The sequence below is a fragment of the Mauremys reevesii genome, linkage group 8, assembly GCF_016161935.1.
Source record: "Mauremys reevesii isolate NIE-2019 linkage group 8, ASM1616193v1, whole genome shotgun sequence".
In the NCBI taxonomy this organism is placed as follows: Eukaryota; Metazoa; Chordata; order Testudines; family Geoemydidae; genus Mauremys; species Mauremys reevesii.
The window spans coordinates 32,726,800-33,303,515 of record NC_052630.1 but is presented as its reverse complement, the minus strand read 5'-3'; the positions used below and the strand labels follow the sequence as shown (position 1 = coordinate 33,303,515).

The 576,716-nt window shown below is 45.4% G+C and overlaps 3 protein-coding genes, 5 long non-coding RNA genes and 1 other non-coding gene across 17 annotated transcripts; 4 read left to right on the top strand and 5 right to left on the bottom strand.

Annotated features, from left to right (window-relative positions):
- Positions 1-35,885: 35,885 nt before the first annotated feature.
- On the bottom strand, positions 35,886-37,728 carry LOC120370762. Its single transcript, XR_005583915.1, has 2 exons — positions 37,545-37,728; positions 35,886-35,996 (listed from the first exon to the last, which is right to left on the bottom strand). It is a non-coding gene; the product is annotated as an uncharacterized LOC120370762 (long non-coding RNA).
- Positions 37,729-154,187: 116,459 nt separating this feature from the next.
- On the top strand, positions 154,188-236,045 carry HSPA9 (heat shock protein family A (Hsp70) member 9). 2 transcript variants are annotated; one of them, XM_039484080.1, is made up of 17 exons: positions 154,188-154,241; positions 204,944-205,002; positions 208,674-208,761; positions 208,876-209,057; positions 211,341-211,465; positions 213,327-213,400; positions 213,486-213,592; positions 214,887-215,049; positions 215,844-215,936; positions 218,235-218,444; positions 221,448-221,675; positions 222,939-223,043; positions 224,154-224,271; positions 229,971-230,065; positions 232,459-232,551; positions 234,339-234,479; positions 235,297-236,045. In XM_039484080.1, the coding sequence occupies exons 1-17, from the start codon at positions 154,203-154,205 to the stop codon at positions 235,357-235,359; spliced, it is 1,983 nt and encodes a 660-aa protein (XP_039340014.1). In that variant the 5' UTR covers positions 154,188-154,202; the 3' UTR covers positions 235,360-236,045. The 2 variants fall into 2 exon arrangements, with proteins under 2 accessions (XP_039340014.1, XP_039340013.1); XM_039484079.1 differs by lacking the exon at positions 154,188-154,241 and adding an exon at positions 202,380-202,827.
- On the top strand, positions 222,492-222,562 carry LOC120371212. The gene has a single exon (XR_005584207.1). It is a non-coding gene; the product is annotated as a small nucleolar RNA SNORD63 (small nucleolar RNA).
- A 19,867-nt stretch (positions 236,046-255,912) lies between the features above and the next one.
- LOC120369639 lies at positions 255,913-257,795 on the bottom strand. Its single transcript, XR_005583287.1, has 3 exons — positions 257,658-257,795; positions 257,060-257,579; positions 255,913-256,385 (listed from the first exon to the last, which is right to left on the bottom strand). It is a non-coding gene; the product is annotated as an uncharacterized LOC120369639 (long non-coding RNA).
- Positions 257,796-262,971: 5,176 nt separating this feature from the next.
- ETF1 (eukaryotic translation termination factor 1) lies at positions 262,972-298,992 on the top strand. 3 transcript variants are annotated; one of them, XM_039484248.1, is made up of 11 exons: positions 262,972-263,209; positions 263,297-263,404; positions 285,381-285,556; positions 286,681-286,820; positions 291,083-291,221; positions 292,261-292,451; positions 293,027-293,156; positions 294,425-294,580; positions 295,202-295,266; positions 296,645-296,792; positions 298,547-298,992. In XM_039484248.1, exons 1-11 carry the CDS (start codon positions 263,055-263,057, stop codon positions 298,627-298,629), a joined length of 1,491 nt encoding a protein of 496 aa, XP_039340182.1. In that variant the 5' UTR covers positions 262,972-263,054; the 3' UTR covers positions 298,630-298,992. The 3 variants fall into 3 exon arrangements, with proteins under 3 accessions (XP_039340182.1, XP_039340183.1, XP_039340184.1); XM_039484249.1 differs by adding an exon at positions 265,534-265,613 and having other exon boundaries at positions 263,070-263,404; XM_039484250.1 differs by lacking the exons at positions 262,972-263,209; positions 263,297-263,404 and adding an exon at positions 265,770-265,794.
- A 21,021-nt stretch (positions 298,993-320,013) lies between these two features.
- On the bottom strand, positions 320,014-349,826 carry LOC120370455. Its single transcript, XR_005583743.1, has 4 exons — positions 349,735-349,826; positions 349,398-349,553; positions 321,645-321,731; positions 320,014-320,133 (listed from the first exon to the last, which is right to left on the bottom strand). It is a non-coding gene; the product is annotated as an uncharacterized LOC120370455 (long non-coding RNA).
- Positions 349,827-350,018: 192 nt separating this feature from the next.
- FBXW11 (F-box and WD repeat domain containing 11) lies at positions 350,019-482,101 on the top strand. Of its 4 annotated transcripts, XM_039485211.1 has the most exons (15): positions 350,121-350,194; positions 367,593-367,891; positions 372,065-372,166; positions 415,804-415,866; positions 418,556-418,781; positions 446,253-446,439; positions 447,371-447,461; positions 463,618-463,755; positions 464,373-464,491; positions 465,527-465,776; positions 467,030-467,148; positions 468,240-468,350; positions 469,653-469,731; positions 471,311-471,499; positions 479,574-482,101. In XM_039485211.1, the coding sequence occupies exons 3-14, from the start codon at positions 372,116-372,118 to the stop codon at positions 471,470-471,472; spliced, it is 1,596 nt and encodes a 531-aa protein (XP_039341145.1). In that variant the 5' UTR covers positions 350,121-350,194; positions 367,593-367,891; positions 372,065-372,115; the 3' UTR covers positions 471,473-471,499; positions 479,574-482,101. The 4 variants fall into 4 exon arrangements, with proteins under 4 accessions (XP_039341144.1, XP_039341146.1, XP_039341145.1 ...); XM_039485210.1 differs by lacking the exon at positions 367,593-367,891 and having other exon boundaries at positions 350,019-350,194; XM_039485213.1 differs by lacking the exons at positions 367,593-367,891; positions 372,065-372,166 and adding an exon at positions 362,058-362,137 and having other exon boundaries at positions 350,154-350,194.
- Positions 423,451-425,615, bottom strand: LOC120370454. The gene is made up of 3 exons (XR_005583742.1): positions 425,556-425,615; positions 424,031-424,326; positions 423,451-423,914 (listed from the first exon to the last, which is right to left on the bottom strand). It is a non-coding gene; the product is annotated as an uncharacterized LOC120370454 (long non-coding RNA).
- A 1,775-nt stretch (positions 482,102-483,876) lies between the features above and the next one.
- Positions 483,877-551,626, bottom strand: LOC120370887. Of its 3 annotated transcripts, none has more exons than XR_005584037.1 (6): positions 551,535-551,626; positions 549,503-549,549; positions 548,148-548,213; positions 547,402-547,468; positions 547,101-547,275; positions 483,877-484,005 (listed from the first exon to the last, which is right to left on the bottom strand). It is a non-coding gene; the product is annotated as an uncharacterized LOC120370887 (long non-coding RNA). The 3 variants fall into 3 exon arrangements; XR_005584039.1 differs by lacking the exon at positions 483,877-484,005 and adding an exon at positions 535,324-535,441; XR_005584038.1 differs by lacking the exon at positions 483,877-484,005 and adding an exon at positions 540,608-540,731.
- Between the last annotated feature and the right edge of the window lie 25,090 nt (positions 551,627-576,716).

Below are 576,716 nucleotides of genomic sequence, written 5' to 3'. Positions count from 1 at the left end.
ATCTATGGCCAGCCCTCCCTCTCCAGCGGGGAATCACCCTCAGCACCCCCGCACAGAGTCCCTCTGTAGCATCCCTCTTCCCTGCAGGCAATGAGCTGTGGTTTCAGGCTCAGGACACAAGGACTGGTGGTGTGGAAGACCTGTGTTTGTGGGCTGACACTGGGTCCTTACTGCCCCATCCCCGGGGCTCTCAGCTTATGGGCTTTCCCAGTTGTGGCTGCCCTGCCCTTCCCTTAAAATGGTGGGGGACGGGGACCAACCATTGCTGGGAACAGGAGCCATAGAATGATAATACAATCTCTGGCTGTATTACTTTTACCTGGCGAGTGCTGTGCAGGGGACAATGTGCATCCTCTAACCCAGCCTGCCAGTCCCATCCCCCTTTCCTCCCAGGTTGATTCTAACCTGTGAAACCTGCCTTGATAGAAAAGAATTGCAGAGAAAAAGTGTGAGTGATGCAATAAATATAGATTTTCTTTCCCTGCAGAATAAATACCAAAGCAGGAAAGGCATGAGGGAATCTCTCCCTGCAAAACACTAGCCTCCATGCTGGGAAATAGCTTTGCAGTCAAACAAAACACCATGGCACTAAATCCTCCCATCAGCTCAAAGGGGGAAAACAACAAGCCGAACATGAGCTGCTTCCAAGAATCCAGGGACAGGGTATTAGCCAGGAAAGCTCAGAGAGTGGCAGGATCCACATGCTGCCCCATGCAGCGCAGACTGCATAATAGAAGAGTCGAGTAGGCTTGTGCAGGATTGCTCCCTCCAGTGTATGGGCCACAATCCTGCTTAGCCTTTTATTGCCGGGATTCCCCACTCCAGTGGCACAAAGGGGCTGGATCAGGGGCCAGGGTCTGGCCCCAAGTGATCGGAGGCTCAGATTAAACTAAAAGCCCCTCGTGCTCCTCCATAAAGGGAAGGGATGGCCTGGTCCAAGATCCAAGAGGGTTCATTTCCTGGCAGAAATCAGTGCTGGCGCAGGAGAGAGGCCCAAATCCTCACAGTGGAAGTTGAAATCCGTGGGAGTTGGGTGCCTAATGCCTTTGAGGAGCTGGACCTAACTTGCCACTGGATAACTGGAGAGGCTCAGCTACCCAGGGCTCGATCCTGCCTCATTCAGCTGCTGAGATCAGTGGGAGCAGGATTGGACCCAGTCCGCATCCATTAACACTGTGTCTAAGCAAGCGCAGGAAGGAACGTGCCAGTCAACGCCGGAGACAAACCATTTGTGTCAAACCTGTCCCAGTCTTTCCACAGAAATCCTCAACTGACCTGATCAAATAGCTGCCTTTTCAGCTCCCATAGAAAGAATCACAGCTGGAGGCTTCTCGCTGCTTCTATTATTAAACAGTTGGCACATCTTAGCTGTCGAGAGCTTTCCAGTGTGGGCTCTGGGGTTTTCACTGCCCTAGGCAGTCTGGAAAATGGCCACTCCTGTCTAGCCCACACCATCTTTTATGTAGTTTGGGTCACAGACAGAAAACTGGCTCGTTGCACAACTTCACCGCTGCCAAACGGACTCCTGGGCCTCTTCCTCTGTGAGTGAGCAGTAGGGCACAGCTTCAGTAACGAGCCAGTCCTCTAGTTAGTACATTGTGTGGCCTGCCCCGCATTGTGCTCTCAGGGTATGTTCTGTAAGGCAAGGGGCAGCCCGGCCCAGAACTGGGGCGGGGTCTGGTCAGCAGGATCCAGGGTGAGCAGAGGAAGATGCCTGCTGGGCTGGTCAGTGCTGCTGCTGCTCACTGTAACCCAGGCCCCGTTGGGAATGCCGTTTTGGCTTGATGGGGCCCACCTGGAATGAGTCTAGACGGGAGACGGACGGGGCGATGAGACTGCAGTTGGTTTGCTGGAGGGATTGCTGGAGGAAAATGTCCTGTTAGGCTTGGAAGAGCTCTCAGCATGTACCCGGTTCACACAATCAAGAGCGGTCTGACATTTCTGCTGTCCTTAAAACGTTGCTGCCTAAGGCAGACACCTGTTCTGCCACGAACGGTCAGGCCAGCTCAGGTGGCTTCCCAGAATAAAACCTCCCTGGCAGGGGAGGGGCCGGAGACTGTGCCCTGCGAGGGAGGGGCGTGTAGTAGGAGGACTTGCATGGAGCACTAGATGTCAGAGTTCACTGAGCAGCCAGAGCCCACTAGCACACACAAAGAGCCGAGGAATCAGTGCTACGGTGGGAGATGGCAAGGACAGAGGGCTCGCGCCCGAATGAGCAATTTCATCAAGTGCTGACAGCAAAATAGGAAAAGAGGATGCCTGAGAATTTGTGATCAGAGTCTAAACAAAGACCCTGCAGGCCCAGAGTGTTCCCAGGCACCAGCATCCCGAAGGTCCCTTTAGTAATGTCTGGCTAAGCCTAATGCTCCGTCATCTGTGCTGACTTACCCGCTGAGTTTGACACAATTGACATGGATTTCAGAGACATCAGCTCCTGGCTAAATGGGGTCTGCAGGACCCTACCCGTTCCTTGGCATGTCTCACTGATGGCCCTGTCCAAGCCCCATCCTGCAAGATGCTGGGTTCCTACAAGTTCCAGTAAAGTCACAGAGCATTGAGGATGCCCCCGCCCCACACAGGCATCCTCTGGCTGGTTTGTGCCGTCTTCCTTTGGGTGTTCCTCTGTGGCTGCCTCTCCTAGGTCCAACCGCATTAGGGCCCAATCCTGCCCCTTTTGAAGTCGATGGCAAAGCTCCCTTTACTGGAAACAGGATCAAGCCCGTGACACCTAAATTTGGCAGAAGTAGCAGATGTGGGGTAATCTTGCCCCCACATAGGTCTCATCCTGAACCTAGATACAGATTGGCTCAAGCTATGAAGCATGAAGGTCGACACAGTGGATGAATGCGGGTGGGGGGGGATTTTCAGGCTGTCTGCTTTGGGCTCTCTGCTTCATGTCAGTCACCCCAGCCTGCTGAGTCTGGTTATTTACCTGGCACCTCCAAGCTGTTGTCCGATTGTGACTGGGCACTGTTGCATTTGTTACATAGTTTCCTGAGTTGTGCCAGCCACGCAGGGCAGGCTGGGTAGCAGACAGGGAGTCCCCTGTCTATTGCGGCAGGGCCGTCCCTATGCTTGCGTTATTTCAGTCTAAACAGAAAGCATTTTCCTTTTCGCATTGCAGCATTTCTCCATTTGATCCCCTGAATGTTCCAGCTGCTGTGGTTGTATAGTTCATTTGTATAGTTCACTCCCCTGAGTTTGCCCTTTCTTCGTGGCCTTGATACTCCTGGAAGATGCTGAATAAATAGTTATGTCATCATCAGAATAAGAGGGTGGCACTTACATGAGGCCAAAGGCTGGAAGCTTTGCAAAGCAGCCTCAATTTCAACCTGAGAACAGTGAGAGAAGAGCCCCTTTAGGATTTGAAAGCCCTACCTTTCCATACAATAGGGTAGAGCTGAACAACAAACGCCCTCGCAGTCTCCTCAAGCATCTCCCCTTTTCATTCCTAATGCATGGTGTGAGGCTGTGTTGAGATGGCAGCAGTGTAACCCGAACACCACCTCCCCCAGTATGTAGCTCAATAGCTCATTGATTATGTCTACATTGCAGCTGCGAACGTGACTCCCAGCCCATGTGGACTGACTTGCTCTAGCTATGATCGAGCTAGCACGCTAAACACAGGAGGAGTGTGGACATTGCAGCATGGGTGGCTCGTTGGATCTGAACCCCTTTGAATCTGGGGACTTAGGATCTGAACCCACCTCTGTGGTTTTGGTTCCAGGTTGGATCCAAACCCGGAATGGAGCTATTTTCTGGTTCTAATATACTGAAATCTCAGGAGAACAGCTTGTAAGACTCTAGCACTGTTGGACTCAAACCCTGGCCCTGGCTTGGCCTCAAACCTGAACCTAATCTAGATCCACATACCATCTTCTCACTGTATCTCTGCTCCTGCATTATATACGTTCTGCCAGGGATGGGTCTATAGGGCTTGGGACCTGGGCTGGGCCACGTGAAACCTGCAATGCAGTGAAGCTCACCTGGTTCTGGTTAGAAATGTGAAGATCAGCCGCTGTTAGTGAACCTGGCCTCCTTTATGGTAACATGCAAAACCCATGGCTCCACCCTAATATTTCACCCAACTGAAGAAATTCCTCTTTGAAGCACATGTACTAGCACCCCTGGGTATGTCATCAGCAGGGATCGACCCTGGGATCTCTGGATTTAAAAGCATGAACTGCTACTGTTTGAGGTAAATGATTAGGTCCATCAGCTGCTAGATCTAGCCACAGGAGCAGTTAATGGGGTTACCCACAAACTACGACAAACATCTGATCTGTTCAGACAACCTGGAAACAAAGCAAAAGGGTAAATGTGAGGAAGCATCTGTTTGCTGATAATATTCCACCTCGCGCTAGTAGAGGAAAACAACAACAAAAGCAACTCTATGAAGGAACCTTCCTGTGATTCTGGGTAAAATCTTCAGCTGCTGTAAATGGCTGTAGCCCCATTGGTTCCAGCATCATGTGGCTCGGATGTCGAATGACACACCCTGAAAAAGAAGCAGTGAACAGTCCATGAAGACCTGATAGTCTAGAATTCGTTCAGTTATGCTATCCAGCAACTATCTGTTGCAAATATATTAGTGGGAGTCAGGAGAACATCTGGACTGATACACAAACAAGGCTTAAGTAATCACATAACTTATTCACAATGAAACACACTAAGCAGCCCTGCTATGAAGCAGACTAGGACATTTTGACTTTTGTTGGTCACAACAACCGCTATAAAACTTGCAAGAGTCCCAATGTAGCAGGCAGTGTCATTGCTTGAAGACGGACCTAGGTTTTGCTTCTATTACAAAAACAGATCTGCTGATCACATGGGCGTGCTCCACAGATCACAGCTTGGGACCTACTGGTGTAAAGTATGACTGATGTTCAAATAAATGGGAGAAGTGTGTTGGAAAATCCATACAGGAAACAAGGATATTCATTACTAACAACACAAGCCAATTTGCCAACAGCTCTCCAGCCACCATATGAAATATTTTTGACCTGTGAGTATTCTGACACCTCTAGTGGGAGAGAATTACTAACAAGGAAGATGGTTCTCTCCCCACACTCGGAAATGAAGAGCCAAATGCTTGACTCGCACAGAGGGACTGATTCTGGCAGCATGCAGGTGTAAATCAGGCATAAGGCCATTGAAACCTGTGATGTTACCCCCTTGTAGCACTGGTGTGTCAGCAAGAGGAGAATCAAGCCCACAGCATCTGCGTAAGTGGGATAACACTTGACTACAAACAAACAACTCTCTTGTAAGAAGCTATTGACTGGCCAGAGAAAAAGTCCCTAAGCACCGATGCTTGATAGTGCCGCATGTATCCTTTTCAGATTTATAGACACAGCATTAGTCATTGTCATGGAAACAACAAGTCAGTGGTAAACAACAGGAAATGATCCCAGAAAATATCCCGCCACTGTTTGCACAGTCTTTATAATGGGACTTAACCATCAAGACGGGAATGATTCAATGTAGCATAAAACCCAACAACAACATCCCAGAGGCTCCCCCAAAGGATAATTACAGTTGCTCCTAGCAGATCAAAGTAAAAACGTACAATGAAAGAGTGAGCCCCTATCACTGTGATCCCCTGCGTAGTCCTGGCTTGCCAAACAATGCCCTGAGAAGGGAGCTGAGGCTAAGGGAGTCCAAGAAATACAGTCAAGAAGACTGTGTTTTATTCCTCCCTCATATGGGACAACTGCCACATCACCAGCCTGGCTGGTTAGAAATACACTGCTCTCCAAAGGGGAAATGGGATGCTATGTTCCTTACACCGCTCAGTGGTGTTAAATAACAAGCCGACTGTGCAGGGATAACAGGAAACAAGGGATGCCGGTGTCAGGGAGAGCTGCGAGTGGGTGTATCTTAACTCAGCCCCACTGTGCAACATATGATCCACCTTAAGAAGACAGAAACAGAGGGGATGCGCCCCAGTACCAGAAACTATGTCCCTCTCTGGCTCTCGCTCTTATGGATGAAAGGAGAGGAAGACCTAGGGGAAAGACTAAGGGCAGGTCCATACTCACCGCGCGGGTCGACGCGGTGTTGAGTTACGGAGTTCGAGTTCTGCGTCTGATCCTGACGCCGCGAGTTTCGAACTCGAAGCGCCGCTCGCGATCGACTCACCACTCACCACGGCGGTGGGTGGTGGGTGGTGGAGAGGCGGACGAGCTGCGTGCGCCTGCGTGTGCGGGTCCGAGGTAGGTGGGGTAGGTTTCGAATTCATTTTCGTTCCTTCGCTGGCTGTATTCATTATTCCCCCTTTACCCTTTTTTTTGGACCCCCCAGGCCTGAGATGCAGAACTGGCAAAGCAGCAACAGGAGTTAATTAAGTTTTAGGCCTAAACTTCCACCAGGTTCTGCCATGCACTATAATGAAATAGCAAATGATCTCCCCCTAGTGTCTGTACAGAGCAAGGTGCTCTTCATTGCCAGAGCCGCCTCATAGAAAAGCGTTCAGACATGTGGCCCCCTAGCAGCCAGATTGAACCCCAGGAGGCAGCGGATGTCAGAATCTGTGGCTCAGTTCAGAGACCTGGTAGCATACAGTCATGCCAGGGGATGCTGGGGATACATGCAAAAGGCAGAGATTTAAAACAGGCAGGGCCGGCTCCAGGGGTTTGGCCGCCCCAAGCAGCCAAAAGAAAAAAAAAAGCTGCGATCGCAATCGTGATCTGCGGCAATTCAGCGGGGGGTCCTTTGCTCCAAGCGGGAGTGAGGGACCCTCCGCCGAATTGCCGCTGAATCCCTGAAAGTGCCGCCCCACTCCCGAGTTGCCACCCCAAGCACCTGCTTGATAAGCTGGTGCCTGGAGCCGGCCCTGAAAACAGGAACATCCCTGCCATCTATATCTAGAAACTACTCATCGAGGGAAAGGAGCCCTGAGTTAATCAAATCTCTTCCTCCGAGCACCATACAATCAAATGGAGCAGAGCAAGGAGAGGACACTCACAGCCATGTTATTTGGATATAAACCACGACGCATTTCAGAACGCCCACGCCCCAAGTCTCTGGCCGCCTCTGAGGGAAGCAGCAGTGAGAGAGCAAAGAAGCAATATTGTGCTAGACAGACAAAATGAGAATCTGACGGATCAAAGCAATAAACCCTCTAGTAAAGAGGGAGGAAAGGTGAAGGCTCCCAAATGCAGGGCAGAGTGCTTCTAATCAGAGAGGTCTGAAATGCAATGCTCTCGGCTGAGGGGGGCAGTGTGCGATGCAATAACCAGCCCCTCTCCCCTGAGCACTTCCCCTTCGCTTACAGTGCCCTCAAATGATATTTCCAACCAGTGATTACCAGATCAAATCAAATGCTTTACTACTGCTCTCATGGACAACACCCGTCCACTCTGCCCCATGTATCAGCTAGGCCTCATGGACCTTCAAGAGTCTGTCAGCAGGGCAGATCAGCAGGGGAGGAGTGACTGTTTTCCCAGGAGGCACTATGGGTAGCCCTTTCCAGAGCTGAGATGTGTCCCTGCTGCAATGGAGTCTATTGCTGGGCTCTCCGACTGCCTCTCCAAAGGGAATGTTCTCAAAGACTGCAGCTCCCTGCCGCTGGGGGATCAGAAGGTGCTGGAAAGGCCCACCCTCTCATAAGATGCCCTGTTTAAAGAGAACTATCAGAGTTCCCCACTCCGGGGGTCAATCACTATCTACTTGTGGGGTGGCCAAAGGGCAGATGGAGTTCACCAGTGTAGCCCATGGACTCCCTCTTCCAATGCAGAAGTGCAGCCCACTGAGATCATAGGTCCCATCATGCAGTGTGCCTTCTTTATAAAAGTGGCCCTCTGCTGGGAAAAGTGTCTGCTATTTCGCCTGGTCAGAGCAGACCAGACGTTATCTGCATGCCTTTAAAGTTATAGCCCCAGGTTCATTCCTCCATTGAGAAGAGCTGAAATCAAGGAATGAGAACCAGTTATGTCCCCCAACCCAATATAAATGTTACCTGCTGTGTGTGATGGGGTGTCCACCCCACACAGGACTGGAAGGGTTAAGGAGGCCCAGTAGGACCATTAACTCCACAGGTTGCACCTGGAGAGAGAGACAGGGAGCAGGGAATTGATTGCAATCAGGTTCAGCTGGGCAGGAACAGGCAGGGCCTATAAAGCCAGGTAGCTGGCAAGGCAGGCTGCTGCTGGGAATGGGCAGTCACTCCCTGCGAAGATGGAGGAAGGTTTGGAGCTGGTACAGCCAGAGCAAGACCGGGAAGCAGTCCAGGGAAGGAGCAGTGAGGGCTGGGAGAGGAAAGCCCAGAACTGCTGGGTTGAGGGTCCCTGGACTGGAACCCAGAGTAGAGGCTGGGCCCGGGTTCCCTTACCAGCCACTGGGGAAGTGGCACTGTCTTGGCAGAGAATGAGAAGACTGCTGTGTCTGTGGAAAGACATTGATACCCTGGAAAGGGGAAAATGCAGAGGGCCAAGCCACGAAGGGAGAGCAACAAGAGTTGCAGAGAGTGGGTGAAAGTGGAAGCAGGGCATGCAACAAGCAGCAGAGAAAGAGGCATCATACTTGGAAAGAGCTAATCCTCAGAGCAGCCAGGAGGAGGCGCCCTAGTGGTGAGTGAACACCGTGACACTTTGCTTAATACACGGTGCTGAGATGGAGTAAGTTTATTAACAAAGAACATAGATTTAAGCGATTTCAAGCAAGAGTGAGAGAGCTATGAAAGGGTTACAAACAAAACAAAACTAACACGCTTTCCAGTGTCTAAACCTTAATTCTAGCAAGAAAAGGCTCTGCCTAACATGGTTTCTAACACCAAGTTGTCAGCATTCTCCAGCCTGTTCAACAGTAGGACCCCTCTATCAGAGATACAGCGGGATGGCTTCTTGGTTTTCCTGGGTGATGGATGATTTCAATGTCCCCATTATATTACTCGAAAGTTCATTGTCTCTGTTTCAAGAGCCAGGAAGGCTTCCTGGGGGTGCAGACTCCATCCCTGGTCATTGTTGTTAAGCGGTGATCTCGCCAACTTGCTAGCTTGATGACTTTGTTTACCTTACATTTAAATGTACTTTTCATTGCCCTCTGTGATCATGCTGGTCAGGCAAGTAAATACACGTTTGTTTGTCTAGAGCAGGCTGGGCTTTATGCGCTGCTGGCCAAACACATTTTCAGAACATATTTCCCACACAGTTATAACTCTTTGTATACATCCTGTACATACATCACGCAGTGATTGCCAGGACCAGTGTGTTACCAGTTTGTAAATTATACGTGACATGACACCTTTTAGATACAGACTATTACACATGTAAATCTGTTTTGCCTCCTTTGTTTACAGATTCCAAAACATATCAGAGCGTATTCATAATTTCACATACACCATCGTTACCTACCTTGCACAGTGATATTAAGAACTAGCACAGTGTTAGCTTTGAAGTGATATATTACAAGATGCCTTTTAAATGAATACCATGACATCAGTGTGTGAGGTGTATTGAGCTGGGGGACACATGGGGAAGGCCTGGGAGTTAACTCCACACTGCAGAGAGAGGCAGTGTGGAATTGTGGCTAGTGTGCTAGACTGGCAGTCAGGAAATTCGGGTTCCTATCCCAGTTTGGCTACTGGCCTCCAGTGGGATCTTGGTCTAGTCACTTCCCTGCTCTGTGCCTCTGTCTTGTCTATTTAGATTGAAAGTTCTTCAGGGCAGGGACTGTCTCTCACTGCATGTCTGTGCCTAGCACAGTGGGCCTGATCTTGGTTAGGTTCTGCAGGTGCCTCCATAATACACGTAACAATAAGCCTGTATCTCAAACCAGGCAACGTACAGAATACCAAGGAGAAGTAAATGAGGCACTGACACAGATGGGGGCAAACCGAGTGTAGCTGTAGCCGTGTCAGTCCCAGGATATTAGAGAGACAAGGTGGGTGAGATAATACAGAATATGTGCCAACTACCTATGCTAAACAATCTGTTCCACCTTGCCTTTAGCTGTGACCCTGGCAGTACCTTTCCCAGGCCTGAACAAGAGCTCTGTGTGGCTCGAAAGCTTATCTCTCTCACCAACAGAAGTCGGTCCAATAAAAGATATCACCTCCCCCACCTTGTCTCTGTAGTGTGCAGAGAATGTCACCGAATGTCCATGAAGCATGCGTTTGTAACGGGAGGAATCAGTGGTTAGCAGGAGCTAATCTCCGGCTCTGTATATGTTTTAGTCTTGATGTTGACGAGCGGACCTGACACCAGGCAAACAACCATCATGTCTAACGGCTGACAGCTCAGCCTGAACAGAGTGGGCTGTAAATGAAAGGCAAGGACTGCACGTAGACATGAGCTCTCTGGGACATTTCCTGTCAGATGCCCATCACTTGGCTGGCCAGGGTTAGTGAACAGACACTCAGAGTCTGTCTAGCCGGCAATCAGAGGGGTGACTGCAACACTTGTAGATTAGGATTGCCATCTCTGAGACACAGAAAAAAATGGCCACTGGCCACACACCCCACACACCCTCCCAAAAAGGGTCCTAGTGCTGACTGTGACGGGCTGGATCACAGAAACCCCCTGGAAGCTACCACCTGATGTGCCAAGACTACTTCTGCCCCTGCTTTCCTGCCCTGTCAGCTTAAGACTTCAGTGCCCTGCCTGGTTTGAGCCAGACTTGCTAGCCAGGGTCTGAACCACATCCTCTAACAGCTGTAGGCTTAACTGAAAGCAATTTACAGAAGTGTTCCTGTCTTTAACACTCAGATGCCCAACTCCCAATGGGGTCTAAACCCCAAATAGATCTGTTTTACCCTGTATAAAGCGTATACAGGGTAAACTCATAAATTGTTCGCCCTCTATAACACTGATAGAGAGATATGCACAGCTGTTTCCCTCCCCCCAATGTATTAAGGCATACTCTGGGTTAATTAATAAGTAAAAAGTGATTTTATTAAATACAGAAAGTAGGATTTAAGTGGTTCCAAGTAGTAACAGACAGAACAAAGTGAATTACCAAGCAAAATAAAATAAAACAAAACATGCAAATCTAAGCCTAATACAGTAATACAACTGAGTACAGATAAAATCTCACCCTGAAAGATGTTTCAATAAGTCTCTTTCACAGACTGGATGCCTTTCTAGTCTGGGCACAATCCTTTCCCCTGGTACAGCCCTTGTTCCATCTTAGGTGGTAGCTAGGGGATTCCTCATGATGGGTCTCTCTTTTCTCTGTTCCACCCACTTATATATCTTTTGCATAAGGCAGGAATCCTTTGTCTCTCTGGGTTCCCACCCTTCCTTCTCAATGGAAAAGCACCAGGTTAAAGATGGATTCCAGTTCAGGTGACATGATCACATGTCACTGTAACACTTCATTACCCACTTGCCAGCACACATGAATACAGGAAGATGTACAGGAAAAACAGAGCCATCTGCAGTCAATTGTCCTGGTTAATGAGAGTCATCAAGATTCCAAACCACCATTAATGGCCCACACTTTGCATAATTACAATAGGCCCTCAGAGTTGTATGTCATATTTCTAGTTTCAGATACACGAGTGGTACATTTATACAAATAGGATGATCACACTCAGTAGATTATAAGCTTTGTAATGATATCTTACAGGAGACCTTTTGCATGAAGCATATTCCAGTTACATTAGCATATTTTCATAAAATCATAAAGAGTGCAACGTCACACTGACTATGTCCAATTGTTACTAAACTGTTACAGAGAACCACTTTACGCGTGCACATGCGCACACACACACACACACACTCTCTATGTGTATTATTACTTTACCATTTTTCTTACTTTATCCTAACATGGCGTCACAGTTCAGACTAGGGGGGGTGGGAATTGTAGAGTGCTATCATGTATCCCAAGCAAAATAGAAAACAGCACATTATATCATAGAATCATAGAATCTCAAGGTTGGAAGGGACCTCAGGAGGTCATCTAGTCCAACCCCCTGCTCAAAGCAGGACCAAACCCAACTAAATCATTCCAGCCAGGGCTTTGTCAAGCCTGACCTTAAAAACCTCTAAGGAAGGAGATTCCACCACCTCCCTAGGTAACCCATTCCAGTTCTTCACCACCCTACTAGTGAAAAAGTTTTTCCTAATATCCAACCTAAACCTCCCCCTCTGCAACTTGAGACCATTACTCCTTGTTCTGTCATCTTCTACCACTGAGAACAGTCTAGATCCATCCTCTTTGGAACCCCCTTTCAGGTAGTTGAAAGCAGCTATCAAATCCCCCCTTCATTCTTCTCTTCTGCAGGCTAAACAATCCCAGTTCCCTCAGCCTCTCTTCATAAGTCATGTGTTCCAGCCCCCTAATCATTTTTGTTGCCCTCCGCTGGACTCTCTCCAATTTATCCACATCCTTCTTGTAGTGTGGGGCCCAAAACTGGACACAGTACTCCAGATGAGGCCTCACCAGTGCTGAATAGAGGGGAATGATCACTTCCCTCGATCTGCTGGAAATGCCCCTACTTATACAACCCAAAATGCCATTAGCCTTCTTGGCAACAAGGGCACACTGTTGACTCATATTCAGCTTTTCATCCACCGTAACCCCTAGGTCCTTTTCTGCAGAACTGCTGCCCAGCCACAGTCCCTAGTCTGTAACAGTGCATGGGATTCTTCCATCCTAAGTGCAGGACTCTGCACTTGTCCTTGTTGAACCTCATCATATTTCTTTTGGCCCAATCCTCTAATTTGTCTAGTTCCCTCTGTATCCTGTCCCTACCCTCCAGCGTATCAACCACTCCTCCCAGTTTAGTGTCATCTGCAAACTTGCTAAGGGTGCAGTCCACACCATCCTCCAGATCGTTAATGAAGATATTGAATAAAACCGGCCCCAGCACCGACCCTTGGGGCACCCCACTTGATACCGGCTGCCAACTAGACATGGAACCATTGATCACTACCCATTGAGCCTGACCATCTAGCCATTTTTCTACCCACCTTACCGTCCATTCATCCAGCCCATACTTCTTTAACTTGCTGGCAAGAATACTGTGGGAGACTGTATCAAAAGCTTTGCTAAAGTCCAGAAATAGCACATCCACTGCTTTCCCCTCATCCACAGAGCCGGTTATCTCATCATAGAAGGCAATTAGGTTAGTCAGGCATGACTTGCCCTTGGTGAATCCATGCTGACTGTTCCTGATCACTTTCCTCTCCTTTAAGTGGTTCAGGATTGATTCCTTGAGGACCTGTTCCATGATTTTTCCAGGGACTTAGGTGAGACTGACTGGCCTGTAGTTCCCTGGATCTTCCTTCTTCCCTTTTTTAAAGATGGGCACTACATTAGCCTTTTTCCAGTCATCCGGGACCTTCCCCGATCGCCATGATTTTTCAAAGATAATGGCCAATGGCTCTGCAATCTCATCGGCCAACTCCTTTAGCACCCTCGGATGCAGCGCATCCGGCCCCATGGACTTGTGCTTGTCCAGCTTTTCTAAATAGTCCCGAACTACTTCTTTCCTCACAGAGAGCTGGTCACCTCCTCCCCATACCGTGCTGCAGAGTGCAGCTGTCTGGGAGCCAACCTTGTCTGTGAAGACAGAGGCAAAAAAAGCATTGAGTACACTAGCTTTCTCCACATTCTCTGTCACTAGGTTCCCTCCCTCATTCAGCAAGGGGCCCACACTTTCCTTGACTTTCTTCTTGTTGCTAACATATCTGAAGAAACCCTTCTTGTTACTCCTAACATCTCCGGCTAGCTGCAACTCCAAGCATGATTTGGCCTTCCTAATTTCACTCCTGCATGCCTGAGCAATACTTTTATACTCGTCCCTGGTTATTTGTCCAATCTTCCACTTCTTGTAAGCTGTTTTTTTGTGTTTAAGACGAGCAAGGATTTCACTGTTGAGCCAAGCTGGTCGCCTGCCATATTTACTTTTCTTCCTACACATCGGGATGGTTTGTTCCTGCAACCTCAATAAGGTTTCTTTAAAATACAGCCAGCTTCCCTCGACTCCTTTCCCCATCATGTTATTCTCCCAGGGGACCTTGCCCATCAGTTCCCTGAGGGAGTCGAAGTCTGCTTTTCTGAAGTCCAGGGTCTCTGTTCTATCTCTTAGTTTTAACCAGCCTTGCCAGCTATGTACAGGTGTCACTTCTCGTGTAGTCATGCCAAAGCTAGCTTCGATCTAGCTATCTGGAATAACTATAGCAGTGAAGCCACAGCAGCACGGGCTGTACAAGTCTGCCTGAGTCCCTGGGTATATGCTCTATTGGCTACCCTATGCTGCCTTAACTTCCCTGCTGTTATTGGAGCTAGCTAGATGAAAGCTAGCCGGGGTATGTCTACATGGACTGCAGTCACACCTCCGATTGCAGAGTAGGCATACCCGGAGAGGGCCAAACCTTCAGCTGGTGTAAATTGGCATAGCGCCATTGACACCAGTGGGGAGCTGACTCTCTGTGGTGGATCTGCTAAGCAGGGGACTACAATGCCCATCAGCCTCCTTCCCACTGCACTTCCCTTTCCCCTGAACAAGGACGTGGCTGCACCCTTTGGGAGGCAGGAGCCACGGGGTAAGGAGGGAGCTGCAGAGAAGCTGGATGCAGAGAGGAACCCCCAGGGACTGTATGCAAAGCCGTGTGTGGAGCAAACTGTGACTGAGCCTGGACTGGAGAGGGCACCCCAGGCACTAGCTCTGAAGAGCACTGACTCTTGCCTGGACTGTCCCAGGGGCCCAAACAGGAACCGCTATCGCTCACTGGGACTGTTTAAATCTTTCTTCATAGGGCATCTGCAGCCTTCCCCTCCTGCCAGCCTAGGAAAACCCCCTTCCCAGAGCCCTGTGTCTGAATGGTTAGTGGGACCCACCAGGACTAGTGTCTACAACGCCAGCTGCTGAAGCACCCCCAGTGCTTGTCAGTGAGTCGTGGTGCAGCTAACACGTTGCTGGCACCCTAGGGGTTGGTGTGCTCTGGCACTGAGCAGCCCCAGTAATTACACCTCCATGTCCTGTCATTTCGGGCCAGCCTAGAGATGCTTGCCAGAGCCTCTCTCTTGGGGTTTCCTCTCTGCCAGTTGATGGTTCACTCCTGTCGGTGAAGCTGCTGAGCTGCACTGATTTATTCTGCTGAGAATGACCTGCGTTTGCTCTTGTCCTGTAGCAGGGGCATTCAGTGGTTTGTGCACTCAGAGGAGATGGAAGAAGAAAGGGAAGGGCGCTCACTACCTGTGTACTGGTTCATAGACACAGCAGCAGTTGTGCTCTTCCTCCGGAGTGGGGAAGGCTCTGTGGATTCATCCCTGCACCAGCATCAGGACGGAGAGGCAGCTTGTACTTCTCCTATTCAGGGGCTGCCGGGGGTCACAGGCCAGAACATCCCCTGCTATGGCTTTAATGGCCATATGGGCCACTACAGGAGTGCAGAGTCACCGGTCCTTTTGCATCACTCTCCCTCCTGCCCCAGTGCACCCTGTCTTTTCTCTGGCTTGTCCTCTTCCACTTCTGCTCTGCCCTGCTCCGGAATGCCCCCTTCAAGAGAAGGGCTCATGTGGCAGAACTGGTTCTATGCTGGGCATACAGGCCCTCTGTGCCAGTGTGGTCACCTGGGGCAGGCCCTATGCCTACCCTGTGGCCCCTTTGTGTCAGCCTAAGTGGTGCAAAGCGGCTGCAGGGCAATGGTAACTCAGGCAAAGAGTAGGTTGAATGAGCTAGCGGTACAAAGTGCCACTGCTAGGAGATGGGTGGCTCAGCCCTGGAACCTGGGTGCTGTCTCCTCTTGGCACCACTTCCCTCTTGCTCCTCCTTCCTCCTGGCTCCCATGCAGAAACCTACGCCATTAACCCCCTTACTTCCAGAATGCCTTTTGTGATGTCTCATGCCCGGTGGGAGGAGCACCTGGTGCTTATCACCCCTTCTCTGCGCTTTCCCCCAAACATCTGCCTGACTTTAAATGACTGATGGTATCTCTGTCTTGTTCGCTCTCACCATGGACTCCCAGATGGCCAGAGATGCCAGCAGCAAAGATCATACAGTTAACTTGGGCTTGAATAGAGACCGGGAGTGGCTGGGTCATTACACAAATTGAATCTATTTCTAGATGACCTCCTGAGTACCCTTCCAACCCCGATATTCTATGATTCTGTGATTCTGTGTTAAGTATCCTCACATCTTCTTGTTAACTGTCTGGAATGAGCCATCTTGATTATCACTACAAAAGTTTTTTTTCTCCTGCTGATAATAGCTCATCTTAATTAATTAGCCTCTTAGAGTTGGTATGGCAACTTCCACCTTTTCATTTCCTCTGTATGTATATATATCTTCTTACTATATGTTCCATTCTGTGCATCTGATGAAGTAGGCTGTAGCCCACGAAAGCTTATGCTCAAATAAATTTGTTAGTCTCTAAAGTGCCACAAGTACTCCTGTTCTTTTTGCGGATACAGACTAACACGGCTGCTACTCTAAAACTATTAATTTTAGTAGGCCAGTGCATTGGACAGGACACTGTCCTACGGCACTGGCTCAGCAGCAGCTCATGGCGACATTCCCCAGTAGCCAGGTCCTCACTGCGCAGACAGACTCAGCTCTACATGGGACCTGGGGAGTTTTCAAGTTGTTTTTATGACTTAATGTTTTCAGTACACATCCTGCAAAGTGGCTCTGCTCGAACTCGGCTGGGTTCATTTAAACCATTTGTCTCTTTCTTTTTTAAAGTGCGGCATGGTGCCAGATTGGCAGTTCTTGAGAGCGGTATCCTCTCCTTTCTCCGACATCGGGTAGGCTGCAGGCAGGGCCAGGGCTATCTCCTGCCACCACGCCTCATCCCTAGCCTGAAAGCAGCTGCCCTTCCTAGGGACAGAGTTATTCAGTCTGACATCTGAGTCCCAGCTTGGCATGTCTGCAGAGAATGTCCCTTAGCACCAAGGATCCCAGGATGCCTTTTGATTTTAAGCAGCGTTTGCTGTTGGCCTCTGCGCTTGAAAATCAAGGGCACAATGCGGATCCAGATGTGGCAATAGTTTCTATTATTTTATTTCTTTTGCTGTTATTCATGAATTCATTATTCATATGCAACATGAATAACTCCTTACCAACAAATACATTGAAGCTGCCAGCTCAGTTCTTACTGTGGGTCTCTGAACAGCCCCCAAGTAATAGTGGCTCTTAGTCACTACCAGCTGGAACCCAGTAAAACCAGTAGCCTAGGAGAGAAGGTCTCCAGATCCCTCGGTCAATCTCAGTGCGGTTGTCTGCTTATCTGTATTAGACACTTATGTGGTTTCTATCACTATAGCATCTCACAGTGTTTAACGCCCCTGCAGGGTAGTATCCCCATTGCACAGATGGGTAAGCCAAGGCACAGAGGGGCCAAGTGACATGGCTAAGGGCACACAGGGAGTTTATGGCAGAGCCAGGAATTGAACACAGCTCTCCAGGTCCTGCCCCAATCACTAGACCATCCTCCTTCTGGGAAAGTGGTTAGGTTGGCGTTAAGCACTGCAGGGGCACGGATTGAGTTAGACGTTATTTATCATTTGCATTGCGGTAATTCTTAAAAGTCAGCAGTCAGTCGAGGTCAGTTCCCATTGTGCTGGGCCCTAGACAAACACGTACAATGATGCTGCCCTGAAGAGCTTACGGTGTAAGGCCCGGCTCCTGCAAACACTACAAAAGTGCCTTTGTGCATGTTAGTAGCCCCATTGAAACCAATAGAATTCCTCATGTGCGTAAAGCTACCTGCACACTTCAGGCTTTGGAGGTTTGGGCCCGAATGTATTAGTAATCTCAGAACTAGTCATAAGTGACTAAGAGAGGGAAGGATTCCTGAGGACTTGTGGGAGAGCTGGCTTTGGGGCTCACCAAGCCGCCAGAGTGGTAAAGGCCCTCTGCTCAGGGGCCCTCAGTATGGGGGAGAGTGCTATAGTCAACATGGGACTGGGGGGTCTGCCTCCGTCTGCATGGAAGGAATAGGAGATTTAGGGCAGCGGGAGGGCAGTGGGTGTGTGGAGAGGTGGAAGGGGGCTGGTGGGCAGTGGGGTGTGTGGAGGGGGGCTGGAGGGCAGTGGGGTGAGGGGAAAAGTGGAGCAGGCAGGGGGTGAGCAGAGGGGTGGAGGGGGCTAAAAGCACCATTGATGTATTGACTGGATTGTAAAGGTGCTTGGGGCTTGTATAGCTAACCACAGAGAGATAAACAGAGCTAGCTCCGCCTGCTGCTTTCTCCTGGGGCCTGGCAGGCTAGTTGGAAGTAGGCCACGATTCTTCCCGGGACCCGCTACCCCATAACTTTGCAACTCGTGTGGTCACTGATCCCTGTGCAAAGCAGGGGAGAATCAGCTCCAGATGCCTGTAGAGGGGAGGGGAAACATCATGGAAACTCCTCCAACTCACCCCCTGTGGAAAGAGGAGGCTGGGGCTTCCATACTGTTCACTCTGAAGCACAGGCAGGGAGGTGGTGTCAGAGCCCACACTCCATCCCAAGCTGCAACTTCAAAGCTCTGTCTAGACAAGGGGTCGGCAACCTTTCAGCAGTGGTGTGCCGAGTCTTCATTTATTCACTCTGATTTAAGGTTTCGCGTGCCAGTAATACATTGTAACGTTTGTTAGAAGGTCTCTAAGTCTATAATATATAACTAAACTATTGTTTTATGTAAAGTAAATAAGGTTTTTAAAATGTTTAAGAAGCTTCATTTAAAATTAAATTAAAATGCAGATCTTATCAGTTTAGTGTGATCCTTGCCCTTGCTTTTCCTTGCTGAGTTTTCCAATGTCTGGCATGTATTGGGATACTTTCAGCACACCCAGGCTTCTGGGTGATCAGTTGTTAACCGTCTCCAAGAGGGACAGAGGACAGATTTCATGTAAGAAAATGCCTGTTCACACAGGTGTGTGGATCCAAATGCTGAAAGCGTCGCAAACGCAATTTTCTCCAGACAGTTAAATTTCACTGGCAGGGACGTCCAGCAGGTCAGAATAGAGGCCCCGTGATCTCTCTCAGTAGCTTCAAGTGCACTCCACAGATCTCCAAGCTTTGATGCCCACAATTCTGAGCTTTTTAACTGAATGAGCTGCATTTTGAAATCTTCAACACCCACCCACTGAAATACAGACAAATCCAAGTTGCTTTTGTTGAACTTTTCAGGTTTAATTAGAAAAGAAAGCATTGTGCCAAATCTCCGGAAATCTTGAAATCTGTCAGAAAATTCTGATTCCTGTTCATGTATGTATATTCTAATCTCAGCGTCAAACGTGGTGTGCTGTTCCACGTGGCGTGATAGTGATATAAGCAGCAAATCAGGGCTTAAAAATATTCCAGCACAGTGGCGCTGGAACAGTTTTTAAGGTGGGGGTGCTGAGGTGTGCCCCGTCTTGCTCCTGTCTGCACCCCTCACTGCCCCAGCCTGGGGCCAGTGGGACACAGCTGGGGGTGGCTGCAGAGCCCTGGGCTGGTGGCTGGGACCCCAGGCTAGCAGCAGAGCCCCCCGGACCGGTGGCTGGGGGCTGGCAGCGGGCTGAGCGGGGCCGGCAGATGGAACCCTGGCTGGCAGGGGGCTGGCGGCCAGTACCCCAGGCCAGCAGCGGAGCCCCCAGGACTGGTGGCCAGGACCCAGGCAGTGTGAGTGCCACTGAAAATCAGCTTGTGTGCTGCATTTGGCACACGTGCCATAGGTTGCCTATCCCTGGTCTAGATGGTTATTAGAGTGCTAGCATGAGCCGTGCTAGCCCAAGTCTGTCGACCTAGTTATCATTCATCAGCCACTTGTCGATAGGCACCTCTGATTCCATAGTAGGTGATTTCTCTCCCCACTTTGCCATGTCCACCTAATCTAGGCCCTGATCCAGCAAAGCACTTCAGTAAGTGCTTAACTTTAAGTAGCTGATTAGTCCCACTGAAGTTAATTAAGGGCTTGTCTGCACTGGCAATTTACAGCGCTGCGACTTTCTTGCTCAGGGGGGTGACTGGTAGCTACGCCCCTCATGGAGGTGGTTTTTTTAGAGTGCCGGGAGAGCGCTCTCCCAGCGCTGCACCGCGACCACACAAGACACGTTAAAGCGTTGCCGCAGCAGCGCTTTAGCGTTGGCAGTGTAGACTAGCCCTAAGGTACTTAAAGTTCAGCATGTGCTTAAGTGCTGTTGGATGAGTATCAGTTGTCTAAACGGTAGTGAGAATGTCTTTCTGTACTGAATTCCTCCACCACCTCCTCCTCCTCCTTCCTGACCCCCCCTACCCTCACGCTTGGTTATTGGGAGATTTCAGCACATTGACTTGATTTCCATTTTAGCTTTTCAGTTCGTCTTAAGCTTCTAGTTCTCTCAACAGCACACCTCTGCACATAATTAATCACAGCTCACTTCCCTTTATTTGTACAGGATTCTGAATCTGCAGTAAATCCTGCAGGGAATAGATGCAATTATAGAAAGAAATGTTTATTCAAAAGGCATTTTTGTGCCACAAAAACCAATATTAGGACAATTGTCCTTTAGTTGTTTGCAATGTTGCCAACTGCCATTTGTTACTGCTGTTATGTCCCAGATGTCAACATCCCCTGCTAGAATGCACCTTGGTGATGTCTCATGCTGGGTTTCATGTACAGCTATTCTGAGCCTACAGAATTCAGCTGTCCTTCCTTCTCTCCTCCATCACGTGAGCACAGATTCTTAACTTGTCAAGCAAAAACCTGCCACAGCCGTAAAGCTCCTGTAGCGAGGACTATTTTTGATCTCTCTTGGCTGATGAGCGTTTTGGTATTAATATCTCCTGCACGTGTCAGTGGGGTCAACAACTGAAAGGTGCATTTTTTTTGTCAGTGATTTGTGGGTATGGGTTTGAGTAATGTGGCACAGGAAGGAGACTGAGCTATTGAGCTGCAAACCTGCATTGCATTTTCCTATCTAATGGTCCCTTCTGGCTTTAAAATCTATAAAGTGAGGGATGTGCATAGGCAGTGTCATCTGAAAATCCACATCCCAGGACTGTTTGTGTTAGTTTTTGCTATACAGCATCAACAGCAGAGGGTAGAGTACAGGATGGGAAGCCAAGACTTCTGGTTTTGGTTCTGACATGGACTTACCACGGCTCAGTTTCCTCACCTGTAATCTAGATGCAGTGATGCTTACCCGCCTTTATAGAACATGTCGAGATCTCTGGGTGAGATGCACTATATAGATACACTCACAGTCAGAATGACTTTGTGCTTTGAAAGAGCAACAAAACAAGCATGAACCAATTGAGGTCCCTGGGAGAGCAGGTATTGTGACATCTCCTTGCAGTGTAGATTCCCGGAAGAACATGGCCGTATTTTCAGTACTGGTGTTTGCTTATGCAGGATATAGTGAGAGAGGAATTGTAGGAGCATTTTTAAAACAATGTTAAATGGAGTGGTATGTTTAAAGTTAAAATGGGAGGGATAACAGCAGTGCTTGTGGAAAGGCAGCATGGTCCAGTGACTCAGGTGTTGGCCTAGAACTCAGGACAGTAGGGTTCTAACCCCAGCTCTGACTTGCTGTGTGATCTAGGGTAGAACACTTCACCTGTTTTCACCCCCATCCTGGCTCTTATCTATTTAGGTTGTAAGTGCTGTGGAGTAGGACCTGTCTGTCACTCTGTTGTGTACAGCGCCTAGAGCAGCAGGGCCCTGCTCTGAGCTGGAGAGCTGGGCCCGAATGTGATGCAAATAATAATTCCATCCTGCACCTCTGAGGGAATTGTTCACCGCCACAGTCAACCTGTGGAACTCTTGGCCAGAGGATGTTGTGTAGGCCAAGACTATAACAAGGTTTAAAAAAGAACTAGATAACTTCATGGAGGATAGCTCCATCAATGGCTATTAGCCAGGACAGGCAGGGATAGTGTACCTAGCCTATGTTTTCCAGAAGGTGGGAGTGGACAACAGGGGATGGATCACTGATAATTGCCCTGTTCTGTTCATTCCCTTTGAAGCACCTGGCGTTGGCCACTGTTGGAAGACAGGATATTGGGCTAGATGGACCCAGTATGGCCGTTCTTATGTTAATTGAAACGCTTGTCTGGGAGGCCTGTGGTGCCGCGCTGGGAAGTGTAAGAGGGAGTGAGGTGCAGTAGCTTGTGAGATGAATGGAACCTTCAGCATGACACTGGGACTTTTCCCCTTTACTGGGTGAACAGTTGCACAGTCAAAGAAAGTCACTCAAAGGAGGTTTAGGGCAAATCCAGGCTGGAAAGGGCTCTGTGCAGAGAGGAGAGGCCTGGCCAGAGGAGATAAGGTTGCCCCTGGAGAAATTGCTGTTTTTGTCCTACTACTGCAATACAGGTCTGTTAATTTCCTAACCCTCTCTCTTCCACTCTGAGGGCAATGCTAGCAATGAGTGAATCGAGCAGGTTGAATGATCCCTTCAGAATAATATTCACTACACATGTAGCCCCTTTATTGGATAGTGAGTGAATCAAAAAACAAGTCCTGATTTTTGTGAATGTAATTATTATGCCTAAGTCTTTGCCTGGTAGTTTGGACAAATGATTTTCCGCCCACTGGTCATTTGCAAACTGTTTATGTCAGGTATTCAGTATTTCTCATTTGCACTGAGCAATTGGTCCATTAAGTCAAATGGTACTGCTGGGCGGAGTCTGGCTAGAGACCAAACCATGTTAAGCAGAAGAAAAATTGTTGGTGAAAAACAAACGTTCTGTGCTGAGTTCAGAGGGGTAGCCGTGTTAGTCCGTATCAGCAAAAACAATGAGGAGTCCTTGTGGCACCTTAGTCCTTGGGCATAAACTTTCGTGGGCTAAAACCCACTTCATCAGATGCGTGGAGTGAAAAATTCCCAACTTAATGGGCCACATCCACCCTAATTGAATTAGCCTCATTAGCACTGACCCCTCCACTTGGTAAGGCAACTCCCATCTTTTCATGTGCTGTATATTTATACCTGCATACTGTATTTTTAATTCCATGCATCTGATGAAGTGGGTTTTAGCCCATGAAAGCTTATGCCCAAATAAATTTGTTAGTCTCTAAGGTGCCACAAGGACTCCTCGTTGTTTTTTCTGTACTGAATTTTCAGACAGATATGCATTCTAAAGTCCATGAAATGGTTGCAAATTGCAACCTTTTCATAAGTAAGTAAGCTGTTCTCCAAATACTCACCAATAACCAATAAGATGGCCGCACAGTAATCAAACTTGGTGCTTCCGGTCACAAATATTTGAAAATCAGTGTTTCTATTAACTCTTTTTACAAGCCCTTTAAATGACTTACAAAAATCCAATGGGCTGGTTTCTAAACCCCATTGTTCCCAACTCTAGCTGAGTTTCACTGGCCTCATAAATTCTATGTTCAAAAATCCAGGGCAATAAACTTCAGTCATTTTGTCACTGTGGAAAATTTATAGGTTTCTGAAAATGTAAATAGTGAAAAAGAAGCAAGAATGAGGCTATTTGTATGATTTGTGTCAGCAAAATTGTCCACTGAATCTAGTGGCAAATACAGATGTGCATTTGGAGTGCTTGTTTTTGAAAGAAATAGTGTGGGATAATGATATGCAACTCACCTGAAAATTGACTCTTACAATTCATGTTTGGAGCACCCTCCCTCTGCTCGTTTGCTGTGCATAGCCATAAACTGTGCTCTTGGAAAGTGCTCAGACAGGTTCTACAGTCATAAAAGGGAAAAGGATGCTAATCTCAGGCATTTTGATCCCCATTGGAGCCTTCATAGCTCAAAGCAAGACAACTTGCAAACATCTAACTCAGATGGTGAAGAGGAATCGCTTGAGAGGTCAGGTGCAATACTAGGAAACAGACTGAGGCAAGAGCAGCTAATTGCTTTAGTTTCCTTGCAACTGAAAAAAGTGATGCACTGATGTCTCGACTTCATTCTCATCACAGGAATGGACACTGGTGTCCTAACAAGCAACTGGAACACAGAGAAAGCAGAAGATCATTTTTTTTGAATGGCAAAATTAGCTTCAGCCTTACCTCCGGGCTCCCTACTTATTAGGCATTGATCATTTCCCCGCAACCCAAGGAATACTCTGTTACTGACCCTCACTGGAAGAGTATAAATAAATTAGTGAAAGAAACTCCGTCGTGGCAGCAGGGTCTGCTTTGAGGCTGAAAGGGCTCTCTGCACTGTATCCCCGTGCACCAGTCTGGATCTGAAGAGAAGAAGGATCCATCACTTCCCTTGGTAGATTTTTTTGCCATGGTTAATCACCCTTGCCATTAAAAATGTGTCTTATTTTTTATTAGAAGTTAATGCCAGACAAATACTTCATTGCGGCCTCGATCCTGTGAGATGCTCAGCACTTTTGACCCCTGTTGTGTTCAATGGGAATGGAAGATGCTCAGCACTTCACAGGGAGTGGACCTTGTTCCCTTGTGTCAGGCAAAGGCTGCCAAGCGTGGGGAGATGGCGGCCTGTGTAAGGATTACAGGCATGCTTAAGAAGGAGACTCACCAGTATTGTTTGCTTCCTAAGACTGGGAGCGATCTGTAGACAAATGGGCAGAGGCTGAGGCAACTGCACTGTATGGAAGGCCTAACTGATAGGAATCCTCCTAGATTGGAGGGAGGGAGTTGGGTGTGCACTTGCCGACAGAAAAGACCACAGCCAGGTGGATAGATTGGGCTGCTGCATTGGGAAGGGAACAGCAGGACATCTGAGAGTATATTCATCAGGCGGCTCTGTGTTCGGAGCATAATGCTCTCTGTCCGTCCTCCCCACTGTGCGCTCAGCCGGTGAATGCTAAGTGATTGTTTTCAGTGCCTTCCCCATACTGTTCTCTCTGTGCAGTGTAACCAAGCCTCTCTCTGAGGTCCTGTTTCTGAGATGAACAAATGGAGCGTGCAAAATCTCACTGCCTGCTCTTTGTGGGTTGAATTCTCTGCTCCACCTCTGTCTCTTGACGGGGCTATCAAGTGGGCCCTAAGGTGGAGCAGCTGGGATGAAGCCCTCTGCACCCCCTATGCATTGTAGAGAGGTCTCCAGGACATCTCCTAATAGGCTGGCATAGAAGGGGTAGGGGACTATGGGGTCTGGGACTAGGCAGATGCATGCACAGTCTCCTTCATAGATTCTGGACTAATAGCAGCTGCTATTCAGTGGAGAGGGTGGATTGGTGGCTATTGGAAGTGGAGGGTTATGCTGCAGCCCCACAACCTCCCCTGGGGCTGGGAATGAATTCCATCCAGCCCTTATTCCACAGAGACTGAGGCAGCAATAGCTGTTCTGCAACCCCTTCTCCACTGGGGAATCCCCCCAGAGGGAGCAGCAGCTAAGGAAAGGCCTGTCAGGGCTACACTGATGATGCCAGTGCCAGGGAGTGGGGAGGGGAGAGAAGAGGGTCCCAGAATCAGTGCTGAGACACAGGATCACCCTGTGGATCCCAGGGACGATGGGGACTTTAGGGGCAAGCCCCTCCCCTGATATCTGATGGAATGATTAGAGGGAACCCTGTTAATGGATCCTTGCAAAGCTTTCATCCCTGGGTAAATCCACACTAGGGTGTGATCTGCAGTGCTCCTTGGGCTCTGGGGTACTGTGCTTACTACGTGTATTGTCTCTTCGTTATCTACTAAGTCAAAGCCCCTTTGTTTTTATTTATGATCACTGGAGATTATGCATTTAGGTCTGGGACAATGGTTCTGAATAGAAAGAAGCTGACTTCTTACCTTATGGGAACTGGAAGCAGGAGTCAGGCAGTCAATTGGGCACTCAGCCAAGGGTGAAAGGGGGATGCAAAGCCCTCCTCAGAGGTGTCTCAGGTCAGGGTGGTTACTGGGATATTAAGGAACCAACCTTGGCTGTGCCTACATTCTGCCTTGCTCCGAAGGTGCTGCTCTTCTTGCATACTGGCCTTTTTGTACTGTGCTTAGTTACAGATATGCTCCAGGAATTTGTGGTCTTTGGGCAGTTCCCGCTTCCTGAGTGCAGGTACCGGAAAGCTGGCCTTTTCCAGAGTGCCCTTCAAAAGCCTTTGATAATCCAAGTGCAAGTCATCAGGCCTGGAGCAAAGGTAAAGAACATGGAACTGCTCTGAGTCCCTGCCTTCCTCAGGGTTCCCGAGACTAAAGACCCCAACATGTTTGATAATTTCCCAAGCCAAATCCAGTCCTTCCACATGTCCGTCCATGTATACGGTGTCCTGCTTGGGAACTATTGCAAATGTCAGGCTGATGTCTGTAAGTGGCCCAAGATGTTAAAAGTTAAGGGTGGGGAGGAGATGCCCTTTTGCATTATGCCCAGAGCAGACTAGGAAACTGTAATTATGGTTTCATGTAGTTTGTCTCCTGACACAGTGTAATAACTAAGCCGAAGGAGAAGACTCACAGTTGTGAGCACTGATCCCCCAACCTGGGTTAGAAACCTCTGAACCGCAATCTCTGCTGTCATGTCCCACCCCCACCAGGTTAATCGGGGGTAGGTCTGGGCTAGAGTGCAGCTGAATTTCCCCTGGGCAGGTTGCCAGGATCATTAGCTTGAAGCTGCTGCATACAGTTGTTCAGCATTTCCAGGCCAGCAGTGGAAGTGCTTTCCAAACTACAGGAGCAGCATCGGACCATTGGCACCAGGGGCGGCTCCAGGCCCCAGCACGCCAAACGCGTGCTTGGGGCAGCATGCCACGGGGGGCGCTCTGCTGGTCGCCGGGAGGGCGGCAGGCAGGGTGCCTTTGGCGGCATGCCTGCAAAGGGTCCGCTGGTCCTGTGGCTCCGGTGGACCTCCCGCAGGGGTGCCTGCGGAGGGTCCGCTGGTCCCGCGGCTTCAGTGTAGCCTCCGCAGGCACCCCTGCGGGAGGTCCACCGGAGCCGCGGGACCAGTGGACCCTCTGCAGGAATGCCTGCGGGAGGTCCACCGGAGCCGCGGGACCGGCGAGCGGCAGAGCGCCCCCCGCGGCATGACGCCGTGCTTGGGGCAGCGAAATGTCTAGAGCCGCCCCTGATTGGCTCAGTGTCCTGGGGCTGTTTGTTGTCAGGGCAGCTTGCTCAGAGATCCCGCCAATCTCTAATTGTTTTCAGCTTTAATTCCTCCATTTGCAATACTGTGCTGTTATTTGTCTGTTTGTTTTTTAAAGCATATACAACGCAAAGCCAGTCTTGGGCAAGAGGGCTGGGAGCAAGGTGCAATCCCCATCCCAAACTCGAGCCCCAGATCTGAGGAGCTGAGTACACAAGGAAATCAGTGAAGCAGCCTACATTGGCCCCTCCATGCAAGCGGCATGCCGAACCCAAATTTTGCAGCAGGTCAGTCTCAGTGTGGGGGGGTTAACCAGGTGCGTGAGAGGGCCTGGACTGGTTGCTTGTGTTGTTTAGTCTGATGTTGGATTTGGTTTATTTCACTTGGCCCCCTACGTGATCAGGGGTGGATTCTGCACTGCATCTCCAGGTAGGCACAGCCCAAGGGGAAGGAGGGCAGAGGGAGCTTAATGTCGCATTTGCTGTGCCCAGATTCCACTCTCAAGCCACCCAGTGCCTGGTTTTAGAGATGCTGAGCCATCATGGCTCTAATTGATTGCACTGGGAGCTGCAGGCCCTGCGCTGCTCCAGATGTTCAGTCCAGGATGTTTCAAGCTGGGGGCCCAAAAACTGAACCACCCTAAATCTACTGAGACTGGGCTGTGTTATTGTGTGTTTGTACAATGCCTAGTACAACAGGGTCCTGGTTCAGGGCTAGGGTTGGCAATGTTCTAGTCACACAAAATCTAACACCCTAGCCCTGCCCCTTCCCTGAGGCCCCACCCCTGCCCTGACACTTTCCTGAGGCTCCGCTCCCACTCACTACATTCCCCCTCCCTCGGTGGCTCACTCTCCCCCATCTTCACTCACTTTCACTGGGCTGGAGCAGGGAGTTGGGGTGCGGGAGGGGGTGAGGGCTGTAACTGGGGGTACAGGCTCTGGGGTGGGGCCAGAAATGAGGTGTTCAGGGTGTGGTAGGGGGCTCCAGGCTGGGGCAGAGAGCTGGGCTGTGGGAGGGGGTGAGGGCTCTGGGCTTGGGGTGCTGGCTCTGGGGTGGGGTTGGGGATGAGGGGTTTGGGGTGCAGGAGGGGCCTCCAGGCTGCGGGGTGGGGCTGAGGGATTCGGAGTGCAGGAGGGGGCTGTGGGTTGGGGTGTGGGACAGGGTGAGGGCTCTGGGCTCCCAGCTCCCAGTCTGCAGTGCAGCAGGGGGACTAAGACAGGCTGCTTCCCTGTCCTGGCACCACGCTGCGTGCACCCTGGAAACAACCAGCAGGTCTGGGTCCTAGGTGCAGGAGCCAGGAGGCTCCATGTGCCACTCACCCACAGGCACCCCACCCAGCTCCCAGCCAATGGGATTTCAGAACCAGTACTTGGGGCCGGGGCAGCACGCAGAGCCCCGTGGGCCTCCTGTCTAGGAGCTGGACCTGCTGGCCGCTTCCAGGGCACAGCGCAGTGCCAGCCAGGACAAGTAGGGACTAGCCTGCCTTAGCACCGCAGCACCGCCGGCCAGACTTTTAATGGCCTGGTTGGCGGTGCTGACCGGGAGCCGCCAGGGTCCCTTTTCAACTGGGTGTCTCGGTCGAAAACTGGTCACCCTATTCACAGCACTGCCAAACTGGGCCCCTAGGTGCTAGCAGAGGACAAATAATAATAAAAAGTGAGTGGTGGCTTTTGAAAACATGGCTGTGTCTGTACTTCAGTCGGCAGGAAAGGCCAAGCCCAGGCAGCTGCGTAGGGATAACAGCAATTGCACCTGGCTTTCTTACTTAGCCCAGCTTCCATCCGCTGTGTTCATTGCCATGACTGGTTCACACTGGTGTAAATGGCAGGGGATTGGGCCCATTGTGTTGTGGAGTATTTTGAGGAAGGCCATGTTCCCAAGATGTTTTATGGGAGGTGGTGGACATTGTGTTTGTTGGAACAATATTGGACATGTTTTAAAAGCTGCCGCTTCCTGGAGTTTGTGTTTCATCACAAGCTGATTAAATTCTGCCATTTAGAGATTTTTATTCTAAAGAAATTCTCCCAGGAACCTTTAATAGCAGAGCCAATCTTTATAAAACCTGGAACAATAAAATGAGAGACCTTGGGTTTTATGTGGCTGCATGGTGCTGCTCGGTGCCTATTAGCTCCATTAGCTCCTAAAGCCCAACAGGAATGATTAAATACGTATTTAAAGGGTTTTTGTTTCTAAAGAATGAAATGGAAACTTACCAAGAGTAAATGAGGTTAATATTGAGGAGCATCAGGAAGGGAAGGGGGAAATGGATGGCCTGGGGGATGGGTGGTTGGGATATAAAGGCTGCTTTCTGAGCAGTGCAAGAGGAAGAATTATATTGGTAAGGGAGCTTGTTCTCTGCGGCCTTGCTCCGAGTGAGTGCACAATGCTCCATGCTCAGCACTCAGCAGCAGCATGCTGCTCTGGCAGCATTTTGCACTGGCATAAATGGCAACCCTAGGCTAAGGCAGTAGGGAATCGGGGTCTAGCAGGCTTTCTGTGGAGGTGTGGCATCTGGCTTGGCCACCAGCTGGACCATTTCCAGCACCAGTTAAGGGGGAGTCAGTAGGGGCTTCTTGTTGACACTAAATGGGTCATGTATATAGGGCAGATGGACCCAAAGACACAGGAGCAAAACTGTTGGATAAGGAGGTGCATTTTTATACAGAGTCTTTTTCCTGCCCTCGTCAAAATGACAGCACTGCCTACAGGGTCATATGTGCTCTGTAACAATGTTCTTGGATTCTGCATCACTCTGGTGGAAATTCTGTGGAGATTCAGGTAAATTAAAGATTTTTAATTGAACAAAATAAGTAAAAGCATAATGCTATCAGCATAGTAGCCTGCATGTTAATTTATATCTTGGATTCCATTTATTTTATGCTTTTCCCACAGTTTCACTTTTCAGCCCGAGACAGCAATTCTTATAACTGATGTTGTCAGGGTTAGCAGATATGTAGGGTAGGGGGCAGATGGGATTGTTGGCAGCTGGGAAGAAATGGGAGTCAGTTGGGCTTGTGGGGAAGCTTGTTAGCTCAATGTTGCTTGTAAAATGATCAGTAGTGAAGTAGTTAATGTTGGCTTTTAATTTGTTGGTTTTTGTTTTCAGAGTTAACATCTCATTGAGGTGAATGGAACAGTTTATACTTTTGAGAACTATGGTGTTAGGCTGACTGCAGACTCAGGCAGACATCACTCAAGGTGGGTTTTCAATAGTATCTTTACAAATGTGAGGGCTAGAAATGTAAACTTTTACAAATGATAGCTGAGATTCTGGAGCTCAGTTGTGGTGGAAGGGCTGGGTTCTGCAGCAAATTCCCTAGCCCCGGTGTTGTGGAATACCCAGAGCCCTGAATGCCTATAACAACACTGTTAAATGCCTGCTGTGTGCCTAGACACAGGCGTATAATTTACACCATTAATAACCATCCTAGTGTGAAGATAAACCTGTTACAGGGGTCAGGTGGCCTTATACAGAGAACAAGTCCCCTCTGTGTGGCTATGGAGGCCCTGCTGCAACTGAATGCATGGCTGCTCCTGCGGGGCATGTACAAGGTATGAATGCTGCTGATGCCCCTCCTTGGAGAAAGAAGGACTGGTGGCAGAGAGCCTGTTCATGGGGTGGGGATAGCTTCCAGCCCAGACCTTCCCCTCCGCTGCTCTCTTGTCCCCTGCTCCATCCTTTGCCTTGTGCCATCACTAGTCCTGTTCTTCCCCACACCTTGGCTTTTTGGCTTGTTCCCAACACTGTGTCCAGCTCCCAGCACCAACACGTGCCCCCTGTCATAGAGCTCCTAGATAGTGAGGTGGTTCGCTGTGACGGTAGTCAACACACACTCCACCACCCTGGTCCCCACGGCTGCTGAGTTACAGAGACATCCTGTGTGTGTTAGTTAAAGCAGAGCAGCCTGGGGCGTGGCATAGGCAGAAGGAGTGCGCACCAGGTCAGGCACTTATGGTCAGAAGCACAAGTCTTAGTGCCAGTATCCACAAGGCTTCCTGAGCCAGAAGTGGTTACCAAAGTCGAAGCAGGAGCCACTCACGTCGGCTGATACTGTCCCCTGCCATGTTACCTTGACTCATGTCATGTGACTGGCACCAGGAAACAAAGATGGGTCTGTATCCAGCGCTCTCACCAGTCACACCCTTATTACACTCTTCATCTCTGAAAACCTTGCCCAAGCTGACTCAGGTTAGACTTCTCACCCCTGAGGCTCACCAATCAGAGGCCGTTATTGAAAATATTGGCCCAAAACTCTTGCCAGGCTGAACTTCTAACTTCAGGGGTCCATTTCCCCAAAACTAAACCAGGCTGGAAGGCTTCTAGCAGAAGATTCCCAGCAAAACAGGTGGTGGATTTTATTTTTAAAAATAGGCTAGAAATTCAGATAACTTTTTTCTTTCCAAGCAGCTTCTCAGAAGGAACGTTGTATCTTTCAGCTGGAACTCCTGAACCTAGTGCTTTCTACACAGTACTCTCACTAAGTCCTGAAAGTATATCTAGGGCCCTACCAAATTGATGGCCGTGAAAAACGCTTCCCAGACTGTAAAATCTGGTCTCCCCCGTGAAATCTGGCTATTGTATTGCCACCCTTACTTCTGTGCTGCCTTCAGAGCTGGGCGGCCGGAAAGCAGCGGCTTCTGGCGAGGCACCCAGCTCTGAAGGCAGCATCAGCACAAAAGTGAGGGTGGCATGGTGTGTGTGGCATGGTTGTCGTGGTGGGGAGGGGAAGGGGAGCGGAGCAGGGCTGGCTTCACAGGTAGGAGACTGCCCAGGGTACTGTGATCAGGGGGATGCTGTGGTTCCCCCCACCACAACCAGCCCAAGGTCCCTTTCGCCCCTGAGTGCTGGGCCCAGAGCCAGGGATGGGCTGGGACACCTCAGGTGGGGGCTCCTACTGTGCACCAGGCTCTAGCTGCTATTCCTGGACAGGCTGGGGAGGGATGGGACTTCCTCTTCCTCTGCACAGGCTGCTTCCGGGGCAGGTCACACGCACCCCTAGGCTGCAGGAGGTTCCACAGCTGCTGGTTGGGAGCTTAGCTCTGAAGGGAGCACCGCCACAAGCGGCCACACACAAGTAAGAATGGCAATACTGTGACCCCCTCTAATAGCCTTGTGACACCCCCTCATGACCTCTGTTTGGGTTAGGACCCTCACAATTACAACACCAGGAAATTTCAGATTTAAATAACGGAAACCATGAAATTTAAGATTTTTTAAATCCTCTGACTGTGAAGTTTACTAAAATGGACCATGAATTTGGTAGGGCCCTAAGTATATCCAGCCCACCCAGATCCTGTGGAAAGTGTGAGTCTTTAAGTGCTGCAAATGCCAATTTCTCCACCAGTGTTAGGATACCTAATCTTTTCCTACCACTCACCTCAATAACATTTGCATTAAAATACTGCTCTTTCCTCTGAATATATGATCCACATTTTTCTTCTCACCAATTAAGCTGGAAATCGTTCACATTTGCATAAGTGGCCATTTTGCCTTTCTTTTTCAAGTCCGAAGACTTGCTCCTGCTTGTTCACTTTCTCTCAGCTGTGTGGGCCAGATCCTCAGCTGGTGTAGATCAGCATAGCTCCACTGACTTGAAGGGAGCTCTGTTGCTGTATATCAGCTGCAGATCCTGGCTCTCTGCCCCTTTACAAAGTTGTAGACCAACAGGTATGCTGCCAGGATGTTTTAAAATTGTCAGTGAAGATGGTTTGTCACCTGGGTTGAAATGTTCCCGTTGTTTTAAAGACCCAAACAATGCAGCATTCTGCTTATTCAGGAAAGCCAGGAAGCAAAACTGATTTGAAACAAACACGAAGCTAAGTAGTTTGTCTGAGTTTAGAGCAGGGGCGGCTCTACCTTTTTGGCCGCCCCAAGCAGTCATGTGCGGGAGGCGCCGCGGGCAGCAGCGACCTCCCCTCGGCAGCATGACATCCACTGGTCCGGCTCGGCGGGGGCGGCTGCTCCTGCGCGGAGCGTTCAGAGGTCGGGGCGGTCGGCGGGCTCTCCTTGAGTGCGGCGGGGCGGGCCGGGGAGGGTCAGCGGAGCGCGCGCGGCGGCCCCCCCCGCAGTAATGCCTGCGGTCCGCGGCGATCCTCCCGGCTCCGGTGGACCTGGACGCAGGCATGCCGCCCAATCCGCCGCCCGCCCGGCCCCCCCCCGCCCCGGGCCGCCCGCGTGCGCGTGCTCGCTCTGGGGTGGGCTGGGGTTCAGAGAACTGCAAAACATAAATAACCGGCCTTGATGGTGGAAAGTCATCTTGATTTGTTTTACAATGTTTTCAGTTTTAAACATCTAAGGTGCCTTGAGATGGACTTAAAACAGTGTGAGGGAAGAGTCAGAACTGATGTGAATCAGCATAGCTCTGTTAACACCAATGGAGCTGCAATGCTTTATAGCAGCTGAGGAACTGGCCTGGAATTCAGATAATCTGGAGTGGGATTCAGATTAGGCACATCACAAAATTAAGTAAAAAGCGACAAAGAGTCCTGTGGTACCTTACACACTAACAGAAGTATTGGAGCATAGGCTTTCATGGGTGAATACCCACTTCGTCAGACGCACACAAAATTCAGGTGTGCTTTAACTCAGGGTTTTGGTTCAATCCATTATAAAGATGAGACCCCTGATGCTTTTCCTACTTACATGAGTCTAAATCAGGAGAGCTCTATTGTCAGTGCAGTTTATATCAGTGCCAGAATTGGGCCCAGAAGCCAAATGATATGTGAATCTGGATTTTGAACCTCTCCATGATTCTGGGTTTTTTGGAATCCTTTGGGTTGGTTCAGGCCTGTCTCTAGCTGCTGGGGAAACTTGTTTTAAAAATATGTGGAGTCAAATCTTCTCTTTACTTGTTTTTAGTAGGTTTGAAAGTGTGTAACTGAAAGCAGAGCCTAGGCCTGGCTTTTAACCTGAGAGATCCCAGAACTGTGCTTTCCATCAATTCCTTCTTAGGGGCATCCCACAGCCATTGTGCTAGTGCCTGTGTGCGCTCGTAAAGCCCTATATTTACATCTACATTTCCATGTGCACAAGTGGTACAAATTGGAGTCACAGCTGGGAGTGAGTGCACTCAGCCAGGCCCTAACATTATCTCAGGAGACTGTGCACCAGAAGAGAGCTGGGTAAGCAGTGGAGAATGCAGCGTATAGGAGAAGCAATGAGGAGAAAGGCATTTATTATCCTAACTCCCACCTGGCTGGCTGCTTCTCAAGAGACCAGGCAGCTGGCAATAGGAGTGAAGTGATAGTGGAGGCCCAGACAGAGCAGAAAGCTAGTGTTTCAGACAGTTACAAGTGAACCCCAATACATTCCAAGCTCCAGTGGTTTCACCCTTGGGAGCACCTGATGTGAGGTGGTGAGTCATCCCTGAACAAGAGTCTGATTGACTCACATGAGGGGATGAGTCATTCCTGTGCTAGGCTCCAGCCAACCCACAGGTCAGGAACTGGGCTGGTGCCTCTCAGGGTGAGTATACAAGCTACAGTAGCTCAGTCTGCCCAACATCACTTCATGGCTTGGAGTGTGCTCCTCTTCGAGGGTGGTGACAGACTCCATGGCCCTGCCTTGACTCCAGCTTGGCTCCCAGCCCTACTCTTGCTTATTCCAACCCCACTATTGAGTCCTGACTTGGGCTCCAGGTCCTGGCCTGATCCTCCACATCTCGATTTCTGACACCTCCGCTGATGTTTATGGGAACCCTCTCGGAACTATTCAAGCCACTGGAGTCTGCAAAATTGGTCCAGTAGCCCCTCTGGAACAGGCTTGCTCGTGAGACTTCTGAAATGGGACATCTTTCCATGTTTCACTGTTTCAGCCACTAGCCACAGTAGCTCCTTATCCTCTCATGAGTGGTAGCAGGGAATTCCCCAGGAAAACAGTCACTGCTTTGCTGTTCTCAGGTGCATTGTTCAGAGCAGGCTCAGGGGTAGGTGTGGATGGACGTATGCCATGTATGTTACCCACTGCAGCTTTGTGTAGTGTTACCATATGCACACACACCACTCTGGCCCCAGATAGCAGGAGACCAGCCCCTTGACACACATGGCTCAGATCCTCAGGTTTAGCTGACTTGCATTCCGTGCAGGATCCTGGGTGGCAGGGTCTGCTTGGTACACCAGTCCTGGGGCAGACACAGGGGAATGTACCATACTGAGGGGCAAGGATCTACCAGTGGTGCAGGGAGAGGGAGAGGATGCAAAACCCACAGAGCATGCCTAGTTAGGGTCCCCTGGTACAATGTTCAGGTTATATCCCCTTAAGGGAGTGGAAATCCCAGGAGTTTCAACACAGAGTGTTTCCTTTTAGTTCTCCTGTTGGGGAAGAGGGGCTTGGTCTCAGTGGCATGACTGGGCTTGACGTGGCTATTCTCCACAGAAAGAAGATCCAGAGAGCGTGTTTGGCACCTTGCCTAGTCATAGTTGGGGCTAACAAGTTCCAGAGCACAGATCCAAGGCCAGGTATACTGCACCAGTGTCTGATCCAGTGTACAGGCTCAGAGACCTGCTACAGGCTCCTCAGGGCAGGATTTCAGAGCCGAGAGCCCCAGTTCTCTTAGAAAAATCTGTCAATGAAAACACTCTCTCGTAAATATCAGCCTCTAATTCGTTTCCTTCACCTTGCCCTGACGGCCTGACATGGATTCTCTACAGCAGTCAATTTCAGCCTCCTGGCCCAGTAGATTAATCTTTTTCTCATGAAAAATTACCCAGCACTTGGTGGGGAGGAAGAGACTCGCTGCCCCTCTCTCTGGAGTGAGATGGTGTTCACCTTTCCGCTTATCTCTAGCAAGGCAAATGTCTGAAAGTTCCCCTCGCAAAGGTTATTAATTGTGGTTGCCTTCAGAGGTCATTCATGGTTCCCTCTAAATTGTTTGGCACAATCATTCTGCAAGGCAGCATGTCGACATGCATGAGACTTGTGTTAAAGACAGGGTTCTGTTCCCAGCTCTGCTGCCTCTCAGTTACCTCGTCAGTAAAATGGCAATATTTACCTACCTCCCAAGTTAGGAATATGAAGCTTTGTTCAATAATAAGAGCGGTGAAATGCACACAATTGTTAATGCCAGTCACTCAAACCCAACACTGGTTCAATTCAAGCAATGTCATTAGTCCTCAGTAAGTCTCAACTTTCAAACTTCATCTGCTTAGCCCTGTAGAAAAAGAGAGAGAGTGGCTAGAATTTTTGAAAGCTGACTGTGTGTGTTTTCATTTTCCTATAACTAATAGGAACATAAAAGTTATGAGATCCATGGTCCATTCTTCTGACATTGGCCAGTGCCATATGCTCAGAAACTACAATTACTTTCAGGCAGAGACCCCAGAATGGAGAATTTCAGCCCTTTGGAAATTTACGAGCATATGAAAACAAAGAGCTATAATGGAAAGTGCTTTTGCAACCTGAAATTTAGTGCTGGCTTCTCATGCAGTTGTTGTACTTTTCACTCATCATTCTCTTTCCCATGCTATTGCAGAGGACAAAATTGGTTTGCCTTTTCAAATCCACATCAGCGGCTAAGAAAATGTATTCTAGCAGGCTTGGGGGAAAGCAAAGATGTTAAAACAAGACACATCCCATCCGTGGATTGAATATAATATTTACCATATTATTTTATGGCATTATGTGCCTCTCAGAGCCTCACTTTATTTTAGAAAGATAGATTTTTCTGCATGATGAATGGGAGGGAGTTTGTCGGTCGATGTGATTTAATTATCCAACAAAATGTTAAAGAGCTGAGCTTTCATTCCCTGCTTCCCACTAGAATCAGCTACCAGCCCCTTCTTGCTTTAGGCCTCTCTCATCCACACACACACATGCTGTCTGTGATATTCCTGGGCTGACTTTGACCGTTTTGCTCCATTCATTCATGGGGGGAGAAGGCAGAATGGAATTTGGCCTTTCACAGGCACCTGTCATGCTGGTGCTATCCCAAAGCACTTTATGAAAGCACAGGCTCAGATCCTAGTTCTGTGGGGACTTCTCTGCAGGCAAACAGAGCAATGACTCGTGCAGACATAGCCAAACAAGTGAAAGAAGCCCATTGGCAAGGATGCGACCTGTTCCCAGATTAGAAGTCATGGGATCTTTAACTTCGCCGTTAAAGCAAATTTCAAACCATACACAGTGATGGCTCTTTCTAGAGCATTACCAAACTTGGCTGTAGCTGGTTTTCCTGTCTTGGGAGAATTTTCAAGTTTAGAAAAGTCAAAATCTCAAAACTTTTCTGTAAACCACCAAACCGAAAAAGATGTCACTTCAGGTCAATTGAATTGTATCATTTCAAAATGTTTTGATTTTTGAACTTTGCCCCCTTTCCCCCCTTTTTAAAAGGTTTTTATAGCATACATTTACTACATTTTTCAAAATAAACTGGTTTGGACTTGAAAAAATGAAACTTTTCATTTAAAAAATGTCTAAATCTTTTTTCCCCTCAATTTTCCAATTGGGAGATTTGTCAAAAGTGACCATGTTTTGTGAACAACTTCAAGTTTTGCTAACTAGGCATTTTTTAACATAAGAATCGTTCTGTTTGAAAAATAACCAGCTGTAGTTTTAGTCCCTCTGTGGTGCAATAACCTGGTTTTCTACTGACTTCAGGTCCTTGTCTAGACGAGGAAATATCTTCCCAGCAATAGTGCAGCTGGTTCAGCATCACACGTCATGTGAGCTCTAATGTAGCATGGACACAGGGTGTTTTTACCTGTCTCAAGACTCTGAGCAGCCAATGTCCAAACGGATCTTTCACCAATGGTAGCTCTGGAGCAGCTTCACCATTGCTGATAAACAGGTGAGACATTTCCTTGTGTAGATGCATCCTTTGAAAAATTCTGTAACGGCCACCTTGGGGAACAATGTTTTGGCCTGCACATCTACAGCCTTGTCTATAGCAGGGGCCCAAAGTTCTAAAGTGTTTGTCACCCGGCCACCGCTCTTTGTGATGCTTATGGTCAGATTTTCCAAAGAGTCTAGGCCATCTAAAAATCCAATCACTTTCCTTGGTGCCTAAATGGAAGCTGGTCTCCCCTGAACATCTGAATGTAGGACTTTCTTTCTAAAATTTCTCACCCCTGCTGGGTGAACTTTGCAAAGTGATTTGGGCTCTTATGCACATAGGCTCCTAAGTCACTTAAGCAATTCTGAAAATTTTACCTGCTACCACCAGGTCAGCTCTACTAGTGACCGCAATGCTGACGGACCCTGGGGAGCTACTGGAGAGCCACTGATGTGCTAACCACCATATCATGTAGGCATGATATAAGTGGAGTAATATATATTTTTTGTAACACCCCCTTTACCTGTACACAGGGCCATGACTGGGAGCAGGGGCTGAGGTCGGGGTCTGAGGCCAGACCTGGGAGCAGGGGCATGGCTGGGTGGTGCTTCTTTCCCAAACCCCATGGGGGCTGGCCCAGGCCCCCCTGAACTCCCCCCAAACATTCCTCTGTACCCCCCCAGGGGGGTCACGAACCCCACAGTTTGGGGACTACTAACGTAGTTAAAATGCTGGCAGGTGCCTGGAGCCCTTTATCCATGAATGTTCCCAAGGGCAGAGCTGTGCAGGTGCAAGTGGTCATGGGGAATTTTAGAAGGGGAAAAAAAGACTACAACCCACTGCGATAAAACCACTTGCTCCCTAGCACAGGGGAGAAGACTCTCAGATGCAACTAGAATAGGGCAGAAAATGGCAAACATTTTAAGGGAAAAAATTGGTTGAAAATTCATAACATTGGGGTGAGTTCTAGTGATGAGATGGAGCAACATTCATTTTTCACTATTGCTCTATGACATGTTAACAAGGCCCACAGTGCCTCTCCTGTTGCCCAGAGGGTCAGCTCTGGGCATTAAGGACACGGGGAAGGGCAAAACTAACCAGCGGGTGGGTTTGGTTTTGCAAAGCTTTGCTGGGGAGGATTTTCTCTTTGCAAAACCAAAACAGGGGGTAGGTCAGACCTGGCTCCCTCTTTTATCAGAGCCTCAAGAAGCAGGGCTCAGGGTTGCTGTATAATGGTAGAGAAAGGCCTGAATAAAGCCCTAGTTCAACCACAGAGCTCTGTGCCGCAGTGTGCAAAGTGCACAATCTTGTTGATTTCGCTGGCAGTGGAAGGTTCTCAGAGCCCGTCAGGATCAGGCCCATAGCATGGTCTTTCTGACCCCAGCATCATCCTCGTAACACACTCTTCTCTGGCCCGCTCACTGGAGTGACACAGGCTGCTCATCTGCTAGCTGTCTGTGCATCACTAACAAAAGCATTTGCTGCTGGAGAACACCCCAGTGCTTCGTGACTCCCTCTCCTTGATTGTAATTAGTGGCACACAAGATGAAAAAGATTCATCTACTGGGCCAGGGGGCTGAAATCGACTGCTGTAGAGAATCCACGTAAGGTGGTCAGGGCAAGGTGAAGGAGACGAATTGGGGCTGATATTTACGAGATAGTGTTTTCATCGACAGATTTTTCTAAGAGAACTGGGGCTCTCGGCATTGAAATCCTGCCCCTAAGGAGCCCTTGTTTATTCACAGCGGAATACCAGCCTGGGAAGTTTTGATACGTCCAATTTTCTTCCTCACTGCAGTTTAAAAGGCAATTTGCAAGCAGCCTCTGATGTCTCGTCCTCCCTGAATCGAGGTTGTCCTCTGTCACTTCTGCTGAGCCATTCATTCTCTAGCATGAGCATCCTTTCCTGGCGGTTACTGCGGCACAGGGCTGAGCATTCCAAAGCTGGCCCGGGGGACTGGATGGCCAGTCCCCCTTAAAATGTGTGGGGGACTCAGCCTCGGGGCTGACCCTGTGCTACCTTCCAGCTTGTGAAACCACCTGCCCCTGCGCAGAGTTAGTGCACAGTGGGTGTAAAACACAGCCAGAGCAGCACGCTCAGATGGTGTCATTTTACACCCACTCTGCCCAGCTGGATGTGATGGGGCAAGAGTCGGGCAATGCAGAAGGAGGTTCAGGCCAGGTCTACACTGCAGCCCTAGATTGGTATAACTACGGCTCTCAGGGGTGTGACAAATCCACACCCCAAACGACGTAGTGTCGGTATAACTGAGGATTTTTCAGCCCCTGAGGGCCGTGGTTATATTGATCTGACCCCTGTGTAGACAGAGCTATGTCGATGCTTGCCCCGCCAGCATAGCTACCGCCTCTGGGGCAGGTGGGTCAACTACACTGAAAGCGCTGCAGTGGTGCAGCTGCATCAGGGTAGCTGATTCTCATCCAGCTTTCACTCATCTTACTGCCCTGTAACTCCCTTTGCTTTGGTGGCATTTACACTGGGGTAAATGAGAGCAGTGTCAGGCACCTCCAGGAAGAGCATGTACACGAGGAGAGGGCGGAGGGGGCGGTTGTAGAGCCAGAACCCTTTGTGACAGGGTGGATGGATCCTGTAGGGACCCTAGCAAGCCAGGCAATAAAGCCCGAGTCTCCACTGAAAGCAGCAATTAGGCTTGGCAGCATTCCCCTGAGGAACCTCCAGCTGGTAGGCAGCTAAGTTCTCTTGAGGGGAAAGCTGGCAACCCAGCAGGAAGAGGAGTAGGTTGTTGCAGCTGGGAGCTTGCATATTTAAAGCTCATGGGCATCCTACCCTATGTACCAGATGCAAGGGCTGTGGCTACAGGTTTCCAGCCCTGGCTGAGTCCCCCTTGAATGCCACAGCAGCACACGGGGTTCTTCAAGCTGTCCTGAAAGGGCAGTGGCATAGAGGTTTATTCCACATGCTCCCCCTCCATGTAAGGGGCAGCCTGAGGCTGGTCAGGGTGGGGAGTGAGCATGATGAGGGTATGTGTGGGGGGGAATTATAGGTTGGCAGAGAGGTCCGCCAAGGACTGTGCTGATCAAAACCCAGTATGACACTTCCCTAAATATGGGGGGGGGATGTCCAATTTTTTTAACCAAATGCAAAATGTTGACCCCCAAAATGGACTGAAATTGCAAATGACAAAAATCTTTAAGCAGCCCAAGCACAGAAACTCCTGCTGAGGCCAAGGGGAGTAGAGGGTGCTGAGTGCCTGGCCTGCCCAGGGCTGACGTTAGCAATAACAGCGTGTGCAGTGGAAGGCGGATTGAAAATCAAAGGACACTTTGAACACGACAGAGCTGTATTTATATGCACCGCTCTTCAGAGGGCTTGAGATTTATCTCCATTCTGTAAGAGAACCTTATTAGAAGCTTGCAGATGCCCCACTCCTGAATAATGAGAACAGCCTTGTCTCAGCAAGATAAATTCAAATATAATGATGACATTGTCCTTTCTTATTATAACACTCAGTGAGCTCCTCATCTCACTGCTGTTTTACAGAAAGATTTTGACACGATGCTTCAGTGGTGGAACGATAATACAATGTGTTTTTTTTAATTGCCACCAAGACTAAAATTAGCCCCTCTTCATGTTTCTAGCGTACTGAAGTAAAATGCTTTAGGGAAAATATTCAGAAATGCAATCAGTGATTTGGGGTGTCTCAGTTTTGGGGGCCCAATGTGAGGTCCCCTAGGCCTGATTTTCAGCAGCGTTGTGTGCTGTCATCTCAGATCAAAGTCAATGGGCACTGCAGGTGCTCAGCACTTCTGGCAGTCATGTCCCAGGTGCTGCGTGTTAAAAGGAATGCAGAATAATGGTCTAGAGATGCTGTTCTCCCGCCTCTGATAATACAACAACAAGGGGCCATTCACTGAAAGTGGAAGGCAGCAAATGTAAATCTGATAAAAGAGAGTTATACATGTAACCCAGGATTGGAGCCCCAGCGTGCTAGGTGCTGTACAAAGCCAGAAAGCACTGTCCCAAAGACAAGCCACATAAAAAGGATGGGAGAGCGCGAGACTGTCAGCTTGATAGAATTTGTGAGTACACACACACAGCCTGATACATTTGATACATTTAACATTTGCACTGTCCCAGGAGCAGACCAGCAGCCAGACTGTGATTCAGGGGCACAGTCTGCTCTCTCGTTCCCTCCTTGTTCTGGGGGAAAAGTCACCTGATACCCAGCACAGTTTACATCCCATTGTGCGAGCTCAGCTGCACTAGCTGGGGTGTTAGGGGTGGGCAGAGTCACGGCTCTGCCCACTCATTTCACATGCCCACCTGCATGTGTGGGGCAGTGGCCGCCCTATGGAGGCTGTTCTCCCCTGCAGTGTTGCTGCCCGGGGAGGGGAGGGGAGTTGTGCAGGGGAGTTGTGCTCTCTTTCTCCCCCACACAACTGTGTAGAAAGACCCTAAATAAACATTTAGCCTTGCCCCAGCTGCCCTGTAGCCTGGCCATTAAATGCTGGCTGGAGTCCTGCAGGATCATGGCAGAGCTGGGCCCGGAGGAGATGGAGGGAAGAGAGAGGAGTGGCCTTACAGACCAGGCTGGGAATGGTGTTCCATGCTCAAGGAGCGGCGCAGAGGAAAGCATGGAGACATTGGCAGGAGGAAACAAGCAGGTGGCCGGGGTTGGCATTGCAGAGGGAATGGAAGGGCTGATGAGTGAGACAATAAGAACCAGAGGCAATAAGCCATGAATGGCCTTGGAAGTGAGGCCAAAAGGAAGGGCAAAACTAACCAGTGGGTGGCCTTGTTGCTATGGAAGAAGAGGAGCTTGACAGTGGCCTTGTTGCTATGGAAGAAGAGGCGCTATTGGGATGGGGTGGGTGTGGTCAAAGCAGGGGAAAAGGAAGAGGATCTTTATTTCTGCTGAGGTCTGTGCCAAGGATGTGGCTTCACCGCCTGCTCTGTCAATAGGAGACATGAGAAGTTGGGGTCCTCCTAGAGCAGCTACAGTGTAGGGCCTGAGTCCCTGCTCAGGTGGGCCTCGATTAGGAGTAGCTCTATTACAGTCAGGGTGAGGGTGGGAGCTGAGTCAGGCCCCAGAGTCTATCCCGTCATGGGCCATGATTAAAGCTGGTGCAGGAAACGCTCTCTCATGCTCTGCCGTTGTGCTCGCTGACTGGGCTCCTGAAGGGAGGAGCCTGTTGTGTTCCATGTTTAATTTTCTCTTTCTCACTTTGAGCAGTGACATTTCCCTTTGTGCTGCGCCAATCCTTTTTTTTTTTTTCTCTTCTTCTTGCAAGTGGGCTTGATTGTTTGCAGGGGATCGTGTTTGTATGGCTGGCTGGGGCTGTTTCCTTGTATAAAAGACGGAACCCAGAGCAGATTATGCACTGTTAGATTAGTTTGTTTGTTCATGCACATCCCATGTATGGCGTGAAATAAATACAAAATCTCAACTAAATCAATGAGAACTTGTCAGGCGGCTGCCAGCTGCCCAGACGTGTCTGGTGAGGCGTCTGATTCAGTCACATGTCCCAGTATCTGGGCCCTGCCAGCATCAGTATCACATCAGGCTAGGATGTATTTCTGTGTTTTGCCATCTTCTGGGCTGTGCAATGCCATGATGGGTACTAGGGGATATTTCTGTTTTGTGCCGGATGCAGTACGGTGCTGGTTTCTGGGCCATGTGAACCTAAGTATAGTATAATGTCTCACTGAGTCATGCTCTGCCAAATGCAGTGGCATGCAATGCCATGCCACCAGGGGTGGCAGGTTTGTAGAAATTTTGATGGTGCCCAGAACCCACTGCCCCAAACTCTGCTCCCAACCTGCCTAAGGCTCTGGGAGGGAGTTTGGGGGGTGGGATAAGGTCTGGAGTGCAGGCTCTGGGCTTGGGCAGGGGATTGGGGTGCAGGACGGATGAGAGGTTGGACTCTGGGAGGGAGTTTGGGTGGGGGAGGGGGTCTGGGGTGCAGGCTCTGGGATGGAGTTTGGGTGCTGGGTGCAGGCTCTGGGGGTGCAGGAAGGGGTGAGGGGTGCAGGCTCTGGGATGAAGTTTGGCTGTAGGCTCTGGGCTTGGGCAAGGGGTGGGGATGCAGGAGGGGTGAGGAGTGCAAGCTCTGGGACAGAGTTTGGGTGCTGGCTCTGGGGTGAGGGGAGGCTCTGGGAGGGAGTTTGGGTGCAGGCTCTGAGAGGGAGTTTGGGGGCAGGAGAGGGTGTGTGGGAAGGAGGCTGGGGTGCAGGATCTGGAATGGAATTTGGATGCTGGGTGCAGGGTGCAGGCTCCAGGCTAGGGCAGGGGGTGGGTGTGCAGGAGGGGGTGAGGGGTGCAGGTGCTGGGACTGAGTTTGCGTGCTGGCTCTGGGGTGGGGGTGCAGGCTCTGGAAGGGAGTTTGGGGACAGGAGGGAGTGTGGAGGGAGGGGATGCAGGCTCTGGAATGGAGTTTGGGTGTAGGCTCTGGGCTTGGGCAAGGGGTGGGGTATGTGAGGGGTGCAGGCTCTGGGAAGGAGTTTGGGGCAGGAGGGGATGTGTGGGAAGGGGGTAGGGTGCAGGCTCTGGGACTGAGTTTGGGTGCAGGTTGGGGGTGGGGATGCAGGCTCTGTGAGGGGGTGTGGGGGTGCAGCGCTTACCTGGAGCTCCTAGGCACAGCAGGCCAGGAGTCTCCATGTGCTGCTACCCCCAGGCACTGCCACTGCAGCTTCCTATTGGCTGCAGGGGAGCTTGGGGCAGAACACAGACCCATCCCACCCAGGGGCTGCAGGGAGGGGCCGGTAGCCACTTGGAGCGAGCAGGGAGGAAGCTGCTCAGCTCTGCTGCACTGCCAGTGGTGCATGGGGGTCCTCGACTGTTTTAAATGGCCCGGGGGATGCATGGAGGCCTGGGGGCGGAAGGCAGGGCTGAGGGAGAGACACAGTCCCAAACATTGCTGAAGCTGGGCCTTGGGCCAGGAATATTCCTGGTGCCCTGGCACCACGGACCCATAGGACTTGCCGCGCATGCATGCCACACTGTGTGATGCTGTGGTGAACCTCCAGTGCCATGCCACGCAATGTGATGCCGTGGTGAACCTCCAGTGCCATGCCATGCAATGTGATGCTATGATGAACCTTCACTGTCATGATAGTGCCACACAATGTGATGTCATGGACCTTCAGTGTCATGCCAATGCCACATTGTGCAATGCCAAACTGTACCCTGAGCTCCAGATCAGTGTCAGTGCAGTTCCAATTTCTGTGCCATACAAGTCCAGGGGTGGAGATTTGCACAAAGATGGGTAGCAATAAATGAACATCAAAAATTTAGGAGCATCAGCTTGATTGAGTATCCCTGAAGCTTGAAAGTTGTCACTTTCTCCATGTATCTGCTTCCTGCTGGAAGAGTAACAAATGATGAATGATACTGGTGTGCAGCTTCATTTACAACTATAACACTGAAGGATATGCCTGAGCTGACACTGGCTGGCATGGCTAGAGGAGGCGCCTGGCTGCCCAGACATGGTCTGGAAGCGTCTTTACCATCATGCCCCTGAATATTTAGAATCCATTTTCTGACAGTATCTATCAATTTATGCCAGCTGCAGGGACTGACTTGAGTTGAACCAAGAAGGAAGGGACCTTAAGGGCCCAGAACCGAGCCACTGCTAGTTAAATCAGTTACTAAAAGAATCCACCAACTGGCTATATTGTAAGAATGCTTTCAGGACTGGATCAAAACTAGTCCAGCTGCTATGGTTGCGGTTGGTTGAAATGTTTCTGTTGAAACGCTTTTATTGATGGAAAACTGGATTTTTGACTAGTGATTATTTTTGTGTTAAGTGTCCACTTCTGAGTTAAATTTAACCAGCTAGTTAATCTTTGCATCTCCCGAATGGCACAAAGCAGCCTGAGTGTACAGTATTAGTAAATCTGGCCCTTGGTATCTTGCAGAGACCAAATTACTCCATGCATAGACTCATAGACTCAGACTTTAAGGTCAAAAGGGACCATTATGATCATCTAGACTGACCTCCAGTACACTGCAGGCTGCAGAATCTCACCCACCCACTCCTGTAACAAACCCCTAAGCTATGTCTGAGTTATTGAAATCCTCAAATCGTGGTTTAAAGACCTCAAGATACAGAGATAATAGACGGAACTTCATTTGAAATGCATGTGGGTTACATCTGTTTCCCTGAAGGCTGAATTTGATCCTTTGGGCCTGATTCTCACCTCACTTACACCAGAATTGGGCCAGATTCTGCTCTGCTTTACACTAGTGTAAATGCAGAGTAACTCCTTTGCAGTCAACGGAGTTACTCTGGTTTTGTACAGCTGTGGGTGAGATCAGAATCTGGCCTTGTATCTCTCATGGAAGCTATCATTGTCTTACAAGTGCACATTGAATGAGGGTGAGAAGAGACCCTTTTAGAAGGGGTTCCACTGACTTGGTGTTTTACAGAAATAAAATGGGACCCCCTTCACTCAATAGTTTGAAATTCCCCAGGTACCTACGTCTGCAGGTTCGATTTCCCTCATAATCAGCAGTTGTGAGGAGAGCCAGCGCTGTGTTGGAAAATGTTGTACGGGGGGAGGGGCAAAGGAATGTTGATGAGAGCCAGAGGGTTCCAGGAGAGATCAGAGAGATCCAGGTGAACAGATGAGAGGGGCCACTGACTGTCAGGGAGGGCTTAGAAGCAGCTGAGAGGATCCAGGACGTTGGGGAGAGCTAGTGGAATAGATGGAGGATGTGAGGGAGCAGCAGGGAGGGTTTCTGTGACAGTAGCTGGAGCCATATGAGAGAGTTCTCTAAATATCTGCACAGCCCATTGGCCATTCTGGCTTTGCTGAGGGTTCAGCCCAACATTTCGATGATATAAAAAGTTTTTCAAACTCAAATATTAACGGGAGCAAGTTGTGCAAGTCATTTTAAACTTTTTTTTCAGTGGAAAAAAGCTTTGGTAACCCCCAGACAGGCAGCACTGTGCTAGCAAATGGGAGCCAGAAAGTGAAACTGATGAGAAATTGACTGTACTGAGGTGAAACTGATTAGTTCTCTTTGTAATGCCCAGCCCCAATGCAAAACAAAAATAAAAAGCATAAACTGTGAAAATTAAATGTCCTGGGGGCACCTCAGCTTTGGTAAGTGGATGCCATGTCGCAAGCCACATACCTAAGAGGATGCTACATGCCTCCCACGAGGCCCAAATGCCTGCTTCCTTTCTACAGCCCGCTTGAGGAGGCAGGGATTAGCCTTGGAAACAAATGCTGCACTCAGCTATAAACCAGCAGAGTCAGACCTGAGATTAGTGCAAGGTACTGATCGGGGGCCTCCCCCGCCAACAACAGCACAGCGTGTGGAGTCCCCAGCACCCAGATGGACAGAGGGACGCTCTGTAACCCAGTCCATGCAGCCCACAGGCCCAGACTGTTAGCCCCAACCAGGGGCTGTCCCGCCCCTTGCTGGTCATGGGTGCTTGGATGCAGTGTGGGTGCAGCGTGGGCTCCGAGGGTGAATCCCAGTCTCTGTGATGTCCATCAGCGTGCTGGTCAGGACTTCAGTTCTGAGTGGAGGCTGCTCCTGCAGCCTTGCTGCGTCCATGCCCTTGGCCTGCTCCTTGGGCCAATTCCCTCACCCTGGGTTCCAGCTGTGTTTGGGCCTGCTCCCTCCAGCAGCTCCAGTGAACATGTGCTCCAGCCTCAGCATGTGTGTCTCCAGTCCAGCTCCTATGCCAGCTGATTGACCCAGCACCAGTCACTTGGCCAGTAACCAATCTCCTACCCCTCTTAGACAAGGCTGACATCTTGCTCCAGACTGCTCTCTTTCCTCCAGCGAAAGGCAGGCTGGCAGCAGGACCTCAGGGCTGAGTTGTCCTCCCAGTGCTTTATCCAGCATCGCTCTGGGGCCACCTCCCCTCTCTGCTTGCCCCCTGTCAGCCAGGGCTCCTGGGAGTGGGTTTGGCCCTTTCATGCTGCTACTGGTCTGTGCAGTGGGGGGCTCCACTGTGTGATATTGTCAGTGTGAATATCAGGTAACACTCAGGGGAGGATGTTTGATCTGAAGTGTGATTTTTTTTATGCTGACAGTGCCCTTGTAAAATTGAGGCTCCCTAATCTTAAACCTCCATGAACTCTGAGGTGTTTAGACAGGTTAATGAGCTTCAGGAGGAAACTAAGGAGCTGCTCAGCACACTTGGAGGCTGGGCACTCCTTTGATCATCCTCATGTATCCTAAATTCACACCTGTCTTTTCCACCAGCTCTAGACGCCTCCAGATTAATCTCAATCCCAAACATCCATTGCAATGAATGGGGAAAATGTAATTCTTCACAATGAGCAAGGAGAACTTTCCACTACAGAAACTGGCCAACTGCACGTGATTTTCAAAGGAACCTAATGGAGTTGGTGCCCAGATGCCACTGCATTTCAATGAGAGATGGGCATCCAAGTCAAGTAGGCACCATTGAAAATCTCAGCCAGGATTAATAAGGGCCAGCAATGTACTGGAGAATGCCAGGAGCAATCCTGCACTGGCAGGGAGATGGCCAAACTGATCTAGTAGGTCTTCCCATTCCCTTAACATGTGAAAGCACCCAGCTTCTAGTCAGTGCTTCTCTTTGATCTGCCTCTCTGCAGAAAGTCTTGCTATCTGAAACTCTCTTACAGTGAACTCAGTGCTTTGGCTCAGTTTGCCTATGCAGCTTTGTTCCTGCTGTACTTTTCCAACCCGTATGCTGCTAGGACGTTGGCATGCGCTTGAGACCAAAGGGACAAGGCAAGGGCATTGTGTCTAACTAAAGGAGTTGAAAGCGGCTACACAGATCATAAATAGGAGTAGTTTTGCTTTGTTTTGCATCATGAAGCCAGGAGTTCCGATGGAAAGATATTCCTTAGGTTGTGTGAATGGTTTAGAAGCTTATCCTGAATTCTTTCCCGTGTAATTATCTACAGTATTATCATTGTGAAAATGAATACATTAAAAAAGAAGAAGAAGAAGAAGAAGAAAACTCATTAATTCTGAATATTTGGTTTCCTTTTAAATGATTTGTCTATTGATTTCCTCCAGTCTAAAAGCCCTCCAATGCTATCGGCTAGAAAGTGATAATCTGATTATTTAAATGAATAAAATGGCTGCATTTTATTTTATTTTAGTTTCATTTAAAATGTTACCATAAAATATATTTCAATGGGCCATTTTTCTTATGGACTTTTCCCTTCATGTTCCTAATTATGGCCATAATTAATTTTAATGAGTCACCCACCATCAATTCTACATTAATTTGTAATATGTTCTGCAGCTGACTTAAAACAAAACAAACCAAAAGAATCACGAGAAATGCCCTCCTTAGGCTGCCTTTTTAATAAAACCCGTCGATTACTTCAGGAATTGGCACTCAGCCTGAATGGTGCGAAATTGCGTGGTCCTCAGTCAAAGTAGATTCTGTCTGGCCATTGATGGATTGCATCATTCATAGCTTTTATAATCCTAGTAAAAGAGTTCAATCTGTCGGTATTGAAAAATCTAAGTTTCTTGTTATATTTCATACTTCTACTATCCATATGCATGGAGCCAAAGTGATACTTCAGCTTCCTTGGCAAATCGCCCTTCCAAGGCCAACAGCCCACACCCGAGTCCTTGGACAAACTTTGGCCTCTGGGGAGAGCAGCCGAGAAAGCATTGCACAAAAGAGCAGAAGGGAGAGAAAGAAATAACAATGGGGCTCAGGTGGCTGATCGGTTCTTTCTCTGTATTCAGAATAATGTGAAGGTGAAGTGCAGAGGAAACAAAACGGTGTGTGCCCTTTATTGCTCCTCTAGCATGTGATGAGATGAGCCAAGAGCTTTGGCTATTTTTTCTTTTATTCTTTCTCCCTGTTTCCTTTGACAGTAAGACTAGCAGGTCTTGACCCGCTCTTTCCTCTTTGGAGCCCCTGGAGTAGGACAGTGACATCACAATAACCTGAGTTCAAAAGTGCAGCTTGCACCGCTCTCAGCTGAGGTAGGACTGGATTCAGGCCTGCATCAGAGCTGTGCTCAGCAGAGCTGGTGTGTGCAAAGGTGGCATTAAACTATTGTCATGCCATGATCTTGAGGCCAGCCAGCCTCACCACTTGGGTTCCTGACATAGAATAAAACAGGCTCTATGGGGCATACTTTCTTCTTTGGGCTCCTGAGAATGGCTGGAGAGCAGTTCATGGGAGCCCTCAAACCTTCTCCAGACAGGTGACTGGAACCTGATGGGGCTTGTGTGAGGATAGACCTTCTCCTGAGATCCCCAGTGCAGGCTGTTTCTGCTGGGGAAGGAAATTCTAGGGGCTAGATGTTCAGCTGGTATAAATCGGCATATCTCTACAGACTTCAATGAGGCTATGCTGATTTCCCCCAGTTGAGGATCAGAGCCAGTCCTGGGAGGGCAGGCTACCCCTATTGGCTCAGCTGTCTCCAGTCTTGACTGGACCCTAGAAGTGCAGGTGTGAGTGAAAATGAAAAATAAGTCACATGACTCGCCTTGGATGCCCTGCTCCAAAGTCTGAGGTGTTGCCTGAGAGGACTAGACGAGAGATGCTCTTCACTAACAGTAGGGGCTGCAGAAGCTACATGTCAAGTCCATCGTTAGTTTCTCCTCCCTACAGCTGAAGGAGACCCATCCCATCTCGCTAATCCCACCTCCTACTAACCCCCACTAAGCACTGGAATAGACTGCTCCTCCCCTCCTTTCCCTGCTAATCAGCCAACAGTCCCAGCCCCTCCTACTTTCATTCCACTCCCCTACAAGCTCCTTAGCAATGCCAGGCCTGCCCTGCCTGGATATTTCGACATGGCCCATCTCCACACTATTGCTTCCCAAGGTCCTGTATTGCCCAGCTTCTGGAAAGCTGCTCTCCCTCCCTATTTGAAAAAGCCTCCCTTTCCTGCAGTGGCCGTAGGACACCATAGGAAGTTGGCCTGTCTATGGGGATTCCGGCACAAGGATTTGTCAGTTTCTCAGTGATTAAATAGCTATGTGAGGGTTCTGATCCGGGCCAGCCAGCAAACAGTATGGCTGTGTTAGACAGTCACCAGAGCACCTGTGTGGTGTCAGGAATGAGGACTTGCAGCTCCGCGTGCCCAGTCTCAAGGCAGCCTATGCACACAGCTGAGCCAGGCGTAGCTGCCTGATTGGCCACTCCACTTGATTGACCCAGGAAGTCAGCAAGCCTGCTCTTAAACCCAACGTCAACAACTGACCTCTGGCTGCTCAAGGTGCATGCCTCTGGCCGTGATTGCTCCTGTGTCTGTCCTGCTCTAGCCTTGTTCCTGGCTCTGATCCTACCTTGCTCCTGTCCTACCCAGTCTGCTCCAGCCCTGCTTTTCTCCTGGCTTCCTGCCTCCTGCTCTGATGGGTGGCTCCAGCTCCTGACACCTGCTTCAACCAATAGGCCTGACCGCCCACATCCTGGTTCAGGACACATGGGAAGTAAGGTCACTTGCAAAGCAAAATAAAGCTCTCGAAAGAGCCAGGCATGGGAGATAAAGTGAACCTGATCATTAAAGTCAGCAGCAAATTTAAGAGCAGGGTTGGCAGGGGGAACAAGAGGGGAGGGGAGCAGCAATGAATCCTAAAAGCAATCCTAGATGTTTGTGAGGCCAGCTGAGGACAAAGGGAGATGCTCAAGAGCCGTGATATCAGTTATAATGGATTTGAGGGATGGGATATGTCAAGGAGAAGGGATGTTATGCTGGAGTTGAGAAGAGGCAGTGAAATGAGTCGGGCCTTTCTTCCTCACCCACTGACAGCAGTGCTGAGATGTATGGTGTGCTTTGTCATTTGCTGCTTGAAATTACTAGCAGGATGGCTGGAAATATTGCTCCTGAACATGCCTCATGGTCCCAGTGCTGAACTGCCTCCCATCCGTAGTCTGCACTCATTAAAATCACTCCCTTGACAGAACAAAATCAAATCTCATCAGGAGAGCCCCAGGGGTCAAAATGAACTAGCTCTCCACATTTCTCATCCCCATCCCCAAAGCAGAACCACCGTAGCTGGCTGGATATACCTGCTTATCTCATCCTCTGCAATGGCTCCAGCATGTTCTAGAACTAGATGAGATAGACACATTGCATTTATCCCTGGTGTAATTCCTCAGCAGCCAGTGGAGTTTCTCCAAAAATGAATCTGAATCTCTGCTTCTTCATTGTGCTGGTTTCCTGTAGAGAATCTGCCTCTTCCAATCTGCTTTAACTGACTGAAAACACCCTATTCTTCAGATGGGGTCTCCAGTGATACATAAAGGGCACAGTCTCAGGTGGAATTGGACCCAGCTAAGCTCCAAGTAGTCTCCAGTGACTTGGGTTCAGCCATTGTTGGTTCTAGAATCACTGTGCCTTAGAATAGCTATTTGCCTGTGGGAAGGCACAGTGTGAGCCGGATCTGAATATGCTTTACTGAATCATCTGTTTTAATAATAAAAAAATCTCTGTCCAAAGTTTACGATGCCTTGTCTTTTAGAGTCTCATCAGCCTTGATCTTCTCTTTCCTGTGATCAAAAATGGATCCATATTCAATCCCATTCATTTACTGGTGAAAATTGCTGCTACAGAGAGGAAAAGCAAAACAAATAGATGACAGCAAATCCCTTTATACCAGGATTTCTGGATGTGGATCCTTAATGACCACAGCCAAAGTTCTCCTTTAATTCAGGAATGAAAATGTTTGCATAGTTTCCCCCTAATAGTTTTCCTGTTCATGTGACTCTAGTTTCCAGCCTTTATGAGAGTTCTTCAGTAATGACCTTCACCATCACACTGTGCGGTAGCAGGCTGCAGTGGTTTGGACTATGAATGCAGAATGCAGTCTCTTTCTTGCTGGCCTAACATGGAAGTGCTAACCTGCCACAGGAAAGGTGGTTGTGCCAACATTTCAGCCTTGGCTGTAAGTGCTGTATCTTGCAATAGTTCCAGCCAGATTGGAGACCTCTGGGATGCTGATTGTTTGGATAATGAGGGGATAAGCATAATTTTATCTGGCCTGAGTCACCCAAACTTTACAAAGTCAGCTTATTAGTCAAAGCTTGTACACCCAAGCTCTGAGAGGAGTTGAAGGTAGGAATAATTCCCAGGGCCCATGCATATCTTTTTCTACCTCTGGCTAATTAAAATAACTCTTATACATGTATGGGAGCAGTGCCTCAGCTAGTGTAAATTAGCATACCTCCACAATGTAGTTATGCTACTTTCACCAGCTGGAGGTCTGGCCCATTATCTCAGTTACAATGATGTACATCTGGAGTAATTCCATTGGTTTCAGTTTAGCTCCTCTGGATGAAATTTTGTGTTGAGCATTTAAGTGGTGCAACTCCGGGGCTGGGGGTGTGGGGGTGGCTTTAAGCCATCTTTGTCCCCTTCCAATCTTGGTCTGCTCCTGGCATAATTTCCGCAGCTCTGGCTCTGTTTAAATTATGGCAGCCTCCTTGGGCTGCCCAATGAGCCACAGCTCCAGCCAGATCTTTCGCAGCGCTGGTGTGGGTCAGCTCCATTAAACCTTGAGCTTCTGGCAACTTCCAGGCCTCCGGAGGCCTCACTCTCTCTGTCCAGGTTAGTAATAGGCACACACCGACACCTTGAGTCCTTGGAATGTTCCCTGTAGTATCCAACCCTTGTTCCATTGGACACTCAAAGAATTACCAGGCTGCTGTTCCCACAGGAACTGTACACCACAGCCTACTAGTTCTACCTTCAAACACAGCTCTGCTGAATACACAGCATGTAGGGATCGTTATAGTGACAACAAAAATAAGCAAAAAAACTGAGGAGTCCTTGTGGCACCTTAGAGACTAACAAATTTATCTGAGCATAAGCTTTCGTGGGCTAGAACCCACTTCAGCAGATGTATGAAGTAAAAGATACAGGATTTATTCTTTTGTGTAACGACTGTCTGGGTTGGCCGATGTACATGGCAGAGGGGCATTGGTGGCACATGCTGGCATATATCACATTGGTAAATGTGGAGGTGAACAAGCCCCAAATGTTGTGACCGATGTGGTTAGGTCCTATCATGGTGTCCCTTGAATAGATATGCGGACAGAGTTGGCACCAGGGTTTGGTTCCTGAGTTGGTGTTTTTGTTGTGTGGTGTGTAGTTGCTGGTAAGTATTTGCTTCAGGTTGGGGGGCTGTCTGTAAGCAAGGACTGGACTGTCTCCCAAGGTCTGTGAGAGTAAGGGATCGTCCTTCAGGATAGGTTGCAGATCCTTGATGATGTGTTGGAATGCGCTTTCTCTATACAAAAGAATAAATGAACACAAATCTGACATCAGGAATCATAATATTAAAAAACCAGTAGGAGAACACATCAATCTCTCTGGTCACTCAATAACAGACTTCAAAGTGGCAATTCTTCAACAAAAAAACTTGAAAAAACAGACTCCAACGTGAAGCTGCAGAACTGGAATTAATTTGCAAACTAGATACCATCAGATTAGGTCTGAATAAAGACTGGGAGTGGTTGTGTCATTACAAAACCTAAACTTAATTTCCCCAATACTAATTTCTCCCTACTGTTACTCACACTTTCTTGTCAACCGTCTGTAATGGGCCACTCTCTTACCACTTCAAAAGTTATTTCTTCTCCCTTGGTATCCTGCTGTTAATTGATTTATTTCATTAGACTGACTTAACACTTGGTAAAGCATCCCACATCCTTTCCACAACATCCATACATGCATTTTACAAGGACATACTTGCTCCTGTATCTTTTACTTCATATATCTGCTGAAGTGGGTTCTAGCCCACGAAAGCTTATGCCCAAATAAATGTGTTAGTCTCTACAGTGCCACAAGAACTCCTCATTTTTTTTGCTGACACAGACTAACACGGCTACCACTGAAACAAAAATAAGGTTACTATGACTCAGAGAACAGAGATTTAAGGAATAGTGAGTAGGAGTTTTGGAAATAATAAAACAAACCAGAACACACTTTTTAGAGGTTAAACTTAACTAAGAAGGCCCACCCCCTATCTCATACAACTGAGCTGACGAAAGTTCTTTCCCCAGCATTTTCAACCACTTTGGTTGAGACCCCTTCTCATAAGATCAAACCCACTGGCAGCCTGTCCTCCCAGATTGAACGAATACCTAGGGGGTTCATCTGTACCCCAGATATAGTTTCAAAAGTTCATTGTATTACCCCTAAAGAGGATGATTCCCTCTTCCTGTTCATTTCCTCTCTCTGAAGTTTCACAAGCCTTCCTTAGCATTCAGCTCAGACTTGTGAGTGGAGACCCATTGGGAACTATACAATACTTCATATACATTTACACAGACAGATAGAGAAATGTTCCTTGTGTGAAAGAAAACCTGCTTTGCACCATTCCTGGTGACCAGTCCCTAGACCCTGAGCTAAGAACATAATTTTCAGTGTCTATACATAACTCCTTCCACAACATCCATACATGCATTTTACAAGGACATTGATGACCAGTGTGACACAGGCTTTCAACAGAAACCTGGCAGGACACAATTTGGTCAACTAGAATGTAAATACTGGACCCATGGGATTCCTGTAACCCTTATGCACCCTGCCCTCTGCCAATTGGCATCAAGAGCCACAGACCCTATGCCAGTGCTTGTGAAGGGGTCCTCCGGAGACTAGCTTAAAATTACATTTTAAAAAATAATACATGTCGAGTTTGTAATAAGGCAGCCCCGTCCTCGAGCGCCCCCTGTGGCAGGCTGCAGCATGACATGAGTCCAGCTATAGGAAGAGCACAGTTTCTCTCACAATCCAATTGAAAGTCCCTCCTCTGGGCATAATTTAGGCAGGGACATATACAAGAGCTTGTAGAGCCCTCATGGTAAAATTGTTCTGCCAGTTTGCAGAGTAAGATATATAAAGATATAGCAATTTTCCATTCCCTCCTCCAGGGACATCTCTTCCAAGACACTCACCAGTGAGTCTATCAGAACTTGAATCCCCGGTCCTTTCTGCCATTGTTCCAGGGCCCCACTCTCCGGGCCTTCCACCTGAGTGACCGGCCTATTCTCATGGGCGGCCTGCAGATCTTTCTGCTCTCACCACAGCTTCCCTGTCTCTCTCAGGCAGTCTGTCCCCTACCTCTTTCCTTGCTCTCCCTTTATATAGCCCAGAGGCTGAACCCCAGCTAGGAGGCAGCTAATGAGTCATGGGTGCATGACACTGGCCTCTTTCTTCTTAAAAGAACAGTTCTTTTTATTTTTCATCTAGTTTTGAGCCTTCAGGCTACACATGGGTCATGTTTTCTCCACAACCAAAAGGGTTACAAATTTTCTTTTTAATGGAAGCTGAGATTCTGATCACAAGACTCCAGGGGCTGGGGCTTTAAGGAAACCCACCGTCACAGAGTCTCCGGGCGATGCTCTGGAACTGCTCCCCCACAAAGCCAGACAGGACTTTGGGGAGCCTCCTCTCCCTTGGAGCAGACTGTCTTCAGGGCAAGAAGCTTACACAGCTTCACCTCCTGGGTCTCTCCTTGGAGCATTCAGCATCCTCTGCCCTTCTGTGTGCTTCCCACAGTGAGCCTGCCCCGGCGGTGTCCTGGGGAAGCCAGAGGGTCCTGCACCCCCACTTTGCAGTCAGATGTGACTCTTAGCCAGCCAGTAAAACAGAGGTTTATTAGGTGACAGGAACACGGTCTAAAACAGAGCTTGTAGGTACAGAGAACTGGACCCCTCAGCTGCGTCCATTCTGGGGCCCAGTGAGGCAGACCCCCATGTCTGCCCTCACTCCTCATCCCCAGCCAGCCCCAAACTGAAACCCCCTCCAGCCCCTTCTTCTTTGCTGAGTTCCTTTTCCGGGCCAGGTGGTCACCTGACCTCTTTGTTCTTCCACACCTTTAGCATCCCCTTGCAGGAAGGACGCTGTTGCTAGGCGACAGAGGGTCGGCCAGAAACTGAGGCACCCACACAGTATTCAGAGGAAACATTAAGAACAGTCCCACTTCGTCACACCCACCAACTATCATGAGACTCATGGTTGAATTGCAAGAGCTGGCAACACTGAATAAGCACTCTGTACACTTAAAATGCTGGTCATCATTTTCAAAAGTGATGTGATTTTGGGAGTTTCCATTTTGGGGTGCTTTGAGACCCCTGCATGGGGCCTGGTTGTCAGAGGGCAACTTTGTGAAAATCAGGCCCCCTTAAGGTATACCGACTCATGCTGGCCACCCAACACTGAGTCAACCAAAATCATGAGTCGCTGTTGAAAATGTAGGCTGCTAAATATTGTGGGAGGAGAACTATCCATGCTAGCATCCTGAGGTACAGTTTAAAGGGACTGACTGCCACAAGGATAAAAGCATACAGGTTAGTATCAGGAAGGAGCGATGTTAAGGTAATGTTCTTGTAGCCACAAGACACCTTAAGGTTTTTAAAGCTTTGTCTGTGTTTCTGCAGGAGGGTTAGTGTAAGCAGCTCAGAAATGAAACTTTTAAAGTTCTCCAACTTCACCAGCTGGCAGAGGTGGCAGCCATTTTGTTCTCCACATTGCCACAGTCTGGCACACTGTGCTCGCCCCTGGCATGTGGCTTTTCAGGGCTTTATCTGAAAGAAAATCCATTTTAGATTAGAAGTAGCTGTTTTGCTTTATTAATAATTATAATTAAATATGATTTTTTTTATTAATAACGTATGTATTTCTATAGTGCCAGTCATGGGCCAGGACCCCATTGCACTAGGCTCTGTACAAACCCAGAACAAAAAAATGGTCCCTTCTCCAAAGATCTTACATTCTAAGTAACCTTGTGTGTGTGGAGCTTTACAGGCCTTGTGTGTGAAAGCAGAAAAGGGGAGATGGGGAAGGGAAGAGAGTAAAGGAGATAACAACTGGAAAGGGAAAATGAGAGGGTTGGGCAGTTCTTTGGGCAGCCCTGTTCACACCCCTTGGTGTGTGGGCCCCTGGCTGTGCTGGTGTAAACAAAAATTTACCACAAGAGTTCCAAGGCCAAATATCCTGCTCTGACTGTCCTATGCCGGCAGCCCTCCCCACATAGCCTCTGCCCGTGAAATGGCTTGTTTCTTTCATCACTTGTGACACTTGGGCATCACAGCGGCTTCTGTGAGCTAGCTGCTTGCATTGTCTCTGTCCCATGTTGCCTCTGGGAAGAGAAAGAGGTAAAGCACCTCTCACCGATGCTGTACATTGAGGAGCATGGTGGCTTCTCATCTTCATCTCTCCTGCCACACGCGGTGAGAAAGGCTGCCGGCCTTGAAATGAGAGATGCTTAGCGCCATCTCCTTCCCATCCTAGCTGCTGCTGCTGTGGTGATGGAGGAGGTGCTGATGAAGAAGGTTCAGTGTGTGGAGCCCATTGCTGTACATGGGCAAGAACACGCAGATGAAGTGTAACACGTCACTGCAGCCTGCCTGTCATCTCACAGGTCAGGTTTGTACTGGGACATTGTGATGGAATACACACTGTATTCACACCCTACACATTACTGTAACAATCTTTGTATAAGATATGTCCTGTAGGGTATCATTTGAAAACTCATAATTTGATGATCAGTATTGTCCTGATAAAATATGTATGGCAACATTGTATGTGAAGTTATAAGATTCCCCTGCATGATAAGACTCACGCAACACCAAATTGGTCAAGCAGGCCTGTCTTAAACAAAGAAGTGTATGTTTGTCTTAATTTGCATTTAAGCAGTAAACAGAGTCATCAAGCAGGCAGGGAAAACAAAGGAAGCTCAAAGAGGTGGGGAAAAAACAGCAGGGAACATCCTTCCACACAGACTATTTGAGCCTAGTGCCTGGCAGTTAATGTTTTTCAAGAGGGACTGAAACTATAAGAAGAAGGGGAAAACATCCCAAGGCACCCGTCTTTCCCCTTGCCCATTGTATTCACTGCACTTGGGAAGACAAAAAGAAACAGTTTTTGGACTTTGGGGGCAGGGTCCTGACCTGAAGAGTTTGGTTACTAACCTTGTTGGAAGCATGCGGTGAGGAATTTTGCTTGAATCTACTATAGTTTGTTAAATTAGGCACTAGTGAGCATTTTATCTTTATTTTTCTTGTAACCATTTCTGACTTTTATACCTCATTACTTGTTCTCACTTAACTACAAAAAATAGATTGTAACTTGTTTTATTGTTTTATCTAATCCAGCATATTTAAACTGAAGAATCTGTGTAGCTCCATTTAGGATAATAAACTGGCATATTATTCCCTTAAAGGAACAATGAACTTAAAATATTTGTACTGTCCAGGAGACGGCTGGGCGGTACAGGATATATATTTTGGGGGCAAAATCGAGGAATGAGAGTGTGTTGGGGTCACCCTGCAGTATAACCCATGCTAGTGAGAGCCAGGGTGTAGCTGGCAGGCTGAAGTTACACACAGATACTCAGGGTGTGGTGTGCATGCTGGAAGGCTATTTGTAAGCGACCCAGGTGGGAGGTATATTTGAAAATGTAGAAAAACATCCAAAAATATTTAATAAATTTCAATTGGTATTCTATTATTTAACAGTGCGATTAAAAGTGTGATTAATATTTTTTAGTTAATCGCGTGAGTTAACTGCGATTAATCAACAGCCCTAATGATTACCTATTCTGTTCATTCCCTCTAGGGCACCTGGCATTGGCCATTTTCAGAAGAGGGGATACTGGGCTAGATGGACATTTGGTCTGACCCAGTATGGCTGTTCTTATGTTACAATAAATCCCCAGGAAATTGTCTGAAATCAGCCCTGTTTGTGAAAGGCAGGTGCGCTGAAGTTCTGCATCTTGCACAAAAACATTGCTTCCTTTGTAAGGACACCTGGGTGTGAGAGAGAGAAGTGAAGTCAAAATACATTTGCTGCCCTTTAATATTTCTACTATTATCCACACCCTCAATTAAATACTCCCCTACCTGAATTCCCATCATTACCGGATCAGGCCCCAGATGGGCCATTGCTGAAAGCTTCTCGTTTGCACTAGCATGGGAAATCAATCCGTAGGTTTTGTGAGTGAACTAGCTGTTTATTTCTGGAATCCCAGCTGTTCAGATTTTTCCCTTTGACACTTGTCCTGCCAAGTGCTTTCACTTTTTCTATTTTGTGCTTCATACTTGGGTTTGCAACTTTCTGTTGACTATCACTTTATCTTTCATTGCGGTTGTTTTTGTTGTGATTTCTCTCTATCGATCTGTTTGCCTTCTCACTGGCACTGCTCCCTCGCTCTATTTCTTGCTGTGTCTCGCTATCTAAACCCAACTCGGATGCACTGTTTTTTCAACTCATGCATTCCCAGAGACAGCTCTAAGTCCTGCCTGCTCCCAGCATGCTCTGCTTTGGCTACATCTAAGATGTTGGTTAAAATTTTCTAAAGCATCTAAGTGACTTAGAAGCCTAAAATTCATTTTCAGAAGTGGTTTAGGCACTTCGGTCCAGCTTTTCAAAGGTATTTAGGCACCTTGTTGTCTGATCTATTGATTGTGTATTAATTATATTAATTACTTAAGAATTCCCCGTTAACACTCTGGGGTTTGGTAGGTTCTTGTCCCAAGATCATGCTCAGTATTACCAGAATTACTGTTCAGTTGGGAAGTCTGATGTGCATAGTTGCAACTCTCACACTTAGGAAAAATCTTCTGTATTTGTAATAGTTTTATTAAAGAGACAAGGCGGGGGAGGTAATATCTTTCATTGGACCAACTTCTGTTGGTGAGAGAGACATGCTTTCAAGCTGCACAGAGCTCTTCTCCAGCACCTGTAGAGAGTGCTGGTCTTTATATACCAGCATGGAACTTCCCATACGATGGCAGATTTGCTCATGGAATGCCCAATCCAGGAGGCAGAGAGTGCTGATGGACTCTGGTACAGAAAACTCCTGCAAAATGGGAACCACTGCATTGTGGGATAGAGGTAGGAGGACTAGCTGATCCAGTGCAGTCCCCATGCATGTGCCTTACTTTTGACATTGGGAGGAAAATATGCTTCAGCCAGAACTAAATTAAACCCCTGCTGCTGCCTGTTATTGCAATCAACCACTGCCTACACCACAGCTGTTGCATGCAGACATAAGCTGTTGTTCATGCAGGACCAGCCCCACTTGTGTCAGCCAATGCCTATTGCCCAAGCAAAGACAAACCTGTGGATGAAACAAAGTTTGTGGTTTGTTTTTGTTGTAAATACTGCAAAGAGGTAAAGGATGACCTTTTGGTGAAGGTAAGGGACTGGAACTCAGGAGATCTGTGTCCAGCTCTTGACTCTGCTAGAGCTTTCCTGTGTTAACTTCAGGCAAATCATTTAATCTCTCTGGGCCTCAGTTCCCTCGCTGTAAAATGGGATTCATAATATTTCCTTTGTCTGCCTTGTCTATTTAGATTGTAGAGTCTTGAGGGCAGGGCCTGTCTCTTACTATGTGTACGTACAGCACCTAGCACAATGCAGTCTCCTATGGGGCCTCCATGCATTACTGGAATATTAAGGATAATCAGAAAAACAATTGGGAAAGCAATTTTGGAAATCTTGAGAAACTAGGATACCGCTGACAGTCAGTACCAGATTTACCATGGCGCCATGTGGCACCAGGCCCACGGTTGAAAGGGGCCCCGGCCCACTCTTCTCCACCCCCTGCTCTCTCCTGTGGGGTCAGAAGCTTGATGCTGCTGGGGCTCTGTGGCAAGCTCTGCCAGCAGCCAAGCTCCTCCCCTGCCTCTTTCCCCAGCATGCTATGTTCCCCCCGCCCCCCTGCCGCCAATCAGCTGGATCAGCTGCTTGCTGGCAGGTGTGGGGAGGAGGAGCAGAACTGCAGCACGCTCTCTCCTCTGGGGAGGAGGAGGAGAAGTGGTGGGGGTGAGGCCTTGGGGAAGGGGCTGGAATTGGGGCATGCCCCTGCCAGCCCCCTGTGTGAGCACCCCCATGACCCCAGCACACACCCACAGCTCTCTGTCCACCCTGACCTCTGCATCCCCCCACACACATCCAGCCCCCTGTCCTGACCCCTGCACCCCCCACACCTCCCCAGCCTCCTGCCCTGACTCCTGCATCCCCCCTCACACCTCCCCAGCCCCCTGCACCCCGTCTCACTCCCCTCACACGCCCCTAGCCCTGACCCCTGCACCACACCTCCCCAGCCCTGACTCCTGCATCCCCCCCTCACGCCCCCCAGCCCCTGCCCAGACTCCTGCACCCCCCTCACATCCCCACCCCCATCCTGAGAACCAAACAGGAGCTGCCCCAGGTAAGCAATCCACACTCCAACCTCCTGCCCCAACCCTGAGCCCCATCCCTCGCCCTAGCTCCTGGCCAGACCCCGCACCCCAACATTTTTTTACAATATTTGGAAAGATCATTAAGTGGTCCGTCGAGACCCTCCGTGATTTTCAAGTGGTCTGTGGAAAAATAAGTTAGACTACAAGAACAATCAAGGTACCTCACTTCATTTTCATTTACTTGCTATTACTTATAGGAGGAGGATGAAGAAAAAAAGAATGAAAAATGAGTGGGGGGAGATAAGAGAGAATGTTCTTTTTCTTAGCTGGGAGCCAAGGAGAAGCCCCAAAAATGAAGCTGAGCACAGGGCTGGGGGGCCCCACTAACTCTAAATCCACCACTGGCTGTCACATCACCTGGGCTGGGGATACTGTCAGGGCCTGTGTAACCACTAGGAGAACTAGGTGGCGGCCTAGGGCGCCAAGATTTGGGGGCACTCAAAAGCGGTGCCCCAACATTTTTTTTTACACTACAATGGAGTCACATCTTATGTGGGGGTTAGGTTCTGAAGTCACTGCGTAAGAGGAAAATCGCGTATAGTGAAAATTACCATAAAGTACAGTGTACACAGTATACACTAGAACAGGGGTCCTCAGCCTACGGCACATGTGCCAAAGGTGGCATGTGAGCCGGGTTTTTTTTAATGGCAGACTGTGCATCCCAGCTGCCGCTGAGCCTGCTGCCAACCTGGGGTTCTGTTCACTCAGCCGGCAGCAGGCTGAGCAGGGCTGGCAGTGGGCCGGCTCCTGCCAGCCGGGGTCCCAGCCGCCAGCCCCGCTCAGCCTGCTGGGGTCCCAGCTGGCTCCGCTCAGCCTCCTGCTGGCCTGGGTGAATGGCCTGGGGTTCTGTTCACCCAGGGTTCCGTTCGCCGGCCTGGGGTTCCGTTCACCCAGGGTTCCGTCCGCCGGCCTGGGGTTCCGTTCACCCAGGGTTCTGTCTGCCGGCCTGGGGTTCCGTTCACCCAGGGTTCCGTCCGCCGGCCTGGGGTTCCGTTCACCCAGGGTTCCGTCCACCGGCCTGGGGTTCTGTTCACCCAGGCCGGCAGGAGGCTGAGCGGAGCCGGCGGCTGGGACCCCAGCTGGCAGCGGGCTGAGGTCCCAGCTCAGCCTGCTGCTGGTCTGGGGTACTGGCTGCTGGCCCCTTGCCAGCCAGGGTCTCAGCCACCGGCCCTGCTCAGCTTCCCGATGGTCTGGGTAAACGGCAGGAGGCTGAGCGGAGCCGTCAGCTGGGACACCGGCCGGCAGCTGAGTGAACGGAACCCCAGGCCGGCAGCAGGCTCAGTGGTGGCTGGGACCCGCAGCCTGCTATTAAAAAAAATCAACTCACGTGCCACCTTTGGCACACGTGCCATAGGTTGAGGACCCCTGTTCTAGTGTATACAGTGTATACTGTGTGTACTGTAGTTTATGGTAATTTTCACTATACGTGATTTTCCTCTTACACGCTGACCTTAGAACTTAACCCCCACGTAAGATGTGACTCCACTGTATTCATTTCTGAAAATTTATAATAAGCGATGCTCGGGGCGGGGGCTTTTACAATCATTCCCCAGCGGGGCCCACAAATATGTTTGGTGCCAGGCCCACAAAAAGTTAATCCAGCTCTGCTGACAGTGTGGACAGAAGAGCCTCCTAAACAGGGCACTTTTTGCACTGCTGCCAGAGCTAGATGTGGTATAGAGTAGCAGCACGGTACTGTATAATTAGAGAGACTTTAAATACACACAAGATAAACCTTGGCGAAGGAAGCCCTCTCTCTTTTCCGTTGCTATTAGCTCTTCTGTGGGTCAAGGTTGATAACTTCATTTTCCTAAGGCTCATTTATTAGCATTTCACACCAGTCTTGGTTTCATAAGCTGTTCTTATTTCATAAGATTAAAAAAAGTAATAACACTGCTCTCTATTATTTATTAGCAGCCTTTATGCCTTTCAGCAAAAACATTTCCTCCTCCCCTGAGTTCCTTCTCTGGTCGTTCACAAATGAGGGTGCAGTGCTGTGGTTCAAGAACACTCTGCCTCCCCTCCATCCATGAAACTCTGGTTTCCCAAAGGCAATGAGAACAAAAGAGAGGAGAGAGGTGGGAATAGGTCTCATGACCTGCAAGCTGGGCCCCAAACATGATATTTACTCATTCGACTTCATTTCCCATCTTCCCAGACAGCCCTCTTAAATAGAGAACAGGAGGCCCTGGGGCTTCAGCCCTGGATGCCATCAAACGTTCACTGTCAAAAGAGACACTCACGTCACGCCTTTTAACCCCCTCTCTTTTTGTACCAATGGCATGCAATTTACTGAGTGACACCCATGGAAGGAGTAAGCTATTGGAAAAAGCGTCACCCCCTCAGGCTATCATCAGCCAGTGAGAGAGATTGTTCCAAAGCCGTAGAGTGAAAATTTGACTCCCTTGAAGTCAATGGCAAAAAAACCTCCTGTTAATTCCAAGAAGTTCAGAATTTCACCTCTCCTGTCGTAAGTAGGACATCCTGTCTGGGCCCTTTGCTGCCCGTGGTGGAATTTCCATGGAAGCAGGGAGGTCTGGAAATAGCTTCCACCTGCTTTCTCAGAGCAGTCTTAGTTTCATTCAACTTTCTCAATAAATTCTGTTATTTCTCTTTATTTTCCCTCCAGTCTCTTTTAAAAAACTGTTACTACAACTGCAGCACACATTCCTCTTTGTTCCTGCCAGGAAGCATGGATGTTTCTGTCAAGACTGAACTCTGGATCATTTATAATCATCAATGGTCCAGAATTCAGTCTTGTCAGACAGCTCCTGTTGTCCAACAAATTGTACCTGCGCTGCTGGTATTTTGGAATGAGATCTTTTCTGTCTATGAACTTTCATTTTTCAAACTGAATTCAGCCAGGAAACCATGAGGGTAACAGGTCTGTTAACATTCTGAGAGATACAGTGACGGCATAGCTGTGCCCATAAATGACAATTAGATGGCTGTCTTCCCATTTGCTCCTGCAGTCACTGTGAATACAAGCACGGTTAATGGGTATAAATTTGGTGCACAAATGCACATGGAGTCCTGAAAATATGAGTCTTCATATTCACTATCGTCATACCAGCAGTGATATAGCACTAAGCACCGTGGACATGCTTCTGCCATCATTCCACATGCGGACGTCTCAGGGAATTTAATGAGGATTTTGCCTGCTAAAGGACTCTAGGGTTGGGTTAAATGGTGTCATCATGCGATTATAACAGAGGGAACACGGTTCTGTTGCTATGGTAGTCGTCACCTGGGGAACAGAGTGGTATGTAAACTGTGCAAAGGTATTCTGTAGCTTTTCTTCAGGATGTGGATGCTACAATGGGGCACTCAGTCCCAGGGCCGCCCAGAGGATTCAGGGGGCCTGGGGTCTTCGGTGGCAGGGGGCCCCTGCCGCCGACTTGCCGCCGAAGACCTGGCACTTCAGCAGTGGGTCCCGGGGCAGAAGGACCCCCCTGCCGCGGGTCTTTGGGGCACTTCGGCGGCGAGTCCCGGAGCGGAAGGACCCCCCACCGCTGAATTGCCACTGAAGACCCAGAGCGGAAGAAGTTCCGGGGCCCCGGGCCCCGCGAGAGCCGGTGCCACCGGAGCAAGTGAAGGACCCCACTCCAGGGGCCCTGAAAAACTCTCGTGGGCAGGGCCTGGGGCAAATTGCCCCACTTGCCCCCACTCTGGGCAGCCCTGCTCAGTCCAGGCACAAGAATCAGTGGCAAAGCCCATCTGCCACTGGCAGTAGCTCCACTAGTGCTGGGTGTCTCAGGGTGGAGGGTGCAACCCACTGAGGGTTGCAAACAGGTGTTGATGGGTTGATGTCACAGCCACCCTGCCCTTCCAATCTAGTCAAATGGGAGGGGATTCTCAGCTAGGTCCTGGCTAGATGGGAGAAGCTGGGGATGGTGTGATATGGAAAAGACAGACAGTTACTGCAGTAGAGTCTTTAGAGTCTGCTTTCCAGCTCTGCAGCCTCCTGTGTGGACCTAAATCTGCATGGGGCTGTGAGGGCCCTTCCTCTCTCCCTGCAACTTTTACCCACTCATCTTCACTGTGGAAGTGAAAGGTGCTCAGCCCTTCTCAGGATCATCCCCTTAGTGGCCAAGCCACATCCCATTTACACAAAATCTTCTCTCGGATGCTTTGTGAATCCTTGCTATTGTTTTTTTTCCCTCTTGGTTTAAATTAATCAAAATGGAGAAAGAGCAGAGCCCGGAGAAAGGATTCTAAGTATTCTAAATCATTGGAAGTGTTATGATTAATGTGGTGTTCCAATGCCACCCGAGCAGAAGCAGCCTTCTGAAAAATGGATTTATGTTAAATGAGAAAATACAATAATGTCATTCAGAACAGGAGAAAACACAAGCTATAAAAATCTGCCGTAAATGACACTCGGGCTTGTGATGAACAAAAACTTTCACTTACTTCCCTAAGCCCTGTTTATCCTGATTCTAAATTCATTCATTATATTTGATCACACTCAGTCCTCCCCAAGTGTAATGTATTATTTCATACTGAATTCATCATACTTCATATCAGGCATGGTTTAATATTTTATACAGTTCATTAAATAACACATTCAGTTCAGATCACAGTGCCTTATTCATAATTTCAGATACATCCCCATGAAACCACAGAGAAGCAAAAGCATTGGTCTGCTGAGAAACTCAAGGGTGAATTGAAATATTTCTTTAATGAGACATTCTTGGAGATCCCTGGCAGTTGGGGAGACCTGCAAAAGGGGGATGGGAGCAGAAACGGATCTGGGTCCTAGTATGTTTCATTCATACAAAGGCATGAAAAGGTCTTTTAAGATTTTTTTTTCTCCTTAGAAATACCAGGATTGTGAAGTTTTGCTTGGAGGCAGTGTGGGCTACTGAGTAGGGCACGGGAGTAGGACACCTGGATGTTCTGCTACTGACTTTGTGGGTATGTTTGAACAAGTTGCTTATCACCGGTCTATGCCTCAGTTTCTCCATCTGCAAAATGAGAGATAGTAACTTTTACCCACTCATCTTTTTTTTGTGATTATTTTTCATTAATTATCATAGAGAAAACAAACAATGAAAAATCCAAAACCTTACAGCTTGTATATGTTACCAAACACTGCACATTTCACAGTATAGCCGATAAAAAGACGCGCTTCAGGATTTGATGTAAAGTGCTAATATTTATTATTGTCTTCCCTTTTCTTGCTGGAAGACTCCCCGAGGACGATGAGAGAACTAAAATGGGAGCTTTCTCAGAATTCACTTGAGAGGGTGTAGGTGGTGAGGTTGTTTTTTGTTTGTTTGTTTGTTTTTTACAGAAGACAGAGTTTTCTCCCTCCAGTTTTTTCGGCATTTGTGTTAAACAGATGTTAATACCATCAAACAAAAAGAATTTAAGTTGCCCCAGAATCCTTACCTGGTCTTTTCTATCTCTGATTAACTGTTTCTATTATATTATTATTGTAACTACTCTAAGAAAATCTACAAAATTCTATTACAAACACAGAGAAGAAACAATATTGCAATACTGCAACTCCCTGCCCCAGGTGTATAAAATCATGAGTGATGTGGAGAAAGTAGATAAGGAAAAGTTATTTACTTATTCCCATAATACAAGAACGAGGGGCCACCAAATGAAATTAATGGGCAGCAGGTTTAAACAAATAAAAGGAAGTTCTTCTTCACACAGCGCAAAGTCAACTTGTGGAACTCCTTGCCTGAGGAGGTTGTGAAGGCTAGGACTATAACAGTGTTTAAAAGAGAACTGGATAAATTCATGGAGGTTAAGCCCATTAATGGCTATTAGCCAGGATGGGTAAGGAATGGTGTCCCTAGCCTCTGTTTGTCAGAGGGTGGGGATGGATGGTAGGAGAGCTATCACTTGATCATTACCTGTTAGGTTCACTCCCTCTGGGGCACCTGGCATTGGCCACTGTCGGTAGACGGTACTGGGCTAGATGGACCATTGGTCTGACCCAGTACGGCCATTCTTATGTCTCAGTATTTTGTCAAAATACACACCTGTAGATATATGAATGTCAGCTCCACATAAACTTCAGACTGGGTTTTCCTCATGATTTCCAAAACAACTCACCTCAGGCCCGAGGGAAAAAATAAACGAATTTCAGTCCAGCCGTGTCAGAACATTAAAAATCACCGACAACATGGGGCTTTTGAATGAAAGTGAGCCCACAACTATAATAAGAACAGCTAATGAACAGAGCTAGTCTAACAGGACAAGAAATGGGGCTGAAATATGTCATTAAGTTCTCTAGAGATCTGATTAATCAAAGCACTTCAGCATGTGTGTAACTTTAAGTATATGAGTAGTCCTATTGCCGTCAAGGGAGGCAGGCCAGTGTGCTTTGCTGTATACGGACACACTTATAAGTCTTATGTACTTATATGGCCCCCATTGCACTGCATAATTCATAATGTATTTACCCTCACAATGTGCCCATGAGGTAGGGCAGTGCTGTTATCCCTGATTTACCAATGGGGAATTGAGGTCCTGGCCTCAATGGATGTTATGAGCTTCTTTGAGGATCCAGGCCAGAGCGACGTGGAGCTTGTCTACACTGTGCCTGAAAAACACCCTAGAGGTGTGATTTGCAGAGTGCTCTAACTGCTCTGCCTAGTCCCTGCTGGTGTGCTTTAAACAGCACCTAGCTTGCATTAACACAGAGGGTCAACATGGGGCAGTTAGTGCCCTTTACAAATCACACCCCTTTGCAGAACAATATAGACAAGCCTTTACTGAAGGTCCCACAGGATGCCTGCTGCAGAACAAGGAATAGGGCCTATGTCGCCTAAGTCTAAGGCTAGTGCTCTAACCACTGGACCATCCTTCCTACTTGCTTAAAATTAAGCATGTGCTTAAGTGCTTTGCTGAATTGAAGTCTCATTATTGAAGGTGTCATGTTATCAAAATTGCTTGTTCTGAGTTAGATCAGGGGTGGGCAAACTATGGCCTATGGGCTGGATCTGGCCCGTGAGCCATTTTAAGCTGGCCCACGAGCTTCTGCTGTGGAGCGGGGTCTGGGGCTTGGCCCTCTCTGGCGCTCAGGGTCAGGGGCCACATGACACAGCTCAGCCCCGCTCCAGCGCTCCAGCCAGGGCGCAGGGACAGGGGCCGCACCACACGGCTCCCGGAAGCCGTGGCATGGCCCTGCTCTGGCTCCTACATGGTCCAATGGCCCCCTCCAGTGCTCCAATGGGAGCTGCACGGGCAGTGCCTGCAGATGGGGCAGCATGCAGAGCCGCCTAGCCATGCCTCTGCATAGGAGTCGGAGAAGGGACATGCTACTGCTTCAGGAGCCGCTTGAGGTAAGCGCTGCTCAGAGCCTGCAGCCCTGAGCCTTTCCCCATGCCTCAACTCCCTGCCCCATCCCTGATCCCCCTTCTGCTCTCCAAACCCCGCCGTCCCAGTCCGGAGCACCCTCCTGCACCCCAAACTTCTCATCCCCAGCCCCACCCCAGAGCCTGCACCCCCAGCCAGAACCTGCACCCCTTCCCGCACCCCTGCCCCAGCCCTGATCCTCCTCCTGTCCTCTGAACCCCTCAGTCCCAGCCTAAAGCACCCTTCTACACCCCAAACTCCTCATCCCCAACCCCACCCAGAGCCCATGCCCCCAACCAGAGCCCTCACGCCCTCCCACACCCCAACCCCAATTTTGTGAGCATTCATGGCCCACCATACAATTTCTAGTCCCAGATGTGGCCCTCAGGCCAAAAAGTTTGCCCACCCCTGAGTTAGATAATCACTTATAAAATACTCTTCAATGCCAACATTTCAAGAAGTTTAGCCTGATAGATGATTTGTCCAAAAATTCACACTGGAAGCCTGTTATTGAATCATAGGACTGGACGTGACCTTGAGAGGTCATCTAGTCCAGTCCCCTGCACTCATGGCAGGACAAGTATTATCTAGACCATTCCTGACAGGTATTTGTCTAACCTGCTCTTAAAAATCTCCAATGATGGAGATTCCACAACCTCCCTAGGCAATTTAGTCCAGTGCTTAAACACCCTGACAGTTAGGAAGATTTTTCTCATGTCCAACCTAAACCTCCCTTGCTGCAATTTAAGACTATTGCTTCTTATCCTATCCTCAGAGGTTAAGAAGAACGATTCTTCTCCCTCCTCCTTGTAACAACCTTTAATGTTCTTGAAAACTGTTATCATGTCCCCTCTTAGTCTTCTCTTCTCCAGACTAAACAAACCCAATTTTTTCAATCTTCCCTCAGAGGTCATGTTTTCTAGACCTTTAATTATTTTTGTCGCTCTTCTCTGGAATCTCTCCAATTTGTCCACATCCTTCCTGAAATGTGGCGCCTAGAACTGGACACAATACTGCAGTTGAGGCCTAATCAGCGCAGAGTAGAGTGGAAGAATTACTTCTCGTGTCTTGCTTACAACACTCCTGCTAATACATCCCAGAAGGATGTTCGCTTTTTTTGCAACAGCATTACACTGTTAACTCATATTTAGCTTGTGGTCCACTATCACCCCCAGATCCCTTTCCACAGTACTCCTTCCTCGGCAGTCATTTCCCATTTTGTATGTGTGCAACTGATTGTTCCTTCCTAAATGGAGTACTTTGCATTTGTCCTTATTGAATTTCATCCTATTTACTTCAGACCATTTCTCCAATTTATCCAGATCATTTTGAATTTTAATCCTGTCCTCCAAAGACCTTGCAACCCCTCCCAGCTTGGTGTCATCTGCAAACTTGATAAGTGTACTCTATGCCATTATCTAAATCATTAATGACGATATTAAACAGAACTGGACCCAGAACTGATCCCTGTGGGACCCCACTCGTTATGTCCTTCCATCATGACTGTGAAACACTGATAACTACTCTCTGGGAACGGTTTTCCAACCAGTTTTGCACCCGCCTTATAGTAGCTCCATCTAGATTGCATTTCCCTAGTTTGTTTATGAGAAGGTCATGCAAGACAGTATCAAAAGCTTTATTAAAATCAAGACATACCACATCTACCACTTCCCCCCATACACAAGGCTTGTTACCCTGTCAAAGAAAGCAATCAGGTTAGTTTGGCATGATTTGTTCTTGACAAATCCATGCTGACTGTTACTTATCACATTATCTTCTAGATGTTGGCAAATTGATTGCTTAATTATTTGCTCCATTATCTTTCTAGGTACAGACGTTAAGGTGACTGGTCTGTAATTCCCTGGATTGTCCTTATTTCCCTCTTTATAGATTGGCACTATATTTGCCCTTTTCCAGTCTTCTGGAATCTCTCCCATCTTCCATGACTTTTCAAAGATAATCACTAATGGCTCAGATATCTCTTCAATCAGCTCCTTGAGTATTCTAGGTTGCATTTCATCAGGCCCTGGTGACTTGAAGACATCTAATTTGTCTAAGTAATTTTTAACTTGTTCTTTCCCTATTTTAGACTTTTCTGATCCTACCTCATTTTCACTGGTATTCACTACATTAGATGTCCAATTGCCACCAACCTTCTTGGTGAAAACTGAAACAAAGAAGTCATTAACCACCTTTGCCATTTCCACATTTTATTATTGTTCTTCCCCCCCCCCCCTCACTAAGGGGCCTACCCTGTCCTTGGTCTTCCTCTAGCTTCTAATGTATTTGTAGGATGTTTTCTTGTTACCCTTTATATCTCTAGCTAGTTTGATCTAGTTTTGTGCCTTGACCTTCTAATTTTGTCCCTATGTACTTGTGATATGTTTATATTCATCCTTTGTAATTTGACCCAGTTTCCACTTTTTGTAGGACTCTTTTTTGATTTTTTAGATAATTGAAGATCTCCTGGTTAAGCCAGGGTGGGTCTCTTGCCATACTTCCTATCTTTTCTATGCAGTGGGATAGTCTGCCAACTGTCTTCAATTGTTTTTCCCCTTAGACTTGCTTCCCATGGGATCTTACCTACCAACTCCCTGAGTTTGCTAAAGTCTGCCTTCTTGAAATCCATTATCTTTATTTTGCTGTTCTCCCTCCTACCATTCCGTAGAATCATGAACTCTATCATTTCATGATCACTTTCACACAAGCTGCCTTCCACTTTCAAATTGTCAAACAGGTCCTCCCTATTTGTTAAAATGAAATCTAGAACAGCCTCTCCCTTAGTAGCTTTCTCCACCTTCTGAAATAAAAAATGGTCTCCAATACATTCCAAGAACTTGTTGGATAATCTGTGCCCTGCTGTGTTATTTTCCCAACAGATATCTGAGTAGTTGAAGTTCCCCATCACCACCAAGTCCTGGCTTCGGATGATTTTGTTATCTGATATTCTTTATTCACTATTTGTTACTACCTGGTTATTCTACTTTTTAAAAAACTTTAGTCAAGCATTCCAGGAGCAGAAACAACACCATGTGATTTAGGTTAAATTTGTGTGTGCAAATTAGGGTCCTGATTCAGGAAAGCACTTGAGCTCATGGTTAACTTTAAGCACAAGCCCATGTGGCTTCCTAAAGAGGGTTGCTTTTCTGAATCCGGGTGTGATGGGTTGTGTAACCATAGTCTGAGAGCTCCGTTGTTGCAGCTGGAGGGGTGTCAGATTCAATGTCTTATTAGACGTGGCTGGGGAGCAGCTGGGGCTACTTCATAAAGGAAGGAGTGGAGAAGAAGGAGAAAGACCTGGGAGAAAAAGCCTCTAGCATTCCCTCTTTCTGGGGAAGGAACTGCATGTGAAGCTGGCGCAGGGGCAAGGTCCAGAGAGGTAGCCTCATGAGTTGGTCTTCTGGAGAGCTGGTGAGACCCCTGACGGACTACAAGCTCAAGCCTAGGATGGGCAGAAGTGGCTCAAGTTGGTTTGGTTTTGTCGAAGGCTTTTTGTGTGATGCTTGAGAGAAGCCTGGGTGGGGGGGCAACTTGTTCCTCTGAAAGTAGAGTGAGCTTGGAGAGGAATCCAGAAGGGGTAGAATCGATGAGCAATATTGTGATAGACACTGTTATCTGATATCCTGACAACTCCATCAGTGTGAGCAGAATCCTGTCCCGCTCCAACCAAACTTTTTTTTTGGCGACCCAGTTGAAGAAAATTGTTGATGCCCACAACCCAGTGGAGCTGGTGATGAGGGGTTTGGAGTGTGGGAGGGACTCAGGGCTGGGGCACAAGATTGGAGTGCAGGAGGGGGTGATGCCTGCAGGGTGGGACTGGGAATGAGGAGTTCAGGGTGTGGGAGGGGGCTCTGGGCTGGGGCAGGGGGTTGGGTTGTGGGTGAGGATCAGGGCTCTGGGCTGGGGGTGCAGGCTCTGGGGTGGGGCCGGCAATGAGGGGTTTGGGGTGCAAGAAGTGGCTCTGGGTTGGGGGGATTCAGGGCTGGGGCAGGGGATTGGGCCGTGGGGTTGGGTCGCGGGCTTACCTCGGGCGGCTCCCAGTCAGTGGCGCAGCGGGGGAACAGAGGTAGGCTGCCTGCCTGTCCTGGCACTGTGGACCGTGCTGCACCCCAGAAGCGGCCAGCAGCAGGTCCATATCCTAGGCAGAGGCGTGCAAGAGGATCCACGCAGCTCTTGCCCACAGGCACCACCCCCCTCCCCCAACTCCCATTGGCCATGAACCAGTGCTTGGGGCGGGGGCAGCGCGCGGAGCCCCGTGGCCCCCCACCTAGGAGCCGGACCTGCTGCTGGCCACTTCCAGGGTGCAGCGTGTTGTCAGAACAGGTAGGGACTAGCCTGCCTTATCCAGGCAGCACCGCCAACGGGACTTTTAACGGCCTGGTCAACGGTGCTGACCAAAGCCGCTGCAACCCAGTGCCTTCCATTCCGCGATCCAGTACTGGGTTGCACTTGCAGTTTGAAAGCCACTGCCTTAGAGTGGGTGATATTTTATGGCCCCTGGCCAGAGGGCTGCATCACTGGAAGAACCAGACCAGCACAGGGGCTGAAGGAGGCGACTGAGAGGAAAGGTCCTGCAATGCCACGCCCAGCCAGAAGGGGGCATGCTGACTGGTGTGTCAATGGGAGTTTTGCCATTGGGTTCAATGGATGTCACTCAGCGTCTTTATAGGTGAGAGAAGCTTTGTTGCTAAAACTCACAGTTGGATAATTCTGAAATGGCTGAACAGACTCGTAAGGGGCAGATTCTGCCAGTGTTATTCCTGGCAAGTAGCTCCACTGACTTTCAAGAGCCATTCCACGTATCTACTGGTGGCAGACTATGCCCCAAAGAAAATCTCCCCCCAAAAATCACTTCTGGGGAGAGAGCAGGCATGAAACATTTCATCCCAATATTTATTTTTCTTTTTGTAGATCATTATAATAACCACTAGTGGGGCAGAGATCTTTTCTCCTCTGTAACTATTGTGTGGCTGCTGGGAGCTGTAATATGCCGTACATCCGTACAGTGTGAGTTACTTTAGCCATTAACCTCTTCAAGGTCACTCGCTATCTGACGAGCTCAGGCTAGCGTACGGCACAGTCTATTATTTCTCCATGTGATTAAAATTAATAATTTATATAGATCCAAATTGACTTTCCTGTAACTTCTCGTGAGTAGAAATTCCTTATTGGCTGCACTAGAGCCTCCAGCGGAGAAGGAACCACATGGCTATGAAATGTGAATCGACAAAAGGACTTCTCTTTTTAAGAGTAAGGCCACTGAATGATCTAACATTGAACAGCCCCTTTGTCCTGCTGGTTCTCTACAAATCCACTAGATAGATAGTTCAGGTTAGATAATCACCCCAGTAATGTCCTTAGCTAACTCAGCCATATCAAATTAAGTTATTGTGTTACACCCCATCCCCTCAGTGATACCAAGTTTAATATATTCTGCTGTCCATTACCATGATTGTATGGTCCACATCAAGAATCTTAGAAGACTTGGTAGGTTGCCCTACACTGGAAGGTAACTTCTGGGCATCCCTTACACAGTGATTAGAAGACTGCATTCCAGTGGGTAGCACACTAGATTAGGGATTGATCTAAGATACGCAACTTCAGCTACGTGAATAGCGTAGCTGAAGTCAAAGTACCTTAGATTGAATTACTTACCGTCCTCACGGCGTGGGATCGACGTCCGTGGCGCCCCATGTCGACTCCGCTACCGCCGTTCGCGTTGGTGGAATTCCGGAGTCGACAGGAGCGCGTTCGGGGATTGATATATCGCGTCTAGATGAGACGCGATATATCGATCCCTGAGAAATCGATTGCTACCCGCTGATCCGGCCGGTAGTGAAGACGTAAAGAATCAAGAGACTTGATAACTCTATCACTGACATGGTACGTGACCTTGGGCAAGGCATGTCAGCTCCCGGTGCCACTGTGTTTTCCTCTTCCACCCTTTGAGTGTCTTCTTTGTTTGGACTATAAGCTCTACAAGACAGGGACCACCTTTCCCTGGGTGCAGCATCCAGTACAGTGGGGCTCAGAGCTCAGCAGGGCTTAGTGAAAACTGATTTTTCCATTTTGGGGGCTGAACCAGAAAAAAAAATTGGGGTTGTTTCAAAGCAAAACTAGTTTGTTTTTTCTCATCAAAATAAACAAACAAAATCCTTTTCAGTGGAAAAACACCCCCAAAACTAAAAACACCAAGCCAATCTTTTGTGGTTTTCACTTTGGGGTGTTTTTTTTTACCCCTTTTTGTTTTACTATAGTTCAATTTCAAAACAAAATGTCATTTCAAAACATGTCACTTCAAAATGAACTATGTTGACCTTCTGAGGAAAAAGTCCACTTTTTCCAGGCGAAACTATTTGCCAACTTGGATCTGGATTTACAGATAGTGGTAGTGGCCCAGGAAATACGTTTTTAGAAGAATTTACTATTTGGTGAAAACATTTCACCTAACTCTCAATCTCAGTTGGAACCTCGAATCTATGCCCTACACTAAGGGCTTGTCTACACTACCTGCCGGATCAGCGGGCAGTGATCGATCCAGTGGGGGTCGATTTATCACATCTACTATAGATACGATAAATCAACCGCTGAGCGCTCTCCCGTTGACTCCGGTACTCCACCAGAACGAGGAACACAAGCAGAGTCAACAGGAGAGCGTCAGCTGTCGACTTACCACAGTGAAGACACCACGGTAAGTAGATCTAAGTATGTCGACTTCAGCTACGCTATTCACATAGCTGAAGTTGAGTATCTTAGATCAACCCCACACAATAGTGTAGACAAGCCCTTATACAAATAATTATTAATAACAATCCGCTAAGCAGCAGACAGGTAGAATCCTGCAAAAACAGGGTTTTTAAAAGTTCATTTGCAACCAGGTTCACGCCCAGTTTTATCCACTATTTGCAAAGATCTGGGAGTGGCTGTGCCCAGACCAGGCTTGTGGTATGCAGTTAGGAGTAATTAGTCACTTGTATTCATCAGAACTTGTATAAAAGCTTCTGTCCACCAGTCAGAGAGCAGAAACAATATCATGTGACTTGGCTTGCCACTCACATACTACCTGTGACAAATAGGGGAAGCAAACATTTCACAAACATCCGCTTGACTGAATTCTTTTCATGTATGTGACTCTTGGAAGTCACAAGTCCATAAGCAGGAATCGGGGTCAACTTGGTGAAACAAGTACAAATAAAAGCCAGTTAATTTAGATTACAGTAGTGACTAGCCACTCCCATTGAGGTTGTGCTAGGCATGGTATAAACACAATGAGAAACAGTCCTTACCCCAGAAATCTCATCATGGACAAGACAGATGATAAGGAGGGCAGAAGAAAGAGAGGCACAGAAGGGCGAGGTGCCTGGCCTAAGGTCAGTTACAGAGCCTGGTCATCTGACTCATGCCCTATCCACTAGACCATGCTGCTTCATGCTAAGTTGTTCACAATGAGTGATTCAACATACTCTGGTGAAAGTACAAATCAAACTGGCTCCATTATTGTGTAGCCATTGTGACAAAGTTCCTCCTCTACCTTGGTGGGTCCTGCGCTTATTGGCAGATTTGCTCACCTCACAGATTCACCCTGTGGATTCACCTCACAGATTCACCCTGGGTCGGGAAACAGCCCAGACACCTTTCCCTCTGGTGGAAGCCACAGTCCAGGTCAACTCCTCCTGTGTTTGGTCAGGAGTTGGGAGGTTTGGGGGGAACCCGGGCCCACCCTCTACTCTGGGTTCCAGCCCAGGGCCCTGTGGTCTGCAGCTGTCTAGAGTGCCTCTTGTACAGTTGCGCAACAGCTACAACAGCCTGGGCTATTTCCCCATGGCCTCCTCCCAACACCTTCTTTATCCTCACCACCGGACCTTCCTCCTGATGTCTGATAACGCTTGTACTTCTCAGTCCTCCAGCAGTATGGCTACTCACTCTCAGCTTCTTGCACGCCTCTTGCTCCCAGTTCCTCTCACGCACTTCCTCTCCCCTGGCTCCTTCTGGCCTGACTGGAGTGAGCCCTTTTATAGCATCAGAGGGCCTTAATTAGAGTCAGGTGCTTAACAGCCTCACCTGACTCTTAGCAGGTTAATTGGAGTCAGGTGTTCTCATTAGCCTGGAGCAGCCCCTGCTCTGGTCACTCAGGGAACAGAAAACTGCTTATCCAGTGGCCAGTATATCTCCTTTCTACTACTCTGCTGTTCCCAACTGGCCTGGGTCTATCACACCATGTAATGTCTTCTGAACTCTCACTCACCTGCTTATAACAGTTCAGCTCCCATCGCATTAGTCTCATTCATTTTAGGCTGCACAGCATTCTCCTGCTCGGCCATCTCACTAACACCCCCTGGTAGAGATGTTTTCTTTGGGGTATTTTTAGTTCCTGATTCCTTCTGTGCCTTTCAGTTGCTTTTCTCAGAGTGGGTCTCAACCTGCAACATGTTGATCTGACTCCAAATTTTCAGCACTCCAGTGTCTCGAGTGGTCAGATGCTGGGCTGTGTTTTCACTCCTTATAAGGATAAGAGCCATACCCCAAACAGGGATCTGGTCTGGGGTTGATTTCCCAACTCTTCCACAATGTGGGAGCTGGGGGATGGCATTTGGAGTTAGGGATTTAAATCAGAGATGGGCTTGAGCCACCACTTTCCAACGCTTCCCTTTTCTAGAGTACTAACCTGACACTCATGGCTGGGTTGGATTTGTCTGCCTGCCTCTCCTTTTTCCTCCTCCCACAAGCCATGCCATAAAAAGCATTGTCTCCAAATACAGCGTTGCAAGAACAGAAGGTGAAGAGCGATTTTCTTTTGGGGGGATAGGTTGTCACCAGTCCCTTGCTATTTCAACCACCCTTCAGACTCCTTTTCCCTCTAGTGCCCACGCTGCCTCCCCAACATGACACCGAGTGGGCACCATGTGATGGGCATCAGATCCATTCAAAGCCTCATGCGAAACATTGAGTGCTGACTGCCAGCTCCACCTCCAGGAGGAGGAGGAAGACGCAGAAATACCACTCCTCCCTGCAATGGGGGAAGAGCATGTGCTGGTAGAACTTGCCTCAGGGAAGAGGTGAGCTTCCTGCCTGTGAATGAGGCTGAGTTAGAAACTGATGCTCACAGCTTTGCTTTAGGTGCGCCATGCATGAGCCGGGAGGATTGCAGGTGACTGCGGGAGGTTCCACTCATTGGGCCATGTGCAGTGCTCAGCTGCACACGTGCAAACCCACTGATGCCAATGGGCCTCACGTGCACTGAGAACAGTGTCTGAGCTACTCTGTGCCTTGGCAGCCAGGGGAGGCAAGAAGGGGGTTGCCATCTGAACTCTGAATTACCCGGCTATGTTCCAATCCATCCCTGGAATGTGTGGGGAGAGGTGGGCAGGGGGTTAGTGTAGCATTTCCTTAATCCATGCATCTGATGAAGTGGATATTCACCCACAAAAACTCATGCCTCAATACGTCTGTTAGTCTATAAGGTGCCACAGGACTCTTTGTCGCTTTTTACTTAATCCATGGTTTGTTTTATACTGCGGGTATGGGGGAGGAATCACTTCTCAGTGCAGATGTTTCCATGTCTCACTCTCTGCCCAGCAGAGACCTGGGGTTTGATTGCCCATTCTGATTCGGTGGCATTTTGCAGTCCCGGCTCCCTTTGCACTGGTGCAAATGACCGCACTAGTGTAATGACTACAGCTGGGCCTCTCTTTTGCTCATACAGCCTACAGCAAAAGAAGAATGTCCCTATTGCAAGCCTGCCTCAAATCCAGTGCCGGGGAATCAGTTTTTTACAAGGAAGATGGAGGGGACAACACTTCTTTGGTGTGTGTGACGTTGCACCCTATATAATTTTATGAAAATATGCTAATGAATGTGAATATAATTTAACTGTAATATGCTTCATGCAAAAGGTTTCTTGTAAGGTATCATTACAAAGTTTATAATCTACTGAGTGTGTTCATCCTATTTGTATGAATGTATCATTCTTGTATCTGAAACTAGAAATATGAAATATAACTCTGAGGGCCTATTGTAATTATGCCAAGTGTGGGCCATTAATGGTGGTTTGGAATCTTGATGGCTCCCATTAACCAGGACAATTGTCTGTAGAAGGCTCTATTTACTTGTAAGTCTTCCTGTATACCTGTGTGCTGGCAAGTGGGTAATGAAGTCTTACAGTGACATGTGATCACGTCACCTGAACTGGAATCCATCTTTAACCTGGTGCTTTTCCATTTAGAAGGAGGGGTGGGAACCCAGAGAGAGACAAAGGATTCCTGCCTTATGCAAAAGATAGATAAGTGGGTGGAACAGAACAAAAGGGGCTGCAGTCATGAGAAATCTCCTAGCTACCACCTGAGATGGAACAAGGGCTGTACTAGGGGAAAAGATTGTGCCCAGACTAGGAAGGCATCCAGTCTGTGATAGAAGCTTATTGAAACATCTCTGAGAGAGGTTTTCATCTGTAATCACTTTCTTACAGTATTAGGTTTAGACTTGCGTGTTTTATTTAATTTTGCTTGGTAATTCACTTTGTTCTGTTTGTTATTACTTGGAACCACTTAAATCCTACTTTTTGTATTTAATAAAATCACTTTTTACTTATTAATTAACCCAAAGAATATTAATACCTCAGGGGGTAGAGGGGGCAAACAGCTGTGCATATCTTTCTATCAGTGTTATAGTGTTTATGAGTTTATCCTGTATAAACTTTATACATGGTAAAATGGATTTATTTGGGGTTTGGACCCCATTGGGAGCTGGACATCTGAGTGTTAGAGACAGGAACACTTCTTAAGCTGTTTTCAGTTAAGCCTGCAGCTGTTGGGGGACATGGTTCAGACCTGGGTCTGGGTTTGTAGCAGACAAGCGTGTCTGGCTCAAACCAGGCAGGGCACTGAAGTCCTAAGCTGGCAGGGAAAACAGACTCAGAGGTAGTCAAAGCACATCAGGTGGCAGCTCCCAAGGGGGTTTCTGTGATCCAGCCCATCACCATGTGTACTTCACGCTGGGGGGAAAGTGCTAGCTTGACAGCCCAGACACTGCAAAAAAAAAATCCTGCATATTCCTTGACCAGATACAGCCTGCCAGTGGCAGTGGGGGTGAATATGCTGTGAGGAGCGGGGACAGGAAAGTGCTGGGGGGGAGAGGAGATCAGTATGTGTGTGTGTCTGTGGCTCAAGCACCACCTCTTCCCTTTCCTTGGGATGTAGGCTGATGGAAGCCCTGCTCTGTGTGTTGGCTCCTTCATGGGATAGACATTCAGTGTATTTACTGTTCTGTTTATCAGTAAGGCTCATTGCACAGGGTGTTTAATTCCACCAGTGTGAGCAGAATCCTGTCCTGCTCCAACCAACCTCTCATTCTTCCAAGGAGGGGCCCAGAGAAAGAGACAGATCCTTAAGTCAATGGCTAAACTCCCAGTGGAGCCAGGATTTCACCCAAAATGTACTGGGCCAGCTGCTCTCCACCCAAATCAGGCCCAGCTAACCCTGCCCCAGTCAACACTGATTTGCATTGCTCCTCCCTCTCAGACTGAAGCCCCTCCTGATGAGACGTTGGGGAACACCTGCTGGCAGGGGAGATGTGAGATAGTATAAAAGCCCAGGGCTGCTGCATGGATGACTCTGTGGCTGGCAGCGCCTCCCAAGGTCTGTGCAGAGGTTGGAGGACTTGTGGGCAGAACCCACCGTGACTTCCAGAGGCGGGGCTGACCCTCCCTTCCCTGATAAACCGACCAGGAAGAATGTCTGACCAGATTGCATTATCAGAGTCTGCAGTCCTCTGCCTGGCTCATTCCTGCAGAGGAAAGCACGGATGCCTGTCTATTCAAGGCTGTGTCTGCAGCCCAAGCAAACCACAGCATGTTAAGCCTTGGTTATGCAAGAGTGACAAAAATCAAAGCAACAGACAATTGCAAGGATGACTTGTTTAAATACATTTCAGAGCTGCTAGTCACAGTCTGTTTGCTCTTCCAGGGAAACAAATGGAGTTTGCTCTAAAAAGGAGAGGATTTTGGTGGAGGAGCAGCCTCAGCAGACAGGGCAGATACTGTAACGTGTTCAAAATACGACTTTTTGCTTTTTATAGAGCCAGATTACTGATGCCTCTGCTGAGATCATGGCTGTTGTGCCATCTGGAATACAGATGGCTTTTATTTGTCATGTGTGTTCCCGGACTGATAAAGTGACTGCAAATCAGAGAGGAAATAAAGACCAGAATTCTCCTGCAGGTAGGGGACGCAGGGAAGACGGATCGTGGGATATCTTAGGCACAGGGTGCAGTTCTGTGATGCGTCTAATTTATGAGCTGCAAATGCCTATGAGTATGACTGAAGTCAATGAGAGATTTGCGATTGACTTTAATGGAGCAGACTTGGAGAGATGCTAATAGCTGGGACCTTATAACCCATGTGGATGGTTTGGGTTACATTTTTCTCAAATCAATACGGGACATGTAGATACCATTAACCATAGGGCAGCTTTTGCCTAGCACAGGCAGAGCGATGGGTGAGGTTAAAGGACAGGTGACTTGTCCTTTCCAACCCTCTGCCTCTGTAGAAAATCCCCACTGACATCCTTGTAAATTCCATGTGTAGAATGGGAGTAGAGAATGGTCCTTCATTGTAACTCAGGGATAAATGTACACAGATCAGGATCCAAATGGGAAGCCAATGAGAGTGAGAATTTGCATGTGATTGACTCTTTAGGTGTTTACGGGGCACCTACCATGCACAGATGTATGATCTGTGTATGTTTGTGACCTTGGTCTGAAATCTCACAGTAGGTTAATAAATCTAATCACAAGGGCCATATGCTACCCTTGATCCGTGTGTGGAACATCATGGAGAATTCAGCCCTGGATCAAGGTCATATTTCCCTCAGAGCTGATAGTCTTGAAGACAGAGGAAGGCTAACGGAGCACTGAGGAATTCCACTTACCAAGAAGGTGTATCATGGACTGAAATTGAAAGGCATTTAACATGACCCTAGCCATAAAGACTGAAAACTTGCACTGAAGAAACTGCCATCAACAGTGAGCAGATGCTACACAGAATCAATACTCTCCAGGGACTTGTTCCAGAAAGTGGATGGAATGAAGTGATGCACAGTATTTTTTTTTTAAATGGAAAGAGACATCAGAGCTCCTGGAAGCTGTTCAGTTGGCATCTCAAGGTTTGCAGAATAACAAGCGCCTGGGGGAACTAACGTTTTAAGCCAAAACAATTTGGGTAACAGGACAGAATAAGGAAAACAAAAACCAAAAAATATATATATATATACCAAAAACCTCCCCACCATTGCCCAGATTTTGTATTATGCTGCACATCAATGCTTAAAAATAGGCACGTGTTTTCAATTTAAAAACCAAAAATAAATAAAGCAGATTTTAGAATCGTATTTTATACAGAGTGCAATAATTATTAAGAATAACTAACAGCTTGTTCTCCATGGGACTCCTGTATTTAACAGACAGGTAGCTGCACAGAAAACAGTCACGCTGTTGTATGCTTTAGCTGAGATTTATAAAGCTGCCTAAGGTGATTCACGTGTCAAGTTCCCAACAGGAATTGGCTATCTGAATTCATTTAGCAGCTCTGAAAAACCCACTAAATAAAGCTGGAGAAACTTAAGACCTGATGCTGTGAGATGCTAAGGGAGGGCTTGAATTCTCAAGATTTAAATCCAAGGGCAGGTTAATGATATGATGAGGGAAGGTAATTTGTTTCCTGTACTTGCATGTGGGAGAGCGAGATGGTGGGAGTCACTGCATTGTGGTATCCAACTCTACTTCTATTAATAGCTATGTAACCCTTCTGCCTCGTGCCACAGACAGCAGCTAGGGCTGGGTTCAATCTGTTTCTGGGTCTGTGATGGGGTGCTCACCCCACACTTCCTATGAAAGGGTTAATGAAGATGAAGAAGGGGGCTAATTAGCATAACAGGCCACAGCCGAGAGGAATCAGGTGACTAAGGAATCCTTGGACTGAGCCCAGCTGGGGAGGAACCAGCCAGACTGGACTTATAAAGGCAGGAAATTGGCAGCAGAAAGAGGCTATGGGGAGGTAGGCTACACTCATGCCCTGGGAGGTGTGTTTGAAACTATAGAAGGTAGTCCACAGCTGCTCCCTGGGAGGAGGAAGGTGGGAGGCTGGCAAATTCAGAAAGGGAGGAAGCCACTGGTAGGAGAAGGCTCAGAGGAAAAGCAGCAAGGAAGAGGAGTGTGGACCTTGGCTGCTGACTAGAGGGTCACTGAGCTGAAACCCGGAATAGAGGGTGGGCCCAGGTTCCCCTGCCTGCCACTGGGGACATGGCATAGACCAGGCAAAGGACAGAGGATTTCTTGGGACAATTTGTTCTGGAAAGACCTTGCTACCCCCCAGAAGGGGAAACACTCTCAGTGACCGGCAGAGGACCAAGTCACGAAGAGGGAACACCCTGAGTTGCAGAGGGTGTGAGAGGACGATGGGAGAGACAGAACCAGAGGAGGGCTCAATGCCTGGCCAGAGCTAATCCCCAGAGCGACCAGGAGGAGGTGCCACTAGTGGTGAATGGACCTCGTGACAGGGTCCTTCTCAAACATCAATCAAACCATCCCCCCCACCCCAGAGCTGTACTGCTACTTCTGGCCATGTGAAATTAAAATAGAATCTCCCTGCTCACAGCTCCAGGCACTTCCCTCCACTCTCCAGCACTCAGGAGACCTTGGGAATATGGAACCACAAATACCTTTCACTGGGCGGAGGGAGGGGGGAACAAACTGGAACACGATAACTAGAGAGAGAGTGAGAGCAAAACCCTCTCTGGGTGGTGACCAAGCCTCTGGGCATTCATTGTCCAGTTCGGTGAGATCCAGAACTTCACTGCAAAGTCAGCATTGTGGCCATCTCCCCCACCCCTCTGGGCATGGTGAAACCAGCCTCTGCTGCCATTACTGGTCCAGCTGTGAACTCAGCTCTGCACTACTGGTCCAGACAGACCAAGCTGCAAAGTCAGTTCTGCACAGTTGCTGCCAGTCCCATTGCACAGAATCCCCAGCTGGAGAACCCACAGCAAAACAGAAGTTCTCTGCACCAAATTCCTGGTCTCTAGGACAAAGCCCTCTATTCTCTTCTGGTTCGGCTTGAAGCCCATTCCCAAATAGTCCACTAGGTGTCTACTCAGAGTGATCCACTTGTTAGGCCTGAATAACGATGTAGCACAAAACCAGTTATGCCAACCTGACTGAAGTCAGGCTAACAGAGGTTTCTGGGTAATCCCAGAGTGGAAAAGTACTGAGAAGCAGCATTGTTTTACAGAGCCCTGGAAAACGTGAGATAAGCCTAAAATAAGCCAGGGATTGCATTCCTGGCATACCATTAGCTGTGCTAAGGACAGTGTTTGAAGAACTGATAAGAAACTCTAGCATCCCACGGTTCAGATTCTAACTCTTTGGTTGAGTTATAGGTTTGTTTAAAACTCCCCTGTATTTCTAACTTTTGGGTGTTGTTAAGATATAATTAATAATCTAAAGTTGTAGACATAAAGTCTAGGCATGTGTGTATATTAAAAGTGTCTAGTTTTAAGTTGTTAAACAAAGGGGGGTGGGTTTTGCTCAAGTGAGTGATGTATGACGTAATAAAACTGTCTATATAGGCTAATACTAAGCTGTAAAGTGCTGGCTGGTTCTCACTGGAGACGAGCTGCCCTTTATTGATGCGTGCACTTGTCAATAAAGGGCTTTTGATCGGACCTTGCTGGTGTTGCCTGTCTCTCTGGGATCAGACAACGAATTTCGCTGTCGGGGTTAAAGTCCCCAACACACTCATGCCAGGGCACAGCCTGTACAAATCCTATGCTTCCTGAATCATTTATGTAATTAGACCATAGACCCATTCCAACGACCGCAACAAAGCACAATGTGTGGAACTATGGGTAAGCAACATTCTCATTCATGTAAATGAGGCTGGCTGGAGCTCGCTTTCCCCCTTTTCCTATAGAGGGAGCAGAGTTATATCCTTCTAGCTCTGGGGTCTTCCTCACATCCTCATTGTGACACCATTAGTGTCGCTCTGTGCTCCAGACACAACCCCCTGACACAAGGAAATGAAAAGTTCAGCCACTGAACAGCGCGTACCCTCTTCTCATACCCCCACGCCCACCATTACCACAGCCCCACTCACTGGAACGTGAATTCTGCCTGCTTTTTGGCCTTCGGCACACACCCCTTTACGAGGTTATTTCTCCCTCAATGCTAGCAGCTGTGGATGTTGTGTTAGCAGTTGGCTGTGTGGGGAGAGGGAGTTTTATGAAGGGCTGCATGTAGAAAGGCAGTTCAAGAGGTCAGTTGAAGGCAAGCATCCCCAGAGTCAGTGTGAAGACCGTGCGGCATATCTGTGACATATGGCGGCTGTGGTTATAAGGGGTGTAAAATGCTACCTAATCAGATCAGTGGTGCATTACGCCCCCTCTGCACTCATTTGGCATTAGCGTAACTGACTAGGAAACAGAGGATCAGGCCCTCTGGTTCTTAGGTTGGACTTGCATTAAAAAACCCTGAAAAATTTTTCCAGAAGGGCAAAGAGGCCAATGATGAATGATGTTGCTGATAGCCAGCCCTGAGTCAGCACCTTAATTTATAGTTTTCAAATTCCACTAGCCTTGTGTTTACTTCACATTCGTAAATATGAGTTTCAACAGGATGGCTCAGCCTGTCAGCTGATAAGATGTGGCAGTGTTTCCCTTTCAAAAGTCCCATCAGAGCTCTGTAGATTTGGGGGGGGGGGGGGCGGGGAGGAGAGAGTGGAAAAACAAGGTATCTCCAGCTGACCAGCATCTAAAGCTATGGCTGCCAGGAGGAAAGCTGTCAAGCAAGTGCGAAATGATTGACGGCTGCCAACTTGTCCCGCGGTCCTTTTATTACCATGTTGGTCTCTCATTTGAGTGTAACATTTTTTTGCGGTGGAAGTAATAGAGTGGGTGACCTTTCCATATCTGATCACATTTCTGTCTCGAACACTAAGAAGTTTACTGTATTAAAAGTTGCAGGGAAAGTTTATTGGGCTGATCTCGTCGGAGCCAAGCCCCAAAGACTGAGTCACTGTATTTAGGCAATGACCTTATGTGCTCTGTGTGTGTGTGGAGCTGTCCTTTCTGAGTTTGGGGGGCGGGGGAGTCTTAGAAAATAACTCCATATAAATGTGAAATTCATGGTTACAGTGCACTGGGGACAGCCAGGCATGTAAACAGGAGCTTGCCAATTGATCACTGAGAAAGGACCTGTGAAAACCCAGACCTCTTGGGGGTATACCTACCCTGCAGCTGAGAGTTGTGATTCCCAGTGCAAGGAGACAAACTCATACTAGCTCAGCTCAAGTTAGCACATAAAAATAGTAGTGTGGATGGTGCAGCCTGGGCAGAGCTTGGGCTAGCCTCTCGAGGCCAAGCTTGGACCCAGGAGACCAGGGCAGTGGTATTAGGAGATCCAGGGATCATTATTCCCCATGTACTGGCCTCTTAGTGGCTGGAATAGGAACATAAATACATTGTGCCTGGGATGATGGCACCTTTTAGTCCTGGCAGCCCTAGGAAAGCCATCCCCAGTTCTTCTCAGGGTACAAGTGTTTATGGGACCGCCAGGAGTGCTAGAGCCTCGTGCTTGAACCACCTACAGCAACCTCCTTGGGGCTCGTAGTACCGAGTTTACTGCCAGACATCAGAGGGGACTGGTGGATCCTCTGCAGGAGGCTGGATAGTATGTTCCAAAAGCTCTGCTTGCTGATGTAAATTGATGTGAACCCATTGACCTTAATGGACCACTCCAGTTTACATCCGCAGAGATTTGGCTCTATACACATGTATTGAGACAGTGGCCAAAAATATGTTCTGGATGATTTTTCGAAGCAAATCAAAGACATGGTCCTGGTCCTGGGCCCAAAGGGCTGAGATGTGACCACAACAAACAGCAGGGGGTGGGGTAAAGAGGGACCAGGGTTGTACTCAGAGAACCACGTGGTTACTTGGTGATGGGGTGTGTGTGTTTGGGAGGGACTGAGGACAGAGTGGAATTTCTGGGAACAGAGGCCGGGCTTTCATGTGCACAGCAGGCAGCGTGGGAAAAGCGGAGAGGACAAGAGGGCAATAAGGAAGCAAAGTGGGAGAAGGTTACGTTAAATCTGGGAGAAGAGCAATATAATTGGCTGGGCTGGAAGAGCTCACCAGTGGGATTTTCAGCAATGCTCAGCATTGGCCCAGCTCTGCTCTCCTCAATGTCAATGATAAAATGCTCACTGACTTCAAAGGGTTAAAGCCAATACCAGTGTTTTTGATAATTCCCCTCCTCTGTTTCTGTTGTTGTTTCCATTCTGCAGGGCCCTGTGACGGTATAAGCTGCAGGTGGGAACTGCCTGCCCCACTCCATGAGACCTCACAAGCCTCATGAGAAGTAACTGATATGTATCAGGGAGTCTTATCTCTGGGTCTGGGCCTGCACCAAACCAGTTCCCCAGCAGGATGATAGGGGCACTGTGTTGCCAGAGGAGCTCCTGTTGGATGAGACATGTAAGTGCTAAGCATTCATTCATTATTGGTATGTAAAACCAAAGGGTTACCTTGAGGGATTGGCAATGGGTCTGAGAGCCTGGCCAGCCTTTCTGCTCAGAGCTAGGGGGCTTGAATACAGACAGTCCCACATCCAGTAGTGACGCCTAGCAAAGAGCTGCTTCCGATTGGAGCACTGGTTTTGGTTTCAGTTGCTATGGCAATGACAGCTGATATCTTGAGAAAGATGGAGGCTGGGGAAGGTCATCTATGGACTTGTAAATTAATCAAAAGCCAGGGTCTCTTCCCCAAGCTGCATATTCCTTCTGCACCATGTACATTTCTCTCCAGTCTCTGGCTGGCACGTGGTGGGTCTGTGTTACTCGTCTTTGTAAAGCCTTTTGCCATCTAGGGATGGAAATGATTCTTTCATTTGATTGATAAATGCAGCATCCCTCGTAATAATATTAGGAATTTGTATCCCAACGTAATTTGTCCCCCTGCCATGGGTTGGCTGGCCCTATGAGGCAAGATGGACTCAGCCTTTAGCAGCTGTCCTCCCTCTGCCTAACTGATGAATAGGCAACATCAGGGCTAATTACTAGCCCTAGCTGGTAATGGGGCTTAATTAGAAAGAGGGACCCCAGTTGTGGTGGTGAAGCAGAGAGAGAACTACTTAACTAGAGCTGGGAGCTCAGGGAAGAATAAGCGGAGTTCCCCTCTGGGAAGAGCCTGAAGAAGTCAGGCTGAGTCACCCCCAGGGAGCAGATGGGGAATCCTGCTGAGGTTGAAGCAAGATAAAAGAAGCTCTGCAGGGGCCAGGAGAAGAGGCAAAGAAGCAGAGGACTTCACTTGGGCCTGAGACGGGCAGAAAAACTGTAAGTTTAGGCATTTGGTTTGGACTTTAAATTGGACATTTTGTTACCCTGGAAAGGGAGGGAATTGTTGCATGACTTGGCTGGCTTGCTGCAGAACAGAAAATCCAGAGAGGGAGTTGGGCAAAGACACACAGCCAAGGAAGTGGTCACCGAGAAGGGTTACGGACGAGAGGTGAAGTCCCCTACGATGCCATGTCCAGGCATGAGCAGGTGTCTGAGAGGTAAGGACGTGGGCTTACAACCTCCAATAGGTTTTGCAAGTTCCATCATTTATTCTCCTGTTTCTGGTGTATTTTGTTTAAAACAATTTCAGGCTCATTAAACATTAAGCAAAACCCATTGATCTGTGGTCACCTATGTGGTTGTCACAATGCTGAATCCCACTTGGCACTTCTCAGCTCTGGGGAGGATGCAACTCCAGCTGTCCTGCTCCCAAATGCAGGCCTCGTCTCTTTGAGCAAAAGAAAACATTAGGCGTGAGCAATATAGGGCCTTTGACACACTGTTGAGCAGTTCTGATTCCTTCCAATTCGAGGCCATAGGAACATATCCAACTAGCCAGCTCATCACTACTGGGTTTCACAGACCTATGGGGGTGAGGGGGCGCTAGTGGAAGTTCCACTGCATTCCAAGCAGTGTGGGGGTAGTGTTCAGAGAACGGAAGCATGCTTCACCCCCTTACCCCGCCAAATGCAGGGATCCAAGTATGATGCCAGAGAATGTGATGTCTCAGAGCACTGCGTGACAGCTTGGCATTCTATGGTCGTCCGTAGCAACCAAGCCACACTGGAATCTTGCGCTGGGTGTGTGGGTTTGAAATTATGTGGTTGTTTTTTATTCCATCTAGAAAAAGACAATCTGACTTGTGTGTAGCTCTGAATAAATTCCTCATTAACCTTTACAACCATCTGGAGCGAGAGTCGCTCCTTTTATTGTGGCAGTAGGCATGAGCACTCCTTCAGAAGCCAGGTTTGTCAGGACCAATGAAAAGTTGGTAGCAAGATATCTGGAGGCAAAGCTGGGGTTTGGGGGATTATTTAACCTACAGTCGGTGAGCTAGGATGGAGCCCCACCCTGAGGCTTTGCCCTGGCACTACTAGAGGAAGGCCTTCAATGAAAAGGCAATAGGAAATTTGACTTAGGTAGAAGAAGAACCAACTTGGGCCTTCAACCAGAACTCAGCCTGAGCAGCAACCCGCCTCTAGGGAGGTTCGAAGATGCCTAGATACATATTGCTCTAGAAATGTGTTTATTTGCACTTCTGGATTCCAGCTCACCCTGGAAATAGAGTGGGAAAGGCTCCTCTCAGGATATATTTGGCCCAAATGGAGACATAAAGTATTAAAAATCTCATGAGGGAGCCTGTTCTGATGAGATGTCCATCCTAGTCTTGCTGACCGCAGTCCAGGGAAGCACGGAGGCTTTGAGAACCTAGCCAAGTCACCATGAACCTCCAAAATTGAGAGCAGCGTGATCGTGAAGTTTGGATATGGAACTCAACTTTCCCCAAGTTGGGAATGTTCAGATCCAGGGTTTTAGTTTGGTCCATTCTATCTATCCTATTATCCATAGGATTAACATTACACCCCTTACCATAGAATCTAGTTACCTTCAACCCACTACATAGACTGAGATATGGTGTTTACATTTGAGGTGTTGCTTTGAGTCCATCTCTACTCCAAGTCTTTTGAGGTTCTCCTCTCTTCTCCAGTGAGTCAGATTGGACCCAGCATCCTGAACATGGTAAAGTTCAAAATGGTCCATCCACCGTCCCCTTTTACTATGTTCCCTTGCCAAAGAAATCTCTCCAATTTAGGTATCTGAGAAATCCCAGACGCATGTCTTGCTCTGAGCTTGCTTTCCAGCAAGATGTTAATACAGCTTCTAGAGCGTCACACTATTTAATACTCTCAGCTGCAATGGCATTGTGTCTAGCAATCACGATCTGCCATCTCGGCTATTCTCTCAACTTCCTGGACTGATGAGACTGGAAAGTTTGTCACCGTTTCAGCTGGAACCACAGCATCCAGCTGGGTGGGGCTGCCTTCTTTCTAACCAAGCCTGACACATCCTTTGATAAGTAAATTCTGTGGGTCATTGAACAAGCTAGACAGTGCTGATGCTAATCTGTCTGGGGCTGTCTCCCAGAAACACAGCAGAAGCTTAGAAATAACATACATATCTATAACTCATAATACAAAGATGATATACATATATAAACAAGATTATACTTGGCAAATCATAACATTTTCACAGATACCTTACATGGCTTATCTGGTCAGATTCCTTGCAATTTTATAATATTGGTATCAACAATATCATAAAATATCTCCCAGATTCCATACAATGTCCTAGAGGTCACCAGCAGTTCTGTGTGGGCTCGGCTGCTCACGGTCTCCCAGCAGCCTGAACAAGCCTGTTGTCCTGATGCTTACAGATGACAGCTACTGCACAAGGACCCAGTGGGATGTATTCTGCATGTGCCCAGGACTGAGCCCTCCCCTCACATGCAAGAGCCGGTTAGAATGTGCTTCCCAGTGAACATTGCAATCCCACCCTGGCTGTGACCCCTCTAAGACTGCAGGTTCCAACCCTTGTTCCTGATACCCTACGAACATGACCCGTGGGGAAAAGAGCTGGTAGGGACATTTTTGACAATAGAGTCATCAAAACAAACTTTTTGCAGGAAAAGGTCAGATTTGACTAAACTTTAATTGGGCCTTCCCAAGTAAACTTCTTGTGTAAGCAGAGTCTGAATGAGCTCTCCCCTGACATATAGTGGTGAGCTGTGGAAAAGGACTTCAGGAGCTGATCTCATTTGCATGGACACACCCACCCTGCCTAGGTGCTCAGCATGATGGGACTGCTTGCCCAAATGATCACTTGTGGCTGGTGTTGGATCCCCAGTCTCCTTGTTATTGGAGCAGGTGTAAGAAAGGGTTGTTATCCTTGTTGTGTGAACCGAGGGCAGAAGAACTGTACATGGCATACCCTGATGGAGGGACTCACCCTCAACCAAACGGCACTTGCTAGGCAGGGGACATGCCCAATGACTTGAGAGAGGGTGGGGACAGGCACTTGTATGTGGTGGTGTGAGCCCTGAAGACATCTTGGTGAGTGGCCAGCCAGGCAGTTGGTGGAGAGGCACAGGCAGCTGGGAATGGCAAGCAGGGAGGCTGGCAGAGTGAGGTGTGGCAAGTTGCCAGCAGGGCAGCTGGTAGAGAGGTGTGGCAAGCGGCCAGCAGGACAGCTGGCAGAGAGGGCCAGAGCAGAGCTCCGCAGAGAGGTGCGGCAACTGGCTGGTGGGGCAACGAGCAAGTGCCTGAGCAGTGCAGCGTGTAAGGTGCATCCTTACCCCACCTTCCACTCAGGGTGGGAGGTGAACTCTGCAGATGAACCTCTGAACTCTGGGGCTGCACTGGCCAAGGACAGCAACTGTGAGTGGGGTGCAGAGAAGGGACGGGCATGTTAAAGGGACTTTGGGGTTGTTGGACTTAAGAATCTGAGGGGGAAAGGACACTGCCCAAATGACTTGGGGATGGGTCTTTTGCTCATGGGTTATGTTTATGAACCCTAGTTGTGGTGTTTTCCCAAATTAATGCTGAGTTACTTCCCTCCTTTTATTAAATGTTTTTGCTGCACTCAGACTCTGTGCTTGCGAAAGAGGAAGTATTGCCTCTTAGAGGCGCCCAGGGGGTGGTGTGTAATTGTCCTAGGTCACTGGGTGGGGGCTCAAACCGGTTTTGTGTTATGTTGGTGAAAAGGAACCCCTAGATCCAGCCCTTGTTGCTGCTGGTTCCACCTGGTAGAAGGGTTACACTTGGGAGAGAGATTGAGAGAGTGCATGCATGCATCCAGATGCTAGGATACTGGTTCTTATTGGTGTGTTCTTTCCCTGCTTTGCAATCTTTTGAAATTCTGAAAGTGTTCACTTGGCAGGAAGGGGAAACCATTTCTTGCTGGCTCTAGTAGTGAGTGGTGATCACTAGGGATCATCTCCGACTTCCATTGCGATCTATGGGAATTGTGTCATTTGCTTCAAAGGGAAACGGAGTGGTGACCCTGCTTGTTTTCCAGCAAGCAGGGAGTTAACTCTCTGCTAGACTTGCTCTGGAATACAAGGCAGAGTCCCAGGGCTGAGGACCCAGTGATGCACTCTGATAATTTCCTGTGCTCCCTCCAATCAGGTACTTGGTTCCCAGTTTCAGGGAAGGCAGAAATCAACACCAGGCTCTTACAGAGCCTTAGATTGTAGCTGTGGTAAGAGAAAATGAAACTGGTGTTCATTAATTTTCAGCTAATGAGTCTCAGCAGGAAAAGGCCCCTGAGCTGCTTCTCTCCTGATCACACCATCAGCTAGGATTTCCAGCCATTCTCTCAGAAAGCAGGGGCGGGAACAAGCCTCAAAGTTTAGATCCACAGTAATAGTCCTTAGAATTTGTCCCAGGGTGTCTCACAAAGCAGGCTGAGGATCTTTAGCCCCATTTTAGAGGTGGGGAAAATGAGGCCTTAACTGACTTCTCGTAACTCAGCAGTGGAGTAATGGACAGAACCCAGGGCTCCAGCCTCCCAGTTCAGTGCCTAATCCACTCAATCAGGCTGTCTCATGCCCCTTGACTTCTTCTGTGTGCTGGTGGCCCCCCAGGCAAAGCAGTATGTCTTACCTGAAATTGGGCGAGTTAGTAAGCTTAGGGATGACTAATGACCCATCAGAGTTTGGCAGAAAGCAGCTGATAGCTAAGCTCAAAAGAAAGGGGCGGGGGGGGTCACACTCAGAGTCACACTCGCATACTCACGCTCCCAGGACAGGCACGGCAATGGAGATGTTAGGATCCTTCAAGGTAAGTGTCCCACAGCGCAGCAATGGATGGTGCGATGAAGGTAAGTCTTCCTGAGGCATGATGGAATGCAACGTGGTGAACCACTGGCCAGGCGGTCCGGGCGAAGGGCCTTCACGGGAGGTACAAGCTTGTGAGTGCACTCCTGAGCACATGGCTCCTTCCCCTTTTAAGGACCTGCTCCTCGTGGCCTGCGACTAGAGATGACTTGGTCTGGTTGGTCACACTCCACCTCAGGCAGTGTCCATGCATTGGGTGAGTGATCGCTGCCTAATTAGAGTTCCAGACACCTTGTCTACCTGGGAGCTCTTCTGATCTTCCAGCTGTTCAAGCAGCTCATTCATCCCACAAGCATTCCAAGAGGGAGGGGGAAATCCACTTCACAGGTATTGAAAGAGGGAGAGGAGACAAAAGGGGGGGAGTGTAACAGACCTTTTGAGCATACAGGTAATACATAGCATACAGATCACTGCTGCTCCTACAACAGTATGGTCTAGTGAGTAGGGCCCCAGATTAGGATTTGCGACACCAGGGTGCTTATTCTCAGCTCTGCCTGTGCCCTTAGGCGACTCACTTCACCTCTCTGTACTCTCCATCGCTGGTCTTGTTTCAGAAGGGTATGCCCACACTGGAGCCGGGGTTGTAATTCCCAGTGTGGGTAGACCTACCACGCTAGCTCTGATCAAGCTAGTGCACTAAAAATAGCGGTGTAGCTGCAGCGGCACAGGTGTTGACAGCACGGGTCAGCTGCCCTGAGTACAAGCTTATCTGAGACTCAAAGTGCATACTCCAGTTGCTAGCCCAGCCCATTCTATTTTTAGCGCACTAGCTCAATCAGTTCTAGGGCGGGTATGTCTATCCAAGCTGGAAGTTACATCACCAGGGTATGTCTACACCCCTCAGGGTACGTCTACACTGGCCTGGATCAGCTGACTCAGGCTAAGGGCCTGTAAAATTACAGTGCAGATGTTTGGGCAGGCTCTGAGACCCTGTGAGAGGGGAGGGCCTCAGAGCCCAGGCTCCAGCCCAGGCCTGGAAGTCTACACTGTTATTCTCTAGACCTGCAGCCTTGGCTGATCTGGGCTCTGAGGCTCGGTGCTGTGCGGGTTTTGTATCACCATTTAAACATACCCTTATACTGTAAACTCTTCAGGGCTGGGACTGACTGTTACTAGGTAATGCCTAGCCTATTGGAGCCTCTCAGAGTGACTGTACTAATAATAATCCATAGCCCCAAAGGTAGTAAAACTCAGGTGGTCCTGCTGTATATTGAAGAGTCAGGTTTTTGGGGGCACCCAGAAGGGACCCTCCCCTTCTGCATGCTAAAGAACCCAACTGTACATTGGGGTGTAGCATGCAATGTGGGGAGGGACAGGCTGGACAGTGGGAGTTGGGCTGGTGGATCTGCTGCTATGCCATGTCCTTTCTCAGTTATTTGGGGTTGGCATGGAGAAGGCAATGGCGGAAGGGCAGATTCAGAGTCAGCGCTGCAAAAGGCTGAACAGTGTCAGGCCAAACAATGGAATTAATTGCAGCTCCTGCAGATGACAAGAAGGGGCGAGTGCAGTTCAGATAACCACAATGCAGCTTTATTTTCTTTCTTCTCCTGCTTTTTTAAAATTTATAAATATTTTGAAAACTTTCCAAAAAAAACCCAAACAAAACTAAGTTATGCATCAGTGACTCAACCCAGTATCACTCTGTTCATTAAAGAAGAGAATCAGATTGTTACTGGAATTAATACAGAAATATCCCTCGGTTGACTAGGAAAGTGGAAAAAAATATATTTTAAACAAATCAGATATAATAACAGCACTGCTGGTATCCAGCCACGCTGAGATCTGTCTGAAAGTCTTAATTATAAACTGCTTTAAAAAAAAAGCCAAAGAGAAAAAGAATTTACAATATAAAAGAAATAAATTAGATCTCCAATGCCATATGTATATTTAATCATTGGGCTTCAGATGAAGAGGAATCTTTAATGTTTTCCATAATATAATTTCATTTGTGGAGAGTTTTCCATCTAGGCTGCTTCCAAATGCTGTGCAGAGCTGGGTGATGTTCTTCACTGGTAACTTGGCACTGGGGTCTCAGCAGCTGGGTTAGCCTAGCCTGGGTCTGAGCAGCCTCACTGCAGCACCCTCCCACCTTACTGTATCCTCACTCTTCCTCTACTTGCCTGTGTGTGTCTGGGGCATAGCCAATGGTTCTTTGTGCTGAGACGCTCTAGGATTCTCTCCTGATTGGTTGTGGCAGGAGTTGTCTGTCCTTCAGGGGGAGTTGTAGGAAGGCTATCAGCACTCAAATGCTGTTTGCCTGTGTCCTTACCTCAAAGTGGGCAGGTTCCAGCCTGAGTTAAAGCAGCGCTGGGTTCTGACTTACACCCCACCCCCACCCCCGGCCAGGCAAGCTAGCTTAAAGCACCTCCAAACCCAAGTCAGAGGTTTTTCTGTATGGACAGTAGTGGGGGCTGGATAAAACTCAGCTGAGAGCCTAGGTTAACTGTACTGTGAAGACATACCCGTTGAATGATAGAAAGTTAGGCCCTGCAATTGATGGGGTCTTGGCAGAGTGCTGGGTTGCAGAGCCCCCTGAAGTCCATTCACACCTTGTCAGTTAGCATCCAGACCTGAGGGAGTAAACAGCAGCATACGCAGTGAGAAAGGAAGAGGCAAAGCCAAAGGAGAAAAGGTGGGGTTGGTTCATGTAGCTCAGCTGGAATCTCTCTCCGGGCAGAAGCATCCCCTGAATGAGAGCGACCCTTTGCTTTTGCCCCAGACAGCTAGCGTAAGATGGTGGTGGTAATAATGGGCTTGGTTTTCAGAAGAGCAAAACGCTCTGCATTTCAGCTGAAGTCAGTGGGAGGGCACTCATTCATCCCTGCTGAAAATGAGCCTTTTTTGTACCTGGCAAGCACCAGGATCAGGGCTCCAATGTGCTGGGTGTTCTTCAGATACCTATTAACAGACAGTGCCTTCCCCAGAAAGGGGTTAATCAATGGCATGGGGGAGAGAAGCATCATACAAGCAAATCATACAATGACCATGTCAGGGTCATTCTGCAGACTTGCATATGTTTGTTGTATTGCTTATATCTATTTTTGTGTCTAGAGGGATGCAGGAGGAGGGGAAGAGTTGTGCTAGGAGAGGGAAAAGAGGCTGTATTTTGGACCATTACTGTAGAATACTGTAGTCCGGCTTTACAGAGTCATTCGTGTCTAATCCGTTATTCTGAAACACTTGGGGAGGCTATTCTCACCAGACATTTGAAAGAGGAAGATTACAACACTATGAACATAATTAAATGCGCTACAGCCGCCTGTATGATGATGACGGTGACTTAGAGTGTGATTGTAAGTGATAAAGGTCATGTTTATACTGAGTGCTTTCCCAGTATAGGAATATCCATATGCTATACTGGCCCAGCACTCCAAGGGCTGGTCTACACTGGAAACTTACCTCAGCATAGCTACATCTGAAAACACCTGAAAGGCTATGCTGACCTAATCCCTGCTATAGACAGAGCTAGGTCGATGGAATAATTCTTCTGCCCACTTAGCTATCATCTCTCAGAGAGCTGGATTACCTAATGCAACAGGAGAACACCCCCGTCGCTGTAGTGAGTGTCTACACGGTAATGGCACAGCTGTGCCACTAGCATTCTAAGGGTAAACATAGCTCTAGTGTGGTTGTAGCTTTTACCAGTCAAGCTGTGCTTCTAGGGGCATAGCTTAATTCCTGCTCCCCAACCCTGAGCAAAACAAGCTATACCGGTAAAAGTGCACTTTTGCTCATATAACTGCATCTACACTGTGGGTTTCTGCCGGCACAGCTACATTGGTCAGAGATCACATCTCTTTACATCCCTGACAGAACGGTGCCAACAGAAATCCACAGTGTAGACGTAACCTAGAGTGACTGTTGTGAGGCTGTTCTCTTGTGGTGACTTCCAGATCCAACTCTGGGTAAGGAGCAGTGGGGGACTACAGGCTGGGGCTTTTCGGGTGGGGAGACATAGACCCCTCTTCACACCGACCAAGGAAGGGGTTGTTTTGTGCAGCAGTGAAGCCGAGGGCTAGGCAGGCCACCAGGGGAGGAGTGGCTGTATGTCTATGGATGAGCTGCTCTGTTTACTCCCCACAGAAAAGCAGAGTTAATTTATTTTCACCTCAGGGCTTTGCTGTTTATACCTGCAGGGAAAGCAACTACCTTGGGGAGATATTCGCCTTAACCAAGGAACTGGTTGCTGCCAGCGGTCAAAGCACTGCTCTGTGTAATACCTCACGAGCCTGGTGTTCACCCGCTCTGGAGGGTGAAATAAACCCTGCCAACGCCTGGGACTGGTGCTCTTTGAGGTGCAGAGCCAGCTGGGCCGAGCTGCCACCTGAAGACTCTCCCAGATGGGGAATGGGGTCAAGGTGATGCCCTGAGTGTGCCAGTCTCCAAAGGGTACAGCAAGGGGCGGTGCAAGCTGCCATCTGCCACTCAGCACCGCCTAGGCAGGCACCTGAGAACAACACTTGGATCCAGAGCAGCTCTGTATTCCATGTCCAGCCTGGGATGAGATGAGGGAGTGGAGGTGTTTTGGTGCAGAAGTGATACAGTCTATGTTCCCGGGGCTATGTCTACACACACAGTTTATACCTCTTCAGCTAAACTGGTCTAATTAAAGGGCTATAACCCCACTGGTGTGGATGCAGTTATACTGGTATAAAAGTGCTTACACCATGTAGACGGGTTGGACTCACCCCTGCGGCGCCTCCTGCTGGTGACTCCGGGAATTAGCTCAGTCCAGCGCTGGAGCGCCCTCTGCAGGCCAGTGATCCGCCTGTCCTCTGGCCCCCGTGTCCCTCCCTGGACCCGGTGACCTTTTATATGGGGTGCTGCCCCCTGGCAGTAACCCCTTTCTCTCCTTAGGGAACCCTCACCCTCTATCCCCACCTTGCCTCAGTGTATGGCTACTGCCAGTCATTGTCTAGCCCCACGCCCTGGGGCAGACTGCAGTATCAGCCTACTCATCACTGGCAAGGTTGGGTTTGGACCTGCTGCCTTGGCCTACCCCTGGGCTGCCCTCTGCAACCCTGTTGGCCCTTTGCTAGGCCGCAACCTGGGGCTTTCTAGGCTGGAGCTCCCCAGCTCCTCAGCCTTTCCCCAGCCCTGCTTCACCCTAGGTACCTTGCCTATAGCCCCTGCAGCCAGGCCCTTCTTCCTCTTCAAGCAGAGGAAGACTGTCTGGGCTTCTGGCCTCCAGCCTTTTATAAGGGCCAGCTGTGGCCTGATTGGGATGTGGCCCAGCTGCAGCCACTTCCCCAATCAGCCTAGCTTTTAGAGCCACCGCTCTCAAGCCCTGCCCGGCCGCTTTTTAAACCCCTCAGGGCAGGAGCAGGAGCAGGAGCAGGGTTTACCCTGCTACACACCAGTACAGTTTATTTCTGTATGAGAAGGGGAATAAACTGTACCAGCATAAAGCACTGTGATTCCAGCATCTACAATCCTTGCTTCTACATTAGGGATTGTACAATAGGACTATATGTAAAACATTGCCCCCTCCCCCCGCGAGAACCAAAATAGCTATACCAGTACAAAATCTGTGTGTCCACCAGGCCTGAGACTATGAACTCCTTAGGACAGGGACTGTCTGTCTGTTCTGTTTGCACAGTACCTAGCACAAGGGGGTCCTGATCTAGGCCCTACCATAATACAGACAATATAGGATGAATCTGGAGAGTGGTGCAGTTGGTCAATGGATAGTATTTGTAAAGCTAAGGTTTTTTAAATATTGGCGTTACATTAGCTAACTTCCAGTCATTGGGTACCAAAGCCGATTTAAAGGACAGGTTACAAACCTTAGTTAATAGTTCCGCAACTTCACATTTGAGTTCTTTCAGAACTCTTGGGTGAATGCCATCTGGTCCCGGTGACTTGTTAATGTTGAGTTTATCAATTAATTCCAAAACCTCCTCTAGTGATACTTCAATCTGTGACAGTTCCTCAGATTTGTCACCTACAAAAGCCAGCTCAGGTTTGGGAATCTCCCTAACATCCTCATCCGTGAAGACTGAAGCAAAGAATCCATTTAGTTTCTCCGCAATGACTTTATCCTCTTTAAGCGCTCCTTTTGTATTTTCATCGTCAAGGGGCCCCACTGGTTGTTTAGCAGGCTTCCTGCTTCTTATGTACTTAAAAAACATTTTGTTATTACCTTTGGAGTTTTTGGCTAGCCGTTCTTCAAACTCCTCTTTGGCTTTTCTTATTACACTCTTGCACTTAAGTTGGCAGTGTTTGTGCTCCTTTCTATTTGCCTCACTAGGATTTGACTTCCACTTTTTAAAGGAAGTCTTTTTATCTCTCACTGCTTCTTTTACATGGTTGTTAAGCCACGGTGGCTCTTTTTTAGTTCTTTTACTGTTTTTCTCAATTTGGGGTATACATTGAAGCTGGGCCTCTATTATGGTGTCTTTAAAAAGGGCCCACGCAACTTGCAGGGATTTCACTTTAGTCACTGTACCTTTTAACTTTTGTCTAACTAACCCCCTCATTTTTGTATAGTTCCCCCTTTTGAAATTAAAGGCCACAGTGTTGGGCAGTTGAGATGTTCTTCCTACCACAGGGATGTTGAATGCTATTGTATTATGGTCACTATTTCCAAGCGGTCCTGCTATAGTTACCTCTTGGACCAGCTCCTGCGCTCCACTCAGGATTAAATCTAGAGTCGCCTCTCCTTGTGGGTTCCCGTACCAGCTGCTCCATGAAGCAGTCATTTAAAGTATCGAGAAATTTTATCTCTGCATTTCGTCCTGAAGTGAAATGTTCCCAGTCAATATGGGGATAATTGAAATCCCCCACTATTATTGGGTTCTTAATTTTGATAGCCTCTCTAATTTCCCTTAGCATTTCATCATCACTATTACTGTCCTGGTCAGGTGGTCGATAATAGATCCCTACTGTTATATTTTTACTAGAGCATGAAATTTCTATCCATAGAGACTCTATGGAACCTGTGGATTCGCTTAAGATTTTTACTTCATTTGAATCTACACTTTCTTTAACATATAGTGCCACTCCTCCCCCTGCACGGCCTGTTCTGTCCTTCCGATATATTTTGTACCCCGGAATGATTGTGTCCCATTGATTGCTCTCAGTCCACCAGGTTTCTGTGATGCCTATTATATCTATATCCTCCTTTATCACAAGGCACTCTAGTTCACCCATCTTATTATTTAGACTTCTGGCATTTGCGTACAAGCACTTTAAAAACTTGTCCCTGTTTATTAGCCTGCCTTTTTCTGATGTGCCAGATTCTTTTTTATGTGACTGTTTATCATCTGATCCGGCCCTTACATTATACTTCTCATTCCTCTGCTCCTGACTATAACCTGGAGATTCTCTATCATCAGACTGTCCCCTAAGAGAAGTCTGTGTCCGATCCACACGCTCCTCTGCAGCGGTCAGCTTTCCCCCATCTCCTAGTTTAAAAACTGCTCTACAACCTTTTTAATGTTTAGTGCCAGCAGTCTGGTTCCACTTTGGTTTAGGTGGAGCCCATCTCTCCTGTATAGGCTCCTCCCATCCCAGAAGTTTCCCCAGTTCCTAATGAACGTGAACCCCTCCTCTCTACACCATCGTCTCCAGGGCCGCCCAGAGGGGGGGGCAAAGGGGGCAATTTGCCCCGGGCCCCGGGCTCCGCAGGGGCCCCCAAGAGAAGAGCGGAGGCTCCCGCCTCCGCCCCTCTCCGGGAGCCTCAGCGCATCAAGCGCCGAGACTCCCGCCGAGCCCCTGAGCCCCGCCCCGACCCGAGCCGCGTGGTGAGGGGGCGGGGCTGGGAGCTCCAACGGGGCCTGAGCCCCGCCCCGCTCAGAGCGGCGTGGGGAGGGGGTGGGGCAGCTCCCTCCGCTCGGCCCGGAGCTCACAGCCCCGCCCCCTCACCACGCGGCTCTGAGCGGGACGGAGCTCAGGCCCTGCCGGTGACGCGCTCGGTAAGGGGCCGGGGCCGCGGCCGGGAGGCGGGCGGTCGGGGCCAGGGCCGGGGCCGGGGCGCGGCGCGGCCGGGAGGCGGGCGGCCGCGGCCGGGCTGGGCAGGCAGGAGAAGCCGGGGCGGGGCTGCGGCCGGGAGGCGGGAGGGCGGGGCCGCGGCCGAGCGGCGAGCGGCGGCGGGGGCCGCGGCCGGGAGGCGGGCGGAGAAGCCGGGGCCGCGGCTGGGAGGGCGAGGCCGGGGCCGGGGCCGGGGCCGCGGCCGGGAGAAGCTGGGGCCGGCGGTGGGGTGGAGGGAGAGAAGCGGGACCCGCCGCCGCCGCCGAAGCACAGCCCAGCACTTTGGCGGCGGGTCCCGGAACGGAAGGGCCCCCCGCTGCCGAAGACCCCGGGCCCCCGGAATCCTCTGGGCGGCCCTGATCGTCTCATCCACGCATTGAGACTCTGAAGCTCTGCCTGCCTACCCGGCCCTGCACGTGGAACTGGGAGCATTTCTGAAAATGCCACCATAGAGGTCCTGGATTTCAGTCTCTTCCCTAGCAGCCTAAATTTGGCTTCCAGGACATCTCTCCTACCCTTCCCTATGTCATTGGTACCTACATGTACCATGACCACCGGCTCCTCCCCAGCACTACACATAAGTCTATCTAGATGCCTCGAGAGATCCGCAACCTTCGCACCAGGCAGGCAAGTCACCATACGGTTCTCCCGGTCATCACAGACCCAGCTATCTACATTTCTAATAATCGAATCTCCCATTACTATCACCTGCCTTTTCCTAGAAACTGGAGTTCCCTCCCCCGGAGAGGCAACCTCAGTGCGAGAGGCAACCCCAGCACCATCTGGAAGGAGGGTCCCAACTACGGGAAGGTTTCCCTCTGCTCCCATTGACTGCTCTGCTTCCCTGGGCCCTTCTTCCTCCTCAACAGCACAGGAGCTGTCTAAGCGGAGGTGGGACAATTCTACAGTGTCCCGGAAAGCCTCATCAACATACCTCTCTGCCTCTCTCAGCTCCTCCAGTTCCGCCACCCTGGCCTCCAAAGGCCGTACATGGTCTCTGAGGGCCAGGAGCTCCTTGCACCGACTGCACACATACGCCACCCGCCCACAGGGCAGGTAATCATACATGCGACAGTCAGCACAATAGACTGGATAGCCCCCACTCTGCTGCTGGGCTTCTGCCTGCATTGTCTCCTAGTTAGTGAAAGGGTGGTTTACAGAAGTAGTTTTGGAATGTGGTTCGGTTTATAGGTTTTAGGGGGGGGCCACGGAGAAGGGGTTAGGGCTGGCGAGGGGCTCCCACTCCCTTCCCACTCCCCTTCTAAACTCCCTTGCGAAACTCCCTGTTAGCAGCCCCTGGTCGCTTGTGCGCGGCTTTATAAAGCCCTGGCCTGAGTGAATGCCCCGCCCACTGATTAAGGCTCAGCCAATTACCAGAGGCTTCAAGCTTTCAAACCTGCCTCCAACTGCCAGCCAGAGCACACGGTCCCTCAAACAACCAAACAAACAAACAGACTGACAAACGCAAGCTCAGCACACAGCAAGTAACCCCCAAACACAAACAAACACACACTACAGACAGTCACTTACCCCACAGATGCTGTATTAGCTCCTCCTTCACCTGGAGAACTCCCTTGCGAAACTCCCTGTTAGCAGCCCCTGTTCGCAAAGCTTATTTTATTTTGCAATTTGGCATCTTTACAACAGGAAAAGATTGTTTTCCATAATTTGATAACAAATTCTAAAACTCCTGGATCACCAAATCTACTGATTTTTCCCCAAAAGCTCCTGGACAACCCTTACTGTTGTATCCATTTTAGCTTGGCTTCTCTTGTTTCCAGTTACATTTGCATCACTTTAACTGATGTCGTATAAGACAAGCTATATCCTTCAAGGAATCCCATTAGTGGTTTGTTTATAGATGTTAGGTTGGCAATGAATTTGGAGAAAAAAAAGACCTTTCCCATAAGTCTTTGTAAATCTTTTTTATTTTTACCTGTTTCCAATTTTTGATTTATTGCTCTATTTTTTAATCAACTGCTTTCAGACTGAGAACATTACTATAGATACAGTATAGAACACACTTTGGTTGTATAATTTTAATGAATCATTCCTTGTTTCTCATGAACTCATTAGCTGCTTAGCTAAATTGCTGGCTTGGGAATTCTTATGAGTTTATATATACACATTTAAATAAAAATATTATTATTTATTTGTATTGCAGTAACATGTAGGTCCCCCAGTCATGGCCTATGACCCAATTGTGCTAGGCGCTGTACAAATACAGAATAAAAAAATGGTCCCTGCGCCAAAGAGCTTTTAATCTAGGGATATGTCTACATTACAAGCATACAGTGGTGCAGCTACGCCACTGTAGCGTAGACACTTGCTACAGCGACAGAAGCGGTTTTCTGTTGCTGTAGTAAATCCACCCCCTGGAGAGTAAGTAGCTAGGTCGAGGGAAGTCCTAGCAGTGTTTACCCCAGTTTTAGGTCAGCTTACGTACATCTCTCAAGGGTGTGAATGTAGCTAGGTCAACCTAAGTTTTAGGTGTAGACCAGGCCTAAGAAAAATAGAATCTAAAGTTAAAAATTACAGACAGTAAAACAAAGATAATTGTAAATAGTTTATATGATGTTGAAATGAATTCCACATAGGAAATAAGATCATTAAGTTATAAATCACACTACACTAATTGAAGGCTTATCACATCCTGATAAGTTTACTTTGATTCTGTGCTATTCTAGTTAGAGATGGCCAAAAGTTGAGAAGTTGTTTTCATAAAAAATTTTGAAATTTGCTTCAAAGTGTTTGAAAGGGACTCTGTTTTTGTAAAAAATGAAATGGTTTAATTATTTGTTTAAAGTTTAACAAAAACATTATAAAAATGTTGCAATATTGTTAATAACATCTATAAAAGTTTGATATATTTTTAATAATTGAGGAAAGAGGCAAAACAATTAATGAAAAACAAAACAATTATGACTTTTTTTCAAGAAAACTCTCTAAAAAAAGATTGTAAAGAAAAGCACATTTTTGTTCAGAAAATTGGGACCAGTTCTGGTTCCAGGTAAGTAATTTTGCTTCCAAGAATCGTTAATATAGCTCCTTGACAATTTGCAACTGAGCAATCAAAATGTGTGGGACTGCCAAGGACAATTCAACCCAAAGCAGTTCTGAAGTTACAGATTTAAATAATCACTTAAATTACTAAAAATGTCAGTTCAATTCAAAGTTGCCTTCCTAGATAATAATGATAATTCACCGACAACCCTCTTCTTTGCATACACACCACACATTAACCACAAGTATACACTTAATGATTCAAATCACTTCTAGTTTCTCTGGAAATCCACTGGAATGGTATAACCATCTGTAATGTAACCCTGATATTATATTGTAGGGTTTGCTATAAACTGTTAAGTGACTTTAAATGATGTTAAAACCAATGTTTGATTAATCACCTTATAAATCATACATTAATTAATACAAGCTTCTATCTCATTTTGTAAGAAGCTGTCAGTTTCATGTGACACCAGAAATTATGTGTTATCTCTATTATAATTGTTTAGGGATTTGCTTTCTCTCAGCTATTGTTTCCCAGGATATAAACACTTTTTTTGTTACAGTAGTGCTGTACTGAGCAAGAGTAATTAATTTTCCAGTCTCAGCACTCATATCACTTACTGACTCAAGATTACTTCTAGGCAGAAACTTGTTCAGGAAACAAAAGCACATATGATACATCTAAATCATTTGCAGGCTTTGTAATTCAGGCAGGAACTCTGTGGAAAAAATACTTGATTTACAATAACCATGTCATTGGGTACGAGGAAATTCATGTCTCAAAGTCTTTGTCATTTATCAGGTGACACTGGTAGGTAGATATATTGTCCAGCTGAGTTTCACAGCTTGCAATAGCTGATCCATTGAGGTAGGTAGAAAGTTCACTTCAAGGTAGTTTTGTTCTGTTACAGCTGTGGTCTTCCTTTAGCGCCTTGCTAACGCTTTCTTTTATCTGTGGTAAATGAGAGGTAGAAGAGTTGTTGGAGGTTAGCTGATGGATCTAGCTGGCTCTCTGCCTCTTATCCAAGTGTTTTTGCTTTGCAAGAAGCAATTTGTTGAGAGCATTAAATGTCTGTAATCCACCCTGGCCAGAACCCTGATGCAGAAAGGTAATTAAATAAGCCAGACAAGGATCTGGCCTCGCTCATGGCTGGTATTGCAAATGTCACACATGGTTACTTTATATGAATGCAACAAGAGAAGACCTGCTATTAAAGCTGATGCTAAGCAATTACAATGGCCATGTCTCAGGCAAGCTCTAACTCAAGTGAGCCTAAAAAGAAATGTATTCTAAAATTGCCTGTCAATCATGATGTAGCTCCTCCTTCCTCCACAAACTAATCCCGCTGACTTCCTTATGGAACCAAAGGCCCAGTGACTTGATCACACCTCACCTTCTTCGTTACAGCAAACCAATCCAATTGGAATTACGCTTCCAATCAGGTGTCAGAAACAATACCACATGACCCATCCAGCTGCGCTAATAACTGGTATTGAAAACATACCAGAAACTCAGTTTGCAAAGCAACATGTTGGCTGGAATTTGTCTGCTTTAAACAGCCATGAGTATCAAATTCATAAATGCCTGTCGGTGAACAATCAGCAAACTGAAAAACAAGTCTGAAATGGGCTGAATGAATTGTTTGCAACAAATAGTTCACCCAGCTCTAGTCAGGACATTGGCCATCTGGAGTTTGTGCTAATCTAGCCTGGGTCTCTGTGAACTTGGCAGGAGCTACTCTTTGCCATTTCCCTGGGGCAGCATTCACTCTGGTGATGGCTTTATTTAGCTATTTCAGAGGTAGACAGATGCTAATCTTGCTTCTCTGTGGCTTCTCTTCCAAGACAGTAGAGCTCCCTTCAGGCTCTTTCTTGCAGTCTTTGTGCATGCAAAACGCCCGGCCAAATCGCTGGGAGCTCTGTGTGAGCAAAGCCTACAGACTTGGGCCCCCGGCGATTGGTTTTTATCCCTTCATGTCCATTTCCATTCAGTCTTTCTGTTGTCTCTGAAGTAAGGTTGTTTCCGTGGAGGAGGCACCGCAACTCTTTTTGTAGGGCCCGTGTGACAGCAATATTTATTGTAGTCCTTTGTAGCCCTCCTGATCTGTTAATATTTCTTGACCCTTTGTGTCTGCAGAAAAATCTTTTAAGGTGAATGGCAACATTTTTCAACAAACAAAACAAGGCAGTGTGGTCTAGTGGGTAGGGTGCTGGGCTGGGATTCAGGAGGTCTGGAGGTTCCCAACTCTGCCACTGATCTGTTGTGTGACCGTGGACAAGTCACTTCACCTGCGTCTCCCCTCCCACCCCATGTCTCTCTTGTCCATTTGGACTAAGTTCCTCAAGGCAGGGATTATTTCTTGCTATATGTTTGTATGGTGCCCAGCACTATAGGGCCCTGATCTTGGCTGGGGCCTCTAGGTGCTGGTTTAATTAAAAAAATAACATTCACTGGTCCACTTTAAAGTCTTAGGTGCCGACAGAAAGTGTCTAGCAAGTTTGTGGAGGCCCTTGCTTTGTTCACCGTGTAGGAGGCCTTTCCAGAACTGCTCATCTCACTGTTTAATTTTTGTTTTATTTTTCATGGGAACTGAAATGCTCCATTTACTTGTGAATTGCCCAGGAAAATTCAAGACCCAACACTGCCCCTCTTATTTGCATAGGCTGCACCTCCCCAGCATTCCCAGTGCTGCTATCTCCACTGGTGTGCAGACCAGCCAAGTGGCCCCTGCTATTTTAATTACTGTCATCTAGCCCTGCTTAGTGCAGTTGCAGGTCTCACAGTGGTTAAAATGCTAATGGCCACCAGGAACTTGTCGGCACTAACACTCCCACCACGCTGGGCACCAATGAGGCCAAACCCTTTGCGGCTACAATGGGAGACTTAAGGCAACCAAATCTTGGTGTAGACAAAGCTCAGATGTTTCAGCACCATGTTTCAGGGCGACTCAGGGTGGGGAAAGCCCCCTGGCAGCATGGCTGAGCTGCTGTGCTGATTCAGACGGTCTTGAATGAGCCAAGACCTATAATGGGGCAAATCCATCCTGGTTATAACTTCAGAGGAGTCTACAAGGATACACCAGGGGCTCAGCTGGACCCATGGAGCTAGGAAGTGGTCTGTCAGGCAGTGTTTAGTGGGGTCATTCTAGCTTAGGGAAGACTGGTGATGAACTGGGACCCTGAGGGGTTAAGAGACAAAAGAGGACCCCCTCCCAGAGAGGGAAAGAGAGAGGGAATGGGGGGCGGGGGAACAGTGCATACCTAGCAGCTTTTGCCAACCAAGATCATAGTGAGAGGGTAATAACTCTTGGAGGCTGAACTCTGTTTCACATTTGTCTTATGAAGCAATGACATCTCTTATTAATCAAGTTCACAGGGATGGATAACCTTAGAGATCTGCTTTCCTCGGATTCTCAGTTCATGTGTTTGTATGCCGTTGTGAGTTGTGTTGTTAAACCCCATGATAACTCTCTCTGATGGCATCGCACGTAAGGGTGTTGCGCTCCCACAGCACGTTACCAACTGGAGTACTGCATTCAAGTGCTGATCCAGCTGTCTGGTACACTGAGTGGGATAGGCAGAGAAAGTGTGCAAAACACAGAGCCCCACAGTGGCACCTAGCAAAACCTGCACTGTCGTTACAGCCAAGCAGGCAGGCTGTGGCCTGAATGACCCTGTGAAATCAGCCTGTTGGGTTTGTGATCAGTGTGACTGGACACTGTGTCAGGGATAGGAGTCAATGAGAATGTCCCCATTTGAAAGTGATAAGAGAGAAGGTGGTGTGTCATTGGAAGCTCCTAGGGAATGGGATGGAGATCGTCCCCTAGCATTGATGCACATTTTATTAGGAGCTCAGATCGTAGTGACAAATGAGTCAAACATGTTCAGAGAGTAGAACAAAAATGAGTCCCCATTTGGGTCTGGAGAACTTGGTGGTGTGTTTGGGTTTCACAAAACTTCTCAGCATTTGGTGAAACATTTCACACCAAATGTAAGCAAATCCTTTCTCCCAACCTCCAGCGTAACTGTCATTTAAAAAAAAAGCAAAATCACAATTTTTCAAATGAATATCTAGCCTTTTTGCATAGCACGTTATACATTAAAATAAATGACAGTAAACACCAACATTTAGCATAGGGTGCATTGTGCCAACATTGAGGGTTCTTGGATGAAAGGAATTCTTCCTTTGCTTTTAGGAGAACCAGGGGAATAAACTAAAATAAAACCTGCATCATGACAGAACTTACTTTCTTCTGCCACAGCCACATGGGACGTGAACCTCAAGTGTTGAGTTAAGTTCTAAATCTCAAAACCAAGGGCCAAATGTATCCTGGCGTAACTCCATTAACTACTCTAGTGTTACACTAAGGGCGACCCTATGATTTTTTTATGGAGCTTCTAAATTTGGCAAAACAAGTTCTCTCTTCCCATCCTTTCCCAGAAATGTATTGCAAGTTAGTCACTATCTCAACATGAAAAGCCCTGGATCAGAACAGAGGGGTAGCTCAGAGCCAAACTTTGCAAATGATGCCAATCTCTTATTGAAAATAACAATACTCACAACAAAATGCCTTCCTTCCCTATTCATCTTGTGCAAGGCAGTCTCTTGGAATTTTGCTTGAAATGACAATTCATGTACTTGCATTTTGGACCCTTTCCTCATAAACAAGACAGGTTTGCATTCAGGCTCTAACTCCTAAATTCATACAGGTGCAGCAGCATCTGATGGCTGAAAGGCTGTAAAAGCAAAAATCTGCAGCTGTAAAACTGCAGCAAACTGTTCTGTGCACGCCGGCCCCTCAGCCAAGAACTGTTAGCAGTTCTGTGGAAAGTGCCTGGAACTGTAAGTTAGGATGGTAAAAACAAAATCTTATCCCTGCAGTTGATCGTTACCCTGGGAGATGATCAGGTTAGTGAACGATAAATTGAACATGTCCTGGAGGAAAGTGCACCAGATAATGGGACAGTGCAGGAAAAAGAGGCTTAGTGCGTGGGATAAAAGTCACGCTATCATCTGCTGACAGCTCTGCATGGGATCAATTGAGCATCAGCTCTGTACTGGAGCAGAAAGGCAGAATACCCAAGGCTCTCTTCAAGTGAAAGGCTAGTGTAGTAAAGTACTGTGTCCACCCCTATGCCCGACTGCCATCTTATTGTTAACAGAGTGGCCATCTGATGGGTCCAAGTGGCTCTATGTGCAGATGGGGTATTTTTTTAATTGGCCACTTTATCAGGGAAAGGAGGAGTTTCCAACACTGGGAAGGGGTCTGCCATGCCAGCTCATGCACCTGTTGAGTGAGAAGGTCTCAAGCCTACGTGGGAAAGCAGGGGGTGTGTCTCGGAACTGGGAGCAGGGAGTTAGAGTGACAATGCAGAGAAGACTCTGCCATGTGTCCCTGCAAGGGCTGTGATACAGGGGGAGAATTCCTGCTTCCCCAGAGGGCTCAAGTTACCGTCATGGAGGTCCCAGCCTATCCACAGCACCTGACACCTCACATCACAGGGCAGCGGAACAGAAGCACAGCACCTCCTGCAAGCATTGTAACTTGCCTCTACCGGGATACCCTGCCCCCAGTAAACCAGGCACCACCTGCAGCTGTGGGCTTAGGGGCACAGATTGAAATGGCCATGGGAAGCAGAGGCCATGCTCAGGCACCCCAGGAGAGCGTGGCTGCCCCTGTGCAAGGCTTAAAACCAGGCAACCTCAGTCGCTGTTGGAATGACGCCTCCATCTGCAAATTCTTGAGCCCGAAGGAAGAGCAGCCTCGTTCTCAGTGACTCCGAGTGACCCAGCTGCAGCTGACTAAGCTCTGTGAAGCAGAAATTTCTGGAGGGAATGTCTGTCTCCTTCCAGTCACATTGAACAATGGGCCTGGTTCTCAGTTATGCAGAGGCCTCTTTAGGCCACATCTGCAGTGTAAAGGGGGCAGATGTGGCCCCTGACAATACCCCCCTACACAGGGGCCTTCCCCTGATGGCATGGGGAGGGCGTTAGGTGCCTAAATACCTTTGTCACCAGCTCCCATCCTGTGAGCTTTGCTGGTCACACAGATTCAGTCAATTCAAGCTAACAATCTCACCCCAGTGCTGGTAAAATGCCTGGCAAGGCACTGTATGTGCAGACCAGCCAACCACCTGTGGTGCACAGATCCAATTCCTCCCCCATGCAACCTTAACTCTGACCTCAAAACTGAATCAGGTAGCGCTAGCACATGATTATAGGCAGTATTGGTTTGTCTAGGGGTAATCTGCATATTGCTATGGTCGGAGTTAAGGTGATGTGTCTGACAGCTTGGATGCGTGCATGGGGGGTGGTTTGTAGGTTAGAAATGAAAGCGTTTGTTGTGGCACACTGAGATCGGTGAGTATAATATGTGAGTCATGAGGCTTGTGAATTGAGGTGGATCTGGGTATGAATGTTGCCCTAATTGCCAAAAATCAAGAAAGCCACCAGTGGTGTTGAGTTGAACAACCTTCTCTGTAAGTGAGTGTTATTGTTCAGGGACTGGAGTGGTCTGTAAACAAAAGCAGGATAACTGGTGATGTGTCTCTTACAGATTCTTCTCTGAAGGGGATGCTGGAATTGTGGGCATGTATCTGAGGAGAGAGCTGGGATGGCATGGGTTTGTTTTCTGCTGTGTTTTTCTTCAGGTAATAAGTTTGTTTAGTGATATAGTCAGAAAAACTTCAGTCCCCACTACACATCACCTCCATATTGCTGCACATAACAAAATTCATTCTGCACATTCGTGGGAAAATTAGCAGGAACCCTGGTCCCCTGCAATTAAGTTGTGGTCAGTTGCGACTGATGAGTTAGAAATGGAGTGTGATCTGTAGGGGCGGCTTTATTTGGTGCTGCTGGATCTTCTAATTTCTTCCTTTGTTTGAAATGTTCTTTTTCCAAAATAAACAAAGTGGATGTATGATTGTAGATGGACACTTGCAATGAATTTGTTGTTATTGCTATTGGTAATTTTTGTAACTAATGTGTTGCTATTACCAAGAACTATAAAAATGTACGTGTCTATTATTGTGGAAAATCCCTTGAACATGTTGAAAGTGTTATATAAGGTGTGTTCTTATGTTAAAAGGTCTTGGAATGCTAAGGTTTCACTGTTAGTGCCTGTAAACAGTCTTGGAACTTTTCACAGGAGAAAAGACATTCCAGACTTGATGTGCTGTATGAAAACACACATGAGTGGGAGGGATAGCTCAGTGGTTTGAGTATTGGCCTGCTAAACCCAGGGTTGTGATTTCAATCCTTGAGGAGGCCATTTGAAGATTGGTCCTGCTTTGAGCAGGGGGTTGGACTAGATGATCTCTTGAGGTCCCTTCCAACCCTAATAATCTATGCTTCTATTATACTGAAGTTCTACCCACATCTCATAGTGTGTGGGGAAAACTTCTTACAGTCCTTGAGGCAGACTGTGATCTCTTACTTTGGATTTACAGTGGTGTAAAAGAGATCAGAATCTGGACCCAGGAGTTCCTTGATGAGGGACAAACGTCTGCTCTCTAATAGACGCATTTCACACAAACACTATAAAAGATGATGAAGAAACAGGGATGAAAATTAGTGTGTTGAGAACCTTAGAAGGACACAGATCCAGTTGACACCAGCTCAGAACCCGAGAGAAACCAAGGAAAGGGAACTAGGCATAGGCTCTGAATTCTTGAATTCCCGGGGGTGCTCTGCCCCAAGCCCCCGCCTCGCCTCTTCCTGCCCCTGCTCCTCCCCCTCCTTCATCCTGCACCTTCTGCATGCCCCTCAACAGCTGATCCGTGGCCGGCAAGAGGCGCTGGAGAGGAGGGGGAGGAACCGATCAGCAAGGCCTGCTGGCGGGCGGGAAGCACTGGAGGGGAAGGAGATGAGCTGCTTGGCGGGGATGCCCGTGGGTGCTGAGCACCCACTATTTTTTTCCATGGGTGCTGTAGCCCCGGAGCACCCATGGAGTCGGCACCTATGGAACCAGTCATGGTGCCTTACATGCCACACTATGCAGATGTCACAGATGTCTACCCATGTTTATTCTGGTACCTCAATCATCATAAGGTCAATGCCTGCCCCCACTCCATCTGTGTCCATAATTAACCCTAGTTGTTAGTATTAACCATTTGCATCAATCTTTTCTCATTTATTCCCTAACAATTCCTGTGCATGAATGTGGTCTACTTACCTATTGCCTAGTGATCTTACTGGCAAAACTCCTTTCTTACAGAATCTTGCAGTATACTCGCTTACATAGTCTCCTATTGACCCTCTCTGAATGAGTGCAAAATTGTGACCTAAAGTTATATTCCTATACTATTATGACTAAACCCAGCCCTTAGCATAACTGCTTCTAATGAGCTTCCTGCTAATGCAGCAAATCCATAATATAGCAAGCCCAATAACCCAATTACTTATTTTCACCTCCTTGTCCCCATGCCTGTTTCAAACTAAGAAGCAACACATCAAAATGAGTCATAGACCCCCGCTAGTATCATTACACTTATTGCAAACAGTAAATGCAGGGGAAGCTGGAGAAAGGTCATAAGTCCAGAGCTATATAAACCCAAAGTGTTGTCTGGCTCCAGGTGATCTCACACTAGCGATCAATGACATTACAAATGTAATCAAACAACATGCCCTGGGGCCTAAACCCATCACCTCTTCTCCCTCCATACAGAACACTGCATAGTTGCCAGGTGCATTATTATAGACTTTCACTTTTCTATGAAACAAGCATTGGCCATTAACCAAAACCTGGATACCCCACGTGATGAACCAATGGCCTGATCCACTGTGGCAACCCTTGAGCTGGGCTGAGGCATGGCCAAACAAAGAAGTGGAGCCTTCTGACGTAAATTTAGAAATAGCCAACCTCCAGTCGCATGCATTGGTGTGCGCAACTTTCCTCTAAGTCTACACTGTAAGCTAGGAGGGTGAGCCCGCAAGCTCTCGGCGAGCTAGCGTGAACATCAGTAGCAGCGTAGCCGTGATAGCATGGGTAGTGGCAGTGGAAGCATGGCTTAGCCGTGCCAAGTATGTACCCACCAGTTTCAAGCAAGTACATATTCGGCATGGCTAAGCTGTCTGTCTGCTGCCACTGCCCATGCTAGCAGGGCTACACTGCTATGTATACTCATGCTAGCTCAATGAGAACGAGCTCGAGAATGTGTGTGGATCACACCCCCAGCTAGTAGTGTAGATATAGCCTAAGATAGAATACTGTACTCAGTGCACTGGAGAAAAGCAACTGAAATTCACAGGGCAACTAGCTACATCTATTTTGAGATCCCCAGAGTCTCCTCTACCTTTTTTGGTTTATTAACCCTTCTGATTTATGGAAGAGTTCCGAATTCGCTGGAGGTTGGGCCCATTCATACAGTCAAGCAGAATCCACATAGCAATGGGAATTTTCAGTGCTAATACACACATTTGGAGACCAGAGATCAAGGCCATCTAATGCCACTCGCATCCAAACAGCTGCTCTGATAGTTCAGAACTAAGAACTTCGGCTTCTTTTCTTTGGGCTCTTTAAGGTCAGGCAGGAGGATGCTCCAGACAATCTCATATGTTACAGGCTTATCTAGTAATTGAACTGTTGACAGAACATCATCAGGCATTTCACATTTTTAATAATCTGTTGGAAGAAAAATGGTCAGTGAAACTTCCCAAGGTTTCCATGCGAACACACAAAGCAGAGGATGGCATGCCAGCCCTTCCAAATTGTTGCTGTGCATTCCGGGGGCTTAGAATGTGCCTCTGTCACTGGAGAGAAACCCAGTCAAAATGGCACCAGCAGCAATTTCAGTATAGTGCCAAAAAGCAAATATTGGGTCATCTCACTACGTTGTGGCTCATTTAATTTAAAAGCAGGATAATATCAAGGGTTTTGGATTTTGGAAACACTCAGCACTGACAGTACTAACATGATAGGCCCTGATTTTTCTCCCTGAACATGTGATAATCTGCCTTATGTACAACTTCTCTACCGCTGTGTCAGGCCTTCTCACCTGCATGATGTTCCTGCTGCGTTGTGTGTTCATTGAGTATGAGAGTGAGGGCCTCATTTCAACCAGGCTGGATGCTGGAGAAGGCAACGGCCTGAGAAGTTCACTGATCTTTTGCAAGTTCAATTTTAGTTCATTCCTCCCTGTAGCGAGGCGAGGACTCACCGGTGTGGCGCCTCCTGCTGGTCATCCAGGGGATTAGCTTGCCAGCCTCCGGAATGCCCTCTGCAGGCCAGTGTCTCGCCTTGCCGCTGGCCCCAGTGTCCCTCCCGAACCCCAGTGCCCCTTCTCTCAGGGGTCTGCTCCCTGCAATACCCTGCAGTCTCGCTGGGTCTCCCCTTCCCAGGGAAACTCCAACCCCCTATCCCCACCTCACCTCAGTCTTTGGCTACTGCCAGTCACCATCTAGCCCCCGCTCACTGGGGTGGACTGCAGTAAAATTGCCACTCATCATTGGCAAGGAGGGTTTGGACCTGCTGCCTCTGCCTACCCTTAGGCTGCCCCCCTGCAACCCCAGTACCTTCTCAGCCTTTAACAAGGCCTGTAGCCTGGGGATTTTCCAGGCTGGAGCTCCCGAGCTCCTCTGGCCTTTCCTCAGCCCTGCTCCACTTTAGGTGCCCTGCTTAGCACCCAGGCCCATCCCTCTCGCCGTCTAGAGAGAGACTCTCTGAGCGCCAGCCTAGCAGCCCCTAGGGCTAGCTGTGGCCTGATTGGGGCGTGGCCCAGCTGTGGCTGCTTCCCCAATCAGCCCAGGCTTCCTGGTTCCCCGCCACAGCCCTCTCACAGGGCTGTTTTAAGCCCTTCAGGGCAGGAGCAGGGTTACTGCCCCGCTACACTCCCCCATGGCCCCTGCCCCGTGGACCCAACCGGCCCCCCCCCCGCCCCTTCTCTGCAAGCCAGCTGCACGATCTGCAGCCGGTCCGCTTCCAAGCTGCGCCAAGGAAACATCTCTACATGCTCGTGCTCCACACCCTTCACTTCCTCCCCCTCATGTCTCGCCCCGACACAAAGTGGCGGGACCTCTTGCCACCTCTGGAGGGTGAGGAGCCCCGGTGGGCCAGCCTATACTCCACCCTGGTCCCGAGGCCCGCCGGGGATAGCAGCTGGCGGCTCCTTCATGGGGCCGTGAGCATGGGCGTGTATTTGGCGCGGTTTACCCCTGTCCCAGACACCTGCCCCTTCTGCACCGCGAGGGAGACCCTGGCACACGTTTACTTAGAGTGTGCCAGGTTGCAGCCCCCATACCGGCTCCTCATCAATATACTGTTGCGTTTCTGGATGCACTTTTCCCCTCACCACCTTCTCTATGCACTCCCTATTCGTGGCCCCACAAAGTCGCGGGACCTCCTGGTCAACCTCCTCCTCGCTCTGGCTAAAACGGCCATCTACAAAACTAGGGAGAGGAGGTTGGTCAATGGAGACTCCTGTGACTGTGGGGCTTGTTTCCAATCCTCTGTCCGGTCACACATCCGGGCAGAGTTCCTCTGGGCGGCGTCCACTGGCTCCCTTGATGCCTTCGAGGAGCAGTGGGCGCTGTCCGGGGTTCTCTGCTCGGTGTCCCCGTCAGGCTCCCTTCTTATGACCCTCTGGCCACACTCCTGTCCCTGTTCTTTTATTAGTTATTCCCCAAACTCAGTTGGGTTTTTGAGGTCCTGTAGATCCTCCCCTTAGGCTGGGGGCAGGTTCTTTAGCAGTGGGCGGGCTTCTGCCCGCCCACTTCCCGGAAACCCAATAGGTACACTCCCCCATGAGATGCTTCCCCCTGCCTGCTGTTCTCATTATGTTCGATGGCCTCAGAGGGTTTTTATGTCTGATGGTTCGCAGCTCTGCCAACCCCAACTGTTCAAAAATCACAAGTACAAACCCAAGAAATCATGAGATTTGCCTAAAAATCATAATCTATTTTAACGAATGGTTTTGAACTCTCTCTGCCTGCCCATTCCCTCCCCCAGTGGGCAGGTTGGGTGGGTGACAATTACAGGTTGAAAGTCTAACCTTAATTCCATATCAAATGTGTGCTTTCTTGCCCCTGGCTCTCCCTTCCCTCCCACTACCCAGGTCCCTCCCTGATTGCCTGCTGTCAGGTGGTTTACTAAGTGAAAAATGTGGCATAAAGCCACCTTTACTGCCCCGCCCTCAGGTTCTGCACTCACCAGAGTTTGGGTGACGGTGACAATTGGCCCTACACTCCTCTTCCTCCATCTAATGCTGCATCCAAGTTCTCATGGAGTGTTGCTAGGAATGGCTTGGTTTCCAAACCCAATGTTGTTTCGTTTGTGTATCTCTTAAGAGTGATTGGAGTTCTTTGGTGAGCTTCCACAGTTCATTAGGAAGGAAGGATCTGAGAGCTGTGGTGGGGTTCGTGACTCACATCTGCGTGACTGGGCAAGGCACAGTTTTTTCAATCTGCCCCCCACGAGCCAGGCACCTGCTGCAGCTGTGGAAGTCAGAGATCTAGACCAGTGGGGGGGGGGGGGGGAAGGAAACAAAACCCATGTACATGGGTAAACTATGTGCTCCCTGCCTCTCTTTCCAACATTACTTGGGATAAGAAGCAGAGCATTCTAAAATCATGGGACTTTTCGGCTGGTATTTTCAAAGAAGCCTAAGGGAGCTAAGCACCTAATGCCAAGGGATTTAAGCATATAATTTTCTTAGACCCCTTTAAAAAATCACAGGCTGAAAACTCATTTTGAATAAACGCGTGCTGCTATGACTTTATATATCACTAAAGGCTTTTTTATTTCAAATAAGAATTTGATCTTGACAGGGCATCCCTAACATTATTTTGAGGTCACTGCTAATTGCCAGCTGCCACAGTTGCAGTAGTTAAACAGGTTCATGAAGAGTATGCAATAAACAGCATTAGGTCATGTTGGAGTGTTGTTTTTTTACAGAGCTCTGTCTATGCTGAAATGAGTCCCGTGTGTTCTCCAGGCAGAGGCAGGGGAGATCCTGCACCCAATTCCTGAACTTGAGCGAGCTATTTGGCAAGAAGTGCACTGGCTTTCAGAAAGCATTTTTGCTACAGCTGATTCCCAAGGAGACCCAGGAGGCAGAGATTTCATTATAATGCTTCTTCTGCCAGGAAGTCTACTTTCCTCCCCAGATCCCCAAACCCTTCCTGCTGGGGCCTCGAAAGCTGATTTTGGGTTGCTGAAGTTAACCCCACTCTAGCCCAGAGTATCCAGTGCACAGATTGCTCCCCTTAGGTGCAGCGTAGCAGGGTGCTTACCCTGCTCCTGCCCTGAAGGGCTTAGAACAGCCCTGGGAGAGGGCTGTGGCAGGGAAAGCAGCTACTAGGCTGATTGGGGAAGCAGCTGCAGCTGGGCCACGCCCCAATCAGGACTCAGCTGGCCCTATATAAGAGGCTGGGAGCCAGGAGCTCAACAGTCTCTCTCTCTTCAGAGAGAGAAGGGCCTGGCTGCAGGGAGGTTAACCAGGTATCTGGAGTGGAGCAGGGCTGGGGAAAGGCCAAGGGAGCCAGGGCGCTCTGGCCTAGGAAAGCCCCAGGCTGCAGGCCTGGTAAGGCCTATTAGGTACTGGGTTGCAGGGGCAGCCCATGGGTAGCCAGAGGCAACAGGTCCAAACCCCTTTGCCTGTGATGAGTGGCTTATACTACAGTCTGCCCCAGTGAACAGGGGCTAGATGGAGACTGGGCAGTAGCCAAGACTGAGGCGAAGTGGGGATAGAGGGTTGGGGGTTCCCCTGGGAGGGGGAGACCCAGAACTGTGGGGGTACTGCCAGGGGGCAGCACCACAGGTAAAAGGGCACCAGGTCTGGGAGGGACATGGGAGCCAAACGGTAGCGGGACACCAGCCTGCAGAGGGTGCGCCGGAGGCTGGAGAGCTAATTCCCACGGATGACCAGCAGAAGGCACCGCAGCAGTGAGTCCTGCACGCTTACAAGCAGAAGCACTGCAGGAACTGCTGTTTGAAAGTTCCTGAGCAGAATTGTATCCATCATAAACTCACAACTGATGCACACACTGATTCCCTTGAATGTCGGCACTTATGCCCATCTGTTAGAATGGCACTGTGCCCACTAGGGTTTGAACATGGCATAGGTGCCAACCAAACAAGCATTTAGGGGAACAGCCTGCAGAACATGGAGAGTGACATCTCTGCTGCCAGGAGATCCTCCTGTTTTGCAAACAGTGCCAGCTTTGGGTGGCATGCTTCATTACATAAAGCACATCTGCAGTTGCTTGTGGGCATTATACAATTGACAAATGCCTTTATGCTGCCATTCTTCTGTCCAGCTGCCTCAGTGCTCGAAATTCCGCATGTGGACAAGAAGCTGGGAATGAAAATATACTTGTTTGCATTTGGAACCCAGGACTTGCCCAGAGCTTCTCAAACTCTTTCCTGCTGAGAGCTGGCCAGTCACATGATACAGCTGCTCCCCCTACCTCCAGATGCTCAACTGCGTTCATAGATGCTAATACTTTCCCAATTTTAATTTTTTCCCATGTGGATAGTTGCTGTAGTTGCCACCGGGATGTTGTGTGATTGTGAATGAATGGAGAAGTGAGCCATGCAGATCTGGAAGGACAGGCAGGTGTCCACCTAACAGGTGTATGAAATCTGGTCCATATTAGGAAGCAATCTTAGAAGCTGATGCCACAGTCAACAACTGGTTCAAAGCCCTACCCTGCTTCTCCCTCTGAGGCAAACTGTGACCAACCATATACAGAAAGTTCATCTCCCCTGAACTACCTCTGAGGAGCACCCGGTGCCTAGCAGTATCAGGTGGCTGAAAGCATCATCTTGCTAATACTTTGTGCAACCTCTGGCCTAGGAGGTGGCTATGAAGAGCACCTGAGCTATTTTTGTGGTCACTAGTTTCTCCCCTTTCTCAGAGGCTTCACAGTTAAGGTTGGATTCTCTTTTCTCAGCTCCTTTATGCTCAAGGTCACTGGAGCCAATCACTTCACTGGCTCCTGTTGTTCAATGCAATGCTTGTTCGCAGCATATCTTTAACACACAGCTGGAGAGGGTGGGAGTCAAAACAGATCATTGGTTAATATCATGTGTCTATCCCAAAGCATTATCTGCAATTAATAACAGCCAGCTCTTATGTAGCGCTTTTCATTGGTAGATTTCAAAGAGCTTCACCTCTTTAATGGATTTATCTTTATCACACCCCTGTGAGGCAGGGCAATGCTATTGTCCCCATTGTACAAATGATGAACTGAGGCACAAAGTGGCTAAGTCGCTTGCTCAAGGTCACACAGGAAATGTATGGCAGAGCAGGGAAATGAGCACAGCTCTCCCAAGTCCTAGGCTACAGCCCTAACCACGGGAGCGTGAAGTCAGGTGGTCACAGCCTGGACATTATAGAGACGTTTTCAGCACTACTTATATGATACATAAGAACCTGTTAGCCTGGGTCCTGTGGCTGAGAAGCAAGAACGATGGGTAGAAAGGCAACTGTGACTAATGGAAGCTTTACTCAAATTGATATCGTCTTGGGACTTAATGCAAAAAACAAAGGAGAGCTGGCTCTACGCTGTATCAGGAAAAGTGCAACATGCCACAGCACTTGGATCTGTCATTTTCAGCTGCTGTTTCCTCCGTTATTTTTTATTTTCATGTCTCGCTAAACTCCTGTGTCCTGACTGCACAAGAAGCAGAAAGGCACAAGTATCATTAGAGCCTGTTCTTTGGATATTTGCTGGAAAGAAACAATGTTTGGACAAGAAGACCTGCTCTTGCAACAACATTTCCTCCCCTATCCTGCATGTTCAGGAGGTGCAGAGAGGGATCGGATAAATACCTAACCTGACTCATGCTTCCCCAGACAGAACCCTGACTCTGTACCCAGAGGTCTCCCCGCAGCACTGCTCTTTCTGTTAGATTCAGGTTCTCATTCCCCGCTTATCACCATGGAACCTGAGCACCTTCCAATAGCGCAATAAGTGACATGACTAGCACTAACTCAGAGCACCATCACCACTTTCTGACTATAGGATTTCAAGGTGTGACCCAACAGGAATGTTGGCTGACTCAGAACAGCAGGAGGTGACGCTTTGTGAATACACACAACTAAAAGAACAAGGATCCGGTGTGACACAAACACACTTTGTCCGTTTGTTTGAAAACTGTAGCTGAGTTTACCCATTTCTGATGCTCCATAGCAGGTGAGTACATGTTCTGCAGTAGTCTTTGCAAAGAGGAATGAAGCCTCATTAACAGATCACACTGGTAAGCACTGTGCTATTAAATTTGTGTAAATCTGGGCATAGTCCAGCCCTTTGCGTGTGGATTAACCAATACAAAGGAGTGAGGGTCTACAGTGTCCTAGTCTTCTGTCTCCTGGGGCCTGATCTTAAGCCCACTGAAAGCAATGGGAGCCTTCATTTTGGGTCACACCTCTAGTGCGCTTGCCGTGCTAGTACTGTAGCTATCATCTTTTGTCCAATATTTAGGAAATTTCCCAGCTGAGGCTCAGATTTCGTTCATGCAAACTATACATCTCTGAATTCAACATTTGACTCTCCCAGCTGAAGTTTTGTAGCAACCACAGCAGAATCTCCATTGCCAGCAAACCCCTTCGGCAATCCCCTTTTTACCGTTTGGGAAAAAAGCAAACTATTTTGTGGTCTTACCTCCAATTTAGGAAAAACCATAAGGCATTTTCTCTTGCTAGTACCGGCTGTGTGCACCATTCGCATCTGCAGGCCTCAGCCAAGCTCAAGTTCCATTGTGCTAGGCTCTGAACAGACGGTCCCTGTGCCAAATAGCTTACGCTGTATAGCGACAGGACAGCCAGAGAAGGGCTCGTTGTCCCATATTTATAGATGGGAAACCAAGACCAGAGAGAACACCTGCCTTGTCCAAAGCCACACAAGGCTGAGAATCAAACCCAGATCTCCTAAGTCCCTGTCTATTGTCTTAACCACAAAGCCAGCTTTTCTGTTGTCTTCCTGATTCTCTGCCATTCCACTGCACCCTCCCTGGGTTAATATTCACTCCCATCATGACCTCTGAACTCTTATGGCTTCTTTGCCATCCTTTCTGGGACAGAAAAGGAAAAAACACAATTTGGGGGAAGCTTTCCCCCTTCTCTGCTGTGTGGTTCAGGTAAAGCCGCCTTGGGGTGGTCAGCAAGCCATAAATGTTATGTCTGTGGATATGAACACAACTCAGCTTTGCTTCCCATCCATCATGCAGCTTTGATTAAGTGAGTGGAAATAAAACCTCTGTTCAATCTGATAAAGACAGCATCCTCCCAGAGTAGGCGATATGGAGAGTGCTCATCCATCAAGCTGTGCTCTGCATCTCTTGTCTATGGTTCTGAAATAGGACAGCACGTACAATGGCTTTCTTCCTTGGCTTTTGTGGAGTGAGTTACCCCCATGAAAGGGTTAGTCTGCCTGAAGCTTCTGGTTCCAGAGGCAGCCAGTAAGAGTACCTTGCCCTGGGGTATGATCAGCCAATGAGAATGTGGCCCAATGACATAACGTTTGTACTTTGACAGCCTGTTGGAGGTGGAACCAGGGAGAATTGGAATTACTCCTCACCTGCTGATTTTAATTCAACTGTTTTTAACAGGAACTAATCTCCTTGGGTGAAATCCCAATTGAAGTTAATGACAAAACTTTAATTGGCTTCAATGGGGCCAGGATTTCACCCTTTGTCTTCATTAATTCAGTTGTTTACTGCAGAGTTTCTTGGGCTTTTACTTGGATGTTGCCCCAAACCCCTCCTGTCCACCCACCAACCCGAGCGGGGTGCTACTTTCACCTCTGGCGAGCCGGGCCATCCTGGGCTGTAGACTAAAGCCCTAGTGAGGCTTTCACTGGGACTGGTAACTCACCTGCTTTGCAGTCTGGACACAGGCCCAATCACTCGAATGCTAATAATCTCCCAATTCCTTCCCACATTTCCTGCTGTGTGCCCGGAAGGGCAGACAAGTTCTGCTTTGCAATGTGGCTGCTCACCCCTGGGCTAGGCCAACCTGTGCTCCAATCACCCAGGCTAACTATGAAGTGAAGAAATACCAAAAATGTGTGAACTCTTCACAGCCCATCACTGAAGCGATCCATTCTGTGCTGTTCCCATACTCTGTACCTATATGGCATCATGGTATCTAAGTGCCTTCATCACCAGCCCCCCTACATGGCCATAATGTGGGGCTTACATTATACCAGTTGACTTGCACAGGCCTGCACTATGATGAGTTTCATCCTAAAAAAGAATAAACATGGAACTGTTCAGCAAAGCACATGCTTAACATTAAGACCCGTGGAACTAATGTCACAGTTTAGCACATGCTTTGCTGAATCAGGGCCTAGATCGTACATATTCTCTCGGCGGACTTGATTCAGTAAAACATTTAAGCATGTGTTTAGTTGTAAACATGTGCTTCTATCCACCTCTATTCAGCAAATCATCTAATCACATGCTTAAGCCCCATTAAAGTCTATGGGATTTTTCACTGGCTTCAAGTTAAGCATGTAAGTGCTTTGTTGAATCAGGGCCAGAATGAATGAAACACCCTGTAATAAATCCCTCCTCCTACCCTATTTATTTTCTAACTGATTTTTTATTGGTTAGGAAATTATACCTTTACTTTCTTCTATCATTGTAGTGGGCGTTGGGGAAGCTTAACTCAGTAACACTGCTTGGTTATCTGTGTTGTCATCTCCACAAAGAAATGGTCTCTCCAGGGAAATTTCTCTATTCGTTCCCTGTTGTAATCCTGTTGGGTTTGTCATTCGACTCTGCTGAGCTTTGATTATGGGAACCAAACCTGTGTCACAGTGAGCAACCGAGATTAAAAAAAATGTTCCTGAAAATGTCCATCCTTGTATTTTGCCAGTTATTGCTGATTATTTTAGCATGCACGCGCTCTCTCTCATAGATAGGCTGCGGTAAGATTCATGGCAATGGGAAATGAAAGGCAAGTCCATTTCAGACAGCGTACAGCATCTAATAAAGCTGCAATTCCAGTGGGGCTGGTTGTCATATTTCACGTCTCTTTTCTTTCCTAGCCGCTTAATACCGATGCAAAGCGCCAGCTTAGAACTGCTTGAACAGTAAAAAAAAGAATAAAAACATGGAGTGCAAATTGCTGTGAGTGTTAGGGTTGTGTTTCTCACAACACCCATCAGCTACTTGCAATACCCTACATTTTAGGATAGCTGATAACAGAAAATGTGTTTATATTTTATGAATGTGTTGTTTTGTCATTCATTGTTCTCTAGTTTTAAAACATTTCAGTCATAGAGGACCCTATCTAGCACCCATTAAAGTTAATAGCAAGGTTGCCCACGCTCCTGATTTTATTGCAAGTCGAGGAATAATTTATACTTTCAGTCAAACCCCAGCACCCGGTGTCATGGGATTACATGTGAATTTCAACTTTCATTGGAAAAAAAGTTTCTGCCCTGAAAGTTGTTGAAAAAAGCTTAGAAATGTGACTTATAAAGACTCAAAAGCCAGAAAGTAAATCAAAAGAACCCGACATTTATTATTTTGAAATCTCTTGATTTTTCAGCCAATCTCATGATTTGGGGGGGTTGGGTCATGATTTTTTGAAGGGTTGGGATTGGGGACACTGCAATGGAAGACTCCCATTGATCAAAGAGGGCATTGGATGAAGTCCATAATGAGAACATGTGACGAAGTGGGACTGTTCGTACTGGGGGCTGGGAATGCTGTGTGCAGTTCTTAAGTATCTAGCAAAGCAAAAGGCCCGTGCAACCGAATGTCTGACACTCTGTCTCCTAGCAACTGATGGCCTGGGCCCCTCCCCTGCAAAGGTGCAAATAAAGGTGTTGGAGACAAAGGGGTCAGGTGACCTCCTGGCCCGGGAAAGAAGCTGAGCAGAGAGGAGGGGCTGGAGGGGGTTGGGCAGACTGGAGCTGGCTGGGGAAAGAAGGGAAGCACAGACAGGGCTCTGATCCCCCAATGGGGGCTGTGGGGCTCCCGGGGCCCCAAGATGGACCTAACAGGGGGGATCCTGTTATCTGTGCCTGCAAGACCCTGTCCTGGACTGCGTTCCTGTCGTCTAAATAAACCTTCTGCTTTACTGGCTGACTGAGAGTTACTGTGAATTGCAGGAAGCTGGGGGTGCAGGGCCCTGACTCCCCCACACTCCGTGACAGAACATTGAAGTTATACCAAGGGGCCTGATTTTGCACTGTGCTACACCACAGGTATCTCTGCAAAGTAGACGTGAAATGCCACCACTCTGATTTGGTAGCCTTTGGCAATGGTGCAAGTGACTATCCCAACATGCAGGTAAGGAAGAGCCATGCCAAATGCAACTCACGTGACCAATCACACACCAAAACCAGGAAGCAGTTGAGTGGTTTGTAAAGAACCCTGAAGGTGAAAGTGATTCATCCAGTCTGTGTGGTAACTCCTTGAATAGTCCAAGGAAATCACAGCATGTGCAAAGGATTCACCTGTAAGGAAAAAGGGCTAAACACAGCAACAAATGGTAATCACAGTGAGTAATGTGACCCGCTATTGGCTAACTATTGTGTAACTGGGATATTGGATTGGCTTGATAACTATTGGATAACTGGGATTGGTGGGCAGAGTCCAGCACAGTAGTGACAGACCCACCATTTCAGGTGAGTTTTTCAGAAGTCAAGAGATCATGGAGGCAAAATAATGAAAAATTAGGGAGGGTGTTGCAGGTCACAGGGTCAAAATGAGGGAATTCTGGGCTTGATGGGTGGAGCTCACCAAAACAACAGAAAGTCCACCCCTGCAGAGGAGGGAGGGGCCACTGGACCAGGATTTAACTAAGTACCAGGGGACTAAGAAATGAAAGAACAGGGAAAAGGGTGCCGGTCACAGAGTCAAAATGATGGACCCAGGCTGCCAGTTCTGGGGAAGGATGTCCTCTGTCTATTCAGACACAAGAATGGCAAAGGCACAGGAAAGTCACCCAACACTGACCTATCAAAGTCCAATATCCCAGACCAAAGAGGACCAGTACTATGGGTATAAGGACAGATCGGGCCCTGTGCTTCTTGGGGAAGGATGCCGATAATTGTAGAGGTGGTTTTCTGATAAGGTCCTGGTCACACCATGGGCTGAGTTCTTCTTTTCACTCAGCGGTGGGGTGGTTACCACTTTCAATCACTGACCTGGCCTTGAAGGGAAAGGCTCCCACTCCTGTGAGGAATTCTCTTGACCCATCTTGGTCCCTATTTTGCATTTTAACACCTTGCCCTGAAACGTTGGCTGAAATGCTGAACTTTCCCCCACAGTTTTCCTTCTCCCCCTGGCTGTTCAGAGGTCCCAGACAGAGGAAAGTGAAGGTGGTGGCAATCTCTGATCAGCTGGGCTGCCATGGGCAAGTCATTGCATAATGAAGGTGTCTGGACTGAGGCTCCTGTGCTGGGAACAAGAGTTCAGGATGTCCTGGACATGTTGAGAGCTCTCCTAGCTCCCCGGTATGACATTGGCTGCTTTGTATGCTCAATATGATGCAGAGATTTTAGACTGAATCAGGTTCTTCCTCTATCTGGCTGGGGACAGATCTTTCCTCATCCTCACACTGAGGGTTTTTACAGCTTGTTAGTGCACTTCAAGCCCTGGAGCGATCGGTTATTAAGGATGATGATGATCATCCACAGACTGCACGGCAACATTCACAGGCCATCAGCACAAACAAAGCAGGTTTATAATTACTGAGAATAAATTGATGGCACAAACCTTAAGGACATTTCAAGCCTTTCCCCTCAGGAGATATTAAACAGCCCATTCACTGGGACAACAGCTGACACTTTGTCAGGCTATCCAAACAAATGCCTGAAATCAATCCAAACCTGCATCAGCAGAACCATCTATCTCTGGTTTTTATCTTTTCACTTATTCAGTGCTTTGCAGCAAGGCATCTAAATTCCGAGTGCTCACATCACGCTTCCAGAATGCAGATACAGGAACTAACTTGAAAGTACCAAGCAGTGGAATTAGTTGTTGAGGAAGGTACTATGCTTTGGCCCTATCTGCTGTTGTCATGCAAAATAAAAATAAAGCAGGCCCAAATCTCAGGCTGTATTTGGTGCCCTAACTTTAAATTTCTTTGCTTCCCAGGGACTCAGGTCCAAGCCAGACTTGTAACATGCCTTCATCCTGGGTTTCTGCAGGTGACGTTCCACTGAGAGTGCAAAGGCAAGCTCCAGTCCTAACAAGATGTGATGGGTTGGATCAAAGAAACCCCCTTGGGAGCTGCCACCTGATGTGCCAAGACTACTTCTTCCCCTGCCTTCCCTGCCGGCTCAGGGCCCCAGCACCCTGTCTTGCTGAGCCAGACACTCCTGTCTGCTCCAACAAAGACCTAGGGTCTGAATTACTTGCCCCAAAGCTGCAGGTTTACCTGAAAGCAGCTAACAGAAGTGTTCCTGCCTTTAACATTCAGATGCCCAACTCCCAATGGGGTCTAAACCCAAATAAATCCATTTTACCCTGTATAAAGCTTACACAGGGTAAACTCATAGATTGTTCGCCCTCTATAACACTGATAGAGAGAGATGCACAGCTGTTTGCGCCCCCAGGTATTTATACATACTCTGAGTTACTTAATAAGTAAAAAGTGATTTTATTAAACACAGAAAGTAGGATTTAAGTGGTTCCAGGTAGTAACAGACAGAACAAAGTAAGTCACCAAGCAAAATAAAATAAAATGTGCAAATCTATGTCTAATCAAACTGAATACAGATAATCTCACCCTCAGAGATGCTTCAGTAAGTTTTTTCCTCAGACTGGACACCTTCCAGGCCTGAGCACAATTCTTTCCCCTGGTACAGCTCTTGTTCCAGCTCAGGTGGTAGCTAGGGGATTCTTCATGATTGCTCCTCTCCTCTCTGTTCTGTTCCACCCCTTTATATATCTTTTGCATAAGGCAGGAATCCTTTGTCCCTCTGGGTTTCCACCCCCGTCACTGGAAAAGCACCAGATTAAAGATGGATTCCAGTTCAGGTGACATGATCACATGTCACTGCAAGACTTCAAGCCTTCATTCCTCCCAGCCTGACTCACAGGAAGGCCTGCCTGCAAACAGAGCCATCCGGTCAATTGTCCTGGTTGATGGGAGCCATTAAGATTCCATTCCACCATTAATGGCCCACACTTTGCATAATTACAATAGGCCCTCAGAGTTATATTTCATATTTCTAGTTTCAGATACAAAAGTGATACCTTTATACAAATAGGATGACCACACTCAGTAGACATTAAGCTTTGTAATGATATCGTACAAGAGACCTTTTCCATGAAGCATATTCCAGTTACATTATATTCACTCATTATCAAATTTTTATAAAATCATATAGACTGCAACGTCACAGGCAAGCTCCAGTCCTTAGAAGAGTTAGCATTCTCAGTTCAAAGCCTGAGAGCTCACCCATCAACTCCCTTCAGTTAGGTGACCTAGAGATGTATAAAGCCCAATCCGCATGCCTGTACTCTCCTCCTCTTCCTGGCAGACAGTCCATTCTGAGGCCATGTCAGCACTCAGGGATCAATTAATTACTTTCACTGTAGATGTTTCTCTCATTTTCACATCTGCGAGTTTATGCCAAATGACTTTATTCTTTATAGTCAGTCTGGAATAGCTGGTGCCTGTAATGGGGAAATTGATCTAACTCGGGCTGAGGTAAACTGGGTTTTAGAATTGCTCTCTTACTTGTGGGGGACAGTTGAATCGCAATGGGCCAATTAGTGTTCACACATTGGGCATCTTCACAGGGAGAAGCTTTGGGTAGGGAGGCCAGCCTCCTTTAGCCACTAAGGGTATGTCTACACGGCAATGAGACACTGTGGCTGGCCTGTGCCAGCTGACTTGGGCTCGCGGGGCTTGGGCTACGGGGCCGTTTAACTGCTGTAGACATTCTGGTTTGGGATGCAGCCTGAGCTCAGGGACCTTCCCACTTCACAGGGTCCTAACAGGGCTGGATTAACTTTTTGTGGGCCCGGCGCCAAACATATTTGTGTGCCCCCATTGGAGAAATAGGGCATGTGATGGGAGGTGATCCACAGAGCGAGGGGCCAGTTGGGAGCAATGAGGCGCAGCACAGCAGGAGTGGCCTCACTCAGCCCAGCATAAGGGCACTGTTTACAAATCCACAACTGCTAGATGTGCACTGGCCCGCCCAGCCCTGCACTGCCAGTGTGCACCTTCCACACTGCCCCCTGCCCAGTGCCCTGCCCTTATGCCCAGCACCCCCTCGCCCAGAGACCTCCCCCACAGAGCTCTATGCCCAGCACCCCCTCGCCCAGAGACCTCCCCCACAGAGCTCTATGCCCAGCACCCCCTCGACCAGAGACCTCCCCTACAGATCCCTATGCCCAATGCCCCTGGACACGCTATGCCCAACACTCCCTGCCCAGAGACCCCACACACACAGACCTCCCACCACAACTGCACAGCACCCTGAACACCATACCCCCACCCAGCTCCCCCACCCACAGATCCCCTACTGTCCAGCACCCCCTTCACAGTCCCACCATCACAGCTATACAGCACCCTGTATTCCTGAGAGAATTCTGCATCAAATTCTGTGCATAATATTTTAAAATTCTGCAATTTTTTTTTACAATAAATGTGAAAACTCCACCATGGCAGTGGGGCACACAGGCCACTGGTGGCATGGAGGTGGGATAATAACCTGCAGTCTCCCCTGCTCCCCGGGACAGGGACTTGGCCGTGAGGCTGAGCCTGACCCTGACCCAGCACAAGGGCCCTGCCTGCCAAAGAAACACCCTGGGACCCCGCTCCTTTTGTGCCAGGCACACCAGATGTGGGCAGGGAGGCTCAGCCTGGCAGCAGGACCCAAGTGCAGAGGGACTTAGTGTGGGGGGATCTAAATGGGGGTAAGAGGGTTCTGTGTGGGGCAGTCTGGGTGCAGGCAGCTCAGTGGGGGGATCTGGATGTGCAGGGAGGTTCCAGGTGCAGGGGCAATGGGAATCTGCAGGGGAGACCAAGTGAAAGTGGTTGGAGCTCAGCAGGTGGGGTGTCCGGGTGCAGGGGAAGTGGGGTTCATTTGGGTGGGGGTCTAGGTGTAAGTGATTGGGCTCAGTGGGGAGGGTGTCTGGGGGAGCTCGCTGGAGTGGTACAGATGCAGGGGAGGTGAAGCGTGTCAGGATGAGGGTTCGATGAGCCTGCTTAACAGGGGATCCCCAGCTGTTGCCAAGGGGATCCGCATGCTGGGATCCTGCTTCCCCTCTTGCCCCCGCTTCCCTGTCCCATACCCCTTCTCCACCGCTCCATCTCCTCCCCATTCCACCTCCTTCCTTCCTTCCCCTGCCTCTTCCCCCCTGCCCCCACTTCCCCCATCTCCTTCTCCTCTCCATCCCATGCCTCTTCCCCACTGCCCCATCTCCTCCCCATTCCACCTCCTTCCTTCCTTCCCCTGCCTCTTCCCCCCTGCCCTGCTTCCCCCATCCCCTTCTCTTCCCCACCGCTCCATCTCCTCCCCAGGCTTGGTGGGGGGGCAGGGGGAACATCCTCCCAGCATAGGGTGACCAGATGTCCCGATTTTATAGGGACAGTCCCAATTTTGGGGTCTTTTTCTTATTACCCCCCACACACCCTGTCCCAATTTTTCACATTTGCTGTCTGGTCACCCTGCCCCAGCATGACCTGGCAGAGCAGGCTGGGGCCGGGTCACTCCGCTTCCTGCAGCCAGTGATTGCAGGGTGGGCCCAACCCTGCACTCATGGGGCTGCAGGAAGCGGAGTGACCCGGCCCCAGCCCGCTCCACTCTGCTCCCCTGGCTCCCAGCCTTGGGACTGGAGGGCAAGGGGTAACTGCCCCCCAGCACTCACTGGCGGTGCGGAGCGGGCTGGGGCCTGATCACTCCACTTCCCACTGCCCGCTGAGTGCAGGGTGCACCCGACCCTGGCGCCATGATAAACCCCAAGGGTTCGCAAAATGTTACAGGGGGTTCTCGGAAAAAATTCCGTAATGGTGGGCAGAGCCATCCTTGGGGACTGTGGGCGTGAGGGGCAGCAGCCAGGACCCAGGCGGGGCTGGGGGCAGCCCGGGACCCTGCCCTTGGCAGGTGGGGGAAGTTGGGCAGCATGAGGGACAGAGAGAGAAGGGGAGCGATGCTGTACTTGGCTTCTTAAATACCTTCATGCTGTTTCATGTCTGATACTCCCTAATGAAACATAGGAGCCTTGTCCTATAACAGGCTTAATCAAAGTGATACAGGCTATGACAGTGAAATCTTGGAAGAGTGTTGCTGTTTACACAATGTAATTAATATTGTAACGATAAATAATAATTAATAATAAATAGTGTGTAATAAACATGTCATAAAAAACAAATTTTATATTTCCGAGATCACTGCTTTTATAATTTATACTCAGGTAAGGGAGAAAATCATTTTTAGGTTAGCAAGATTTGACATTTTCGTGAAAGGGGTTCACAGGTTGTTAAAGTTTGGGAACCACTGCCCTAGACTGTGTTTGGGTGCTTTACCCCGGCCTGAGTGTAGGCCCGAGGCCCAGAGTCTGTACTGCCCCGCCCTGACCGGGGGTCTGGGCTCTGAACTGTTTGTCAGTCGCTTGGCCCAGAGTGTAGGCCTGAGGCCCAGACTCTGTACTGCCCCACCCCATCTGAGGGCTCGGCGTACTAACCCTTTGTTTACCGCTCGGCTCGGAGTACTGGTCCGAGTCAGACTCTTCACTGCCCTGATTGTAGGCTAGCAACCATCACTCTGCCCGGACAGTTGACCAGGACTACAGGCTGAGTGCGACTGGGCTCATTCCCTACCTGCAAGTGACACCCGTGGCATAGTGAGGTGGAGTGGCCTCCCTCTGACCCAGAAAGGGTGGGGCCACCGCTAACGCGCTACAGGCTGTATTGATGGTTTATCCTGCCCTCACTAGTTCATACCCCACTGAGTGCCCTTCGGCTGTTCTATTGTAAATTACAGAATAATCACTCCAAAAAAGAAACATTGGAAAAAATGGGACAGAGCCCCAGCTCCTTCCAAGTCGCCTTTGTGCCACCGCAATGCTAAGTGGGCCTAAGGCAGCAGCTGAGGAGTCCACTAGTGTAGAGGAATCATTAGTCTGTGTAAGGCCAGCGTTGGGGGGCTGTCTGAGGCCAGCAGGGGTGTGTCATGGAGTATGTACTCCACAGAGGTGGTTAATGTGGGGCAATGTGGGCCTAGGAGGGGCAATTATCCCACCTGGCTGCACCTGGCGGCTGAGCCAGGCCCGATTAAAGATGAGTCCCAGGTGGGGAGGAGCTGGGCAGGGCTATGAAGAGAGGAAGTCTGGAGCAGAGGGGGCTGCGGGGAGATAGCAAACTGTGACGGGTTGGATCACAGAAACTCCCCTTTGGGACTGTCACCTGATGTGCTGAAACTACTTCTAACCCATTTTCCCTGCCAGCTTGGGACTTCAGAGCCCTGCCTAGTTGTGCCAGACATGCTAGCCTGCTACAAACTCAGCCCCGGGTCTGAACCACGTCCCACAACAGCTGCAGACTTAATTGAAAACAGCTTAAGACGTGTTCCTGTCTCCAATACTCAGATGCCCAGCTCCCAATGGGGTCCAAACCCCAAATAAATCCATTTTACCCTGTATAAAGCTTATACAGGATAAACTCATAAATTGTTCACCCTCTATAACACTAATAGAGTGGTAAGCACAGCTGCCCCCCCCGCAAAGTATTAATACATACTGTGTTAATAAGTAAAAGTGATTTTATTAAATACAAAAAGTAGGATTTAAGTGGTTCCAAGTAATAACAGACAAAAGTGAATTACCAAGCAAAATAAAAATAAAATACGCAAGTCTAAACCTATTACAGTAAGAAAGTGATTACAGATGAAATCTCACCCTCAGAGATGTTCCAGTAAGCTTCTTTTACAGACTAGCCTCCTTCTAGTCTGGGTCCAGCAATCACTCACACCCCTGTGGTTACTGTCTTTTGTTCCAGTTTCTTTCAGGTAGCCTTTCCACCCCCAAAGGATATTTCTTGAACCAGCTGAAGACAAAATTGAGGGATCTCCCAAGGCTTTATATAGTTTCTCCTTGTGAGTCTAAACCCCTCCCTGCTTCTGTATAGAATCCCCTCTACAATATGGAGTTTTGGAGTCACATGTCCATGCATGACTTAGTCCTTACAAGCCAGGCCACATTCCCAGGAACGCTCAGATGTGGACTGGCATCTCAACATTCATTTGTTAGCTTAAGTGTTTCTTGACTGGGCAATTAACTTGCAAATTCCTTTCTAAAGAAGCTGACCAAATGCCTTACTAAGGCTACTTAAAATCAAACAAGTACACAGCCAATATTCATAACTTCGAATGTAAAAATGATACATGCATACAAATATATACATTCATAAGCATATTTCTATAAAGCATTATGGGGTGCAACGTCACAGGACTACTCTGCAGTCTCTCCCTTGGTGACAGAGGGTGGAGAGACCTGAGGGACTGGAAGGCTCCTGAAGGACGAGGAGGAAGACGCAAGCTCCTGTGGCTGGCCCTGGCTCAAGGGCAGGAACTGGACCTCTGGGGAGAAGCCCTGGGAGATGCTGATTGTTACAAATAGCCCAGGAAGGGGTAGGGGAAAGGCCTGAAGAAAGGCTAATGGCAGGAAGGGAGGCAGCGGCAAGATGTCTGAGGGAGCAGACCTTGGCTGCTCGGCCTAGGGTCCCTGGGGTGGAACCCAGGGTAGAAGCTGGACCTGGGTTCCCCTCTCAGCCAATGGGAAGGTGACATGAAGCCCCTGATGTAAGGGGCGAAGGACAATTTAAAGCCCTAGAAGAAAGGTGTAAGGACTGTGAGTCCGAGAGCTGGTGCGGACAACAGATGCAAGGATATTGGATTTTGTGTTGGACTTTTTGTTACCCCAGAAGGGGTGGAAGTAAAACGTGACTTGGCTGGAGGGCCGACTTACGAGAAGAGACAGACCACTGGAGTGACTGTCAGGAGCGGGTGCTAAAGAGACAGCTGCTATGCCACAGCTAGCCATGAAGGGGTGCACCAGCAGTAAGTTCAGGGGAGGGAAGTGGTCAAGCAGGAGCATGATAGTGTGGTGATCCTGGCCAGCAGAGGGGCTCCTTGGCGGCTCTAACTTGTGCTGAGGGCCAGTTCAGCCCCCCAGCAGCTTTCAGAATCAGCAAGAAAAGCAGAAAGGTGGCAGAAACCTCCTCTGGCCACCCCTCCCCAGATGAATTAAGTGCTGCTTTGGTGCATCTGGGGAATTGGCATGATCTCTTATACTTAAAGAACATCCAATGTACATGGGAGTTTGGACCCACTTCCCCTTCTGGAAACTGGGGTATCTGCTGAGAACTCAGGACCAGGCAGAGGAATTGTTAGACTAGTTCAGCCTCCCCGATGTGCTGAATGCCCCACGACATTGCAGTTAGCAGGAGCCTTCGGCACACACTCCATTACTGCGCTTGGCTCCGTTTCCAAGTTCCCTTTGCAGGTCACCTTAAAGATATTTCCCTCAGGCCTAGTCTCCTGATAGTCTCATTTGACACATTGTAGTTGTAAGTACAAAGTTTTTTGCTAACAGTGAAGTATTGGCAGGGGTTTGCTGTAAGGGAGGATTGCACTTTTCTTGGTCTGTGCTTACCTTTGGAGGCCGCTCCTCGGGGCGATCAGGGAGGCTGTGGTTATGAACAGCAGCAGCATTCACAGGCCCTGTGTGTAAACGAAGCAGATTGCAGCAATCGTCACTGGAAAGCAGAGTAGCCCACAGCAGCTATGTTCTTTGCATCTGATCCCAGTCTGGATGCTGCAAACTGGAAAATAAGATGGAGCCCCAATGGCTGGAAAGGAAATGTGAACTGTACAGGAGCTGTGATACAATGGCTGTTGTTAAAGACTGAATCCTGCTGAACAATTGCTGAAAGCCAGAGGATCTGTCTACACTGCAGTTGGGTGCTATGATTGCAGCCCATGTAGACATACCCGAGCTGGCTTTGATGTAGCCAGCTTGAGTAACAATAGCAGTGAAGCCACAGCAGCACGGATGACAGCATGGGTTACCCCTGCCCACGCAGGACCTGAGGTACAATTTCAAGTGGCTACTGTCTGTGCTGCAAAGGCTTCACTGCTCTTGTTATTAGCATGAGCCACATCAAAGCTAGCTCAGGTATGTTTACATATACTGCAGTCGCAACAGCAGTGTAGATATGTTCTTAGACTGAGGACTTGTGCTAAGGCCACAATGCTGGAAGAGCACACAGTGCAACTCAGGACAGGGGTGCAAGTGTGGGTTTAAACTACCTTTGTAGCCCCCTGCTCCCAGGTCAGCTGTGTGCCAGGCCACTGGCATATGTTAGAGCAGACAGCAGGGATCAGCTGGGAAGTGACAAAGTGCCGGGATATAGGGAAGCTCTGGACATGCCCCCTTTTCTTAGCCACAACCCCCTACTCTGACAGCTGCTACATTGGGCTCTATGCTTCTGGAGTATACCCTTCACCAGGGAGACCTTCCTTTGGGTGAACACATCAGCACTGCAGTGCAAAATGACCCCAATGCAGCCAAGGATTGGGGCCTGCAAATCCTTCCTTGGCTGGATCATCTAATGAGGCATCTCTGTCTCTAACATCTCTTGGTCTTGGTAGTGCTAAGTATCGCAAGGCTGTGGGATCTATGGAAGGTATCTTTGACTTGGGTCAGGGCCGGCTCCAGCATTTTTGCCGCTCCAAGCGGCGGGAAAAAAAAAGAAGCCGCGATCGGCGGCACTTCGGCGGCAGCTCTACCGCGCTGCTTCATTCTTTGGCGGCAATTCGGTGGCAGGCCCTTCTCTCCGAGAGGGACTGAGGGATCCGCCACCAAATTCCCACCGAAGAGCCTGACGTGCCGCCCCATTCTGTTGGCCGCCCCAAGCACTTGCTTGGTGCACTGGTGCCTGGAGCCGGCCCTGCCTTGGGTGCTTCTTCTCTAGCACTCTGGAGAAACTTCTTAGCTGACAGTTAAAGAGGATGTTTCAGGAGAGATCCTAGATCTAAAAATGGATGAGAAACTGGATGTTGGAGGATCCAAATCCTCCCTTCAGATAAGGATTAGAGCTAATGGGAATTGCAGGAGAATATCTGATGTGAGAAAGTTATTCCTCTGCCTTGGTGGGTCCTGCACTTTCCGGCAGATTTGCTTGCCTCAGAGGTTCACAGCAGCCCTCAGTTTGGCCACTTTTGCCACTAGCTCAAACCTGCCGTTCACTCAGCTAACCTCATCACTGGCCAGCATGGGGGAAAAGGGAGGAGAACAATCATCACAGTCTCAGTTGTCCCATCTCGTGGGTCAGAGACAGGCCAGAGACTTTCCCCTCTGATATGACTCTCAATCCAGCTCAACTCCTCCTTTGTCAAATAGTGGGTTGCAGGGATGGGGGTATTCGGGCCCACCCTCTACTCCGGGTTCCAGCCCAGGGCCCTGTGGATTGCAGCTGTCGACAGTGTCTCCTGTAACAGCTGCATGACAGCTACAACTCCCTGGGCCACTTCCCCATGATCTTCCCCCAGCACCTTCTTTATCCTCACTGCAGGATCTTCCTCCTGATGCCAGATAGTATTTGTACTCCTCAGTCCTCCAGCAGCACACCCTCTCACTTCCAGCTCCTTGTGCACCTGTCACCAACTGACGGGAGGTCTTTTTTAACCCAGTGCCCTGATTAGCCTACCTGCCTTAACTGGTTCTAGTATCTTCCTAATTGGCTCCAGGTGTCCTAAGTAGCCTGTCTGCCTTAATTGGTTCTAGCAGATTCCTGATTGTTCTGGAATAGTCCCTGTTATTTTACCCAGGGAAAAGGGACCTGCTTAATCTGGGGCTAATGTATCTACCTTCCACCACTCTCCTGTAGCCATCTGGCCTGACCCTGTCATACTGAAGACTGCATTTTTGCTCACTATGTGAAAATAAATAAATAAGATGGAAAGGGAGTAAAGTTTCCCTTTAACTTCCTCTTTCTATTGGATTTGTAGCCAGGCAGGATTTTGTGTTCTCCACAAAGCAAGGGAGCAATAACATCGGAGATGCCTTGAAAAGGTAATAGACATTACCCGCTGTTATGCTTAAGAGAAAAAAAGAACAGCCCCCAAAGATTTTTGATGCTCACTCTGACCTCATTAGAATCTGCGAGAAAGCCAAGTCATTAGTTACACAGCACAGCAAGCATTAGGTTCCCAGTTTCTCCAGTTCAGTCATCCAAAGCTAGAGGAAACTTCATGTAATATGTTCCAAGCAAGATGTTTCTATCACTGATGGCCACAGCGTACGATGGTCAGCACAGCTGGCTAACACATATTGTTTCTCTCATGCTCTACACTCTTACAATTTGTATCTGGGAATGTAAACTAAAAGTCAGGCAAACAGTGACTGGTATTTTTCAGTTCCTTCCAGTTTTGCTGGTTTTCATTATAAGGAACTGGCTGTTTCTTAAGAGGAGATGCAAACAGAATTGGACATGATACTGATGTGAGATCAGCATTAAGTGGAGAATTAGATGGAGGTTTTCAAAAACACCTAATGGGTTTAGGGGCACCAGTCCAATTAATTTCAATGTGTAACATTTTCATAAGCACTTGAGTGACCAAGGAACCAAGCCTCATTGGAAATCGCTGGGACTTGTCCTCCTAAATCACATAGGTGTTTTTGAAAATCTTTCCCATAATGCCACCCACCCTACAATCTGATGTCCAGGGTTATAATAAATATCTATACCTTTCAGGCTGATATTTTCAAAGGAGCCTAAGGAGGTTAGGCACTCAGATCCTGTTGACATTCAATGGGATTCAGCCACCTAACACCATTAGACTTGAAAATCCAGCTTAAATGAAGCCATCAAAGGTTCCCATAATTGTCGGCCACATTAGGACTTCTCACGAGTTCCCTGATTGTTTGCTGTTCACCTGTTTTTAGCAACAGCTGAGCTACAGAAGCTGAGTTAAGGATGGGATGCTGTGCTGCTAGGATCTGCTGTGTTTTGAGGGTATGCTGTGCCGAAGTTCTTCTTCTCATGGCAGTTACAAATAGCAGAACTGGTTCAGATAGTCTGAATCTGTCTCCTGAATCATCATCCATTTCCTTTCACAATCAAACCTTTTCTGAGGTTCTGAAATGGTTAGATCTGTTGAGGTGTTTTTTGCTTGCTTTTCTCTCTCTCTCTTTTTTTGGTTTTGTTTTGTTATTTTTAGTTCAGACTGGAAATATTCTGAGAAAAGTTCTAAAGGCATTTCTAGCTAATAGCAGAAGTGCCAGAAATTTTAGTTCCAATGAGATTGCCAGCTGAGTTGGGCAGAATCAAAGGATCCTCCAAACTTTTGTATGCTAAGTCAAACCTATATGGTGAACATTTGGGGAATTCTCCCATCTCTAATGCAAATGACCCCATTTTATAGGGAGGGCTTCACAAATTCATGACAAAAATTTTAAATGAGGCCAATGAACAAATAATCTGCCTGGGTTGAGTAACTAGGCTGAGAGACAGAAAAAAAGTAAGAATGGAGGATTTTAGAGGTTAATTCCCTTTGTTGAATGGACAGTCAAGAAAAAATCCATCTTGCTCAGGAGGATCATAAAGGGAGGGTATGTCTGGATCTCTGTTGTTACGCTGCTGGTTCGCCTTCTTCATGAAAACCCTGTGTGCTCATCAGATATAGATCAGGTCTTCATTGATATCAAGGACCAAAGCCTCAGTTGCTGGAAGCTACGCTGATTTAGTCCAGCTGAGGATCTAGCCCCAGGTCAAAGCTCAGCAAAATGGGTGTGCTGCAGAAGTGCGCGCACGCCACCAGTCATGTCCACAGAGCCACCCTGTTTTCACATGTACGTCATGGCCTTGCACACCAGAATGCCTCATTGCCTGGGCAATTACCCAAATGCAGGCATAATGGATGCACGTGTGGTTTTGGTGGGGTATGCACTGAACTAGGCTTAGAAGGATCACCCCACTACTGGCAGAGAGAACATCCATTCTTCCGTAAGGCATCTCACGTCCTGCTTTCCTTTAACCCCTAAACTTTGGCCAGTCATAGACCTTAGGTGATTTCCTGGGAGTTCTAGACAATGTTCCACCACTCTCTCTTTCCCAGGGTTCCATTCACCACTTCTCTGAGGAAGGAGTGGGGCAGGACAAAAGCTTCCCCCCATAGATAGGGCACTGAGTTCAATTCTTGACTCTACTACTTATCTCCTGGGTGATTGTAGGCAAGTCTCTTTACCTCTCTGTGCCGCTGGTCCCCCTCTCACCCATTGTCTGTCTTGCCTGTGAGGGGCAGAGACTGCGTCTTCACACGTGTTTGTGCAGTGCCCAACACAGTGGGGCTCGAGTCTCACACAGGGCCTCTAGGTATTACCATAATCCAAATAATAAGTAACACTATCTCCTGATACCCAGCTCAGTGTTGTGAGCACTAGTGGGCCTTCCTCAATGTAATAATAATAAGAGGTATAGTGCCTTCCCTCTGAGGATCCCGAAGCATTTTATGAACATTTAATCAAATTAGCCTCAGGGCAACCCTCTGAGGCAGGTGAATAACCAGGTGAGCCAGTCTCCAGGCTATCTAGCAACCACAACTGGCTTGTAGTAGGCTGCCTGGTTGGCTATGCCACCTGAGTGGTGGGAAGAGTCAGCAGACCAGCTCTTAAGCCCAGCAACAGCTCAAAGCATTCACCCACAGCTGCAATAGCTCTTGCACCTGCTTGTTCCTAGCCTTGCTCCAGCTTTGCCCCATCCTTGCCCCCCAATCCAGGCAACCCAGTTCTGCCCCTCAGCTCTGATTCCTGACCTCTGATTCCAGCTCTGACCATGGGCTCCAATTCCTGGCTACTGATTCCTGCTCCAACCGCTAGGCATGACGGCTCACATCCCAGTCATGTGACAGCGACATGTTATTAACACCAGCAAGGAAGAATCTGATGCACAAAGAGGTTACATGGCTTCCCACAGTCGATGTACGACCGATCAGGGGAACAGAACTTAGATCTCCTGACTTCCAGCTTTGGGTTTCAGCCACAAGCTCTTTGACTTTCTCTCCCATACTTCCCAGCTGCTTCAGTTCCTATCTGAGGCCTGGTAACAGGAGGCCTGTGGCTCATTAAACTTCCGAGGATTCCTGGAAAGTCATTGTGCTGGGCGATCTGTAGGAGTGTGTGAACTGAAACAAGACCTTATGGAGAGACAGATTGAACAGCTGCTACTGAGCACAGCACCCAGTTACTGTGTCTTTGGCTTCATTGCAGTTTGGACTCACATGGGCCCCTGTTCTACTGCAGAGTGTATTTTAATAATAACATGTCTTGTCTGCAGAACTCAAATGTGGGCATATACCATCTCTTCTGTTTTATAGATAGGGAAACTGAGGTACAGAGAGGGGCATTGACTTGCCCTAGGACCATGCCGCGAGTTGGCTGCAGATCTAGAAACAGAACCAAGGTCTCCCAGGCAGAAGCTCCTTCCAGCATGTGTACTTGAGTGGAGTTCTCACTCACTATGTTTCTCATCAGCACGCAAGGTTAGACCCTTAACGCTGGCACAGACAAGAGCTCCCATATCCCTAAATAACTGCTAGAACTTTTCTGTAAGTGGCTGTGGTGAAGTGTGTGGCGGGAGAAGCAGAGGGCATGGACTGTGATGTGGTTTAAATGTGTAAAGTCTTGCTCTTGGGGCTTTGTGACAGGTGTGTTAGATATGCAGCTGTGGCATAGCGCCATCTCATGGACACCACCCATAACTGACAGGAAGGGCAGAAGCAACAAGACAGGGAGACAGGCAACATTTAGGGCAGTAGTGCACAAACTTTTCCAGTTGCACCCCCCCTTCCCATCCACCAGTAATGGACTCTGTCCATGCCCTCCCCCCAGTTACTGCACAGCCAAGGCTTCCTCAGCAGTGGAACTTGGGCTGAAGCTGGTGCTGGGGACGGAATTAGGGATAGGGAGGAGCTGGGGCTAGAGGCGGAGCTCGGTTGGGCTGGGGCGAGAGGGAATGAAGGCAGAGCTGGGCTGGGGACGGAGCAGGGGGCAGAATGGGACTGGGCTCAGGGGCAGAGTGGGCTTGGGGGTGGAGCAGGATGGGGGAGATGAACGGGGTTGGGGGAGGAGCAAGGTTGGGGGCAGGGCTGGCCTGGGGGTGGGGTAGAGCAGGGCTGGAAGCTTGGTGCTCCCTGCCCACCCCCCATGGGGGCTGGGCTGGGCTAGGCCTCACCACACACACCCCTGAACATTCCTCTATGCCCCCCCGGGGGTTGCACCCCGCACTTTGGGGTCCACTGGTTTAGGGGATTTCGGAGACATACTCTGAATCCAGTTTCATCCATTATGTGGTTGCTATAATTGTTAAATAAAAGCTGAGCCTGGAGACTCTCTACTTCCATGCGAACATGTACAGTGGCAACTTTAACTGTCTCATAGTGATTTTTGTGTCTAAATTACATAGAATCATAGAAGTGCAAGGCTGGAAGGGACTCAAGAAGTCATTTAGTCCATGCCCCTGCACTGAGGCAGGATTAAGGAAACCTAGACTATCCCTGACAGGTATTTGTCCAACCTGTTCTTAAAAACCTCCAATAATGGGGATTCCACAATCTCCCTTGGTAACCTATTCTAGTACTTAACTATCCTTATAGCTAGGAAGTTTTTCCTACCAGGGGAGCCCAAAGAACAATCTCATAGGCCCTCTTCAAAATCCAATGCTAGGTCTATATGTCCTGGGGCGGTTATGGTGGACACCGGCTGGTTACATTAGAAGCAGATGCCGCAAAATGTTTTGCCGGCCCAACCCTGGAATGCGAAAGTGGGCTCTGCCTGTGAGTCACCTGAGGCCAAATGCACACGAGTGTAAAATCAAACAACATAAAAGGCTAAGTCTATAGTCTAAAGGCAAAGAATAACATAGCTGAGCAATGTGACAGAAAATTGAAACAATACAAATGCCAAAGAAAAATCAGGCAGGATGAAAGGAACAAACACAATGATGTCAATGCAAATTCAGGCTGAAATGATGTGAATGAAATCCCCAAAGATGTGATGCCAAGAAAAATATTACCCAACAGAAGATCAGAAAGCCGAAATGAAACAAACAACATGGGGGTGGGGGGAAGAGAATAAGAAATGGAACAATAATGCACATCAGACAGAAGGAAATGCAGGCAACTGTCAGAGGCAAATGGGCAACAACCCATGTGGTACAAATCAGAACACAGTCAATTCACAGGGAAAAAAATCAAATAAAATGATAAATGATGCAAAGTGAAACCAGAACAGAACAATGTCAGACAAAACTGCAATGAGGTGGTGTGAAGGCAAAACAGGATGGCAGTGACTTGCAAACCAAACAGTGATTCAAAGCCTTGAATAAAATCATCCAAAGAGTGGAGGGTGAAATACAAAGCAGACTGATGTAATGCCAAGTGCAAACGTGCATACAGTCTGGAAATGCAGCCACTAGAGAGATATCAGAACTCAGGGACAGAAAATGCAGGGCTGGGACAAGCCCTTCAGGACCACAACCTGCTCACAGAGATGCACCAGGGATAACTTCATGGACTAGTACTTGTCCCTTCTGAGACACCTTTCTTCTAAGGAGCTCCAGGCACTTTACAAACATCTCCCATGTGAGGCAAGACAACAGCATTAATCCCATTTTACAGATGGGGAAACTGAGTCACAGAGCTGGGAAGTGCTTGTCTCTTGATGCCCTCCAATCACTACTGGCTGGTGGCCTCCTGGGACTGCTGAGACCACAGGGCTTATGAATTTATGCACATACACTCATCTCTACTCTTACCTTGTCCTCCTCCCAGCTCTACTACTTGCCTGTTTAGCTACTTGTCCCAACATGTCTAAACCCTAGACTGGGAGCTCTCTGGGGCAGGAATTGCCCTTGTGCTATTTCTTTGTACAGTCTCTAGGATAATAGGGCCCTGATTCCTGCACCAGATCCTTAGGGGTTACGGCAATCACAGTAATACTAAGAGATGCCCAACGTAATGCAGCAACTTGAAGGTGGTCATTGAACCGAGCCTTCCTGACTCCCAGTACTCTGTTGTCACCACTCCCTCCCTTTATTGTTAGTACCAATTACCATGCAGCCATAGCCTCTGAAGCACAAAAGAATCCGATGTTAAATTCATGCTGTCTGCGCAACAATAAATGGAGACAATAGTGAGCCGGGTACAGTTGGTACATGAATAACTTTAAAATAGCAGTATTGTGCAAGGGAAATCTGTCATTTCACTGCAGTACTTTTCCATCAGCGCTCTGCAGCATTCTTTCATATCCAGTTAGAAGGGGTAGAAATGCACCTGGAGGGGGACATCTGCAAAGACATAGGTGCTGGAACTAAGGGTGCTGCAGCACCCCCTGGCTTGAAGTGGTTTCTATTATATACAAGGTTTACAGTTTGGTTCAATGGCTCTTGGCACCCCCACTATACAAATTGTTCCAGCACCTCTGTGCAAAGGAGGAAGGGACAGGCTTGCCAAATCCAGCTTGTGGGCAGGCAAGTTAGGGTATTGCACGTGAAAACTGGCACTGGGTGCAAATGGTAATTTGCACTGGAATGTGAGAGCTTTGGTGAGTACATGAGGGGTGCACGTTTCCACGGCTTTCTCCTTTTTACATTGATTTTTGTGTGATCTGCTTTTTCTGATCGGCAAATAAGAAACACAGGGAGACACCCTGGTCCCATTGAAGTCAATGGGAGTTTTGCTGTTGACTTCAGCGGGATCAGGATTTCATGCACTGACTATATTGAGCGGTTTGCCACCTTACTGATTTGAAGTGAATTTTTGCTGGTGGAAGGTGCTTGTCTACACTGCAGTCGGCAGAGTGATTGCAGCCCTGGAGACTGACATCCTCTATCCACAGAACAGGTCCAGCATGAGCACCAACCCCATGAGGTTCCCTGTGCTACGAGCTTGCACTGGAGGGGATGCCTCCTAGGTTAAATGGCAACTCTACAGTCAGGGTATGTTATTTATCCTCGTTGCTGAGACTCCGAGACAGAGAGCCACTTACTACAAAGATGTGGAAACCAGTCATCTAGGAACTGGACTGAGACTCACCTCACTCCTTTCATGTGAATATCTATCGCCTGGAACTAACTTGGATGGAATTTAAACCAGTGCCCAAGAGATGAAAGGGAACCTATCCCTTTCTGAGTGTTTTGAGCCCTCTGCATGCCCTGCTTACAGGGCCGCCTCCAGGCACCAGCTGAGCAAGCTGGTGCTTGGGGCGGCAGATTCTACGGGGCGGCAGATTCTGCCCAATCCTAGGGCGGCACTGACGCTTTTTTTTTTGTTTGTTTTGTTTCTGTGCTGCTCTGGCGGCCCTGTAGGGGGCAGAGGAGGGGAGCGCCCTGCAGCAAATTTGGCAGGGCAGCCCGCGTCCTTCCCTCCCCACTGACTGGAGCAGCTCGGAGCCCTCCCGGCAGGCGGCGCGGAGGTCGGGGCCGCAGGGTGACCACCCCCCTGAAGCGCTGGTCACCCCCTTCTCTCTCTCCCCCCTCGCTCCCTCCCCTTCCCCCCCATTAGACCGGGCGCGCACTCTGCAGCACAGGGAGTCCCCTGGCTCCGGCTGCCCTGTGGGGTTTTTTTGTTTTGTTCTCCCCTGCCGTGCCATCCCCCACCCCCGCTTTGCCGCTCCAGCTGCGCCGCAGGTTGTTTTTTTTCACCTGCTTTGCTGCTCCAGCCGTGCAGGTTTTTTTGTTTTCCCCCACCCTGCGTTACCGCTCCGGCTGTGCTGCAGGGTTGTTTTTTTTCTTCCCTGCTTCGCCATTCCAGCTACGCCGTTTTTTTGTCCCCCCCACCCTGCTTTGCCGCTGTGGCTGCGCCGTGTTTTCTTTTTATTTTTTTTTCTTCACCTGCTTTGCCGCTCCAGCGCCCTGTTCCAGCCCCCCTTTACCACTCCAGCCCCACCGTGGTTTTATGTTGTTTTTTGGTTTTTTTCCCCTGCTTTGCTGCTCCGGCTGTGCTGCAGTTTCCCCCCTCCCCCTTTGCCATTCCAGCCGTGCCGTTTTTTGTCCCCCTCCCACCCCGCTTTGCCGCTCTGGCCCCGCTGTGGTTTTGTTTTTGTTTTTTCCCCCTGCTTTGCCGCTCCGGCGGCCCCTGCCCCCACCCCCCCTTTTTTTTTTTTGCTTGGGGTGGCAAAAAAGCCAGAGCCGGCCGTGCCTGCTTAGAACTTTCCTGTTACATTTCCAGGTCATCCCTCTCCACCTGCCCTGGGCCCAGTGTGGGACAAAGACTCAAAGATAGGGACACCATCAAATTATTCATGCAGGATACTTAATATGCAGTTATAGGATTATTTATTTCCGGTACAAATCCTCTTCAGCAGGAAAAATGATGGCCTTTGGCTCAAGCAAAAGTAATGGTGGACTAGGATGAGGGTCTGTCTACAATGCAGTCAAGAGGTGTGATTGCAGCAGGTGTAGACATACCCCAGCTGGCTTTGATCTAGTTAACTTGAGTGAAACTGCAGCAGCATGGATTTCAGCATGGCCTAACCACCCCAGTATGTACCCAAGCTCCCAGGCATGGAAGTCAATGCTGCCACAGCTTCACTGCTATTGACTAGGGTGACCAGACAGCAAGTGTGAAAAATCAGGATAGGGGGTAATAGGAACCTATATAAGAAAAAGACCCAAAAATCGGGACTGTCCCTATAAAAGAAAGGAGGAGGGGGAGTTTGCCAGCTTTCTGGATTCTGAAAAACATTTATTTTGGGAGCTGGGGACAAGGTTCAGGGTGGTTCTTATCTTTGCTCAGCACCTGATTTAGGAAGTGCATAACTTTAAGCACATGAAGGTTTGTGGAATGAAGCCTCTGAGTCCTACTCTTCCGGCTCTGCACCAGCTAGGCCTATTCCACTGAAGACAGGACAAGGAGTAATGGGCTTACTGAAGCAAAGAAGGTTTAGGTTAGATACTGGGGAAAGCGTTCTAATTCTAGGGGTAGTTAAGCTCAGGACCAGGCTTCCAAGGGAGGCCATGGAGTCCCCATCATTGGAAGTTTTTAAAAACAGGTTGGACAAACACCTGTCAGGGCTGGTCTAGGTTTACTTGGGCCTGCCTCAGTGCAGGGGGTTGGACTTGATGACTTCTCAGGGTCCCTCCATTTGTAGGGTTCCCAACTGGGCACCATTCAAGGTGTTGCTGGGAGTTGTGGTTTGGGCCTTGACTAGCTGGAATTCCAGCTGTCTTTCCTTGCAGTCTGAAAGCACTGAAATCAGCTGAGGAGTAACAGTGCCCAGACTGGAATGGCCGCCAGTTGGAGCCAGGCTGCGCTCAGTGCCAGGCCTTTGATACCTGGAGCTTACTTCCTCCACTGGCCATTGGGGCACTAGGCAGGGCCTGGCTGTTTCTCCAGACATGCTGCTGAGGGGCTGGTATGATGGCATTTAAGGGGCAGGAATTTCCTGTCTTTTAAACCTGGTATACTAATTTTTTTATAACTGGGTGTGTTTTGCACATTTAAAAAGGAGAAAAGGAACAAATAATTAATCTGTAAGAAGCCCATTGAGATTTTCACAACAATCCACTTCCTAAAGCACGTTCTTTGTGAGCAATTTGTGTCTCCTTTCAATGACTATGAACATGCACTAGCAAACTACATTCTTTGCCTATACCTCCTGTCACCGTATTACTAAGCAACCTTCCGAAGCTTTTTACAGCCACCTCCTAGCAAATCAACAAGTTCCATGGCCTACTGGGGATGTCTACACCAGCCGTTCTCAAACGGAGGTCCGGGGCCACTGGTCTTGCTGATCAACTCCTCCCTCTCCCTCCCAGTGCCTCTCACATGCTGTGGAACAGCTGTTCAGCCGCGTGCAGTAGGCACTGGGAGGGAGGGGGAAGAGCAGGGATGGGGCGTGCTCGGGGGAGGGAGCAGAAAGAGGAGGGACGGGGTGCAGTGGGGCCGGAAAGATCTGGGATGGGGGGGGCGCCTTGTGGGAAGGGATTGAGTGGGGGAGGGGCATGGGGCTGAGCAGGGGTTGAACACCTCTGGGGGAAATTAGAAGCCAGCTTGAGGGTCCATGAAAAATTTTAAATCAAAATGGGGGTCCTCGGGTTTGCAAAGTTTGAGAACCGTTGGTCTACACTGCATCTAGGAGCACACTTTCTAGCCTGGGTGCACAGATTTGTGTTGGCAGGGCTCGCACTAGCATGCTAAAAATAGCTCTGGGGACATTGCTTCGAGGTTGTGGCTTGGACTGGAGCTTGGGCTTACAAGCCTGGAGGGCAAGTGTTGAACTTGAGAGCCCAAGTTCCAGCACAAGTCACAACCTCAAAGCAACATTACACAGCTACTTTTAGCATGCTAGCGTAAGCCATGCTAACAAAAGGCTGTGGAACCAGTTTGGGAGGCTTGCTCCCAGATGCAGTGTAGACATATCCTTAAAGGCTGTAATCAGCTACCTCTGTGACTCATGGTAGCAGAAACACAAACACTGTGAAAGCCTTAGATGACCCAGGACTGAGCTCTAGGAGCCAAATCTCAAGCATCACTCAGCTGACTTCAATTTCCATTGAAAGCCAGTTGAACTGAGAATGCCTGGCAATTCCTCAGCCCTTTCCATGTTGCCCCCGACAGCCCATGGATGGAGGGGACAAAGCCTCTTTGAAGGCAAGGAGGGAGGACCAGGGGCGGCTCTAGGATTTGCGCCGCCCCAAGCAGGGCAGCACGCCACGGGGGGCACTCTGGTGGTCACCGGTCCCGTGGCTCCAGTGGACCTCCTGCAGACGTGCCTGCGGAGGATCCGCTGGTCCCGTGGCTCCGGTGGACCTCCTGCAGGCATGCCTGCGGATGCTCCACCGGAGCTATGGGACCTGCGGACCCTCCGCAGGCATGTCTGCCCTCCCGCGGGACACCGCCCCAAGCGCGCGCTTGGCGCGCTGCGGTCTGGAGCTGGCCCTGGGGAGGACACACCCCAGTTGCGACACTCTGTGGACACTACTCCAGGAGGTCAGAGATCCACATGTGAGAGAGGGCAGGCTTGGGGTGGTGGGAGGAAGCACTCCATTGCACGCATGATTATCCCCTTGGGGAGAGGATGAGAGAGAACAAACCACACATGACAGATGTTAGTGAGGTCACTTAATGCACTGGTGGAAGACACTCAGATACTCCAGGCTGAGGGTGGGATAAGAACTGGAGGTAGAATAGAATAGGTACCCATTCTTCTCCCACTAACCTTGCCCTGCATCTGTACTAAGGTTATGGCTACACTTGCAGCTATACAGCGCTGGGAGTTAAAGCTGTCTTCGTACAGCTGAGTAGGGAAAGCGCTGCAGTGTGGCCACACTGTCGTGGCCACATTTGCAGCATCTGCAGCGGCATTGGAAGCGGTGCATTATGGGCAGCTATCCCAGCGTTCACGTGGCTGCAACATGCTTTTCAAAAGGGAGGGGTGGGGTGGAGTGCGACAGGGAGCATGGGGGGAGACAGAGAGAGTGGATTTTTGAAGCTGACACTGTGTCAGCTCTCTGCCTTGCAAGTTCCAACCCCTCCCCCACCCCTCTCTCACTCACTGAAGCAATTAGCCCTCTTTGTTTTTTTCCTCACAGACCAGATAAGCAGCCTCCCCAAGTGGACCCCCCCTGCCCGCCAGCCGTGCTGCTTCTCTCCTCAAGCCCCCTACCTCCCTCTCTCTTCAAGCAAACACTAGCTGTGGGCCTTCCAAAGGGAGCCCCCTGCCTGTTTGCTCATTCACAGCAAACAGGAGCTGTGTTTGTTTTTTTGATAAGCAGCTCCGGGAGTCCTGAGTTCACAACAAAACAAACAGAGGCATCACAACAAAACAAAGAGAGTTATCTTTCTTTACTTAGGATTATGGGAAGGTTCCGGAAGTCAGTTACAGCGTAGTAAGATTAATCACTGTTTACACTGGCACCCCAGTGCTGCAGCAGCAGCGCTATTGTCTTTATTCCTCTCGTCGAGGTGGAGTACATGCAGCGCTGTAGCCAGGGAGATACAGCGGTGTATGTGCTTTGCCAGTGTGGACGGGGAGTGAGTTACAGCGCTGTAAAGCCACCACCAGGGTTGTAACTCTCAAGTGTAGCCAAGGCCTAAAGCTTATGCTCACAGTTGATTAACTTGTGCAGAGCCCCTCCATGCTCAGGATCTCAAAGTGCCCTACAAAGTTGGTTAAGATGTTCTTACCTCACATTAAAGATGTAGAAGCTGAGATATAGAGAGGCTCAGTGACTCACCCAACATCACACAGGGCATGTCTAGACTGTAAGCACCTAAGGGTAAGGATTGTCTTGTGTCCATTCAGCACCTAGCATAGTGGGGCCCTGCTAGACTAGAAAAATAGGCTATGTTCTAAAATGTGTTAGCTAAGATGATCTTTAGACTCTGCACCTAGCACACCTTGTGTTAACTGGTAGTGATTACCCGGTAGGGCATAGGGCGTGTTAGTTAAGCATGATTGCTCACATGTTTTCAAACATGACCTCTTTTCCGCCCCTGAACATGGCTGCAGAGCTGGGAACAGAGCCCAGGAGTCCAGCCTGCCAACCCTTGTTCTAACTGCTAGAACGCTCTAGTGGAAATGCTGGAGGACCAGGTGAAAGCAAAACAAGCCCAGTTTTAAGAATCTCATCACATAACAAAATGCGAGAGCCCATTGAGTTTATGGGAAAATGCGCTCCAGAGATTTAACCGTAGATGGTAAAGGTGGCCCTGTGTGTAGAAAGCCAGAACGATGCTGCTGAGCCCGAGGCCAGAACTCTGGAGGGAAGGCAGCATGGTACAACAAACAGGACACCAGACCAGGGGCCATATTCTCCGTTGCCCTGCCCCTTCTGTACTCACACCGTGCTGAGTGCAGAGTACTGCCAGTTCTTCCTGGCAATGTTTTACACCCACTGTGCACTGAGACACATGGCTAGCCAAGGCACAGGGCAATGGAGAGTCAGGTCTGGGGCTCTGGAGACTAGATTAACCCAAAGGATCTAGGCTCATGTACACCACCTGAGGATCCAGGCTGGAATCCTGGCTCCACTGCCATTGAGAGGAGCATTGCCATTGACTGGTCACCGAGTTCTATTTCTAACTCTTCCCTTCACTCTTTGTGATTCCAGGCAACTCTTATCATTGCTTTGTGCCTCAGTTTCCACTTGCAAGATGGGGATAATAACGACCCTGAACTTTTTGTCAAGTACTTTTAAGATCCGTGGCTAGAAATCCTCTTAAATGCTATGCACAATTGTATTTTATTACTAAAGCAGTTATCACACTGCCCTGGCTACTAGACGGGACTCAATTCCGAATAGCCACAAGTCCCAAATGTAGCAATAAGTAAACAGGAAGTAAAATATTTAATAGCTATTTTAGTGCATATGATATTGTCATATCTGGACCAGACCCAGGGCTGGTCCACACTAAGAAGCGGGGTCGAACTAGGGTACGCAAATTCAGCTACGTGAATAGCGTAGCTGAATTCGAAGTACCCTAGTTCGAACTACTCACCCGTCCAGATGCCGCGGAATCGAAGTCCACGGCTCCAAGGTCGACTCCGCCACCGCCGTTTGCAGTGGTGGAGTACCGGAGTCGACCGCGGCGCTTCCGGAGTTCGAACTATCACGTCCACATTAGACGCGATAGTTTGAACTCCGAGAAGTCGAACTCACCGCGTCGACCCGGCTGGTAAGTGTAGACTAGCCCCCAGACAAGATGCCTAATTAGATACGATGGTGTTGGGGACCATACCATTAGAGAGAGAGACAAGAAGAAAAGATCTGTGGGCCCATCCACTGTTGAAGGATTAACAGCAGCAATGCTGCTTCCGGCCAAACTCCAAATGATGCGGCATAATCAGATATATAACAGCCTCTTGGAAAAAGAAAGAAAGTTATAGTTCCCCCAGCCACTGTAACTCAGCCATATTACACACACACACACGCATAAAGGCATAAATTTAACAGCATATATTTTAATACAAAATACTAGCAATACACAAGGGGGACAAATTACAGTGGCCAAGGGAACCATGAGAATTGGATCTCCTGGCTTTCTTATGTCTGAAGGCTCAATCCTAACATTGCAATAAAGCAGCATTTTGCATTGACTAGACATAATCTTTTCTATTAGCCTCTCATTCCCCCCACACTCCCACTCACTCATATATGGATGCAAACACATACACATTCAGACAGACACACACACACATACATGCAGACACACTCCTATCCATGGGCACATACTCCCACACTTACACACATGTATAGGTACAGAGGCATGTACACACACACACTCATCCATGTATACCCAATGCATATACACACGTATACACGTACATTCATGGTTGCACACACCCACTCATATGCAGTTACATGTCCATGCACACAGATGCTCATGCATGCGCACACACACACACATGCACTCATGATCACTCATGTTATGTATGGAACAGTCCAGAAGAAGTTAATAATAAAGACTCCTCTATGAAAATGGCTCTGGGAGCTAAACGAATTGCTCCAGGTATCCATAGAACTGAATAAAGAATGAAATCCTTTCCAAAGGATTCTGTGGGTTCAATGATTTCATAGAATTCTGTAGCAAGGACACAATTATCTATATAATTGTATGGACTGCTTCAGAAATACGTCATTTTTAGCTCATTTTTCTCAACCTGTCCTTGGGTTCTCAGAAGAGGAAGCATGTCTTGCTTTTTACACACACCGCACTGCACAGCAAGAACAAAAAACACAGCACAGGCAACCAAAAATCCTGACTCCTCTACACCTGTTTTTGGTTCTCAGTCTCTGTGGAAACCTGTGTCTCACTGGTCAGATCACCTGCAAATGTACTGGGCAAAGGAGTGCAGCAAGTAGGAAAGTCACACACTGGGGAGCACTGAATGTAGCCATTGCTCCATCTGCTGGTCTGACAGCAGCGCTAGGGATTCATCGTTATAGTATCAACAGTAACCTCTCTCCCACCTATTGAACCAAAATCTATCTTGGAGGAAATGACTTTGGACAAGGAAAGAGTGTGGAATTAATTCACACCATAAAATGTGACACAACCGATGTGTATGAAAGACAACCTGATTGTTTATTGATCTGTCTTGCATTATCCAGGGCCACCCTGGAAGAGCTGTAACGTTGAACTGGGGAATAAAGCAAGCGGGTGGCTGTATACAGTCTAGAAAGTTTGGCCTTTATGAGATACACAAGGCCCATTCCATTTGATGCTGCTGAAATTACACCTGAGCAGACAAGGTTATTCAAGAGCGACAGGGATCTGCTTAAAGGGGAAAGGCATAAAATCTCTCTCTGAAAACCTCCCAGCATAGCACTGAAAATATTCTCCATTCTTAATGGCCAAGAACTTTTCAGATTCTTCCTTTGACTGTTCAATAAAGTTCCTGCTGAAGTACCAGAGTGCTAGAGTTAACTGTTTCCTCTGTGGCTTGTGCTTAGAATAAATCTTTTCCACTCAACAATAGAAGCTTCCTGTCAAGGCTCTGGTCATTCCTTTGATATTATTACACACATATTCCCCCACTCTGCCCCATATTATTGATCCCTTCTTGCTTCCATGCCTAGAAGCGATTAACATGAAAGATGGATTAGGAGCTGGCGTGTAGAGTGGAGCAAAAGGTGACCTCCAACCGGCTATGAGCAGGCAGCCAAATGTATAAGGGATGCAAAACTACAGAATTGGAGATGAGGGCATCGATCTATCCTTCCTCTTCTTCCTCTCCCTCCTCCTCCTCCCATCGCTGCTGAGATGAGGTGCCCACCATTGGTCTTTCTGAAAAGATTTGAGCTCAGTAGATCCACACATTTCAGCCAAGGGGTTAGGGAAACAAACTGTACAGACTGCTAGTGACTAACGAGAGCTTGTCCTCTCCCCTGCAATGTGCTAAGCAGAAAGGAGGCAAGAGTGGATGGGCCTGATCCTGCAGGTCTCACGCAGGCAAAGTCCAATGGAAGCCCATGGGAATTGTGCCTGAGTGAGGGCTGGGGGAGCAGATGGCCTGTCTATAACACTCTGCTGGTTACAGTATCTGGTTAGTTAAAAACTGACTATGAAGGGGAACTGACACACTGTAAGGAGCATTCATTGGGGGGGAACATGCTGATTTTGGGATGGTATTTTGTTCTTTCGGGATAATAAGAGTTAAAATACTGGTGACAGTTATAGCTAAGTACTTCTGGTCTAAGACTCATCTACATTTGCAGTTGTTAGCTCCATAGTTAACTGCATCATCTCCTGCAGTGCATCTAAGAAGGGCTGCGTGTGCATGCAAGCATGGCTGTGTTATTTTCCTACTTAACTGGATGTAATCAAAATGCAAATTATTGTATACACACAAAGGGGCAGAGTTAAGGCTTATGCGAGTACCTGAATTTTGCATTTCCTGATTTTTATAATGCTTACTGTGTAATCTTAGCAAATTAATCTAGATATGTAGGTTTCTATAATGTTCTTTTGACATGGCTTTGTATGGGATTTGGTATGGTACCTGTCATAAAAATGTAGTACAAGATGTTTCAAATTAATAATTTAAGTCCTGGTTCCAAAAATTACTTAAGAACATGCCTAGCTTTAAGCCACTGAAGTCAACAGGACTATTTGTGTACTTAAAGTTAGGTACTGGCTTAAGTACCTGACTGAACTGAAGCCTTAACACCAAATCCAGCATTCCTAAATTCTGCTGAGGTAAATATCCAACTTGATTGACCTGAGAGATAAGTTTGCCTTGGTCAATTTTACAGCTTACATGAAAAAAATCTTGGAACAAAAAGGTAGTACATATATTATTCCATGCATTCTCAATGTCTTCATCAGAGATATATCGACATCTTTCCAGTCTATTAGTAAGCATAATATATGTTCAAATTGTTTTATAAGCATAAGGCCAAATTTCCCCCAACATAAAACACCCACTTCATGCCAGAGCTAACTCTAATCCATGAGCTTCACAACACCCCTGTGAAGTAGAGAATTCCACCATATCCATTTTATAGATAGGGAAACTGAGGCATGGAGCACACCAATGGCAGAGCAGGAAGTAGAGCCTAGGCATTTCTGGCTCCCAGCTCTTTGTTCAGTACACTTGTCTGTATCTTGTGTCTATACATCTAATGGTTGTGAATGTCGAAGGTGCCTTTCATTTCAAATTAAAAGAGGGAGATTCACTGAGTATTTTCAGAAATCCTACTACCATTGGCCTAGCATCACTGTGGCTCCTCTCATGTACAGGAGTGCTAAAGTAGCAGAACCGCAGGGTGCTGGCAAGGGCTAGACCTTTCAGGGAGTCAGATGCCCAGCCAGGGCCAGCCTTATGGAAAATGTTGCCCTGGGCAAACTTGTGTTTTGGCACCCCTGGGCCCTGCTCCCTGTCTGGGCTCCCTACCCATTCCCCTAGCTCCCACTGCCTCCCCTGGCTCCCCATCACCCCCAGGCCCCACCATTGCCCCGACAGCCATTCCATGGCCTCGCATCCCAGGCCCGCCCAGATCCTTGCCTCTTGACCATGGTGCCCCCCTGATCACAGCACCCTGGGCAGTCACCTATGTCATCCACCCGTAAGGCCAGTCCTGTGCCCACTCTGTGTGTGACAAGCTCCACTGAAGGGAAAGAGCCAACCCAAGTCCGCCTGGGCCTAAGTAACTGCTTACGTAGCTGGAAGGCAGTTAAATTAGTAAGGCACACCTGGGCCTGATAAAGGGCTTAGGAGAGCTCAGCTGAACTAGACGTTGTGAAGGAGTTTTCAGTGGAGGAGGAGAAGGGAAGCCCTGCAGGAGGGGAGGTCCTAGGGAGCCTGAACTAGGTAAAAGCTCTCCAGGGACAGACCCTGAACAAGCAGGACAACGTTGGCAGAGTTCTCCAGGCAGCAGAACAGCCTCAGGCCATACAGCAGAAGGTGCTACTGCTAAGAACCCAGAGATGCTTGTTTTGAGTCTTAAGTTTTATCTGCGCTATGAGGTAAGAACCTTTAAAGTCTTGTATAATGGCTTCTTCCAGAAGGCTTGATTAGAGGGAGCAAGTGCACTTTAATGTAGCGTTTGGCTCCTTGAGCAGGCTGTGTACCTCATTGAGGGAGAAACTGAGGCAGGCCACATTAAAGCTGTACTTGGCTGCAAGGGAGCTCATGGAAGGCTTATGTGGCCTTCTACAAGGCAGATCCCCCAGTGGTGTCATAACTGACATAACTTCAAGACACCAGCTAAGCCTCTGTCCCAAGTGTGTTAACCACCATGTCCTCCAGCCTTCCTTAGAGCAGCTCTAGATGGCATGGCAGTAAATTGAGTCGCCTGTATTCTAATGATAACAGGTACCTAACAGAACCAATGGGAGTTACCCATCTGCCCCTCTTCTCTGTAATTTGAAAGGGAACAATGATTGCTTCCCCGCTCCCTTGCAACTGCTCAATTTCTGCAAAATATAAATAAAAAGCATTTCACTCTCCATGTTGAAAGGCCCCTGCCTTTCAAATGCAGTTATATAAGTGACATGCTTTGATGGCCATTTCTTTTCCCACTTCCATATGTTCCTGAATCTGACTCAGTTTTAGTCACTTCAAAAGAAAAAATGTTTCCACTTTTCTTTGCAATGGGCAGAAAGTAGCTACAGTGAAGGTGCACTTTGAAAAGCCCCTTGTGATAAGTGATGTGGGTCTGAAGTTGTGAAAAGTCTCTTAATCCTAAATAGGACTCCAAGGCCTTGCTTGCTGTGAGGGGTGTGACAGAAATAGGGCATGTCTAAACTACAATAATAGCCCCCCAGGACAGCTGTGCTGGCCTGAGTCAGCTGATGTAGACTCATGTGGCTCAGGCTTCCTGGCTATCAGACTGCTGTGTAGATGTTTGAGCTGAAGCCCAGGCTCTGAAACCCTGCAAGGTGGGAGGGTCTCTGAGTCCAGGCTCCAGCTCGAACCCAAACATCTAGGTTGCTATTTTTAGCCCTTTCAACCTGAGTCAGCAGAGCCGGGCTCTGAGACTTGGTGCTGTGGGTGTTTTATTGCAGTGTAGACATGGCCATAAAGGCCAGGCTTGGGCTCGGTTAGCCACAGCCACTGCACCTGTGTTGGGTTTGGTCTTTAAAAGGGGAAAGTCCAGCAGCTGAGGCTGAAGAGGGGGAAGAGTGCAGACAGGCTGCTTCTGCTAGGGACAAGCAACTTGCTGGGAGGCGAGGAATCCTCTGGAGAGCATGGCTGGCCAGAGTTCATTGCTGAAAGGCAGGCTTAAGCCAGGAAGGCAGCAACTGAACCCAAACTGTCTGAATGAGAGCATGGAGCCAGGGGAAATGACTGGCATTGCGGGGAGGAAGATTTCTTTGTTTTGTATTTGTTTTGGACTTTGCTTTGAAAGACTCCTCCACCCTGGAAGGGGTGGATGCTTTTAGATCATGTGGCTGGAGGATTAAGCTGATATTATGGCTGGAGGGGGTGGAGACACTGACACAGTATGGTGCAGGACCACCTTGTACCACAAGGAGGTGTTCAAGGGTTGCACCCTGTCATACCTGAACTGAGGGTTTGGGCCCATTCCAGCCTCTGTGTCGCTGCTCTGATGCCTGCCTCTAGGGTAGGCCACTATGCATAGTGATTTATCCCAGTACACCTTTCTCTAAGCAGAGAAAAGTTCCACCGCAGCATAAAAGCATTAGGTTTTTTCAGGCCAGTTTTACAAAGGCATTTAGGTATCTCAAGATGCAGAGAGGAGCTTAGTCAGATTTTTAAAAGAATCTAAGCAAGTTAGGTGCCCAGCGTCACAGTCAGAGTAAGTGATCTGTATTTCTGCTCTGTGGTCCCTCCAGGGCACCCACTCTCCTGGCTCCTTAGCAGTCACCTCTCTTGGGCAGAGACCCATGTCTCTCTCCCTCCCTCCTGACCAGGTTTGTTCCAGCTATTTTTAAGCAAGCACATTTATTCTTAAGGTGAAAGGACTACAGAGAAAACAGATTAAACTCAAAGTTCCCATACACCTGTTAAAAGCTTACGAGAGATCACCCTAGTCCTTCCAACCCTTCCCAGGAAGCAGTGGGTACTGTCCATTTGCTGAATCAGAAAGAAGGCCCTGAGTCAGTTTAAACACAGGTTTGGGGCATAAATAGCCTCTTTTTGTCTGTTAGTCTCTGGAGTATCCAGTTTGAACAAGTCTAGGTGAACCGCTCCATGTGGTGGTACCTCTTTGGAGGTGTTACAACTGAGAGAATTTGCCTAATTCTCCCTCCCCTACCTCCACTGTTCTTAGTTCTGGAAGTAATGTAGGCACCCTCCCCTGGGGCATTCCATACAATCCCCGATTCACACTGATATCTAAACTTAATACAGTGAGATCTCCCAAAGAGGGCAATTTCCTGCAATATATCTCACTCCCAGCTCCAGTGGGAGTTGGGTGCCTAACTTCCTTAGTTCCCCAGAGTTAAACATGGTGCTGTCTGTAGGGCTTCCAACTTTCTGATTGCAGAAAACTGAACACCCCAAAGCCCTGCCTCTTCTCCGAGGCCCTGCCCCTGATCACTCCATCCCCTCTCCCTTCATCACTTGGTTTCCCCTGCCCTTGCTCATTTTCACCAGGCCAGGGCAAGGGGCTGGAGTGCGGGAGAAGGTGAGGGCTGGGACCAAGGGATTCAAAGTGTAAGATGGGTCTCCGGGCTGGGGCAGGGAGTTGGGGTGAGGGCTCAGCCTGGCGGTGTGGGCTCTGGGGTGGGGCCATGGATGAGGGTTTGAGCATTGGCCTGCTAAACCCAGGGTTGTGAGTTCAATCCTTGACCAATCCCCAAATGGGGCCCTCCTGCTTTGAGCAGGGGGTTGGACTAGATGATCTCTTGAGGTCCCTTCCAACCCTAATGATCTATGATTCTATGAGGGGTTTGGGTGCAGGATGGGGCTCTGGGTTTCAGGGTGGGGCTGAGGTTCAGAGTGCAGGAGGAGGTTCTGGGCTGGGGCAGGGAATTGGGGCACAGGAGAGGGTGCAGGGTGTGGGATCTGTCTGGCGCTGACCTCAGGTGGCTTCCAGGAAGGAGCTGGCATGTCCCACTGGCTCCTGGGTGCAGGGGCAGCCAGCAGGCTCTGTACGCTGCCCCCATCCACAGGTGCCACCCCCACAGCTCCCATTGGCTGCAGTTTCTGGCCAATGGGAGCTGTGGAGCCAGTGCTTGGGGTGGGGGCAGCATGCAGAACCCCCTGACAATCCCTGCACCTAGGAGCTGGAGGGACATGTTGGCTGCTTCCAGGAGCCACGTGGAGCTGGCCACTGCAGCCAACCGGACTTTTAGTGGCCCAGTCAGTAGTGCTGACCAGAGCCGCCAGGGTCCCTTTTCAACCATGCATTCCAGTCAAAAGACAGACACCTGGCAACCCCACTCTCTGGGGCAGAGGCTGGGCCATCCTTTCTCTGTACAGTGGCTAGCACATGCTGTGGGTTCGAAGTTATTTAAAGCACTTTGACTCCCACTTTAACACTGATTAATTCAGCTCCTCAATGCCCCTGTCAGCATTGTTACTGTGCCTGTCTTACACATGGGCAAACCAAAGCACGAAGATTAAATGACTTGCCCCAAGATCACACAGGAAGTTAGTGTCAGAGCTAAAGTTAGAACACAGGATTGGTTAAGCCATAGTCCATGCTCCCTTGTTGGAGCTGGTCTATGAAGACAGGCTGACTGCCACTCCCTCTGGAAAGGAGTTGACATGGAATCAGTCAGGGCCGGGTGCTTCCACTAGGCGAACCTAGGCGGTCTCCTAGGGCGGCAGGATTTGGGGGGCGGCATTTTGCCGCCCTTGGCGGAAATTCAGTGGTGGGGGGTCCTTCCGCTCCGGGTCTTCAGAAATTCAGCAGCAGGTCCTTCACTCGCTCCAGGATGTGCCGCCACAGTGCCATGAAGACGCAGAGCAGAAGGACCCCCACCTCCGAATGCTCAGAGGAGGAGCACTGCCGCCTAGGGAGGCAAAAACCATGGCGCTGCTCCTGGAATCAGTGGAGTATGAGTCATAAAACATTTCTAGTACAGAGGCCACTGATTTCAACTGGACTCTTTTTTTTTTTTTCTTTTCAAACGTCAGCTAGGACAAAGGTTCTCAACCTGGATGTTATGACTGTCTTGCCTTTCACATCTTGCTAAATGGGAGAGTGGTCCCAGCTTTCTCTTGGCTAGATGAGTCTGGGCTTTGCAGGGATCACAGCCTGGGAAAGACTGAGTACAGAACCACAGGCTTTGCTGCTTTTGCATGATGAGATAGCTGTAACCAGCCTCCTGAACACAGCTGACTTCTCTTTCCCCCGTAGCAGCCTGCACTGGTGCACAGATTTCAGAAGCATCTGCCCCTTTCCTGCTTATGCCAATCTGCTTCGGATTCCTCAGAATACAAATTCTTAAAACTGATTAATCATTTTAATAAGATCAGGAACATAATCTCCCCCAGGAGCCTAAATCGTCTTAATTTCCCAGGAAGCCACTCACTTTCCTGCCCTCTCGGTCTCCTTGGTGGTAGTAATTATGCTTGCTCTGCAAAACCGCTCTTTCCTCCAGATTTGTTTTAAATGAATTAATTTGCAGCTTTTTGTTGAAGAGTTCACAGGAGGCAGCTGGGGTGGCCATGGCTTATATGCACCAGCTCCAGCTGTTTAATTTCATCTTCAAGGACAACTAATTTCTTCAGCAAGGCCTTTTCCTTCCTCTCCTGAGACACACAGGATGGTGTGTGTGCGCAATAGTCTGACCTCTATTGCCTTCTGTTTGCTCCAAAGGATACCTGTAACAAAACCAATGGAAACATGACTCAAAAAATATATCCAGTGGAAAACATATGTATAGCGTCAATAACTAGCCCATTACCTAAAACGGCTTGGAAATTACATTGCCAATTATCCATAGGCTCAGAGCAGGGAGTTCTGCTCTATATGAGCAATTCTGGAGAGTGATCACAGATCTCCATGGGCACAACCCCAATTAACTTCATTGGGAGCAGGCTCATCGCGAATTCTGGTGTGGACTCCATGCAAAACTGAATACACAAGTGATTCTAGCTGGACAGGTTCTTCCAGACATTGGGCAACCTCCTGACATCCAGTTCTTTGGCTGTTATTGGGGAAATGTGTTAATGGGTGTGTCCATAATTTTGCCCACATGCCCAGCTCAAGTTGCCAGGATAAAGTTGGGCAGAAATCTTATATAGAACCTCCTGCTATATTGATCCTTCCACCATGGAGAGGCCACATGAGAGTAGCAGAGACATATATAATGGGCTGGGAGTGCAATCCAGCTTCATCAGAAGTTCTTGGTTTAAAGCAGCTGTTAGATAGATAGGGCTGCTGCCCTGCCTTAATTCTAAATAGCTGTAAATAAAAAAAAAAGTTGTTGGAGAGGAGTTAAGGTTTTAAGTTCATGGGCATCCCCCCTACCCCCAAATGACCCATTCTGTACAAAAATGTGATTCTATTTAGAAAACCCCAAACTTTAGAAAGTCTAGAGATAACAGCTTAGGGATTTAGGCTGTGTCTTTGTGGCCACAAAATGTCTGTTTTTTACAATGCAAGGGGTCTCTCGAATTAGTTGTCTTACTGTAAAATCTTAGTGGGGAGAAGGCACTGGTAGTTTTTACTTCCATATGAGGACAACACTCAAGCATTCCCCCATGCCACCAATTGGGGTTAACCTTGACTAGCGAGTAGCCACATCAAGGTAAATATAACCTCAGAGGTATTTGGGCATTTGATGGGTGTTAAGCAACTAAATACTTCTGAGAGCCTGGGCATACAGTACCTTGTCTCCACTAGGCTCTTACATCATTAGCTATCTCACTATAAAAACTGACCCTTTCAGGCATTGCCCTAGTCAGTGCCTCACTGCCATATAACTCTGACTCATCAGCCCCACCCCATTTACAATGCCCACACCCAGGGGTGAAAGTAACTTAAAGGATTTACCAGTACACTGGAGTCCTGAGCAGGGCGTGGCCTCAACCGGAAGAGGCGTGGCCTTTCAAGATTTAAAGGCCCTGGGGCTCCGGCTGTGGCTGGGAGCCCCAGGGTCTTTAAATCATTCCAGAGCTCCCAGCTACAGAGGCGGCTGGGAGCCCTGGGGCGAATTAAATGGCCTGGGGCTCCAGCCACTGCGGAGCTCCGGGCCCTTTAAATCAATGTGGGAGCCCTGCCGCTGCTACCCCAGGCGGCAAGGCTAGGGCTGGGGTAGCAGAGGCAGGGCTCTGGTGGTGATTTAAAGGACCCAGTGCTCCTGCCACTGCGGGGAGTCACGGGCCCTTTAAATCTCCACTGGAGCTCCAGCAGTGGGGCTTGGGAGGCACTTTAAAGGGCCTGGGGCTCCCCACAGGGGCCAGAGCTCCGGGACCTTTAAATTCCTGCCTGAACCTGGCTGCCAGAGCTCCAGCAGCGATTTAAAGGGCCCGGGGCTCCCTGCAGTGGCTGGAGCCCTGGGCCCTTTAAATCACTGCCGGAGAAGCCGGTCCAGTCTGGCACAGCATACTGGCTCTTGCCGGTACGCCATACTGGACTGAACCGGCTTACTTTCACCTCTGCCCACACCAATTTAGTTCTCGGAACAATATTTGCATATGCAAAAGTGCAAATAACGACTGATGGCTGGAGGCTGACCCCTTGAATAAGAACTAGGATTTTTATAATCTAGTCATCTGCTATATTGACTTTTGTAAATTTTACCTGAAGTCAGTGTTGAATCTGAGTGGACAATGGGAATGGGGTGGAAGTGAGAAGCTGGAGTTCCCCTGCTTTAGTATGTCTACATGGCAATTTAAAACCTGCCCTGGCCTGGGCCAGCTGACTTGAGCTCTTAGGGCTCAGGCTAAGGGGCTGTTTATTTGTGGTGTAGATGTTTGGATTTGGGCTGAATCCTGTGCTCTAGGACCCTGCGAGGTAGGGGGGTCCCAGAGCCTGGGCCGGAGCTGCAGCCCAAACATCTACAGGGCAATTAAACAGCCCCTTAGCCTGAGCCCTGTAAGCCCAAGTCAGCTGGTACGGGCCAGCTGCAGGTGTCTAACTGCAGTTTAGACATACCCGTAGTTTCAATTAAACTCAGATGAATCAGCCTTAATCAAAACAGGATTTGCTTTGCTAACTTGCCTCTGGACTCTTAATTTCCTTTTACTCGAAGCCCAAGAGAACTCTTGGCAGCGGCTCCAATGACCACTGTGAATCCCAGGCTGCGAGATCATTGGCGCAGTGTTGTTTCCTCCACAGTTTAAACAGCTGAACTAGTATTCTACCCAAGGTGGCACATTTCAGGTTACAGCCTGCTGGGTGGCATTTTGATAAGTCTGCTGCTGAATTATGTTCATTTTTAGTGTCACGGGGAAGCCCCTATGCTGTCTGCAAAGGCCTCACTTGATACTTCCTGCCATGAGGAGGGAGATGTGTGTGGTTTGTGGTGGGGAAGGGTAGGAGCCTTGGCTCCACATTCCCTACTCACCAGCTGGAGTAGATATCCTTTTCCACAGAGCATCTTACCCTGCCCTGTGTGTACCAGGTTGACTCAGCTGTCCTCACCCAGCGGTAGACTGAGAGTCTCCAAGCCGCAATTTTTACTCCAACCCGCTCCCTCGGCAGTCAGCTATAGGCTGCCCCTTGTTTGCGGCAGCCTGTCAAATTATATCTAAAGTATCTAGTAGTATTCAGGCAAATCTCCTCCTCTTCCTCCCATGCACTTTCTTCCTTGCGCTCATGGAAGGTTAATGCTTTCCGTGATTGTTTAGACAAATTCTTGTAAGGATGCCAATAACTCTTTTCTTGTCTCTTGTAATTACTGTCCTATCGTTATCCTTGAGAAAGACCATCTGTTCCTGTTCCATCACCAGTCATCTTCCCATCTTCTTGTCGTGTCAGTTTCCCTAGAGAACAACTCTAATCGTGCTGATGGTGTATTTCCTAAGGTCTCCTGGAAGTTTTCCCTCATTCTTGCATAGTTCGTTATGTTCAATCAGATCAAAGTGGGTGGATGGTCCGGTGGCTAAAGAACTAGCCTGGGATTCAGGAAATCTGTGTTCAGTTCTTGGATTTGCCCCATGCTTTCTGTGTGACCTTGGGCAAGAAGCTTTGGCTGGTGTTTTCACAGAAATCTAAGGGAGTTAGGTGTGTGCTGCTGAAAGTCAATGGGTGTTGGATGTCAAACACCCTTAGGCAGCTTTGAAAATCTCAGCCTTCATCTCTTTGTGCCTCAATTTCCATCTCTAGAATAGGAATGATAATATCTTTGTCTTTGGGGCAGGGACTGCTTCTTACTATGTATTTATACAGGCTTTGCACAATGATGCCTCTAGGCACCACTGCAATACAACAACAAGAATCTCACTGGCATTGCCTTCTTCCTTTTTATCATGTTGTTTCCTTCGGTTTCTCCAAACATAGGTGATTTAGCCAGAAACAAAATTAAGTATGGAAAGAGGTCAGAGGCATAGTGGGTTACAGTGTTTCTCTTTGATTTCTGAAGGCCACATTTCAAATCATGCCAGATCACTAGTAGAACTGAGCGGGAAAGTTTCATCTGCTGACTGCACAGTCACATTATTGCAAAATCACCACACAACTTGGCAGAGGTAAAGTCTGCTCAGGAGAGGCACTGGCTGAGAATAGCAGACCTGGATGCTGTAGCAAAGGACTGAGGTGCACCGGCATTAGAGAGGTGTTTCCAGGCATGAGGTGTTGTGGGTCACGATTGTGCTGTGTTCGTAGATGATTTGGAAGAGCAGAAAATGCTGCCAAGTGGCATTCTGAGGTGCATTGGCAGAGTTCTGTGAAGGGGCATAGCTAGAATAGGTGCATTGTGTACCTGGATCAAGGAGGCTGAATTGTGTGGTGAGGGTGAGAACTGAAACAGGAGGCTTTGCGGGTCAGGAGCGAGGTGCATTAACAGAGCAATGGGGAGGCCCTTGGGACTGCAATAGCTGCACTTTTGCAAGTCAATGCATTGACAAAGCTGCATGTGGGACGCTTCCACAACACTTGTCCACACAACAGTATGCCTAGTGCTATTAGTCTCTTGCTTTTAATCAACAGCAAATTAATCCCTGGGGTCCTGTTCTCTCGCCGCAGGCTACAAGTAACTTTCACTGAAGTCAATAGAAGTTACTTATACCCTGCAGCAGGAGAATTAGGCCCCAGAAACTTGAGACCGCAAGAGAAAGATTTATCCTCCATGTTGCAGATTCAGCCGCAGCTAGGGCTTGTCGCTCAATATAATTCAAAAATAAATGTACGTTTATATTTAAAAAAAAATCACATTTTATTTGAGAGAAAATTTATTGCATTTTCCCTCAAAGCTTCCAGCAGCCAAAAATGAAAAGGATCATCATGAAAATCACTGGTATGGAGATAGACTTTCATCTTGCACTAGCAGGCAGCTCATTCATATTTTTAAGGAATCACATAACATTTAAATGATCTGTAAAGGGTAAACATCAAAACTCATTTTTCAGTGTTGATAATGCCAACATCAAGGGCCAATCTTCAATGCGCTACTGAACAGAGTTGGTGCACACCACACAATGCTGAGAATAAACAATGCTGGTTCAGGCTCATTCTGCTTCTTAGAGCTCATTTCCATACCAACTTTACATCCATGCAAAGAGCTCTCATTGTTTATTCATATCAGATCATTCTGCTTAGAATGCCTGTAAAATTCTTTTTCTGTCCATTTATCAAAATTGTCTATAAAATATCCTTATCCCTTTTCCATAATTTATCATGAGCCTTTATAGGTATATTTATATCTGCCCTTTTTCAGATGAGTCAAGGACACAAATCAACTGAGAATTGACCATGTGACCTCCCTTGTCTTAGACTCCGGTCTGTTTTTAATTGGCCCATTCTAGCTTTGCTTATTGGGGATTGTGTGTTGATTCACAACAGAACTCTTTGTGGTCTAGAAAAGAGATGTGCTGAGGTGGCAGCGTTTGTGTTTGGATGTGGTCTGGATTAGTTTTTGCTCAGGGTTCAAGCTTTAAGGCTATCTTGTGGTTTGGGTTTGAATTCAAAATGGCAGACATCTCACAAGCTCAGCCAATGGGAAATCTCATAAGATTTTATGGAGATAGCACTGGGTGTGAGGATAGATGATCTCATGGCCAAGACAGCACAAAGTCAGCCCCACTAATCATACTGGGCCTATCTTCTGCCTCCAACACTGTCTGCTGCAAGGAACTGGCAGCCCATTTGTGGAACTGAGCAGGAGCTGAGAGGACTGCTCTCATTCCTCCCAGGCAGATCTCAGAAGCTATGAGGGGATGCTGCTTCTCTGCCCTGAGAACACCTGCCCGATGGGAACCCACATCCTTCCTGCTAGTTCCATTTCCCAAGGGAACTAGAGCTGAGGTTTCCAGATTTTTGGTAGATTCCAGTCAGTAAACTAACAATAATATCTGACAAATGTCAGATGAAAAATTATACTTTTCCCTTCTATAGCAACTTGTGAGGATGCCAAAGCACTTTGCAGACATTGATACAGCCTCTCAACATCCTGGGAGCAATACTATCCTTATTGTACCGATAAAGAAACTGAGGCAACAAACAGGAACGTGCCTGGCTCAAGCCCATGCAGCAAGTCAGTGCCAGAGCTTGGAATAGAATCCATGGGCCCAGAGACCAGTTCTGTTTGACATGTACAGGAATTTGGGGTGGAGGGTAAAGGTGGCTTTATGCTACTTTGCCATCTACTATAGTTTCTGTCTGGTCTCAGATAAGTTATAGTAGCAATCAGGCAACTACACCTTTCATCATGGCCTCCATCAGCCCCCTGGCCATTCCAGCAGCTTCCAACAGCTGGAATGCAGCAATGCTCAAGCCACAGCCTCTTCATGAGAGACTCCCAGGGGATAGGACAGAGCTGGCTCCGCTGGCTCCATGCCACTTGGGGAAGCCCTGGGCAGGGTGTGTGTGGGGGGGGGGTTATTTCCCAGTGGTGAGTTCTGAGTTTACTGTCTCTTTACACAGGAGAGGCATAAAAGGGGTGAGGCAGGACTGATAATCAGACCCCTTATCTCCTGGCTCTCACTCTCCTGTGCTTGAACGTCAAGACCTCCTTTCCTCCTTTTGTTAATTTCATTTCATCCAAGAACTCATTTCATTCTGCCCTTTGTACAAGTGTCTGTTTGCCCATCTGTAAGTCTTTGATAAGACCTTCCTGAGCTTTTAACAATCCTTCTGTTCCGCTTCCTACATTTTCCCGTCTCTCTCCTCCCACTCAAGAAGCTCCTAGTTTATTACTTTATAAAAAGATTGGCTTCTACAAATGAACACTTTTTAAAGACATCCAAGCATATATCAGAAACTTTCCAACTACTCCAAAGCTGGAAATAAAAATTACTTCTGTGACTTCAGATGTAGATTTAAGTAGCATTTAACGTTTAAAGCCACGTCCGAGTCAGTGAGGAATGTTTAAGTGTTCAGAAGTTAAGAGGCTCGCTGAGTCTGAAGAAGGGAAATAAAATGTTCCCAGCAGTTACGGATGAATGACTCTCTAGATGTTTGTCCTCTTTTGGAAGCATTTCAAGGTTGCGCTGGTGCTACATGGATATCAGAACATCCAGTAACTGATTTTGTGAATATTGAAGGCAAGGGATCCCTGCAGGGCAGTCTGCAGAAGCTTCTGGAACGAGCTGACACAGCAAAAGAAACTCATACATCAGGCTGTGTGGAAAACTGATAGCAGCGACTAGGACATGGGCAGTCCAGCCTGGTAGTCAGTGTGATGTTCAGGAAGCCAAGGTCAATGAGCAGATCCGGAGTCAGCATCAGACAGGAAAAAGGAGCCTAAGCTGAGGGAACGATTGAAGTCAGGAACTGGGGGCAAGGAGTCAGGTAGCTCAGTGGCTCTCAACCTTTCCAGACGACTGGACCCCTTTCAGGAGTCTTATTTGTCTCGTTGTACAAGGGTTCACTGGGGCTCGACCCTCACCGGGGCGGTGGGGAGCCACACCGGCTCACTACAGACAGTTGATGTTGGGGAATTAGTCTGGCCACGGGGTCTCCCTCGGTAGCCCTTCCTGTAACCGGAACAAATACTGTAAGCCCAGGCCCTAGGTCGGGGCAGGGCAACACTGGGTCAGGTGCTCAGGCCCTAGGGCCTGGGCTGAGCACAAGCACTATAAACAGTAGCAATAAGCCCAAGCCCTAGGTCAGGGCAGGACAACAAACGCTGAGTCTGGAGCTCAGACCCTCAGGCAGGGCTGAGCAGTAAGTACAAATAGTTTTAACCCAGGCCCTAGGTCAGGGCGGGGCAACAAACACTAAGTCAGGAACTCAGGCCCTCAGGCAGGGTCTGAGCAATAACAATAGGCCCCAGCTTCCTCACGCCAGGGAGAGGGGGAGACTGCCACCCACGAGTTGGGTGGCAGGGGGGACGCAGGCCCTCCCACTTCACTGCGTCCCAGCCCGGGGCCCTAGCAGCGGCAGAAGACCCACTGCTGTGTCAGTGGGGATGCTGGCCGCAACACACCAACATGGGCTCTGGCAGTGCTGCAGCCAGACTAGGGTTGGCTGCCCCCGGGCTACTTCCACACTCCCCCTCAGGGCATACCTGGGTCCTGGTATTGGCCTCTGGGGGATCCAGGACCATGGGTTCTTCGGGGCAGGGGTTGATCGGCAGGCCCAGCAATTCCTCTGGGTAATGAGCGCAGGGCAGATCTGGCAACTCCTCTGGATAGCGGGCGCAGGGCAGGCCCGGCCAGTCTGGGCAGCCACCTTGGGCTGCGGGATTTTCCCAGTCGCAGGCTAGGCTAGAGACATCTGGTCTCTCCGGTGGCTGGGCTCCTACTGAGCTCTGAGGGCGAGCCTTTATACTTCTGGGTCGCAGCCTGACCCTCTGAGGGGCGGGCTCAGAGCTCCCTAGCTCCGCCCAATCTGGCCTCCGGACGGGGTCTTCCCCCTCCGGGGCGGCAGGGAGCCACACCTGCTCACTACACTCGTGTACCCCCAAGTTTCACCTCACTTAAAAACTACTTGCTTACAAAATCAGACATAAAAATATAGAAGTGTCACAGCACACTATTACTGAAAAATTGCTGGCTTTCTCATTCTTACCATATAATTATAAAATAAATCAATTGGAATATAAATATTGTACTTCCATTTTAGTGTATAGCACATAGAGCAGTATAAAAAAGTCATTGTCTGTACAAGATTGTAGTTTGTACTGACTTCACTGGTGCTTTTTATGTAGTCTGTTGTAAAACTAGGCAAGTATCTAGAGGAGTTGATGTACTCCCTGGAAGACCTCTGCATACCCCCAGTGGTACATGTAACCCTGGTTGAGAACCACTGAGGTAGCTGCTGGCAGGGTCTGTAGCAGCAGCAGCAAGCCAGCATCCACCTTGTGGTATGAACTACTTCCTGCATCTCTTTCTGGCTTAAATAGTGTACCCAGCCCAATCAGGGACTTCGAAGCTCCTCTAATCAGGTCTCTAGAGCCTGTACTTTAGTGGAGCATAAAGCCTTAGGGTTTCCACCTCTCCAGTCACTAATAAAGCCTGAAATGTGACACAAGAGCAGCCTAAAGGCTCAGAAACTAGAAGGCAAGTGAAAGGAACCTCAAATGTATTTTGTTTTTGGCTTTTAAACCATGAGGGCTTTGTTTTTTTTAATCTCATATTTTTGGGGTTCCTAACTTGTGATTTTTGAATAATTTGGGTTGGCAGTAGTAGGCATATATATGAGATGTGAGATCTGGTGAGATGAGCTCAGGTCTGGGGTTTCCCACGTCCTAATCACAGCCCTGACACTGACACACTGTGTGATCTTGATCAAGTCATTTTACTTGTCCCAGCTTCCCCATTGATGAAATTGAGAGATGTGATGGGTGAACCAACCCCACACTGAACCAGGGCAAGAAGGGGTTAATGGTCTGCCCTGAACACAAGGACCGAAACCAACCCCACTTTGCAACACCTCCCAGTGCTATCAAATCTAGAGGGAAGGATGTGCAGCCAGAAGGAAGGTACGAGGCTTCAGATCCTTGGAGGTGGGATCTTGGCTGTGAGACAGAGGATTGTTGTGTTAAAAAGTGGGGGTGTCTCAGGCCCAAAAAGGGGTAGGATATTAATCATAGAAATGCAGGGCTGGAAGGGACCTGGAGAAGTCGTCTAGTCCAGTCCCCTGCACTGAGGCAGGATCAGGTGTTTGTCCAACCTGTTCTTTAAAACCTCCAGTGATGGGGATTCCACAACCTCTTCTGGAAGCCTGTTCCAGAGATTAACTACCCTTAGCATTAAAAAGGTTTTTCAAATATTGAACCTAGATCTCTCTTGCTGTAGAGTAAGCCCATTACTTCTTATCCTACCTCCAGTGGACATGGAGAACAATTGATCACCATCCTCTTTATAACAACCCTTAGTATATTTTAAGACTATTATCCGGTCCTCGCTCAGTCTTCTTTTCTCAGGACTAAACATGCCCAGGTTTTTTTTAATATTTCCTCATAGGTCAGGTTTTCTAAACCGTTGGTTATTTTTGTTGCTCTCCTGTAGACTCTCTCCAATTTGTCCACATCTTCCCTGAAGTGTGGGGCACATAACTGGACACAGTATGCCAATTGAAACATCACCAGTGCTGAGTAGAGTGGGACAATTACCTCCTGTGTCTTACATATGACACTCCTGTTAATAAATTCCAGAATATTAGCCTTTTCTACAACTGCATCACAATGTTGAATCTCATTCTATGTGTGATCCACTATAACCCCCAGGTCCTCTTCAGCAGTACTGCTGCCTAGCCACTTATTCCCCATTTTGTAGTTGTGTATTTCTGATATTTTCCTTTGTAAGTTAAGATTAAATTCTATAGAGACAAGTACAAAGTACTTGTTGATTTCAGACCAGTTCTCCAAGTTGTCAAGTTTTCTTCTCCCAAATGCTTGCAACCCTCCCAGCTTGTGTCCTGAAAGTTTTAGAAGTATATGCTCCACTCCATTATCCAAATCACAAATGAAAATATTCAATAGTAGCAGACCTAGAATTGACTGCCTGCTGGACCCCACTAGATACACCCTCCCAATTTGACAGTGAACCATGGATAACCACTCCTTGAGAGTGGTCTTTCAACCAGTTGTGCACCCATTTGTTCTAGAAATACCTCATCCACCTCCTCTTCCTGGTTCAACATTAAACAGTTAAGGGTGATCTGAGACTGTGTGTAAAGTTATTGTTGGCTCACTCCCATTGCAACAACCACTATTACAATCTTTTTAACCTTTTATTAAAGATCAGGAGATGAAAAAGCATTTGAAATGTAAAGGATTAAGTAAGGCGTTTATTTTAGCAAACTTGCGCCCGCCCACCTCCCAGGATTCCAATAAGGCCTCATTACAAAGTCCAATCCTGTTTTCTTTAAAACAAAACAAGACAAACACAGATGAGTTGATAAATGCAAAGTAATGCACATTGAAAAACATAATCCCAACTACACATACAAAATGATGGGATCTAAATTAGCTATTACCACTCAAGAACGAGATCTTGGAGTCACTGTGGATAGTTCTCTGAAAACATCAGCTCAAAGTGCAGTGGCAGTCAAAAAAGCAAACAGAATGTTAGGAACCATTAGGAAAAGGATAGATAAGACAGAAAATATCATAATGCCACTATATGAATCCATGTTATGCCCACACTTTGAATACTGCATGCACTTCTGGTAGCCCCATCTCAAGAAAGATGTATTAGCATTGGAAAAGGTACAGAGAAGGGCAACAAAAATGATTAGAGGTATGGAACAACTTCCATACGAGGACAGATTAAAAAGACTGGGACTGTTCAGCTTGGAAAAGAAATAAGTAAGGGGGTATCCGATAAAGGTCTATAAAATCATGACTGTTGTGGAGAAAGCAAATAAGGAAGTGGTGTTTACTCCTTCACATAACTGAAGAACCAGGTGTCACCTAATGAAATTAATGGGCAGCAGGCTTAAAATAAACATAAGGAAGGACTTCATCACACTGTCAAACTGTGGAACTTGTTGCCAGGGGATGTTATGAAGGCCAAAAATATAACTGTTTTTTTTTTTAATTGGATAAGTTCAGAGAGGATAGGTCCACCAATGCTTATTAGCCAGGATGGGCAGGGACTCAATCCCATGCTCTGGGTGTCCCTTGTCTCTGACAGCCAGAAGCTGGGAGTGGACAACAGGGATGGATCACTCGATAACTGCCCTGTTCTGTTCATTCCTTCTGAAGCACCTGGCATTGGCTACTGTCAGAAGACAGAATACTGGGCTAGATGGACCATTGGTCTGCTCCAATATGACCATTTGTATGTTCTTGCGAGGAGAGAAAAGAACAGCAAAGAGAGAAAATGCCATATCCCTTTGTGATGCTGACATTTGCTTGAGAAACGTGGGCCCAGCTCATGGTCTGATCAGTCACTTTGAGAGTCGGCTGTGTAGCTGCCTTTCTAGTCATGGGCTCACAGCAGGGTTGCAAAAGGTGGACTAGTCTTGCTGGCTCAGCCAGATACTTATTACAGAGAAGGCAAAAGGGGAGAGAAAGGAAAATATGGTGGGGGAGGAAAGTGACACATGAGAGAAAGTGTGACAGCAGGACCCCAAGGCTCACATCCCAGGTGATGCTCAGGATTTAGCAGAAGCTGGTGGTGGTGTCATTGGCTCCTTCTCTTTGGGCCAGTCTAGTCAAGTTTCCTTCCGAGATCAGCACGATGAAGGCCAATCATGTCATGGTGGATCCCCAGGTCCTAGGAGACCGTGAGGGTGGCAGCCATGACGGTAAAGCTCAATCCTGCCTGTCCATGTGTCCCCACTTCTCCTTTAGTGACCCCCAAATACACAATGTGCGGGAAGGGGCATCAGAATCATCCAATTAACATGGGTGATTTCAACTATAAACATTTTCTCCTATTTCTAGACTCACTCAGGGTCTTGCCACCTCAGTCCTTGACTCTACCTGCAGTCTTGCAGACCACTTATGCTACTTCTTGTAACCTGACCAGTCCAGTCTGTTCCAGTCTATTTGCCCCAAGCTGTTGTTGACTTTTACAAATTATTTTATGTAACAGGCTGTGACATTATTGACATGAACTGTAACAGTATAGATCATTGTTGCAACCAGTTATATATTTACAGCAAATATTGTACAAAGGTTGTCGAGTGAGGTGTCTATGAAAAGGTTATGATTTGCTGGTTATGACTATGCTATCTGTATGCATATATCATTTTTGTATTTGACGTTATTAATATTGGCTATGTACTTGTATCTCAATGTGTTTAATTCTAAGTAGCACCAGTAAAGCATTTGGCCAGCTTATTGAGAAGGGACTCTTCAGATTAAGTGCCCAATCAAAAAACATTTAACTGACAATGGACCTTGAGAGACTCCAAGCCACATAAGAAGTCTTCCTGGGAATGTTCAAGGTAGCATGTGAGCAATGGCTGCTCTCCCTGTAAAGAACCGAGTCATACATGGATATGTGACTTGCCCATATGGCTACAAACTCCATCTTGTTGCTATAATTTTGCACAGGAGAACAAAGGGGTTTCCACCCATAAGAGAGAGAATATAAAAGGAAACCCCTCCATTTTGTCTTCAGTCCTGCTTCTTACCTCTGAAGGAACAGTGCTACAAACTGAAGCTCTAAACAAAGGACTGAATGACCCATCCAAGCTGGGGATGTACTCCAGAGACTTGATTTGAGCCTGCAGTTTATTCCATCACTGCTACAAGCCTGAACCAAGAACTTTGCCATTACTGTATGTAATTGATTCCATTTAACCAATTCTAGCTCTCATCCGGGGCCGGCGTAACACATTAGGCAACCTAGGTGGTCGCCTAGGGCACTAACATTTGGGGGGCGGCGACCACAGCAGCCGGACCTTCTGCCGCCTCTGTCGGGGGCAGCATTTCGGGGGCAGGACCTTCCACCCCCTAGGGTGGCAAAAAAGCTGGCGGTGCTCCTGCTCTCATCTACATTTTTCTTTTTATGAATAAACCTTTAGATTTTAGATTCTAAAGGATTGGCACCAGCGTGATTTGTGGGTAAGATCTGACTGGTATATTGACCTGGCTCTGGGGCTTGGACCTTCGGGATCGGGTGAACCTTTTTTCTTTTACTGGGGTATGGGTTTTTGTAACCATTCATCCCCCTAAGGAGTGGCTGCTGGTGATGATACTGGGAAGCTGGAGTGTCAGAGGAAATTGCTTGTATGACTTCTGGTTAGCCAAAACCGAAGTCCTCTCTGTTTGGCTGGTTTGGTGTGCTTTAATAATAAAGGACACAGCTTTGGGCTGTGACTGCCCTGCTCTAAGCAATTTGTCCTGAATTGATACTCTCAGTTATATCTCACCAGAGGCAGGAGGGATAGGTCAGTGGTTTGAGCATTGGCCTGCTAAACCCAGGTTTCTGAGTTCAGTCCTTGAGGGGGTGATTGGTCCTGCTTTGAGCAGGGGGTTGGACTAGATGATCTCTTGAGGTCCCTTCCATCCCTAATATTCTATGAGAGGCCGCATCATTTCACAGGCTAATTTGGACTTTTGTTACCTGGAACAACCAAGGGTCCATCTGCATTGCAGTGGGAGGTGTAATTCCCAGACTGGGTAGATGTACACGCGCTAGCACCTAAAAATAGCAGTGTGGCTGCGGTGGCTCTGGCTGGCTGCCAGAGTATGCACCTTGGGGGTTGGACAGGGTTGTATTTGGGTGGCTAGCCTTTGCCGACGTCCATGCCACCACAGCTGCACTGCTATTTTTAGGCACTAGCCAAATCAAAGCTAGTGCTGTACATCTACCCAAGGGGAGAATTACACCTCCCTGATGCTGCACAGATGTACCCTTAGAGTACAAGCATCTGCACAACAGAACCTACTGGATGAGCTGAGCAACCCTTAACTAGGAACCCTAGGAGCAACCAAGTGTGGGGAGAAAACTTGCACTGGGTCTGTCTTATTTGCATAATAAGTTGAACCCCAGGAAGAGGCTGTGTTTTGGCTCTGTATAGCACGTGTTGAGTTACTGTTGACTAGTGAACAGATGGCTGGTCCCACCCTGCTCCAAAACACTTTTCTACATTAAAGGGTGATCTGAGGATTAAATCATGTTTGTAAATTTCTTTGAAGGAGGAAAGTGCTGAATAATAAAAAATAAGTTTTATTTCATGAAGACATCCATATAAATAAAGATCTAAACAAATGTTACTGCAAAGGCCCCAGAAATCCTGTAACTCTATGTTCAAGTTTCTAATGTGGGGATGTAATTCTGTGGAGTAAGTATTTGAGCAGGTGGGATGGTTTAAAGCTATGATTTGTTAGGTGCTGGAGTAGCTTCCTCGCTCATCAGGGGCGAAGCCATCAGTGAGTCACGCAGGTTGCCCTTAAGGCATGCCAGCATGTGCTTTATCCTGTCACACACATGCTCATATGTTCTGCTGATGCCACATATTGTAGGAAACATTTTTTTACAGTTCGGAAAGTTTCCCTAGCATGTGGCCTAGGTGACTGTGTACAGGTCCCAACATGGCAGAGGAGTTTATACTAACACATTTTCAAAAAAAATCTAAAAATTTTATGGAAAACTTACTTAAAAAATCACGTCACAGTTTTAAGGTCCAATATCCCACAAGTTGCCATGGCTAGCAATGGATGCCAGATATCGCTGGAGAGCCTAGGAAACCAGTGTGCACAGAAGAGAGATTTTTGAGCTCTAAGGGTTGCAACTTGTAAGGAGCTCAGTGGCCCAAACTAATCTGCATATATTTACATAAACATCATATTAGTTAGCATTTCCCCTGCAATGCTCATATGTTGGTATAATTGCAAGACATTTTACTAAACTAAAGCCATCTCTTTTTGTTTTCTTTCCCCTTTCTTAATTTCCACCTGTAATGTTCCTCCTCACGTATCTACTCTTTCCCTTCCTTTGTTTTCATCTTCTTTTTCTGTTCCCCTCCTCTCCACTCCTGATCCCTTATTACTGGGCTAGTATAGACAAGACATGTAAGATATGGTGGCTGTGGGGTAGCTGCTCAGGGACTTAGGCTGTTAGAAATTAGCTCTGGGAGAGATGGATGTAAAATAGTTTGACTTATATAAATAAATAAAGGTGTTTATTCCATGTTTAGCATGGCTACATCTGTGCTGTAATTATGGATCTATTAAGTAATTAAGAAGGAATCATTTATTCTGTAATTTCTTATTTGTCCATTCACAAAGTGTGATTTTTCTCAAGTTTGTTCACACTCATTAGGCATCATTTGCCAGCAGTTCATTGCAGGGAGCGTAGCTGATTTGATTGGACACAAATCAGACGAGATATTTCTGTTCCCGGGAAGAGGTTTTCGGTGCCAATACCTTTGACTACAAATTCCAAATTCACTTTTTGTGGATATTCTTCCAGTATAGACTAGAACATTTTTCTTCTTTGGACCCTGATCCAAAGCCCACTGAAGGCAATGGAAAGATTCCCACTAACTTCAGTGGCTTTGGATGAGGCTCCTGATATATAGTCCTGCCTCTGTACTTACTTGCTGTAAACTCATTCATACAAATCAAGCACAAGTGCAGCATGAACTCCAGTGACAACATGTGGGAAAATGTTTTTTTTAAAGGGGCACTGTGTCTTTAAAAATCAGTTTAATCAAATCAGGGACCATAAATAAACATTAAAATACATTCATCTATAATTATATGGTTATTGCCCAATGTAGCTATAGAACAGAGTTACGGTTGGTTGGGTGCCTTACCTGTGCATGTCCATATCTTAAAATGCTTAGGATTAATTTACGTTTAACCTTAACTTTGAGTTACTATTAAGTGCACGTTATTTTTATTAGCAAGGTGTCTCTCTGAAGGATTCCTCAGAGTAGGAGGGGAACCATGATTTCAATGGGGGTCCATGCAGAACCCCATTGAAATCGTGGCCCCAGAGATGAATTGAGAACCAAGTGAATATCAGAGAATATTTATGGAAAGTCAGATTTGAACTCAAAGGTCTTTGCAGTGGGTACCAGGTTCTAAGCATGATGCGCATCCAAACAGGGGAAGAGAATTGGTATCATCAGACCTCTGTGTCCAATCCAAATTAACCCGTACAGCTCAAATTTCCAATTCAGGACACCGACTATTCACAGTGAACATCTACAACTCAAGAATTATTAGCAGAAATTATTCAGTGAATAATTCTGGAAAAGAAAGAAATTTGAGAAACTTCAGTACGTGTGTGCAATTCACAGAGGGGAAAAAAAGAATTCACTGAATAAGTTGCTCCCTATAAGTTAGTTAGTTCAGCAAAGGATGAGCCAACTATGTGGGAAGTTACGAACATTTAAAATCAGCAGTTGGAACTTTCATCTTGTCCCTCCTCAGACACCTAATTCGGTTTTGGTTTAGATAATTTCAAAATTAGTGGGATTTGGAATATTGGATTCCCTCAGAGACTGGGTGAATCTCAAACTCAGGGTCATTCAAATTTAAAATTTAAGTACTGATAACAATGTTTCAACCAGTTTCCTTCAAACTTGCCTTGTTTTGGTGGTCTCACTGAGACTTATAAATCAAGACTAGACTGAAAAAGGTATGTACGTTGGCTTAAAGCAAAGGAAGAGTTTTCACTCTTCTGCTCAGGTGGATGGGGCTGTCAGGCCACTTCCTGGATAACTCAAAATACCTTGGGGCAGGACAGACTGTTGCCTTTCCTGAGGAGTGCCCCAGAAATAGAGCAGCCATACAGAGCTGACTGCAGATTGAGCCTGGGGGCCCTGAGTCAGTGAGAAGGGTAAAAAATGGCTATCAGGCCTTCTTGAAGACAGCAACAGTAACTAAAGAAACCCAGGTATATTGGGGTTGGGAAGAGTGAGGCTGGGGATGAGAAATGTGATGCTCCCTTGGAGGCTGAACCAAAACCTCCAAGTGCAGTGGTTCTCAAAGCCGGTCTGCACATCCCTCGGCCCGCACCACTCCCCGCAGCCCCCATTGGCCTGGAGCAACAAACCACGGCCAGTGGGAGCCACGATTGGCCGAACCTGCGGATGTGGCAGGTAAACAAACCAGCCCAGACCGCCAGGAGCTTCCCCTGAAAAAGCGACGGAGCAGCTTTGAGAACCACTGTCCTAGTGAGATGGAAGTGGGCTTTTCATTCTGGCCCCTCACACACTGAACTGTGGATTCCTAGCTGGATTCACACAGCTCTAACATCCAGCCCAACCACAAACCACATATCTACTCCATCTGGACTTTAGTGAAGTATTTGATACGGTACCACATGGGAAATGGTTCATGAAACTGGAGAAGATGGGGGTCTGGTCTACACACCTATATCAGTATAACTACGTTGCTCAGAGATGTAAAATCCACACACCAGATCGACGTAGTTATACCGACCTAACCCCCCATGTAGACAGCACTATGCCAGCAGGACAGCTTCTCCCACTGACAGAGCTACCACCTCTTAGAAAGGTGGATTAACTAAGACGATAGGAGAGCTCTCTCCTGTCGCCTTAGAGCATCTTCATTAAAGCTCTACAGCAGCACAGCTCAGCTGCATTGGTGCAGCTGGGCCAATGCAGCGTTTTCAGTGTACTGTTGCCTGGAAACTAGTACAGAAATTGTAAGTATTGAACTGGCTAAAGGGGAGGCAGCAATTGTCTGTGCCAGAAGGAGAATGATCATGTTGGAGGGAGGTTACTAGTGGCATTCCTCAAGGATCTATCTTGGGACCCATCTTGTTTAATATTTTCATTAATGCCCTTGGCACAAAATGTAGGCGTGCACTAATTTGTCCATGACACAAAGTTGGGAGGCATTATCAATGCAGAGGAAGACCAGAATGTGATACTGGAAGCCTTGAGGACTGGAGTAATAGAAATGGGATGAAATGTAATAGTATGAAGTGGAAGGTCATGCACTTAGGGACTAATAAGAATTTCTACTGTAAGTTGGGGTCTCATGGGTTGGAAAGAACAGAGAAGGAGAAAGACCTGAGTGTATTAGTTGGTCACAGGATGACTATGGGTCACAATGCGATGCAGCCATGAAAAAGGCAAACAAGATCCTAGGATATATCGGGAGAGGTATTTCCAGTACAGCTAGGGAAGTATTAATGCCATTGGACAAGGCACTGGTAAAATCCCATCTGGAATACTGTGTACAATTCTGGTTACCATATTCAGGAAAGATTAATTCAAACTGGCACAGGCTCAGAGAAGAGCTACTAGGATGATCAAGGGAATAGGAAGAACTCGGCTGTTTAGCATAGTAAAATGCAGGCAAAGGGGATCTAATTGTCTGTAAATATATCCGGGGTGAACACCAGGGAGTCAGAAGAGCTACTGAAGCTAAAGGAAAATGTTGGCACAAGAACAAATAGGGAGAAACTAGCAATGAATAAATGTAGAGTGGAAATTATAAGAAGGATTATGACAATCAGAGGAGTGTGGCTCTGGGACAGCCTCTCAAAGGAAAGGAAGAAGTGGAAACAAACAGCCTAACTGGTTCTAAGATGGAGCCTGATATGTTTATGACTGAGCTGATATGATGGGGTTGCCTGCACTAGCAAGGGGCTGGACAAGATGACCCACGAGGGCTCTTCCAGTCCTATGTCCTATAATCACCATAAAGCCAGTTCCCCATGACATTTCCCTCTCCATTTTGCAAATCCAAGAGATCCTGATGACCCCAAACAAGCATGTGGATGCTTATGCAAACCAAACATTCAGTGCTATGCCCATTGTGCCCTACAGCTGCTTTACCTGTTTCTCTGCACATAGCGGTTGCAGTTCAAGCAGAGATCAAAAGCCTGTGGGGATCAGTGCACCTTTAATTAATGTCAATTTCATGGAAAATACAGCGTATCAAAAAACACCCTGCTAAGAGTTGAGGATCTCTTCTTCTTTTAATCGCATGCATCAAGATTTATTGAGACATCCGAGTTGAATTACTGGAGCACTGAGAGACTATCACAAATCTATAGATTTTTATGTGTTGGGTAATGTATTTCTGATGGAATTTTGAGACTAAAAAGAACAATGTCATTAGCCATGGATTCTTCAGGACACAACAGCTTTCACCTAAAGAGGAAAAAATGGAAGTATATTTAAAAAATAATGAAAATAGATATTTGTATCAACAATCAACGAGGATAACGCTTGTGTGTTAAACAACCACCTTGAAATTGGCCTGCCTCAAAGGACTAAGCAATTGCCAGCTACCTTAGCATGAATGATTTATGACATTCATGAACTTGGCAACTACATCAGATTTCCTAAACCTGGCAGCAAACACTGCCTGCATATTAAGTGAAGATTTATGATTTATAAAACTCACCTCATTATGCGGAGGTACATGAATTGTCTTATGTGCACAGTCTATAACTCCCCGGACAGATGAAAAGGCAGCTATGTCACACAATTTATGCATTCTTGCTGCTGAAGTTTGGGAGGAAAAAACCAGACAAAAATCACTAGTTCTCAGAAGAATATCTTTAATCATTTTGGGTTGAAATATGTAGTTTTAATGGCTAAAATTGTACAGTATCTCAGAGGATAGGAGAAACCGCAGAGGTTAATGGCTAAGGTCACTTGAATCACTGTACTAAACTATGGCCAAATTTTGAAAGGCACAGTAATAGACAGCATCCTAAATGACTCCCTGGAAATAACAAGAGCGTTGTCAGTCTAATTCTCTTTATTTTCTGCCCACTTTTGTGGGCCTTGTGCTATTTTTCATCAGCAAACTCAGCCTGATTCCAGACTTGGTGACATGATCTTCTGAGAAGACGACTGCATGCAGGGAACCTTTAATGGCACTAATTCAACATGGCTATAAAAGAAACATTGTACTTAAAGCAGCATGTAATTAATTCATGGAACTCACTTCCACAGGTGATTGTTGAAGCAAATAACTCCAGCTTGCTTTAAAAATGGATTTTGCTCATCTTGAGCAAGACTAGAGTAGTGACATTAACGAGGTTGAAAATTCAAAGGGTTACCAAGGAGGCAGTAAGGGCCAGTGGGGAGAGCCCTGGAGTAGAAGTCAGGACAATGCATTGTATGTCACTGATTTGCTGGGAGACCCTTGATGAGTCTGAGTCTTTTGCCTTGGTTTCCTCATCTGTAAAGATTGGAGATAATGCTACTAACCCATTATCTAAGAATTGCTATTTAAGCATTCTCTGGGTGTAAGTCGATTGCTGGCTGGACTCAAGAATAAATCTATCAACTTCCTCCTAGTTGCACAAGTGTCCAAGTGTAGATGGATTTTCACCTCCCTCTGAAGCACCTGCTATAGGCCACTGCCCAAAGCAGAACAGCTGACTAGATGAACAAATGGGGTGTTCAGGTCTGGCAACTCCCATGTTTGCCTCTAGGCTAGTGTCCATTGGTCTAAAGCAGGCTTGGGGTCGGGGACGGGGGGTGTTAGATGGACTGCAGCACCGCATGAGGTGAAGGAAAACTATTGGAAGGAGAGGGGTTCTTCTGCCTTGCCCCAAATTAGACGGCCACACAACCAGAGGGAGATGCACTTGAACAGCTGCCACCTCTGTCCACACTGTGCCTACATTTTCTGTACCTCAGGCGCAGTTGGTCTTGCCTACATTGGAGGTGACAATTCTGGATGCTTGAGGCGTCTGACTCAGGAACAGCAACAAGGTGTTAATGACAGAAGGAGCTGAGGAGAAAAATGCAAAGTCTTTCCCCTCCCTTTTGTCCTTGCTGGAGCCATTCTCCTCTTGATTTAAGCGATTTGATCTGAGACGCAGTACAGTGCACAATCTTGGCGCAGGACTCCAATGCCAGTAGTGAATTTGTTAACTACACCCATGGATTTCAGTTACTCCAAGCCTACCGAAAAGAGGGGAACTGGCACGGACACACCCACACCCGTGCAAATCTCATATGCAGATAGTCTGCACTGGTACAAAATGGGCCTGATGCCCAAATAGTTACTGGGGTAAGCTGCAAGCCTCATTTCGCACTGCTGCAGCGACACAGGAGCCAGCAAACAGAGCTGTAAACAGGGGAGTTTCAGTGGGAGTTTGCAAGGGGAGTTTGCGGGGGAGACTAAGAGAGCTAGGCAGAGGAATAGACAGGCTAGTGAAGGGAGTGGGTGGTGTTCTGCCAGTGTTCTGGTGCCTGTTGGGGGTTTGTTTTGCTGTGGGTGGTGGTGGTGTGGTTTGTGTTTCTTGGACTAACAGGTTTTAGGTGGGAAGGCTATGACCGATACAGAGGCAGCAGTGGAAGACACAATGAAGATGACTGGGTGTGGAAGCTGCAGCATATACATGATCCTGGAGGGGGTACCTGATAAGAGTTTCATCTGCATGAAGTGCCGCCTGATAGAGCTGATGGAAGAAAAGATCCGAGGATTGGAAATGCAGGTGGAAACTCTGGTTGAGTTTAGAAGGGGGTCCAAGCAGATGATGGAGCAAAGACATGAGGAGGCTGAAGGGAAAAGCTCAGACTTGCAGTTGGAAGCAGGACCAAAGAATTCTGAAGGGAGACTGCTGGGTGAGGAAAGTGGACAGTGGAAGCATGTGACTAAGAGAACCAGGCAGAGGAAAAGACGGGCTAGTGAAGGAGAAATAGAGCTCAGAAACAGGTTTGAGGAGTTGGAAAATGAAGAAGGGGAACAGCAGGTGGTCGCTGAGGTGAGAGAGCAAGGAAGAAGAGAAGAGCAGCTAGTCCTATAGGAAGAGGGGAAGAGTCAATGGAGATAACAACACCAAATATGAGCCCCAGAAGGATATGGGATGGGTTGCAGAAGATTGCAAGGGGCAATAGAAATCAAGAGGACTTGCAGCTAGAGAGAACAGGGGATAGACCAGAGAATCGCAGCATCACCAGGAAAAGGCAGGTTTACGTGATTGGAGACTCCTTACTGAGAAGAATAGACAGGCCTGTAACTAGAGCTGATCCGGAGAACAGAAGGGTGTGCTGTCTGCCAGGCAGGGGCGGCTCTAGGAATTTCGTCGCCCCAAGCACGGCGGCACGCCGCGGAGGGCGCACTGGTGGTCGCCAGTCCCACGGCTCCGGTGGACCTCCCGCAGACGTGCCTGCGGAGGGTCCGCTGGTCCCGCGGCTCCGGTGGACCCTCCGCAGGCACGTCTGCGGCAGGTCCATCGGAGCTGCGGGACCAGCGGATCCTCCACAGGCACGTCTGCGGGAGGTCCACCGGAGCTGCGGGACCAGCGGACCCTCCGCAGGCACGCCTGCGGGAGGTCCACCGGAGCCGCCTGCCGCCCTCCCAGCAAAATGCCGCCCCAAGCATGCGCTTGGCACGCTGGAGTCTGGAGCCAGCCCTGCTGCCAGGTGCTAAGATACGGGATGTGCACCTGAGGCTGAAAAGGATCCTAACAGGAGCGGGAAAGAATCCGCTGATTGTCCTTCATGTGGGAACAAAATGATACGGCTAGATTCTCACTGGAATGTATCAAGGGAGACTATGCCAGACTGGGGAAGACGCTTAAGGAAATTGAGGCCCAGGTGGTCTTCAGTGGGATTCTGCCTGTTCCGAGAGAAGGGCAACAAAGTCGTGACAAGATTATGGTGATCAACAGATGGCTCAGGCAGTGGTGCTATAAAGAGGGATTTGGGATGTATGGCCACTGGGAAGCATTCATGGACAGAGGACTGTTCTTTCGGGATGGACTTCACCTGAGTAAGGAGGGAAATAGACTTCTACGATGGAGGCTGGCACAACTGATTAAGAGAGCTTTAAACTAGGAATTTGGGGGAGATAGTTGGGATATGTCCAGGTAATCTCCACGCCGGAATTTAACATTGAGAGGGAAGAAAACGAAGTAAGAAAGGATACAGCCGTGGGTAGGAGAATGGACATAAGGAGAAAGACTGGTATCTACACTACCCTAATAGGTGATACTGGTGGTAGAATGTCTGTGCCTAATGGGGTAAAGAATGTCAGTGAAGCCAAATGGCAAAAATCAAGATGTTTGTGCACTAATTTGAGGAGCCAAGGTAACAAAATGGAGGAACTAGGACTACTGGTGCAGGAAGTGAAACTAGATATTATAGGGATAACAGAAACATGGTGGAATAGTAGTCATGACTGGAGTACAGGTATTGAAGTCTATATGCTGTTTAGGAAAGACAGAAATAAAGGCAGGTGGTGGAGTAGCATTGTATATCAATGATGAGGTTAACTGTAAAGAAATAAGAAGTGATGGAATGAATAAGATAGAGTCTGTCTGGGCAAAAATCACATTGGGAAAGAAAGCTACTAGAGCCTCCCCTGAGATAGTGCTTGGGGTGTGCTACAGACCGCCGGGATCTGATTTGGATATGGATAGCGACCTCTTTAATGTTTTTAATTAAGTAAACACTAATGGGAATTGTTTGATCATGGGAGACTTTAACTTCCCAGATATAGACTGAAGGACAAGTGCTAGTAATAATAATAGGGCTCAGATTTTCCTGGATGCGATAGCTGATGGATTCCTTCACCAAATAGTTGAAGAACCAACAAGGGGATGCCATTTTAGATTTGGTTTTGGTGAGTAGTGAGGACCTCATAGAAGAAATGGTTGTAGGGGATAACCTTGGTTTGAGTGATCATGAGCTAATTCAGTTCAAACTAGATGGAAGGATAAACAAAAATAGATCTGGGACTAGGGTTTTTTATTTCAAAAGGGCTAACTTTAAAGATTTAAGGAAGTTAGTTAGGGAAGTGGATTGGACTGAAGAACTTGTGGATCTAAAGGTGGAGGAGGCCTGGAATTACTTCAAGTCAAAGTTGCAGAAACTATCAGAAGCCTGCATCCCAAGAAAGGGAAAAAAATTCATAGGCAGGAGTTGTAGACCAAGCTGGATGAGCAACCATCTCAGAGAGGTGATTAAGAAAAAGCAAAAAGCCTACAAGGAGTGGAAGATGGGAGGGATTAGCAAGGAAAGCTACCTTATTGAGGTCAGAACATGTAGGGATAAAGTGAGAAAGGCCAAAAGCCATGTAGAGTTGGACCTTGCAAAGGGAATGAAAACCAATAGTAAAAGGTTCTATAGCCATATAAATAAAAAGAAAACAAAGAAAGAAGAAGTGGGACTGCTAAACACTGAGGATGGAGTGGAGGTTAAGGATAATCTAGGCATGGCCCAATATCTAAACAAATACTTTGCCTCAGTTTTTAATGAGGAGCTTAGGGATAATGGTAGGATGACAAATGGGAATGAGGATATGGATATGGAGGTATTACCACATCCGAGGTAGAAGCCAAACTCAAACAGCTTAATAGGTCTAAATCGGGGGGCCCAGATAAATCTTCATCCAAGAATATTAAAGGAACTGGCACATGAAATTGCAAGCTCGTTAGCAAGAATTTTTAATGAATCAGTAAACTCAGGGGTTGTACTGTATGACTGGAGAATTGCAAACATAGTTCCTATTTTTAAGAAAGGAAAAAAAAGTGATCCGAGTAAATATAGGCCTGTTAGTTTGACATCTGTAGTATGCAAGGTCTTGGAAAAAATTTTGAAGGAGAAAGTAGTTAAGGACGTTGAGGTCAATGGTAATTGGGGACAAAATACAACATGGTTTTACAAAAGGTAGATCGTGCCAAACCAACCTGATCTCCTTCTTTGAGACGGTAACAGATTTTTTAGACAAAGGAAACACAGTGGATCTAATTTACCTTGATTTCAGTAAGGCATTTAATACAGTTCCACATGGGGAATTATTAGCTAAATTGGAAAAGATGGGGATCAATATGAAAATCGAAAGGTGGATAAGGAACTGGTTAAAGGAGAGAGTACAACAGGTCATACTGAAAGGTGAATTGTCAGTCTGGAGGAGGTTACTAGTGGAGTTCCTCAGGCAGGGCCGGCTCCAGGCACCAGCTGAGCAAGCTGGTGCTTGGGGCGGCAGATTCTACAGGGCGGCATTCCGCCCAATCCTAGGGCGGCACTGATGCTTTTTGTTTTGTTTTGTTTCTGTGCTGCTCTGGCGGCCCTGTAGGGGGCAGAGGAGGGGAGCGCCCTGCAGCAAATTTGGCAGGGCAGCCCGCGTCCTTCCCTCCCCACTGACCGGAGCAGCTCGGAGCCCTCCTGGCAGGCGGCGCGGAGGTCGGGGCCGCAGGGTGACCACCCCCCTGAAGCGCTGGTCACCCCCTTCTCTCTCTCCCCCCTCGCTCCCTCCCCGTCCCCCCCATTAGACCGGGCGCACACTCTGCAGCACAGGGAGTCCCCTGGCTCCGGCCGCCCTGTGGGTTTTTTTTGTTTTGTTCTCCCCTGCTTTGCCAGCCGTGCTGTCCCCCACCCCCGCTTTGCCGCTCCAGCCGCGCTGCAGGTTGTTTTTTTTCACCTGGTTGGCCGCTCCAGCCGTGCAGGTTTTTTTGTTTTCCCCCACCTTGATTTACCGCTCCGGCTGTGCTGCAGGGTTTGTTTTTTTTCTTCCCTGCTTTGCCATTCCAGCTGCGCCGTTTTTTTGTCGTCCCCCGCTTTGCCGCTGTGGCTGCGCCGTGTTTTCTTTTCCTTTTTCTTCACCTGCTTTGCCGCTCCAGCGCCCTGTCTCCCGCTTTACCGCTCCAGCCCCACCGTGGTTTTATGTTGTTGTTGTTTTTTTCCCCCCTGCTTTGCTGCTCCGGCTGTGCTGCAGTTTCCCTCCCTCCCCCTTTGCCATTCCAGCCGTGCCGTTTTTTTATCCCCCCTCCCACCCCGCTTTGCCGCTCTGGCCCCGCTGTGGTTTTGGTTTTTCCCCTGCTTTGCCGCTCCAGCAGCCCCTGCCCCCCCCTTTTTTTTTTTTTGCTTGGGGCGGCAAAAAAGCCAGAGCCATCCCTGTCCTCAGGGATTAGTTTTGGGACCAATCTTATTTAATCTTTTTATTACTGACCTTGGCACAAAAAGTGGGAATGTGCTAATAAAGTTTGCGGACAACACAAAGCTGGGAGGTATTGGTAACACAGAGAAGGACCGGGATATCATACAGGAAGATCTGGATGACCTTGTAAACTGGAGTAATAGTAATAGGATGAAATTTAATAGTGAAAAGTGTAAGGTCATGCATTTAGGGATTAATAACAAGAATTTTGGTTATAAATTGGGGACACATCAGTTGGAAGTAACAGAGGAGGAGAAGGACCTCAGAGTATTGGTTGATTACAAGATTACTATGAGTCGCCAATGTGATATGCTAATGCGGTCTTGGGATGCATCAGGCGAGGTATTTCCAGTAAAGATAAGGAGGTGTTAGTACCGTTATACAAGGCACTGGTGAGACCTCATCTGGAATATTGTGTGCAGTTCTGGTCTCCCATGTTTAAGAAGGATGAATTCAAACTGGAACAGGTACAGAGAAGGACTACTAAGATGATCCGAGAAATGGAAAATCTGTCATATGAAAGGATACTCTAGGAGCTTGGCTTGTTTAGCCTAACCAAAAGAAGGCTGAGGGGAGATATGATTGATCTTTATAAATATATCAGAGGGATAAATATCAGGGAGGTAGAGGAATTATTTAACCTTAGTACCAATGTGGACACAAGAACAAATGGATATAAACTTGGCATTAGGAAGTTTAGACTTGAAATTAGACGAAGGTTTCTAACCATTAGAGGAGTGAAGTTCTGGAACAGCCTTCCAAGGGGAGTAGTGGGGGCAAAAGACATATCTGGCTTCAAGACTAAGCTTGATAAGTTTATGGAGGGGATGGTATGATGGGATAGCCTAATTTTGGCAATTAATTGATCTTGATTAGCAGGTAAATATGCCCAATGGTCTGTGATGGGATGTTAGATGGGGTGGGATCTGAATTATTACAGAGAATTCTTTCCTGGATGCTGGCTGGTGAGTCTTGCCAACATGCTCAGGGTTTAACTGATTGCCATATTTGGGGTTGGGAAGGAATTTTCCTCCAGGGCAGATTGGCAGAGGCCCTGGAGGTTTTTCGCCTTCCTCTGCAGCGTGAGGCACGGGTCACTTGCTGGAGGATTCTCTGCACCTTGAGGTCTTTAAACCACAATTTGAGGACTTCAATAACTCAGACATAGGTTAGGGGTTTGTTACAAGAGTGGATGGGTGAGATTCTGTGGCCTGCATTGTGCAGGAGGTCAGACTAGATGATCATAATGGTCCCTTCTTACCTTAAAGTCTATGAGTCTATGAGTGTGTCTGCATTAAGGGTTTACACTGGTGTAGCTATGCTAGTACAAATTTCCCTCCCAGAGACAGGTCCTTTAACAAAAAGTAGAATGTATAGGATGCTGCAGAATGCAGGAAAAACTGGGGCGAGACCCTAAAATCATGTTGCCTTTTTTTTTTTTTTGCATAATGCCGCATTTTGTCCAATTGCACCCAGAGAAGGCGGTGAGTGTAGGGGCGGGGAGTTGGCAGTGTGAACTGGTGGAGTCCTTAGCCCATCCTCAGCAGAACACACACACTCTGAGTTAGTGTCCCAACTTACCTGCTCCCCGAGTGCTGGCTTTATTAGTAACTAAAAAGCAGTCATACAACCTACACAGCAGCTTGGCAGCTTTTTGCGTTTCCCTCCAGTGCCTCCTCTGTCACCATCCTAAGAGCCACACTGACACTTCCACCTGCTGGGTGAGCTGTCTGGACTCCCACTGCCAGCATCACTCAGCCGTAGTTACCCTGAATCTCAGTGCAGGAGTTAGCATGAGCCTGCGGTGACTCTAGCACTGGGCCATGCTACCCTATTGCAGGGAGGTTTTTCTATTTGGGTTTCAGTGAAGCAGCAGCCCCTGTGCATGCAGGGCTCCTGGCGGGGGGAGGAGGGTTGTCTGACTTTCTCCCTCCTCCCTACATGATGTCACAGATGGGGCTCATTAGACCAGGGGCGATTTCGCCACCCCAAGCACGGCGGCACGCCGCGGGGGGCGCTCTGCCGGTCGCCGGTTGCGCGGCTCCGGTGGACCTCCTGCAGACGTGCCTGTGGAGGGTCCGCTGGTCCCGCGGCTCCGGTGGACCTCCCGCAGACGTGCCTGTAGATGCACCACCGAAGCCATGGGACCAGCAGACCCTCTGCAGGCACGCCTGCGGGAGGTCTGCCGGAGCCACCTGCCGCCCTCCCGGCGACCGGCAGAGCGCCCCCCGCGGCATGCCGCCCCAAGCACGCGCTTGGCGTGCTGGGGCCTGGAGCCACCCCTGCATTAGACTCCACAAGCTGCTTGACTTTGCCTTAGGCCCTACCCTCCCGCACTGGGAGATCCAGGAGGCTCTAGTGGCACCTCAGGGAGATCCAGAGACTTGCTGTGCTCCCCTGAGTTGTTGCAGCTACTTCCATCCCATCTCAGGGGGTGCAGCACTCACTCCCCTCGGAGGGGCAGCTAGCTTTCCGGGCACACACTGGGGAGGCAGGGCCAGCACTACTCACCTCCCTCAGCCATGGCACTTGGGCGAGACTGTGCTTGTGGTCAGCTCTGCGGAGGGATGCAAGAGGTGGAAATCTCTTTGTTTGCTCCCTCCCCACCTGGGTAGCCACATAGGCACAGGGCACCATATAGCCCATAGCAGGTGCCCATGGAGCATGATCAGATGCAATTTTTCAAACCCTTTTAACTTCTTCAATAGCCTCCCTCCCCCCCCCCCACACACACACACAAAATGTAGGGCCCAATCCTGTGAGTTGCTGAGCTGAAGTGTTCCGCATGTCAGAGGATCAGGCTGTGAGTGTCCTCAGCTCCCCCTGAAATCAATGGGAGTTGAGGATTCTCACTGACTTGAAAGAAGCATTCAGCTCTGGCAGGACTGGCTCATATCTATGATCTAGAATCATGCCACAAATTCCCACCAGCCTCAGTGGGAGTTTTGTGTGAGTAAGGAGTGGAGAACACCGCTCTTAGCTGGGCACGATTGCTCCGCAGGTAGGAGGTGTCATGTAGCACGTCTGAATATTGTGGTGGTCTGGTGTTTACGAAAAAACCCTTCGCTATTGATTTTTCTGCGACACAAAATTGCAGAGACGAGGATCTGAAATTCTGATGTCTTTTTCTGCCCCACCCTCTCAGCACCAGGGTGGCTGAAAATGAGTGTTTGTTCTTTTTATGCCTAAACCAGTTTTTTTTTCGCCATTCTAAATTTAAACCTTCCCTTTCAATGTACATGCATCTGTCATAGAGCTGAGTTCACTATAAACTGCCATAATCGTTTGCATCAATTGCAAAAACAAGCAGTTCAATATCAGGACTCGGTGTGTCATTCGCAGGCTGACTCAGAATGTCACTCAGTGTATCCAGGCAGCAGCCATCCTGGCTTGACACATAGACTCAAGTGGATCATTCTAGCCAGTTTGAAGTATAAATTCAAATTGGCTGGGGTAAAAGTGTTCAGACACCATGGTGATGGGCACAGCGTCAGAACCTGAACAGAATAATAATAATAGCAATATAATATTTTTCAGCAGCCAATCTCAAAGCACTTCACAAATGAGCTCAGAATTATTACCTCCCTTTTACATATGGGGAAACTGAGGCGCAGAGGCGAGGGGACTGGCGCACTAGTGCTGTCATATGGACATAAAGCTGGCCAAGGGTGTAAACAAAGGGTATTGATCGAGTGTATGGTATTGAGAAGGTGGGGGCAGTGCCTCACAGATTACTGCAGAGATTGGCATTAGGTCAGGACTCATTTGGAAGAAGGAGTAAACAGCCCACTGTGCTCATGATGGGACATTGGCACATGTTTCAAACACTGGTGAGAACAGCAAGGCCAGGCAGGTTGGAAGTATGGGCAGAAAATAAGAGAATGAGATACAGCACAGAGAAATGCAGGCTAGTTCATCTGGAAGAGAATCATTCAAACCACATTTAATCCCAGGGCACAATGTGGAGAGCAGCAAGGCTGAGTGAGAGCCAGGGGTGATCCAAGATAGCAGTTCGAGCTGAGCTTGGAATGGCATATGGCAGTAGTTCTCAAACTTTTTTTTTTTCGCAGCCCACTTGAAAATTGCTGAGGGTCTCGGCGGATCATTTAATGATCTTTCCAAATGTTGTTTGTACCGTTAACTAACTATTGTAAAGCGCTTTGGATAAAAGCACTATATAAAAATAACGTAATAATTAATTTTTTTTGTTCTACAAATAAAAGCACACAACTCATTTTAATATCAGTAGTCTTACCTTTCTAATGTGATGGATGTGCCCTCTCTCCCCCACCAGGGCTGGGAAGGAGTGGGGTCTCTCCCCCACCACAGCAGCCACAGAGCTGAGGCTGGGAAGGAGGGACGTCTCTCCCAGGCAGCTGCAGTCCTGGAGCTGGGGAAAGTCGCCTCTTTCTCCGGCTGCCGCAGCTCTGCATGTCCCAAATTCCCCCCACCCCCTCCGTCACCCCACTGCCCCCTCCCACCTACCCCCTATTCTCCCCAAGGCCACCACCTCACCTTACATGTGAGTCTTCTCCAGCATCCAGGCAACTAATTAGTGGATCCACACCTGCACGGTTCCACTAATTAGGTGGGTGGCCCTTCATTTTCTCGTGTGCGGCCGCCCAGGGACACACCTTAGAGGGAACTATCTGTGGACCACCTGAATGGAGCTTGTGGACCACTGGTGGTGCACAGACCACAGTTTGAGAACCTCTGGCATATGGCAATTGAAAAAGCTAATGCGATTTTGGCATACACAGAGGCCTCAAGTTACAGAGCAGGGAGCGGATATTGCTGCTCCATGAGGGCTCTGTCTGACAAGGTGCTGAGCGCTGTGCAGCCTTTGGTTTCCTGGCGGTAGATGAATTTCACAGGGTTTTTATGGGGCCTTAATAGTGATTTATCAGCATCATCTTCCTTGGCTACTGTCAGCTTTTTACACAGCGGAACATGCCACGTACAGTAGCACAAATCTTCTGACAAAGGTATATTCATCCTGAGCAGCACAAACTGGAGGTGTCAGTGAGATGGCCATGTGGGCCTGTACTGCAGCAATGCCACCAGCAATACTTGCGCCAGTGGTGCAACATGGGCCCAATCCTACCCCCACTGAAGTCAGCGGCAGAACTCCTCTGGCTTACAGTGCAGTGGGGTTCAGAGCTGTTGTCTTACTCATCTGCTTCAAAACATGAGCTCGTGTTTCTGTAACTGTGACAGTGCTCTTGGGGAGCCAGCCAAGTCCCAGGCTATTTAGGGCTTTATGGATGCTAACTGAATTGCACCCAGAAGCAGACTGAACCAATGAAGAGCACCCGTGTTTTGTGCTCATGTACTCGTGCCATCCTCTCCCCTTAAAAAGGCACATGGCTGAAATTTCCATGTATGCGCCAAGCACAGGCCATGGCAGGAATCCAGCCATGGATCTGGGGAATGCAGGAGCAACTATCTGTCCACTTTGGGTATTTATCTGGCCCCCATTACTGTAAAAATTGTGAAGTGCTCAGAAACTAATGTACATCTCTTCACACCACGCCATGAAGCAGGGCAGTGCCGGTATCCCCATTGTACAGATGGGGAACTGAGGCACAGAGAGGCTAAGTGACTTGCCTGAGGTCACCCAGGAGGTTTGTGGCAGAGCAGATAACTTAACCCAGATTAATTTATACCAGGGTAGTGCTCCAACCTCTGCATCATCCCTCCGCTGATTTTTAAAGCCCCAAGATTGCAAATAATTCAGACAAAGGGTTGATGTGTCTTCTCATTGGAGGGAGACCTCATAGGCCACATGGATTTCTGCAGTTATACTAGTAACAAAAACTATCCTCCTATAGCAGGGGCGGGCAAACTTTTTGGCCTGAGTTTCCAAAATTGTATGGTGGGCTGGTTAGCCCCGCCCCCTATCTGACCTCCCCCCCCCCCGCTTCTCCCCCCTGACAGCCCCCCCCGGGACTTCTGCCCTATCCACCCCCCCTGTTCCCTGTCCCCTGACAGGCCCCAGACCTTCTGCCGCCCCATCCAACCCCCCCTTTCCTTCCTAACTGCCACCTCGGGGCCCCTGCCCTATCCAACAACCCCTTCTCCCTGTCCCCTGACCACCCCCGGAACCCCTGCCCCCCACCACTCCATCCAACCCCCCCCTTCCTGACTGCCCCCATTCAACCCCTATCCAGACCCCGCCCCTAACCACCACCCTCCCCTGCCCTCTATCCAACTCCCCCTGCTCCCTGCCCTCTGACTGCCCCACCCCCAACCACCACCCTGAACTCCCCTGCTCTCTATCCAACCCTCCCTGCCCCCGGCCCCTTACCGCGCTGCCTGGAGCACCAGTGGCTGGCAAAGCTAGAGCCACCCTGAGGAGCCAGCCACGCCACGTCACAGTACAGCCCAGAGCACCGGGTCAGGCTGCAACTCTGCAGCTGCGCTGCCCCAGGAGCTTGCAGCCCCATTGTCCAGAGCATTACTCCAGTGGTGGGGTGAGCTGAGGCTGCGGGGAAAGGGGATCAGTGGGGGAGGGGCCGGAGGCAAGCCTCCCAGGGCAGGAGCTCAGGGGCTGGGCAGAAGGGTCCCGCAGCCCGGATATGGCCCACAGGCCATAGTTTGCCCACCTCTGCCTTACAGGATCTAGATGGGCTCATAATTCTATTTTATTTCTACCTCCACTGTAGCCCACTATTTTATATGCGTTAGTTTTAGTTGTAGTAGTTTATGACTCACACAGGATATTGATTCTTTATTATGCCAGGTAAGTGTTTCCCGATGGAAGTTAAATTCCTCATTCTCAGAATCCCTGATAATATTTGTTGAGCGATTTGTAAGACCAGTAATAACTTGGACCTTGCCACTGTGTAGGTATCAACTCACCCAAGTGCTCACTACTGGGTCAAAAAGGACATGTCTCCAGAAGAAGTCATCTTGTTGCATAAAAGAGGTAAAGCAATCCCATGGATGTACCCTTGCCTTGCCAGAGTCAGTTCCTTAGTGGAGGGTGAAGAACACTTCTAGACCAGGCCTAGGTCTCCCCTTTCCTGGAGCTGTCTGGTTGGTCTCTGCCACTCCAAGATGGTCTGATTCCACCACCTTTATTCACTGAGCAGTGCCATACTTCTCAGGTGACCCTATTGATTTTAATAGAACTCCTTGCAGAATACAGTGCTACACAGCAAGAGTAAAGGTAGCAGAGTTTTGGCTCAGAGCAGACAGATTGGTTTGGGGGGGAAATACAGACCTAAGTATAGTCTGTCTTTTGCATAGGGAGTCCTAGTCAGGCTCTCCCACTTAGGAGGTTTGTTGATTGAGCCTTGTCCTCCCTCCTCAGGGAAATCACCCATCTCACAAGCACTTGTATTCCCTTGACCAGCTGCTTCTGGATAAGGATGACTCAATCACCATCTCTGATGCCTGACTTCTCCTATGTGTCCTGTTCGGTTATTAACTCCAGCTGGACTGTCCTCTTTCCACACCTCCATGGGATTGCTTTACCCTTCAGGAGGCCTTGTATGATGGATTTAGGGACTTGGGCCAGATCCTTAGTCAGTGTAAATCAGTGTAATTCCCTTGAAGTCAAGGGAGCTATCCTGCTTTAGACCAGCTGAAGATTTGGCCTTCGTCTCTAGTACAGACCACTAACCTCTTTCTGCCTTGGCTTTGTGTGGGCTTTGAACCAGACACAAATATTTACTTTGAGTTAAATGTGCTGTTGCATGGACTTCATGTTCCACTTTAAATGTACAAGAGATTGTGGCGTAATTGTAAATCTTACCCAGTCAGAGCTCCCACCTGTGAACTGATGGACTCAGGCTAGGTTGGCCCCATCCTTTACCTGTGTCTTCTTTAACCTGACCATGTAAACAGCTAGCCTTCTTTGAACATAGATCTTTGTACAGAGATGATGATCACACCTTCCCTGAGCTGAACTAGGCTTTCTGGAACCTCCCTCTGTTGGTGGTTTTCTTTTTTTATCTGTGAAAAGCTTCAGAGCAGGGAAACAATCTACAGAATGTATAAAGGGGAGGCTCTCATTTGTAACATGCTAATTTCCTTTATTATTCTGGTTCCTGGGGGTGCCTCACATACCTATCACAACAGTTGCGATTGTGCAAGGATGAAATGTGGTTTGCTGCTTCCTACTGTGGTCTGCATCTTTAGCACAAGTGACAAGTCACTGACACTTAAACAGTAGGAAGGATTTTTTGTGAGCTGCTAACAGACTCTAAAGCTGTAGATTTTTGTCTACTTATTCTGTTGTTTCCATATGATTTTCTAGTCCCCCTCTAGGCCATGATCAAGTAATAAAATTCACATCCACGTAGCTGATAAAATGTACTTTGGTAACTGTCGATGAGGACGCCAGCTGCACTAGATTCTAGTATCAGTTGGGCTGAGGTAAATTTGGAGTAACTCTTGAAGTCAGTGGGGTTAGCCAAGTGATGAGCATGGTATAACTGTCTCCCATCTATGTGCTGAACACCCATCCAGAATAAATTTATACAGCCACTCCTGTCCTCCGCCAAATAATTTCTGAAGACTCCCATCCCCTGTGATGCCCATGGTAAAGTGCCTAATGATAATAGCTAGGCAAGTGTCCTGTCAATGATTCCTTAACCTCTCTTATTCCCTTAACAAAGATGAACATACCACCTATGAACCCCATATGTCACCTTGATCTTCCCAACTCTTCTCCCTGCCACCTCTCAGTTGTTTTCTACACCCACCTGTGGTGTTGTCTTTGTTCAGGCCACAATCCAGCAAACTACTCAAGCACTTTGTGACTCACCACTGCAGCGCCACCTGCTGGTCATCCTGGGAATTAGCTCTCATTTCACCAGAGCACCCTAATCTAGTGGTGTCTCACTCATCATCACTCTTGCCTCCCCCTCTAGGACCCATGTTGCTCCCCAGACCGCAGTGTCCTCTCCTGGGCACAGCCCTCCGGATGTGCCCCACTCAGTTCTCTCTCCCATTCCAGGGGACACAACAGTCCTAGTCCAGCCATTTGCCTCAGTGGCTATGACACTCTGTATATCGGGGGAACATGCTGCACCCCATGTTCATCCTTATAATATGATTGTGTGGTATCCAATGCAAAGTTTGTCATGTTGAGTGTCTTTGGAAGGCTCATGATGCACTGAGTGTTGTTATAGTAATGCTATGGGTTATAATTTCATGTATATAGTTATGAGATTGAAAATGTGTTCTCATGGCTTAAAACAAGCCCAGGCAAAAACTCTCCAGGAACAGAGGGGCAGTTCACACCTCATCAGGGCATGTATAGGACAAACCCAGCCCAGCCTCACAGGAACAAAGGATACTGGCCTAGGCAGCAACAAAGGATCTGTTGGACTTTCAAGTGAATCACCCCGCTTCCCTATGACTATTTTAAAGAATCCTTATTGAGGTTGCAGGAAAAAACGATCCCGATGTGTAGAAAGAATGGTAAATATGGCAGGCAACCAGCTTGGCTTAACAGTGAAATCCTTGCTGATCTTAAACGCAAAAAAGAAGCTTACAAGATGTGGAAGATTGGACAAATGACCAGGGAGGAGTATAAAGATATTGCTCAGGCATGCAGGAGTGAAATCAAGAAAGCCAAATCACATTTGGAGTTGCAGCTAGCAAGAGATGTTAAGAGTAACAAGAAGAGTTTCTTCAGGTATGTTAGCAACAAGAAGAAAGTCAAGGAAAATGTGGGCCCCTTGATGAATGAGGGAGGCAACCTAGTGACAGAGGATGTGGAAAAAGCTAATGTACTCAATTATTTTTTTGCCTCTGTCTTCACAAACAAGGTCAGCTCCCAGACTGCTGCACTGGGCAGCACAGTATGGGGAGAAGGTGACCAGCCCTCTGTGGAGAAAGAAGTGGTTCGGGACTATTTAGAAAAACTGGACGAGCACAAGTCCATGGGACCAGACGCACTGCATCCGAGGGTGCTAAAGGAGTTGGTGGATGTGATTGCAGAGCCATTGGCCATTATCTTTGAAAACTCATGGCGAATGGGGGAGGTCCTGGATGACTGGAAAAAGGCTAATGTAGTGCCCATCTTTAAAAAAGGGAAGAAGGAGGATCCGGGGAACTACAGGCCAGTCAGCCTCACCTCAGTCCCTGGAAAAATCATGGAGCAGGTCCTCAAGGAATCAATTCTGAAGCACTTAGAGGAGAGAAGTGATCAGGAACAGTCAGCATGGATTCACCAAGGGCAAGTCATGCCTGACTAACCTAATTGCCTTCTATGAGGAGATAACTGGGTCTGTGGATGAGGGGAAAGAAGTGGATGTGTTATTCCTTGACTTTAGCAAAGCTTTTGATACGGTCTCCCACAGTATTCTTGCCAGCAAGTTAAAGAAGTATGGGCTGGGTGATTGGACTATAAGATAGAAAGCTGGCTAGATCGTTGGGCTCAACGGATAGTGATCAACAGCTCCATGTCTAGTTGGCAGCTGGTTTCAAGCGGAGTGCCCCTAGGGTCGCTCTGGGGCCGGTTTTGTTCAATATCTTCATTAATGATCTGGAGGATGGCGTGGATTGCACTCTCAGCAAGTTTGCAGATGACACTAAACTGGAAGAAGTGGTAGATACGCTGGACGGTAGGGATAGGATACAGAGGGACCTAGACAAATTATAGGATTGGGCCAAAAGAAACCTGATGAGGTTCAACAAGGACAAGTGCAGAGTCCTGCACTTAGGGCGGAAGAATCCCATTCACTCTTACAGACTAGGGACCGAATGGCTAGGAAGCAGTTCTACAGAAAAGGACCTAGGGGTTACAGTAGACGAGAAGCTGGCTATGAGTCGACAGTGTGCCCTTGTTGCCAAGAAGGCTAACGGCATTTTGGGTTGTATAAGTAGGGGCACTGCCAGCAGATCGAGCGATGTGATCATTCCCCTTTATTCAACATTGGTGAGGCCTCATCTGGGGTACTGTGTCCAGTTTTGGGCCCCACACTACAAGAAGGATGTGGAAAAATTGGAAAGAGTCCAGCGCAGGGCAACAAAAATGATTAGGGAGCTGGAGCACATGACTTATAAGGAGAGGCTGAGGGAACTGGGATTGTATAGTCTGCAGAAGAGAAGAATGAGGGGGGATTTGATAGCTGCTTTCAACTACCCGAAAGGGGGTTCCAAAGAGGATGGATTTAGACTGTTCTCAGTGGTACCTGATGTCAGAACAAGGAGTAATGGTCTCAAGTTGCAGTGGGGGAGGTTTAGGTTGGATATTAGGAAAAAGGTTTTCACTAGGAGGGTGGTGAAGCACTGGAATGGGTTACCTAGGGAGGTGGTGGAATCTCCTTCCTTAAAGGTTTTTAAGGAAGCCCTGGCTGTGATGATTTAGTTGGGAATTGGTCCTGCTTTGAGCAGGGGGTTGGACTAGATGACCCCCTGAGGTCCCTTCCAACCCTGATATTCCTATGAGGTAATGCTCACCTGACCCTGAAGGGGGTGGGGTGTAAAGCCAAGAGAGAAGAAAGAACATGATGAAAGGAAGAGACATTTTCCATGCTCTTCCTCTCTCTTCCACCTCTATCTAGACATCACCACTAAGTGACTGAAGCGATGATCAAAGGGGAGAGCTTGGCTGAAGGGCAACCAGCCAGCCTGTGGTGAGAAGCATCTAAGTTTGTAAGGGCACTGAAAGTGTTAAGATCAGCTTAGAATGCATTTTGCTTTTATGTCATTTGACCAAATCCAACTTATTGTGTTTTGACTTATAGTCACTTAAAACCTATCTTTTGTAGTTAATAAATCTGTTTGTTTATTCTACATGGAGCAGTATGTTTGGTTTGAAGCATGTCAGAAACTCCCCTTGGGAAAACAAGCCTGGTGCATATCAATTTCTTTGTTAAATTGACAAACTCATATAAGCTTGCAGTGTTCAACAGGCATAACTGGACACTGCAAGACAGAGGTTCCTGGGATTGTCTGGGACTGGAGATATTGGCTAGCATCATTTGGTTGCACAATCCAAGAAGTTTACATGCTAGAGGCCGTGCGTAAACAGCCCAGGAGTGGGGGTTCTCACAGCAGAGCAGGGGAAGGCTGGTTTCCCAAGTCAAGGATTGGAGTGACCTAGCAGATCACCGGTCAATATAACACCAGGGGAATGTCACAGTGGCATACTGCAGTCTCTGGTCTAGCCACTCACCTCAGTGGCAAACTGCAGTCCATGAATTGGCCACTCACCTCAGTGAAAAAATGCAGGGGAGGGAGGGAGAGATCCAGGCCTGCCACTCCAGGGACCCTATTGCCAACAGGCACATACTGCCCCTTCTCCTACTCCACCACTTGTTTCCCTGGCCACTTCCCCACAGCCCTAGCACTTTCTCCTCCCTTGTATCAGGACCTCAGGCTGACAGGCTAGAGCTCCCCGCTCCCCTTACCCCCTACACAACCCTCCTACAGGGCAGCCCCTTATTCTTAACCTCCAGGAAGAGACTGCCTCTGAGCTGCTCAGCAGCCCTTCTTATATGGGCCAGCCTGGCCCTGATTGGCTGCTCCACTAAGTCTTCTCCCTATTGGCTGGCTCAATAAGCCCTCTTCCAATTGGTTGGGTTCTGCACAGCCTCCCCAAGACTGTTATAACCCTTCTTCTGTCTGTGTGGGGCAGCTGCCCCATCACCCATGCTTAACTTTAAGCACATGAATATTCCCATTGCCTTGAATATCTGTTGCTTATTAGGGGCCTGTACACTGTAACAATAACACAGAGCAGAATTTGGCTAATATTCTTCATTTGGGCCCTTGAATCTTAGATATAGCTTGACTGCGTGTTATGTTTGATCAGCCAGTGCCTTTTCTATTGGACCTCATTTCAGTGTGTAGGAGAGCGACTGGGGTGTAGCTGACTCCAAAGGCTGCTCTACCAGACCCTTTCGTAGTAGGACACATCAGCAATGCATGTACAACATACACCTAGGAGCCGGAGAGCAGCAGCTGCCTTATAGTCACTGCAGACAGGAACTAATTACTGTGGAGAAGCTAACGCACAGCTCCCTGCAGAACTTGTCACATTTGTCTACGGATTTAAGTTGCCTTGGCAATGACAGATGTTTTATAACGTACTCATTTCACTGAAGATTTCATGTAACCTTTTTGCATGCTGCCAGTTACAGAGGAATCTGCTTAAGACAACTGCAGGTTGAACTAACAAGACGTTTCCCCAAATTGAAACTGACTTAAACTGTATCAGAAATCAGTTAGGACCCAATGCTGGCCCCACTGAAGTCAATTAAAGTTTTGCTATTAACTTCAATGGGAGCAGGACACAACCCTATGGCAGAATATTTTTGTGGAGTCTCTCCCTTATCTTTGCACTAGCCAGCTAGATCATTTCAAGGCTAGAATGCAGAGTGGCTCTGGAATAATTTGGTCCTGTAATGTTGCAAAGTGTCTTCACTAACCATAGCAACTAGCATAAAACTGGTTAATTGTATCTGCACACACTACTCCCGCTGACCATTTCAATGGCACTGCATTGTGGGTACCCATCCCACAGGTCCCCACACAGCTCCTTAAAGAGGGGTTTGTGAGAGAACCTAATGTGGGTCCAGAAAGGTATTCTGGGAGACTGAGTCAATGTCGCAGAATCCTCAGGGAGTCACACCATTGTATATGATGATGAAATGCACCCTACTGGCCCCCTTCTCTTCCTCATGGCCCCGCCCTCACACCAGTGCCCTTCCAGGAAACTGCAAATATAGGGCCCAATCCTGCAAGGCACTGAGCATCCTCCATACCCTGAGAACTCAATGGGAGTTGAGAGCACTAGGCATCTTTCAAGAGTTGCTCGGCATCTTGCAGGATGGGGTCAGAGTGACTGAGTGGTGAAGGGAATGCCACATTGTCTGTCAGGAAGTGTCTGTTTCATCTATTTTGCTACCTTGTGGGGAGGACAAAAGTTAATAGGCGTCACAGCACACAACTGTTTTAAGGAGGTACTTGGAGGAGGAGAGATGGATAGGATCCATGGCAGACAAGGTCAGGGAGAGAATCACATAGACAAGATTCGGCAAGAAAATGGACCAGGTCTGAGTAGGAACTGCATGGAAGAAGGGTTGGAGATGAGAACAGGGCAAGGAAAGAAAAGAGTCAGAGGTGCATCTGTGGTGCAAAGGGGAGTGTAAAAAGACAGGGTAAAAGAGGTGGAGAATCCAGTAAGTTAATTCAGGGCATATTGAATTAACACAAAAGATCTTGCACTTAGTGTGGTGAAAGATGGACATGTGACACTTCAGCAATGGTTCTTTAGATCATCCACTGGGCCTTGAGTCCAGCTGCATCCCAGGCCCGCGCAAGGCCACATCTGGAAATTGTAAATAGGGGCACTGACTTTTCAGGAGTATGCTCCCTGGCTAAAATCAACTAGATTCTGAAATATTAAACCACTGACATTCCAAGGGCACTGTACCCAGAGCTGCTGCAGGACACTTCAGCCTCTTACCCCTGCAGTGACATGGAGGAAATCTTTAGGCACTGAGTTCAGCTACTCAAGAGAGCTGCTTTCTTCATTTGTTATTATAACATCCTTGTGGAGTACTGAATTGAATTGGCCACTGCTTTGTTGATAGCAGCCTGTACAGTTAGTGCAACTGAGCCAAGAATTAGAGGCTCTTTTTCAGCAGGATTGGATAGACGTTCTTTCTATCCTTGACTCTGTAAATGAAAAGAAAACAGGGGGGATTGTTGCAGACAATGCTCCCGGACAGCTCCCTCTGAGAGCACTTTTGCTTTAATTGCAGGCTGGCCAATACTTGCAAGTTATTTGTCAGTAATTTGAATTAAGTTGTCTTTCTCATACTGCTCATAATTCACAATAGTCTGAAAGAGATGCAACTTTAGCATGGCACTCTGCTGCCCCCGTCTGGTAATGTGACAAAGCAGCACCCACAGACATGCTTACATGGGTATATTGTATCAGAGGGGTAGCCGTGTTAGTTTGGATCTGTAAAAGCAGCAAAGAGTCCTGTGGCACCTTATAGACTAACAGACGTGTTGGAGCATGAGCTTTCGTGGGTGAATACCCACTTCGTCGGATGCATGATTTGCTGCATGGGTATATTGTTTGTACTTCCAGCTCATTTATCTATTTATCTGAACACAGCCCCCTCTCCCTCCAATCGATTCAGATCCTACAGAATGCAGGGTTTCAATAGCTGAAAATTGTTCCCTGCCTTTCTGGCTGTGACGATCAGCATCCAAACATGACCTAAGGTAGTGTTTGTTGTCCTACAGAGACTGAAACAAAAGCTTTTAGAGTAGTGTAAATTGCACTTATTCATATATACTATGTACTAATGGGAAATCCTGTGCAAAGATATGTGGAAATTGGGGTAACAAAATGCACAAGTGGCAGAGTTGGGAAATAAATGGTTAAGAGTGGGATTGGGAGTTGGAACCTCTGGGTCCCATGCTGGGCTCCAACACTGCCTAACTACTTAATCCAGGGCAATCACATGGGCCAAAATTTTGAAAAGTAGCAGGAGATTTTGTGTGCCTCACTTTTGGGTGCCCAGCCTGGGACATCTTGGCCTGTCGGAGAAAAACCTCAGTTCTCGCTTTTTCTTTGGGTGCAGCAAAATCAAATACTTTATTATTTCTCCAGTAATTACAATAGAGGGAGGGAGTGTCCTAGGACACAGGGTTGCCCCAGTCCCGGACAGGTCCCTCAACAGGTAAACAATTACAGCAAGCATTTATACCTTTTGTTACAGACAATAACAAGCAAGAATACAGACAATAATGAGCAACAACTGCATTTTGTTTATACATAAGCCACCCTACTATCTTATTTTTCTCACTTCTAGGAAATGCCAGTCTACGTATTTGGTTATCAGTTGCAAGGTCATCATAACTTCTCACAGTTTCTTTCCCTCTCGCCTCACACCATCCTCGCTTCTACAAGTCTCACGTCATTAGGGTTACAATGTGGCCTAACTCTTGCTAACTACTAGCCTGACTCTTGCTAACTGATTGACATGCATTAAGATCCTCTTCAAATCCTTGTTAATTCTTTCCCTACTTCCACAGGCCCGATTTTCAGAATACTGAGCAACTAGAACAGGGGTGGGCAAACTTTTTGGGGCGAGGGCCACATCTGGGTGAGGAAATTGTATGCAGGGCCAGGGCAGGGGGGGTGGAGTGCGGGATGTGGAGGAAGGGGCTCAGGACAAGGGATTGGGGCAGAGAAGGGGTGCAGAGTGTAAGAGGGGGCTCAGGGAAGGGGGTTGGGGTACAGGAGGGGTGCAGAGTGCAGGATGGGGCTCAGGGCAGGGAGTTGGGGTGCACAGGAGTGCAGAAAGGGGCTCAGGGCAGGGAGTTGGGTGCAGGAGGGGTGCGAGGTACAGGCAGAGGGCTTAGGGCAGGAAGTTGGGGGGCGGGGGGCAGGAGGGGTTTGAGCTCCAGCCCGGTGCCGCTTACCTAAAGTGGCTCCGGGGTGGCAGTGGCGCACACCAGGGCCAAGGCAGGCTCCCTGCATGCCTGCCCTGTCCCCACGCCACTCCAGGAAGTGCTGCGGCCCCGGGGGGGGGGGAGAGGGCTCTGCGTGCGCACATGGAGCCCTTTGCCTCCCGGCCCGGGGGCTGCTTCTGAGAGCAGCGCCGGGCCCGCAGCACCACCAGGGGTAATCCCGCGGGCCGGATCCAAAGCCCTGAAGGGCCGGATCCGGCCCGCGGGCCATAGTTTGGCCATCCCTGAACTAGAATCTCCATTGACTGCAGCTGGGCTCAGCAACTCAGAAAAGCAGGCCCCAAGTGGGTGAGGTTGGGCAGCAGCCACTTTTGGAAATGCTGGTGTGAAACACAGCACACCGCACCCATGTGTAGCAGCATGGTGGCAGGGCAGGTTAACAGGCTCGGCATGCCTGCTGCAGCAGAAGAGACCCCTCTTCAGGGCAGTATGGCCCAAGCAGCAGCCCCCTGGCCTTAGGGGCTCCATAGCCAGTGCTGCCCATGGGCGTGCCACGCTGAGCCAGGAGCCCATAAGGCCAGTATCCTGCACAGAGCGAACAGGACAGGGGGGGGGCAGGGCAGGAAGGACCCACCCTGCTGTGCGCAGGCGTGACCGTGTGTCACAGCCCTGTACTGCCAGCGGCGAGAGGGGAGCCGAACCGCCTAGTCCTGCGCGGGGAGGCTGTGCGTGCGCAGCTACGCCCCCGCCGGGCCTGCTTTCCCACACCCCTAGCGGCTCAGTAGCCGCCAGCCACCCCTGGAGGCAGAGCACACGTGATCCCTCCGCAGCCTTCTGACTGCGCGTGATCAGTAAAGCGCCGGAAACAGCCACCTCCCTCCGGCTCATCTGCGCATGTGCTCTTGCCTGTAACCGGCGCAAGCGTAGTGTGCAGTCGCCCTGACGCAAGGCCGCGGCAATTTCCCAGCGCTTCATCCCGTCCGACCTTGAGTACGCAGTGTCTGTCAGGACCCCAGCTGCCCATCACGGTGCCTGTGTGGAATTCCCCCAGGGTGCCCGCGCTTCACAGGAGGCTTGTCGGCCGCAGCGCGGGATCGGGTAGCGCGCAGGGAGGTGCCGCGCGGAGCCGCCGCGTAGTCTCCGCTGCGGCGCGGGGCGCTGAGGCGTTGGTGCGGGGTCAGGCCTTTGCGGCAGACAGCCCCGTCGGGGTGCTCTGACCCGGCTCACGTGGGTGGAGGTTTCCAGAAGAGCCGCTGCGCAGCCCGCACTCTCCTCCCCGCGTGAGAGTCTCCGGCCCCGCCGCCCACGGACCATGCTGAGCGCCAGCCGCACCGCCGCCCGCCTCCACCTGCTGCCCCGCCGGGGCACCGCTCCCAGCCCCGGCCTCGCTCAGGTGCGGAGCCGGGCCCGTGGGGGGTGGGAAGCGATGGGGCAGGTGGGGGGGGGGCACCCGCGGGGTGCAGGGAGCACGAGGGTGGGGGAGGGGTGCAGGAGCCGGCCTCCCCTGGTGCTGGCCGGGGGCACCCGTGTAAGGCGCCCCCCCCCGGGGGCTATGGCTGGGCTCTGCCAGCGAGTTACGTGGGGGGCCCCCGAGACGGAGGGGGGCTAGGTCGGGGCCGATGGCTGGCGGAGGCCCTGCTGCTGGCAGCCCCGTGCTGAGCTCCGGGCGAGTTCGGGGCCAGCATCGTGCGGGGTTGTGTAACTCTCCAGCTTGAATCGGTGGCTGCCCCGAGGCCACTTGGAGCCAGTCTTGTAATCTCGGTCCCGTTCCCCATCCGTCCCGGCGGGCGTGTACGGCTGGGGGATGAGTTCAGGGGGCCGTTAGGCGCTAAGATGTTAACGATGAGGGAGCACCGGAGAGCTGGGGCAGCTGGAAGTGGGGGAGGGGGGGCTCTTTTGGAATCTGGGCATTGAAAATGGATTTAACTGTAAGAGCAGGAGAGTTCTGATTTTAACACCCAGACTGGTGAATGGGAATAACTCATAAAGATGGCTCAACACAGAGTCATTGGTACTTAGAGGGTGGGGGCTCTTCCTTTGACCTTCATTGTTGGCATGTGTTGACAGAGTTTAGTGCCAGAGTTCAGTTATACTACTGTGGAGTTTTCAGCTAATCTAACTAAGTACATGTTCTAGGAACCATTTTTAAAAGTAAACAGCTTTGTATCTTCTTTGTTTGCTCCCTCAAAACTGCAAAAATTATTAGAGCATCTTTATTTAAGGTGCATTTGTTAGTTGGTATTGCTGACAGACAAGAAAGAGATTTTAAAGGTAACTTGGTGGATTTGAAACCGAAAGACTCCCCTTGGTTTTAATGGGAGTTGTATCTGACCCTGTAATGAGAATCTTAAATTGGCTAAGCATTTCTGCTTTCCCGTGGCAAATAAATATTATGCCCATTTTACAGATGAGGCAACAGAAGTGCAAATGGTTAAGTAGTTCAAGGATAATGGGGATCGTGTTGCAAGACTGTTTCAATGCTGAATAGTAACCTAGTTTCTGAACTCCCTGGTCTGTGTACAGAGAGATACTCTGTCATGGTCTCAGGATGCTTTCCTTTGGCATAGCTATGGTGCTGCAGCACTATAGTGTAGATGCTTCCCCCATTTAACAGAACCACTTTCATCAGTGTAGTTAATCCCCCTCTCCAAGAGGTGATCACTAGGTCAACAGAAAAATCCTTCCATTGACCTAGCCATGTCTACACTGGGTATTAGGTCACCCTAACTGCAGTCCACAGGGTGTGACATTATGTAACTAATGTAGCTAGGTTGATCTAATTTTTAAGTGTAGACCAGGCTTTAGCCATTACTCTCTTTTTTGTCTCTTGCCTCTCCTCTTCTCACTCATCTCCAGGTCAAAGTGTATGCTAAGCAGGAGGGGTGTGTAGTCTCGATGTATTAACAAAGCAGTATTTTCTTCTCATGATGGGATTCTGTTTGTACTAAGATGTTATATGAGGTTACAGACTCAAAAACACTGACGTGTTTCATCCAGAATCTCTTTAACCTAGTCGAAAGAATGAAACTCCTGAAGCACTGTCATTTAGTCTACCCCTTGAGGAAATGTCAGGAAACTTGGTTAATGTTTATCTGCTGCTGCCTGTTGGTTCAACTTTAGGTGTTGCAGCATTTGCAACAAGTTTAACTTGTGCATGTTTCATAGCAAGAATCTTCTCTACCAGCAACTTGCTCAGTTCGAATAATATTGGGTCTTAAAGTGTTCACATTTCATATAAACAACAAATAATAAAACTTAAGGTTCTATGGCTGTATAATATATTGAAATATATTCTTGAGTCCTTGTTTTCAGTTTGAGTTTTCAGTTAAGTAAAAGGAATTTTGAAGATTAAACACAAAGCTAATGTGGTAGTAGAGGTGTATCACATTTTATTATTTTAAGGTAGCATAGCTACAGATCCTTTTAAAATATTGGATGTGAGGTAATCTTACCAGAAATAAGATGCAAGAAACCTCTCATTGCTGTAATATCCTGACTTTATTTTATAGGCAGTCTGGAATACTCTAAGTCAAGATGTTCTCAGAACAGTATCAAGTAGGAAGTATGCGTAAGTATCTCTCTTGTCTCTCCCCCCCCTTTTTTTTTTTGAGAGAGAGGGGGGGAAGATTGAACTATAAGAAAAACAAAAAACAGCAACAGTCTTGATACCTAAATTGACTCCAACTTCATAATCTGAAATCCTTGGTCAGATGTGTGTATGGTTAATTAAGGAGGAACAAAATGGCTTCTACTGGCACAGCATTTCATAAATAATCAGATACTAAGTATGGCAACAAATTTCCTGCTATAGGTAAAGTTCTTAGACCTAATAAAATTCCAAACAAACCTATTTATTTCAACACACAGAAAAAATTTAATAAAACCTTTTAAACTTCATTTAATCCATCAGTTTGTTCCATAGATGCCGATGAAACTTTTTTGAAGCAAAAACACTTTTGTGAGCATAATCAATACACCAATCTTCTGCTGTCCAGTATAAAGTAATGGAGGAAAATTGTGTGTGTATTAGAATTTGCAAAACTTGGCGCTTTCTCAAGACTGACTCCGTCTCCTAATTTGTTTCCTTCACTTTTTCAGGAAACACTTAGAACTCTGTATCCCTGAAAAAGTTTATTCTGTTTAGGAATCCCCCTTTCTTATTAAATCAGAACATTAAATGAGTGTGACAAATTACTGTCTACTAATCCTGATGCATCATCAACATTATCTTCTGTTACTGTATTGGAGAGGGTTCCACAGCTCTGCGGATTGGCTTACATTTATTTTGTAATTCGAAGTGGTTTGTGCTCCCTCACAATATATTCTGCGGTTTTTCTTAATTTGTTAATCCAAGGTAAAAATAAACCTTAGGGATTCTGGTCTGTTGTGTAACTTGATGAAAACAATATAGCTGATGTAAGTCCTTCAGCACTGGAGCCAAATAAACTAAGTCATGGAAGTAAGGTAGCTGGTGTGGGGGGGGGGGGGGATTGGGGTGAGACCCTAGAGGAAAAGCTCATACCTGGGGCTACCTCCCTATCTCTGCTCACTGCATATCTAATAAATTGGCGTAATTGCCACTGAAGGCAAGACTTCTCAAGTAAACTAAGGGAAAAGGATATTCAGCCTCCCCCAAAAGCCTCCTCCCTGTAAATCATTTCATTTAGAAATACGACCCATCATGTTACCCCACAGTCAAAGCTTAAAAATGTCAGCATGTCTTTTTTCAAAAAGAAAGCTAGCTGTAGCTCTAAATACCCCAGGCTCAGAGGACCTCAACAGGGCCTTAGTTCATCTCTTTTATGTATAGATGTGCACTTTTCCATACTGAGAATTGCCTAATAAACTAATCTGAGCACTTTTCATGGTCTTTTTTTCCCTCCAGGCAGCTGCTTTCAAGCAGGTGTGACTACTAACATCTGAATTATTAGATACAAATGACGGTCTCTGATGACAAAAAACATGGATTTCTGTATTAACTCTTCATAAATGTACTATAGTTTTATGCTTGCTATATGAATGAATAAATCTGTTATGGATTTTCCAGGTTAGATTGCAAGAAATAGCCTTTTACATGGGAATTTGTAATCAAAACTATGTATAGGGGAAATTATTGTAAATAGGAAATAAAAAGCTACAGCTAGTAATGCTGATCAGTTTAATTAGAGCTGTCAATTAATCAGTTAACTCACGTGATTAACTTTTTTGAGTTAATCGTGATTAAAAAATTAATCATGATTAATTGCCGTTTTAATTGCACTCTTAAATAATAGAATACCAATTGAAATTGATTAAACATTTTGGATGTTTTTCTACGTTTTCATATATATTGTATTCTGTGTTGTAATTGAAATCAAAGTGTATATTTTTGCTTGCAAATATTTGCAACATAAAAATGATAATAAAAGAAATAGTATTTTTCAATTCACCTCTTTAGTGCAATCTTTGTCCTGAAAGTGCAACTGACAAATGTGGAAATTTTTTTGGTTATGTGACTGTACTCTAAATAAATAAAATAAAATAAATAAAAAAATAAAACGTCAGCACCTACAAGTCCACTCAGTCCTATTCCTGTTCAGCCAATCGCTAAGACAGACAAGTTTGTTTACATTTGCAGGAGATAATGCTGCCCTCTTCTTGTTTACAGTGTCACCTGAAAGTGAGAACAGGCATTTGCATGGCACTTTTGTAGCCAGTATTGCAAGGTATTTACGTGCCAGATATGTTAAACATTCGTATGCCCCTTCATGCTTCGGCTCCCATTCCAGAGGACATGCTTCCATGCTGATGACTCTTGTTTAAAAAAATAAGCGTTAAGTAAATTTCTGACTGAACTCTTTGTGGCAGAATTGTTTGTCCCCTGCTCCGTTTTACCCACATTTTGCCATATATTTCCTGTTATAGCAGTCTCAGATGATGACCCAACACATGTTGTTCATTTCAAGAACACTTTCACTGCAGATTAGGCAAAACGCAAAGAAGGCACCAATGTGAGATTTCTAAAGATAGCTACAGCACTTGACTCAAGGTTTAAGAATCTGAAGTGCCTTCCAAAATCTGAGAGGGATGAGGTGTGGAGCATGCTTTCAGAAGTCTTAAAAGATCAACACTCTGATGCAGAAACTACAGAACCTGAACCACCAAAAAAGAAAATCAACCCTCTGCTGGTGGCACCTGACTCCGATAACGAAAATGAACTTGCGTCAATCTGCACTGCTTTGAATTGTTATCAAGCAGAACCCGTCATAAGCGTGGACGCATGTCTTCAGGAATGGTGATTGAAGCATGAAGGGATGACATAAGAATCTTTAGCACAACTGTCACGTAAATATCTTGGGACACCGGCTACAACAGTGCCATGAGAACTCCTTGTTTACAATGTCCTCTGAAAGCAAGAACAGAAGTGGACAGCATTATCTCCTACAAATGTAAACAAGTTTGTCTGAGCAATTGGCTGAACAGGAAGTAGGGATGGACTTGCAGGCTCTTAATATTTTACATGGTTTTATTTTTGAATGCAGGTTTTTTGTATGTAATTCTACATTTGTAAATTCAACTTTCATGATAGAGATTGCATTACAGTACTTGTATTAGGTGAATTGAAAAATACTATTTCTTTTGTTTACAGTGCAAATACTTGTAATAAAAAATATAAAGTGAGCACTGTACAATCAATTTATTTGAAAATGTTAAAAAAAAATCCAAAAATATTTAAATGGTATTCTTTTATTGTTTAATAGTGCGATTAATTGCAATTAATTTTTTAATCACTTGACAGCCCTACTTATTTAGCTTAATTCTGCTTGGGGAGAGGGAATAAGGCCTTTAGGGATGTTAGAACTGACTTGACATCAGTCTTTGGAGGACCACACTCACAAATAGTGTACAGACTTTTAAGTATTTGAAGTGTGATGTTAGCCAATTAAAAAGTCCAGGGGATTTCACAGTGGAACATAGAAAACAAGTAAGAATTTAGACACAACAAATGCCTGGAATGACCAAATCTAATACAGAACCACAATTTGATGATACCAAGTTGACTTCCAACATAAGCTGGGTTGTTCTCCAATTTCCTCTATTACTCTAGAGTGGAAAATGGATTTGCTTCCCCAACTGCGGGTAGAATCTGGTTGAAAAGTGATTCCTCCCCTCCCCGCATCATCTTGCAAGGAGAGAAAGCTTTCTGGTTGTTTCACTAGTTGCTGTAACCCTAACATTTGTGTTGAATATATTTTGCAGCTCAGAAGCAGTCAAAGGTGCTGTTATTGGTATTGATTTGGGCACAACTAACTCTTGTGTGGCAGTCATGGAAGGAAAACAAGCAAAAGTGAGTAACTGATAACTACTAGTGTATAACAATCTGGATCTAAGGGAGGGAATCAGTGCTGCCACTTTCGCAGGTAGTTTTCCTGGGTTATAGCCTCTTATCATTTTTATGTAGGTGCTGGAAAACGCCGAAGGTGCCAGAACTACCCCATCTGTTGTAGCATTTACAGCTGATGGTGAACGATTGGTTGGGATGCCAGCTAAACGACAGGCTGTAACTAACCCACACAATACGTTCTATGCTACCAAACGTCTCATTGGACGGCGCTATGATGATTCTGAAGTACAGAAAGATATGTAAGTAAAACTAAATAAAATTATTCCCCTGTTCTGGAAAGAGAATTTGCAGAGTGCAGTGCGCCCATGCATGGCCTAAAATAAAGTGCTGTTTGCACATGATGGGACGTGGTACTCAGTGCGTAGTGTCCCACATGTTGATTACTCCTATTCCTCAGAAGTTTAGCCTGTGTTTCACTGCATTTTATTAATGATGTTTTTAAGCTTTCAGGGACGGACTCATAAGTGTAATTGGTTCTTGACAATGCAATATAGCTGGTGCCCTCTGCATTGGCAAGAGAAATGGATCAAATGACAAAGTGCTGACTGTACTTTGTACTGTACAGAACCCTGTGAGCCCCTGTCTTGAGGATTTCCTGCATCTCACTTCTGATTGAGTCCTCGTGTTATAGAACACTGCACACATAATATTCACTTAATTACAAGGAAAGTTATACTTTCTACATAATGTCTATCATATAAAAGTTGTGAGCAGATGCCTTGTGACTGGGATACTGAATAGCCATTATTTTTCATTGGAGGGAGAGGAACAGTAATTTAATGGCCACTTCTCCCTGGGATTGCAATTCAGTTCTAGTGGCTTGTCCTACTCCAAAGCTATTTTCCTCACTTTAGGAAACTCTCATAATACAAAAATGTTTAATGAAAAGGAAAGCAGCATGCTTACAATTTACTAAAGGAAATACTTTCTATCTAGTTCATAAAGTATCCTGTGGAATTCGTCACAGGATATCAGAGGCCAGGAGTTTAGGAATTCAAAATATGGTTAGATATTTAAGTGGATGAGACATGTAAGCCAACCACTAGCTGACGGGGGGGCTTAGGAAAATCTTTTCCATATGTGAAGGCTGACTCTTAATTGTCCACAATTGGGTTTCTTGCATCTACCTCTGAATCAGCTGGTACTGGCCACTGTCGGAGGATGGCTTCTGGACTAGGTGGACCACTGATTTGATCTTGTTTAACATGAAATAAAGTTTGCATAAAAGTAATTATGGCACAGTTTACACTGGGATTCTTAAATGAAACTGTTCAGTTTTAAGTGTGCACTGGTTTTATTGTGTGTCCAGAAAGCCTTGTGTATTTACAACTTAAGGTATATCCTTAATTCCAGCACTTTCTGCAAAATATTGCAGAAAGTTGTGTATACCTGAGTCTAGAAAACTGAATCTTATGCAGATATTTTATGCAAAATTACTCTGTCCAACACAGATGAGCGTGAAAGCTTTTAAACATTCTTCTGGCTTTTTAATGATATAGGTCTTATGTTATTTTGGACTTAAGCAAGCAAGAGGCTCTGGTTATTTTACAGCACTCAGAAAACACTGTATTTATCCCAGAGAGCTTACAAATCTACTGTAAATAAAGAGTTGATATAACAAATGGATATAAGAAAAAAACAAGGGAGCTGGGGGATGTGAAAGGTCAGGTTACGATAAGACTCTGTTGCTGGATTAGAGTAATGTGTACACATTGGGTTCTAATTGTGACTTCTGTAGCAACAGCACATTTTAGCTCTTGTGTACGTGATAACTGGGTGTACTCATTGGAGAGGAGAGTAATGGGGGAAGGGTGGCTGTAAAGGAGAAGTGGGGAGGACAGCAGCAAGGAACTTAATGGGCAGTGAGATTGGTCTGGGTAGCTGAATGGTTGCAATGGTAGAAGGGTGGGGTGAAAGGGAAGCAACCACTAACTGCAGTGCAGCAAATGAGGGCTCCAGAGTCCATATTTCAGAGTTGAGTGGTGTCAGGAGGCTGACAGCCTATATAGGTCCCTTTGGGAGGGAGCAGATTGGACAACCCTGAGCTTACTCGGGGTCCTCGGCTGTAACTGATGCCAGGATACATCATAGCTGAATCAAACTGATTGGTATTGACCTTTTCCAAGAAATGCGGTGGTTTCCATCTGGGATCTTTGCAAATGGTATTTTCAGGTGCCTCTCTTGCATCTGAGGCTGTTAGGGGAAGGTTTACTATAGGATCTCTCCCTTTAAAACCAAGGTGTCACTAAGTATTTGCCAATTTCAGGTTAACCAGCAATACCAGCTATGTATTCAGAGTAGGCCTTAGACTCATAGACTAAAAGGCCAGAAGGGACCATCATGATCATCTAGTCTGACTTCCTGCACATTGCAGGCCACAGAACCTCAGCCACCCACTCCTGTAATAGATCCCATAGCCTCTGGCTGAATTACTGAAGTCCTCAGATCATGACTTAGTCTTGTGTGATGCATTCAGTGTTATCTAGACAAACTTTACTCAATATGAAATTCTTGTGTTTCAGTAAAAATGTTCCTTTTAAAATTGTCCGTGCCTCCAACGGTGATGCCTGGGTAGAGGCGCATGGGAAGCTGTATTCTCCAAGCCAAATTGGTGCCTTTGTATTAATGAAGATGAAGGAGACTGCAGGTTGGTACAGCCAGGTGTTTACCTTGTTAAACTTGTGCTCAAACAAGTCAAACCTTGGTATTGGTACTAGGTGTCTGATAAATATATTGGGCGTACTTCAGCCATAATACAAACTTCCTTCTTCTAGAACCCTTCTAAACCATGGCCTGAATTGCATCAGATTGTGTAGGGATAAGGTAGTAAGCTGTTTTACCCTCAGGAGAGTGAAAGACCCTTAATTTTGTACTGACCCAGTTAGAGTATTTGACCGAGTTAGAGCTTCCAGCAAAGCATTTTCCTGGTTGCTCTTATTCAGAATCTCAGTTTGCAGAGTCTTGAAATACATGAGTGTTTCAAGCAAAGTGTCAGTCATGTCTGTTGGCTGTGAAGGAGTGCACACTTGTCGTCATCTCTTCCAGATACACGTGCATATTGTGAAACTTGCCATTTACAGATTCCTAATACTTGCCTCCTTTGGCATAGTGATTGCTGCCACAAATACCTGCTAGCCTTTGGTCTATACAGCAGCTGTTTGACTTCCTGTTCAGACAGGGTTAGGTCCTCTGCCTAGCTAGCTGTGACATGTCAGCTTCTTAAATCTGCTGCTTTTCTCCATGTGGAGTTAAGCTCTACCCAGTTGCATTATGTGGCAACCAGACTGATGAGAATGATGATGGGGTGGGTTGGTTCTTACATGGCTAGTTGATATCCATCAGCAAGAGAAGAAATGTTAAAGGGACCTCATGTTGTGAAGTACTTCTCCCTAGCTAGCGGTGGCTGTGGAGCTCTGCCAGAGTGATGGCCCACAGAGCTGACGATTCTTTTCCCCTTCCATCCCTACTGTGATCTCAAGGAAATCCCCCAACTATAGTGGGGTGGGGTAGTTTGACATTTAGTTTTGGAACCCTCACTACTCCTCACCTGCTGTCTGGGTTGGAGAGGACTTTTGCACCCCAATATCGAGTGATCAACAAGTAAGACTGCAAGTGGGTGTTGACTATACATAGATTCAACCTTGTAGTAGCTACCAAGGCCTAGCAGGGATGGAAGGACAGGCCTAGAAGACTGAGTTGCAGTGTGTGGGCGGTTAGAGATTGCCTCCAGATTTTGGAAATGGCGGTCTTTAGTGTTGTGCAGCAGGCCAACCCATATCCCAGATGGACCAGTCACCACAAAGGCTGTAAATTAGATTGGATAGAATACTGTAAGGATATTAAAGCAAACAAAATAAAGCACTGTGAAGTCTCTGAGGTGGGTAGCATGCATCCAAATACTTGCACAGGTTTGTTTGCATTTGGTGATGACTTTCTACTTTCAATATTGATTGAAAGAGAACAGCAAGTAATGATACTGAATAGAGATGTGCGAGAAAACCTGGAGCTTTTCTGATTAATCATAAATTACATTTTTGTCACCATTAATCTGCAGTATATCAACCTGCTGTGGAAAATATTTATACTGAACAAACAAATCATACAAATGATAGTAAACGGGTAAGCAGTCTGTTGACCAAATATAAGACATTCCAAAGTAAAGGCATAGCCTCAGGATTGTTTTCTACTGCCTATAAAAGCAAAGAATTCTGCAAATGTTATAGGTGAATTCACACTAACCAGTTTTGTCTGATCACTAGTGGAAAGTATAGAAATGTCTTGAGGTGACTGCTATTCTAAGGGGTCACAAGCTCTTGCATACTGCGACCCCAATGTTAAAAATGAAAAAAGCTTTGGGACTCTCTCCATAAAGGGAGGGAAGTCACAAAGCCCAGATTGAGGACCCATGTTCTGTTTATAGCTGAGGGAGTAGAAACAAAGTACCAACATTTTAGAGTGGGTCTGAAGTTTTTATTAACTACAATAACTTGCTGTTTTTTCTTTTCCAGAAAACTACCTGGGACACTCAGCAAAGAATGCTGTCATCACTGTCCCTGCTTACTTCAATGATTCTCAGAGGCAGGTAGGGTCACAAGCTCCTGGATTTCCTGTGTCTGTAAGCAGAGATTTTAACTTCTCTCACTGGTCAACTTTCTTCTCTTTTTCAGGCTACTAAAGATGCTGGGCAGATTTCTGGACTCAATGTTCTGAGAGTGATCAATGAACCAACTGCTGCTGCCCTGGCTTACGGTCTAGACAAGTCTGAAGACAAAGTGTAAATGTCTGCTAGTAATCCCCACCCCTCTTAGCCAGAGCACCCTAGGGTTCTGTTTTGTAAATAATTTAAGACTTTGTGCTGCTTAAGATACTAGTTCATACCCTATTGCTAAACTGATCCCACAGTGATCTATTGTGTGCAGTTGCTCTCAGAGCTTTATTCCATTCTTACCAGTTTAAAAAAAAACCTGTGGATCTTAGATGTTCAACCTGCATCTTAAATTGGTTAACGGTAGCTCCACAGCAGCACAACTACACACCACTAATTTAAGAACACTCAACTGTGGTTAGTAATAACAGCTTCTTAGCGTGGTTCTTCAAGATGATTGAGTTGATGGGTTCCTTATATTTAAGATTAAATTAGCGTAAAAATCTCTATCCAGGTTCTGGTTTACTGGAAAGCATTTGTTTCCTGATGTTCCCGTTAAGACATTTATTTTTATTATCCTCTGCGTGTCAGTATTACCATAACAATTTTGCTGTGATAGATCTTACAAACTCTAAATTCATGTTATTGAAGAGAATTTTTCATAGTTTACAGTGCTGTGTAAGCGCTCTCTGCTTCTCCTGGCCTTTCCCAAAAGCTGTCTCATAACTCCTGAAATGCCTGGGCTTTAGCTCCATACCTTAATTTGCCTTATGACTTTATGGGGGGCAAACCACGAGTGCACTCTCCTTTTAATAAAAATGTTAAGGCTGGTTTAACTGCAGTATCCAGTTCCAGTCTTTCTACTTTGGTCAGTGGTAGGCACAGAGCATTGGTGAGTATGATGTTCTCCTGGAGAAGCACTCCCTAGTAAGGCAGGTAATAGCAATGACCAAGGTTACATAATAGCACAAGAGTGCAGTCCATATGCACCCAGAACTTTCATTTGAAGTCAGGAATTCCAGATGTGCATGGAATGGGCCTATTATGTCAGCTTGGTAACTCTCTTTTTAGAGAAGGCTTCTTCAGGGGAAAACTTAGTATTCACCAGTTCTCCAGGAGATGAAAGAATTGAATAGTGCAATAAACCAGGTGCTGAAATTACATAATGGGTGTGATCCTGCATTCCTTGTGCATCACAAACTCTCACTTTAAATAGGAGTCACATGTCTTCAAATGGGGACTTTTGGTGTGTAAGGAATGCAGGATCAGGCCCACTATCAGCCTTCACCGTTGTAGACAATAGCCTATGCAGGCAATGTAAAGGTTCACATGACTATCTGCACCCCTGTCTCATGAGTTTGAAAGTGTTCAAGCCAAAAGACTTTGTCTTTAAAAGGTGTATTCTCTCTGTTTTCTGTCTTAGTATTGCAGTCTATGACTTGGGTGGTGGCACTTTTGATATTTCTATTTTGGAAATTCAGAAGGGAGTCTTTGAGGTGAAATCTACCAATGGTGACACTTTCTTGGGTGGCGAAGATTTTGACCAGGCCTTGCTGCAGCATATTGTCAAGGAATTCAAGAGAGAGGTAAATGAGATCTGTTTGCACAGATAACGTGCCATGTGTAATTTTGATAGTGTTACTAAGAATGCTTTGAAAACCAGTTCTCGAAGCTAGGAAATCTCAAATTACCTTAGAAGGATGAGGATCCTCTTCTGTATTGATGTGTTTTGTTTTACTTGACCATTACCCTACACTTCTAGCATTTAGGTTATTAAAATGACTTGAGCTGCTCTTTAGTAATCTTCCTCAGATTTGGCTAAAGACAAATATAAATTAAAGAGCGGACATCTCACAGGAGTCTAGGTCAAACAGAATAGCAAGACTTCTGCTCGTCTCTTTCTTTGACAGTGTCTCTATAGGGTTGTCCTACAGATAATTCACCTCCTTTCATATTACAAGAGAATTGGCCACATAAATCCACTAGTGCTGCATGATGCTACTGCCTAGTAGATGGAGCACAAGGGTGGCAGCTGGGAAATTGTGCAGTCTAATCATAACTCAGTCATGGATCCAGTGTTACCTTCAGCAAGGCACAGTGTCTGCCCCAATTCTTCTAATTGTTAATGGATATATTACTACAAAACTACTTCACATGGTGGTTAGGGCTAATGTATGTAAAATATTAAATACTTGTATTGAGTGTTATGGTTACAAGTGTGGGGGATAAGCAGACAAAGCACTAGGACTCAAATTCTAATTTTTGCAGATGTCTTTATATTACAGTGGGGCGGGGGTGACCTACAGCAAATGACAGCTGCAGGCTAATGGGTTTTTGGAGATTGACAGGGTTTTTTTAACACACATTTCTTATTGGTTAGACGGGCATTGACCTGACTAAAGACAACATGGCTCTTCAGAGAGTGAGAGAAGCATCGGAAAAAGCCAAGTGTGAGCTCTCTTCATCTGTGCAGGTGAGATGATTGGATAATAAAGTGCATTCGTAGGCCACTTTGATGTGTCACTTTGCACATTTTATTTAACAGGTAAAGACAAGCCAAATGTGAAGACAGCAATTTCGGTTGATAAAACAAACTTGAGTATGTGCAAAGGACATCATTCTGTGGGGAAATGCTTTGACAAGCTAGTATTGGTATTACTTGTCAAATACCAAGAAAATTGAATATCTGTTAGGTGATGCAAGGTAATTGCTTGAGGCTTAGAACAACAGTGGCGGTTTCTGCCTCCTGGATAGGAATATTAATCCTGTTAGCTTTGACCCCAAAAGATGTCCTCTCTCTCCTGTAGGAATATCTGACCTTGTTCTTAGGTCTGCATGCTACAAGTACTTATTCCAGAACTCTGGAGGGCATCAAGGAATTGAATTGCTGATAATCCTGCTTCTGATATATTGTGGCTTTACTTCTAGCAATTCAAAATCTTATAGTTTTAAATGAAAAACTGACTGAACTACTTATTTGCATAATGACAAGAAAATAATGTTTAAAAAAAACACACCACTCTCTTTTAAAAGCTGCGCACAAGGAGGTAGTCACTAGACACAGAGAGCAGATTCCAAGGATCACATCTCCCACTCTCTGCTTCACATATCGGATGCCTCCAGACCCTCCTCTTTATCTGCTGCAAACAATGAACTATTTTTCATTGAAGGGAGCAGTTTCACTTAGATGTTGAAGTCAACTAGACAGTGTCTGCGTTTGTCTTTGTTCTGTTTCCAATTTCCAGGATTTGAATAGTGTTAAGAACTGTTATTTCTGGGTGGGAGTATTCTTTGGCAAAGTGGGGAGATCACAGGAAGCATGGTCCTTAGGCCAGTCACAAGGGATAAATGGTTCTGACAAGGTCATAACAGAGTCTGGTTTGCTAGCTCACCGGAGAGAGAGAGAATGCACTACATTAGAAAATACACTCCATTCTGCCAGGAAATTCTTCTGTACTGCACCAGTAAGAGTTAAATAAGCAAGAGCCTTCAGGAAAGTCTTTGATATGACCATAGTGACTTTGCTATTTAAGAGGAGAGAGCTTGGCTTTAGCCTATAACAAGGGACCAGTTCTGATTTTGCAAACTTGCTCCATTGTGTGTGTGTTGAGGCATTAATGTTTTGCAGTGATTTGTGGTGTCAGTATGGCTCAGCACTTTTGCCTTTATTTTGCTGTGCCTTACTTCAAATTAGTGCAGTGGACTTATAAGCAGGGACACTGGATTTTAAACCTCTTGCATAAATAGTCGGAGAAAATGAGCATTCTAAATTGTAATGCCTGGTGCTTAATTTTAAATGGAAATCGTTTAAAATATTCAGTTGGCTTCATGCTCAGGCATAAATGTTATAAAATAGAGATTTTGTTTGGTTTTTGAGAAAACAGTTTATTGCTGAATATGTTTAACCCCAGTGAAGTAGGCTGTCCTGTATTGAAAAAAATAAAAATGAGGGGTATTTGGTGAATTTTTCTATACTGTCTTAACAGCAAATACGCATGTGCTCTGTGTTTGGTGGGGTTTTGTCACTTTCTTCTACCTTTTTGTTTTTTTTTTAACCTCTGTGATGTGAAGATGTTGATCAAAAACATTGCATGTAACAAGGGGCTAGTGGTTTCTAGACTGCCATTCCTGTGTGTTTACACATGCAGGTTACAGCAAACAATTCACAGCTCTGAAAAGTTACTGTGAACAGGGCCTGACTCAGCTTTATAAAATTTAAAAAAGAGTAAATGTACAGAAAAGTTGCACCATTGAAGAAACTGAGAAGAATATATGGGATTTGTCTTAACCATGGAGGATCTGTGGTTGCACTTAATGTTAAGTTTCTGTTTAGATGTAGTTTATAATGAGTTAATGATTGATAGTTCAATAAATAGTTAATCAGTTAAATTTTTAAAGTCTAATGGGTCAATGGATTGCTTATAGCCATGGTTATAAACATCTAACATAAGCAGATCATGTTTGTAACCTGCTTATAATATTAATTTATCCTTTATAAGCCATTTATAACTGGAACCTTAATATAAAATATGGCCAGCCTCTTTAAACTGAGGCTATAGGAGATGGGGAGAAGATTTACAGAAATCTTAAAATATGTGTGAAAACTTGGTATTTTTTCCCCAAAGGATTCCTAAAGGGATTCTTACAGAAACCTGTTGGCTTCATCTGTAAGTGATCAATTGTCACAGTTCAGTACATAACACTGAACGCCACATGTAGTTGCTTGTCTTGATTTCCTGCTTCTGATAACCAGTGAATTCTTGTTTTGCAGACCGACATTAATTTGCCCTACCTTACTATGGATGCTTCTGGACCAAAGCATTTGAACATGAAGCTGAGTCGTTCCCAGTTTGAGGGAATTGTAGCAGATCTGATCAGGAGGACAGTAGCACCTTGCCAAAAAGCCATGCAGGATGCTGAAGTCAGCAAGAGTGACATTGGTGAAGTCATCTTGGTTGGTGGCATGAGCAGAATGCCTAAGGTATGGTATGTTCCCATGTGACACACCACTTAACGCCTTTGTCCAAGGATTGAGTCACTTTTATTTGTGTTTCACAGAAGCATTTTAAAGGGGACCGAAGTCCTAATTCCAGAAACTTTGGAGATGCTGTAGGTGAAGAGTTGTCTATATAGTCAGCAGAATGAGTCGGGTGGGGGGACAGGATCAGGCATGCCTGCTCATGTGAGTAGAACAATTGCCACTCCCTACTTGGGTTGGTGTTTGATCCAGGGGCCTGTCTGGAGGATACTGCTGACGGGGTTAACCTTGCCAAGACCAGTGAGAGTTGGCAGGAGTTACAAATTTCTGTTCCTGGCTCCTGCTGCCTGATGTGGACTGAACGTAAGCAGTGCTGTTGAGATTTAAGAACTTAAGGCTTTTTCTCTCTAGCCTGGGAGAGCAGCTTGTGTAGTCAGTGTGCTGCTGCCAGACTTGTGACCTATGTGGAATTCACCCCCTCTTCTCAGCTTAGGTTTGCCATCTAGGGATCTTGTAGGTTCACTGTTCTGGCTGTCAGCAAAGCCATTCTGTCACATGCCGCTAATGCATAATTGGGTATGTGTTTGCTCCCTGGCATGAGTGATGAGCAGGTTTCACTGGCCTTATGCTCTTAGCACTGGCTACCTAGATATACCTGTATACTATGGTGATAGTCACCAGCAGGTGACTTAGACTTGCTTTGCAGACATGCAAAGTCTTGAACATTAGGACCTGCCTGCTGTTGATTTAGTGTTCTCATATTCCAGGCTCCAAAAAGAACTGTTCAGCTCCCGTGAAGTCAGTGGGGAACATGCTGCTACTGGAGGTCTCTTAGGGTGCATCCACATGCGGGGGGAGGGAAAGACCCATGGCAGTGAGAGTCAGAGCCCAGGCCAACTTACATGGGCTTGTGCTGCAGGGCTAAGAATAGCAGTGTAGAGACTCAGTCTGGAGCCCAGGTCTTGTCACCCAGTGGATGGCGGGGAGATCTCAGAGACCAGGCTCCAACCCAAGGCCAAATGTCTACACTGCTATTTTTAGCCCTGCAGCACCAGCCCAAATCAGTTCACCTTTGCTCTGAGACTCACTGCCATGGGTTGGCTTACGGTGTAGACGTACCCTCAGTTATTCTCTCCCAGTCTGTGGAGAACAGTAAAGACCTCTTTACTCTGTAGGCGCTGTGGTACTCTTCAGATGTTCTTACTGTGACTGACAGCCATCTAGGATCCAGAGTATCCTGCTGAGGAGGGTTTGCCTGGGAGCGATTACTTCAAAGCGCTGTCTACACAGCTGCTTTCAGAGCACTAGCAGGAGCCTCACTAACCCAAGTCTGTTGACGAGGGCTGGGAGGCTGCTCCTGCAGGTGCTCAAATGCTGTGTAGACGTGTTTCAATGACTGTAAGGTTTGCACGACAGAAGTCACTAAAAGCTGCTGTCCTGGCCAAAATCCAGTGATTGCATCCCCCCTTGCTAATGTCCCTGCAGTTTAAACTGGGTACAATATTTTCCTTGCCTTCTGTCCAAGTCTCTTATGTAGTGTTACACACTGTGGCTTCATTTCCATAGTGGGGGAAGCCCTTCCTGAAGTACTGAGACTCCTTTGGGGGTGGAAAACACTACTTAAATGTCAGTATCCTATTTATACCTTTCTAGCACCATGTGGCCTTGCAAGGTTACATAACGCTTCCCTGACTACCCTCACTCAAAGCTTTAACTGCAGGCTGAGTTGAGCACAGGCGTACCAAAATCTGCGCCTGTGTATTGCACACAGTAATGTAGCTTTCTCCTTCTTGTACTGCATCTTGCCCAGCTCCCCTTCACACCACTGCTGGGGTGGAATTTGACATTACTTAGAACTGTGCTCACACAGACAATGCTCAGGGAAATGTCAGGTCTGTGATCAGAAGTAATGCCTCCCCTTGCACTGTAAAACATGCCCCCTAGGGGGAAGATTTCCAGTTAATTATATGGTCTTCCTGTATGTTTCACTGTATCAAGGGAGTGTTCACGGGCAGACGAGGTGGAGCAGCGCTCACAGCTCCCCAGGAGCACAGTGCTCATCTGTGCAGAAAATGGCTGCTCCAGTAACACAGCTTGGGGTGCAGAGGAGCTGTGAGCATCAGTTAAAATCTCAGTGGTGGAAGTGGGCCCCTTGGAGTGGAGTTGAAAGCCGTGTGGGGTGTTTCAAACACCCAGCTGAGTTCCTATCCTGATACTTGAACCATGGATCTGATGTATTCATCAGCATATTGTTCTGAAAAGGTGGCGCGCAAAGTATCTACTGAAACACCACATTAAAAAAGGGTCTGGAGACAGTGTTGCCTTTCATGTGGCTTCATTTATTCTTTAATACACTAAACGAGATGAGGGGTGCCCCTTCCTTTCTGTGGATTTTCTAACCTGTCCCACAGTTCTGTGCTTACTATTGCATTTCAGTCCCAGGAGCTGGGCCCAGCTCTGGGGATAATAAGCCTGGAATGTGCTGACTTGTGCCCAGCTGGGATAAATGATCCCCGTTCTGCTCAAGCAGAATGTTGCTGTGTTGTTGGTGTGTGTGGTGAGCTAGGGGTCAGTGTAGGTGGGAGTGTTGAACTCTGTGGGGCTAGAGTTCTTCATCCCCTTCCTTGGGTGACTCACTGCTGGCTCACTGGGTTGGAAACAGCACTCCAGAGGAGGGGACTGGCTGTCTTTTGGCCTCCTAGATGATGTAGGTGTAGGGCAAATATGGGTGCACCTGAATCCACTCAACTGGGTGCTATGAAGAGCAAATTGAGGGACAAGGGGAGTAGGAGCCAGTCATGGTCCTGAAGCTTAGTCTCCTCTGCCACTGGATGGCAGAAGTAATAGGGGTGGGGGGAGGGAACGGCAGAAGTGACAGCTGGTTGGAGAACAGATAATGAGGGGTCCTTTCTCATAAATTTTCACTATACCATGGGGTGGACTGTGGCGGCAAGGCTGTGATAGCAGGAGTTCCCTACACATGGGCTGTGTTCTGTACTCATTCAGGTGCAGCAGACTGTGCAGGATCTGTTTGGCCGTTCTCCTAGCAAAGCAGTTAATCCAGATGAAGCTGTTGCTATTGGTGCTGCTATTCAAGGTGGTGTGTTAGCTGGTGATGTCACCGATGTGCTGCTGCTGGATGTGACTCCTTTGTCCCTGGGAATCGAGACGCTGGGAGGTGTCTTCACTAAGCTCATCAACAGGAACACAACGATTCCAACCAAGAAGAGCCAGGTGAGGGTTAAACATCTTGGTAACTGTCTGCTTCTAATGGAGTTCCTGGGCTGTTGTCTTGGGGACAGCACAATTGCAGGCATTGGGTGCCCCATGTTCTGTTTCTGCCCTGTCCCTGTATTTAAGTCCCATGGGAACACTATGATAAGTGTGCTTTTCTCTCCCCCCCCCCCCCCAATCCATGTTGCCCAGGAGGGTTGAAGTCGTGCTAGACAGTTCACTCTGCTGCTTGTGGCAGCATGACTGGAGGAGCACTGTGTGCAGAGAGCAGCATGGGCATGATCCTAGGCTTGGGGAGGGAGAAGTGGGACACCCAGCATAGGGAATAGGTATAGGGCATTTGGGATTGAACACAGTGAAGATCCAGCTGACTTGGTGGTGGTCATGTGGTAGCACTTTTGGGCACTCAGAGCTAAGATGAGTTCTCACTGCAGCAAGGGCTGGGAACCCTGTTAAGGCAGCCTTCTGCCCCGAGGCGGGGGGGTATGCCTTGTATTGCTCTCTAGCAACCATCCGAGGCTGAGGGCTTCTTCAGCTGGCTAATGAGGGTCCCTGCAATGTGCAGCCATTGGGGAGGAGAGCAGGGGATCCCAGAAGAGTCTCTTCTCCTTTTCACCCCCCAAAACCTAGACAGAATTCCAAGTGGAAGGAGAGGCTGAAATCCAGCCCAAAATGAGGCAGATTAGTGAGTAACTTTTCTTTGTCGGGGCGGGGGTAGCTTTCAACCCGATAAACTCAACTTCCCTCCCCCTCTTTATAAGCATGTAGTGAAAAATCCCTTGAGCTTTTGTCTTGGGACAGAACTGGGCTGTGTCTGTGCTATGATGTTACTATCAACACATCATTCTGAAGAGAACTGGTGCGGAGACTTAATATAACTGAGCACAATGCACGGCCAAACTGCCTTTGGTGGCCTGGAGTCGTAGAGAATGCTCTTCCCCCTGTCGTGCAGGAATACTGACAAGATTAGGCTCCAGCGCTCATTTCCTTGTTCCCCTCTGACTCCCAGGCAAACACTTCGACTGCCTTTGTTGAAATCTTGCCCGGGTGCCTTCCAATGTATATCTTTTTGCCTTAAAATCTTTACTGTATTAAAAGGCTTGAGAAGCATGGAGGGATAATACACATTTAAAGTAGTTCTTTATCCCTTCAGCCTAACTTCCTAGTTTTCATGCTGTTCCCTGTCCTTTAGTCTGTGTAGTAAGTAGGTCAATTCAGGGGTTGTAAGCTGTCAAATACTCTGTTTCTCTCCCCCTTCTGCAGGTGTTTTCTACAGCAGCTGATGGGCAGACTCAAGTGGAGATTAAAGTGTGCCAGGGTGAGAGAGAGATGGCTTCTGACAACAAGCTTCTTGGCCAGTTCACTTTGGTATGTTTGCACTAAATGTTCATGACCTTAAACTACCTTCACTCAGTAAGTTCCAAGCCTCCTCCCATTTTGTTTGACCGCCCCCCCCCCCCTTCTCTTGAAAGTGGGGACTTTAACAGAACCCATTTGATTTTTACCTGCCCCACAAATATAAAGCACAAAGTGATCCAGGCTTCTAAATCAGTAGGCCTTACTGTCAGCCTGCCTTCGGTAGCCATACTATCTTAGAGGCATTGATTTTTGTACCCATGGAACTAGGATGTTAGAGCCTGTTGCCAAATATAACTCCCTACTTAGATCCCATGTTGCTCCTCAGTTGTCCCTGAGGCAGCCAATAGCTGGCAGATCACCCCCTCCCTTCAAGTCCCTTTGGAGCAGCCTAGATTGTGTTAGACTGCAGTTACCATGCTCCAAGGGATGATTGTTTATAGGACGTAGCTGCTGCAGTTCAGTGTGGCTGATTAGTTGACTGTCTTCATACGTAATCAGCCTGTACAGGTATTTGTCCTCCTGATCTGTATGGACACTTGTAATTTAATTTCAAGAGTGGTCATGTTGAATAGGGCTGTACTGTATCGGGGCCGCCTCAAGCTTATACGGGTTCTTAAGAGGCCTCTTCCTGCTTGACAACTCTAATATTAAATCCAGTTCCTGGAAGGAGCCCTCCAGTAAGGCAGGACTTTGCATCTCCTGAAGCATGGTGAATATGTCACCATTTAAACATGGTAGCCTCAAGCGGGGCCTGGCTCTCCCCAGAATAGACCCAAGTAATTAACTAAAGGAAATTGAACTTGCTGCCATGCATGGGATGGAGAAAGTGATTTACTAGCATTAAGTAGTAAAACAGCATTTGCTCTTCTTGTGACATTTATGGCAGCTTCCCTAGCTTCTGGGTAGAAGTCTGCTGCTGCATTAAATTACATCTGTCCCATTAAGTCTGTCAGATACCACTAATTTGCCATGAGTTCTGACAAGCATATCCTGGGATCTGCTTTGAGGTTGTTTTAGTTGAATTGGCAGTTTACCAAGATAATATGCACAACACTGAAGGCTTGTAGACCAAACCCACATCTGTTGGGGAACTAATGACTAAGCACTTCTGGTTTCCAGGTTGGAATTCCTCCAGCTCCACGGGGCGTGCCCCAGATTGAGGTCACATTTGACATTGATGCTAATGGAATTGTTCACGTTTCAGCAAAGGATAAAGGGACAGGACGTGAACAGCAAAGTAAGTGCAGCAATCATTGGATCCCTTATAGTGAAGGGAAGGAAATGTATGCAATTATGCTTGGCTACTCTGTATGAACCTCTAAGTGTGTGAACCCCAATAGTGTGCTACATGTCTCAAACTAGATGTGACCCTTGCCCCCCCAAAAGCTTACAGTCTGGAGTCAGACATGGCACAGCAGGTGAGGGTGATAGGCAGACAAATGAAGGGAAGGGGAGAGGTAGGACAAGTTGTATTTGTTACCACGTCTCCTGGATAACTTGTATCAGCTCCAGTGTGTTCAACCTTGAGCACCAGGACTGGGAGCAGGAGCCCACACACCAGGTTGCAGTGCCACCTAATGGCCCAATCACCTCTCCATCACGGAAGCAGGGGCGGAGCTCCACCCCTTACTACCAGTCTCTGGTTGCTGTCTTAACATTTGCTCTCACCTCCCACAGCCAATCTGATTGTGGCCAGTCCCTGAGTTGGGGCACACTCATGCCAGTGGGGAGGCATATCTAGAGCTGGGGTTGTAACGGCAGAGCCCTTTCCCTGCTGCTGTGAGGGGCATTGGGACCCTGGACTGGTTCTCCCCCCCAGACTCTGCCTCCCCCAGGGACACAGACTCCACTCATGTGCCAGGCTTCCTGTCAGCTCTGGTCTCCAGCTCTGTCCCAGGCCACCAAGCTCTGGTTGCGTTCTCCCTACTGGCAGAAGTGTGCCCTGCCCCTGCTGCTGTTGGCTCTCAGCTCTCAAACAGCCAGCCAGTGGGAGGCAGTAATGGCATGGGGCACAGTCAGAGCATGTGGTAATCGGGGAGTGGAGTGGTATGAGGCAGCGGTGGTGGCTTCAGTAAAAAAAACACTGCACCTTTCAATAAGGTGGGTCATTCATTAACTTTTATTTCTGCACAGACTGCCAAAGGCTGTTGTGACCCTCTTCTACCACCTTAAAGTTGCCCAACTTCCCTTTCAAATGAGCCCTGTACATGAGCAGCCCCTGTTGAGACTCGTCGCTGGTGGGGAAATAGGACCAGCTTTTAAGTCCTCACTTCAGCAGATGAAGTTGCATTGAAAGCAGCCTGACTGTCTTTCACTCTGTGCAATGCAGTGATATAGGCAGAAGAGAAGTCCCCTTATAGTGATAGATGAGCAGCAGTGTCATGCCCCCTTGTACCTCCAAGAAGCAGAGCTACCTACCCACAGAGGCACTTGGGGCAGAGACTGTTCTGTTCTCCCATTGGTTGGAGAGAAGGGAGGGGGCTGAGCAGGGAGGTAGGTGACTGGGAACCCTGGGCCAGGTAGGAGCTCGTTTTCACTTGTCTTCTGTGCTATGCTCCTTGGCGCAGTGTCCATCTGAGAAACTAGTGTCATATGCTAATAGTCCTGGCAGCTTATTGTCTAGTCATGGGACAGCATCAGTGTGCCAAGCTCTGTTAGGGGGAGGAGGTTAATTAGCAAGACACCTGGCATGAAGAGTGCATCTGATCAGACAAGCACAGTACTAAGAATGTACTTTATTCCTAGCTACTCTGCCACAAGAATTTTAAAACCCAGGTGCTTAAGGCAGATTCCCCTGATAACCAGCTGATTCTGGTAGCCTAGAAACAACATCTTTAAACTGCAGGGAGTTTGGGGACCTGAAGCTGTTGTCACTATGTTTACTTAATAACACAATCAAATATTAGAGGCAATATTGCCTCCACAGTTACTGTTGTAACCATGACGCACTGTTTTAGACCCCTATAACTTTGGCTTGGAAAACTTCTTTAGCCTGGATTGCTGGATTTCTACAAAGCTTGAAGAAAAATTAGCATTATTTGACACTTTATTTTCCTATCATGATGATTTGTTGACTTCCAATTTTTCTGCTTCATTCAAAAATGGCGTATTGCCTCTTCGTTCCAGAGTTATGGAATTCCTTGATGAATTTGCGGGTTATAGCTGAAGAAAACATCATTAGAAACTTGCTTTAATGATCTTGGTGAATATTTTTGGATTCAGTCCTGTTGCTGTTATTGACAACAAAAAACACCTTATCGACACCAAATTCATTTGGAGCAAGAGCATGCACTGTTTGTCGCCTTGTATTAGCTGGTTACAGGTGTTCAACAGATACCTCCCCTCGGATATGGGGGACCAAGATTCTCGGCCCAGCCTTTTGCTATCTGTAGCGTATAACAAAGGTTGCAACCATGATCCCATTGTAAACCTCTGACTCGTTAATCCCCTGTCTAACTTTTAAATAGACTTGTGCTATTAGGTTTTTAGGGTTTAGGCTCACTGTCACCTACAATACTCTGTGAAAAATTAAGTGCTTACTGAGATGAAGACCTAAAATTGGTTCCCTTCCTGAAGTGTTGTAAATGTCCAATGACATTTGTCCCTTGCTTTCCAATGAAATTGCATTACACCACCCACTTGAAATGTAGATTGCAATGTTGGCTCAAACAAGGCAGTTTTCACAGGGCAGCAGTAGGGAAAAACTAAGTTACCTTTATTTGATAGCTAGCTACAGCTCTATCACTGAAGGAAATGGAGGGAGAGCATGGCTGGAAACAGTCTGGAAGCCAGGTTCTGAATTGCTCTGGGCTGCTCTCCAAAAGTGAAAGGAAACTCCATGACCTGATAAAGACTCCTCCTGCATTCTGAGCCAGAATGCCCCCTTGGCCTGAGGGCCTTATACACAGGCTCACTTTCCACGTGGAGTAACTGAAGAACAGTGTGAAGTGACTTGCAGATGGTTACAAAGGAAGTATCTAGCAAGGCTGGGAACAGAGCCTTTATCTGAGTTGCCATTATACCAAGCCTCTCCAAGTGCAGTTCTGTCCTTGTACTTTCTAGTAGGTCTCCTTAGATAGGTGCACTAACTAGAATAATACAGACTACTAGCAGCTTCGTGAGAAACTGCATCTGTTCAGCATTATAAGAACATAAGAATGGCCGTACCAGGTCAGACCAAAGGTCCATCTAGCCCAGTATCTGTCTACCGACAGTGGCCAATGCCAGGTGCCCCGGAGGGAGTGAACCTAACAGGCAATGATCAAGTGATCTCTCTCCTGCCATCCATCTCCATCCTCTGACGAACAGAGGCTAGGGACACCATTCTTACCCATCCTAGCTAATAGCCATTTATGGACTTAGCCACCATGAATTTATCCAGTCCCCTTTTAAACATTGTTATAGTCCTAGCCTTCACAACCTCCTCAGGTAAGGAGTTGCACAAGTTGACTGTGCGCTGCGTGAAGAAGAACTTCCTTTTATTTGTTTTAAACCTGCTGCCTATTAATTTCATTTGGTGACCCCTAGTTCTTGTATTATGGAAATAAGTAAATAACTTTTCCTTATCCACTTTCTCAACATCACTCATGATTTTATATACCTCTATCATATCCCCCCTTAGTCTTCTCTTTTCCAAGCTGAAGAATCCTAGCCTCTTTAATCTTTCCTCGTATGGGACCCTCTCCAAACCCCTAATCATTTTAGTTGCCCTTTTCTGAACCTTTCCTAGTGCTAGAATATCTTTTTTGAGGTGAGGAGACCACATCTGTACACAGTATTCGAGATGTGGATGTACCATGGATTTATATAAGGGCAATAATATATTCTCAGTCTTATTTTCTATCCCCTTTTTAATGATTCCTAACATCCTGTTTGCTTTTTTGACCGCCTCTGCACACTGCGTGGACATCTTCAGAGAACTAGCCACGATAACTCCAAGATCTTTTTCCCGACTCGTTGTAGCTAAATTAGCCCTGTCATAAGTAGTTAGTTAAGGGTTAAGTTCTACCTGTAAAGGGTTAACACAGACCTGGTGAAACACCTGACCAAAGGACCAATCAGGGAAGAGAATTTGAAAATCCCAGAGAGCGGGAACTTGGGTCTCTGTGTTCTTTGTTCTGTGTTCTTAGCCGTCTGGAACTACACCAGCCCAGACGCTTAATCAAGTCTGCTCATCTTTCTGAACTAATTTCTTCTATTCAAGCTAGTGAGTATTAGAAGTACTGGGTAATTTCATATAAGAATCCTGTGTCTGCAATTCTGTGTGTTTGTATTGATTATTCGTAATTTTGCCTGTATTGTTTGTACTGAGGAAAAGGGAGAAATTTCTCCAGGGATTAATAAGATTAGACCCTATGAATGTCTATCTTGGATTCATAGAGATTGTGTATTTTTTTCTTTATTCTTTTAATAAACTCTTTTAGGTTCAGGACTTGGTTAAGTTCCTTACCTGTGGATTCAGGGGAAGGAAGCTAGGCGCCACTCTGTGGAGACAAGGGTTGTCTCCAAGCAGAGAAAGCAGGGAAGGGAGAGGGAAGTGAAAGGAATCTTTCTCCCTCTGTGATTTGATCTGTGCTTCCCCAGGAAAGTCTCTGGAAGGAGGAGGGGGGAACAGAGGGGTGTCTCAATTCACCGAATCAATCGAGTGGTGGCAGCGAGAAGGAAACCTACCCTAAGGGTTAGGGTGGGGGGAGAATACCTGCAGGTCCCCATCTTTGAACTCACAAGCTCAAAGTGGGGGTGAGACCCTAGGACAAGCCCCCATCATATTGTATGTATAGTTGGGGTTATTTTTTCAAATGTGCATTACTTTACATTTATCCACATTAAATTTCATTTGCCATTTTGTTGCCCAATCACTTAGTTTTGTGAGATCTTCTTGAAGTTCTTCACAATCTGCTTTGGTCTTAACTATCTTGAGTAGTTTAATATCATCTGCAAACTTTGCCACCTCACTGTTTACCCCATTGTTACTTTGAAGGTGTACAAGGATTGTTCTCTGAGCCCAAGAGTTGAATGCTTGCATGAGAGCAGAGAAGTGGTAAATGCGTCACTAGGAATGAATGTCATTGGGGATCAGCACTTTTCTCTTATCAGATCTCTTAGTTTATACTAAGGATTTTCTAAGGCAGTGGCTTTCAAACTATAGGTCGTGACCCAGTTCTGGAATGGAAGGTACTGGGTCACGATGGCTCTGGTCAGCCCCACTGACCAAGCTGTTAAGTCCAGTCAGCGGTGCTGCCCGGCTAAGGCAGGCTGTTTCGACACTGCACTGTGCCCCGGAAGCAGCCAGCAGCAGGTTGGGCTTCTAGGCGGGAGGGCTCCACTCTGGCCAATGGGAGCTGGTGGAGGGTGCTGTGAGCGAGAGCTGCTTGCACACGCCTCCGCCTAGGAGCAAGACCTACTGCTGGCTGCTTCCGGGGCACAGCGTGGCCCATGGTGCCAGGACAGGCAGGAAGCCTGCCTCTGCACCCCAGCTGTGCCGCTGACTGGGAGCCACCGGAGGTAAGCCTGCGCCCCAACCCCCTTCCTCAGTCCCCCAAACCCCTCATCCCCAGCGCAGTGCCCTGATCCCCTCCTGCACCCCTTACCCCTGGCCCCCACCCAGAGCCCCCTCCCACACCCCTCATCCCCAGCTCCGTTGGCTCACGGGCATCAACAACTTTCTTCATCTGGGTCACCAGAAAAAAAAATAAATTTGAAAACCCTTGCTCTAAGGTGTCACTATTGCACTGGCTCAAATACATGCCTTGTGCTAGTGGCTCATTAGTACAAGGAAACAATCCCTGGCAATATTGGCTAGCTGGTGTGGCTGAAGCATTAATGTAGGAGCGCTCTCTTCAGAAGACATGATTATTTTGATCTCTGCTGTAGGGGAAGAGATTAAAATGCAAAACAGCTTTTTTTTTTAATACTGTACTTTATTTTCTAACATAGTCGTGATCCAGTCTTCTGGTGGCCTCAGCAAAGATGACATTGAGAACATGGTGAAGAATGCAGAGAAATATGCAGAGGAAGATAGGCGAAGAAAGGTAACTTGATGGTGGTCATTGTGGTCTCATCTAATGGCTTACTAGTTTACCAGTCAAAAATCTCCATTCCGTATTATGAAACTGCCCTCTACTCAGAGGACTTCTGGCTTGACATATAAGGGCCAGATTAAAAGATCGTAGGTCATTGTACTCAAGCCTATATTTGCATGTGCAATGACTGCAATTGCGTGTGCAAATGAGTTTTTAGATGCCTAGATAACACTTGTCCCCTATTACCAGATTTCTACATGCAGTTGTCTTTAACTGCAAGAAAATATAGGCATATAAATACCCAGCTCGTTAACCTCTGTTCAGTAGTTCACCTTACGTTTACAAACCAAGTATTTTAAAATTCTTTTCTAAAGAATTAAAGGGATGTGGTTGTGTTATAAGTAGACAAATTACCCTACCTGTTACTAATATGTGAATGGAACTTTTAAAATCTGGTTAAATCTACTTTTCACAACGGATGCTGTTGAATGTTTACATTTAATTCATCTTGGATATTGAAGCTAGACCTACCACTTTCACTTCCAGTTTCTCATGGAACAGTGCAATGCTGCATCGGTAGGTGCAAACACAGCAGGCAGCTGTTTAAACTGTTTTCACTGAACTCATTGAAATAAGTTGTCTTTTTTTTGTTAATTTTATGAAACCAAAATGTTGGTCCTAACCCTCATGACACGCTCCCCTTTAATGAGCAATTGCAGTGCACATGTTAAAAGCCTGGTCTCCAGCATCTTGGGTGCCAGATCTCATCTGAGTCTTGGTATGCCTTCCGTGCACATGAGATCACCATTCCCTCAGGGAATATCTGGCCAGAGTCCACATTGACTTGGTCAAAAAGGAGTGACACTTTCTGCACTCAAGTGATCCAATCTATAATATTCATAAGGTTAATGGTTAGGACTAATTGATTTAATGAGAGTAAACTATAATGAATTGCACTACTAAATACAGAACATTGATTTAAGCAGATGATACTGTAGGATATGGCACTAGCATATGCTTACAGACTGCAGACATTGACACTGTAGATGCTTTACACTGCTCTCATCTCTACAGAACTAGTGATCTTGTTTTGGCAACACTTTTAAATCTCTGATCCTCAGAAGGATGAAGTTCTGGTATAGACCAAAGGGTAGAATAATGGAGTAGCTTTCTGTGAAAGGAGCTGAGTTTTCTTAGGTGTTGTAGCTTTTTCTTCTCTGCTTCATACCTCTGTTGAAACCCTGAGATTCTTGACCGCTTGGCGTTTGGAAGTTACATGTGCAAAATACACTATTGAGAGGTGCCAGCTACTTTCATAACTGTCTTTTTCTTCATGTATTGTCCATCGGGCAGACTTTGTGGATATATAGGGCTTGTGTAGAGTGTTCAGAACATTCCCACCCCATCTCTTTGTCTTGTCACTGTTTGTGTTCCTAACCCACTGAACTAGTGTTGGTGGTTTCAAGTGCCCGGATGACAACCGTGAAATGGCGGGGGGGGGGAGACACCCACAGATTGGATGCACCACAGACGGCAGTACAAGTTTTCCTGTGCTGCCTGCTAACATGCTTAAACCATGATCTGGAGTGACTCACTCACAGATGAGAGCAGTTCATTCCCCGGTTCCCATTTTTAACTCTTGGCTTCTGTAGGGTGTACCAGCTCAGGTGCCTGGGCAGATTAGGTGCTGTGAACTTTGAACCACTGATGAGGATCAATAGAATATAAAGGAGGGGGGAGGAGTGTTAGCTTTTTTGGCTAACAACTCCATTGCACCTCATCCTTCTGAGGATCACATTATTCTTCTGGGGTATTCTTCCAAATGAGTGTCAAAACAGGTGGAACATCCAGCCCTGCTCTGTTTGAGACTGCCATCAGTGCAATAGTTCATGCTGCCACATGGATTAACGCACTTGAGCAATGGGCCACATGGTTCATCTGGCTGTAGTAAGGCAGCACTGCAGCAGGCCCCATGCTGGTTATCTTTGCAACCAGGAAAGCTAATAGTGATTTGCATTTCTTGACCAGCAAACCTGGTATGCAAAAATAATTTAAATATTGAAGAAAGCATAGGGGATACCAAAAATCTGAAGGATTCACAGAATGCACGATGTTCCACACTGCGTCTAGTATCCTGTCAGCTGAGTAACTCCATAGTTGGGTCTGAAAGCTGAGGCTCCAGGTGTCTTGCCCAAAATACTGAAACAAAAACCATATTGCCTTCCTTGTTGGTGTTACTGATGCACGGGACAATCCATGCGCAGCAAAAGCCATGTGCTTGGCCTTGCCATCCGCTAAGCCATCCAGTTCTATGCCACTCGCATCTGTTTACACTATAACTGAGTTGTGTAGATCTGACTGTTATATTGCATAGAGCCTTACCCAGTTGTCAATTTGCCCAGGAACGTGTTGAAGCTGTGAACATGGCAGAAGGGATTATCCATGATACAGAATCCAAGATGGAGGAGTTTAAGGATCAGCTGCCAGCAGATGAGGTGGGTATTTTCTGATGCCTTTGTTAAAGGAGCCAGAGTTCCCTACAGTATCTTCCCTCTCAGGTGAAGCATTGGTTAGCACGTAACCTCTCAGGGATTCTTAATTGTTTAAAATAGCATGTGGCTGAAACTTGCTAGAGAAGCCGACTTCCAGAATACATGAAGGATTCTTAACAGTGGAAGGCAGGCACAGTCCTTGGCTGCTTTTTGTCCCTCTTGGACGGTGGAGGTGGTTGGCTGTGTGGGAGGACATTTTATTGTGGCAGAGAATTTATTTCAAACCCTGAGTCGCAAATGTTAATAAGGTGTAGGTGGCCTATGAAGATGTTAATGTGAAAGGCTTTTCAATTAACCATACCCTTGATCTGACTCCATAGAAAGGTTTGCAATGGCTGATTTCAGAGGGAATTTTTTTCTTCAAAGACACTAAATGTATGAAACAAGTTTTCTTTGTCTGTAAGACAATAAGCATTAAGTGAAGGCTTCCATGCTGTCCTGAGTGTCTCAGAACAGTGGGTGAACTTGCAAGTACAGCACCCAGGAACTTGGGAGCAGCTTAAATGGTTTTAACTTTGTTTCCTTCCTTTACCTGGAGTGAGTCAGATGCTTAGTGTCAGAGGGGTATTTAATGCTGTTCAGTGACTGCTTCATCTCTGCGTTATTCTTCATTTCAAAAACTCTGTTTAAAACTGAGTTCACAAGCTGCAAAAGTATTAAAGCATCCACTTCAAACAAGTAATTTGTGGTTTTAGGAAGGGCCGAGGCTGGAGATTCTTGGCAAGTACCCTTAGATTAGCTTAGATAAAGAATCAGTGGCTGTACCCAGATCACTGTTGGACTTCTTTTTAAAACATGGGTGTGGACACACCAGGTGCTTGTGTAGCCCAGTCAGAGGGTAGAACTTGTTCTCTGGCCTAGCAGAGGCTGGGAAGACAAGAGCCTACATACTTAGCCTCTGAAGGGAAGTTGTATGGGAAACATGTCTAACCCCCTTGCTTTGTGGGAGACCAGAGGGGCAGTGTTAATGGGCCCTGGAAGGATCATGGCCTGCTTGGAGCAGGGAAATCTGAGGCTTCAAGAACATAATATTCCGTCCAAACTGTGGGCCTAAAAGTAAAGGACTGGCAGTGCCTGCCCACATTCTGCCTCTAGACCTGGCTGAGTGAGTGTCCCACGCCCTCGCAGCTCTGTCAGTGCAGCTGTCCCACAGTAACCTCACATCACCAATCCTGCCCTCTTGAGCACATGCCCAGTCTGACGAAGAAGTGCCAGATTGTGTGGAGGGTTTGACAGATGGCAGCAGGGACTGGGATGAGACCATGTTGTTTTGTTTGCATCCCCACTCCTCCCACACACAACAAGGGGAGGAGACTCTTTGGATCTTCGTGCATTGAACACTCTGCTTTGTGGCTCTTTCTGGTGGAGTTTTAAAGACGGATAGATGAAGAGCAGCTTTTTCTGCTCCCTGTGACTCTGTGGTGGCAATAAGTCACTAGAGGTATCAATGAGGCCCGCTCTCAGCCAAAGGGGGCAATTCTGTCTCCGTGGCCCTTTTAAGTCCTTGGCTTAACAAGGTGACCAGTTGGTGCCAGCTGTGGTGTGTTCAGTGATGTGGATACATGCCCGTTCGGAACTGGACAAGCTACTAGGCACTGCAGACTTTTAATTTGAGACTTAAGTCCACTCCTTTTGGCAAGAGCTGAGAAGGGGCTGTGGAAGTGAAGGGCAGGACTCAGTTTTAATGAACTAAGTGCAATGTAACTATATTGTTTGTAACTTGTTTACAGTGCAACAAACTGAGGGAAGAGATTGCTAAAATGAGAGAGCTGCTGGCTCGTAAAGATGCTGAAACAGGAGAAAACATCAGACAGGCAGCATCCAGCCTACAGCAGGCGTCCCTCAAACTCTTCGAAATGGCATACAAAAAGGTGGGTGTGCCGGGCTTGTACAGGGAGAGGGAGCTGGTCCAAATGAAGCCTTAGAGGATTGTCCTTGCCTGGGTAGCTTGAAGCCACAGGTCAGCTCCCCTAAATAGCAGCTGTTGCACTAGTGACATCTTCTCTGGCGCAACGTCTTGAGCTGTCCAGCCAATCAGGGAAGTTCTGAAGTCTGATCCTCGATATTATGCAGCATTTTATTTGTGCTGCTGATCTGTCCCACTGATTACATATAACTTTTAATACCTTGTAGAAACGGTCATTACAAAGCTCTTGATCGGTGACAAGCAATACTTGAGACTGTTTTTATACATCAAGATAAATGGGCCTCAGGCAAACCTCCTAGCAGAAGTATCAATGTAGATCTTTCAGTGAGCGTAGAAAGGGTACCGTGTCCAGATGTGCAAATGCAGTTATTAAAAACAATTAAAATGATGGTAAATGTTGTTGTTTAAACTTCTGCGCATAGTCACTGGCTGCGAGAGACTCATCATGGACTTCCTGACTGCTCTGTCTAAAACGGTCAGCCAGGGCCAGATTGTTAATGGTATTTAGGCCCTAATGAGATTTTCAGAAGCTCTGAGGTGCCTAACTCTCATTGGTTTCAGTGGGTGTTAGGTGCCTAGGTGCTTTTGAAATTCCCACTAGGCGCCTAAATACCTTCAATAATCTGGCCTTTAGGCTTTGTCTTTCAATGTGAGAAGAATCTTGTGATCAGTCTAGAAGAAACCTGGGCAGTTGCTTCCAAGCTCTCAGGATATCTCTGTGGGAGTAGTGTACTGTAACTAATAGATGGTGTCTTTCACAGATGGCGTCGGAGAGAGAGGGTTCTGGTGGAAGTTCTGGGGACCAGAAGGAAGAGAAACAGTAGAATGTCACTCTTGTGCAGAAACTGCAGCAGGAAGAGGGTGAAAATTCTGAAGCTTGGGAGCGAAGGGACCTTCCTGAGCAGAAATGGGCAGAATTCAGTCTTACTGTGTTTTTGCAGTATTCTATATATAATTTCTTTAATGTATAAATTTAGTGTTGTGTCCACTAGATGAATCATCATTTCATGAAAGTTAATTCATGCTAGACAAAGTTCTAAATATTCAGCCCTGTGGTATTTTCAACTGAGCCCCCGGGGGATTCACTCATCATTTACTACTAACATTTGACGAAGTGGTATACTACATTTGTTTAAAGGTTCGAAACCATGTGTCAAATTCTGGGGTGGGAATGGGAGTCCTGATGTAGCCTCTTTGTGGAGCCAAGTTCCTGTGAACTGATTTGTAACAGGTCCTGGGTTCAGCAGTTGCAGGGCCAGCTACATTGCTAGAGAACATTAAATCTGCAGCTAGCTTAGTATTCTTGTACTGAAGGAGAATGGGTTACTTTAATTTGGCTGTAACTTGATTCCTTTTAAGTAAGGCCACATTGAAGTTACATGCATTGCTTATCTAAGCTTTCTGCTCCATACCATGTCTGTTCTCTGCGTATGGTAAAACAATTTCCCTGATAATAAAATTGTTCTTATTGGATCTATTCTGGATTTTTTTAAATAAAAATTGAAACGTGTCCAATTTCTCTTGAGTTTTTGGCTAGTTGCATCCTGGTGAGGTGGCATTTGTTGGTAGACCCACTGCTGGCACAAAGAATGTGAGCAAACTGGAAACCTGAACGCCATATGTTTTTGAAGTAAACTAGCTTCATTAATGCTTTAGTCCTAGTTACATTCAGAAAGGTTCTTCCTGCTTTTCTCTTACTTAGTGCTTGCATGCTTCTCTTGGAACGTCAAAATTGTCCTGCTGGCTCAGACCTGTGCTTTATCTAGTCAGTATCCTGCTTGGAGCCAGGCATCACTGGCTCCAGAAGAAACTGTGCATTATGGGGCTTTTCGCACTTATAGAAGTTTCTTCTAGGCAGTCAGTTGGCTATTGCTATGAAGAATGAGGGTTTATACCCATCATTACTACACTTATACCACAAACTTAATTGGATGTGACTGGTTGTCCATATAAATGTCTCCTCGTCTGAGCTTGGTGCAGTTCTTGGAATTGTACAACGAATGGAGGACACTTCATACCTAGTGCAAAGTGAGGTAATGGAGAAGCCTTTATCTACTGAAACTTGGTCAAAAGTCCAGTTTCTATTAACAGGCAAGACAGTGTATCAGCTGCCTCCTGACTATCACAGTCTGTGCAAATTAATACTTTAACTCCCCCTAAAGTACAGATTACCCATCCCAACCTCTCCCCTCCTAAACGTCTTCCTTCCCAAGTGCCCAGCAGTGATTTCACTTCTGTGATAAATCAAATCCCTACTCTCATCCCAATTGCAAAACCCTCCCATTCCCTGCCTCCTCCAACATCTGTCAGTACTGACCCCAACAAGTTTCCTGTCCTGATGGTCTTCCCCAAAAATTGCCCTCTGCTCTGCTTTTAAGCCTGAGCTTTCACTCCTTAAACTTTCCTCTCTCTCAGCTGTAGCTTTCAGATTAAAGTGTCCTCCATCCCTTGCTGCTGGCCCCCCTTCTGCCCCACAAACCAAGATTGTTTTTCCTCTACTAACAGCAAAGCCTGTTCACTCAGCTACTCCACTTCTGAGCTGCTGCTTGTATCTCCCAACCCCACCTGCTGCCAGTTTCCAGCAGGGAGCTTTGGCACTATTGAGTGAGTCAATGTGAGCAGTCAGGTCAGCCGCTTACTTTCATCTCCAAGTGGGTTCATGTAAAAGCCGATACAGGGTTTTGAAGATTCCTCTTGAGAGGAATTGAGAACATGCCTACTCTGTTAAATCTATTCAAAGGGGGGCTTTGTAAAACTCAGTGGGTGATCTGTGCAGAAAGGCAGTCATTCATAGCCCCACCTACTAGGTCTGATCTACATGTTCTACCTCTTGCCTGAAATAGTCTAGTGATGACACCTATGTTTGAGCTGAACACCGTGGGCTGGAACATATTAAAGGCCCTGTTCTAATTAGTGAAAAGGAAATGAATTTGAGTAAAGCGCTTGCTGTGCTCTTTCAAAAGTCTGCTTGGAAAATAGATGGCTTGAATAGGAGCCCTTGGCAGAAGGCTGGTACAGAGGCTAACATGATGTTGTATCAAGGTATACAGTGGTGCCCCTATCATCAGAGGTTGATCTGGTGTTGAACAACATCAGTGATCCAAAAGGGGGGGGGGTGCTAAACAGGGCTCTAGTGGTATCAAAAGGGATGCAAATTCCAGGGAGGACAGAGAGAGGTCTAGATGGGGGAAAAAGATGGGCATCAAAGAATGAAATGAGTTTGAACTTGGAAAGATTTAAGCTCAGAGCCCTGGGAGAAAACTAATCAAACATAGTCAATGGGGAGAAAGGCCAGAAGTGCATCACTGCAGAAAGAGAGGCACAGTAGTTGGCATCACAGCTTTGAGATGAGTTTCCAGAGTAGATGCAGTATTGTCATGGGGCAGAGGAGCGATGACATGTGGAGGAATGTAGCTGATAGTGATGCAAAAGGGGTGTCTCTCTTGCAGGCTGGCTGCTCTTTGATCTGAATGAGTTTTGTGGCAGTGAAAGTTGCTGCTGTGATACTCCTTGTGTCTGATTTTTCTGGTGTCTTCAGTTGGGTATTTGTTTCTATCCTGGGAGGAGGGTAATCAGGCTACTGGAGACAAGGGCCTTTCTGTTTGCAGCTGTCACAGGGCCTGTAACTTCTAGGCTTTACCTTGGCTTAGCAGCCCACAGGGATGGGGAGTTTGGTATCCATGGCCCATTCAGACATTGGCAACATGAAAGGTCCTAACAGCGATAGAAATTTCTGTAATGTGGACACTTTTCTGCTTAAGAGCTAGACTGAGACCCCCAACTCGCATCACAGGCGAGGTTTGGATTTTATAAACCCAGAGGCTATAAGCTTTTTGACACAGTCTGCCTTGACTGATCTTCAAGGGCTATTGTGCTGCAACTTTTCCAGGTTTCCTTCTAGAACCAGTAATCACCTGGTGTAAAAAGGACTGTTGGTAAGAAAGGGTTGGACTTCTCAGAAACTTAGCACACAGCTACATGGGCAAACATCTGGCTGTGGAAACGTGTGCACAAAATTATCCACTTTGGAGTGACACTTGCTGTAATTGCGTATGCAATTTAGACATGCAGGTGTGCATGCATTTTGCACATCCAGCTGTATGCTTAACATTTCCACAATGTGGCACTAGATCATGGTCCTGTATGCAGGATCTGTTTATGGCAGGCACTGCTTAGGACTGTATCTCCTGATGAGAACAATCTCCTTTACAAACCTAGATTGTATACCAATGTGACCATCTAGTTGGTTTTCCCCACAATTTGTTGGCCTCATCAAAAGGGATTCTCCAGCTAAAGTTACTGATTGTCTGGAAAAGAATCATAGAATATCAGGGTTGGGACCTCAGGAGGTCATCTAGTCCAATCCCCTGCTCAAAGCAGGACCAATCCCCAACTAAATCATCCCAGCCAGGGCTTTGCCAAGCCTGATCTTAAAAACCTCTAAGGAAGGCAATTCCATGACCTTCCTAGGTAACCCATTCCAGTGCTTCACCACCCCCCTAGTGAAAAAGCTTTTCCTAATGTCCAACCTAAACCTCCCCCACTGCAACTTGAGACCATTACTCCTTGTTCTGTCATCTGCTACCACTGAGAACAGTCTAGATCCATCCTCTTTGGAACCCCCTTTCAGGTAGTTGAAAGCAACTATCAAATCCCCCCTCATTCTTCTGTTCTGCAGACTAAACAATCCCAGTTCCCTCAGCCTCTCATAAGTCAAAAGAGGCGGGAGAGACTTTCCTTGGCTAAGGGGTGTTTTGGGTGGTTCCCGGAAATTGTTTAAATAGAATCTCTGATGGTTTTGGCTACTTCCTGCCTTAACCCACAGGCAAGCAGTATGCACAGTATTACACACTGTCTCAGTGGCAGAGCCAGGAACAGAATCCTGGAGTCCTAAATGCCAATCTGCTTTTGGATTTAGTCTGCAGTTGTCAGACCATCAGGACAAAAGCATTGTCTGAAGAAGACACTGCTCCTAAACTGCCTCCAGGGATTTTAATTATTGATCACAGCTGACCTTTACTTATGAATGGATCTTTTCTTTTACTGCTTAGGCTCCCAGCTGCTTACGTCTGTTGCATGGAAAGATGCTATTTTTAATGTTTATCATTAGCTCTGCTTTTTCTTTGGAAAACTAGATTATTAAAAGAGCCAAAAAGGGATGGAATCAGGGGATTTTTCTTTCATGGTGAGAACAGCTCCCTGCTGCAAAAAACTGCTGAGCTGGCAAGAGATACAGCAGTGCAGCTAGACAAATGGCTATTATCGCTCATAAAAGGAGTGGTTCCTGTCCTAGAGAGTACCTGCTTTAGCAACATGCTCCTGTGAAGACATCTGTTAGCAGAGGGGGGTATTTTAGATTCATTGTGTTCCATCATTCTTAATATAAGCTGATATTCATCTTGCAAAGCCTATGTCCTGTGCAATGCTAAGGTTTTTGAATAATATGTGCTGATCCCTGCATAATAATTCAGCACCTTTTGCACAGCTGCAGTGGGGTGGTTTACTGGCCAACATCTGTGCCATGTGCGTTTATTTGAGTGCATGAAAGAATTCCTCACCCAGAGCTTAGGGCTGGGTGATCCATATGATGTAAAGTCTAGGGACTGAAAACATGAAGCTAAAGTGAACCCATCACTAGAAGATGAAGGTTCTGTGGGGGAACTTTGGAAAATCAGGTTGTTTTAAGTAATAGATAATGCTAACAAGATTTGGGCTATTAAAACACTTGCGTCCAGGCTTAAGCCAATCTAATGATTAGATTTTAGAAAGAGACCTATTGTGAGGGGCAGATTAGCCCACATCTGCCTGCTGTGAGGTCCTTGCACCTTACTCTGGAGAATGAATGCTACTGTAGGCAGCACACTGCACCAGACTGACCAGGGGGCTTATGGAGTCTGGCAGTTCCTACATTTTCAAATCATATAAACTTGAGGAATGTGCCATTTGAACCAAAGGAGGGCACAGGGGTGAGCCAAACCTCAGTTCCAAAGGCACTTGTACTTTGGGAGCTTCAAAATCTGGAGCTAAATCTCTGTGTCTTGGACCCATTTCTAGCAATTGTTTCATTTACCTTGGGCAGTGCAAGCACGTTGACCAAGATAGTTCAAGGTTGATTCATGTGCGCACAGCTGCTGTAACTATCCTTGGCTGAAATGCAGTTTTGTAACGTTCTGCAGCAATATTTTACAGCTATAACTGAGAGGAATGGGACTCTCCATTTTTTCCAGCGATGCAAGCACATCCATGTTGCATGGCTGTGTCCTTTTGTAAAGTGCATTTCTATGCTGAAACATGACCTAGTGTGAAAGGATGCCTTTTAATTCAACAGGTCTTCTCCCTGGGGGCTATGTCCCAACATAACTCTGAGAAAATTAGATGGATTGTAATCTGGCTCTTGCATCATCAGTGAGTTGTTAATTTGTCTCTGAGTGCAGTGGCCTTATTGATCGCTGTGATGCATGAGTTAAGAAAAAGCCCAGCTTGACTCTCAGATCCCAGGGTGAGTTTTTTATGGCTGGTAGTTAGAAACAAACTATCTACTTTTATATTGTAAACTGAGCAGATCTGATCTGGAATGATGGAAAGATGAACATGGAAACCATTCCTTGAAGTACTAACCTAAGATGGAGGGATGTGACTGAACTACCAGAGAAAATTGAAGGTGTCCAGTTATCTATCTATCTATCCCCATTAGGGCTGTCAATTAATCACAGTTAACTCACGCAATTAACTCAAATAAATTAATCACGATTAATTGCAGTTTTAATTGCACTGTTAAACAATAGAATATCAATTGAAATTTATTAAACATTTTGGATGTTTTTCTACATTTTCATATATATTGTTTTCTGTCTTGTAATTGAAATCAAAGTGTATATTATTTTTTATTACAAATATTTGCACTGTAAAAATGATAAAAAGTATTTTTCAATTCAATTTTTTATATAAGCACTGTAGTGCAATCTCTTTGTTGTGAAAGTGCAACTTATAAATATAGATTTTTTTGTTACATAACTGCACTCAAGAACAAAACAATGTAAAACTTCAGAGCTTACAAGTCCACTCAGTCCTACTTCTTGTTCAGCCAATTGCTAAGACAAACAAGTTTGTGTACACTTACAGGAGATAATGCTGCCCTCTTCTTATTTACAATGTCACCTGAAAATGAAAACAGGCATTTGCATGGCACTTTTGTAGCCGGTATTGCAAGATATTTACGTGCCATTTATGCTAAACATTTGTATGCCCCTTCATGCTTTGGCCACCATTCCAGAGGACATGCTTCCATGCTGATGATGCTTGTTAAAAAAATGTGTTAATTAAATTTGTGACTGAACTCCCTGGTGGAGAATTGTATGTCCCCTGCTCTGTTTTACCCGCACTCTGCCATATATTTCCTGTTATAGCAGTCTCGGATGATGACCCAGCACATGTTGTCCATTTTAAGAACACTTTCACTGCAGATTTAGCAAAATGCAAAGAAGGTACCAATGTGAGATTTTGAATAATAGGTACAGCACTCAACCCAAGGTTTAAGAATCTGAAGCACCTTCCAAAATCTAAGAGGGATGAGGTGTGGAGCTAGCTTTCAGAAGTCTAAAAAGAGCAACACTTCGATGCGGAAACTATGGAACCCGAACCACCAAAAAAAGAAAATCAATCTTCTGCTGGTGACACCTGACTCAGATAATGAAAATGAACATGCGTCAGTCTGCACTTCTTGGGATTGTTATTGGGCAGATGTCGGGCAGATGGACGCATGTCCCCTGGAATGGCAGTTGAAGCATGAAGGGACATATGAATCTTGAGCGCATCTGTCACATAAATATCTTGGGACGCTGGCTATAACAGTGCCACGAAAATGCCTGTTCTTACTTTCAGGTGATATTGTAAACAAGAAGCGGGCAGCATTATCTCCTGAAAATGTAAACAAACTTGTTTGTCTGAGTGATTGGCTGAACAGGAAGTAGGACTGAATGGACTTGCAGGCCCTAAAATGTTAAGTTTTATTTTTGAATGCAGGTTTTTTTGGATATAATTATACATTTGTAACTTCAGCTTTCATGGCAAAGAGATTTCATTACAGTACTTGTATTAGGTGAATTGAAAAATACTATTTCTTTTGTTTTTTTGCAGTGCAAATACTTGTAATAAAAAATAAATACGAAGTACACGTTGTATTCTATGTTATAATTGAAATCAATATATTTGAAAATGTAAAACATCCAAAAATATTTAAATAAATGGTATCCCCATTCTTTCTATCTATCTACACGATTCCCCATACATCTCCTCTCTCTCTCTCTCCTCTATCTATCCATCCATCTATCCCCAGACACATCTATCTAATCCCCAAGATTCCCCATACATCTATCTATCTATCTCCTTGCACTCATCTCCATGGTATCTCATGCATAAACTGGCTTCTCATTGGATGATTACTGTAAAGCTGTGTGTAATCCATGTTCCTACTGTTTGGAGGAGGGATTATGACAGGCCGTATGACAGGCTGTTTTTTTTGGGGGGGGGGGCGGGGGGGAATCAAAATGCTTAGAAGGCTGAAAATTTTTACTCTCTCTTCCCCAAGGCCGACGCAGCACTTTAAATATAGGCAGATGCTTGAGTGAAGCCGCATTACTCAACCAGCTAACACTGACATCTCCACACTCAGAAATGATCAAGACATAGAGGGACAGAACCTCAGCTGGTGTCAACTGACATAGCTCCATTAGCTTTGGGGAAACTACGTGGATTCATACCAGCTGAGGCGCTGAGCCCGTGAGGTTTGATGGTAGGCTTGTGTGCACATCAGATAAGTAAGGAATTGCTTCATGTCTCATCTCTTGTAGTCATAGTGGGCAACTCTACTGAGCTGGACCTCACCATCATCATCTGGGGCAGGAACTGGTGGATCTAGGGCTGACACTGAATAAGGTAGCCTTCCACCCATAAGTCACGATTTCAAATCCAGCCCACCTTGCCAGTGACCAGTGGTTACTATGGTCTGAGTTCTGTTCAGGTGACCACATTGCTCAGCTGCTCAGACTCTCTGGTGATGGGGATCGTATAAGTGATCAACGGATAGATGATAGATACACCAAATGACATGCAATGGCTGTGTCACTTCAGGTCTCCTTGAATAAAGGTGTCTACACCACAAAAACTGCCATCGCTTCTTGGCACCTTGCTAGTCTCCGTAGAGCTGCCAAGAACTGAATGGATCATCGTGACTCAACTCCACTCTCAGCTCTTGCAATGGTCCTGCTAGGTCAGGATGGGGGGCGGCCTATGGGAGGAAGTTGGCAATGCGGCTGTACTTATTCACTGACCAGACAATGCATTCCAGGCTCCCCGCCTGGCACACTTCACCAGCACTGGCCTCACCAAAATACCATGCGTGGGCTCCAGCTGTCACGCAAAGCCACACTGTGCCAGCTCTCTTCAACCCAGTCTTTGATAATGCACCCTGTGACTGGCATGCTACAGGGGATGGATTCTACCTGCTTGACCTCATTGACATCACTTCATCCTGCTTCTCATCTGAACACACACTGCCCCCAACGACCTGGCAGACCCCGCTCCCTCAGCTGGCGTGAGTTGGACATTGCCAGAGCTATGATGACCTATGCCAGCCAAGGGGCTGGGCCTACATGGTATTCCAGGTTTAGCAGAGAACAGCGTGCTGCCATTAGCTTCAACTACACAAAGGATAGCTCAGTGAGAGGGAATTGTTGGACCAGAACCTCCTTCATCATTCCAGACGCCACGCCAGAGTCTGCCCTTAGTTACACTCAAGTAAATGGGGAGTAACTCCAGTGGAATCTGGCTGGATTTACACTGCTGTAACTGAGAGCAGAACCTTGCCCTCCTGTTTGTACTTGATTTACCTCATTTAATCAACAAGACGAAAACTGCCCACGGTTAGCACTTTCCCCTTGTAAATTGCACGTAAATCCTCAAATATGCTCCTCAGAGGGGGTTGTCACTCAAGGGAAAACTCTGCTGCTCTGTGGCTTAGGGTGTAGGCAAGAAACTGGGCAGAACTAGCAGCAGGGAGCCAAAGAATTCTGGCTGTCCAACCCCTAGAGCATGTGGGCATTGGGGAGACACAGGCAGCAACCTCTGGACAGCAGGCTTCAATCTAGCTGCCAGCACTTATGTGGCAGACAGCCAGTGTTTTCAGTGACCTTGGCATCGCAACTAGAAAAAGTCTTTTATAGGGCAGCACGCTGTGCACTCTTTTTCTGCAGCGCCTTGTGCATGAAGGTACTTGCCTCCAGCACACGGTGAGTCCTCCCTCTAGCCCCAGCTTGCCTCTGCTCTGTTTTGCATGTGCCACACATTTATTGTCATGCCTTTGGCCTTCCATTCTCCAGCCCCTTCCCATCCCTCAGGCAGTGTGTGAATGAGAATATCTTACATTGCTCTGCCACCTTCCATCCCAGAGAGCCTTACAAACTACGTTCCAGGGCTCAGCCTGCCCTAGGCCCCTTGCCCTGGTCCTGTAGCACAATGGGCCGAGGATTTCCAGGCATAGAAGAAGTGCTGCTAGGTGTAGAGATCACACAGCCAACTCTACGGCGCTCCTCAGTCCCACCTTGCCATGGGCTGTGCTGGGAGGAGAGGGGGGTGGTCGGCATGCTGCTGTGCTCTGGCAAACCCCAGCTGGCATAATGGCCCTATGGGGGCTGTGACCTAGCTAGCATCTGTGAGGGGAGCCCCAAATAGCATACAGCCACCTTTGCCTGCCTCCACAACCCCTCAGGTCCTGCACAGAGTATACCCCAGGGCCTAAATTTATACAGGAAACAAACTGCCACTGAATGGCTGCCACCTCTGGGATGGAACATAGCAGCTGTTTAACAGTGCACAATATGGTCACTGGATTTACCCCTGTGATGAATTCGTCCCCCTCACAGAGGCCATTCCAATACATAAACACTCCCTCCAAACAGTGTTTCATAGCTTGTTTGCCTGGTTGAGTCTCTTAAGGCCTGAGCCTGCAAAACCCTACTGACATGAGTAAGCACATGTGGGATCAGGTTCTTATTCACATTGCCATCACTGTGGGGGTCAGGATGGAATTTCCCATAATGCACAGCATTGCACCACTGACCCAGTTTTCCTCACCAAGATGCCTCTGAGGGACAGCTGAGGCGGCCGCAACCCCAGACAGGCTATCAGATGTGATCGAGCCCATGGCAGTGGATTCAGCCCAAGAGAAGAGAGCCTCAGCATGCTTTGTGTTCTGTGGCGCTCCACACACAGAGAGCTGGGTTGTGTTTGCAAAGTCTAAACGCTGATACACGAAAACAAAAGAAGCTGAAAGTGTCCCTCTTTGCCCCAGCAGGCCAGTGTGGCATTGCCAGCTCCTAAAGCTACCCTGGCAGCTTTGCTACCCCCTGAACTGAGAACGTGCCACATTTGCTAGCTCCCATGGACAGAGAGAGCCAGCCAACAGATGGAGATATTTTTCTGCCTGTCAGATTCCCTCAGTGCTAATGTTACAAGTCATGGCTAGGTGCCAATTAACAAATCCTTGAGATACAGCATCACTGAAGCACCATCCCAGAGGGAGAGGAGCTGGGCAGGACTAGCGCCTGCCAGTATCTACCCCTGCAAGAGTACGGGACCCACCACACAATCACTCCTCTCCGCCTCATATCTCTTCCTCTCCTTCCATCCTGGAGGTCCCACTGCTTGCTGACAGTCTACACAGTAGAACTGGAGCTCCACATCTTTCTCTTGTGCCCTTCCTCTCTCCCACCCCCCATCAGCAATGTCATTCACGTGTGACTGCTGTCACTTTGGCCAATCACCTGGCATTCAGTCAAGGACCTCCAGTGCTAAAAGCATGAGCTGCTACAGCTTGGGCTAAAGAGTCAGGATCTCCAGATGGGGCTGGCTCATGACCTTTTTGGATCAGGCTCAGAGAGAGACCTATAACACACACTGACCGGTGGGTTACACGCATTCATGGTCTCAGGAACAGAGCTGATGCTGCAAACTCCTTCTCTCCCATACTTAGGCTTCTTGTTGGTGCATGTCTCTGAAATCTGCCCTTCCCTCTTCCTCGCACCAGGAGAATTTCCCAAGACTTGCTCTGTGAAAAGTAAAAACATTTTTTTTAATTTCTTGCAAAGAATAATTAGTATTTTGGACACAATGTAATTGTCATTGCTCAGTAATACCAACACAGCTCCAGAGGGAGGGAAGTATCCCTAGCCCTGAAGAGAAATTCCTCCTGAACATGGTGATCATCTTAACGCTGGGCGTGTGCGAGAAAATTCCCCTGCTTACACCGTTAATCGGGTCCGTACCACAAGATATTGCAGGTGTCCACATTAGTCTCCATTTCATTCCTCGATCCTGGTGAGGTGGATTGGGCTGCTAGGTCTGGGAGCAGAGAATGCCCACCCCCCGAGCGCTCACTGTGGAAAACAAGCCCCTCTGCAAATGTATTGTGATGACAAGGATGATATATTAATATTGTGGTAAATGTACCATAATCTAAATACATATACTGTATATATAATCTGGAGAACCGCTCCTAGCCCAAAAGACAGTTCTACCCATAACTGGGAAAGACAACAACAACAACAAAAAACCTGATGCTACAGGCTAAAACCGGCTACCCAGCAGCTAGACTGAGAGGAGAACAAGAGAGGAAACCAGGACAGGAGGCAGAGAAACTGCAGTGTCTCGTTCCAGGGCTGCTTGGGGCAGCAGTATAATAATCATTTCATTAACATACAGAGAGACTGCTTCACTCCTGTTTAAAAATAGGATTAAATCACCGCAGGAGCTGGGATTAATGCTGCTGATGAACCAGCCTGGGAAATGATGGTCAAATAGCTGAATTCAGCGGTCCGCGCCCATCAGATGGGAGAGACAAACTCCTATCTGTCGCAATATGGTCAGGCCTATATCCTAACCGCAGCGCTGGATGTCAGAGTTCTACGCCTGCTTCTGCAATTGTGTTGCTTTGGGCAACAGCTCCAGGTATTAGTTTCTGAGGGACTCTTGAGAGGCAGAACGGACAGGAATAAAGCTTCCTAATGACTGAGAAGGAATTAATTAACGGCTGCACATTATGTCAAAAATGTAAAGCAGGATGGAAGCTCTATGCAGCGCTGGATGAACACTGTGGAAAAATTGTCTTTGAGCAGCTGTTCAAATGAGCCTTGGCTGGGTTCATGGCTTTTTTCATGTTCATGCTTCGTGGACGCTCGAATGTGGGTGAGTTACTAGCAGGACTGAGTGTGGAAACAAACCAGTTTTAGTGATTAATAAAGAATGTTCACAGGGAGCACATTTTACATTTTCAAAGGTGAATATTCGGAGTCTTTGGCTTAGACTCAGCCAGCCAGGGAACCAATGCCGCCTTGTGATCTGCACATCCAGGAAAAAGTCACCAGTGCTGCTGGAATTTTGAGTGTTGACTGGCAAATACTCACACAGACTTGCTCACCAGCAATCTAGAGTCCCAGAATTCTTTGGTGAATCATTTCAGAGAATGAATGAATCTGAGAAAATCAGATCTGCTCACAGGTGTCTGTTAACAACCTCCTCTCCCCCAACAATTCATCAAGGACCTGATTTGTTAGGAATTATTCATTCAGCCCTAGTGCTAAGGGTTATTGTTCTGAGCACCAAACCTTCCCCTCTCACCAGAAGAGACAAGCTAGGTAACAGGGATCTGAAATGCAAGAAATTACTTCCTTAAGCCTTAAGCTTCTGGCTGTGTTTGTTTCTGAGCACCGGAGAAGTAGTGTCAGAGCATGATGTGCCTATGTCGGATGTGCAGCAGGTTACACAGAGTGGCATTCACCTGGAAAACAGAAACAGCTCATTCCTTGTGGTGAATTTCCTTCATCTGCTCCAAATGGGCTCTTTCTAAGTGCTGCTCCAAGTACAAGGACAAGCCACTGAGGAAGGACCATGGTGAAAAGTCCTGTGTTCCTTGCACTCTTATTTTTTCTCCACTGAGGCCCAGGGCTACACAGTGACTCTGCTGACGTCCAACTCACCATAGTACCAGCCCTGCTTCCCTGACTCCTGTCCCTGCCCTGTGTCAACAAGCAGCAGCAAGGAACTCGACCCTGAATTGTCTCTCTCCTACTGTCTCCATGGCAATGTGTCCTTCAGCGCTGGCTCTTAGCTTCCAGTCCATGCTCCAGGTGGGGAGAGTGCCCCCAGAGGCAGCGGAGCTTCACAAACAGATGGTGGTGGAGGGGTTGCCACAGGCTTGCTGCTAAGCAGTGAATGGTCAGTGGGGGAGTGTGGTGGTGAGTATGGGGTACTGGACAGGGCTCTGGCATAGGGTGGCTGGGCCCCTTCAGTAGAGATGGGTCTCAACACACCTGCCACATGCTTAACTCACCTCCCCAGGTACAGAGGATGACATTCATGTGACTGATGGGTCAGGTGAGTGAAGCCGGCCTGCAGTAGATAAGGAACCACTGGGTCAGAGAAGAGGTGGCAGATGCCTGCAGACAGCAGGAAGATTTCCGCAGGGCCCTGATTCAGCTGGCAGAAGATGCCGGTGGGGCTGGAGGCTGGTAGAGAAGGCTATATACCAGGCAAGAAATGCTGAGTGAGCAGGAAGACAGACAGACAGACAGACTGCCCCACCCAGCCTCTGGGATCAGGGGTTGTGCTTAGCTTGGGACAGGGTGAAAGAAAGGAACTTCCAAAAGACAGACAGACACCCTCAGGGAAGAGACGTTTTGCCCAACATGAGTCTCCTGCAGAGGAGACTTTGGTTTTGAGTTTATTTTTTGTTACTAAACTGGCCCCCAAGAATGGGTGTTGTTATTGGCTGCAAACCTTTGTGGTGTAAGTGAGGAGCTTGAGTGAAGGGGAAACTGATGCAGGGTGCTGCAGAGCCACCCTTGGCCACGAGTGGGTGCTTGGGAGGTGGCTGACCCAGTTACAGGCTGCTCATGTGTTATCTTGCATGGAGAGCTGCCAAAGTTAGACTCAGCCCTGCGTGGAGTCAGGATGAGGGATGACGAGCTGCTCGGTACCAAACCATGAGGAGATGCAGAACGTTTTGCTCTGGAAAAGTTAATGGTCCAGGTTCCTCATATCTATGACGATGAGACTGGCATGGTTTTAAGCTAATTAATACAATGTGTTTTCCGGCACAGCCGCCACTGCCGAGCAGATTTGTGGATGTGTTTGCAAACAAAATACACCGGCCAATTTGGGTGAGCTTTGTATATTGCAGTGACCTTCATGAAGAAGCATAATGTAGCCTTAATATACTGCGCTTTCCAAAGGGGAGACTTCAGTCCTAATTTTTGTTTCTCGGTGTGTAAAAGGCCCACTGAATCACTGCAGCTAAACTCCAAAAAAAGGCAGGTGGGGAAGAGGAGAATGCTTGCAGCTCAGGTAGGATTTATGCTGCAGCAGAGGGGCAAGAGGGGCAACCCCTCCCTATTCCAGGGCTGTGTCCCACCTAGCTTGGTTGGGCCTGTGGAAGAAGCATGCCAATCGGGGAGAGCACTTGGAGTGCCAGTCACTGTAATATGCCTCACTCATTCAGGTGTGATAGGGAACACTGAGAAAACAGACTTAGTGGGGTGTGATTTTTCTGGCTCCCCTTTGCAGGCGAGGAGAATAAGCGGTGATATTGTCTTTCTATCACCAGATGGTGCTATTACATGTAGTCTATTTGTCCAGGCAATAAGACATTGGAGGAATGCTGTTGATGGGTTGTGGTGCAATTCTTTCTGGAAGCTGGGCAGACCATCAGTAAAAAGGCTGCTTACAGCCTTAGTCTCTGTGTCTGAAATTATTTCTTAGGTGCAGAGCTACTGCCTAGGGTTATATGCACAGAAGCAGACAAAACGCATTATGGGTGCCAAAAATTTCAGAAGCCACCTCTGATTCCCCTAGCTGTCCATGGAGAGGAGTGAGGTAGTGTGATGAGCTGAGATGCTTTGGGTATACGTGATGTAGGCATTATCTAGTACTTCGCTATGGAAGGTGTGCCTGGGAATAAGATGAAAGATTTCACTAAAGAATGGCTGGTGTACTGTCCTGCCTCTTTGAAGGTGATTTTTTCTTTTTCTTTTTTTTTTTAAGAACTGGGGTAGAATCTAGTGCAAATACTCTCCACTCAGTTTCCTCTTTATATTTGGGTTTTTAACAGGAAAGCAGTTAATTTAATATCACCCATCCTTCATCATGAAGACTTCCAAAGCAAGGAGCTGATCCAGACAGCCCTCTACATGCATTGACATCCACAGGAGTTCCATGCACCAGAATCAGGCTCTTAAGCTGATAGATGAATTCCATAGAGGCATCACTTTCTCCCCCTTTAAAATGCAGTCAGCCCTGGGGTGGAACATATCAATTGTTTATCAGTGCACAGCAACACAAAGCAACTTCTTAGAGCAAGAAGTAAAGAAGATTGTATCCTATTGAATCCACCTGGGGAAATAAGGGAGATATAATTATCCATACTAGAAAACACCAAGGTATTTACTATCATCTATGGAAAGTATATTTAGTTTTAACTGGTTCAAGTGAAGCTGCCAACTGCATGGGCTTGGGCAGCATCACTCCTGTTTTATACCAGGGAATTGGGACCTAGGCACTTATAGAACAGAAAGCTTCCATCTAGCGAAGCATAAGAACATAACTGTAATCATGTGAAGCCAGGGGGATTACTCAGGGCTTACATTAAGCACATACTTAGGTGCTTTGCTGGATTGGGGCCACCAGTGCCATGCCATCATTTTAAAATATTAATTTAAATACCAAAGTACCCGCATTGCTCCTCAACACCAGCTGACAATTATCAATAGTAACCCCAGATCTGTGTCCCTGGCCCATCACCCAGCTGGGGAAAATGATGGGCTTTATATAATATAAAAGTGGCAGAGGGGTTATGGCTGTTGTCTTTAGGGTCAGAAGGTCTCTCTTCTCTCAGCTCTGCCCCTACTTAGCTGCCAGGTGAAGGAACCACCCTGGAAATGTAAAAAGCTATCAAATGAAAAGGGCAGCTTTAAAAGTGGGTGGGGTGAGCTGAATGGGCTCTTCTGATAGCACTGTCTGGGGGCCCACAGACACGGTCGAAGCGCTCTGTGCTCTGGACAGAGAGCTTCCTTGCTCTAGGCACTCAGCTGCTTGGAACGCTGCCAGAAAGTCCCATGCCTTATCTTTCGCTCGCATTAACCCAACCTAGGGCCGGGTAGTTCTGGGCGCCGATTCAATATCAAATGCTTGTGTTTGTGCCAGATGCACCCACAGTGCATAACACGTGTGCTGGGGCTATTGGAATGAAGCAAAGGGGAATGGAATTACACAGAGGACACTTCCCTACATGTAACATCTGTCAGACCATGGAAGACTCTTATCCAGGCATGTGATGGAGACCCTGCCATTAGAGGAATGGCGAGATGGACCTGGTAGAACAGCCTAGATTAATCTGGAGAGAATGGGCCTTAACTGCAGGTGAGACAGTAGTTGATCTAGCTCTAGGACACTCTGGTTGGACGCCATTGTTAGGACTTGAGAGTGGGCTCCCACTATACGAGGCGCTGTTACATAGAGATGGTCTCTGCCCCAAAGATGTTACCGTCTGAATAGACAAGCTAAACAAAGGATGGGGAAGTGAGGCCCAGAGAGAGGTAAGGCCCAGCTCCACAAAGCTGCCAATGGGAGTTAAGAGCCAAAATAGCTTTGTGGAGCTGGGCCAAAGTGACTTACCCAAGGTACACAGGGAGTCTACATCAGAGCTGCAAATTGAAGCCAGATCTCCTGAGGCCCAGTATAATGCTTTAACCATCAGGCTCTCCTTCCCCTTTCGCAGTCTTCTACATCCAGCCTGTGCATCACTGGTTCAAAGCCAGCCCAGGGCAACACTGAAGTAAATGGTCACCAGCTTGTGGTTGCTCAGTGGGCTGTTGATGGAACAAGGGCAGAAATTCAAATAAATAAAACACATGAAATGTCTTCTACTTTGTTTGCCATGGGCTGGTGTCTGCCACACACAACATGCCATGAGCAGTGGCACTAACTGGCCCACTTGTTGGCAATTTCAGCCAAGAAGCCCAGAGCTAGCTGGGGTGTGAGGTGAACTACCCTCTCAGCCCCTGCAATTCCCAGCCGGGAGACGCAGGAGGGTGGTCCCCCTCTAGGCAGCACGTGCTAGGTATGCAGGGGGGTTGCTTTTATGGCCTTTCTCTGAAGCATTAAGAACTGGCATCTCTCTGCCCACCTATCCATGCACTTAATGAGCCCCACCCTCCACTCTGGTGTTTGAGGCATCACTGCTGGAAGCAGAACAATGGACTGGCCCAGTCGGTTTTTATGCCAGATCCTATGCTCCCAAAAGCCATTTCTTCTCCTTCTGATGCAGCATTGTAAACTGTGGTGGGAGCGAAGGAGTTGTGTGGCTCCTGGCAAACTGCCAGCCAAGAGACAGACGGGAACATGTTAGATTTCCTACTTCTCTGTATGCCACCAACCCTGGGACAGCCTGGGATCCATTACCACCATTCTGGGGCGAAACCTCCGCTGTTCTGCAGAGGAAGCTTCCGAATGTGAACAGAATCGGTTTTACCTCCTTCGGCCTGGCAGCGTGACTGGTATGGCCTCATGCTCCAGAGCCTGTTCTGGGGGTGACGGAATTGTTTTCCAGCCAGCAATTCAGGAGGAGACAGCAGTCATTTGATGCTGAGGGGCCCAGTGCCAGAAGGCAGCCGCACTGTTGTTAATGTGTCTGGTGGCTGAGCAGCCCGGGGGGGTTGGATTCAACTGGAGCTGAATTAAGTCGCATGAGTTGCTTACGTCTCCATTGGGAGAGTGGCTGGAGACTTGGGGGAGTTTTCCCCCCAACTTTATTCTGTGGGCAGGAACATCTATGCTGCTAGTTTTAGCCCCTAGCACAAGCCTCACAAGCCTGAGTCAGCTAACCCAGGCTCTAAGGCTCACTGCTGGGTTGTTGTTGTTTTTTGCAGTGTAGACGTACCCAGTAACACATAGTTGCAGGGCTTTGCACTGTGGCTGCTTGCACCCAGGCTTGGCTAACCTGGCACTCAGAGCCGACTGCCGGTCACCCAATTCACTCTGCAATGAAGACACAGCAGTGTGAATGGCCCCACCGCTATTAACCTCGTCAGGGTGGCAACTCTAAAGCCTGATGCTGACACTTTAATTATTTCAATAATTTGGGGAGCAAGCAAACTCCAGAGGGACTGGAAATTTCAAACTTAACTCAATTTATGCCCTCTGCTCCTGTTTGTACTGGAGAGCACCATGAACACACAGGATCCAGGCCTGACTGTATCTGCTTTTCCAAGGAGTTAGCACAACTAGATTGTGGGGTACTTAGGCTATGTCTACACTGACACAGTTTTTTTGACAGAAGTTTGGTTGATGATTAAAAAGTACTCAAATAAAATCATTGTTGCGTGTTCACACTGTCTTTCTCTGTTGGCATAGCAGTAGCCATTCTCTGGGGCAGTAGCATCAACAGTGAGAGCAATGCAGGTGGGACGCTATCCCACAGTTCAGCTCTTCATCTTCTGCTGCTAGGTCTTGTGGGACGGCAGAGGGGATTGCAGCACATCATGGGGCTGGGCTCAATGTCCCATGATGCATTGCGTTCTGTTCCAACATTCCATGTGCTTCCAACTTCGGTTCGTGGCATTTTTCAATGTCCCTTGTTGTCTGCTTGCCCTGCCATCCTAGCTGAACGAATGGATCCTGCACTACTCTCCAATGTTCTGCTAGCTGTCAGTGGCACATCGCGAATGGCAGTGCAGTTAATCTTGAAGTTCCAAACTCAACAGGATTCAGTTGCCTGATGTGCTGTCTGATGTGGATAGGAGCAACATTAGATTACTTCTGGCATTCACGGAGCAGCTGAACGTGATGGAAAGTCGCTTTTGGGCTGGGGAAACTAGCATTGAGTGGTGGGATTGCATCGTTATGCAGCTATGGAAAGATGAGCAGTGGCAGCAGAATTTTTGGTTGCGGAAAGCCACCTTCCTGGAACTGTGTGCTAAGCTCGCCCTAGTCCTGTGGCGCAGGGACACCCAAATGAGAGTTGCCCTCACAGTGAAAAAGTGTGTGGCAATCACAGTGTGGAAGCTGGCAACGCTAGACTACTACCGGTCGGTTGCAAATCAGTTTGGAGTCAGGAAGTCAACTGTTGGGGCTGTGTTAACGCAAGTGTGCAGGGCCATTAATTGCATCCTGCTGTGAAGGACCATGACTCTTGACAATGTGCATGAAATACAGGGTGGCTTTATGGCAATGGGATTCCCTAACTGTGGCGGGGCGATAAATGTCACACATATTCCAATTTTGGCACTGGACCACCTTGCGATGGAGTACATCAATAGGAAGAGGTACCTTTTGCATGGTGTTTCAGGCACTTGTGGATCACCACGGGTGTTTCACTGACATCCATGCCGGGTGATCAAGAAAGGTGCATGACGCATGTATCTTCAGGAACATCGGTCTGTACAGAAAGCTGCAAGTGGAAGCTTTCTTTCCAGACCAGAAGATTAGAGTGGGGGATGTTGAAATGCCCATAGTGATCCTGGGAGACCCGGCAGACCCCTTCCTGCCATGGCTCATGAAGACTTACACAGGAAATCTGGACAGCAGTAAGGAGTGGTTCCACAACAGGCTGAGTAGGTGCAGGATGACTGTGGAATGTGTGTTTGGCAAATTAAAGATGCGCTGGCGATGCCTTTATGGCAGGCTAGACCTCAATGAGGATAATATTTCCACGGTCATAGCCATGTGTTGCACGTTGCACAATATTTGTGGAGGGAAGGGTGAAAAGTTTGCTCAGGGGCAGACTGCTGAGGCAGAACACCTGGCAGATGATTTTGAGCAGCCAGACACCAGGGCTATTAGAGAGGCACAACGGGAGGCTATTGAATCAAGGAGGCTCTGAGGCAACACTTTGAAGATGAGAATCAGTCATGTAGGTTGCTATACTCTGGACTACAATGCTTAATGAAATCGAGTTTTGCAAGGAAGCACTTGCGATTTTTGTGGCTTAGGATTCAATGTAAGCAAATAATTTAACTGCTTGTTTATTAGTTAGTAATAAGATAATAAATGGAGATATACCAATCTCCTAGAACTGGAAGGGACCTTGAAAGGTCATCGAGTCCAGCCCCCTGCCTTCACTAGCAGGACCAATTTTTGCCCCAGATCCCTAAGTGGCCTCCTCAAGGATTGAATTCACAACCCTGGGTTTAGCAAGCCAATACTCAAACCACTGAGCTATCCCTTCCCCAAGTTGCTGCTATCTGCTATCACAATTTGCAGGAGACAAATAAAGACTTCTTATCATTCAAAAAACTTTGCTTTTATTGCACAAAAAACTACAGCACCACACGCACACACAGAAAAATGCTTGTGGGAAGAGGAGGTACCAGGGGAGGGCCGACTTTCAGAACCGTGCGTAAGTCCAGCTATCATTTGTGGAGGTGGAGTGAATGAGGTAGTGAGAAGTCCCAGACAGCGGAAAGGAATTTGTGGGTGGAGTTTGGGGAGGACATGGGAAAGAGTTTTGAATGTGCTGAAGGGGAGGGCGGGCATGCATCTGCTCAGTTTGGAGTGTTATGAGAGACTGTAGCTTCTCAGTTTGCTTCTCCATAACTTTAATCATCCTCTCTGTTGGGTCCCTAGCATAGGCCTCATTTTCTTCTCTGTCCTGCCTTTTGATTTCCCTCCAGTGTCTACGTTCCCTGTTTTTGGCATCCAAGTATTGCATCACCTACTGGAACATGTCATCCTTGCTCCATCTTGGGCACTGTCTTATCCAGTGGAGGCACTCCGCCAGTGTGTAGGGGCCCTTTCAAGGCCACATCTGCAGAAATACAAGGAACAATACACAGAAGCATGATTGTTAAGCACATGCACAGCATTGAAACAGTACAGTAAAATACACCTCTAGAAACATACCGATCACTTTCTCACTGACCCTTGACAAGCACACATGCCGGTGAACACCCCAAGCATGGTGAGTTTACCCTAGGGTGGGGAGCATTGTACATGAGGAAATAATCAATATGAAAGAGTCATGGTGCAGTTGACTAGGGACAATATTCTAAATTTTCCCACCCTTTTCCACAGGTGGGGGTCTTTATGGCAGATATCTCATTCCTGAGGGTAACAGGGAGGAAAGACTGCATCTGCTACACACTTGTGGCTTCCACCCCCATCCCTATGCTGCTCACTTATGTACTGCCTTGGTCTCTGCGCAAGTGATTGCTTAATGGTTCAGGAAAATTTCCTTCAAAGGGGAAGGAACAAAGTAGCTCTGCCAAGGAACCTCCGACAGAGGATTGGCAAGTGCACCCACGAAAGTTTCCTAGAGATCTTTCTGGAAGAGTCCAGTGAAATCTCGGTGTACATCAACATCCTGTTCTGCCATAGTGTTTAGCTGCATGGGGAAATGTCCAGCACACAGAAACACAGCCAGCCTTGTATATGTCTATGCCCTCAACCCACCTCCGCACTTCACAAAGCAAAACCACTTACCGGTCTCCTCTCCTGCTTCTTGCTCGCTGGATTGCAACTGCCGAGACTGGCTAGACACCTCCGGGGTGGAGAACAGCTCCTGATTGGATGAACCACCAGGCAATCCTGCCATGGTCTCCACATTGTCATCCTCCTCCACCTCTTTGTCAATGACTTCATCCTCAGAGCTAGGTCCACCTTCTGCCCGCTCCAGCCGCGCCAAAGTATCCACAGGGTTCTTGGCGGTGGAGGTGGGATCGCAGCCAAGGATAGCGTCCAACTCCTTATAAAAATGGTTTGCTTTCCTTGCCTTCTGATGCACCTGCCTCAGCTCCTTGATCTTTGCTGTGCACTGCAGTGTGTGCCAGTCATAGTCCTTTTCGCGCAAGTTTTGAGAAATCTGCCCCTAAGTATCAAAATTCCTATGGCTGGAGCGCAGCTGGGACTGCACAGCCTCCTCTTCCCAAATACTGAGCAGATCCATCAGCTCCCCATTAGTCCAAGCAGGAGAGCATTTGCTGCATGGAGCCACCATGGTCAGCTGGGAAGATGAGCAAACAGGAAGTAGAATTTCAAAAACTACCGGGGCTTTAAAGGAGGAGGGCGGACGGTTGCTTACCTGGCTTCAGGGCAGCAGAGTTGGAACGGTTGACCAGAGCAGTCATGACGGACATTGTGGGACACCTTCTGGGGGCCAATTACAGCAATAAAATCAAGAGTGGTGTCTACACTGGCACTTTGGCGATTAAACTTGTGCATAAAAAGCTTATAACTCTCATTGAGGTGGTTTTATTTTGTCACCGAAACGGAGGAGTTTTGTCACCAAAAGTGGCATTGCAGTGCATACACATCCACTGTTTTGTCACCAAAAGCTGCCTTTGGCAAAAAAGTTTGGCAGTCTAGACAAGGCCTTAGATATATGCAAGGTCTCAGCTCTCCCAGTCCCTGCTCTGATTTCTCTTACCTTAGAAAATAACATGGACACTCATGAATAAAAGCCTTCATCAATCTATTGTTAAGATTGGAATTTAAACTCAAAAAGCCAGGAAATTCAGCAGTAAAAGGTCAATTCCTTTTTCTTTTTCTTTTGTGGCATCTCCATCATAGGAGGTTTCCAGCCATGGTGGCTTGTTCTGTACGGTCCTCTGCTAATCTCTTTGTGAATGAATGGTCCTTTTGATCTACCCAGGTTACCACCTCATCCATCCAAGATCTTATTTTTCTGCAATCCCTGTAATTGCCAAATTCACACATCTGGTTCACACTGAGAGCCAATCAGCTTGCATGACAGTTGTGGAATACTAGATCAGGTTATCACAGTATAACTTTGGGGCTAATCCTGCACAAGGATCCCAAGAATCAAGTGTAGCCAGTTTTTTGGGGTTTGAACCCTACTCTTCACAAAAAGCCTAACCCCACAAGGCAGCACAGATTTTGGCAGCTGGCTTATTGAATGGCAGCCTGCGCTCGCCGTGTCACAGGGCCAGCCTTGAATGTTTGTGCCATTTTATAGAGACAGCAGTAGCATCTGTTGCTCCAGTGCACCCTGTTAGTGCTGGCGTCAAATTGTTCATGACTGCTCATTTGACAGGTTCCCCTGCTTATGTCACACCTAGCCGTCCGATCTGGGGGCATTCCATGGAGGTGCTCAGTGGCAAAAGACACTGCCCAAAAGGACTGCTGTGCACTGGACTTTGGCACCCATCAGGCCCAGCCATGGCCATCCTTGCCCTATGCCCACACAATGTCCATGCATCATGGTGCAAAACTAGGAGGAATGGGGGCAGTTCAATAACATGTGCAATGTGGATATCTGGGGAATAAACCCCTCCGTCCACTCGCTCTGCCACCCTGCACAGGCTCTGTAGCAAGTTTGTCTGCACAGCGCAATGGGAAGCAGTAGGCAGTGGCTAGTTCACAGCAGGCTATAGTATAGTAAATTGGCCCCGCTGCCATAAGAGATCAGATGCCTTGGATTTAGGATCCAGTGTTGCAGAGCTCAATTCCTATCCCAGGAAGTCTTTAAGGCTTCCAGAAAGAAGAGGGGTATTCTTTTGGCCTGGGCTGCTGGCAGCTATTGAGGAACTGCAAAATCTGTAAGAACTGCAGAAGCAGAAGCATGAGAAAAGAGAGGTCATTAACATGAATCATTATGGGCTGCTGGGCAGACTGAAAACGCGCTGGGCTGATCCCATGACAAAACTTTTTTTGCCAGAAATTGAAAGAATGTGCTCTCTACAAAATGGAATGGTGTGGCATCGACTTGCATTTGTGGAGGGATGGACGAGAACAAGCCAGACAAAGGTGACAAAGGTGATAGAGGTTGACCTGTATCCCATGGAACTTTACAGCCTGACAGCAGAGATACCGAAAACAGTACTGTACTCTGACAACTCAGCAGCTTTAGTTAGGCTGGACCCAGGGGCGGCTCTACAAATTTGGCCGCCCCAAGCAATCATGCCCCCCGCGCCCCCGCGCGGGCAAGCGCGGCTCCGACCATGCGGGACTGCCCGCTGGGCTCTAGAGCAGCCCCTGGCTGGACCAGAGCTCTGGTAGGTTTTCTGTGGGGCTAAGGAGGGGAGCCTGTGGGAGGGACTGATTTGTAGAGTTGGGGATTGATGCTGGAGCTCCTGGGTTGTATTACTAAACTCTGCTGCAGACTCAGTGCATGACCTCAGGCCTGATCTACACTTAAAAGTTAGGTCACTATAGATGCAGAGGTATGAAAAAACACCTCCTGAGCACCATAGCTATGCTAATCTAACCCCCAGCATACATTCAGCTATGTTGACAGAAGAATGCTTCCGTCGATGTAGCTCATGTCATTCGTGGAGGTGGTGTTCACTCACCAGTGGAAAACCCTCTTCCATCATTGTAGTCTGCATCTACACTAGGGGGTTAGGCTGGCATAGTTACGGAGAACTAGCTATGCCAATGTAGTCTCCATAGTGTGACTATACCCACAGACAAACCTCATCGTCATTCATCACTGCATCTATCTGTGAAATGGATAGGAAATCTGATAGGATTGGAGTTGTGAGCCTGGTCTACACATTTTGTACATTGCTTTAAGTCAGCTGGCTTCTAAACTGATTAAATTAACTCAGTGTAATACCCCTAGTATGGACACTATTAAACCAGTTTAAGAGTGTCCACACTATGGGCCTGCCTACACTGACGAAAAAGGTGAATTTTTCAGTCGCGTTAGCTGAATGCCATTGAGCCCCCTCCAGCAATTTAACACCTTTAAGATCCTTTGAACTGGTTGTGTTATAACCTAGCTGGCAAGTGTTTTGTGGACAGGACTGAGGGGGTTACACTGATTTAACTCAAAGTAGTTAAAGAAGTGTACAAACTGGGAATTAAGCATCCCTTAATTATGAGTGTTTTGATGTAGTTTTGAGATCCTGAGCTGAAAGGCAAAATGTGGTTCTTATACAGTATTTAAGCTAAGAATGCAGGAGTATGGCCTGTAGGAATGGCTGAGCTCAGCAGAATATTGGTAACTGATAGCGGCCTGGCTGTATGGATCTACAGAATAAAAAAAGTCCATTAAGATACACGTTTGACTCCAGTGTCCTGTATTGTCCAGCATCCCTCTTTGAGGACTGGTACTGGGTATGTTACTAAATGTACCAGGTTCTTATCAGCACACATAACACTTTCCCATGGGGGTCTCATCCAGATGCTCTGGGGGTGTAATGTCAAGACAAGCTGCCGTCATCCCAGATCTCAAGAAGAACATGGTCCCATCTGTCTATGGTCACTGTCCACACGCAAAAGCAGTGCCCCACCTGGCAGACATTAGCTACGAGTGCGGCACACCAGTGGCTCCGGCAGTGGTGCTGGGAGCCTGACCAGCCCCTACTAGTGAGCAGTGTGACGAGCAGCTGACCTCAGTCTCTGGGTCTATGACACCTTGCAAAAGCCACCTCAGGCACTTCAGTATTGCTTTTAAAGAAATAGCAGAAATCTATTTTTTTTTCTGAGCAACTAGTGAGCAACTGAACATTCACCCTGGCTCCCATTTTGAGAGAATGACTTGAAAGGACGCTGACACCAAGAGACCAATAAGAGTTCCCAGGGAATTTTGAGAGTTAGTCTGTTTCTCTCCCAGTTCTCACTGGGTCCTCAAAAGGCTAAATGAAACCCACTGCTTCTGGGAGCTGTAGCAGGAAGTGTGGAATAAATACTCACAGAGCATTGTGATTGCAACAGTGTAGTGTAGTGTTACGATGGATGTGGGTCAAAACTGCAACCATCTGTCTCCCAAAGCAGATTATGTAGTGACAGTACACTGCAGGGTTGGTATTGACAACAGTGCTCTTTTGCTGGTTCAGCTACCAATGGTGCAGTTTTCCAGGTCAGACGCACAAGGTTTGCACAAGGTTATGTAGGTTGTCTAAGGCACAGCTAGGAACTGAAACATTTCCTGACTCCCAGTCCAGTGTTTTTACTGCAAGACCAAGTTTCCTCTTGCTCTGCTCAGTAACTTAACAAACTTAAGGGCCAATCCTGGACAAGGAATCTTTGAGTAGAACAGCCTCTTGTTGGTCAGCCAGGGCATATATCAGTTGAAATGCACAGCTAGAAAATACAGGCCCCTGCTGCATATTCCTCTTACTCCTGCAATGGAGATGAATTATTGTGTGAAGTCCTCTGATCTGTATGATGTGGTGTCAAACTAGATTATCATAATTGTCCTTCCTGGCCTAATGTATCTGTGGTGCGAGGATAATGGTTTTCCAGCTGGTGTGTTAGTCATTTTGACATAGGGAACTTGGTGCAACTATGTCCCTGTCAGGCCACATTAACTGTCAGACTCGCTGTTCTCCAAGTATCAGTGACTGAGTGGGTGTGTGACACGCTTCTGTGGATAAAAAAAACAGGAGTACTTGTGGCACCTTAAAGACTAACACATTTATTTTAGCATGAGCTTTCGTGAGCTAAAGCTCACTTCTTCGGATGCATTCTGTGGATGTTTATGAACACAAGAATGGTCATAGTGGGTAAGGCCAACGATCCATCTAGCTCAGTATCCTGTCTTCCGACTGTGGCCAATTCCATGTGCTTCAGAGCGATCCATCCTGTTGTTATCCGCTACCAGCTTCTGGCTAGAGACAGCCAGCGCATGGTGTTGTATCCCTAAGCATCTTGGCTAATAGCCATTGATGGACCTATGCTCTATGGCTCCATGTGTGGGAGACAGTAGCTCCATATAGGTGGAGAAGTAGCAACAAGAGCTCCGGATTACATGCAGAGGCCGCTGGGAAGGAATGATGGTAAATAATGACTAGTGAGAATGAGGTGGCATTCCAAGTATGTGCTCTGTGCCAGAGAGAGAGAGAGAGTGTATAGAGCTACATAGGCCCAGCTCCTCAAAGGTATTTAGATGCCTTGCACTCACTGATTTCCCTTGGGCCGCATGGTTTCGCTGTGCTCAGCTAGGCACACACCCGTGAGGAGAACAGGAGGGTGCAGGGGGCTCTGATCCTGCCACCTGTTCTCAACCCTGTGGCAGGGGGCGGCCAGGCTGGCTCTGGCAGCACAGGGCAGGATCGGACCCCGCCTGCACCCAGGTGATACTGTCCCAGCGGGGCTGGGGCTGGCGCGTAAGGCTGCTGCGTCCTGACTCTGCTCCCGCCACGTGGGCAGATCCCCGCCCTGGCCCGGCAGCCAGTCCCTCCCGCGCCAGCTGATACTTCCTCACACGTGCGCCTTGCCCTTTAAGAGCCACCGCTTGGCCTGACGCGGCATTGCTGAGACATCGCGAGATCCGGGCCTCTCCCTCTGTGACCAGCTCTGCCCCCTCGCGGCCCGAGGAACTACAAACCCCGACATGCGCTGCACGGGGGGCGGAGGCTGGCCTGAGGTAGCCAGCCAATAGCGATGGGGAGAGCGCGACCTGGCGGGACCAGCCAATGGCGGAGAGGGATCTGAAAGGCGCCGATTGGCGGAGCCGCAGGGTCTCGCCCCCTTTTCTCCTCCCCGCCCTCTCCGGGGTCCCTCGGAAGTGATGTCACAGGCCCCATGTGAGCGGATTGCAACACATGCAGCGCGGAGAGGGGGAGAGAAGCCGGTTTCCGACGTCAGAGCCGCCGCGAGCCCCGAGCCGCCCCCGCCGCCGCGCAGGGAGGAGCCGCCGCCGCTGCCGGGGGGACAGGGCCTGAGGTGAGCGCCGCTCCGGGCGGGGTCGCGGGGCGCGCGGGCCGGGACTAACCGCTGTGCTCTGTGTGTCCGCCGGCCCGGCCGCCGCAGGGAGGAGGCGGAGGAGGAGAAGATGGCGGACGACCCCAGCGCTGCCGACCGGAACGTGGAGATCTGGAAGATCAAGAAGCTCATCAAGAGCCTGGAGGCGGCCCGCGGGTGAGCAGCGGCGGGGCGTGGGCGGGGCCGGGGCTGAGCGGGCCCGGGTGGGGTCTCCGCCGTCCCGCCTGGGAGGAGGCGGGCGGCCGCCGCTCCCGCGTGTCCCCGGCGGGGCGGAGGCTCGGTCTCCTCGCTCCGCTGGTCCTGGGGAGCCGGCCCCCGCCGCTGGCCTGCGCGGGGCAGCATTTGAACCGACCCCGGGCCGGGCGCGAATCGCTCGGGGCAGAGCGAGCCCCACCCGGTGGAGGGAGCCTCGCCGGCGCCAGGCGTCCCGGGCAGTGGGGTCCCGAGGCTGCTCCGCCCTGGACGATGGGGGTCAGGGGGGCAGGTTACTGGGCCGCCCTCCTCTCCCCGTGCGTGGCTCCTGCGGGCTGGGAGCGGCACTGCCGCCTCTCGGGGAGCAGGGCGGGCAGCGAGTGAGGAGCCGGTGGCAGCTCTGCCAAGGCCCAGTACCGGCGCGGTCCTGTTATGCTCATCGGTGCTGGAGCCCTGCTGACGGGCCGGCGGCTTCCTGACTGGAAGGGCCCCAGTGCTTGGTGGGATCTGAAAGCAAAGTTGGCCCTGTGTGAGGGCGGCCAGGGGGACACAAAACATGAGGTGGAATTGATCAGGGTAATTAAATTTTCGTGCCTGGGGGTTTAAATCACTGAGTCTTTTCCTGCGGACAAATGACTCCATAATACTCCTTTAAGGGTGTCCTGCAGCTTCCTCTGAAGAACTAAGTACTGAGCGCTGCTGTACAGGATACTGGATGGCTCCATGGTTTGATCCCATGTAAATTCCCTGTGTGTTGTGGCATTCTCCCTTAAACATTTGCATAGGTGTCTAGATAAAGTTGGGGGTCTAGGACAGTGGGCTCTCCAGATTGCCCAGGAGTTCAGAAATGCGCAACATGTGATGCTTTGGGAGTCCAGATACAAAGAGCATTTTGATGATAACTGAGGGGAAAGGAGGTTTAAGCTGGCTGTGATACCTTAACTAGCTGCTGGCATATACTAATAGCAACTGGATACTTTCCTGGCAGAAAGTAAGCTATCCTAGTATTAGTAGCTTGTAACTCGAGATGTGCACATATCACTGAGTAAGTCTGGCAGTTGCCATGTGGTATGCATTTTGGTCAGCCCTGGTTTGAGATGAAGTTCCTAAAAGCTGGCATTTTCTCAGCAGAGCTAAAATGCAGGGGAATGTTAGGTGTGTTTAGTGAAGTAGCCATTACATACCCACACTAAGCTAAACTGAATGTCTGTTCCAGCTCAGGGAGCTGTAAGATACTTTCCCTTCCCTTGCAGTTGTTCCAGTATCACCAGCTGGGAAGGGGGTGGGGGGGGGAGGGGAAGGGAGGCAGGAAAGCTTCAGCTTTCTTTAGCAGCCTCTAATAATCTGTCTAAACAGACTGTTGAAACAAGCAGGTGCCTTCAGTGTTTCAGTTGATTTGGGCTGAAAATAAAAATCTTTGTGTTTAAAGGTTGGAGTGTTTTAAATGCAAGCAAGTGGGGCTGGAAGGGAGAGTGAAGTGCTCCCTGTAGAGACACAATGATAAAAGTTTAATTACAAAAGTAAAGCATGGAATTGATGGGGGGGGGGCGGGGAGAAGTGCAGTATCTTCCTCAAGGCACCATTGTGAGCCTAGGAAATAGGTTTGAGTTGCAGTCAGTAGGTCTATGACTTGCTTCATTAAGCAAAAGCTCTCTACAGCTGTTTGCCCATGGAAACACCACAGGTCCTCTGTGTTTTTCAGTGCAGAAGACTAATCCTGCGCATCTAAGGGAAGCCGGGAATCATCTGAACGCTGCCTTTTCTGGTGGCTGCAGAGCATCAAGCTGAGCATTCCAGGGTGCAGCCCTCCTCTTGAGTGGGGTGGAGCTTGGAACACCTAATGGCCCAGTTGTCATGTCAGTTGGATTTTAAGAATGTCAGCTTCTAGTCTGGGGGGTTTGCGGAGGCTTGTGCAGACAGTCCTAGTGCTGGGTTGGGCTTTACTCTAGATGCAAGGGCAGTCGGGAGAAAAGGGGGCTCAGGGCTTGACTTTTGCTCAGTTCTTCTGTGGTCAGCTAGGTAGAGTTTTATATACTGCCTCTACTTTCTTTGATGTGAGTGACTAATGGGAATTTTCCTTTTTACTACCACAGCCAAAAAGTGACTGACTCCCTGTGAGAGAACAAGAACCCTTGACTCTTCCAAAAGCTGGCAGCTAACCCTTCTCAGAAATGTATGGTCACATTGTATTATAAGCCACTGAGTCCATCTGTGCCTCAGGCCCTTTCTCCATTGTTTTTCCTTAACAATTTAGGTGCAAAAAAAAAAAGAAAATTGTTTGAAGCTTCTTGGCCTGGTTGTTGAAAAGACGTTCTTCACCCCTTGTTTGACTCTGATGATCTTACAGAGACAAGGTTGGTGAAGTGATATCTTTTATTGGACCAACTACTGTTGGTAGAAGAGACAAACTTAGGTGTGTATAGTGAAGTAGCCATTACATACCCACACTCATCTGTTAGTCTATAAGGTTAGTCTATAAGGTGCCACAGGATTCTTTGCTGCTTCTACAGAACCAGACTAACACGGCTACCCCTCTGATACTTGACACTCATCTAGAACACTGAATGTCTGTTCCAGTTCAGGAATCTGTAGGATACTTTCCCTTCCAGTTGTTCCAGTATCACCAGTTGATACTGAGCTCTTATTCAGAGCTGTATTGATCTCATGTATGTTTACCTGGGGGTGGGGGGTTGTTATGGCCCTGGGTTAATGTGACTAACCAGCATATTTTTGCTGATTAGCTAGTCTGGCTCCCTAGGAGCCTGAGCTATGTCTACACTGCAGCTTGGAGCAAGCCTCCTAGCCCAGGAGGAGTCACTAGTGCTAGCTGTGTGAACACTGCAGCCCAGGCAGCTTGGATGCTCAAGCCCACCAAACCCCCCTGAGTCTGAGCTAAGGTGGCTAATCCAAGTCTCTGCTGCATTTTTAACACATTGGCTCAAGCCCTGCATGGTTGGAAGAGCTATGGGTATTGGAGCTCTTGTGTAGCTAATGAAGACAGTTTGTTTCTTTGAACTCAGATTGCAGTAGGAAACTAAACAGGTATGGGGTGGTACAGGTGTGCGCTATAGTTTCCTGTTAAACTGCTTGTGAAGTCAGCCACTGTGCTTTAGCGTCCCTCATTGTTTAGAGAGATGCTGATCATAGCTGGGCTGCATGGAACATTTACTAGCCATCATGTACTACTACCATTCTGGTGCTCAGAGTTTCAAAGTATGTTGGCATAAGCAGGTTTAGTCCAGAAAGGCAGTTCTTTGGATTTTCTTTGTTTGCAGTAGATGGCTGTTGCAAGCGTCAGGAGTGAGAGAACTCAGCTAAGCACAGAAACCATGAGCCTCAGAAAAAAAAGGCAGCGTGGAAACTAGCAGAGTGAATGCAGTTAAGAAAAAGAGTTTTGCATAAATGATAATATCCTCTAAATAAAGTGTTGGTGCAAAGCACCAGGCTGTGGACTAGAGAAATAAGGGACACAGTGGATGGAAGAAGAGGAGCGTGTTATGTGTTGGCTAATATATAGTGAAATCCTAGTGAAGACCAGGCAGTTTAACTTAAACTTGTGTTAGCAGGTCAGGGAAACACTGGATTCTAGCATTCATCTAGCTCTGCAACATGTGTTAGAACTGCAGCTACCATGTCTTCATTAGGATTTTACTTTGGCTTGGTCTGCACTTAAAAGTTGTTGTCATAGTTACGCTGGTCAGGCAGGTGGGGTGGGAAAAGCACACTCTGACCGACACAGCTATGCCAACAAACCCTCTAGTGCAGATGTAGTTGTGCTGGTAGAAGAGGGCTTCTGTCGATGTAGCTAACGTTGTTCAGGGAGGTGCTGTTCCTATGCTGACAAACTCTTCTCTGGGTGTAGGCTGCACCTATGCTAGGGGTATGTTGATGGCTATGCTGGCATAGGTTCCATAGTGTAGCCCAGGGGTTCTCAAACTTCATTGCACCGTGACCCCCTTCTGACAAAAATTACTACACAACCCCAGGAAGGGGGACCAAAGCCTGAGCCCTGCTGCCCTGGGCCATAGCCCGAACCCCACAGGCAGACTGAAGCCAAAGGGCTTCAGCCCCAGGCAGGGGGCCTGTAACCTGAGCACCGCTGCCCAGGACTGAAGTCCTTAGGCTTTGGCACTAGGAGGTGGGGCTCAGGCTTCTTCCTCAGGCTCCACCAAATCTAAGCCAGCCTGTGACCTCATTAAAATGGGGTTGTGTCCCACTTTGGGTTCCCGACCCACAGCTTGAGAACCACTGGTGTAGACATCCCTTGGTGTGTGTTACCACATGTTAACTAGAGGGTCTGAGACTCAGAGAGGTCTTTTAAAAATATGTTCACTAACATCATGTTGTAAAGAGCCTAGTGTAGACAGGACAAGTTATGCTCTAATGTGTTGGTTGCAGGAACCCATACGTCGATCCCTGTTGAATACATTGTATCTTATACAGCCCCTCAGATGGGGATAGGCTCAGCAACTCTTCTCGACCTAGGAGCGCAAAGTCCTTCAGCACAAGAGAATTGAACCAGTGGAACAGGCTTTTCCTGTCCTCAGGAGTCATTTCCTTTCCTTGTGAAGTTGGAGGACCAGCTCTGAGAATTCTAGGATGGGTGCGTGGCAGGCATAGTGCTGGAGAAACAGGGTGATGCAAAGGGCAGGGACTCAGAAGTGCATTAGTAAGAAAGGGTGGAGATGCGGTAAACAGTAACCAAAAGCAGTGTCCTAGTTCCATGTGCTGGGTGTTACTGAGGTGGGTCTAGGTCTGTACAGCACAAGGTAATAAGTAGACACATGATGCTAAAGCTATTCTGGTTATTTTTTGACCACTTGTAACAGCTCAGTGAAATCTGCAGGGTGTTCCCAAAAGCGTTAACACGTGAGTGCGATGCCAGGGAATACTTTTATCATGTCTGTGGAATAGATGAGGTAAGCAGCAGGGATGTGGCCAGAAAACTGAGGGAATGGAACACAGGACTCCATATTTACCAGATGCTGATTAGGCAGAGGCCAGTACAAAAGAGGGGTCCCACCAGATAGGTCTGGGGCAACATCCCAGAGAATACTAGCTCCTGGGAAGGTGGTAGGATTCCTGTCAAGGTGCTGTCCCTGGACTCTGCTCTTTCTCATCAGCATCTGGATAGTAAATACCCATTGAATCAAATTTCTCTTCCCTTTGCTGCTGGAAGGGAACAGCTGTGGTCAGGGAGTGTCTGACGGTCCAAACTAGCCATGTCTTATTATTAGTTACTCCCAAGTTAGATGAGCTGCAGATTAATCTTGTAAAAGTTAATGAGGCAGTCTCCTTCGGGAGTGATGAAGGAGGGAGAGTAGCTATCTGCTTCTTATTGTGAGAGCAGGCAGGGCCTGAAAACCTAGGTACTTGTGACCCTGGTGACTAAACTTCTACTAGCCAGTGGCAGACAGGGGCTGGGGGCCAGTAAGGTGAGTGCAGTACCCTGGAGAGAAACCCAGCCCCATGTCATCTCCAGCTGTGAGGGAAGGGGAGAGTGCTGAAATTCTCTTCTTTGGAAAAAAGAACAGGAGTACTTGTGGCACCTTAGAGACTAACATTTATTTGAGCCTCCTGGCTGCTGCAGCTGTGGGATGGTGTCTCCACTCCTCTAGCCATTCCTATCCTCTGTGGTTTGGCTGCTGCAGAGGGCAGAAGAGAAATGGTATTGGCCACTGTACTCCTCCCTAGCCTCTTTTTATTTGGTTGATCCTCTTCCATCCCTCCCCCTTTGAAAAATTCCCTTGTCTGCCTCTGTTGCTGCTCACAGCTTTCCCATTGTCAGCATAAAACTGACACGATATTTGAATTTTCTTGGTGACCAGGGCACTGAACTAGATAGCTGTGAAACTGCCAGACTCATTAACTTCAACTGTTGCTTCTTGGTAAACTGAATAATGGCTCAGTTTCTGCAAATCGTCTTGATCATGCTCTTATCAAACTAAGGTGATGCCGCCATCCCCTCTTGTGGGGGAGGGGGGCGAATGGATTTTCAACCCCAGAGTAAGGGGGTACAAAGGAGGGCTGATAGAGGAGTTGTCGTTGCTACAGAAAGCAGGAGCACTTCTGATGGTGCCTGTACAACAGAGCCTGATGACATGAGCATGATGGCCACCTAAAACCATCAGATAAACTGAGGGTATTGAGGGAAGGGAGATGATCGTAAGGATGAACACTGGACTAGCTAGCAAATCATCTTCAACAACCGCATTCAGGACTGCTGAGCCTGTGAGCCCTTTTGTGAATCCATCCTTATAGGGCTGGAAGAGAAGAGTGATGGAGGGACAGCTGTAGTGAAACTGCACCTGCAGGGCTTATAAGCTCTGCTCTGGCCAAACATCTGTGCAGCTCTGCACCCAAGTAGAGGGATCCCCTTTCAGGGGAAATAGTTCTTACTAAATGTTGTTGAAATGGGGGGCAAAGCAGAAATGTGGAAGGAGTGTTGTGCGGGCTGATATGGTCTGCCAACATGAGTAAGGCTGACAAATAGGTGGGTAAGAGTTGAGGCCAGTAGCTGGTGAAGTGATTGTGGAATACTTACCGGCCCATGATAAATCAGGTTTGCATGTCTTCCAAATTAAGTAAATAGCCTTAAAGAGAGAGGTTCACTTGGGAACTAAAGCAGACACTTCCTTTCGTAGCAAGAAGAGAAATTGACCTGTTCAGAAGCAATTCTGCACCTAATCCTAAAAACTAAACCAACCATGGGGCGGGAGGAGGCGGCTTCTTAGTGAGCGTATCATCACCATGAAGGCAAAGCAATGCAGGCTCTTGCAGGAAGATGCATGCTATCCAGGAGGTCTCTTCGTGTCTTACATGTAAGAAAATAAACACAGGGTAAATACAAAGTGAGATAAAAAGATTGAGGTTCAAAGGTGCATGCAGGAGCATCTGCAAAATAGCACAATTAAGAGCTGTCCTGTTTCAAAACTGGTTATACTTGAACACTAGCTGGGTGACTTATAACTTAACAAAGGTGGTACCCAGTATGTGTTGCAAAAAGCTGCCAGTGTTTCTGAATTTTCCTGTGGCCCATCAGGCAACTTACTGACCCATGTGGAATGGCCCAGTTACAGGAGTAGCCTCAGGCTGCCATCGCTTTCCAGCCCTGTGTGACACTAATTGAAATCCGTTCTGGGTAACGGCACATTGTCAAAGCTGGGAGGGCTTGAATCAGGTTTACATGCATTTTTTTTGGTGCATGCTTGTACCATGCCAGTCTTGTGAGCTGGCAAAACTTCGTGGGCCCCTTGGAAGTTCACATACCCTGCTGGCTCTGGAGAAAAGGCCGATTTAATAATTGGAGTGATATTGGCATGACGGGTCTCTTAACAAATGACCCATAACTTCTATTAAGTAGTGAACGGCTGATGTTATGCTCCCGTATGAATGAATGGGTGCTCCATTCTGAGTGAGATGGCCCTTTACACTTTGGCCTAGTTCCTGGCCTGCGTGAGGACAGGGCTCTAGCTAAAGGAAAAGGTTCAGTAGGGGCATGCTGGCATTTTGTTGGCGTGCACTGGAGAGACAGTCTTGTCTCTCTTTTGATGAATATAAGAAAATATATCAAAATTCAGCAACATGAGTATTTAAACTACTTATTGAAAAAACCGCTCTTTCTGGCTGTAAATGGTTCACTCTACCAATTGCAGGCATAGCGTAAGGTCTTGTTAACACTGGGTTATTCTGCCTCAACTACACTCGTCTAGTTAATGCAGTACAGCCCTCCTTAGTGTGGATCCCCCTGGCTATTCCTGTATTGGGTGAGTGGGTAGGAGAACTGGTATAAGGCACCTTTTTATCAGTATAATTGCACCCACATGAGGGTTTGTACTGGTATTGCTATTTCAGTAACCGCCCCCCCCTCCCCCCCCAAAGCAACTGACAGTTATACTGATCAACATTCAAGTGGAGGCCAGGCATAAGAAGGAACAAGCTGCAGTATCCTTTCTCATTTGTGCGCACACGTCTGGTCATACACCAAGTAAATGTCACGTAGCGCTCCGCCCACAACCAAAGCCCTTGCAGCCTGAATTGGTATCCTCGTTTCCATCTTGACACTGCCCCATCTCTGGATCCTGGTGAGCAGGAGCTGGAAAACTTACTATGTCAGTTTAAATAGGAAACTTTCCCAGTCCTGAGTCTGCAGCTTTCCCTGAATGTCCTCCACTTCTGCAGAATCTCAGCTTTCCTCTTAGCATTCCGTGTGGTTGTGGAAAAGCTCCCAAAGGTGAGCGGGAGTGAAAGCAGTTCTGTCTTCCTGAGCCTGCACTGCAGCCATCCAGCTCCAGTGTTTGTGCTGCTGCTGTTTAGAACTCTGTCAAAATGCAGCAAAGTGCAAACTGACCAGAGCCTTGTCCCTTGGTTCTGCTGCTGAGCATACTCCCAGGCGTAGCTGTGAGACTCATTAAAGAATCGAATAGGCTTTACCTTGCTGCAGCACAGCAAACTCTGAGCAACAGAGGCCAACAGCGACAGAGTCCTGTGGCACCTTATAGACTAACAGACGTTTTGGAGCATAAGCTTTCGTGGGTGAATAACAAGTCTGTTAGTCTATAAGGTGCCACAGGACACTCTGTCACTTTTTACAGATCCAGACTAACACAGCTACCCCACTGATACTAGAGGCCAACAGTAGACTGCTCACTGAGGAGAACCTGAAATCTGAGACTGGGGAAGGCTGGGATAGCAGACACCAGCAAGTGGAAGAGCTTTGGGACGGGAAGGGATCACATAGAACAGCAGCCAGAGGAGGGAGGGAGGTATCTGTATCACAAAGGCTACAAAATTGTCTGGGGATGGCACCCTGATAGGAATCCCAGCAGGAGGGCAGTGTGGTTTGGCTTATCACCTAGGCACTGCCCCTGGGCAATATAGCCCCTTATTCCGATGTCATCTTGTGCAGTTTAGGTGACAAACTGCACTCTCTGTGAGGGGTGAATTTGAGTGGGAGACGGAGGGGGAGAGATTAGCAAAGTTAGTAGAGCAGGGTTGAAAATTCAGGGGAGGGAGACGTAGAAGGCAACGTATGGTGGGGAACAAAAGGGGCTTAAGGTGATGGAGAGGAAGGATGGACACTGGAAATAGCAGAGGAAAAGATAGTGCCAAGATGTGAAGGCAGGAAGGAAAAGCATATCTAATGGCATGCGAGGGGTGGGTGAAACAGGCTGGATTTAAAAAATGCAGTAAAAAGTTGACAGTTGTGTCCTGTTTGCAGTCATCCCACAGCAGGACTTTGGGAGAGGAGTGCGGCAATATGCATATTCACTGAGGCTACTTTCCAAGCCCTGTCTCCCTCTCTGGGCTGGAGGGATTTGCAGCCCCCATCACAATCTGTCTTGAGGCTTGCTGGGGGAGGAAACGGGACTTTGGAATGTCTGTGTGGCCAGAGGAGTGCAGAAAGGAGATAAAGGTACTCCCCTCTGCACAGTCTCAGAGCATGTCTGCTTCCAAGCATCAAGCTTTAGGCATCGTTATCTCACTAACTGAAACCCTTCCCATGCACTGAACAGGAATCTGGAATTGTAACATGGTGGGTTCACCTTTAATAAAACCCCTTTGCCTGTACTTGCATCTGGGTTGGGCTAGTTCCAAAGTAAATGACTCCATATTCAACTTGAGAATGCTTGAGTTAGGTCCCAAATATTTGACATTTATCTGCCAGGAATACTACATGAGATTCACCTTACTGAAGGGGAGAATAAGTCTCTTGTTTTGGGCTGAGGGTCCCTCAGTCAAGTCTGCAGCATGTGAGGAGTTCTGTTTCCTATTTCTCCTGAAGGCTCACCTAAATCTGTTCTTTAATAGAGATGTTGCTTAGCTCCTAGGGAGTTCTCTGAATATTTACTGCTCTGGTAGATGAGAGAAGTGCATTAAAAGTTGTACAATTGACGGTGATGACTATTAACCTTAAGGAGACGCTTTAGACTCCATAACTTAAGTTTCATAATCATTAACCTAATTCCTGTCCAATAGTCAGCTTTTTGGCATCTCTGTAAATCTCTCTGCCTTTGCGTACAGTGTCCTGCTGCTATGAGCTCTGTAGGAGGTAGAGTAATGGCTATTGTCCTGTTAGTGAGATCTTGCAGGTTAGCAAGAGACACTTTCTCCTTGAAGAAAAGGTAGAGGACTAAAACTGACAGTCAGCATGTGCTCTCCATGTCAGTTTCCCTTGTTCCTAATAAACTTTTCCTGTTAGCTTGAAGCAGAAGGGCTCTGTTAAGAGAGGCACCAATGAAAGTAGACTTCCTTACTTTATGGTTACTCTTGTGCTCTGTCTTCTAATTGGATTGCTAAACAGCTACTTCACTTACAGTGTATAAAGAGTGTTTTATGAAACCTGATGTTGGCCATCTTTGACCAGAGAGCCCATCAAACCTAGGCTGTTTACCCCAGGCTGAAGAGAGGGCTAAATGTATGTTGTGTGAGCTGGCCCGCTCTTGATAAGAGGGAGTGTTTGCAGAAAGCCAGCGTAGGGTTTGGCCCTTTTGTGGTAGCCAGACTTCAGGTTAGAGGAGGGGTTCTCAAACTTCATTGTGCCGCAACCCTCTTCTGACAACAAAAATTACTACAAGACCCCAGGAGGGGGGACCGAAGCCTGAGCCCCGCCGCCCTGGGTGGGTGGTCCAAAGCTGAAGCCCAAGGGCTTCAGTGCTGGGGAGAGAGCTATAACCTGAGCCCTGAAGCCAAAGCCTGAGCTCTGCCACCCCAGGCTGAAGCCCTAGGGCTTCGGCCCCAGGCAGTGGGGCTCGGACTTTGGCCCCAGGCCCCAGCAAGTCTAACACCAGCCCAGACAACCCTGTTAAAATGGGGTCCCGACTCAGTTTGAGAACTGCTGGGTTTAGAGCAAGGTTTTGCATCCCTGCCCCTCCTGACTAATAGGCACTGATGGACCTATCCTCCATTAATTTTCTAATTCTTTTTTGAACTCTGTTATGGTCTTGACCTTCACAACATCCTCTGGCAAGAAGCTCCACAGGTTGACTATGCATTGTGTGAAGAAATACTTTTTTGTTTGTTTTAAACCTGCTGCCTATTAATTTCATTTGGTGACCTCTAGTTCTTGTGTTATGAGAAGGAGTAAATAGCACTTCCTTATTTACTTTCTCCACACCAGTCATGATTTTATAGACCTCTATCATATCCCCCCTTAGTCATCTCTTTTCCAAGCTGAAAAGTCCCAATCTTATTAATCTCTCCTCATATGACAGCCGTTCAGTACCCATAATCATTTTTATTGCCCTTTTCTGAACCTTTTCCAATTCCAATACATCTTTTTAGAGATGGGGTGACTACATCTGCATGCAGTATTCAAGAAGTGGGTGTACCATGGATTTATAGAGGCAATATGATATTTTCTGTCATCTTATCTTTCCTAATGATTCCCAACATTCTGGCCACTCTTTTGACTGCCGCTGCACAGTGAGTGGATGTTTTCATAGAACTATCCACAATGACTCCAGTTACTCAAGAGGAGTGACACACATTGAGTACTACACTTGCTCTTAGCTTATTTGGTCATGTGTATTGTTACCCAGCTGTGCACCTAAGTTACTTGGATGCTGGCCCTTGTGTAGTCCTTAGGCTTAGGAGTTAAATATGCAAATGGCTGAGTGTCTGCCATTCACCCCTGGGAGCTGATTCTGTCTAAGGCAGCATTACACTCTTTTATAAATGAGAGCTTGCCTTCTGCAGTGTGTCATGGAGCTGGATAAATATAAATCCGCGGGGTGGGTGTCTGACACCCCTGTTCTAACTAGTCTTCCAGGACAGCAGCTTTCCTTGTGCCATGTGTTATCCAGCAGGAACTTGTAACTGTAAAGGGGAGCTGGCCATTTGCCTATTGCCTTTCTTGCCTGTCAGTTTCAGAAGTGTTTCTTTAGGCTTTTTCCTTCCCCTGCTCTTAACTTTTCTATTGAGCTATGCTAACAGTGCAGATGTGCTCCAGGACACCTTGCTGCATGTCTTTCATAGCTGATGCATTGGCAGTCAGTGTAAAGAACTCTCTGGGTCCATCTGATTGCTAAGCTCTGATGCCTCTGGGTTTGGGAAAACTACACCACATGATGTCAAGGAAAGGACTTTAAGAGAAGCATTTGGAGTGACCTGTTTGCCCTGTAATCTTCCTTCACAACGGTGCATGAGTCACTACCAAACAGCATGGTTCTTGCACAGAGCATAATTCACGAACAGATCATCACTGAAACTGACTTTTATCTGAAAGATAGACGCAGCGAGAGGTGGGAGTGGGAAACTGAGAAGGGGACAACTTTCTGTGCTTACTGGTGAGTGCTTTGCAATCAGTTTGCTATTCTTCATGTACCCCTGAGGCCTAAACATCTGAATATGCAAATCTGGCCGCCTTGCTTCAGTCATTCAGGGTACATTTTGCACCAAACTGACTGGCCTAATAGTGTAGTGCAGCTAAAATCTTTTGAAGTTGGAAAGTACAGTAATTGGTGACAGAGTATGGTGGCAGAACTAAGTCTGCTAGTGAGTCATCAGTATCTGAAGTATAAAAGTGTTCACATGGGTTACCAATATCTGCCTCACTGCCCCAGAAGAACCCTGGTGCTCCAGGCCTACAAGGTTCCATTCAGAACATGCTCATACCTTGACGCTTTGAAATCCTTGACTGAAAGGTGAATACAGCAAAGTGGCAGTAACTAATTCAGCTTCAGCTCCCCTGTATGGGAGCTATGGGAGATAGAGAGCACTTTACCTACCACTGAAGTGCAGTGACCACGGGCAGATCAGTGGTTCCTTACCATCATACGCCAGTGCTCTGCAGCAGTATGTGGGCAGCCAAAAATACCATAGCCCGCTGGAACGGCAGGTCATTCAAGGCAGCAAAATGGAATTACCTGAGCTGGGATCTAGTGAAGAGACAAACTGTGGGAGAAGTTGTCAGAGTAACAATTGCAGCTTAGGGACCTCCAGAGGGGTGGGTGAAGGGAAGAGGCCAACCTAGAGGCTGCGGAGGGGAGTTGGTGGGTCTGACATGTCACAAGAGCCCAGCAGTGGCAACTGGCCTAGTTCCTGACGGATGGAAGTATGAGGAGGTACATGATCTGGTTCTTCTGTCGCCTCTTTCATTCCACCCCCCGCCCTCCCCAGAGATGAGCAATGCATGCTGAGTGCAGGAGTCAATGCTGGCAGCAGGCCAGAAGCTGCTATGGGGAAGCATTGCCTCTGGGTAATATCTCACTGAGACTAGGCAGTCTCACCTCTGCTCCTTCACTCAACACCCACCTGTCACATCCTTGTGGGGCTCTCTCCCACAGGCCGGAGTGAGGTCCCTGCCTAGACAAGGAGTTGTGGGGAGAAGAGCCTTGTCACTTAGTGTCTCTTGCTTGTTGGTCTCAGTGCTTGGCTCCCCAGCTTGCATCCAAGGGTTGTACAGCAGCTGGTGACTGTTCCCCCTGTTACCCTCCAGAACTCACCTCCATAGAGGGAGCATCCCTTCACTAAGGCAGTCCTTGGTGGGACAGAGGAAGCGGGGGAGCTTGGACAATCCAATTGGTACATGGTGTGGCATCTGTTTAGTGCTGCCCAATCTGGCACATGGGATTGAGCAAGAGCAGGGATCGAGTTTACATGGCTGGGGATGAGAACTAATGTTGTGGGAGACTGGGCCCAAGCTGTCACTTCAGTCCACAGTGCTGTTAAGCATTGCAGCTCCCTTCAGTGCTGCTAAGCTGCTCTAGTTTGCCACAGGGTGGAGTGGGGCACTACAGGGAAGCTGGGGTACTAGCTTTGCACAGATCAGAAATCCCTTTCAGGGCAAGGAATTCCATTTCCTTCAAGTTCCCATTCTCCCTCATTATACCCAGAGCTACAGTTAGAGAAGGAATGGATCAGACTCCTGCCAGCACAGTCCCAAGCAGATGGTCCTTCTCTTTTCCATCTGCTATTGGATACTTGATCCCAACTTCCTTCCACCTAGCAACTGGCCCTTTTCTTGGTAGTTGAGCAGAGCATTTCACATGGTCCAACAAAGATGCTGCACAGAACGCTAGCAGCTCCCGCAACCTTTGGAAGGACGCTGTCCAGAACATGGGGTGGTGCTTTGTGTCTTGGTGCACTTGAGAAACCCACACAAACAGCAATGTATTGATGCAAGAGAACATGGGGCTCTTACTGAGTCTGTATTGAGAATTGCAAAACATTTGTCACTTACGGTGAATAAATGCTCCAGATGACCTGGGTTTGAGCTCAGCCTGCATTTGGGGACCATCAGTTGTTGCTTGAAACTGGCCCTGTCCAAACTGTTAGCTAATTTCTTGGCTCTCTTTAGATATCTGTGAATCGTTTGTCTGCTGCTCAAGGGACATTTCAAGATTCTGATTACTTGGAATGGATCACATGGCATTTTGCCTGTTCCTGATTGGCTGAGACCATCTCAGGAAGGGCCAGTTCTGTAGAAAGCATTTTCACTTCCCTCCTTGGAGGTTGTTAGTTACTCTCTGGCAGCAGATTATACCAGCTACTTGAAGACTGAGCCAGAGCTTTCTATCATTGGGTGCGTTTCAAAGTGATGTTGGTCTATCAAGCCCTGAATGGGTTTGTGCAGTGGCTACTTGAGACTGCTTCTCCTTGTTTCTGGGGCGGTGCTGGTGCCTAACTGGGAAATGCTTGCCCTATCGGCATGCACCCCAAAGCATGACATTCAGGGAACTGTGTAGGTAGGATAGCATTGTCAGGTGGTACTCCTATAACGCTAGGTGCAGAAAACAGACTGAATACAATTGGGGCATTGCCTTGTTGAGGGTGACTATAGGTATTCAATAAAATGGCGTATGTGTAGAAGACAGATTTAACAAGAAAACCAAGACTAGCAATGATTTCATTGAGATTTGTTTTTGCAAAATCCATGTTGAAGAACACCCATCCAGCGCTCTGAGCATAGGAATGTAGAGGTAAAGTAAAACTCCGTCAGAGCAGCAGCAGCACCTCTTCCTCCCACCCTACCATAAATCCTTTGATTCTGAGCCACGTGGCCAGCATGCGTTATATTTTCCCACTAAACACCGGTCCAGCCCTCAACCCTTGCTCACTCAGTCTCTACTTTGTGCCAGGAAGGACGGCAAATTCAGGCTATTTCAGACCTTCGGGGGGCCAGAACATTCCAAAGGAAAGGAGGCCTTACAGGGCTGCCAGCAGCTTCTGAGCAAGGGGATCAAGCTCAGGGGCCTCGTCGCAGCTGTGGCAGTATGGCAGGGGAAAGACAAGGCAGTGTCAAGTCAGTGAGTTTCCAGATATTGTATTATGCAGAATCCTGCCTTTTCTGAGCCTTCCTCCCCCACTAATGTAGCATTCCTTGTTTTTGCCTATTGGATTCTTGAATTTCAAGGACACTTGTTGAGCCTCAAATACCTGGAGGCCAGTGGTGCCTATTGATCATTCAGAAATGTGGACATCTGGATGAACGTGCAGTACTGACTGCTGGAAGCTGTGCACCGAAAGTTTCAATCTCCCATTTGGCTATGGGACATGTGCCTCGGTGAGGCATAATCTGCAAGTCAATTATGTATGGCAGTTCTTCTGCCCAGCCCGTTGCCACCACATTAAACATGGAGGGACTTTGCTTGTATTCTCTAATCACTTTTGGGGGGAGAGAAAACACAAATACATCCAGGAAAGTGACTCTTCTGATAGCAGTATCTGGGCTCGATGGTTCCATAGAAAGTCTTACAGCTACAGTATGTAGTTAGGATCACTTATCTGCATATCTTGTTTGTGGTAGGCTCTTACAGTTAAAGAAATAAGGGCTTAAGTAGCCCTTTGAGAACATTGCTCCCTGTTCAGCTCTGCCTAGAAACCAAATCCCTTCTCAGCAAGATGGCCGCCTCTGGTAGGAAGCTCAAATGCCAATTGTAATGAAAGTAACCACCTACAAGTACAGAAGGCAGCTCGCTCCAATGAAGTGTGCCACTTGTCTTGTGAACATTCATATGCTGGCTGTGCTCTTCCTTCAGACTGACTGGAAAAGACAGAGAAACAAGCAGAGCTTGGAGTTGAAGCTCCCTGGGCTGGACCCATTCAGCAAAGCCATGCCAAACTAGTTGTCTAAAATGTCTGCTCTGGACGTTTGGAAGTTCCACTGTTGCTTCACAAAAGAGCCCAGAAGGCATTTTTTTTGGCCCTGCAGATTCCACAACAGCCCCCAGAGTTTGCAGTGAGATGGATGAGGCACTTGGGGATACGCCAACTGGGAGGTGCAAGAGGATTTTATGGGGAGCAGGAATATCTTTAAGTGCAAGCTGTTGCTGAGTGCCTCTGTGCCTGATCAGTGGGGCGCAAATCTGTGCTGCTCACTTGCTTTTTTTTTTCTTTTACAAAACTTGGCTAATATGACCAAGTAGAGCACATCCATTACTGGGAGTGGCAAGTGTTAACACTAACCCTGATGTCTTCCTACAGTTATTAGACTCTTGTATAGCACCATGTGGCCATATGGAAATTCCATGATTGTAATAAGACTCCAGGATTAGTTACTCTCCGGTCGCTTGGAGCTTACCGTTTAAAACCTTAAAACAACTTGCTTTGTATAGGGAGAATAGAAGACACGTTACACTGTCCTAATGACTTAATTCCTGGCAGTTGTGTCATAGGATCATGTTGGATCCTCAGACCTGTGGTGATTGGGGAAGGGTTTCAGACTCTGGCCCTTCTGGGTTCTGCTCTGGAACTCCTTATGCTGACATCTACTTAAGCCCTGGCCACACTTAAGTGTGAGTTGATTGCTGACATGGTTGGCACACCAGGTGATAGGATGCTGTGGTTACTAATCAAGTCTTAAGTGTTTCCTCCTTACCAGAGGCTGGCACATGGCTGCTTTCCTGCCATGCAGTGTAGACAGGAGCTCCTTAGTATGTCTGTTTGGCTGGTCCTCACCCTGCTGCCCAGAGCTGGAGGAATCCTGAGTTCATCACCTCATCTGCTGCTTCTCTACATGCATGCTCCAGAGAGCACCACCTCCTTGCTGAGCACTTCAGACTATCACTGCTGAACTGTGACTATAGATGAACAGATGCCATTAAGAGGATGACAGGAAAGCTGCTGTGCAGACAAGCTGACCTGCCTGTTAACAGGAGACACTGTGCCTCTAACAGCTTACAAATGTCTGGTACAAAGGGCCTTAGTACGATCCTTCTAGCAGATCTAGTGTAACTTTTTGTTGTGGCTCACTAAAATCAGAGGGGAATTCTTAAAATCACTGTCTTCAGTTAAATGAAAAGTCCCATGTGTAGCTAAGTAGGAGGGAATTTCTCTCTTCAGTCTTGGCCTTTCATGGGCGGCTATGAGGGGAAGGGAACAGGGAGAGTCAGCCGGAGTTTTAACACAGTGGTGCATGCTTAGCAACCAGTCTGAACTCTCCATTAATTCAAACAACTTTAATGGCTCATGCCAAGGCATTGATACTTAAATTTCACTGTATTGAAAACTTCATTGTAGCAAACACTTGGTGGAGCACAGCTGTTCCCAGCTATGGTAGGGGGTACATGCCTTGCCCCAGGCCATCTAGGTAGGGAATACAGTTACATAGTCATGTAAGTAGTTGGTGGACTTTGTGCCCCTGTTTAGATTAGATTGTGTTCCTACCTGGATTCGCAATTGGCGCGCTTTCCTGTACATAATTTCAAGAATAATTCTGTCTAGAACACAATTGGTATAGCAGTCAGAGGCCCAGTAAGATATGGGGTATGCAGAAATATTTGTCTTCTGGTGCTGGGGCAGTCTGGCTGTGACAATATAGGGGTTGCTAGCAAACGTGATTTTCTGAGCCCAGATAAAGTGCATATCACTATAGAAAGAAACACTGTCTTCAGTGCATCTCAGACTCTGGGGTCACTGTGTTTAAACTGTAGAAAGAAAAGTCTTCTTCAGATAAGCACTGATCTCACAGATATGATTTCGGATTACAGGAATAGCTTGGCCATGTAGCAGCATGACAAGTCACAGATATGTAATCGCTCTGAGGCAGGAAAGCTGCTTTCCTGTGGTAAGCTATTGCTGATGAAGGTGAGAGTTCTGAGAACTTTGTCATCGGGGTCTTATTACCACTGTAACAGCCGCAGCTCTCCAGCCACCACTCTTAATACACGTTCCTTTGAGCTGGCGTCTTACTGGATTTCTAGTTTCCTAGGTCCGCTTTGTATTAAGTTACAGACGCTAATGGTCCTGTTTCTCAAAAGCATTCCTGGATCCCAGTTCGGGTAAGTGAAACTACTTCAGAGCAAAGAAAATCACTCCGAACCCAGAATGTTAACATTTAGTGGGTTTGGATTGGCTGTTGATCTTCCATGCCTTCCTTTTTAATGAAAAATAATTTGGCTGCTTTTACTCACTTACCCAGCAGATGGCAGCAGAATGCTCGGCATAAACTACTGAGAGGACCTGAATAGAGGTGATAGTGTTGAGCAGAGATGGCTCAGTAAACTGGAAAATGACACTTTAATAACTGAGCAGTCTGTTTTTCCATGCCAACTTCAAGCTCAGACAGTGCAATGCCTTTCTAATGGCAAATTGTGAGCCTGCTATCTTACATGATTTTGCAGGAACCAGTTAACACTGAAATGGCCTTCACTATGTGAATGGTAGTGAAGCATGTCAAATCAGAGGAAAGCACTTAGCGTGCTTTCACGTGAACAGGGAAGGCAGAATTCATTAAAGTGCTTGGTATAAAGCAGAGTATTAATGCTAATCAAACTCTGGCTTTGGCAGAGCAATTCGATGTGCCTTTTCCCTCCTCTTTGGACGCCTTTGCTCTTGTATTGCTAACTGCAGTAGCAGATTACGAGGATCTCTGAAGCCGGCTATGCCATTAAGGTCAAAGATAGTGGGAAGATACCCACTGTGTCATATGTTCTAGTCTGTTTTGAATGTGGCCACGAGTGGTTCATTGCAACAGGATTCCTTGCTGCAATGTTGAGAGAAGATTTACAGGTGGCATGGTAGTTTGGCACTGTACTGTAGTTTTCTCCTATACCCTTAACCATGGGTTGTCCAAACAATCTGTCATGCTAGCGTGAACTTTGACAGGTAATCCAGCACGCAGCAATGTCTCCTGTCTCAGAGAAGCTTGCAAGATGTGGGATTGCCTGATCGGCTTGCTGCCCAAACTTGTCAGGGAATGATAGCAGGAACTGGGCAAGCTGTGCCTGTATGTATGTATGTATGTATAACAAATCTTTGTCTAAAGCTAGAGTAGGAACAATGGCATGCTCTAAGATAGTGTGTGAAATTCTAGGCGAGGGAGGGCTTGAGGAACAATGGGTTGATGGGAAAGAACAATGAAGTTGCAATATGAAGGCTGATCTCCGCCATACACGGAAGAAGATCCATTGGTGATGGATGATCTCGTACCGGGCCAGGAGCACACTTATGGAACCTCCTAAGTGCTCTCCATATTTCTGCATCAGCCTATAATCTCTTCCCATTGCTGTTCTCAGTGGAGGAGGGGGAGAGAGACTTGTGTGAAATCTCCAGGGCTCTGCTGTTAGAAAGGAGTGCACAAAGTGTCTGGACCTGCACATGGCAAAAAACCTTTCCCGCTGTTGGAGCAGGACTATTCTTATTTCATGCCACCAATAAATTGTTTTCAACTAATAGTGTGAACTAGGGAGATTTCTAGTCTCCAGGTGGCTCCAGGTGCTTTCAGAGGAGATATCTGTACCTTTTCTAAAGGTAGCATTCACTGAAGTGAGCTCCTACCCAAGTCTGAAAGAGGGATTTTTCATTCTCATCAGCCTTTCTCTTAAAGAACCAGCTGGGAGTGTTTGACCATTGTGTCTCACGCAAGGTTCATGCCATTCAGTGAGGTAGCTAACTGCTTGAAAGAGTGGTATGAAGTACTCTGTGGCTTCTGTGACCTGGAAGTCAAAGCTGCACTTGCAGATCTGCTCACGTTCCCTTCCGGGAATAACTTGCATGCAAATGACTCTTCACAGCTGTTTGATTCTGTGTGGGGTGGTTATGGATATTTAAAACCAATCAGTCCTCTTTAAGGTTGGGGACTTGTTTAAACTTATGCTGTTGGGCCAAACTTGGCCCAAAATGTAGGTCTTGGAAAACACACAGGACACTTTTCAGAGCAGGAGCCGTGTTAGTCTGTATCAGCAAAAAGAACAGGAGTACTTGTGGCACCTTAGAGACTAACAAATTTATTTGAGCATAAGCTTTTGTGGGCCCACTTCATCGGATGCATAGAATGGAACATACAGTAAGAAATTTATACATAAAGAGAACATGAAAAGGTGGAAGTACCCATACCAGCTGTAAGAGGCTAATTAAGAGAACCTATTATCAGCAGGGAAGAAACTTTTGAAGTGATAATCAAGATGGCCCATTTCGGACAGTTGACACAAAGGGGTGAGGATACTTTAACATGGGGAAATAGATTCAATTAGTGTAATGACCGAGCCATTCCCAGTCTCTGTTCAAGCCTAAGTTAATGGTATCTAGTTTGCATATTCAAGTTCAGCAGCTTCTCGTTGGAGTCTGTTTTTGAAGCTTTTCTGTTGCAAAATTGCCACCTTAACATCTGTCACTGAGTGATTAGAGAGGTTGAAGTGTTCTCCTACAGGTTTTTGAATGTTATGATTTCTGATGTCAGATTTGTGTCCATTTATTCTTTTGCGTAGAGACTGTCCGGTTTGGCCAATGTACATGGCAGAGGGGCATTGCTGGCACATGATGGCATGTATCACATTGGTAGATGTGCAGGTGAATGAGCCCCTGATGGCGTGGCTGATGTGATTAGGTCCTATGATGGTGTCACTTGAATAGATATGTGGACAGAGTTGGCATCGGGCTTTGTTGCAAGGATAGGTTCCTGGGTTAGTGTTTTTGTTGTTTGGTGTGTGGTTGCTGGTGAGTATTTGCTTAAGGTTGGGGGGCTGTCTGTAAGCAAAGGACACCTGTACATTCAAAGGCTAATGGAAATTATGCTTTTTTAAAAATCTTCCCCTGTGTGTGTGTAGCTTGGTACTTCAGAGGACTATGCTAGTGCTTGAGACACTGAAGAGGAAGCTGATGAGAAAATGACATGCCTGCTTTCCCTCCCAATCTGGCTCTTAAACTGTTCTTGCTTGGCAAAGTCAGTAGTAACACTAATTTATAGTTAAAATAAAGGAATGTCCAGATTTTCTGGCAGGCCACTCGTTTAGACGCTGCATGCATCTCCTGTTCATCCCAGGCAATTACTAATGAGTCAGTTTAAAAAAAGAACAGGGGGGTGGAGGTTCCAGAAAAGGAGTTCCCTGTACTTAGCACTAACTCTCTCAAGATTTTGAATCTCATAATACTTGGTATCTGTCTTCAAGCCCCAGCTCCTGGATTTCTGTGATTATATGAGACTCACTTTCATTTAAAAGTAAATGTTCAGCCCTTGTGACTAGAGAAGTTCAAAGTAAACCCCAGAGAGCTCAACCCAGAAGGCCAGATAAAAAGGAATCCCAACCCCATTTAAAGACAATCTGTGATTCTTTAGGGGGCCTGTTTCATGATTTTTTTTTTTTTGAATGCTTGAAGTTAGCAGTGCTGAACTAGCAGACATGCTCGCACAGTCTAGTAGCTGCTTCGCAATTGCATACCTATTTGTTTAAAACTCGTTATCTTAAAATGGCTTCTGTGGTTGTGTGCAATGGGAACGGGCTTGTAGTTACTCTGCAAACTGTTCTTTCCTGAACCTTTCACTTCAGACTTTTGTATAAAAACTGGAAATGGAAAGAGCCCTTCCCACACCTCAAACCCCTCATCCCCAGCTCTGTTGGATCATGGGCAGCAACAATTTTCTTCAATGGGGTTGCCAGGAAAAAATGTTGAAAACCACAGTCCTAGGGTTCATACCAAAGACATTCCTGTATTCTCCCCACCCTAAGCAATATGCGCTGTCTTAATTTCTGTGATTAACCCCATTTTTTTCCTTCCTCAGCAATGGCACCAGCATGATTTCGTTGATCATTCCCCCCAAAGACCAGATTTCACGAGTGGCAAAAATGTTAGCGGATGAGTTTGGTACCGCATCAAACATAAAGTCTCGAGTGAATCGCCTTTCAGTACTGGGAGCCATTACATCTGTACAGCAAAGACTCAAACTCTATAACAAAGGTAACACATGGCCTGTGTGGCACTCTTGCTTGCTAAACATTTTCCCAAGGCAAACTCTCCTTACTACGATATTTGCTTGGGCTATTGCAGCAGGCTGGCCAAGGCAGACCATAAGTTGCTGTTAAAACATGTCTGTTGCTGCCTCTCACCATCCTTCTGATGCTTTGCACTAGTAAATTTCCCCTCTGCCATCAAGATGTTTAAAGCAAGTCACCCTTTTGGTGGGGGGAGGGGTGTGGCTCCTCCAATCCAGTGCTTTGAAACCCTAGCCCCTCTTTGTAAACCTATGCAATCTCCAGTGTGTTGGTACAATGGCCAGCACAGTGGAGCCCAGTCCTCACTGCAAGGACCTCTGAGCACTGTCATGAGTGGGCTCCTGGTTGCCTTTTTCTTTGGCTGTCTTTGTGGGCCCAATTCTGAAACTTTAACAGTTTAAAATGGTGTGGATTCTTCAGTGTTAAATCCATACTTTTCCGCTTAACTTGGCCTTGGTTTATCTTTTAGCCCCTCTGTGTATGAAATGTGACACAGATGTGCAAATCTGGGGAGGAAGTAAAGCCTGCCATCAAGGTGTACCCTCGACGGGTCTAATTGTGCAGCTCTTATTCAAGCAAGTAGTCTGACTCCAGTAGGACTGTGCACATAAATAAGAGCTGCAGGATTGGGCCAGCTGTAGGAGAACGGCCATGTAGGAACTGGTAGAGTCTTTATGGGGTGATGCTGTTTAACTCTCCCACACAGTAAATATTTGCCTTCTAGTTGGTTTAAGAGCTGGGTACATGTTCTTAACTTAGTCCCAGGGAAGTCTTTGTCCTCATAATGCATTGAGTTGCCAATAAATAACTCTCCTGTTGGCAAGCTTACTCCTTTTAGCTAGCTTTTAGAAGTGCATTTATAGCTATGATGATAACACGCAAATTAGTCCTTTGGGTTTCCTGAAGGAACAAGTGAGATGGGGGTGGTTAGTGGGCTGGGGGGCGAGGGTAACTCCTGTAGTAGTGTGTGGGGAAATTTGAAATTAAATCCATGTCCTCAGATCTTGGAAATCCTGGTGTTCATTGTAAGCAATACCAAATGTAATATTTGGTGATCTAAAACTATGGTACTTCATGTGTCCTTTACAGTACCTCCAAATGGTCTGGTTGTTTACTGTGGAACAATTGTGACAGAAGAAGGAAAAGAAAAGAAAGTGAACATTGACTTTGAGCCTTTCAAACCAATCAATACATCGTTGTATTTGTGCGACAACAAATTCCATACGGAGGTAGGAGAGATCCTGTACTGCTCACAGGTCTTGCTGTAGCCAAAGCATGGTGACGCATTTCAAACTGCTGTGCTAGACTCGCTAAATAATTCATATCGTACTTGTATCCAGACTCCCTAGAGCAGTAGCTCTTAACAGAGGAAACCAGCCTCCTTGTGTAAATGCTGTGGGGTGACTTGTAACTGGCTTGTGTTCAGAAATGCGTGATATTTGCTGACCGGGGTTTTGTCATGGAGCTGCAGCTAAACTTAATAACCGAAGTGGATAACTTGGCTGAGTTTGTATAACCCACAGGCTTCTCTTTGGAGTTGGTGGCAGGCCTTGTCTAGCATCAGAGTGCTTTGACCTCCTTCTGAGCCATGCTTGAAGTGAGGTTTAGTAAAAAAGAATCAAGATACATCTGTGATAATGTCACTAGTTCTCATACACGTCTTGCTGCCAAGCTTTCCTAGCTCTTCTTGCTGGAGGAAATGGAGCAGCATGTTGGGTGAGGATTACCACGCACTCGGGGGGCCAAGCCATTCAGGTTTATCAATTCAAACCTTTGTTTGAACCAAAAGCATGGCATTGTATTTACGGTTACTATAAAAGCAATGAATGGCAGATATATAGAAAAAGGTATTGATCAGTTACCTTCTCCTGAGGCATAGGCAGGTCACAATGGATTCTCCTTCAAGGGTCCCTCTGTCCCCTAACGGTTCAGCATATTTATACCTTTCCACATTATCTGACCATCCAATCAACATTAAACATTCTTACATAACCCATACGGTACGCATGAGCAGGCTTCAGTTTACATCACTCTTGCTGTCCATGCAATTTTCATGTGTCTCTCCCAATCGGTTTGTTTACTCGCATCATACCATTCAGTGCAGGGACTTTCCTGTTTTTCCCAATACGGGGACTTTGTCTGTAACTTTTGTGTTTTTGTTGTACTGATTAACTTCCTCTTATCTATGGCTTTCAACACACTACAAAGCATCATCTTTATCCTACATAGCAGCTTTAATCATGACTTAAACAGCTTCATAAGGATTAATTTAGCAAGCAACACTCATGTCAAGCAAAGACCAGGCTGAAGCCAGTTAGCTTAGCATAAGTATATTACCCTGGCCTATCTAAAGTCATTACACTTCTAGCAAGCACCACTCTATCCTCTGACAGCAGAGGTTAATTACTACCCAGGCAGCTGCCCTGCTGAGTTGAATCAATGACTTAGGATGCAGATTGCAGCCATCCTTCTGAAAACAGTGCTGGGGTCCCTTCCACCTGGACCAGGAGGGAACTTATAGTCCTTTAAGGCCTGTGCAAAGTGAAAACACAGCCAGGAAGTTCATGGTACAGTTCTGGCTACACTTTGCACTTGTGAATTGTACATGCATCTTTCTGAAGTATACTTACCTGGCATCTAAAATGAGAGAACATGCATCTGAAGTAGGAAGTCAGTGTTTGGGGGCATGTACATATCAGTGGCTGGAGTCTCACTGCCGCTCTCCCACTCAGTTTTCACACTTGGGTTGTCACATCTGAATGGTGATAAGGTCCATTGCCAGCCTCATAGTGGATTATAAACTCTCTGGGGTGGGGACTGTCTTTTTATTCTGTTTGTACAAGATGTGAGATATATCTTTCCCACTCTTCCTTTTGGGGATATACTCCTGGGAAGACTCCCAGACACCCCTTTGGCTTGCCAGAAGTTGCTGGCACCGGCAGCAGTCTCTCCCTGCCTAGGTGGTACACCAGCCTGCAGTCCAGGAGAGGCAGTGCTGCTAGAATAGGGGTTCTCAAACTGGGGATCGGGACCCCTCAGAGGGACGCGAGCTGTCATCCTCCACCTCAAGCCCCGCTTTGCCTCCAGCATTTATAATGGTGTTTAAATATATAAACAAGTGTTTTTAATGTATAAGGGGGTCGCACTCAGAGCTTGCTGTGTGAAAAGGGTCACCAGTACAAAAGTCTGAACCCCTGTGCTAGAAGCTCCAACTCTCACTCATCTGGGGCAGAGACCATATGGAAGAAGGGGAGGGAAACCACAAAAAAGAATAAAAGGTAAACCCAGGGAAATGGGAAAGACCAAGAGTACAATGGCATGAGACATGGCAACTGCTCCAGCATACTATTTAGGGCCCCGAGGTTTGAGACAGGAACAGTGGTCTGCAATCTGTCACAGACATTAGGGGCTCCAGCAAAGTTAGAACCTCGGCTTCAAGTGGGCTAAACCCCTTCTGGAAAATGTAGCTCAGCAAATAACTTAGCTGGCATTGCATTGGTCAGCAAGAGAATGTCATTTACTTTGGAAAATTGTAATAGACAGTGACATGATAATAGCACCTTATTCCTTGGCCTGTCTGCTTCTCCCGTCTCCATTGAGTAGTGTTTAGTTCCAGTTTTCCTAGCGCTGCTTGTGGTGCAGAATCCGTATACCTATGAAAGAGCATGTTGTATTCTATTCTGTAATGCCAATTGCCACTGACGTCTGGATGCCACAATTGATATCCATTTTGATGGGTAAAATGGAAGGTGCAACATTTGACTCCTGTGATCCCAGGATGGCACCTTTGTCTTGGAACAGAAGTGGATGGAGGTCATGGAATAGCAAGAGAGACCCAGACTGAAGGAATAGCCTGAACAAAAGCAGCAGGGCCTTCCATTAGGCTCTATAACTAGAACAATAGAATCCACGGCAGAGCAGTGATGAAGGGGAAATCACTGGTAACCATTTGATACTTAATTTAAAATAAGAATTAATCAAGAACACACAAATTTTAGTCACTTACCTCTTGGCAATCGTGAGATTTAATAAGATTTCCTCAGGCTATTTTATTGCATGTGTGAAATTGAAGTAACTTCCCAAGAGGGGTTTGAACTCTGAAATCTATGTCTAAGTAGTGGATTTATGATGACTTTTTGATACCTTGGCTGGAATGCTCCTCCTGGTCACACAATTCGCTTGGCTCTGTCTGAGTTAAATAGATTGCAATGTAACAGGCCGCCACTCCTCCTCATAAATTAATAAAAAATACTTAGTTTGGCCAAGGTCCTCCATGAAACCTTTTATTTCCCTGATATTTAGCTCAAAAGCCACAGGCTTGATTGTGTGGATTTTGGATAAAGGTGGCTGATGCTTTTTGTTCCGTCCATTCAATAAAATAGTCTACTCTGAGAGACATGCAGACAGCTTAAGCCCTGTGATAGCAAGTTAACAGCATCTCTTCGCCAGCATTCAACAAGCTGCTGAGAACTTGTCAACTTAAAATTAATTTCAGGTACCAGTTACAGATTCTGAAACTCCTGAATTAGGATTGGGCAAGAAACAGTCTAACTTCAAATGCTAATTTTTGCTTACTGGCTACTTTAAATATTCCTCTCTGCTTTCCAGAAACTGGAAATGGAAGCAGCTTTTGGAAGGAAGCAACTGATAAGGTCTACCCAGTGAGCAACCATTATAAGGCTTGCTGGCTCAGAAGGGAACAGTCAACTCAGAACATGCTGGAGAATCAAACCCTACTTAACCTTCAACACTGCAGTAGGAAGGAGGCTTGAGATACCTGATCTTCCAGTAGATGTTGTCTGTGTCCCTCTTCCACCCATAGCTAATAAATCAATAGAACTGTCATTATGAATACCCCTTTAATCTGTAAGGCTGAGCTTTTGTCACAGTTGTCATGGATTTTATAACTGTCAGCACTGAATCTCTTGCTAGTAGACATGTGATAAAGTTGAAATTCCTTGATAGCGGCCGAGCTAAAGATTGGGTTGCATTGGTGATTAATATAGTAAACCTAACAGAGCCAGATCAGAGGACTACGTGAGACATAATCCCCCAGACAGGAATATTAATTAAACTAGCTGAGCTTCCTCTCCACACATCCAAACAGAATAGGATTTTAACTTGGAGAGCTAATTTGGATACACAGAGGTTACCCTCCTGCTAAACCTGTCCCTTTAAGCAATGAACAGTTGATCAATGGCGCTGCAAATGGTGGGGACAACTTGTGTCTGACTCAAAGCACTGGCGTGTTGCTTCAGCACTCAGTGGTACCGGGTACAAGACAGTAATCAAGAATTTTCTTGGGTATTTTTGTCAATTTCACCTTGACTGCTTCATAAAAATATCCATGATTACCAAACCATTGTTTCAGTGATCTGTATTGTGGCTGGTGTTTTCCCTTAATGAACTGCTGCTCTGCTTAGTAATCAGACCAAAGTGCTGATGTTGGCTGATAGTGGTTATTGCTAACCATGTTGTGTTCGCATTTCAGGCTCTGACAGCACTACTGTCTGATGACAGCAAGTTTGGTTTTATCGTAATAGATGGTAGTGGCGCACTCTTCGGAACCCTTCAAGGAAACACAAGAGAAGTCCTGCACAAATTCACTGTGGATCTCCCAAAGAAGCATGGTAATGCAGTAACAAAGATCTTCACTGCCTCCAGCAGAAAGGGAATGTGGAGGCAGGGAGAAGAGTGTAAAGTACAGTTAGTGATGCCGAGGCAGTGTGTAATTCCACACTCAGGAAGAAATATCTAGCTGACTTAAACAATGAAATATTAAGACACAGGTACATTTGAAAGAATGAAACCGGTAGTGTCCAAATCCTGCAGTCCATTTCCCTGCCATCTTATGTTAGTCTCATAAACTGTTAGCAAATCAACATGACCCATATAAAAAGACACTTTCCAGTCAAATTTGACCCCGAACTTGGGTGTTCACAAATGAATTATCCAAAACAAAGACCAGCAGCTCTTAAATTGCAGTGGAAAGTGCCTTTGAATCTTGCTCTGAAAGTGTGTGCATTTCAGACACTGACCTATTGCATGAGAACCACAATGGAACTGACTTGGCCCCCTGCGCTGTCAAAGCAACAAGAAATGCTAAAAGGTTTAATGGTACCGAGTTCAGTAAACTAGACTTCTAAATGTTCAGTCTGGTGTCTGATGTAAGCAAGGATATTAACTTAAATATCTTCCTTTTGTCTCTAAATATTTGTGAATTAAGTACTTAACCAGCAGTTGACTAGTTTTAGTTAACGATCTTTCTGTTCCATTTACTTTTGCCCCAGTTATATCCACAATGTAGCTAAACCTATGCAGACCTCTACTGCAGAGGCACCGTGCTAGTATGTAGCAAGGCTTAAGTTAGTACAGCATGGTCTGGTGATACACCAATGCAGTTTACTTTGGTATAAGCCTCACATCTCCAGATCTTTAGTCATTCTTCAATGTTTCCTTGTGACATACTTTCATGTAGAAGACCTGTAGAAAGTCACCTGATGGGTGGGTCCTTCCTGTTCACTCTTTGCTGTTTTAATCGAATGCCCTTATCTCTACTTGTGGTAGACTAATTTGCATCATATCTTGGGTTCCGTTGGGGCCACATGCCAACAGTTTCTGTGGCAGTAGACCTCAAAATGGCTACATCCCATCTGTTTTCTCTTAAAGGTAGAGGAGGTCAATCTGCCTTGCGTTTTGCTCGTTTGAGGATGGAAAAGCGACACAACTACGTGAGGAAAGTAGCGGAGACAGCTGTGCAGCTGTTCATTTCTGGCGATAAGGTGAACGTGGCTGGTCTCGTTTTAGCTGGATCAGCTGACTTCAAAACTGAACTAAGTCAATCTGACATGTTTGATCAGGTAAGCAAAAGTGGACTTCCTGTGCTAAATGAAACCTACAAGCCTGCCTGCTTAAGGACTGTGACTAATATCCTCATGGTGCTAGTGGTGGCAGTGGTTCATGGCTGATACATGCTCTTCGGGAGAAACCCAACTAAAGTATCTTAAATTAAGAATACAATTAAAGTGTAAAATTGTTGTATTCTGATAGGGGGGCCCCTTTCTAGAAAGGGAGCTATATCCTGGTGACCTGTAAGGAGCTAGGATTTCACTTAGTAATGGAGCGTACCTGATGGGATGCTTGTCTCTTCTGGCTAAAAGTGGAATTCATGTTCTTTTGTTTATATTCCAAAGTGAAAAGCAGAGGCTTTAGTAGAATTGAACTCCTCTAAACTTGATCTGGCTGGCCCTGCACTCTGAAAGTTGTAGTTACACACTGAATGTTCAGAACTGTTTTGTTTCACTTGCATGCAGAGGTTCTGAAGTCAGATTACCAGTGTAGCTTGTCAGGCGTTTTCATTCTGATGGGTTTCTGAAGTAGCTTTATGGCAGTGCTGCTCAATAGGTTGGCTAACACAGACTTTCTTTGTATGTAGCGGTTGCAGTCTAAAGTGTTGAAACTAGTTGATATCTCGTATGGTGGAGAAAATGGATTCAATCAAGCAATTGAGTTGTCCACTGAGGTCCTCTCCAACGTGAAATTCATTCAAGAGAAGAAACTAATAGGTATGAATAGACCTACATAGCTAGCCTCTCATGAGTTGGATACCCGTCCTGCTTTACTACTCACCCCTAGCTAAGTCCTCATGTGAAAGTTGGGCAAAAGGGGATGTCACTGATGACCTCCATTCTCCAAGTACCACCTCAAACACTGCTTTCCACTTAGAATAAATCCTCCACTCTTCTTTCTGCCTTGCCACAAAAGTGCCCTCTAATGCACGTGGTGTGAAGTGAGACATCACAGCAGCTGGCCTGCTATCTCAGTTACATCCACTTCTGGTCGGGTCCACTGTGACACACTGAAGTGCTATCAGTTGCTGCTTTAGTCAAGGACTCCCAAGCGTGTCAACATATGGAGTACTGAAGAGGATTGTGAGGGTAGTGGTTAGGGCACTGGACTTCAACTCTAGTGACCTGAGTTCAATTCCTGGCCCTGCTACTGACTTGCTGCCTGACTTTGGGAAAATCACATCAACTCTGCCTCAGCTCCCCATCTGTAAAACGGTCCCTTCTGGCTGTAACACATTGTTCATAGCATCCAAAAAGGAGTCCCGGCCTGTACAGACTAAACAGCTCGTTGGGTGTTACCTGCCTCGATAATAATTGTGATATTGTGAATAGGGTGCTAGGGAATGACTGGATCCTTAAATACCTGTGGAAATACAACTGGAGCTGATAATGGAGATTGTTCTCCCGTCCTACCAGTTTGCCTCCATTACAATCTTTCCATCCATTCCACCCTATTCTTTATCCTTTCATCAGAGCCAGCTTTAGTTTTTCATGCCTCCCAGTGCAGTCAGGGAAAACTCCTGCTCTGCTCTGATCTCTCCCATCTCCAAGAAAATGAGGATTAGACTTTTGCTTTTCTTTGAAATTGCAACAGAAATGATCCTCTCATCACGCGCCAGTAGGAAAGCTTAGTAAGACCCACCCTGGGGGACAGTAACAGCAGCTGCCTTACACTAAAGGGGAATAAAGTTCAGGGCCTGCTGGTGGCTGGGCGTCAGAGGTTAACCTCTCCATCTCACTTCGCAGTGCTCCTGAGAGAGCTGCCTATCTGGCACTGCGACTTCCTAGCTAAGGGCTCTGAGTGACATGTTGCCAGCTCCCTAGCTGGTGATGGATAGTTAATTCTGCCTGGCATACTAGTGTGTGGCCTGTATAGCCAGGCACAAAACAGTCTCACTTTACTGTAGCTTTTCTTCAAATGAGGCTTAGTAAAATTTCATGTGACATGTGTTCACGAGTGTTTCTCTGCTGTCTCCTGAGTGCAGGCCGATACTTCGATGAAATCAGTCAGGACACGGGGAAGTACTGCTTTGGCGTTGAAGATACACTGAAAGCTTTGGAAATGGGAGCAGTAGAGATACTGATAGTTTATGAAAATCTGGATATAATGAGATACGTTCTCCATTGCCAAGGCACAGAAGGTATGTCATAATTCAGAGCTGGACTAGGAGCCTGGAGGGGATTAGCTGTTCAGTGTTCCTTGGGAGAACTCTGCTGTTAGGCAGGAGCTGTGCTTTAAAACCTCCCTTTAAGGAGTTTTTAATAGAAATCCTGTAGGCAGTCACTAGCTTGTCACTTCCCCACTTGCATGATGTGGGAGGAGAAGCTGAAAACAAGCAGAGACTGGGTGGGGTGGCATAGCAATGCTAGGAGGGGGCTTGGCTAAGCAGGCCTTGAAGATATAGTTTTGTGAAATAGTGTTAATCCCTGCGTTGTGATTGTATTTACACTTCCGTAATACAGTGGGAGATTGACTTGACCCTGCAGCATCTAGCCACCCACCCATTTCCCACCACCACCACCCACATTCCTCCATCCTCCTTTTGGCCAGATGCAAAATTCTCTTCCTGCCCCAGCCAAGGGCATTACATGCCCAAAGACCTTTTCTGACTTTGCACCTTGTACTCAGCGCCTCCATGTGCAGCCTTGACTGTGCGACCCCAAACAGAGACCTTTAAGACCCCTGCGTTGCACTGGCTTCTACAGAGTTTCTAGCCTGGTGCTAGTTGCATCAGATCTCTAACGCTGTTTTTGTCTCTCAGAGGAGAAGATTCTATATTTGACACCAGAACAAGAGAAAGATAAATCCCACTTCACAGATAAAGAGGTATTTCAACTCCTGGTCTTGTAGTACACTCAGAAAGGATGATTATGCTGTGCAGGGCTTTGACTCTGACTATGCTTAATGCTCCACACTTAGCTAATGCTCGAATATTTCGCACCAAATTATGCTCTGGCTCCTTTACAAAGTCTTGATTTGATGGGCTGTGCTGCATTCTTTCCTATTGGCCTTCAATGTTACTCCAGAGTCTCACCTTGTTGTTTTTTTCCTAATTGATTTCCTTGCTGCTCAGTCTTCATTCTCAGGTCAAATGAGCTTGAAAGATGAAGTAAAAGGGACTAGTTGAGCACAACTGAACCTGGCTCTTCTCCTTGAGCACATGCTCTTTTTGGTCCATTCCTCACTGCTCCGCACCTGGTGCAGCAGTCTACACAAGTGTGAAACATCACCATTCTGATTGGATGGCATTTGCTCTGGTCTAAATGACTGCACAAGGTGCAGAACAATGGAGAATCTCCCTCTAGATGTACTAGGGTTGATGGACAACTGTCCACCATAGTGTGTGCATTTGGGGATGCCTCCCCATCCTTAGCTAGAGGACCCTAATTGCTCTTCCGTATAATTTTCCCCTTTCTTGTCATGAAAGTCAGGCAGGACCCTGTCCTGTTGGAAAAGACAGCACTGAAAAGAGACTGAACTGCTGCAGTTTGACCACATGGCTAGTGTAGCCACTTCTGTCTTGCTTTGTTTTGCTGTTATGGTTGCCGATTAGAGTGCTTGCTCTGGGCCCTAATGGTAATGGTGGCACAAGGCTCACAGTTGTGGTGAGAGTGGTCAGTGGTGGATAAGCACATTATGCCTTTTTCCCCCCCTCAAACCACTGATCCCTCTGCCTTAGTGTTCATCTAGGACACTCTGTTCTCTGCTCTCACTAGCATGTCCAGCACCAGAGCATCTCTTCAGGCCTGTGCCGTGAGCATGCCTAGATGCCCATCAGCTACATGCTTAAACAATGGTGTGCCTACAGAGCCAGGACTCTGACAGCACCAACAGCGCTCGTCTTTGTGAGACCACATTGACTTTATATGCACTCTTTGAATTGGGAAGAAAGTGACCCCTCAGTAGATGCTGTGAAAATTGAAGTCAAAGAAACATCACTTAAGCCATGCCTGCTCTCGAGGCACAGATATGGTGCTGTAGCTATGCTACTGTAATGCAGGTGCTTCCTAGAGTGATGGGGTTTTCTGTCGCTGTAGTAACTCCACCTTCTCGAGTGATGGTAGCTAGGCTGGGTCTGCATCACTGGTTAGATCTGAATAGCTGTGGCACTTGGGTGTGTGGATTTTTCACCCCTGAGCACCATAGCTGTTAAGCTAACTTCTGAGTGTAGACTAGGCCTTACTCTTTTTTTCTCTGTCTGTAGACCGGCCAGGAACACGAACTGATAGAAAGTATGCCCCTTCTGGAATGGTTTGCTAACAACTACAAGAAATTTGGAGCAACGTTGGAAATTGTTACAGACAAGTCACAGGAAGGATCCCAATTTGTGAAAGGATTTGGAGGAATTGGAGGTAAATTGCAAGAGGAGAAAGTAGGCTAAGCTGAAAATATTGGCCCTATGTAGCCTGCTGTTAATCTGGTTCTGAAACCAGAATAGGAGAGGCTACATTCCCATAGTGTCATGTTTGTTTCTGCTCAGTGACTGTCTTCAATTATCTGTGTAGGAAGGGCCCCATTCAGTAAAACAACTTTTGTGTACGCTACATCATATAGCAGGGAATATCAAACTGTGGCCCAGGAACAACTGGTGGTCCACAAAGCATATTTCGGCTCTCAGTGGAGAGGTGGCTGGTCACATGATGCTTGCTCCCCTTGTATCCAGCTGCAAAATGTCATTACTGCCCTATCACTCAAAGAAGCTGCTGTAGTTGCATGGGAATGTTATGCCCTCATGAATGGGAAGGGAGGTGTCTGAGACAATGGAGAGAGTTTCAAAGGCGCACCTGCATTTTTGGGGGATCTGCCACTTTTTCCTTTGAAAATCTGTCCCCTATCCATCTTCCCAGTCCTCCAGCTCCAGTGTGAAAGAGGCAGGTTTTCTCTCTGGGTCAGTTTGGAGTGCTGTAGAAGTCCAGGAGCTCTTAAAAGCTTGATGAACCTAAAGACTTAACTCCCTGGTGGGATTTTATTGCCCATTGACTGCTGTGCTCCAGTGCTCATAGTCGTAGAAGGATGGACTTCCTGATTATTGTTCACTTAAGCAAGCATTGATAAGGATCATGGCCTTCAGAGCACTGTGGGGAAGGAACTACTGTGTCAAATAGAACTCTGCTCATGATCCCCAGTGTCAGCTCTTTTACCTAGGCCCTCCTTGGGGGGAGATGAATTCAGAGCTGATGGGTGACTCTCTCAGGTGATCTAATCTAAATGATTTCATACTGCAGTAACTGTCAGGATTTGATTTATAGGTAGTTATACCTTTGCACCCCACCTTGTGGACCCATTTACGCCAGTACAAAGGTTTCTTACACCCAGTATAGCTTCTTCCCCTTTCTGTATGGGAATAAACTATCCCAGTATAACGGCATTCATGCCAAGGAGTTGTACTGCTTTAGCTACATTGGTGCAGCTTGTCTGTACCCTGTCTTTTAGCTGCAGAATGTATAGTAGGGGTTACTTCCACACTAGGCTCCCTGCCCTGTACGGTCTGCCTCAGCCATATTCTGGGCGTTGGGTGGGAGAGAAGATTAGTCTCAAACTGCCAGCAATGGTGCTAAGTGGAGTAGGGGTTGACAGTTGTCTTTCAGTTACGGGGTCTCCAGCTGTACTGACAATGAAGGTCACTCTGCTCTATCGCTTCTCTGTGCCAAGAGTTCCTGGAAGTCTAGTGACTTGGAAGCACATGGAATATTAGGAAAATACACAAATTTAAAATTTCTATAGCAGGGATAGGCAATTAGTTTTTGTCAAGGTCAAAATTTCTTGGGCAAGGTCCAGACTCCAGAGAAACGTTTTTCACACTGAAATAATAATCAGCAAATAAAAGATTTCATGGTCCATTGGCAGTCCAGCCTGTGGTCCACCTATTGACTGCCCTTGTTCTGTAGCATCTTAATTCCACACAGACCTAATACTAGACTTTGTTGTTAAAAATCATAGTCTCCATCACCATGGTGCAAGTCAGAGTTTGAGATGATGTGATCCAGAAGTTGTTGACTAGCACATGTTAAATAGGTCCACAGTGTATTGTAAGATATAGTTTGTACTAAGCCCTTTCTAGTACACTGAATTAGGAAGAAGCTAAAAGGTGTCTTGTTTTTACCAGGTATCTTGCGGTACCGAGTGGATTTCCAGGGAATGGAATACCAAGGAGGAGACGATGAATTTTTTGACCTTGATGACTACTAGGTAGTCGACCTGGGTCCGGCAAAACGTGCCTCACCCCTCCAGCATCCAACCCAAGGAGCAAATGGTGGAAAACACAACAGATCCCTGCCTTAGAATTGGAACATTTCCAGAACTTGATCCATAAGCATTGGATTTAAAAAAACAAAACCCTACACTTTGATTTGTCATAGTGTCAGTACAGCAGCAAACTACTAAGTTCCTATATGCCACTTTGGACTAATTTAAAAGAATCCCAGTTTTTACTCTTACTCGATGGTGAAATTGGTTGCTCTTGTATTTTATGAAAATGATTTTTTTAACCGTCATGATACATTAACTGCTGTAAACCTTCTTCCTTCAAAAATTAATAGAAGTAAGATCATACTGGTTTGTTTCTTTTATTTTGATTGGAGAAAATCAATTGCTGCATTTTGCAGTGACATGACCCATTTACATGGCATTCTCAGTTTAGACTGCAGAAGAAATGTAGTGAGATATTGGAGCCACTGTTTCTCTATTTAATGGAAGAATAAGAGAAAAGGCACTCTGAGTGCTAGCTGACAAGGTGTGGCTGGAAGATTCAGATAGCTTGGGGAGCTGCTTTGACAAGCCAAACTCTTACCTTAATCCATTTTGCAAAAGCACTACTTGTACAAATTAGGAAGCACACTTCCTTGATTGCAATGGAAATGCTGCCAGAGTCTTAGGAGGCTTAATTTGGGAACTGAGTGGTGTGGCCTTCACTCTTATCAGTCTTGACAGAAATAAACACATGATGTAAGGGAAGTAAAGTGGAACCCTTTTGGGTCTCTTTTTGGTAAGATTTTATTATTTCTTTGCTTTAGGACTGCATAAAATTTCCTTGATTATGTGAATTTGATTGTTGGTGAACCCATAAATGGAAGCAGGTATTTCACAGGAGCAACTAACAAGATGTGACTGTGATTAAACCCTTGGCACTGGTGGATTTGGAAAACTTGACACTACTGTTGAACATTTAGGTACCCCATTGGGAAATCCCAGCTCCCCAGCACCAAGGACTTCCTAATGGATCAGCAGGTGGTCATGTACATCTGAGACTGAACTCTAGTCTAGCCTTAGAAGTGGGTTCGAACTTCTGATTTATACCCAGACCCTCAAGCAATGTCTTTGTAATGCCTGTTAATAGAATGCATTTCAAAACTGTAGAAATGGTTACGTTTACCTAGAGCCAAAGGTTGAAATCTGCATTGGCACGAGACCTAATGCACAGAGCTGACCTTTCTGTTCTCTTGGGATAGCAGGTTTTCTGATGAGTACTCTGACATTTTAGTGCCTAACTGCTGTCCTTCACTGATTCTTCCTCAGTCACTTTTAGCATGTTGGTTGGAAGCAGCTTTTTGTTCCCAAGTGGCATACTTGCATATCGTTCCAATAATCCTGTTTCACTTGAATGGAGGGGAGTGTTTGTCTTAAAACATAGCTTCTGACTGTCACACTATACTCCTAGAGGTCCAAAATGACTGTCAATGTGAGCAATATAACCTGTACTGCTGTTTTATAACCCAGCAAACAGGCAGTGTTTGCCATTGTCTACAACAGATGTTCCCATCAAAGCTGGAGTCTCCTATGAAAGTTTTTTGCAGTTGGGTCTGCTATAGATTTGCACAAAACCCAAGCGCCAGTGAGTTTGCGGTCTTCGAAGCAGTATGTTTGGATTTTGCCATTGTAAATGGGTCTAATGTGACATGACAAGACCAGAAAAATTGGATGTAAATTTACATTTTTGAATATACTGCTTGTTGTTTCACATGATACATTTAGGGTATGCAGCTCCTTTTTGTAGTTTTTATTTTTACTATTTAAGTTTGGAAATGATGCCAAATTTTTGTATTTCTTTAATCAATGTGTTCTCTTTGGTGATATATATTGCATTATATATTGATGTGTATATCAATATATACTGATATGTATTACACTTACACATACAAACACATTAAAAGGTGGGTGAGAAATCCTAGCCTTCGCATACTATATAGCCTCTGCAGAGGGATCCCAAGCAGTGATATCTTGGTGTTGTGATGTACAGAAATGGAGAAGAGTATTAAACCATATTTAAGAATATAGCATGGACTCTTGATTTTCTTTTAGTACAGTAATTACTCTTACAGGGGGCGATGTTGCTTTACTGGCCTCATGAATTCTCAGCAGAGGCCACCTAGTCAAACAACCTTACTCAGTTCTCAAACCTAGATAGAGAGCATCTTGTTTCCATTTAGCACAAAAGCTTCCCCAACTGGCAGCCCAGAGTGCACAGGTCTTTGGCTTCCCTAATGTTGAGCTGAAATGTAGAATATTAGAAGCATGAGAGGGGAAAAAACAAATCAAATTCAAGCACTCTGGAACTCTGAAAAATGCTATTCTTAAAGGTTAGCTGCTTGTCTGTGAACTGAGTATGGTAAGTGTTGGGCAGTGCCTAGGACAATTGCAGAACAGTTGATCATCTTGTTGAAAGAGATGCAGAAATCATATTCCTACTAGTCTTCTATTAAAGCAAATTATCAATGCTTTCTAACAGCCTCTTCCTCTCTTTCCCCTGTGTTAGTCTGAGTAAGGTAAATCCAGTTCAGGATAGTGCCCAGTACTTGTGGGCCATCCTGTTCCAGTGGTCAGCAGTGTTCACTTTGTCCTAAATCTTTATATTAAACGGGACCTCCCCAGTAGGTGATCACATTTTCAGTAGAGGGGGAAGTGATTGTAAAATAGGATAAGTACTCTTGGTTGAAAGGTGCTTTCATTTAAGCTTCCTGTTTGTGATGAAATGCAGGGGCCTCAGGAGTTCGTGTTGTACTCTGAGTTAAAGAAACTCTTGGGTAACTGCAATTGAAGTTTGCTAGCATTGGCCAGCTTTGTTTTGATATTAGGCTGCACTGTAACTTTTGAGTAGTGCTATGTCATGTGTTAGTTATCTTACTGCAATGTGCTTTCCCTGTTAAAGATGAGCTGGCAGGCTGGGGTTCATTAGCCAGAACTGCTGTCCTGTGTTAATGATCTCATCACTTGCTACAGATCTCTGGGTGAGTGAGGCTTGTTTCCCTTAAACCCTTGCTATGCTAGGAACAGATACTAAGTAATTGACATGGTAGCTTGGGATAGTGGAAAATGGGATCATTTTTTTAAATAGAAGATGAAGGGGAGAATGCATCACTGCTGTGGAACTTTCCTGATGGTGGAAGGAGACTGTGTGAAGAATTATACCTTCAAGGAAGGGAAAGCAGCGTGAGTTGAAACAGCGCAAACAGCTTTCATTGTCAGGCATGGCATTACAGCAGCCAGTTGGGTCTTCCCCAGCTATTCATTGACACACCTCTGGCCAGGTGCGAGATTGGGCATTTCACAACTAAGCAGCTGGTTGTACTGGCACTGAAAGGTTTCAATAACATGCCTTGTTGAGTGAGTATCCAATGTTTCTTAAGTGCATTGTATTGGTAGCCTGAAACTTTTGGGGGGCTTACATCAGAAATAGGAGATCACACTGTAATTCTCAGTGATTCCTTGTCATAAAAATACGAGCTACATCTCTAAGAGAGCTAGAGCTGGTCTCAACTCCAGCTTGGCAGTAACTTTTCCCTCACCACTAACAGCCATCAAATCTGGTTGCTAGACCAGCCTCTTTTGTGGCAGACTAATGGTGACTTGAGACTACTGGCGCCATGGTTCTTTTATATCAGCATTCCAAACCATGCATTGCTGATCCAGCTAATCTCACTCACCCAGCCTTGCAGTGGGCTTTTCCTCTGTTCTGTAATCTGAGGCAGAGTCAGACTTGTGAGTTGCCAGTAAGGGCTTGGCTCCCACTTCTGGAGAACTCTCCAGTTGGATCCTCCTCCTGGTGGCAGCAGGTAATTTCCAATCCCCTGATCCCAACTCTACAGAAGCAGAGAGCCCATTAAACTACCAGCTTGGCTCCAAAATGGCTTCTTTCTCTTCCTGCAAAGGAATGTACACTCTGACTTGCCGGGCTGCCTTGTTCCTCACGCTGGGCAGACATGCCCACCATGAGGCACCTCTTTGTGCTTATGGCCTTCTGTACTCCGAGCAGCCTTGCCGGTCAAGGAGACTTGCAACTTTTCTTCTACCAGCTTTTTAGCCCCTGCTCATTCTTCCCACCCACTGTTTGCTGGGAGCAGTTTCCTGGCATTTGCCACCTACTCCTGGCAACTCCCTAAGATGACGAGCACTATCCCTGCTTCCCCTGCTTGTTTTTGCTCTGCTGGGTAGCAGAGGGTGAAGATGTGGCTCCGATCTCAAGCACAGGCATGTCAGTGCTGGATCAGCAGGAGGACTTGGTGGCCCAGTCAACACCAGCTGCTCCTTGGATCCTAGCTCTGGTAGGCCACCAGCCCTCTCCAGTATCAAACATATAAATGAGGTTCCCCTAATCCATAGAACTCAAACCTGTGCCTCAAGTAGTGCCCTGTCTTGCCCTTTGGTCATGCTGCTGCTGGCTGCTAATGAATCTCTGGCTGGGGATATGAGCTGTTCCTTATTGGTCCTCTCCCCATCAGCAGAGGTGACTGCAATGGCTCACAGTCACCTCTTACAGGCAACAGTATACCTACAGCTTTCCCTTAATCCCTTCCAGCTGCCTTCCCACCACACATGTGCAGGGGCCACATGTGGCCTACTCAAGCCAGGCTGCCTCGTGCTTCCTTGTGAGTGATAAAGATGGACTCCTACTTCACACATTCACCCACTCTTACGGCAGTATCAAAATCCAATTCTGCCTGCATCTCACTTTCCACTAGTGCTCTGGAGAACTTGGTGCTTGAGCCTGATGGTAGTGTCCTTAAATCAACCACTTATCTTCCAGCTCAGGGATGATTTAAAAGTCCTTGTCTTTTTAGGTACGTGAGTCTAGGAAGACTCTGGCAACAGCATAGATATTTGAATGGAAACAAATAAGACAGTCTGTTCCACAAGAACACCTGGCTATGCTAGTCTTGATCTACGAACCCTGAGTAACAATTGACTTCATAGCGCAGAGTAGAAGAATCGAGAGATCAGCACAAATCTGTCAATCCTAGAAAATGTAGTTGATGGGCTATTGCTCTCCAGAAGAAGGCTTGAGAGTTTGTACTCCACTGCAGGTGTCAACAAGATGTGGTACATTTAATCTCATCTTTGTCACATGGCTCCTGAAAGTCGCATGTTTGCAACATGACCCAATTTGTTGTCAGTGACACTTGTTACTCTGAAGTTTGTGAAGACTGATTGTATTGTGCAATGCAGAGGAAAAATAGCTGGTGTGGCTGAGCCAGGTATCCTATCTAGGTTGGCACTCGGTCACAAATGATCAATGCCAGATTTGTTCTGAATATCTTTCTTCCAGCTACAGTTGCTGTTTCCCCAGCACTAATTCAGTTGGCAGGGGGCATCATAATCTTCACCTTAGCACTTCAATGAAAAGGCAAAAATGCAGCTCTATGGAGCTGGGCAAAGGTCACTTCTATACACACATCTAGCAGCCTTCCAGCAGAATAACAGTGGGAAGGTATGTGCTCCTTGATACAAACTTTCCAGAAGCAACGAACCAGCAGAATCAGGATGTTGTAAGGGGTTGGGACGGAATCCTATTCAAGCAAGTGTACTACTGTACTCTGTGCTGACACAAGGCCATGACTCCTGTGACCCACAGTGATTGTCTCTACCAAAGGCAGGTCCAGAGGAGATTCGTTGGTCTCCCATATGCTGGGGGTGACTGTTACAGCAATCAATGTCAGTCTTGCTTAGAGCAAGACTTGCTGTAGCTCCAATGCAGCTTGGTTCTACAATCCCACTGAATCTGTTGGGTGACATGCATTGTTTAGCTTTTTCTTTTCGAGGTGCCTCCCAAAAAAAATATGCTATTAAAAACCTCCATGCCCCACCTGTGCCACAACTATTTTTCTGCATATCCAGTAGATTAAAAGACAGGGCTGGTATTGGGTGGTAACAAACAGGGGCAAGTTGCTCAGGCCTTGGCTTCAGCCCCATGCAGTTTGGCCTTTGGCTTTCTACCCCAAGCCCCAGAGTGTCAAACACTGGCCCTGCTGTCTGGTTTATTTTGGCAGACCCCCTGAAATCTGCTCATGGCCCCTCTAGGAAGCCCTGGACACCTGGTTGAGAACTGTTGATTTAGCTCACCAGCAAAGCGATATCCAAAAGTTGACTGTCCTCAGACTTGTGATCACTGGCATATTTAATCTGCAGAGCTGGCAATGCTTTGGAAAGGGACTCAGACTTGAGTCTGATGGAATGCAGGTGAGTGTGCACACTTCCAGACAAAGCTGTGTAGAATCCTAAAGCTTATGGTCACAAGGGACCATTAGACCCAGTGTAGCCTCCTGTATGTCTCAAGTCACTAAAATTCACCCAGTGACCCCTGTACTGAGCCTAACATGTTTCTGACTAAAGCATAACTTGTGTTTGGCTGAAGCATGTCTTTCAGAAGGCATCTGAGCTTGATTTGAAGCCATCAGGAGATGGAGAATCCACCACTTCCTTTGTCCAGGATGACTAGCAGAGCGATTTACCTCTTGACATGTTGGGAACTTCTTGTAGAGCATCCTGAGAGAGCATTTTAATCCACTGTGAAGGCAGTGGAATCAGACTGGGGTCCGAAATCCTGTTCCTATCATTTTTGTATGGATACCCTGTTGAGATGCAGAGATTTGAAAAAGTAACTCAGTAGTCTGGCTCAGATCTTCCATCTGACCTTAAAATAACCTGGGCACTCTTCTGAGCATGTGTTGCTTATTTGCTTCTGCTAGGGCTGCCTCTAATAGCATGTGCCTTCTGACCAACCATCAGCTACTGGTTCCTTTACAGAATTGGTTAGTAAAGGTGAGTTCCTCACACTCTCACTGTTTTAGATAGGGTAAACTGGCCATCTGTAGCACTTGTACACTGGCTCCTTTCCGTGGCTGGGTTTGCATTTGTTTAATTGGGTATCGGATGAGAAATGTTCAGGCTTTTTGCTTTAGTCTACTTTCAAACTACCTGAACTAGTCAGGAAAGAGGTCCATGAATTGGATTAGTCAGCTAGTCTGCTTATTATTTAAAAATGTCCCACATTTCAACTTCTTGTCCATCTGCACCGTCGCAATTAACCACCTTATGTCCCTTCTGCTAAGTTCATGTCCTCTTCTGATGTATTGCAACCTGGAAGTCTGAGAACACTTTTTTGCATTTGTATGTGAATTGTTTTGGGGGGCTTCTGCAGGAGGTGATGGGAGGTGCTGGAACAGTGTTAAACTGTATCCCAAATGTGAGAAGGAAGAGGGGTTGGACCTGTCTAGGAAAGAGGAGCCAGCTGCTGAGGGGATCACTGGAGAAGCTTTCATTAAGGGCTGGGGTGGAGGGAAGCACATGGTACCTTGAGGTACTGGAGTAGTTTTAGAAGCAGAAGGGCTAAAAATGGGGGTGGGGCTGTTTCTTGGGGTGTTTGGGATGGTGTGGGGGGGGGTGTTGCATCTCTGTAGGTGAGGTGTTGAAATGTTGGCAGCACAACCCTGCATGGTATTTAGGTGGTGTCAGTTACTGAGCTGAGTGTACCCCTGCCCCCCCCACCCCCAGGGCTCAGGCCTCAGGCTGGCATCTCAATAAGTTTCCAGGAGGGGGACTCGATAGGTCTAAGCTGCCTGTAGCCACCTCGCAACCCCCCCCCCCCCACACACACACACTGCTGCAGGTTCCTAAAAGTCTGGCTGTCGTTCCCTTAACAAACCATTTCTCCCTCCTCACCTCAAGGGGAGAGTCAAAAGTTGTTTTGAGTCAAGTCCTAGCCTGGCAAAGCAACGTTTGCCTCTTCCTTGGATATAAGGGCCTCAAAAGAAATAGTTTTTCCTATTGGCTGGTACTTACCCCTAGGTGTTTCTCTGAAGGTTGCTTATCTAGATCCACTGTGCTGCTTCCCCGTTGGCTTTCCCCACAGCCCCCTACTAAGCAAGATCAATGAAGTCATACAGGCATGTCTTAAATCCGATATATACTCATTTCACCTCCCTGCCCAGGTCACATACCATGTTCGTAAAACCATTACACCTTCCTATGCTTAAATTATTACATAGCCTCGCTACCGCTGGCCCAGGATGCAGTTCTGCATTAAGGCAGAGCACATCCTTAGGCATCTGACTGCCCAGGCCAATTCCTGTCCAAGAAGTGGATACATGTCGTGACTGTGGCTGCACAGACTTCTCAGCTGTTACTGGATCTGCATATGAGGGCTGCAGTGTACTTGTTCTGAGCTTTGCCTGTGGGAAGCAAAAGTTCAATGAAGATGCAACCTGTCTGATTCAGCAGCTGTGCACAGGTTTGGTTGCACACTTGTTTGAAACCCCACAGAGGAGGGTTTTCATACCCAACCCTATGCCAAAGCAGGTCTGCAAGAACAGGTGCTGGAAGAGAAATTGGGAACATTTAAGAGGGAGACCTAAGGGGCAAAGCTCTGAGTCTGACCTGCTTTGGGGCAGCCTCGTTCCAGGATGAAGTTCAGTTCAGTCCATCTCTGAAACTACCCTCTGCTGGGAGACTGTCTAGGATAGAGGTAGGCAACTCGAGCCCATGGTCTATGTCCGGCCCATCAGACCTTTTAATCCAGCCCTCAAGCTCCAGCTGGAGAGCAAGGTCAAGAGCTTGCCCACTCTGTGCGTGCCATGGCTCCATGCAGCTCCCGGAAGCAGTGGCATGTGCCCCCTCTGGCTCCTACACATAGGGACAGCTGGGGGCTTCACATGCTGCCCCTGCCCCAGCTGCCACCTCTGCAGCTCCCATTGGCCGGGAACTGCGGCCAATGGGAGCTGCAGGGTGGTGCGTGCAGATGGGGAAGTGTGCAGAGCCTCCTGGCCATACATCTGCATAGGAGCCTGAGTGGGGACATGCTGCTGCTTCTGGGAGCTGCTTGAAGTAAGCGCTGCCTGGAGCCTGCACCCCTGAAACTCCTCCAGTGCCCCAACCCCCTGCCCCAGGGCTGATCCCCCCCAAACCCCTCATCCCCAGCCAGAGCCCACACCTCACCCCCGTCCCAGCTCAGAGCACCCCCCCCCCCACACACACACACTCTGAACCCATCAGCCTCAGCCTGGAGTCCCCTCCCACACCCTGAACCCCACTTTTCTGGCCCTGCCTCAGAGCCTGCACCCCCAGTCAGAGCCCTCTTCCCCTCCCACCCTCCAACCCCCAATTTCATGAGCATTCATGGCCCACCATGCCATCTCCATACCCAGATGTGACCCTCAGGCTGAAAAGTTTGGCCACCCCTGGTCTAGGAGCTAGATGGCAGAGGTGGAATGGAGCAGCATTGCACTGAACAGAGGCAGCTGGGAGCGCAGGTAGAAAGGTAAGATTAAGCAGCTAGAGGGAGGAGGAGAAAACATTTCTTTGTGGCTGAGGCAGCGGGCAGGCCTCTGTCTATTCAAGGGCATTTTTGTTCCCTCTCCAGTCCCAGCCCTCGTTGAGTTTTCCCGTGTTCGTGAGTCTGCGTGAGTTGTGTGCAGCTGCCAATCTCCCTTCGACATTCCTGATCCCCACCCAATGGCAATTCTCCAGTGCTGAAGGGCGGGGAGGGATAGCTCAGTGGTTTGAGCATTGGCCTGCTAAACCCAGGGTTGTGAGTTCAATCCTTGAGGGGGCCACTTTGGGATCTGGGGCAAAAATTGGTCCTGTTAGTGAAGGCAGGGGGCTGGACTCAATGACCTTACAAGGTCCCTTCCAGTTCTAGGAGATGGGTATATCTCCAATTAGTATTTTTATTATTTATACCAACCAACTTCAATATGTTCTCCTCAAAATACTGAGCAGGTAAGTAGGACAACACTGCCTAGTTAAGTCCAGTATCCTCTGTTAGCTGAGCAGAAGGGAACTCCCATGAGTCATCCAGGTGGAGTCTGGACAGACAGACTCACATTTGTGGCAGCTGGGAAGTACCGTCATAAGAGTCAACGCCTCAGGAAGCTGCACAGGCAAATGCCAGCTGATGTATGCTCCTCTGCTAATCGCTTCCTGGCCCCACACACAAGACCTAGTGCTCCAGCTCCTGCCTGATACCAGTTCTCGCCTGAATGTGAACACCCTACTGCCAGTCTGACCTGGTTGTCAGGCTAAGTGGGAGATGAGGCACAATGGCTGGGAATGTGAGGCAGCACCTACTCTACATAAGCATCTCAACCCATCCCAGCAGCAGTCCTCTTTGATCCAGATTAATGCTCTATAAACACCCTTGGAACACCCAGTTCCATGCCTTTTGCATGGAAATTTCAGTGTTCTCAGGCTTTCGCTCCTGTTGATTGTATTTCCGTGGATAGAATGCCACAGGTGAGAGACTGTATTTTTAATCTCAGAACTAAGTGGGTATTAAACTCTGCTGTGTGTGCACTCATCTGCCCAGTGTGGCTGTTCTTGTCTGAGTCTTGTGGCACCTTATAGATTAACAAACGTTTTGGCGCATGAGCTTTCGTGGGTGAATACCCATGTCATGTCATGCATCTGACAAAGTGGGGATTCACCCACAAAAGCTCATGCTCCAAAATGTCTGTTAGCCTATAAGGTGCCACAAGACTCTTTGCTGCTTTTACAGATCCAGACTAACATGGCTACCCCTCTGATACATGGTTCTTGTCTGAGTTACTCTCCCTCCACAAAGTTTCCACTGAACCCAGGTACAACCACAGTGGAAACAATGTGTGGGGGAGACCCAGATGTGAGACTGCATGATCCTGCGCCACGCATCTACAGCAAAACAAAATGTTGGCAAGAAGGGCCATTCCCCCTCCCCCACCTTGTGGTTGTGTATCACAGAAGGTGCAATCTGTGGCAACCGAATGCCACAATGCTGGGCCTGATCCTGAAACAAAGGTCTCTGACCTCCATGCCCTGGGAGCAGAGGGTGTGCTGGGGCCGTGCTGCTGGCTTCCCCCAAACACAGCTTAATGTGGAATCTCCCTGCATTTCAGAGGAATCACTTCCTCTGTCTTGATTCAGGCCTCTAGAATGAAACTGAACTCATGCTAGCCCCTGGTCATCACATGCCTTCAGTGGGTGTAATGATCTGACCAGCTGAGGGGTCTTGTGAGCACCAAGGAAAGTAGAGACTCTGAAGCACAATTCAGTATGTGATCAGCAGTAATTACTTGTACTACAGGAGCAGCCAGAGGCCCCTATTTTGCAAGATACAGTACAAAGCCAGATGAAAATATGGTCAGGACCCAGAAAAGCTTAACTGTTTGTGTTGTCCTTTATCAAATCACTCTGCTCTTTATTAGTCAATTTTTGGATTGTCATGTTAGCTCAGTGTTGCCAGTGCATTTATATTGTAAGTTAATATGGGATCCATCGAATTTAAGCATTATGCAGAACTGCCAGCATGCTTTGGTCACTGGAGGGTGCTTGAAATATCTTGCAGGGCACCAGAGGGAGTACCTTTTTTAAAAAAATTTTTAAATGAACATTCAGAGCTAAAATGTTCCCTGCAATACATTGGAACGGGATATTGAAATGCCTGTTTTTTTAATTTATTTTTTGTCTACATGGTCCTTTCACTGCTGGTGTTCCTGTTAAACCAATCCCTTTAACGCTCCCACCTCCCTTTTCCATGTCCCCTGCTCAGACATGAACTGGGAATAGGTGGTGGTCAATGGGGTTTGGTCTCAGGCTTGGTTTTTAAATGATCTAGAGCAGTTTAGTGAACCAGCACTTGAACATGTACATGCTAAGCAAAGCAATGGGCAGTAGCAATAACCTGGCTGGCCTGCTCTCTAATCCCTTCTGGGAACATGGGGTAAAGGGAAAGGCAGATTCCATCCTCTGTTGCTAAAGCCTCTTCTGGTCAGGGACATGAATGATTGGATCTCCGATGCATAAATTTCTACTCAGTCTGTATCAGCCAAGCCTTACCATCCCAGCTCTCCCCTGCAAGAGGCCTTGGCATCCTCTCAATCCACTCCGCTCTTTCTCCCCCCGAGTGAACAGCACGTCCTCATGACACTCAGGAGCGTCTCACGGGGTCTCAGTTAAGTCCAGAAACTGCTGGAGGGAGCTTCTGTTGGGTTGGTTGTTACAATAGAAATACAAGTTTTATCTCTACTTTGTCGGTAAGACTCTCTGGATCACAGCTGAACTGGCAGGGTTGTGCCAGCAGAGCTGCCATGCAATTAAACCTCTACTACAGAGGGCTTAATTTGTCTGAGACTATTTAAGACTTTTCGGTCTGATTCCCATTTACACTAAGGCCCCCTTACACTAGGCCTCTCAACACTGCCACCATGGTGTAACTGAGAATCAAGCCCTTTGTCTTCGGTTTGGCTAGCCCCTACTGACTCAAATGCCTGACAAATTGTTCTCCTTTGGTCCTGCAAGGGAGGCTGTAGGCTCTGCCACACAAGCAGTGCTGGAGACGCTGCATTTGGGCAAGTCAGTCCCTAATTTAGGAGGCGCTTAATTTCCTTGACAACTTTTAAACTGACATTTGACTGACTTGAATTCAGTCTTTTGAAAAGAGTAAATAACAGAAGTGGGAGGAGTCCATGGAGTGAGGGTTTTGTCTTCAGTTGTTGTGTATCTGTTTTTAATATAGTGCTGAGGGTTTGGACGTGATTTGTTGTTTTATCATTCAATTTCTTGGTGTCTGTGGTTTGTGATTTGATAGTTGGATGTTGCTGAAGCTCCACTGGGCAACTACAGAGCAGAGGCATTATGACCAAAGACAAATCAAGAGACGGGTAAGCATCCAGTGCAGCCAGCTCTCTGCAAACCACACCAGCAAGTGCTTGGCAGAGCCCCAGTTGGACATGGGCTACAGTTTGGAATTGTATAGTAGGGTGTGGGCTAATCACTTGCCAAGCCCAGGAAGCTGTTTTCCCACCATGCAGATAATTGCCCCCACTGACTAGCTGTAATGTGGGTTAGTGCTGGTTTTGCAATCCCCTGAAACAACAGATACTGGAAGCTGCTGGAGACAGGAGCACCGCCTAGACAACCTGACCTGGTGTGGTAAGTCCAAGGATCCTATGTAAATAACAACCATGACATAAAAACAGATTGGTCTCTAGACTGAATGGTTCCAATTAGCTGCTCTCATAGAGGAAGTGCCTCTCTTTTCGCACTAGTAGGCAATTTTTGAGCACTTAATTTGTTTTGCTGCATTCCCAAGGGCTGCTAAATTGGTCCTGGTCTCTTCACTGAGATGTAACATTAGTGGATATGACTTTGATAGATTTTGATGGATTAAGCCACTTTGGAAAGGCTCCATGAAAAGCAGCATCCAGGATACAATTAAATGAAGGGGTATAGAGATGGATGGGGCCAAAGATACAGTTCTAAAAGCAAGGCGTTTCAAAGTGTGGACACCCACAAGAGAAGTGTCTCCATTCCAGGAAGCAGGTGTCTGTCCCACAAAGCTCTTGTTGTTCTATAGCATTCAAGGTTTGCTGATGTTGCAAGATACAAGCCGAACAGGGCAGGGGCAGCTCCGCTAAAATAAATCAAAAGAATTGGACCTGCTGTTTCCAAACCAATTTGGCCCACAGCCTTGTGTTACGATCATAAATGATGGGACCCCCTTGCTGGCCAGCCAGTGCTTGGGATTTTTCTAGGGTGATCAGATGTCCCGATGTTGGGGTCTTTTTCTTATATAGGCTCCTATTACCCCCCGACCCAGTCCTGATTTTTCGCATTTGCTGTCTAGTCACCCTAAATCTTCCAGACCTCTGATGCTCTTTCCTTTTGCTAACTCTTGTGTGCAGCTTTCAAACTGCCAGGATCCCTGCTTTGCTGGTGAGGAGATGAATCCCCTCACCTGGTGGAATGAATGGTCACTAAGGGGTGGTGTTCTTGCTCTCAAGATGGTCTCACTGGGGCCCCTTTGAGCTGCTCCTGTGGTGTAATGGGGCCCCATAACTAGTTTGTCAGCAGAGGGAGGGAGTGGCTAGGGAGCACGCTGTAGTATGGCTCTTCTTGGCTTGCTCAACAGCCCCAAGCTGGAGCAACTATGAGTAGGGTTGCCAACCCTCCAGGATTGTCCTGGAATCTCCAGGAATTAAACATTAATCTTGCCCATGTGATGGAATCTCCAGGAATTTGTCCAACCAAAGTTGGCAACCCTAACTCTGAGTAGCCCTGACTCTCATTCACAGCTCCTGGACTCATGCTGATATCACAATTGTATATTCTTCCAATGCATTTTAAGCCTGAATCTCTGCCTGGACTAGGTGTCAGTGACCAGCCATTCTGCAATGAGGATAAGCTAAGATTTGTGACACCCTGCTCAGTTGATGCGGCCCTGGGTGAGCAGAACCAGTCCCGCAGCTCCTGCAAAATCTCAACTTCTGCCACTTCCGGTTGCAAACTTAAAAAAAAAAAAAAAAGTTAAAAAAAAAATGGAGTACAACCAATGAAGCAGCTGCTGCGCTTATGAGGTTCGGCCTCCAGGGGAAGCTTCACTCACTCCGTCTCCCCTCCCCAGCAGCAGGGAGGGGCATCTGCCATTACCTTGGCTGCATCCTCCTGGCTTCATCGGGCTCCTCTGAACTCCCCTCCCTTGGGCCAGGCCTGTTTCCTGCCCCCAGCCAGATGAAAGTAAACCCCAGAAAGCTGCTGCTTTGCCACACTACAGCCTGATTGACCAGATACAGCACCAGATGCAGCATTCCCCACCCAGGCACAGGGAAAGGAAGAAAAGAGATCCCAGCAACTCCTGTAGCCCCCACCTTAAGCAAGGAAGGGCTAGAGCAGCAGAGTCCTGGGCTTCTCCACAGCAACTGCTGCCTGGGGTGTCCAGGGGGAGCACAGAGGCACCTGGCACTGAGGAAGAGGAGGCAGCTGCGAAGACCTGCTGCTGGTCTGAGGGGAGAGCAGATGAATTTGGTTGGGGGGTGAATGTGACTCAGTCAGGGTCTGGCTGAGCAAGGGGATTGGGGAAAGAGAGAGTGTGTGTGTGTGATAGATAGATAGATACAGGGTCAGGTTTACCTGTGCTCTCTAAGGATTGAAGGTCTGCTGAGAGGGCCAAAGCGGGCAGCTCTGGTTGCAGCAGCAGAATTGGGTGTGCTCCCAAGGGTACATCTACCCTGCAATTAGACACCCGCAACTGGTGCATGCCAGCTGACAGGCTCATGGGGCTCAGGCTAAGGGGCTGTTTAATTGTGGTGTGGACATCCAGGCTCGCCTTGGAGCCTGTGAGATGGGAGGGTCCCAGAGGTCTCCTGAGCACTGCACTGCAATTAAACAGCTCCTTAGCTGGAGCTTGAGTCAGCTGGCATATGCCAGCTGCGGGTGTCTAATTGCAGGGTAGACATACTCTGAAAGACCTGAGAAGCAGTGGGGCTTATGCAAGCTGGGTTTGTTTGTTTTCATACTAAGTTAAATAAAACTACAAATTTAAAACTGCCCCTAGTCTGGGAGTGTAACGTGCATTTCAACACCTATTGAATTGTGTGTGTGCACATGCTTGTGAGAAAGTCAATGTCTGGGTATGCATGTAGTATATGTGGGGGCCAGTTGTGTGTTGATGTTGGGGATGGGCTAGCAGATTTTTTGCCCCGGCTGGTACATCTTCTTGCCAATTTTGCAAGACTATATGTACAAATAAAATACAAACACTGGATACTGATAGGGTGACCAGACGTCCTGCTATTAGGGCCTTTGTCTTATATACGTCAACTATACTTCCTCCATCCCTCCCCCTGAAAAAAAGTGTCTAGATTTTTCACACTTGCTATCTGGTCACCCTATATGCTGAAGCTTATCTTCGGTGACCAGCAAAAGTTGGGTTTCTACTTGAGGCTGGCTTTTAAAAGACAAACACTTGTACAGGAATCCTTGGGAATACTTTATAATAGCTACTTAAGATTGTCTATTGCAGCTGATGGTTACTGCAGATTTTACTTTTATAAAAGCATCCTCTGGCGATGTGGCACACAGGATTCACTTAGCTGGAAGGGAGGTAATTTGGGGGGGTTAGGCAGGTTGGTTTGGGGTCTCTTCAAGGTCAGAGATCTGCAAGACAACTTAGCAATTGCCAGTTGTGTTCCTTGCTCACAATGTATTTTGTGCTTCCTTCAAATGTTCAGATAAAACAGGGTTTCCAGCAGATGCTCGCTTTTTAGATTTGGTTTTCCTCCCAAGCCCGCCCTTCCTTGGACAAATGGCATTTCCCAAGCAAACCTAGAGGGGATCATTCTGAGTTTGAATCTGCTCAGCAGCTGCCTCTAGATCTCCTCTTTTTTTAACATATGCAGCAGCATATTTTTTTAATTCCAGAAGTTCAATAAGCTGCTCTGTTGGTTCACTTCCAAAACCAGGATGCAGAGCATAGATTGTCTCCACGCTGCTCTTGTCCTTTGTTTTATCTCAGTTCAAGGAGGAACAAGCCACCTCTGCATCTGCTTTTTAAGTGTTGGCCACAATTTATTTTACAAGCAGTTATTTCATTATTCATGTTTAATAATTGTATATTTATGCCTTTTGTGATCTTCTGCATGGGGATTTAACCATCTCAAGAACAAACCCAAGAGGTGAACTATCCAGTGTCTCAGCAACTCACGAAAAACTAAAGGCCATATGTTCCTGTGGCTTACATGCCAGTAAGCTTACTACAAAGCCTGCCTCAGTTCTGTGCATGAGTTAAAACCTGTGACGAGGTGTGGATGCTATAACAATGGTCCCCCACAGAAGATAAGCAGTGGTACAAAAGTGGTCTCTGTGTAGAACTATGTTGCCCAAACTCCCAAAAGCTGAGCTGACGTTCAGGAAGATGAAACCAAGAGCACTCTGCTTCAGCCTGCCATGTGTTCGTATAGGCCCTGTTTTTAAATAATTAGTCACTAACAGTAGATTGTGTCCATCTTCCTAATTCATCAATCATAAAGCCAGAAGCAACCACCGTGATCACCTAGTCTGATCTATATAACCATAGAAATTCATGATTAATTCCTGTTTGAACTAAGCAGATTTTTTTAAAATCCAATCTTTTTAAAAAATGGCCAGTGATGGCGAATCTATAACAACCCTTGGTAAATTGTCCCAATGGTTAATTACCCTCACTATTAAAAATTTGCACCTTATGTCTAGTCTGAATTTGTCTAACTTCAACTTCCAGCCACTGGATCTTGATAAACCTTTGTCTGTTCGAGTGAAGAGCCCATTATCAATTCCGCCCCCACCTCCAAGTAGGTACTTATAAACTGGGATCAAGTCACCCTTAACCTTCTCTTTGTTGAGATAAATAGATTGAACTTCTTCGTCTGTCACTATACGGTATGTTTCCCGTCCTTTAATTACTCTTGTGGGGCTTCTTTGAACTCTCTCCAGCTTATCAACTTCCTTCTAGAATAACTCATTTCTTCTCCTTTGCTATGTCCTTTGAGCAGTGAAATAGTTAACAATGTTGGTGTGCAAAGTTTGATCGTTGTCATCTAAGTTAACACCCATTGTATTGAATGGAGTAGTTTATTCCTCAGAGCTATTGTTTCAGGCTCTCTGCAAACTCAGGCAGACAAGCACTGCATTGGTTACACACAGATCGTGTTTTCAAGGTCTCTTTGCAATTATAACAGTGAAAGATTTACTTAAAAAAATAAATAAAAAGAAAGGTGAGACTCTGGTGAACAACCAAGAGATTGGTGCATGTCCTCTGGACTTTGGGAAACACTGACAAAAGATTCTCCAGCTCCAAAAAGGGGGTGTATGGTCTGAACAAATGTGTGAGGAGTAGGGTCTAAGCCAAACTACTGCAAATGCTATACTCAAAAAATCAAAGGCAGTTACTATCAGAAAACTGAGAGCGAGTTAATACTGCTCTGAGCACCATGCACTCTGCCAAGGTCCTACCCTCAATGTAGCAGAACAGAGGATATCTAAGAGCAAGACTAGCGTTTTTGAGTGCCCAACTTTAGATACATTAAAGAGCCCTGATAATGAGAGAGTGCTGTGCATCTGCTCTCGGAAGATCAGGCTCCTTACAGGGGGTCTCAAGTTGGGCCCCCAAAATCACCAGTCACTTTTGACAATCTTGGCCTAAGTACAATAGTTGTCAGCAAATGGTGGGGGGCTGTGGGCAAGAGTGAATTGCTTGCTGTTCATTTCCAGATTTTCATACTGTTGAGGTAGAAGAATTGTTCTACAGAATGACATTGTCTGGGGTTGGAAGAACTCCATTGTTGCACCAACCTTAGCTGCTGCTTAACAAAGCTTTTGTTTACTAATTGTCTCGAGAATGTAGCAGTCTAACCATCTACACAACATTCTTTAGCATAATACGTTGTGTATGGCATACTGTATAATGCTCTTGAACTCTAGCAAGGAAAGAGAGAATGTGTTGGTTGACATGGTTGTCAAGGTGGTGTGGGACTTACCATACATAGTTGGGAGGAGGGCTGCTGGGACTAGAATGCTGGTCCTTCAGCATCACAAACACAGGCTAGAGGGGCTCAGGTGACAGTAGCAGACCCTTGATTCTCTCGTGGGGGCGGGGCGCTGAATGCTGTCTCAAGTGTCTGGCCATTGGACTTTTCTCACCTTGACAATTTGAAGCACAGTCAAAGATTCAAATAAGTTTAAAAAAAAAAAAACACCCCAAGAACAGAGAAACAAATATCCCCTTAGCATGGTGGCATAGCTAAAACAGGAAAACTGGGTGGGCCCAGCTTTCAGGTGGGCGGGCAATGACAAATGCAGAATAGGTTTTGTGGGGACCTGGCTGGGCTAAGACAACTGGGGGTCCCTCCCCTCTCCTTCCTGCTGGGGAAGAGGGGTCCGGGCATGGAGGCTTGCCCCGCTTCCCCCACCTGGTGCTCCTGCTGGGGAGCATGATTGAGGCACAGGGCTTGCCCCACTCCACCTGCCCAGTGTTCTTCCCATGCCCTGACCCACTCCCTGGCTGGAGTGCTGGGCAGGGGGAGTGGATCGGGGTGACCCCGTTGGCCCAGGGCCAGTGGCTAATCTGCTATGGACCCAGACCCACCCCCGTGAGCCACACCCCTAGTTGGGGTGGGAGACCAGGGCATCAGCACACAGGACCAGCAGGAGAGGGACCCAGCTGGACACTGAGCTAGGATCAGGAGTCCCCAGCCAGTGGATTGGGGGACTCTGCCCCAACATTGGGTGGGCCTGGATGCTATGTGAGTGGGCTGTGGCCATGCCCCTGCCTTAGCATGACCAAGGTTTACCATCTGGACATCCTACCTCACTCCAGTTTTCTCTCTCCCTGCTCTCTTTCCTCCCCAGACCCCCTTACAGTGAGCAAACTCCACTCCCTGCCCATCCCTCCGTCTCTGCCTGTTTCTGTAGCTGCCTTGCCCAGCTCCTAGCACAGCTGTCTGTCTCTAGTAACCACAAGTAGCAGCATGAGAAGGAGTAGTGCTCAGCAGCAACTCCTGCTCATTGCTTCCCCCTCTTGTTGGTTGCTGATGGCAAACACGAGTGGTACTTCACCTGAAAGTGCTCAGGAAATGTCAAGGCTAATTTACTGAATAGAGAGAAAGAATGATAAAATGAAATCATTTGCTTCTTTTCACACAGAAGCTTGGTGGGGGTTAAAAGCAAAAATATACATAATAAAACTCATTTCATGGATAGAAGAAATAATACAGAAGGAAATTACGATCAGGTCAAAATAGGCTATCAAATTCCATGATCATGGTCATCAATAAGTGGGTAAAACCTGGAATGGAAACAATTGTGAAATAAATGCAGGCAAGTGGCCTAGTGGGTTAAAGTATGGGTCAGCAGCATGGAGCGAAATTCAGAATTTTTGTCATCATGGAAATTCTGACATTTGGTTTTTGTCCCAAATTGGGATGAAACATTGAAATTTTACATAAAACAGAAATTCCAAAATATTTAGATTGAGAAATGTCAAAACATTTCATTTTGCTCAAAACCAAATGAAACGTTTAGACATTTCTGAAATTTAAATGTTTCATTTCAGTTTGTTGAACTGAGCCAAAATTCTTTAAGTCTGTTCAACATTAAAAGCAGCATTTTCCCATTGTGGTGCATTGTCTCATGGGACCATAACACAGGTGCCAGCTTCCTCCGTGCCGGGGGGAGGGGGGGTGCGCAACACCCTGCTCTGCCCCAGGTCCTGCCCCCACCCCCGCCTGCCTCTTCCTGCCCCTGCTCCAACGCTGCCTGCCTCCTTCCACCTAATTCCACCCCAAGCATGCCCTGGAGCACCCATGGAGTTGATGCATATGGAGTATAGTTCAAGAGTCTGATTCTCCCTATAGGTCAGGCTCCCTGGCTGGACTACATCTCCCATGATGCACCACAGAGCTTGGTTAGCGAATGAGGGCCTTAACTACAACTCCCATACTATGTGCTTATAGGAAATGTGCTTATAGGAAAATGGATTAGAAACTAAACCTTTTGGGTCAGTTTCACAGAACAAAATATTCTGATTTGGTTCAAATTGCCACAAAACAAAATATTTATTTTTAATTTGCCCAAAAGAAAAATCAAAATATTTCAGCAAAAGTTTGCAGAAACTGCATTTTCTGACAGAAAATCATTCAGACAGAAAATTCCCAACCAACTTTAGTCAAGAGTCATGAATCTTGGATTCTGATTCGAGAGATGTCCCTGTGGGTACTCCACTCCAGGTGCTGGTGCATCCCCATGCATTCGCTCAGATTTGTACAGCAGTACCCGCACGGGCTACACACACGCTGCTGGTGCTGTAACAGCATGTGCATGGCTGTGACTCCTCAGTTCCTTCTCTACTGCCCCGGTCTGAGATGGAGCTCAGCAGTCCCGCTCAACATTTTCTCGCTTTCGCATACTTCATTTGTTAGTACAGTTAGTATAGTATTTTAGTCAGAAGTTTTATTTTCTTTGACCCTTTCTTAAGATCTATTTAAAAGGGTGGCTAGTGAACTCAAGATCACTATGGAGGAGGTGTCAGAGACTCAACATGAAGTGAGTCTCTTGCATCTTGCAACCTGCAGCCTCCTCCAAGATTGCCCTCTCAATCAATGGAGCTGTCCTGGACCCGGCCAAGAATATCTGGCGAACTCCAGCTACTATACCCCTGACCTGCAAGAGGGCAGATTAGCAATATTGTGTCCCCTCCAATGGCTCAGTTTCTTTTCACACATCCACTATCAGCAAGTTTGGTGCTGGAAGTGGCGAACCAAAGAAACAAGCAGCAGCATTTCTGGTCTACTACTCCTGACAGGGATAGTAAAAGAATGGATTGATTTGGGCTGCAAGGTTTATGCAACTTCCACACTGCAATTCAGCGTGGCATAGTTTGCCACCCTCCTAGCCAAAAATGACCATAGAAATTATGGGCAATTAATGGAATTTGTTAACAATATTCCAGAAGAAAAGAGATCGCAATTTAAGGCAGTGGTCTCTGAAGGACAAATAATTTCCTGCATGTTACTCCAGGCTGCCCTTGATGCTATGGACACTGCAGCCAGGTCCACTGCTCCAGCCGTTGTTATGCATCAGGCTTCACGGTTCAACTCTTCCTCTTTCCCACGAGATACAGAACACCGTGGAGGATCTCCCCTTCAATGGTGAGAAATTATTTGCAGCAAAGACAAACGAGGTGCTGCACACCACGAAGGATTCCAGGGCTACACTGAGATTTCTAGGCATCCATACACCAGCTTCTACCTTACCAATGCCCGTGATACCTGGCGTACGCACAACAACAACAACGGCCATACGAACAGCAACAGCATCAATGCCAGAGACCTAGGCCTCAACGCTGCCTCCCCCCACAATCAGCAGCATCCCAACCTCCCTCACCCAGGGCCGGTGCAAGAATGTTTCGCGCCCTAGGCGAAACTTCCACCTTGCGCCCTCCCCCGTCCCCGAGCCCCCGCCCTGAGGGACACCCCCCCCGCGGCAGCTCCCCCCATCCGCCCTGAGGCGTCTCCCCTGCAGCAGCTCCCCATCCACCACCCTCCGCCCTGAGGCACCCCCCCCGCCCCAGCTCACCCCTGCTCCGCCTTCTCCCCGAGCACGCTGTTGCTGCTTCACTTCTCTCGCCCCCAGGCTTGTGGCGCCAATCAGCTTAGGCACCGCAAGCCTGGGAGGCGGGAGAAGTGAAGCAGCCAAGGCGTGCTTGGGGAGGAGGTGGGGCAGGGGTGAGCTGGGGCGGGGAGTTCCCCTGCGTGCCGCCCCCTCCCGCCTTACTTGCTGCCGGCGGCCCTCCCCGTGCTCCCCTGCCCCAGCTCCCTCCGCCTAAATGCCGGCGGCGACCGGGGCGGCTGAAGATCCGGCCGCTGCAGTTGCTGCCGAAGAAAATGCCGCCCCCCCAAATCCTAGTGCCCTAGGCGACCGCCTAGGTTGCCTAAATGGTTGCACCGGCCCTGCCCTCACCTAACAAACAGATTTGAAGCCATGGTCGAGGACAAAGAAGACCTCCCACCCACTCCTGCCCTCACACTAATTACTGAACCCTTTGGTCACAGTTTGTTCCCATTTTACAACAACTGGCGAGCCATCACTACAGACAGATGGGCCCTAGAGGTTATCCAGTCGGGCTATACCATCCCTTTTGTGTCCATACCCTCCACCCACCTCCCTTCCCTTCCCCTCCCCGTCCCTCTTCAGGGACCCCTCTCATGATCACTTGCTCCATCAAGAGGTACAACTTCTTCTGCAAATAGGAGCAGTGCAGTGGGTACCTGATCAGCAGAGGGGAAAATGTTTTCTGTCCAAAAAAAAAATAATGGGAGTAAAAAGAAAAGTGGGGGATGGCGACCTATTCTTGACCTCAGGCAACTCAACAAGTTCATCAAAAAGCAAAAATTAAAAACAGTTACCCTAATGACCATTATTCCAGCACTGGAGCAGGAAGATCGGTTTTCAGCTCTCGACCTGCAGGATGCTTATTTTCATGTAACTATACGCCCTGCCCACAGATGTTTTCTTAGATTTTGTTCTGGGAACAAACCACTACCAATACAGGGTTCTACCCTTTGGCCTCTCAACAGCACCCTTTGTCTTCTCCAAGATCCTCGTGGTGGTTACCGCACATCTCAGGAAAAAAGGAATAAATCTTCCCCTACCTGAACAATTGCCTCCTCAAATAGCAAACTCGTGAGGAAGCCATCCGATCCACACACATGACCAATGACTGCCTTCAGGGTGTTGACCTGCAAAAAAACACAAACAAATCCACATTAATCCCTACTCCACATCTGGAGTTCATAGGTGCACACTTCGACTCCACAACTGGCCTCGCATCTCTTCCAACCGACATATTCATCACCAAACTGCAGAACAGCCCACAAGTCACGGCTCATGACTGCCTACAACCTCTAGGCCACATGGCAACATGCACTTTTGTGGTCAAGAACGCATGCCTGTACTTGCAATGCCTGCATGGTTGGCTAGCCACAGTCTACAAACCAAATGTACACAGACTACACAAGCTTCTCACCATGCCTACCAATAGCAAGGACTCACTCATATGGTGGACTCAACCATACAACCTTTGTTCCGAGGTCCCATTTTTACAGGAATCCTCTTCAATTATAATCACTGCAGACACATCCCTCACTGGTTGGGGGGCACACTTGGGACACCATACTGCTCAAGGACTATGGTCTCCTACAGAGACCTCACTACATATAAATCTTCTAGAGTTCTGAGTGGTCTGCAATGCCTGCTTCCACTTTCTCCCACTCATCAAGAACCAAAAGATCAGGATCATGACCAACAACACTGCTTCTATGTTTTATATAAACAGGCAAGGAGGAGCCCAATCCGATTCACTTTGCACCGAGGCTATGAAACTTTGGAATTGGTGCCTCCAACACAATATTGATATCTCCGCCTTGTACCTGCCCGGTGCACAAAACACCACAGCTGACAAGCTCAGCCGATCCTTCCCACTCAACCACGAATGGGAGATGATAAACAACACTACAACATCTACACATTATCCACATTGGGACCAACAAGAAATGCCTCCAATTCTGCTCCAGAGCGGGTCTAGGGAGATGTGTTTACACTCAGATGGAATGACAACCTACTATACGCATTCCCACCGATACCACTCCTACACGAAGTAGTATTAAAGATATGGACAGAGAAGGCCAGGATCATATTGATAGCCCCTACATGGCCCAGACAGCTGTGGTACCCACTTCTAACACAGATGTCCACTTGTCTGCCAATCTCCCTTTCCCCCCGCTTCTGAACTTACTGTCCCAATGCAGGGGCCATCTACACCACCCAAACATAGGAATGCTCCACCTCAAATCATGGCTCCTCAACAGTTCTCCTACGAAGAACTAGGCTGCTCTAAGTAGGTGCAAACTGTACTATTACACAGTAGGACACAATTTACACACATCACCTATATCCATAAATGGTCTGGGTTCATGGCATGGTGTTCTGCCAGGCAATCTGCTCTTACTTCTGCACCTCTTTCAGTCATACTGGACTACCTTCGGGAGCTCAAACAATCTGGGCTCTCCTTCAGTTCCGTAAAGGTACATCTGGCAGTAATCACAGTATTTCACCAGAAGATCAGTGACACCACTATCTTTGACCACCCTATCACAAAAAGATTCCTCAAAGGCATCCAGACCCTGTACCCAGACATCAGACTACCCACTCAACCATGGGACCTCCACTTGGTCCTCACATGTTTGACACAATAGCCATTTGAACCACTAGCATCCTGCTGTCAACTACACCTATCTCTGAAAGCTGCATTCTTAGTGGCAATTACATCTGCCAGTCATGTAGGAGAACGTGGAACTCTCATGGCTGACCCAGCCTACACTATCTTTTTTTAAGTATAAAGTCACGCTCTGAACGCATCCCAAATTTCTTCCAAAGGTACATTCATCCTTCCGCCGTAATGAATCTATCCATCTACCAATCTTCTTTCCTAAACTGCATGCAAACTCTTTTGAAACAGCAATGCACACACTTGATGTGTGCAGAGCATTATCTTTTTATTTAGATAGGACTAGGCTGTTCAGGGCTTCCCCTAAACTTTTTATTTCAATTGCAGAGGGCAATTGATATCCATCCAGAGAATATCCAACTGGATATCAGACTGCATCCGTATATGCTACCAACTCAAGAAGATACATCCTCCAACTTCTATTAAGGCACACTCTACCAGATCTGTGTCAATGTCTGTTGCATTCCTATGTAACATTCCCCTCATAGATATCTGCCAGGCTGCCACCTGGGCTTCAGAGCACACCTTTGCCAAACACTACGCCCTTACTCAGGGCCCCTTGACTGACACTCGAATGGCAAGAGCTGTGCTGTCCACGGCTTTCTTACCAGATTCGATGGTGCCAGATGCCATCGTAGAGATACTGCTTTTCAGTCACCTGGAGTGGAGTACCCACAGGGACATCTCTCTCTTTCAAAGAGTTTACTTACCTGTCCACTACCCACCCTCCTCCCCTCTACTTCAGAGTTTGGAGTGGTCTCTATTGTAGAGAAGGAACTAAGGAATCATGGCCGCACACGGGCTGTTAAGGCGCCAGCAGTGCATGAGGCAGGCACTGTGTGCACGCGGCCCATGCGGGTACTTCTGTACAAATCTCCGAGCGAAGGCGCAGGGATGCACCAGCACCTGGAGTGGAGCACCTGCAGGGACACTCATCTGAAAGAACATCAGTTACTGCACAGGTGAGTAACCTCTTCTACTTCCAGCTCTACTACTGACTTGCTGTGTTGATTTGGGAAAGTTATTTAACCACTCTGTTTCTCAGTATTTCCATCTGCACAAAAAGAATAAGGCTTTCCTTCTCAGGGTGTTGTGAGGCTTAATTAATGTTTGTTCGGCACTTTCACATCCCTGGGTGAAAACTGCTATGGAAGGGCGAAGTTTTATTGTCTGAGGGCACTGCAGGCTCCTAGGTTGGGAGTTGTAGTGAGAAGCCATGGATTGTGGTGCCTTCCATATGCCCATGACATCCATGCCTATCTTATCTGAACCTGATGTGCTCTACATGGGGCTACACCTTAAGACTTCAGAGACTTGGACTAACATGGCTGCTTGTGAAATGTGGCATCTCCATGAGCACTGTCTGCCAGTAGATTTCCTGGTGGAGTTCTGTTTATGGGTCTTAAATGCTTTGTGTCCTATCTTCTTGGGAGGTCCCTCCCTATGTTTGATATTGGCCTCAGCAGAGGTGCCTCTAACAGGGCTGTGGCTGCTGCTTGGTATTTTCTACATAGGGCCCAGGACTTTGGAACTCATTCTTGGCTTAGTTCCAAATAAACCTGAAATGCTTGCCATTCAGGACGCACTGTAGAGCCCATCTGTTTCCTCTTGCTTTTGAGGAAAGGGGAGAGGACTTGGTGTTGAGATGTAGAGGGAGAAGAGAATTGATTGTTTCTATATTCTGTGGCTTAGCTGATTAGCTCAGTGGGTTGGGGCTGGGGCTTTTTACGTTTTTATGCCCTTTGGGCCAGATTTCAAGGACATCTAGATGCCTAAAGATGCAGATAGGCACCTAGTGTGATACTCAAAAGCACCTAAGCAGGTTAAGTGCTTTACTCCCATTGACATCTGTGGGACTCGGACACTTCTCTAAATCTCACTAGATGCCTTGCTTCATCTTCAGGCACCTAAATCTCTTTGTAAATCTGACCCTTTTGTGACTAGACATTTTCTAAGTTGTGCAAATGCCTAGAGCTCTGAGAAATAAATGAAAATGGGAAACACTCAGACAAGAGCTTTCAGAGTAGCAGCCATGTTCAACAAGAGCTTGTTTAACATTAAGGGCTAAATTCATTCCTGGTATGACTCCACTAAAACCCATACAGTTGTTTGGCTATCGTGATGTCTCTTTTTGTAACTCGCCCAGCTTCATCATATGTTGAAATGCCCTCTGTCTCTTCCATGCTAGTCTTTACCTCCCTACTTGGCCACTTAAGCCTCTAGTCCCTTGTTAGGTTTTTGTTTTATTTGCCTGGGTTGGATTTTGATTTCATCTGCCCTAGCTGGATCGTAAACACTTCCCTCTTCTGCACTGCATTTTTCTTTCAGGCATGAAATTCCATCCAATTTTCTGTAGCTCACTTTGCATTCCTTAAACATCTGCTTTCTTTAAGTCCAGTGTGTGTGACTGACCTTTCTGCAGACCCTCCTTTACATTTCAATCCCGATATGATCCTTGCTGATCTTCAGCTTCTGCCTTGTTTGTTATACCTGGCCCATCTCCATTTAGTGGACCAAATTCAGAGACAATGTGTAAGGTGATGTTACTGAAACTCACTAGGGCTGTGTCTACACTTATAGGGACATGTACAGTACAGGCACTACACGTGTAACTAACTACATGCTGCAGTGAAAGGCAGGCTGCATCCACATTTGTAGCTGCATACGGCAGTGACACCCACCAGGAAATGGCTCTGGCTGCCCCCTTTGCTGTCATGAGGAAAGGCTGTGGCAACAGGGAGGCAGCAAGATGCTACACTGCTAAAAAATAGCAGTGTAGCTATGGGAGGCACTGCTTGGGAGTGTAGAGAGCCATGTAGGAAATTACACTCCCAGCTAGAAGTGCAGCCATAGCCAATGTAACAAAAGCTCAGATTCTCTGTTGTGACAGTTTGGTGCAGCAGAGGGATGTGTGTGTGTGAGGGGTGTTAGCCAGTTATGGCTACTTGACATTCTGGCCATTTCTGCACCAGCCTCAGCAAAATTTGGAGCAGCATCGGGGCTGCTCTAAATTATTTTAACTGGCATTGATCCTCCATGACCATCCTCCAGCTGGGAAGCACAGCTCCACTTCATCCCCCATGTTGGGACCAAAAGGAGGAGTAGCATAGGAGCTGACTGCCAGCTCTACACCTGCTGGGAATTCCCTGTTCCTACCCCACACTGGAGAAATCCTGAGCAGGGGAGATAAAAACAGTCTCTGACTCTTTACATCTCCAGAGTATCACAAAGGGGACAGAGCAGGGCAGAGAATGTGGCCCAATATGTTAATTAGGAGATCAGTACCTCTCCAGTTCAAGTGCGGATTGTGTAATCCAAACAGGCACTGAATCCATTCCAATGATTCGGGAATCCAAACCCCTCCTCCCTACACCAGCCAGTACAGTCTTTAATCTCCTTCTTCATAATCCAGGTTATTATGGAAATTAAAGAGATGCTATAAATATGTAAAAGTACACCCAAGTCTGCTAAAAGAACTGGCATTCATTTCCAAAGTTTCCATCTGTTTGAAGGCGAGACCTGTGGTTGCACGCCAAAAGGGGCACTGGGGATCTTACGTCTCAAACTGCCTTGGATTTATTTTACTCCGTGGGCATTGGAAAAAGACTTGATGCAATCCAGCTTGCATCTGTTGTGACAGAAGAGATGTTTAATGGGTTTGGTTGAACGCTGCAGGGGTCTGAGAGAAGCATGTGAGCAAATCCAGGGCAATAATCCATTGCAAAGTTTAATAGATGAAAATAATAACCTGAAAAAAATAGCTGAGACTAAGAAAAAAATAGGCCAGTGGTTTTTCTTTCTCTTACGAAGATCCACAGGTGGTTTAATCCATCATTTTCCTGGTGCTCTACCTAAGACTTCACATGCTAAATTGCATTTGTTTTTCTTGTGTCCTTTTTCACCTGGCATCTGAGCTACTCCCATGAACTGTTACTGTTTTGCTTTGTAAGGTGGATATGTCTAGTGCGGGGGAACTTGGCATATATTCTTCCAGTCAGTCAGTGGAGCCTCTCTCAAGAGGTGGGTCTCACAGACATCTTATTACATCTGGCAGGATGTCTTGTCCACCTGCTACACAGATGTTAAGTGGTAGTGTGTGGAGTTAGAGGGATGAATTGCCAGTGCTGCAATATGAAGGATTTAGTATCATTCAACATTCTGATGTTCATTGGCTTCAATGGATCTAGGCTGATTTATGCCAGCTGAAGATTGGGCTCCCTGTTTACACAGCAAGACCATACAAACTGCACTAGAGTAGTGCCTACCAAAAAGAACAAGTGTTTTGTGGAGGGGCCTGCTCATTTCTGGCAACAGGTAAGACATACAAATCCACATACTCAGGGTCACTTAATTTCTAGCTTCCAACAAATCTTTCCCAGTCCCTTTCCAGGCATGTCAGGCCCCTATCTTGGTCAAATGAGCAAAGCAAGGATAAAAGGACTTTGTGTCCAGGACCACAGGGTCTGGGGAGATAGACTCCTTTCTCCTAACATGCAGGCAGAATCCTGAGTGACGTAGCATCATCTACATGCTGATTACACACATAATTAGGACCCTACCAAATTCATGGTCCGCTTTGGTCAATTTCAGTTATAGGATTTTAAAAATAGTCAATTTCACCATTTCAGATATTTACATTTGAAATTTAATCGGGGGGGGGAGGGGCTCCTGACCCAAAAGGGAGTCATGGGATTGCCACCCTTACTTTTGCCCTGCCTAGGGAGAGCAGCGGCTGCTGGCCTGGCACCAGCTCTGAAGCCAGCGCTGCCACCAGCAGCAGCGCAGAAGTAAGGGTCCAGGATATTGGGGGGGAGGTTGTCACTTTTGGGGGACAGGCAGGGCTGGCCTTACGGGTAGGCGACCACCCAGGGCCCCATGGTCAGGAGTGCCATGGTTCCCTCCCCCCCACAACCAACCAAAGGCCCCTTTAACACTGGGCCCAGACCTGGGGATGGGCAGGGCTGGGGGCATCCCAGCCATGGGTTTCTACCATGCGCCAGGCAACAGCTACTAGTCCCAGTGGGGCTGGGGAAGGACGAGACTTCCTCTTCCTCTGCATGGCAACTCCTGGGCTGAGTCAGACCTACCTCCGGGAACCTCCCCCAGCTGCAGGAAGCTCCATGGGTGCACTGCCTTCAGAGGTAGGTCTGACCCGGCTACAGCAGTGGCTCCTGCAGAGGAAGAGGAAGTCTCATCCCTCCCCAGCCTGGCTGGACTAGCAGCTGGAGCCTGGCGCACGGTACAAGCTCCCCTTCCCTACAAAGGCCAGATTTCACGATCTGTGACGCGTTTTTCTCAGCTGTAAATTTGGTAGGTCTCTATACATAATGTGACTAGTGGATCCCACATAGTCATAAACTCATTGGCTATACCCTTGCCTCTCCCCTACTTCCCAAATCCCCGCCCCCCCCCATGCTTTTGCCGTGGCCTGCAAGGGGGACATTATACTCATGTATGATCTCTTGATGGCTGGAGCTATCTCACAGAGTACAAGGGCACTGGTTCCACTTACCCAGGCCTTCTGTGACCCTTATTCAAGATGAAGCAGCAAGCACTTTATCACAAAAGAGCTTTTGTTTTGCTGTTTTGCACCTTTCACCAACAGTCTCTTCTCCACTCCAGAAATCCTAGCTCTGTGCTGTAAATTCTTCTGTGTGGAGATTCTTTGTCAGAGAGGGATCAGTTAACCTGCAGGAGCTCCGTTAGATATCAGATAATGTGACACAGTTGGAACTAGCAAGCACTGTTGCCTTGGCTATTGTGTGCACTATTCTGTATTTTATATAATTTCAGTTCTGCCTTGTAAAAATAAGGAAAATGTCAGACAACTGGTCATGATTCATTTTCTGCTAGGCTTGGGCTTTGCAGATTTATCCTAGTTAAGTCCAATGTTCTTTTGATTCCTCCTCACTCACAGTAATCTGTCTCCTAATCTAGTTATCTTATGTCATATGAGATCTGTATGAGGAACGGTTGTTTATCCCTTAGTGTCTGGCTGGAGTTACTGTGTCTATTATTAGGCACTAGTAAGAAGAGTTATTAAAAATCTGTTCATTTTTTCAGTGCTTTAAAAATCCATCAGCACCATCACATCAGATAAAACATATTTTCCCCCAAGGTAGAAATAAACATTTTGATCCTCAGAGTGCACTTGTCTCTGCTGTTCCAATAACATTTACGATATCATCCTTTCATCAGCTATATGTTTAAACAATTCTTTTTCTAAACAGGCTCATTTGCTATTCCAGTGTGGTAACCTGTTACTGCCCATTTGGTGACCTCTGATCCTTATCCAATCAGCAATGCATGCAATACAAATAGCATGGGCAGAATTCAATGTTTGTTTTTGTATAATTTTGATGGATAATATCTATATTTTAAAGTTTTTTTTTCTGATTTTTATCAATTTAAATTTTTGCAGTGGGGGAAATTCTGAGGGTAGAGTGAGAATTACTTAATGGCAGTTGACACTGAGATTTAAAAAGATATGGTTTATACCTGTGAAAATACAAATTCTCAACATCACGTGAAAATATACAAAGTAAATATGCTTAAATCAAACTCTCAGTTCTCAAGCAGCATTTTTCTTTCTTTGCCTATCTGTAAATTTTGATTTTTATTGATGGAAATATTTTTTCATTGGTTTGCGTGTGTACAGTCATCAATGTTTATCGCCATTTACCGATAAAGATCTAATCCTTCCAAGCCTAAATACAAATCATAGGGTCTATATTTTAGAGGGTGAAATAATTAGGCTGGGATTTTCAAAGAAGCCAAAGAAAGTTGTGTATCAGCCAGTGTCCACGGAATTTCCATGAGATGCTCCCAGATTAAGTTTACCTGCATTTCTATTGTCTGCAAACAGGGGCGGCTCTAGGCATTTTGCCGCCCCAAGCACGGCAGGCAGGCTGCCTTTAGCGGCTTGCCTGCGGGAGGTCCCTGGTCCTGCGAATTCGGTGGCAGCCTGTGGGAGGTCCACCGAAGCCGCAGGCTGCCGCCGAAGCTGCGGGACCAGCGGACCCTCCGCAGGCAAGCCGCCGAAGGCAGCCTGCCTGCTGCCCTCGCGGTGACCGGCAGAGCGCCCCCCCCGCGGCTTGCCACCCCAAGCACGCGCTTGGCGTGCTGGGGCCTGGAGCCACCCCTGTCTGAAAAAGAGTTTTAGATCCTTCTAGAATCCTAAATTTCCTGCACCATGAAAGCCACTTAAAACTGCATAGACAAACCACTTAGTATCAGTGTTCACATACACTAATGAGGATTGATATAACAAAACAGAGGTGAATTTGCAGATAAAGTAGCTGTGTCACTTAGGAATGACAAGTCCTCGTTCTCTAGCCATGAGTTCCATTCCCTCCTCCTGAGGGTCGAAACAACAGACTGGACTTCTACATAGATTGCTTCCGTCACCATGCACGGGCTGAAATTGTGGAAAAGCAACATCACTTGCCCCATAACCTAAGCCGTGCTGAACACAATGCCATCAACAGCCTCAAGAACAACTCTGACATCATAATCAAACAGGCTGACAAAGGAGGTGCTGTCGTCATCATTAATAGGTCCAAATATGAACAAGAGGCTGCCAGGCAGCTCTCTAACTCCACATTCTACAAGCCATTACCCTCTGATCCCACTGATGATTACCAAAAGAAACTACACCATCTGCTCAAAAAACTCCCTGAGAAAGCACAGGAACAGATCTGTACAGACACATGCCTAGAACCCCGACCAGGTGTATTCTATTTGCTACCCAAGATCCATAAACCTGGAAATCCTGGACGCCCCATCATCTCAAGCATTGGCACCTTAACAGCAGGATTGTCTGACTATGTGGACTCTCTCCTCAGGCCCTATGCTACCAGCACCCCCAGCTATCTTCGAGACACCACTGACTTCCTGAGGAAACTACAATCCATCGGTGATCTTCCAGAAAACACCATTCTGGCCACTATGGATGTGGAAGCCCTCTACACCAACATTCCACACAAAGATGGACTACAAGCCATCAGGAACAGTATCCCCGATAATATCATGGCTAACCTGGTGGCTGAAGTTTGTGACTTTGTCCTCACCCACAACTATTTCACATTTGGGGACAATATATATCTTCAAGTCAGTGGCACTGCTATGGGTACCCGCATGGCCCCTCAGTATGCCAACATCTTTATGGCTGACTTAGAACAACGCTTCCTTAGCTCTCGTTCCCTAACGCCCCTACTCTACTTGCGCTACATTGATGACATCTTCATCATCTGGACTCATGGAAAAGAAGCCCTCGAGGAATTCCACCGTGATTTTAACAATTTCCATCCCACCACCAACCTCAGCCTAGACCAATCCACACAAGGGGTCCATTTCCTAGACACTACTGTGCTAATAAACGATGGTCACATAAATACCACCCTATACCGGAAACCCACTGACCGCTATACTTACTTACATGCCTCCAGCTTCCATCCTGGACACACCACACGATCCATTGTCTACAGCCAAGCTCTAAGATACAACCATATTTGCTCCAATCCCTCAGACAGAGATAAACACCTACAAGATCTCTATCAAGCATTCTTAAAACTACAATACCCACCTGCTGAAGTGAAAAAACAGATTGACAGAGCCAGAAGAGCACCCAGAAGCCACCTACTACAGGACAGGCCTAAAAAAGAAAATAACAGAACGTCACTAGCCATCACCTACAGCCCCCAACTAAAACCTCTCCAGTGCATCATCAAAGATTTACAACCTATCCTTAAAGATGATCCCTCACTCTCACAGATCTTGGGAGACAGGCCAGTCCTCGCTTATAGACAGCCTCCCAACCTGAAGCAAATACTCACCAGCAACTGCACACCATACAACATAAACACTAACCCAGGAACCTATCCTTGCAACAAAGCCCGATGCCAGCTCTGTCCAAATATCCATTCAAGTGACGCCATCATAGGACCTAATCACATCAGACACGCCATCAGGGGCTCGTACACCTGCACATCTACCAACGTAATATATGCCATCATGTGCCAGCAATGCCCCTCTGCCATGTACATTGGCCAAACCGGACAGTCTCTACGCAAAAGAATAAATGGACACAAATCTGACATCAGGAATCATAACATTCAAAAATCAGTGGGAGAACACTTCAACCTCTCTAACCACTCAGTGACAGACTTGAACGTGGCAATTTTGCAACAAAAAAACTTCAAAAACAGACTCCAAAGAGAAACTGCTGAACTCGAATTAATATGCAAATTAGATACAATTAACACTGGCCTAAACAGAGACTGGGAATGGTTGGGTCATTACACTAATTGAATCTATTTCCCTATGTTAAGTTCTCCTCACACCTTCTATGGGCCATCTTAATTATCACTTCAAAAAGTTTTTTTTCCTCCTGCTGATGATAGCTCATCTCAATTGATTAGACTTTTCCTGTTGTTACGCATACATCCACCTTTTCATGTTCTCTGTATGTATAAATATCCCCTGTCTGTGTGTTCCATTCTATGCATCCGAAGAAGTGAGCTGTAGCTCACGAAAGCTCATGCTAAAATAAATTTGTTAGTCTTTAAGGTGCCACAAGTACTCCTATTCCTTCCAAAGTATCTGCATGGAGTTTCACCATCATTTTGGTCACTTTGCCATACTATATAGAGGGAAGTAAAACCATAGAAATATCTGGTGGGCTATGCGCTGGCGAAAAATGGCTAAGCAGGGTGCTCACCATTTTGCACAACTGTCTGTCACCCATTTAATACAATCTGCACAGTCCTTTGACTGGCCTGGGGGTGGAGAGTGATGGGGGCAAGGCCTGTGTTGAGGGAGGAGACTCTTAGCCAGTATGCTATGCCCAGGACAAGTCTAGTAAAAGGTATGCGAAGCTGACAGGGCTTTGAAACTGCATTTCCTTCCTTAAACGGTTTGCGATTTCAGTCAATGGCGGCATGATTACTAGGCCAGATTAGCCATTGTGGGGAGAGAGGCTGGAGGTGAACACAGTGAGGGCTTGGCTACACTTGCAGATGTGCAGCGCTGGGAGTTACAGCTGTGTTTGTACAGCTGTGTAGGGAAAGCGCTGGTGTGTGGCCACACTCACAGCTACCAGCGCTGCAGTGTGGCCACATTTGCAGCATTTGCAGCGCTGTTGGGAGCGGTGCATTATGGGGCAGCTATCCCAGCGTTCAAGTGGCAGCAACGTGCTTTTCAAAAGAGGGGGGTGGGGTGGAGTGTGACAGGGAGCGGGGGAGAGAGAGAGTGTGGATTTTTGGAGCCGACACTGTGTGTCAGCTCCCTGCCTTGCAAATTCTGTGTCAGCTCCCTGCCTTGCAAAATCTGAAAATTTCCTCGACCCCTCATTTACTCTTAACTGCAAATAGCCTGCAGACCAGATAAGCAGCTGCTCCAACGGACTCCCTTTCTCCCCCTCCCCCACCCCACTGTTTCTCTCCTCAAGCAAACACTCATCCCCCTGCCTGCCTCATTCACAGCAAGGTAGTGGGTTATCTCAATTGATTGTTCACAGTCAGTTACAGACTGATCACAGCAAAGAGCTGTGTTTGTTTTTTAGATAAGCAGCTCCCAGAGCCCCGAGTTCACAACAAAACAAAGGGAGGCATCATAACAAAACAAAGAGAGTAATTTAGTTAAAAGCACTCTGGGATATCTCCTAATACCCTGGAGGCCAATAACATCGCTGGTGTGTGGCCACACTTGACGAGCAGCGCTGCATCACCAGCACTGCACTCGTTATACCCCAAGCAGACCAGGTGTACAGCCAGCGCTGCAGCCAGGGAGTTGCAGCGCTGGATGTGCCTTGCAGGTGTGGACAGTTACTAAGTTGCAGCGCTGTAAAGCCTCCACCAGCGCTGCAACTCTCCAGTGTAGCCAAGTCCTGAGTCCTTCTGTGTAGTTAGCTGGGGATCCCTTGCTTTCATTAGTTTTGCTGGTCCCCACCACACACTGCTTGCCCTGTTTCTGTTTTTGTTTGTCCTCTCTGCATGTCTTTGTGTATGAGAGAAACACAGGGCCTTTATACTTATGCAGGGAGAAGGCACAAATAATGATAGTGGATAACTGAGCTGGTTGAAAAATTTCCCATGCAAAATATGCTGTTTTGACAAAATCAATATTTTGTGGGATCATACTGATTTTGTCCAAATTTATGACAAAGTTACCTAAACATTTTGTTTCGATAATGTCAAAGTGCTGTGTTTTGACAATAGTGTTTTAACTTTTCTGTGATATAGTCACAACACAGCATTTTGACTCTCAAAATATAATGTTTTGATAAAGCTGTTTTGATGTTTCTGAAACTCAATTTTTTCAAAATGTCAATTTTGACTTTTTTGTTCTAATTTGGGATGAAAGGAAATTTCAAAACGTCTTTCCTATGGAACAAGTTTTCTGAGTTTAGCCCAGCTCCAGTGAATAATCAAGAAGATGCTTAGAAAGAAGTGATTGAGATCAGTTGGTGATAAAAGAGTAATGGTTCTCTGCCCAATCTCCAGCCATCGTATTCAAAATCCCAAAGTGGCTGGATATTTCTGTATCAATGATCAGCATGAAAATGACCTAACAATGTTGACATTCCAATTGTCATTATTAGACTCCAGAGTTATACACCCCATTAAGATGAAAGGAGCAATTCAAATCTCATATAGTTATTTCTGTCTATTTGATTATTAAGATGATATTGCACTGGTTCATATCCAGAAGATTATCTCTGAATGTGCAGTTGTACTCTGAAAAATAACTGTAAAATGGCATCTCCTTAGTCAGCAGAACTGCCCACGGCGTGTATAAAGGATTAGATCTGCTGATTTTAGTGGCAAAAATAAGTATCTACTGACTCTACATGGCTAACAGAAGTAAGAGTGAACACAGCACAGAGAGAGATGAATTTCATTACATCTTGTGCTTCATAAGCAGAATCTCAGTCAGTTACACCTTTGCAAACTTGTTGAAGTCAATGGCATTACACACGTCATTGCGGGTATAATTTGGCCTGTAAATCCTTAGTTACTGGTTTGATGTGCAAGCAGAAAATAATCTGGTTTAGCTGTCAGATTCCAAGCTGAATTTCCAGGTCTGGCAGCTAGAATAAAACTCCCACATAGTTTGACTTGTAAACTGAGCATGTCTGGATAGCAGTCGGTGTGCTGCCTATACTGCCACAACTGACATCACCAGAGGTGTCTGAGCTAGAGCTTTGTTGGTATAAATGTGAGGGGCTGCTGGTCAGGTGGTGTTTGTGAATGCTCCACGGCTTTGGAATTTGCTTCCAACTTGTTTTGAAATAGCTCAAAATCTGATGATGTTCAGGATACATTGCTAGGCTCATCTCTTTTCCCAGGCAGTTGAAAATAGGAGTGGGTGTGTGAATGTGTGTGTGAGATTATAATCATAAGGGTGGGAATTGTTTGAAAGAAGGGGGATTGTTTGCTGCATTTAGGATGTATTTTTGTTGTGCCTAGAGTGCATGGCTAGGCACCTTTAGTAGCATTTTTATGCATCTAAATAAATAAAATAAATCCCTCTTGGCACCTCCTCTGGACTTGAAGCAGGCACTTACATCACTAAGGAAAAGAGTCTGCACATGCTATTTTCACTTGTTCATACTCTATTAACCATTTTTAAAAAACATTAATATAGTAAAGCACACATTCCTCACTGAGGATTCTGCACCGGCCAAGAGTTAGATCAAATCTGTTTGGGGTGTTAGTCAAACAAAACTAGGAGGGGATAAAAGCATCTGAAAAGAACTGTTGACCAAAAAAACCAACCCTTTCCCCCCCCCCCACCAATAACTCAAAGAACATGGAACAGTTTTTGTTTAGCCTTTTTTCATGCACACCACAGCACCAAAAACGACTTTCAGAATTAAAAATATAAAAAAATTCAGCCCCAAAGATAATGGTTAGGAAAGTACTTAGTAACTTTCATTCTAATTCAGTTGTCACCATGGTTACAGTGTCATTAATGCTACACTGTTATGGCAGATTGCTGTTTGTGACATTTTTTGCCACCGATTTCCAATGCTTACAGCTGCACTGTGTCCCTGCTGCATCATCAGATTTCAGCCTGTGTGACCTTGGTAAACCAAAGCACCTGAGATTTAATCATCACTGCTTTGTCTCCAGACTTATTAACATACTGTCGCTCCAACTGCCTTTTCTCAGCCAAAGTCTGCAGATGCTTGAGCTGAATCTGTCACTCTGCATCACCATGATGGAGCCTGGTAGAGGATGATCCTGGCTCTTTGCTAGCAGGCTGGCAGCCTGGAAATGGAATGCAGACACTAAAGAGTTTGGCAAATGTTTGAAAAGGCAGCTCACTGCTAAGAATGCAGATTGCAGTTATTTCAATGGAGCTGTCTGGGACACCATCCCGTGGTCAAGCAATTTAATGGTGCCTTTTAAGTGTGGTTTGTGCCACGGAACTGCACCTCCTCTTTTTTGAGCTGTTGTGTTTGTCCCATTCTGTCTCTCTGCATCTAACCTAGACTGAAAGTTTCTTAGGGCAAGGAGCACACTCTCAGTTCTCAGTCAATAATAATATTGTAACAAATCTGTGGCCACCTAGATCTTTATAGTTGTCCCTATGCTGCATACCAGAGATACTCAGAACTTAAGAACAGCAATGGGAATAGAATTTAGATACACCTGTTCCAAAAGTACTGGTGCTACCACTTGAGCTAAAGGTGAATCTCTATTATATGTTAGCAATATAAAGTCTAAGACACACATTTAAGTGTGCCTCATTTCATCCAGTAGAGGGCACTGGTATTCACACACAACAATCAATGCATTACATACTGCCCTAATCAGACAGTTTGTCTTCAAAACCAGTCATTGCATAGGAGTTCAGTTCATAGAATATCAAGGTTGGAAGGGACCTCAGAAGGTCATCTAGTCCAACCCCCTGCTCAAAGCAGGGCTAATCCCCTGACAGATTTTTGCTCCAGATTCTTAAATGGCCTCCTCAAGAATTGAACTCACAACCCTGGGTTTAGCAGGCCAAGGCTCAAACCACTGAGCTATCCTTCCCTGCTAAGTTCTCGATTCTGACATAAGTGTAATTAATGAATGTAATCTAGGACTTTGACAACCATAGCAACTTGGAATTTCATGGCAAGAACAGGGGTCTAATTCAGAATTTCCTTCTCCAAAAGCATAGGTTTCTACCATTTGAACTAAGGAGCAATCTATTAGCTTTTAGCAGTATAAAGTTTGACAGAAGCGAGGATTTCTAACTTCATCCAGCAGAAGGCAGTGCTACAGATACATACTAGCCTGTATGTTACTATATGTAAAACTTGGGCTTTATCACTGTATGTTGTTGTTTAGTTTATGGGAAATCACCTTTTACATATATATTTGGTTGTGGTGGCAAGAACTGTTTTATTTAAATGAGACAAGTTCTAGGGTTTTTTTTGGTTTTTGTTTTGCCTTCTGAACTACAAGGTGAATTGAAATGGAAAGCATTATTACTAAGGAAGCAATAAGGATGACAATGAAAAGGTTAAAAGAATGTTGGCAACTTAAACGTGGGCCCTCAGTTACATTTTGTAAAAATAAACTTTTATAAAACTTCATGCCAATAGATTTCTAGGTCCAGGTTCAAAACTCTGCATAGAAATGACAGCTCTCTCAATCATTTTCACTGCAGCCCTGTGGAGGAAATTCATCCTGAGGCAGAGGCCAGCAAAACATCTAAGTCTAAGTTACAGGGCCGGCTCACAACATTTTGGCACCTGAGGCGGGGAGCTCAAATGACGCCCTCGCTTGGGCCAAAACTTTGAAAGATCTCAAGTCTGCCTTCTTCCTGTTCTATTCCTTTCATGGTACTGCTCTGCTGCCTACCCCAATAAAGGAGAACTAACCACTTAAAATGCCTTGTTCAAAAAATTTAAGTAACACGTAAACTTTCAAATGCCTGAACAGCAAATGTAACTTTTCATGTCTGCATAGTAAACACTGGCATTTTTATCTGTTTGAATAATCAAAGTGGTGCTTTCCGTGCCTTCTTGGTTGCAAAGATTTGAACTGCTTCCTGCTGAAGGGCCACAGTCTGGGCCAGCTCATGCTCTATTGAGATGGTTGCAAGGCCGACCAGCCTCTCCTGTGTCATTGTGGAATGTAGATGTGTTTTTATTAACTTCAGCTTGAAGAAGCTGCGTTCTCCCCTGGGAACTGTTACAGGAAGTGTTAGAAGTATGCGCAGAGCAACAAAAGCATTTGGAAAGAGGGTGATCATCTTATGTGTGCACCTATATTCCAGAACAGCCTTTGGAGTTGATCCTGCTGAAATGTCTTGAAAGGGCTTTCAGTTCATCACCTAAATCACTTGCATCAATATTGCACATGTCATCATGTGTCAACACTGTCTCTAGTGACTGCATTGCTGGTGTAGGTCTTCTTTAGGTATAGTGAGGAGTTTTGGAATATCATACAACATCTCAAATATACTGCTGTGTTCCTTGAGCTGCATGAAATGTTCAACTGACTGTATTGCACAATCTAGCACCTGGTTAAAGAATTCAACTTTGAATTGTTGTTTGGGATCATCCCGTGCCTCATAATCAACACATCGTTATCTTCTTCGGTGACTCTTGTATTCGTGAATGGGTGGGAAAATAGCTTCAGTGTGAAGTTCCGCTGCCAACTTCTGTGCACTCTTTAGTACATTTTGAAATCCCTCATCTGACCGGTAAGACACTAGATATGACTTTGCTTTGTCCAGTTGTTCCATTGCTCCAGATATATCAAGGTCAACACCTTGGAGTCTCTTGCTTACAACATTTATTTCAAACAGTATGTCATGCCACAACACTAAGCCACACAGAAATTTGAAGTTATGTATGTTTCTGGTGATTCCATTTCCGTCTGCCACTGTTCTCCCACGAACAGTTCCTGTCATAGCATTATCCTCCATAATGGCAACTATGGCATCATCTATCTTCCCAATTTGGTGTTTGATAGGCTTTATCGCCTCCACTCGACTTTCCCATTGTGTGGCACTCAGTGGTTTCAGTGTCAGAGAGGATGTTCCCAGATGTTGCTTCAAAATTTGCCATCAATGAGTTGATACAGAGAAAAATACATAGATGCTTTGAATTACATAAAAAAATTCAGCAGCCTCACTGACCACCAAGTTCAATGAATGAGAACTGCATGGGACAAAAAAAGCTTGAGGGTTTAACTTCCGTATCCGTGTCTGCACTCCTCTGTTCTTTCCTCTCATGTTGGCACCATTATCGTAGCCCTGACCTCTCATGTCAGCTATCGCAATTCCCATATCTTCCAGCTTTTTAAGAAGCACATTTGTCATACCAGCTCCTGTAGTATCATCAATGTCAATACATTCTAGAAAATACTCTCTGACAGTCACCATTGCAGGGACAATTTCACTAGATTCTGTTGTTACAAAATGCACCATTAAAGTCATTTGTTCCGTATGGCTGATGTCAGGTGTGCAGTCCAGAATAACAGAGTAATATCTTGCTGACTTCAGATCTGCCACAGTCTTCTGTTTGACTTTTGTTGCCAGTAACTGTATGATCTCATTTTGAGTTGTTTTTCCAAGGTAGTGGTGTGTGTACCTTTCTTGAGTGGTGACTCTTCTTAGATGGTCCTAGAGTACAGCATCAAACTCAGCCATCAGCTCCACGATTTTAAGGAAGTTTCCATTGTTTGGCACATGCAGCTGATCTGAAGTGCCACGCAGTGCTAGGTTTTGGGTAGCAAGCATTCTCACAATGGCAATGAGCCTTTTCAGAACATTTTGCCAGTAAAGAGACTCTGATGCAATCTTCTCTTGATGCTGATCATCTGTGGTGGCCTTTCACCACCTATGGAATGCTCTCTGGTGATTTGCTGCCTTCTCATGGCATGCCAGATTTCTAGCCAGATTCTTCCAGTCCTTTGTTCCTGTACAACCCAATGTGGCTGGAACATTACACTGGAAGAGTTTGCAACAAAAACAGTATGCAGCATTCTGGGGTTTAGAGTATATAAGCCATGGCCTCTCTGGGTTTAGAGTATATAAGCCATGGCCTCTCCACTTTGTCACCATTGAGGATTTCACACCAGTAATGTGTTGGATGGAAACTTCTATTTTCATTGTCTTTGGGGAACATGAAGTTTTTCACTTGCTGTGGCCCATGCAATACAAGGAAGTCCCTCAAACTACTGCTCAAGTGGGTCCACAGTCCTGGATCATCTAGACTTAAGGAACTAAACTCAGCAGCAGCTGTTTCTTGTGCCTCCACCACACCCTTCTCTGATCTACACTTTTCTTCAGGAATGTGCATGTTTACATCCATTTGAGATGGAGATTTGGATGCTGCAGTAGCTGCCAGGTCACCTGCACTCTGACTAACTGGAAGATCAGGCATCTCCTCACCACTCACATCCTCACTGGGGCCAGAAGGATCACCGTGAACATTTGTGTCTATGTATCTCAGGAGAGCGCCTTCCTGCTTAGATAGAAAAGTTTCCTTTGCTTTCTTTCTTTTTCTGAATGTTGCACCAGAGGGTCATTTTCTTCTTTCACCCATGATTGCTGTTCTGTGCCAGCTATAGTGGCTCTCAACACTCAGTTGAAGGGGATAAACAAACAGGCTGGTAGCAGGGCCTGAGTGAGGGAAGATATCAGCATCTTAAAGGCCTAACTGGCTCCTACTACTGCAGCTGACTCCCTGTTCTCCTCAGGGAAGCAGCAGGAAACAGGAAGCTCCCTGAGAAGCTGGTGTTAATTAGTCCAGGCTCCTTGGGGTGCTAGAGAGGTAAACAAGACGCTGCTCCTCCTCTTTCTCTCTGCAGCTCCTGCTGCTTTCTCTTATTCCCTCTCACTGTTTTTCCTGCCTGCCTGTTATGTCTCTTGTGCCCTCCTTCCTGCAGCACACCACCATCTCTGTGCATCTAGAGCAGAGAGAATACATATGCACCAGCAGCAGACACAATTTTCTACACCAGGTCCTAGTGGCCCCACCCAGTCTGGCACCTGAGGCGGTCGCCTCAGTTCGCCTCATGTTAAGGCCTGCTAAGTTAAGGCTGATTTTGAGGGCTTCAGTGGTATTTGTGATCCATAGTGTGGTGAGAGATTTTGCCTCTGTTGCCTGAAATGCCTTATAATACTTTAAATTGAAGGTTTGCAGAAACATCTCAGGAAGGGGATTAAATTCGTGAAAATTATAACTTGCTTAATTGGACATACAAAGAGTGGTGATAGTGTCAGGACCCTTTGGGATGCTTAGAGTAGTGATTAGTTTTAAGAATAGAGCTTTAATGAGAAAGAAATTAATAATAGTTTAAATCAGAAATTCAGTAATGGCGGCTATACAGTGATGTAATATCAGGAGAGATTCCCTTTCTAGAGCACATAGGAGTCCTTTGCCTGTGATGTAACAATCTCACTTCCTCTAATGCAATGGTAAATTTCACTTCCTGGGGAGAATGAGTAAGCATAATTCCATAGAAATACATTGGAGCCCATAGGAAAACACAGGGGCTTCCAGACAGGAAGTAGTTAGGGGTCATCCACAAGTCAGTAAAGAGAAACCCCATAGGAATATATTGTAGCCCATAGAAATACATAGGGCTTCCAGACAGGAAGTAGCTAGGGTTCATCTAAAGGTCAGCTAAGAAAACCCCCACAGGAATGCATTGAAGCCCATAGGAATGAATAGGGATGATGTAATTGGGAGATAGGATTGCATCATTTCCAGGTGATGCAATCAAGGCATAGGATTGCATCACTTCCTGTGGAGGATGACTCATCACAATTCCATAGAGATACATTGTAGCCCCATAGAAGTCTATGGAGTGGGCAGAGCTACGGAAAGCTCGAAGCTGATTGGCTGAGCTTGGGAGAGCAAATCGTATATAAAGACGACAGCCAGCAGGCTAAAGTTCTGTAGGGAATGGACCAGCAAGAGAGTGGAATGCTGCCAGACACCTGTAAGAAGATGCTTATACAGAAAAAGCTAGCTAAGAAGCAACATTGGAACTCTGCAAATAAGGAGCTGCCTGCAAAGTAGCAGCAGCTCACCTAACCTTCCAGGGTTGCCCTGGCAACAGCTGCTTCTAACCCCCCCCCCCCCCCCTTGCAGCTATCGCAGCCACCCAACAGGCTCCCGCTGTTTCTGCCTGAGGAGCCACTTTTACCTCAGGTGCAGGAAGCCTAATCAGACTGCAGCCATTGCAAGAGACTGCTACCAGTGCTCCCTCAGCATCACTCCCAAAACATAGACAGAGCAGAAGGACCTCTAAGACGGTTCATAGGGATTGTTAAGAAAGCCCTTGTAAGTCCAATCTTTTTTATTTACCATCCTAGCATCTATGGGTTTTGCTTGTAAATAAAGCTGGGTACCTGTGGTCTCAATGAGATCTCTCCCTACCCATTTAGTAACTTCCAGGCCAGTGCTTACTGGATGTTTAGTTTTACATGTTTACTATTGAATGTTAATTAATATATTATATATTGTTATATTGTTATAAGGTATAGAGTATTAATTGAATGATTATATTATTGTTTATATGCTACAGAGTTAATTAAAACTGTAATTGTAGTGTTGTCATTATTTGCTGCGCTGCTTCATTCCCTTTTTAATTGTAACTCTATTATCTCTATCTCTACTCTTTTACTGTACCCACTCACTTCTAAATAAAAAATATTTTTATTTTTGAAGAATTTACTGCTTGTTTGCCTATTCTTGATCGGAGGGCTGTATCCATTCCTTTCAAGGGGAAGTTAGCCAACTGTGGCTTTTCCTGGAAATTCCTTTAGGCGGGCCACAACCTTAATTACTAGAATAGATTAATTAAAATTGAAAGATTTTTGAATTAAAAGCAGCATTTGTAAACAAACATCATTGGCTTAATATAACTGAATAGAAACGTTCCATAACAACAGACCCTGTGCTAGCCCTCTTCACACACATGAATTTCACCCACTGTTGGTGGGATGCCAGTAATGATAATACTGCAATTGGTATGAGTTTGAACTCATGGTGGAAAAAACTTACCTTAAGTTTCTGAGTGGATTTCTAATGCAAGCCCATATGTGACATCTGGAAACCTACTACTTGCAAGGATAACACATTTTATGCCGACTGTCTCCATCCTGAGGACTAAACTCAATCACCACTCTCCCAGTAGAACCAGGACCATGCAAAACTCAAATGCATTCACAGGGGATAAATATAAAAACTCTCTCACAGAATGGGACATACCTACCATAGATTTAGAGGACAGTTTCCAAATGTAAATGCAATGTCAGTACTGTTTTTACTAAACAAATTACAACCTACCACTGGTATAATATATTCTCTGGATGGTCCCCAACCACCACTGGCATCCTATCAGTAATGCTACATCCCTTGATAGTTATCTTGGTATTTAATTTTATTTGTATTATTAAAATGTTTAGCATGTGCTTTTGGATAAAAAGGATGTACAATAGATAGGACTCACAAACCCATGTTGCCTCACAGTACCGTCTTTTAAACAGGTTACATAGAAAGTGACACTAACGAGTATATGTATATCGTAGTGTCAAAAGGGGGATTATGTAGGGATATTAAAGAAGGTTTATATTAGACATGGTTTATATGAAAAATGATTTATTGTTAAATGATACTTTATAACTGAAGGTTTATATTAGAAGTAAATGTGATTCCCAACATTTAGCCTCTAACCTGCAAGCCACCAGCTGTGTCTGTGTGAAGCCTGCTCAAAGAAATATTTTGTATAAAACTTGTTAAACATTAATTAACTTTAAGTAAGCCCAAACTGTAGCTGTTATAGTGTATAAATAGAGACCCCCACCCTCTGTAAGTTTTCATCTCACTTTATCTTTGATTGTTAAAAGACAGGAAGTCTCACATAAATTGGTAACACCCCAAAAGGTAAAGAGACAGTGAAATAGATGTAATTAAGATAGAGAATGTATGTGAATGAGTGCCTAATTTAAATAATGAATGAATGGTTAGGGAGTTACCAGCCTGAAAAATTCAGTGTCGGCCAAAGAAGGTGTCAAGTGGGATCAACCAGATGACCCCCACCACCTCAAAGGAAGGAAAAACAAGCATCTGACAACATGGAGCCAGCCACCTGCTGATTGATTTAGCAACAGCAGAATGAAGCAACTCTCATGGACTGACATAGGAATAAATTCCTATAAAACTGGACTCTGAAGACTGAGGACTTTGAGTCTATGGTTCTGCTGCCAGCCTCCAGGAGCATCAGATGCATCTGACACAGACTCGGCTCCATCCTCATGACCAAGATACCTGGCCAGTAACTTGGCATGAGCAACGTCTAGGCTGGTAACTATAACATCTATACAGAACCTGAATGAATGATTGTGTGAATGAATATATATGTGTTTATGTGTGTGTATAAGGAATAAGTAGTGATAGAAATAAGTAGCAAAACAACGTTGTTTGCTTTTGTCTTTTGCTTTACTATTATATTTACAATAAATGTGGCATCTTTGCCTTATCCCTCTTAATAAGATCCTGCTAGTTTTTATTGGTATAACATACAAATTCTCACAGAATGGGACATACCTACCATAGATTTAGAGGACAGTTTCCTTCACAGTGTGGATGTATAAGGTAGACTGAGTTAACTATTCATAGCTTTTAGCCCTTCATTCCTGACTCATAAATATTTCTGTATACTTCTAATTGATTGTCACTGGTAAAAGGCTGCAAAGCCCAGCCAGTAGCAACTATCGTGTAGTAGTATTTTTTCTTCCTTATATATTCTGTCACTGCTTTCTCTCTCACCATGGGCTTTAGTTGTTTTACACAGTAAAAACTTAATAAAATATATATATATCAATGAAAACAATTGCTTTTAAACAAATTGTTACAGTTAAGAAACTGAAAGTGAAACTCACTATAAACAAAAAGTGAAATTGATTTTTAAGGGGTACAAATGACAAGTAACATCCCTTTACCATGTGTACAGATGGAGCTAGCAGTAACCTCAATTTCTTAATCTCGTATCTTAATACTGTCCAGCTGTACTGGTGTGTGCTTAAGTTTTTAAGGAATCTGGATGTAACACTCCATTGTATTGTTTCAACTGTCATTTTGGATAGAAGAGAGAACATTTAACGGTACCATTAAGATGAATATCAGTCAAAACCCTTACCTGAAAGTAAGGGTTGCTAGAAAGATAGTGCAAGAGTTACAAAAAATAAATGCCAGGTATGTTACAATTAATAAACCATATGTTGTCAAAAGGTATGGAAATGGTAAGTGAATTCAGCAACTACAGACAATGGGCCCTAATTCTCAGTTACACTAAGGTCACTTTTTGTCCCTCTGGCAGTGGAATGGGACTTTAAGTGGGCAGAAAGGCATCTAAAACTACTCCTTTGTTTAGGGGTTTCCCTGGCTGGAATAAAACTGCTCTCAGACCACAGTAAAGGGGGCTTATAGTCATCTTTGTGTTCTCCATTGCTGCCCCAAATGCAGAAACAGGGAAACTGCGACTCAGGCCAAATATACGACAATTCTGAATGAAATACTAGACTATTAAACTATGTGATATTATAAGTATGACAGGATCCTCCTGGGGTGCAGCCTGGGACTGTGGGACCGCTGTGCCCCCTGAACTCTCTCCAGCCTGGGCTGTCTCTCACAATGCCTTGCTAGTGACCAGCAGCAACCCCTCCAGGTGCTGTTATCACTCATCACAACCACATGTGGAGACCCCACACCCAGCTAGATTGCATGAATGCTTCCAGAGCCACTCATGAATCTCACAGAGCTGGATTTTAAGTGATGTTAAGTAGTAGGCAAAAAGTCAAAGTTGGTTACCAAAATAAAATAAAATATAATATAACCACACAGTCTAAACTCTCAACCCTATTAGATTGGGCAACATCTAGATCAGTGGTTCCCAAACTTGTTCCGCTGCTTGTGCAGGGGAAACCCCTGGCGGGCCAGGCCAGTTTGGTTACCTGCCGCATCTGCAGGTTCGGCCGACTGCGGCTCCCAGTGGCTGCGGTTCGCTGCTCCAGGCCAATGGGAGCTGCTGGAAGCACTGGCCAGTATGTCCCTCAGCCCGTGCTGCTTCCAGCAGCTCCCATTGGCCTAGAGCAGCGAACCACGGACACTGGGAGCCGCGATCAGCCAAACCTCTGGACGCGGAAGGTAAACAAACTGGCCCGGCCTGCCAGGGGCTTTCCCTGCACAAGCAGGGGAACAAGTTTGGGAACCACTGATCTAGATTAAGCAGTTCTTCTAACCACACTGGATATTGCAGTCCACCGTATACAGATTTCACCTCTGAAATCTGTGCCAGTCCCCTCTATTGGAGTCTCACGTCTTCAGCATACTTGTTGCTTGCAGTGTAGGTGGGTGAAGGAGAAAGGCCAAGCATGGGGTCCCTGTGGTCTCTTTTATGCCCTCCGTCCCATGCGCTTGGAGAATGCGAGTCCAGGCTTGTCTGGGGGCATTGCAAAGTTGAGCAATCCTCCTGGTGTGGCCTCATACAGGTGAGTCATTGAATTGGAGCTCACTTGCTGGACAATGGCTGTTGACACCCCCGCCCGGGCATTGGTTACTCTTCTTGCTGTTGTCTCTAGGAGGTTAATATCTGGCTGATTTCCCCAACTAAGGGTATATCTACACTTACCATTTAAAGTACAAAAAGTCCCCCCCCCCCTTTTTTTTTTTGGTGCTAAAACCACGGGAGCATCTACGCTTGTTAATGACTTTTTGCGGTGAAACTCAGAAGTTTCACCGCAAAAAGAAAACCACCTTCACAAGAGGCGTACAGTTCTTACTGCTGTTCTTTTTGCGCTGCTGTGAAAGTGAAGACATGTTTTACCAGTGTAAATACCTTTTGGCCTCCGAAGGATATCCCACAGTTCCAAAAGCAACCACTCTGGCCAGCATCACCGCAACTCTGATGGACGGATGTCTGCCCCTCCCTCTGTAAGCCCCGGGAAGTTTGAAGCTCCCTTTTCCCTTTGTTTGTAGATGTGGCGGGGAAAGCAGAAGGTTTTTAAAAAAATGTCACGGAAGAAACAAGGAAGTAATGGGGCTCCTGAGACATGAAGCAGGGCAGCACGGGGCACTGAGCAGGGATCCAGAATGCCTTCTGCTCACCGCCCCCCCCCCCGCCCCCCCTTCTCACAAGACCTATTGAGAGAGCTGTGGGATAGCTGCCCTACAGAATAGCGATGGAAGAGCTGGTAGGGTAAACACTCTCTGACGCCTGAGGAACTGAGTGAGTACACAAACCAGCGCTTTTCTTTCACCGGTTCCCTATCACTGGTGAAATTTACAGCGCAAAAACTCTGCAAGTGTAGACATACGCTTACAGTATGTTTTAGCAACAACCATACAACACATTCACATAACTTCATATGCATTGATGATATACATATATAGATAGAGAAATTACTTTCAGCAGGTCATAACCTTTTCCTTGGTACCTTACAAGGCATGCTTTATATGTAAGATCATGATTACATAAAAATGAGGAATTTGGGGGCTACAGGGGCTCCCCCAAGGTATAGAATGTCACAATAAGGGCCTTATATCTTTGGTGAACTGGGTGAGCTTTTCTCCGCTCATTTTATTCAACTGCCAAAAAAGGGGCTAAGGTTGGGAGAACCAAGGTAGCTAGTGCAGAGCAGGATCCTGGAGGGACTTGGGGCAACCTGGGGCAGGAAGGAGAGTGGAAGGCAGCCATATGGGGTGGTGTTTGGAGGTAGTGGGAGAGCTTTAAGGTGTTGAGTGGGAGGCCCATGAGAGCAGCCTTATCCACTTTATTTCCCATTATACCCCTCCAATCCATTCCCCTCTGAGACTCTGCTTCCCTCATTCTTTCCCCCCTTCAGTAGAGGTTAAAGTAAGGGGGGCAGTGGAGGGAGCATAGATCCCGCTCTCCTCAATAGCTGGTGCTGCTGAAAGTCTAAGGAGAGGTCTTACTCCTGTTTCAACCTACTTTAACCACTGCCCCTTTTTAAGCACTTTTCCCGTTCTGTTCCTGCCCCTTGAGTTCCTATTTCTCTTTAGCCTCTGCCCCTACAATGGTGTCCCCCTCTGGCAAGGGTCGGAGTGGCAGTTGGATGTTGCCATCTCCTTTCTCTATCCTTGTCTGCAGATCCATGCTAGCTGGGCACCAGTACCAGGAGCACTGAGAGCGATGCGGAGATGCTACAGTAGCCCTGACACTCAGGAGGAATCACTAAATTGCAATCCTGCTCAGTTCCTGAAGCTCTGCTGGGTGCATGAAAAACACTGCACTTGGAACTGGAATGAACACACAGGGACTATAACAGAAAACCTTATGTAATAATTTGAATTTTCTCAAATACAAGAGCATACAACTACACTAAGACAGGAATTTCAGGTCCCACCCAGAAACTGTTCAGGCCAGAGTTTGAGAAAGTCTGATGTAATTTACACTTAATCTGGATATGACCTCTTCAAGACTATATCCAACTGAGAAAAGCCAGAGCACAGTAGTGCTCTGGACCTAGCCACCTGGCATAGGGAGCAGGAACTGGGTGTGTGGAGGTAGTTTCTGAAAGGATCAAAGTGAAGGAGATCTACTGCATTTAAATTGGGGTCAAGGAGATTTAGGGCATCAGAGAATAGGCCTATGTGAGGATAAAAGACTATTATTTCTTATTACTTATATAGTAATGTAAAATTGTATATATTTTTTAAACACAGTTAAAGGTATAGAGCCTGCTATTCAGAGGTATTGAGCACTCAGAGCTCCAGTTAACTTCAACTGCTAGCCAGGTCCCAAGGTCCAAAGCGCTTGCTATATAGACTGATTTGAGTATCATGTGAGGGATTGATACACATAGGGAGGGCAAGAGTAATGGACAATACAATCACGTGGCATGCTAACATGTTTTAGGGTGCTTGATATTACAGTTGCCAACAGGCCCTTATGACAAGGGACATCCCTGATTTTTTCATCTCTGTATAACAAGATCGGGAGTTGCTGAGTGTTGCAAAAAGCAGCAAGAAATGCAAATATAGGTGAGTACTGCTTATTATTAATACTAATAATATCAGGAAGAGTGCAGTGGGGTGCTAAGAAAACAGTCCCATATTTTTTAAATATGTTTGCAACCTTACTTGGTATGGCCACAGGTTGTTAACCCTGACCTAGAAACCGTCAGGGATCCTGCAGCACCTAATAGCCTCGGTCCCGGAGGTCTCTGTTCGAGTTTCCTGCAGGTCTCTCTCACCCAGGTGCTGGGCAGGCGGGTTTCTCGGCGTGACAGTCCTGCCCTAAGGATTGAGAACGTAGAGGAGGCATTTCTGGTGGGTCCCAGGAAGGGGTGCCCAGGCACATGAGAGGGGAAGGAGCACTCAGGCCCCGGGCATATCCCCCGTCACCCTGACTCAGCCTAGGAAGTGCCCTGGCCTGGCAGCCTAGACGGGGTGAGGGCACGGGAGGCTGTGACCCCACCTCATTCCCCATGATGGTCTCTGTCCCTACTTTCAAAAGACTCCAACTCCCAGCATGCACTAAGACGGCCTCCCGGCCCAGCTTCCCCGGACAGCCTCTGGGCGCGATACCTGTTGGGTATTGTAGTCCTTTGCGCGCTGTGTGGTGAAGGGGCCGCGGAGCTTGCCGGGAGTTGTAGGCTCTGCGGGCGTTCCGGTTCGAGGGGTTGGGGGCGTTGGTGCGGCGCTTCCTGTTCCGGGTACGCCGCGGCGGCTACAGCGTGCGTCCGTCCGTCTGTCTGTCCGGCGGGCGGGGGGAGGGAGCAGCTGGCGGCGCGGCGCGGCGGCGGCCTGAGATTGGAGCCCGTGAGGTTTCGGTTCCGCGCTGCGGGAGGCAGGCGCGGGGGGGGGGAGGGGACGAGGAGCCGCCAGTCGCTATGGAGCCCGACTCCGTGATCGAGGACAAGACTATCGAGTTGATGGTGAGTGACCCCCCCCCCCCCCGGAGCGCCCGCCGACCGGAACAGCCCTTCCCCCACCCCGGGGGTTTCCCTACCGGCCCCTCCCCGTCGCTTCCCTCAGGTTCCCCTCTAGGCCGGCGCCCCCCTTCGTCCCGCCGGCAGGAGAGCGGCGGTGCGGAGAGGGCCTCCAGGTTCCGCGCTGAGCCAGGAGTAGGCCCCGTCGTGGGGGGAGCGGGCCTAGGCCTTGGGAGAGGGAGCTGCCCCCGGCCCCTACAGCCGGGGGCGCTGGACTAAAGCCCCCCACAGGGAGGGCTCCCTCCTACCCGCCTCGAGCGAAGGTGACATTTGAATTCGCCCGGGCCTTGTGGAAGGTGCGAGATCGGGATCATCCCTCTGCCCCCCGAATGGCGGCTTGGTGAGCGGGGCTGGGCTTTGGGAGCCCCCTGCCTTTCCCAAGACGAGACCCCCAGGGCCAGCAAATGGGCCTCCCCCATTCTTCCTGGCATCCCACTCTAGCCCCGCTCCTGTCCTCTGCCCCCCCATTCTCCCCACTCCCATTCATTGTTCCCCAGAATAACCTCGGCCTGTCACTCAACAAATAAGCCACTCCCCTCCCAAAAATATGGACCCCCCCAATCAGGATCTCAAAGCCTTCGTTATGAGAGCCATTGAAAAGGGCTTGTGACTGATTTTATTTTTTTAGGATTTGACAAGTAGTTTAAAAGATTTACTGAATTCTACAAATAATTGCTGATTTGTGTGGATTATGTGGCATATATTAAAAAAAATGCTAAACAAATGTTTTTTTAAACAAGATGACATTCAGAATTTAGTCATTGTCTTTTTTGTTCGTGGAGATCCTCCTGAGATGCAGCATCTTGTTTTTTAACTTTCTCTTGAGTATAGGTTATAATGAAACAGTCTTTGCAACTCAGTATTTTTGAATCACTTGGTTAAATTGATTACCAAGTATGTAAAGGGGTTTGTCTTAGAATGTAAAGAATTTATACCTTAGAATTCAGGTCTGTTTCAACCAAATATATTTTGTAATTAATACAGTATTTTTACAGTGACTAGTGTATGTAAAATATTTTTGTAATTATTTTTACTCCTTAAGCCTGAAGTTTGTAGTTGGAAAAGAGATTTTTTTTATTTCAGTGAGCAAGCATTTACTGAGTTAATTTATATTTTGAAGCAGTAGCAGTAAACCCTTTGTGAATTGTTCAGTGCAGTAAATAATTCTCCAAACTGTGTAACTTAACAAAACTTGGGGTACATAAACAAAACTTGGGGTACCATAAGACTAAATGTTTATGCCACTAAATTTAGGTTGCCAGAAAGTTGGCTGAGGAAGTGGGAGGGAGGGAGGGGTTCTTTATAGAAATAGTAAGAGCAGTCATAAAATGTTAAAGGAATTATAATATAATCTGAGGGGGGAGGGAGTGTGTTTTTAAATTAGTGGCTGGGGAAGATTAGAATGGGTGATCAAGATTAATATTTTCTGTGTATTAGTTTGCCTGCACTAAACATTACCTATTAGAAATTTAAATGTGATGGTGCATAGCTATCTTCTGTTTTTGTATAGTGCCTAGCACAATGGGGTCTTGCCCATGAGTGGGGCTCCTAGGTGCTACACTTGATAATTGCCTTATTCTGTTCATTCCATCTGAAGCATCTGCGCTGTCCACCGTTGGAAGACAGGATGCTGGACTAGGTGGACTATTGGTCTGAGCCAGTATGGCTAATCTTCTTTCAGCGATACAAATAATGTAGATGGTCAGTTAAAGCATGCAAGAGAGATCTTACTATTTGAGTTGTGCTAGGTGCTGTATAGGCATAAATGACACTAATTGGCAATTTTTTAGGCACGTCCACATGCTGTTAGTAATATAGTCTGAGCAAACTACCTGGTTTGGGAAGCCTGTGAACTCCCTTTATAAAATCTGCACATCATGGCTGAGCACTGTTATATCTTGTTCTTTTTACTAAGTAGCAGAAATTCAAGAGCTTCTCTGAAAGTCATTTTACCCTCATGCTTTCTGCATTTCATTAACTCATTGTTGCTGATCACGGAGGTCTGTAGCTAAGTAGCTGTTCTTAATGAACTTACTTCCTTTATCCTTACTGATTTAGTGGTGCCACATTTTAATGTTGATATCAGAATCTCCTTCATGTTAATGGCTTGTAATGTTACAAACAATAGCTGGTGATGCCAGTCAAGGCATCAGTTGGAGGAAAAATCTAGTTGTTCAGGAATGAGTTTTATGTAGATATAAGTAACAAAAAGCATTGCATATAAAATATGCAAGCTGAATTCTAGGGGCTATTTTGCATCATATAATGGGTAGTTACTCATGGTGGCTGTGTGCTAAAATTTAACTGGTGTTTAAGCCAGGTAGGTAGAGTAGTTTTACTTAGCTTTCTTGGTGGTCTTTTGACCGCCTCACCTGCATTTTAATATTTTCTGGTTTTACTGTGTTGCTAACTAACTGAAGCAAATAAAAATTTCGAATTATTTAATTGTGGCAAATCTAGCTATGATTACTTCTGGGAAATGGCGGGGGGAAGCAATGATGAGATTTTTGAAAAAATACTTCAAAAGATTTTGTATCTCTATAAAGAACAAAAATCAAAGCTTCTTTGTGTTATGCAATAGGAATCCAATAAAATGTACGGTTACTTTGGCTAATGTATGTATAGATTTGCAGTGCTCCTAAAGAGTGAATGTATAGGATAAAAGCCAGAGCTGCTGTTTTTCTATAAAATCAATAAAAATAAAGTTTAACAAGATGAAGGGAAAAAAGTATATCTTACAAATTATTACATAGAAAACAGTTTGTAAATATGGCTATATTTTTACACTTAATATTGCCTTTACTAGCATTAAAAGTAAAACATACTTTTGTTCCTGAGCTAAAAATTATGCAGAAGCTACACAGTCTTCATAAACAAACATTTATATTTTAATAACTTGATAATGTTTTGCCTTGTTTCTCAAAAGAGATATTAGACTTAAGAATCTGTGGAAAATTGGGAACTGGGTAAGCACAAATGAAAAGCACTATGTACAAAAAAAAGACTAGCCAAGGACATTTGAATAGAATATGCAAGCTTTTTTTTTGTCAACAGTTCTTAATGTTAGCCAGCATCTCTAAAATGGAGACCATTTTAAAACACAAGCTTTATTTCAGCGTTTTTGCATTTAGAATGTTTCTTGTAAGTGAAATAAGATACAAGCATTAAGATTATAAAGGCAAGCTTTTTTGTGCCTTCCTGTTTGGTATAGCAATTAGTGTTTTAGTTACTGCATCTACTGCATCAAAGGCTGGGAATGAATATATATTTGATTATACGTGTTTTTTGCAAATGTGTGGTGAGTGTTCTCAGTAGCAACTGGAATGTAATTCTGTGTGACTGAATTCAGGGATGAACAAAAGATAATGTATCAATATGTTAATAGTATGAGAGTTTCAGAACATGATGTTCTAGCTTTCAATTGTTCCTTAGCTTGATTGCATTTATTAAAAAAAACAACTAAAAAACCTAACACTGGTGTGATAATTGTTCTGTTTGTAAAGCTAAGTTTGAAATATTTTTAGGTTTAAGGTTAAATTGCATCTGTTACGCTCCAAATAAGCTTTAGTGAGTGTGCTACCTATACTCACTTATTTAAACATTCTATAGGACAGCTTGCATTTTAGATAATCTTATTTTACTTTTGCAGATCTTTCCACCTTGACTTATTAACTTTACTAGTACTTAACCTCTGGTGAAGGAGGTCGATCATCTAGCAATGTTACTTTCATGTGGTGGTAGTAGTAGCTAAGGTTGAATAGCCTCTTTTGCAGGCATGGAGTACGTTGCTTGGAGAACATACTCTGGAAATATGAAACCTGGGAGTCCAACTTGTTTCTAGACTGTAGTAGATGAGCTATCTGGACTATGAAAATGAATGATACAGTTGCTGTGACTTCAATATCAACTATCATAGTAAAGTAGTAGTTACCCAGTTTTGGTGAAATGCATTGTATAGACTGGACAAATCACTAAAAAATACACAGTAAGGAGGTAACCAGAACAGATAATTGACTAGAATGGTCCAAAAGGCTTTTTTTAATCCCTAACTTCGTAAAGTTAGGTAAACTTAACCTTCCTACCACTCAAGAAATCAAATTATTTTCTGCACTTTATCCTAAGAAGATATGAAAATGAGCAAAATTTTCACCTATCTGTTTCGATAAATGGTATTTTTGGCTCCAAGTTCTGAATGGCATTTAAACTCTGAATATAATGTAACATTCAGTTTCATTATCCTTTCAGTAAAATCCATTCTGTGGTATTTGACACTACTAGAAATATATATTTATCAAAGATTATTGATGACAACTTGTGTATTTTGTTTTCTGTTTAAAAGTGTCCTTTTCATTCTGCTGCACTGTTTATTTTATCACCATGTTTTTTAATTGGTAGCAAAAAAATTATTGGCAACTTGTGACTTGCATAATGAGTGGTTGTGAAAGGAAGCACTAGAGGGGAAAATATTGTATATCTAATATAAAACAAAGTACATATTTGTAAGATTAATGGTGCACCATAAGATCTGGTTAAGGGTGGAAACACAAATCCTTATTCTCAGGCCTTAGTTGTCTTGGTGGAAGCTAGGAAGCCAAGCATGTTCAAAGATTTTTCAAGTGCTGAGCTTGCTATCTTCAGTATTTCTACAGCACTCTTGGTGTGCATGTCACTTTAAAAACACAAAACCCTGCCCTGAAGAGCTTACAGTCTAAATTAAATATAACATTGCAGTGGAGTGGGAGGGTTATAGAAAGACAAGGATTTAGAAGTAAGATTAATTTAAGATTTGAAAAGCACCTGTTTATACCCTTCTTAAACATGTATTTAAAAAATGCATAGATGAAAGGCGTCCTCCTTAACAAATTACTTTTATGGCCTGGAGCTTCTGCCCATCTAATACAAACAGTCCAGCATTTAAGTGCCTCAGTGTAAATAATAAATTAACTATAATTGAAGCTCCTGCCAAAAAACTCTCCACTTCCTCCTGGAAAAGCCATGCAATGTGTGCTGGAGGTCTTCAATCCAGAAGGCAACTGAATTCCAGAATCAAGTGTTTTACATGAGCACACCTCATCAGCAACTCCTTCCCTAGTAAACCAAGTGCATGCTAGCTTAAGCTACCTGGGTGATCACAATTGGAGGAGGTAGCTGTGACCCAAACAATTTAGGACTTAAAAAATAAAAACCCTTCAAGATTCTACCTGGAAACTATTCTGCAACTCAGGCAGCTCTCAGAGCAGCACTGTAATATACTGTCTGTACAAAACACTGCTAAGCAAGTGGGCAGTTGCATTCTTCACCAGCTTAAGTTTCCAGATGGTTTTAAGTGTCTGTCCAGTCTACAGTTTATTATAATTAGTCCATCTTGAGGTCCAAGAGATATGGATAATGGTTGTCTGCAGTTGAAAGAAAAGGAGGTACTCTTCTTGCCAAATGTAGCTGATAAAAATAATCTTGGCGCACTTCTTACCTGGAAGTCCCAAAGCAAATGCGGAACTAACAAGACTTCTAGGTTGTGAACCTGAGTACCAACTGGTGGGTGTGCTCTCTCAGTAGGATTGATACCTACCAATCTTGCCTGTTGCTTCTCACAACCTACAGTCATTACTTTGGCAGAATTGGTGGGTCAGCAACATGGAGATTGAACCACTTGTGATTGTGTAGTGGACTGGGATAAAGGAAGGAGAGCAATGAAATGTCAGGAGAAAAGGCAAATAAGACTGCAGGATAGTAGACAATCCCATACAGAGGAAAAAGGAAGGAGAGGTGGTATGTGCTGGAGGGAGTGACTGGAGAAAATGGCTTAAAGTTGCAGGAGAGAGGAGTCATCTCTGAGGCAGAAGATGTGAGAAGACTGCAGCTACGCATGCTGCCAGAAAGGGAGAATCTCTTTCGAAGAGTGCTACGAGGTGGAAATGAGTGAGTACACAGATTGGTGTGACTTTCAGTGTCAGGAAGGGGAGGGATTGAGTTGGGAAGAAAATGAATAGGAATGAGTTTACTTACCGTATTTTCCGGCGTATAAGACAACTTTTGAAATTAAAAAAGAACCCCCAAAAATCGGGGGTCGTCTTATACGCCAGGTATAAACAGGCTTCGGCTGAGCCAATCCTGGGAGGCGTCTCTCTGGTGTATGCCATTAATGCATACAAAGCCTGCTCGGATTGGCAAAGGTTGTAATAGCCTGCCTCTCTGACTCAGCCAATCCGAGCAGGCTTAATAGATGACACCGCTCCCCTGAACGCTCCGCCCTCCTTCTCCTCCCCTTCCCCGGCTTCCCGCGAATCAAATGTTCACGGGAAGCCTGAAAAAAGGAGTGGGCAGGTAAGCCGGGCGTGTGGGGGAGGGGGCGGGACGGCTTACCTGCGGCGCCGGTCCCAGTGTTGGCCCGGGGAGCCGGGCCCCGCGGCTGCGGCGCCGGTGTCGGCCGGGCCCGGGGAGGCGGGCCCGCGCTGCGGCGCGCCGTGTCGGGCCGGGGCGCCGGGCCCCGGGGGTGCGGCGCGGGTGTCGGCCGGGCCCGGGGCGCCGGGCCCCGCGGCTGCGGCGCCGGTGTCGGCCGGGCCCGGGGAGGGGGGCAGGACGTGGGTGGGGGGTGTACTCACTGGACGGTTCCCTACCGGGTCTTCGGTGGTGGGTCCTTCAGCCTCAGAAGGGGGGGTAGTCTTATATGGCGAGTATAGGCCAAAACCTATGTTTTAAGTGGAAAATTAGGGTGTCGTCTTATACGCCCAGTCGTCTTATACCCCGGGAAATATGGTAGATTGGAGCCAGCAGAGTGTGGGTGATGGTGATGGAGTGAGGAAAATGGACAGAGAGGGGAGGAAGGTGAGATCTTGGGGAAAGCCAGTGCCAGAAGCTGAAGTGAGGAAAAGGATTTACAAGAGTAAGAAGGGAGGTGTGCTGGAATTTAGATGTGTGGAGCAGAGGAGGGGAGTTCAAGAGAAAAGAAAAGGATTAGGGAAAAAGGAAGAGTGAATCTTTAGGCATTGACCTGTATTTTTATAGTAGCAGCCATACAAGTCATAGAGAAGAAGTAACAAATGCTGCTTTTGTGGGAACAGCTATGAAATTATCACTTTTAAATTGCATAGTACACTCAAAGCTCTACTGTACGCAAGACACCAGTGAGGTAGTTGCCTGACAATTGATTTGAATTTTCTAAATAGGTTAGTTTGAGCCAGAATACTTTTAGATTGAAGCTCTAACACTTAAAATATTGGTTGTAGACCGGATGGGTACCACAGTGTTGCTAGAACTATGGTGTTACATGCCAGTGCATTCCTATGGTCATCGTGCACTTGTATGATCTGAAACTTTCAGTTGGGCCTCTCCTGTTTCTAAAACTGATTGGAAGTGCATGGTATATCCCCTGTACCTTGTGTATTTCACAGACAATGTTGATTGTATCAGCATCCTCTAAGCAGGATTATTCTAAGCATTACTGCAGACTTGGACTTCTGGTATTCATTGCATGATCTTTCCTGGTTACTTCAGTAAAATGGCTCAGTGCAGGTTATGCCGTGGATGGGGCTTGGGAATATGTTTTGAAGGTTGGATGCAGTACCTTTTTTTTTTCTTTCCTCCTTTCCTTCCCTGTCCTCTGAAACACCCTTGCTACCTGATGTATCAATCTGGCATTTGTTCTTTGCATATTGTTTACTGCAGTAATGTTATCGACTTCAGAAGTCACTGTTGCATTGGCATCTTGAATTTAATCTTAAACCTTTTTCCTAGAATGGTACATTTCTTACTGCTTTTAAGCATTGTGGCCTGGTGTGCAAAGTGAAACTGCTATTGCTTCTTACTTTGCAACTCAGAGGTTCTAAATGAAGTAGATGGTATAGTAAGGATGCCAACAGGAAAGGAAAAGATTGGGGAGAATAAGGAAGCATAGAGGTAAGGGAGTGCTGCTCTAACATGTTTTTTTTTTATTTTTTTTTTCAAAGAAGGGAGTGAGGAAACAATGGAAAGGGAGAGAAATAGGAATGTATACGGAGTCATTTTAAATGAATGTTTATAAATAACATGCTTCATTATGTTCCTGCTTTTTCTTATAGTGATGTTCTTTTATACTGATGTTACTATCTGTTTTATTGTTATATTCTCTAAGTTCTCAGTGTGACATTTGCACGTACAAGTATTGTTAGTTGATCATTAATTGTAGAAAATATCCACTTCACTGAACTTTTCAAATTAACAGAGAAAAGATTGTGCCAGTGGGCACGGCCATGCATTTCCACTTTGTTCTTTCTGTGTTTGGAGGACACGTTTCCCAGATGGACACAGTGAGCATTAAGGACATTTTATTAAACTATGGTAGATTGTAAACATTTTGCAAGCCTGTGGCATAACACAATCCTTCCTTCCAATTTGTGATCTCCCTGGTGTGACTACTCTGGTTAACCTGCTTTGTTATATTGTACAGCCTACCATGTTCAAGGTACTGTTTTCCACAAGTTATTTCCCAGTGTTTTAGTAGTAGATGACCAATACCTTGTGGTGCTAAAATACTTGAATGCATGTCATACTTTAAAAAAAAAAATAGTTTGGGAAAGGAGTAACTTCATGAACATCAAGTAAATTTGCTTTGAGTAAAAAAAAAAAAAAAGGCTGATCAAAGTCACCTGTTTATTCACACAGCTATAGCCCTGGCAGTAGTAATCCAAGCTTTTCCACACAGTTGCACTCATGCTTCAACCTTCATCATTAGGGGTTAGAAGGTATTTCAGCTACCAAGGCCCATTTTGTTCAAATAAGGGTGAAAATTGTAGTGATCTTTTTGATGCAGGCACCTGTTCCCTAGGAATTGAGACCAAGGCTCTTTTTACATAAGCTGCTAAATTGCTGTTAAGGATCAGTTTTAAGTAACTACATTTTTTTTTTTTTGAACCAGTGACCTACAGGTGAAAGGCTCACTATATTGTGTCAATTCTGTGATCCATGCAGCTCCATCAGTAATTCTAGTTTTGATAAATTCTGTCCTTGAATATTAAATTCTAGTCTCTATGGATCTTTACTTCTTGTATGTCATTTGTGGAGTGTACACTTTTCTGCGGTGGTGGCTGAAAATACTTCATTTTATTAACAACTTACTGAGCTTTTAAAAATATGTAGCAATGCCAATTGAACATAGAATTTTTAGTCTTTGGCAGCAATTTGCACAACATTTTAATTTTAATCTTCAATCTTTGTGTATGGCAAATAGTTTATCAGTTTGAGTCATTGAGAGTTTATAGTTGATTAGAATTGTTAAACAGGAAGATACCTCTGCCCAGGCAACTAAAATTAACAAGGAAACTTTAAAAGCAGCAAAGAGTCCTGTGGCACTTTATAGACTAACAGACGTATTGGAGCATGAGCTTTCGTGGGTGAATACCCACGAAAAGCTCATGCTCCAATACGTCTGTTAATCTATAAGGTGCCACAGGACTCTTTGCTGCTTTTACAGATCCAGACTAACACGGCTACCCCTCTAAGGAAACTTTGACATTCAAGTTGGGTCTCCATGATGCAGGTTTTCACTTCCAAAGAAATTGAGACCTACGCTGCAGCATATTTCCACAGATCTTTTAGGAGATGCCTTCATGGTGACTTGGTCATTCCTTCTCATGACTCTCTGACTCTGTCCTTGCTTGGAGAAATGGTTCATTTAGGTATTTCAGGTGGCTTTCTTACTACCTGAGAAGCTATGTTGTGCTCTTTGTGTGAGTCATATTCCTAGACCTCTTGTGGCTTGCTTAGTTGTGATGTACCTGGCAACTATTGAGGTCCTTTTGAAATCATAGATTGGACCTAATGTCAAACTCTTAAGTCTGTTTGTCTTCTTGAAATGTTATTTTGCAGCAGACTTATTGATATGTCTGCAGTAAAGTAACAAATGAACACAAAGGTGCAAATGATCCTTTCCCTAGTTGGTTCCAGGCAGTTTCAGATTTGATAAATTAGTGGTACACACAACCAATGTGAATGGCAGTTGTTTTTCTCCCATCTTTCTCCAAAGTCCCTTTGTTTTGATGTATGTGGCACTTCCTGAGGAGATACTAGAACAATCAATGCACTGGCTTGTGGGAGGGGTTGATGAGGAAAGCAGAAGTATTGGAACCTGTGGCCCTGACAGTATCTTCCCAAGTTCTAGAAAAAGTTTTCTTTTCCTAACATGAGGATAGATACTCTAAAAAAATTATGTATCTTCGTAACTTTAGACTTTTTTGAGCAATATCTGGACAAAGGGATTTCAGTCTCTTTAGGATACATATCCACAGTTAGTGGTGCAAGAGGCACAATAAGCTCTGCAGGATTCATCTTCTAGTGGTTGTGTTCTTGAAGGCTTCCTCTAATACAGTGGTTCTCAAACTTTTTTTTTTCTTCATGGACCACTTGAAAATTTCTGATGGTCTCGGCAGACCATTTAATGATCTTTCCAAATGTTGTTTGTACCATTAGCTAACTATTGTAAAGCGCTTTGGATAAAATCACTATATAAAAAAACGTAATAAACATTTTTTGTTTTACAAATAAAAGCACACAACTCATATTTTAATATCAGTAGTCTTACGTTTCTAATGTGATGGATGTGCCGTCTCTCCCCCTCTGTGGCAGCCACTGTGCTGGGGCTGGTAAAGAGGGGCGTCTCTCCTGTGCCACAGCAGCCACAGAGCTGAGGCTGGGAAGGAGGGCCGTCTCTTCTCCGCAGCCCTGGAGCTGGGGCAAGTCGCCTCTTTCTCAGCACATCCCAAATTCCCCCCACCCCCTCTTCTCACCCCACTTTCCCCTACCGCCTATTCCCCCCACCCCCTCCAAGGCCACCACTTCACCTTACATGTGTGTCTTCTCCAGGGTCCAGGCACGCATGGCTCCACTAATTAGTGGGTGGCTCTTCATTCTCACGTGTGCAGCTACCCAGGCATGCACCTTAGAAGGAACTATCCGCGGACCACCTGAATGGAGCTCGTGGACAACTGGTGGTCCACGGACCACAATTTGAAAACCTCTGCTCTAGTAGGTTTGCCACTTAAACCCACTTTATAACCTGAATATACACCTAAAGGTAGCGCACGAACTGCCTTTGATTTTAGGCTTTGTCATTTGATTTTGGCAATATATAGGACAAATTTTTCTAATAATTATCTTGGCTAAGAGAATGGTTTATCTTATCTTGCAGTCTTCTATGATTAGTTTTTCAGAAAGACAGTGATACTACAAATACAATGAACTCTGGCATGATTCAGATTAGAAAAGCTGTTAAGGTTACCTGTTACTAGGGGCACTCAGGAAAAATTGAATTTGTTTTGGGACTCAGAAAAAGGCCAAGAATCATTGTAGTAGAATGGTTCAAAGCATGTATGTGGAAGCAGTTTAGTAGAGCAGCATTTTGAGAGAGAACCAGCATCATGAGTTAAGAAGCGATGTCTGTTTTGGAAACCTGGAAATTAGCCTTCTAGTAATTAATTAAACATATTCCCTGTATGTAAATGGTGGTTGACGCTATAGCACATTCTTCATTCTCTGAGTTGTAGTTTATTCTCATCCCTCTTAATCTTGGTAAAATGATTTTTTGACCTAAAAGCACTTGTTCTGGATTGGTTGATTCAGGGCATGGGAAAGAGCAATTTCTTCTCTGTAAATTAGTTTCTTTGTCTTAGATCCACCAATCCGGTGACCCCTCTAAATTTAGTTGCTACTGGAGTCATAGTAAGCTGTATAGGTTGCCTTGTCTTTCTAACAGCATTAGGAGTACGTAATTGGGATTTCGTTCAAGAAAGAAGTAGGTACACCAAGCTGAAGATGATTGGCTGCTCTCTTTTGACAGACAAGTCTGAGAAGGAAACCTCATTCGAATCCCCATTCATTCTGGATTGGTGGATCTGGAGCTCAGAAACAAAGTTTCAGGTAAGAAATTACCCTGTACTATATCTTACTGCTTCTGCTTAGTTGCATTTGTCTGAAAGTTCAACACTTCGGTTTTTCTGCATTATCTCCCTGAAAATATTACAGGATGAAAAAATGTTAGCTATTTACCGTGTGTTTAGTTTAAAAAACAATAAATATGTTCAGTATATACATGTATAACTTTTTAGCAAGTTACTTTTGCTCATGGATACATTTTTAGAACAGACTACAATCCATAAACTTTGTATCTTCTGGTGAAATAGAAAACAATATTTAGGCATGCATGGATGTTCAAAGTAGGTAGTATACAAGACAACAGTGGGAAGAAAAAATACTGTTTTTTTTTAAGGGGCTAAAGAAGTTCAGAGTTTCAGGACCTTTTTTGTTAAGCATTAATTGTTCCATTGCTGAGCCTATCTATCCTATGATTTTTTTTAACCATGTACTATCATGTGTTCTCTACAATTTACAATTGTTAATTTATAAAAGGAACAAATGTTTTTCTTTGTCTGCAGTACAGTTTCTAGTTGTGCGTGTATTGATGAGCTAAAACATGATTAAAAATCCTAGTGTAGATAGCACTTGGTGTATGACATTTTTAAACTCTTAATAAAAGTTACATTTAGAATGTAGTTAGTTTATAAAACACAAATGAGCCAGTTTGAATGATTGTCTTTCATGAGCAATTTTTGTTGAGTTACAGCAGGTTGATTTTTACGGTAGATAGGTACAAACAAATTGCTTTTGCTCAGTTGTAGTTTTCAAGTGACCTAGAATAGATTTCTCTCTCAGAGAGATTGAAATATCTCTAAAATAGTGCAATGGTTAGATTTTTTTTTTTTTTAACCGCTCTGAAAGGTATTGTGTGTAGTAGGGAGGTGGGGAACTGTTTTAAGTACAAAGGAGATTGCTTGGACAGAAAAAGGGTACTTGTCTTAAGTTAGCAGAGGGCTATTTAGGCCTTCTACCTGTGCTGCCATTCAGCTTTACTCTCACTTAAATTACTTTAATGGACTTCTCTTGACAAGGTATTCCATATATTTCCAATGTTCTTCATCCTCTGTCCTCTCATCTGCAACAGATTTGTGTATAATTCCTAATGGTAGTATCACTAAACTCAGCTTGTTGAGGACAACACACCCCTTGTTAGCTTTTCAGGATCTCCCATTTCCTGTATTTTTAGATTTACATCTGGTTTAACCTTAACTGCTATCCAAGTTTGATACTTCTGGGGCATCTCTGTGTGTTCTCTTCTGAAGAAAATAATTACTTGTATTTAAAACAAAGATTCTTACGATAATCAATTTTTAATGTAGAAGTAACTTTTGTGGTTAGGTCTTGTGCTCTTGTGTGATTCTTGTTTTGCTGAATTATACATTTCCTTGGTCTGTAGTCTTTTATTTATATATAAAAAATTGTAGTTGGGTTTAACAGATTAAAATATAAGTTAATGATTTTCCTCACTGGCGTCTGCAGCTTTTGGGTTTAATTTTATTTTGACTGACTTGGATCTTATTTGTTTAGGATGAGGGAAGTTCTGGGTATGTTTCTTTCTGTCGTATCTTCAGTTTCTGAACTATGGAGGACAAATGGAAACTTTCAGGCTAACCTGAATTTAAGAAGTATTTGCTGCTGTTTGAAATTGGAGAAGATCACACGCTGTGGGTTTTTTGGGTCCCATGAACCTCAGTGGTTGAACCTAGTTCTGGAATTACAATGCGGAATATGCTACTGATAGCATATTTGGTAGTCACCATCTGTTCTTTTTTTTAAACCATGAGCCTGACATGGTTTTTGAAAAATGAAGAAATCAAAATAGGGAAACTACATTTCTAGCTGCCTTATGCAAACCATTTAAAATAAAAAATTAAAAATTGAATCAGAAAATGAGCTATTCTTGCAAATCAAGAGTACTTTAGTCACTTGACTTTATGGGATTTTAATAGAGATTGGTTTGTATGAAATTATATTCAATTTTTGGAAGATTAAAAAAGGACTATTCATATTGAAGCGAGTGGCTCTACTTGATTTGTAAAGTTAACCACATATACAAGTGTTTGAAGGTTTAGGACCTAAGTTTTGTCCAGTATTTAAATCGTGTAAAAATAACAGTGGAAATGCTTTCACATTTTTTTTAAATTACAATGTGTTTAAACTTTTTCCTGCAGTATTTGAAACCTGAAAGTGAAACCCTGCTTTATAATGTACTAAACTGAGGCTTTAATTTGACCAATTTTGCAAATGTTAAAATTACACTCTACCTTGTCTGCAAGACTGTTATGTTAGCACACCTTTAAATCCTAACGTAGACAAGCCTATTGATGAGAGATCCTGAGCCTGCTCTTTAACTCTACTATAACTTCTAAGACCATTTTCAAACATAATTTTCTAATTGCCTAACTGCTATGCAGTAAGCCTTTGCTAGTCATCTGATAACTCCCCCACATCCACTTTCCACCTTTCATCTTATTTCTCAGACCTGATACACTGTTAACATGATGTGCTACTGGTTCCAGACAGGTAGGTGACACCACTCTTTCTGGTGTCTGAGAGAGTAGAAAGTAAGGCACTGCTTTTTTCATTTTGTCCTTCCAAAAAGACTATTTTAATGTAACACAGCTGATTTGCCAGTCTAGAAGGGAACATAACTTTTTTGAATTTTTCAGAAAACCATTAGAGATGGGGTGCATGTGTGTTAGGGAAAGTAAGTTTAATTTAGATGCAACATATGTTGGAAAATACAGCTTTGTCTCAAGAATCAGTTAATGCCATTTAGTGACATTGATGTAATTGTATTAGTGTTTTCTCTGGTAGTCCTCTTGAGTCTTTATGAAAACAAGATATTGCATCTCATGAGTCTTTTCCTGATGAACAAATTAAAATGGAGTAAGATTTTTTTACGCTCAAGGAAAAGCACTTAAATCTCTCCCCCACTGAATTTATACTCCTTTTGTAGCAAATATGTACTTTGATCTTCAGGAACAAAGTGGGACGGCAGTATTGATCACCCTTCTGTGAATTCATATTGTCCTGTGTAGAAGAACTGTTTGGTAAAAGGGAGAACTTGTTTAATAGATCAAATTACTTTCTATTTATAGCTTACTTTAAACTAACGTAATGATTTTTGTAAGAATCTTCCCAAAGTTCAAGGAAATTATACACAGATCTTGAATGACAATTGGAAAGCTGTATCACTGGGTTGATTTTTGAAAGCCTGTTTGGTTTAACTGGACTATTATCTAATGGACAAGAGACCCAGTGATCAGTTTCTTGAATCTTTTTAGAACTTTAAAGAATAAAGAAATGACCCAAACTTTCACGAAGTCGTTAAGATGAATTTGGTTGATTGCAACAGAGTAGGTATGTGCTGACTTCTGAGAAACTCAATCTTAAAGTATTTTAGTTAATCTCAAGTACTAAAATGGAAAAGTAAATTGACTCTGTTGTACAAAGAGAGTTCTCTTGACTTGTGAGTAAAATGAGAAAGTAACTAAATGCCCTTCCTGAGTTGAACTAGAACTTTGATTTCATAACATGCATTTGGTACCTCATGTTTTGGAAATATTGTAAACATGGTATTCAGGCTACATTTGATTTAGAATGTAGACACTTAGGACTAGATACACCAGTTGCATTTTGTTTAGGAGTAGGTGGTGATGTGATACCACTATTCCAAAAAATACTTTCTGGAGACTCTGTGCTTACACTGCATGTGCACAAGAGAACTTGGTTTTGATATTAAAGGGCGGGGGGGGAAGAGGTACTGTTGGTACCAAAGTACTGTTGGTCTGACACAAATTGTCTTGCATTTTAGAACATTTTAATAGAAATAGGTTGCACAGGACATCCTGCACTTTTTATTTAAGTGCACAGCATAAAAGAATGCATTATCAAGCCAAACTGCTACTTGTGAAACACAGTTACTTATATCACATGCAAGTCTCACGCTTTATTTCCACTAAATATTCACAACTTGTAAGCATACTTTTCTAATAGAATTTGCACTCTCCCACCACATGCAAATCTTCAAATTACTTCTTCTCAATACCTACTAGTTCTGCTTATGACTATATTGGGTGAGTCATGTAAGTAAAGTAAAAATGCTAGATAAGGTCTGCATGGTACCTCAGCTAGCTGAAGGAGATTGACTGCAGCTGGTGACTACTCTCTGCTGGGTATAAAATACTGAAGGCCCTTGAATAGCATTATAACTTTACAATTTGTTCTGTGATTCATTCTGCTTTTTTGGGGGGAAGGAGGGAGGTGGGAGAGGGGTCTTAGAACCTAAATTAAAATTTCACTTGTGATCATGGAATTTCTTTCAGAAATGGTCATATCTTGTTTCCGTTCACTAGGACAAAGCTTTCTTTTTAGTGTCCCTTGTTAAGAAGATTAGGTGTAGACTACCACTGAAGATGTCTTCTCTCTATCCCAGACCTAGAACAGCATTTTAAGTAGCAGCAGTTAACCTATGAGTCTTAATTTTCCAGTGCTGAGTGCTAATGCACATATATGCATTAAAGATTAGCAGAGGCAGCTCCAGTTCCCCTATTGTTGAGGTTAAACCAAAGCAAATTAAACCTCACCAAGTTACAGAAGACTGTAATAGGGTGCATCTCTTTTGTATCCACAAATCAAGGGAAAGAGGAGGCTTAACTTTTTCCTACTGTAGCTTAATGTTGCAAATATGGATCTCTATACGAGGAAATCCAGAATACTAGCTATTGATTGACTAATTTATTGGCACCAAAGAGTTGGCTAGGGATGGCATTTCATTCTCTGGTTTTAAATGGGACTCTTAACAAAACTAAGTGGACTTTTGGTTTAATTTTCTTTCTTATATTAAACTGTAAAATAAATTGACAGCCCTATAATGTACCTCTAGCTTAAAAAACCCAAACCTCTAAAAATGAGGTGGTGTGCTTTAGTTACTATTTAAACCTCATTTGATTTATTGTATCTTTATCTTTGTCATTCTAAAATACCAAAAGATCATGTCCATATTGGACTAAGTCAGCAAATTCTCATTTTGAAAGACACAGCTGTTCTTTTTTGCATAGAAACAAATGTCCAAAACCCTAAATATTTTTCTGCACTCTAGTACCTTGAGAGCTTAATTGATTAAAGTGTGTGTACTTTAAAAAATCATCCCCAGGTTGGGATCTTCAGTGCCAAGTTTATAATACTTATACAATCTTCAACAAAAAGGAATTACAATAAAAATGTTGATACCCTTAACTATAGCAGTATAATGTTACCACTGTTGGATACAGAATGAGTATTGGTTCCACTTTGTGGGACACTTTTTTTTTTTTATATAGAGCTTTCCTTGAGCTATTCTAGGGGATGTTATAAAACAGTCTGATAGTCACAGTTGAATGATTGTAAAAGTTTCAGAAACATTCTGATCTCCCACTTTTAGATGCATTTTAATTTTTGACTTTTGAATCCAAAGGTTTCTTGACTTGGAGAGTTCTTTAACAAAAATAGCTGAAATCAAAATAGCAGTACTGTTTGCATATAACTGCTCTAGAACTGTTGGTGCCCTACAACAAAGCTTACAAGGGAAGCAGTTTTCATCCTCCCCCTTAAGGATGCCACAGACAAATTCTGGTATAAATGGAAAGAGAGAAAATTTCCACATCATGAATCCTCATCTGAGAAGTCCTAACTGCCCACCTTTCAAGACATCACGAGAGGTTCCAATCCTATTGTATGCTGTGATGGGTCGTAGGGCAGCAAACACTTCTACAGGTAGCCTGATTTTATATTAAAACAATTTAAATATTAAGATCTTAAAGTGCCCCATCTGGTGTCAGACAGCCAAATTAGTTGATGATTGTTTATAGGAGGTTAACTGAATTTAATCACAATGAAATGAATGTAGATCATTTTAGGAACATGAGACTTCTGAAAGATCAGAACAATGGTTGAGCAATGCATTTTTCTGTCTCTGATACTGATCTATACGGGATGCTTGAAGAATAGTATTGAGGAAAAAGGAACAATCCGTAAGCCCTATTCTCACCAAATAAAATAATTCACCTGGAAAATTGTGACACTGTACTTAGGAGTGTGTGACTTCCTGACCAACCACCCCACACAAAGGTAATCATTTTATGCCTTGAAGCATGAGATTTGATTAGCCTTATCTTAGGCTAGTTAACTCCAAATGTTGGTCATCACATCAGTTTCACTTTATAAATGCATTTACAATTTGATTGTGACCATCTGTCAGTGAATTATGAAGAGGGCCTGTACGCTGTCAAGTATTTACTTGAACATTACATTTTTCAGCCACTAACTTTGAGTGACTTCTAAGCATAAGTGTCTGACCAATTTGTGGTGTTGCTTTATAATAAATTATCATATGAAGACCTATCAAACTTGTCTCTTTTCAGTCTAGTATCCCTAGTTTTTTCAATCTTTTCTCTTGCAAGGCTTGCCATAATTTAACCCTTTTTGTTGCTCTCTCTGGAGCTTTGGGATTGCTGTGCTAGTAGCTAGGAGTATGAAACTATATTTTCTGCAGTAAGAAACCTGAGTTGACTCAGCTGTGGAAATTTCTCCCCACGTTCTGGCCAATGATCCTGTTTTAATGTGCTGTACCCCTGCTATTGTGTTTAGTGTCTCTCTTGTAGAGATGGCTCGTTGCTGCAGATTTTGGGGTGCATTTAACTGTTAAGTGTTTTTAATAAGTACAGTGCTATACTATCTGGGCATGAAATAGTAAAATTAATAGTTGGTATTAAGTATGTCTAAGATGGATTCTGCTTCTGACCCCAGAAAGGAATGTTTACTTCTCCTTTTTTCCTGTGGTGGATAATCTGACACGGTCTGAGATAAAGCCACCAAATTCACTTTTACTGTCCATTATGCATCTTCCTCTTCAGTCCTCCCTTTCCCCATCTCAGTTTGAGATCATCAGTTTTAGATCTTCGCTGCTGTCTAAGGTCCTGTTGGGCTAAAATGTGGAAACTACCAGCTTAGATCCAAATTCTTACTAGAAAGCAAAGGGTAAAACATCTTCATGTTCATTACATTGACTTTGATAGATCTTCTGTGCCGCCAGTTGTAGCTAGTGGGTCGCTACACCAGATCAAAAACACTTCTTTGTTCTTTACTGAAGTGCATAAATATTTCACTTGCATTTTCCTGTTTTATTGTGAAATCTTATGTGCACTATTTGAAGCTGTCTCATGTTTAGTAAAGCATAATACTGCTATAGCTAAGAGTCTTCGTTTTTCCTTTATAAACCCCTTTATTCTGGAGTTTGTAATACTGGAAGAAAAGGTTCCTATTTGGCTTAAACTTGGCATGAAAATAAACAATGTTTCTGCCTAATGGTTTAGCTAAATTGAAAGTTTATGAATTGCATGTGGCTCTCCAAAGCTTCATAGTCTTTCAGTCATTTAATTAGAGCATTTTACAAACACAAATGTAGTAAATGATCTAGAAACTGGACTGACTCTTTCTTCAAATTAGTTGAGACTAAAATGACCAAAATTTTAAAAAACTTTGTACTATACCTGAGATGTTTACAAACTTGCTTCAATCACTAACAAACAGTGACATGCTTCACGACATTGAAGTATATATGCCAAAAATCAGTATTTGAATTAAGTTTTTTCCCACATATAGGATCAGATGTATAAACCACTAAATAGGTCCACACTGTGATTAAAAAACCCATGGCACCGAGTCTCAGGGCTTGGGACAGCTAACTCAGGCTCATGGGGTTTGCCCTGAGGGGCTATAAAATTGCAGTGTAGATTCTCAGGCTCTGAAACTCCAAGAGTGGAGAGGGCCTGAGAGCCTGGGCTCCAGACCAAATCTGAATGTCTACATTGCACTTGCATAGTCCCGCAGCCTGAGCTAGCTGACATGGGCCAGCTGTGGTTGTGTGCAGTTCACCAACCTACCTGAGAATTTTTGGAGAAACCAGAGAGTGGAGTTTCAGGTGAACAGCAAACTTTGTGTGTTAAGTTTAATACCCATCATCTTTATTAGAATGAATGTTTAGATTGAAAGATAACACACTTTTATTCTAAATTACTTTTGAAAATTTTAACTCACTTGCCAATATTTTCTGAGATTAGGATTCTGAGCTTCCCCTACTATAACCAATGAATCACTTAAAACAGTTTGGGAAGTGAAGCTTTAGGTGGGGGTACATCAGCTGTCGTAGCAAAGATAGGCTTCCAGACTTGAAATTTGGTAGGTAAGTGAAAATCATCTTTTTTCAATTTTTAAGTATGAACTTTCCAAAAACTAATACAAGGTTTATACGATTATGCTTGAGTATTAGAGGCAAAATTATTTTAACTTCTTCGGAGTAGTAACATTTGTAGTTTTACGTCTGTAAATGAGATGTATACATCTACTCAGTCATATATTTTCAGGCACAGCCCAAATACATTCAGGCTCACAGAGTAGAAGAGACAATTTGAATAATTTCTGAGATTGGCCATAATCGTGGTATTTTTGCCCTTTATAGTTTTTATTTTTTAGCACAGTGTAAATAATTTTAATTTTGAATGGAAAAACATAGGGGAACTTATAAGAAAATATGATTTTAACCTCTCTTGCTCTGGATCCCCCTTCTAAATATTGGCGCAATAACTGCTTTTCAAAGGTTTTCATCTGTGGCCCCATGCTGCTTTAACTTTGATGTACAAACTAATTTGGGAAGTTTTTAAATGTATTTGACTTGGTGTTTGTAATAAAAGCTAAATAGGGCACTTGTGAGTGTGAAAAGCCATTGAAAACTAGGACTGTGCCAATCTTAGAGTTGGGTTTACCTGCTGCTCAGTAGTGAATAACTGGATCCATTTTAATTACTTTTTCTGTATCTTAAGTGTACAGTACTGCTAAATCCTGAAAATGGACTCTGAAATATGGCATAATGAGATTCCAAAGTTTTGTGTGAATTCCACATTACATGTTTCCCCAGTTTGCAAGTAAAGAGATTTTTCTAACCACCAGTGCCAACAACTTGGAATCTGGTAGCTGAGCTCATTTTTGCCGGCTTGTCATTACCAGTAATCTTCCCTCATTTATGCCTATGATGGAACACTGTTTTTTGTCAGTAACTCATTCAATAAGTAACAGCACATGTATAACTGAGAGCAGAATTTTGCCCTGTAGTTTGTACTTTTGTTTTAAAAAAATATATTTGAGGAAGAATAAAATTCAGCTCTTTTCTTGGGCTTCTTTTTATTAGAAAATGTGGTCAAATTAGAACATGACCATGAGTGGTTGTATTAACTAACATGATGTTTAAAGAAGACTTTGCAGTCCAGTATAAACAGAGGCAAGTCGTGTTTGACATAGTCACATGGGTGAACCTAAAATCTGATTTAAGTCTTGTGTAATACCATGTTAGTTTAATCCAGCTCCTCAAGTTTGTATGCTAACGACTCCTCCTTTTCTAGTGAAGACAAGCCCATAGTTCTGTGTCCTAGGACAATGCAAAATTTAAAAAAAAATCATAAAAATTTACACTAAAACAAGCAAGTGTAACTGAATACACACATGAAGCAGATTAAGAAGGTGCCATTTTTATGTAGTCACTTTTCTGACAATAACAATGCTTGAATACAAGATTCTGAACTAAGTCAAGAGCAGAATATGTTGAAAATGAATTGCGACAATTCTGATACCGTGCATCGTAGGCTAAAATATTCGAGTAGATGCTAGGAGTGAGCAGTTGGGTAAATCAACTCGTTAGGCTTCATGTGACAGAGGGAAAACATATATTTTAAAAGAATCTTCAGTAGTAGTTTTGTTGTTGGCCCCTAACTGTTGATTAACATAGAAGTAAACAAATACGTGTCCACTTTAACATACTAATGAGTTGCCTGCATTAAGTGATTTGTTGTGGCATCTAACTGCTTCTTCTCTTCCTTCCTTTTTGTCACCCTGCAGTGTTCTGTGCCAAGGTCTTTGTGGCTAGGCTGCTCCAACCTGGTAGAGAGCATGTGCGCACTGAGATGCCTGCAGAGCATGCCCAGTGTCAGATGTCTCCAGGTGCCTTTCTTCTTTCTTGTTGTAAATGTGTTATGCGTATACTGTGAACATTGTTAAACTCTCTCAGGGCTCTGTTTAATCAAATTGTTAAGTCTGCTAAACGTTTTTTGTGCATCCTTCTCTGAAATCTTCTACTTAACTATTTTGTAGGAGTCATTAAGAGAGCTCTGTGTGAACTTGATTATTTTTTCAGTGGGGGGTGGTGAGCTTTTGTTTATTGCCTGAAGTTGATACAAATAGTATAGTTGTGCATGTTGCCTGTTACATTTTGCTTTTTCATTTTTGGTTTAAAAACGTGTTTTAATGAGCTTTGCCAATTCTTTTAAAAACTACTTGCAATGTCCTAAATGGCCTATAATACAATTTTTTATTTTTCATTCAGAGGAAGAGATTTTTACTAGTGTAGTCCTGGTTACATCATTAAGTTACCATCATTGTGCATGTTTGAATACAGAACAGTTTTGTTAGCAGAAAGTCCCAGAGCTGTTTTGACTTATTTATTTATATAGTTCTTGATTTTAGAAAAGATAATATGGTAAAGATGAGAGCTCCTATAAATGCAAGACCAATAAATCTTAAATTCCTTTGCTCTTCATGTTTAGTAAATGGTGTAAATCAATCCTGCCTAATTTATAGGCAGTGACTGGGGGTGGGGGGAGAGAATTTCTGTTTCCAATTGTTTGCGCAGAGCAAGTTTACAAAATAGCAAATTAAAAGTAGTCTGTATTTTTGGTATGAGTGAAATGTTTTGAATCCATAAGAAACATAGCTTGGAAAATAAATACAGAGCATGTGTAATATTTTCTTAAGTACTATACACTAATACATAAAATGTTTAACAGTGCAAATATATACTGTCAGTATCTCTCCTCTATCTATATTTTTAAAATATTAAACAATAGGAGAGTTCAGTGGTGGAACCTGTTTCATGTGCACAGGAATTTAAGAATGGAAGGAATTGCTTTTGTGAATAGAAGTCTTAGCAGTTCAGATTCTGTTTGGATTTAAGTGAACCAACCAACTGTGAACACCCTTCAGTGAAATAAGAATCTTTCTGAAAATGGCCTCTTATTTCAAGAAACCATTTTTTTTTTTTAGTTCTGGCACATTTGAGGTTCTCATTTTAAAGTTTCAAAATGCTTCTATCTTAATACAAATGTAAACGATAACAGGAAAACTCAAATATTACTTTGTGTCAGAAGATTTGTGTTTGAAAGCATTGCTAATAAACCAAATGTAAAGGTTAGAGAATGTTCTTCCCTGTTATGTGTCTAGGGTTGGATAGCATAATCCAAGACAGATTAACACTGTAAAACCTAACCACAGATTGACTGAAATGGAAATTCCAATCCACAGTGTTACGGTGCTTGGGTTGTTGTATTCATGATTTGACTTCAATACAATCCAGTCTCCACCTTATCCCATACCCATGATACACCCTGAAGTAGGAGGAAATATTTTTTTGTATTGTAATGTAAAATGAGAATTTAACAGCAGTGGTTCTCAATTTTTCCATATGGGACTCCAAAATCAGCTGCAGGTTTTTGTCATGACCGTAGTCCTTTAGTTACACGCACAATCCGTTGTGACTGTGAAGTATTGTGGAATTTGGTTCACAGCAAGAAACCATGGTTGGTTTTGTGAAGGGGCTGGTACGCAATGGTGAGGGAGATGAAATGTGCTGGGTGGTGTAAGGTAGTGGTGGGTTCTGTGGCCTAGTACTGTTTTAAGGCTTGTTAGAAGGTGGTAGTGAATAGGGTTTAGGAAGTGGTTGACTGCTGTGAGCAGTGGGGTTGAGGCAGCTGCCTGCTTAGCACCTTTAAATAGTATTCTTCATAGTTGGTAGAGCTGCTCCTCTTCCCTTAATTCACCAGCTTCTGAGAGGCCTTTGATGTCACAACCTTCAGCCACCCTCGTGACCCACTTTGAGAAGTTTGGGTTTCAGAATGGGAAGGTTTTCTAAAGCATCACTTACCCTACTGGACCCTTTAAGATATCAGTTTGCTGGACTGCAGATCTTAAGGAGAAACTATTGCAGGATTCCCACATGGTTGCAGAAGTAAACTTTCAGAAATACAGCCAACCTAGCTGATAAGTTCAAGTTGCATGTTATTCCACACAGGGTTTACACCCATTTACTCATAGCAGACTTAAAATTCAGATATTGCAAGACATCCTTTATCACTGAATCTCAAATAGCTTCAAAGTTATCACAACCTCTTTGTAATCAGCTCTTCAGAAACTCCAGTCATCAGTGAGTATGTTCAAAAAATCAACTTAGCCTTGTGGTGTTCCCCATAATTTAATTTTTATTAAAGCAGTTCACAATATCAATACAAGAATGCAAATGAGATGTCCAGTGGATATCATTACTAATAAATATACAAACGATACACAAAATCAAAGCTATTACTAGATAACCTTTCTTAGTGTCATCTGACATCTAGATGGTATGGTGCTCTATAAATTCTATAAACAGAAATTTAGACTAGAGGAGAATGTGTATTAGTTTGTGTGCAGTATATTCATTATATTGGACACTCACTTTGGCCATGTTTCTTTTTGTGCTATAGTTCACCACTAAAGGAGCATGTTAAGATATGTACTGTATATTGCCACATTGGAATCTGGAAATCTGTGCTATATCGTTGATGTGACATGCTATAATTCTGCAAGATACTAGCTAGTGAATCTGTGATGTCTGGACATACATCATGAAGCACTTAAAAAATTTCTCAATTTGTGATACTTTGTGAGCTCTCATCTGAGTTTGTTTTAAGTTTAGCTGCCATGTCAAATAGTCATTACATGTAACTGCAGTGAAATGTTAGTGTCAGAGCGCACTATGCACAGGATGTGTTAAGTATCAGTTAGTCTTAGCAGATGGCACTCATAAGATCCAATAATATGTGAATGTTCAGATTCCATCTCCACTGAGAGGATTATTGTGAAGTTGGCCAGAGTGGGTTCAGCATTGTATGCAGGGATAGAAATGTTTTTACAATGTATGATTCCTGTTTCAACTCTGGCGATCTACTCTGTAGAAATTCCTCTCTGACATTAATCCTGTATGTTGCAACTTCTAAGCTTGAGCATTCACTCAATATCTTTCTGTTCTGGATGAGCTTTGTTGACAGTTTGTGTAGAAAGTGTGTGGTATAGTTTAGTGGGAGCTGTAAATGGCATAAGATTTGGCAAGGTCCTGTTTAAGGATCACCGACAATTCATATTTGACCCAAAACACAAATTTCTGGAAAAGCCAGCTTTTACAAAATCATGACCAGTGATATGCACCCACAATTTAAAAAACAAAACAAAACATGGACATTTGCTTTTAAACAGTAATTCCCCTCTGTCTGCAACCTAAATACTTCCACACTGGGAATCTGAAAGTGAAACTGACTTTTTGTTGATTCTTAGATAGCAGATGTATTAATTGTCCTTCACTTTTTCTAAAGGCTAGATGTCCTAAGTTGTTTTAAAAATCAGTGTTCAGGTAAAAAGAACAGAGTATGTACACTAGCAGTGCTTCATGTCCCCATAGGACAAATAAAAGTAGGGCAATGACTAGCTGCACTTTCAGAAGGAGAACTAAATGGTTCCTTTGTTCACTGATGCACATAGGATTTACACTGGTAACTCCTATTTGCATTATGTGCACAAAAACCTCGTGCATTGATGAGAGAATAGACCAGAATGCGGAAGACGTGAATACTCAGTGGCTTGGGATTTACGAATGACTTCAGTGAGCCCTTGTCGAATCTTTGACCTTTTCAAATTGTGTAACGCTTCAAGAGTAAAGTATGATCAGCTTAAAAGATGAATCCTGAGATTAGATTTACTCTGACCTTAGTTTGCATAATGAAAAATGTCATTAACATTCATAAAATTAACCAGACCCTCTTCAAATCCAGCCATAGGATTTGACCAAATGTCCTCTGAAGCCAGTGAATTGGATATTATTCTCCAAATGAGAGCTGACCATTGTTAATCTATTTGCTGTGCTTTTTTCATGCAGGCGAATTTCTTGTTTTTAATTGCTGTGGCATGCTAGTGAGGCATCTTCAGTCTGTCATTGTGGATTTTCCAAGTTGAATCAATTAGTGTATATGGGGAAAAAATATATATTTTGCCAACATGCATTATTTTGCATTTCTGCAAGCTGAATTCTGTACTATGCTACTCTGTTGCTCAAAACATTTAAAATCATTTGGAGATTCTCAGTCACATTTACTAACTGAAATATTGTCATCTGATGCTTATTATTAAGATGGGTATATTAGAAATGCCTTATGTGTAAGTACTTGCTTGTCCGTTATAAATATTGGAGCCCCATTTTCTTTGCCACTTTACAAGCTTAAAATAGACTGTCCGTGCACCTAAAATGCTTACCATCCACAGTTGTTATCCTGGAGTTGAATCCACACAGGTAGACCCTTGCACCTGTGCAAAACTTCAGTTTTGACTTCAGTTGTTCCTCTGGCATGGATGTGATTGCAGTATCCAGGAACTAAATGAGAGATCAGTAAACTTGACCTACTTGTGTTGAGCCACTAGTTCTATTTCTGGTTGTATAACGTAGTAGTTAATGTAAGAACATCCAGAATTTGGGGAATATATCTTAGTCTTGAAAATTTTACTTGATGCCTTCTACAAAGCCATGCTCCTGCATTGTAAAGGGTAAAATATTGTGTACTGTATTTAATTGTAACTCGGTTTTCTATTTCATTATTTTAAAATAATCTAACTTTTTACAAGGGCTAGTACAACAGCACCAAGACATCACAAGTATTCAGATTTCAAGAAATATATTTGTAGATTAGCAAGAGCTGGTCAAATAACAAAAAGTATTTACTGTATATACTTGTCCATAAGCTGAATATTTTTAGTAAAAAAGGGAAGCACCAGAGAAGGGGGTTGTCTTATGAACGGGTATAGAGAGGGAGAAGTGCGACACAGCCCCTCCCCCCAACAGAGGGAGCAAGGAGAGGCAGCACAGCTGGCAGAGCCAGAAGGGAAGAGGTGGGGCCAGAGTCTCTCCACTTCTGGCCAGGCTGCTCTCCCCCCAGCCTGAAAAGCAGCTGCAGCTCCAGGGCTGGCAGGCTGCAGCCGGGCCGCTCGGCCCCATCCCCCCAGAGCAGGCTATGGCCACACCGCCCGGGCACCGGAGCATGCTGCAGCCACGCCGCCCAGCCCGCTGGAACATGCTGCAGCCGTGCCACCCGGTCTGGCCTGGCAGAGCAGGCTGCGGCCGTGCTGCCCAGCCTGCAGAGCAGCTCCAGCCAGGTCAGACATCCTCCCCTGGCCCTCCCCAGATAAGGTGGGAAGGGATGGGATGGGGCGAGTGTGGGGGTCCCGGGCTAGGGGTAGGGTCATGTGGGGCGTGGTCACAGGGGTTACTCCCCTGACTCCCAGCTTCTCCCCCCCAAAAAATTTCCCCACCAGTTACTGTTCCGGCCCAGCAGGGTAAACAGCTGGCGCGCCGGGACACTTTGTTTACTTAGGTTTACCTCCGTGCCTGCGGACGCTCGAGGTAAACAAACCATCTCCAATCACCAGCAGCTTATCCTGATGGCCCGGGGAGCCAAAGTTTGCTGACCCCTAAATTATAGGGTCGGCTTATGAACGGGTCATAACATTTTTTCCGTTTTTACTTATCCATCTTGGGTGGGCTTTGGCTTATAAACGAACTGACTTATGATCAAGTATATACGGTAACTATTCGATCAGTATTCCTCCACACGCCTATGCTTACCGTACATCCACACACAAGGCTTGGAAACTTAAATAGATGCTTCCTAGGGCTAAACTTACTAACCATGAACAGATAAGGAATCCAAGGAGGGCCAATACCCATGTGAAAAGCCAGCTTGCCTCTCCAAGATTCCAGAAAGGGGAGGGTGATAGGATACTATCTGGGAACTTAGTGTGGATCCTGCTTAGGTGCTACAAGTTTTATATCCGCCTCCATCTGTTCCAACAAGGGATCTCCCCACAGCACCCCTCCCCATACCTTAATTTTTGGGTTTTCCACCCCTGACAATGGCTTAATTGTCTGCTCACAATTAATTGCCTCACAATCTGTGGGGCTGATTACCACAGGATGGTGCGATGGCCAAAAGTATAGTTGGGTTAAAAAAAGAACTATAGTTCATGGAGGATAGGTCTATCAATGGCTATTAGCCATGATCAGGGATCTAACCCCATGTTCGGGGCAACTCTAAACCTCTGACTGACAAAGCCAGGAGGGGAAGATTGTGGATCTCTCAAAAATTGCCCTGTTTTGTATCTTCCCCTTTAAAGCTCTGGGACTGGCCAATATCAGAGACAGGGCTAGATGGAGCATTGGTTTGCCATATCAGATCAGTTTTATGTTCTCTGCTATTAAAGCTTTCCCAAGCAGCAGCAGAATAAAACTGATTCAATTCCTGTCGGTTTCATTGCTTTCCAAGAGTTTTGAATATCCATGAATGCTGGCAAGGCCCACTGGAAAGTTACGAGCAACAGCAGGGGTAATGGAGAAATGTAGGTGTATTGTTAGGAAGATGACACTATATTGATTTACACGCAGTTCACATTTGGACGTTTTCTTCACAGTAGTAAGGTCTAGAAAGCTAAATGGACTCTTAAATTGTGTAGAAGTTGGTACTTTCCTGGTAAAGCTTCCTGCTTGCCCTGAGCAATTTGGATTTTTTGTATTTAATACATATAGAGTATTTTGTAAAGCAAATGAAAGCTTAATAGTGTGAAAATTCAGCACCATCACTCTTAAAAACAAAATAGAGAGAGTCTGCTTTTTTGTTAAAACAACAAAATGCAATTTAGTATTTACTTACCTAAGCTCCCTTTTGGTATTCTTTCATAACAAATATACCTTCCCAAAATAATGTGGTATTTGGGTCTGTTGTTCAAACACCAAATGTTAGTACAAATAATGGAACTTTTCATACATTAATCATAAATATTTTTTCAGTTAAAAATGAAATACTGAGCTTTTCATTTGTGGCTGACAAAGCTTTATGAACATTAACTCTCACAACATACCTTTGAGCTAGAGATAAGTTATCAAACCAATTTTAGACAGACCAGCTGAGGCACAGAGAGGTACATAATGAGTTAGTGGTAGGTGGGGAGCAGAAACCAGCCCTCTTGACTCAGTCCTTTACTGTGTCATTAGGCTGCTTCGCTACAAACCCTCCTATGCTTAATATCACAAGTGATAATTGGAAAGTGATAATTGGTGGTCTGTCACAGCTCAGTTTGTGTGCCTTTTCTGAAGTATTATTTTTGTGGTTGTGCAGTTTTAAGAAATAGGTTTCTATGAACATCCAAACAACTGAAGGAAAACTTATTAAAAACTTCCAGAGGCAGTTTCATATTTAGATATTGAATTAGGACATACAGTTCAATCCATGTCATCACTCAGCATTACATATCCTGGCATCTTCTGATCCTAGTTTTTGAAGAACCAGTCTTGGAGCAGCAACAAACCAAATCTAAAAAAAGCAGCTTAATCAGGTGGGTTGAATAGGGGGTTAAAAGCCAAGGACTAGTGAGTAGTAATTTTTGACTCTGCTAACAATTCCCTCCATGGCCTTGAGCAGATGATAAAATATTTGTTTTTAATTCTGATAGGTAAGAATTATCATTCATTTTACACATCTTGAGGGTTTTGTGAGAATTAATATTGAAATGCTGATTCTCATTGTTTAATATTGATAGCAGGAAGATGTAATCAAATCTGATTAGAATGTTCAAATATAAATCTTAATTACAAGGCCAAAAACTAAAGTAAAGCTGCATGACCCTTCTAAAGTTGCTGTACATGTTTCCTCGTTAGAGACAGTTATTCCTTCAAAGGGTAGATTATTAGATTTTGTGATTATAGTGCCTCTCCTGTATCTACCTACTTTCCATCTGAGCCTGGATGGAAAGTATTTAAACACTTATCTATCAGTAAGAATCAGACCTGAAGTCACCACTGCTTTAGATTTTTTTTCAGCTGCTGCCTCTGTATCCAACTTATTCCTAGACTCTGTTTCACTTCCAGACTAAGAGCAGTTAATGAAGCATCCAGAAGATAGCTCTGAGATTAGATCCTGATAGGCATGCGTCCAGGCAGATTTTTTTGTTTTAAATAGGCTGAGGATAGGATTACCAGGGAACTCTTTGACAAAGGAGTGTTTTGAGGTGGCAGATGAAGGTCTGTCCCATTTTTCCAGGCAACGGGAGAATTTAGATCTTACAGAAGTAAGCAGCCCTTCTAAAGCTATGTTTCAAAAGTCCACAGATCATAGGTGCTGTTCCTGAGGACAGTAGACCAGGACGGTTGGCAGACCCAGCTTCAACAGACAACCATTTTGCAACAAGAACAGTGGGTATTGCCCTCCATCTTTCAGAGGACTTGGGACCTTTCTGAAACAGATTCTTCTGATATTCAGAAACTGTGCCTTCACCTTTTTGGTAGGATGGGAGATGTACAGTCTTTGCTGGTCATTTCCCATAAAATTTCAAAGATCTGCAAAACAAACCTGTTCCGTTTCCAATCTTCCCAGATAAATACTTCCAAATGCGTTTTAATTAATCAATCCTGAATAGGTCCTTTGGTAGCATTCCCTCTTCATCTTTCTTTTGCTGCCCAGGCAGTCTGGCAGAATTGAGCAGTTGTGGTCCTGAAGTCAATGAACAAATTGCAGGAAACTAAAATTTAGAATGGGAAGACTGACATTCTGGAATGGATACTGTCTCTTAAGACATATAATCAAATACCTATCAATATAAGGGAAAGTATCAGGGAGGTAGCCGTTAGTCTGTATCCACAAAAACAATGAGGAGTCCAGTGGCACCTTAAAGACTATAGATTTATTTGGGCATAAGCTTTTGTGGGTAAAAAACCCACTTCTTCAGATGCATGGAGTGAAAATTACAGATGCAGGCATAACTATACTGACACATGAAGAGAAGGGAGTTACGTTACAAGTGGAGAACCAGTGTTGACAGGGCCAATTCAATCAGAGTGGATGTGGTCCACTCCCAATAATTGATGAGGAGGTGTATTGACAACATTAACATAGATCAAAGTCCACATATGATCTTTACTATAGTGGGCCGTAGAAATCTTTGCAGACACTTCTTTACATTCAGAAAGCAAGATTTGATTTGACCTGCAGTTATCTCCTGAGATCTTCGAAGGACCTTTTCAAGTCAGGACTTTTGGTTGCACCTGGCCAGCACGTTTGAATGGGGAGCTCATTTCTCTTAATTTATGCTGCAGGGCTGCTGGCTTTAGCAAGAGGCATCCTGGAATATAGATTCCCTGGAGCTTGGGGCCATCTGTCTGGCATTCCCTGAAAGATCACTTGAAACATCACCATCTTTTGGTGATAATGGGCAATCCTTCCTTATGGCCTTTGAATGAATGAGGTCACCAGATCCTCTTGTCTGCACAAGAAAGCAGTTTTCCTGCTCAAACGAGCTAAAAGATTTTTCTTACACATGGAAGAAAAGCTCAGTTCTGCAGATGATTAAGTAGGCAGGAGGTGGAACCACCTGAGCCTTCCCTAGTGACATTTTAAATTGCTAACCTAGGAATTCTGAGCTCTGTTATGCACCTGTTCACATCCAAGCAGTCCATCATGATTCACAGGTTCTACTCCATGAACAAGAACAAAGGAGGTGGTAGCTCCGTATATCCTTTCACAATGCTGGCCCAACAGCACTGCTTTATGCTTTATTCCATTAGCTCTCCTATCCAGAACAGTGTGGAAAAAGTTAAGGTCTCGGTGATTATAGTGATTAAACTGGGCTTGGATTTCAGACATATTGCCCTTCCAGCCAATCTTTGAAACACTGCTTTTGATGGTTTTCCTCAAGGAAGTAGAGATGACTGTTATAGGAGTCCATTAGGTGAAAAAAGGAGCAAATTAGTGAACATAGTTTGCAATTTTCTCAGAAATTGTAATTGATTTAATCACGGGTCTTCCTGTGAGAACCATTTTATGATTGTAGTTAAATTGTAGGAATAACACGTGGAATTAGATGATACATGCGTCTTTAGTACATTTTCTAGTGTTTTGCCCAATAGTGCATCCACCATTTCTAATATCTCACTATATATCTCACTATAAGGATATCTATTTATGTTCAGTTGAAATTCAGAATTTCTTTTAGTTTCTCCTTGTACTGATTTAAATCTTCCTTCTTAGAGTATGCACCCTTCAAATAAATTGGCTATATCCCTATCCCATAATAATTGTTTAGCCAAGATCTGAGTAGTTCTCTTCATCTTTCTGCCTCGGTTCCTTTTAGTCCTGTGTTTTGAACTCCATCTAATTTGTCTGCAACTTTCTGGGACAGAGAGATCCAGAACTAAATGTAATGAAGATGCAGTATCACCAGAGCTGTGTATAGAGACTATTTACTTCCATGCCCTGTGACATTCCTTTGTTTATATGGCCCCAAATTGCTTTGGCCTATTTTTGACTGGATCAGGTTGCAAGCTCATGTCTAATTAGTCCACTGTTGGTCCTTCAGCGTTATTACTTCCCAGTTTTCTTATTCCTAGCTGTAGCTATTTGTTGACCCCTTGACTCCCACCCCCAAAAATAATCTGGATTTGCTTACCGTATTCTGAGCAGAATCTTTTTTTGTTTTGTTTTGTTACCTGTATTTCTGATCTCAGTAGGCCTCTATTGTACTATGTCTGTCCTCCTCATGTGTAATACAGATTTCATTAACATGCATTCCATCTCTTAAATTGTTGTGGAAGATGTTAAATAAGTTTGGATCTCTCAATGATCTCTGATAAAATACTAGACAACTCCCCCAAATTTGGTATATTGCCATTTACTACTGCTCTCTGTTTATAGCCCTTCAGTCAGTTTACAGTTCATGAGTATGTTTGTGCCAGTGAACTCAAACTAATTTTGCATGTAAGATTTAATGAGATAGTATCAAATGCTTTATGAAAATCTAAAAATATGCTGTATCTTTGGAATTTTCAAAAGCAGTCAAGTTTGAAGTTAAAGAATGTCTGCGTATATTATGTATCCAGAAACTCTCTTTATAATGTAAACAGTGTTGACTCCATTTTCTTGTAGTTGGACAATTCACTTTTAGTGATTTTTGTGTGTGGAGTTGGAGAAAATACAAGTGACTAAACATCAGATTATTATGGGGCTAGGGTTTCTGTAATAGAACATATGTTGTAATTTTGCATCTTCTGACACCAGCTTTTTTTTACTATAAAAATGTTGAAGTAGTCTAATTGCAGCCCTTGCAATTTTCTGTTACCTTTGCAACCTCTTGGGCGGGGTGGGTTGGGGATGGGAGGGGCAGTGCTTCCTGATGTGTTGTGTAATTGTCTCTTGAGCCTAATCTGTTACTGTGTGTTGATACTTATTTAATAAACAAATGTATAATGTAGGACTAACAAGCCCATGCTCTTGGTTTCAGACAGTAGATCATACTGTTGTCAAAGCAGTTCCTTCAGTGATTCTTTAAACATTTGTGATTCTTTTCACTTAGGACTTTAAATAAATAAATCTGTTTATTTTTAAGTAGACGAGAGTGGTTATTTGCTGTACTTGTCTTAACATGTACCTAGTTTGTCCTCCTGCCCTAGCATCCTACTGTGAACTAAAGCATCCTCTTCAGTATATTTCCTGACCAAAAGAGCAGAGGTGCTGTTCTGTGATTTTTGTATTAAAGTTAGGAAGCTTTTTCATTAACACTTGTATAAATTTTATATCTCAGTGTGTTCCTCAATGCTCTTTAAGTTTATAAATATTCTTACTGGGACAATGGCCAGATTTTGACCATTTGAGGGGACTGCGTCAGTAACTCGTTAGGCAACTGAAAATCCCACCTAATTTGTATCAAATGGAATAGATTGCATTCATCACCCTCTGTAGTATGCAGGTCCAGCAGGTAGAGACAGCACACTGGGACATAAGTTGTGGCTAGGTTGTTCATATATAAATATGAGCATTTCCGGATGATGAGTAGTCTTCACTATACAACCATCTTACAGGTGGTGGTAATTGCAATTGCCTTTGTTAGGGGGTGGGGTTTTTGGTTGCCTGGCAAACTGCTAATTTGTAAATTTCTGGGCAAAGTCTACCTATCTCACCTGATAGGTTTCAGAGTAGCAGCCATGTTAGTCTGTATCCACAAAAAGAACAGGAGTACTTGTGGCACCTTAGACACTAACAGATTTATTTGAGCATAAGCTTTCGTTGGCTACAGCCCACTTCATCGGATGCATGCAGTGGAAAATACAGTATATACACACACACAGAGAACATGAAACAATGGGTGTTACTATACACACTCTAACTAGAGTGATCAGTTAAGGTGAGCTATTACCAGCAGGAGAGAGAAAAACTTTTTGTAGTGGTAATCAAAATGGTCCATTTGCAGCAGTTGACAAGAAGCTGTAAGGAAGTGTGGAGGGGGAATAAACATGGGGAAATAGTTTTACTTTGTGTAATGACCTATCCACTCCCAGTCTTTATTTAAGCCTAATTTAATGGTGTCCATTTTGCAAATTAATTCCAATTCAGCAGTCTCTCGTTGGTGTCTGTTTTTGAATTCTTTTTTGTTGTAATATTGCGACTTTTAGGTCTGTAATCGAGTGACCAGGGAGATTGAAGTGTTCTTCGACTGGTTTTTGAATGTTATAATTCTTGATGTCTGATTTGCGTCCATTTATTCTTTTACGTAGAGACTGTCCCGTTTGCCCAATGTACATGGCAGAGGGACATTGCTGGCACATGATGGCATATATCACATTGGTAGATGTGCAGGTGAACGAGCCTCTAATAGTGTGGCTGGTGTGATTAGGTCCTATGATGGTGTCCCCTGAATAGATATGTGGACAGAGTTGGCAACGGGCTTTGTTGCAAGGATAGGTTCCTGGGTTAGTGTGTTTGTTGTGTGGTCTGTGGTTGCTGGTGAATATTTGCTTTAGGTTGGGGGGCTGTCTGTAAGCAAGGACTGGCCTGTCTCTCAAGATCTGTGAGAGTGATGGATTGTCTTTCAGGATAGGTTGTAGATCCTTGATGATGTAAGTAGTTGTAAATTTACGAAGAATAACACTTGCACAGGCAGAACCAAGGATCTTTCAGTGGATCTTCAACCTGCTTGCAGCTTTGAGAGCCAAACTCGTCCTGTCAGGGACTTAGCTGTCTCCCTCTAAACAGCCTTCCAGTTTGCACTGCCTTTGCAGCTGAGAGTGTGCAGACAGAGACCTCTTTGCTCCCTTTGAATTCTTTAACAGTTTTAGTAAATTCATTTACCAATTCAATAGTTGTTTTGTCATCTCTTTGCATGTAGGGCTGCTTTGTGTAGAGTTGTGTGCCTAGAGCAAGACTGTTTCTTTGACTCCCTACTGAGAAACTTCACTGAACCCCTTTCTGCACCAGCCATTTTTCAGTGTGCCAGGCCAAACAGAAGAATAAAAATAAACCAAAGATCTGCTCCTCCAGCTTATCCCCTTTCATAGAATGGGGTTCTGTCCACTTTCTTGCTACTTAAGACCCAGGGCTTTCACCATCTCTCAGCCTGGAAAGGACATGTCCCTGAACCTGAAGAAGAGAGCCTCTACAGAAGAATGTATCACAGTTACTTTCTCAAGGACAGATCAGTGATCCATGGATAGTTCTTCAGAAGCAACACACGCTCCCGTAATGAGCCTCTGCAGCCCCACTCCCATTGATTGCAGCTCCAGCAGATCTGTCCTCGGTTCCAGCAAAAACCCGTCCCAAAAGAAGTAGCTATTACAAAGCAAAACTATCCCCAAAGACTTAACAGCCAGTGGGGAAGAGGCCTTTCAGGCCCATCAACTCTCAACCAGTAGTGTGCCAGTCACTGTGTTGCTTAGGATCCTCTCAGCCAGGCATTCAAATTCACACCCTTCCAGTCGTGAATCAAGATTTACTGGAAGAAGGAGGTTGTTACCATCTGGTCTAGCCTCATCTTCAGTGATGTTATCATGAGATTTTCTCTCCTGGGTAAAGCGCCTTGTTTTTGAGATCCTCCCCAGTAATCCAGAGGCATCTTTTTCTCTGGTGTATGAAAAGGTCAGATCAGAGATTTAAAGGACTACCCACCTAAATCTTCTGACTCCATTGAGGAAAAATTAGTGTATCTTGCATTCCTCTCCCTTTATGAATCCAGAAAAAGAATCTGCAGGCACCCCAAAATAGTAGAAATAATTACAGGGCCAGTTGCCAGAGAAAATTGCTATAATACTGTTTCAACACTGGCATTCCACAGTCTGACTGGATAACTAAAACTGAGGCATTAGCCAAAGGGGAGAGTGCAATATATAAAATCTGAAGTAGGTTATCATTGTTCTTTGGGGCCTTCTTGTGACAAACTGCTGTGCAGGTCACAGAAAGGAAAACCAAAAGTAAAAGCACTAGGAAAAATGTGTACTCATTCTGAGAAGAAGTAAACTCTGTCATGAGAGAAGGAAGAAATGCAGAATAGACTGTTTGCAGGTGTATTTTGAGACTGCTCTGCCTGAGAGGGTTATCGCTGGTCTATCACTTCCACGGGAGAAATCAAGAAGGAGCAGGAAGATAAGGCAGTGAAACAATGAAAAGAAATTACCTTATGTCATAAACAGATAGTTAAGGGTTAAGGTCTCTTTTACCTGTAAAGGGTTAACATGCAGTACCTGATGACCACCTGACCAGAGGACCAATCAGAGACAAGATAATTTCAAATCTCTGTGGAGGGAAGCCTTTGTCTGTGTTCTTTGTTAGAGAGTTCTCTTTTTGGATCTAACAGAGGCCAGACATGTCTCCAAGTTCTCCTGGAGTAGTTCCTACTATTCAATAGTGAGTATTAATTAGAAAGGCGGATTAGTCTTATAATTTGATTTCTACATTTGCAATTGTGTGTTTGCTGAAGGAAATTCTTTATTCCTGTTTGCTGTTACTTTGCTTTTACTGAGAAAGAAAGGAGGGGGGATTCTCTCCAGAGATTAATAAGTTTAGACCCTGTGTATTGTTCCATCTTGGATTACAGAGACAAGTTACTTTCTTTTTATTCTTTAATAAATCTTTTCTGTTAAGAACTTGGTTGATCTTTCCTTGGGTGGATTCTCAGGGAAAGGGGCGGAGGGAGGCATCCCTCTGTAGTTAAATCCCGGTATCTCTCCTAGGAAAAGGGAGGGGGGAGGAAGCAGGGGGGAATGGTTTATTTCTCCTGGGTGTAAGAACTCCATGGATTTGGGGCTCTTGGGATCCCCAAGGATTTTGGGGAAGGACTGTGTCCCAATACACGTACCTTATTGGGTGGTGGCAGCTTTTACCAGATCTAAACTAGGATTTTTAGTTTAGGAAAATCCATGCAGGTCCCCATTTTGGAACCCAACAGCTCTAAGTGGGGGTGAGACCTATGACACCTTAGGATTTGAATTGGACTCATACATTACCCTGCATGCACACTGGTGGATGTCCTACCAAAAGAACCCATGACAGAAGGATGGAATGCTCACTTGGGAGAAGCTAAGAAGCAGCCTTGATGGCCCTACAAGCATTAATAGCATCAGCTTGCTGTTCAGGGGCCATTCTTGGATGGCCAGATGCTTTTTTGGATGCCCTACATTGTAAAGCTAAGAAAACTCAAAGGACTTAACAGGTAGTCTGGTCCAAAGTTTTGCTCAACTTACTGGATGCACTGCGGTTCTTGGGAAGGCATGTAGCGCTATCCTGTCTGAGTGATTAAGATCCTGGGAAGGAGGCAACTGCACTCAATAACTCCTAGCTGTATCAAGTATATTAAAGTGGAGAGGTCTTTGGGGAGCTGCTCAACAAACTGGTGATGGAATCCTTCAATAAGTTCAGAGATCTCTCTCAGCCTAATAGAATATAACAGACAACTGAGCAGACTTTTGTGGAAACCCATCAGCCAAGTGTGATAAAACTGATACAGCAGAGGAAGGTTGCTCCAGATGTGAATTTTCGGGACAGAATACTTTCATAACTAGACAGTCCCAAAGTTTTCACTACAAAGTGGGAGAACAACCTGTTCCTCATGGAAAAGAAGTGGCCTCTCACCACATCAGGCAAGTGAGTTTTAGAAACAATCCAAAAAGATTTAATAGAATTGGTCAGGACCCTTAACATAAATTTGTTCCTGTCTCCATCCCAAAAAAATAAAAACCCACAGAAGTGATCAGATGTGATCAGCTTCCTTCACACCACCTTCAGATTCTTCACAGATGAATTTCCTCAGCACAATGTAGTCCGTAGTCTGCATCACATCCTGTTTTAGTGCCCTAGTGATCAGTAGAGCAGTTCGTTACCTCACATTTCTGAACAAGCATGTCCCAAAACCTTGAAATGCAAGATGGAAACACTCCAGACTATCCTGGTGGCCACTGGACAGGAGTCTATAGTCTCTGTGCATATCCATCTTAGCTTTATGCCATATGCCTTCAGGAAAAAGCATTTCAGGGCAGGGCTGTATCTTTTGGATTATTTTTTATTCCAAAACTTCTATATAAAAGACCTCGTAGCCCTAGTGGTCTTCCTAAGAAATGGTTAGATGTTAAACCTCCCCTGGCTGAGGAAAGGGGAAGTGTGTAAATGGGGACATGATCCACACGTTAGAAAATCTGTTGCTTTCTAATAAGTCAACTCAGACCCTTGCAATTTTCCATCTCAGAGCCTGGACAGACACGATCATTCAGTCTTAATGCAAGCACATATGTTTCTCAGTGCAAGAGAGGCTGTGATCTGCATCTCATCCTGTTTCTAGTGACTGTCTAGGAATTCTCCATTGGGCCAGCTTATATCTCTGTGGCCTTTACAGGCGTTCCTTCTATTATCATCCCAATGTATGCTTACTTAGCCCATAGCAAGGATTAAAATTCCTGCAGAGGTAACTAGATCCCTAAGCTAGTGGACATGACTTGGCCAGTCACTGTGATATCAGTCTGGACGGCTGGGGAGCTTGCTTTTTTTTTTTTTTTTATGGAGCCGGGCAAGGGGACATGCCTCCCTGAAAGAGGAAAAAGATATTTAGTGTACACTGTTAATAAAATCCCATTGTAGAACTTGTGTGATTGCCTGTGTTGAAGAATTTTTAATTTTCAATAGGTATTTGGGAGGAGTGGAAATAATTGTTTCACATGTATATCCTTTCTTCAGTTACTTTAAGAGCAATACATTCCATTACTGTTTGATGCTGTCATGATAGGCATCTTAGAAATACTTAGTATAAATTCATGTTTTTCCTTTTGATTTCTTATGAAGTGTTTTTCTAGCTGTAAGTTTACACGTTTTGGAAAAACATGTTAATGCAGTCACACCTACTAATAAAAATAACAGAAGAACATATCTGCTGAGAAATGCCCTTTAAAGAATTCCTTATCTAGTCAGGTGCTTGTAGAGGAGGAAACAGTGAGTAAAAATGAAGTCAATAAGGAAAAAAAATCATTCTACTCTTTAAAATCAAGGCCTTTTTATTTAGTTAATAAATAATGAGATAATCTCACATGTCTGTAGGGAATATGATCTCTGTGCTGAGGGGAAAAAATTACGTGTTGCACTTTGGTTAGGATACTGAACTCACAGATTTATTAATGATGACTAATACGTAAAGTTTAAAGAAATGGACATGATCTTCCCTACCTTTGTCATGGCTGTGGAATTTTTAATTGTAGGATTGTGTCATGGTAGCTGGATTAAAGTTGGAGGTTAATGCATTTATATAGATCTAGAATTAGTCCTAATTGACAACTTTAGAGTATCAGAACACCAGTATGTGAAGTGGGTTAGGGGTCCTGTTTTTTAACTGAAATTTTAATTGGACAGAAAAATTAAATTCTAAAGATTGCTTGTATCATAGAAAATTAAGGTTTAATTATTCTTAGGTGGTTTCCTTTGAGAATATTTCATGGAACTCATTGCAGAAAATATTCGTTAATGAATAACAGTGGATTTTGGTTCTCTGGTTTTATAAGATGTTCAGCAGCTATTACTTAAAGGCCTATTCTAGTTGAAGAACAAAACTAGTGAGACAATGGGCCAAATTCAAATAGCTTGTCATTTGTGTGTATGACTGTGGTAATTGCACGCCCAGTTGTGCACACAATTGGGAAAATCATACCCTCTGTCTCCAGCATATAACAATCTGTTGAAGAGATGAGCGACAACAGGAGTGAAAAATGCGTTAAATCATGGAAGGATTTTTCTGTAACATCACCAGAATGCAAAGAACCATGCAGGACGTTAAGCTCAAGTGAATGCATCAAAAATTCGATCTGATATTTGAACACTGTTTCCCCATACCTTTGTCATGGCTATAAGTGTCATGGAGACAACAAAGCCATGCCCCACAGAACTTTTCCAAACTGTAAATCACACTGTAAACCCAAGCCGCATATATTCAATACCAGAGCACAACACCGCTTACTGAAAGGGATAACCCTATTTCACAGAAGAATCATCCCCCAGATCAGGAATGATCTCCTGGTCCATCAAGAATAAGCTAAGAGCAGGACTATCAGTCCTGCCAAAAAACTGCTCTATTCACAAACATAGCAGTTATGGAAACAATGACACAATTGGGACAGCCACCTGTGACTTCTGGCCCTGTCATCCCTGGATGGTAAAAGTACACTATAGACAATATGTGGAACTCCTAACAGGTAGTCAGTACATCCTATGAAAGTTGCCATTCACTCTTAAATATGCAGTCCAGTCATTCAACATAAGACTTTTGCAGACCACCCTGCTGTCATTACTCTCCCTTTTCTAAGTTAATTAAGAAGCTGGCAAAAATGCTCAGTTGCAGCCTATTAACAGCTGTTATTTTGGATCTCGGTCACACTCCAGATCAGGACAAGGCAGCAAACAGCAGTTGTTGATCTAAATGACATCCTCCTGTTCATAGACAAGAGAACTGTATCCCTCTTCATCTTGTTGGACCTCTGTGGTATTTTGATACCATTGTCTCCAAAAAGCTCTGTGATAAACACAAGCTCCCTGAAATGATTCAGACTGAACCCAGAGATTGGCTAACTATTCCTCAACCTCCACAGTCTTCATCGCCAGAGTTTCTCAAGTGCTTACTTTTTCCCGTATTATTCAACATCTGTCTGAAACTGATGGGAGACTTGGTGAGCTGACTAGGGCAGAAGGGCCAGCAGTACGTGGACCCCCTTAATCTAAAGAGTCCAGTCACCCAGCTTTCATACCTAGCAACAATCTTCATATGACTGAAGAAAAACTAGCTAAAGCTGAACTCAAGCAAGATTGAAAAAAGCGCTCTGAAGAATTAGGAGCCTCTGTAACATCTCCCACTGTTGGCATCTGTCCTTAAATTGTCAGTCCACGGGTTTAAAGCCCTTTAGGAATTGTCAATGTTTTTGGATGCCCAACTAGCCATGACTACAAAAGTACACTTTTATATTGGTGATTGGCTAGAAGGTTGTGGCTAAGAGGAATATCATGGACTGGTACAACTCAATGAGCGAGCTGTCAAATCTATAATAGACTAACATAAAAAGGAATAAAATGCAGAAAGAATATTTGCTCTAAGCTTGTTACAAGAATCCAAAGAACCATGCTGGACATAAAGCTTAAGTCTAAAGGTGTCTTTAGAGAAAAATGGGATTTATAGGCGATATGGCCCTATTTTTGAAACAGCCAACTGTTTCTAGTCTTTTTTTTGTTGTGCATTATTCATATTTCACTCTATATAAAGATGCAACAGTATCAAGACTTTCCTGTCCACTTCCATTCCCACACTTGTTTACTCTAAAAATTTTTTTAAGATGAACAAATTAAAATGAGGGCTAGCAAAGAGGATTTGCATTCTGGAATTTGGTTGATTGTATTGGTTTCCCCAATTTCCACAGTATACCCCAAAGGTTGGATAAAGTAATTATAGATTCTTATCTCTTTACATTACCAATTAAAACTGCCAATCACTGGGAGGAGGGGGGAAGGAACAAGAACAAATATCAATGGATGCAATTTTGCTTCATAGAGAGATAGAGGGGTTGTGGAAGAAAGGAGTGCAAATATCTGAGCCTGAAAACTGGGAAGAACAAATTGTTTACAGACTCCCCAATTTTGAATATATAGTTAAAACTGTAGCTTCTTTGACATTTTAATCCAGGACTATTAAATACTACAGCAGAATTTTGACACTGCAGACCCGTGGTAGTTTTGATGTGACTGTGAATCACTTAAATTATCTTTTGTTCAGCTGTTTTTTTCAGAATGCAGTGTACAGTATGTACTTGTCACTCAATTAATTTGCTTAGTATATGCATGTACTCCACTTTTATTTGTATTTTTCTCCCATACAGCACCATTTTGTTCATGGGCATAATAATAAAATTGCTTCAGAGATCCTGGCTTTTAGTAAATTTTATAAAATGGAAGAATATGATCAAAAATATTTTAATAGTAGGTATACAGAGATTAAGAGCATCATAAATTGGGAAGAAGGAACTGTTTAATAATCTGGAATAATTTTTTGTTTGTGTGGTGAATTTGATGCCTGTGTAATTGAGAATTTATAGCACCACCTTAATACAGGCAACCACTGTTCAGTCTTCCTTACACAGCATTCCTAAGCACGCCTTTGTTCTATCCTGGACCATTCTTGATTGTGTATTTTCTTCCAGTTGGCAGACTGGTGGTTTTGTGGACAAGTGGGTTTTAAAATGAGATCGCTAAACTCATTTTCACATATAACCTGAACCATGGATTCAGCCTGCGTCCCCAGAAGGACCTTTTGAAACTGCTCACATCTTCAGCTAAGGCCCTTTAGATTGCAAATATATTTACCCTTGATCCTGACCAATATATTTCCTAAATTTTAGGACTTAGTTACTTGCCTGTCTGCCTCCAAGAGAGTATTAGGAGGATGTTGAATTGCACTCTGCTTCAACAGATTTACGTATTGCGTAGGAGGGACTGCCTGTTCTTTCTGCCTCCTTGGATTTAGGTATGCCTTAGTATGGAAGTTCTAATAGAATTTAGACCTAAAATAAAGAAGACTTTTGAAAAACAAAATAATCTCTGTAATAGAGTACATCTATAAATCCATGTGAACCTCCTCCAAAGATTGATGTTACTTTTGCCACGTTTATTGGTAAACAACCAATAAGTATAATCACCTTTTAAATCAATCTAGTACTTTCCCATCAGATTTCCACTCTTCTCTTTATTTGTTTATAGGGAAATTAAAAGGTTGCTGAAAACTCTTAAACACAGTTCCTATTGCTATTCAGAAAGCATTTATTATAAAATACTAGTTTTAAAAACTTCAATTTAATTTTTTAAATCTTTTTTTGACAGATAAATCATACTCTTATCCTACAGAATGCATTTTAATTTCAAGCCAATATTTTAAATAGGTGTATATAAATGGGCCTGAAACTAGGAGGAGGAAACGTGTGCTTATGGAAAAGAGGCATAATTGGCAATCCACAACTCAAGTCCCATTTACTACACTAGTTTGAATTCATCCATTATGCAGCTGGTGGATTTAAAGTCTTTTCTGAAACTAAATTGCCACATGCATCTAATGGAAAGATTGTTTTCCACCCTAGTGCTTTGCTTAATACTTAGAAGGCCTGTTTTTTCTGTTTCTAAAGTTTATTGGAAATTGTATGGAAAAATTAATTGGGTGAACCACAGGAAGCCAGGTTATCAGATCTGTTTTACACGGGAGAACTGGGAATAGTATTTTGAATTCAATAAAAATAATTCAAGGAACTAAAACTTGAAATAACTTTGATTTTTATAAATTGCGATGTCCTATCCTCTCCTCTTATGAAATGTAGTTGCGTGATGTGTAAAGGTAGAAAATCAATTTCATAACTAAATATTCCATTAATCTTAGGTACCCTTGGTATTTATTCTCAATTGTGAAGCTAATGCATTGCTTTAAAACATTTTATTTTTTTTGTGGAGTACGATACATTTTTCCATTCTAGGCAACAATGTGGAATTATTATTAATTATTATTATTATTAATTTGCACATCCTTTTACGGAAACCTTTCTAGATAATTTTGTGGTGTCTGTATATCTAAGGAACTGAATTTCAGAGATAGCTTGACTGTCGATCATTAGACAATAGTAGCAAAGCTTTCACGGGGTGAGGTTATGATTAAATGTCTTGTTTGGATAGCTGATTAGAAAATAATCTTTATCTTTCCTTGGAAGTATGCGTGTTCTGTATGTTTCAGGCTTCAGTCAGATAAGAAACAATGAGAGTCTCTATGAATTTGATAGAGAATTATTGCTTAGAGTTGTACTGGAGAGAAACTGCTTTGGTAGCTGCTGATGCGAAGCAAATGTGACCTGAGATTCTGGTACAGTATTGTTAGTGAGTTTCATAGCCATTTACGGCTGGATGCTATTAGTATTTAAGAGTTTTCTGTGTTGTCAGCTCTTTTTGACCTTCAGTTTAAGCTGGGCAGCAGGCACTATGAAAAATTAGAACCGAGCTTAAAAAAATTAACCTTAGATATCTGGTAGATTTTAAAATAATTTTCCCTTGGGGAATAAGTCGATTCTGCATGGGACTGTAGTGCTTTGTTTTGAGAGGCAGGGATGGAAAAATTCATTTTAAAAGGTAAATTTGTGGTCAAATATGGGCAGTATACCAAAGTGTATGTAGTCTACAAGTTTTGCAGGTCTTCACGGTTCAGTAATCAGAATGGTGCAGGGATGATTCATCAACTGCTACAGTTATATAGTACAGTACTGATTGTCCTTGTGCAAGATAACACCATATTAATGTGATAGAAACAAGCAGTTTGAGCCCTGATCTCTCTACTCCAGCCACCCTGAATATCGTGTGTGTTAAACCACAATTCTTGTATATCTGAAATACTGTTATATATTGAATGTGTTAGGCTTCATCCTGCAGTTCTTACTCAGATCTCCTATGGGACATAATTAGGAGACCATTTTTAATCTGATATTTAAAGGGACAGTGTCAGCTTGAATTCTGAATTTTTTTAAAAAAATTAAAAAGTAATTTCAGGAACTATACCTGCTTTTGGAACCACCTGCTATCTCCTGTGGTTTTAATACCCACATTTCCCTATCTTTTTAAATGCTCTCTCTCCCCCTCGTTACTGAGTGAAAAATGCAGGCAAGCTAGAAACTAACTGAATATATAGGGGAAAGAGTGAAACTGACTCTATAAAGTTCTGTAAAAAAGCGCAATGTTAAAAAAAATTCTCTAGTGTTAAAGTAATCCTAGAATTGTCAAAATGTGGGACTGGAAAGGACCTCGATAGGTCATCTTGTCCAGTCTCCGTTTTAACACTTGAAACAATAGTAGACAAAAGTAAGTTTCTTTCAAGTTGACCTTGCCCCTGTTGAAAGCCATTTACTCTATTACTCTAGTCGAGGGGTCGGCAACCTTGGGCACGCGGCCTGTCAGGGTAATCCACTGGCAGGTCACGAGCCATTTTGTTTACGTTGACTGTCAGCAGGCACAGCCTCCCGCAGCTCCCAGTGGCTGTGGTTTGCTGTTTGGGAACTGCGGGAAGCAGCGGCAGCATGTCCCTGCAGCCCGCACTGCTTCCCGCAGCTCCCATTGGCCGGGAAAGGCAAATGGCCGCCACTGGGAGCTGCGGGGGGCCTTGCCTGCTGACATTCAATGTAAACAAAATGTCTCGTGGCCCGCCAGCGGATTACCCTGATGGGCTGAGTGCCGAAGGTTGCCACCCTGCTCTAGTGTAAGGGTCTGTCTGCATTTTGATATGCATCCTATTTCTGAAGTTCCATAAGTAGTAAAATTCATCTTATCATTAAAAATGTTACTTTACTGGTTAGCATGCTTTTAGCTTTTAAAATTCATACTCCAAAATCTAGAGGTTACTAGATCTAGTGGCTTTAAGTGGGACACAGAGAGTGAGATGTCTAATCTTCTGTGTGAAAGTTTCCAGTCCGGAAATGGAACAAACACCTTTAGAGAATTCTTAGTTTAAGTGAACACAGCAATAGAGGTTCATGACTAGCCTATGGATGCATCTTTAAAAATAAAGTAAAACAAAACAAAAACACAGGTGTGCCTTTTTACTACCAAAAATTTCTGTAGTCATCAGCTAAGGAGAACTCTTGCTCCAGTATATCTGAAACTAACTGGGGGGCAATATTTGAAAGCTTTCCACTCAAATTTTTAAAGCACTAAATTTACCTGTTGATTAGTGCTGTAACTGAAACTTACACATGGCGAGAAATGATCAAGTATGTTTTAAAAGGTTTTTAATAAATTATATTTGGCATTTTTTAGTCTATTGCTAGCAGCAACAATTCTTCTAAAAAGGGACAGTGGGGAAAAATTATATGTTTATAGGATTTCTGAAATGGAAAGTGAGGCATCAGGCTTACTAAATATTGAATCAGATATGGAAATTTAAATATTTACAGAAATTATGCATATTAAATTGTTAGTGACATATGGCAAGTGCTGGCATCCTAGAAACAAAGTTAAAACATACAGTGCTAATTACCAGATATCAAATCACAGTGAAATTAAACAGATAACTTGTTAACATTTAAAAATGTGTAAAATACCTGCCCACATCCCTTTGACTTTGAGTGTGTTAGGATGAAGAGAGGGCTTGGAGATACCAGACTCAGCTGAGCTCAGTTCAGAAAGATAGATGACTTTTTCAAAGCAGAGAAACATAATGGTCAATATTTTGAAGTGCCTGTTGATTTTGAGTCAATGTATGGATGCCCAACTTTTGAGACTCCCTAAAAAAGTCTGATTTTTGGAGGGTGACTGCTCAAGCAGAACTTTCTGAAAATCAGGCTCTGTTAAGATGTCTCAAGTTGAGCACCCCAAATCACGAATAATTTCTGAAAATCTAAACCAGTGTTGCCAGATTTTACTGTCAACTTATTAGCATTGATAGTAAGGCCAGAGGGACTGTTATGATCATTTAGTCTAACCTGCATTACACAGACTGTAAAATGATCACCTAATACCTCGTGCACTGAGCCCACAACTTGTGGTTGAATTAAAGCAGTGGTTTTCAATCTGTGGTCTGCAGACCCTTGAGGGCTGTAGACCAGAGGTCTCAAACTTAAATGACCACGAGGGCCACATGAGGACTAGTACATTTGGCCCGAGGGCCGCATTACTGACACTGCCCCTCCCCCCCCACTGCCCTCGGCCCCACTTCACCTCTTCCATGAGGCCCCGGCCTCTTCCCACCCCTTCCCTGCCCCCATTTCAATCCCTTCCCCGAAATCCCCACCCCAATTCTGCCCCCTCCCTGCGGGTACAGGAGGGGTGTGGCTGGGGTTCAGGGCAGGGAGTTGGGGTGTGGGGTGCAGGGGGGATGAGGGATGTGGCAGGGGGTCAGGGTGCAGGAGGGGTGCTGCAGGGGGTTCAGGGCAGGGGGTCGGGGTGTGGCAGGCGGCTCAGGGAAGAGGGTTGGGTGCAGGAGGGGTGTGGGGTGCAGCAGGGGACTCAGGGCGCAGGGTGCAGCAGGGGGTCGGAGTGTGGCAGGGGGCTCAGGGCAGGGGGTTTGATTGCAGGAGATGTTCAGGGGGCAGGCCCTGGCCTGGCGCGCACTGGGGGCAGGGCAGGCTCCCTGTCTGCCCTGCCCTGCCCCCGCGCCGCTCTGGGAAGCGGCTGGAACATGAGGGAGCAGGAGCACAGGGGTGTGTGTGTTGCTGTTGCTTCAGGCATCGCCCCCAGCATCTCCCACTGGCTGGGAATGGGGAACTGCAGCCAGTGGGAGCTGCTGTGGGCGGTACCTGAAGCAACAGCCACACACACCCCTGCACCTCTCCTCCCCCAGGTTCTGTCCGCTTCCCGGAGTGGCGCAGGGGCCGTGCAGGCAGGGAGTCTGCCCTGGCCCCGGTGCACGTTGGGCCGGAGCTGCTCTAGGTAAATGCTGCGGGAGGGCAGGGGGACCGCGTGAAGCTCGCGGGTCGCGGGTTTGAGACCCTGGTGTAGACTGTGACTAAGCAGTCTGCGCTTCTGTGACGGGTTCTCCCTAGGGTTCCACTTGGAACTCGGGTACCACTGAACCTGCCCCCAACCCACCACCCTGGGCTCCCTTTCCACTGTCAAAGCCCTCTCCCAAGCTCCAGCCTGCACTTTCAACAGCACAAATACAGGTAGGGACACACCCAGCTGCAGTTACATGCAGATGCTGTGAACAGCTCTGCATGGGGAGGCTCCAGCTAAGGAACTTCCCAGCTATTCAGGCACACCCCTGTCTTTGGAGTGTAAACCCAAAATTATACTGTCTTGCACAGCACAGGGAACTGTACAGCACAAGCTCATAAAATTCGCCTCCTTCCTAAACGTGGAGAGAGAGATACAACTTTCTGCGCCGAGTTACGATTTCCACACACACTGACTTTCATCATCATTATCATCATCATGTTCCTATTACGCGTCTGGCGTTTAGGGCAGTGACGAAGCTCCTCCACTGCTGTCTGTTTCTGGCAAGTCTTTCAATGGTTCCCCAGCTGTGCGCCAGGTTTTTCAGTTTGGCTTCCACAGCTCTTAGCCATGTTGTTTTCAGGCAGCCTCGTTTTCACTTGCTTTCAGGTGTCCATCTTATTGTTACTCTGGTGATGGAATTAATTTCCATCCAAAGCACATGCCCGATCCATTTCCAACGCCTCCTGGCAATGATGGTGCTCAGATCCTCTTGGCTGCATTGTGTCAATAGATCTTGGTTTGAAATTGTTCTGGGCCAAAAGATATGGAGGATTTTTCAGTTTGGACATGTCATACTTTCTCATTTCCCAGCATTCTGCACTATAAAGTAATGTTGAAAGTATGCAGCTCTGATAAATCTTGTGTGTGTTTCTGGTGTTGTATTTTGATGATTTCCAGACTGTATTTAAGCTCCTGAAGTTGTTCCTGGCTTTACTGATTTTGTTCTGGATGTCCTGGCTTGTTCTGCCGTCCTGGCTGATGGTGCTGACCAAGTATGTGACTGTTTCTGCATTGGTGAGAACATAATCCTCTATCCGTACTGGTGATGGTGAGGCAATATTAAAGGTTATGATATCTGTCTTATTATGGTTGATTTTCAGTTCAGTTTGCTGGCTGAATCCCTTGAGTCGAGTTGTTTTTTCTTGTATATGATGTTGGGTATGTGATAGGAGAGCAACATCATCTGCGAAGTCCAGGTCTTCAAGGGATGAGAAGAGTGTCCATTTAATGCCTCTTGGCATGTCTTTTGTTGTATGCCGCATTACACAGTCAATGGCGATGTTCAAAAGGATTGCAGATATGACACACCCCTGATGTACTCCTGTTTTGACTTCAAAACTGAGCTCACTGTGATCAACACTGCATGTAAAGTTGAAATAGAAGCTTTTGATGACTTTGATTATGTGGAAAGGAATTCCATGTGCCATAGGCTGGTCCTGTGAATGCTATCAAAAGCTTTCTCAAAGTCTATGAAATGCATGTAGAGTTGCTGTGCCATTCTAAGCACTGTTCTATTATGTTTAGTTGAGTGAAGATGTGGTCTGTGCCTCCACATCCTTTCCGAAAACCAGCTTGCTCTTTTCTGAGAACGCTATCAATTGCCTCTGATATACGTTGGACTATGATCTTACACAATACTTTGCTTGGCACAGATAAAAGTGTGATACCACGCCAGTTATTACAATCATTGAGAGTTCCTTTCTTTGTTATCTTCACTATAATCTCATTGGTCCCCTCATCTGGCACTTTTTCCCTTTCCCAGACTGATGTAAATAGAGGGGCCAGGATAGATGCTGCTAATTTAGGATTTACCTTGAACAATTCTGCGTTCAGGTTACCTTTGCCAGGAGCTTTCTCATTTTTAAAGGATTTGATGGCTTCAGTGATCTCTTCCTTAGTTGGGGTGTCTGTGTTGATATCAAGATCTTCTTCTGTCTCCTGGCTTCCTTTTTTGGTGTGTCCCTGTTCAGCAATTCTTTGAAATGCTCTGTTCAGCACATTTCTTTTTCGTTTTCAGTTGTTAGTAGATGTCCTTGTTTGTTCCTCATGAGAGTGTTTACTGGTGTCTGCCATTTACCACTGATGAGCCGTGTCATTCTGTAGATGGTCCCTTGTTCACGAGCAGCTGCATCCTCTGCTTGTGTTGCCAGATTATCCGTATAATGCCGTTTGTCCGCTCTCACAAGGCATTTGACCTCCTGGTGTGCCTTGCTATACTGCTTGTGGTATTTGTCCTTTAGCTTCTGGGATTTTGTCTCTAAAACTTTTTTCTTCAGGGCTTGTCTGGTTTCTATGGCCTTCCATGTTCTTGGTGTAATTCATCCCTTCCTTCTCTTCTGCCTGTAGCCTAGACAGGCTTCATGGCTCTGTTTATAAATTGCTGTTACTTTGTCCTACTTCTTGTTGATCTCCTCATCTGCGTTCCCCTCCTCTTCACCAAGGGCTTGAAACCTGTTCTTTAATTGCAGAATGAAGGCTTTCTGTATTACAAGGGACTTCAGCATGTCAGTATCATCATGTCTATGTACAGTAACTCCTCACTTAAAGTTGTCCCGGTTAACATTGTTTCTTCGTTATGTTGCTGATCAAGTAGGGAACATGCTTGTTTAAAGTTGTGCAATGCTCCCTTCTAATGTCGTTTGGCAGCTGCCTGCTTTGTCCACTGCTTGCGGGAAGAGCAGCCCATTGCAGCTAGCTGGCGGGGGCTTGTAACCAGGGTGGACCAGCAGCTCCCCAGTCCCCTAAGTTCCCTGTGTTGCAGCTGCCCAGCAGGCTATCAATCAGCAGTTGAGCTGTCCCTCCCCCCACTGCCATGTGCTGCTCCTGCCCTCTGGGAACAGTTCCAAGGCAGAGACTCCTGCTTGCTGAGCAGGAGAGGAAGGGGGGGGGCTAATGTCAGGGTGTCCCCCTTCCCCCCCTGCACCCCACTTACCCCATCTCCATATAGAGCAGGGAGGAGACACAGACGAAGAGAGAGACAGAGAGAGCTTGGGGCAGCAGCTGCTGTCTTAACTTCCTGATCCACAATGCACTTAAGAGTGGGTCAGCTTACTTAAAGGAGCAGTGTGCATCTCTCTCTCTCCCCCGCACACAAGGTGTGTGTCTGCCTCTGCTATGCTGTCTCCCCTCCCTCGTGTTCATGCTGCCTTGTGTGAGAGGCTACATTAACAAGATTATTAACCACAGAAGAGAGATTTTAAGTGATTATAAGGGATAGCAAACAGATGAAAGCAGATTACCTAGAAAATAAACAAAACACGCAAGCTAAACAGATGGGATATGAATAGCAAATTCTAACCCTAAGTGATAATACAAACAGGCTGAAGATTCTTTAGGCGCCAGCTGCATTTGCTTACAGCTTAAAATCCCCAGGTGTTCCATTCACAGGTGAAAAATCCCTTTAGCCTGGGTCCAGCACATCCCCCAATTGAGTCTCTCTGTTTCTTAGGCATTTCTAAGAGTCTCTTTGGATGGGGAGTCAGTGAAGAACCATAATGATGTCACTCCCCTTCCTTAAATATCTTTTGCATATGGCGGGAACCCTTTGTTTCAAAGCTTGGTTTCCACACCAGTCAGTGGAAAAACATTGGTATCCCAAGATGGAGTCCTGCACCAGGTGACCTGATCACACGTCCCTATAGCCATAACTCGGGGCCTGTTTGTGGGTGACAAGCTGCTTTCTAAAGCCTATTGTTTTCTTTAGACTGAGAGCATTCTGCCTAGTGGACGTTCCCTGTGTGTAAACACATTTCTAATAGATACATAGACAATATTCTTAACTTCAGATACAAAAATGATACATGTATACAAGTAGGATAATCATTTTTAGTAAATCATAACCTTTTCAATGATATCTCACATGACCTATCTTGCATAAAATCCATCATAATTATGTCATCTTATAGTATATGAAGAATGTGGGGTGCAGTGTCACAACCTCCATTTGAAATATTTTAGGGGTGGTCCACAAATGAAAAAGGGTTGAAAACCAACCACTGAATTAGAGTATTGCTTTGAGAAAGGCATCCAGCTCGATTTAAAATGTCATGTGACAGAGAATCTATACCATACCTTCGTAAGCTGTTTCAGTGGTCAGTAACTCTGTTAAAAACATAAAATAATATTAAAATTGTGCCTTATTTTGAGTTTGTTTTTCTAGCTTTCACTTCTAGCCATTGGATCTTATGTCCTTATGTGTTAGATTAAAGAGCCCTGTAGTGTCACATACCTTCTCCTTTGTGGTATGAAAGACAAATTGCCAGTTTGAAGTATAACTTTTCCCTAGCCTGCCTTTGGGACAAATTATATGATTCCTGAAAGTTAAGGAGCTGATAACTATACTGAAATAGAATAGACTGCCAACCAATGCTACAGGATATTATACATTCACTCCTTAGGAAATTCTTTGCCAAAAACATTAAAAATTCTGCACCAAAATCTGCACACACTATTTTAAAATTCTGAAAATTTTATTTGTCAGTGAATAAATGTGGAGTCTCCAGCATGGCAGTAGGGAGTGTGACGGTTGAATCACTCCCCCTGGGAGCTGCCACCCCATGTGCCAAGACAACTTCTGCCCCCTGCTTTCCCTGCCAGCTCGGAACGCCAGCACCCTGTCTTGCTGAGCCAGACACTCCCGTCTGCTCCAGCACAGACCTGGGGTCTGAATTACTTGCCCCAAAGCTGCAGGTTTACCTGAAAGCAGCTAACAGAAGTGTTCCTGTCTTTAACACTCAGACGCCCAACTCCCAATGGGGTCTAAACCCAAATAAATCCATTTTACCCTGTATAAAGCTTATACAGGGTAAACTCAGAAATTGTTCGTCCTCTGTAACACTGATAGAGATGCACAGTTGTTTGCTCCCCCAGGTATTAACACATACTCTGAGTTACTTAATAAGTAAAAAGTGATTTTATTGAATACAGAAAGTAGGTTTTAAGTGATTCCAAGTAGTAACAGACAGAACAAAGTAAGTCACCAAGCAAAATAAAATAAAATGCGCAAATCTATGTTTAATCAAACTGAATACTGATAATCTCATCCTCAGAGATGCTTCAGTAAGTTTTTTTCCTCAGACTGGACACCTTCCAGGCCTGAGCACAATTCTTTCCCCTGATACAGCTCTTGTTCCAGCTCAGGTGGTAGGTAGGGGATTCTTCATGATAGCTCCTCTCCCTCCCTTTGTTCTGTTCCACCCCTTTATATATCTTTTGCACAAGGTGGGAATCCTTTTGTCCCTCTCTGGGTTCCCACCCCCTGCTTCTCAATGGAGACACCAGGTTAAAGATGGATTCCAGTTCAGGTGACATGATCACATGTCACTGCAAGACTTCAAGCCTTCATTCCTCCCAGCCTGAGTCACAGGAAGGCTTGCCTGCAAACAGAGCCATCCGGTCAATTGTCCTGGTTAATGGGAGTCATCAAGATTCCAAACCACCATTAATGGCCCACACTTTGCATAATTACAATAGGCCCTCAGAGTTATATTACATATTTCTAGTTTCAGATATAAGAGTTACGTTTATACAAATAGGATGATCACACCTCAGTAGATTATAAACTTTGTAATGATACCTTACAAGGGACCTTTTGCATGAAACATATTCCAGTTACATTATATTCACTCATTAGCATATTTTATAAAATCATACAGGCTGTAATGTCATAGGGAGCACAGACCACTTTCTGCCCGGAGGTGAGAGATCACCCTGCAGTCGCCCCTCTGACCCCCTCCCTTTCCCCTCCACCCCCTGGACATAGACTCAGCAGTGAGGAAGCATTTGGTCCTGACACAGTGCATGGGCCAGGCTTTCCCCAGAAACCCCCCAGGGCTCTGCCCCTCTGCACCAGGTGCAGGCAGGCCAGTCTCAGCCCAGCAGGATCCAAATGTGGAGGGGATCCAAGTGTCGGATGAGAGGGTTCTGTATGTGGACAGCTCAGTAGGGGATCCACGTGAGAGAGGGATCCGGATGCACAAGGGCTCTTTGAGGGGTTCCAGGTGCAGGGGCAATGGGACTTTGTAGGGGAATTCAGGTGAAGGTGGCTGGGGCTCAGTGGGGGTGTGTGTGGTGGGGGGCTCAGCGAGGGTATCTGGCTGCTGGAGGCATGGGCTGTGGTGGGGTGGAGGCTCAGTGCAGCTGGTGGGGCTCAGGATGGTGGGAGTCTGGGTGTGGGAGGGCTCGTTGGGGTGATCCTGGTGCGGCGGAGTGGAGCTCGTTGGGGGGGGTTGTGTGGGGGGCTTGTCAGAGGGTGGTCTGGGTGCAGGGGTGAGGGTCTGGATGTGGGGGGGTGGGGCTTGGCAGGAGTGTCTGTGTGCAAGGGGGGTCTCTGGATGCAGGGGTAAGGCTCAGTGGAGTGGAGGTTTGGGTGCAGGGGGCTTGGTGGGGAGGGTTATGGCTGCGGTGGGTGGGGAAGAAAGTTCAGGTCTGGATGTGCGGGATTAGGTGGAGGGGGGAGCATCTCCCTGCATGGTGATCCTTTTCCCAGCAGCTGAGGAGCGATGACAAGGAGAGCATGGAGCTTCCTGCAGCTGCAGGAGGTTTCTGGGGGTGGATGTGACCGGGCCCCGGATGTTCCTTTCAGGGGAAGAGCACATCCTGGCCTCCCCTAGCCCAGGCAGGACTAGCAGCTGAGCCTGGCGCAGAGTAGGAGCCTGGCGCAGAGTAGGAGCCACCGGCCAGGGCATCCCCCACTCCCCTGCAGTGAGTTACCTTTTTGCTGACTGCTCTGGGTGCCCGAAACGATGCACCCACAACGATGCACTCACATTCTTGGGGAGAGGTGCATGACTGCTCTTGCGGCTTCCCTGTCAGAAAGTAATTTTTCTGCGGGGAAATAAAGAAATCGGGGTCGGGGGGTGAGTTCTGCTCACACGCAGTGGCACAGAATTAGAATGGTATACTGTCCAGAGAAGCTAAGAATCTCCCACTTACTGGTTTGTCTTTCTGGGGGATTCTGATTCAGGTTGAGTTAGTGCAGCTCTTTCATTAGTTGTCTAGCTGCAGCTGAGTAAAAACTGATCAGTCTTGTCAGCCTTCACTGCTGCTGTTCAGAAGCTTAGAAATAATGAAACTGATGATATTCCGGTCAATTTCACTCTGCTGTTGCCTGGGGAAAATAAGTGCCAGAGGCGGTAAGCACAGGAGTTTTTATTACGGAGGAATACCCAAAAATTGAGGTTGGAGAAAAGTACAGAAGGAGTCTCCTCTCATTTTTGCAGGATGCTCTGGGCTGGGAATAGGTGAGGGATAGAATGTTTGTTCTTCCTTCCAGCAATCAAAGGGGAATAGGCTGGAGGTGGAGCTTCTAATTTCAGACACCTAAATGCAGTTATATATAAAAATTTGAGTCTTTACCAAGCATGGTCTAGGAACAACTGGTAGGAGTTCCAAGAGCTTGCTTTTGCCCAGTAGCTTAGATATGGTTTTTGCTGAATGAGACCCATCCAAAGTAGTGAGTGCTATGCAAATTTAGCTCCCTCAGGCAGTGGCAGTGGTGGCGGCTTAAGTATAGTAAAAAACCAACCAAACAAAAAAGACATTTCCTCTTCTCTCGTTTTCATACACTTGAATTAAGACCTGTGCTTTAGTCATCTAAAAAAGAAATGTCTAGGGCCTTGTGGGCTTATTTTCCTGTGCCTGAGGGAGTTCATTTCTGTGATCTTAGGTTATGGCTACACTTGCAAATTTGCAGCGCTGCAGCAGAGTGTGAAAACACACCCTCTCCAGCGCTGCAAAGCGCCAGTGTGGTCAAAGCCCCAGCGCTGGGAGCGCGGCTCCCAGCGCTGTACGTTATTCCCCACAGGGAGGTGGAGTACGGACAGCGCTGGGAGAGCTCTCTCCCAGCGCTGGCGCTTTGACTACACTTAGCGCTTCAAAGCGCTGCTGCGGCAGCGCTGCCGCGGCAACGCTTTGAAGTGCAAGTGTAGCCATAGCCTTAGATGAGTTGGGGTTACTCACCAAACACTCCTAAAGAGCTTGATTTTGTTTTTTACTGAAAGATAAAAGACCATACTAAATCGGCGAGTGAATTTATAAATGCAATACATCTTGTAGAAATAAACTTTTCATCTGGCATAGATATTTAGTGTCTTCTAAATGAATATTTGAACCAGCCTACTGTGCGAACCACCAACAACTGTCAATCTACTAGGTTATTTGAACAATTTCTCCTATACTTAAAGCAACAACAGCAGAAGCTATGAATATGGAGAACTGTAGTGATGGGTTCTGCATCTCTGGCTTGAAAAAATATATTTTGCTGTTGTGTTCTTTCCTAGAAAAAGCCAAGATTAAAGTTGAAGTCAAGTGCTCAGAAGTTAAGAAATGCCAGAAGTAAGGTGGCCTTTGAAGTAAGGTGGGATAATCTCCATTTTATGGATGGAGACCTGAGGGACAGAGACTAAGGTTAAATTAGAACCTGTGAAACATTGTATTGGTAACTTTTCCATCGTCTTACAGAAGTGTTGTGGCAGAGGCAGGGTTACAGTCCAGTTCTCGGGGTAGAACTTAACTGCCTTAACCAGAAGACTATCCTTTCTTTTCCAGCATTCCCCTGCCCTGTTCACATTACACCACCTAACTTCTGCAGCAAATGACGCAGGATTCCTACAGGCAATAGCCCAATACAGTACACAGTTCTGTGTCTGTCCTTTTGCTCTAACATTGTAATCTTACTGCTCTTTTCACACAATGGTTTAAATGTAATTTCTTCATATTTAAAAAAACAAAGTAAATTGAAAAAAAAATTCCCATTTTCTGGAACCATATTGACTCGCATATGGGTCACACCTGGTTGGGATCTTTAAATTGACACCCCAGACCTCGGGCCAGTGGAGTTACTGGTAGCAGTACTAGCTCTTATCCACTATGGGCTTGTCTACATTACCAGCTGGATTGACGGGTAGTAATCAATCCAGCGGGGGTTGATTTATCGTGTCTAGTCTAGACATGATAAACCAACCGCTGAGCGCTCTCCCATTGACTCTGGTCCTCCACCAGAGCGAGAGGCGCAGGCAGAGTCGACGGGAGCGGCAGCTGTTGACTTAACACAGTGAAGACACCGCGGTAAGTAGATCTAAGTACATCGACTTCAGCTACATTATTTGCATAGCTGAAGTTGTGTAACTTAGATTGATTCTCCCCTCCCCCGGAGTAGACCAGGCCTGTGGGGACCAACCACTAGAGGGAGATGGGACATTTTTCTAGTGGGGTTTACAGCTATTTGTGGACAACAGGGGAACAATAAGACTAGGGCTTTTTAGAATCTTTTGCTCTTGTCTCCTCAGCCTGTTCCTATTCTCCCTTCTAACCCCACACATAACACCTTCTACCCTCCCTACCTGCCCACCCCTTTGCATTTGAGTCAGGCTGCTTCCTTCTTCCATGCTGCCTGAGTCTAGTGAGTCCACTTTCAGCCTGGTCCGGCTGAAGCAGCAGCCCCTGGCAGACAAGAGGTTCAACTGAAGGGAAAATGGTGTTCAGTCCATGTAGCTCAGGGATGGAGCATGCTCAGTCACTACCTGAGGATGAATTGTATGCAGTCCAGTTGGCATGTAGGAGCTGTGTGGGGGTGGAGCATGCTCAGTGCAGATGGAATCTTTGGCGCCTCTAAGCCTCTGCTGATCATGTTAAAAACTGCAATTTTTCAGGGTCTCATAAAGGCCAAATTTCAGAGGCTTTTCATGATGCCACAGTGCATGTCTAGGACACCAGGGTGACCCCCTGCTAAATTTCAGATCCCTGCTCTAAAGCATGGCGGTGTTAAAACTACTCAGTTTAAACTGTTGTGTTTTTTTTTAACATGGGAAAATCATATTCTTTGCTAACCTCATTCTAGGAAATAGCTGAACCTTTTTTTTGAGACTTTCTATAAAACTTCAGACAAAGACACCTGACATTAAAAACTTTTTAGCCAAAACAATTATTTTGGCAAAATTACAAACAATTGAAAACAGTGATTGGAAGTATTAAGCAACCTTAAATTTAGGCATTGCTATCAGCACAATCTGTAATTACATACACAAAGCTATGTTAAAAGAATGTTAAGGTTGCAAAGTCACACACTCAGTAATTAGGAAATGCCAGAATTATGTTTTGAAACACCTTTTTTCTGTCCCCTTGTGTATATGCATTCTAGGTTTTTGTCTACAGGTCGCCTTGTCTCCATCTGTGCGTGGGATGGACGGTGCTTAGGTAATATAGTGACTATACAATATTTATCTACTTATTCCTTGTGTGATACCATGCACTCTTTGTTGTACACCATTGAAGCCTCACAACATACACAATTATTAATTTCCTCATGCACTTTTCTGTGGTGCTCCTCACTGGAGTATCTGAATGCAATATCGTTAGCCTTGTTTTAGAGATAGGGACAGTTGAGTTCCAGCACTTCTGAAAATCAGATCCCAGGTATGTCAAGTTGAATGCCCAGAAAATGAAGAAACAATGGCCACCTGAGAAAATGTTGATCTGTGTGTCTTTGCTTAGCATCACATAAAAAGTCTGACAGAGTAAGGATCATTTCTGGATGGCATCTGACTGCCATAATTACAAGACTATCTTTTCTCTTCTTGTAGTCTCCTGCCCCATTCTCTTCTCTCCTTCCAACTTCCAGACCATTTGAGGCAGGTATCCTACAGACAGTAGCCAGGTTCACCTCACAACCCTAATTCATTTGCTGAGCCTGTGCGGCTTGTGTAATGAATGAGGCAGGGGTCTGGTAGGAGAAAAAAACAGAAGATTTTCATAATGCATACACACAATGGAGCTGAATTAAGGTTTCATGGACAGCCTTAATTCTGAGATTTCTGAACTCCCAGGTATGAAACTTGCTAGGAGTCTTAAAAAGGAAAATGCATAAATTTGATTATGTTCAGCTGCCATACACATCATGTGTCAGCATGATTTGAAATAACAGTGGATTGCCTATGCATGAGCAGCCCCATTTTACAGGCAACAAAGCTGATGTTTGAGAGATAGCAGGTTGTTTGAGAGGCAGTGTGGATAGGTGAGTTGGATTTGGGTCTGTCATATTGGAGATCTGGGTTCTAGTTCTGTCTTGCATAACTTCTCAGTGGGGTATGAGGTCTTCCTCAAAAAGGATTGTGAGGGTTCAGAATTATTAGTTCTTGTCAGAAGAAGTGAGCCTAGAACTCATGGTCTTCTGGTTTCCAGTGCAGGCCAAAGAATATTTTGATGCGGTGTAGCAACATCAGGATCTGTTTGGTCTGTGTCCTGCGTGGAGTGAGTACTATCTGAAATGCTGAAGTGAGGTACTCTAGCAGTGCTATAGAATGTGTCTGTGGCATGTTGCCCAAAATGGTACTTTCTTTACCCCAGGTGTATCTTTCTGTACATTTCAGAGTTCTGGTGGTGGTGGAGCTCTTCAAAAATGTCACAAGTATGTCTGTAATATAAAGTGTCAAGAACCCTTAATACAGGGGTTTCTGCTATCCCTCTTACAATAAATTGGACTAATGCTAACCATGTGGTTTAGATGAACAGAAAAAGCAATGGTTAAACATAATCAAGATTTTGGGACACTTTCATTTCTAATTATTTTTAAAAAATTTGTCTTAGTGTTTTAATCTCGGAGAAAACAGATTGGAAATCTATATGCAACTTGACGTATGTTGTACAATATACACTAGAAAAATAGTATTTTCTTATGTAATAGGTACTTGTTATGCCTACTCATATAATTACTTTTGTCCTCAACAATGATTGATTATGGTTGGGATGATTTATATACCCCGGGGTATATAAAAGAAAATGGAAGATGTTCTGAAATCCCAATTACGTGTAATGATTGCTTTTTCTGTTAGAATTAGTTCAATTGATTGTAAGGGGGATGGCAGAAACCCCCTGTATTAGGATTTCCTATCACATTGTTACAGACATTCCTGTGAATTTTTTTTCAAATGTACCTGGGAAATGAATTGGCTTTAAAATTTTGGCACATTCCAAAAGTTCTATATTTAACTACAATTCAGTTTTATGCTATAGTAGATTTATAGTATAATTCATTACTGTGCTTTTCATCTGCATTGGTTTTTCTGTGTTTCTCCTTTTTCTGTTTTCTTCCCCTTCTCTGTATAATTTCCCTTTTTTCTCTCTCGTCTATAAACAACTCCAGTGTAATTTTATGGCATCCTCTTGTAGTTATACCAAGGGCACTCAGTTGCATGTTTCAGGGCATAAATTAATTGCTGCATGGGGCTAATGACGACTCTTGTAGCCACCTATACTCAAAACATTGTTCAACAGGATACATGCATTATAGGGATTTCACCAGTTTGTGAAGCATCTACTATTCCCACTGTCAGAATTTCTGGCTTGATGGGCAATGGTCTAACCCACCTGTACAAAATTCTTGCCATTTATCTAGGAGTTGTAGATTTTATTGATAAGTTTTTATTCTTTTTAGGTTGTCAACTTTGTGCGAAGGGAAGTATTTAAAACGTTCATGGTAAATTTCATAGAATTTGTCAAAATTTTCTAAAGCAGGTTTGTTTCAATATTTCCAGTGTCCTTTTCTCTCATTATTTATGTTCTTCCACTTCCTTTCCATATGCTATTCTGTGGAGTTCGCACACCCATGAGACACCAAAATTTTGCCTTCCAACTCAATAACTCTTCCATTTCACCTATCTCTTGTTCATTTGTACAGTTTGATCCTTACCGCGTAGCTGTGTGGAGCCCAGAACCTAAACAGTCAAGATGTGCCCTAGGATACATGCATGCTGTTGCAGTTTCTGCATTATGGACCTAGGGATCCATCTGAGGTCTCAAGGCTCCACAAAGTGTCTGTAAGGATTGAAGACCATAGGAATTAAAGGGATAGATTGGAAAACTAGGAGTCAGAGCAGGGCAAGGAAGATCAGGATTATGAGGGAGGATGTAAGTATATGCTTTAACTCCCTGTTGTGACAATTCCACATGCATTCTAGTAATTTAACTAAAAGATTCATAGACAATATTATGCATATATTAATACTGGGATATTCTCTAGATTCCAAATGAACTCAGTTGTATCATTACCACTGCCTATTAGTCCAGTTAGTTAACACATTCCAACAGCAAACTTCTATGGATATAATGTATTAGCTAGTGTATTCTAAACTTCTATCCTAATAGACCAGGCACTGTTTATTTTTAATACATACTAGCTGATTGAGTTGAATCCTAGAAATGTCCATGTAATCAGCTATCACATATTAAAAATATACTGTCCCTGAGCCCTACTAAAGTTTATTACATGTTAGCTAACATTTCCATAACATTCACCCTTTTGTCCTAGATAAACTCTCTGATGGTGAATAGGCTGAAAAGTAAACAAACTGACAGTGTGCCACTGAAGTGGGGAAAGGCTAAATGTTAGCCAAGTGAAAATACAAAGCCAGGGAGAGAAACACAAATTTATCTTTCTTTAAGACTGTATTACAAACTAATTGTTTTGAAGATGGCAGTGTATTTAATTTGCAGGTCCTTTTCAAGGACATCACTTACAGCATGCTCTACACTATACAAGAGACAGGTGTCAAGACAGTCTCTGCTCTGGGGAATGTACAGTCTAGATTTATTATAACTACAGTAATTTTATTTCTTGATTAAATGGGGTGGTGGAGCTATTGGTTCATTTTATGGAAGACAAGGAGTAAGTGAGCAGAGCAGCCTTTTAGTCACTTCCCATTTTTCTTGGTGGTAAGCGGAGTGAGGAAAAATGACCTCTGAGCCATTTGCGTTGAGATGGGGAGGGAGCAAGAAGCAGAAAAGTAGTGGGAGTCGAGTCCAGGTGGGATGGCAGCTCAGAATTGAATTATTTGGGGAAACAAGACTGATTGAAATATGCTGAACTTTTTGAGGGGAGTGGCAACATTTTATCTTTCACCTGGGCTGGTCTGCTGAATACACCAACCCCAAGTCATCAGATTAAAAGAGCATTCAACCTACTTTTCATTTCAGTTGTTTGTGGTCTATTACCAGTGAAGTTTTTTTTACTATGCTAGCATGTAAAACTAACCATTCTTTTTTTTACATTTATATTTCACCTTTAAAGGGAGATGATCTATATCAGGGGTAGGCAATCTATGGCATGCGTGCCGCAGGTGGCACACAAGCTGACATTCAGTGGCACTCACACTGCCTGGGTCCTGGCCACCAGTCCAGGGGGCTCTGCATTTTAATTTAATTTTAAATGAAGCTTCTTAAACATTTAAAAAACTTTATTTACTTTACATACAACAATAGTTTAGTCAGGAATCAGCAACCTGCGGCCCGCTAGGGTAAGCCTCCTGGCGGGCCGGGCCGGTTTGTTTACCTGCCGCATCCGCAGGTTCAGGCAATCGTGGCTCCCGGTGGCTGCGGTTAGCCACTCCAGGCCAATGGGGGCTTGGGCTGAGGGATATGCTGGCTGCCGCTTCCCGCAGCCCCCATTGGCCTGAAGCAATGAACTGTGGAAAGTGGGAGCCACAATCGGCCGGACTTGCGGACGTGGCAGGTAAATAAACTGGCCCGGGGCTGCCGGGCCGTGGTCCAAAGGTTGCCGATCCCTGGTTTAGTTATATATTATAGACTTATAGAAAGAGACCTTCAAAAAATGTTAACATTTATTACTGGCACGCGAAACCTTAAATTAGAGTGGTTAAATGAAGACTCGGCACACCACTTCTGAAAGGTTGCTGACCCCTGAGCTATACTCTTCTTTAAACAGGTACAACTAATTTATTCCATTGTTAGTAGTTCTTAGGCATTTGCACGTGTACTTCCTGCAGAATTTTCACTTCATGAATATTTTTTTGACTTTATGTCGTTATCCTTGACAACTCACTGGGCTTTTGTTAGTCTTCCAGTATCACTTACTGGTATTGTGACAAAATTTCTCCTCTGCCTTGGTGGGTCCTGCACTTATAGGCAGTTTTGCTCATCTCAGAGATTCACAGCAGCCCTCAGTTTGGCCACTTTTGCTAGTGGCTCAAACCTGCTGTCCATTCAGCTAACCTCATCACTGGCCAGCATGGGGGAAAGGGACGAGAACAATCCCCACAGTCTCTGTGTCCCACCTAGTGGGTCGGGGACAGGCCAGATCCCTTTCCAATTTAGACCTTCCCTTCTGGTGTTTCTCACAGACCAGATCAACTCCTCCTGTGTCCAATCAGGAGTTGCGGGGATAGGAGGGAACCCGGGCCCACCCTCTACACCGGGTTCCAGCCCAGGGCCCTGTGGATAGCAGCTGTCTACAACATTCCCTGTATTAGCTGCTTGACAGCTACAACTCCCTGGGTTACTTCCCCATGGCCTCCTCCCAACACCTTCTTTATCCTCACTGCAGGATCTTCCTCCTGATCATGCTTGAACTCTTCACTCCTCCAGCAGCACCACTTCTCACTCCCTGCTCCTGGCACACCCCCCTACTAACTGGTGGGAGGTCCTTTTTAAACCAGGTGTCCTGATTAGCCTGCCTACCATAATTGATTCTAGAAAGTTCTTAATTGGCTCCAGGTGTCTTGATTAGCTTGTCTGTCTTAATTGGTTCTAGCAGGTTTCTGATTGCTCTAGGGCAGCCCCTGCTCTGGTCACTCAGGGAACAGAAAACTATTCATCCAGTGGCCAGTATATTTTGCCTTCTACCAGACTCCTGTACCCCACTGGTCTGGGTCTGTCACAGTATGACTGGGCAGAGTACCAGTAATTGTTGTCAATTAATTTGTGCTCCTTCTGGATGGCTGTGCAGTAGCAAATAGAATCATGCATAAAAAGAGGTGTTTACATTGGTGACAGTGCTGCTGCGTTTAAAAACCAGATAACACAGTCCCAACCAGATGATAATTTTAAAACATGAGGCAAAGGTGTGTAGCTTTTTCAAGTGTAATTGTGCTTAACATATGTATGTCACCTCAAAAAAGTGTATGAAAATTTTAAATATAAATAGTACTGCCTTTGTCTGTATTTGGACTCCTCCTCCACTTTTTGCTGTATCTGTTGTTCTGCTTACATCAGAAGCAGATGAGTTTGCTTTTTTTCTTCCAGGCATATTCCTCTTGCTGGCAATGTGCAGAACTTTCACAATGTAATTCTTCAAAAGTGATGTGCCATTTCTCTGTAACAGGAAGCCAGTCAGGAGGGACTCAAATAAGTTTTAGAGGGAAGTTCTACAGTTAAAAGGGGGGTCAGTGAGTGTAGCTTTATGGGTAATGCTGTTTTATTTTTCTAATAAGCTTCCTCTTTTGAAATAAAGCTGCTTTCTGTGATTCACTATTATCACATGACAAAAATTGTGTGGAGGAGGAGAGAAGGGTGGTAAATGTGAGTTCAGAACACAGCTAGTACCCTAGAAGGGGGAGTGGCTCCTAAGCAGTTGTGTGTACAGTTTCTATCAGAGAGAGCTCATAATGGAGAGTGCCACCCCCCCCCCCCAAAAAAAAGAGGCAGGGAAGCAGGATAAAATATACAAGCAAAAGTGGATATAAGACTCATCTTAATTCCACTTTTCCCCCCAGAACAAGTGATATATAAAGGAGAAGGAAAGAGGGATAACATGAAAATATACACATCTGTATAAATATCTGTAATTTTCATTTTTAAAAAATACACAGCTTTCCCTGAAAGCCCCTTTACCAATTCATTATCAATTGGCCAATTTCTTATAGGTCTGAGTGATGGAGGGGGAGGGGAGGAGAGGGAATGAGTGTGTAGGGTGAGTCCAGTGAATAGTGATTGCAGAGGTATGAGGGGAAGCATTGAGTAAGTTGGGATTCATGAGTGTAATTGGTGGAGAGAATGCATGACTGTTTCAGTTTTAGTGGCAGAATCAAGTGAGTGAATGTGGGCAGGTAGTGGAGAAAAGAAGGTGTGAACTGAAGGAAAAGGAAAGCTCGAGGGGAGAATGGAGGATGGATGTTGAGGGAGGCCGATGTCTGGTTTTCCATAAAAAAAAAAATTAAAAAAAAAAATGGAAGGAAGGGAAGAAAACAGGAGAAAGTGAAAAGGGAAAGAGAAGTTTGAAGCAAGATACATACTGGTAAAGACGGAAGGGAAAAAGATATCAGAATTCTTGAAAGGAAAATAGAAGTAAAGGGAAATGGCATCTGCCAAATCTCTTGGGACATTAAGAACTGTAAATGGCAATCAGCTACAAAATAGTCTGTAGAGAACAATCCTGCACTGACTTAGTGGGCTGGATGACCTGTTAGGTCTTTTATGTCTAATATATGATCCTATTACATGTATAAGAGGGCGTACTGACTGTTTTTTTCACCCTAGATGTATGTATTTTGACTTCACATCATAAGCTGCTTGTTTAATCACTTCAGCAGTTTTCCTGTTCACCTGAGGGAGTTTAATTCTAATTCATTAATGGATTTATTTCCCATTGAGATGATCATTAGAAAGGCTGGATGAGAGCCTGTTGATGGAAATTGAAGAGGGGTCAGAAATGGAATTATCTTTACTGTAAATGGAATCAGTGAACATACTCTAGTTCATTGAAAATCTTAACATTTATGGTATCTAGATTTTATGTGACTAGAAAGCTCTTGTAATGTTCGATATGAAAATAAGGTTTTATCTTTTTTGGATGTGCTTTTCAAAATGTTTGCACAGGCATGGAATTGCCACAATTTAAACACATGCAGAGGAAAATTCAAATAATATTTGTTTTTTTCCTAGAACACATCAGTAATGGAGGATCAGAATGAAGATGAATCTCCAAAGAAAAATACCCTATGGCAGGTATGACTGAGGTGCCCAAGGGAAGGCAGTAAATGATATATAGATAGTTGGCATTATTTTCAATATTTCTGCCTTTGAGAGAGCTTGCGCCTGCAAATTGAATGTCCCTCTTATGCATAGTAGACTTGATGCCATCATTTATTTAGCTCAGAGTGGAGTCCTCAGGTAGAAAATGACAGTGATGGACAATTTATACATGACTTTGTTCTTTCCAAATATTTAAAACTTTCTTCACTCTACCTTGTTTTGATGCTGAAATTGTCTCATGTCATGTTACAGTACAAATTCATAAAATAGAGACACAATGCAATGGCCATAAATGGAAAGAACAAGGTCTAGTACTGCCCTGCCACTGCAGGAAAACTGACTGTGGTGAAATATGCATAACAGATATTGTTCTCTAGAGGAAGGTGAATGTGTGTTCCAAGCTTACTCCCTTTATGCTCTGAAACACAGTTCCTTCCTGACTCTGGATTTAATTTGATCAGTTATTGGCAGATAGTAATCAGTCATCTCTCCTGAGAAGTTCAATCTGCTATATGGAATGCAGCTCAGACTAGAGTTGACTCTAAAACAAGGAGGAAGTCTCTCGGCCTGAGAGACCAGCAATCCGTAAATCTATGGATTTATTTCAGAGCAAAATAAACAGTCAAAATTGCCTGTCCATAAAATCTTGTCCTTAAAAAAAACAAACAAACAAACAAAAAAACAGATTATAGGGCAACTTCTCCTTGTGTGCTGATGTTTTTATATTTAAATGGTCATCTCCCTAGCTATCAACTTTACTCCCTATACGAGAGGAATAATCCAAAAGATGGTGTGGTGTGTAACTGTTGTTATGTATAAAGAAGAGGTAGATGAATAAAATACGTAATGTGAGTAACAAATGCTTCTTGAGATATTGATGCTCAAACCGTAACCTTTTATACACCACAAGTGCAGAAACTTTACGCTTTTTTCTGTGAAAAAGTAAAGGGAAGAGGAAGAAAATGTGATATGTGCGGCTGCTTGGTTACATGATTCAATTCTGTTCTCTTTATTTTCCCTTTCTGGGTGGTGTTTGTATCAAATCTTGCCTGAAAGCATTTGGGGCTACAAGCAACCCCTTAGTTGTTTAGTTCTTTCCTCCCTTAAATTTACTACCTGTGCAATTTTGGTGTCTTGCAAATTTGAGGTTTGCTCAGCTTGTACACCAGAGTAATACCCAGCAAAGAAAGGCATGAAACAACCACTCTGCTGGTTTAAGTGGTATTTATTCTTTAGTTTCAAGAGGCTTTTGGAAACTTAAGGAATCCTGGAGCAAACTGAAATTAGCAGTAAGTATCACTTCTTTTCCTACAAACTCTGCAAACATACCTTGAAATGCTCTGTGGATCAATTTGCACACCTCAGTGTATGTCTACACAGTGGATGTTAAAGTTCAGCTGCGGCAGTGCTTTAATGTGGCTGTGTAGTCGCGGCTCCAGCGCCAGGAGACAGCTTTCCCAGCGCTGTAATAAAACCATCTTTGCAAGTGGGGGAATAGCTACCAGTGCTGAGAGCATGGCTCACAGCGCTGTAGCACTATCTACACTGCCACTTTACAGTACTGAAACTTGCATTGCTCAGGGGGGTGTTTTTTCACACCCCTGAGTGAAGAAAGTTTCAGTGCTGTAATTGGCAGTGTATACAAGGCCTAAGTGTCTGCATATAGCATAGTGGATTAATGCATAACTGTTTTAGATCTGGAAGCTCTAGTCTCACATTTTCAGGATACAAGTGAAGCTTAGCCTGATGTCAATATACTATTGTTCCTAGTGGAGCTGTCCTGTTTCTTGCTATCACTCTTCCTGCCTAAACTCCAGGATGTCTTGTCATCCTATAATAGTGCTTATTATGTGATTCAAACACTAGGTGGCGGTGTATGCACAGTGATGGTTAGAAATTCTTACCAAATATTGAGAATGTTTGGTATCAAGAAGTATTATGGAAGTAGGCAGTATGGCCTTGAACTCTTTCTTCTACTCTTGAGTGAAATATTTAACATCTGTATTCTGTAGTGTGTCATCCATGGCGGGATCTCTTCCAGCACCCAAGTGGAAAATTAAAAACCAAGGTCCCGTTTAATGGTCCTAGGTGTTGACATTTGCACACCCTCAGATGGCAGGAGTGGACTGTCGTTAAGGAAAGGATCTATAATTCTACAAATTCCTGTCTGTTTTCAATGATGGGGCAAGAAACGGGCAGTACAACTTTTAATTTTATATTTCTAAATATTATCGGCACTTCATGTCTTTTTCCCCAATTTGTGTTGTATAATTACATCCATCGAAACCAATGGAAGTTGTGGAAGGAATACAGCAGTAGAAAGTAATGATGTGAATAAGAGCCTTTCCCCTATGTTGAATGAGCACTTCAGTATTTCTTTAAATAATTGTAAATGCGAAGAGATTTTTAGTTTTTCAGTGTAATTGATAATTTATAATTATATAAGAAAAAAAACCAAATTTCATCAATCTCATCTATGAAAGCAGAATGTCCAAGTTAATCTTTTTGCATAGATGATCGCTTTTATTATAGACTTTAAAATTTCATTCTGCTAAGATGCACTTCCTTGCATTCTCAGCCCCCTTTCAGAGTTCAGATTACTCTTACCTGACTATGCATGCTGATAGTTAATACTTAAATATTTTATCTTTTCTAAAAATAGATAAGTAATGGAACTTCATCCGTGATAGTCTCAAGGAAGCGACCATCGGAAGGAAACTACGAAAAGGAAAAAGACTTGTGTATTAAATATTTTGACCAGTGGTCTGAATCAGATCAGGTTGAATTTGTGGAACACCTTATTTCACGAATGTGTCACTATCAGCATGGACATATTAACTCTTATTTGAAGCCCATGTTACAACGGGACTTCATCACTGCTTTACCAGGTAACAAACATATCTATAAGAATTGGGAGATAAGTGTATATTTTGCTATAGATAAATGTAGATTATAAATAGTGTACATTTTTCTGGACAGCCACCATATTTTTATTATACTAGAATAACTTGTCCGCCATTTCTGTGATTAATTGAACTGGCCACTGGATGCCAGTATTGTTCCACATAAATACAGTTTAACTAGTATGTTTTAAACAGCAGTCTGTGTTTTACTTGGATCTGAATTATTGTATAAGTTGCTTCTCAATTGCAAACTTCATCCTAGATTTCTTTTCCATACCAAACCCTCTAATGTAGAAAATACCATTAGCCTTCATGGCTTTGATTTGTGAAGCCTATACTGCATTTTTTGTTTTGTCTTAGGTTTCTCACTTATTTTTTAAAAGTGACCTGAAATCTTAAATCTGTCTGTTTTTGATAAACTAGTCTAGACATCTGGGCTTTCTTGCTACTGACTTAATTAAAAAAAAAATTAATTGTAAAATTTTTATACAGTTCAAGTTTGGTTCTTTCTTCAGTATCTTGTATATTAGCAGACTGTTCATACCTGTGCATACTTTATGCAAGTCCACAAAGAGGATGGAGCACTACTGTTCCAGGTGCATATAATCCCTCTAGTTTTAGACTTTTTTCTGCTTGGCAGGCAACTTAAATTTCAGTTGCCTGAGCAAGAGCAACAAGAAGTTGGTTTTCTGGATTTTGTTCTGATTTCTGATAGTGAGAGGCAGATACCCCTTTTTTTAAAAAAAAAAATGAATTCAGCATGTGGTGATTTATAATAATAATAATAATAATAATAATAATAATAAAGTAGATACAATAGAACCACTGCAGGATATGTTGGATATGAGAAAAACCACTTGTCTTTTAGGAATTCAAGAAACCATCTGATGGAGGGGTCCGTAATAGTTGATGGTGTTTAACAGTAGTTAATGAAATATTGAGACACTGTCCAGAACCTGGTCTACTCAGCCATTGGAAAAGCCTGCTAATTTAAATCCAGGCTGTTATGATGAAAGTGACACGAGTCAGTCAAAGAAATTTGCTTCAAATGCTCTGTTAGTATAAGATTAGGAGTTGCTCTACCTAATAGGTGTCAGTTTTCTTTCTTTGTAATCTTGCTCCCTTCCTAGCCTTTCACATTCTCCTGTCTTCCCGTATTGGTATATTCTCTCTCCCTTGTTTGCTTTGACCATCTGTTGTTCTGTCCTCTGCATTGATCAGTCGTAGAAACAATAGCTAGAATACCAGATTGTTATGCACATCATTGTACTTATTATTTGTCAGATGACACCAGCACAACACACCATGATTTCTGATGTTTGAATCAAACAGGCCTGAGCTACTGAGAAACTCTGATAGTGACAGGCAGCTGATTGAATTGATGCAGTGCTGAGGGGGCGAATCTGTCAGAGCTGGATGACTATAAGAACTCAAGCAGCACTATTCTTGTTTTCCTTCTGTCTATCCTTTTACCAACTAAAATTGTAACTGCTTCCCTCTAGGCATGCAGGATATTGTTAAGACCTCAGCACCTCTGGGAAACCTGAAAACTTAGTAAGGGACAGCATAGAAACTGAAAGGAAAGCAGACGAGAAAAGACGCTAGGAGCCAATGATGTATTATGAGATGGAATCTAGTTTTGATTTTAAACATTTATGTTGGTATTTTACTTAGTTACTTATACATAATTCTCTTATTTCAAATCTTCATATAAGGGTTCACTACCAAAGTGGTGGTGGTTTGTATTACAGTAGTGGCTAACAGTCTCATTTGAGAGTGGTGCCCCATTGTACATACACAACAGTAAGAAACAGTCCCTGTCCTAAATCATTTGCAGTCTTGAGACAAGACAAACAAAGGGATGAAAAAGCAAGTAGTATCCCTGTTTTACAAATGAGGAGCAAAGCAGTGAAATCAACCAGGTTGTCAGTTTCCCTCTGCTGTTGCCTACATTTTTTTCCACTGGGCAGAGAGAATTTTCTACTTGTCCCAGAGGTGCCAGCTCATATTTAAAGTCGACGCCATTCCAACAGGCCAGGTGAGGGTCTGGGCTTCAGTGGTTGTGGACAAAGTGAGAGTGAAGGGGAAAAAGAGGGAAATTAAAAAACTGGACAAGAAAAAAATACAGAAGGAAAATGGGTAGAATATGAAGGGAAGGGGGAAAGATGAGATCAGTATTATGAGAAGTTAGCTTTATACAAGATTTTTCAATCTGCTTTCATTGTGGGTTGCTTCTTTCTAGTGAACTTCCTAGCTTTTTCTGCAGAAATGACCCCGCTTGGCTTTTAGATACTATAGATCTTCTGCCCGTCGCCTCTTTTAAAGTGGATATCTGCTTTCTATTTTCCTGAGAGATATTTAAAAAGTGTACAACTTAAAAATCAGGCCTGCCTGGTCAAGGCATTTATACAGTGTGGTCTTCAGTTAAGAAAGTAGATTTTTTTAACACAAGTTTGAGTTTGCAGCTGCTTTATTTTGAACTTCAGTGTGGAATCTAGATACCTATTACCAAGATTTGTAATGATCTAGATCACTTATTCATATAAAAGTCATATAAGTCCTTATATTTTTTATATAAAATACGTTAAAATATGTCTTCCAGTATTTGACTTTCTTTTGCTCATTTCCCCCTACCTTTCAAAAAATGGCATACCAAGGCCAATGCTTATATTTTCTGGTCAGTTGCAGCCAAAGTTATCCTGTAAGTTAGTTTGTTGGATTGTATTAAGACGATTTAAAATGTTTGCTGCCTGCAGCTTTTATTGTCAATAAAACAATGTACTTAAAAAAAAAATCTTCCTATCAGGCAAATATTGACCATGTGAGCATGAAAATTATTGTACATTTTGGATTCAGACTTCTGTTGGAAAGTGCTTGACATTTTCAGAAAATAAGGTGGCAATTACATTAAAAAATGTTAATAAAATGCTAACTTCAAGTCCTGTTTGAAGATAACATTCCTCTAAGGAGTTCAGTGTCTCCACACACACAGTGATCAGCTTTGCATGGTTGCTCTTTTCTTCAAAAAATGATTGTTGATGTTTCTGACAGCTGTAATGCAGACGTGACATTGAATGAAGCAGCTTTATGGTACAGTATTAATTGGGCTTGTCCTAGGGTTTAGCTTTTTTTTAGCGTGATTGGAGAAAATCTTATTTTTTATGTATTTATTTTTAGATACAGCATAAACACTGAAAGCTTTATTGGGAAAAAATAGGGTTGTTTTACTTCTTGACCTTGAATTTGGCCTTCCTTTCATCCTGTCAAATCATTTTTGTATATTGCATTCACTATAAGCTGCTTATACAAAGTGTGTTTTGTCATGCACGGAAAAACACTATCTTTTTAATCTAGCAAACTTTCCTTTTTGAAAGGATATCAGAATAAATATTGGGCAATACTAGAAGAAATGTTTTTATACTAAATATATATGGAGGCAGAGCGGAAATCCTCCACTTAAAGCAATCTAATGGAGGTGGCATAGATGATGATAGAGAATACCCACCCCAGATTTATTGACACAAATGTTGGCATCCTCTAGCTTTGTAAAAGACAGGTTTGACATAATCCACAGCATGAATCATTAAAGATCTGGCTATTAACGATATTTAGGGCACCATACCTAAATACCTTTAAAAAGCTGGTCCTAAATTTTTAGGACTGTTTTAACTTTGTCATGTAGAAATGTATTCTCTATATGTAAAGCGTTTTTACTAGCTAATGAAAGGATTTTTTTTAAATTTCATGACTTAAACTCAGGTTTATTTTACTCTTATGTATTGTGAAAATGCCTAGCATTGTGATTTTTATTTTACCTAGCTCTTCTGGAGATATTTTAAAAATTGTGTACTAGGTGTATATAGTATTTGTCTGGCATCTGTGCAAACATACTTTATTGTCCCATCACTGTGTGAAGATTCTTATCCACTCATTCATTCAGAACAACTTGCCATTTTAAAATTGACCAATTTTTGCTTATTAGAGCCCCAATCCTGCAGATTTCAGTTGTGAGCAGATCCCTACATCCAAAAAGATCTCCACTGAAATTGTGGAACATGTGGAGCGCAAGGGTTTGTTTTGTGCATTGTAACTTGCAGGATCAGGGCGTATATGCTAATTAGTCTGTGTATGTTAAAATATAGGTTCTTCTTTATGCAATGTTCAGTTGTAACATTTTACATTGCTATTCCTTATGCTTTATAGTTAGAGGTAAGAATGTTGGCTTAGAGAGCTGCAATTATGAGATCTTGCCATGCCTGAACCTGTGGTATGTGAAAGCTATTGATTCTAACCATTTTAACACTTTCTGGAAGATATAAACTGTATGGCATTGTTCAATGCTAGGGCATATATTGTATGATGTTTCTTTTCCTTTAAAACAAATTTTATTTTTATCTTCATTCTTGGAGACAGATTAATTCCATAAGAATTTAAGATGTTAATTCCTTTATTTCTATAATTATTTTAAAATAGGAAGTTACTATACTGAATGCGTGTGAATTTAAGTCTTTAACTTTTTGCAATATGTAGTAGACTAAAAATCAGAAATTTACCCAAACAAGTCAAACTAAGTTCAAACCTCTTTGAAACTTTTAGTCTTTCTAATCACTTATGAATGACTTTCATAATAGAAGTTAATCAGATCAATTGCCAACAATTGCCATTTTGGTTTCAGTTGTACAGGAAATGGATTAAAAATGGCAGAATTGCATAAGGGATTTAGAGAAATTACTTGAAATTTATTACAATTTCTCTTGTACCTAGATACCAGAGTATAAGGAGTTGAATGGCTTGAAATAAGTATTAAAATTATTCTGGGTCTGTGATGTGCATGTTCAGTTCTTCAGAACACACGTTGCGGTGCACATCATCTTTTGTAAACCTTTAATCTCTGGAAGAGCTGTAGCAAAAGGCTCACTGAAAATTAAGCGTATCAAAAAGGGCAAGTGTGCACTCTTGTCTCATCCATGTTTGTAAGGGAAGGTTTTCTTGCACTAGGATTTCGATTAAAATGAATACATTTAACAAAATTAGGGCCTAAGATGGAACTGACCGTTCATGTTGAGTGGAATGGTCTGCTTATAGAAACATTCTTTGCATCCAGAAAAAACGTTGCTGCTGTGGAGAAATGAGAATAAGCTAAACAAAGATGCACAATAATTTAACCTTTGTGCCAAATGTTTTTGGGCTCTGATTTAATCATTTGAAAAACATATCTATATTAGAACGCTTACCAGACATATTACAAATAAGGATAAGGAACATTTGGTTCATCATGTTACATATGGATATATTTTCAGAGTCCCCCAAAGGGTTTTTACCTCTACTTGTCACTCAGTATTTGTTTTCTGTAAAGATATCCATCATAACCTATCCCCGCTCTTGGATGTGACCAAGTTAGAAATTCTCCAGGTTCAAAATTCTAAAGCTATTGGCTCAAGGAGACATCTTGCATCAGTCCAGCAATAGAATGTAGAAATTCATTGTGCTCCAACTGCCATTAGAAAATCACTAGGCATATACATTTAGTCTGAAAAACAAAGGGGACATCAGTTTTCAAGTACATAAAAGGTTGTTAAAAGGAGGAGGGAGAAAAATTGTTCTTCCTAACTTCTGAGGATAGGACAAAAAGCAATGGGTTTAAATTGCAGCAAGGGACGTTTAGGTTGGATGTTCGGAAGCTTTTCCTAACTGTCAGGATGGTTAAGCACTGGAACAGATTGCCTAGCAAGGTTGTGGAATCTCCATCATTGGAGATTTTTAAGAGCAGGTTAGACATACACCTGTCAGGGATGGTCTAGAAAATACTTAGTCCTGCCATGAGTGCAGGGAACTGGATTAGATGACCTCTCAAGGTCCCTTCCAGTCCTATGATTCTATGATTTCAGTTGGCTGTTTGTGCCTGTTTGAAATCTGAGCCATGCTGCAAGTCACAGTGATGTACAGTTGGCACCTTGTTGCTTATGTATCACTATATCTATTATATTTAATGGGCAAATGCAAAAATGTTAAACTGAAGTGGGGAGAGGTTTAAGAAGGCCTATTAAAAATTCTGCAGCTGCTAACTGCAGAGGCTACCTAAACCTGTGATCAGTCTCCCCTCTCAATTTTTTATCTACAACTGCTTTTCCTCCCTTTTCTGCTCAGGTGTTCTTGAACTGAAACACTGTATAAGCCCTTACAGTACAGTAACTTTTTTTGGGATTTTGGCAGGGTTTACAAAATGCTTACCGTAAAGACTAAGTTTTAGTCATCCGGAACTGAATGTTACTAAATGGGAAGTAGGTGCCAATTGTGCAAAGTAAAACTGGTGGGAAAGCTCAAACTACCCTTTGGTTTTGACTGAAAAGGTGATTCTCTTTAAAAATAAAATGTTAAAAATAGCCCTGTTTGAAATCTCCTTTTCAGTAAACCAGAGTTGCTTGTTCTCTCTCAAGGGATGTTAACTGTTTGGTTATCACGGGCTGTGAGCATGTCTCAGTAGCTCCTTAACTCAGGGGTGGGCAAACTTTTTGGCCCGAGGGCTACATCTGGGTATGGAAATTGTATGGCGGGCCATGAATGATCACAAAATTGGGGGTTGGGGTGGAGGAGGGGGTGAGGGCTCCAGCTAGGGTGCGGACTCTGGGGTGGGGCTGGGGATGAGGGTGTTCCGGGCTGGGACCAAGGGGTTCAGAGGGCAGGAGGGGGGATCAGGGCTGGGGTAGGGGGTTGGGGCGCAGGATTGGGTCAGGGGTGCAGGCTCCGGGCGGCGCTTACCTCAAGCATCTCCCAGAAGCAGCGGCATGTCTCCCCTCCGGCTCCTATGCAGTGGCGAGGCCAGGCAGCTCTGCGCGCTGCTCCATCCGCAGGTGTTGCCCCTGCAGCTCCCATTGGCTGCAGTTCCTGGCCAATGGAAGCTTCAGGGGTGGCACTGGGGGGGAGGGAGGTGGGCAGTGTGCTGAGCCCCCTGACTGCCCCTATCCGTAGGAGCTGGAGTGGAGACATGCCATTGCTTCTAGGAGCCGCGTGGAGCGGGGCAAGCCCCCGACCCCGCTCCCTGGCAGGAGCTCAAGGGCCAGATGTGGCCCCTGGGTTGTAGTTTGCCCATCCCTTTAGCTGCATCCTCTCTGATCAAGATTGGAAAAATAGAAAATAATACTGAAGAAACTAAAGCAATTTTTGAGTTTTTAAACAAATACATTGTGTCCTAATCTGGATTACTTTCCACAAATCATCCTTTAGTATTTTAATGGGTAAAAGTGTGGAAGAAATTGAAGGCCATGACCTGCACTGTTGAATTAAAATATTTGTAATTCTTAAAACTCAGTTGTGATTTATAAAAGATAATTCACCCTCAATGGATAGAGATGAAAAGATGTGTGGGGAAGTGAGTGGCTGGAGTTGGAGGAATGAGAGGTTGAAAGTGGCAGTTTTAAACTGCCCCCTCGCCCTAAGGAGCCAAGCTGCATTGTGGCCATTTTAGTCTCTTAGGCTATGGCTACACTGGCGAGTTGCAGCGCTGGAAAGCCTCCACCAGCGCTGCAATTAGTAAGTGGCCACACCTGCAGGGCACTTCCAGCGCTGCAACTCCCTGGCTGCAGCGCTGGCCGTACACCTCACTCAGCATGGGGAATAAGGATTCCAGCGCTGGTGCTGCAGCGCTGGTCATCAAGTGTGGCCACACACCAGCGCTGTGATTGGCCTCCAGGGAATAAGGTGTATCCCAGAATGCTTTTATAAATTACTCTCTTTGTTTTGTTATGCAGCCTCTCTTTGTTTTGTTGTGAACGAGCTCCGATCGGAGCTCCGTTCTGTACCTGGCTGTAAACAATCAAATGAGAGGCAGGCAGGCAGAGTGAATGAAACAGAACGGAGCCCATCGAGCTCCGTTTGAACTGCTTATCTATAAAAACAAACACTGATCACAGCAAACAGGAGCTATCTATACCTGGCTCTGAACGATCAAATGAGAGGCAGGGGAAACAGTGTTGGATGCAGGCTGTTAGGGTTCGCAAACATTTTGTGATTTTTCCAATCTCTCTCTTCCCCGCTCCCTGTCACAGTACACCACAGGGAGTGAGTGAAACAGGGGGCAGTCCGTGTTGGAGGCAGGCTGTTTGCAATTAGAGTTAAGACTAAGGGCTCATGAACATTTTGTGATTTTTCCAATCCAGGAAGCTAACACACAGTGTTGGCTCCAAAAATCCACTCTCTATCTTCCCCGCTCCCTGTCACAGTACACCACCCTCCACCCCCCTCTTTTGAAAAGCACGTTGGTGCACTTGAATGCTGGGATAGCTGCCCATAATGCAGCACTCCCAACAGCGCTGCAAATGCTGCAAATGTGGCCACACACCAGCGCTGGTAGCTGTGAGTGTGGCCACACACCAGCGCTGCTCCTACACAGCTGGATGACCAGCGCTGCAAACTACCAGCGCTGCAAACCGTAAGTGTAGCCATACCCTTAATTGGGAGCTGCTCAGTATTCCGAATTTAACTCACTTTCTTATCTACAAATTGACACTGGTTGACAAACCGCTACTGAAAGATCAGTAGGGGTCAGATGGTGGCTCAGATAGCTCACAGAACTTGCTTTGAAAGAGTGGCGGGGGAACGCTAGCAAAAATAACATTCAAATTGGTATTTAACTTTTTCCCTATTTTCTCATTTTACGAGGAAGTATCCATAGAGGAAGGAGATATTGCATAAACCCCCATGAAACTACTTTTTATGTTTCATAAATGAGCCATATTGTCACATGGGGGACACACTACAGGTGTCCTGCAGTGACAAGAAACACCTCTATCTACTGGGGAGGGAAGCTCATATGCATTTGCTTCATTACTTCTAGTTGTAAGAGTCCTGACTAAGCTGAGCAGAAGACAAGGGTTCTGCAGTCTCATTAGTCTCCTGCTGACCAAGATGCATGTGTAGCCATATTTGATCTCACAGAACTGGGGAACTTTTCTACATTCCAGCCTGGAATTGCTCTCCCTATTGGCATGGCTTCCGAGAGACTAAAAGCTGATAGGCTTGTTTCTGAGATATCTTGAGTTCTTGCTGCACAGGTGTCTATAAGTGGAATGTCCACATTCGAGTGGAAATGAATGGATAACTTTACATGCCCCCAATAAACTGCTTGAATACATTCCTCACCTCTTATCCTGTTAGATTCCTTCACTAAGTGAGGTAATATCTTTTATTGGATCAACTTTTATTGGTGAGAGAAAGAGAAGCTTTTGAGTCACACAGAGCTCTTCTTCAGGTCTCTGTCAGAAGTTGATCCAATAAAAGATATTACCTCACCCATCGTGTGTGGCTCATATCCTGAGACTGACACTGCTACAACTACACTGCATCCTTCACTGAGTGTCCTCTTATCCTTGCATGAATATATCAAAAGGTTTAGTTAATTAAAAAATCTAAACAAACCCATCTGTAATGCTATGATGGAATCTTTACAAAGTTTATAGAAGCAACATTTCGGCCATTGTGCTTGTGAACTCAGTTTTTGGACATGGAATACCATTTTTCCAGGTGATACAGTGACAAACTTTCAGTGAGCTTCAGGCTCCAACTTTATGCTAAGCTGTTGAGTGCTATGAACACCACTTCAGGTGGCATTAGTTCCTGCTGATATTTTTTCATACTTGCATGCCTGTCTTAGCTATGGCAACAATCTAATCTATTTTCATCCAGGGAATGTAAATACATTTCATCCACTCTGATGTAAAGTAAATTTACTACAATCATACTTCAACTCCCTCCCACACAAATCTTTATTTTTACTAACCATGGTATGTACACTTTGTTTACACGTCATACTGCTTGCAGTTTCTCATTGATGTTGCATGTGGTTTCATAGAGAAATCATTAGAGCTTTGTCATTTGTTGAACGTTTTTAAAGAAAAGATAATTACTTGTAATTGTTCTGCTTAAAATACACATTTAAAAAGATTATCCATCTCCCACCCACCTTTCTGTAGAACTGAAGATTTGTTGTAGTTTCATTGTTGTGAAGAGGCTGGTGTGTCACAACCCCTGCTGGATGCAGAGTGGCTTTTTAGTACTTTGAGGTTGTCTTAAATTTCATTTGTATGCAGGTGCACAGAGTGATCTGTCTGAAGTATACCTTTTGTCTCTTGAAGGATGTGCATTATGTCCGACAGGATCGTGCAGTTAAACTAGAAGTGCTAGTTTACTTTCTGGATCTTAACTAAACTGTGTTAAGGCTTGATGAATTTCGCTGTGAAGTGTGATTAGGGCAGGGAGATTGATGTGTGGTGTTGCTGCTTCAGTGATGGAAATTTAGAAATATCAGGAAAACGTAGTTAAGTATGTAGTGCATGAATAACTCACATATAAAAGTTCCAGGCAGCTTGCTCTGAGCTGTTATAAATTAATACCATATTTGGCTAAAACTATGTTAAAAGATAACTTAAAAATTACCTGGTTTTTAAAATAACTTGTCTGAAAGAATTAAGCTCCCTTTTTCAGACTTCAGAGGGAGAAGTTTAAGTAGTATTTGCTTGGTACTGTCCATTCTGAATTTTACACCTGTGCGAATGCAAGGAAAATGGAAAATGTTTGTGGTCTCTGGCTTCCTTTCTCTTCAGTGGAAAAAGTGATAATTATGGTATGCTTTTCAAAAAGCAGTGGTAGAATGTTTAGTCTACAGGGTTTGTTCTTACAGGGTTAGGTTGTGGTTAGTAAGTACTGTTATTAAAGGGAAAATGGTATATCATTCAAACTAAAGGCAAATCTTTCCTACTTCACAAAGGTGATTGCCAGAGACTGTCAAATCAGTTTTGTTGCAAATACCATGTTACTTGCCTTTTACACTTTTCAGACTGATTAAGAAAAGCTTTGGATTCTTCTAAATATGCTGACCATGTTTCTTTTAGTATGTCAAATATTATTTGTACTTAGTAAACATTAATTCCTAATAAAAGGTAATTTAGTTGTAAGAGTAATTGATTTCACTTTTGTGCCTTAATTAATAAAGGTTAAATGAAAGTTAAATGAATTTTACAATACTTTGCATGTTCTTATGCAAATCACAGATTTTTTTAGTCAGCTTGCAACTTCGACCTTTGTAATAATATCTTATGTTGCCTTTGCCTAGAAAAATAAGGTCCCTTCTGCAGCTGTTTTGTATGTAAAAAAGCTGTACACTGTATTGAGCAAGTAAAATCCTGCCAAAGTTCTTTGAAATTTGTTTCTAAAATAACAAAAATCTGTGCAGTCTCATGATCTAAGCTACTGTTTCATATCCAGCTTTAGTCAGTTGCATGGAATTGACATCCCGCATTTGGGTTTCATTTTCATACAAAGTGATATTTACACATTGAGCTTTGAAATCTCTCTGGATTTTAATTGTTTTAATTTATTATTGAAATTAAACCAGCCCTTCATCTGGTACCTATAATCACCAGCAGCTGTACCTTTTCACTGTTTTATATAAAACTACGAGAACATTCTCTGAGGGGGGTGATGTTATATTATTTTGTTTCTCTGAAAAGTATACTAAAATACTAGACATGCTTATTAAGGAAAATGTTTAGTTTATGGCTTCTTTCAGTTCCAAGTGTTTTTTTTAATATATAAACAGACATGAAGTATAAAATGTGTATTTGTAGCCTTTTGATGTTATTCTGGATCTAAACTACATATTTTTTTTAAAATGAGTTGAGTGAGAGATTCCTGCTTGGTGTTTGAGGTACACCTCTACCCCGATATAACGTGACCCGATATAACATGAATTCGGATATAATGCAGTAAAGCAGCGCCCGGGGGGGGGGGGGGGCGGGGCTGCGCACTCCAGCAGATCAAAGCAAGTTCAATATTCCGCGGTTTCACCTATAACAGTAAGATTTTTTTTTTGGCTCCTGAGGACAGTGTTATATCGGGCTAGAGGTGTACTTATAAATGAGTTGTCATTGTAGCTAGGCTTTGGACATGTTACTGTTGAATTCATTTGGATAAAGTGCACATTTCTAGTTTTATTTGATATAAGTAAATGTGGACATCACATTTATGATGAAGAAAATAGAAAATTGTAGAATCAAGAAGGTATACTGGGCAAAACCATTTCTGAGCGAGTACACTGTACAGGTGGCTTTCCAGAGCGAAAGCTTGATGTGTTTCGATAACACCAAAGAAATACTGCAGTTCTTTTCCCTTTATTAAAAAGGAGCATTTTTTCTTAATATGAGTTAATTGAGTTTAATTGTAACATCAGTGACTGTTAATCAGTAAACTCTTATTTGTATCTAGTTTAATAGTAGATCCAAAGGACACAAAACTATGTTTTATTGGTATTGGTCTGTTAATACACACCTCTGGTGTGTTGCAGCTGTGTGCTGTCAGTCACCTGACGTGGATTAATGGACCATGAAAGATGCATCAGTGTCTTAATTCTGCTATTGAAGAGATGGTAGTTGGTTGGATTTAGCTTCCGTTATAACACCTTATTTTAACTTCTTTAACTTTGGATTGAAAAATAGTTCTGATCTAATTAATACCACAACTACTCTTCAAGCAAAAGAGAATTCTTGTTAAGTCTGAATAAAATTAACCAACTGTGTTTTCAAGTACAAGTTAGTCATTTTTTTAAAAATGACTATCTAACATTTGTGTCTTAGCTCCAAAATAACTTGTTACTGCCCCTTCAAGCTCTGTGTAGTCAAATCTTCATGAAAACTCATGTTGTCTAAAGTTATGATTGGATTAAAATAATTATAAATTTATGGATAGTTTGGATCCTGCTTCTATTGAGATAAATAAGTTTTTTGCCTCTGACTTCAGTGGTGGTAGGATTGCACGCTGTATGCAAGAGCATCATCCCCTGAGTGTTCATTTTGCAGTATAGGAAACGTGGGCTTGGGGTGACATCACTGCAACGGTTTACAATCCATGTATGGAAGTTCTCTCTAAGCTATAATGGCTAGAAACTTATTTGTTTAAAATGAAACTTAGATGTTGCAGAAGATAACACCAATTTGGTGGTGCACCCATGCCCAGGTTGGAGCCAGAGGTTCCATCAAAAGGCTGGTTATTGGTTTTTCTTTGTAGTTCAAAATTTAAAATAATAGATTATTAGGATTGGAAGAGACCTCAGGAGGTCATCTAGTCCAATCCCCTGTTCAAAGCAGGACCAACACCAACTAAATCATCCGAGCCAGGGCTTTGTCAAGTCAGGCCTTAAAAACCTCTAAGGATGGAGATTCCACCACCTCCCTAGGTAACCCATTCCAGTGCTTCACCATCCTGCTAGTGAAAAAGTTTTTCCTAATATCCAACCTAGACATCTCCCACTTCAACTTGAGACCATTGCTGCTGCTTCTGTCATCTGCCACCACTGAGAAGAGCCTACCTCCATCCTCTTTGGAACCCGCCTTCAGGTAGTTAATAGGCAGCAGGTTTAAAACAAATAAAAGGAAGTTCTTCTTCACGCAGCGCACAGTCAACTTGTGGAACTCCTTACCTGAGGAGGTTGTGAAGGCTAGGACTATAACAATGTTTAAAAGGGGACTGGATAAATTCATGGTGGCTAAGTCCATAAATGGCTATTAGCCAGGATGGGTAAGAATGGTGTCCCTAGCCTCTGTTCGTCAGAGGATGGAGATGGATGGCAGGAGAGAGATCACTTGATCATTGCCTGTTAGGTTCACTCCCTCAGGGGCACCTGGCATTGGCCACTGTCGGTAGACAGATACTGGGCTAGATGGACCTTTGGTCTGACCCGGTACGGCCTTTCTTATGTTCTTATGTTCTTATGTTCTAGTTGAAGGCTATCAAATCCCCCCTCACTCTTCTCTTCTGCAGACTAAATAACCCCAATTCCCTCAGCCTCTCCTTAAGTCATGTGCCCCAGCCCCCTAATCATTTTTATTGCCCTCCGCTGGACTCTTTCCAATTTGTCCACATCCCTTCTGTAGAAGGGGGACCAAAACTCGACACAATACTCCAGGTGTGGCCTCACCAGTGCCAAATAGAGGGGAATAATCACTTCCTTGGATCTGCTGGCAATGCTCCTACTAATACAGCCCAATATGCTGTTGGCCTTCTTGGCAACAAGGGCACACTGCTGACTCATATCCAGCTTCTCGTCCACTGTAATCCCCAGGTCCTTTTCTGCAGAACTGCCACTTAGCCAGTCAGTCCCGAGCCTGTAGCAGTGCATGGGATTCTTCTGTCCTAAGGGCAGGACTCTGCACTTGTCCTTGTAGAATCTCATCAGAGTTCTTTTGGCCCAATCCTCCAATTTGTCTAGGTCACTCTGGACCCTATCCCTACCCTCCAGCATATCTACCTCTCCTCCCAGTTTAGTGTCATCTGTGAACTTGCTGATGGTGCAGTTCATCCCGTCATAAATAAAGATGTTGAACAAAACCGGCTCCGCTTGATACTGGCTGCCAACTAGACATCGAGCCATTGATCACTACCCATTGAGCCCAACAATCTAGCCAGCTTTCTGTTCACCTTATAGTCCATTCATCCAATCCATACTTCTTTAACTTGCTTGCAAGAAAGCTGTGGGAGATCGTATCAAAAGCTTTGCTAAAGTCAAGATATATCAGGCTGTCTGATTTTTAGGGTTATATTTCTTTGACAAATGGAATGTGTTGAAACTTTTGTATAATTTAAGCATTTTTGAGATTAAGACTTAAAATTTCAGGAAGGAGACTTTTTATGAAGCTTATAATGATTTTATGTTTTTTCTATCCATTGAAATATCATTACTCTACCAAATTTGAAATGTTAAGTAGCTTTGGACACTGACTTTTACAAGTGACAATTTTCAAAGGTTCATTTTTTTTAATCACCATTATTTGAAAACTAGGCATGAGTTTCCATCATTCAAGTTGACACATTAAAAATGGAGAGATGGATGTTGAGATGGAAAGATGGTTTCCTTACTACCGTTAGTTTCATCAGCTCACTTCACTCTGATTTAGTAATCTAATGATCTATTCATCACTGAATTATTTTTTAAAAAGTCTTGCTTTCACAAGAAAATGCAATTAGAAGAAATTGCAAAACCAAAAACATTGTTTTTAAAAAGTTAAAATTGCTAAATATAATGTAAATATGACATCACTTAAAAACCCCAAATGATTAAAAGAAAGAAATGTCTAAAGACCTCACAAATGTCTACCTAAATAATGAATATAAATAAACATGTATTCTAATAAAGTACAAGGAAATGCATATTTCATCACTGCATAACAAACTTACCTATGATCAAAATGCTATTCCATCTTTAACCTCAAAATTTAAACCCAATACACTTGTCTGAAAGCATGTACTTTCAGAACCTGACATGCTTTCGCAACCCCATTCTCTGAGTGTCTCTAAACTTCTGACTGTTAGAAACTGGTACTGGATGATGAGATGGATCACTCAATAAATTGCCCTGTTCTGTCCATTCCCTCTGAAGCATCTGGCAGTACCCACTGCTGGAAGACAGGATACCGGGCCAGATGGACCATTGGTCTGGCCCAGTATGGCCATTCTTATATTCTTATAAGAAAGGGATTTAGGGGTTATAGTGGACCACAAGCTAAATATGAGTCAACAGTGTGATGCTGTTGCAAAAAAGCAAACATGATTCTGGGATGCATTAACAGGTGTGTTGTGAGCAAGACATGAGAAGTCATTCTTCTGCTCTACTCTGCTGCTGGTTAGGCCTCCACTGGAGTATTGTGTCCAGTTCTGGGCACCGCATTTCAAGAAAGATGTGGAGAAATTGGAGAGGGTCCAGAGAAGAGCAACAAGAATGATTAAAGGTCTAGAGAACATGACCTATGAAGGAAGGCTGAAAGAATTGGGTTTGTTTAGTTTGGAAAAGTGAAGACTGAGAGGGAACATGATAGCAGTTTTCAGTTATCTAAAAGGATGTCATGAGGAGGAGGGAGAAAACTTGTTCATCTTAGCCTCTAAGGGTAGAACAAGAAGCAATGGGCTTAAATGCAGCAAGGGAGGTTTAGGTTGGACATTAGGAAAAAGTTCCTGTCAGGGTGCTTAAACACTGGATTAAATTGCCTAGGGAGGTTGTGGAATCTCCATCTCTGGAGCTATTTTAAGAGTAGGTTAGATAAATGTCTATCAGGGATGGTCTAGACAGTATTTGGTCCTGCCATGAGGTCAGGGGACTGGACTCGATGACCTCTCGAGGTCCCTTCCAGTCCTAGAATCTATATATAAATTACATATGCACATGCTACATATGAGATTCATTAACAGTTTAATACACTTTAAATATAGCGTTTTCTCAGATGAGTTTTTATACTGGATGATTATGTGGGCAGTGTAAAATCTATGAGGCTTTTGGTTTTTATATGCTTTTGAGTGGTAAGTCCATTGTTCGCATTTAACAGCCTTAACTGATTTTGAAAACAGTGTTTTTTCCTTTTGGAAAAGTCTCTTTGAGTTTGTTCAAGCTCAGTTTTAAAATATTTGTGCCATTGAGAAAACAACCATAGAAGGGGCTTCAAAATTAATTCATACTTGCATTTATTCAGTGTTTTTCCTGTACAAGATAGTATAAGCACATTGAACTAGTAATAAAACATTTTCACATTTGCTGAGCTCATGCTATTAAAATGTAATTTATTTCAGTAGCTAAAACAGTTAACTATAGCTCTACAGAACATAAAATAACAAAGGCAAATATTCCAGTTTATTTTAGAGGGAATAATTATTTCGTTTATCACCAGGAGATGGCAGTAAGAGATACATTTATAAGATTTAGCTTTTATGCTAACTTAATATGAACTTTCGTAATAGGCCCTGTCACTTTTTTCCATTTGGAATTATTTCTCTAAGTTTGACATTCTGAAGGAAGATGCATTTCATGCCATTTTTGAAAGACTGGCACTTGATCACATTGCTCAAAAACGTAAAGTAAATCAATGTCTGCAGTATGTCTGTGGTATATAGTTGAATAATTGCTGGATTAACTTCAATTATACGTTAGTTTAAGGTTTAATCATAAAGTTACTAACACCCCCGCATCCCAAAGAGAAAAATGCAGTGTTCAAATGGAACATATGTAAACCTTTACCTTTTTATTGTGTTAACTTGCAAAATATTGCCTTTTTTCTTAAACATTCAGTCAGGAGAGAAACTCTGATCCATATCTGTTCCTGCTTGCATGTAGATTTGGTTACAAACTCCCCCCACCGTAAGAGTTGAAGTCAAAACAAGTGGTGTTCTGCAGGGCAAAATTGTAATTTTAAAAATGTGCCTGTTTTACCACTAAACCAGTAGTGTCCCCTTTAACTTATTTCAATCTCTTGTTCTTACCTGGTAATCATTGATCACCTGGACTATGCATCCTAGCAGGGCCGGCGGCCGGCTCCAGGCACCAGCGAAGGAAGCAGGTGCTTGTGGCAGCTAATGGAAAGGGGCGGCAGTGCGTCCGCTGTGGGGGCAGCACACGTTCGGAGCGGCGGCGGCACTTTGGCAGCAGCCCAATCGGCCTGCTCCGGATCGGCGGCACTTCGGAGGCGGATCCTTCACTCGCTGTCTTGCTCCTCAGCGGCACTTCGGTGGCAGCTTGATCGGGTTCTTCTCCCCCCGCCCTCCCACCGCTTGGGGCGGCAAAAAAGCTGGAGCCGGCACTGCATCCTAGACATGTTTAGCAGCCTTGCATGATTTTCTATTTACTCACCTGTTAGTAATTGTTCTCGTAGGTGAGTGCAGTACCATTGCTGCGTGATTGAGAATGAGGGGTTGTAATGGTAAAGGGAGCATTTAGCTTTTGCAGTAAGCTTTATTAACCAGGGTTTGGAAAATCCACTTATCAGTGACAAGTAGGAAACTTTTTCAGGCATCAACTTTTGCAGAATCTAAGCTTTCATTTTAAAAAAAGTTCTAGTTCTTGTGGTTGTGACGATAGCCTTCCACTGTGAACCTAGTGTAACTGATGCATTATATTTTTCCTGAGTCTGCAGACAGCTCTAGTGCCTCTGTTCTTTTTCAAGCTGCAGTTGGTAGAAAAGTACCCTTATGGTAGAAAGGAAAGATAATATTTCTATAGTTTACTGGAAAATAACTGGAGTTTTGGAAGTACAGATTGACAAATTCAGAATTTGCAGATCTGCTGATGCTGTAAAAAGCTAATTATGTGGACTCCAGAATCATTTAGCTTATTTAAAAAATGACTTCTAGAGGCAAGATTATCTTCTGGTCCAGCAGTTTAATGTACTTTAGCATTATTATAATTTAAGTTTAGTTCCTTCAGAACACTAGGTTATGCTCTTCGTGATCTATTGCAAAGAATGTTCTGTAGACTTAAGTTTTTACAGTTAATCCCAAAGTTTTTGTATTTAGTATTGTTACAGGGTGTGATACTAAATTATCAGCTAAACAGAGCTATATCACCTTTTAATTGTATGTGGATTCATTGCTTACCTAACCATTTATCTAAATACTAACATTGTTAGGTGCGTTAACATCTTTACCCTGTATTTTTGTAGAATTACAGGGGTAGAGAAAACTAAGCAAGTAATTTGGAGAGCAGATCGGTGCGTGTGACCTGGAGCAGGGGCTGTATAGAGGCTTTTGGGATGAAAACGATACAGTGGAATGGGAGCTTGGGAACTTTTTGTTTACCCAGTAGTCCCTATGTTACAGTATTGGTGTAAAAGGATTAATTGCCAAATCCAGTGCTCCATTCACTTTGGGAGCTATTAATGCTAATGTAAAAAGGATTTTATTTTTCCTTTGTCAAATGTTGATTTGCTTGTCCTATGTGTTGGGGATGGTTAGTATCGTGTGTTGATAATATGGCATTTAATTAATTTATTTGACACTAGATGTAGTTGTTCTGTATAAGTACTGATAAGGCTATTGATTTGAGCTTGTTAAAAGTTGATTTAAGTAGCGATGTTTAACTAGCAGTTTTCTACTAAAATCTCAAGAAAAAAAATTACAACTATATTAAATGTTTCCCTTCTAAGATACGGGTGTATTTCCCCTTTCCTCCTACACCTCCCACAGCATCAAAATCTGAAAACAGTCCAGTCAATACAGCTTTATTGCCTTCCTTATTTTTAGCCTGTGAAGGTGTTCTTATTGTTTGCCACAAATTACTACATTTGATTTCACTATATCAGATCAGTTATTTTAAAATAACTTTTTAAATGACCACTTCATGATTGAATTTTCTAAAAAAAAAAAACAAAACCACTAATTAAATAAGAGCACAATCAAATGAGAGAACTGTCTTTTGGCAAAATTGTCCTAAAGAAAAGCAGGATTTAGAAAATTAGAATTGCAATATGTACTAGAATTAGTGGGACAGGTGCAGGTTAGAAGAACAAGTTTACCATAATGATCATGCTATATCAGACACCTCAAATGTCTACTTAAATATGCTGACATAGCAGGTGCTATTGGTGAAGTCCTGATAATTGATCAGTGAAGATCCATAATCAGAAAGAGAATTGCCATTTTGGAGGCAATGAAAGTTGGGAACCTCTGACTGAAAAAGGCTTGCTTGTTTGAACTTGGTAATATAGGAAAGATAGGAGGACGAATAGTAAAAGGCCAGTATGGCTGCATCAGGAATTCTTTAATGATCTGAAAATGAAAAAGGAATCCTACAAAACATGGAAACATGGATGAATTGCTGAGGAGTACAAAGAATAGCACAAGCATATAGTGACAAAATCAGGCTACGGCACAAAATGAGTTACACCTAGCAAGGGACATAAAAGGCTCTTTAAATACATGAAGAGCAAGAGAAAGATGAGGGAAAGTGTAGGTCGTCTACTTAGCAGGGAAGGAGAGCTAATAACTGATGACATGAAGATGGCTAAGATGTTTAATACCTCTCTTGCATCAGTCTTCACTAAAAAGATTAATGGTGTCCAGATACTCAACACAATTAATATTAACAACCAGGGGGAAGAATTGATAACTAAAATAGGGAGAGACCAGGTTAAAGAATATTTAGGTAAGTTACATGTATTCAAGTCAGCAGGGTACTTAAGGAACTAGCTGAAGCAATCTCGGAAGTGTTAGCATTTATTTTATGCAGGGCAAACATAGTACCTGTTTTAAAGGAGAACAAAGGCGAACCAGGGAATTACATACTGGTCAACGGAACTTCAATACCTGGATAGATACTGGAACAAATTATTAATCAATTTGTAAGCGCCAAGAGGCTAATAGGGTTATAAGGTATAGCCAGCATGGATTTGTCAAGAACAAATCCATGCCAAACCAACCCAATTGCCTTCTTTGACAGGGTTACTGACCTAGTGGATGAAAAAACCACCCCCCCGAGCAATGTAAGTTACATCGACTTAAGCGGTAGTATAGACAATCCCTTTGTAAATTAAGAAAAGGTAATTGAGTATTAGTTATCCTACTCCATTCATTTGAATGGCGTTTTTAAATACAAGACAATTATAATGGCTCATGGTTCATTGTCTTGAGCCTGTCATCTTAAAGCAAATATTGAATGATTTACACTAGTAGCAATATTTATAAGAAATCTTTACAGCTAGACCAAACGCAAAAGCCCAGAACTGGGTAACCCTCTTTATCTTGGCTTTATAAAGGCAGCGTAATATTGCAATTTAAATACCTCTAACTACACAGAGAGAACCGATACTATTCCAGCATCATCTCTTCAGAGATAGTTCAGTAAGTTTGCACCAGTGCTCCAGATGGCAAAAATGGTACTCCATTAGTAAGGTTATGATTTTGTCAGTTATTTTTAGTAAGTCACAGACAGGTTACAGGCAGTAAGTAAAAGTTCATGGAAGCCGACAACCTGCCTGTTACTTTTACTAAAAATAACCGTCGGGGGGCCCTGACTGAGAGCCCAAGTGCGGGGGGTATTGGGGGTTGTGATGGAGGGAGAATGACACACGACTGACCGTTCCTACTGCTGCTGGGGTGGGGGAGGACAGCTCCAACTCCAGCCATGGCTGCTGTGGGGGACAGCTCTGGCCATTGGGGAAGTAGGGAAGAACAGCTCCGGGTCCAGGCCCCAGCCAGAGAGGGAGGGGGAGTACACACAACACAGCTCTGGCACCAGCCCACAGCTGTGAGCAGCGGGGGAGAGGGGAGCTCCAGCCTCAGCCACTCCAGCAGGGGATGAAGCCAAAGAGGTTACTGGGCCCATTAAAGTCTCAGAATCTGTGATTAAATCGTATCCTTTACCATCAGATTCTGACAAACCTAAACTTCTGGGCCCAAAGAGAGACTTTAGCAATGTCATTTTTATGACAATGGAGTCAAGAGACTCACAAGTAAAGCAAAGTTATACCAAATGAGAGCCCATTGGCAGAGCTCCCTTCTTTGGCTGCAAGAGATGCCAGAAGCCATATCAAGAAAATGTTTCTCTGTATTTCTCAGTTTGTTCCCTAGAGTTACAAGTTTCCAGATCAGTTACTCAAATATTGGCTTGACCAGGGAAGTTAATGCATTTATTCAGCAATTGAGAGAAGACGTTCTTCCAGGTGGTCGTTGTTTTCTAATTACACTTGCTGCTGTCATGCACTCTGCAGCAGATGTAATTATATTCTGAGAACATTAATTTCTAGCTTGAAACTCTGATTACTCGAAGAGGCATATTGAAATGGCTGCATTTTTAGACCACTGCTTGGATACAAATTGTAGATCAACTACTTTCTCTAGCCCAAGTCCAAACACACAAATATCCACAATCTAGCCCACCTGCTCAGGCAGATGCAGGTCATTGTTCTGTACCATGTTCCCTCATAACAGAACCCATCAGATAAGGTAATCTTTATTCTATAGCTGGACTAGAATGTTAAACTTCTAGATGTTTTGGGTAATGTCAGTGATACATACAACTCCACTGAAGTCAGTGGAGATGCACCCAATGGTTTTCCAATAGATCAGTGTATTTGATTATTTATATGGGGTGCTGCATGCATTCCCTTATGCACCTTATCTTTAGTCTAAATATTAATTTATATCAAGAGTACTAGCTAGTAAGCAGATTGAGCTCATTTAAAGTTGAACAGAGGTAGAAACAATGTAGACAGCAGGTCAGGGATATATATTCAGATTAACCTTTAAAAGAATTAGGATCCAACTTTCAGAAGAATATGCACACTTAAGCTTCATTGGTGGGTTGGTGAAAAGGCCTACTGAGCGAGGTCCATCACTCGTACACTGGGAAATCACTGTTAGGTCCATTACTCAATTCAAAGAGCCTGGATTTTTGCCACCTTAAAAATAGCACTAGTCAGAGAATTCAAGTATAGATACCTTAGTTTTAGCAGATAGTATATGTCAAGGATTTCTTTGCCAAGTGTAAAAGCTTCTGGGTGACAACTTTTTTCACTTGCTACTGTACCTCTTGATGGCCTAGTTTAAACCTAGCAATGAAAACAGTATTAATTTAAGAAGAGATCTATTTAAGAATGTTTCTATAGAGTCCTTCACTGAACTGCATATTAGTTAGACAAGCCCTGTGGAAATTAATGAATGGTGAAGGGAAGAGAGGAAATTGCAGAAGAAATGGCTATTGAGCAGTTTTAAATGATATCCATGCAATCAAGAATCAATAACAAAGCACTTTCTAAAGATGATGATACAGATTTTGCAGCTACCAAGTCAAATTAGGTTTATCCAAATTCTTCTGTATAAATTATAGAATCATAGAAATGTACGGCTGGAAGGGACAGACAGGTCAAGTCCAGCCTCCTGAGTTGAGGCAAGATTAGTAGCCCTGGACCATCCTTGGCATGTGTTTGTCCAACCTGCTCTTAAAAACTTCCAGTGAGGGGATTCTACAGCCTCCCTTGGAAGCCTAATAAGGAAGTTTAACTATCCTTAACCTTAAAGTTTTTCCTAATACACTGGTCTACAGTTTTTGAGAAGTCGTCTGCTTCCGAGATAAAATGTGCTATTTATTATGTATTTTGATGTGCTGAATTCAAATATGACAATTAAAACAACTGATTGGCTACTGTTTCTATGTTATTTAAGTTTTTACATTTTATGTCTATGTATATTGTGTAGATAGTAAAGTTTTAATCATAAATTGTAAACCTAGGTATTTTTATGTGTTTATGGTTGCTTTACATGATAATATTTCACCTGTCCTGTTTATGTAACACTTTAAAAATCAGCAAAAAAGGGTTATATAAATAAAATTTATTATGAAACAAAAGGCAAAAAACTATTATGTACATAGTTTAGTCCTATTCAGTGTCTACTCGGCGCCTCTTGGCTTGTCTCTTGTATTCATTAAATGGAGCATCTCTTGTCACTGTCCAGCAATAGTCTGCAAGCATTGATGGGCTCCATTTGCCCTGATAGCATTTCTCCATTGTTGCAATGTCCTGGTGAAATCGCTCGCCGTGCTTGTCGCTCACTGCTCGGCAGTTCGGTGGAAAAAAATCTAGATGAGAGTGCAAAAAAATGTATCTTTAGTGACATGTTGCAACCAAGGCATTTGTATGCCTTGAGGAGGTTTTCCACCAACAACCTGTAGTTGTCTGCCTTGTTGTTTCCGAGAAAATTTATTGCCACTAACTGGAAGGCTTTCCATGCCGTCTTTTCCTTGCCACACAGTGCATGGTCAAATGCATCATCTCGAAGAAGTTCACGAATCTGAGGATCAACAAAGACACCTTCCTTCATCTTAGCTTCACTTAACCTTGGAAATTTTCCACGGAGGTACTTGAAAGCTGCTTATGTTTTGTCAATGGCCTTGACAAAGTTCTTCATCAGACCCAGCTTGATGTGTAAAGGTGGTAACAAAATCTTCCTTGATTCAACAAGTGGTGGATGCTGAACACTTTTCCTCCCAGGCTCCAATGACTGTCGGAGTGGCCAATCTTTCTTGATGTAGTGGGAATCTCTTGCACGACTATCCCATTCGCAGAGGAAACAGCAGTACTTTGTGTATCCAGTCTGCAGACCAAGCAAGAGAGCAACAACCTTCAAATTGCCACAAAGCTGCCACTGATGTTGGTCATAGTTTATGCACCTCAAAAGTTGTTTCATGTTGTCATAGGTTTCCTTCATATGGACTGCATGACCAACTGGAATTGATGGCAAAACATTGCCCTTATGCAGTAAAACAGCTTTAAGACTCGTCTTCGATGAATCAATGAACAGTCTCCACTCATCTGGATCGTGAACGTTGTTGAGGGCTGCCATCACACCATCGATGTTGTTGCAGGCTACAAGATCACCTTCCATGAAGAAGAATGGGACAAGATCCTTTTGACGGTCACGGAACATGGAAACCCTAACATCACCTGCCAGGAGATTCCACTGCTGTAGTCTGGAGCCCAACAGCTCTGCCTTACTCTTGGGTAGTTCCAAATCCCTGACAAGGTCATTCAGTTCACCTTGTGTTATGAGGTGTGGTTCAGAGGAGGAGGATGGGAGAAAATGTGGGTCCTGTGACACTGATGGTTCAGGACCAGAAGTTTCATCCTCTTCCTCGTCTGACTCAAGTGAGAATGATTCTGGTGCATCAGGAACCAGCAGTCCTTTTCTGTGGGGTACTGGGTGTATAGCTGATGGAATGTTTGGATAATGCACAGTCCACTTTTTCTTCTTTGACACACCTTTCCCAACTGGAGGCACCATGCAGAAGTAACAATTGCTGGTATGATCTGTTGGCTCTCTCCAAATCATTGGCACTGCAAAAGCATAATTTCCTTTTCCTGTTCAACCACTGGCGAAGATTTGTTGCACAAGTGTTGCAGCATGTGTGTGGGGCCCACCTCTTGTCCTGATCTCCAATTTTGCAGCCAAAATAAAGGTGATAGGCTTTCTTAACCATAGTGCTTATACTGCGCTTTTGTGATGCAAAAGTCACTTCACCACAAACATAGCAGAAGTTATCTGCACTGTTCACACAAGTACGAGGCATCTCTGCTCACTTTGGCTAAACAGAAATGTGTCCCTTTGCAAAATCAAACACTGACAAATAAGAGAGCACGACACTGTGTGATTTCTAGAGCTGATATAGGGCAATTTGTTCAGCAGAGTGATGTAAGCTTCGTTATGATTGCATCATCCATGACTTCTAGGAATAACTTGATGCAATTCATATCATGTATGACGCAATACCAGCTTCAGATTGCATTATTCATTGTTTTGCCTAAAAAAGCAAGTACCGTCCAAACCCAGTCATAGATTTATTCATAGATCCAGTCAAAGATGTATTTTAGTCATTTCTGGTTTAAATTGAGATCCCTTCCCTTTATAACTCACTTATCCTCCGCTATTCCCAAGTCAAGGGTCGTATATACTGACCCAATAGCATAACTTGAAAACTAGAGCCAATCAACAATTTTAAGCATCATTTTCGTTCTCAGTGACCCAGAATTAGTAACGTTTAACTACATTTATTTCAGAAGCATTTTGCCTGTAGAGCAGTGATATCTAAAATGTATTACTTCTTGTCCTACCTTCAGTGGACATGCAGAACAATTTATCACCATCCCCTTTAGAACAGACCTTAACAAATCTGAAGACTTATAAGTCCCCCTCAATACTGCCTTTCCTCAAGATTAAACACACCCAGTTTTTTTTTTTTGTAACTTTTCCTCATAGGTCAGGTTTTCCAAACCTTCTACCATTTTTGTTACTCCTCTTATGGACTCTCTCCAATTTATCCACATCTTTCCTAAAGTGTCATGCCCAGAACTGGACACAGTACATCAGCGCCACTGCAGCGCAGTAGTGAAGACAAGGCTAAAGTGTGTGCTCTCTTTAGTATATGGTTAAGAACCCATAGCTTCTGAAGTAAGTTCAGGAGTGGTCATGCAGCATGTTCTCAGGTTGTGGTAACAGCTTAATGGAAGAGGCGTTTAACCTTGACATTAGAAAGTGGAGAACTCTTGTGAGAACTCCTGTTCTCACAGGGGTTTGAACAAGAAATTTTTTGGTGACCTTAGAGTGCGGCCACCAACTCTTACTGGTGGCTGCGCTGACAATTTTTCCTAAAATACTTAATTTACTTTAGGAAAAACAAATAAGCACACGTACAAATAATTGTAATTTGTGTAGGGTTTTTTCCAGACTCAGTAATAAAAATAATGTACAGTTTTCTCTATTCTTTACTGGACCTAAACAGAATAGAAACAAAATAAGATGCTTTGCACGTTCTTCTCTTTTTTTTGTTTATTTTGGGTTGCTGTTTTCTTTTTTTTGACTTGCTAGCTAGTAAGTCTGCTCCTGTGAAAACTGATATTTGTAGATTTTTTTTTAATATTGTTTTTTACAGCAGACTTACTCAGGCCTGGCAAGCCGGATGATAAATTAAGCTCTGAATAGAGAGGTGTGGGTAGTGAGGCAGCAGGGGCCAGGGGCAATGGATGGCTGGGGAAGGGGGTCGAGGGGGGGGAAGAGTTGAGCCTGGGGCCGGAGCCCAAAGCCCCGTGACTGGTGGATGGAGCCTGAAGCTCTGTGGCTGGAACCCAAAGCCCCATGGCCAGAGCCTGCTGCCCAACGCCCCAGGGATGAAGCCGGAAGCCTGAGCCCCACTGCCTCCGGGAAAGGGGAGAACTTATGCTGGCTGTCTGCTCCTCTTGTGTTTGTGGCTCCAGAGTGGGACAGGGCCCAACCCCTACTGGTGGCCCCCAGGAAGGGTTTAATGCTTTGCTGCTCCCCCCTCCTCCCCAATCACTGCCCAAGAGGCTGTAGCCACAAGAAGAAAACCCTGATGGCCACAGTGGCCACATTTGAGAAACACTGTTCTATAGCATCCTTTCCAGTATCTCTCCTGACCATCTCACAAGGATATGTCTGCATTTGCTCAAGAGGAATCTGATCATATACTGTGTTCATTTACTCTACATTGTCAGGGTAGGAGTTAATCATAAAAAGGAAGAATGGTAAGAGAAGTGAAATATGAAATGTTTCATTTGTGTTGTCATTTAGCAAACTCTAATATTCTGAAAGAGTTCAGCATTCCTGCCCCGCATCTGTGGTGGAATTAATATGAAGCAGAAAAAGAGCTGCAGAATAATTGTTGTGCTATTAATGCATGGTGGTGAATTCTGCTTTACTTTCATAGCCCAGCTTTCTTAGAGTGCAATTTTGGTGTGCAAAAGATGTTGGAAATAGAGAATAAAGAATTATTAACTTGTTCAAAATGTTGCTTCTTGTGTCAGTTTGAATTCAGTGCTTCCTTACTGGTAGTTGTATTTTCTTATCTAACTTCTAAGCTTAATTTTCAGTGCAGTTGATGTGTTTTTCTCAGGTTATTAATACTTTATTTTCAAGTTTGATTTGTTAGATCATAATGCCACTTTATTTTCTTGTGTAGTGTTAGGTAATTTATCCATAATGATACAGCATTAAGCCCTTCTATAAAACAAATATTTGTGTTAGTACTGCTCTAGTGCCTTAAGTAGAACCACGTTATCTTTTTCCTGAGTGTACCACACAAGCTGAGATCATTTAGTGGTTTACTGTCAAGACTGACATTTTGATTGTCCTTATTTTTTGTAGAGCAAGGCTTAGATCACATAGCAGAAAATATCCTTTCCTATCTTGATGCCAGATCGCTCTGTGCAGCAGAGCTGGTGTGTAAGGAATGGCAGAGAGTCATCTCTGAGGGAATGCTATGGAAGAAATTGATTGAGAGAATGGTGCGCACTGATCCATTGTGGAAAGGGCTCTCTGAAAGAAGAGGTTGGTAAGTACCACTGCAGAATGTAAACTAATTCACCCAGCTTTGTAGGCTATTCGTAACAAGTGACCCTAATCCAGTGTTCTGCCAAAAGGTAAATTTATGGTATTGTTAGTCCTCGTAAATCTTCTGTGGAGAAGTGTGGGGGTGGTTAGGATAGATGGGAGGGGGGCATAAGTTGTATTCAAAATCTGTCCTTGTTTAACCTGCTCCCTTTTTCTTCAGATATCTTGCTCAATTTCCTACCCACCCCATTGCTTTTCACTTTTTGAGTTCTTATGGTAAATTTTACTCTGCAAAGTCTCAATGTAGCAGTTTTTGCATATTTATCCATATTACCTCTGAACTGTAATGTGCAACACTAAATACAGAAAGCTACTCAATATGCTTGTTAGGTACTTTGTCAAGTGAAATATTACCACTTAAAATTTTGCGAAATGGCTAATTAGAATTCAGAAAGAATTCAAAGAATTCATTTCTTTCCTGGTAATATGTTGTTCCAGATTTGGGAAAACTGGGGTTTTCCATCTTTTGCAAATCGAGAGGGAGGTTCCTCAGTGTGTTTTTCCTCTCTACTGTGCTCTGTAATAGCATGCCCATGAAATTGCAAACTCTGCCTCAAGACCTGTCAAAGGTGGGAAACCCAGCAATCTAAAAAAGCCTGTCAAAATAGCATATCCCTATTTACCGAACACAATGAAAGAAAAAGATTTCCTTTTCTGAACCTCAAACACTTTTAAATACAGCCGTTATTGATTTGTATAGTCCTTTAGATATTCTTTTGCATGAGTTAACTGACTTTAAGGTATCAAAAGTATTGTTTGAGAATGTATATGCTAAGTTTTAGCTTGGTGCAGAGTTATCCATCGTGCAGGGATCTTTGGTTTAGCATGTCGTACTGGAAAATATAACTTTTTTTTTGTTTGTTCTTTGTTAGGGATCAGTACCTGTTTAAAAACAGACCCACAGATGGCCCCCCAAATTCATTTTACAGGTCATTATACCCAAAGATAATACAGGATATAGAGGTAAGTTTTCCAACACAACTTTTTCAATGCAAATAACTTTTTGAAGCTAGTACATTTTCCTGATAGTGTTACTCTGATATGTATTCCTGAACAGTATGTTTTAAAATAATATGTATTATGTAATTGATTACACTATTTCTAGTACTAATTCTAATTTGCCAGGACAATGCAGTAAATATGTGCAGTAATTTATTGGATAGAGTAAATACAATATGAAGGTAACTTGTTAATGTCAACGTTAAAAGCATGTTTCTTTTTCTGAAAGTCTTTGGGACTTTTCAGAAATGAATTGTGAAGTCTGACTTAACAGAATTATAATATTTAATAGTCTCGTTCACCCCAAGACAATCAATGCCTACTGTATAACCAGATTTTCTATGTAATTTAATTATCCTAACTTTTAAAAAAAATTCAGATTTAAACATCTAATATTAAACATTAAAATATCAAGATCTATTTAATATTTTCATTTCCCCCCCTTAATTTTAAGAGAATCAAGATAACAAATATAGCTGTCCTTAAAAGGAGTGCAGAATTTTGTTGTCTTTCTTGAGTGACTGTAGTAAGAGTCTACAATATGGTTATAACATAAAGTGCGTTTTAGGGATAAAGATGAGGCAGAAATGGCTTTGTTTGGCAATGTGATATTTTGCTTACCTTGCAAAAGAGCTACAAAGTTATGGCTTATTTACTTTTCAACATATGTTTTTGACAGATTAAGGTCATCTTGGTGTTCACATATTAGAAGAAAAGCTTAGTCTTGTCCAGTTAGCTATGTATCTGCCATAAAAATGTGTTCCTTAGACCAAAAACTGTAATGCATTTATTTCAGCCAGGTGATGGACATAGAAGTTATTGGTCCAAAATTCATTAGTGGAGAAACGTGTTTGTTGGTTAAGGCAGATGTGAACAAATGGAATCATTCTGTTATGGCAAATGTGAGCTTGTATGGCTGGCACTTCATGAACAAAATTACTCAAAACTCCAACCTGTCTGTAAAATTTAGCTGCCTCACAAATCAACTCTAACCCTCATTTTCAAATATATATTTTAATAAGCTACTGATAACAATTCAAATGATTTTTTCAAGTATAAATCTGAACATAAAATAATGCCTAAGCAAAATAAAATCAGCTATGATATTAGTACTTGTTGGTTGTGCACCATACACTTTTACATACTTGTGTGGTGAGATAGCTTGTTTTATCCTTTTCTCTTCTGCATACAAATTCTGTTAGCATGATTGAAGTTGGTTTCCTGAAATAAAATCCTTCTGGTATTGGTTAACCCTTGCTTTGCTGTGATTGGCACCTGGCTTAGGCAGCAGGCTTCCCTTCATTGCTTCAGTTTTATTTCTTGCTGGAGACCCCTTCTCCAGTAGTAAGGGCCAGATCTTGTTCCCATTTAAGTAAGTAGCAAAAATAGCAGTATTTGGGCCTAAAAATTCTTTTACTACTTGCATCCTTTGTGCATCTTTGTTATTGGCCAGAGTTAGAGATATGAAGGTTTTGAAACTGATTATCTTAACTGACAGGGAATGAACAGCCATAAAAGCCGAAAAAAAGCGAAACCCCCAAAACCTACCCTGACATCTGATTGAATATAAAAAATAATAATAATAATAAAAAAATCCAGCCTTGTGTGTGTTAAGTGATCTTGCAAAGTGAGGGGGCGATATCAGTTAAATCTGTAAGTCTGATGGAAACATTTTCTTGTAACTGTACAAGTTTCCGAGAAAATTAAACTTAAGATTGTAAATTCAAAACAGTATCTTAAAAACCCACCTTAATAGACCCCCTGTACTAAAAAAAAATTATTATTTTTTTAAATTGATGCCATGGAAATTTTTGAGTTCACATCTTCAAAACAAAACAAAGCCAAAAAGATCCCCAACACAACAAGCAAAAATACCAGGTGTTTCAAAATCTGGAAACGTAGACTCAAAGTATTTTATTGAACTGTAACTCTCCTCCCATTACTGCCATTCAAAATACATTTGGCCCTGTCCTGTCACATCTTTCATTAAATGAGGTTCCTCTGGAATCTGTATAGTACTTGTAAAATGTAAAGGGATAAGGTGGCTGTCTGTGACTGAGGCTTCTGTTGGAACAAGGAAATGTGAAAGTGATATGCGGTAGGTATCTGTTTCTCCTGTAGTTTCTTAACTATACTGAGTAGTTGGTTGGGTGTGGCACATTGTGTTGGGGGGCATGTGTGTATAGTAAGTGGGAAGCTGTTGGTGTTGCTGGTATGTCAATGGGCAGAGAAATGGAGGAGAATCTGGCTTTGAAGGTGGGATTTCTGTAGTTGGCAACTGGTACTTGCATTCATACGCTGAATATGGAATATAACCTTGCCCTGTAGAAGGTATGGATTGTCTCATTAACTCACGTGAAGGGAGGTGAGCATACAGGATCAGAGTTAAGGTGCTTTAGAGAACCTTAACTCTTGCATTTCTATACTTTCATAACGTTTTGGTGTTTTGCAGGTATCCTTAACTTAAAATGTCCTGGCCTTCTAATGCTTGGTGTCTGTAAAATAAAATATTCTATCAAGTCTTTCCCCAAAGTTACTGATATAAACTTACAACCATAATTCCATTTTAACATTGACTTTTCTCTGGGACTCCTTAGGGCTTTGAAAGAGGTAGCTTGATCAGTCAAGGGCTTTTTAAGTTAGGAGACAAAGATATGACAAGATCCAGTGTCTGAATACTGATGCTGGACAGAGTCAGACTTAGAAATAAGGCATAAATTTTTTAACAGTCAAGGCAATTAACCATTGAAACAGCTTTCTTAAGGATTTTGTGGCTTCTCCACCTCCTGAAATCTTTAAATCAAGATTAGCGGTCTCTCTAAAAGAGATGCTTTGTCTCAATCACAAGTTACGGGCTTGATGTAGGAATCACTGGGTGGAATACTAAGTCATAATGTTTATTCAGGATGTCAGACTAGATGATCATAACTGTCCTTTCTGGCCTTAAGATCTGTAAATTTATAAAACACTAGTCTGTACTCTTTACTGGCTGTCAGCAACATCAGGTGAATTCAAGGGGTTGGCTGCCACCCACCAAGCCCCACATGGGTGTTGGCCGCACCAGACACTCATTCCTACTTAACATTCCATCTTTATTTGTCCAGGACACTTAAGCTAACTACTCAAAGGGAGCCAGGTCTTTCAGTTACAGGCTCTCACTCTGGAATTCTCTCTACCCAAAATCAGTGTAAGCCTTAGCTTGTCCATATTCAGGAAACAGACATGTCTTTGTCCAGACTTCTAAGGATATGAAGTCTCTCTTGTTAAGCCAACTCTCACTTCCAGAATCCCAATCATTCATCTTATACCAGCAACATTTTCCTAGTCTTGGTCTTATGAAGTTGCTAATTTGGAGGGGAGACTGTAGATGGGTTGAGAAGTTGTGCAACTTGGGATTTGTTCTCTATGCTCAAATGTTTCTTTTCAATTTAAGCCCTGGGAAATGTTCCCATGTTTCAGATGTTTCCATCCTGGATTAGGATTGATGCTTTTAGTACCCTGAATTTCTTGAGCTAGTAGTCAAGGATCGGATAATTTTTTCTCTTCTAAGGTCCCATCATTTCCAATTCTTCCAATAAATGTCTCTATAAGGTATGATTCATAAGGTCTCTCTCCCTGTGGACTCTCAGATCAAGTTGTTGACACAGTCCTTCAGTCAGAAAGTCTGCAACACAAAGCCAGCTACAGCACTTGGGCCCCTTTTCTCTAGGGATTGCTAACAAAAGGGTGGAGGTAGAGGGGAACAGCCTGATTAAATTTCATCCCCTCCATTCTTGAGTTCTTCAAAAGGTCATGCAGAAAACTGCTGTAAAAATACCAGACTTCATCTTAGGGGCAATTCAGGGTCTGAAGGATTTTCTATCCTTGCTGGTTTTTAAAAGCAGTGTTGCTCTCTTACTTTAAACCTTGTTCTATAATATCTACCTGTAATATCATCCTTTGTAAGTTTTGTGATCCCTGCCTTTCCACAGGAACTCTAAATTCAGTATCCATCTTTGGTACACCACTTAAGTTGTTTTCCTGGTGACTATCACATTAGCACTCAGAAGACAAAAACATGTTTTTACAAGACATTTACCTGAAGACCACATTTTTAGTGTAACGAAATGTACATGTTATGACTTACTTCTCACTATCACTATTTCACATGCAAGGAACAAGGATAAACCAGAACCCATTGTTAAACTATTTTAACAACAAAAGGGATTTCATTAATGTATGCAGCTGGTACTGAATTGGGTTATAAGTGAGGATAAGTGCAGTAGAAAAATGGTCTGTCTCCATTGGATTGACTGAATGACAGAATTGAAAAAGTAATCTAAAAACCAAATTGACAATTGGAAGCAAAAATGAGGGATGGATAAAGAGCTAATTTAATTCTTTCCCTTGGGTTCTATTAGCATTTGGGGTCAAAAGTCCATGCAGCTACAAGGTGATAATAGCTGCAAGGTAATACAGCCTATGATTTGGCAAACTGAGGCTCCTTTGCCTCTCTGAAAATTTATTAGTGCCAATATCTGTTCTCTACCAAATACATTTCCAGAATATACTGTCACTTCTGCAATCATTGAATGAGAAGGGACACTTTAGAGATCTGAAGCCAAATTCTTGAAAAGAGGCATGCAACTCTCTCCACCTCTATTGTGAAAAGTAAATGCGGACAAATATTTAATTAGTTTTTATTTCATAAGAGGTAGTCCAGTAATTTCTGGTGTTTCCAAATCAATTGTTGCAGAACAGCCAAGCTAAGTACTTTAGGAACTCCCTTAAAGGGAAAACTAGTGTGGTGTTTGAGAGAACCAAATGTGGGATTGCAAAATTTGTTTGTGTGGAGATCATCTGAGTTTGTCCGGTTAACCCTGTACTTGGAAACAGTCCACAAATATTGTGGTGCAGATAAACTGTTTTAAATGGGCTACAGTAATAGGCAAATTGCCAAATAGGATAAGTTTTATAGTTTTGATACCACAACTCCAAATCCCTGGACCTCTTCCATATGATCTATGAAGCTGGACTAATATATCCCTTTAGAATTAGCACAAATATAATCTATTCCTCATGGTCTGTCAAGATTATTTGTACATGTTCTTCATATCCCGAAATACATGGGAAGGTCCTTCATCTTGCTTCTGTGGAGACTGTAGTCTGCTTAATTACGATGAGAATATCAAATGAGATTTCCCCCAAAGAATTTAGGAAAGAATGTGGCCAGGCCATCAAATAGACTCCATGTGTTCTTCCATAAGTTAAGGGAGTTCATATTTAAAAAAATACAAGCTAGCTTTTAAAATCTTGGACATAAGAGTCAAAACATGAAGAGGAAAGAGGCTCTTCAGTGGAGTCATTACTAAGATTACGTGGGGAAAGATCTTTACTGTTTGGGTTTTTTTTGCCAAAGCTCTACTGTGTAATTTCAAAGGAAATACATTTTTGTAGTAACATTTACAGTATTGGAGTGAGATGACTGAAAATTTGTTGAAAAGTCTGGCCAGCTGTATACATCCAAGTTATCTTCCTTTGAGAGCTTATCATTAGTGGCAGGTTTTGTAAAGGATAGTTAAGTTTCCTTAAATGAAACTGTTGACAAATAGGGGGGATGCTTGAGTGTGTTTTTAAGCATGTAGGATGTGCTCAGACAACAGCAAGGGTGGGCAAATAAGTATCTAGTTCAATATATTTCTAACTATATTTTTCATGGTGTCACACAGTCATTTATTAAATAGTGATATTAATCTCAAATGGAAAGCAAAATGTGTAATATAGCCTTTGTTGGATGGTTGTGTACTGTCAGCTGTTCTGTTTATTATTGATGCATATATCATTGCAGCAACTCTCACGCTTGCCCTCCCCATTTTCCTTGCCCTTGGGTTGTAAGGTTTTGGTTTTTTTTAAATCTCCCCTGGAGAGCTGGAAGGGATTGAATTACGTTGCTCAGGTATCACATTACCAATAAAAAAAAAATCAGTTATTGATCTCTCCCTGCTGTCAAGAAGTCATGACTTCTTATGTCTGGAAGCAACAAAGAATCCTGTGGCACCTTATAGAAACACAGGCGTTCAGCATAGCAGCTTTTGTGGGTGAATCTTCTTCTTCTCTTGCAAGAAGAAAGATGCAGAAGAAGAAAGTGAGTGAAATTCAACTCATGAATGTGAGTCTCTAAGTCTTAGATACTACATTGTTTGTTGTTTTGATCCATTTAGACACTCATGACTTCTTATGTCTGGAAGGTGTCATGTTGATTTAATTTCCATGTATTTGAGTTCTTAAATACAAAGTTTCTAGAATACTTGCTAGGAAATACTTACCTTGATATCTGCTTCTTCCAAAAGGTAGTCTGTGGTCTTTTCAGTTTGCAGTCCTTACCAGGGACAGTATTGCATCATTTGAGCAGCTATCTTTATTTGAATGTAATTTAAATTATTTAAAAGTTCTTACACTGATAGCCAAGCAAAGTGAAATCTGCTTTCCTTGTGCTATCTGTTCAGTGATGTAAACAACAGACCAACGAAACGTAGATACATAGAATCATAGAAATGTAGGACTGGAAGAGACCTCAGTGGGTCACTAGTCCAGTCCCCTGCACTGAGGCAGGACTAAGTATTATCTAGACCATCTCTGACAGGTGTTTGTCTAACTTGTTCTTAAACTTCCAGTGACAGAGATTCCACAGCCTCCCTAGGTAATTTATTCTGGAGCTTAGCAACCTTTACAGTTAGGAAGTTTTTCCTGTTGTCTTACCTAAATCTTCCTTACTGCAATTAAAGCACATTAATTCTTGTCTTGTCCTCAGTGGTTAAGGAGAACAATTTATCACTCTCCTCTTTATAACAGCCTTTTACATACTTGAAGACTGCTATCGTCTCAAGACTAAATAAATTCAGTTTTTTCAATGTTTCCTCATAAGTCATGTTTTCTGGACCTTTAATCATTTTTGTTACTCTCCTCTGGACTTTCTCCAGTTTGTCCACATCTTTCCAGAAGTGTGGTGACAAGAGCTGGACACGCTACTCCAGTGGAGTCCTTGTTAGTGTGAAGTAGAGTGTCTTGCTTACAACACTGCTGATAATACGTCCCAGAATAATGTTCACTTTTTTTTGGCAACAGTATTACATGTTGACTCATCTTTAGTTTGTGATCCACTAGAACCCCCAGATCCTTTTCTGCAGTCATGGGCAGTCATTTCCCATTTTGTGTTTGTGCAGTTGACTATTCCTTCCTAAGTGTAGTACTTTGCATTTGTCTGTATTAAATTTCATCTTATTTATTTCAGAACATTTCTCCAGTTTGATCATTTTTAATTTTAATCCTATCCTCCAAAGTGCTTGCAACCCCTCCCAGCTTGGTATCTATCTGCAGACTTTATAAGTGTATTCTCTATGCAATTATCTAAATAATTTATGAAGCTATTGTATAGAACCAGACCCAGGACAGATCTCTGCAGGACCCCACTCAATATGTCCTTCCAGCATGATTGTAATGGGGGACTTCAACTACCCAGATATCTGTTGGGAAAATAATACAACAGTATTTTGAATGATTTTGTTAGTTGTTTAAAAAATAACCTCATACCCCTCTTCATCCTGGTTAGGTGGTCTATATTAGATGCCTACCATGACATCACCCTTTTTTACTCCTTGTATCCAGAGACTTTCAACAGGTCTTCCTCCCACTTTTCTCAATCTCAGTGCAGGTGTATGCATCTTCGATATTTCTAGCATTCTTCTCCTTCCCAGAGGCTGGGGTAGGTCTACTCACCAATACATTGCTGATGTTCTGCAGTCCCCCGTATTACACTCTCTCTCTCTCTCTGGCTAACAGGCTGTAACCCTTTATCTTGTAGTTGTGTGGTAAGTTTTTCAAGCCTTCAGATAAGTTTTAATATTTAGGTCTTAAATTCTGCAGAATTTAATAACTTCGGCCCTGATACTCACAAGGTAAAGCTTTTCCACTGTTCTAGTGAGTTGATGATTGAATTTTTCAGACTCCCTTACCTTTTGCCATGTTTTGTCCTCTTCTGATCTTTGAATTTATAATGTAAGCATGATTTACCCAAAATTGAACCAGGCACATGTCATACTCAGCTCTAGCTTGGCTTTCAGCATTATCTCCCTAATTGCTAGCCTTGCTTTATTGCAGACAGTTCTTGAAAGCGTATCTTGATTATCCCGTCCAAGATGATTATTAAAGCAAGACAGGAAGCCGTTGATTCACTCACAGGGAATGTTTTCTGGTACATGTTCAGCAAAGGTGACCTTTGTATGTCTTTATTAAAACTTTAAAAAAATTGCATCTAGATTCAGAATATGATACATCTGAATAAGGGGACAAAAACAGAATAATAGAAATTCATTTTGGGGAACGTTACTAAGACACTTCATGAAGTTTTTTACCAAGGTAGTTGTTTCCAGCTCCTGTAAAAGTCATCAGCCTACCTAGCTGATTTCTTACTGTTTTTTATTTTTAATTTAATCTTATGTTCTACAGATTTGTCTATTGAACCTTTATACCAGTGGAGATGTATTTCTTCAATTTATTTTATTGAAGGAGGCAATTGAGATAAAACAACTTTTCATTACTCATAAGGATAAAATGGTTGCAGTCATTTTTCTAAGCTAATCCTTCCCTTTCCTCCTTGACAGTCTCGCTTGTATTTTCAGTTAATGGTTTACCCATGATAAAGTGGGAACTTTCTTGGTAAGTAGACCCTAAGCCATCAATTTCTACAGAATATAAGCTTATATTTAAAAGTAAAATAAATTCTCTTGTGTTTGTGAAGAGAACTTTATGAATGTGACCTGATACATTCATTTAATGAGGCTGCAGGCAGGGCTGTCCCTAGGAGGGTGTGGGGTCTGGGACATAGGTGCTGAGTTTCTATCTGGCAAGCCTGCTCCCCCCGGCCCTGCCCAGGCCCCACCCTCACTCCACCCCTTCCCCCAAGGCCCCTCCCACTTCCCCCATGCCTCTTCCCCCTCCCCATCTCTACCACCTCCCCCAAGCGAGCTGCACCCTTGCTCCTCTCCCCTCCCCCTAGCGTCTCCAGATGCAGTGAAACAGCTGATTGGCAGTAGGCCCTGGGAGGGAGGGAGAGGCACTGATCTGCGGGGCCCACCGGTGGGCAGGAGGTGCTGAGTTGGTAGGGGCGCTCCTTGCTCATCCACATCCTCACAAAGCTGTACCCTAGGGGAGGCTCTGGCTGCAGGCATACAGCTGCTGCTTCTAACTTTCCTAAGCAGTAGCTGAGTGAAAGTGACAACTCTGCTCATTTTCTCGTCTGCTCTTCAGAATCCTGGTGGCAGTGATGCAGCAAGAATCATGTAAATTTAACTCTGCAGTTGCATAGAAAATTCTACAAGAGAGGGAGACACCAGAGCTACTCAAAGGAGTAAGATTAAAAAAATTGAGGCTGGGGTAGAATAGTAGAAAGATTCCCAGCAGCCACGAGGTTCTTATGGCTCTAGGCTTGGGGAACAGAGAGGACCCAGAGAATTATAGATCACTCAGTCTAACTTCAGTACCTGGAAACATGCTGGAACAAAGTATTAATCAGTTTGTAAGCACCTAGAAGATAATAGGGTAATACGCAAATGCCAACATGGATTTATCAAGATACAAATCATGCCAAACCCATCTAATTTCTGTCTTTGAGAGGGTTACTGGCCTAGTAGGTAGGGGGGAAGCTGTAGATTTGATGCATCTTTTTTTGTAAGGCTTTTGACACAGTCCCACTTGACATTCTCATAAGCAAACTCAGAAAATGTGGTCTAGATGAAATTACTATAAGATAGGGTGCATAACTTGTTGAAAGACTATATTCAGAGTAATGATCAATGGTTTGCTGTCAAATTGGGAGGATGTATGTAGTGGTGTCTTGCAGGGGTCTGTCTTGGGTGCAGTACTGGTCAATATTTGCATTAATGACTTGGCTAGTGGAGAGTATGCTTATAAAATTTTCAGGTGATGCCACAGTGGGAAAGGTCACAAGCACTTTGGAGGACAGGATTAGAATTCAAAAAGACCATGACAGATTGGAGAGTTGGTCTGAAATGAACAAGATTAAAATCAATAAAGATAAGTGGAAAGTGAAGGAAAAATCAAATGCAAAATGTGGAATAAATAATAATAATAAAATCAAATAATAAATGTGCTGAAAAGGAGTTATAGTGGATTATAAATTGAATCTGAGCCAACAATGTGATGCAAATAAAAAGGGCTAATTCATTCTGGGGTGGACTATAAGGTGGATAGAAATCTGGCTAGATCGTCGGGCTCAACGGGTAGTGATCAATGGCTCCATGTCTAGTTGGCCGCCGGTATCAAGCGGAGTGCCCCAAGGGTTGGTCCTGGGGCCAGTTTTGTTCAGTATCTTCATTAATGATCTGGAGGATGATGTGGATTGCATTCTCAGCAAGCTTGCGGATGACACTATACTGAGAGGAGGGGTAGATACTCTGGAGGGCAGGGTAGGGATAGGATACAGAGGGACCTGGACAAATTAGAGGAATGGGCCAAAAGAAAGCTGATGAGGTTCAACAAGGACAAATGCAGTTCTGCACTTGGGATGGAAGAATCCCATGCACTGCTACAGACTAGGGACCGAATGGCTAGGCAGCTGTTCTGCAGAAAAGGACCTACGGGTTACAGTGGACAAGAAGCTGGATATGAGTCAACAGCGAGCCCTTGTTGCCAAGAAGGCTAACGGCATTTTGGGCTGTATAAGTAGGAGCATTGCCAGCAGATCGAGGGATGTGATCATTCCCCTCTATTCAGCATTGGTGAGTCCTCATCTGGAGTACCGTGTCCAGTTTTGGGCCCCACACAAGAATAATGTGGAAAAATTGGGAAGAGTCCAGCAGAGGGTAACAAAAATGATTAAGGGGCTGGAGCACATGATTTATGAGGAGAGGCTGAGGGAACTGGGATTATTTAATCTGCGGAAGAGAAGAATGAGGGGGGATTTGATAGCTGCTTTCAAGTACCTGAAAGGGGGTTCCAAAGAAAATGGATCTAGACTGTTCTCAGTGGTGGCAGATGACAGAACAAGGAGTAATGGTCTCAAATTGCGGTAGGGGAGGTTTAGGTTGGATATTAAGAAAACCTTTTTGCACTAGGAGGGTGGTGAAGCACTGGAATGGGTTACCTAGGGAGGTAGTGGAATCTCCTTCCTTAGAGGTTTTTAAGGTCAAGCTTGACAGCCCTGGCTGGGATGATTTAGTTGGGTATTGGTCCTGCTTTGAGCAGGGATTTTACTAGATGACCTCCTGAGGTCCCTTCCAACCCTGATAGTCTTGAGTGTAAGACATGGGAGGTAATTGTCCCACTGTGCTTGGCACTGGTGAGGCCTTAGCTGAAGTACTGTCTCCAAGCCTGGGCATGACACTTTTGGAAAGATGTGGACAAATTGGTGAGAGTCCAGAGAAGAGCTACAAATATGATAAGAGGTTTAGAAAACCTGACCTGTGAGGAAGGGTTTAAAAAAAACAAAACAGCTGGGCATATTTAGTCTTCAAAAAAGAAGTTATGGGGACCAGGAGATCTGTTAGGTCTTCACTTTCTCTTTGTAACAGCCCTTAACATATTTGATCAGTTGTTCTGCATGTCCACTGAAGGTAGGACAAGAATTAATGGGCTTAATTTGCAGCAAAGGAGAATTAGGTTAGATATTATTAGGAAAAACTTTCTAACTGTAAGGACAGTTAAGCGCTGGAATAGACTTCCAAGGGAATTTGTGGAATCCCTGTCATTGGAGATTTTAAAGAACAGATTAGGCAAACACCTGTCAGTGGTGGTTTTAGGAGTACTTGGTCCTGCCTCAGAGTAGAGGGCTGGACTAGATGACCTCTCTCCAGCCCTACACATCTGATTCTATATCAAGTTATTAATATGGAAGTGCTATGCCTGTTAACCTGCTGTGCATGCCCAGTGTAAACTGGATGTCTCCACAACCTTGAGCAGATTGTCTCTTGAAAGCTTGTGCAGTTAATAAGGGCTGTGCTGTCTCTTGACAATCCTGCGTACTTACGTGGGGTGGAATGAGAGGTGGAGGAAGCACGTCCATCGCAGGGAGCTCATGTGAAAAATGAAGTTCCCAAGCAGGGCACAGGGCCAGCATACTGTTAAGAATTTCAGGATGTGCTCTTCTTTTCTGAGGTGTGCCAGGGTTTCTCACCATGTCCATGGATGTCTCTAGTGGTATTTAATTTTTAATTAGTCAGTTAGCAGAAGGGGGAATGTGGATGGGATGGTAGGTTTTTCGGCTGCTGTTGCCACAAAAGCTTGTAATATTTCAGGAGGAAAATCCCTCTGTTGCTAATGTTTTAGCAAGTAAACTAAAGGAACTTAAAATGGTTCCCCCAAGGAAGCATGGAAATGGTACTGCTCCGTGCCCTTCACCAGTGGCAGGGGCGGCTCCAGGCCCCAGCACGCCAAGCCCGTGCTTGGGGCGGCATGCCGCGGGGGGTGCTCTGCCGGTCGCCGGGAGGGCGGCAGGCAGCTCCGGTGGACCTCCCGTGACCGGCAGAGCGCCCCCCGCGGCATGCCGCCGTGCTTGGGGCGGCGAAATGTCTAGAGCCGCCCCTGACCAGTGGATGACTCCTATTTGTGCTGCAGGAGATACAAATTCACCTCTGCCTGTGAGGGTGAATCAAGTGCACCTTTTAACTATAACACATATAAAGGTCAAAAAATAATTAAGGCAAATATGTGTGTGTGTGTGTTATCAAACAAATGAACAGTAACCTAGCAAGTGGATAATCTATATTTTTAATACATCCCATGGATAATATATTGTTATGTTTAACCCAGGAAAAAGAACACTTCTGAATCTGAATCCTTGCCCTACTGTCATAAGTTGCTTAGAGCACTAACAAGGCTCTATCATCCCTGTCTGTCCTGGGCCGCTCTTTGCATATCCTCTATGTTAAAGCCATTAGTTTTCCCTCTCTGTGTACTGTTGGACAGATGGATTCTTACAGCCATCCCTTTTTTCATGTTCTTCTATCTGACCAGTTGTACACCTGCCATCAGAGATGTTCTGGCTTCTTTCCTAGCATGTCCCAGATATCCAGAAAGGAAGATAACTTTTCTAGGAAACAAAAACAAATCAATTTTTTGTTTTATTCTTTTTCATAATTAAAATGAATGATTTAAAATTACCTTAATTTAAATTTTCTGCTCTGGTTGGATGAGATTCTCCACTAGTTTATTATCCTGTGAGAGTACAGTGTATTTGATAGCTACTTTCAGCTACTGATTCTCCTGTTTTTGACTTTGGCTATAGAAGTGTGTGAAACTGAGGGTGTGTATATGCTGTAGGAAACTGGTATTTCCCAGCATTTAAGTTTGTCTGCCTTGTAGTTCTGGGAACTGAGTTTAGAGGAGGTTTTATTATTATTATTATTATTATTATTATTATTTTATTTGAAGCTTTATTGAGGGGATGTATATAAAAAATACAAGTAACAAGTGGCAGAGGTTTTGTAATTTAAGTATGTGAAGGAACCTTGGATTTCTGTAGCATTAATTCCATAACGTTTGCTGCAGTGCATAAAATGTAATAACTCCTTCCATACAAATACCTATCCACTCTGCATACACAGAATTTATTTTAAAATATCTGCTTGAGGAGGTTGCAGGTGAAATCTTTGTCAGCTTCACCTTTGAGTAACAACCTAAATTTCTTATAGCAAGAAGCTTTTATGTGGTTGCAAGTACTGTATTTAACATGCTCCTTTATAGAGGGTCTTCCAAGTTGCCCACCCACTCAGCTGTATTTGTCATCTAAAATGTTATTTCTCTATACTCACATCTGTTTCCACTCTATTGCCAATTGTAATGCTGCTGTATATTCTCTGTGTATGGTGGCTACTTTCCCAGTATATTGAAAATTTATGCCGTGTAAGGGGATTTTACAGGTTGTCAAAAACATGAAATATTTTCCCACAGTAGCCACACCACATAATGTCTAAATGAAATGACATTGACGCATAGAATTAAAATATACACCTGCACATGACTTACTGCTTCATAGTGCTCAGACAAATGTATAAATAATATTTTAGTTTCCTTCATTTGTAGCCAACATTTACATATGGTAACCTTATTAAGTAGCTTCCATTGGTGAAATTTTGAGCATTGAACTAAATAGAAACAGTGAATGAATTAAAATGAATGTCTTTTCTTCTGTTTCCCAGAACATTAAATGATATTGCCCTGCAGAGGGCAGGTGATTAATATCACCTTTTAAATAAACAAACATAGCTAAATACTGTAAACCAAAAATTAAACGGCTACCTCTTCCCCCCTGCAAAAAACCCCAAACCAAACAAACCTAAACAAATATTGTAATGAGCAATCTGATCTCTGCCAGGGACATTACAATAGACTCCCAGGGCTGAATCTGCCATGGTGATCAAAACCTCAGTACATACAAGCAGAGCATAATTATTTAATGCTCAATGTACAAGTTGCTGATCAACAGTCTGAAAAACTTGGAAGCCTTGGCTGACCAGTATTGCTGATCTGAAAATGAAAACTGGCGTCCTGCCTTAATTTTCTTGTAAATGTCACCAAAGGGCAAATAAAAGTGGATGATTTGACAGCATATCTTGCTGTTTTGCTTACCACCATCTCTTATCTCGTGTAAGCCAATTGTATCCTTCTGGCACTTCAGGAAGAGTGTTGGTGGGGTAAATAGGTATGTGATCTCCCTAGAATGCGTTATGAGATACCATTGGACAGCAACATTTTTTTTTAAATTAAATCAAATTTGTGTCTTGACTTGTTCTTGAAAAATCAGTTTTATGTTCTTGGGTGGTTTTGCAGGCTTTTGGGGGGAAACCAGAAGGAGGGACAAAATATGGTTCAGAACTCTGATTCAGAGATAAAATGCTTTAGTAGGAGTGTCCAGCGGGGCTAGAAGGGGGAGTGGAGATTATAAATTGAGCATAGCATCAAGATATCAATAAGAACGCTCTCCAGAACAAATCTTCAGTTCATCAACTGCTCAATTCTCATTCACCTGTTTTTTCTCTTTCAAACATTGTAATCTATCATATGACTTATCTGTTTTTCTGTGTGTTAACAGAGGATGAGAAATATCCCAGTGTATGTAGGGATTCCATATGTTGTGCTGTAGTTTTTTGTTTGTTTGTTCCACTGCACTGATTCTTTTATTATTACTATTTATAAATCTTCTAAACAGGATTCCTGATTTCTTTGAACTGGCTCAGCATCTGTCCTATCACCAATGTAAAGTTGATTAAAAGCAGATTTACGTTCTATCTTTTAATGTTAAATTGATTACAGCCTATTTGTTAAAATATACCAGATTTGAATTTTCTATTTCCCCAGAAAAGTATACACCACAAAATCAAAGTGAGAGGCTGAATTATTTCATATTTAAAAAAGAATTTTAGGAAGAACATTTAGTGGATAATATCTTATAAAGAATTTAAAGGCAATTTCCCAATAGTAAATTTTCATTTTTATAATAGTCCCTATTTCATGTTTTCATTTTTTTTTTTTTTTTGGTTTTCATCAGGATTTAAAATCAGATATATAACAAAAACATTTCACAAAGTTGGTTCCTAAAAAAAACAGCATCAGTTAGTATATTTTGCTATTTGACACATTAACTGAAGTTTTTAAAGCAGATGTGACCTCCATTTTGGACTTTAAAGAAATTTGTATTCACCTTCCCAAATGAGATTGAGTGTAGTGTGATGTCCCTGAATTATAAAAACAGAGGCTTTGTAACCTATATCAGATTATGAGATTAATTAAATGAGCAAACTGAAATTTTCCCATTATAGAAAGAGATCTGTCTGAGTCAAGCATTATTGATCCTGGTCCAAGATTGCAATGACAAAGTTATAGCTTTGTCTTGACAAAATGCAAAAGTCATAATTCTAATTAGTCCTATTTTACATATTTACTATTGGAAATATGCTCGTGATTTAAAAGTACATAGCTCCAAAAGAACCAAATATGTCAGTGCTCATGGAGGATTTTTACTTGAGGTGAAAATCCAAGTAATATTTTTGTCCAAGAAATCATGGTTTTAACAAACATACACTGCTTTATTCATCACTTGGTATAAATAGTTTTTCTGTCTTTCTAGACTATAGAATCTAACTGGCGATGTGGACGACACAACTTGCAAAGAATTCAGTGCCGCTCTGAAAATAGCAAAGGTGTCTACTGTTTACAGTATGATGATGAAAAGATCATCAGTGGCCTACGGGATAACTCCATCAAGGTAATATACTTCCTTCCTCTTTATGTAGAGACATGAGCCACTGCCTCTGTCTTGGCTTTAGACTTGGAAAGGAGGCTGTCAGGTGCCGCTTGTTTCCTTGGGGCCCATCTCTCCTGTCTTTTTGTGGGGTAGTGGTGTTTGTGCAGCACTTTCTGAGGATGGCATGTTTTGCATGATCTCTCAGGGGAAGCTGGTAACATATCCCTGCTTGTGTTTTGCCTCATGAGTGATGTGGATTGCCAGTCATGGCAATTTTGGCCAGATTGAAAATCAACACCGTTATGAAATCACGTTTACTGTAAACAGATGGCTTGTGCCCCCTTGCTTGGCTGCATCCTATGGTTTTGTTAATGATTTGGATTATTGCTAATTTCTGCTCTTTCCCTATGAAACAAAATGTTTCCTTATGGACGACAAATTTCTGTCTCATGGTTGGCAGTTTCATAGATCTGTCCAGCATGTGCTTATCTCCTTGGCAAGGCAGGAGAACATAAAAACAGAAGCGAAGGCAGGAGAATGTGCATGCTGGATTGCTCATGGATTCTCTTTGCCACCACTGGTCTTCTCTTCACAATAGTGAAAGCCAAAATTTCAACCCATATCTTTGTTTTTGACAGATTTGGGATAAAACAAGCTTGGAATGTTTGAAAATATTAACAGGGCACACTGGCTCTGTTCTCTGCCTGCAGTATGACGAGAGAGTCATTGTAACTGGATCTTCGGACTCTACAGTGAGGTGAGCCTCAAGTATTAGCCCAATGAACTCAAGTCTGGGGTAGAGACACTCAAAACAAACAATCTACTGCAAGTACTAAAGCATAAGGACCATTCCACAAAACAAATATAGTACTGTGTCTTTAAGGGCTAGACACATGATACAGCAAAAGACTATATGCACTATTTTCTAGCATCCCCAAGCTTTAGAGTTGCATACTTGTAGGATTTGAATTTCAAAAGTTTTGAAAGACTATAAATCCTCATGATTCAGAGCATAAGCCAACATCTGACTGGGATAGGAAGAAACTTCTCTGCTGAGTGGAGTATTCCATAATTGCCCAATTTAGGGTTTCTTGCATCTTCCTCTGAAAAATCTGACCACAATTGATAATATGATACTGGCATTCGATCGCTGGCCATTCCTGTATTCTTAGGTTTAAAGTTTTGTGTGATCTTAATGCTCAATAAGGGGGCTGTAGTGACAGCCCTGGAAACGGCAATGCTCGTCCCAGGTACAGCACAGTCAAAGTCATTGCAGGTTTCTGTGGAGTGTTCTGTGTTGCCTTTGCCTGGAGGAGACTTCATTCTCCATGTCCAATGAGTTCTTAATCTCTGAGAGAGCCATTTATGGTCTCTTATGTGGTGTGGATGCCATTGCACTACGAATTGAGGGGAGATTACCACCTCTTTGTTTCACATGAGCTAGTGGACAGCTATGGAATGGCAGTAACTTCCAGTTGCTGCTGACCTGAACTTGAACTGGCATCTTTCATATAGGTAAAAGATTCGTATCTCATTACCAGTCCTCGGTGAAATCCATTGTCAGCCTCTGCTTGATTTGTGGCTTTTATACATAAGCCCCTTTGTCTGTAAAAATGACTTCTGGAAGCAAGCCATGAGACGTAGCAACTTTGGGCAGCCAGAGAGATAAAGTGGTTGAGAAGGGCTGTCCCTCAGACTAACAGACCACTCTTCATTGCATACATTTCGTGTTTGTAATGTGTGTAGTCATCTCAGTTAATTCAGGATACATTTCATTTCCCTTCCCCCACAGAGTTTGGGATGTAAACACAGGCGAAGTTCTGAACACACTGATTCATCACAACGAGGCAGTGCTTCATCTGCGTTTCTGTAATGGCTTAATGGTGACATGTTCAAAGGACAGATCCATTGCTGTTTGGGATATGGCATCACCTACTGATATCACCTTGCGCCGTGTCTTGGTTGGCCATCGTGCTGCTGTTAATGTTGTAGACTTTGATGACAAGTACATTGTCTCTGCATCAGGTGACAGGACCATTAAAGTAAGTTGGCAGAAAGTTTACTCAGGAAACTACTAATAATTTTGATTTGTAATGTGTGTCCAAAAGTTTAAAAAATTCCACTTCAGAAAAATTTAGAGTTGTTGAATGTGTGCTTAAAATCCAATTCCCAAATGTGTATGTGAGCAGTTCTGTGGCTATTTCTTTATCATTCATCTGTGACTTCCTGTTAGATGTTAAAGCTTTTATGCAAATAACGTGACTTGTAACATTTTTTGTGTCTTCTTTCATAAAGTTATAAAAAGCTTAAAATCTACTCAAGATTAGGTCTTGAAATTGGCTAGAAAATTAAGCATGGCACTTTTCTGTGCTTTTTTCCAAATTATTTGTTTTCTATACATTGGCAATCCTGTTCTAGACATGAAATGTATAGGCAGCCACCTTTCCCCACCATACCTTCTCAGCAACTAAACCAAATTTTGCCATGTTTGAGGGATTAAAATGCCATGTTTGAAGACCGCCAGATCATCTTAGTTACCCCAAACTTACTATACAACAAAGATATTTCCCTCCCTCCCTAGAACCACAGCTGGTTTAGATTGTGCCAAGAACTTTTTCTGGCGAAGTTATGTCTGACACTAAGGTACTGTATTCTTTTGGAAAATGACCCATTAGACCCTTTACAACTTTAAATACAACTTCTTTAAAAAAATGCACAAAGATTCTAAACAATTAATTTAACATTGAACCCCATCTTTCCACCCCCAAACATTCTTCTCTCAGCCTCAAGTCAAATGTCCCTGGTCTTGTCTTCAATAAACAGTAGATTGTTGGCCATGTCAATGGTAAAAAAAAAATAGGTTAATGATATTCAGACTAGTCTTTTGTGTCTATAGAAGCTTGTTATTTTGTGATGTGATTGAATTTAAATGTTGGCTGGTTAGCAATCAGAATTCTAAAATTACTTAAGCAATGCTTACTTGCTTTACAAAAAGTTTAAACGTTTTTAATACTTTAAATTTAAGATTTAGTCAATTTGAACAGATTTATGTATTATAGCAGTGCTGGGAGGACCCAGCTGGGTTTGCAGCCCCATTGTGGTGCACATTGTACAAATACAAAATACACCATGATCCTAGCCCCGGAAGAGCTTACAATCTAAGCTTTCGTTCAGCTTTCTCCTCAAAGTTCTTCTTTCGAGTCCTGATTTTTTAATGAAGTTTGAACATAATTTCCATTTAATGTATAAAACCTCGAGCTCTCTCAAAATGGAATGTTTTCAATTTTTTCTACAGGTCTGGAGTACAAGCACATGTGAGTTTGTTCGTACTCTAAATGGGCACAAGCGTGGCATTGCATGCCTTCAGTACAGGGATCGACTAGTTGTGAGTGGATCATCAGACAACACCATTAGGTGGGTTGAAGACGGTTGCTAAAAGTATATTGGAGAGAATATGCATTTGCAAATGTAAAAAGAAGGGATTTTTTTCTAGGTCTCTTAAACCTGCCTTACAGTTTAATAGCACAGTAATCATTTAGTTTTTTATATGTCTTGTCAGCATTAGAACAGGCAACCATTGCTAAGGAGGGAACAGGTAACATACAGCATATACTCAATCAAGTGCAGCTCACAAACTGTTGGGCTGATGTCAGCATCTAAAAATGTAATTTACAGATCCCACATCTTAATACAGTCTATTGATCTGAAGATCATTAGAGAAATTGGGGGTCCAATTAAAGCACCAGGTTATTTCAGTTACTACATATGCACCTCTGCCCCGATATAACGTGGTCCTCGGAGGCCAAAAAATCTCACCGCCTTGTAGCTGAGACTGCGTTATATCAGGTTCAGTCCGGTATGGTGTACCAGCCTGAACTGGCTTCCCTGGCGGTGATTTAAAGGGCCCAGTGCTCCAGCCGCTGCTGGGAGCCCCAGGCCCTTTAAATCACCACCGGAGCTCTGGCAGCGGGGCTCAAGCAGGAATTTAAAGGGCCCAGGGCTCCACACGAATTCGGATATAACGCAGTAAAGCAGCGGGGCTTGGGTGGTGCTTTAAAGGGCCCAGGGCTCCCTGCTGCTTTACCGCGTTATATCCGAATTCGTGTTATATCTGGTCGCGTTCTATCGGGGTAGAGGTGTACCTCTGATACACATGGCTTTATCTGCAGAACAAAAAGGGAGATGGATTCAGCAATAAACTTCATTTATATTGAAATAGTCATAAGCTTACAGCCTTTACTTTTAAAATGCATTTAATTTGGAAAAGGATCGAGCCAGTTCCATGGGGCAGACTGACTAGGAATGTGTCTGAGTTGCAATGTATTCCCTTCTGGGAACTGCGTACAGGGGCCTCAGGTGTACCTTTTCGCAATGTAGTATGGTTTTCGTTTTCAGAGACCCAATAAAGCTTATATTAAAATGGAAATTGCACCATGAGTAAGTGGATTGGAGCGCTATTGTCACACGAGCGTTTCTCAAAGATCCATTTCTTCTGTTTTCTTAAGGTTATGGGATATTGAATGTGGGGCCTGTTTAAGAGTACTAGAAGGCCATGAAGAACTGGTTCGATGCATCAGATTTGATAACAAGCGAATTGTTAGTGGAGCCTATGACGGGTATGTACATCAGACACACTTTGAGAAAATTATTCATGTATCTCCTAGTAAAGCACACTTTTGAAAGTTCTCATCCCTAACACACATAATGAGGGATTCTCTTTTGGTTTGCATCCTGTTGTCTAAGTGATCTGGTTATGACAGATCTACATTTAACCTGGGTGTTGCCCAGTTCCTGTAGATTTCAATAATGCAGACTACCTATGTCCTGAATGTAGCCTTTGAATATTATGTATTCTGTTTTATTCTGCAGCTCCTTCCAGTAACTTGTTCTTAGGTCTTCTTAACTCTTTTCGTAGGGGTAGGTAGGTAGCTCTAGCTCCCTGCAGAATTAAGTATTCTACTAATCAAGTTTATATGGCTTTGCTGTACAGCTCAAGCTGGTTAGAATGGACAAATAGCTTGTCTTAAGTAGTGTTTGTTCTGAATAGACACTTCACTTTGTTTCCTCCCCGTAAACATCACTCCTTGAGAAACTCCCTGTTTCCCAACAGCTCTGGCTGCCTTTTTACTAGACACCAGCACTGAAACTGTTTGTATTCTGAGGCTATATAAATATGAGCTCACAAAATTTTGAAATTGCAGCAGCACAGTCCAGCAGAGAGGCTGCAATATCTTCTGTTCTCTGTTAGGAGCCTTAAAGTTAGTCGTGTGGGGCTGCTATGAGGGCATCAGGAGCCACCTGTAAAGGAAAATGGCTTAACATTGAGTGAGTTCAAGGAAACTGTACAAGGACACGGATTATCCCATTGCTTTTATTCTCCTTGTTAGCTTGTCAGCTCTGGTATTGAGCTGAATTGTAGTTCAAGTGAACAGCATAGTGCTGTTGAAGGCAAGTCAGGAACTCCTTTCAACTTGAATTGGTTATTTTGATTCTATCCATCCCCTGGGATCTGTAATCCTAAATAGATTCCCAGGGGCTGTTCTCCCTGCATTTCATTGGCAGTATGCTAGACTGTGAGGTCTTCTCAGTTCTAAGTTAATATGCAAAATATTCCCCAGATGCAGAAGTGAACAATTCTGTTTATGTATATATGTGTGCAGCAGTGACTAGACACCCAATCAGTGATCAAGGCCCCCTTGTGCTAGTTGCTGTGCTCACACAAGACAATCCCAGTCCCCAACAAACTTAGTCTTAGAATTTCTTTAGTCATATGTTCATATTGTCTTATTGCTAATTGGTTAGTGTTGGGGAGATTCCAACATTTGCTTTCTGTTACTTCAATTATAAACATTACAAAAACATTTGAATCAACGTTTCTAGTATAATAAAATAACCAACATTCTTGTTTCATTTTATAGCAAAATTAAAGTTTGGGACTTGCAAGCTGCTCTTGACCCTCGTGCCCCAGCCAGTACACTATGCTTGCGTACATTGGTGGTATGTAAACATTGATACATTTGGGGTTTTGCACAATAATACTATTTTATATTTGGCAAAAGTGAACATTTTAATGTTAAATTGTATTGCAAATGCATCGAGTGGCTTGGGGTAGATAAGAAATTCAGCACATCCTGCAAATTCTGCTCTGTTCCCAGAGCTGGGAACAAACAAAGAGGATTGGGCATGCTGCATTGTGCACTGAATTCTTGTTGACTCTGAGCATAGAAGAAAAATTGAGCTGTTAAGCTCTTCTGGCTTGGTATTCTCAAATGGTCCAAAAATGTAATCAATATGACATTGCATCCAAATCATTCTGGTTTCTGGTGTGGTATTTTAATATCATATAAATATTGTACCACTGGCTTTAAATAAATGGACTTCTATTAAATGGAAACAATTTGGAATACTATCAGCCTTCCTTAAACCTTTCTCCTAATTGTAAAAATGGAAAGAATAGATGCAGGAAGGGAGAGGATCTTGTGGTGAGATTACCATAGGAACTCTAATAATTTAAAAGAAGACTACCATATTTTAAGTGGCTACCTTAGCTTTTTTTTTTCTTTCCCCTTTATATTTAAATAAAGGCTTTGATTTATGGCAGTAGTAGGGAAATTGGGTAGCTCATCGTATGGGTCATTGACTATAGAGAGCGTTTCATTTCCAGATTCAAAGCTTGAACCTTGTCCGAGTCAGTAGTGACCAGAAGTCATTGCTTACATGGTATCTATTTGATGGCTTATGTGAAATGATCTTGGCTTGTCCACTTCCTTCAGAAGAGCCCACAGCACAAAAACTGTAATTGGGTCCCTTATCGGCAGTCTTGGCATAGAGATCAAGTATTGAACGGCAGGGGGACTCCACTGACCTCTTATTCTTTGAGTATAATTCAATTACTGTATGTGTTGACTTCAGACTCCAGTCACTGGGTTATCAGTATGGCACCTTTGGCCAGTCATTTAAACATTTTTTAAAAGGTACAATGCCATCACTTACTATGGTGGATCATCAGGGCCAAGTACAGACTTTTGCAGGGTCCTGGTGCCATTTTGGTATTGCGGTTTCTGCAAAGAGTTCCTAGAGGGACCACTTTTAAAATTCTTTCTCAAGAGCGCATGTTGAAACTCTGCCTACTTTTACAAATAACTGGGCCTGGAATGGCTAATGAAGTGCCTTATGGGGACTTGCACAATACTTTAAGTAGCAGCACTGTTAAACATACAAAAAAAATTTGTGCAGTGGATAAACCCTGACAGCTTGTCAGCACTAGCCAATCTTTTTTGTTTAAGTTGCTTACTCTCAGTTGGCAGTCTGTCCAACTGGCTTGTTCTCTCAGCGTTTATCTTTCTGGTTCTCAACTTCATAGTAAAATTCATGGCCTACACAAACTTTATATTGAAGCCACTGTATTTGTGGCAATATTTAAATAGCAGTAATTCTTCTCAGACCTGTGTATGAACCTTGACCAGCAAGTCAAAACTTTCATCTCCAATTTTGTGTCCAAATGAGTGTTTGAGTATGAAATTAGTGAAAGATGATCCATCTCCTGGCCTACTAACTGAACTCTTACTGTTTATAGGAACATTCAGGACGTGTGTTTAGACTCCAGTTTGATGAATTTCAGATCATTAGTAGTTCCCACGATGACACAATTCTGATTTGGGATTTCTTAAATGTGCCACCCAGTGCCCAGAATGAGACACGCTCTCCATCCCGAACATACACTTACATCTCCAGATAACAGTCTGCACTTTACTAGCCTCATAAGGTAAACTCTATTATATTAAATGTATTCTGTACTTGTGTATTCACTGTCATTTTGCCTGGTGCTGGTTATATATCAACTGTCTCTGAGTTTTCCTAATGTATCTGCTGTTGATGTTGCTGCTGTTTGGATCAAGAAGCCTTTGTTGTGGTATCAGGCTTTGGTTCTTAAAGCTTAAAACGTCATAGTATCTAACTCATCTTCTACATCTTCACTGTTGTTCCTCCTGCCTCTAATCAGGTAGTTGATGTACTAACCACTATATTTTTGCAACACATTTACAATTGAGAATTGTAAGAATTTATAACTAGGTAGTTTAAAAAGATATTCAGTTGTCATAAATCTCAAACTGAGAATCAGGGTGGATTTGATTTAAATCACTTGTCAGGAAGATTTGATTTAATCATGGATTTCTACATAAAAGTGCATTCTTGTTAGTTGTTATAACCTTAATACATATTTTTCACAACTCAGAGATAGATGCAGGTTTTATTTTTAGAAGGTACACACTACATTTTTAAAGTGACTTATTTTGAAAAGTTTTCAGATTAGTTTTACAGCTATATCAGAAAAAGAATGATTGTTTGGTTATTTCATTTACCAAAGGTAATTGAAGCAGATAGTTCACCTCCCAATGACTTAATATCTCCAATTCAACAGTTTAATCATTAATATTTGGAGGATTTTCTTGCTATGCTGTATTAGAAGTTGGCAAGCCATTCACAGTCTTTGTTTAATCCTGAGCTGATGGTGTCAAATTTGCAGATGAACTGAAGCTCAGCAGTTTCTCTTTGAAGTCTGGTCCATATGCCAGCAATGCCCCTCTGCTATGTACATCAGCCAAACTGGACAGTCTCTACGGAAAAGGATAAATGGACACAAATCAGATATTAGGAATGGCAATATACAAAAACCTGTAGGAGAACACTTCAACCTCCCTGGCCACACAATAGCAGATCTTAAGGTGACCATCCTGCAGCAAAAAAACTTCAGGACCAGACTTCAAAGAGAAACTGCTGAGCTTCAGTTCATCTGCAAATTTGACACCATCAGCTCAGGACTAAACAAAGACTGTGAATGGCTTGCCAACTACAAAACCAGTTTCTCCTCCCTTGGTTTTCACACCTCAACTGCTAGAAGAGGGTCTCATCCTCCCTGACTGAACTAACCTCGTTATCTCCAGCCTGCTTCTTGCTTGCATATATATACCTGCCCCTGGAAATTTCCGCTACATGCATCCGACGAAGTGGGTATTCACCCACGAAAGCTCATGCTCCAAAACTTCTGTTAGTCTATAAGGTGCCACAGGACTCTTTGCTGCTTTTACAGATCCAGACTAACACGGCTACCCCTCTGATACTTGACACCATGTTAATGAAGTGTGGGGTCTCAATCATACAGAAAGGAGAGTTTGCTGCATAAACAAAACAGGCAATTTTTTCATCAGTTACTATTTTTTGTAATCTGCTGGTTCTTATCACAAACTTATCTATGGTTGTTTCTGGATGATGGAGATTTTTTTCCTTTTTGCTGCAGGTGATATACTGTGGCTATGTGACATACATGATGTGACTGAAACACTATCCTTGGCAGATAACTCTGAAAATATAGAAAATTATGGTGATATTGAAGGTGGATAGTCTTCAGAATCCTGTATGTTGAGGATGGATTCTCCTAAACAATACAAGTCAATGCAGTTATTTAATTATTACCATACTGCTCATTTAGTATTAATCATTGTATTCACTGACACTCAGTAACAATTTAAAGGTGAAATTGTAAAAAAAAATCTGTCTATTTCAGCTATTTATTTTTTATCACAAATGCATCTAAAGTGATAGTACCACAGAGTAACAACTATATTTTTTGCTCAAACATGAGAATTCAAAAATAGTCCAGAAGGAAGACAGGCAGTCCTTAAGAAAGAAGTATGAAATAAAGAAGTTTACCAACCTGAAGATGCTGCATGTTCAGACATGTTCCTTTCATCATCATCAATGCAGCTTCCTCCTGAGAAGGAACACTTCTCATGATTTGTTTCACTGAGGCAACCAGGCCTTGCATTTCTTTGTTGCACTGTTTGCATTTTGCACGTATGCCTTTCTTACCCACAGGTAGAGGAACTTCATTAAAATATTCCCAAACTGAGTCTCTTTTACAGCCTGCTGCCATTATAGGTTTTCCCTTCTAATGAGAGAATGGTATGGTAGATCTCAAATCAATGAAGGCTACACTCAGAAAGACCTCATGACTTCTGGAATAGGCTGCTCAAACAGTTTCACTTTTGTTTCTACTGCCTGTCCCTCCCTTCTCACATTTATCTCCAGACTTCTTGTCCAGATCTATTCCGCCCCCAGCAATCTTCTGTTCATTGAACTTTTTGAAACTTTGCACTTTTAGAGAGAGGTAAGGGATTGACTCTGTGTACACAAATTTGCAGAGGGACAATAGGGTTGAAGTTTGTTATTTCTCACCTCTATTTATTTATTTATTTTAAAACATTTTTGCTGTTAGCAAGCATGTTACCTCTGGAGACCCAAATCCACAGTTTGATAACTGCAAAACTAAGCATCTCTGATGGTACCTTCTAGACTGAGCACTGAGCCCCATTGGGTAGATAGAAAGATTAACCTAAATCATCTATACAGAAGCCCCTGGATCCACATAAGATTGGGTCCCTAATCCTTGAACAGTTGGAACTCATTTACAAAACTTTTCTTAAACATTACATGAATATATTGTCTCATACTATAGAATTAGAATTTATAATCCCTATTCCATGATGAAATCTTTGAGCTATAATTATCTTAATTCAAACTATCTTTAGATAAGTTTTTTTGCCTTAAAAAGCATTTTATCAAAAAAATCAAATTTTTTTATTTTTAAAAAAATCATTGATTTTTATCCACTCTGCTGAGAATGATGTTTGTTAAACCAAAGGTTCTAAAATTACACAAAATTTAAAAATTTGTACAATTTAAAAATAAATGTTTTTACCATTAATTTTAACTACTGTCCATCAGAATTTTTATTAGGTACTTTTGGCAAGTATGCTGTGCTTCCTACCTACACATTTTCTGGTTAGAATGGGAGGATTCTTTCAGAGCCTAAAGCTTATCACACAGTGTGTGAGGAACCTGTGATCCAGTAACTAGACGAAGGGCTCTGGAAGTTGGGACTTTCAGAAGTGCTCAGAGCTGTCCTGATGATGCTATGAGTTCAACCATTTGTTTCAATGGAGAGCAGCGTAAAGCCAACATGAAGCTCTTCTCAATATTCCAGCCTCAGATTCTGTCCTGGGCTGTTCTGCTGGCTCTGTGTGAATTTGGGCATGTCACATAATGCCCCTTTCTACATTAGTAGTATGGAGATGAGAGATTTTCCTTTGGGCAGGGCACATCTGTTGCAGAGCAGATCTGCCCTTTGTCAGAGAACACAGTGACCTGTACGTCAAGATTTTCTTTATACTTCTACCTTCTTTGGGTGCCGTGAGCCTTAATGATCTATAGCACTTTAAAATGCATCATGTGGAAATTGTTATATAACGGAGGCATGCTTGTAAATTACAGTAACACTGAAAAAAGTATTCTTGCACATTTCTATGAAACTAGATTAGAGCCTTTTAGAGTTCAGTTAGATTGTGCTCCTCATTGAGGCTTTTATCTTTCTGTTTCTGGGACTAGCCAGCACTGCCCACCGGTCTCCAGGAAATGGAGATGTATGCCATTTTGACTAATGTTCATCATAAATGACAATTCCCTGTGATAGCCACCAGTAGTAAAGTTTTCAAAATGAAAAAATACATCATGTTAGGAAAAATGAGTTTGAAGCCATCAGAAGAGACTCTCATGAAGTTTGACTGTTTCCATTTCTCTGCAACAGTCAATATATATTTAGTTGTCTAAATATATTGGGTAAAAACTCTGCTGTAGATCCATTTGCTAGATCAATGGAGTCTTTTTCTTATGTCATCCATGTGGTTGCCAACAGTTGCACTTTACTATATATAGCAGTGAATGTTGAGATTTGGAAACAGAGGTTGCCTTACCAGGTCAGACCTGAAGCCTGTACAGTCCAGTATGCTGTCTCTGACAATGGCCAGTACCAGATGCTTTAGAGGAAGGTCAAACACCTCACGGAGTAAAATTATGGAGTAAGCTTGCCCATAGGGCAATTTTTTTCTTACCAGAGGCAATTTGTAGTAATGTGGCTTATGCCCGAAATCATGAGGTTTTCTCTATCTTAAAAAGTGTTTTCCTATCAAATGTAACTGGATAGTCTCATTGTCCATATAAATGAGAAAGACAAGGTGGGTGAGATAATAACTTTGATTGGACCAACTTCTGTTGATGAGAAAGACAAGCTTTCAAGCTACACAACAGAAGTTGGTCCAATAAAAAAAATTACCTCGTCCACCCTGTTTCTCTAATATCCTGGGACCAATAGAACAACACTGCATTCCATATAAATGTCTTTCTTCTTTAAGTCTTGTTAAGCTTATGGCCTCGATATTTTGTAACCATGAGTGCCACAAATTATTTCATTGTTTGCAGAAGACCTTTGATATTTTCTAGGGGGTAGCCTTCTTGTCAGTGAAATGTCTTTTCTTTGCCTAATGAAATTCCATTTTGCTTTTGTTGAGAAGTAAATCATTATAAATGGCAGTTCTCACTTACAAGCTTCAGGAAAATGTGGGCAGCTTATTAAACTAATAACAGATCTCATGAACATTCCAAAGAGAGGGAGGCTGGTTTCTTCCATCCACCTGAACCCAGTGACCCATTTCCCTTCCTCTGGGGGTACCACATTGGTCTGGAGCTCTCTGTCTCCTGAGTGGGGAAGGACAGAAAGAGGGCTATGGCAGGCTGGGCTTCCTCAACACCCAGGACCCAGCATTCCATCTCCAGTAGGATAACAGCCTTCTCCTGCTTCCTGTTACAGACCCGTAGCTCAAGTGGTAGCAGTGTGTGCTGCAATGCTGAACGCTCAGTGTTCAAATCTGCTGATGATGCATGGCTATTAAATGTTTACCTTTTTCCTTAAAGAAAACAAAAATCCCCAAAGAAATGACCAAAAAAATTAAAAAAAGGCTAGAAAATTAGGTTGCAAATCAGTCACTCGAATTAAGAAATGTCATTTTTATGCCCACAGTCTTTTTAATTCTGCTGTCTCTAAATGGGAGTGCCTAATTTACCTTTCCTACACCATTCATTAATTTGAGTACATCTATCGTCTATTCACTTCTTCTCTAAATTAATATTCGTCATCTAAACACTGTAATATAGAAAAAGTTAAATGTGGGCTAAAGGAAACTATAGAAGTTCATGAACAAGCTTTGAGAAATTAAGAATTGTGCTGCAAGACAGTTAAAAGTTGGCATGCATAAAACTCCCTTCTTGGCTGTTTACACTCTCCTTAAAGGAGAAGACCAGAGGTCTAAAAATGACTTTTAGTTTTCTCTGTCTGCTAAATTCATTATGTGTATACCAGGTAGGCAACAAGCTTAAAAGGAATGTCAGCCTGGCCAGGGAAATGGGCGGTTTCAGAGCCCCCTATTAGCTAGTTCCTTCAGCACTGCCCACCTGTGGCTTACAGTGTTTAAAAATTCATATTTGTTTGAATAGCTGCAATGTTACTGCAGTGCCTTCAGTAATGGTGTTGGCCTACCTAAAGTTGCCACTGGTCGAGCCTCTAAGGATGTGATCCAACTCCTATTAAAATGGATAAAGACTACCATTGGCTTTAATGGGAGTTGTGTCAAGCCTAAAGGAATTGCATTCACCATAAACAGGGTAACTTTCATATTACAGATTTCATGGGTCAGTATTTGGGGGACTGCAAATGCTAACCATGTGATTTACACCTTGCCCAAACAATTTCCTTTTTTCTGATTGATTGACACCTTTAGAACAAGCCACCTGGTGGGAAAACCACACTTTCTTATTGACAAAATAAAACAATCCACCAGTTGACATGTACCAATTATATATTTTCCCCCCAACAAGGTATAGATAGTTTTGAATGGCTTAAAGGTTGTGCAGAAATAGGATTGGGAGGGTTATACTGTATTACCTTCCAATCATGGAAGCACTGTCCTATTTTTCATGCCAGTCAGAAGTATAACTACCTAGGCATCTAAAAGTCCAGTATAGTTTATTTCAATCCACTCCTACGCATTTTACTCCATTTGGTCAGCAGTGTACCAGTCTCATGACTTACTTTCACTCTTTCTCTTGCCCCCTCACTTGCAAACTCACTTCGATTACGTTAAGATTTGTTGGTGCAAAATGAAATGGTTTTTGGCACTATTAGCAACTTCCCTGCAGATTCCATACATTTGACACAGTTTGGAGCAGTTTATATGGCTGACTTGTCATATTATGCAGAGAATTGAAAACATGTAAAGCTGCATATCCTTGTAGTTGACTGGTCTTGGTAGTTATGTAATTGTTTCTTGGATAGAAGGAACCACAGTGTCATTTCCCTGAATTTTTTTCATAATCATAATTCAAAAACATAAATCTACATAAAATATCACTGTAAAATATCCAGTATTTTATTATGAAATTTAATGGAACAATTGTATATGCTCCCAAACACTGTTCGTCTCTACATTCTCAAAAGAAGCTTTGTACCCATTTTTACTAGTCTCCGAATGTATATGCCTCTTCAAAGTGGATCATTTTTGACAGCCTTGGCAGGGGGCTATAAGAAAGTTTTATTGCCTTCTGTTGAATTCCTTTTGTTTATTGTAACATGATAAAAATTGTTACCATATGATAGTCTAATATTCTTATATTTAAGCACTGGGGCGGGGGGGGGAAAGATGTTTTAAACTTTCAGCTATGAAAGTCTCATGAATAGAGCACTTCATCAAAGTCTGCAGCATGTTTTTTGGGCATGGAAAGTGAAATTTAACCTTAGATTTAATTATTTTAAGCTTAATTACAGTAAGAATTTTCAGTTTGGAAAAGCTATTTAATCAAATAATGTAATCATATAACTGTGTGAAAAGGTAGCTCTTGTGGAAATATTCTATATCTGATTTGTGGGCTCATTTCTCAAGATCATTAAGTCTCATTTTCATATATAAATATAACAAGTAACTGAACTTAATAGTCCTATTAAAAATAGAATAAAGTTTACATGTTTGGATTGATTTAAACAAAAAGGTGAATGGTTTCAGAAGCCAATTTTCCCAGTGCAACTGTTTAGACCTGTGATTAAAAATTCAATCCAACCAGATATAACCTATGCATATTTTTAATGAAAATGGATAACATTTAGGTCACTTCTGTATAGTGTTGTGTTGTGTGGTGTGTAGAAGAAGAGGGTTGTTTCCTGAGGTGTGTTAAGAGTAGGTTGAAATTCCAGTAGATAAGTTTCAACCTGGAACCAAGGCCTGTTGTGCCAACTACTACACTTCTTCGTCTTCCCCTGCCAGTCCATCCCTAAAGACCTAGCAAAGACTTTTGTTTTATATCACATGTAAGGAAAAGGTCAGTTTAATTCATGTTTATAGGGCTGAATTTTCAAAAGCTTAAAAAGGTGCAGATCCCAATCCGCATACAAATCTGATTTAAAGTATGGTCCAGGTTCCACAATCAATAGAATTAAAATGATGCCCTATAGTGGTGGTATTGTCACCTCTTGAGCCGCTAAGGGTATGTCTACTTTGCTATTAGACACCTGTGTCTGGCCATGCCAGCTGACTCTGGCTTGCAGGGCTCAGACTAAAGGTCTCTTTAATTGTGATGTAGGCACCTGGGACCCTGATCAGTGGGCCAACTGTGGGTGTCTAATTGCGGTGTAGACATACCCTGTACTGATTGCATCATTCTAAAGGAACCCTGGTTCCTTTAACACTTACGATCTAAGGAGTATGTGCTGTACTGATTAGCCTGCTAAAATAAGATGTCTAAATATGCCAATGCCTTCATGTGCGCTCAGAGTGCATGGCGGGGAGGGGGGTTCTGTGATGGATACCAACTAACTTCTGTCATATGTCTACAAATAATAGATTATACTTGGCCTGATTATAGTTTCCATTGTTTCAGCTTGTCTTTATCTTTTTCAGGGTTCCACAATCTTGAACTACTGGATATCTGGCTACTACATGCCTGAAGATGTTGATTCACAGCTAAAGTCAGAATTGGTGATAGATGCTGTGTAGATGCAAAGCAGCGCAATTCTGTATTTCTCTTAATCTTTCCTGCTCCCCTTCAGTCCCCAGAGGTCTCCTCTAAGGAATTTACTACAAATTCACTGACTTCAAGTAGATGAAAATCAGAAGCCTGCTCTTCACCGCAGTGAAAAATCCAAAGCTTCATATGTAAATTGTCCATATAAACTGAACTATGATGGCTTGTTTTCCAGAAATAAATCAGAAGTCAAGAAAGGACTTGGCCTAATTTATATTGCTTTGCACTTTTGTCTGACTTTAAAGAAAAATATTCTCCAGTGAAATTTGGGTGCCAAACACATACCCAGAATGTACAGAGTTTTGCTTTCAAAGTCACCATGCTCCTTTAGACTTCATGACAAATTCAGAGCCTGTTTTGTTTGATAGGGGTGTACATTGGACTATTAGAAATATTTCTGAATGGATCAGTAATATTTTTGGATTACAGTTTACTTGTTTCTGCACCAATACTTTCTTTTAATTTAAACATTACCTGTAAATCAGGCTAGATTATCTAAACTAGTTGTATAGCACCGTCTTTTTTCTTTTAACTGTGCCCTGTAATACAACCGTCCTACTCTTCCTAATGTTTGGTATAGTAAAATCTTTCCATGTGTGCTTGCCTCATAATTTCAAATACTGTATAAGCATGTCGATATAATGTACATAACAGTTTAACCTCCAGGTGCTAGAAGTCAGGATCTCCTGACACTACACACTAATACAAAATGTGTTAGCACTTGGCAGCAGGACATTCTAACTACTGGCACTGAAGGGATTAATATGAATTACATAGAAATATTTCTCTGCAAAAGGAAGTTTTCAGTATTCATTAGAATTTTTTTTAATGGGAACTACATATTTTAAAATGTAATTTCTTAACTTTTTAAAAATTAAAGTTTAATTTATGTTCTGTATCTTATATTTTGTGCCGCAGTATTTAAAAAACATTTGTTTTTTAATTAGTAGGTTGCCACACATGCCTACAGATGTCCTTCCATAGCATTAGTTTGGCTGCTCAATGGAAAAAATGCCATCAGCCAAAGTTACATTTATTTAAATATGTAACTTGTAACAATTGAGGCGGGGTAGAGGCCCCTTCAAGGAAGTACTATGATGACCAGATTTAAAGTTGAATTTAAGATCACTTACCCATAGCTGTTACACTATGACCTTGTTGTGATGCCATGGTCAATGTTTCTCTTCATTAGTATGTCCTTATTAGGAAATGTCTTAGTAGTTCCTTCTTACGTTGTCGTGGTTCTCCTGTTTCTAATTTATACAGTCACATTTATTTAATCATATTTTTCTTTGCGAAAGCAAGACCCAGATAAATGCCATCTTTATAGTATTGTCCTATTAAGTTGCCATGTATGACTACAGTTTTCAGTAGTTTTCTTTAATGCTTAGTTTGAAAATGCACTAAAACCAAGAGTGTGTAAGATATACCTATTGTCCTGGGGGAGAAATATGTTGTCACAGATATGTAGCCAGTCATTTCTCTATCATCATTTGTTGTGTATTTCGTCTTCTGTTGGCAGCACTTTTTGGTTTCAGATTTTCCCTTCTTTGGTCGAGGAGAGTTAAAGAATGTCGGTAACACTTTAGATGACCAGTGATTTAATACTAAACTTCCAGTGCAACAGCTATGGTTAGATGTCATCCACCTTCATGTCAGGCAAATTCAGAATGAAGCGCACATCAGATGTTACTGAAATGTCAGAAAAATGCAACTTAAAGTTAGTCCTCTATTCCATTGAGAGAGGTGTTGGGATCAGTGTTTGTTAGGAAATTCCCTTTAACTTGTTACTACAAAGATATTTATTTCTTCGAGATGATCAAACCTCATGAAGTACAGAAGATATCATGTTTCAATAAGCGTCTGTAAGATCACCTTTTGGTAAGCTTGACAGTAGTTTGTGAAAGTGGCTTACTTTACCCTTTTCATCTAATAGCTTTAATATTAAACTGTTTTTAAAAAAAGACATCCGTTGCAGCCCTGAAGAAACAGCTATTTGTTTATGAAGAATGGAGTCCCTTTTTATGCATGTGTAAGATTAAATTCATGTTTTTCCTTGGGAGATAATGATATTTGAACATGCAGTCTCACCTTCTTTGATTGTGCTTTGTGTAACATAGCAGTGGACTTTGTGATTGGCACCCAAGGAACTTGGCTCCTGGGACTCCTGGCTGCACTCTGGACTTTGTTTTGCTAACCATAATTGAGCAATTGTACATTACTGCTATATTAATGTTTCAAAGCACTGGGATAGTCTAATTCTAACTTGTAATTATGTTTGCCAATGACCCGTTTGGAAAGTTTGTGTATGAACAGCTGATTGAAACTGTTAAATTGTACAGATATTGTTCATGATCTAAAGCTTTGTACCGTGGAATGTGCTTAATAAAAAAATTGAACTTCATTTGTCCAATGAATTGCTAAGTAACATCCTCTAACCCAATGTCAGTATTATGCATTAGTTAATCCAAGCATAATGCATAGTTCCTTCCAATGCTAATTCAAAGCTAATACTCTTAATACAATATTCCTATGCTTTATTGTATTACATCAGTGCTTCTAACCAATAATAGTGATGTGTAGTAATTCAGTGCTGGCTTGGGAGTGGTGTGATGCATAAGACTGAAGGCCAAATACTTCAGAATTTGAAACATGCGTATGGGGGGCACAACTGCATGGCCTGGAACGTGTTAAAACATTTCTAAAATGTTTATCTTAATTCCTTTTAGTTGTTTACTAGCTACAGATCAGAGTCTTACCTAGCTCAACACGTTTATTCCTTGCCCAAACTGGTTCACAAGCAGCACTTAAAGAGTGCTCATGATCAGAAAAGTGACTCAATGTATCTGCTTTACTAAGATTCTACTCTGCCTCATGCAGTGACAGAATTGTCAACTGAGTTCTGATGGATTCTCCAAGCAGTTGGTGGATCTGTGGTGACAATCGGGGGCTCTAATCTGTAGCACATTCTACTAAAGCTGTGGCATCAGTAGAGAGATAAGAGTTTGCATGCTGCCAATTCACAATGTCCAATTGTGGGGGCACTGTGGCCAAAAACAACACACAAGCCTTGTCCTGCTGTGAACCTTGTAAATTAGCTGTGTGGTTTGGTGTGAGTGAGAAGGTGTGGGGAGAGAAGAGAAACCTGGAAGAAATTATATACAAAGTTGTGGAAAGTTGGAAATTTAACCTGTATGGCTGGTCAATATTGGGTGTTAGATACCTCTGTCAATGGTGAATTAACTGTGCAGTTGGCATAATACTGTACAAGCTTCCTACCTATACTTGTGCTCGGTACTGGGGATCACTTTTCTGCAGGTGGTGCCATTTTTTGGGTAAGACTGAAAAGGAGAAGCCATAACCTCAGTAGTTATTAAATGTACCATGAACCTTTTCCTAAAACTAGTGTCCTGGCTAGATCCTAGTTTCGCTAATTACATACCATCTCCCTAAATTACCCCCTATAACTTCAATTGGGTAACTTTATTCTTCATGTCCCATCCTGGTGACAATTGGATAATGTTGTTCAAAATAACTCTTGACTTTCTCTCTGAATATGGATGTATTTCAATGAAAGGGAAGTGATCCCCTATGTATATAATTTTGAATGTTTTTAGCTCATTCTAGATTAGAGGTTCTAAGTAAAAGGTTACAAAACACTAATTTTTCTATATCAGTCTGAAAGTCTCAATGAGTCATCTTATCTGACTAAGCCTTTTAAGCTTGTGAGATTTCTTGTTTTTCGGTTGTTGTTTTTTTTTAAATCCTAGAATGTAAGACTTTCTAGGTCTAGATGCACTCAGACTAAACTTCTTCAAAAAGTTTTATATCTGGTTCTTACTAGGGTGGCCTTTGATTTTCTTTGCAGTCAGCACTATTTGTGATACAAAATAACATCAGATATTTCTGCCTTGTTACCAGTGTAATTTTGTACTAAATTAGTCAAGACATCATCTTTGCTTGGTGTGCTCACACCCTTGTATGATCTCAGGATTCCTCTTGACTTCTTTTTCTTACCATAATTGAGAATGATATGTTGTGCTATGCATGATGCAGCAATAGTGGCCCAAAATATCAGGCTCAGAGCACAGGGCATCCTGCAGCCAAAAATGAGGAACATCTGGAAATGGGTGGAAAGGAGACTGAAAATGATCCAGTTTCAAGGTCTGAGTTAGCCTTGTATATTAAAACAAACACACACTTCATAGTAGACGTGGGCTTGATTCTTTCCCCTCCACTTCTTCCCCACTTGTTCCTTTGTCAAATTTCATTGTTACTAGGCACTGTGTATAGTTGCTCCTTGATAACCTATGGAAAAAAACAAGTCTCAACTGTTGATCTGTTTTCATAACTAGATCACTGTTAGATCCATCTGTTCATTGCTGGGAGGTTTTTTCAGAGATCCTGATTAGTCCAATGTAAGAAACACCATTGTTCCACAGGGAAAAAGATGGGTAATGTGCAGTTTACTGAGAGTTCTAGGATGATGGTGTGGGTTTAATCTTGAAAACAAGGTCCCATCTGCTGTGTGTACATATTAAAAATCCTCTGATGCCTGAAGACCAAGGGGGTTTCCCTGATCTCCGTCTTTTCTACCTCAAGTGTGCCATGCACTAATTTATCTGCTGATCAGCAGACAGGCACCCTGGAATTGGCTGCATTCAGAGGCAGTTTATGTACATAATTTCTAAAGAATTTAGAGATGGAAGGTGCTGTGTATTTGTGAATTATTACAATTGTATTGTGACCCAAGAAATTTTTTAAACTTGCAGGTGAAAACATAGTGCCCTCAGTGTCTAGTCTGATGGAGTTGTGAATTGGAACTGTAGGCTTCCAATTATAACAGGGGTAGGCAACCTATGGCATGTGTGCCGAAGGCGGCACGTGAGCTGATTTTCAGTGGCACTCACACTGCCCGGGTACTAGCCACCAGTCTGGGGGGTTCTGCATTTTAAATTTAATTTTAAATGAAGCTTCTTAAACATTTGAAAAACCTTACGTACTTTACATACAATAATAGTTTAGTTATATATTATAGACTTATAGAAAGAGACCTAAAAACGTTAAAATGTATTACGGCATGCAAAACCTTAAATTAGAGTGAATAAATGAAGACTCGGCACACCACTTCTGAAAGGTTGCCGACCCCTGAATTATAACATCAAACAAAGAATACTTGGCTTTGGTGATCAATGCACTGATTGTTCATTTAAGTTTAATTCCCATAAATCTCATTTCAAGTCACCAGCAGCAGAGGTTGGCTACTGTACAAGTGTAATTTTGAGCTAGATAATAGTGCACATCCCAGCAAGGTGCTAGGAAAAGGATCTTTACTAAGCTAGATTTATTTCAATGAGAGAGATTTTGATGAACCTCCCTTACCCTGGCAATGCAGAGTAATTATTCAGTGCCTGCCTGATAGTCTTTCCTGCTCGTTAACATGGCCCTGTCCCTAACCCATCAGTTTGATCTGTGCTAAAACAGTATCAAGTCTTCGTATAGAATTTGATCTATGTATTTAATGTGACCCTCTGTCTTATCAGAACTAAATAAACTAAATCCAGCACTCAGGCTACATCTGCATGTGGGATTTTGAGAGACGATAAATTTCAGAGAGGGAACCCACAGCCAGGGCTGCCTCCTCAAACTCTTCTAGGTCTAATAAATTGTCTAGTGTTGCATATGTACAGGAAGATCTCAAGTGTTCGTATAGATTCATAAATTTTGAGGTGAGAAAGGGCCAGTGAGATCACATACCTGCATTCCATAGGCCATGGATTCACTGAGTAATCACCCAGTAATTTTGCCCATAACTTCTGTGTGAGCTATATTTTTCTTTTTTGAGTGTTTGCACAAGTCAATCCCATTGTAGGGGTGTGTGTGCCCACGCGCACAGTTGTCAGAGGCATTTGCCTTAGCGGTATCTGTAGGGTCAGCTGTGGTGCCCCCTTGAATGGTGCACTCATGTGTCGGTATGTTAGGTGCCGCCGACCCTACGCCTTCTCAGATCCTTCTTACCGCCCATGATGGTTGGTTGGAGCAGCTTGTCTTGCAGATCGCAAGAGCATTAGTGGTTCTTTACAGCCTTTATCTTCTTTGTATATAGTTTGTAGGTACTTAGCCAGCTATTAAGTTAAGTGTTAGGTTAGTTGGTAGTTAGAGTCCTGACTGGGACATCATCCTGGAGCTGGGCAAGCCCTGCTTTCCTGGCTTCAAACCATGCTCGATATCAGTGACCCCCATGACAGCTGCTTGAAGTGTTTGTGGGTATTCCCATAGAAAGGACAAGGGTCAAATCTGTAAAAGCTTTCGACCTAGAATCCAAAAGGAGCGGGATATCCGCTTGAGGGCCCTCCTCATGGAGGCTGTGCTTTGTCCTCCATTGGAGCCCTCCCACTTGGACCCTATGACAAGCACTTCAGCTTTGGTGTGGAGTACACCACTGGCACTGGGCTCCACCCGATACTGTTCCCCCTCACTGGTGCCTAAGAAGCAGCAAAGAAGAAGAGCTCCCTGGCACCAGAAGGAAAAAGGGCTTTGGGCAAAGGACTGATGTCAGTCCATGTGCCTGCCCTAGAGCTTCACAGGGGTACCGCGGAGGCCAGACCCCTCCAGCCTGACCAGGGATCCGGCTCCAGGGGTCCTGGTCTCTCCAAGGGCCCTCATTGTGTGAAGTGGCCCTGGCAGCTAAAGGACAAGTAGGCCAACCGGCACTGCAGGCACCACACCAGGCAGCAGACGTGGCTAAGACCCCAGCATCTAAGGGCAAGCTGATCATGCACCTTCTCATCTCATCACGAGTGGTCTCTCCATCCAGAAGTGGTCAGCTTCATCTTCCACAAGTGGGGGAACTCCCCAAGTGGACCTGTTTGCGTCCCGACAGAACAGGGAATGCCACGTTTTCTGCTCAATTCAGGGGATCAACAGAGGCTCTCTGTCAGATGCTTTTCTGCTCCCATGGTCGGGGGCTCTGTTTTATGTCTTCACCCCAGTACTGTTAATTCAGAGTCCTCATGAAGATCAAGCAGGACAGGGCGAAGTGATCCTCATTGCGCCAGTTTGGCTGCGCCACCACTGGTTTGGCACACTGCTGGACCTCTCGGGGGCTGTTCTGTTACAGCTCCTGCTCCGGCCAGACCTGCTGTCTCAAAACCGTGGCAGTCTTCTGCATCTGAACCTGGCAATGCTGCACCTGATGGACTGGCTGCTGCATGGTTGAATGAGCAGGAGCAGCAGTGCTCGACTGATGTCCAACAGATCCTGTTGGGCAGCAGAAAGCCCTCCACCAGAGTGACCTACCTGGCCAAATGGAAGTGGTTTGCCTGCCGGACCTTGGATAAAGGCATTTGGGCTGAGAGGGCCTCACTGCAGTTAATCCTGGACTACCTGCTGCATCTCAAGTTCCAAGGCCTATCCCTTTCATCTATCAAGGTCCACTTGGCCGCTATTTTGGCCTTTCATCCGCTGCTTGAGGGTATCCATTTTTGCCCAGGACATGACGGCCAGGTTCCTCAAGGGCCTTCAGTGGCTCTACCCGCACGTCAAGGACCCTGTTCCTCTGTGGGACCCAAATCTGGTGCTGTTGCAGCTCATGGACCCCCCTTCGAGCCTCTGGCTTCCTGCTCTCTCCTTCTGTCTTGGAAGGTCTCGTTGCTGGTCGCAGTAATATCCACTCACTGGGTCTGAGATTAGGGTGCTCACCTCGGAACCGCCCTGTGTATGGTCTTATACAAAGACAAGGTCAAGCTGTGGCCGCACCCAACTGCCCAAGGTGGTCTCTCAGTTTCATACAAGTCAGGACACTTTCTTATCTGCCTTTTTTCTAAAGCCATGTAAGTCGGAGGAGGGGCGTAAGCTGCATCCCCTAGACATCAGGAGGGCACTAGCCATCTACATTGAAAGGACCGAGCCATTCTGCAAGTCAACACAATTGTTCATCGCGGTGGCTGACAGGATGGAAGGTCGTCCGATGTTCACTCAAATTATTTTTTCTTGGATCACCGCCTGCATTTGCTGCTGCTATGATCTGGCAAAGGTGCCACCCTCGGTGATTGTCATCGCCCACTCGACCAGGGCGCAGGCCTCTAAGGCAGCTTTTCTGGCCCAAGTGCCTATCCAGGACATTTGTAGAGCAGCCACCTGGTCATCTGTCCACACTTTTACATCCCATTACGCGCTTACCCAGCAGGGACAATGCTGGTTTCAGTAGGGCAATATTACAAGCCACTAAACTGTGAACTCTGAGCCCACCTCCGAGAATACTGCTTGTCACCTAGAATGGAATTTACATGAGCAATCCCTTGAAGAAGAAAAAATGGTTACCTACCTTTCATAACTGTTGTTCTTTGAGATGTGCTGCTCATGTCCATTCCATTATCTGCCCTCCAACAGAGGGGTAAGAGTTGCCGGCAAGAAGGAACTGAAAAGGGTGTAGGGTCAGCGGCACCTAATATACCAACGCATGAGTGCGGCATTCAAGGGGGCACCACAGCTGACCCTACGGAAACCGCTAAGGCAAAAGTCTCTGACAACTGTGCATGTGGGCGTGCACACACCTAGAATGGAATGGACATGAGTAACACATCTTGAAGTACAACAGTTACAAAAGGTAGGCAACTTTTTTTACAAGCACAGCCTGTCTTGATTTAAACATTACAAGTGATGGAGAATTCACTAGATTCCTTGCACCATATGTGTTTTCTGGGAAGTCCCGCTGAACAGATGGTAGCACTGGGGTGGATTGTTTCTAGAATTCCATAGTGTAGACATGGCCTGCAGATAAACAAGGTTTTGTAGAGAATTAGGGTCTAAATTTTATACGCAACAGAAAATTGGCTTCTGAGCCAGCGTTGATTCTGTGTAATGCCATGTAAGAAACTGCTTTGTTGGGTCTGTTTCTCATATTTAATTACAATCCTCCTTAAACCCTAAAATAGGTGCTTCTCAACCTTTTCCATACCAGCCCCTCTCTTCCCCCGACACGTTCATTTGACAGTATGGGAAGGGCAAGGCACTTGAGACTCCCTCCCCTAGAACCATGATTGTGCTGCAGGTCTTGCTTTTTTGGAGCTCTGTTGTCTTGTGAAGGTGACACATGGTGGCATGGAATATGGAATGAGAGCTGCTTGCTCAGAGTCCTTATGCTAACGTCTTGAATATTTTGGCACAGAGTGTGTGCTGAGAAATAACCAAAAATAAAGAATTGTAACTAGCTTGTTGGAAAGGCAGAGTGAGGGTAGAAACTTCTGCTTAGGCACTTGTGTGTCCACATAAACAAGTTATTCAAAGCAAAATTAATCTGCATAAGCATGTGCGATAGCTAGAAAAACAGCCACTCTACAAAGAGGTTGGTTGTGTAGATTGTCAGATTAAATCACACGCCATTTTGGTTTGGTTGGTCACCCTCTCCAAACCAGAGCTCTATCAATGGGTTTAACTTTAGGAATGGGTGCCAATTAGATCTAGTTACTCACCCAATTAAATCTTATTGGGTGGTTTAACTTTATCGTTCTCAATCAGTGGGATGTCTAGAATCTTGTTCTACGGGATGGGGTAGTGTATTAGGTTGCTGGAGATGGGTATGAGCTGAAGAATCACTGGAGCACTTAAGGACACTGATGTATAATGTAGCTAGAGCAGGGGTTTTCCAAACTTTTTGCTGGCATGGCCCCATTGTAATGAAATCTTTCCTGTTGAGACCCTAGACAGCATGGAGGACCCCATTTTGAAGAGCAAAATGGCATCCTCTGCTCAGCGTGACCTCACACGCACCATACGTGTGAGGTCACACCGAATGGAGGAAAAACTGGTGTCCTCTGCACAGCGTGATCTCATAGGTACGATTGCATGCAAGGTCACACTGTGTGGAGTATCGGGGGTAGCCGTGTTAGTCTGGATCCACAAAAACAACCAGGAGCCAAGTGGCACCTTAGACTAACATTTATTTGGGCATGAGCTTTCGTGGGTAAAAAAAACCCTCACTACGTCAGATGCATGGAGTGAAAGTTACAGATGCAGGCATTATATAATGACACAGGATGAGAAGGGAGTTACCTTACAAGTGGAGAACCAGTGTTGACAGGGCCAATTCAATCAGGTTGGATGTAGTCCACTCCCAATAATAGATGAGGTGTCAATTCCAGGGGAGGCAAAGCTGTTTTTGTAATGAGCCAGCCACTCCCAGTCCCTATTCAAGCCCACATTAAATTTGCAAATTAATTTTAGTTCTGCTGTTTCGCTTTTAAGTCTTTCTGAATTTTTTTTGTTCAAGAATAGTTATTTTTAAATCTATTATAGAATATCCAGGGAGGTTGAAGTGTTCACCTAGTGGCTTTTGTATGTTACCATTCCTGATGTCCGATTTGTGTCCATTCTTTTATGTAGGGACTGTCTGGTTTGGCCAATGTATATGGCAGAGGGGCATTGCTGGCACATGATGGCATATATAACATTAGTAGATGTGCAGGTGAATGAGCCCTTGATGGTGTGGCTGATGTGGTTGGGTCCTCTGATGGTGTCGCTACAGTAGATATGGGGACACTAGGCAACGAGGTTTGCTACAGGGATTGGTTCCTGGGTTGGTGTTTCTGTGGTGTGTAGTTCCTGGTTAGTATTTGCTTCAGGTTGGGGGGTTGTCTGTATTCAAGGACTGACCTGTTTCCTGAGGTCTGTGAGAGTGAGGGATCGTTTTCTAGGATAGGTTATAGATCATTGCGCATTATCAATGCTTGCACACTAAAGCTGGGACAAGTAACAGAGGAATGGGGTGGTGTACGCCCAGCCTCCTTTTTCCCAGGGGTAAAGTGGTGATTCTGCTTTCCCCCAACCCTGTACCCCTCTGCCAGTGGTTTGTTTGATTGCAGCTTGTGCTTGCTCATAAGAGTCTGCATACCCAGCTAATTCACCCACTGCATCCACCTTTTTGTCCCACAAATACTGGTATGTCATCACTGCACATATTCAGGAATTGTTCCTGAGTAACCAAATCACACATTCCTTCAAAGCTAGTAATGCCTTTCCCCCTCACCCATTTATCTACCAAATCTCTCATTTCATTTACATAAGCCACATTACTCAATCCAGATCCACTCTTAAGACTCCTGAATTTAACCCTGTAGGTTTCAGGTATAACCTGAAACTGTTTCAAAACTAGTTCCTTAAATTTACCATAGTTTGAAGCATACCAATCGCCTAGAACTGGAAGGGACCTTGAAAGGCCATCGAGTCCAGCCCCCTGCCTTCACTAGCAGGACCAAGTACTGATTTTGCCCTGAGATCCCTAGGTGGCCCCCTCAAGGATTGAACTCACAACCCTGGGTTTAGCAGGCCAATGGTCAAACCACTGAGCTATCCCTACCCCCATCATCAATAGGCATCTTATTGAATATGTCCAGAGCTCTGCTGGTCAATTTTGTTATCAATGTGGTCATCTTTTGGTCTTCAGGGATCGCATGGAGGGTGCACAGTCTTTCAAAGGTGGCAAAATATTTGGCACTATCGCTGGATTCATCATACTGTGGACATAGTCACTCCCATTTGTGGATTTTTGGGGAAGTGGAGCCAGCAGGTGGAGGGTTTTGTCTCTTCAACTCCATAGCTGTTTTTCTCCCTGGCTGTTTTTGCTTCCGTAGCTCTCTTGTGGGCAGCTTCCACCCTGGCTGTTACTGCCTCCATAGCTCTCTTGTGGGCAGCTTCCACCCTGGCTGTTTCTGCCTCCATAGCTCTCTTGTGGGCAGCTTCCACCCTGGCTGTTTCTGCCTCCATAGCTCTCTTGTGGGCAGCTTCTTCTGCATTAATTTCTAATTGTCTTAATTCCATCAGTCTCTTATGTTTTCTTTCTCTCTTGCTTCCTGTCTAGCCAGCTCTAGTTTAGTAGCTGCTTCACTGGTAGTCATTTTCCTGCTTTCCTGTGCTGGGCCATACCCTCTCTACAGTTCACTGAAACTAGGATGCACTCAGCTCAGGGGCTTCTTAGTTAATAGAGACTTTCCCGGTATCCAGTGTTCAGACGTTCTGGGTAATTAGCAACTTGTGCAGGTTTAGCTTCTTTTGATCTTCCCTCTTACTTATTTTGCTTCCTTTTTCTGTCCCTACTTCCCTTGCCCAAAATAAGCAAACAGAAAATAACAAACCAGTAACCACTTTGTCTGTTCTCCAGCCACCACACTTAAAACTCATGTAAAATCACTACCAGTATCTCAAAGCAATCAGCTGTGCACAGATCCTGCTGACTACGCCACTGTGACAGGTTAGATCACAGAACCCCCCTTGGCAGCTGCCACCTGATGTGTCAAGACTACTTCTGCCCCTGCTTTCCTGCCCTGTCAGGCAGGGCACTGAAGTCCTAAGCGGGTTTGAGCCAGACTCGCTAGCCTGCTGCAAACCCAGACCCAGGTCTGAACCACATCCCCTAATAGCTATAGGCTAGACTGAAAGCAGCTTACAGAAGCGTTCTTGTCTTTAACACTCAGATGCCCAAGTCCCAATGGGGTCTAAAACCCAAATAAACCCATTTTACCCTGTATAAAGCTTATACAGAGGAAACTCATAAATTGTTCACCCTCTATAACATGGATAGAGAGAGATCACAGCTGTTTGCCCCCCAGGTATTAACAGATACTCTGGGTTAATTAATAAGTAAAAAGTGATTTTATTAAATACAGAAAGTAGGATTTAAGTGGTTCCAAGTAGTAGCAGACAGAACAAAGTGAATTATCAAGTGAAATAAAATAAAACACACAAATTTAAGCCTAATACAGTAATGCAACTGAGTACAGATAAGATCCTCACCAGTTCCAGAATGCTTCCTTTTACAGACTAATCTCCTTTTAGTCAGGGTCCAGCAATCACTCACACCCCTTGCAGTCACTGTCCTTTGTTCCAGTTTCTTTCAGGTATCTTTGGGAGTGGAGAGGCTCTCTTTAGCCAGCTGAAGACAAAATGGAGGGGTCTCCCCTGGGCTTAAATAGACTTTCTCTTGTGGGTGGAACCCCCTCCTCTCTCCTATGCAAAGTCCAGCTACAAAATGGAATTTTGGAGTCACCTGGGCAAGTCACATGTCCATACATGACTGAGTTCCTTACCAGCCAAGCCACATTCCTGGGAAAGCCCAGATATGGATTGGTGTCTCCAAGTTCATTGTTGGCTTAAGTGTTTTTTGATTGGGCACTTACTAAGAATAGTCTTTTCTCAGGAAGCTGACCAACTGCTTCACTACAGCCTACTTAGAATCAAACAAGTATACAGCCAATATTCATAACTTCGAATACAAAAATGATACATGCCTACAAGTAGGCTTAATAGATTCAGTAGATCATGACCTTTACAGAGATCTGTTACATGGCATATGTAGCTGTCAAGATTCCTTCCCCACTCTGAACTCTAGGGTACAGATGTGGGGACCCACATGAAAGACCCCCTAATCTTATTTTTAGCAGCTTAGGTTAAAAACTCCCCAAGGCACAATTTCTCTTATACCGTGGATTAAGTAACACTGCCACCACCAAGTGATTTAAACAAATATTTAGGGAGGGCCACTTGGAGCCCTCCCTTCCCCAAATATACCCCTAAACCCCTTTTCCTGGACAGGCTTGAGAATAATCCCCCAAACCTCTACACCCCCTTTCCTGGGGAGGCTTGAGAATAATATCCTCACCAATTGGTACAGGTGAACACAGACCCAAACCCTTGGATCTTAAAACAATGAAGAATCAATCAGGTTCTTAAAAGAAGAATTTTAATTGAAGAAAAGGTAAAAGAATTACCTCTGTAAAATCGGGATGGTAAAGTACTTTACAGAATAACAAAAGACTCAAGAACACACAGGATCTCCCCTCTAGGCAAAATCTTAAAGTTACAAAACCAGGCATAAACCTCCTCTTACACAAAGGATAACACAAGCCAAAATAAAAGTAAACTAACGCATTTCCTTGCTAAATACTTACTAACTTTATAGGAACAGGATTGCTTGCTTGCTTCCTTGATCTGTGTCCGGCAAAAGCCCACAGAACAGACAAAGCCTGTCTCCACCCCACCCCCCAGATTTGAAAGTATCTTGTTGCCTCATTGGTCCTTTTGGTCAGGTTTCAGCTAGGTTACCTGAGCTTCTTAACCCTTTACAGGTAAAAGAGGAATTAACCCCTTACAGGGTAAAGAGGGATTTTATGCTACCCTTAGCTGTATGTTTGACAGTAGCATAAAACACATTCTAATTATGTTATATATCTATATATACACACCGCTACCTCAATATAACACAAATTTGGATATAAGGCGGTAAAGCAGTGCTCCGGGGGGGGCAGGGCTGCGCACTCGGGTGGATCAAAGCAAGTTCAATATAACATGGTTTCACCTATAACACGGTAAGATTTTTTGGCTCCTAAGGACAGTGTTATATCATGGAATTGGTGTGTACATATATACACATTCATAAGCATAAAGCCTTATGGGTGGCACCATCACAGTAAAGTACATTGATGGAGATAGTTTCAAAGAAATTTTTTGTTTTGCAAAGAACTACCAGGTCCTATGACTGGAGAGGAAATTTTCAGTGTGACAACGGCCTACCTTGAGGAAGGAGAACTTCACAGTTTGTAGTGATGGGGTAGCCTCTATGACTGGCTAAGTGAAGGTGTTTGTAAGCAAGGTAAGTGAACAAAACCCAGATGTGCTGGTGACCCACTGTTTGCTGCACCATGAAGCTCTTATTGCCAAAACACTGCCAGGTGAACTGTCTTCAGTGTTAGATAGAGCAGTAATTATACTGAACTTTATAAAATCGTGGCTCTTAAAATCACGCCTTTTTTCCTTCCCATGTAAGGAACCGAGAAGAGAGCACCAGAGTTTACTTTTGCACACTGAAGTATGCTGGCTTTCCCATGGAAAAGTTCTCTCACGCTTGTATGAGCTGAGAGAGGAGATCAAAATGTTCCCAACGTCGGAGAAATAATGTACATAGATTTGATCACTGATATGACATGCTGCGCAAAACTTGCTTACCTGCAGGGGCGGCTCTAGGTATTTTGCCGCCCCAAGCATGGCAGGCAGGCTGCCTTCGGCGGCTTGCCTGCGGGAGGTCCCTGGTCCCACGGTTTCGGCGGTGCGCCTGTGGGAGGTCTGCCGAAGCCGTGGGACCAGCGGACCATCCGCAGGCATGCCACCGAAGGCAGCCTGCCTGCCGCCCTCGCGGTGACCGGCAGAGCACCCCCTGTGGCTTGCCGCCCCAGGTACATGCTTGGCGTGTTGGTGCCTGGAGCCGCCCCTGCTTACCTGGCTGATATATTCTGCTACATCAATGAAATGAACAGGAAAATGCAAGGTAGAAATGAGTATGTTCTCGCCAGCACAGATAAACTGCATGGGTTTAGGTCTAAATTACCCTGATAGTGCGAAAAAGTAGAAAAGGAACAATAGAAATTCCTTTCTTGGCAAATGCAGCAGATCCTGCTAGCAGTATTTTGGTCAAAATCAGTTCTGAGAACTTAAAAAATCAGGAAGAAAAATTCAGTTCATATTTTCCTTCGATTAATATAGATTTTGATTGGGTCTAGGATCTTTGAAGTTCTGCAATGCAAAGCGCTAAGAAGTTACAATAATTGCTCCAGGCCAGCTTGCTGAATTAAGGATTGATGGCACTTTGAAAACAAAGCCTGATGATACGCCGTTGGACTCTTCTGGGTTGAAGGTCTGAGGCAAATATCCTGTAATCTCTCACCATGCTTTCTCCATTCTGTTGCCTTTTTCAACAACATTCCTGTGCCAGTTAAGTTTTTTCAAGTCTGAGGGTATGTCTACTCTACGGGATTATTCCGATTTTACATAAACCGGTTTTGTAAAACAGATTGTATAAAATCGAGTGCACGCGGCCGCACTAAGCACATTAATTCGGCGGTGTGCGTCCATGTACCGAGGCTAGTGTCGATTTCCGGAGCGTTGCACTGTGGGTAGCTATCCCGTAGCTATCCCATAGTCCCCGCAGTCTCCTCTGCCCATTGGAATTCTGGGTTGCAATCCCAATGCAAAAACAGTGTCGCGGGTGATTCTGGCTAAATGTCGTCACTCAATCCTTCCTCCGGGAAAGCAACGGCAGACAATCAGTTCATGCCCTTTTTCCCTGGATTGCCGTTGGAGGCCATAGCATGGCAACCATGGAGCCCGTTTTGCCTTTTGTCACTGTCACCGTATGTGTACTGGATGCTGCTGACAGACGCAGTACTGCAGTGCTACAGAGCAGCATTCATTTGCCTTTGCAAGATAGCAGAGACGGTTATCAGTTGTTCTGTACCGTCTGCCATGCCATTGTAAATTGGTGATGAGATGATGGTTATCAGTCGTTCTGTACTGTCTGCTGCTATCATGGGTGCTCCTGGCTGGCCTCGCTGAGGTCGGCCGGGGGCGCATAGGCAAAAATGGGAATGACCCCCTGGGTCATTCCCTTCCTCTGTTTTGTCTAAAAATAGTCAGTCCTGCCTAGAATATGGGGGAAGTGTACTAGAGAACCAGAGAGCACAGCCGCTCCGTGTCAAAGCCCCAGAGATCCTACAGAAATGATGAGCTGCTATGATAGTCCAGGCAGTACAGAATCTTTTCTTTAGACATGAAGGGGGGGGGCTGATGGAGTTCAGCCCCCAGTTGCTATGATGAAGATGGTTACCAGCTGTTCTGTACCATCTACTGGGAATGACCAGGAGTCATTCCTATTTTTACCCAGGCGCCCCCGGCCGACCTCACCTGAGGCCAGCCAGGAGCACTCACGGGCTGATGATGACAATGGATAGCAGTCATATTGTACCGTCTGCCACCGGGGAGGGGAGGGGAGAGGATGCTGTTGTTCACTGCCGCAGCATCGCGTCTACCAGAAGCATTCAGTAGACATAGGGTGACATTGAAAAAAGTCAAACGATTTTTTCCCTTTTCTTTCACGGGGGGGAGAGGGAGGGTAAATTGACGAGCTATACCCTGAACCACCCCGGACAATGTGTTAGACCCTACAGGCATTGGGAGCTCAGCCAAGAATGCAAATGCTTTTCGGAGACTGCGGGGACTGTGGGATAGCTGGAGTCCTCAGTACTCCCTCCCTCCCTCCCTCCATGAGCGTCCATTTGATTCTTTGGCTTTCCGTTACGCTTGTCACGCAGCACTGGGCCGAGTCCCTGCTGTGGCCTCTGTCTGGAGATTTTTTCAAATGCTTTGGCATTTCGTCTTCTGTAACGGAGCTGTGATAGAACAGATTTGTCTCCCTATACAGCGATCAGATCCAGTATCTCCCGTACGGTCCATGCTGGAGCTCTTTTTGGATTTGGGACTGCATCGCCACCCGTGCTGATCAGAGCTCCACGCTGGGCAAACAGGAAATGAAATTCAAAAGTTCGCGGGGCTTTTCCTGTCTACCTGGACAGTGCATCCGAGTTCAGATTGCTGTCCAGAGCAGTCACAATGGTGCACTGTGGGATACCGCCCGGAGGCCAATACCGTCGATTTGCGGCCACTCTAACCCTAATCCGATATGGTAATACCGATTTCAGCGCTACTCCTCTTGTCGGGGAAGAGTACAGAAACCGGTTTAAAGAGCCCTTTATATCGATATAAAGGGCCTTGTTGTGTGGACGGGTGCAGCGTTAAATCGATTTAACGCTGCTAAAATCGGTTTAAACGCGTAGTGTAGACCAGGCCTGACTTACATCAAGAACAAACAGAGTGTCTGAGGATCGTGAAGCGAGAGCTCAGAGTGGCACTGTCAGCATTTCTTCCCAGGATTAAATGACTCTGTGCATCAAGACAAGCTTGGATGTTTCATTACAGGTTTTTTTGTTTATTTTTAACTTTTTTTAATATACTTTGTGATCATTCATCACAGCCCGTGACTCACGGTGTGCAGCACTGCTCTGTTCATCAAATTCAGGGCAGCGTTTTGGAGTTCTATTCTGTGTCAGATAGTGCTAGGCTTGGAACCCTGACATGGAGTTTGGCATTTGATGTTGCTCACTTCCAAAGCCATACAAAAAAAGCGATGCCTCAAAGAGGAAAAGGTAATACCATAAGTGTTGATACATGATAATGTTGTTAGTTGATGTTTCTTGATTGGTACAACTTTGTATTACATAATAAACAAATAATAAAACAATTTTTTTATTTAGTGTCTTGGTGTGAATGTGTAATTCAACTGAAAATACTTCTTACTGTCTGTACAATAAAGTGAATGATAAACCAGCGTTAATTGTGAATGGCAAGGGTGGTAAACAGCTTAAACTGAGGCAGTAAGAGGATGTGAGGTCATTTGGAGACAATATGATGGCATACCTCAAAATAATTAAAGGTGGTGTGGTGTGCCACAGCAGAGAACCACTGCTCTAGAGGTGCAAACAAACTTTATTTCTCTGAGTGTTCCAGGAGAGGGCAGGACACATCAGGGCAGACAGTGTGGGGGAAATTTGAGACTGGAAGAGCGCTGGAGTCCTCTCGTCAGATGTAACCAGGGCTGGTGTATGCCAGAGTTTGAATGGGGTGTAACAAGTCAATGGTTGGAGTCAGAGTTGCTGACTCAGCGCTGCTTAATATACAGACACTCAGTGCGTGCGTGTCTGTGGGCCGTCAGTGTTCAGGCTGTGAGCCACAGCCACAGAGCATTTAAGACGCCCAGAGCTAAAAGGCAAGTGGTGACATAACCCCATGCTCATCTGGATTTCACCCCAGAACGTGACTGATTACAAAGCTTTTCAGGTTTCTAGTGCATAGGCGGTTGTTAATATTTATTTAATGTGCCTCAACCATGCAAGTACCATTCTGGCTGTGTGTAAGCAGACAGGTAGCAGGTGCTACCTGCTTCTTGGCTCTTCTGACCTTCCTCTCCCTAGCAGGCCTTGCTAGCCAGATGTGCTATTTGAGAAGAGGAATGTACAGCTAACCATTTCCCATTTAGATGTGTTACCCCTTTGCTGACTTGTCTCTTTTTCTGGATATCCTGTTTATATTTAACTGAACTGCACTTCCCAAATATGCAGATAAAAATCACATAGACATTGGTGGGAGTTCAGCTGGAGGAAATAGTGCTAGATTTGGCCATAACTTGATGGTTCTTTTCATTCTTCCATTCTTCCTTGTTCATATCAGATGCTCTTGAACAGAAAAATTGTTTAGGCATCAATCAATTCTTTATCTGTGTAGCGAGGTGGTCACCCTGCTCAAGTCCAGAGGGGTTAAAAACAGCCGTGGGAGGGGGTTGTGGCTGGAGAAAGCAGCTTTTAGGCTGGGCTGATTGGGGGAAGTGGCTGCAGCTGGGGCCAGACCCCAAACAGACTCAGCTGGCCCTATAAAGGCAGAGAAGCCAGGGGCAGACAGGGAGTCTCCCTCTGCCTGTAGAGGGAGAAGGGCCTGGCTGCAGGGAGCTAGAGACAGGGTACCTGAGTGAAGCAGGGCTGGGGAAAGGCAAAGGAGCTGGGGAGCTCCAGCCTGGAAAGCCCCAGGCTGTGGCCTAGCATTGGGCTAAAAGGTACTGGGGGTTGCAGAGGGCAGCCCGGGGTAGGCCAAGGCAGCAGGTCCAAACCCAACCTTGCCAGTGATGAGTAGGCTGATACTGCAGTCTGCCCCAGGGCGTGGGGGCTAGACAATGACTGGCAGTAGCCATATAGTGAGGCGAGGTGGGGATAGTGGGTGGGGGTTTCCCTGGGAGGAGGAGACCCTGAGAGAAGGGTACTGCCAGGGGGCAGCACCCCAGGTAAAAGGGGCATCGGGTCCAGGGAGGGACACTAGGGTCAACAGCAAGCAGTAAGGCGGATCACCGGCCTGCAGAGGGCGCTCTGGGCTGGAAATCAAGCTAATTCCCTGAGAGACCAGCAGGAGGCGCCGCACGGGTGAGTTCGCACCCTTACAATCTGGCTTTCACCCTACATTCATACCAAGCCAGCATATCAGAGGCAAATACGATATTGTAAAAATAACTGTTCCCTAATCCAATTGAAGTAGGTTGGATACAGCGAACTGGCTTCAGAAGCAATTGCCATCTTTCATGAACAAACACTGCTTAAAGTCAAAAAGCACATCTCAGTCATTTCATGAACTAAATTAAGGAAGCATCTGGAACAACCTGTTTTTCTCTTCCTCCCTCAATTGCATAGAAAAGCATGCAAACAAGCTTACAGGAAACATTACAGAATCTTCCTGTGCTGAAAGGATCTACAGGACTTTCCTTTTATCTGTCAACCTATCCCCCTTTGTAAACAGAGATCAGTCCTTTTATTCCTAGCTCTGGAAATGCTGTGAAGAGAGGAAAATGTATAGGGTCAGGCTGAGAGCAAATTTCCTTCAGTAACTTGCAAATGTGAACTCCCTTAACTCCTGTACACAGAGTGTAAAAGTTTTGGAATGTGTTAGTAATAAGAGAATATCTAGGCAGGGGTTGTAGTCTGGTTTTTATCAGTCATTACTCTGAGTTCATTTGCGCCTACATAGTTCTGCCTCTTGCTTGCACAAGCCTAGCTCTCTCCTGGCTGGCAGGTTGTGACTATTGTGGGAGGTTGTGATCACAGTGAGTGAGGCAGTCCCTTGGGTGACTTGGGCAAAACCCATGGAGAGCTTGGCAGATGAGGACTGAAACCTGGACTCTGACCCGGTATTCCACAGGAAGCCAGTGAAGAGAGCAGAACACTGGGGTGATGTGGTCTTGGCATCCTGTGCTACTCAGCAAGCCAGCTGCCGGGTTCTGAATCAACTGGAGACTGTTTTCCAAAGGTTTAATTCCTAGGTACAGTGTATTAGTGATGGAGCCTAGAGATTGTGAATGGGCAGATCACTGTGGCCAAGTCTGACTGTAGCAGGAGGGGTGCTGTCTCCTGGTCTAGCATAAGGACACTTCTGGGGACAATGCCTGTCTATCTAGAAACCATGAACACCGCAGGTGCAGTCTGATGGCAAATGGCCTTGATGCAGGTGGCAGGTTCTTCAAAGTGCTTTCCTCTTTCCCTGCCAGCATGTGCTCTGGATTCCAGTTCAGCCAGCTGCCCTTCATTCGTACTGCAAACAGGAGGAGGCTGCATAGACAATGAAAGGTTTGAAAGAAAGCAGCGCAGATTTGCAGCGCTAAGTGTGAAACTCAAGCTGCTGTGTCCAGGCTGCTCTATGCTCTTCCTCTGTATGTTGCTCTTCATGTATTTTTCAGCATAGCTTTATCTCATCCCTGTTGCAATTGGTTCACGTTAGAGTGCAAACGCTGTTTGAGTTCACCTCAGTTGTTTCTGTTGGGCTACAATCTTCTGGATCCCTTGTTCAGGCACAAAGTAGTTGATATATGGCCATCGGAATGCTAAGGGTGGGCCAGGAGTAGAGAGGACACTGGCATGCATGGTCTTCCCCCTTATGCCAACATGTAAGAAACCCCAGAGAAAAGTGTTACCCCTTTAGACCTGAGCAGCTAGCCACAAAGTTGGAGGTATTTGTGTGTGTGTGTGGGGGGGGGGGGGGTTCCTAGTTGGGAGGAGAAATTGGTCATGAAGGAAGGTGTACCTTTCATGCAATTTTATTTACAAAAAATGTACAAAGTCCTGTTTCCCTGAACACAGGAAGCATCAAACAAGAGAATTTCCTTGCCCACCTCTCCAAGCCTCTTTCACACACAGGCCTGGTCTACACTAGAAAATTAGGTCAGTTGAACTATGTTGGGTGGTGTTAAAACGACCTAGGTCCCCATGTAGATAGCATTAGGTTGACGGACAAATTCTTTCATATACTTAGCTATTACCTCTTGGGGAGATGAATTACCTACACCGATGGGAGAAACCCCTTCCATTGGTGTGGGTAACGTCTACGCTGAAGTGCTACAGCAGCATCAGTGTAGCTGTGTTGCCATAGCGTTTTAAGTGTAGACAAGCCCATATAACCCACATGTTATCTTGCAGCATTGAATTTATTTTTAAGCTGAAAGAAAAGGAGAGAAGCAGTAGGGAGGAGACGTGGAATGTAGTTGAATCTTATCCAGCACATATGCAGGCAGAGAGCAGGGTGAGGCAATGTGGTAAGAAGGGCCCAGAGACTTCTAGAACGGGTGGCCAACCTGTGGCTCCGGAGCCACATGCGGCTCTTCAGAAGTTAATGTGCGGCTCCTTGTATAGGCATTGACTCTGTGGCTGGAGCTACAGGTGCCAACTTTCCAGTGTGCTGGGGGGTGCTCACTGCTCTGCTACAGGCCCTGCCCCAACTCCACCCTTTTCCGTGCCCTCCCCTGAGTCTGCCATGCCCTTGCTCCTCCCCCTTCCCTCGAGCCTCCTGCATGCCATGAAACAGCTGATGGGGAGGTATGGGGAGGGAGGAGGAGGCGCTGATTGGCGGGGCTCTTGGTGGGTGGTAGGCACTGGGAACAGGGCGAGGGAGCTGATTGGGGACTGCTGACATATTACTGTCGCTCTTTGGCAATGTACATTGGTAAATGCTGGCTCCTTCTCAGGCTCAGGTTGGCCACCCCTGTTCTAGGAAGAGGGGTGTGGCCATTACAAGATATGCTGAGTACCTTTCCTCAAGCTATACAGAAAGTTTCCATTAAACGCAAGCAATCCTGCAGGTTCTGCACATTCACCATCTGAGAGCTGAGCCAATCAGAGCTCCAGAGTGGGAGGTGTATAAAGAAGCTGGTGACAAGTCTGTGCATTCAGCAGCTGATTGACTAGGACCAAGAGACCTGTGCTGTAAAGGCTGCATCCCAATCCCTGAACCACTTTGGATTCAAGCTACTGATTCCCTATCTCACTAGAATCTGAGAAGACAGTCAGCTATGAGCCAAGGGACTGGAATTGCCACTGGCTGAAAGGATTTTTGGCCTGTTGATTTGCTGAGGTGCTTGGAGGGGAAGTGAGAGGCTGTCATTCTCCTCTGGCTCTGGAGGACCCCAGTGGATCCCCTTTCCTACACTCATCTCCAAGTTCTTTATCAATGCACACATCTTCTACATGGCCTTTGGACACTTGTCTTCCCCCTCAGGGTCATGGTACTGTTCCAAACCCATCAGGACCTGTCCCTCACCAGCCAAATCGACTGCTTGCTGCTGCTGTAACCTGAAACCCTTTCCACTATGCTCCCCCCTTGACTGTTCGCCTTCCTTCATCATACAGTATCTTAACTTAGCTATTGTCTCACAAATACTTGGCAAAAACAATTATTGCTCTGAAATAATTCATACTGGAGAGTGTGTGACTTGCCATTTTATTTATCTGTTTTAAAATGTTTCTGACATCCGATTAGGGAACAGAAGCAATACCAGGTGACTTAGGCAGTGGCTGGCATTGTGTCAAAGCAAACAATTTTGTGAAGAAACCCATGTTCTGAAAACTCTTCTTCTAAATCCCTGGCAGCTACCTACAAGTAGTCAATGTGACTGAAGAAAAGCAGGATCAGTTTATGAAGAAATTGCAAGCCCCCAAAAGAACTTAATCTATAACAAATAATATTGGAAATGAAGAGTTCGATCACCTCCAGTCTCAGTGGTAAGGGTGAGCAACAAGAGACGCAACCATTCCAGTTCTTGGCCATGCAAAGGATGGGTATTAACATGAATTTTGTGGCTTGCTTGCTGTGGGTGGAAGAGGACAATGTAGGAATTGTCAGAAGTGTTGCTGTAGCCATGTTGGTCCCAGGATATCAAAGAGACAAGGTGGGTGAGTGAAGATCTTTTACTGTACCAAGTTCTGTGGGTGGAAGGTACAAGGTTTTGAGCTTTGTAGAGCTCTTCCGGTCTGGGAAGGAAGCACAGTGTAGGAATTGACTGTTACCCCATTGGGACTCTTGACAACTGGGCAAGGCAAATGGCTTTGTCTGATACAGGCAGGAGTGCTAAGAGGATGGAGAGACAGATGGGCAGGCATATTCTCATAAATCCACACTCTTTAGGAGCTCATCCTGAAGTATGGCTAAGTGGCTGACATAATGACACTATTCTGAAAAAAGGGCCAGATCCCCAACAGGAAATTACAGGCCAGTTAGTTTTATGAGAGATGTGGGGAAAGCTTTAGAAACTATTTTAGGGATCTAATGAAAAACACCTGGGGAAGTGCAGCTGGGCTGAGAAAAGCCAACATAGCTCCAGAACAGGAATGCTCTGGTCCCTATTTTGCTGGAGGGTATTGCAGCAAGTTCGTACACAATGAGTGGACATAGAAGCTACTGCCTGTTTGTCACAGTTGGTAGGGAATTTTCTGTCAATTTTTTTCCAGTGGAAAATGCAGTTTTCAAGTATCAAAATGTTCTGCAGGAAAATTTCAGTTTTTGCCAAAAATTCGACTGTTGATAAAATCAAAATGGAATATTTTGCTTTGGACTGTGATTCCTCTCCTGTCTCATGCCCCATTCTCCTCTATGACCAGGACTCCCTGCTTGGACTACATCTCCCATGATGCACCACAGTCTCCATTCTGGCTGAACTCATCAGTAGCTCATGGGAGTCATGTGACCACAGTGCATCTTGGGAGACGTAGTCTGGCTGAAGAGCCTCACTCATAGAAGAAAATGAGGGCTTGAGGCAATTGAACTACACCTCCCTTGGGGCTTTGTGGCAGTTCAAGGGGACACAGATTAATGTTGAACTAAGCCGAAATGAAATGGAATAATTTTTTTTCAGAGCTTACGTTCTGCAGAAGAGTTCAATATTTCAACTTTGTCCCAGTTTGGGACCAAAAAAAGGTCAAAATATAGGAATTTCCTGAGTGACAAGAATTTTGCCAGGCTCTACTATTCATCCTATCCAGGATCTCTTCTGACCGTATTTGCAAGCACTTCCTCCACCACCTCTGGTGCATGCTCAATGAGTCATTCTTCTCAGCTGATGGGCAGAGCACATGAGTTCATACCACTATTTTACTCTACTGACCCATGCATACCTAGGGATTAATAAGAGATGACAAGGAATTGGAGAGACAGGAATATTGAACTTGATAAGTGACTACGAGGCAAAGTGAGGAGGAGTTACCAATGGCAGCCAAGGCTCTGCGCAGCTCTGCTTGTGTCTTAGCACTGGTCTCTTGCCAACTTCCTGTTTGGACCTTACACTCTGGCTATTCCACCTCCTTCTATGACCCTTAGTTCTATTCTTCAAGTCTCCATGCTGTCACCACACCTGGAATCTTCTCTCTGATTCTGTGCGCCCTGCACCCCAGATTCCTGCAAATTCTTCCTCAAACCTTTCCCCCCAATCCATCAGATCTCTTTAAATAATAAAAATACTATACAAGCAGAAATCCTAAAAAACATCCTGTATTCTGAACCAAATGTGGCTCTTGTCTCCCTCAATTGGCTAGAGTACTTAGAGATTTTTAAATCTGCTACAGCCTTGAAAGTAAGGAGTCTGGTTATTTAGCTCAAGCAGTAGAGGTTAATGCTTTTTAGATCTAGCAATCCCAGGTTCAACTTGCCCAAAATTAATGTCCTATGCAACATTGACATAAAAATGGCCATACTGGGTCAGACCAAAGGTCCATCTAGCCTAGTATCCTGTCTTCCAACAGTGGCCAATGCCAGGTGCTTCAGAGGGAATTAACAGAACAGGTGATCATCAAGTGATCCGGCCTGTCGCCCATTACCAGCTTCTGGCAAACAGAGGCTAGGGACACCATCCTTGTCCATCCTGCTTAATAGCCATTGATGGATCTATCCTCCATTAATTTATCTAGTTCTTTTTCAGGGTGGATTTGATTTAAATCAAATTGATTTAAATCATGATTTAAATCACTAGTCAGGAAGACTCAATTTAATCATGCATTTCTACATAAAAGTACATTCTTGTTGGTTGTTATAACCTTAATACATATTCTTCACAATTCAGAGATAGATGTAGGTTTCATTTTTAGAAGGTACACACTATACATTTTTAAAGTGATTTATTTTGACAACTTTTCAGATGAGTTTTACAGCTATATCAAAAATGAATGATTGTTTGGTTATTTCATTTACCAAAAGTAATTGAAGCAGATATTAAGTCATTGGGAGGTGAACTATCTCCAGTTCAACAGGTTAATCATTAATATGTGGAGGATTTTCTTGCCATGCTGTACTGGGAGGAGAGCATCACCAGACGGACATTTAAATTATTTTAGTTAACTAAAACAACGTTATGTATTCTGGATTTTTTTCTTCAACAGCAAACATAATATTTTAACAAAACAAGCGTAAGAATTTTTGAATGTAGTTAAACATTCAAGTTCTTTAAAATCAGGTTTGTTTTTGGTTAAATTTTTTTAAATAAAATAGTTAAATGCATTTTAAAAACAAAACAAAACACCCTGGTTTTTATTACCCTGTTATAGTCTTGGCCTTCACAACATCCTCTGGCAAGGAGTTCCACAGGTTGACTGTGCATTGTGTGAAGAAATTCTTCCTTTTGTTTGTTTTTAAACCTGCTGCCTATTAATTTCATTTGGTGACCTCCTAGTTCTTGTGTTATGAGGAGTAAATAACACTTCCTTTTTACTTTCTCCACACCAGTCATGATTTTATAGACCTCTATCATATACCTCCTTAGTTGTCTTTTCCAAGCTGAACAGTCCCAGTCTTTTTAATCTTTCCTCATAAAGAAGCTGTTCCATACCCCTAATAATTGTTGTTGCCCTTTTCTGAACCTTTGCCAATTCCAATATATCTTTTTTGAGATGGGCTGACCACATCTGCACACAGTATTCAAGATGTGGGCATACCATGGATTTCTATAGAGGCAATATGATATTTTCTGTCTTATCTATCTTTGATTCCCAACATTCTGGTAGCTTTTTTGACTGCTGCTGCACATTGAGTGGATGTTTTCAGAGAACTATCCACGATGACTCCAAGATCTCTCTTTTGAGTGGTAACAGCTAATTTACACCCCATCGTTTTATATGTATACTTGGGATTATGTTTTCCAATGTGCATTACTTTGCATTTTATCAACTTTTCAGTTCACCTTTAAAGAGCTTCTTTAAGTGAGAGTATAGGTTCTTGGTGCCAAGAATTCAGACATATGGCCGCTGGAAGAGCAATGAACAGAATTTTGAAGGAGAAATGAAAGCGATGTGTATACTTGGAAGCTTATCCTTGGTGCTCATCTTAGGGTCCCATCTATAGCAATGACTAAAAGAATTGGCTGACCTTGCCAATGACGGGAAGACGACAGAGAATGTAGAAGGTTTTCCCTTCTGGACTTAGAGAATAAGCTGTAAAACATGTTCTTCTTCGAGTGATTGCTCCTATGCATTCCAGTTAGGTGTGTGCGCCGCGCGTGCACGGCATCTCGGAACTTTTTTACCCTAGCAACACCGGCGGGCCGGCTGGCACCCCCTGGAGTGGCGCCGCTATGGCGCGTGTTATATACCCCAGCTGGCCCGTCCGCTCCTCAGTTCCTTCTTACCGCCCGTGACGGCCAGTTGGAACTGTGGAGTGCTCTCTGTCCTCCACAACCCTAGCTCTCGCTTCTTGTTTGTACATAGTTAGTTTAGTGATTAGTTTTTATAGTTTGTTAGTTAGATAGTTAGTGTTTAGATAAGGTAAAAGGGTTTTTTTTCCCCCCTTTGCCTCCCCCGGTGCGGGCTCATGCCCAAGGCACCGGGCTTTAAGCCCTGCGCAGCGTGCCAGAGGCCTATGCCTGTCGGAGACCCGCACGACGCCTGCCTCCGTTGCCTGGGCGAAGGACATAGAACAGATAAGTGTTCGCTCTGTTCCACCTTCAAACCGCGAACTCGAAAAGAGCGGGATATCCGCTTAAAGCAGCTCCTGATGGAAGCGTCGCTCCAGCCCCCGGCACCGTCCGTGCCGGCACCGCGAGCTTCCTCGGTGCAGAGCGCACCGGCGGCACCGAGCCACTCAGGCTCCGCGGCACCACAGCCTCAGAAAGCGGCTACGAAGTCCCGGCACCGCTCGCTTTTGCCTTCAAAGAGACATAAGCTGGCTAAGACGCTTGCTCAGGCCCACGCTGAGGACTCGGCGAAAACGGTTGCGCCACCTGCGGCCCCCGCGGTGACCGTGCACAAGTCGTGCACCGGGCCTTTGACTCCGGCGCCGCAAGGCCCGTCGAGTCCGGCGCCGCCACGCTCCCCGGTACTGACCGTGGTTGAGCCCCGGCTGCCGTCGACGCCGGAGACATTCTCTTCGGCACGTGAGCTGATTCAGCTCATAGAGGCACCGAGCCTCCGGCCCCCGGCACCGCCGGTGCGGGCTGTTGTGTCGGCGGGAAAGCCGGCCAGAATGACCCGGCCGCCCTCTCTGGACAGGTGACATGGACGGCACACCCGGTCCCCGTCACGTTCCCAGTCCCATGGCAGATCCCCGTCCCGTCGCTCGCGATCTCGGCATCGCTCGCCATCACGGTACCAATCGCCGTCGAGACGTCGGTCGCAGTCCCGGTACCGCTCGTACTCCCGGCGTCGCACGAGGTCCAGGTCGCCATCACGTCGGCACCGGCGGAGGTCTCCGTCCCGGCACCGTGACTCGCGCGGGCGCTCCCGGCACCACAGGTCTCAATCCAGGTCGACCTCCTGGCACCGGTCGAGCTCCCGGCACCGTGACGGACGTCGCTCCCGGTCGCCATCCCGGTACTGAGCGGACCAGCATCGCTCTTCGCTGCCATCCGGGGATGGACTGCCTTATTCGGCGGCGCACTCTGTCAGCGCCTCGGCACCTCCATGGCCATCCCGCCCCGCGTCGGTCGCTTCCGGGACGGAGGGTTACGGACACCTTCCGCCCACCCCACAGGACCATCCTCCAGGGGCACAGCCATGGGGCTTCTGGGTTCCCTGGGCCCAGTATGAGGTTCAGGGGGTGCCCTTCCCCCCGAGAGCCCTGGCATCCGAGCGCAGGGTACCGGAGGCGACACTCAGCCGACCGGCCCCTTCGCCACCAGGCGCGGGTTCCATACCGCCTGAACCCCAGGGGCACGCGCAGCCCGACCCTCCTGACGAGCAGGCAGCGGATCCATCTTCGGAGGCGGTCATCCAGGGCTTATCCTCCTCGTCCTCACCTGACGAAGCGGTGGCCGGAGCGTCGACCAAGGAGCCTCCGCCCATAGACTTGAAGGCGCACCAGGACCTACTTCGCCACGTGGCGACGGCTCTGGCTCTACCGATAGCGGAGGTCCAGGAGGACGAGGACCCCATCACGAATGTCGTTGGGGCAGAGGTTCCAGTGCGCGTCGCACTGCCATTCGTGCGGACAATTCAAAAGAATGCCACCACACTCTGGCAGACGCCTGCGTCCGTCCCTCCTACGGCCCGTGGGGTTGAGCGCAAATACTCTGTCCCTCCCACGGGCTATGAGTATCTATATACTCACCCGACCCCGGACTCGTTGGTCGTCCAATCGGTCAACGATAGGGAGAGGCACGGCCAACCTGCCCCTGCGCCCAAATCGAAGGACGCGCGGCGTATGGACCTGCTAGGCCGTAAGGTCTATTCCGCTGGTGGTCTGCAGATGCGGATCGCCAATCAGATGGTCCTCCTCGCCAGGTACGTCTTCGACATCATGGCGTCCCTGGCGAAATTTACGGAGCTCCTGCCAACAGCCTCCCGCCAAGAGTTCGCAGCGATGTTGGACGAGGGAAGGAGATCATCTAGGTCCTCCATCATGGCTGCCCTCGACGCTGCGGACTCCGGAGCTCGGACCTTAGCCTCCGGCGTGACGATGCGGCGCATCGCCTGGCTGCAGTCCTCCACCCTGCCGCCGGAGGTCCAATACACACTGCAGGACCTGCCCTTTGACACACAGGGTCTTTTTTCCGAGAAGACGGATTCTCGGATCCAGACCCTGAAGGACGGCCGTATTGCAATCCGCACTCTCGGGATGCACACGCCGGCGACGCAGCGCAGGTCCTTCCGGCAGCAGCCCTCCCGGCCCTTCTATCAGCAACGATATCGGCCATACAATAGCCGGCGACCGGCCCAAAATCGCCGTCGTCCTTCAGGCAACCGCCGTAACCAGGGCCAGGCCGCTTCCAAGGCCCCTCAGGGGGCCAAGCAGGCCTTTTGATGGGACGCTCGAGGACGGCCCATCACTCTCCCTACCGGATCCTTCCCCGTTATTTTACAACCGCCTTTCCCATTTCTTTTCGGCGTGGTCCCAATTAACAACAGACAACTGGGTGCTTCAAACGGTCCAGTCGGGATACCGCCTGCAATTTGTTTCGCCCCCACCTTCCCACCCACCCTCCCTGTCCCTCTTCAGGGACCCCTCTCACGAGCAAGTCCTCTTACAAGAGGTTCAGACTCTATTGAGCGTGGGTGCCATAGAAGCAGTGCCTCAGGACAGGCGGGGCAGGGGATTCTACTCCCGTTATTTTCTCATCCCCAAAGCGAAAGGGGGGCTACGTCCTATCCTGGACCTTCGCGAGCTGAACAAGTACCTGCTCAAGCCCAAGTTTCGCATGGTCACCTTGGGGACCATCATTCCTTCTCTGGATCCAGGAGATTGGTTTGCCGCCCTCGACATGAAGGACGCCTACTTCCATGTCGCAATCTATCCTCCCCATCGTCGTTACCTCCGGTTTGTGGTCAACAACACCCACTACCAGTTCGCCGTGTTGCCATTCGGACTCTCCACCGCCCCGAGGGTATTTACCAAATGCATGGCGGTAGTTGCCGCAGCCCTCCGACGTCGTCAGATACACGTCTACCCATATCTCGACGACTGGCTGGTTCGAGGTCAGTCCCGACAACTCGTGATGGACCAGATGACAGAAATCCTGTCTCTCTTTCAGCGGCTCGGTCTTCTCATCAACGCCGAGAAGTCCACTTTGATTCCAGCACAGCGAGTGGAGTTCATCGGAGCGGTCCTCGACTCCACGGTGGCCAGGGCCTGTCTCCCTCGCGCTCGACACCAGACAATGGTCTCCATCATCCGGGACCTCGTCACCTTCCCGACCACGACGGTGCGCTCCTGCCTCCGCCTCCTGGGCCACATGGCTTCGTGCACGTATGTCACCGCGTACGCGCGGCTCCACCTCCGCCCGTTCCAGTCTTGGCTCGCGTCGGTGTACCGGCCGCATCGAGACCCCATCGACATGGTGGTCACGGTTACCAGGATGACCCTCGAGTCCCTCAGCTGGTGGCTCGACCCGGAGGTTGTGTGTGCCGGAGTCCCGTTCCACCCTCCTCGCCCGTCCGCCACTCTGACCACGGATGCCTCAGCGCTTGGTTGGGGAGCTCACCTGGGCGATCTTCATACCCAAGGCCTGTGGTCGCCCCAGGAGCTCGCCCTGCACATCAATGTCCGCGAGCTGCGAGCGATCCGTCTGGCCTGTCGCACCTTCTGCATCCACCTGCAAGGCCGCTGTGTAACAGTGTTCACGGACAATACAACAGCAATGTTCTACATGAACAAGCAGGGCGGAGCCCGATCCTCCCTCCTTTGCAAGGAGGCGATGCTCCTGTGGGACTTCTGCGTGACCCACTCCATTCACCTGGAAGCGTCCTTTCTTCCGGGAGTGCAGAACACGCTGGCCGACCATCTCAGCAGGTCGTTCCTCTCCCACGAGTGGTCCCTCCGTCCAAATGTCGTCCACACAATCTTCCGGAGGTGGGGGTTTCCCCAAATAGACCTATTTGTCTCCAGGGGGAACAGGAAGTGCCACCTGTTTTGCTCATACCAGGGTCGCTCGCCAGGCTCCCTGTCGGACGCCTTCCTTTACCCCTGGACGGATCGCCTCCTCTACGCCTTCCCTCCGTTCCCACTCATGCACCGAGTGCTCCTGAAGCTTCGGAGGGACAGAGCCCATATCATACTCGTAGCACCGGCCTGGCCGAGGCAGCACTGGTACACCCTGCTGCTCGAGCTCTCCGTTCGGGAACCCATCCCCCTTCCGTTGTGGCCGGACCTCATCACCCAGGACTTCGGCAGACTCCGCCATCCGAACCTGCAGTCCCTCCATCTTACAGCTTGGTACCTGAGTGGTTGACCCACGCGGAGAGGGGCTGTTCTGCAGCAGTTCAGCAAGTCCTGCTTGAGAGCAGAAAGCCTTCCACTCGCTCCACTTACCTAGCGAAATGGAAGAGATTCGCACTCTGGTGTGATCAACGAGGTCTCAATCCATTCGTAGTCCCGGTCCCTACCATCCTGGACTACCTCTGGTACCTTAAGGAGCAAGGTCTTGCGGTCTCCTCCTTGAGAGTTCACCTGGCGGCAGTGTCCGCCTTTCGTCCATCCGTGGAAGGTCGGTCCATCTTCTCGAACCAGATGGTTTCCCGCTTCCTCAAAGGCCTGGACCGCTTGTACCCGCGGTGCAGCGTCCTACCCCGACATGGGATTTGAACCTCGTGCTGGCCAAGCTGATGGGTCCTCCGTTCGAGCCCTTAGCCACGTGCTCCCTGCTCTACCTCTCCTGGAAGATGGCCTTCCTCGTCGCCATTACATCAGCGAGACGAGTTTCCGAGCTCCGCACTCTGACGGTTAGCCCGCCATACACCGTCTTCCATGGGGACAAGGTGCAGCTTCGCCCTCATCCGGCCTTCCTCCCGAAGGTAGTGTCAGCTTTCCATCTCAACCAGGAGATCTTCCTCCCGGTGTTCTTCCCGAAGCCACATGCCTCGCCTCGGGAGCAACAGCTGCATACCCTCGACGTCCGCAGGGCGCTCGCTTTCTACATCGAGCGGACTAAGCCCTTCTGGCATTCGCCCCAGCTGTTCGTAGCGGTTGCTGACCGCATGAAAGGCAAGCCGATATCCTCCCAGCGGATTTCCTCCTGGGTCACTGCGTGTATCCGGACCTGCTATGAGCTTGCTCGTGAGCCGCCACGCCGCCTCACTGCACACTCGACGAGGGCGCACGCCTCGTCTGCCGCCTTCCTGGCCAATGTTCCGATCCAGGACATCTGTCGAGCGGCCACCTGGTCTTCGGTCCACACCTTCGCCTCTCACTATGCGTTGGTGCAACAGTCTCGAGATGATGCAGCCTTCGGCTCCGCGGTACTGCACTCTGCCACGTCTCACTCCGACCCCACCGCCTAGGTAAGGCTTGGGATTCACCTAACTGGAATGCATAGGAGCAATCACTCGAAGAAGAAAAGACGGTTACTCACCGTAGTAACTGTTGTTCTTCGAGATGTGTTGCTCCTATCCATTCCAGACCCGCCCTCCTTCCCCACTGTCGGAGTAGCCGGCAAGAAGGAACTGAGGAGCGGACGGGCCGGCTGGGGTATATAACACGCGCCATAGCGGCGCCACTCCAGGGGGCGCCAGCCGGCCTGCCGGTGTTGCTAGGGTAAAAAAGTTCCGAGATGCCGTGCACGCGCGGCGCGCACACCTAACTGGAATGGATTGGAGCAACACATCTCGAAGAACAACAGTTACTACGGTGAGTAACCATCTTTTCCCACTCCTTTATAGATTCTTCTAGTAGGTGGTGAAGTTCCTTAGCTCCAGCACGTTCATGTGAAATGTATCAATCTATTAATAACTTCCCTTTCATACAGCAGTGCAAACAAGGTGGCTTGCCTGCCAAGCTCCATAAACTATCCTCTGATTCCTTGCAGTAGCCAGTATGGTAAATCGGCTCACTAACTGGGTGGCCTTTTATCTTCAGACAGGTTTCAAATGGAAGTTTCTTAGTAGAAACAGCTTTTCTTGTCTGAACTCTTAGAAGAATTGCAGTTTCATCTTTTTCTTGGCAAAGTGGTAGCGCAAATAAAATGAGACGTCTGTATCTCTTGTCTATTTTTTCCACAGTCTTAGATTTTATTTTATTTTTTGTTTTTTATTTTTTTTTTGAGAAAGCTTGGGTATTTATTTTAATTTGTTGGAACATAATGCTCATAAGAAAAGTGAATTCCTTCTCTAATTCTTCTGTTGAGACAGGAGCTGGAACTACCCATTATGGTGGAATTGAATGTAAACATGCTCTCTATTGCTTTTGCCATTTGATAACGAACGAAGCTTTCTCAGTTGAAAGAGTTGGATAGGAAGAGCAAAGGGCCAAAGTGGGATCTGGTGGGGCCAGATCTGAGTGCCTCTGAACAGTGGGGTGCTTTACATTTCATAGATATTAAGGCCAAGAGGAAGCATTGCAATCATCTAGTTTGACCTCCTACATAACACAGGTCATAGAATTTTGCTCAGTGTCTCACATTCAGCCCAACAACTTGTGCTTGAGTTAGCTCATCTCTAAAGCTTGCATCACTTGCTACTGTTTCAAACCATGGACAATGTGTAGGTTCTCAAATGTGGGTGGGTGGCTACTTCCCATTGCTCTCCATGGCAAGAAGTGGCAACTTAATTTGGAGTCCTTGAACCCCTCATTCATGCCAGTTCATCAGATGCTACAAAGGGGAATATTCTTGAGGGCTGCCTGTCTTTAAAAAGATAGAGTAATTCAGTCCCTCTTCCAAATGAGTGAGTTGGGATTTGAAAGAAGCCATTGTGAGCGTTGTGCGAGCCATGTACTGTCTTTGAGAAGTGTTGTCGTTACTTTTGTGATGCACTTCCTTTCTGGGGGAGCTGTGGCAAGCAGCAGGGGAGTTTTTTTGCCTTAATCTCTCTAGCTGGAGTCAAATAGGGTAAAAAGTTGAAATCTCAGTGTTTTCTCTAATCAGCATTGTCCAATGGAATAAAGTTCTGTTGGAAAAATTTTGACCAGCTTTCTTGAATAGATTGTCAATTCATGGAAGTTCACAGCCTGGCTCTCCAAGGTGTTAAGTATATATTTTCTCCTTCTTCCATTCATATTCAAGCAGGAATGAATTCAGACCTGTGCTATCCAGGAGGTCAGATGAGATGATCACAGTGGACCCTTTTGGCCTTATAATCTATGTACACAGACAGGGGCGGCTCTAGGATTTGCGCTGCCCCAAGCACGGCGGCATGCCACAGGGGCCGCTCTGGCGGTCGCCGGTCCTGTGGCTCCGGTGGACCTTCTGCAGGCGTGCCTGCGGATGCTCCACCAGAGCCACGGGACCAGCGGACCCTCCGCAGGCATGCCTGCGGGAGGTCCACTGGAGCCACCTGCCGCCCTCCCATGGGACGCTGCCCCAAGCGCGCGCTTGGTGCGCTGGGGTCTGGAGCCCGCCCTGTACACAGAGGTACACATGTGGCTTTGTCTTCTCTTTGCTAACTAGCTAACATTGCCAAGTAGGCTCCCCATTACTACAGGGAGCACTGAATATGGCGGTGATATTTATTTACAGAGGCCTTTGAAAAGTTTTGGAGCTTGACCACTGTCCGTTGATCATTTTCCTAATGTACTGTCACCACTGTAAAAACACTGCATCCCTGGGGGGTTTGGGAATCCTGTTTAAAATGCAGGATCTTGTTGCATTCACTGATATCAGTACAGTGAATGCACTACCCAGTGGATGTGCTAGATGACCTAGCATGTCTTTCCTGTCTCTAAGTACAGTGAGTCTCTGATTAGTTTGGTGTGTGTATGCGCATTTCATCCTGCAGACTGATTGTCTGTACTTCAGCAGTTCTTTAGACTTGGAATAGGGGAAAACTGATTGAGGGGAGGGGTTGGGATTGCTGGAAATGTGCACTCTTGATCCCGAGTCCCTTTGGATTGGTTTGGCCAGTTATAGTCAAATACATTCTAACTGCCTCTCCCCGACGCGCACACATCCGTGGTTCTTCTCGGCATGCACTCCAGGCCAGGACCCACACCCTTGCTGTAGCGTAGAGCAAACACCATGATAATTAAGATGTGAAGGGAAAAGTCCAAACCACCAGGATTTGGCCTGAACTGCAAACATTTCTCTCTCAAATGGGAATGCACTGAGTCAGGAATTAGGAAGCAAGATCCAGGGAACTGGTCAGGATGCTGTTGCCCCAAAATTCTGCCTTCTGTTCTGTGGACCGAAAAATGTTTGTTTTTGTTTGTGGAGCCTTGATACTATGGTGATGGTCTCATGCTTAGCTGGATAGGTGAGCTTCTGAACACTGAATGCTGAGCTGATTGATGTACATCAAAGCAGGTCACCTATACTTGTTAATCCTTGAAACCCAGTTGCTTGTTGCTATTGCCCCATTGGAGTGTAACACGCATCGATAGATGCTCACCGATAGGTGACTTTCCACCACTATTTGCATCCCCTCTGAATTTGGTCCAGGGCAATTGGCCCAAGGAACTGATGATCAAAAATCAGACCGAAAACAAAATGAAGGGAGCAATGGCTCTTGAGAATGAGATGGAATCTGGTGGGCACAACCGTGGTGTGGAGAAGTAGGAGTGCAGTTCTCCATGGTGAGTGGGTGGTAAGTGTTTGCTTTACAGAAATGCCTTTTTTCATCAGCAGCTGGCCTGGGGGCTGCACCCTTTCTTGTCCCAGGCAGAACTGACCATGGGGACCCTCAAGATTCCTAATTCTAAGTGTGACGTGCCCAGAGCTCTTCCTGGGGGTGAAGGTGACTGACTACCATGAAGAAGTTCCAGATGGTTCCACAGCCCAACTTCTGTCTGTCTAAAACTGTCCTGCTTGCATGGCCCCTCACCCCAATCTGAGCTACACAGGGTGATGCAAACATGTCGCCCTGGCGCTCTGCTCACTGCACTGGCTCCCTAGCCAATGCTGGCTCCAATGTAAAGGGCTGATCTGGACTTCAAGGCCCACAATGGACTGTGTCTCAGCGGGTGAACCATGGGCTTAGGGAGGCTGGCCCCCAGTCTGCCCCTTCTGCCTGAGGCACCATCTCTCCCACTCCCCTTCCCCTGCCAGAGCCCAGAGTCGCACATTCTCCCGCCCCCCAGTAGGGCAGGTGGGCAGACAGCATGGCCCCCAGCCCGAGCTCCAGAGCAGCAGGCAGCTGAGTGCGGCAGGAGGGTGGGCAGCACGGCCCCCTCACCTACCCTGGAAAGCACGGCCCCCAGCCCTGGGTGGGCGGGTGGCACTACCACCGGCTTCAGCTGCCAAGAGAGTCCCTGTCTGAAGGCTGGCCCCCACTAGCCCCAGCCCAGGGCAAGGGCACCAGAGCCCTCCCAAAAGTGGGGGGGGCACCTCAGGTGGAGGTGAAAGCAGCCCCCTGACCTTGTCCCAGGTCCCCTGCCTAGGGCTGGTGGAGGGACCCACGCTCCCCACAGCTGCCCATGCAGCTCTCCCTGACCCAGCTCTGGCTGGGGGTGGGGGCCAGCCATGATAAGAGCCAGGCGGGCAGCTGTGGGGAATTGTGGTGGACCCTCTACTTGCCCATGGTGCAGGGGGCCTGAGCAGCCCCCAGCCTGTGTCCCTGCCCACCCGGGCTATGGCTACCTGGGTCCTCCGGTTCGGGGTCCCGGCCACATGGGAAGGAAAAGCCACAGTAGAGCATGGTGGGAAGAAGGAGAGGGTCTGGGCAGGGCCGGTGCAACCATTTAGGCGACCTAGGTGGTTGCCTAGGGTGCTAGGATTTGGGGGGCGCCATTTTCTTCGACAGCGACTGCGGCCGGCATTTAGGCGGAGGGAGCTGGGACAGGGGAGCATGGGGAGGGCCACCTGCAGCAAGTAAAGGGGGGGGGGCGGCACGCAGGGGAACTCCCTGCCCCAGCTCACCCCTGCCCCGCCTCCTCCCCGAGCACACCGTGGCTGCTTCACTTCTCCCTCCTCCCAGGCTTGGCTTGGCTTGGCTTAGGCACTGCAAACCTGGGAGGCGGGAGAAGTGAAGCAGCGACAGCGTGCTCGGGGTGCTCGTGCGTGGAGCAGGGGTGAGCTGGAGCGGGGAGGGTGCCTCAGGGTGGAGGGTGGGGAGCTGCCGTGGGGGAGGGGGCTCAGGGTGAAGGGGGGGGAGCTGCTGCGGAGGGGGGGAGCGCCTCAGAGCAGAGGTGCGGGCGGGGGGCACAAGGTGGAAATTTCGCCTAGGGCGCGAAACATTCTTGCACCAGCCCTGGGTCTGGGGATGGATTGTGGGCAGGGCCATGCAGGCAGTTTAGGTAGGCTTAGCCTTCCCCTGCCTTTGATACCTGCCGCCCACGGTCTCAGATCCCAGTGACAACTTCTCTTTTCACGACCCTGGTCAGCCATGGCAGCTGTGTTCATTAAGGATGCTGGAGCTAATTGTGTCTAAGGTGAGGTTCACCAGCTCAGGGGGACTGAGCTGTCTTGCCATCTGGTCCACGGCTGTGGAACCCCATTTCAGTAGATTGACCGTGGAGCTTGTCCCAGTGAGCGAGATGCAAGGAGCTGTCTCTGTAAATCAGCTCTTTCCCTGTAACTGCCTTAGCCCCAATAGTGTGGGCTGCTCTATGTGAGGGAAGGGTGGAGAACAGTCTTCCCAACTCCACGGTTGCTTTAGTGAACATGTAGGCACTTGGAGAACACTCAAGGGAGTGAGAGAGACTTCCATGGAGGAGAGGAGTACCCAGCCACGCTGTACAAATGTAGACAAGCGAGGGGAAATAAGTTGGTTGAACTCTTTTTGAACCTTTCCATTAGGCTCAGGTTGAATTTGTGTTTTGGGGGAAGGTTTGATGCTGGGGGCAAGAAGTTGCTTTATTTTCTCTGAGCTGGATCTCCAGTCTCTAGAGCCTGTTGCGAACTGGGATATGGGCAGTCAGGTCTAATGGTAGGAGTCAGGAAGCCAGTAACAGGAGCCAAGGTGTTGGAGCCAGAGTCAGGAATCCAGTAGGGCTGCAGCAGACTGTGTCAGGGCAGGAGCAGTGTGGAGTGAGGCTGGGAACAAGGCAGGCACTAGAGCAATCGCAGCTCTAGGAGTGTGCATTGAGCAGCCAGAGTTCGGTGGCGATTGTTGGGCTTAAGGACAGGCCTGCTGACTTCCTTGGGCACTCAGGCACAGTGGTCAATTGGGCGGCCCTGCTGGGGCTCGGCCATGCTCGTAGGCTGCCCGGAGACTGGGCAGGCATGGCTGAAAGTCCTCATTCCTGATAGAGCCCATCCAAATTGTACATTTGGTATCATAGTTTTTCGGTGTATCACTCAGAAAACGAACCCAGTGGACCCCTCCTGCCTTCAACTGCACCAGCCTGAGCCTGTGATGCCTGGAGAATCCATGCAGGGCAATGGCAATGTAGAAAGAGAGAATTCATATTTACTCTGCTCGCATCACCGCAGAATCCTCCTCTCAGTTTAGACTTCCCCTGTGTTATAAAAATAAATCAATCTACCTCTGCAGACGAGCCAAGAGGTGCAGCTGTCCGTGCGACCACATAAGGTCATCCCAAGCCAGGCTGCTGCCAGCCCAGCTCCCTGGGGAGGTATCATTGGCACACGCAATAGCTGGCTGGGGCTGATGATGCTTTTGGGCCAGTGTCTAGAAGCAGGCTAGACAGAGACCACCGACCTGAACCCAAAGAGGGATAGGCAATGGCCTTTCACCTTTTCAGTGTGGGACACAGTGGAGTCCAGCAGTGTACGCACGCCACGGGGAAATGGCGGATAACAGGTTGTGTAAAGAGAATTCTGAATCTTGCTACAAACAAGCTCTTCTTTAGCCCATGGTGTCAAGCTGATTTCAGACTGGTTTTACTCTGACCAATCTCTGCTTAGGCTACTCTGAGATCAGAAACAGGCCTTGAATTTTTCAGTGGCTTTTTTCCCCACTGGAGCAGTTATTTTATCCTTTAAACGAAATAACATCACAGAGAAGTCCTTGCTGTCCTGACAATCCTGGACCCATTCATTATCCACCAAACAGGGAAAGCATGGACAGTGGTAGGTAGCTAGTTCCTCTCATTCTTCTCCCTGCACGTATGCCTTTCCCTGACCTGAATGAGTAAGGCTGAGCAGCCTGTGTGCTGATGCCATCAGTGAAGAGAGAGCTGTGACTGTGGTGTGTGACACTGGGAGCTGAACTGAGAATTCAGCTGCTTCCTCCGACCAGGCCATCTGGGCTCATTGTACCCTATCCTAAATATTTGTTTTGTCAGACAAACAGCACCGTATGCACATTCTGATTTTCCAGTCTGCTGCTCACAAGAATGTATAGTGCATGCTCTCTTAGATCCATTGCAGGTGTGCACAAATGTACATGTGCGTTGAATCGGAGTTACAAATAGTGAGATGTCAGATCATAGTTAGTTACAGCAAATAACACCTCCTTGGGCCCCATTCTGCACCTCTGAGGAGCTTGCCTTTACATCAAGGAGAATTCAGCACAAAAAGGCATTGTGGGATTGGATCCATTATATAAAAGAAATACCAGCAATTGGCTGTAGGGCTTGATGGGCCACGGCTCTGCTGATGCACAGCTGAGAAAGCTGTGCCTTTAATGAATATTCATCCTATTGGACAGCAGCTGTAGACTGACATATCGAGGAGGGGGTGAAGTGAGAACCCAGGCTCTTCAATGCAACAACTGATCCCTGCTTCAAGGACTGGACAGGACAAATATTCGAAGAGAAAGTTCTAAACTAGATCTGCTGGAGTTGTAAGAGGTGAAGATCTATTGAAGTGACCCAGGTGTGTTCTGAGCACAGTCATTGTAGAAGCCATTTTCGTTGTCAGCCCCAGGGATCCCACCCCTGACAGACAGTGCTTTCCTCCCGAATCACATTTCAGGACACACAATCCTTCCTTCACACGTTTTCCCAGACAGCAGCTTTCCAGATCATCTTAATGATTCCTGCTGCAATAACAAACAGGCAGCCCTGAGAATAACTTCACACTTAATGACTTGTGCCAAGAATCTCGCCACTCCGTTCTTCCTTGGGTGTTTTCCCTCCAGTCCATCTGCACAAACAGAAGTGGGCCAGCTTTGCACCTCAGGAATGAGGAGATAAAAAGGCAATCATTTATTTTTCCACCAAAGTTAGAAGTATTTTATAGAATTTGCTAAAGTTTTTGTTTCAGGAAATTTCATCATGTCTCCAGGAAAAAAAAAAAAAGAAAAGAAAAAGGTTTAATTAGCCTCAGATTTTCTAACTCTTTTCATTTTTGTAACATGAGGAGGGTGAGGTCATCTGTAGGTCACTGCAGTTAGTGTTGCTTTAGTGTACCTCTGTGCATACCTACTTTCTGCAACAGTTTTTCCTTTAAAAACAGGCCTTGGCCTGCTGTTGTAACAACCAGTTTCTTTGGCAAGCCGTGCGCATTCCTCTAGCATATGGAAATATTTTTTTAAACACGTACCAGCGTATGTTCCTTATAGGTGAAACTCTCCATCAGAAATGAAACAAATGCTTCCAGAGTAGTTTAGTTTTATATAAAAATCCCTCCGTCTTTTAACGGAAGGCTGCCATTTCCCACTAGCTACATTTGAGTTGTAGTTAATGTCCAATAAAATGCTGCCGGTTATCCAGTTAATAAATTGTTTTGCTTGGGGCAAATCTAATTTTCCCCGCTCCCAAGACTTCCGGCTGGCTTTTACTTGATTTTTTCACAGCACCCATTGACAAATAGAAGACACTTTCTTTCAAACTTGGCTTAGCTTGATCTTCTGGTTTAATTTGAGCAAAGCCCCAAGTGCCAAATTATATTAAAAATAATGAAACAAGCATTGTGCCAGGTGCTGTACAAACCCACACAGATGGTTCTTAGTCTAAACAGCTTATGATCTAAACAGAAAACATTTGTGAGAAAGGAACCAAGGCACAGAGAAATTAAATGACTTATCCATAGTCCCACTGGGACTATCCCATGGCAGAGCCAGGAATGAAGCCCAGATCTCCTGAGTCCCAGTCTAGTGCATTAACCCCAAGGCCATCCATTTTCCCTACGCTAATACATCTTTCCTTTATGCTGATCATTTTATGGCAGCAGGACTAGGCGATTCAATCATTGGCTGAAGTCAGTGCATCTTTTGCGTTGGCAAATTCTGCATGAGATGAGCAGAATAAAAGTTTGTGAGAAGAGCTGTGTCATTCTAACAGGTGTCTAGACATTGTTAATGACAGATTAATTCCTTCAGTAGGATAACAAGGTTATCTGCATATTTCAGTCTGAGATGGGGAAGAACTTGATTGAAATATAGTGATGGCTTTGTGTCATCTTAGTATATATGATACATAGAATCATAGAATCTCAGGGTTGGAAGGGACCTCAGGAGGTCATCTAGTCCAACCCCCTGCTCAAAGCAGGACCAAACCCAACTAAATCATCCCAGCCAGGGCTTTGTCAAGCCTGACCTTAAAAACCTCTAAGGAAGGAGATTCCACTACCTCCCTAGGTAACCCATTCCAGTTCTTCACCACCCTACTAGTGAAAAAGTTTTTCCTAATGTCCAACCTAAACCTCCCCCTCTGCAACTTGAGACCATTACTCCTTGTTCTGTCATCTTCTACCACTGAGAACAGTCTAGATCCATCCTTTTTGGAACCCCCTTTCAGGTAGTTGAAAGCAGCTATCAAATCCCCCCTTATTCTTCTCTTCTGCAGACTAAACAATCCCAGTTCCCTCAGCCTCTCCTCATAAGTCATGTGCTCCAGCCCCCTAATCATTTTTGTTGCCCTCCGCTGGACTCTCTCCAATTTATCCACATCCTTCTTGTAGTGTGGGGCCCAAAACTGGACACAGTACTCCAAATGAGGCCTCACCAGTGCTGAGTAGAGGGGAATGATCACATCCCTCGATCTGCTGGAAATGCCCCTACTTATACAACCCAAAATGCATTAGCCTTCTTGGCAACAAGGGCACACTGTTGACTCATATTCAGCTTTTCGTCCACCGTAACCCCTAGGTCCTTTTCTACAGAACTGCTGCCCAGCCATTCGGTCCCTAGTCTGTAACAGTGCATGGGATTCTTCCGTCCTAAGTGCAGGACTCTGCACTTGTCCTTGTTGAACCTCATCATATTTCTTTTGGCCCAATCCTCTAATTTGTCTAGGTCCCTCTGTATCCTATCCCTACCCTCCAGCGTATCAACCACTCCTCCCAGTTTAGTGTCATCTGCAAACTTGCTAAGGGTGCAGTCCACACCATCCTCCAGATCGTTAATGAAGATATTGAACAAAACCGGCCCCAGCACCGACCCTTTGGACACTCCTCTTGATACCGGCTGCCAACTAGACACGGAACCATTGATCACTACCCGTTGAGCCCGACCATCTAGCCAGTTTTCTATCCACCTTACCATCCATTCATCCAGCCCAGACTTCTTTAACTTGCTGGCAAGAATACTGTGGGAGACTGTATCAAAAGCTTTGCTAAAGTCCAGAAATAGCACATCCACTGCTTTCCCCTCATCCACAGAGCCGGTTATCTCATCATAGAAGGCAATTAGGTTAGTCAGGCATGACTTGCCCTTGGTGAATCCATGCTGACTGTTCCTGACCACTTTCCCCTCCTTTAAGTGGTTCAGGATTGATTCCTTGAGGACCTGTTCCATGATTTTTCCAGGGACTGAGGTGAGACTGACTGGCCTGTAGTTCACTGGATCTTCCTTCTTCCCTTTTTTAAAGATGGGCACTATATTAGCTTTTTTCCAGTCGTCCGGGACCTCCCCCGATCGCCATGATTTTTCAAAGATAATGGCCAATGGCTCTGCAATCTCATCGTCCAACTCCTTTAGCACCCTCGGATGCAGCGCATCTGGCCCCATGGACTTGTGCTCGTCCAGGTTTCCTAAATAGTCCCGAACTACTACTTCCTCCACAGAGAGCTGGTCACCTCCTCCCCATACCGTGCTGCAGAGTGCAGCTGTCTGGGAGCTGACCTTGTCTGTGAAGACAGAGGCAAAAAAAGCATTGAGTACACTAGCTTTCTCCACATCCTCCGTCACTAGGTTCCCTCCCTCATTCAGCAAGGGGCCCACACTTTCCTTGACTTTCTTCCTGTTGCTAACATACCTAAAGAAACCCTTCTTGTTACTCCTAACATCTCTGGCTAGCTGCAACTCCAAGTGTGATTTGGCCTTCCTAATTTCACACCTGCATGCCTGAGCAATACTTTTATACTCCTCCCTGGTTATTTGTCCACTATGCTATTTGTAGAGTCTGTGTTTGCATGTACATCTGTGTGTGTGAGAGCGAGCGAGCATCCCACCGATATCAAGAAGTGGGCACTATACTTTTATACTCCTCCCTGGTTATTTGTCCAATCTTCCACTTCTTGTAAGCTGTTTTTTTGTGTTTAAGATGAGTAAGGATTTCACTGTTAAGCCAAGCTGGTCGCCTGCCATATTTACTTTTCTTCCTACACATCGGGATGGTTTGTTCCTGCAACCTCAATAAGGATTCTTTAAAATACAGCCAGCTTTCCTCGACTCCTTTCCCCGTCATGTTAATCTCCCAGGGGACCTTGCCCATCAGTTCCGAGGGAGTCAGTCTGCTTTTCTGAAGTCCAGGGTCTCTGTTCTACTGCTCTCCTTTCTTCCTTGTATCAGGATCCTGAACTCAACCATCTCATGGTCACTGCCTCCCAGGTTCCCATCCACTATTGCTTCCTCTACTATTTCTTCCCTGTTTGTGAGCAGCAGGTCAAGAAGAGCTTTTCCCCTAGTTGGTTCCTCCAGCACTTGCACCAGGAAATTGTCCCCTACACTTTCCAGAAACTTCCTGGATTGTCTGTGCACTGCTGTATTGCTCTCCCAGCAGATATCAGGGTGATTAAAGTCACCCATGAGAACCAGGGCCTGTGATCTAGCAACTTCTGTTAGTTGCTGGAAGAAAGCCTCGTCCACCTCATCCCCCTGGTCCGGTGATCTGTAGCAGACTCCCACCACAACATCACCCTTGTTGTTCACACTTCTAAATTTAATCCAGAGACTCTCAGGTTTTTCTGCAGTTTCATACTGGAACTCTGAGCAGTCATACTGCTCTCTTACATACAACGCAACTCCCCCACCTTTTCTGCCCTGCCTATCCTTCCTGAACAGTTTATATCCATCCATGACAGTACTCCAATCATGTGAGTTATCCCACCAAGTCTCTGTTATTCCAATTACATCATAATTCCTTGACTGTGCCAGGACTTCTAGTTCTCCCTGCTTGTTCCCCAGGCTTCTTGCATTTGTGTATAGGCATGTAAGATAACTCACTGATCGTCCTGGTGTCCCAGTATGAGGCTGGAGCCCTCCCCTCTTGCACTCACCTACTTGTGCTTTCTCCCAATATCCCACTTCCCCACTTACCTCGGGGCTTTGGTCTCCTTCCCCCGGTGAACCTAGTTTAAAGCCCTCCTCACTAGGTTAGCCAGCCTGCTTGCAAAGATGCTCTTCCCTCTCTTCGTGAGGTGGAGCCCGTCTCTGCCTAGCAATCCTTCTTCTTGGAAGACCATCCCATGGTCAAAGAATCCAAACCCTTCTCTCCGACACCATCTGCATAGCCATTCGTTGATTGCCACGATTCGACGGTCTCTACCCTGGCCTTTTCCTGCCACAGGAAGGATAGACGAGAACACCACTTGCGCCTCAAACTCCTTTATCCTTCTTCCCAGAGCCACGTAGTCTGCAGTGATACGCTCAAGGTCATTCTTGGCAGTATCATTGGTGCCCACGTGGAGAAGCAGGAAGGGGTAGCGATCCGAGGGCTTGAGTCTTGGCAGTCTCTCCGTCACATCGTGAATCCTAGCCCCTGGCAAGCAGCACACCTCTCGGTTTTCCCGGTCAGGGCGGCAGATAGATGACTCAGTCCCCCTGAGGAGAGAGTCCCCGACCACCACCACCCTCCTCCTCCTCTTGGGAGTGGTGGTCGTGGAACCCCCATCCCTAGGACGGTGCATCTCATGCCTTCCAATCAGTGGAGTCTCCTTCTGCTCTGTTCCCTCAGATGTATCATCCACTCCACCCTCTGCACTAGTACCTGCAGAGAGAACATGAAAACGGTTGCTCACCTGCATCTGTGTTACTGGCACATGGACATTTCTGGTACTCTTTCCTCTTCTGGAAGTCACATGCCACCAATTATCCTCACTGGCCTTCTGTCCCCGCTGCATAGCCTGCTCTGAATCTTCAGAACATTGTGCCCGCAGAAGCTGATCCTGACGTCTATCCAGGAAATCCTCATTTTCTTTTATGGAACGCAGGGTTGATATTCGTTTCTCAAGACCTTGAATCTTCTCTTCCAATATGGAGATCAGCTTGCACTTTGTACAGACAAAGTCGCTCCTATCCTGTGGAAGGAAGACGAACATGGTGCATCCTGTGCAGGTCACAACAGCAGATCGCTCAGCATCCATAGTCTCTTCCTTCTAAGAGCTTCCTTACTTGTGGCAGACGCTACTCAGAGGAACCTGTGACAGGGGGCCTCAGTAGGCTCTCTCCAGGCAAACTCCTTCTGTTTGCCTCTCTGCTGTTCGCTGCTCAGCTGACTGCCTTTTTATAACAGTCAGGCCCAGCTGGAACAAAGCACTCCCAGGTCACACTGGTCAAACAAGCAATCAAACAATCAAGCACACAGTCAAACTGCACCCCCAACAGACACTCAGATACTCACCAGCGCAGTCCCCCTACTACAGCACTTAGCACATATGAAATACACCATCTCTGCTGCAAGTGCTCAAGCATGCTAGGTTAACATTTGCTCGCCCTGAGTATTAGTGACATATCAGGGTACAGCCGAGACCAGTGGGAGGCTGTGTCACCTCTGCCCTGCAGCCTTGGGTGCTTTACAATGCCTTGCTAAAGTAGCTCCCATCTGGGCTGCTCACAAATAGCCTTCCAGCATTCATGCCACACCCGGAGTGTCTGTGTGTAACTGCAGCCTGACAGCTATACCCTGACTCTCACCAGCCTGGGTTGTACTGCAGGATGACCCCAACACACCCCCAGTCTCAGATTTCCCCCCTGAAATGTATGTCCTGTACTGCCCAGCTCTCTCCGGGACAGTACAAATATATTAAGTCCATTATTCCTTTAAGGGATTAATATGCCAGTTTATTACCTTAAATAGTTATTCAGTCACTTCAATTTAAACACACTGGATTAGATAAACTAGCAAAACAAGTTACTAACTCCAAAGAGATAGATTTTAAGTGAGTACAAGCAATGAGGCATAAAAGTCAGAAATAGTTCCAAGAAAGATAAATGTTTACTAATGCCTAACACACTATCATACATTCAAGCAGTTTCTCACCACATTCTCCAGCTGATTACTGACCAAACTCTCAGGTCAGGCGCTCTCTTTCTCTCTCTCTCTCTCTCTCTCTCTCTCTCTCTCTCACACACACACACACACACACACACACACACACACACACACACACACACACACACACACACACACACACACACACACACTCTTCCTTTGTCTCTTTAGATGCAGTGAATGTGATGGGCAGGGAGGGAGAGAGAGGGAGGTGCCTTGGAGTGTTTGTCCCTCATTTTTAGTTTCACTCCACCTCTGGGAAAACCTTTCCAGCTGGACACTAGGAGGCAAAGAGTCTGTGGGGAAGGATGTTCCCTGCTGACTCTCTCTCACCTGTTTGCGCTTCCTTTGTTTCCCTTCCTACTTGTTGACTCTGTTTACTGCTTAAATGCCAATTAAGGCAAGCACATATTACTTCGTTTAGGACAGACCTGTTTGCCAACGTCTGCCTGGGCAGGGTTGTGGGGTTTGTTGTTAACATCATACAGGAGGAACCTATAACTTCACATGCAATGTGGCCACACATTTTATCAGAACACCACTGACCAGCAAATGATGAGTTTTTAGATGATACCTTACGAGGCACACTTTGTACAAGGATTATTACAATTGTGTGTGGGGTGTGAATACAGGGGTGTATTCTGGCACAAGTAAAATTCACGCTCATATTTTACTCTCTCTGAATGTGCAAAAAAGGCACAAGCCTGGACAAGGTTTGAACCTGCAAACACCCCACTGAGTTGATGCAATTAACCCAGTGGGACTACTCACCTGAGTCACATTTTTCACTTGCTTAAAGTTTGCAGACATTGGTCCAGAATTTGAATGACTTCTCCTGAGTATTTGCCTCCTGCATCCTCCCAGAGTGGTACTTTCCACATCAACAACTAAAATAATTTAGTACAAGGAAAAATATAAAAAAAAAACCTGGCCAAGAAGTGGTGTTGGGAGGGTTGTGCATGTGGATGCTTTTGTGCAATTTCCAGTCCCATTTTGCAGACCTAAGCAGTATGGATTCTTTAGAAGCAGCATCCAATGTTCCTTGGTGCTTCTCTTACCCACACTCTTAATGCCAAGCCTGTTGTAATTTGCATCTGCAAAGAACAACTAGACCCTGTACGTGAGGGGAAACTAACGCACTTCTTTGCCCTTGACAATGATTTTGAAGGGAAAGCTAATCCACGCTCCACCTAGTCCTTGCCATGAATGTGATTTGTTCTTCCTTTGTTCCAATCCTTGTCAAGACAGCCCTCCTGGAAGTTTATTGCCTCTCCATGTTCCGTGAAACGTGATCGTATTGGAGCATGGTTGGACATTTGCTGCCTTCCTGCCCAGTTCAGCGTTCTCAAGCCATTCCATGCAGCAAGCACAGGCCAGCGGTACCATGCCAGAGGGTATTGTTTTACAGAGCAATAAGCACAGTGACAGCAAAAAGGAGACCTTTCTGTGAACTCAAGTGTAATGAACCTCCGGCTGTGTCTCTACATTAACAAGGGATCTCTGATGGGATGGGGGACATATATCTGCGATGGGGCTGCAGCACTGTACCTTAAACTCAGCAAACAACAGAGGCCAAAACCACCTCTCAGAATCCCTTATCAAAACATTCTGTATAAAGAACAGCTACTTCAGACACCGGGCTCCAGGCTGGCATGCTGGCTAACCACATACCTAGCCTCAAAAACTCAGGAACTCAGTCCTTTCCATGCCAATCGCCTTCCTTTACAATTCCTGGCTCACAAGTGGAAGTCCCCGGTGAAGAGCCCTGCTTTCTCAGGCCTTTCACCAGCCGGCTTCTCTGATAATCAGCCTTTTAAATTTGGCAGACACAAGCAGTGGCAGCCTTACAGTAGCCATTTGGCAGCTGCCTGCTGCTTCCCCCCTGCTTTTTTATCTGGCAAATATTCCTGTTGTGGCCATCGGTTTTTCTGCTCATTAAGGAGATGAGACAGCCTCCCAGGGCTGCTCAGCACCAGCCCGTCACCTGAGCTAGGGGAGCTACTCTTTGAGCTCAGAAAACAGGCCCTTGACCTGCTGGGGAGCCCAAGGCCCATGCACTAACCTGCATATTATGCAGACACTTCACTGTAGGGATTCCAGTGTCATCTCCTATTTCGCTCACCCACAAAGGTATCATGTCCAAGCAACCCTCCATCTGGCTAAGAGCAGCTATGAGTCAACCAGTCACTTCAGAGCAATGCCCGCTGCTCTCACACCCTTCCACAGTACTCTGAGGACCTGGCATCCCAGCGAGGGGCAAAGCTTGGGAACTGGGAGGAGCGCTCACTGGCATGTAGTGCCAGGCCTGCTGTGCCAGGCTGTTCCTGGAGAGAGATGAGGGGAGGGGTTGTGTGTGTGAGGGACAGGAGAGGCAGGGGTGGGAGACATTGCTTTGGAAGATACCACAGAAGAGGTATTTTTGCTTGTATGGTTGATGGGTGCAGGTCAAATACATTAATGCAAAAAAGTCCCCTGCTGTCTGGAGTGGGGGAGTCCCCATCAGGTGCCAGGCCCATTCAGGAGCAGCTGGGAGAGCAGCTGGAGAAAGCTATCCCTAGCAGGGGAGAGAGGGATGCTGGCTGGGGCAGGAAATCAAGGTGCTGGTTGTTGGTTCTTAGCGTCTCCTTTTGGGCTGCCCTGGGTGGCTGTGAGGGAGGGGAGCCTTCTGCTGCTAGACACTCCCTAAGCTCAGGAAGAGCCAGTCGCACTCCAAGTCCGCTCTCCCTAAGGCTCCAGAGTTGCTGTTTCTCCCTGCCCTGCGGGGGAGCGGCTCCAAGCTCTGGCTCACACAGGGCTGCTGCTGGGGCTGCAGAGGAAGTGGCCTTTGATCTCTGCTCTGGGGGGACAACACCATCACCAATGCAGCAATGTCCTGCTACTCAAAATACGGCTCTTCCCACACTCCCAGCAATTCCTGCGTCCTGCTCCAAAAAGTGAGTCTGTAAAAAAAAAATGGCAGGGAGAAGGGGGCCTGGATATTGTTTGTCGGGGTTTTTACAGGTGAAACGGGTTCAATTTGCAAGTACACCTCTACCTCGATATAACGAGAGCCAAAAAATCTTACCGCGTTATAGGTGAAACCGTGTTATATCAAACTTGATTTGATCTGCCAGAGTGTGCAGCCCCGCCCACCCAGAGCGCTGCTTGACCGCGTTATATCCGAATTCGTGTTATATCAGGTGGCGTTATACCAGGGTAGAGGTGTAAAAGGTTCTTTTCTAACTGCCAAACCACCAAACTCAAGAGGGGCTCAGGCAGTGAAACAGAGCTCTTTCCGTGCATCAATCATCATATTGGTTCCACAGGCCAAATTAGGCCCCCAGGGATGCCTGTGCAACCCCAGTGCCTCCACTTTGCATCATCAAGGACGCCTGTGCAACCCCATTGCTTTCACATGGTGCCCCCATGCAGGAGGGGTTGGATAGGGGGTGGGGTTCCAGGGGGGTTGGATAAAGGACAGGGGGTCCCAGAAGGGGGTGATCAGGGGAGAAGGAGCAGGAAGGGTTGGATGGATCAGGAGGTTCTGATGGGGGCAGTCAGGGGGTGGGAAGTTGGAGGGGTCGGACGGGGACGGGGGCCAGGCTGTTTGGGGGGGTCACAGCCTTCCCTACCCAGCCCTCCATTCAGTTTTGCAACCCCAATGTGGCCCTCGGGACAAAAAGGTTGCCTCCCCTGGTGTAGAATGTTCATTACCATACACAGTAAATGCAAACACTCTACATATACAAGGGGCACAAGCTGTTGCCACTGTGGGAGCCCTCATTTAATATCTTTGTGTTTGTGCGATCAAAATTTCAACCCTGATCTTGTATTAACACATCTGCAGAGATGAGCTTGGTTTGATGAGGCTGATTAGAAGGGAATGTTCTGAGAAATCTCAGGTCTCTTAGAAATACAATTTCAGTCTAATTCAATAAGCACGTATTGGTGTGGCAAACTGTGCAAGTGCTGGCACCATATGACCTCAGTGTCAGTCATCATCATCATGTCAGTAAGGTCCGCCCAGGACAGGGGTACGCTCTGAGTTTGAGCCAGTGTCCACATTAGCAGCCTCTAATTCTGATCCAGTGGTAGGTTGCTACATAGTATCGTTTAGTGGACTTAATCCTGGTTCAGCACAGGATGGAGGATGGACTAGATGACCTCTTCAGGTCCCGGCCATCCCTCCATTTCTATTTTCTATAGTGTGGTGCCATCTCTCCCAGCGACAGGCAGCTTTCCCCCCATTGTTCATTTTTGATGAGGTGTCTTGTATGATTTCTGACAGTCTTCAAGTTTGCTTGCACTTCTCTATATTCTGGACATTGGATTAAGAAGTGCCTCTGTCTCAATCTCTTCTTGGTCATGTTACCTGCCCAATTTCCCTTCTCTGGCTTTGGTCTCTAGGTTGTAAGTCTACAAATCCTAGCACTTCTTGATATCAGTGGGATGCTCGCTCGCTCTCTCACACACAGATGTACATGCAAACACAGACTCTACAAATAGCATAGTGGACAAATAACCAGGGAGGAGTATAAAAGTATTGCTCAGGCATGCAGGTGTGAAATTAGGAAGGCCAAATCACACTTGGAGTTGCAGCTAGCCGGAGATGTTAGGAGTAACAAGAAGGGTTTCTTTAGGTATGTTAGCAACAGGAAGAAAGTCAAGGAAAGTGTGGGCCCCTTGCTGAATGAGGGAGGGAACCTAGTGACGGAGGATGTGGAGAATGCTAGTGTACTCAATGCTTTTTTTGCCTCTGTCTTCACAGACAAGGTCAGCTCCCAGACAGCTGCACTCTGCAGCACGGTATGGGGAGGAGGTGACCAGCTCTCTGTGGAGGAAGTAGTAGTTCGGGACTATTTAGGAAACCTGGACGAGCACAAGTCCATGGGGCCGGATGCGCTGCATCCGAGGGTGCTAAAGGAGTTGGATGATGAGATTGCAGAGCCATTGGCCATTATCTTTGAAAAATCATGGCGATCGGGGGAGGTCCCGGACGACTGGAAAAAAGCTAATATAGTGCCCATCTTTAAAAAAGGGAAGAAGGAAGATCCAGTGAACTACAGGCCAGTCAGTCTCACCTCAGTCCCTGGAAAAATCATGGAACAGGTCCTCAAGGAATCAATCCTGAACCACTTAAAGGAGGGGAAAGTGGTCAGGAACAGTCAGCATGGATTCACCAAGGGCAAGTCATGCCTGACTAACCTAATTGCCTTCTATGATGAGATAACCGGCTCTGTGGATGAGGGGAAAGCAGTGGATGTGCTATTTCTGGACTTTAGCAAAGCTTTTGATACAGTCTCCCACAGTATTCTTGCCAGCAAGTTAAAGAAGTCTGGGCTGGATGAATGGATGGTAAGGTGGATAGAAAACTGGCTAGATGGTTGGGCTCAACCGGTAGTGATCAATGGTTCCGTGTCTAGTTGGTAGCCAGTATCAAGTGGAGTGCCCCAAGGGTCGGTGCTGGGGCCGGTTTTGTTCAATATCTTCATTAACGATCTGGAGGATGGTGTGGACTGCACCCTTAGCAAGTTTGCAGATGACACTAAACTGGGAGGAGTGGTTGATACGCTGGAGTGTAGGGATAGGATACAGAGGGACCTAGACAAATTAGAGGATTGGGCCAAAAGAAATGTGATGAGGTTCAACAAGGACAAGTGCAGAGTCCTGCATTTAGGACGAAAGAATCCCATGCACTGCTATAGACTAGGGACCGAATGGCTGGGCAGCAGTTCTGCAGAAAGGGACCTAGGGGTTACAGTGGACAAAAAGCTGAATATGAGTCAGTGTGCCCTTGTTGCCAAGAAGGCTAATGGCATTTTGGGTTGTATAAGTAGGGGCATTTCCAGCAGATCGAGGGATGTGATCATTCCCCTCTACTCAGCACTGGTGAGGCCTCATCTGGAGTAGTGTGTCCAGTTTTGGACCCCACACTACAAGAAGGATGTGGATAAATTGGAGAGAGTCCAGCGGAGGGCAACAAAAATGATTAGGGGGCTGGAGCACATGACTTATGAGGAGAGGCTGAGGGAACTGAGATTGTTTAGCCTGCAGAAGAGACGAATGAGGGGGGATTTGATAGCTGCTTTCAACTACCTGAAAGGGGGTTCCAAAGAGGATGGATCTAGACTGTTCTCAGTGGTAGAAGATGACAGAACAAGGAGTAATGGTCTCCAGTTGCAGAGGGGGAGGTTTAGGTTGGACATTAGGAAAAACATTTTCACTAGTGGGGTGGTGAAGCACTGGAATGGGTTACCTAGGGAGGTGGTGGAATCTCCTTCCTTAGAGGTTTTTAAAGTCAGGCTTGACAAAGCCCTGGCTGGGATGAGTTAGTTGGGTTTGATCCTGCTTTCAGCAGGGGGTTGGACTAGATGACCTCCTGAGGTCCCTTCCAACCCTGAGATTCTATGATTCTATATGAGATGGGACTCTGGTTAACATGGCCGGTGGACAGAGTGCCACACGATGCCATTGAACGAGCCCAGCAAAGATCCGGCTGCACCATTCCCAGTTAGGCTCCTCATGCCTACAGAATGACTTTCTATGAATGAAATGAGGAAAATGAATTTATACTGTGTATATAGCCAGTAAACCTTACAGTAGCCCCATTCCTCTAGCAATGATGCCTCTGGAAAGCAGCAGAGAGGCGAGGCTCAGTGCTGATAAATCTTTAATTTCTTACCTCTGCCTGTTTCACCTAGTGTCTGGCTTTTGTTACTCTGGAAGTTATTTGTGCCAGTCTTACTCTCCTTTCCACATCTGTCTCCCTGACTGCTTGGGCTCCCTTGCCTTTCCTTGTCTGATCGGCCCGGTGCACACGAATGGAAGTCTTTTACTGAGTCTTGCCTCGCCGGGGTGTTTCTTTGGTGTAAAATGAACTGTGATCAAATTTCGAGGTGTGGTGAGTGTTCTGACCTGGATATGATATATCCATGAAAAAGGTGAATGCAGTCCTAGGATGCATCAGGTGAGGTATTTGCAGTAGAAACAGGGAAGTGTTAGTACCATTATACAAGGCACTGGTGAGACCTCATCTGGAATACTGTATGCAGTTCTGGTCTCCAGTGTTTAAGAAAGATGAATTCAAACTGAAACAGGTGCAGAGAAGGGCTACTAGGCTAGGATGATCATAGGAATGAAAAACCTACTTTATGAGAGGAGACTCAAAAAGCTTGGCTTGTTTAGCCTAACCAAATGAAGGCTGAGGGGAGATATGATTGCTCGCTATAAATACATCAGAGGGAGAAATACCAGGGAGGGAGATAAGTTATTTCAGTTAACCACCAATGTGGACACAAGAACAAATGGATATAAACTGGCCATCAACAAGTTTAGGCTTGAAATTAGATGAAGGTTTCTTATAACTATTAGAGGAGTGAAGTTCTGGAACAGCCTTCCAAGGGGCAAAAATCCTAACTGGCTTCAAGAAGGAGCTTGATAGGTTTATGTAGGGGAAAGTGTGATGGAACTGCCTACGATAGCATGTAGCTGATCTGCAACTGCTAGCAACACATCTGAGTTACTACAGAGAATTCGTTCCCAGGTATCTGCCTGGTGGGTCTTGCCCACATGCTCAGGGTCCAACTGATCATCATATTTGGGGTTGGGAATGAATTTCCCCCCAGGTCAGATTGGCAGACTCCCTGTTTTTTGGGTTTTTTTTTGCCTTCCACTGCAGCCTGGGGCATGGGTCACTTTTAGGTTTGAACTAATGTAAATGGTGAATTCTCTGCAACTTGCAGTCTTTAAATCATGGTTTGAGAACATCAGGTTACAGGGGTGAGTGGGTGGGTGAGGTTCTGTGGCCTGCGATGTGCAGGAGGTCAGACTAGATCAGTGGTTCCCAAACTTGTTCCACCTCTTGTGCAGGGAAAGCCCCTGGCGGGCCGGGCCGGTTTGTTTACCTGCCACATCAACAGATTCGGCCAACTGCGGCTCCCAGTGGCCGCAGTTCGCTGCTCCAGGCCAATGGGAGCTGCTGGAAGCTCTGGCCTTCTGAGTCATCCCTGAGGCTGAGTGTTCTGAGCCTGCTGAACCATGTGAAGTAAGTCCCTGTGAGTCCTAAGGGTTCAGCCAGTCCACAAGCAAAGGTCTAACCAGGTGACCCCATGGCAGGTATGTGAGCTCCTAATGAATACAGCCACTCCAGTCTCTGGTTGGGGATATGCCCAGCTGCCTGGCAGTTCTGACAGACTGTCCCTGCTGCTCCAGCCATGGCAGGTCACCCAGCTGTCCTGACAGCAGGTGATACTAGAAATGGTGGGGTAGTAAACACAGCGATGGAGAAGAACTGAAGGTGATGAGGAAGGTATCCCACCTGTCATGAGAGCTGTACACTTTTTCAGTTATGAGAGGAAGTGCGATCGGACACTGGGCTGAGAGTCAGGAGGTCTGAGGTCTGTGTCTAGTTTGGTGATCGATCTGCTGTGTGACCATAGGCAAGTCAATTGTCTATGCCACAATGGGGCCCTGATCCTGAGTGGAGTCTCTAGTGCTACCGTAATACAAATAATATTGGCAGTGTTGTAGCTATTATTCCAGGGTTAAATTCTCTCTCACACGCACAGACACATGGCATATATATATATATCTGCTGGCAAGCTGAAAAAAACAAAATGAAACTCCATTGTATAGGATCTATTTATAGCTAGATGTGTGCTGGTGCTGATCCATCAGCAGTTCAGGCCATGTGCTGCTTGGAGTGAACTGGGAGGGAGGCCTGGTTAGAAAGCAAGTTAGCAGAGCATCAATTTCTGACTGTTGTTCTTGGACAGGATCTCTTTTGCCCTCACGGTTTCATTTTTCTCTTGCATCTTATGCCCACAGGGAGAGAATGCTGGGTCCAAAGCCAGTTCGTCATTTTCGAGTGGTTAGGGCCAGGTTTTCAACAGAGCTCAGCTCCCATCTAGGAACCAAAATAAGTGGCTGAATTTTCAACAGAGCTCTACGTGCTGGGTTCTGCTGGGTGCTTTTGACAATTTGGCCCAATTGTGGATGCCGAGTACGTGGAACCCTGCCCAATAGTGTGGATTCCAAAGAACTGATCTAAATTTCTGCTGGACTTGTGGGTCCACTAGCTCCTCAGAGCCAAGTAGATTTCTTATGAATGCCTGTTAGTTATCTATATATTTCAGTACATCCACACCTTGTTCTACTACATTTAAGATTCAAATTTTGGGGTGGAGCTGGCTAAAACATTTGAAATTGTCATTTATTTGACAAATTTAGACCTTTTTTCTGTTAGTGAATTTCCTGCAAACACTCTAATTTGTGTGAATTTGTTGTTCAGAATAATCTGAATACTCCACGTGAAACTGTTTCAGCCTATGGGCTGTGGATAAACTGTTTACTTTGATTAGCTTTTGACTATTTGCTGTTGGCCGTTCAGAGTGTGCTATTAATGACTTAAGATGGGTGGTATTTTTTTCCTATATGATAACCGAAATAGCAGTGAAGTCAGTGACACAGCTCGCTGTGTGAAGACTTCCAACGTGAATGTTAGTGCAAACACACATTCAAGTGAGACTTGGTGGGAGGTTTACTTCTTCCACCACCATCTCCACAGTTTGGAAGCTCCTGCACCCACGGGTGCGTTTTAAATTTATTCCACATGAAATGTTCCAGTGCAGAAATTGATTGCGTCATGCTCTTTCTTAGCCAGTGCACTGATGGAGACAGGACTCCTAATGAGATTTCCCTTTAAAGATACTAGTCTGCCAGCCCAGACCGTTTTTGGGAACTAAGGGGTAACCAATCAGCTAGAAAAATTTCATTGCTACCACGTTAGCCACATATCTAGTGGTCATGACAAGGGTGGATGTAGATGTGGGAAGTGGTGCAGGTTTTCTGTATCATGTCATGTTTAAACATAATTGGGCATCCAATCTGAAAAAATCATAAAATCACAAAAAGTGCCATAACTCAGAGAATATTCTGAGTTCAGTTCAGTTCTGACCAAAATTGTCAGGAAGCTTCTAAATACAATTGATAATACAATTATGGACTCAAAATAGTACAGGTTGGAAATATTTAGCCCCAGGTGATAGATATGCATTTTCCCCCATACTTTTTTGCTTTTGGCTCAGGCAAAAGACTGTAGTCACACAATAATATGAGTGTTTATACTATGTAACACATCAAAATATTTGTCATTATTTGTAGAATGGACTGATTTGAGAACATTCCATGTATGCTATTTTGATGAAGTTATACTGGTAGTAAGACCCTTACTCCCCAATTATAGAACATATATTTTTGACGCTGTTTGGCTGGAGACATACATCTAAAGCACACATGGTACAACTGTAATTATTGTCTTACTATCACTGAGAACTATGACAATACATGTAAACTGCTTATACAACAGTAATAACTCTTAGCAGAAGGACCATATAATGTCTTGTTTGAATATATCATGTGAATTACACATTATAACCACATACTCTTGTGTAACCTCCTACGTATAACTGTGCTCCTGAATGTCTAATGCAGCAACCCCTTCAAGCTATTTTTACGCACAAAAATAGTCACAGTAATTTGCAGATGATTGAAACATTTTTCCTCCCCCTCCAAATCTGTGACTGATGTGTTCAGTGCTCTGTTGCCACACTGCCACAGCTGCTGGCATCAGAGCTAACACCAAATCTTCCCTGTGGCATTTGCATCCCCTTGTTGCCCAGGTATTCGCACAGCCATGCTGCACAAAGGTGAGGATGGCTTCTGTAGTAGGTGGCAGCACCATTATGTGAGGCCCAAGTTGTCCCATGCTATCTTCAGCCAACAGTTGTTGACAAGAGACACTTGAAGATGCTGAATTGTTGCATGATTCCACATGTATGACTGCAGATTTGCACGTTTCAGATGCTGCCCAAAGGAGTCCATCGTTGGTGGCAGTTTCTCACTGGTTTTCTTCTTAGCAAACAACTTGTAGTGCACATTATCCACAGTTTCTGACCACAGTACAATTAAAATACCAGGCTGCCTCTGTCCCTTCCTCTATCTGAAATGTACTGCTCCCAAGATCTTCCAAACCCTCTGCGAGCTCTGGATTTTCACCTTTTGTCTTCAGCCATCTCTTTTTTACCCATGCCACTGAAAGCTGAAGTAGTCACATCCACTGACAGCATGAGATACTTCTCATTCTTTGGCAGAATGAGACACTTTGTTCCCAGCTCCATAGCCACACTGTGCATGGGAATGAATTTCTTCTCCTTTGGCCAGTGCCAAGTTTTGAAATAGAATTAATCTATTCCAAGAATAGAGCAATATCTTGGGTACATAGATGTAACATTTGAGTCCAAGCTTCACATTAGTACCCTGTTTACTCCAAGTGTTTGCTCTGAATGAGCAACATGCATGACTGTTTCCTGGTGATCTGCCTCGAGGTCCAGTACTGAAGAATGTTTGCCGGGCACTACCTTCACTGTTTGTGCAATGTTGTGAAACCCTCCATCAAGGTATACTTCATGACCAGGTGGTGATCTCAGTTCACACTTCACAATTCATTGACTCGGGAGAAAGTTGGCAATGTCTGATTTATTCTTTGAAGCTGATCTCGTCTTTAAGTGTTGCTTTGGTAATGGTGCTAACACAGTGGGGTTCTGAACTTCTTGTGTTTGGACATCCCCCCTGCGGGTTCTCTTAGCAGATTTGATTGATTCTTCATTCGCATAATTGTCACCACCAACAGCTATGTAGTCATTTTAATCCAAGGGTAATGTTCAGCAGCTGATCAGACAGCGCCCCCAAAGTTTTGCACTTGGCAGTTTCAGCACACACCATCTGCAGATGCATTGTGAAGTCAGTAATAGCTAATGTTGGCTCGTCAGATGCTGGGTAACTCAACAGTTGACAGATTTTTTTCTCCAGCTAAGACAGCGTGTTGCTCTTTTGGGTCTGTCTTAGAGATCCATCCAAGCTGAAGAGGGAAAGTGGACAGGTGCCAGCTCATATTTCATCAAACTCTGGTTATCAACATCTGGACTGGACAATAATTGTCAGCTTGTTGAATATCTTATGACCAATAGTTACTGCTTGCGCTGTCTTCTGCATCTTTTGTTCAACTGTTTTGTTGCAATTACCAAATGATTTGAGATTAAGCCTTTTTATAGGATCAAAGATTTGCAACCTACTGCTTCATTTCTTGTGTGCCATTTTCTCTCATGCACAAACATTCTGCAATTTCACCCCAGTAGACATTGCAATGTCCACAAGTGACTGTCTTGTTGGCTGGGCTTGTTCTAGGTTCAGTGCTCAGAAGATTTGCTATTCTTTCAGCCACAACTTTTATAATATCTTGGAAAGGAGTTTCCTCTGCAGCCATCCACATTGTGGTAGCTTCTTTGCAGAGATCTGTTGTAGAAGGGTGCATCCCACACATTTGTTTTGTCATTGCTGTTACAGTTGCCTTAAAATGTGCAGTCAGGTAATACTTGGTCAGAGCCTTATCTTTTGTGCAAAGATGCTGATGCTTCCCACAGTCCTTGTTGAGAGATTGCTTAATGGCCATCTCATGCCAGACACCACTGTTGGATCTGGCAGTCCAGTGTACTGCTTCCTGACTCTCAGCTAGGGCATGATATATATCTGGCTTCTCCTCCAAGAAGTCTGGCTTCTGCTACATTTATGCAATCCCATCTAGCATAATTCACATGACCACATTAGAACATGGTACAAACAAGCTCATACTGTTTGTACCAGACTTTTGCCAATCTCAGTCAAAATCAGACTTTCTTTAAATTATGGACCTTTTTGTGATTTTTATGTTTTTTTCAAATTGGATGCCCGATAACATTTAAACAATATGCAATATAGAAAACCGCACCACTTCCCACCTCTACAGCCACCCTTGAGATGACCACCAGCTATGTGTCTAACATGGTAGCAATGACATTTTTCTAGCTGATGAGTAACTCTAACTGGTTAGTAAGACTCCTTTTCAAATCTCGCTGGTAGATTATGCCGACTCAACAAAAAGTTATGCACAGTGACCTTTTGCATGTGAAATGTATGGCCAGGTATTCATCCTTGGGCTCAATGTGTGATGAGGTGCTATGCAGTAAGAATGTCTACTTCCCCTTGAGCAACAGGAGTAGGAGCTATTTGGAGTGATGGGTGAAGAGACAGGAGGAGCTGGCTTTGTTAGCCCTTTAGATCACCATGTCTCTGGAATGCTTCAAGGCCCAGCCGGCTAGTGTTTGTGCTCTGTATTCTCTCTCTAACGTTTTCAGTCTGTCTTTTCATCCAGTGTGGATGGGTTTTCCCAAACTGACCTCACTGTGCTCCCATTAAAAGTCAATGGGAAACTTCAGTGGGAGGAGCAGAGTTAGGTCAATGCTGAGCACTTTTGAAAACCTTCCCCTAGATGTACAATCGCAGCTTCCATTGCTGTCTTTGGGATTCTAGTCCACAGATAACCACCCTCTGCTACCAAAAACTCTTGTGAGCAGCTTTGTTCTTTATCTCCCATCATACCATATCTATTCCAACCATAGCCTGTTCAACTATGGTCTTGTATTAAACACAGGCCTGACTTTCCTGTCTCCACTTCAAAGTCATAGGCCAAGTTTGCTTACTGATTTTTGGAGCCTCAGTTTTTCTGGTTGCCTAACCTGAGAGAGACTACAAGGGGGCTGATTTCCAGAGGGTGTCCATTGCCTGCCCTGAGAAAACCAGGCCCCTTTATGGCATCTCAAGCTGGGTGCCCCCTAAAGGACCCACCTGAAATCACTAGTCACGTTGAAAGTCTTGTTTATAATATTGGATGCCCTTTATTGTCGTATTATGTATGTCATATATGTACATCATAGGGGTGCCTGCAGGCCCCAACTCAGATCAAGTTTCCATTGTGCTAGGTGCTGTACAGCCGGAGTGAGAAACAGTCCCTGCCCCAAAGAGCTGACATTCTAATAAACAAGACAGACAACAGACAGGAGAGGCTCAGAAAGGTGGGATGACGTACCCACAGTTACTTGCTTGCCCTTTTCAGTCATTCAGTTACATTCAGTTCATTTTTTAAATAGACACCAGATTTTTTTTAACATAGAAGTAGTAACAGGAACACATTTTGTTGCATGGTTTTTGGTGGTGTGTCTGGTTTCTTTTACTCTCCACTTTTTAACACAGTGTCTTGGTAACACATTGTCTTGGCTTCTGAGTGGTCAGCAAGGGTTTGGACTCTTGGACTGGGCTATTTCCTTGATAGGGGAGAGAGGAGTGGAGACAGACCCTTTGTTCCTTGTCTATTTTATTGACAAGTTATTTACATCCCCCAACAGGCGTTTTTGTTGGCAAAGCTGCAGCAAATAACAGGTGCAGAACTATTTTCAGAACTCCAGCAAGAGCAGCTTTGTGTCTCAGCACCTCCAGCCAAGAGCAGGGTGTTTTCTGTCCAAAGTGTCCCAAGACTCTGAGAGTCTTAAATCTTCCCCAAACACATTCAAGCCCCAGGGTAAGAACACATGCTTGGCTCGTAACTCAGAAATCACTCCCTCCTATTCTTTTGGCCACCTGGCTCTGGTGTTAAGTGGGTTGATCCTGTCATTTAGTTAATGCCAGCCCATCTGGGGTTGTCTTGCTAACACAGAGTGGGCCGTTTTAGCTTATCATGCCTGAATGGCATTCCTGCCATTTAGACAACTCAGGCTTGATTCGGCCCTGCATCGTGCAGTCATATACACCATGCAAAGAGAGTGCATGGTGGATATAAAACACGATGACTATATATGATGCAAGTCAGTGGAGAATTCTAGGTGTTTAAATACTCCACTCAGGCCTTATGGGAAGGGGATGTTCAAAGAATCATAGAAGATTAGATGACCTCCTGAGGTCTCTTTCAACCCTAGTCTAACCCCCTGATCAAAGCAGGACCAACCCCAACTAAATCATCCCAGCCAGGGCATTGTCAAGCCGGGCCTTAAAAACCTCTAAGGATGGAGATTCCACTACCTCCCTAGCTAACCCATTTTCCTAATATCCAACCTAGGCCTCCCGCACTGCAAGACCATTGCTCCTTGTTCTGTCATCTGCCACCACTGAAAAGAGCCTAACTCCATCCTCTTTGGAACCCCCTTCAGGTAGAATCATAGAATATCAGGGTTGGAAGGGACCTCAGGAGGTCATCTAGTCCAACCCCCCCGCTGAAAGCAGGACCAATTCCCACCTAAATCATCCCAGCCAGGGCTTTGTCAAGCCTGACCTTAAAAACCTCTAAGGAAGGAGATTCCACCATCTCCCTAGGCAACCCATTCCAGTGCTTCACCACCCTCCTAGTGAAAAAGTTTTTCCTAATATCCAACCTAAACCTCCCCCACTGCAACTTGAGACCATTACTCCTTGTTCTGTCATCAGGTACCACTGAACAGTCTAGATCCATCCTCTTTGGAACCCCCTTTCAGATAGTTGAAAGCAGCTATCAAATCCCCCCACACTCTTCTCTTCTGCAGACTAAACAATCCCAGTTCCCTCAGCCTCTCCTCGTAAGTCATGTGCTCCAGCCCCCTAATCATTTTAGTTGCCCTCCGCTGGACTCTTTCCAATTTTTCCACATCCTTCTTGTAGTGTGGGGCCCAAAACTGGACACAGTACTCCAGATGAGGCCTTACTCCAAAGTTGAAGGCTGCTATCAAATCCCTCCTCACTCTTCTTTTCTGCAGACTAAATAAGCCCAGTTCCCTCCACCTCTCCTCATAAGTCATGTGCCCCAGCCCCCTAATCATTTTCGTTGCCCACATCCTTTCTGTAGTTGGGGGCCCAAAACTGGATGCAATACTGCAGATGTGACCTCACCAGTGCCAAATAGAGGGGAATAATCACTTCCCTCCATCTGCTGGAAATGCTCCTATTAATGCAGCCCAATATACTGTTAGCCTTCTTGGCAACAAAGGCACACTGTTGACTCATACCCAGCTTCTCGTCCACTGTAATCCCCAGGTCCTTTTCTGCAGACTGCCACTTAGCCAGTCAGTCCCCAGCCTGTAGCAGTGCATGGGATTCTTCTGTCCTAAGTGAAGGACTCTGCACTTGTCCTTGTTGAATCTCATCGAATTTCTTTTGGCCCAAGCCTCCAATTTGTCTAGGTCAGTCTGGACCCTATCCCTACCCTCCAGCATATCTACCACTCCCCCCCATCTTAGTGTCATCCACAAACTTGCTGAGGGTGCAATCCATCCCATCAAGCTGATCATTAATGAAGATGTTGAACAAAACTGGCCCCAGGACCAACCCCTTGGGCACTCTGCTTGATATGGCTGCCAAGTAGACATGGAGCCATTGATCACTACCTATTGAGCCTGATGAGCTAGCCAGCTTTCTATCCACCTTATAGTCCATTCATCCAATCCATACTTTTTTAATTTCCTGGCAAGAAAACTGTGGGAGACCGTATCAAAAGCTTTGCTAAAGTCAAGGTATATCATGTCAATCGCTTTCCCCATATCCACAGAGCCAGTTATCTTCTCGTAGAAGGCAATCAGGTTGGTCAGGCATGACTTGCCCTTGCTGAATCCATGCTGACTGTTCCTGATCACCTTCCTCTCCTCCAAGTGATTCAAAATGGATTCCTTGAGGACCTTCTCCATGATTTTTCCAGGAACTGAGGTGAGGTCTGTAGTTCCCTGGATTCTCCTTCTTACATTTTTAAAAGATGGGCACTATATTTGCCTTTTTCCAATTGTCCGGGACCTCCCCCGATCACCATGGATGTTTTCAAAGATAATGGCCAATGGCTCTGTAATCACATCAGCCAACTCCCTCCGCACCTTAATCTGTTCTTTCACCACCAAGGGCTGCTCACTTCCTCCCCATACAGTGCTGCCCAGTGCAGCAGCCTGGGAGCTGACCTTGTCTGTGAAGACTGAGGCAAAAAAAGCATTGAGTACTTCAGCTTTTTCCACATCATCTGTCACTAGGTTGCCTCCTCCATTCAGTAAGTGTCCCACACTTTCCCTGACTATCTTCTTGTTGCTAACATACCTGTAGAAACCCTTCTTGTTACCCTTCACATCCCTTGCTAGCTGCAACTCCAATTGTGCTTTGGCCTTCCTGATTACACCCCTGCATGCTTGAGCAATATTTTTATCTGCCTCCCTAGTCATTTGTCCAAGTGTCCCCTTCTTGTAAGCTTCCTTTACATAAGAACATAAGAAAGGCCGTACCGGGTCAGACCAAAGGTCTATCTAGCCCAGTATCTGTCTACCGACAGTGGCCAATGCCAGGTACCCCTGAGGGAGTGAACCTAACAGGCAATGATCAAGTGATCTCTCTCCTGCCATCCATCTCCATCCTCTGACGAACAGAGGCTAGGGACACCCTTTCTGTGTTTAAGATCACCGAAGATATCTCTGTTAATCCAAGCTGGTCGCCTGCCATATTTGCTGTTCTTTCTGCATGTAAGCAGAGTCAGGATGAGCTCTACCCTGACATCTGGTGGTAAATTATGGGGAGTGCAGAAAAGTTTCAAGTATTCGCATTAGTATTTCAGTTATTTGCATTGGCATTCCCACCCCACTTATCATAGAACATAGCAGCCTGGGATGGTTATTTTCACAGCTGTGGGATCCCCAAATTCTTTGTTATTGGGGCAGGAGGAATAAAATGTTGTCACCCTGATTAAGTAAATGAAGAACTACAAAATTGTCTTATGATAGAGGGTTTCATTATCAACTAAATAGCACTTGCTAGACAAGGGACATGGGTTCCAAAACCCATTGAAAGGAGAGTGGCTGGGACAGATATCTGTACTTGGTGGCATAGGCACCTTGTGCGAGCCTGAAGCACCAGTTCTATCTATGCCTCTCTCCACTGTGGAATGTCAGAGTTAATTTTTGATTCCCTTAAGAATCTAGTTACAGGTTACTGAGCTGAACTCACTTTGGGCTAGTGGTGTACTGGCACTGGGCTCCCCTACTGTGAGCTGGAATCACTAAGAGCTGAAATCACTAAAGAGCTGGACTTGCTGAGCTGAGAGCACCTAGTACTGTGCTAACTAGTGGGGGAGCCTGAAGCAATACTGTGGAGCAGAGCAGCTGGCAGAGTGGAGTGGAGCAGTTTGTGAACCCACTGGGTGAGTGGAGCCAAGCAGCTCGCGAGGACGGCTGGAGCGGATCACAGGACAGCTGGTGGACCGGAGCAGCTGTGGGACGAGTGGAGCAGCCCACAGAGCAAGCGAAGCTGAGCAGTTTGCAGGGACGACTGGTGGAAGCAGAACCCCACAAAGAGGCAGGGCAGTTGGCCCCGAACCACGTAAGGTGCCCCTTTCTACCCAGGCTGGGGAGGGGGACCTCTGCAGATAGACTCTTGAACTCTAGGGCTGCACTGACCCGGGACAGAGACTTTTGGATTGTGGGACTTTTGGGACTCTGGGTGATTTGGGGGTTGCTGGACTCAAGGGCCCCGAGAGAAGGACACGGCCCAATTTGCTGGGGTGGGTCTTTGCTCACGGTTTGATCTATGAACTCTAGCTGAGGTATTTTCCCAATTTAATGCTTGTTGTTTATCTCATGTAATTAAATCTTTTCTGCTACATCAAGACTCTGTGCTTGCGAGAGGGAAAGTATTGCCTCCTCGAGGCGCCCAGGGGTGTGTGTAAGATTTTCCCAGGTCACTGGGTGGGGGCTCGAGCTGGTTTTGCATTATGTTGTGGGGAAAGGACCCCTATGTATTGAACCCGGCCCTTGCTGCTATCGTTTCGGCCCGGCAGAAGGGTTACATGCACATTGGGATAGTTTGTTCCTGAGCCCTCAATAAGGCTTCTTTAAAATAAAGCCAGTTCTCCTAGACACCTTTCCCCCTCATATTAGTCTCCTAGGGGATCCTGTCTATCAGTTTCCTGAGGGAGTCAGTCTGCTTTCCTGAAGTCCAGGGTCTGTATTCTGCTGCTCTCCTTTCTTCCTTTTGTCAGGATCATGAACTTGACCATCTCATGATCACTGCTGTCCAGGTTGCTACCCACTTCTATTTCCCCTACCAATTCTTCCCTCTTTGTGAGCAACGGGTCAAGAGGACCATGACCCCTAGTTGGTTCCTCCAGCAGTTGCACCAGGAAGTTGTCCCCAACACGCTCCAAAAAATTACTGTATTGTCTGTGCACTGCTGTATTGCTCTCCCAGCACATGTCAGGGTGATTGAAGTCCCCTGTGAGAACTTGGCCTGTGATCTGGAAACTTCTGTTAGTTGTCCAAAGAAAGACTTGTCTACCTCATCCTCCTGGTCTGGTGGTCTGTAGAAGACACCCACCATGACATCACCCTTGTTGCGCTCACCTTTAAACTTAACCCAAAGACTCTCAACAGGCTTTTCTTCAGTTTCATACTGGAGCTCTGAGCAGTCATACTGCTCTCTTACATACAGTACAACTTCTCCACCTTTTCTCCCCCGCCTGTCCTTCCTGAACAATTTATACTTATCCATAACAGTGCTCCAGTCATGTCAGTTATCCCACCAAGTCTCTGTTATTCCAATCACATCATAGTTCCTTGACTGTTCCAATTCTTCCTTCTTGTTTCCCAGGCTTCTTGCGTTCGTGTATAGGTACCTAAAATAACTAGCTAATTACCCTACTTTTTCAGTATGCATCAGGATGCCTCCCCTGTTGTACCCTCCTCCTTGTGTTTCCTCCTGGTATCCCACTTCCTCACTTACCAAAGAAGACTGAAGAAACTAGGTTCCCAAATCCCACTGGTTTTCAATGGTGTTTAGGTGCCTAACTCCATTAGGATCTTTGGAAAATTCTGGGCTGAGTCAGTATCCCAACCCTTTTTAACCAATTCTTGGTTGCCGTATGGTCCTGTTGCATCAGCTGGCTGCCACAAAGGGCTCTCAGAACCCTACTCCTTGGGGAATACCCCTGGCACATGGAGTCAATACACGCGGGTACTGTCAGGCAGGACAGAGTGAGCAGGGGACATGCTGAAGGTGGGAGCCTGCATGTCTGGGATAGCCCAGTGTCCTGGTGAATCTGTACCCCCGCAGTGACCCAGAGGGCCCTGTGCTGGCCCTCACAGTCCCCAAATAGGAGAAACACCAGCAGCTTCCATTCTATCCCAACACTGGCTCCAGCATATGACTGGATCTGGCTGAGCAGGTCTCTCTTTGCAACCCAGACACTTAGTTCCTATTTCTACTACTTTTGTCAAAATTCCACCCTCCCCAGCTTTGCCCTTAATGCTGGGCAACTATTTGTACTGTCTTCTAGAGCTGGTTGAAAAAATGTGGCCTAAGTTTCATTTTCTGTGGGAAAATTATTCAAAATGAATATTTGTATAACTTTTGGTCAAAATGTACCATTTTAAAATGAAAATTTTCAAAATGAACGACTTCCATTTTTTTTAGATTGTTTCAAAAATGTGGTGGTCCATTTCTGTGGGTAATAAAACACCTCCCTTTTTTTCCCCCTAGTGGAAAAAAGTAAAGTGAGAGATTTTTTTTCCTCCTTCAGTATAACAAATCTTTTTTTAAAATTTGATTTGAAACTTTTCTTAGAAGAAAAGAAAAATTTAATGGAAAAGTTCAATCAAAGCAAAAAATTTTAATGTCTGTCGATTTTTAACAATTGAAATATCCCTTACCTTTTTTGCAACCAGTTCTACTCTTGTCCTTTAGGATTTTGCCTTGCCTTCCATTCCTGTCATCAGATCCTTCCGAATGTTGTCAATAAGGCAAGTGTAGCTCTGGGAGTTGGGTTTCTTCATTAGCTTGTGCTTCCTCTGCTAGCTTGGCTGCAGAGTTGCAGAAGAAAATCTCCTAGAGTTACACACAAACAGTGGTGAGTTTTTCATTTATTTATTTATTTATTCTTGAGTTCGCTCATTGCACAAAATAAAAGTGGTAACACTGTTTTTTGCCAACTGATGAACTCTGACAGCTTACCTAGATACAATGTTATGATGCCCTAGCTTCTCCTGTTTCTCAAATTTGGGCCAGAAGACATCCGGGTCTAGAGCAAAATATTAAATCATGATTGCACATTTCAGGTAAGGTACAAAAAATAGAACCAGGAAGACCAACTCTGGTACTCAAGGGAACATGCCCAATCCTTCTGTCTAATTTGAATGATTTGTGAGGAGCAAAGCTCCTTACATAGGGGGATTGCACAAGTTTTACATGCAATTACCTTTTACTGCCTATACAAACTGCTGGAGCATTAACCCAAGCTTTGCCACATAAAATTCCAGATGCATGTTCCCTTTGAAAAGGCCCAGAATTCAGACACTTATTTATAGCTGAGTGAAAAACAATGCCTCCACATAGAAGTCAAAGGTCACAGCGATTGGTGAGGACAGCACTTTTAGAGCCTACTTCTCAGCAGGCTATAGGACTGTGGAGAGGCCGTAGGGATGTTGAAATGTTTTTCTTTTTCAGACTTGGCAATAAATTCCTTGACATCCCATTATAACTTTACGAGTAGGTTCAGATTGACACGTCATTTTAATCCCCAAAAGCCAGGTGGGGAGGGAGCATAGCTCTATTCTTTACAGTTCACCTGTTTGCAACACCAAGGGTAAGTGAATGGGCCTTCGACTTTACTTACACATACAGGCTGGGATCTTCACAGGAGCCTATGGGAGTTAGGCATCTGCCTCTGATAGAATTCCAGTGGGATTTAGGGTGCCTACCTTTGAAAATCAAGCTGCAGTCTTTACTGTTGGTGACAGGTTGGTTTGCCTCTGTGGGGGAAAGGGCTACAGAAGCCAAAACAAGGGAATGAAAATGAGCAGGAGGCAACATCTGACTGTAAATGATTGCTATGCACAAAGGGGAGATTTCAGCAAAGGTGGGTGTAGAGCCTTGACATCAGTGTGGTATCTACACTAGACTTTCTTTGCCATAAACTTCCCACTATTGCTACCACTGTTTCAGTCCCACCAGTAGGTGCACTAGTGTAGACAGAGTGCTAGGCAGACACAAGGGGTTTAACAACCTTATTGTCTAACCTTGCTCAGAGCAGGCCTAGCAATATGGCTGCCAGTGCCAAGTCTACCGTAGCGTTGCCAGTGGTGGAGTTGATCCCATGGTGGAAGGTTATGGTCAAAAACCCCTACTGTTGACAAGGCCCAGGATGGAAGCTTTTTCAATAACTTCTTCAGTACGAACATGTGCTTCTTCTGATCATTAGAACTGCCTGACTTCCTATTCCCCCTAACTGCGGTATTGGATTTTAGGACTTTTGAGACATATTTATCTTCAGGAATCCAGTGTGTTAAAATATAGACTCCACTAGTTACATCTCATGGAGAATGAGTTTCTCCATCTCCTCCTCTGAAAACCATGGGCCCCAAACCTTAAGGTGCTGAGTGCTCTCAACTCCTATTGACTTCAGTTAGCACCGGGGCTGTTCCATACCGCCTCAGATTAAGCTCCTGTTGCCCCATTATGTGCGCTGCCTCATGTCTTTGTCAGTAGCTGCGGCATCATAAAAGAAGCAGCAGGCTTAGTGAGACTCTGAGTTAGATCTCAAGTATGCAAGGCTGTGAAAAACCTTAGCTACAGTGTTAAAGCAGCTGATACAGCATCTCATGAAATTTGCACCTCAAGTATTGGGTGCAATGTGCTATGTGATCTTAAATGACCAATTAGCAGTCAAGACCTTGACTTGATGCTTCATGACCATATGTGACAGACAGCTCCAGCGGCACAGTGACTCTTAACACTGGTATTAACTTACTGAGAAGAAAATGTACCATTCACTGAATAGTCATCTCCATTGCCTGGGCTTAGCGTGGAGTTCTCCCTGCCAAGCACTGACTTTTCAGCTTAAGAGATCACAGCTTGAGGTGATCTGACTGCAGACTGAACACAGTATCTCTCCCATGGAAAACTAAATACTAAAATTGATACTAAAAAAAATCATTCATAACCCACCCTCTGGACCTGTTTGTATAAACTTTACAGGCCATTTTGCTTCATGTAAACTAAACAGACAAATAAACGGACAGGGTGAGAGGTTTCTGTATGGTAGCTGGATACATACCAAAGTCACATGCATAGCTGGTTGTCTAGTTTCTTTTTCCCATTGAACTGCAAAATCAACACATGCAAATATGTTTATGGGAGCAGGTCAGAAAAACAGCTGGTTGGTCAGATAAAAGAGGCATGTGTGGGTCAGGGAGGCTGAGCGTTTAACGGGACTGCATGTATTTAGAAAAGGAGAAGCTAGAGCATGTTTGAAAATGCAGGTGTATAAATATCCCGGCGGGTTTGATGGACTATCCGAAGTCTCTCCCAGGCGATGGCTTTGACATGCCACTTTTCAGCATGTACAGTATGTTGCCTTGTGCGAAGGAACAGTGTGTAATTCCTGGAGATAATGTCTGACTGTGATAGCTGGTCCTGGAAAGGACTCTGCCTGGTGTATGTTCAGGCAAATTGAGTTGATGAGAGTTAAGGACCTAATTTGGGCTAATTTGACCGTAGGCGCTTAATAAAGTAGGATCTAAGTGGCAAAGTTTGGTTCTAGAGCTGAGCTTCACCAAGTATTTGGGACACACAGCCATGGGTTTTAATTTGGTATCTGCTTTGGTGCTTGAGGGAAACGTGGCGTCTGACTGTTCAGCTCCTTACCCTGCCATTTGTGAAAGGAGGCTTGACTACATACATAGGAAAAAAGTCTAAGTTCTTAGCTCTGGATTTCAAAACTGAATGAGGAAAAAGAGAGAGAGACACCCACCCCCCACCCACCTCTCTAACAAGCCTGGGTGTTTGCGGGGAGGTGCGGTGCACTTGGCAATATCTCATGCGAAAAGCAGACTCAAAGCAAATATTAAGTTAGATGCCTCCCAGCAATGTTTTCCTCTTGAGTCTTGGCACAGCTGCCGAAGGGAAAAGTAAATCCCTCCACAGTAAAACAGACACACCTGCAGAGCCAAGACGGGAACCCTGGTCCTACAGCTGCATAACACAGGCTTTTACTTAAGCTGAAGGGAGATCACCATTGGCTCTGGGAAGATCCTTCTGGTCTTTTAAGCTGCAGGCAGCCAACATAGGGCAGCGTTCTTACCAAAACATAGTTGCTGCTGCTCCTCCCAAAAATCTCCCATTAAACACCAGTAGAGAAAAGGTCCATAACTAGAAGCAAAAAAATGTTCATAGCTTTGTTTAATTACTACCTGTTTTCTTTGAACAGAACTGGCAATTTAACTACATGGAAAGTCTGAACAAGTGACAAACTGTTTTTGAGCCAGAGGGACAAAAAGAACATTAGATCTATGTTAACATTTCAAATCGGAGCCATTTTTAATGACCTGTCACTGCAGAGCCAGTTGAGCAATTTTCTTCAGACTTTGCAGACACATTCTCCTTGGCCTTCAGAGGAAACCTGACAATTTTTGGGCCCAGCTATTTTTCTAAGGCAAAGACATTGAAAGGAAGGAAGAGGAAGCTAAAACCATGGCTTTATAATGGAAATAGGTAGGATGTAATCTTAATGCTATTCCATAATAAACAAAAATATGTTAAGCTACCTATTTAAAAAAACAACTCCCACACCAGGAATATAAACTATTACACTTGAGAGCAATGGCTACTCTAATATTGCCATAGGAACCTAAACTTGTGTTTCTTGACTCTTCCAGTTTCACTTGGGCTGCCTGAACGCTGCATTAGCGTAGAGTCAAAACTTGAGGGCTTTGCTACTCCCTTGCCTAAAGTTTGTGTGGGCTGGAGCAGGGCCTAAATAAGGACTTCAGCCTTTGTTCTGTTAGCATTTAAGATATGGTCTCGCTCCTGCTTTCAATGGGAGCTGGATCACGGCCATGGTATTTAGGCTGCAAGGTGTAAATTGCTTTGGGGGGCATGGTGCTGTAGAAAAATGAGAATGTTACTTGTCCTTGTTTTCGTTTGAGGCGAGGGTGCTTGCTAGCATGTGCTAATGCAGTGTTTCCCAAATGGTGGGTCCCTACACACGAGCGGGTCATGGTTGCGGGGCCCTAGGAAAACATACATTTTTTCCTGGCTTGGTGTGGAGGGGAGGGTGGGTGGGAGAGTGTGCCTTCGTCCTCACTCACCTGGCAGCTCCTGTCCTGTGTGGCTGCCCCGGGTCTCCACTTTGAGCATTGTAACCTGGTGCATGGGGTCACAGTGCCACTCACGTTTGGCCCTGCCACCCCTGAGTCATAAGGGCCAAAGAACTTGGTCATGGTCAAGGGAGCTGCTGCTGCTGTGGGTGGGCTCATGCTCCTCTCCCTCCCTACCTCCCTCCAGGACCTTGCCTCTGTGCTGGGCTGGGTTCGTGTGCCAGGATAAAGTGTGAAAATATGTAATCATGGGTCATGGGGGGCAGAGGGGGGAAGAGAAAAAAATGCACTTGGTGGGCTGCCTTAATAAAAAGTTTAGGCACCAGAGAGCTAATGCACATTCCTGCTGAGATGCTCGAAAATGGACCAAGGAAGGGACTGGACTGAATTTCACGTTGCTTGCCATAAATGGGGACTTGAGGAAAACTACAGCTTGTCCTAGAATCATCAACCCCTAGGGCTAGAAGGGACCGCAGTGGTCACCAGTTCTAACCCCCTGCCAAGATGCAGGATTTGCTATCAGAAAATTCTAATGACAAATACTGAGGGATTCAAAGGAGCTGATCCAATTTCCATTAAAGCTAATGGACTTTCAACAATAGGATAATGGGAATTGGAGCAGTCCCCTAATGCCCATAGAGTCATATTTCCCACCTAGCCATTTATTAAGCCAACTACTAACCACTAGATGTCACTGCTATGCCACAGAGCGAAAGTTAAAATAATATTTATCTGGCAGTAAATATCCTGACTCATAAGGAAGCTGGGCTATAAAAGTTGTGGATCGTTTGGATTGCTTCCAGTTCAAAAAACATTTCTCACTCTTTTTTTTAACTGAAAATATTGGATTCAAGTTCAAAACAGTCATTTAAGAAATAACCTGGCCTTTTATTTTAGACAGGAAAAAATACTTTGAAGTTTTATTCCAAGTACAGAAACACAGTCTGCAGCCCAGTGAACCGAAATGATGGGAAAAGAATCCACTCCAAAGTGCTGCAATGTTAGAGAGGAGCCATAATAAACTAGAGGACTGGGGACAGGAAGACCCAGGTTCTGGTGATCACCCCAGAATGTGAGGCAAAAGGCTGGTATGGAAGAATGCTATTATTAATTATATCAATCATTTATATGGAGCCTTTCATCTCAGACGTTTCCAAGTACTCCCGTTCTTTTTGTATATAAGTAGAGATACAAGAATCGCTTCACTGCAGGTGTTCAACAATGCACAGCTGTTAAGTGACTAAGAATACCTGTTTCAATTCAAAATACTGTGGGAACATTTTTAAGGCAGGTACAATGTACTTTAAATTGGCCAGCTCTGAATTTGTCCAGGTCACTGGCACTAACTCCAATTTTCTTGCAACCTGCTATGGCAGCTTTACAGACTTTTTTCCCAATTGGAAAGAGAGCAATGCCAGCCACACATTTTTTTTTTCTATCTCCCAGGAAGCTGGCTCAGAATGGACTCAGGTACCAGCTAGAGAATCCTGAACGCTACCTTAATGAGGCCCCTTAAGCTTTCCCTGGAGGGTTCTTGTGCAAGTACCAACCAGGCCTGACTCTGGTATTGCTACAGACCATTGCTGGTCCAAAATCCTCATTGTAAGGGGTGCAATAAATGTGTGTAATGCCCCAGTTTTAGGGAAGGGCTTAAATAACAAGAAAGCACAGTAAAGACTCTCAGTGAGGGATGGTGCAGAAGTGTGATAATTCTCCATCCTTGCAAAAAGGTTTGGGAGGCACTTAGTAGGGACAGGTAACACAAGCTCCTTCAGGATGAGGAAGGGGGTGGAATGGCAGGGAAGGAAACTTTCCCTTCTAGCTGACTCTTGGCTACCTGGGGGATCTGTGCACCTGGTGTACAGCAGATACATTGTCGCTGTGCTCTGTTGTACATGTAAAACTCATGTCTGCATGGGATGGGAAATACTGCAGCATATTAAGGGCTTAACAGTTCTGACTGGTTGGTGCCTCATCTTGAGCCACCCTAGAGTACATCTTCACCGCAGCATTAATTCGGGTGATTGGCACTTGGGTCTGAGCATACGGATTAGCCTAGCTCAGCGTGAGCTGCTGTACTGCAAAGCCATGCTGGAGTGTGTCCACTTGACTGCACCCACATTGGCACTGCACTCACCTTTGCTCCCTGTCCTGCATTTGGGCATGTTCTGCCACCCGCACTGCTCCAGGCAACAGCCAGGTGCAACCAGGGCTAGTGTCAAAGGGGACAAAGTTCTCCCACAATTCACTGGGAAAGCATCATAGAGCAGCTCGGCCACTGCAGTTCTAAGAACTTGTGGCCTATCCCATGGTTTTGTTCACTCCAGTGAGCTATGATTCCTTCCCAGTGCACTGTGGGAGAACTTGACATCCTTTCTGGCACACTGGGGGAGTTGTGGGAAGGCACTGGAGCACGCTCAACACTTGAGTAGTTTAGCCTGTGTCCTCATTACAAAGTAGGCAAATAATCAGCCTGAGTGTAAGCAGCACCTGGGCTTTAGCCTATACCCCAGGTGGAAGGTCTCATGGTTTTTATGTATGGACAGGACCTGGGTTAGGGGCAACATGTGAATAAGAGCCCAAGTTAACTCTGCAGTGAAGACAAGGCCCTAATGCTGCATTCTAACCCAGATGTGGCTGTACTTCAGTGCTAACTGAAGTGATGTGTGTGTCTAAATATATCACGTGAAAAGCACTTTGGGATGAAGGGTGCTCTGTCACGGTAAGTTATTAGTAAAAATGAAATATGTAACCCAGCACAAACGGTATCCAAGCCAATTTGCACACTGTAAATAACACGGGAGGGAAGCGCACTAGACAGTGAAATGACCCCACTGCCTGCTCAGGTACTGCCTCGTAGGTTCTAGCTCAAGGTGAGACTCCAGCCAAGGAAAGAATGAGAGAGAGAAACAAGGGAAGGGCAAGAATAACTCAGTTCTCTGGCTCAAGTTACTGACGAAAGCCGCAGCCCTTAGTATAAATTACGACCTTTCAACTAGTCTAGAATCATCATAAGAAGGAAGGAATCAGATGAGTAAAGCAAGAAGGGAAAAGCAAACACCGTGAGTCATGGCAGAGAGAGGTTAGTTCCCTAGAAGTCGTCTCACCACATTAGATAGCACAGCTCAGTGACTGAGTGTCTAGAGAATAAATCAAATGGATTTTTTTTGTTGATAAAACACATTTTCTCCACAGCAGTTGGATTTAATATTTCCTGGATCCATTGTATTCTAGACTTGGAGTGAGGATGCTTTTCCAGGACTGCATTAGGGATGGCTCAGCTACCAAAAGAGGAAAATTGCTCTCCTAGGACCTTTGGCAATAGGCTGTTCTGGCAGACTATTTGCTCTCTTCCCAGTCCACAGGTTTGCTCCCATTTGCTCTCCTCTGTGTGCTCCCGCCATTGCTCTGTCACTTTCAGGCCTCTCAGCTGTTGTGGAATGTGGCAATTCTGGGCTGTCCCAGGCTAAGGGTAGCAGCAGCTGGTGGCCCGTGCTCACAGCTCCTCCCTTACTGGCAGCAAAGTGGGTGTGACTTGTGCTTGGTGACATGGATGCATACAGATGGGAGCGTGCATCACAGGCTCTCCTCCTAACTAGCTACTGGGGGCTGCTCCCAGAGCAGCATGGATGGTGGAACGCTGCCCAAATGCAAAACGGAGCCAGAATTGGCTCCAAAGAGTGAGGTGCTGCATACTGTTGAGAGCTCTGACCCCAGCAACTGAAGAACAGGGCTCATACTGCATGGTGATTCCTGTGTCCATGTAGATGATTATTCTTCTACATCAATGAAACTTTCACTGGTTCATTTTCCCAAAAGTAGCTCCCAAATAAGTTCCCCATTTTCTCTAACATGGTTTTATGTACAAAGATCCCCTGCTGATATAAATTGGCATACTGTCATCGATTTAAATGGAGCTATGACAGTTTACACCAGCTAAGAATCTGGGCCCATATCTTGTCCAGGGTTCATGAAAGAAACCATCTGAAGTTTCTAGACTAATCCATATTGGAAATACGGCATCACCAAAATGCTTTCCCCACAGTAAATTAGAATACAGGTATCTCTTTCCCTACAACCTTATCTGGTGGCATGGGCCTTTTGCTATAGCAACCAAACCTTTCACCCAACAGTACCATCAGGAGGATGATAGAAGCTAAGCCATCGAAGTATAGCTCTCCCTCCAGGTAGATGAAATCTTAAATATGAAGCAGTGGCTGAGATCAGGATGTCTGAGTCCAGATGAGGTAATGACAGCTGCTATCATTCTTCCAAATAGAGTAGTACCAGGTTCTATTATTACCTGTTCTGATTTTGCCAGCAGCCATCTGAAGTGGCTGTGTCAGAAAGTGAACCCAGCCTCTGGGAGCAAAAAACAGCTTTTCACTGGGACAATGTATTTTTTTCAAGCTGAAATACAATCAGTCTTAAATCCTCTAAAACTTCACTTGACTTAGAAAAGTAATTGGCTCCCAAATGATGTCAGCAAACTCAAAGTGGCTTCTTTGTATGTTGCAGGTATCTTAACTGCCGCTGGGACACGTATCAGATTCTTTCAGAGTCCTAAGGCCAATATTGTAATGCCTTGTTAAAATATGTGTAAGCCCTGTGGTCTGAAGCCCTAGAGAGTAGGGAGCTAGCAATTGCCACCTCTTGGGGACATGAGAGAAGAGTGGCCCAGAGCTGCTTGAGAATTCCGGATGGACAGGGGCTCCATGGGTGGAGAGCTCTGCTGTTAATGACCAAGGGAAAATGACTGAATGGGTCAGGCCTCATTTGCATTTCAGTTACATGGCAGTTTGGGGCATTTTGGTTAAAATACAGTTAAATTTTGAGGTTGGAGGCAATCAGATGCCATTATCTCTGTTTGGAAATGAAAGGACAAGAGAGCTACCCAAATATGCCTGGGGTGAGGCTTCACCCAGACCATCAGCATGGTTGGGCCCAGTTGGGTAATGGTGCCTAGACAAAGCAAGAGTTGACTAGAAAGTGGAGAGAGTGGCTTCAATTTTTGCTGGGAGTGCTTGTGGGGCAGCAAGGACTCTGTTAGGAGTCCTCTATGCCACTAATTTTTTTCTCAAGACTCAACACAGAGTTAGCTTCAAGAGAATGGAGGGCTTTGAGGCAGTGGGCTGGGCTGAGGCAACTGGAAGGTGGCAGATATCGCTGAGGCAGGTGAGGGTGCTGAGGTGATGTACTGAAGCTGCAGATAGCAGCAGCCTATTCAGCAATCAAAGCTGAAATCACTCAGCTGGGTCAGGTGGCAGAGGCCCTGGAGCAGCCCAGGAACACTTCCGTAGGAGCTGGAGACAGCTCTGCATGGATACTTGAACTCCATCAATGCTTGTGTTAGAGAAGCCCTAAGGCAAAACTGGAATGTCTTGAAGTGTGATCGCTGTATTGTGAGAACATTCTTTGTAGTAGTATTTTGGCCATTTCTGTTCCCATACTGCCTGGAGCTCAGAAATGCAGCGGCTTCACAAAATTATGTAAAGATTTTTTTCAGGCCTTAAACCTAAGCAGGTTCATTTTGGTTCAGGTCTTTCTGTTTCCAAGCCATTTTGCCCAACTCTCCAATCACACTGAGCATCAGATTAAAAATGATAACAGTTCCCACGTACTTCGGTTGTCTGTGAACTCTGTTTCACCTGAGGAGGAGGCGCACACAGTTGAATTCATTCAAGTACCTACAGTACGTTGGGAGTTGTGCCGAGGCCTAGTCCGAAGGCAGACAGGAAACTGAGAGTTCACTGAGAAACAACAAATGCTCATCAGTGCACAGGGATGCAGAATGCCAGGCTGAATTCCTGACATATTAGCATTAGAGCTGAAGGCACCTGCCAATGGCTCTCTGGCCAGCCCAGACCAAACAAAAAGTTCCTCTTGAAAGTTAAAATTAGAAATCAGATATTATTCAATTGGATGTCCAATAGTAGCAGTTGTTCATACTCACTCTAAATCCCACAGATAGATTTGAGATGAGCTTTTTTGTGGGGCACAGTGCAACTACATAACCCTAGTATCACTTGTCACAAATTGTTCGCACTAATGGGGTTTCTACAGCGGTGCACGGTGCAGAGTATGCATCCATGAAACTACGATGCCATTTGTTGCACCTTATAAATCCTCTGGGCTTAATTCTTTCTTACATTAAGGCCTTTACCTAGCTTTGGCAGTGCAATGAGGCCTTCAAGGTGATGGCTCCTTTATCCTGCCAGAGTGGTACCAAAACGGTCTTCGTGTCAATGAAAATCAGGCCCTCCATCTACAGAACTCAGCAGCCAATCCATGACAGAAGAAAGAGGGAGCTTTTTCATGGAGACTTGACTCTTGTTTTTGTTTTCCAGTCCCAACCTTGTTGCCAGAATTTTTCTTTCTTTATGTGATGGCTCCCAGTTGGCCAATGCCACAGATTGAACTGGCAACCTTCAGAGGTGAAGGCAAGTCTCTACAGCTTCAGCTGAGAAGCCAGGCTCTGAAGGTTGGGGCTGTGACAAACTCCTATCCTCTATGGATCACTCACAGAGAGGGACCTGTAACACACATGGATCAGTGAGTTACATATACTTCAAGAGCAAACTATGCACTTCCAATGTGCAAATGACTTTCAGTATGGATCAAGAAAAGCAAATGCAAAAAAGAACAGGTCCTCCCTCCAGAGCTCTGTTTTTACAAACCTGCTTACGCTTCACGTGGCTTTGAACCACTGAGAAGAACAGATCATGCTGTCATTTGAACCTGTCCTGGCTGGAGTCCTATGCAGCTGCAGATCTGAGAGCAATGTCGGAGTTTATAAAGTAGGGCAAGCTGATTTGTAACCTTAGTTGCATAGTTTTGGTTTGTTTGGTTTTTTTTCTCCCCATTTTCTTTGCATACTAAAAACCCAGGAATATTGTCCCCATTGACAGGCCTGGGTGCATAGAGGAATGTGCCATCTGCCCATTGTGATAATTGCTCTCTCATATCAAGGCTAGCATGTTTGTGTGCAGGCATGCTCACCATCTCCTTAGTGGGTCAGATCTTCAGATCAAAAAGGTTTATTATGCACAGACTCTTCAATGTGTTTGAGGTTTACCCATCACCGCGTGATACTTCCCAAGAGCATGCACGCTCATTATAAAGTAACCAGACTGGTTCCTGACTGCACTTGGGTTATTTTGGAAGGCTGCATTCAGAATCAGTGGGAGTATGCTCTTGGAAAGTACTATGCAGAGATGGGAAAACCTCAAACATTTTAGAGGTTCAGTTTGGAAACCTCTTTGGTTTGGAAATCCCTCAAAAACTTGTCAGAAGATGGTTAGAGATCTGGGTGGGGTTTACATCTGGGAAAACATTGCAGAACTGGGGATTAGTTGCTATTAGTACTATTCAATATTTTCATTAATGACAGATAACGGAGTGGAGAGTACGCTTACAAAATTTGCAGATTACACTAAGCTGGGAGGGCTTGCAAGAATTTTGTAGGACAGGATCAGAATTCAAAACAACCTGGATAAATTATAGAATTGGTCTGAAATCAACAAGAAGTTCAACAGACAAATGCAAAGTATTTTGCTTAAGAAGTAAAAATCAACCGCACAACTACAAAATGGGGAATAACTAGCTAGGCAGTAGTGCTTCTGAAAAGGATCTGGGGGTTATAGTGGATCACAAATTGAATTTGAATCAATAATGTGATGCAGTTGGGAAAAAGGCGAACATCAGTCGGGGGTGTATTAACAAGAGTGTTGTATGTAAGACACAGGACGGAACTGTCCTGTTCCACTCTGCACTGATGAGGCCTCAGCTGGAGTATTGTGTCCAGTTCTGGGATTTGCACTTTAGGAAAAATGTGGTCAGACTGGAGGGAGTCCAGAGGAGAGCAACAAAAATGATCATAAGTTTAGAAAACCTGACCTATGGGGAAAGGTTAAAAAAACTGGGCCTGTTTAGTTTTGAGAAAAGAAGACTGAGGGGGAACCTGATAAGTCTTCAGATATGTTAAGGGCTATTATAAAGAGAATGATCAATTGTTCTCCATGACCACTGAGGATAGGACAAGAAGTAATGGGCTTACTCTACAGCAAGGGAGATTTAGGATAGATATTAGATAATGTTTCCTAACTCTAATGGTAGTTAAGCTCTGGAAGAAGCTTCCAAAAGAGGTTGTGGGATCCCTCTCACTGGAGGTTTTTAAGAATAGGGTGGACAAACCATCTGTCACGGCTGGTCTGGATTTCCTTGGTGTGACAGAGCTGTAGCACAGGTACGCCTGCAGACTCAGTGGGGAGCAATTAACCATTTTCTGTTGGGGGATTAGCAACACCTGGGTGTCAATTGCTGGGCTAATGATCTGATTAGCTGTAGTTGGGAGGATGTAATGGGAAGGAACAGGAAGCACAGGGAGGAGAGCTCAGAGAGTGAGCTGTGTAGAAGGGTCCTCCCGCAGAATGGCTGTTATGTTCTGCATGCTGGAGAACTGAAGAATAACAGTACATGTGATGAAAGGGAAACAGCCTGGATGTGTTTGTGACTGAGGGACCATGGAACTAGGCTAGGCAGCAAGGCACTCTGGGTAGCTGAAGAAGAACCCTGCGACACTTGGTCTGGCCTCAGTTCATGGGGCTGAACCTGACCTTCTGAGGTCCCTTCCAACCGTACAGTTCCATGATTCTATGGTTGTTTAGCCTGGAAAAGGGAAGAGTTAGAGGGGGTATAAGTGAGGTGCTTAAGATTAAGAAAGATGCCATGAAAACTGACCAGTTCCTCAAATGAATTGTCCCAGAACATGAAAACAAGGGGTCACTGAATGAAATTGGAACAAAGGAAATTCTTCATCACAGACTCTGCAGTCAGTCTGTAGAAGTTGTGTTCTCAGGAGATAATAGGTAGGAGCAATGTAGGAGAAAAGGCACTGAATTAGGAGACCTGGTGTGTGCCATTAGTCTAGTCTCTCTTATGTCTCTGTTTCCTCTTGGTCTGCCTTGTCTATTTAGATTGTAAGCTTTTCAGGATAGAGCCTTACTGAGTGTTTGTACAGCACCTAGCACAACAAGGCCCTGATATTGGTCCAGCCAATAGATACTACCACAATACAAATATTAATAATTCTAACACACAACATGGTGTGCATTCATCAGCCCCCTGCCCCCCAGCATTGGATGTGCCAAGGGTCTGCACAAATACCCTGAAATAGCATCATGCCTCTGAAATCCCATTTTGTTTTTTATATAATGTATAATTAACCTGTGGAACTCAGTGCCCCGGGATATTACTGAGGTAAATAAGTTAGCTGAGTAAGTTCCAGAAAAAAAATTAGCTGCTATGTAAATGAGAATTTCATGTTGTGAAAATCTCTGAAAAAAATTAAATTTCTCAAGCTTTTTGTTTTCGAAAAAGGCCATTTAACAACAGCAAAAAATCCTTCTGGTTGGAAAAATTCCAACCATCTTTATGGTGTTGTTAGATGCAATATGACACTATATACGTTTTCCTCTGATGTTTCCCGCATTGGTCAAGTCGGAGACAAATCACTTGGGCTCAGATCTTCAAAGGCTAACTCCCACTGATGGATGTTAAGGATCTTTGAGAATCTGGACCTTGGATTCTACTGGTCGTTGGTGAAAGAAGACAATAGAAGGACACAAGAATGGTCCGACTAGAACAGTCTTATGATCTAATGTTTATTCTTTTTACTCCCCATGCCCCCCACCCTCTGCCTCTACAAAAATTCCTCATGGCTCATGTTGAGCTTTGCGGATCCTGTGCAATCGCACAAAGTATGAAATGATCGGTACCTGACTGGATGCAGTCCTGTGCATTGCTCAAATGGTTCAATTCAGTGTTCTCTCTTCTGAGTCTGGCGTAACATTCATCCTATTCTAGAAGGATAGGTTTTCACCCACTTGGCTCATCTATACAGATTTTGCCATTGCTGCCAATTGTTTTTCCTTCCTTCAGGGTACAAAATTCTACATCAATAACAGTGATACGTTTGTGCTACTATAGGGTTTTTCATTTATGAATCTCAAGGTGGAGAAGAGTCATCTGGCTTCCCAGTGGAGCGCTGGCTCATGGAGAGGTTAAGTGCCTTGCCTAAGGGCACAGAAAGCTAATAGCAGAGCGCATGAACCTCTTAACCCTACTCCACTGCTGTAGCCACAAAACCATGCTGCCCTTCTTAGCTGCAAGTGGTCTTTTCCTTCATTTCTCTTTGGAGGGTTGTACAGTGGGTGCCATTATTAATGGCTAAAAAGAGATCTGCCAAGTCTGTTTTCCTCTGCCAATCTCCAGCTGTTTGCAGTGGTTACACAGCTATTTGTGGTTGTCAGTGGGCCTTTACTGGCACGTAACCAAGGAGGTGTGTTTATACATCTCCTCAGAGGCTTGGCCAAAGACATCATCTGCTGGGTAGTTGGTTTGCTTGAGGGTTTTTGACCTTTTGCCCTGTACATTCCCTTCTGGTGGGAGGTTGGCCTTGCTTCTTGGAGCCTCTGGCTGGTTAACCTATGCAACGGTTGTCCTGTTCATCCTTAATGAGAATATAATGATGATATTTTGCACTATTAATCTTCCCAGTGCTTTATAAACAATACCATTTTCAATTAAACCTGCCCTGGCAGTCCTCATCTGAGGTTTGGAAGTATCATTATCCAGAATTTCCGATGTAGTGTAGACGATGTATGATGCAAAGCGAAGATGGGCGGGTCACGTAGTCCGCAGGCAAAACAATATGTGGACAACCTGCATCAGTGACTGGATCCCCAGAGACCACAAGCGACTGCTGGGGAGACCGAAAACACACTGGGCTGATCCCATGACAAAACTCTATGGCCAGAAATGGAAAGAACATGCTCGCAACAAAATAGAATGGTGTGGTGTTGACGTGCGTTCGTGGAAGCACGGATGAGGACAAGCCGGACAAAGGTGAATTTATTTAGATGCCTAAAGGTGCAGATATAGGTATCTGGGAGGATTTTCAGAAGTGCCTGGGTGCCTAATCCCTTTGATTTCAAATGGGAAGTTAGGTGCCTATGTGCTTTTATCTCTCTCCCCCGCCCGCCCCCGCCCCCGGGCACCATTTGCATCTTCAGCTGCCTAAAGGCTGTGACAGATCTGGCCTTTAGACTCTCGGCCTCAGCTCCCCATCTGTATAGTGTGGGTAACACCACTGCCCTGCCTCATAGGGGTGCTGTGGGGATAAAGACACTACAGAGTGTGAGGTACTTAGATACTCCAGTGATGGGGACTTGGTAAGTACCCTAGATTGTGCTGGGTGCTGTACAAACATAGGAACAAAGACAACCCAGTTGTGGAGGTAGTGGCTCCCACCAGAGCTTTCTCCTCCTTGATGACTCCATCCCATGGACCTGGTTCTTCCTGCCTTACTGTATTCACATCTGTAGCAATACTGTGATCTGTTTACACAGACAGCAGCCATGCTTTAAACTTTGTAAAGGTCCCATGCTCCCCTTAGCATCCGTATGTGGATGGAGCCTGCACCTGTTGCAGTGGAGGATTCTTGGCTGTATGCTCCCAACTTGCCCCAGCAGTGGGAGTCTAGTTCAGTGGAGATGGCAAGGCACCTGTAAGAGATCCCCTGGCATCTCCCAACACACAGCAGAGCATCATGCAGCCTGAGCGGGAATCATTTTTGCTCCCATTTTGAAGGGTTTTGCGGGAAGCCATGGCACCTACAGAACAGACAGGAGCCTGCATCTGCATGTGTTCCCCTTGCTTCACATATCTGGATCTAAGAGGGTGTTTCTTCCCTAGTGGCCAAAACCATTCTCTTAATTTTGTCCCATGATGGGAGAAATCGGAGGAAATGCCATACCCTGAAAGACATGGAGTTTCCTTGCCTCTGTGTGGGTTATTCTGACATGGGGAAAATGGGACCCAGATCTAAGGCACTGCTGAAAAGGTGTTGGGGACCTATGGAAGTCAAGGATGTGTCTCTGCCATACAAGATTAAACCCCACCTTAGCGCCTTAAAGTCCCATAGAGTAGGGCTTCAGAACCTCACAGATAGAAAAATGAAGAAACACTCAGCTGACTTGAAGCCAACGTAGCAAGAACAGCTTCAAAAATCCATAAGGAGTGGAATAATGCTGAACACAGAGTCAGGATGGAGGCAGCTTCTGGTACCTCTTCAAGAGCAGGTATGGACTAGAAAGGGCTAACATAAAGCCCCTGTGATTAACATAACTGACCACTGGATGTCATGATTTCTCTACAGAAAAGCAGCAGGAACTCTCTTATTTGGCAGTAAAATTGGGTTTCTTTTTAAAACATAAAGAGCCTCACATATGGCTTTTCAGGTGTTTGGCACCTTTTCCATTTGGCTAACGCAAGCTCTGGAAGCAGATGCTGCTGCTTGTTTTCTTAGGGTGGGGAAGGATTACAGTCCAGAGATGAATATGGCCTGTCCTGAAGCCTAGGGTCACTGGGCCAGATCTGCAGCTGATGGAAAGTGGTGTTAATGAAGTGACACCCATTTACACTACCTGGGAATCTAATCCATTGTGGCTGCTTCTTTCCACTGACATTTGAATATAGCCAATTCCCTCTTCTTTTCCCCTTCCTAGTATACCATTGTCCTCATCTCCATATCCCGCCTCCATTCTCTTTCAATGCATTCATTTCCCTTGTTGTTCTTCCCAATTCAGCCCTGCTCTGCTCTCCCCCTCCATCCTAATTCCTCTCTATTCACTTCTCTTTGGTTTGGATTTGATTCATGATGAGCTCTGCTAAGCTGGAAAGATGACTTCAGGGAGCCATGGTTGACTGGAAAAGGAAACTAGTCATATAAACTCAGCCCTGGTCATGAATCTCTTTGTCCATTCAACCCAGCATCCTGTCCACATTCCTGGTTGTTCTCAGTTTGCTCTTCCTCCCATTCCAGTTCCTATTTTTAATCCCTGGGCACCTGCCCAGGGTTGGTATACCCACAGGAGAACTGGAACATAGAAGAATCAAAGGTGTTGCCTAACAGCTGTCTAGTGCCAAACAGACCGTATGGGATTTCAGTCTGGTTAGCTGTTATCAGCAGAGAGCACCAATTCAGGGGACAATTGGCTCAGTAGCGATTCCTTCCTTACACCCTGTCAGCAATTTCTTTGACACCTCCCCTGCTAAATCACACGCTAAATACTAGTTCCACCCTCAGCAATTTGTGCTTAGCTGCTGATCATGGTCTTTGCTTTGGTCTTTTGGTTTAATTTCCTTTCCTACAAACACAAGTTTAATTAAGATAATTAATATATTCTATATAGATTTAGATGACCATTTAAAACATCTAAACACACAAATCTGGGAACTTTAACAATTAACTAGATTTATAATCAGGAATGATTAACAACAGACAGCAAAAAATAATCCCAGTCAAATAATGAATTAGCTTAGCCCACCAATAAATCAAAGCAGCCATGAAGCCCACTCCAGGAAGAGACTGGGGGTTGGGCAATCACACCACCTTGTTGGAAGGCAGCCATCATGCTGAAGCTTTAGGCTAAATGAGGGAGCTACTAAAAGCTGCTTTGTTTAGTGATAGCTGAAACAATGGAAAACCACCACCCAAGGACTAGGCAGCATGAAAGCCTGGGCATTGGGTGGGCTGTGTGGCCCAAGGGGTGGTCTGATAACAGATGCAGAGGCAGGGGATTGATGTGATTGCAGCTGTGTACATGAAACACCATCAATTTCTCCTAACAGAAACAACCTGGAAGACCCCCAAATATTGGGGGGAGGGATAGCTCAGTGGTTTGAGCATTGGCCTGTTAAACACAACATTGTGAGTTTAGCCCTTGAGGGGGCCATTTAGGGATCAGAGGCAAAAATCTGTCTGGGGATTGGTCCTGCTTTGGGTAGGGGGTTGGTATTCTATGATTAGCTAAATGGGTGACAATACTGTCAGTTGGGTATATTTTGTGGACCTGTTTGAGGGGGATAAGGAGGGACATATCATAGGTTATCTCACAGATTTCTTGCCTCTTCCTACCTCATCCTCTTCAGCTCAGGTGGAACTTTGTTATACAAATTAAACTAAAGACCCACTCTTCTGAATGGCTTGCCAGTTACAGAACCAGTTTCTCCTCCCTTGGTTTTCACACCTCAACTGCTAGAACAGGGCCTCATCCTCCCTCCCTGAACTAACTAACCATCGCTATAGCTTGCTTTTTTTTTGCATATATAAACCTGCCCTGAAATTTCCACACTTGCATCCAGAAGAAGTGGGTATTCACCCAGCTCATGCATGCTGCAGTCTGTTCTTCTCTATGTTAGTCTATAAGGTGCCACAGGATTCTTTGTTACTCTTCTGATTGGGGACAGAGGAAGGAGAAAGAACCCTCTTAGCCAAGTCAGTGACAATTTCTCTTTTCAAACAACTGCATTTCAGGCCTTCAATAGGCAGAAATACAATACCATTTGCGATTGTATTGTGGAGCCTCTTTCTGCCCAGCTGTGTCCCCAAAATATTTAGAGCTAGCAGAGAGACAAGGCAGGGGAGGGAATGTCTTTTACTGGACCAATTTCTGTTGGTAAGAGAGACATGCTTTCGAGTGACACAAAGCTCTTCCTCAGGTCTGGGAACGACCTTGCTACAACACCACTGCATACAACCATAGAGGCTACAGAGCTGAGTTATACACTAGGAAAGCACGTTAGCTACACTATAGGCAATGAATGCTTTCAGTGGGATGTGAAAACAGACGGAGCCACAGCCAGGTGGAAGGCAGGCTTGTGCAGCTACTGCAGCAAGATCATGTGAAAGGGCCGCTGGTACTTTAGAGAGATGCTCATCCAAAGGCAAGAAGATTTTGAGATTGACTTGTGTAAGAGGCAGTTTTAAGGACAGCAATAGGAAAATGATTAAACGAATTACTTTACACTTGGTCAGGATAATGTTCTTGTTATATATATTACCTTCTTTGCTTTTAAGTGCTTGTGCACTTAAGTGGTAGATAATTAATTATGTGCCAGGGAAGGCAGTGTGGCCTAAAAGATAGTGCACTGCACTGGGACTCAGGAGATCTGATCATGTTTTCAAGCTTTTCTTCAAAAATGAGTGCTAGAAGCCTCCTCTCTGTTTTTAAAGAAAGCTGAGTCTCTCATGATCACAGGACTCCAGGAGCTGAAGGTTAAAGAAAAAACACCAAATATCATTAGAGTTCTGAGAATTGAGTTAATATAAAATGATCATTTGTTTGAAAGTCACTGTACAAATTAAGCTCATCCCCAACTTTCTAAAAACTTCATGATGTCAATCAGTTCTAACTTTGTGCTGACACCAAGATGGGAGGGGTTACAAGCACTTTGGAAGACAGGAATAGAATTCAAATTGACCTTGAGAAAGTGGAAAAGTGATCTGAAATCAACAAGACAAAATGAAATAAAGACAAGTACCAAGTACTAGAGTTAGGAAGGAAAAGTCAAATGCACAACTACAAAATGGGCTATAACTGGCTAGGGGGTAGTACTGCTGAAAAGGATCTGGGGATTATAGTGGATCACAAACTGAATATGAGTCAACAGTGTGATGCAGTTGTGAAAACAGCTAATACCAGTCTGGGGTGTATTAATAGGAGTGTCGTTGTCCTACTCTGCTTGGTACTGGTGAAGCCTTAGCTAGAGTACAGTGTCCAGTTCCGGGTGCCACACTTCAGGAAAGATGTGGACAAATCAATCATTTTTGTTGCTCTCCTCTGGACTATCTCCAAAGGTGTAGAAAACCTGATCTATGAGGAAAGGTTAATAAAACTCGGCATGTTTAGTCCTGAGAAAAGAAGACTGAGAGGGGAACCTGCTAAAAGTTACTTCAAATATGTTCAGTGCTGTTGTAACAAGGACTGTGATCGATTGTTCTTCATGGCCACTGAATGCAGGATGAGAAGTGATGGGCTTCATCTGCAGCAAAGGAGATTTAGGTTAGATATTAGGAAAATTTTTCTAACTATAAGGGTAGTTAAACTCTGGAATAGGCTTCCAAGGGAGGCTGTGGAATCCCCATTTGGAGGCTTTTAAGAGATTAGATGAACACTTATCAGGAATGGTCTAGTTATACATGGACTTGCTTCAAGACGGGGGGCTGGACTAGATAGCTTCTCGAGGGCCCTTCCAGCCTTACATTTCTGATTCTCTGTAAAGCAGCAGGCTTTTGTAAGGCTTCTTTGAACAGGTAACCTGGCCAAACCTTGTCCCTGTATGCTAAATCGTTTGATTTTTCCTACCTTTAACAAACCAAATCCCAGCATCAAAATATTTGACTAAAAATGTGGTGACTGGCTGTACCACACACAATGTATTATGGAAAGAGAGGCCAAAACTAACCAACTATTCCAAAACATGCACTTAGGCACAACTTAAAGTAACCTCAAATATTCTAAACAGTAAACTTGACTGTGCTGGCCACAGTTTAAATATGGGCTTTGACAATGAACAAAAAGGGCAGTAATTCATGTTCCTTAAAGCAGGGAGGAATAAAAACCTCATGTCCCTTCTGGTTTCTGTGAAAATGGGATTTAAGTACCACCATGTGATATGCATAGATTAGGTAATAATACATCTAACTACCCAATTCACATGCAAAATAACCATGTATTACTTATATTATGGTACAACTCTAGAAGTCTCAATATGGATTGTACAGGAGTTAGCCCTTGGGGCCTAAACACAAAGATAGACCTGTTTCCAGGCCCTGAAGAGTACAGTTTATGGCCCTGATTCTTCAAACATGTGCCCATGTACTGTGTTTGATGCTCTGTGATTTCGGTGGGACTGCTCACAGCATGTGAAGTTAAGAATAATGTGTCTTTGCAGGCTTGGGGTCTAGGACCATTGGGTGCCCACAAAGAGCTGGGTCTTCAAATTTCACACTTCAGAGGAGGCGATCTGAAACATTGACCCAGTGCCTCTCCAGTCATGTCATTCTTTTTCCTCGCTAGCTGCGTCCTCCTACAATGATTTACTTTCCAAGCCCTCCTTTGGGAGGTAATTGTTCTAAGTGTTGTCAGTGGAAAGCCCAAGAAGGCTGTAGCAGCTGTGAATTTTCAGACATGCTTGAGGTAAGAGAAGAATTTTTCCCTTCCTATGTTGTGGTTTCTTCATTCTTCTTTAGTCTTGTCATCCAGTGGGAACCTTGTTCATGGGTTGGAGCTTATAGCTTCACTTCAGCATTTAATGTCTCACAAAAACCATTTAGGGACTCATTTAGTCCTTACTGTGAACATTATCCCCTTACACCAGAAACTGCAGGAGGTCTTTCTCTGCAGTTTTGCCTTCCAGCAAACACTGTTGGACCAGATTTTCAAAAGGTTGCATCCAGAACTGCCACACATCTCAGCCCTTTGCGTCAACGATTTTAGTTTCATGACAGCGCTTTATGGTAAGATCATATTGTTGGTTGGTGTCATGGTAGATTGCTTGATTGTTAAACTGCTTTCTGGGTCTTTTCTGGGTCTTCCACTAGAAGGATAACAACTGAAATCTGTTCCCTCAGCAGAGCCATTTTCACACTCTATTAGACTGAAATGGCAAGCTGATTCTTTGATTTGCTCTCCCCAAAAGCAGAGAACTTGCACTGCACATTTGCACCCAACTTGGGTGGGGATGCACTCTAACTGTTTCCAGGATGCCATCAGCGTTTGGTTCCTGGATACTTCCTGGAGAGCATCCTAGCTGACATGACTAGCAGCTCTGATGTAACCTAAACTATGAAAGAGGCTTCACAAAAAGAACCTCAAACCCAGGGTAATCAATGTTCCACTAAGCATTGTTACCTAACTGGCTTCTCTAGCAGCCTCTGATGATGAACCCATAACCAATTAGTAGCTTGGTAATTGGATGTTAATTTGAGTGGATTTGGTTGATTCAGCCAGGTTTTTCTGCATGCACCATCTACACACAGTTTCAGTATTACATTACGGAGGGTAGGAGGAAATAACTGGCTCCTCCTCTGTGTTTCAATCTCATTTACACAGTGGTGGAGGAAGGGAATGACTCTACATCTAGGAACAACAATGCAAAGAAAGCTGGTCAAAGAAGTCCTTTAGGCTTCTGTCTACATGCAGTGTTTGCATTGATTTAATTATTGTTTCATGGGTGCAACACCTCGTGTGGATGCAGTTTGAGCAGTATAAATATGTTTATATTGATCTAGCTGATTTTGGTAAACTTACTAAACCAAGTGTTGACCAGCACTTAGGGCTCAGTCCTGCAAGGGTGGACAAGCTGTCTGCTCCAGTCCAGTAGAGCACTTGAAAATGTGCTTAATGCTGAACACAAATAGTTCCACTGACTTAGCAGGACCCCTTGTATATTTAAGCACTTTGTTGGATGAGCAAGGGGAAGGTCAGCATTTAGGTTGAAGGTACAAGGCTGAAAGCCACGAGGTTTGGGTTCTGTTTCCAGCATTTGAGTCTGCATTAGAGTCTGAATGTACAAAGCAGTATTATCCAGACAGCTCAGCCCTCCTCTTTCTGTAAGGGTATGTCTGCACTGCATTGTGAGCCTGCACCTGTGGACTCAGTGTCTCCAAGTCCACGCTTGAGTGTCCACACTGCATTGTAAACTTGGGCTTACAATTGCTAGACTCAGGTATCTTAATCATGCCGATACGCCCATACTGGATGACCCAAAGCAGATTGTCTGGGGGTGTATCCACAGGTTCCTAGCACTCTTGCCAGCTATAATTGCTCCAGGGCTTGGTTCCAGAGAATGTCCCTAAGATCACATCTACAGTAGATAAGGAGATGTGTTCCTCTCCCAGTACTTCAGGGAGCCTCTCAGCCAGAGGAGGAAGTGAATCAGACAATGGCTGGAGTGGGTATCTGTTAATGCAAGATGCAATGTTAGTTTTATTCCCAAGCAAGATAGCATTCAGAATGGAATGCTGATGCACACTTCAGCTGGGCTATGCTGATTTATGTCCGCTAAGGATCTGTCTGTCTGTCTGCAGTGAGTGAAAATGCCCTCATTAGATCTGGGTAATTAAAATCATGAATAACTTGATTCTTCCTCTGCCATCTGTGCAGACATTTACACCAGTGCAAATCAGAATGGCAGCATTTTACACTCACTTGGCCCTGGTGCCCTTTGAACAAATTGCAGGGCAAGGGAGAATCAGGCTCTAAACTGTTGAAGGTCAGAACAGGCAGACTTAAGCTTCTGCAAACACCCTTAACTCTGCCACCTTATCCCACCGCTCTGTCAGAAATATTTCAACTACCTAGCTGTCTGATGGGATTACTAGCAATTAATTATGAGCTACACATAGCAATATGAGGCCAATTCTCCTGTGACTTATTTTGGCATAGATCAGGAGCATCTCCATAAACTCAATTGACTTACCCTGATATGAAACCAATATGAGTAGAGTCATTTCATGACTTGCCCAGTTGATTTATGGTGGACAAGGTACTTTGGGATCGGACGCTTCAGTGGCTATGGTGATAGCCATGCTGTGTGTTGTTGTTATTGCACAGCACACACAATTGTGCTCGCTGACTCACAGGACAACTACAAAGAAAAGATCCCTGCCCTGTAGACTGTGGATTTTAAGGCCCAAAGGACCCACTAGGATCATCTAGACTGACCTGCTATATAACACAGGTCATAAAACCTGCCGCCGTGACCCCAGCAGCAGAGGGACATTGATTCTCTCCTGCCATCTAAGACCTTGGATGAAATTTTCAAAAACACCTGTAAGACTGAGGAGGCTGCGTCCCATTGTCTTTCAGTGAGATTTAGGCTCCTAAGTGTCTACATCACTTTTGGACTAAGTTGCTTAGAGGCTTTGGAAAATTTGACCCCTTGCCTACATGCAAAGTTGTCCCAGTTTAACTGAAGGTGTCACTTTAAAGCAGATTTACTTAAGATAGAGAAATCTTTGCTGTGAACACTCACAAATCAATTTCAACCTGGTGTGTCAGTTTCAGGCTTAAATGCACCTTGGATCGCCCTCCTGGCCTTCCTTGAGGGCACCCACTGAAGCTTTCAGGCTTCCTAGCTGTCATCTTTCTCGGGCAGAGACCCATGTCTCTCTGCCTCCAGACTGGGGGTTTAGACTAGCAGTCCTTCTGCACCTCACTGTGATTTCCCCAGCAGGTCTGACTGGGATCTAGCACCTTTGGATACCCTTTCTCCAAGGGCTACAACAGTGCATACTAATTACAAGCCAGTGTTCACAAAGCCAAATGCACTTATTCCTAGGGCAAAACTATTACAGAGAAAACAAAAAACAGTACATCAATGCACATACATTCTAAAATCTTATCTGGACTCACCCCCAACTCCACCATAGGGCTCTGGTAGGCGTCAATCTTTCAAACCCCTCAGGTCATGTCAGGTTTCAGATCAAGAACCAGACCCTTTTGGCACAGTGCAGCCATTTCTTTATACCATTAGGGCCTTTGATCTCTGGAGTCCTGTAGCAGGCGAGCACTAGTCAATGATCCTCTTGGGGATCTTCAAAAGGCTTTTTGCATAAATGGTGATGGGGAATTTGCATTTATCACATGCTCATGATTCCAGATTCTGCAGCAATTGAGCCAGGAACCCACACATACACATCACCTGTGTTGATGCAAAAGACTGTGAATATACTGAAGCTCATGTTGTCTGGCCCACCTCAATATTTGGAGGTTTTCATGGTTTAGACAAAAAATACTATATGCCCCCCGAAAGTTCTGCAAAAGGTTGCAATAGCTGTCACACCTGGCTTATATTGATTTGGCCTAATATGATTGTTTGTTAAGATGAATCAGTACAAATCAGGTTTAAAACAAACTGTGTCTACGTGTGGGGTTGCATATATTTAACTATATTTCTAAATTGATTGAAAGTGAAACCAGAGAACTTTTAATATAGACAAGGCCCAAGTGAACATTATTGAGCCCAGTAATGTGGTTGAACCAAGAGAGTGTTATCTAGAATAACATCCAGTCAAGAATTACAGACTCCAAGTGATGGAGACTCCAACATGTCACTGGGAAAGCTGCTCCATTAGTTAATTATGTGCAGGGTTAAAAATTTAAGTCTTAGTTCTGATTTCTATATTTCAATCTTTGACTTCGAGCCATTGGATCTTCTTATGCTTGTGTTTGCTTTAGCAAAAAGGCCCCTACTTTCAGATGTCTTCCCTATTTAAGAGATTACTTGATCACAGTCTAATCCAGGGATCAGCAACCTTTGGCATGCAGCCCATCAGGGAAATCCGCTGGTGGGCCAGGCCGGTTTGTTTACCTGCAGCATCCACAGGTTTGGCCAATCGCACCTCCCACTAACCGTGGTTCACTGTTCCAGGCCAATGGAGGCAGTGGGAAGTGGTGGTCAGCACATCCCTCAGCCCACACCGCCTCCCGCAGCCCCCATTGGCCTGGAATGGTGAACTGCGGCCAGTGAGAGCTGTGATTGGCCGAACCTGCGGACGCTGCAGGTAAAAAACCGTCCCGGCCTGTCAGGGGATTTCCCCTGATGAGCCGCATGCCAAAGGTTTCTGATCCCTGGTCTAATCTTTTCTTTAATAAGCAAAATAAATTGAGCCCTTAAGTCTCTCATCATCGGGCACGTTTTTGAGGCTTTGCAGATATGACTGATGATGGACATAATGCAGAAAAAGAAATTCAAACAGGATAGAAGAAGATGGGCACAACAGACCTTAAACTAAAATATTTGTAGAGTAGAAAGGCTGAAGATGGAATTGGCTTTGGAGGGGAATAGACTTGTGATTCAAACACTGAAAGGAGACTCAGGGGATCTGAGTTCAATTTCCATCCAGGGCATCAGACCTTAGGTACCTTATCTACTAAAAATGGACTGGGCAGGAATGGAATGATGCTACCATGCACAGGATGACTGCCACATGTAGACACATTGGGCTTCATGCTGATCAGCACTGACAAAGGATGGGGGATTGAGACTAAGCTTTTTGAGGCAAAGACTGTTCCTTACTATGTGTATGTGCAGCCCCTAGCAAAATGGGGTCCTGATCTTGACCTGATCTTGACTACAAACCAGAAATAACAATGGTTTTTATTGTTTGGCTAGTGCCCATGCTATGCCAGGCTCTTCACAGGTAAAGTAGGGGGAGACAAGTCCCTGCCCTGGAGAGCCTGCAGTGTGAGTATCACAAAGTACAGATAGAGGAGAAGGAAGTGCAGCAGTAAGGACAGTGATAAAGGACTGTGGTTCCAATGGACCTTGTCATTTTCACCATTTAAAAGCTCTTTGTGTGTGTGTGTGTGTGTGAGAGAGAGAGAGAGTGTGTGTGATGGGGTCTGACCCACCTCAGAAGAGTCAGTAATGTTATTGAAATGTCGGGTCCACCTAGCTGAGAGCCAATGACAGCCAGACACGGATAAGGAAAGGTTGCTTTATTTTGCAGAAGAAAGGAGAGCCTTGCACTTTGGTACAAAAGACTTTGTTTTATACAAATTTTACAGATTTTTTATACATATTTAGAAAAAGACCCTTGCTGTGTTAACACTTGATTGGTGGTTGCCAGATCCTGTACTTTTGCTATCTGGTCAGTGAAAACTGGTTTGGAGCTAGTTTCCTCTGCCTCAAGCAGGGGCGGCTCTACAAATTTGGCCGCCCCAAGCAATCATGCCCGGGAGGCGCCCCCGAGCCGCGGGAGCAGCGGACCTGCCGCGGGCATGACTGCGGAGGGTCCGCTGGTCGCGCGGCTCAGCTGGACCTCCCGCGGTTCGCTGGTCCGGCGGCTCCAGTTGAGCTGCCGCAGTCATGCCTGCGGGAGGTCCAGCCGAGCCGCAGGACCAGCGAACCGTCCGCAGTCGTGCCTGCGGCAGGTCCGGTCGTCCCGGGGCTCCGTTGGACCTCCCGCAGGCATGACTGCGGCAGGTCCACCGGCCCAGCCTGCCGCCTCCCTGGGAAAGGGCCGCCCCAGGCGGGTGCTTGCCCCGCTGGGCTCTAGAGCCGCCCCTGGCCTCAACGCAGAGGAGAGAAGACAGTTTAAAAGTTCAGGTTACTGTGTACGTGAGGCTTTTGCTTCCCTCTAATGGCTGCCTGCTAGTTAGTAAGGGGGGTCGCCAGTAACTTTTACAGTAAGATACAGAAAATCCTGGAGGCAGTGTGTCCTACTGGACAGGGTTCTGGATTGGGAGTCGGGTCGCCTGGGGTCTCAGTCTCCTTTACATTAAGGGGGCTCTGGCAGGGTGGTATAAAGGGACTTTAGTATAAGTAATAGACCCTGAGTTCTATTCTCGGCTCCAGCCACCGACCTGCTGCATGACCTTGGGCAAATCACTTCCCCTCTTTGTATCTCTTGTTCTCCTCCGACCCTGTATCTATTCTCTGTTTAGATTGTGAGCTCTGCAGGGCAGGGTTGTCTCTCACTGTGTCTGTACGATGCCCAATGCAGTGTGGCCTGTGTATTGGTTAGGGCTTGTAGGTGCTACTGCAATGTGACTAATAATAATAAACAGACAATTTCCAGTCTGCAGAGAGGAGGAGGTAGATGTGGTTTTTACTCAAAAGGGAGGGCGGGAGGAATGAAGATGTGGCTTTTTGACTAGTGGGAAATTGGGATGAAGGAAGCTGGGTCTTGTGGCTAAGGCACTGGACCAGGAGATGTGGATTCACCTCCCAACTCTGCCACAGACTCCTTTTGTGACATTGGTCAGGTCACTCCTTCCTCTGGGCCTTTGTTACCCTTCTATAAGACAAGAATAAGATGAGGGTGTTGGGCAGATAAATCTGTTAATGTTTGTGAGGGGCTCAGACACTAGAACAGGGGTTGGCAACCTTTCAGAAGTGGAGTGCCGAGTCTTCATTTATTCACTCTAATTAAGAGGTTTGCATGCCAGTAATACATTTTAACATTTTTAGAAGGTCTCTTTCTATAAGTCTATAATATATAACTAAACTTTTGTTGTATGTAAAGTAAATAAGGTTTTTAAAATGTTTAAGAAGCTTAATTTAAAATTAAATTAAAATGCAGAGCCCCCCCAGACAGGTGGCCAGGATCCGGGCAGTGTGAGTGCCACTGAAAATCAGCTCGCGTGCCGCCTTCAGCACACGTGCCATAGGTTGCCTACCCCTGCACTAGGATGACAGAAGCACTCTATAAGCAGCTAGAGAGAAAAATGTTTGGTCTGTAGGAGCAAGGTAAGAAAAGCAGTTGGCTTTTAAGGCGAGATTGGCTGAGGGTCTGTGGTCAGGTATGTGGCATATATGACTCACCTGTCTACATACATTATGATGTACAGAACAGGGCAGTTTAGCCGGAGCATATGGTTCACTCATATTGGAAATGTATTATTGTTAGGTCAAGCATTTCCAAAGCAATCATGACAGTAGTATCTGAGGGCCCTATAAGATAAGGGATGTTGTTTGCCTATAGAACATGGAACCTGTCTCCTGCTGCCTTTGTCACAGTGCTGAAGTTACAGGAGGAATTTCCCCCTCATATAGAATCATAGAAATGTAAGACTGGACTTGAGAAGTCAAGTCCAGACCCATGCTCTGAGGCAGGACCAAGTAATTTAGACCATCCCTGACAGGTGTTTGTCCAACCTGTTCTTAAAAATCTCCAGTGATGGGGATTCCACAGCCTCATTTGACAGCCTGTTCCACAATTTAACTGCCTTTATAGTTAAAGTTTTTCCTAATATCTAACCTAAATCTTCCTTGCTACAGATTAAGCCCATTACTGCTTGTCCTACCTTCAGGGCATGTGGAGAACAATTGATCACCATTCTGTTTATAACAGTCCTTAACACATTTGAAGACTGTTAGCAGGTCCCCCCTCTGTCATCTTTTCTCTCTCTTTTTTTTTTAACCTTTCCTCCTAGGTCAGATTTTCTAAACCTTCTATCACTTTTGTTGCTCTCCTTTGTCCACATCTTTCCTAATGTGTGGCACCCAGAACTGGACACAGGACTCCAGCTGGGGCCTCACCAATGTCAAATAGAGCAGGACAATTACCTCCCATGTCTTACATATGACACTCCTGTTAATATACCCCAGAATGATATTAGCCTTTTTTACAAGTGCATCACATTGTTGTCTCATATTCAATTGGTGATCCACTATAGTCCCCAGATCCTTTTCAGCAGTATTATTGCCTAGCCTGTTATTTCCCATTTTCTATTTTTGCACTTGATTTTTCTTTTCCAACTGAACTATGCATTTGTCTTTATTGAATTTCATCTTGTTGATTTCAGACCAATTTTCCAA

Bases quoted from the DNA above. Each gene is read 5' to 3' on its own strand.
- HSPA9 (XM_039484079.1), top strand. From the start codon at position 202,747: ATGCTGAGCGCCAGCCGCACCGCCGCCCGCCTCCACCTGCTGCCCCGC. The intron at 209,058-211,340 runs GTAAGTAAAACT...CTTGTGTTTCAG, and splicing joins TCTGAAGTACAGAAAGATAT to TAAAAATGTTCCTTTTAAAA. The intron at 221,676-222,938 runs GTGAGGGTTAAA...CCCCTTCTGCAG, and splicing joins TTCCAACCAAGAAGAGCCAG to GTGTTTTCTACAGCAGCTGA.
- ETF1 (XM_039484248.1), top strand. From the start codon at position 263,055: ATGTCACAGGCCCCATGTGAGCGGATTGCAACACATGCAGCGCGGAGA. The intron at 263,210-263,296 runs GTGAGCGCCGCT...CGGCCGCCGCAG, and splicing joins CCGGGGGGACAGGGCCTGAG to GGAGGAGGCGGAGGAGGAGA. The intron at 296,793-298,546 runs GTAAATTGCAAG...TGTTTTTACCAG, and splicing joins AGGATTTGGAGGAATTGGAG to GTATCTTGCGGTACCGAGTG.
- FBXW11 (XM_039485210.1), top strand. From the start codon at position 350,150: ATGGAGCCCGACTCCGTGATCGAGGACAAGACTATCGAGTTGATG. The intron at 415,867-418,555 runs GTATGACTGAGG...TTCTAAAAATAG, and splicing joins AGAAAAATACCCTATGGCAG to ATAAGTAATGGAACTTCATC. The intron at 463,756-464,372 runs GTAATATACTTC...TGTTTTTGACAG, and splicing joins TACGGGATAACTCCATCAAG to ATTTGGGATAAAACAAGCTT.